This window comes from Plectropomus leopardus, chromosome 18 (genome assembly GCF_008729295.1).
Source record: "Plectropomus leopardus isolate mb chromosome 18, YSFRI_Pleo_2.0, whole genome shotgun sequence".
Classification (NCBI taxonomy): Eukaryota; Metazoa; Chordata; class Actinopteri; order Perciformes; family Serranidae; genus Plectropomus; species Plectropomus leopardus.
The window spans coordinates 23,418,403-23,995,118 of record NC_056480.1 but is presented as its reverse complement, the minus strand read 5'-3'; the positions used below and the strand labels follow the sequence as shown (position 1 = coordinate 23,995,118).

At 39.3% G+C, this 576,716-nt stretch overlaps 4 protein-coding genes, 1 long non-coding RNA gene and 4 other non-coding genes across 11 annotated transcripts; 4 read left to right on the top strand and 5 right to left on the bottom strand.

The window, feature by feature from the left end:
- Positions 1-147,627: 147,627 nt before the first annotated feature.
- Positions 147,628-399,004, bottom strand: ptprua (protein tyrosine phosphatase receptor type Ua). The gene is made up of 31 exons (XM_042506534.1): positions 398,780-399,004; positions 331,395-331,523; positions 274,378-274,649; positions 256,572-256,653; positions 246,032-246,147; positions 241,409-241,580; positions 238,881-239,174; positions 228,900-229,220; positions 226,010-226,119; positions 220,852-221,053; positions 217,691-217,793; positions 215,976-216,255; positions 210,358-210,394; positions 204,421-204,559; positions 202,039-202,065; positions 201,447-201,607; positions 200,906-201,093; positions 193,748-193,820; positions 192,158-192,234; positions 187,929-187,946; positions 185,479-185,515; positions 179,801-179,898; positions 177,132-177,248; positions 176,730-176,884; positions 172,339-172,474; positions 169,467-169,616; positions 167,251-167,565; positions 159,709-159,834; positions 152,749-152,906; positions 150,798-150,933; positions 147,628-148,576 (listed from the first exon to the last, which is right to left on the bottom strand). The coding sequence occupies exons 1-31, from the start codon at positions 398,847-398,849 to the stop codon at positions 148,514-148,516; spliced, it is 4,362 nt and encodes a 1,453-aa protein (XP_042362468.1). The 5' UTR covers positions 398,850-399,004; the 3' UTR covers positions 147,628-148,513.
- A 29,311-nt stretch (positions 399,005-428,315) lies between these two features.
- gmeb1 (glucocorticoid modulatory element binding protein 1) lies at positions 428,316-445,974 on the bottom strand. 2 transcript variants are annotated; one of them, XM_042505993.1, is made up of 10 exons: positions 445,900-445,974; positions 443,830-444,022; positions 443,574-443,626; positions 443,355-443,470; positions 440,542-440,645; positions 438,013-438,161; positions 436,771-436,896; positions 436,532-436,669; positions 436,091-436,228; positions 428,316-432,515 (listed from the first exon to the last, which is right to left on the bottom strand). In XM_042505993.1, exons 2-10 carry the CDS (start codon positions 443,955-443,957, stop codon positions 431,662-431,664), a joined length of 1,806 nt encoding a protein of 601 aa, XP_042361927.1. In that variant the 5' UTR covers positions 443,958-444,022; positions 445,900-445,974; the 3' UTR covers positions 428,316-431,661. The 2 variants fall into 2 exon arrangements, with proteins under 2 accessions (XP_042361927.1, XP_042361928.1); XM_042505994.1 differs by lacking the exon at positions 445,900-445,974 and having other exon boundaries at positions 436,091-436,213.
- Positions 445,975-446,766: 792 nt separating this feature from the next.
- LOC121958348 lies at positions 446,767-446,900 on the bottom strand. The gene has a single exon (XR_006106835.1). It is a non-coding gene; the product is annotated as a U11 spliceosomal RNA (small nuclear RNA).
- A 2,010-nt stretch (positions 446,901-448,910) lies between these two features.
- rab42a (RAB42, member RAS oncogene family a) lies at positions 448,911-455,605 on the bottom strand. Its single transcript, XM_042505995.1, is given in 3 exon segments — positions 448,911-452,819; positions 455,152-455,384; positions 455,386-455,605. Coding segments are annotated over 3 exon segments (822 nt in total). The 5' UTR covers positions 455,533-455,605; the 3' UTR covers positions 448,911-452,377.
- A 579-nt stretch (positions 455,606-456,184) lies between these two features.
- On the top strand, positions 456,185-458,205 carry LOC121957887. The gene is made up of 6 exons (XR_006106798.1): positions 456,185-456,250; positions 456,881-456,937; positions 457,192-457,250; positions 457,428-457,480; positions 457,742-457,811; positions 457,981-458,205. It is a non-coding gene; the product is annotated as an uncharacterized LOC121957887 (long non-coding RNA).
- Positions 456,975-457,111, top strand: LOC121958353. The gene has a single exon (XR_006106839.1). It is a non-coding gene; the product is annotated as a small nucleolar RNA SNORA16B/SNORA16A family (small nucleolar RNA).
- Positions 457,531-457,660, top strand: LOC121958342. The gene has a single exon (XR_006106829.1). It is a non-coding gene; the product is annotated as a small nucleolar RNA SNORA44 (small nucleolar RNA).
- On the top strand, positions 457,846-457,919 carry LOC121958351. Its single transcript, XR_006106838.1, has one exon. It is a non-coding gene; the product is annotated as a small nucleolar RNA SNORD99 (small nucleolar RNA).
- On the bottom strand, positions 458,204-467,980 carry ctps1a (CTP synthase 1a). Of its 2 annotated transcripts, none has more exons than XM_042506681.1 (19): positions 467,798-467,980; positions 466,311-466,492; positions 466,052-466,222; positions 465,861-465,961; positions 465,628-465,744; positions 463,756-463,839; positions 463,361-463,441; positions 463,123-463,274; positions 462,841-462,973; positions 461,152-461,240; positions 460,974-461,068; positions 460,803-460,865; positions 460,309-460,352; positions 460,117-460,213; positions 459,985-460,040; positions 459,794-459,890; positions 459,553-459,697; positions 459,357-459,448; positions 458,204-458,546 (listed from the first exon to the last, which is right to left on the bottom strand). In XM_042506681.1, the coding sequence occupies exons 2-18, from the start codon at positions 466,477-466,479 to the stop codon at positions 459,364-459,366; spliced, it is 1,779 nt and encodes a 592-aa protein (XP_042362615.1). In that variant the 5' UTR covers positions 466,480-466,492; positions 467,798-467,980; the 3' UTR covers positions 458,204-458,546; positions 459,357-459,363. The 2 variants fall into 2 exon arrangements, with proteins under 2 accessions (XP_042362615.1, XP_042362616.1); XM_042506682.1 differs by having other exon boundaries at positions 458,204-458,541.
- Positions 467,981-576,716: the final 108,736 nt, after the last annotated feature.

Here is a 576,716-nt window from a genome sequence, read left to right as displayed (position 1 = left end):
TATTTTGCTAAATAATGGCATAAATAATTCATCCATTATGAAAAGAGAAAATCTGAAAGTTATCCGTTGATTAGCCAAAGAATTACGTCATTCATTGTTTCAGCCCTAATTATGCTATAAAGGATAGCAGGATTAAGACATTTACATTAACTACTTTGTTGTTGTAATAGGAATAAAGCAGCACAACAATACTAGGCAAACTCAAGCTGTTAAGGAAGATTATTAGATGTGGTATAAATGATCTTAAATTAAACTTCTGTTTTCCATCCAAATGATTGTGAACAATGAAAATCAATTGCTTTTAATTGCTGAACAAGTTTTCGCATGACTACAGAGCATAATGTTTTGCCTCTGCTTGCTAATACTGGTACATTCAAGATCATTTTCCATCCATCCATCCATCCATCCATCCATTTTCTTCGGCTTACCCGGGGCCGTGTCACGAGGGCAACAGGCGGAGCACAACATTCCAGACATCCTACTCCCCAGCAACGCTTTCCAACGGGAGGTGCCCATGAGGCATCCTAATAAGATGCACAAACCACCTCCCCAATCCGGGTCAGCAGTTCTCCTCCCCTGCTGAACACAGCCTGAGACAAGCCCTGCTTTCCCTCCCAGAGACATCTCATGTCTCACGTCTCAAGATAATTTTATACTTTGTTATTAACAACTGCTCAGAAACTATAGACTGTACATAAAGATGGATGACACAACTGCTCCCCAAAAGTGAAACCAAGACACCACTATCGGCGCCTGGTGGTTGGCTGCAGTATAGGTCACAAACCCCGCCCCCTTCAAATTAGTGAATGGCACATGATCCAAACTAAAAGATCAAACTACATATACATTTTTCCTTATGCTTTAAAAAGGGGTTTGGCGATATGACTGACAAAAACCTATGCTTAACTGGCTGTACACTACCAGCTCAGCACCAAACAGTAGACAGATACATTTAGGGACTTGCATACATAATGGAGCATTTAGCAGCAAAATAGTTGGTGGAGCCAAAAAACAGAGCTTAAAGGAAAGTGAATCTTGGGCTAACAGTCTTGAGCCCTGACTAGCCGATGATGCTTAATGTTTGCTGATTTCATAGAATGTTGAACTTAAAGGCATAAATGAATCCCGATGTTTGTGGAACTGTAACATTGGGTTGGCGAAGGATTGCAGTCTGACATTTTTTTATGTATTTAACTTTAATTTAGACAAGCAATCTTGAGACAGCAGTCTCATTTTCATGAGAGATGATATAAATTGAGGGCACCAACAGGCGATATTGGTGGCCACAGGCAATTGGGCCATAGCTTTTCATTACGCACACACTCAAAGTATTCAACATTGAATGACAAAATCTAAAAATATAGGCACAAACATGATTCCAAGGGTAGCATAAACAATATAAATATAAGAATACAGTACAAACTGCTACAGGAATAAGTCCACAAACCCAGAAATGAGTCAGCATTTTATCAAGTCCGGTTCCCTCGCCAAAAAGTCAATGCGTTTCTTGAGTGGGTTTTTTGTTAGATGCCTAAAAAAAGACCTGTGGTTAATAAATGCTTATGGAACTCTAAATAACTTGTTTGACTTAGAAATTGTGCGATGCCAGGAATGTTGTCTGAACACTGCATATCGAGCAACAAAACATAAAACCTATAATGTATGACATTTTGGGATTTAATAGGATGAATAAGAGCCACTTGGTTATCAAGAGACATGGCCCTTAGTCAGTCCATTCACAATAAATTTGTAGAGTTTAACTTTTCATTTCTTACAACCAAATGAGCTTAACTCATTGTAATGTCACAGTTACCACCACTCAACAGAGTACAGTACACACTAAACCTGTAGAGAAAAATGACCATTGCTGTTGTGTTGGAGAGCTTTTCAGTGTAAATGGACTGGGATTCTTTGGCATTAACACGCTGACAGACTTATTCAAATGAGCTGAAACATGCTAACTTCATTGGGCATCTAATGGACTCTGACAGCAGAGAGATATAGTGGTATTAGTTTGCATTAATGGTCATTTTAATCGCTGTCTGCTGAGGCATTATACTATTGTTTAATGAAGCTGTGGCTTTTCTGCACTGCAATTAATGTCTTTTTTTTAAGTTAACAGTCTTTTGCTGCTGCTGTTTTTATTTCTTGGCATGTGCTTTAATCCACCTGCTGTAGCATGTCATCCCTATGAAAATGTACATAGGCTTACACTTTATTTGCAATGGACTGAACATATTAAAAATGTAAAAAGGGGTGTTATAATTTAATCCAACTTTGGAGCTATTAGGCTGGTACATTTCTGGGCTTTACAGGACAGCTCAGGTTGTTTCCAGAGAGATTTCCATGGTTTAAGTAAAACATGATTTGTTTCAGATTTTGTTACTGTGTGCAGTGACAGTAGTGCCTGTTGTAGTTTGCTAACAATGTGGTGTGGGAATGTAAAGCATGAAAAAGACGGAGAGGCGGTAAAGATGTGTATGAATCTGAAATGCAGTACAAGCTGCAAAGGAAGACTGTGGGGAAATCCTCTGTGAGAAAAAGCTTTAGTGTGTTCTCAGCCTTGCTAACAGATTGTCACCACAGCGTCAAACTGCATTTCACGAAAAGGAGTGAAGGAGGCACTTTGGTTCTTGTGCTTGTAGTATCAGATAAAGCACATCAGACTGAGTTGGCTTGCAAAGCCAGATATAGTGAGCTGATTTTTATATTTACTAAATTCAACAACCGTAACACATCGCTATTTTGATTTTTCAGCTTTCTGATTCATAGGCTATTTTTCACCTACTAGCTTGTTTAGGGCTGTCAACCACATCTCACAGTCTTCATGAGCCAGTGGAACTGGCTCAAGTGTTGTCATATCAAAGCAGTGCATAACCCCCTCAAACAGAAAGCATCTCAGTGTCCCATGTGGGGTCTTTGACCATTAGTGCCATAAAGTATCCCAGTAATGAGTCCTTAAATCTGGAAATGAGTTAATATTCTAGCATTTTTTTATGTGTCTTCCCTTCACTTCATTTTATGTGTCTTAAAAAGGTGGTTGGTAACAAACCTGAGCCACACTGAACACAACTTCACATTTTGTTGTGGTAAGGACGTGAAGTCATATGATCCTAGTGTACACAAGCCTAACATTAGAATTTAGGCGCCCCATATACAGAGGTTGTATCCTGCGGCAATTCTGACCTTGACTCATTGCTGCATGTCAACCCCTCTTTCTCACCCCCTTTCACGCTCAAACTTTCCTGTCCATTAAAGGCAATGACAGCCCAAAAAATAAGCCCAACTTCATACAGAAATAAACATGTTTACAGCCTGGTACAAAAAAAAGTTCAAGTCTCTATATATAATTTTCCCATTCATGGCAACTCTAGGGAAATTAATTTTTAACTTTCCCATTTAAATGTTATTTAGGCTTAAAGTTGTGCATAATTAAGGGCGTGGCCTCCTTAAGTGATGCTGTCCATCGACTAGTAGTAGTTCTCATTACCCTGACATTTGTTTAAGTGTTTGTTTTTATGATAAGTTCGGCTTAAATGAGTTATTAAAGTATACAAAAGGGGTGTTTTTCTGCTATGACTGACAGCTGTACCAGCCAATCTGTGCACTCGCATCCAATGAAGCTGCTTGCGATTGGTTGGTGGATATTGCAAGTGCACAGAGTCTGGCTCTCAATGATATTACCATCACCAGATGGAAACATCCGTATCTCAGATATTTTTACCTCACTCAAGCATAGCAGGGGTAGGTGGGGGCGTGTCATCCATCTTTATATGAAGTCTATGATTATTTTATAGCGTTTATGGTTTTCATATTATTCTGGTGTAAAAATAACCAGGAACCTTTGAGTCTAAGAAACACTGACAACATGAAAGATCAGTAGCAAAGATCATTCTGCACAGAGCTGAACTTGCTGTCAGTGAGGAGGTAGATGGAAAGATGCCATTTTGAGCCAATAGTTATCAGACACAAATTATTAGTATCACACCCCAAATGAATAGCAGAATACACACTGCCAAATTAATGAAGAGCACCAGACGTATCCTGAAGGGACTTCCTTACGTGAGTTGGTTGTCAGAGTCCAGTAAGAATTTTCAAGTCACACTACACACTACACTGCTGAAAAAAACCTGGACGAGAGAGCAAATGAACATCAGAGAAATGATCAACACCAGCCTTCTGTGAACACCATTTCAAAAGCACTTTCAGTGTTCATTGGGAAAAATTCAAGGATTATCAAAAAAAAACATAAATGAGAACATTCACATGATGCCAAGGAACTACAGGGTTACATAAAGGAGTCATTATCAAGCCCAAGCAGCTCCCTGTTTTGGTACAGAAAGTAAAGCCATCCAGTAAAAGAAACTCAGTGCAATTAACACTCCTGAAAATGCTAACAAGCATACAGTAATTGAACACCAATTTGAAGGAGATGGAGGAATGGAGCTTAAGTCACATCAGGTGGTTTCTATTCCCACATTTATTTCACAGCATGTTTGCTGATACAGTAGTGTTAGTTCAAAAGTGCAGTGGTATTATGTGGAGAGCGTGCAGTATTTTGCGTCTTATGAAGCTCAAATCTTCTTTTAAAGACTCTTTTATAGCTTACATGAAAGAAAGTTTCATTGTAGTAAGATGACCTGATTTTTATTAAAAACGTAAAAATTTGATGAAAGCTGTGCTTATACTTTGGGGAAATATTAGTCCAAATAGCATGTCAGAAAAGCAGTTCAGAACTAACACTGATTCATCCATTGTGTATATGAGGTTACACTAAGACTGTAGGCAAAAGTGGCCCAAATCAGATTTTTTTTTTTTTGCTCATATATGACTGTGCTCTCCTTTGTGTGTGTGTGTGTGTGCGTGTGTGTGTGTGTGTGTGTGAGAGAGAGAGAGAGAGAGAGAGAGAGAGAGAGAGAGAGCAGTGTTAATAGCACAAATCACATGAAATCTGATCGTTTGAATTCTAATTTAGTCTACTTTTATGTGTGGTCCTAAATCAGATATAGGCCTTTTTACAACCTTTCCTTTCGACGGTGCAAGGCTAGCTGTTTCCCCTGATTTCCAGTCTTTATGCGACACGAAGTTTAGAACATCTCCTCCATTGACTGTATAAAAAACGGATGAAGCCACTGTTACGTTACAAACCTGTTTGTGGACTCTGGTTTGAAGCCTTGAGTTTGGCATTTTGAGTGCTGCCAACTTGGGTTTTTTTTTTTTTTTTTGGAGCCAGAAGGGACCATAGCTAACAGTAGTTGCTAGCCTGATTAGCACGGTGCATTTTCAGCTATGGTTAACTATGACTATGCTAATGCAAATTTTTGGTAATGTATGACATTATGTGTGTACAAATTTTGCTAACACTATGTTGCTTTACCTCAGAACAAATGTAGGCATCCTTGTTTGTTTATCTTCTTTTCCTGCCACACAGATTAATGCAAAGGAGACACTTTGCTCTGTTTATGTGAGGATTAAGGAATGGGCTAAAATACACTCCTCTTAACCAACGCATATCATTTGACCTTTTTTTTGTGATAACTGAATAATTTTAAATTGGGATACAGCGACAATATACTGCTACGTCTAGACTCAGTGATTGTGGTGTTGTAGCCATGTCCTTAATTATGCATAACTTTTAGCCTTGATAACATTTTAATGTGTGAGCTATATAAAAATCACCTTACAACTGTCATATATAGTAAAACTAGGTATAGACAAAAATCACTTTTTGTATTAGGCTGTAAACATGTTAATTTCTGCAGTAAAGTAAGGCAATTTAATATGGGGATTGAGCCAGCCTGAAGTGGCCATTTGTGAAACTGGAGTTTTTTGTACTTAAGCATTGGCTTCATTTTCAAGCCCCGGAAGTTGACACTTGGTGGGCACAGTAACATTTGCCAAAACAAGTGTAAAATAAAAAATAATATAAAATATAATACATAATATAATAAATAATTAGATTTTCTGAAACTGATGTAGGAACTAATCAACCCAGTGTCTCCTGAAGGAATGTAATTGTAGTTCATCTTGATCTCTGTATAAACACTAACTTCTTGTTCTGTTTTAAGCCTCCAAACACAGCAACCACTAGTGATGTGTCATACCATCCACTGTTTACCGATGCCTCCCAGATTTACTTCAGAACTTTAAATGTCTTTCTGGTTCTTCAATCCTGCTTCTCTGTGTATTGTATTATTGGTCTGCACACAGTAAGAATTGACTGTAGTCATATTTAGACATTCTTGTGCCTCTTCCACAATTCTGCAGAGACAGATATTAGATCTGTACAGCACATCTGTCATGCTGTCTTATGAATATAGTTTGGTTAATACTCTAGCATTGTTTATTGCCTTTGACTTATTTTGTGAAATACAATGCTTCTAAGCATGAGGGATTATCTTTTGAAGGCTGGGTCTTCTCTTACAGGTGTGTGGCTTTGTCTTCACTTTCAGCAACAGGCTAATATTGATTTAATACCTTTTTTTTAATGGTTTGAGCCACATTTTAATTTTAACTTAGAAATCTGTTGATAACAAGTAGTAAATCTCTCTAAAACTGGCTGCATATTTTGGCTACAGTAACAAATTGCTGTAAAATATGGCCAAATTCTAACAGTATTCTACAGTTTTTCCAAAAATCAGTAAAACACTGCACACTGTTACACTGTAAACCTAAAAGTCTACTGTGGAATACAGTGATACATTTAATGGTACTGTTGGCATTAAATAATGGTATGATGCTACCAATTACATGTAATTGGTAATTGGTAATAACATGTAAAAACACAGCCAAATTGTAGCAGTATTGTAGAGGGTTTTTTTTGGTTGTTGTTGTTTTTTTTGTTTGTTTGTTTGTTTGTTTTTTTTCTTTGTAAATACAAACTTAATATCATTCACTTAATATCAAAATTACTGCTGTAAAAATACAGCCAAATTTAAAAGTTATGTACGTTTTATTAATTTTTTTTTTTTTTTTTTACATACTGCAAAACACTATAAATGTGGTTGCTTTTTGGAGACAATATTACACTGTAAACCTCAAATTCTACTGCAGATTACTGAAATAAATGTAATGGTAATAAACTGTTGAAGTAATTTACTGTTATAACACTGTAAAACAATGGCAGGATGCCGGCAACTACAGCTACCAGGAGTTTACCAAAATTCCCTTATTATTTTAATCTGCAAAACAAAAACTGCCACCAACTGGGATCCTTCTGCTGTTCTTTTTTTTTTTTTTTAATGTACAAGAAACAATTTTGTAACTTCTGATTTTATGTACAGCTTTTTAATGTATCCCAATTCTCTAATCCTAACTTTAAACTGTTTTCAAGGATTACTGCAATACCACTTTATTTAACATACTGTCATAATGGTAAACTTTTAACCTTTGAATTCATGCACAAAGATGAGACTTTGTACCCGATTGACTACGACATTGGTCCTTATCTGATTTGTTTTAATCCTCTGCTGTGATTATTCTCAGTCTCTTTGTTGCGATCTTAGTAGTTTTCATCTGTGAATCTGTGCAAAAGACCATTTCCACTGCATTCTTATGAGTAACTTGTGCATTTGGGCAATCTATGTCACATCTGTGCTTTACACCAAAAAAGCGCAGAAAGAAATCAATCAATCTACAATCTCTGAAAGCTGCTACACAGCAGGTTACGACTCAGTTGCCATCAAGTTCTGGGAAGAATTCTTTCAGCTTAAAATTTCACAGTGCCACTTCCACACAATTCCACTAAATTACACCCTAAATTACAGTACTGTTAATGGCAAAGACTTTAAATGGCAGAGAGCCTGCCTCTGCAAAGAAAGGAGGAAATAAGGCATTGACTGAACGCTGAATATGAGGCATTGGATTTATTGAGATAATGGAAAGAAAGCATGACTGAGGAATGTATTAGGTGGAATTACTCTCACTATAATGAGCGGGATATTATCCAGAGTGAAGCTTCGGAGGGAACCGTCCGTCTGTAAAAGCCTCATGGGATCGCAGACTTCTCTCAAAACGGTGTCGTGACATTAGCGGCGCCCATTGTTCAGCGTGCAGAGGTCGCTACAGTGATCACTGCGCTCCAACCAGGCATACAGAAGAGTCATTAATAAATCCCAGGTCAGACTGAGTTAGTGTAGCACTAAAATCTACCACATGTGGTGGACCAACCACGACCAAGACATGTTTTTGCTTGACCTTTAGCAAACAATGCATAGGAGGAACGTCCAGATTTAGACATTTCTGAAGTGTTTTCAGTACTTTTCTATGCAGTGAAAGATTGCTGAAAAATAGAAGAAATAATAAGGTGGCACTGAAGCACAGCTCTAAGTAGAACACTACCATGGTTTTCTTTCAGTACAGTACTCAGTAATAAGTCTTACTGAAAAAAACAACTTGGTATTTTAACTGTGGAGATGTACCATGAAAATAAAATAAATAAAATAAAAACCCATAAAGGCTTTACAACTACAGGAGGCAGTCAAATTAAAAAATAAGGTAACAACTTTAACATTAAGTTTCAATATGTAGTTGTGTCATTATCTCTTGTAAAACAGGACAAAACCATTGGCCACAATAAAATCTACAAATCACATGTTTGACTGTGTATATCAGCTTTGGGACCAAGTCATCGTTTTGCAACAGCGGCTGATTTTCCTATAGGTAACATAGGCAGCTGCAAAGGGTGCCACCCATAGGTGGGCCGTCAATGGTGCAGTCATGGAAGTTAAAAATAATGGGCGTGGCTACTGTGACATCACCCATTGGTTTGTTTACTGCAGTTTTGTATCCTCGGTACATGAATGTTGAAATTATTTATTGAGATGAAAACCATTTCTCTGTAACCAGCCGTGAATATTTCTGCTGTTAGGTTTTAACATGGGTATCTGTGGAGCTTGACTCTGTTTTTGAGCCAGCCTCAAGTGGACATTAGAGGAACTGCAGTTTCTGACACTTCCACATAGGCTTCATTTTTTACCTTTGGAGTTTGCGTTTGGGCACAGTTCAACAATTGTTTGTTTGCAAAGTTTTTTTAGTGAAGGTCTTTCCTTTTAGCTCTTGTTTTATGTTAGCCATGAATACAATAAATAACAATAGTAATAATAATGAAATATTTGGGGCAAAAGCACAGTTTTTGCCTAGAGCGCTGAATGTGCTAAGTGCAGCACTGATTTGTCCTAAAGTCCTAAACAAGTACTAAATTTGATACCATTTTAACAAAAAAAAATGATAATTTATTCCATTAACAATCATGAATTATTTTGAAAATCTGTACTTATTTTTTAAAACAAGTGCAACTGCTGACATTGCATGTTCATAACATACAGCACTTTTAACCCCTACCAGAACAGAATGAATTTTGTATGTGTCTGTCCTGTCTCATTTCATTCATTATCTTATCACTTTATTTCATCTCATATTGGAAAAATGTTGTTAACTTTCTCATCCCAAATTTGCTTGGGCAAAGCTAACATGTCTAAGTGAAGTCAGAAGTCATTAGTGTTCAAGTCCAAGTTAAGTTGCAAGCCTTTTTTGATTTTGTCAAGTCGAATCTAAAGTCGTTAAAATTGTGACTTAAGTACAACTCAAGTCCACACCTCCGCTATTTATTATTAAATTTATCAATATTCTTTGTTTGTGTTAGGAACATTTCAGACAAGTTACAATTCCTTACTACATCAGTCTCCTTAAAAAAAGGTGCTACTATGGGTGATTTGGCAGAACATAATTTATACTTTGTTGCTACAGGGGCAAAATTCATGAACTAAACCCTGTGCAGTTTTGAGTAGTACAGTGTACAGAAATTATTATTATTATTGTTAGAAATTATTATGAATGTGAGAAAGTATCCAAATAAAGCATCATAATAAATTAGAATAAATAAATTATCAGTTAATAGCAGCTATAATATTAACTTTCAGTGTGTCATTTTGCTCCCATTGACCCAGTGGGTAGGTGGTGGCCCACAGACTAGAGAAGCAGGCTCCTCCCACTCTTGTTACCAAAGGCCTGTGAGCAACACTGCTCCAGAGGAGCTTGTGAATGTGTACAACTGCAGTTGTGTGAGTGTGGACAGAGCGTTCCTGCAAAACAGAGGCTAGGCTCTCAGTGATAGTGCCCTGAATAAATAAAGGTGAAAAAGAAGGCAAACAAAATGCAGGACACTGGCAGACTGCTTTTCAAATACTTCTGAAAGCAAAAAAACAATGGGTGAGCTGGAATGTATGCTATGAATATGTCACCCTATGAAATCTCTTACTTCAAACATGCTTTATGTTGCTGTTGTTTCTAGCATCATATGAGTAAGGGAAAAGTCTGGTGGCTGCTGGGCTAATTTTGGTATCTTAAATGTTTTAAGATTATACTAATTACGTTAGCATGTTTTATTTGTGAAGAGAATGTATTAAAAGACAACTGTTTTGTCTATGAACCTTGTGAGTTATCATGGAGTGAAATTTTGTACTTTTGTTTCTGTTGCTAGTAAGCCCTGTTGTGTGTGTTTTATGTAATTTAGTTAAATCAGTCATACCTAACTGCACTCAACAAAGAAGCACAGAACCCCACCAGCAGCTAATGTTTTCAAGATATAATGCACAGCAATGGAAACACACCACAGCACAAGTATAAATGCTCACAACTACATAGACCACATGTGTAGGCTACAGCCTAGGCTGTGTTGTGCCCACATACAACTATAAAACAGCCTTTAGTAGTACTGCATGGAGATATACAGTGAATTTGCTCACTGTAATACTCCAGACCTGTCATGTGCTGCACAAGTAGCAACAAATTAGCCTGCTCTTCAAGGGCTTTTTCCGCACTTGATATTTAGACTTTCAGCAGCAGCTGTGCCCCCTGTATTATCTCCCTGTGCCTTAGATCTGTTTTCAGTACAGAACACAGAGTCTGGATGTCTGACGGAAGACAAAGGGCAATTATACCGTGTCACGCATATTCTTTTGTACTTCTTCCGGTCACTTCGCTTGAAATCATCAAAGCACCTGGGAAGAAAGAGATTTCATCTCCTTGCAGCGCCCTCGCTTCATTAATTCAGAAATTGAGAACAAGAGGTTTCTCACACTGATTACATAAAAATAATGAGTTCTTTAAATTGCCTATCACAAATTTCGACTACCAGAGTTATTTGCACAGCGGTAGCTCACTGTAGTTCTATCAGACAAACGCAAAGACTCATTAATTGCATCCATCTCTGGTTGCACCAAACTGCACCAAGGCCTACACTACAGGATGTGTTCTTACTTAGTGTATTTAAAAAATTTAACTGCAAACCATGTCATCAGTAAGAAATACCAAAAATAAAAGGATATTGGGAGATGCTATGCCTCATGCCTAAAACCTACTTTATAGTATCTATAAGTATTCACCCATGGAAGTTTTTATATTTTCTAAGAACATCAAATTGAAGTGAAAACAAACCTACAAAGTTATACAAATGAATTACAAATATATAATGCTACATGTTTGCATAAGTAATCACTTCCTCTGAGAGGTTTTCAGTAGATGCATCTTTGGCAGATATAGCAGCGTTAAATGAGAGGATACGTCTGTTGGATTTGCCATTTTTTCTCATTCTCTTACAGCACTGCTCGAGCTCTGACAGCATGAGGATCATGAGTTAACAGCCTTTTCAAGTCCAGCCAGGAATTCTTGATTGTATTGAGATCTGCACTCTGACTCGGACACTCAGGACATTTACATGGTTGTTACTGTCTAGCTGTGACATTGGACTTGGGCTCATTGTCTGGATTGAAATGAAATCTTCCCCCATTTGGAAGGTTTCTGGCACACTGCGTCAGATTTTTCTTTAAGATGTATCTACTTTTGCTCAGGCCACACTGCCTGCGTTAGCAGCGCGTGTTGGCTACCTCGCTGAGCTGCTGTGGCTTGCATGCTTGTTGTATTCACACAGACACCGTTGTTGCTGTGGTGATGCTGCATAGCTAGCTGCCACTATGAGTACTGTATTTGCACAATTGCACACTGTATTGTCAACAACATGGCCATGCAAATGTTTCACAGTAAAAAGCCTTGTGTTAATAACTTCAGGGATTCTGTCAACAAAAACATAGTCAGAAGGCTTTTGTTGTAAAACGGAAACAGGAGAGGTTGAGTAAAACAGATACTATATGATGAACATGCAACTTGTAAAGCACCTGGCCAACTGTTTTTGTGTGCATGGTCTCTCCTCTCTCACTCTCTGAAGCTTGGAAGTCTCTTGATGTTTCTCATCACTCGTCTCCACTAAGTGCGCTCCAAGGTATGGGGTCACATCTGTGTAACTGCATGAATTACCTCTACCAAGAAGGGGAAAGGGACAACCTAGGAACACTGGCACACCTCGTCTAAATGATTTTGCCTTAACTGACCTGAGCGTGTAATGTATTCAGCTGCTTTGGAGGGGAGAGCAAAGAACTAATTAAAAATTATAAGAGAGAAATTAAAGGGGGATTACAGGATTACACATTAATTAAAGTTTTACAGTATGCCTGGGTCACACTTTTATTTTCTCATTTCAAACATTTAATTTCAGCTCATTTACTGAACTCTCTGGGGATCAGCATGAAATGATTAACATCTGTACATTTTATATAAATGCATTAGACAGAGAGAATTTCTCTGGATCACGGCATGTGATTGTTGTGATAGTAGAGAAAACAGTAGAGAACTCAGGTGCGTAGTGCTATTTGTTTAAGTACTGCAGTACAAGATGTTTATGCTTCTGTTCCCTATTAACTATCACCTTTACATGGGAAGGCACTTTAGAGCTCTCTTTCTTTGTAGTAAATTTTTGTATTTCGAAGTTTTCAGAAACAAGTTCTTGACAAATCATCAAGTTGACACGGTGAACTTGTCAGCCAACAGTATAATTTACACATCCAGCAGTGTCATAGCAACAAGATCATTCACTCTCCTGAGACTGTTTTATCTTTAGCTGCACAATTCTCCGCTGTGTTTACCAGCTAGTCACAAACTGTGTCTGTCTCCTGTTTGGTGCTGAGGTAGTGTTCAAAGGGGTTTTTAGAGGTTATTCACCGACAAACAGCTGCGTTATCAGAGCCATGGGAGTGAACGAACACAGTAAACTTGTAGGCCGGACAGCTACACACTGAACTAAAAGTAACTTGTAAAGCTCCATTAAAATATTAATTATAGTAGCTTTAAGGATTATAACTTAAAGGGAGGGTTTTGGCAGCAGCAGCACTTTATCTATCATTCAGCATATTTAAAGAGACAGTTCAGAACAAAATCAAAACTGCATTTTTTTTTCTTACCTGTAGTGCTGTTTATTAATCCAGACTGTTTTGGTTTGAGTTGCTGAGTGTTGGAATATCGGCTGCAGAGATGTCTGCCTTCTTTGCAATATAATGGATCTAGATGATACTCGGCTTGTGGTGCTCAAAGTGCTAAAAAAAAATAAAGAAAATAAACATTTGAAAAACTCAACAGTAATGTCTTTTTCCCGAAATCATGACCCAGTTTCTGAAGATAATCCACAGACTTGGTTGTGAGCAGTTTCAAATAGGGCAGGGTTGCCAACTCTCACGCATCTGCCTCGAGTTTCATGTTTTCACAACACCAAGGCAAATCTCACGCGAAAACACTGCGACAGCAATAGAGTTGAACAATGTTGTAATTTAGTGAACAACATTGACTCTAGAATACAGCTGAGTATTTGACAACCAAGTCTTGTGTGCTTCCACAGCATTTCATCTCTGTGCTCTGATTGGTGTGGGATGATTCTCTGTGTATCAGACAGATGTGGCTGTCTGGCTGCAAACACCAGCTTCTGTTGCACCTGCATTTTTAATTCAATTCATGGAAGCAGGGGATCAAGACAGTGTGTAAGTTAACTCAGGGCTACCAACTCTCACACGCTGACTTTAAGACTCCAGTAACTGACAGTTTTCACATGTTGAACATCACACTTCCAAAACAAACAAGTGTGATTGCTGATGTGATTATGGATTACACCGCACAGTACAGTGAGAGAGGCAAACACAGAGTAGCTTTTCCTCACAGCACCAACATGTCTGAATTAACAGTCAAATATTCAGCGGTGGAAAGTGACTTCTTTGGACTTCTACAAACTACTTTGTTTTAGTTTCAGTTTTAGTCAGATGGAATTAGGCCTGTTCTTAAATACAAGGATACTGCATGCCTCCCTTTTTTCCAGCTGCTCTGCAGGGGCTAATTTAGTGGTTTGGAAACCTGGGGCCCCATCCATACTGCTTTGCTTTATTTTCACCCTCTCATTAGTAGGCTAAATCTATTAATAGCAAACAGCAAGTAGTGAAGTTAAAGTCCTGTAGTCAGGAGAGATAGGCCTATTATCAGCGCAGTGTACCTACATTTACCTAAAGTTCGCCTTAAACAAAGTTTTATTTTATTTTATTTATTTTTTAATATTGTTATGTAATGTTGCATAGTTTATTAATAATAATGCAACATATTTTAATTGCTGTATATTGTAAGTGAAGTAAAGTAAAGTGAGTAAAAAACGATCTTAATATGCATCATATCCAATAACATTTATCTTTCAGGTAAATTTGGTACAGTGTTTTTGAATTATCTTGAATAAATAGGTAATGATTTCTGGAAAGAGGCATTGCCGTTGAGTTTTTGGATTTATTTTTTTGGTGCTTCCAGCACCACAGGCCTAGTGCCATTTAGTTCCATTATATTGAACAGAAGGCAGACACGGCCAATATCTCCAACACTGCAGCTCACACCAAAATGATATAGACTGATAAATAGCACTACAGGTAAGAATAAAATTATGCATGTTCATTATGTGGTGAATTGCCCCTTTGAATTCCTTAGGCTATGCAGACAAAACTCATGGTTCTAAGTTAAAGTAAGAATTGCTCATTAAATGACTAAAGAACTAGATCTTTTTATAAAAATGTTACTAAAAACTGACTAAGGCGCAATATATAAGATGCTGTTAATATAACTTGCTTTTCACCTCACACCAAGAGACTGCAGTGTCTTTTCCTCAAACTCATTTAAAGCATATTATTCTCAAGTGTACTTATTTAACACACACTGTGGCTGTTTCTCTTCTTTGGTTGGTTTTACTCCTCCTTGCTGGAGTGTACCACACACACAAAAAACAGATAAACAAAACTATTTTGCTAAACTGCTTTTCATTTGAATAATGTCGTCCTACCTGCATAATTACCCACATCACAGGCTGAAGATAATTATTTTGCAAACATGGTTCAAAACACAAATTTCTCTCGCATCTCTTTCTCTTTTGAATCTCATGTACGGAAGATTTGCAAATCCCATTTGGGCGGGTTTGACAATCAGAGCACAGCCCGAAATTGCAGAGACACTTTGTGACGGGGTCACCACAGTGACGCAGAGAGATTCTTCACCGGCCCTGCTGCTGTTATCAGGTTTCCAACACAAAGACAATGTGCTGAAAGCCGTAGAAAAAAGTGGCGGCATTCATCTGCTGCCATGGTCGATGCTGGCTACAGGATCAGTTAATGTCATGACTAAATGGCTCCATTGATTCATGTACAGTACACACGCAGGTACATACTTGTCATGCACAGGCATCTTTTCCTGGAAAGCTATTTCCTTTGGAGTCTGGACCATGATAAAAGTCCATGAATAATGACAGGAAGAATCCTAGCAAACTGTTCACACCAGTCATGATCTCATCTCTCGGAGGCACCTAAGTCATTTCTTCAAATGTCACCATCAGAGCCGGAGCTGCTATAATGTATAAGGCTCCCTTGAATTAGTCTTTAAAAATAAATTCAAAGCTGCATTTGAATGAAGAGCTCCAGCTGCTGTCCCTGCTGATAACTACTGACTGAGGACTTGGCTACAAAAATGAAGCTGCTCGCTTTGCCTCATTGCACATATGACATGTAGGCAGTTCAGTTTGTCAAGTCAAGGGCGAGAATTAACAAATGCAGGGTTGGCATGTTTTATGTCTCATCTTGGGTGCAATTTGTTTCAGAAAGCGGATGAAAAAGCTGCCGCAGCCTCGTTCTGTTTGTTTTTTAGCAAGGCTGCCTCATTCATCTCTAAAGGCAAGGTACTATTTCACCTTGATCATACAGTTTTGTCAACATGGAGATCAGTCACAACTGTTGTTGATGATGTGTATCTCTGAAGGACACGGTCAGGAAGAGACAGACAGTACTGTGGAGAAAAACCTTCTGTTCCTTCACCAACAACAGGAAAGGAGGTCTTCTGTTTAATATCAAATTACTAAAAGTCATCACAGAAATAAAAACATAAACACATTAAAAAATAATAATAATTTAATGGTGACAAGAAAATAATCTAAAAATTGGCTGGGTGGGATTAATAGATATGATCAAAAATTGTGTTACAGAAAAAAAACAAACATTTTTAGCACTTTCTCGAGGTAATTTTCTTGTTTTGTGTGTTTTTTTCGTGGTTACTGCTGGCGATGGTGCTATCATCAAAGCACAACCCCTCACAAAGTTAGCTCTATCAATAAAATTGCCATTGTTAGTGCTGTTCATGCTATTAGCACCATTAGCTGCTATGCATTTGCTCAAGCGCCTCCATGTTGAGAACTGTGTGCAGGCAATCTCAGCTCAGACTCTAAATCATTGATCTGCTCAGAAAGTCATATACAGCTACTTTTAGTCCATACAAGGATTAAACTCTAACAGCACTGGATCCTACAATTCCCACAATGCATCTTTTTGTTGATTAGTCTTGCCTGGAGATTGCTCACCTCTTTCAAACTACACACGTGTTTGTAACACTGACTCTGTTAAGAAGAGTAACAGTTTGCAGCCATGCTAGAAGCTCTTGCTCTAGCTCTTGCTAGAAGTTATGGCACCACTGTGCTTTGAACTAAGTGGCCTAAGTGGCAACACTTGCAGGCAAGTTTTCACCATTCATCCTCAGGGGAAGATAAATGTCTGTACAAAACCTAATAGCAATCCATCCATCAGCTGTCATTTAATTGAAACCAATAATTTCAACCTCATGGCAGAACTATATGAAAAGTCAGTGGATTGCCATCCTCTGGGGACCATGGATGTCTGGAGTAAATGTTGTGCTTTTCCATCCAGTAGATCTTAAGATATTTCAGAAATGGTGAAAACTTTTACCCTCTGGTGGTGCTGGAAGAAAAGTCAGGGGATCACTTATGTTATCAGTGTGTATCCTCTGGGCACCTTGAACGTGGTTATTAAATTTTATGTCAGTTCATCCTGTGCTTGTTGAGTTATTTCAGTCTAAACCATGACAGTGGACCAACCAGCCGGCAATCAATTCCTAGAACCTTATCATGAACACTACTAAATATAATTTATACCGATATTAATATTAAGATTCTGTTCATAACATTTGCTTTCTGGTTAATAGCTGAGCCAAAGCATCCATGTGCTTAGCAGACTGGAATTATCACCCATTTCCAAGTCACATTTAAGGTTCATCCTATTTAAGTGAGTAGTTAATAATGTTTCCATTGCATAAGAACCTTATTGGCAGGAGGGTAATGAATGTTCTAGGTATTCTGTTAACTCTTAGGTGTAACCAGGGAAATTGACTTATGGCTTATGAAAAAAATATTTTTATTGATTTTTATTGCAGCATAAAAAGCATAAAGCATAAAAATATGTGTTTTTTTTTTCATTTTGAGGAGTCCCTAATCAGAAATGAATGGCCTTCTGGGGATGCACAATTTGGGATTTTTTGCCAATATCCTATATGCCGGTATATAACAAATCCTTCTGTTGATAACCAATGGCAATGTTGATATATCCACTTTTTTTCCCAACCTAATTTTGGTGGTCATCAGGTCTCTTCTGTAGTGGAATTAAGATCATATTATGCATACGCTTATCATGATGGCCTGCTTTTCAGTGTATCTAACGTATTTATTGTGCAAAATAAGAAGAATACTTCAAATTAGGGTTTCAATTTTGTACATGTTAACAATGTCAATAAAAAAAACAAAATAAAATATTGGTATGTGATATCAACAGAACTCAACAATATCTGCTGATACCAATGACATGGCGATATTATCGTGCATCCCTAGCCTTCTTGGAGGCAACTGTCCAACACTCCACCTCAGCCCTAAATTCCTGATAATGGACATCTTGTTGGGCTTAATACCTTACGTAGCCTTTGCTTGACAAAAAGCATTTAACTTCAACAGAAGACAGTATACAATGGTTTTCATAGGTGAATAGTACAACCCCTTTAATAAGTGAATTGACCTTGATATGTAAAATTGGTGGGATTCTTCTTTAATCAAAATCATAATCGACAGATTATAGTCTTTAGCTGCGGACCTAATCTTCTGTGAATGGCTGCTGGGCAGCGATTTATGATGGCAGTTCCTTCTCTTATTCATTTCTATTCCTCACTTCCTCCAAAATGCCTCCCAGAGGTGAGGGTGGAGGACATGAAATAATATTTAGTATTCTCCCGTAATTTCATCCACAGTCCTCATTCCACCTTTCAACCAGCGAAGCGTCACACATGACGCTGCAAAATTCACTTACGCAAAAATTGCCAATGCAGCTGCTGAAATAACATCCTTGTGTGGGATGTTGGATATGTTAAATACATTGCTCCTGCAAAGCTTCTCCTCTCATATCAGTAAAGTGACACTGCTGGAGGAAGGTGCTTTAATAAACTGGCACTCTAAATAGCAAGCAGGGCACACTCCACACAACAAACAGGCAATTTTTTAATATTTACAATTCTATTTTCACTGCAGGAGAACTAACAGTGAGTCTCCTTCAAAGAGGCTCCTGATTTTAACTCAATTTTCCTCTCCAAAAACCTCTCAAAACATTCAAAATTAGTCTAAAAACAGATAAAACTGTCACATGAAAAACTTCAAGTGTTTGCTGCAAGTGTGCTAAAATGAATATAGAGGATGACTAGGCAAACTAACAATAACTGAGAGTTTTATCTTATTTTATCTTTTCCTTTGCTGCCTTGTCATTATACATTTTCATCAATAGATCCTTTGTCATTTACACACTTTGATCAACATCAGGTGTATAAATCTTGTTGTCAGCCAGAGTGTGATTTGCCAATCTTCGAGAGCCCGAATTACACTCCCACACATGCTGCACAGGCGACTGACATTACAGGGAACAGATTTCTGGGTATTGCAATCAGAAAAAGCCAAGACCTATTAAGATAAGACATAGATGAAAGATAATATGAAACTTAAATGATCCCCGTCGGGAAATTAGGTTAGATACCAGAACACATTATGTGGAGATAAAAGACTGAAAAGCATGTGTGAATAGCAGCATAACGAAAGTGTGTAAAATGAAGGCTATAGAGTGTTGAGACAAAAGAAGTCCCACAAAAACTATACATTAAGTCACATGAAAATACACTGGACTAAAGAATATGCGAGTTTTTTTAATAACATTTATTTATATTAAAATATATATTTATGTAACATTACATGGCATGTAGCCCAACTACACCGCTCCATGTCTGGTTATTATATTTAATTGTATGTGCTTATATACTTTGAAACCTTTTGTGTCTCCAGTGGTGCTCGGTGAAGTCTGTGATGTCACTTGAGTTAGCAATGGTTGGGGCTGAAGACTGATTTGATAATGGAGAAAATCTACGGGTGTAGAGTTAGACAGAAGCTTATAAAACCTCTCTGCTAGAGGTCGATTGCCTCTGTTGGCAAGACCGAGAACATCAAACTAATATCAAACCATAGTGGCAACAACTGTCACCTCACGTCACCTGTTTCTCACAAAAAAGTTGCACTGAAACACTACAGTTAACAATGAACTAGCGAGTATGTTCTACACCTGTGGGAGAGTAAATAACTCTCCAGACCAGCAGGTGGCAGTAGTCTGTATTCATAATTCAAATAGGGAAACTGGACTGACAGGATGGAGTTAGATGCTAGTTAGCTAGTGAACAAATTAAGAACAAAACCTGATATCGAAAGAACAAAGGATATTTTCCATTCTCTGGAGAACATTAAAACAAACAAAAATCATTTCTGCAATCTCAATAGCTTATCTCAACAAATGTAATGTCACAGAAAACACAACCCAGGGCACTTTATACTGTTGTTTAAGGCTAAAACCTCATCTATGGCTTTCAGGGCTGTGCTACACATACATATGGATGTCCAGAGAGTGCTTTATTGTAGGATTGTAGGTCAACCAATTAGTCTGATAGAAATGAAGAAGCAACTTGCATGAGAGGTGAAGTGTCTTAAAGAAACTCAAGCAAGTCCAGTTGCCTACGATATAGCACTACAAATATCCTATGACCTGAGTGACTGAGAATATTAAACATGTCCAGAGAGTGAGATTTTGGCTGCCAGGCTAAAGGGAAGGGTTGTAGGCCTACTTATTGCTTTTCTGCCCCAGCACAAATACGATGTCATTCGGTCAGCTTGCTCTCCATGGTCTGATACCACTTAACATCAGTGCTCTATTGGCCAACTCCCTTGTGGCACTCAACAACAGCTCTGGTCCCTACACTGGTCCAAATTGTCTCTCTAAATTACTGTGGTACACCTTTAAAACTAACACCGGCTCTATGCCCAGGTAAGCCCAACCCACCTAGCCTGAATGTTATACAGGACTGCCAAAAGGTCATAAAAATGACAAGTTTGTTTAGATCTCAGCCCCTCTTGATTTTCATTGTTTATGCTTCCTCCACATCATTTCTTTTCTCCTTTACTGAGCTAAACTGCCAGTCGGAAGGATTTCTCTCACCAACTCTGACATCAAATTAGCACACTGAATTTGCTGAAAAAAAGCTGACAAAAAGCCAACAGATGTTGCTAAGTGTCAACTGTGTGGGACACAGCAAAAACTATGGTAACAGACATTGACCGACTGCCGACCATCGGCTTAGTGTGTCAGGGCCCTGAGCTAATGCTAAGCGAGAAGTTTAAATGGCTCTGAACCTCCATCTGGACTATCAGTGACGATGAAACCTCAGGGGACAGAGACTTGTCACTGTTCTCAATGTCCACTAGTAAAGGGGGGGTGCTTTGGGCTTTCGAGTGAAAAAGTGAGCTGTTACCAGCAAATACAGATGTTAAAATGACAGTACATATGGTTGTAAGAACTCACGATGAGTACCAGATGTTCTGTCTAGACACTGAAAAAGCTGAAAATGACTAAAACACATGAAGAAACCTAAGAGGACAAAAAGAAAAGGACTGGAGCAGCAATCTGACAGGACTGTAAGGGAAGTGTTCATAGTCATAAAGGTGGGTGAGTGGCCATCAATGTCTTTTTTCCAGTTCTTGAAGGGGATGTGTTTGAGCCACAACAGAGTGTTTGGTTGCTCTTTAAATAAGTATTTGATAGTTGAAGGCAGTATGGGCTTTTTAAATCTTGTCTGAGGCTTATTTTTTCTTGCTTGTATTGATTCACTGAATAGTTAATAAGAGAAAACAAAGTCTACAGAAAGTTTCACTAATGCTGTCAGTCAGTTTCAAAATGCCTGAGCCCTTCCATGCCAAAAAAGCTCTGCCGAACACTGGCCTAAATTTGGCAGGGCTGGTCACCTGACTCATGCCAGGATCCTGATAAACGACCTGCCAGAATCATGGGCCTGCAGCAGCCCAGGTGCTTCAAACTGGAACTGATATGCCGCCCAAATCAAGTCCAGTCTGCACCCCAAAACCAAGCTACATCTGGCAACCATTTATGGGCCAGAGCTGGCTCATATTGGGTGCATCAAATGAACTGTCTTATAAGGCTACCTGGGATTTCATCACATAGCATTTAGGACCTTGCCCTAACTCATCTCTGTAAACTGATAACTCATTAAGAAAACAGCTTTCTTTTCATGAGCTCACTTTGTGTGTCTCCTCAGATATGATTTGCTAAACAACAACATGAAAAAATGATATAGCCTCTCATCCTGTTTGTTGACTTCAAGGTGAGTCTACTCATTCATCGCGATCACATGCCATTTCATATTGACCGTGTCACTCACAACATGGAAATGAGATGAGCGCGACTCAAACTTCAGACTGGGAGTGAAGTTATGAATTGAGGGCACCCTCTTCCCCCACCATCTCCTCGGCGACTCTTGCTGGTAATTTAGTCAGGAAATTGTTTTGTGTTTGTTTATGAACCATGCAGTCCCAGGTGAGATTAATCCAAAAGGAGACACAACACAAAAGAAGGTCGCACGCTTGCAGTGATGACTGTTGTTACAGTGTTGCAGTTGCTGTGGAGTATTTTCCCCCTCTCTCTATTTCCACTTCAGAAAACTCAGACAAGGCATACTAATCAATCTGTACCACATAGGAGTGCTCCTGTTCAGCTACTGAAATTACTCTCCACCTTTAAAGAACGCCCAGTGTTCAAGGTCTCGACCATCACAGCCCTTTGATCATATAAACGCTAATCCCTCATCTACTCATGGATCTGCAGTGTCTTATTTTCCTGTAATGAAGGTAAATGAAAAGGTGATCACAGCTCTCAATGTTTCTGGGGATTTCTTCTTGCTCTCCGTGTCTGGCAGTGGTGCTCTGATTCATCAGGTTGACCTTTTGGTTAGCCAGCCTGAGCAGGTATGAGGGGATTCATTTTTGACCCTTACACGCACCGTATAAATACGTTCTTTTTCAGCAGCTCAGGTTGTTAATTGGAGCACAATTTGTGAACAAAAACACTTTGCACTTGTGCAGGGTTTTTTTGTAAGCATGTTTGAGCATTTTCCTTTCTTATATTTTGTATTGAGAGTTGAATCAAGATATTTACAGAGACCATGACATTGGGATTGGTCATTTAATGGAAGAAATCAAATGGATATCAGCAAAGCTAACACAAGGTCAGCTTAGTGCTTTTTTTTTGTGCGGGAATAGATTTTTTTTCTTTTTTTATATAAGGATTTCTGTAAATCCTTGTGACGCCCTGTGTGAGGGAACAGGCTCTGAGAACAATAAAGTTGAGATCTTGGTTCAAACCAAACCATCACAGTTTTTAATGCTTTGAAGTGAATTATGAAGATGGTGCTTTACAAATATTTTGGTCCAGAAAGTGTGCAAAGCAGTGGGGCAGGTGCAGACAATGACATTAGAACTACACAAAACAAAACAAATAAACCAAAAAGCACTTGGCTATGAAAATACCAACCCATTCTCATGCCCAGGTCATCAAACACCAACACTTTGTCATGCCCCTTTCGCATCTCATACTGACACATATGGCATCCTTTAGCATCTGTATGTCACTCACAGTTTGCCCCTGGGTAAAACATGCTGTAAGGTTAAAGCTGTATGGTTAATATTGTAAGAGGTTTAGGCAACAAAGCTACTTAGTTAGGTCTAGAAAAGACATCATGTTTTGGGTTAAAATAAGTTAGCAACTTTAAACAAGTATGTCACATACCTATATAATATACGTAATGCTTATGTTTAAAAAAAAGATTTTTGGTTTAACGTGACACAAACAGCACTCTCCTGGGTAGAAGTCCATGTTTGTTTGACCCATCCACCGCTGCTCCTGCAAACCCTACACAGAGTTTCTTGCTATTATGCTCTATATCGATGCTCTAACCATCAAAAATTGCTGCAGATGGGTTTACATTAGAGTTTGTTGAATACCTAGTGCATCTCATACAGACACCAAAAGTTGCGTCCATATGACATGCCGAGGGGGCGTGACTAATCGTCAGTATATGGCATCCAGGCTAAAAACAGGTTGTAAATATTTTCATATTATATCTCCTTTCCTCTGGGACATGACTGTCAACCATATTTTGCATGAAGCATTCTTGAGAAACTAGCAAAGAAATCGTACCAGGTTGCCACAGCAGCCCGTCTATACACACAAATCGGAAATGTTACAGTAGCCATGACAGACAGAATTTAGTTTCTTTTAAGGTAAATAAACTACCATAATGTAAATGCACTGCCTGCACCAGCAACACTGCAGTGGGACCAAAGATGGGGCTCAAGTTCTGATGTAGCTTATGCAGCTGCTGCGCTGCCTAAATTTCTGCCACTGAGGTAAGCATTAGAATATACAGTTTTCTGAGAATGTCAAACATGTTTTGTCATTTTTCTATATTTGAGTGATGGTGACAGGGTCATTAAAGCTGCACTTATCAATATTTTGATATAAACATTGGATACAATATATAAGAGAAATGTAAAATCATGTACCATGATAAAACAGCAAAATTGGCATATTTGCATGGTATTAGGAAAATATTGATTAGGCTGTAGAGTTGCGTGCTTGATAATTCAGCTAGATACAGCTAAATATCTGCAACTACGAGATAAAAATATGAAGAAATAATCTGGATGCTCTGTCACGGCCAGAATGAGAGGGAAAAAAAGAACAAATTGTGATATCTTGTTAATGCAATAAATTTAAAACAGACTGAGGCCATGATTGATAGTCTGTCCATGTTCTGTGTAAATAAACACATAAGTGAGACAGATGGATATGTTCACCTTCCAGTTGAAACAGAATGTTCAGGTAAGCTTAACACATGAAGTGCTCAAAGTGAGCAATAACCACTGACAGAGAAGCAGTGGCATTGTCACAGCGCTCTGTTACCTTGTGCTCATTCTACCTTTTGTTCTTTTTCTTAATGCTGCCATGGCCATGTCTTTCTTTAAAAAGAGGCTGTGTGTCACACTGGCAGTAGTGGGTAGACACTCTGTTAGCACTACAGTACATTTAAATCGGGCTATACACTACTTACAGCACACTAACAAATATTTATAATAATCTATGTCTAAGTGTGTCTGCTGTTCAAATATTTGGTAAGTGCTTTTTTTAATTTGCGTGTCCTCTTATGTTACTGCACCTGATCAGATGTAGCACTCATAACTTCGTTGTTCACTCTATATACAATGACAATAAGGCATTCTATTCTATTCTATTTGTGCAAATTTTGCTACAAAAACATTTTTATCTTCAGTTGAGCTACCACCAGCCCATTGTCATTACTGGGGCATGAAACACAACAGTCAGTGGCTGTTGGCGTCTGATTTCAATGCAAGAGGACCCCTTTGGCATCTGTACGAGATGTTCCAGGCTTTCAGCTGATTCCAATGGAAACCCATGTGCAGTAATGACATAGTAGTAAGAGCGAGAAAGTCTGCACGGTAAGAGCAAGAAGTCCGTATAGGACGTCAGAAAGAGATAGTGAATAGGTCAAACAAACACAGGACTTTACTTTAGATCATGGTTTTGGTTAGTATGTAAGTATGTATATTTGTTTTGTAACTTTTCTTAACAATTAAAAAGACAAGACTACAGGACTTGACACTGAATTAGTTTGGTAATGAAACCTACGATTCCTGTGAACACTGTAGTTAATATTGAAAAGACACTGCATGTAATGAACAGACATTCACATCCTATCCATAAGCATCCAAAACTGAAGCTAGAGGGCTACCTTGGCTGTCATAGTCTGAAGTGTTAGGCCGCTGACCAATCTGCTGTATCTGATGCATTGGGAGTCAGAATGTGCTGATTGTCGAACCATGTGTCATAGCCAATCACACAAACACACACACACACACACACACACACACACACACACACACAATGCATACCATCTCCAAGACTCACAAAGTGTGTTTCTTATTGTGTTTTAAAAGATTCAACTGTTTAAAAGCACATATTTTGTTATTTGTCTGGTCTGGATATGGAACTTCAATGACAATGTGCATTTCACATTTGTTATAACCCATTGAGGACCTGTTGAATGTAACACACTGATACAAGAAACTGAAGTCAATCACTGACACGTTTACATGAGTACCATTCTGTTTATTTCACCTGCCACTGCTCATAGATTTACTACTTCACTGCCTTTAAATGTTAGCTACTCTTGTTCCCTTTGGAAAATCCATGTTTTGTAATAATAAAAGAAGTGTGGAGGCCTCATCAAAAAGATTTTATATAGTGTTTTTGGCCTTATTTTGAATATATGGCTGCTAGTACGTTATTGAATAATTACAGTACGATGACAGTTATCAATCCACAGCGCAAAATTTTCAAAAGATGGATGAGAAATCCTATGGAAGGCCAGTATTCATCCATTAGCTTCACATATAGCCATGCTGCTAAGTCTACCAAACAAAACTCCAAGGATAGCTCTCACCTCATCCTACAATTATGTCTTTAACATCATGAGTTAAGATGATAAGATCTGCTCTTTTTATCTTTCCCTAAGTCACTTACCTTTTTTTTTAACCCACAGCCATTCACTGAATGGAGTGTCTGCCATGTTTTTCACTGTCAGCTTTAGGCACTGTCTTCTTATACCCAGTTCAGTTAACAGGGACGAAACTTATCTGCCTACAAAACCCCTACAGCCAACCTCTACTCTGTGGATTATAGTTTCCTTATTTCTTGCACCTGTGCCTCTGCTGCTAACTCTATATATCTAAGCTTTTTCCCCTCAGAGGCCACTTCTGTTGCATCCTCCCATGGGACTGTCAGCTCCACAAGATTACAAAACACCACGAAATATAAAACTTTCCCAAAAAGTAAAAGTAATAGGGCTTACAAGATAAGGTATTCAATACAAGAAAAAACATTAAAATAAGTTTTTAGTGATATAATTTCAATGTGTTATTAATTATTTGTTATGTGTTTCACAGTCTGGGGATATAGAGTCCAAAACAAGCTTAAAGAAACACAAGCACCACAATCATTATTTCCAGACTACAGTTACAGTTGCTTTTTCTGTACTTGCTGTTAATGCTCTTTCTTACCTTTCCTTACCTTTCTATCAATCCAGTCTTAACCCAACTGATAAATACTTTTCTTGGAATTGGGGTTAGTGCTCATGGTTTCTGTAAAATAAACTGAACGATTGAACTATGGAGAGTCTAACTGATCTAACGATATGAACCATGTCCATATTGACAAAAGTCTTAACATTTATATTTGTATTTTCCATGTAAGCTGCTTAGAACTTTTGTGAACTGGTCGCCAGAAGGCAGGTGCAGTGACAGTGCACTGTGATGACCTCTCGCTTCACTTCTTTCTGTTATTTTCATCAGTAATTCCTTCCTTCTGTTTCCGTCTTCATACATTTATCAAAATGCATAATAAATCAGGGGGTTGAGACATTTATTTAAATAATATTTAATATATTACCATGGACACAACCTTTCTTTAATTTGTTCCACCCACAGCAATTTCTTATCATGCTGTCATGATGCCTCTAAATTTTGCTCAGTGTTCAGTCTGAGCAGGCCTAAACGCCCAAACACAACAGTGTAGAAGCAAGCTTTTGAAGCACAAGTCAACAAGTCAGGGACAAATCGGAATTTAAAAAGTTTGTCACAACATCCTTTTGATCAAATTCATCATCAATTTGTTTTGCCACCAGTCCCTCCTTGCGTAACATAGCAACTATGCAGAACTTCCTGTCTGATAACTTCTGTCAGTCTGCTATGTTTGCTGGTCATGGCAGCAGAGCATACTGTACACCCACACACTGAAACCACTCAATTACATTCAATTCTCGTTTCTCATCTAAAATCCAATACATGTTTTTTTCCCTCGGTTCTACCTTTGAGTGCATTGCAAAACAGAGCTTCCTCCACAAAGTTCTCCACATTCACAAAGCAAAGTGTAAACAACTGTGCAGGATTGCATGGGGAAAAGGACACCCTGTGCTTTCAACCAAGTGAAATGCGAAAACACACCAGCACCAGTATGCCGATACATCTGAGGTTATCTCAGTAAAAATCTTTACTAATTATCACACCTTCAACTTCAGGTGAAGGGAAAAAGAAGAAAAAAATAACCGCCTGTGGTTGGATAAAAAACAGACTTTTGGACATCCTTGGCATGTGGCTGCCTATATGTTCCCAATTAGCTTTTGGTATCTAACGCCGGCTTTGAAGTGCAGCTCAACCTTCTTGGCCAAAAGTGCAAGAATGTTTAAATCTATGATTTTTTTAGTGCGACAGCTCACATAGCTTGTTGGTGCATTCGAGCTAATACACAGACTGTACAAAACAATCTGCCAAGGCTGCACTGCACACAGTGTCTGATGGAGAAATGAGTTCCTGACAAACCCTGACGAAGACTGATCAGAAACACCTTGGTTTATTATTTAATTCATGGTCCATGATTGATGCACAGGAGCTGCCAGCTGGTCTGCATTCTCCACCATAATAGGATGGTGTGGAGAAATCATTCTGCACGACTATCAAGGACTAGTTTGCTTCTTCTTCAAGTCTGACTGCATTTCTGACAAGAATCGGGTAAATATTCATCAGCTCGAGTGTACTGAATGCAAAGACACAATCACCATGAATGTATGACTGATGGTTTAAACACACAGCTCTTCAGAATAATAATATTCTGCAAAGACTTGCAACTAAAGGTAAGCACAGACAAAGACATACAAACAAAGACACATACACACACATACAAAGTATAATAGATCACTGTCCTGTATTCCATGAACCCAAACAGACTCAACCCCCCCATTAAATTATCACATCACATAGCTTATAATTTAAGATACAATATATTACAATTTTAAATGTTTTGCAACAAAATAAACTAACTGTCTAACTAATTATTTTAACTTTAATTGTTTGATAGTATCAGGGCTGCCTAAAAAATTTAAGTTGACTGGATTTGAGATGAATAGTTGCAGTATTTTATTTTTAATGATTCAACTTTTTTCTCAAATTCAGTCAAGTTAAAAATGTATAGCAACTCAGACAGTTTTTTTTCAGTTTATTTCACATTGAATATTCTTATAATTGCAGTAACCAGCTTTGCAATATAATGTGCTTTGTTACCTTTTTCAACTGCAAATTAAGGAAAAACTTTGTCAACATCAGTTTTTATCTAATAATTAAAGTTTTCAGTCTGATCATCTTACTTTTCATTGCAGCAAATTGTATTTGATGGACTGTAAAGGAATTTATTTTATTATTCTAGTAAGATGCCAAACATTTAATTTGTATTTGCAGTATTAACAAATAATCAAATAAAATATTGATACGTAACGTCTGTGTATCGACACAATATTTCCATGCAAAATATTATAATACTGTGCTTGTTTTTTCACCAACCCCTAGATGAAATGGTAACCAGTTTCATGATGAACTACGGTAAAATTTCTGACAATTATTATTAGTTTTTCAAATTTAAGAAATCATTGAAATGGTGTTTAGATTAAACAACACGAAAATTTCATATCACAATTGCAGTGACCAAAATTTTGTGGTTGTCAGTATTATCGAAGTGTTCCTGAAATGTGCTGAAAATGTAAAAATAATAATAATAACAGTGATAGACACACTGAAATCATTTTCACCATGTTTCACACTGAAAACCACAAATCTAATAAGCAACATTTTGCACTTTTTGTTTGCATAAATCACTGGGTTTGCAGCAGCGCATTAACAAATAGGCCAATGTTATTATTGGACAAGTATTACTGGACAGTATTTACTGACAGTTTTTCAAAGTGCCACTATCAAACAGTAACTGTTAAATCCCCATTTCCCAGACAGAAGAAAGTATAAGTAGAGACCAGTGGGATCACTCTGGTCGCAATCAAGCTGTAACCTCTGGGCTGAAAAATGAAGCCATAACCAAGTGCCAAAAACTGCAGCTCTTTGAATGGCTGCTTGAGACTGGCTTCAGAAACACTGTCCTTACTTACTCCCCTGCTACTTCCAGCCCCCTTGCTCAGACCACAGCCTTCATAGGACTTTGATATTATAGGAGTTTCTATAAAATTTCGTGACTGCATCTTGCACTGTTGCAGTATCATCTCGGTGACAAAATCTGTTTGCAAGCAGACAAACAATTTAACACCTGGCAAAACACTTAAAACTGCCACTGTGGTAGTTCCCACTTCAATACATGTCTCCAGCACCACACTTTGCTATAATGACACAAACACTCACAAGGTGAAAACAAACCAAACCTCTTCTCACAGCTAATAATAATAGAGCAGCATCAGAAATTCTACATGGCAAAAACACAATCAACACGTACTTAAAGCTTAAAAATGACTCTCAGAAGATTCCTACTGTGAAAAAAGGCATACTGTTTTTTAATTTCCATGTCAGTCTAATTTGCCTAATCTTCATGATTTTTCAAATGCAAACACGATTGCACTAAAGGGACTCATAGACTCCATTTACACCTGGTGTTAACATGCAATGTTAACCTGGATAGCTGTGTGTCTGGATAATGATGCGGATCACAGGCCTTTGCATTTACACCTGGCACTAATAAGGGTCCTCGTTATCTCCATTTGCCATTATTGTAAATGCATTGCAACATGCAGGCTTGGTAGGTATAGCTGGGTAAATGCCATCTGGCTCTACAAATAAAGAAGATTCTGTATCATTATCAGGGCTGATACTGACTTATTAAGAAAAATCAGGTATTGACTATTACATGACTGATTCAGTCATTACTCATGTCATTATAAAAGTTTAGAGATTTAACCATATCAGTCATATTCATTCAGTCTTGGCAAGTTGGAGACTAGGACAAAATATTCCTCTTCGTTTTGGCCTCTTGTCCACATGCAAGTGGAATTTGGAAAAAAAAAAAAAATGGAGATTTTTTATTTGTCAAAAATAAAAATAAGGAAATATAAAGCGGAATAATTTCAAAATGGTGATGTAACTGGTGCATGCCCATTGTTGCTTTGTTTAACATAGGCAGGAAGCAACAACAACAGTGGCCAACTACCAGGATCCTAACATTCTCATAGCACTGTTTGGTCTACTGATAACTTAGTACTGTTGCACCACTTCACGGACCAGTGGAGGAATCTGTTGCGGAAAATGTTTTTGCTCCACCTCAGAATCAGTGGTTTAAAGTCCTCCAAAAATTAGGTTTTGGATCAGACCTGGTCGAACCAGCCGATGGCGAGTGGGTGTATTGTTGATAAGGATTGGAAGGAAAATATTGGCTTGTCCAGAGCATCACTCATATGTTTGAGTAAGTTCCTTTGTTCCTCTATCGAACGGGAATCAATGGTGATGAGAGTAGTATTTTTGAAAAAAAATTAGCCTGAAGACTTTTTTAACTCTGTGACAATCTATACTGCTAAACGCAGCTAATGCCAGCAAGTGTTTGGGGGCATTTTTGCATTTTAGTGTAAACAGAGATATTTTGTAAAACAAAGGTCTTGTGGACAGAAAAAGTTTTAAAAGGGGGGGGGGGGGGGGGGGGGGGGGTAGTAGTTTTTGTATTTATAATATCTGTATACATGGAGCTTTAATTTTTTCAGTGCAACCCCTTTGTTTATCTAAATCACAGCATGTAAAAATAACAGACAAAGCTACCCTGATGTCACCCATTGGTATGTGGACTGCCATTTTAAAGCCCTAAGTTCGGGATTTTGGTCATGCTACCTTGTTCTTTTTAGAGCCAGAAGTGACCATATATACAAGAGTGTGAAGTTGTGGAGGAGGACTCTATGAGAAGAAGTGGCCTCGCCTTTCAAAATGCGTAATAAAATGTAAATAGGTGAGCAATAAAAAAATACTTAGCCCTGTGTTTATTCAGTCATTAGTGTTGAAATTAGCTAAAGAGAACAAAACTGTCAGGCTGTAAACATTTTTTTTCTGCTGTAAAGTTGGGCATTTTAACTTGAGAGCATGTGGGGGTTGAATTTTTTGAGCCAAGCCTCCAAGTGGCCGTTCTAGGAACTACAGTTTTTCACACTTATGCATTGACTTCATTTTCAGCCTTGGAGGTTGCCACTTTTTCTAAATGAGTTGTAAATATGATTTTTACAATTGTACTCTACACAGCTTGTTACTTCCTGGGACTCTTTGATAAAAAAATATTGTAGGGTCACTCTGCCAATTTAAATAGAGCAGAAATTTTGAGCAACTTTGATAACAGTGTAAACACTTCACAGCTTCAATATCTGCCTGCATGTTACATTTCAACCACGATACATCTATCCTCTTTAGAATTCAGGTCTTAAAACTAGAATTACATGCATGCTGTTATATGCTTCTGCAGTTTACATCCATGTCTGTGAAAACACAGATGCTTCACGCACATTTTCCCCTTGGCAGCACAGAGGATCTACACAATCAGCACACACTCACAATTAGCATCATCAGTTCAGTATCTGACTAAATTTCTTACCTTCTGTTTCTGAGTTATGACATTAACTAATATGCAGAGAAGTGTTTTTGCAGAACATTATTATGTCACAGTTGACTTTTGACCTTTTGAATATGAAATGTTTGCTTCAGTATATCCAATTATATATTTGCGTGAAACTTTAGTATATTATATATATCTTGTTATGGCCAAAAACATTTTTATGAGGTCACTGGGACCTTGACCTTCGACCAACAAATTCTAGTTAGTTCATTGTTAAGTCCAAATGAGTATTTGTGTCAAATTGACAGAAATACCCTCAAGGTGGTCTCAAGATATGGTGTTCATAAAAAATGAGACAGCTGAAAAGTGCCAGTGACCTTGACCTTTGACCACCAAAATTTAATAATTTCATTGTTAAGTCTAAGTGAACATTTGAACCAGATTTGAAGAGATTCCCTCAAGGCATTCTTGAGACATCCAGTTCACTAGAACGGAACAGACAGACGTACATATACATGGACGACCTGGCCACAGTTATCGCCGACACAGAGGCATAAAAACAAGCAAAACATGTGACACGCAAACAATTCATGTGTTTTCTTGGGTGAGGTTGTGATCGCAAATATTGTTAGCAGAGGTGGTGACACATAGCATATTAACACGAGGCAAAGCTTGCTGAAATATGAGTGAAAAAACAATGATGAATAAACAAATCCGCCAGTAACGTCCTGTCTGAATGGATGAGGTGTTTCAACCAAAAAGTCGAAAATCAGGAGTTGCTTCTTAGAACATTGTTTTTCCCTCACTCACATTCAGTAAGCAAAGCAGGAGTATAATTAATGTTTGATACATGTGCGTAGGATGAAATAAAATGCCCACTGGATGACTGGTCACACAACACACCATCTATTCCAGCTCATCCATCTAATTGTGTGCTGCAAGTGTAATTATATTATTCATATTTTCATATTTCAGCGAATGGACAAATATGAGCAAGCACAGGAATACAAACCATGTTCTTCTTTCAATTATTCAACTCAAATATGAGTCTAGCCTTAAAAAGAAGTTTCATCGGGAGAATTTGACATGCAGATTTTTTACACAGACTACTGGTTTTGATCCTATCGGGATTTCAGCTGAGGTTTGAATCTGCCTCAGCATTTTAAAATCGAACAGTTTGTATTGCCACACAATAATTTAAGATACATTTTATTACACCCCTGAGGCATACACAGCCTTTAAACCCATGTTGGTGTTTTCAGTTTCTTCTCTCTCCCTTCCGTCAGTGAGGTCACATTTAGAAACACATTTCCTGAGCGCAACATTCTTGTCATGATTAATTGACTTGGGACAAATCAATATCGCCCACAGCAGCTGGGGGAAAAAATATGAGGGAAAAGAGACATGCAAGAATCTGTCTGAAATTCTGTGACCTTCAAATCACCAGATAACTCATACCATGTGACAGGAATCAATTCACATAGATGAGAGTGGACGAAGATGAAGGTTTGTGTCTCAAAGGAGAAAAAGAAGAAGAAGAATGTTTGAAATTGTTACCTGGGAGCTGTGTGTGTCATTTCAATCTTTGAAAATTGATTGCTTTTTACAGAAAAAAATACAGTTTTTCTAATGTTTCTACTCGGCAATGTATTGCCTACACCTAATTATGACTTGTCTAAGAATGATTGGCAGTGTTCTGTTTTTGTCATGAAAATTGCAGTAACAGAAAAGGTCTTCAGTACTTTCTTTTTCTATTCATGCTGACAGAAGACAACTTATTCAGTTCGGAACAACAACTCCAGTAGCCTACAGTACATACTAATGATGCAGTTAACCATGTGCAGCCTGTGGGATTCGACTTGAAACAACTTCATCTAACAAAACAGACAGACGTGAAACAACCCAGAAATGGATTTCCACGCTGACACCCTTCAATTAAACATAACATGTTAACTGGGGCTTTTTTAGGTGCCATAATATGCCATCTGGCATTCACTTAATCATCTTTGTCTTGTTGGCAATAATGTATGCTAATGTGTAGATACTTTTAGGGCAGACAAGAACAACACAAAATAATTTATTGTCATAGTAACCACATGCTTGAAATCCAAACTACCTCATTATATCTGTTACCAAATCCATTACTGTTGGACTGTCTTTTAGTTCAAGCTTTATCCTTGCAGCCTTGCTGCTATATATTTAGCCAATGTTTTTACTGGTATTTGACGATGTTGCCATGTTTAACTGAAAACAGCATAACATCGGATCTATGATTCCCAGTCCTGTTGTCATTAAGACATAACTGACATTGACACTAGGCTTGTGAAGTATCAGGGGATCGGAGTATACCACAGTTTAGTAATCCTGAAGGTATGTTTCTTCCTACAGTCATAAATACAGGCACTCCTCTGTGGATCAACTCACTGTATGTTGTACACAGCATGCACCACCAGCGCTCAGTCTCTGGTTTCTACTGGTGGAACCATTGACTGTATATAAAGATGGACAACATGACAGCTCCCCCAAAGTGTAACTTTTCAATCTCAATTGCTCCCTGGTGACTGACTGCAGTGTAGGTCATAAAGCCCTTCCATGTAAGTGAAAGGGACATAGGCAAAACTAAAAATTCACAACACACAGCAAATGCATTTTTCCCGAAGAGGGTTTCTGACACTGAAGGTAGTTCTCATCACTCTGATATTTGTTCAAGTGTTTGTTTTTATGATAAGCTTTGGTGAGTTGTTAAATTATACAAAAAGGGGATTTTCCACCTTGACTGACAGCTGTGAAAGCCAATCTGTGCACTTGCATTCAAAGGGGCTGCTGGCGATTGGTTGGATGGGTGTTTTTGCAGGAACTCCCCAACCCCGGATATTGCTACGACACAGAATCCGACTCTTGGACATTTTAACCTTACTTAAACATAGCGGGGATAAGTGGGGGTGTGTTGTCCATCTTTACATACAGTCTGTGGGTGGAACAGGCAGCTGAGCTGAAAGGGACTACAACACCTAATGGTGAAGAGAGAAGTTAAAGGACAAACAGAACTTTCTCTGTGAGTCACCGGAGCTTGCTATTGTTGGAACAGTGGACTTAATTAGACTACTAGCAAGAGTTACCCCGAAGGTTTGAGTTTCATTTTGTTTGAATGAAGTGTGTTTTATGATGAGTTACTGACGTAACAAGGCCTCGTCAGTCCTCAATGACTGAGAGAAAGTTGAATTCAAAAGGTTCACAGTTGCATTTCTCTTTTTTTTTTAAAAGCAAAATAGATTTGGGAATATTATTTTTTTAACACTTTGTGAGTTTCTACTGTGTATTCAGTGCTGCACACTTACACTGTCATATACTGTATACTCCGCTGAAATTTCAGAAAGGTATGAAAGTATGATTTGCTTATTTACAGATTTAAGAAAAGAAATGTGATAAGGACGTATCTTAGCATGACTCATAGTTACCACCGCTGTGAACACGCATGTCCACAGGAAAGTTCTGGGGGAGAGTCTAGTGCTTTTGTGACCAATCCACTTCCAACCAGCCTCATTACTGCTCGGGACCACTTCATTTTTTAACTCCCGTAAGTACATTGTTCCCATAATCACGGCCTTTCAAAATACTTGGGCTGTGCAAGAATTTTGATGATTTCCGTTTTCTTAGGACAGCATACAAACCTGTTAGTGAGAACAGCCTGCTCAGGTATACATAGCTCTATCATTATTCAAACTTAAAAAGTGATCATACTTTATGTTAATTTTAATAGATAAATGGATCTAAAAAGCATAAAATTAGAGAATTTTAAAAACATTTAAAATTGAGGAAATTTCTCAAGCATTTCTTCTTTTTTGCTGTATTAAAAACGTGCCGCACTGTGACACTACCGTGTCCTATTAAACCAAACCATGAATTCTGTAAACCTTTACATCCTTTCTTGGCATTGCTGGCTCTTCACACTTTGCATTTCTTTACACATTGTACAGTAATGTTCATCGGGATCTAAGAAAGAGCTACTACTTCTGAAGACTTCTGATTCTGAAGGCCAAAAACATCAGACAAATTGCAAGAAATGGATTGAACAATATGTTTGTATATTCTAATAAAAACCACAGACTTAAGCATGCTGCACATGATAGCATGCCCTGCACATCACCTACAATCACAACCTAGCACAAGAGTAGATGACTACATTATTATGATAGGGACAGGCTACGTTAGAAGACGCCACAACCAAGGCCAAAACATCCACTGTGTAGGAGCTGGGATGATGTATATTGAAGGGCTTAAAGCTTAAGATACACTTACTGATACAGTTAACTGGAATACATCAAATCAGATACTTTTGATTACTTATATAACTGTTTTATCTTTACTTTTTTCCCCCACCAAATCTTGTGGTCCTCCCTTATGGAGTCCACTCTGTTATCACAGATGTGAAAAAGTTCACCATGAGCATGTAGTGTGGAACTTTGCCACCTTACATCATTACACTTTAAACAGACATCAGGAGCCAAATGAAGCTTATAAGCAATTCATACTCAACAAAAATAACATGCATACTCCTCTCACCCTTAAGCTGGTGTTTGTAAAAGAATAATGTGCCGTGAGGAAGTGTGCACCTCATGCATACTTCAGAGCAGACGTTCACACAGTTTAACAAAGATAGCTGCAGGTGAAAGGAGATTAAATACGAAGTGATAAAACATAACCTTAGAGTAAGACACAGTTTCTTTAGTTTGCTTTCAAATTTTACTGATTGTGTCATTTTTCTGGCTACACAGTGTTATGTAAAATGTCAAAGATGTATTTATAAACTATATTTAAATGTTTTTATGTGATGAGTTTACGTATTATTTTTATTTGGGCCACTGTTTCCCTGTTTTAGGGGTCACAGGTCACCAAAAGCCAAATGCATAAAAGATGCACAAAAAGCATGAATGTGGCTTTTTGCCACATAAAACTGATTTTATAAAAGTCTTGTGCGTTGAGAATGTGTGTACCTCACACAGCGTGCACTTCAGATCATGTGTACATGTTTTTTTAAAGGCAGCCGCAGGTCATACGTTCATGTGGAGAACCAGAAAGTATGATAGGAGTCTGAATCTAAATAATCAAACATTGTTAAATTGTAAGTTGGAGGAAAGTAATCATACTCGCATCGCATAGGTGCAAGACACATAGGTTCCTTTTTAAACGAATTTTAAAGGAATGTTTTAAACATATTTGCATTCTGTATTTGACCTGACAAAGGTCCAAGTAGGATAAAAACACTGTCTTAAAATAACTCTTTTCAATTTTTTCCAGCAGAGCGATAATCCCTGTTTATCTGAAACCACCTACATTATGGACTGACTGACAGATCTATTGATGTATTAACTGATTGATTGATCTTCCCTGGACTCCTCCTGCTCTCTCGACTCACAGGTGTCTTGGATCGTGGTGGCCCCTGGATCCTGGTTGCATCCGCTGCCACTGTTTATTACTGTGTATTTTTCATCCTACTTCTATTGTAATTACTGCTATAATTGCTACTATTGTAATTATTGCATTATATCCACTGCTACTGCTATTGTCATTAGTCATATTTCTATTATTATTACTGCTACTATTGCTGCAATTAATAGTATTTTATTACAATCATCTCTATTATTACTCCAGTTGGTAATGTAATTGTTGTTGCTGTGTCTCCCCCAACAATTCCTCTCTCTCCACCTCTTTCAATTCAATTCAATTTTCTTTATTGGCATGAATGTTTGTAAAAAAAAATATTGCCTCAGATACAACTAAATGATGATACAAATAAACCAAATAATGATATTCAAATCAACAGCAATCCATTGATAAAAAAATAGATGCATAAATAAAAAAGAGCAAGAACATTTTGTTTTGTCTGTGTGTGTGTGTGTGTGTGTGTGTGTGTGTGTGCACGCGTTCATGTGTGTGTGCATGTGTGTGCGTAGTATTCCTATCGTTTATAGACGTAAAAAAATAAATAAATAAAACAAAAAGTGAGATGTGCACGAGAAATAAAATATAAACATCATGTCAGGTTGTTGCTCAGGTAAACTTTCTCTCTATCATTCAACCCAACAGGTAGAAGCAGATGGCCGCCAACCAGAAAATCTAGTTCTGTTTAAGGTTTCTACCTCGTAAAAGTAAGTATTTATTTGCACCTGTTGCACATTGCATGCTTGTTCTTGGTTGGCATTTACTTAAATTTGTTGAATAATTTAAAAGGCATGGTCTCCATCTAATCTATATTTTAAAAAATGTTGGTGATTTGGTGCTAATATAAAAAAAAAACGACTGACTGACTGACTGACCGATTGATTGATATCCACTTTGGATCTGGAGAGACCCCTTATGAATGTCTGACTCTCTCACAAGTGCTTTGAATTCCTTGAGACTTGAACACAATGAAAACACTGTCGATTGTCAGACAAACAATGACTTGTTGTTTCTTTGTACTGGAAGGGAGAAGTCATAATTTAGAGGAACAAAATTCTCTTTGTATTACCCAACTTTCCTTAGTTTGATAAAATAGCAGTGAACAGTTTCTGCTGGGAATGAAATTACCTTGAAGCAGCTGAAATAGAGACACGTCAATGATATATGGATGCACTTCTCAGAGGAGAATAACTAGGAACCTCAGTCAAAGTCGAGGAGGTGTGGGTAAGTCTGAACTTGCTCTCTTCGGGATGTTTCAGTTGATCAGCATAGGTTTTATTTTTTATTTTATTCAACAATAGCAGCTGGCTTCCCTCCCCAATTGATTGTGAAAAGCAGTTTGTCTCTTCTGTGAATCACTTTGTGGCTCATCACCCACATTTTACCCCCTCTGAATAGGAGTGTACAAAGTCAATTTATTTCCCTAAGATTACAATTTCTCTTGTTTATAGTATGAAAATTAGTTTGTACCGAGATGAAAAAGGAATCACATTCTAATTTGTTTGGAGCTTGCCTGAATGTGATAATGAGATTCTGTTGTACACCAGCAATTTTAATATATCTCCGGTGACGATGATGAAAAAAGCCAGTACAATAAATACCAGAGCTGAAATCATGTCATTGCATCACACGCAAAGTCCCCAGTGTCTTTGTTTCTGCTGGTAATAACCTGGCCTGTTTTCCTCCTTAAATTATGCATAAGTTGAGTGATAACATTGTTTTGTTTTTTTTTTGGTTATTCTGTTTACTCACAGTTTAACTAACAATGTCACCAGAATTTTACATCATGAATGAAAACATAAACAAGTGTTTTTAAATATTCAAAGATGTAACAGATGGTTTATAATCAGGAAGGACATGTTTTTGTTTTGTTTTTTTAAATGCAGATGGGGGACAATCAAAGAGAGCTATATATTCTATACCATAGATTAAACAGCATATTGAATTAATAAAGAAAAGGACTACAAAATGTTAATTAAATACTAACATGGATGACAAATTCTTAGTATCTGAAGAATGATTTTATAAGACGCCAAGATTTCCTGGCTTGAAAATGACGGTCTCTTTAAGACATTATAGCAATGAGAAACAGTATGGGGCCATTAACAAATAAAACAGAAAACAACAACAACAGTTCTCATTGCTACTTTTTACTAAACATTAGTAGAAATGTAAATCCCATTGGTATGATGCTGCACAGAGGTTAGATCATGTTTGCTTATGGTTAAACGCTGTGTGTGTGTGTGTGTGTGTGTGTGTGTGTGTAAAATAAGTCCCTGTAGATGTGCAGGCAATTTTGGACAGACAATTCCATTTTATGTATTCCTTTTATAAAAATCTTCAGCTTGTACCTGAATCTCAACTGTGTGAACGGATGTTTACAAACCCCTCCAGTGGAAGCTGAATGGACCTTAAACAAGCCATGTGTTCTTTTTTTTCTCCAAATGAGGTTTAAAATCATTCATTATTCATTAAAATGCTATTTCCATTTGATTTTTATATAACTGTTGGGCACACAGTGAAAATAGTCATTAGTCAGGTCAGCTGATGCATTCTCTCCTCCAGGCTGCCTGCTGGTACTGTTTATTTGTTTTTCTACATTACTGTTTATGTAGAAAAACACCTGGAGCACTAGGGGGTCACTATGTGCATGCACCGGCCAAATCGGTGCAGTTTGACATCTGTACTGGTCAAACAGAGAAGTTGGTGCAACTCACTGCACACACAGACCCAATCAATCTGTGACAACAGCAATTCACTAGAGGGCACAAACATGCCGCTCTTCCAGTTACAACGGTTTCTGATACCTATCTGAACTTTTTAACCCTGGCTCCTAGAAATGGTATTTGTATGTTACTTCATTAATATGTTGTATTGACAATGTACTAGCGGCATGGACTGCTGACTTGAAGTAGTTGTATATAAACAGAATTTCTAGGATAGAGGGCTGATAGATGAATTACACTGAAAACTTCTAGCCTGCATGCAAACTGCCTTTTTACTGTTGTTTAACGACAGGTTCGTCCGTTTACAGCGCTCACTGTTCTACAAACAGGTCAGAGCTGTTTATCACCAACATTGGTGCCAATTGCTATTGTTTGGGGAGAGACAACACTCCTACACAAGATTCAGATATTTAGGGCACTTTTTGCAGGTGAATCCATTTTAATGACCACAGGAAGCAATGCTACAAGAAAAAAAACAGACACAGCAGAGCTGTTTAAAAACTAATTGTAGATCTCAGCAAAGATATACGTATATGAGCCATATGACAATAGCAATTTTAGCATGCTTGAACCCATCCTTAAATAAAACAGACCTGTTCATTATTAAAACTAGGAATGGACAATTTATTGGCCACACACTGACCAATATTCACCTTGATAACGGTTATCGTCCTATCTGTAGAAAAGATGTCATTCACTGATGGCATTGGCCCATGTTTATCTGTTGTGTCACATCAATTTTGTGCAAGGTAAAAAGCAGGTCTCAAAACTAACACTGCCCTGTCAGCCCGGGGACAATAGAAAACGTGCATGGGATCAACAAAGATCTGCAGGATCTTCAGAACAAAATGACGCAGTAGACTCACTATCAACACCATCATCATCACTTTAGTCAGGAGATGCACACAAATCTTTTCCTGATTATGCTACAGTATTGAGGCAAGCTAAACTATGTATATATATATATATATATATATATATATATATATATATATATATATATATATATATATATATATATATATATATATATATATATATATATACATACGTGTGTGTGTGTGTGTGTGTGTGTATGTGTGTGTATAATAGTTTCTGGTACAGGGAGCTGCAGACATGCAGGCAGCATCACAGAAGAGGAGAGACCTTCTGCTCAGAAGTGGTGAATTTACAGCTCACAGCAAGTTAATATGATGCAGTCTTTGGCTTTTATTTTATATCCAGTGCTGGTAAAAAATGTTGTCGCACATTGCACAAATGTTGTAACTTGATATTAAGTGAATGCCGCTGTCGCTTTGAATGTCCAGTGGAGCCTGCTCATTGTTTAAAACTTCATATGTGAAACAAAAAAAATCATCCAATATTGGTTTTGAACAGTCAAATCCAATGTGTGTGTGTTTGTGTATATATGTTTATATGTGTCATCAATGTTTATGATTGAATTTGTGCTCATTGAAAGACAGTGTAGTTTTTTTTTTATAATCAAGATTCCTTTGTTTCCCTGGCAAAAAAGTGTGAATAAATAACAACAAAATAAACAACAATATTATTTTAAACATTAGTATCGGCCCAGAATTCCACAAGTGGTGCATCCTTTGTTAAAACTATGCCAATAAAAGTCTTTCTGGATTGCTATTTCTAAGGAAACTCTTGTCATGTGTGTAGAATTTAGTCAAGTGCTAAAGTGGGGTGGTGCGTATTCCTATTATGCTGACAAATCAGCATGACTACTGCATGTGTATAAAGCAGAGAAGTGACATGTTCCTCACAGTAAAGTTGCCAGGAGTCAGGTGCCGTATCATGACACAAGGGGAGATGTGTTTCTATTGAAAGATTTCTCCTACATGTGATTATCCAGCCGCATAAAAGGGGTTGGGTCATGCTTTCACTTTCCGCACGAAATAAAAAACATTAATTTGACGGTAGCGTCTCCATTATTGCACTATTCCAAGGCTACTCAGCAGACACACAGCCCTGATAATAATGTTGTTACATGTCTTGAGTTTTCAAGGTGGCACTGCGAAGGTCTCCCTGACACCGGTGTGAAAGTGTATTCATTAGGAGCCGCAGTCAGGCAAGGTTACAGAAATGTGAAAGAGCTCTGTGAACACTGTGTGGAAATAGTTTGTCTGTAGGGTCAGGCCGGTGTTAGGCTGTCTCCTTCACTCCTCCTGGAAACTGATGAAGTACTGAAGTGATCCTCAGAGCACTTTGAAGATGTGTGGGGAATGACTAAGGTTTTATTTCTTCAAAAAATGACTACTGTGAAGTGAAGCTGGACTTTCTGATCTTGGATACTTGTGAATTCCTACTTAATATACCTAAATTTATGCGAAGGTATGTCAACATAAGGTTATATTAAAGATTTAAGATTACATCAAAGATTTTTTCCACTTGGTAAACTCTATCAAGTGCCCACAGTCTCTCTCTCTCTTTATCCTGGAACAAATAACAAGGAATATACAGACAGAATTTGCTACCTCACATTAGTTCATACACAGAGACAAAATCCTGCAAATATTCCTTCCTAGTCTCCTTTCACTTGCATGTGTAATTTAGTAGGTCTTTAGTCAAAAAGATGACAGGTACCTGGGTTTATCTGTTAGTATTTCACTTCTCACCCTTTTTTGCCCCTTGGAGGGGTTTACTTTCAATTTTACTCCGGGGATTTTGTGTCAAACTCTCAAGCTCTCTAAAGCTGTTCTCACGTTTTACTTGTGCTGGCTAACAGTAATAAGAAGACATACAACACACGTGAATTGTCACCAACAGAGATCTGGTTATTTTGCAGGGACCAACCATTGCCATCATTAGAGTCAAGATGTTTTTGTGATTTTTTTGTTTTGTTTTTTTAGCTTGGCTAAAAATATCAGCATCCTGCTGTGCACTTGACAGGAAGTGATGAAGAAAGACCCCACTGTGTTCAAGGTTATTTAGCATAATAGCATAATAGAATATGTCTTCTGGCAGTTTATAATGTTATACTATTATCATTAAGCCCTTTTCCAAAATCAAACTGCTTCCTTGCAGCCTTGTACCAAATGTTAAGTGGCCTGGTACCAGTTTGTGGTCCAGGGATATGAAATTAACCAATAAACTAAAAACAAAGTGTTCTTTTATTTGTGTGTCTAACAGAGAGCTGTTGGCCTGACAACTCATCTTCAAGGAGCTATTCATAAAATACTTGTTTGTGCCAGTTAGGAATGGCGCCATTTTTTATACAAGTTTTCAATAACTGGAGTGGCAGGGAAGCTTGTTAGAAGGCTCCACCTGTGGCCACAGGAGTGTGATTATAATGTACATCCCAAGAGTTTTCTGCCAGGCCACCCAACAGGAAGCAGGAGTGTCTGCTCCACCTCTCCTGTCCTGGCTGCTGAGCAGCAGGTGGTCTGCTACATCACCATGACACAAAGTCTCACACACCCACTGGTCACTTCCAAGTGCTAAAACTAAACTCAGGAGGAGTTTGGTCACTCATGACAAGACCAATGCTGTTGCACAAAAGAGCAGTGGTTTGCACAAAGTTATGACTCATTAGGAAAGTTGCTAAACCAACAACTTTGCCATGTGACTGTTATCGAGCACATTAACTTGGAGAGATATATTCTCCCTTTTTACCAACTTTTTACTGAGCAAAATAAAATGAAGAAAATAGAGGCCAACTGCTGAGTTACAGTTAGCTGGCTAGCTGTAGCAGTTCATTACCTAGCCCTGTGAGTAGTCATTATATTACCAGCTTCCGGCCCAACGTGATCTCACAGAAATACATGAATTGACCATGAACTCTTTACAGTGACACTGCATTATGTGGTGGCAGCACAGTTGGTTTTAAACACCAAAACTACGTGGTTAGGTTTTAAAAAAGATTGTGTTGTGATTAAAATAACTATGTTTGTTACATACCGGATGTGAATCTTACATAAGTACGTCGTGTAACATGACGCATCTACATAAAGGACATAAGTTAAGTTAAAAGAAGTCAGTAATTGAACACTATTAATTAAACATGAACAGCAGTCTCCTGGGTAAAAGTCCTGTGTTTGTTTGACCCATCCGCCACCCCAACCTCCTCCTCCGCACATACACTTTCTTACTCTTTGTCGTAACATTAACCACCACCCACTGATTAACATTGCTGAACCAGGTAATTCATGTGTCTACCACGACAAACGTTTCCAACTGACTTTCCATTGGCACTGTTTCCATAATGCCAGCTCGTAAAATTAACACATCACATGCCACAACCATGTAAAGCGTTCTTAACAGTCATGGTCATGTTTCTGTATTGTGATCAAATCGAATCAGGCATCTGCAACACTGCTATGGAGAAAGAAGGAGGGCCATCCAATATGCGACCCCACTTACTGTAGGAAATATATTGTACGTTTTTCACCTCATATTTATGTCCAGAGATGGGAAATTGAAATTATTTAAGGGTAATAAAAATTCAAATATATGTTCCAACTGAATGTGTATTCATGCATTTATTGCTGTATGTGTGATGATAGTCTTTGTCACCACACCTAAGAGGGCTGTGGTGATATGTAAGAAGTACGCTTATTATATTTGGTACCCCTAAAAATACAATGTGGCCGCAGCCTGGTCCACCCTTTTGAAATAGTATAGAACTGCCACATTAAGTCACAAGTCATTTTTTACCATAACATATGGAAAATGCACTACCTGTTGAGGAGGGGTCCCGTCAACCGGGACTACGGGAGGCCGTAGTTGTCAACAGCAGTCCAATGATAACCTGCTGTCCTTTGAATGAGTCCTGAAAGACAAAAGAGAGGCACATGTTAAGAATATAAAAGGCTAAGGTAAGTCCCAGGCCAAATCTTTCCTTAAATCACTTTCTAGTTTATTCAGTTTATCACATTATAGTTGGTGTGGCTCAATGTGTCCAGGGACATTCAGAAACAGGATTAATTATAGATTTGCATTACAGATGCAAACTGAGTTGTAACAAGTGGTGATATTATTTTATGAACAGTTTTTCTTTACAGCTGTTAACAGCCAGTCTCTAGGGAAGCAAATAACTTAAAGGGTACACGATTCTTAATATGTGTTTTTAAAGGCAAGGTGGGGAACCTGTACTTTGTTAAAATAATGCGGGGAACAATGTGGTGGAACTGATTAGGTGACAGACTTAATTACCCACATCTAAAATCACACTGGAATACTGTGGGAAACCTGGAGCCTTTTGTCGATGTAATTGGATGCTTAAAGAGTCATGCTTTTAAAGTTTAGTCTGTGACAGCAATTTTCGTGTTGCAATTGCAGTCAATTTTTACAGTGCCTGTCATAGTAGTTGTACTTCTACACCGAGTTATTTCATATTTCATATTTATCAAGCAGCCAATGTGTCAAATAATCTTTCTGACTCCGGTGTTTGTAATTACCAATACTTTGAAAGATTGCCCCCTGTGGGTTTATGTCATCAATCAATTTAAGTAATAGCTTCAGCTTTGAACATAAGAGGCAGATGAGATATGCAAACTTGTGTTAGCACGTCTAATAACTTCTAGGGCAAAAAAGAAGTCTTATCTCAAAGTCACTCCAGGTGGTATTTTCACATGTCCCTATGTAAAAATAGGACACACAGAACAAAGCTGGAACAGGTGCATCTTTGACCCACCAAATTTATTTTCATATTCATAACCTTGGAGCATGAAAGATTCTTTAGAAGAAAAGCCTGAAATGGAGAAATCCAGAATTAATTAAAGAATCAAAGATACTGTATGCTTGTGAGAACATTCAAAGTTGTTACAGAGACCTTGCCCCCCCATTTTCATCTTATCAAAGGGCATAAAATAACTTATTGATTGTTTTGTGACACTGCTGCAAACTCTGAAGCTATTGGCACAGCAATGAGGTGTATGATCAGTGGTTCAGTTTGGATTATTGATACACGCAAGTTAGGATCATGTTTCACAATCTGAACCAGCAGGTCTGAGGGGCTGGGTGTGTGTGCCGGAAAGTGATTATACAATCATGGCTGGCCAAACAATCACTAAAACATGCGAGAGTACAATCTGTCAGATATGTTATGAAGATCATAAAGGTGCAGAGCAGTTTCGCAGAGTTGTTTAAGTCCTTTGAATTACCTTTGTATGAAAATGTGCTGTATAAATAAACTTGCCTAATGAGCTTTGCTAATATCAACATCACACTGGGTGTTTGGGACCAGTATGTTGGACAAACAAAGCAGCTGTAGACATTGCTCCATAGAGCTGTCACGACTGTGGTTGAGCGGAAGCTCAGGGATTCTACCTGCTGCTGCTTCAATGCTGCTTCGACTCCAGTGCCTTCCTACACTGAGAAACCTATTGTGGAAGTAAGGTCAGTCTTTTGATGCTATTGAGCTCAAAGAAAGTGTACGGGCAAACACTTTCACAGCACATCAAGATGCACTGTACCTATTGGGGTGGGGCATAATTAATCGAGTTTTCTATTCGGATGCTACCATCTGTTCAAAATATAGAGTATTGGCCGCCTCCAATGTGACCTTGCCCTTCCATTTGAGAAGTAGTTGGTGAGAGTTCACCTGCACATACAAACACACATTAACTGTTAGCCTCACACAGCTAACGTAACCTAATTATAATATAATAATATAATAATATAACCTAATGGTTATTATTATTTGTTTGGGTGTTGGTGTGAGTTTGTTTGGACCATTAAAAGGTTGTTTTCCGATGTTAGTATCCACTGCTGTTTAGCTCACGCTAACTAGACAGACACTGAACTGATTGGAACTTGTAGACATTTCAATCAGACTGATTGGAATGGGCAAACACCCGCTAACTTCTGGTCTTTGACCCGCAAGATGCAATGACACACTGTCACTAATTACCATCCTTCTCCTCCTAAACAGCACTAAAATACCAATCCAAATACATCTACACCAAGTTTTAAAATGAGACTGAATAGGCGATAAGTTGTATAGAGAAGAAACCACTGAAAAGTTTTCAAAGACCTCTGATCCTGCTGCTATCTACTTTTTACCTGTTCTCCAGCCTGTATATGATGTCGCATGGACATACCAACAATGCAAACCACCCACCCACACACACACACAAACACACACAAAAGGTGACAAACAGGCGGACTTGTGTGATGCAGAGGTTCGTTCACAGGGAACTTAGTCTATTGCTGATATTAAGCAGGTTTACCCGTGTTTGAAAAACCCACATACACACACTAATTTTGGTGGGCAAGGGTTATTAGTCACTCTGTAATTTTTTTGTTACGTGTTGCAAGCATCATATTCAGAATGAGTGAACATTTATAAAAAAACTAATAAAGTTCATCAGTTTGAACATAAAATATCTTCTCTTTGTACAGCATTCAACTTAATATAGGTTGAAAAGGATTTGCAAATTATTGCAATCTGTTTTTATTTGATGTCTTAACCCCAACTGTGCCACCGCCACATAATGGGATGTTATGAGGTTGTGGTCATTTCACTTTCTATTTCTATGAAATCACATTGAGTTGGTGAGATATTTCAGTCTGGATCAAAGTGGTGGACCAATCTGAATTGCCATCCCTGGAGCTAGTGTCCTAAAATGCAATCAGAGCTTCATTAATGTTGTTTTTGCTGTTGTTGCTGCTATTTTATGGTAACTTTGATGGTAAAACCTTTTTACCACTGTGTACAGTGTCTGCTATTCCTTCTGCCAGCAACAGAAACACATCATCCTTTACCTCCACATCTTTCTTAGCGCATGAATTAACTCAAGGTAAGTTTTTTTGGTTTTGTTTTGTTTTGTTTTTTTACCATTAGTTGATTACTCAGGAGTATGCATGGTGTGGCGTTTTCCCTGAAACTAATGCTATATGACTTTTGAAATGTCATTAATTAGTGTTTTGCATTGTTGCAATATTTGTATTTGGTTATGCAGTCAGTTGCTTATAAAAGTTTGGGCCAAAGTTCAATAAGAAGGAGCTACGGGGGCAAAAAAAGTTATTTTCTTTTCTGGTTTGTGTTTCATCTTACTCTAAACAAACAAAAACTGAATAAACTATTAAAAAAGACTGAGGGTGCAGAGCCAGGCGATAACTCTCTGTTGGCTTGTCACAATGACTGATCCCTTTCACAGTACATAGTTATTTGATCTGTTGTTAATATAACAGTATTGATTAGAGCAGCTTTGTCTGTTAGAATATATTTTATGATGTGGTGCCAACATCAAAATGCCGATTAAACTGTCACTGCAATTATCCCATAATAACTGAGGTACAAGTTTAAAGTAAGAAAGACAGGTTTACCTTGTCCAAGTTCCAAGTTTTTTGTGTGTTCAACTGTAAGAGAAAAATGTTTGACCACAGCTGTTGTTGAAGGCTTGTGCTGAGCTGAGTGCTTTTCAGACGGTTGAGGCATTGTGTTAATGTCTTGTTGAGCTGTTTCTTGGTAATAGATTATAAAGTGAAGGACGGAGGTGGTTGTTCTGGGACTGAAAGTAAAGCTTGATGGCCAAATAATTAGTGTAATTAAAGAAGGTCAAGACATTAGCCTGCAGTGGTAAAGCAACACACAGTGAATCCAGGGAAGTAGGTGGGCATGGACCTTACATTCTCCATTGTTAAAGTCTTACTCCTGGTTCAGTGATTTCCTTTAACATGACTTTGGGCATAGGAGTATATGGAGAATGACTGCATGAAGGTATATATCACAGGCAGTGACTGTCTAATCTCAGCTACAACAAGATTAGACCACATCATAATGATGGCCTGATAGCCTGCTATCACTGTGTCAGCTGTAGATAAAGGAAATGGGAGGTGGCAAAGACATATCACACCACTTCACTCAGGACAAAGGAGCTTTCTCGATACAATGCACTTTTGCCATCCTTGTGACAATCTCGCCTCATTACTTACGCCTGAGCTGCAGCAGAGCCAGGCTCCTCACACAGGTTTTGTGGCTGTAAATATGGTGGCAAAATGAAAAGCAAGAGTTTCCGCAATGTACAGACAACACTAAGGTAGACAGCGTAGCCTAGGCACTGGGGGGACATCAATTGGACCAGCCATCATGTAATTTACAAAGATGATGATGTCAAAACTCATGCTACTTAGGCTACATGTTTGAATAATAACTACGGAAGAGTCATATCCAAGGAGAGGTAAGTTTCCACATATGCTATTGTTTCAGAAAACAGTTTTCCACACACAAGCTTTATTATTGCTGTGGTAAAGCCCAGAAAAACATTCTGACGGCATCATGCATTGTTCAGACACATCATATATATAAGTAAGCTGTGAGCAGGGAAGTCAGATTTTACAAGTAATGGTTCCAGTAAAAGCCTGAACAAGAATCTATTGACAATCAAGCCATGATAATGCAATTGCTTTGGGGTTGAGGAACAGGTGAATCCACTTTAAATATAAATGTCGGCTTGCAGTAGGTGTAAAAAAAATCTATGCCCTCTGATAAAAAAAATCATGAAAGAACAGCAGTGAACAGTGTTTAAACCTCTCCCCACTAATAAAACACAGCTGATTACAGTCAGAAAGATAGAAAACAACTAACAGCAGGTTGTCTTTGTGTGACAGGAACAGATGACAAAGAGCACAACAGATCTCCAAAGTTCATTAGCACTTAATACATCAGTACCTAAACTCCACAATTTTACCAACAACACAATCTTCACGGCTTTATTAGATGCCTAAAAACATCGACTATTAAAGCCATGATACTGCCAGAGTAAATGTTGACGTACGTTTATGAACACTACATTACAGTTGTACATTGTGATGTAGTGGATGCATTGAAATTTTACTTTTCTTTTTGTTTCAACAACTCATTGGTTGGATTTATGCACAAAAAGCACTTGGTTATGGTTAGGAACATTGTGCTTTTGCTTTGGCACAATCCTTGCTGGAAATCCATGAGATGTCTCATTGAAAAATAACCCCTTTTTGTCGCACTTTCCCCTGTGGTTTATCGAATGAACACTTGAGGCTGACTCCAAAACAAAACAGATCTCCACAGACCCCCATGTTAAAATGCTCAACTTTACAGCAGAAATTAACATTTTTACAGCCTGATACAAAAAACAGTCTTGGTCTCTACAACAAATTTCAACATCTATGATAACTGTACATGATTATTTAAGGTTGGGCTGCTTGAGTGACAGGTTTTCTGTAAGGTATCCCCACAGTCTGTGACTAAGATCAGAGACCATTGGTCAGATTCTACCTTTGTCTGGCTACAAACCAAGATGGTGATCATTGGAATGGTAAACCTAGTGCTTCGAAACAGCAGTGCACCAACAAATGGGTGAAGCCACAATAGCCATTTCCATTATTTATACAGTCTGTGGTTTAGGCACTTAAATCACTTGATTATTGTAAAGAATAGAACATATTTTGTCTTAAAATATAACTTTTGGTGGTAAAATCTCAACTGAAAACGCATCAATATCTAAGTCTACAACTACATTTCGTGGCATTATCACTGGTGGAAACATAGCTATGGGATTCTAAAAAATGCCCACGCTGCTGGCTAAAAAGCTACTGGGAACACAGAGATGACTTAATAAATGCTTTGTACGCATTTCACAGAGGCAACATTCCATCCACCGCCCCTTCTGGCTTCTTATGACTGCCCATACATTTTGGGAATATTGATATGATACATATGAAACATGCAAATGTAACATATTTGTTGTTTGCAGAATGTACAATGCTGCCATTTTCCTCTGACAACTGCTGGTTCAAAGTGCTCCCTGAGGTTCTTTACATTTATTTTTTACTTTTACTTTACTTTTGAACAAACATTAAAAAATACAAGACTCGAGTGGGTCTCGGCAACTGTCCATGCATGCGTACGGAGGCAGAGCAGCTGTAGTACATGAGTTGGAATCCAGTGAATGTGATGAAATAACTGCTTTTCTAGGACACTGGTGAATCATGGCTCTTTGAGGGCCATGAACCTGTGAAGACACTTGTCAACCTGCTGCTGGTGAATGGACCTTCACAGAAAACAATGGGTGCGGGTGTTTTGATGCACCACTTTACTACCTAGCCTTCCCTATTTAGAATATATAAGCAGCATATTCAGAAGAAATGAATTGTTTATGAAACACTATATTACAGCTGGAAGCACATGTAAGTACTTTTCAAGTGTGTTACTGCTGCAGTTTTCAGCTAGTGGCTGAGTGGTACACAGCTAAATGCACATATTGCTCACAGGCACCTTCTCACTTATGAAATAGTTAATCAGACATAAAAAAATATTACTTTAATTTTCCTGTGAGATCAGAAGAATTGTAATCTGAACAAGCTCTTATATGATATTGTCCAATAACCTCTATGTACATTCCGAGGTACAGCTTGTCCTCAACATTTTTCCCCGAAATGTGTCGAGAAAAACTTGCAAAGAACACCATAAAAACAATATTGGGAAAGGTGCACTTTTATCGCAAGGAGATGTACAAGTCAAGGTTGTGAACATTGTTTTGAATGTTACTATTATTGCCATGTAGCAGGAATGGCAATGGTCTTTTATTTTAGCAGAAATAAACTGTGGCTGTCTAACCAAATGCACTATGTCTCTGAATGTTGTGAATAAAAATATTGTTCCTCCTCTTCATGGTAGTACTTCCTCAATCCTGAAGGGCTGCTGGCTTTATAAACAACACAGCACCAAACAATAAAAGTCATTTAAGAAAGCCTTGGAGTCCTAAAATCTTTTTTGTTGGCTACGTTTGCACCTATCATTCTATAATAACAAAACATCTCATATTAATGGGAATGTTCCAAGCTCTCTTGAAGAACAATTTTGTTGAAGTTTTCTTTGTCATTCAGTATGTTTTGGAGGATTTGTCTGTTATTGTCCTTGCTTCATACATAGATAGAAAGAAAGATAGATAAACGATAAGATAGATAGATAGGACTTTTTTAGATAGTCTTTTCTTTTTTTTGTGTGTGTGTGTGTGTGTGTGTGGGGGGGGGGGGGGGGGGGGGGGGGGGTATTTGATTTCATGTTCACTTCCCTTTTTCATTTTTCCACTGTTTGTTTTTATGATAGATTTATAGTTCTATAAATCTTCTATCATATAATAATTATATTATTGGAACGCATTATATATTATATTATATTTCTTTGTTACCTATCATGGGTCATGTGATGGCTTCCTATTGGTTCCTGTTGTTATACAGATGGGGCCATACCTATATTGTATATGTTTTTAAAGCCCTGCCCAAGACTGGCAGTGGTCAAAACAGGTTGGCTATTTAAATGATTTAGCCACTATAAAAGGTTTTTTAATGAAATTCCACCTTGTTTTCCTTTTAATTAAGGAGTGATTAAGCCTGTCGATGGACAATGCAGGCCAGTCAACCCTCGTATGCAGCGAGCACTTTGTCATATATAAGCAAGCACTTTTGCGAGTCTGAATCAATTTATTTTTTTATCACAAATTAGAAAATGCATGGCAGACCAGGCTAAATCTGGCGGATAAGCCCTAAATAAAAGATCACTGATGTAGAGAGTAAAGGCATTGTAAAGATGCATGCATATATAAAACATCAGTATAGTCAATCACAGACATAAAAGTATAAAAGTCTCTTTTTTGCTCATCAACATGAAAGTAAGACTTATTTCTGACATAAAAGCTCAGTCTTCAGCTTGAACTTCTTCACAAGATGCTGAATGTGAGGTTTAAAAGGAAGAAGATCACGAATTAAGAATCCTATTAAAGATACAGACTTTATCACACTGCCCTAAAAGGTAATGAAACTGCCCATATGCCCATGATCACCATTGCAGCAATTAACCACTTATATGGATCAAAAAGCTTTGTGCAGAATCATTTCTACACAAATGCTGTTTAAATAATTCCCTTATAGTGTGCTGGGGTCTTTTCTTACATGACAAAATATGGAAAACAATATATACCGTCACATGTTTGTATGCCTTCGTACACCAATCTATTTGCACTTACAGTTTATATCCAAGTCTATACATTAAGCACAGTGTCAAGATGGTTCTTGAGTTATGACCAAAAACATGTTGTATGAAGTCACTGTGACCCTGTCTTTTGACCACCAGATTTAATCAATTCATTCTTGAGTGTAAGTGGACATTTGGGCCCAAATTTGAGGAAACTCCCTAAGGTCATCTTCAGATAGTGTTCACAAAAAAGCAAATTCCAGAAGACAGAAGCAGAAATTCTGTCAAGGTGTTCTTGAGATATCCCGTTCACAAGAATGGGATGGATGAACGACCCGAAAATATATTACCTTCGGCTATGGCTGTTGCAGGCAAGGAAGCATAAAAAAAAATACAAAATATGTTGGCAAAAATACATTTTTAAAAATTATAAACTACAGTGACACCATCTTGGATTTTTGGGGTCAGAAATGACTATATTTGGACAAGCGGGTGGAGATAGCCCTAATTTCATATGGTGCTTTTACAGCAATGATTAACATTGCTAGCAAGCAAAAAACAAAATCTGATTCCCTTAGAGGGTATTTTTAGTTTAAAGAAATGCTAAACATTTTTTTTAGGTGAATACAAATGTTACAATGCAGTTTTTTGGGCTGCAAATACACTAAAAACAAACTACAGTGAGAGCCTACAGCCTTTGCTTTGTGAATTCAGGATTACACCATGGTTACGTTAACTAAATAACATAAATTGGTGAATTATATAAAAATTCACCCCTGGTACAGTTGTCATGAATGCCAAATAAGCTATAAAGACCATAACTGTTTCCTGTATTGGCCAGTTAACATGATTATTTCGGCTGTAAAGTTGGGCATTTTAACATGGGGGTCTGTGGGGATTGGCTCATGTGGCTATTAGAGGAACTGCAATTTTTGGCACTTCCACATTGGCTTCATTTTTCAGCCCCAGAGGCTGCCACCTGGTTCTGTTTTATAGGTATAATGTTAGACATTTCCACCATTTGAGGTTCATATTTTTAACATGCTAACATTTGCTTGCTAGAGCTAAACACATATAGTAAAGCTGAGGCTGGTGGTATTGCTTTTTAGCAGCTATTAGGTCATAAACCCGAGTATGGAGCAAACTGGGATTTTGGCCTTAAAATGGCACTAGATGAAAGGTCAGGGCATCCAAGTTATTACAATGTATTTTCTGGGCAAAATGAATCATGATCTATAAAATATTCATGGAAAACCATCCAATAGTTGTTGACACGTCTTAGTTTGGACCAAAACTAACTCTGCTTTGCTACAACAGAGACATAAACTACATTGATTTTTGATTTAACTGATTAACACACAAAAGTCAAATTATACACTGATAAAGAAGAATAGAAAATAAAAGGACAAGAAGCATAAAAATTCATAAGGAAACCACTCCAGAAGGGATTTAAATTACAAGATGACCAGTAAGTTTTTAGAAAAAGATTAGGCCATAACTACAGTAATTATCCTTAGTGTTGGAATGATGGGATTAAAATTACTGACCAGTGCAGATGATGTTGAAATCACTCCACCTTCCCTAGATTAGAAAAAAATAAAACGAACTGAATTGGGCACAAGAAGCATTCTGAGGATATAGCTGTCGTCATCTTTGTTATGTATCATTACTATGGTTACAGATGCTCTCATCTCGCAAGGTTAGTGCCAGAGGCTCTGTTTCTTTTTCTATATAAGCATTGTGCCCTGTCTGACTGAAAGGAACTGTTCTTGCTCACACTGCATTATTGTAGGTACCTGCTACCTGGACATTCCTTCAGGAAGCAAATGTGGGATGATTTGAATGGTTGAAATCCTACATAAATACTGAATTCTAAATACTATGATACAAACTTTCACACCACGTTGTGCTAGTTGGGCTCACCTTTTTAATGCCATTGTCCTGGCCCACATGTTTTTATCATTGGTTCAAGTTGTTCAGTTACCGTTTCTTTTCAGCTTCCTTTCAGTTTTCTGTGGTAATGTTGATGCACTTAGTCCGTAAATTTCTTTGCTTCCTTCCATTAAACATTAACTAACACTTCTGACGCTGACATTACGTGATTGAAATGCAAGATGCTTCTTATTAGTGTATCAGTCAAGCAGTTAAATCAGCTTCTGGAGAAGAGATACTTTAACAATCAGGATAACAGAGTGTGTGATTGCAGATGAATAATACTGCAATAAAACAGTATTTCTTTCAGTTGTCTCCATTTTTCAAATTAGTCAGCAGCTTTTATTCCTTAGTTAGAGCTACAGTTGGTAACTGAAAGAAACATATTTGCTGAAACTGTCACGACATCCACACAATAATATATGAAACTGATAATCTGTGAAGAAAATCATGTTCCTCCTCCTTCTAATGGCTTTTTCAAGAACAATGTACATGATAAAAAAAACAACCAAACAGATGCAAGGAGTCTTTAACACAGCCGAAAATCATATCAATTACTGCTCGTGAATTGCCGTCAAACTATCAAACTAGGCAGGGCCGATCAAATATGATTCAAGTTTTTTTACTGCATTGCATATTTTTCTCCTCAAATGATTTGAAAAACATACTTTACTGTATTGTTTAGCTGTAAAATGAGAAAGCTTCTGACCCAGCTGCCACGCTGAAAACAGTTGAGCAACAACGCTGTACCACGCACCAGCCGGATCACAAACTTTCTCATTTTACAGCAGAACAGTACACTAAAATATGTTTCTGAAAACATTTGAGGTAAAAAATAGGTAATGCAGTAATGTAATCTTTATTTGTATTTGATTGGCACTGCATAGTTTAATAGTTAAATTGTAGTGATTCATATAACTCAAGACTCCTCGGCTCTAATTGGTTGCTTCCATTAAGGTGCAGTGGCTTCTTGCAAATTCCATTAGAAGCACTACAAGGAGGAGGGACATGATTATCAGTCTCATGTACTACTGTAAGGACGTTGTAGTGTACTGCTATGATGTAAGATGCAAAAGTTTGTGACCTGAATGGTGGGCAGTGCTTTGTTTTTGATCACTTGTTTTCAAAATAGTGGGCCAGGTCACAAACTTTCTCATTTTACAGCTTAACAGTACACCAAAAATGTTTCTAAAAATGTTTTTTGCAAGAAATAGGCAGTGTAATAACAAAATATTGATTCATATTTGATCAGCGCTGCCTAGTTTGACAGTTGGACCATGGATCATGAGCTGGAATTTCTATGATTGACAGCTGCGTTATAGCGTCCTTGGCTCTGATTGGTTGTTTCGGTTCTAATAATTTTTTATTAAATTTACCAATTATAAAGAGAAAATACGATGTATTTTCTATTCTAGAATTATGCTGTCATTGGTAACTGTTTTTTATTATAGTTTTTTGTGTGAAATAAGGTTGTCAATGAATATTTTTGTCCTAGAATCCATACAAATATGTAGTGTGGAATCAAGATAAAGCTATAACTGAACCCAGTGTCTGGTGTGCAACTACATGACTGCCAGAAGTCAAAGGTCCCTGTACTGCTTTCATCAATAACCATCCTTCCTGTGTCTTCTCATCTTGCTAACATAGTGATGGCACGCGTAACAATGTAGCACAGATGGGCTCTCACAACATTAGATCCTTTTCTTGGATTTGATCTTGAAGGATCTTAATACCCTGCTGTCCCTCTAAAACAAACATGAAACGTGTCTGTTTTTTCAACCGATTGTGTGGCAGAGCAGCTTGAGGTACTTATTTTATGAGCAAATGTTCTTTTGCCTGATTTCCTCATTATGTTTTAGATGTGTGATGTCTGAGGAGGGATATAAGGAAGAAACCCCGCTTACATCTAACGTTTTACTTATGATAGCAGCAGTAATTTATTCTGTGAATAACATAATATTGCTGTCATACCACACCATGCCTATATCACACAAAATCAGTCTGTGTTCATGCATACAAGAACAACCAGCTCACGCTAAAATGTGTCTTCTAAATTCATGGGAATCATTTCAAAAAATGCAGCAAATATGTGAAGATTTATAGTTGAACTTGTATTTCAAAATAACATAACCTTAAGGTCACTTTATTTCCAGTGATTTAGCAAACATGACTTGAAGTAAATGAGCTCGGGTACTCCATTTGATAGCATTCAGATATAGCAATGTGGAGTGCCTCTTCTTACTCTCCTGAAACTGTCTCTCACTTATGGAGCTTTGAGGGCCTGCAGGTAAAAAGGGGTCTACAAACATGGTTGTACTTGCTTTTAAAATCTAATGTTCTTCCAGCTCTGTAAGTTCTTTATGTTGCATCTTGTATTGTGAAATTGCTAAGATATTTACTCAAATATAGGTGCAAAGTGATCACAAGCTGCAGACGTATTCTGAACACATTCTCACCTCTGGTGCAGACACTACGTTAAGAGACAAAACTAAAAGTCTAAGCACCCCCTTGTTACACATAACATTATTGTTCATTTGTAGAAACAAAATCATGCCAAATATGCTCAACTTCAACACCAGAGACAATCTGTAACATGACTCAACACTTGTTTCTTTTAACTTTGGAGGCAACTGTTCCCTTTTTTTAAGTGTGAAGCCTATTTTTTCTGATCTGCTCCAGTTTTCTGTTAATTTTTGTTACTGAATATTGCTGTTAATACAAATGCAATACTTCTTTTATCTGTTTAATGATAAAAGTCCTATGGCTTTCAGTGGAATGAATACCTTCAATTCCTCACAAAGCTATTATTGTGATACATCTTGCAGGGCTGTCTTGAAGAAAATTTCGTGACTTGCAGGGTCCTCATATAGTACTGTACAAATTGCTGTTGAAAATGAATTGCTAAATATGTTGGCATTGTAAGTTTCTGCAAACCATGAATATGTTATATTTGTATCTTTTTATGTAGCTGATAGGTTGAAGATTTACATTTCAGCAATGGTGTGGTTTAAGTATGATTAGGTTTAGGCACAAAAATCACATGGTTATGGTTGGGAAAAGATCATGTTTTGACTTAAAATACTTGATATGAGGGGCCTAATCCCCACTGGAAATGCAGTTACGTCTAGGTAAAAAAAAACCTGCATTTGAGGGGCCAAAAAGCCACAAAATACAGCAATGACCCTCTAAAAAGGTTTTGTTGATTGTTGTCCTCAGACACTGGTCTGCAGTGGACTCACCTAAGCATCCCACCATCCACCATACAATGCCAACATTTTCTTCAGGCCTCTGAGCTGGCTATTAGCATGTTGCTACAAAATGCTGTTTGGCTGAGACACAAACACAGACTCACAGTGACTGAAATGCAATAATTAAACATCAAAGGAGTAATCTATAACAAAGAGGTGTGCTCATAGCATGATTAGGCCTATATTGTTGAATTTAAATGAAAGATGACATGCAGATTAAATGACAGGCATGAGAAGTTTAGCCATTTGTTTTCTCCCCTTGGCTTGTATATAGATTTATGTGTTTGTCAAAGGCCATTGTTGAAGAGCAAAAGTTACATAAGAACATTTTTACTAAATATATTTGCTTGTTTATACATAAACCATCCATACACGCTAATATATTTATGATGTGCAGTTGACATATTAGTCATGTAGGTATAAGGTAAGTAACTCAACCCAGTCACCAGGAGAAATGTTGGCACTGTACATTTCTGCAAAATAAACCACTATTTTCATGTTGCTGATATATTGAATCTTTACATTTGTGTATGTTTTAACGACGTCCACTATCCCAGAGGAAAACACAGCAAAGTCTCTTTAAGAACAACTATTTTGGTCGTTTGTTGGTCTCAAATAGTGGTCTGCAGCAGGCTTGGGTGGTATCACAATATTCCAGTATACCAAGGTATTTATAAAAATCCCCAAATCAATACTGTCATAAATACAGGTGCTTCTCTTTCTGTTAAAATTATTGTATGTAGTGCACAGCATGCACCACCAGAGCTCAGTCTCCGCTCTCCACTGGTGCAACAGGAAGCTAAACTTAAAGACACTGCGACACCTTGTGGTGGAGGGATAAATTACAGAACTGTACACAGACAAAGTTTGCAGAAACGTATAATAACAACATTTTCTCCCGGCAACGGGGCTGAATAACCTTTGTGTGAGTTATGCTTTTAATGTGCTAATTAGCAGGTAGATGATTGTGCTATATACAGTAGCTCCACCTTTTACTGTTTCAAAACAGCTGATGCATTTGACACAATCCTTCTGCAAGTAGGTGTTATCCTTACAGATATCCTCAGGTTTTCATAATAACAGCCCAGATCTTGAACAATGTGGCTGCTTTTAAGTTCTCTATAGGAGAAAACACTTGCAGAGGAAGGAGAAAACAAAACAAAGGCTTATACAGGTAAGGTAATTACAGTTCTGGCTGCAATTACTGTATGATACGGTAGGTATAAAATACCTGGTTTGTCCAAGAGGTTCTTATTTTTCTTTTCATGAAAATTATACTTTCAACTTTTCTTTCCTGTGAAGTTCTACAGTGACGCCAGTCTGCCCTCACTGATTAGAGGTCTTTAAATGACAGTGGAGGTGATTTGGACAGGAGGTGGCCTTACTGCAAAGCCCAATCTACATCCTGCAAGAGCAAATGAACTCAGTGTGAAAGCTAGAGCTCCCCTACAATGTCCACTCATTACACATATTGTGCAGACCTCTTGGAGCTTGGACATCATGCCAGTAACTCTGAGGTTCAGGAACGGACATCTGATTTTCATCGTCACTCTGCACATGGATGGTCCTGATTGTCCTTCAGTAGAAAATTATTTCTTATTTTTAGGTTTCGGTGAAGACACAACAGGAAAAAGCCTCACACAGATTTTGCCGCTTTACTGTTTTCAATTAAACCCCCTAAACACCTAGATCAACATTTTCTCACTATCATTTAAACCTTTAAAACTTGAGACAGTTGGCTTGATTTCTTTAAAAAAAATGGGAAAGAAATATAATGAGCAACTTGGCAAGAAGTGTCCTGCAAACCACAAAAACAGAAAAAAGGTGACAAGGAAATGGTCTGAAAAATTAGCTGATGAGATTTTTGGATCTGATCAAAAAATACAATTTATCTGTTCTTTTCCCCCTTTTTGTGCTAATTTTCTGGTAATTTTCTTGTAACATTTTCCCCAATTCCTTGTTTATTTTTAGGTTATCTCTGGTTACGTTGTTTATCACCATCAAGCCAATGCAGTACCTCAGGCATAAAAGGGTTAAACCAGTCTAATACACCTGTGTTGGCACATATTGTGCATTGCTGTGTCAACAGTGTTTTAGGTAAGTTTGCACCCATGTGAACGCATTTAACACAGACACAATTTATCACAGCCAGGTCCCTGCAATGTTCTTGAAAAGAACTATTTAAAATTGCTCTTAATGCGCTCATTGCATTTAAAGTGAGAGAAATGTCTCTTAACCATGGCATGATAACCTGCAGGAGATCTAACAGCAAACAGTCTCCATTTAAATAAAACAGTAGGAAGTACAGTACCTTCAACTTCTACTACCAAGGAAAGAGAGCTTTCGTATGAGTCCAAGTTTGAGAGGAATTAACCAAACTCTTGCTTTACCCTTAATTATTTTTTTTTTTCCATTATAACTTTCAACAAACCTTTCACATGACAAATGTGTATATCATGACAACTCGTTAGAAGAGTCTAAGGGTTCTAGAAAAAATCTGGCACACAGTTATTGTCATGAACACCCCTCTTGTATTTATTCATTATGAACATACTCTGGGTTTCACGATTTTTATCTAAGCATACCTATATGTTCCTGTTAATTGGTCATTAGTAACATTGGGTGTTTTGCTGCAACTAACATCAAGGACATTATGTCCTCTGTAATCATTTTGGGGAATTGTGGAATTAAATGTCATGGAGAGGAATATAAATTTTGCATTTATAGACATATTACATGCTGCCTATTTTAATTGTTGACTATGATATGTGTCACAGCCTGGGCTGTGACATTTTGTAGTTTTGGTTTTTGTTCCCCCTCCCTTTGACGTATTTTTCCCTCAATGTGTGTGTGTGGAGGCGTGGCTGGCTTTCTCCTGCTCCTTCAGAGGAACACACCTGTACCTCATCCCAGCTCATCACTGCAGCCCTCTTATACCCCGGCTCTCCACCACTCCGGGGGCAGATTGTTTCGCTTCATGGTGACCTCTCGATGTGAATCCTCTGCTCTCCCTGACTCATCCACTACACTACATTCCTCAAGTTCAAGTTGGCTCCTCTCCGGTTGAAGATCATCTCCACCTGGCCTTCCGTGTCTATCCTGCCCGCTCCACCTCCACCCTTTCATTGTTTAGTTAATAAATATTCTTTACTACTCTTTTCCTGGTCTCAGTTTCTGGCATTTTGGGTCCAAAAGATAAATACACAAACCACATAAATATGTTTTGTGCTAAATACCTTGAAACATTATTATTGGAGCTTTGTGAAATTCAGAGTGCATAGGTTTTCTGCACAATTCTCAACAGGGAGGTGGCAAAGCTGGTGGCTCACAGTTAATGGTACTAACTCTATAAACAGCACGAAATAACAGCAACAGTGCTGACAGAGCTAATGATGTTAACCAGAGGGGAACTGGAGGGTGGGCACTACACTTTGGTGAATTTGACATCCTGATAACAGTGGAAACCGCAGTGTGAGTGCACTGCAAAGAGGCGACGATAAGCTCATCATATAAGGGGGGAATGGAAGAAACCTCAGGAAGAGTGGCTGAGGAGGGATCCCCCTTCCAGGATGGACAGACGTGCAATAGATGTCGTAAATAACAATTAAATTTCAATAATGACAAAAAAGAAAGAGAAGGGGAGAGGGAGAGATAAATATTAATGATTAAGATTAATAAAAAACACTGCCTGCTGCCGAGAAAGAACCAGAACAGTGAAGTTGTGGGCAATACAACCAGAACACTGAGCTATGAAGATGCTAAAATGCAGCATAGAGAATAGAAATTGTAAAATTGGATGATAATTGTATGTGTGTTTATCACTGCAAAGATATTTTTTTCACAATACTGATATTCATATGATTCACTGTTGATGAAAAACACTGAGTAGTGCAGCTTTAAATGTGAGGGCCTTAGGCAAACAACTAAATACATTACAATAAAAGGGATTCAGTACAGTGTTTTCTAACAGATTTACATACAGGGACTGCAAAGAGAGCTTGGAAGCTATATTTGGATCAAAAAATACAGAGATAACATTTTAAGAATTTAATATTCAGATGAATAAATTAAATAAGATCTATTTTTTTTAAGTGAACTGTCTTTGACTTGCAACATAAACTTTTGCTAAAACCTTGGCTCCAGCTCTGCTTGTGGTGCTTTGTAGCTCAATGACTGTTTTTGTTGGTGTTAATGGGTCAAATATTCAAAACGAAAAAGTTGAAATGCAGCCAATGAACCAAAGAAAATATGGAAATTTTATTTTCTCTGGTTCAACAGGAAAGGATTTTTGTTGGTGTTGTTTCTTCATTTTTAATGCAGCTTTTTCAAACACTGAGCTGGAACATTATTGCTTTTGACTAATATTATAATACAACTTTTGTGTGGAAAGATTAAATGTTTTATCAAGATTAGGAAACTTTATTTTAAAATAAGGTAAAACTAGAATTACAGGTTGTATGCCTCCACAAACCAGTTAAGTGGCACTTATAGTTTGTATCCACACTCACAGCTTAGATGCCATAAACTCATATTTCCGCCAACAGTGACGAAGATCTATACAAGTAGCACAGTTTCAAGGTGGACACCCAAGATTGGTGTCACCAGTTCAGCGTCTGAACAGAAGTCTCACCTTCTGTTCCTATTTATGGCGTTAAATAACAATAATTATAAAAATAGCCAGAAAGTTGTTTTTGCTAAATATAACATAACATAAACACTGACCTCAGTGTTCCCGAGAATGAGATGGAGGCACAGTCATGATGACCTTGACCTTTGGCCATTAAAATCTAATCAGGTCATCCTTGAGTCCATGTGGATGTTTGCACCACATTTAAAGAAATTCCCTCAAGGTGCTCTTAGCAAGTCCACGAGAACTCAAAAACTTGATGCCATGGCTATCGCTGTCACAGAGTCGTTAAAAAAGGTGAGCTCAAGGTTTAAATAATAAGACTTACCTTACCTGAGAATAACCATTGTGGTGTGGGAATTATAGTCTTTTGAAGCTTGATGTTTGGTATTTACTTTTAGCACAATTATGCCACATTCACAGGTTTTAGTGCATTTTATTTGCCACAGAACAGAGAAAGGGAAAGGGAAAGCCCAACAACAGCACAATTTCTAGCCTGCAGGCTTGATCTTCTACAAGAAATTATGCTGGAGAAAATTACATTTTCAGGGCCCCTAGAGTGAAATAACAGTCCTTCCATCCACGCCAGGCTGAGGTGCTAATACTTCCTACTGCCCGAAAGTACTGTTCTAGCCTCTAAGTTGTAATGAGATCTATTATCTGAAAAATGTGTAATCACTATGAAAGCTGATGAGATATCGTGTTTAAGATATTTCGAGCATTACTATAAAATGAGGCCAATATTGACATTATCAGCGTCCAATTCTTGGGAGCAGCTGCAGGCTGTGAGACAGCACAGATTACACTCCAGTGTCACTCTATCTTGGAGAAAAAGCTGCATATTTTCACCTGACTGGACCTCTCCAGATGACAACACTGCTCTTAAATCCAACATCTCTTCCTCTGAAACAACAGAATCATTTACTGTTTTCTCCAGTCATAGCTGCAGCGTAATGTCTGTGTTAATAACAATCATTATCTCCTTTGAAATGTTCTGCAGAGCAAAGATGACTCATGAGTTCTGTTCCTTGTTGTTGTTTCTGGAAGCTATCTTCGCAGATGTATTTACTACTTGGGCTGTCTGACGAACTGCTGTTTTATCACAGACTGCTGCTGCAGTCTGAGTGAATGTATACATAATTTGATATATAAATTATCTCTAAAGGCAGCTCTAGTGCTATATAAGGTGACATTTATCTATTCCTCTATAAACTTTACAACATAACTGAACAATTAAAAAAGTAGTAACATTTTTGGAGTTTGGAAGGATGCTTTGTGAAGGATACATACCCGGTTATGGGCTTACATTTTCATTCTATAATTACACACATATTACATGTTGAATTTCTTAAGCCTGACTCTAATACCACTAAATCCTTCCAAATTTCAGACTAAAAAGAAAAGGGATTTACTATTTTTCACCAAAATGACATACCTTGAAATGTAGAAAGGACTTAAGAGCAACATTTAGACTAGAATGTGTTTTTCAACAAATTAAAAACACGTAAATGAATAAAATAAATTATACAATTTTGTGACTTTTTTAAATATTAGGAAAATTTTACAGAATTTAGTTGGGTGGTGGTCATACATGTCTAAGGTGGGTGTTAACTCCATTTGGACTGTCAGTCAGGGCTGGGTATGGTAAAGCAATACTTTCTACTATTTATACTATTGACCAAAATAACCCAGAACCAAGTCATAGTGTTGACAAAAATATTAATCTAAAGAAACATATTGATTTGGATTATCTGAAACAGTTTCAATTCTCATTCATTACACTGGTAACAGCTGTGCTTTATCATTCTTTGTTGATATTGATGTTTGTTTTTGATTTTAAACACAATTTAAAGAATTAAAACACACGTATATAAAACATAGTTAATCTCTGCAATGACATCAAGTGTAGGTCAGCTGCTTTTGTTTTGTACCTCAAGGGGTAAAAAAAGCATGTACAACAAATTAATGAGCTCTTAGAGTGTATATAGAGTCTATCAAATCCTGCTCTGTGTTGTCCAAAAACTATTGAAACACATCAGTTAGCCACACTATTGTATGGGGTAACATTTCCCATCCTTATCACACGCTGTAGTTTATATTATCTCAGTCCCACACACATTATTCTGCTGTACTCACAGATCATCAAATATGGATATTATACACAGTTGAAATTAGTCCACAACAAATGGACTATTTCCACGTTTTTGAGTGATGTTTGCCAAACACTACAGAAACCAGCTGTTTTAGGTCATTTCTGAGCCTTTTGAAAAAGTCAAATGATAGATCTGTGAACCATTTTTTAAAGATTTATGTGTCCAGTAGAAACCATTGAGCTGCGGGTTGAGAGCCACAGCCAGTGGAGGGAAGACGAAATGAAGTGAGAGATGAAATAACCCATTGTTGGGTTGGTCTTTCAAAGTTCAGATTCACAGCTTAATCTCTTACATTTTACAAGATATTGCAGTTTTAGAGACAATTCTTCATAGTCTTTGCTAATATCAGATACTGTTTTTTATTCGTGTTACAGAGGCTAAATGTTCAATCGGGTATGAACTATTAATGAATGACTGGATGGGCTATGTCACAATGAGCACAATCACCATCATCATCATCATCACTTTTGGCATTTAATTACTATTTTATTGAATTTAAAATCCAATATAAAGGTCAAAAACAAGATAATAATGCTAATCTGTTTAACACTGGTCATCACAACAAGCTTTGCCAAAGGCAAAGTACAATCTATACACTAATGTATACAGTTTCAGCTCGGATTAAAATACCCTCCATTTAAAACGTCTTCATGTAACCTTTCCCTATTGACGTATGGACACTAGCTGCCAGAACCCCAGCCATGCAGTGAATGGCAAATAACATGGATGAATGCATTTTAGCCTGTTAATTTAATGACAAACCAAGTCATTAAAATCTCTGCGCTTAAACCAAATCCCGATATCAACCTTCATAACAGAGAGGAGGCTGCAGGATGCCATATTTCGGCACGACTTAAACTAATTGGAAGAGATGGATGCAAGTGGAGCTTAAGAGGAGGCACTACTGAAGGCATAAAAGTAAACACCAAGTCAGAAAGATTCCCATGACTGCACTAAGTCTTTCTCTTTAATACTTATTGCTCGGGCCTTATTTATCATCACAAGTCTCTCTCTTACCACACACATCATTGGAGTTTATGCTTGTCCAACTTTGCTGCAACATCAGCTCGTAACATTCCTTTAGATTAGTATCAGGCCTCATTTTTTGCACTGCTTGTTGGAATTAGTCTCATTTACCAATACGTCATCTGTAGATCCTGTGGATTAAATGATATGTGGCTGCAAGGATGGTTGTTTATTTGTATTCATCTTGTGCTATAGGATAATAAATATGCAGCACAAGCAAGTATGTGTTTGCATTGTAGGATTCTTCAAAAGAAATCATCCAGCTTTTAAGAAGCCCCTTTGTATCCAGCTTCAGGCACAACAGTCAATACCCACTGCTTTCCATCTAATGGTCCGCCTCTTAGGGAAATACAAAGATGCAAGCTATTCTTTATTTGCTGTTTTGTAGCTATCAAATTGGGCTCTTTTTTTGCCTTGATTAGAAACTTGTATAAATAGGGAATATTTTGAAATTAAAAATGGAGCTATTTAATACCAAAAGGGAGAGCCTGGACTATTATCCCGGAACGGCCTTTATCTTTACCAGACAGGATGTAAAATAAACAATTGCGTTGACTACTGCACTTAATTTTCTTCTTTTAATTATAGTCCATTACAGCAATGAGATAATAACAATAAAAGGGAGAGTTTTTCATTAGTTACATCTTTTCTTTAATTTAAACTGCCTACTCAATGCGACTGAGGTCAGCAGCCGATTTGGGTCTTGCAACTCTTGTTTTTGTTTTTTAGTGTACCAACACTCTTAGCAACACCTGTTTCAAACTGGAGGTGCCAGAATAATGCTGCAGAGAGCCTGCATGATCCTGGAAATCTAATTTTAATATACCTGTGGATCCTCCCATGTCATGTCAAAGTCACTCTCTCCTCAGAGTGCAGTCCACATTTGCAGTTACAGTTTACATCCGTGTGTGAAAACAATGGCTGATTCATCCCCCCTTGAGTTATGGCCAAAAACATGTTTTGTTAGGTCAAAACAACCTTGACATTTGACCTTTGACTGCCAATATCTAATCGGTTCATTATTGAGTCTAAGTAGACATTTGTGCCAAATTTTAGGAAATCCCCTCCAGATGTTCTTGAGAAAGAAGAGTTTGGGGTGCCTGGTGGTTTGGTGGATAAAGCAGGCACCCCATGTACAGAGGCTGTCTCCTCGCCGCAGCGGCCGTGAGTTTGATTCCAGCCTCGGCCCTTTGTCCCAGGTCCCCCCTTCTCTCTCTCCCCCCTTCACGCTTGACCTTTCCTACCCAATTAAAGGCATAAAAATATTTTTTAAAAATAATCTTTAAAAAAAAGAGAGATATATGAGTTCACGAAAATGAGACAGACAAGGTCACAATTACCTTGACCTTTGTACACCAAAATCGAATCAGTTCATCCATAAGTTATATTAGACGTTTGTGCCAAATTTGAGGAAATTCCCTAAAAGCATTCATGATATAGTAAGTTCACAAGAATGAGAGGGACACAAGATTGCAGTGACCTTAACTTTTCAAATCACCAAATTCTGATCATGTTTTGTTAGATTTAGGTGGCCATCTGTGCCAAGTTTGAAAAAAAATACCCTCAAGTTGTTGATGGTATTCCTTGAGTCCTTGAGATTAGTTCACAAGAATGATACAGACAAGGTCACAATTACCTTGACCTTTAAAGAACAAAATCTAATCAGTTCATTCTGAAGACCAAGTGGATGTTTGTGTCAAAGTTGAGGGAATTCCCCCAAGGCGTTCTTGAGACATCAAGTTATAGGAGAGACACAAGATCACAGTGACCTCAACTTTTGAAATTTGACCACCAAATTCTAATCAGTCCATGTTGAGTCTAAGTGGACGTTTGTGCCAAATTTAAAGAAATTCCCTTAAGTTCTTGAGATAGATGAGTTCATGAGAATGAAACAGGCAAGGTCCAATTTCATTGAAATTTGATCGCCAAAATCAAATTAGTTCATCCCTGAGACCAAGTGGAGGTTTGTGCGAAAGATGAGGAAATTCCCTCAAGGTATTCTTCAGATATCCCTCTCACAAGAAAGAGATGGATGGACAGACAAGAAAACAGAGTCGCAGAGTCATATAAAAAATGCATGGCCTATATCTTTACCAGACAAGATGCAAAATCAACAGTTGCATGTACTACTGCAAATATTTTTTTTCTTTTAATTATAGTCCATTACAGTAACAAGATGATTACAATAAAAGGAGATTTTTTTTCATTATTTACATCTTCATCTTTTCTTTAATTTTAACTGTGTACTGAAAACCACTGAGGTCAACAGCCAATTGGGTTTTAACAACTCAAATCTTGGGTTTTTTTGGGGGGGGTTTTTTGGCATTTGATGTGCCAACGCCTGTAGCAACACCTGTTCCAAACTGGAGATGGCATTCAGCATGATGCTGCAGAGAGCCTGCGTGATCACAAAAATCTAATTTTAATGTACCTGTGGATCCTCCCATGTCATGTCTGTCAAAGTCGCTCTCTCCTCAGGATACGCTTTTCTTGGCGTCATCGCCACACCACCAGCACTGTCACACACTAATGCCATGGAAGATTTCTGTCCCTATAAAAAGCAAAAACACAAGATAAATTTACAGAAGTTACAGGTGCTTTTGCGGGCAATTTATCTCCTTCCCTCCATCACTCCTTCTTTGTGAACAGTTTAATTTTAGGAGGGGAAATCCATCAGGAATAATGGTTTCTACCTGGATTCACCTCATCAGTTTACTTCATGAAAGAGCAATATGCTGTGTAGTCAGTGTACACCAACAGCTTTAAAATAGGCTTTTTAAACTCACACAGCCGCAAAATAACTCATTCCAAAATAGTGAAAGCAAATAAATTGCGAGGAACGATAAGAACAGTTACACTAAGTGATGCAGTCTGACTGATTCTGCTTTATGTTGGCTGCGATAGTGTGGAGCAGACGTCAACTTCAAAGTGCTGTTGTCGCCCCTGAGAGGCTGTAACGAAGCCCGGACGACAAGCAGAGTCAAATGGGAGGAAGCCGCAGAATACTAAACACTCATGTCAATGCCGGCTGACGGCTCATAACAGATTGAGTGATTTCAGTGAACTGCAATTCCAAATCCAGCCAGATATCAGGTGTTTTATCAGCATCTGGACGCGCAGAATTCATCTGGACATATGCTGTCCTGAAAACAAGAAAAACTCTGCATTTGAAAAAGGGGGATTGCTTTTTACATAAAGATTTCATACGGGCCGGCTGTATCTATCTCATTTTGCACACAGAGGTCTTAGGTGGTGATGAATGTGAGAAAGAGGAAGGAGATGCTTTGCAGATGCTCTCAAACAGAATACAGATGAAAGAGATGTGCAGCAACATCAGAGTGGTATGTTTCACTGAAGTTTCGTCTTCGCACCTTAAGAAACTGGCTTGAAAATAGTTCTTTATTCCACCCACGAGGTACAAGAATAAAAGGCACCTAATTTTTGAAAAATAATATAAAAGATGATACAACAAAAATAGACCTGACAGAAGTCTGTGTATCCGATGTTAATTAGAGTAATGATTAAAGGGCTAGTCAAAAACTATCTTATATCAGAGAACAAAGTTCCAGCAACATTCTACAATAAAACGAGGGTTAGGGTTAACAAAAACTTAACATAATTACACAAACGTGTAAATAAATCCCCTCTGGGTGTCCTTCTGGTAAAATTTAAGTGTGTCAATCCATGTTAGGAAAGGAGCAGAACAGCATTAAAAAAGTAAAATTAGTACCTCTGGGTCATATGCCTCTGTGAACCAGTGAAGTTGCTGTCTGTGATAACTATGGACGATTCAGCCCCCCATCTCTCATCCCCTACCCCCATACCTCATAACTAGCATATGTGTTCTTGAGATATAGCAAAAACAGGTTTTGAGAGGTCACAGCAACCTTGACCTTTGCGTACCAATGTCTAATCCATCCACTGAGGGAATTTGCTGAAGGTGCTCTTTAAATATCACATTCCCAAAAATGAGACATACACAAGATCCCAGTGGCCCTAACTTTTGAAGTTTGACCACCAAATTCTAATCAGTTAATTGAATCCAAGTGGATGTTTGTGCCAAGTCTGAGGAAATTCTTGAGTTCACAAGAATGAAAAATACGGTCACAATTAACTTAACCTTTGACCACTACATCTAATCAGTTCATCCTGAAGTCCAAGTGGACGTTTGTGTAACAGTTAGTAAAATTCCTTTAAAGGCGCTCTTGAGATATCATGTTAATGATAAAAGGATGGACGAATGAACAGATGAATGGATGAACGGACTACCCAAAAACATAATGCCTCCGGCCATGGCTGTCATCATTTTTTTTAAAGAAAGGAATTAGTCATTTAAATTTAACTACCAGATTTTACAACTTCTATTTTCATTTCTATGATTTAGAAGATGGATTTTGACTCACTGTCAGTTCATCAAAGTAGTTCATTGAATAGTTCATCAAATTGCTCTGGAAATGATCTCAATGATATCAACTGTCATTGGTGTTGTCATTATAGTTTTAGTGTAGACTGTAATCCACTTGAGAGCAATTTTTAAAATTATGTGAAGTTTTTGGCGCAGGGCCCTTAATTCCTTGATGTGAATGAAAAAGAACGTACCTTTGCCTCAACTATTGTCAGTCTTAATACTGTTTTTGATATGATATTAATATGTTGTTCCATTAAGGGGATCTAAAAGCTTAAATAGGAGTACAATCAGAGGCATGTTTGTTCAATTTGCACGTGTCTCAGGTTATAACACTCAGCTGTGGTGATTTGCTTTTTTTTTTTTTTTTTAGTCTTTTTTTATGTTTCTTTAATTTTATTCACTTATTTGGAGCAACCTCCATTATTTCTGCAAAGCTGCTCTAATCAAAAACTAAATTGATATTAAACATTGATACAAATACAATGCATGAAAAGGGGGTCAAAACTAAATAAATCATATTGAGAGGATAGTGATGCATGAGTAAAAGTTTGTTAAATGTTGTATTTGTAGTGGGATAAAAAAAAGGACTGGTGGTTCAATTCCTGGCTGCTTGATCAAGTGTCCATGAGCAATACACTAAATTCCAAATTGTGTATGTAGGGTTTAACTTTGGACAAAACCTTCTGCCAAATAAATGTAATAATAAATAAAATAATAATAAAATGCTTTTTGTTTTGCATTTTGGGTCTCTTCCAGTGTGTGTGTAGGGGTGTAGAGTGTCATTGCTTTAGGGTACTTAACCTTTAAAAAAGGTATCTCGCACAGTCATTGTTTGTAAGATCCTTAAACGATAATAGCTAGAAAATGAATTCTTTTGCAACAGAAAGCTACGGCTTCTTTCCTCTCCGTCATAACTTCATGAACTTAGGTTACCTCGCCTTATGTGCAGCCCAAACTTGGTATTTCGCTACAATTTTGCCAGTATTTTCCTGTACAGAGATCATTGTTTGTATAATCCTGTTTATATCAATCTATGCTTATAATCACGTCATTGCACTATGTTATGCGGCCGCCTATGCAAAAACATGTGGTGGCATCAGAGTAATAATTGATAAACCTATCACAACCCATTTGAACTCTGGTTACTGTATAAAAATGAGCATATCTCAAAAATAAAATAAAAAAAATAATGTACATTATTTAAATAGCTCTTGGAGTGTTAAGAAACATTTGGTTATGTTAGTACATCTAGAAATCATTTGGATCAATCAGGTTTTATGCTTTTTATATTGTAAAAATCTAATAGAAAAACATGTAATATTTTTGTATTTTTTAATGACAGTGTCAAGACTTTAATCAATTACAACGGTTTGCTTACTTACATAACCAAAATATCAAAAAATAGTTATTAATTACATTAAATAATATTCAATATTCAATTTACCTTAAATCCCCTTGTGGGGCATCATTTCCCATTAAAAAGGGAAAATGACAGCCAATTTGTCACCAAAGTTTCATTAAATATACTAAACTATCAACTTGGAACTCTGATTGATAATTAATTAATAACTTAACCAAAGTTATTATACCAATAGCTCTTAAAAGCTTTTGGATTTCTGACAAATTGGGAGTTGGCACCATTAACTTTTGTAAAATATATCAAAGAAAATGAAAAAAGAGAAAACACAAAATATGACCTTCACTAAATAAACCTTACCAAAGAATAAAAGGAATATGTGTGTGATAGAGGTTTCACAATAACAGTCCATTTATCATCCAGCTGTCGCATCAAATTTAACTGTTCGTAATGTACAATTTATTGGTGCCAAGAACCCAAGCTGATACTCAGAGTCACATTCCTACTCATTTTCCAAAGTTTTTTAACCTGCCCACGCAACAGTGTTCATGTGATAAAAAGGAATCAAGGTATCACACATATCACTAATCTCTCTCACTCTCAAACCCAAATTTACATATATTTACAAACTGAATGTTTTACCAGGCTGATTCTGTTACAGTGATATTTTCAGAGGTGTAGAAAATTAGATTCTTAAGTGTTGTTCTTCGCTGAAGCAGTCACTGAGAAAGTGAGATTTCCCACTGGGATTACAGTTTTTCTCAGTTGCTTTGGCTCAATTATCTAGTGTTGAAGTCTCCAAAACAATATGTGAATTCCTTGACATTTTCATGCTTGTACACAACAGAAAGAACAGTTGTCATCCTTTTTAGCCATTTGCAAATTTTTCAACCCAATTAAGCAAATGACTAAGCACAATTCTCAGTACACTCTCACCCATAAAACGACCACACTGGTCAACTGCAAGAAGTGTACGATGACCCAAATATTGAAGAAGCCCCCAAAGTGTGGGTGGGAGGGGTGGTAAATGGATTTACCAAACACAGGACTTTCATCGAAGATGGGTGTTCTCATCACAAAGTCAGAGATGACTACTTTTCATATCAACATAGCCTAGTATGCTAGTCTGTGTAGCATGCTAAAGTAGTGAAGCAAGTGACATGTCCTCTGTGATGTATAGCATTTGACAAATGTCAAGTTATGTTGGTGGCAAAAGTACTGATATCATGTCAAACCACTGTTTTTACATATAGTTTTGTTGCCTAAACCTAACCTGGTAGTTTTGGAGCAGAGCTGCAACCATTTCATGAGGTTGCAAATATGTTTAAAATGTTGATTGTGTAAAAAGATAGACGATGTGTCCCCACTTACCCTTGCTATGCTTAAGTGATGCTAAAATATTCTGGATATGCCCGCTGCCATCTTGACGTCATTCAGAGCAGCAGTCAGTGCAGTAACAATCTCCGCAGTGGAGGAGTTCCCGCCAAAACACCAGTCCTCCCAATCACGAGCAGCCCCATTGAATGCGAGTACACAAATTGGCTAACACAGCTGTCAATCATGGCGGAAAATCCCCCTTTTGTAGAATTGAATAACTCGCTAAAACTGAACTTTGGGGCCTGTCATTTAAGTCCTTTTGGAAGTCAGTTCATATCAGCCTATTTTGCCGTTAGGTATGAGAGACACAATTAAAAAAAAAGAAAAGGTTTCTTTTCAGTTAAACAGTGTTACTCTTTCAAGTTTGCCAATACCTTAATATAATACTTAATAATTCTTTCATTGTGCAAGTTCTAACATGCAAAATAGTCCATCCAATTGCCAAGATCTGCTGAGTCCACATTTTATAAGTTGCACTGATATGGTGCAGCTGTAAAGTCTGCTAAATGGGGAGTTTCATACATCTTAGATCAACCAATGGCACATGCTGTCCAGTCATGACCATGGGTAATTCGTGAAAATAGAGGAGCTCAGATAAGCATTTGATTGGGGAAACAGCCAGCCAATCGAAGGGGTAGAGGAGTAAGGATGTAAGGTGAATGGAAAGACACAGACATGTCCTCGATGAAATACAGGCCACACTTGTGTACCATGTAATCAACCATGGCTTTCCAATAGCAGAGACTGCTCGTTGTGTGCAGCCAAATGCAGGCCAGTCCACAGTGTCATCAATCATCTAAACATTTCGTAAGGAAAACATAATTTAATCATCTAATACTGTGTTTCTTTGTGCTATTCCAATCACTGTAATGCTCCAGTACAGGACAAGAGATGTAATATGCTCATTTTTTTTATTTCATTGCATAAGACTACAGAATAACTTCATAATGATGGCTGAAGAACACCAGATAAGCAAAACGGTCACTGCAAAGAATGCCAGTTGACTCAAGAAAGATCCAGACTGAAATTTTAGAGGACAATGGTGTCTGTCTATCACAGACAGGCTGAAAGAGTTGAGAACTGGCACAAAGTATTGAAGAGACTTCAAATGACAGTGTAGCTTTTGAGGTGCCATTTGAGAGAAACTGACAGAGTGAAGGAGCTGCTCTACCAGTATGTACCAATAAAGCACTGCTGTACTCTCCACACATGATACCTACTATATATATTGTGTTTTCCTTTTATCATGACCTATATACCGTAGTTGTCTAGGATATAAGGGGCATGTGCACTTGCTGTTATTGTAACATTCTACAGTATATTTGATTTGCTGTTGGTGTTGCTGCTGGAAGGAAATTATATTTCTCATGCACCTGTATTTGTCAACGAGACTTGTTTCAATATGGCAAAAAGCAGGAAATATGTCGGAAAGATTACAGGCCATTGATCTGCAGTGGATGTGCCAGGCCAGCATGGTAGGAATATAAAAATGTATGCCGCAATTTCTGAAAATGGTGTAAGTACATTTATCTCCATCACTGGATCATACAACACCTAACACCTGGCTTTCCTGGACCCCCTCCATAGAGATCTCATCTCATCAGGAGTTTTGTCATTAGGCAGGTTTCAATTACAGATTTGTGCAAAACGTAAGCGATATTTTCAAAATGTCGATAACACACAATTGTGAGATGACTGCATTTCCAGAGTTATGTTATGCTACCTCTCTCGTGATGTGATGTGACTTCTTCTCCTCTAGTGATAACATTCCGAGAAGCATGGTGATGGATGTTGAAAACATCAGCAAGTTCATTTATATTGCAGCCACCATACTGTCCATCACTATTTCCAAAAGAAGGCAACGTAGGCGTGTTATGCAAGGGGTAATGGAAAGGCAAGCCCTTATACTTGGGAGCAGCCACCTATGAGGGATCTCTGAGATAATAGTCCAAAACTTCACAAAGGAATTGTGGATTTAAAACTTCGCTCAACTTTTCAAGAGTTATGCAATGCAGTTACACCTCTTGTAGCACCTGCTGCATCATGCCCGAGGGAGCCACTTCCTACCAACAAACACATAGCCATAGCATCATGTTAAAAGCGAAGAAAAAAAAGTATCCATTGCAGTTTTGCTAAATATGGCTTTTTTGAATTGCCTGAAATATCACGTCATCCAAGCATAAAAACTTTTTTTGCAATAAATGGGTGCTTTTTCAAAATGTATGCGTTTCAAGAGATGTTATCTTTTATTCATAATTTCAATTTGTACAATTTGAAGGTCAGTGGAAACCTATCAGTGGAAACTTATTGTTCCTCCCACCATACTCTCCATTCTTAAATGCTATTGAAGAAGTCTTTTCTGCATGGGATTTGAAAGTACACAATCACTGACAACAAAAACGAGATGTTTTCCATTGACTCAAGGGATGCTGCTTTTGATGACATAACAGCAGATGAGTGCAGAGGACAGTTTCGGCACACACAGGGATTCTTCCATCATCACAATGCAAGATAGAGCATGAGGTGTGAGGTTGATGAGAGACTGTGGCCAAACAGACACGAGCAACAGGATGCCCAGTGACTCCCAGCACTATAATTTTATTTTGTTACCATCTTATACTAGTGAATACAGTAGGCCTGCTTTCTTTCCACAGTACATGTTTTTTTGTTCTGTGCAGTGATGTGTAGAGTCTCAGTTTTTTTCTGTTTGCAGTATTGTATTGTGTTGCATGACCATGGTAGGATAAAATAAATTGTATTTCCTTACGTAACATGCAAATCTGATGCCCTTTTGCTTTACTGAGTGGAATGTAAAACCATGTATTTGTGAAAGCATCTGAAGAGTATTTACTTTGATACACAACAGCTGTCAGTTAGTTTCTGAAAAAACAGACTGGCACAGTGGGCATGTAGTGTCAGTGACAACATGCAGGACGAGACTGTTTATATATTAAGAGATTTGCAGGGGCGTAAGCTTGGGTGGTATCATATATCAAGGAATTTAGAAATCCCGAATGTATGTTTTTCAATAGCGCCATAAATACAGGCACTCCTCTTTCTATTAAATTGTATGTGGTGCACAGCACGCACCACCAGAGCACAGTCTCCTGTCTCTAGCTACCATACCAATTCCCACACGTGTGTTTGTGTGTGTGTGTGCATTTTTATAAATAAATAAATAATTCATTTATTTCCAAATAAATTTTAATAAATGACTTTTGATTAAGCAAAAGTGACCAATGCTGCATGTTTTGACAGAATTAACTGAATGTGTTTTTATGGGGGCATGGGGTCTCAATGGGCTTCTTTACCTCGGGCCCCCATGAGTGTAGGATCACCACTAGAGATGAGGAACACATTTCAGAGTCCACTGTTATTCAGACAAACATCTATCTATCTATCTATCTATCTATCTATCTTTCCATTTTTTTATAATAAATGAATGTAATAATGACATATTTTGCATGGTGGAAGTAAAGACATGCCAAACAGAGGCAGATGGGCTGGCGGTATCACCTCTTATTTCTGACATATTGAGCGTCTGGGAATGAAGCAGTATTGATGTCAGCTCTCTGTTCCTTCATGGGCATCGAAGGGACTATCGATGGGATTGATTCACATGGAAGGAGACTCAGAGTAGGAAATTACAGGGTCAGAAGATCTAAGGACATTATTGCTGATGTTTCTTTTTTTCAGTGCGGATCTTCACCAATAAATGGAGCAATTTGTGTGTCTCATCATTGCTCCGAGTGTTGTATTACCAATAAAGAAGTTCACAAGGTTAAAGCTATTAGGGAAGATATCTAGAGTATATAAAACACACCTGCCTCGTCAGCTGAAATACAAAATGAGGGGGTGCATAAAGAGCACTTCACTTCAACTGAGTGAGACACTGAAAATTAATACTGAAAATAATTTATAGCATTGAAAAAAAAAACCCTCATATGACCTGACTGTCAAGAGTGAAAAGATGGTTCAGACTACAAAACTATATATTCAAAATTCCTCCGTGTCTGGAATAAAATGCTTTTGCATTACAGCAGTGTGATGTGTGTGACCTTTTCAGTTCTTTGGGGCAACCCTGCCAAAGAAGATTTGATCATGGGTAACTTTAATAAAATCCATAATTACAAGCATGTGAATTTCCTAAAGTCTGTGAAAATCTAAACTGATACTCGACGTTTTATTGGAAACTTGAAAATCACTGCAGCATTGTCAGTAATTATCTTTGACTATGCAACCCTTTGAAACCTGAGCAAATTGGCTTGACTTTGGAAACATGGAAAGAAGGCAACTTGCAAAAAAGTAAGACATTACCCCCAAATTATTCAATTTAAAACATATATATAGTGAAAACTAAATTAATAATAAGATATAAGAAATTTTAAAATGAAAATTAAAAATACGGAAAAAGTGCTTAAAAATATAATAATTCTGGATTATCATTTTAAATATGTAATTATAATATTTTTCGTGGACACTTTTACCTCGTTTTTTGTTTTTCCATAGACATTTTTTTTTCCAAAATCATTTCTAAACCTTTCTTACAATGTGTGAAACATTATTTTTCATACTGCTCATTGCCTTTTTCTTTTGTTTTTGAAAGAAACTGCACCAATTGCTGCCATTTCAAAGGTTTAAAAATTTTTGAAAGGCATCTGAAAGCAACACAAGGACAGTAATGTCCCTCCAGGTTTCAAAGGGTTAAACAGATTTGGCTGTACTGAGTCAAGGAGGAGGACATAGGTTAAATATAGTCAAACGTTTAATAAAACAAATTAAATTTGCGGGCTGCTGTTGTTAGCCCACTAGCTAGCTCCTGCAGGTTATATTTATAACCTTACCCACACTATTTCCTGTCCCCTCCTGCCTTTGGTCACACAATGCAAATACATGTCAACATTTCAGTCTGATTGCGCCACAACACTGAGGATTGGGTGGGGCCACAATTGAGACCTAGTCCGCCTCTAGAGACGTATTGCAAATGAGTGTTGCAGTATCTGGGCGGAGACGTAGCACTGAAGCTTCACAGATGTTTGCCCACTGGGGAGAAAACCCTACTTGCACACTATATATCTCATTTTCCACTTTCTTTACCACTTCAACTAACTGAGGGTTTGCTCCAGATAGGTTTTAAACCCACTTCACCCAGTCCCCAAGCAGTAATAACACCCATGCACTATCAGGCTGCTGCCTTGGCCATCTCATAACATCACTCCAGCCAAAGTGTTGATTTACTGAACTAGTGCAGTGCACGGTGAAACATGCCTGTTCGGAACAGGTGAGTGTTTGGCCTGTGGCATTGCTGCTTGTAGCTTTCTTGAAAATCGTTCATACAAACAACATCACTCCTGACTCTGCAAAGGAAGAGCTGGGTCGTCGAAACTGGGTCCTGAACCATACACCTGGGTCCCAGATTTTTTCATGATTTTAAGATACAAAAAATATTGAATTATGTTGCTATTCTAACTGCACTACAAAATAACATACAAAAGGCCCTGTACTTACTCACTTACACTTAAAAAATATGCCACTGAATGAAATACTACTTAACATAACATGTTTCGATGAAGATTGCTTGACTCAGCCTGCACCACCATTGTTATTAAATAGAGCACTGATTTTTCTGGCAGTTATATTATTAGTGTTGTAAGTTAGTATGGCAAAGAAAAACCTATCCAAGTCAGCCTAGCTGTGGTCAGAAACTCAAGTGAAATAACTCACTGATACATGATCAACCCTCTTTAAGCCCCGCCCCCACTGCTACATAGAGTCACATTGCTATTTGCTTGTTTATTTAAAGTTTATTAATACTAAATGCAATGTGTTTTCCACGACAGGAGGTTAAGCAATTTTTTTTGTCCGTTTGTTTGTCTGTTTTTTTAATTTTGTATGCAAGTATTTTTATATTGTTTTGTTTCTTCTCTCTAAAATTCGGACTTATTTGCGGGGCTGTGAATGCAGCCTTAGTGGCGTGAGGAGCTTGAGCACAAGGTGGATATTAATCTGTTGATTCAGCCCAAGCTAATCAGATCAAACGCAGAGAGGAGCAGGTGCTGCTTTCACTGCGCCAAACATTCTGCTGCTCCGCCTGTGCCCAGAGTATACTCTGCATTCCAAGAGTGTACAGTGCATATATTCCAGTCGTGCTCCTAATGAATGGTCCAGCTCCCATTATGTGGCAGCAGGTATTTTAATCATGGCAGGTCACCAGAAATAAATGAATGTGTAGGAAAACCCTGGAATATGTCATGTGTCTAAATGGCACCAACTCCTTGGGCCCCCAGCAATACACCCCGATCTACTTCACAGTGAAGTAGGGATAGGGATCCTTCTTTAAAGGCTTGTTTAAGAGTTGAGAAAAATATCCCACATCTAAGGTTAAAAATATCCAACAAACGGTCTAAAATGCATTATCACAAGCTTGAAAATGGGTGTTTTTTATTTTGTGACCAGCTGACATTTTGGAGATACATGGTTTTCATTGGGCAGCACAGATATATTATTACCCCCCCCCCCCCCAATACTCCAGACCGCAGCCATCACCTTGCTCCTTTGACTCAATTTCAGAGGCATTTCAGTGGTGCATCGTGCCAGCTGAAGAATAGAGGGCTTATCATTTTCCACATTTCAAGTTGAGGTTACGGTAAATAGTTGAAGTGTCTCAGTACTTAACATAAATAAAGCCACGCCAAAGAGTGGCTATATTTACCAGTTTTATTTATTTATTTATTTTTTTTTTTTTGTTGGCCTGCGGTTCTCTGTGGACAGTCGACCAGCAGCTGAGCCTCTCAGATAAGCTCCCAGCCAGAGAGAAAAGAGAGGGAACAAAAAAAGACGAGTGAAATAAAGAGCAGGCCAACGGCACTGTGTGATTGAGAAGGGCTCCATTTCACAGTAAAAAGCAGGCGAAAAGAGGGAGGAGGTCGCAGTCAACACAATGGGAATGGGAGAGTGGTGGTGGGGGGGCGGGGATAAAAGGCACAACATAGTATTAGGATACGGCCTGTGGGAGCTTTTTGGGGGGGTGAAATGGGAGAAAGTTGCAAGAGCATGTCGGTGACTGCACCCTTCAGTGCCGCACTGCAGGGAAGGCAAGTTTGGTTGGTCTCACACTAATGGTGGTGACAGCAAGCACTGAATGCTGAGATGCACTCAGTCTGTCTGTCTGTCTGTCTGTCTCTGTTTGTCTGACTTTCTGACTGTCTGTGAATATATGTGAACCTCCCTCCCCCTCTCTGTTTGCTGATGTGTTGCTGGCATTCAAACGATATTCAAAAAGATCCCATTTCTCTTTGGAACTTGTACAGTATATTGTTATAGGTCAAACCAATCTGTTTAGAAAGAATTCAAATGTGCCATTTATGCATTTTAGCAGCCATCACTATATGCCTTCATTCACACAAATAAACCGTTATCTTTCATTGTCTTGGAAAACCTTTCATCCCAATGATAACAAATAATAATAGTGATGATAATAATTATAGTAACAATAATTTTTATTATAATTTTTTAAAATTATTATTATTATTAGCACTCAAGGACACGATACCCAACACATTAAAAAAACAAGCTGAAATGCGTCCAAAGATCATAAAAGCAAACAATCATTAATTCAATAATACAATAATAAGTTAATATGAGAACAAAAACATTATCATAATCATACAAAGTTCCTAAAGTGATGTCATATTTGAGATGGCTTTCCTATCCGGAGGTTGAGAGGATGCAGATGTGTGTCAAGCCACAGACCATTGTTTGAGAGCAACAAAAAACAAAATTGGTTGTGTTTTGGCGAATCATCACTGTGTTTCAAGAGGCTATTTCAACACCACGCATAGATGTTTTTTAGCAACCTGTGGCACCAGAGATTATTCCAAGAAATTGCCATTTTATTTTACTGGACATAACTGCGTTTACTGCCAAAATAGTGCCTCGAATAGCAATTTATTTTAACCGGACATTACATGCATTTTTTGTTGATTTTTATTGTGATATTGCTGCATTTTCTCCTGGGATACGCCACAAAAGATCTTTGTTTTTTGCAATTATAGTAAGAGTATCTGTAGTTTAAAGTGATGCATAATGCCAACATTTTTCTTGCATTTGGGTTTTTTCATCCTTTGAAAAGACCTTTCTAGGCAGAAAAAAAGCAATCCATTTATGCGTAGCTGAATTTAGTTGATTTGTCTTCTCACTATGTATATGTGCTAATGTGCCTAACAATTAAAGAAGAGCAATCTGTGAGTCTAATGGTTATTTTAAAGTTATTGGTAATAAAAAGAGACGACACTGCAATATATACATTCTGGTTGCTTTTGATACCAGTTCGTCCAAACATGCAAACAACAGCAAGCATTTTCAATCTGGCATACAGATTGTGCATATGTGATCTTGCATGAAGGTGAGGGGCAAGGACGGCTGGAAAGTCGTGAAAAGTGAGACTCATGAAAAGTGAGTGGTATATAAAAACCCACCTTGTGAAATAAAAGGTGACATAAACGTAAAGTGTCATTTGAAAACTTCCATTATGACGTACAGTGAATAAAGGCTTTTGAGAAATGTCAATTTGAAATGAAAAGAAAAAAAAATCCTATAATGTACTCTCTCTGGTTCAAAGCGACTTCAACAGTGGCGGACACAGCTGGAAGTTCTATGTGTCATATATAAAAGCTAAGGTATAAAATGAGAAAAAAAAACGCAAGTGGAAAGTAAACTTTGACTAAAAGTTTGTCAAACAAAACAACTGTTGATTCAAGTTAATATCTTTATTTGAATGATTTTTATTAGATTAAACAAGTTTTAACTTTTAAATGAGGGGAACTTTTAAATAAATTGAACCAACTTAAAAAGATTTAAAGTGTTTATTTTACACAGTTTATTCACACAAATACTTCAAAAATGTCTTATTGATTTATTCATTCATTTATTTTTTGAACATTTTAGGCCTCTGTGAATCAACATTTCTTATTTTGTTAATCAACATGAGCATTAGTCAGAGCTGTACTCCTCATGAAAGTTAATTAGAGTCTTTTGAAAACCACAAAGACGCTCACGGGGTGTTTTTCAAAGTTCAACAGTCATAATAATCTAAATTTACATCGCGCATCACACGATATGTGGAACTGATCACTGTCATGGCAGCAGTCCTTTGAGAACGATTTATATTCTCATTAACCTTGAATTCTGTCTTATTTGTTGCAGATCAATACATTATTTCTGTTGAAAGACTAAACAACTTGCCGAGAGTTGAAGCAATCAAGAGAGCGAGTATCGGGAGACAGTTTGCCTGCAGGCATGTTGACTGAATCATAATGGAAACCTTTGCTGCCTCATTACACAATCTTAGCAAAACTAATAAAAGACCGGTATGTAGATAGTTTACCGGGACAAGACCTGTGTAAATTACATAGAAAGCCTATTGTGTGTAAATGAACAGATGGGATCTAATGCACGCTCAGATGTGTGCTTAGCTGAGGCAAATGAGGGAGGCAGAGGGTGCTTATTCTGCTTTTCAAAGAGAGAAAAGTGCTTCGGCTTTTTTCTCCCAGTTCTTTCTTGGCTTTGACGGGGAAGTTGGGGAATTGTTGTTGCACAGAAGGATTATGAATCTGCTGCAAAGCAAACATTTCTCATGAGTTGCAGTGTGGATTTGAATGCAAATTAGCAGTCCTACGTGCATCCTGAAATATACTGTCACCTGTGATATCAGTTTTGTAGTTCCCTTTCCTCCGACCTCTGTCCCAAAAGTGTTTCCAAATTAAATATTCAGCATGAACAAATGTGAGAACAAATGGTGCATAACTTTAAGCCGTCGGATCCAAGTTTAACAATAAGAGCCCTGTGAATTTTTAAGCCGCCGTTTGTTTTATTTATTTGTGTGTGTGCAGGGGGAAAAAATGAAACTAATGGATGTTGGCACAAACATTAACCTGTTTATCTTCAATAACATATTCAGTTATCACTGTGTCACTCATATTCCAAAGTAAAAACAAGAAATGGAAAGAGCTACTGTAACACTGTCTGCACTAAGAAATGGAAGTCCATTTTATCTTCAACTGTGAATTAGTTTTGCATCTAACAAGAGATGTAATCATCAACTGTTGTTTGCAGATAAATATAGAGACATGGGTATTTTTTTCACAGCCCGGGCATATTTGCTGCAATGTTTCACACAAACAATGGCAACTTTAATTATCTGTTATCAGCTGTTAATTGCGCGAAGAATTTGTGTTGGAGCCACTTTGCGGTCGGAAGATACTGCAGAGCCAAGGAAATTAAACTCTTTTACACAAGCAAGCCAGAAAATGTTGCAGGGACACAAAGTAATACTCTGTTATCTTATCAAAACATGATAAAAATGTGAGCTGAAGGTGTAACAAATCCACTACAATAAATACAACTTGATAACAGTTTAGTGAAAACATGCTGTACTTGTTGTTTGTTTGTCTTACACACATAATGATCAGTGTAAAAAGGGTAAATTAAGGATTAAAGATGCTCGTTTTTTTCTGTTTTCCTAAAAGAGGACGTCTGATCAAGCAGATATTCAGCAGATAAAATATTGATTGTGATACTGCTGGGTGTTCTTTGATCACTTCATCAGTATGTACGGGAGTTACAGTAAAGTCTCTCTTCATACTTTTTCTGATTTATTCTATGACTGAATATTCTACTACGTTTCTATTTTGTCCCTTGTGCGGGAGAACAATGAATATTTATGAAGGTCATATATCTGAGCTGTGGTCATAGAGCGTGTAACCATGAAATACAGATATGCCTACTATATACAGAATCTGTACAACAAAGTAAGGAATGAATATTAAGTGCGCTCTTGGTATTGAGGTCATGGTAACACAAGAATGACAAGCAAATCACTGAGCAATAACAGCCACTCGAGTCAGCCTGAGTCCGACTCTCCGCTGGCCAGATCACCTCAGCGAGCCGGCTGACGCATAGGAACTCTGTCTCTGCAGCCATCATCCTTCATAAAGCTTACATTCACTCTTTTGAAGAGTTATTTAAAGCTGGTTAGCCGCACTGGTACAGACATCCAATTTAATTAACATTCAGTGATATAAAAAGTCCAAAGATCATTTGCCAGAGCTATTAGGTTTCCTGCATGAAAATGGCGTTCAATTTTTGACCCAGCAAAGCCCGGGGGGCAGATTCCCTCTCGCACTTAAATCCCAACGCGTCAATTAACGCGGGAGACATCCATCAAACGCGGTCCTCTCGAGCTACAGCTACAGCAACTGCCAAATGTTAATGAACCCTTGCAATTATAAACATGGAGACAGATTCAGTATAAACACGCTATGAAGATGGAGATCACGATCACACAAGCCCTGTATAGAACGTGTGCAGTGTGTGTTGTGCTGGCAATGCCTGGAGTTATGAAATTAATTCATGAAAATGCCCCTGAAAAAAAGCCAAGTGGAAAATTAATATATTTGCTACGGCTGTCAGGAAATGCGGGGTTGTATTGTTATCTTCTCTGCTTCATATCTGAGATGTCGGTGTCAGTGCGTGTGCATGAGTGTGTGTGTTTGTGTGTGTGTGTGTGTGTGTGTGTGTGTGTGTGTGTGCTTTGCGTGCATGTGGAAAATTATTTCAGAGCTCCTGTCAACATTGTGCAGTGGCCATAAAAACAGCTCATGGAAAATAGATTTTTCTTCTTTTTTTTTATGTGTTTTGTTGTTGGCAGAATGTGATTTTTACTCATTCTATAGCATTTAAGTAGCCTGGCATGGTCAGACCAGTTTACACATGCAAGTTATTCTGGAACCTCTCAGTTTGTGTACTATTTCCGAGGGGTGTTAGCAACGGCTGTAGACCAAAATGCCTGTGGACATAATTGGACAGACTTAGAACCAATAAAAGAGCAAAATGTGATGTAATGCTGAGCAGCGGACAAATGTAAGCAGATGAAAGCATGCAGAGATGAGCTGGGATGGTGTAGCTCATGCCCCCAGGACCAGGGTCAGGCTTTGAGGCCACTTTGACATAGTGCCTAAAACGTGGAATTAGAAATTCTGGGTTCATCCCATGATGCCACTGGGCCTGCAAGAACTTTTTCCCATAACAGACACGTCTGTCAATCAGCGGATATTTTTAGTGTCACAACTAGGGCTGGGTATTGGTTCTCGGTACCTTTCAGATATCGACCGAAACAACTCAATATCAAGTGGTATTAGGTATTATGGTCTCCAGTCAAACAAACATCCAACATCATGGTGTCAGTCCTGACAAACTCATGCCGACACTGAAACGACACCCGGTGATGAAAAGCATTGTGATGCTAACCGTTAGCCCAGTCAATGAACATGTGCTGCTGGGCGTACTCACATCTTTCTGCAGTGTGCAGCTCACACTCAGCAGCCACAGCAGCTTCAATTTCTCTAGTCACTAGGCATCACATCCCAAATTCAACAAAATATCAATATCTAAAAAAATTGGTGGCCAGCTGAGTTGTTGTTTAGGAGGACAATGCTGGCTTTTTCAAATCAGTTCATGTGATTTTGGAACACTTTCATGGTGTTTTTGTGTGAAACCATGTGAATTTCCATGTCAACCCTATGTGGTCACATGTGATCATGTCTCTCCTACATGTGAAGAAGTATCCACACATGGAGATAGGTTTCACATTGGAATTCACATGGCTTCACACAAAAACACCATGGAAGTATTCCAGAATCACAGGAACTCATGTGCAAAGCACATGTGTTCTACATATTTCACATGTGACCACATTACCATGTGCTTTTGTTGCCTAAACATAAAGACATGCAGCACAATCCCACCATGTGCTTGTGTTGACGTCACAGTAGCGGCATCCCGGGACATAAATGCAGACATAGAAGAATACCTAGTGTGTAATGTGTAGAAGTGGAAGTGATAGCAAAGCAGCGTTATGTGACAACTTGGCATGAGAATGCGTTGGCTGGCTTGACCGCAGTGTTTTTGCCTGGACCAGAGTGTGGAATGGGAGATTGCTATGCATACATTCTGCGTGGTCAGGCCACACAAAATGTGTTGCTTGCAGACCTTCTCAGACAATGGCGAATGATGACATTGACATCACACTGACCAAAACTGATCCTAGCAGACACATGAATGTAAAAACTGGCCTTCACCCTGACATTCTTATCCTACCCCTTGTCAATCTCACTTACCTTGCCTAAACCTTACTAGACCAACTGACAAATTCAAGTACTAGCCAATCAGAGAAAGAGTAGGGTCAGTAATGCCTTTGCCATCCAATGAAAAGAAAATTTGCGAATAGGAATACGACCAGACGCATCTCCCAGAGCAAATAAATCATGAGCTTGCAGATTCTTCTGGATCAGAGGCTAACATTTAAAAGCTCAATCTGAGGAAATTCCATGGAGGTTTAGGGTAGTTGAGGAGGTTTACAAATGTTTAAAGTTGGTATGAAATAGCAATAGTAAGGACACTTGATGTCATCCCATTGAAATCCCATGAAGTGGATTTGGTGTAAATGTCAAAGAAATGACTTTGTTTTGACATTTAGAGAGCTTTCTGTTTCATTCACCCATTGTTTTGCTATGCGAACCTCCTTTTACAATGACATGCAATTTTGGTTTCTTCCTCTCAAGGGACACTTTTTTGTGTAGACGTACAAACTTGCAGACAAAAGACAGACCTCAAACAACCATAAATGCACGACACTGAAACTTACCCAAAAAAAGATATCCCACTTTCTTTATAATTGTATATCAACATGTTTAAAAAATAGCTCTGCGTGAATGATGACAGCTTTCTCTATATCGGCTGTCTCACACATAAAATAACAACAGTCTGCAAACACTGCTCATCTCCTCACTGTCTTCTCAGCTGTCATCCAGGACACCTTCAATGAAGTTAATAAACAGTAATTGTTTATTGTCGCTCTGTTTACCCAGCCATTCCATCAGGCTAGCTGTACAGGCTGCTCTGAACTTAAATGTTCTTCAAGGAGCTGCAAAGCATCAGTGGACAGACAGAGACACTTTGACTGGAAATCAGGGAATCTATTGAGCAACGACAGACTGTCTGATGTGTAATTATAGATGATGGTTGTGAACAGGACTGTTTTTAAAGGCAGAGATGTCTGACTGACAGTTTGGGGATTTGTGATATGTTATAGTATAGTATCAGGGTGTCTACATGTATCAGAAACTTCAATCGAAGGCCCATTAAGTTCTTTTAAAGATAATTTTAACCACATTTAAGATTGACTTTAGGACCTTTTGTCTTTTTCCTGAGTAAGGCATTGCCAGTGAGTACAAAGGTAAGTATTACAAATGTAGTAGGTAGGTTTTATGCAGGAATATGATTATTATATTGAGTTTAGTTAATCTACATTTCGCTTTCAGTTAAGTGGAAGTATAAAGTAAAAAGACAGTATTAGGTTTAGTGGTAGAGGTAAAGCTCAGTAACATCCAATATGTGCACTTTCACACAGACATCATGACAAGAGGAAATTAAAAGATCAGATTAGATATATCATTTTTTGTGGCAAATTTTAAGATCCTGACAACATTTGTGTTATAGGTATCTGAAATTACAACTTCACTCTCATCCTCCTTGTTTGCCAAAATCATGGCACCTTGCAAGCCAGATGAATCTGCAAGAGCACACTGGACATGAGATCACGTGACAATTCAGCCCTGGTTTGCCTGCACCAAATAGCTCCCGCGGGAGAAACGGTACTGCCAAATCTCTACTGGTGAACAGATTTTTACCATTACACAGTATAAACCAATCCTTCAACCCTTTTACTTGACAGAAAGAACAGAGGTTCAAAAAAGTCATGCATTTTCAACTAGAAATATGGCATAGCAGTTGTATGCCAACCTGAACCAGACAAGTTGCACTTACAGTTTACATGATGATGTCACAGTAAGGTTGACCTTTGACCTTTGGAATATAAAATGCAATAACTTCATCATTTTATATGAAACGTGACATATTGTGATAATTACTGTATGAGTTCATGAGTTATGGCCAAAAACATGTTTTGTGAGGTCACAATGACCTTGAACTTTGATCTTTGACCACAACCATTCTACAGCTGATCACTGACACATGAAACACTGCTGATATCAGGTTGAAAAAAAAAACCACACCACATGATCAACAGTCAAATACTCACATACTCAGTTTACTATCATACATGATGAAGAAAAAAATCATTTAGATAGGCAAGGCATTTGGAATTTTGCCGGAACACGGAGTGAAACGATTAACTGATTATACTGAAATGTCAACTCTTGCTTCTGTGACCAAACTGTACAGGAAGGTTTAAGCATAATATATCACATCACACGCATATAAATACACATTATGGATGAATAAAAAAAATGTAGTAATTGAATCAGTTATGTGTCTTAAATTATACAACACAACTCTTTTCAGTGACGGCACAAATATTAATTGGTGTCTGAAATCTCAATGTATAGGAAACTATTGAGTGTTTCTTACATAGGGAATGTCAACACTAAAATCAACTAAATCATATTTCATATATCATATTTTTAAACTTTTGAAGCAGCTGAAACAAACCCATAGCATCAGACCTATAGCAACTGTCTCTGAACAACTTTAAAGCCAGCAGTACGGAAGCCAAGAGCTCAACGCACTGCAACTTTAGACATTCAAATACACAAAACCCAACAAATTAAGAAAATATCTTTATTAATTTGACAACACTGCTGACTTTAACCGGCTCTGATGCCCTGTCAAAACTGCAGCATCAAATTTGTGGGATTGCCTTATAATGACCCAGGTCAATAGCAATGATCTTGAAATGTTTATATGAACATATAATAGCATGGTAAATGGACCTCTATCCTCTGGACCAAACAGCAGCAGGAACAATAATAGAGCATAGTAGGGGGCCATCTATAATGCAATCACAAACAACACAGAGCTTCATTTTCTAGACAACCCCGAGGGACATGACTACACTGGATGCACATTCTCTCATTAAGCTTTCTCACTAGCATAACCTCAATATCATTTGCCTCAGCTGAGCAGCTTCTCTCCTTTGGGTTGGGGATGTATGTTTTCTTGTACATTTATAATTATTACTTCCTGGGATCATGTCGCTGATCTTCCCTGGAAAACAGGCATATCGCCAGAAAGACGTTGCCATGACATAAATTTAATTTCAAAAGAACCATGGATCATTAATCAGTGTTTTTGTCGCCGTTCTTTCATGAAGAGTATTGCATCATACTTCTTATCTGAATTATTAAAAAATTACTTACAACTGTACAACATACAGTTTATTCAGACTATTTGTATTTGCGTTTGTATGTAAACTGAATAGAAAGATCAAGGCATATGAGTATGCATTGATCCAGAGAGATAAATGGGTTTATTTCTTACTACAGATTAATGTGCATTGGCACAGGAGAAGAAATCATCAAATAGATCCAGTTAAGCTGGTTTAGTTATGGGAGCAACGATCTATGGGGTTTTGTTGTCATTTTCTGCACTTGGTGCTTGACCTGTTAAATGCATATTTGCCAGTTTGCACTCTGGTTCAACAGCACTGTTGTTGCTTTGTAGACAACATAAGGGTCAGCACATTATAACCTTGAAAAATGTGTTCACTTGACATGGACTGTAGTCAGGCCAACATTAACACCATGAAAAAAAGCAGACTTTTTGTTCATCCAGCAATGTACTGCACCGGCAGTCAATAGTCACTTAACAATAAATGTAAATGCCATACTTGTGACTTTGCTTCCACTGTTTACAAGTTACAGATCTAAGACTTCTATGCACACAAAACACTTTGTTTTGCTCAAATTTTGGTCACATATTTCCTAAAATCCATGTTAGTGATCAACATTCCCTCTCCAAAGTAACCCATCCACCAATGACAGGTTTAGGGAGTGTGCCAATTGTTATGCAGATTGCAGGAATGCCCACTAGAGCTGCTGCCCATGAACTGAATGCTCATTTCATGACCATAAGCCACCTCCAATGTTGTTTCTGAGAATTTGGCAGTACATCCAACCAGCATCAGAACTGCAAACCAAGTGTAAGCACACCAGCTCAGGACCTCCAGATCAAATTTCTTTACCTAGTGTGTAGCACTTTGGACTAAGTGTTCTCCTTACAGGAGACTCCCAGTTTATACTGCAGTGGGCAAATTGTAGACGCCTTATACGGTGTCATATGGACAAGCAGTTTGCGAGTGCCAATGTCGTATAGTGTGCCCAATGGTGGTGGTGGGGTTGTGTTATGGGCTGGCATATGCTACAGACAACAACAAACAGGCACAATTTACAACTGAAGGTTATAAGTCTAATATATATATTTTTAAATTCAGCTCTCAGCTATTGTTAATAACATTTATCTATGTGGTCACTGGTTGAAAATATCAATGGGTCAATTTGACCCTCTTCAAGACAACATGGCCCAAAACATTTACATGCACACCAATAGTCCACTATTATTCTAAGTGTGACAATATTCTGAAATTGATGCAGGTCACATAAACGGTATATTCCATTTCAATATTCCAAATTAGGCCTTTTTTCCAAATTTAGAATTTTCCAATTAAGAAATGTAGAACATGCCGGCATTATTTGGGTTTTATTTGCACTCTTTGGACATGTATTTAGCAAGTTTAGAATATGCGTCTCAGTTGGTGTTTTTACTGCAGTTTGCGATCAACAGTTTACAGTCAGCTCTGTGCATCATCATGGATACAATGTACACAAATAAACTCACAAACAGTTTGCAAGGCTGGTGAAGAAATACATGCTGAAAAGAAAAACCTACATTTTTGGTCAGAAGAGGAAACACACTTGCTTTTATAATTTGGAAAAGACTTGGGCACCTACAGGTTTATGGAAGTGTGCAAATATCGCAACACCGAGCTTTTCAAGACGTGTTGATGGAATGAAAGAGGAAAACTGTGTTCATATGGTCCAAAAAGTGCGTCATTGTTGGAAAACGTACTTTTCTCAAAATCCTATTGTGGTGCAAAGAAGCAAGATGACACATTAAGGGCTCCAGTATTTCCGTTTTTCCTTATTTTGAAGTGATAAACATGTTAGGGCATGTTAATTTGAGTGTGCAGGGCTGCATGTAAACAGTAATTTTAGTGGAATATTCATTTTCCTTAGCTGTGTAAACAGCTTAGGAGGAATATTGTCTATTTTGAAATAAGGGCAAAACTGGAATATTCTGTGCATGTTAATGTAGCCACTGGGACTTACTGATGACTCTAATGATTGTGACAGTCTTGCTGACCTCTTTGCAAGATGCCAGTGTAGTCTCTCTTGTCATTGTTACAGTTTTTATTATTTATTATTACATTTAGTTGTGGTGGCTGGACTTGTTAGCTGGTTGTCTATGGTGTTAGTAGGCTTTTGTTGTGAATATCTGACAGTCTTTCTAAAAAATTCTGTTGCAGCTCCTCTGAGGCTCCTCAGCATCTCTTCAACAAACAGCTGAAAGCCACTCTGCTAGATTAAAAGAGAGTCTGTCACTTTCCAACTGATTACACCATCTCTACCCTCAAATCAGAGTCTTTAGCTTACCCTTCACACACCTGACACACACTTCTATCTCAGCCTTAAATGCCCATCTAAACACCCGATATGAGCCAAAGGCGCCACAAAAGTAGTCTGAAAGCAAGTACTACAGCCCTGGATGACAATTTGAGTTTTATTGTGAAATGATTGCAGTGGCAGAAGGCGATGCTTCTCAAACTTTATGGCTTGTGAACTCTTTAAATGAAGCAATGCTTTCTCGCAGTCCCCCATCGAGGCGTGCATAATGGTTAAGTTCAATCAAAGGAGGGTTTCCCTTTATAGATTGTTTCATTCAGTTAATTATCAGGGGAAAGCCTCGAGGCAGAAAACTATTAAGTTTTTCACACAGTGATGATAATATATTTCTGTTGAAAATGCATGTCTTTTCAGTTGCCATAAATGATCAAGCAGCTCCTCCTGAAACCTGCTGCCAGCGTCCTTGGAGGACCTAATGCCCAGGCTGGGGACCCTAACCATACTGCACAACAGCTTTTTTCAGTGTCACTGGCCTATCTTCTCACTGATTTCACAATCCTTGTTACATATGTGAAGCAGTTGCTGCTTCACATGTTTCAGGTTAAAATGTACCACCAAAAACCAAAGTATTTGCTCTGTTTGCATTTCAAATGAATGATTCTATCATATCCTAAAGGGATTGGCGTTTTTAAACCTGGACCCCATTTTCCCATGTTTTTGGGTCCAAGTGACTGATGAAAAAATCTCTTTTTAAAATTGGACCAGTACTGAGCAAGAGGGCTGCAATGGTCAGTTGCAAAACAGGCTACAATGTAACCATTCGGGGCATATTTGCTTGTTTTTGCCACTGACAGGTTCAGATTAGTATTCTACCAAGCTGACAACATTATGTTATGGATCCCTACAGAGACTGACTAGAAATAGCTCCGAAATTGTTATTGCCAAACCCACCAGACTCCATTTAAATAAACATATTTTACCATTGTAAAACATGCTTCATTCAAAGGTGATGGAAACAAAATAAAACTTACAAAAGCCGTTTGCCTCATCTTTTCAGTAGTGAAATAAAGCCTTTATCCACCCATCTAGATGTAAAAATAGGTTAGCTTTACACATGCTAAAATTCCCTTATATTTGAATGGAGTTTGGCAGGTTTGAGAATAGCAATTTTGGGGTTGTTTCAGGTTAATCAACAACACATACCACACTATGCCACACCACGCCATGCCAAGCCAAGACAAGACACAATTTTAACAATCCCATATCGGGAAAATTCACTCATTACGGAGCTAAACAGTTAGAAGCAACACAAGAAAGGCAAAAAAGTGATTGAGGGCTAAAAAAAAGGATAAATATTACAATAAATACAAGTTAGATAAAGCAAAATAAAAGGTTATTATACCTGTAAGAGGAATCGTATTCTTTAACAAAGAAGTCCACTTCTAAAGGGATCCTTTCCATAATGTTGTCATACACTTAGAATAATCTGAGCCTGTCAGTGGCAAAAAAAAAAACACTTTCAGCGAACGTAAACTGACGGTGCCAAATGCCCTGAGTTTTTACACTGCAGCCTGTTTTGCTAATGCTACCTCTTTGGACAGTGGAGCAATTTAAAAATTTGTTGTTACCATTAGTCACTTAAACAGAAAAAAAACATGGAAAAATAGAGTCCACGTAAAAAAAAAAAGTTAACCTTTAAGCAACGCTTATAAATAACTTTAAGTGGAAAAGGCATGTGTGAATGAGCTCAGGTAATCCGTTATCTCCCAAGTAAACAGGCAGAACATAGAGTTATCAAAATACCACACAGTCAGGGAAAACCAAATTGAAGGTCGTGAAAATACCAAACGGTCGTTGCTCTGCTTGAGCTGGTTGTTGTGCCGCAAAAAATAGGGCCATTAAACTTTTTCCCTTTCAAGTACCCTTAAACTGTATTTTGGTAGGCCTACTTGATATATTGGATGAATTCTTGGGTTTGTACTATTTATTATCAAGTACATAGGGTCTTCATTTTACACTAACTTTGCTTGAGATATTTTTTACCTTGAGGCAGTTTGATGGTCATTTTTAATGATTTCTATTTCATAACTATCTGCTTTGGAGTCAGCGTGCACTGCAGTCGTCACTCTTTTCATCTATGATTTCTTGTAGCAACATGTGATGAGCATATAAATAAACTGCCTTCCATTCATGATGTCAGAAATACTCAAGAACATTGTCTGTTATTATTTGGTTATTGCAGGATCAACCTGTTCTCTAGGGGAGATCATCAATGCCTGTGCTTGAAGGCTTTATTGATGCCACTCACACTGCACACTTTGAAAATATTGCTTCAAGTTAGATCATTATATTAAGTCCAGAACAGTTTTTTTAATCATATCTGTAAGGCATATCACAGAAAATGATGGCTGCATGCAAGCAATCAGTGCCACTTAATTTGTTAGCCCAGTGGACAAGATCATTTTGTGCATTGTGTATATGCACTGTTGTAACGGATTTCACAAATCACAAACTGATTGGAAAAACATGCACTAGATAAATGGGTAAAAAAGTTGTAGACTAATAGTGTGCAGAAAATGAGATTTTAAATTGCCTGCATACGAGCTCCATAGATTCATTTGGGACAAATACTTCAAGTACCACTAAGTGATTTAAAGTTGATTGGAACTGTCCACGCTGTGATAAATGATGCTGGTAACGAATTGATCTTCGTCCTGCGATCAAACTGCATGCAACACTGGGTGTAGATAACAGTTGGGCGTCCTACTGTATTCCCAAACTGCCTGTGCATCCATCTGATAAAGTGTAAAGTGATTGGTTGTCCTGTGTTGTTCCATCAATCATGACTGGGTCAAGTGAGGCACCAGAGGGCAAACCTGAGAGAGTCTCCAGGGGTGTTAATGTGAAACCGGCGAGGCTCTGATGGAATCTGGGCATGCTAAGCACAGCAAGGGCCTCCTTTACCCCTACAGGCTACAGGCTTGCATGTGCACTATAGACTGTCTTCATGTGACCTCACAGCCTGAGCTAACAACTGGGTTTGTTTGTCATGTGTTTTTTTTCCCGTTTTCTCAAATCTGCCACTGGCTGTTTTGAAGCTCTGACCAGAAAGGGAATAAATTGAAAGTCACCTGAGTCACCGAGGCTTATGCTGAAAAATCAAAGTTCTTAGTTCACTTCGGCAATGACAAATGTTGAGGCCTTTGCTCTGTGACCTGAGTTTGTCATATCAACATGACCCTCTTTATGTTTGTGTACGCACAGTGACCCGTTCTGTTGTGGTCAGAAGTGATCTTCGGTCGGCAACCTTTTCAGCACTTTTATATTCAACCTTTCACCTTACATCAGTCACCCAGTGGAGCATGGAGAATACAGCTTTAAAGACCAAAAATTCTTAACTTTAAGCTCTGAAACTAAAGCTGACATTTTTGCAAGCATGCATTTGTTTTAGGTCTGGATATTAATACATAATACTTAACCAAAATTACCCAGCACCAAATAGTATCATAACGTCAGTCAAATGATAAAATCAGGACAGTTTCAAGATGCTCAAGATTAGTGCCATTAATTCAGTATCTGACCAAATGTGTCCCCTTCTGTTCCCAAGTTATGACAGTAAGTAATGGCCACAAACATATTTCTGCACAACATTATGATGCCACAGAGAAAATGTCCTTTGACCTTTTGGATAAAAATAAAATTATTATTAATAATATAAAAATGTCATCACTTCATCATTGTCCTATGAGATATCTGTATCAAATCTTGCCATAATTAACTGAGGAATTTTTGAGTTAAAGCCAAAAAGATGTTTTGTGTGGTCACAGTGACCTTTGACCACAAAATTCTGTTCATTCTATTGTTCAGGTTGGAAGTTTTTGCCAAATTTGAGGACAATTCCTTCAGGAATTCTCGAGATATTGGGCTCACAAGAATTAGACAGACTGAGGTGATTGTGACCTTGAGCTCTGACCACCAAAATGTAATCACCTAATCATTTAGTCTGAGTGAATTCCAAATTTGAAGAAATTCCAAAAAAGGGATCTTGAGATACAGCGTTCTTTGGAATGAGAGGGATGCAAGTTGAAAGTGCCCTGTCTTTTGACCTTTCACCACCAAAATTTATAAGTTGCACCAAGGGTCTGATCCCAGACAGTCCAAATCCCCCTCTGGATCAGCAAACTTTCAACAAACATCCAACACCGGCCAACTGTCAGTCGTTAAGCCTGTGAATAACCGCTAGGTAACATTAGTCATTTGATGCTGACAGTTAGCCCTGTCACTGTGTGTGTGTGGCCTCATAAACGTCCTCAGCACAGAGCTCACACTCCTGTCTGATGCCTCTGGGACACTTGTCAGTTCCTGTTTGGCCTGCCTGTGCTCTTTGTTTCAGGATCTCCCTCCCTGCTTGACTCCTCCCACCTCATTGTTGGGATTCAACCCACCTGCCCCAAGTCTATTTAAGCCTGGCCCTTTCCAAGATGGCACTCTCTCTCCCTCCTGGAAAGCCGGTGCGTCTCAAGCACCCCAACATGGTTTTGTTTATTTGGTTAGCCTTTTGTTTCCTTATGGTTTGAGTTGGCACCCACACACTCATGCACCCAACACCCACACCTCACCACTGATGACTGACCTACATCTTGGTTTGCTTTTGTTGTTATCTTTAATAAATGTATTAATTAAATGGTTATTGTGTGATCCTCCCTTCTTTGTTATGCTCTTGAACAAGCTGTGCATAACAATGCTGATGCATTCATAATAATGTATGCTTCATCATAATGTTTCATTGTTGGTGTTAAGTAAAGTATTATCACTGTAATGCATTTCTAAGACTCTATGCTGCATCATAAGTGATTGATGCCTACCATACACTAGAATACTTTGAAAATACACTAGTCTGACACCCTTTGACATCTAAAGACTATGTGCCAGAAGTCAAAGGTTTAGTCACGGTTTAGAATCAGATTTTGCAAAACTGAAGACCTTGCAGGGTCTTGAAATCCCCAGTGAGTATGCTATATGCTATATCTAGCTATCGAACCACTGTACAAATTCCAAACAGGCTACTTGCAAACTAAGGTAGCCACTGGAATGTTTGCTAATAGCCCACAAGTAAACTGTGTTTTAGCTCAAGATTGCTTGGTTCAAACATACATGAGTCTGATATATGAATTACACTTATCACTTTAGTATCACTTTAAGGCCACTACTGGTACTAGTACTGAACATTTTTAAAACAATATCCCTTGGGCGTATCTCATACCTGTTATCCATATGTGACATTATTAGACTGAGTTTATCACACATTTAAGGAAGTCATCACTTAGGTACACATGATGTATGCTGTGATGTTGATAAGTTTTAAGTAGGACATCTGATAAGTAGATGCACCAACATCGATTTCATCTGCGTAGTCTGGAGCACCTTGGTAGTTTAGTGGTTTATAGTGCATGCCATATAGCTGCAATATCCCAGGTTATATCCCAGCCATGGGATCTCTGTTGCATGTCATACCCCCCTCTCTTTCCCCCATTTGTACATTGTAAAATAAAAGCAAAAATGTCCCCCAAAATAACATGTTTATTTCAAGTGAGTGGTCTGACTCCCATTTCTAGGAAATATTTTTGCTAACAATTTTGGAGCAGATGGTACAGATGCTGGAATGCAAATAACTGGAGATTATTTTTGTAATGCAGCATTAAAAATAATCAGAATTTACACTGTATTATGTATTCAGGCAATGCATAATGGAGGAACCCTGCAAAGGCAATTACTATCACTGTTGGTGTTCCTTGTACTTAAAGCTACAGTAGGTAACATTTTTTTTAGCGCATATGATTATTCTTTTTATAACAGTCACTTTATCCTGACAGTAGTGTGTGAGGCAAATAATGTGCTAAAAAAATAATGCCCCTTTCACTTCTCCCACTCTACATAGAGCTCCTAATGGCATTTGCAAGAATCCCAAGATCAGGAGAAAGTGCTCTGGCTGGTGGGTGATGCTTGGTTTTGGCTCAACTGTTTTTCCTATTTTACAGGTAAATAGTACACCAAAATATGTGTCTGAAAATGTTTGAGGTGAGAAATAGGCAATGCAGTGACAGCATCTTTATTCACATGTAGTCAGCATTTGCCCGATGACATTTAACTGCATGTCTGAGCTTTAACATCACTGAAAAGAATTCCAGATGATTAAACATAGGAGCCCGAAATGGTAGAATAAACAAAGACATGCAGCAAAGCATGCGTCTAAAACTCCATTATGGATCAAACTGGAAGACACAGAGATGAATAGGCAGAAACAACAACAGTTTTCACCAAGATTGTCTCATTCTACAAACAAAAACTTACAGCTTCATCATTTTTGTTACCATTTGAATATAAAATGCATGTATTAGGGGTCATCAGATTATCGGCCTGGACAAGTATCGGAGCAGATGTTTGGAATTTTGCAGATTATCTGTGTCTGCATTTTATTTTAACGATTGCCGATCAATTAATGAAAACATGTGCATATTACACGCAAGCTACATCAGGGAAGGCAGTCTGCAATACATGCAAAGAAAGTATCAGCATTGGGAAAACTTTTACTTTGTAAAACTTCAGGGAGTTATTTTTATTCATGAATTTATTATTTTCATTTTCACTGAAGGTTATGCTGGGAACTTATAGCCGTATATGATGTTGAAAGTTGTACTTTTGATTAAACATTTGCCAAAGGCATTTAACAAATTTTTGTGCTGAGTTTTAAGATTCCAAATTCTAAATTTTGACAGAAATATTTTCATTTTTATTGTAAATGCATACTGGTTCCAAATATCGGTTATTGGTCTAATTAAGTACTAATAATCGTATTGGTATGGGCCCTGAAACAACAATATCGGTCGACCCCTTGTGCAAAATATTAAGGGTGTCTCTTGTGGTGACAAACCCAGAGAAATTGCAGTTCTTTTCAGCTAAACTGTGTTTTAATGTCTTTCAGCTTATTGCTTTGGTGTTACAAACCAGAAATTTAAGGTTTTGGCTTACTCTTATTTAACTAGCAGCCACGTACGGCATTTGTTTTTGATGAAAGGTCTGATAAACCACTGCACGCTTCCTGCCCAGCACAACACATTATACAGATGAAGTTAGCTACTTGCATCAAGCAGCTAAAGAGCCAGATAAATTTGTGTTGTGAGTAGGAGTGGGAAACATATCGATTAAATATTGATACTGTGATATGACACAAGATATCATCTTAGATTTTGGTTATTGTTATATCAAAGGTGTCGTCTTTTCCCCCTTAAAGGCTGCACTACAGTGAAGTGATGCAATTTAATGAACTTACCAGACTGTTCTGGCTGTTCTATTATTTGCCTTTACCCACTTACTAAGTATATTCGCATTACTTATGATTATTTATCAAAAATCTTATTGTGTAAATATTTTGTGAAAGCACCAGTAGTCAAGCCTGTAATAACTTTGCAATATCGATATCAAGATATTTGGTAAAAAGTATTATGGTAATTGATTTCTCCCTATCACCGAGCCCTACATGTATGCGACATGGTGTTATTAGCGTTTTGCCCTGTGCTTTACGCATGTGGCCAAAAAAAAAAAAAAAACAACTAAAAAACGCAGGTTAAAATAATATGCGTGGTTCCTGGTGGTTACAGCATGTGTGTTTTAATAATACAGACTTCTATCAAAATCTGATACCACATGAACCACTGGGGCCGGCAACTCTGCTTTGAACTGCCACTCAGACAGAAATAAAACAGAAAAAGAGCATCCATTATATCAGTTCACGGCCTGGCCAAACAAACTGTGAGCTGACAGGATTCATCACATCACACTGGTTTTATTAAATAAGAAAGTCAACAGTAAGTATGCTTACTCTTCCAAATGCCTGACACTGACTTTTGTTTTCTACATGATATAGTGCATGCATGCATAGTTTCCTTTGAATCCCTTGGGTGGGAGGTCATAATCTGGATCTGAGGAGGGAAAGGCCAACTCAGCCTTTCAACAATGTAAACTACTGTACAGAGGAGCAATTACAGAAGAAAATACAGTTACTGAATGGCTATTTCTAAACACAAGGCAGCCTTAAACAGTGCAAAAACAGGGTATATGACAACCAGTCCTTCCAAGATTTTGTCGGCTGTGTATGGGTTTGTTGCAGCCTGAAATGGCTGATTTCATGGCAGCTTTTTTTTAATTGCAAAGCATGCTGTTGTGTTTTTTTTGTGAGGAAATTGCAGGAGGAAGTGACAACTGCAAAATTAATTTCAATGCAGCTCCAGAGCGTATCACTACAAGCATTCTTTGTTTCCCACAGAGTTAGAATCATTTTGTGATGGTAGGGTGGTGGGCAGAGGAAGGTGGCAACAGCTGATAGCCCAAAAAACTATCATGATAAGAAATTAAACTTTTTTAGTAAAAATACAATTACATGAGATACATTTTCAGAGCCAATATTTAAAATTAAAAAAAATTATATAAAAAAGCATTTCCCAGTGCAAAGTTTTACTTAACTACATGTGTCAGAGCCAGTCAGAAAGATTAAGAAGGCAGTAGATTGGTGTACAAAGAGACCTTACTGATGTGATCGATAGGTATAGGCTACATTACAGGAGAGGCAGACACTGTAGTAGTGTTAGCATCAAATGAGAGAGGGACCACCGTGCACCTCGCAGCACAGCACAACTCATACATTCACAGTGTATGAGTTGTCTGGACACGGTTCTCAACATTGTGGTACCTGAGCCCGTGGCTACCAGCTAACAGTGCTAACTAAAAAATGGCAACAGTGCTAACAGAGCGAATGATGTTAAGCAGGGAGCAACCTGAGGGCGGGTACTACACGTCTGCCATAACGCTGTGCCATTATCAGCAATAACCACCGTATGAGCACAGTGCAAAGCAGCAGCAATGCGCTAGCCACTTGGATACACACAGAACCAGCTTATCACAACAAACCACAGAGAAGCTCGGATTACAACACACACAGAGCTCCAACATGTCCTTACACAGCAAATACTCATTTGCTGCTATCTTAATGCTTTGAATGTCACACACAGAGGCTTTCAAAGTTCTGATTTTAAACTCATTAATTTATAGGTTAGACAGAGAATAAGTGAGATATGGAATGTTTAACTTGGGCTAAAATATGAACTTAAGCACAAGAGGAGGAGAATGAATACTAACTGAGGTCACCTGCCTTTTCTTTCATCACATCATGACTGGCTGCCCGCTCAGAAACATTTTCATGAGCTCTCTCTCACATCCTTCTCATTAGTTGGTTTAGTGCAAGTCATACAGGGAAAACCTCTGCACCTTGCAAATGCTTATTTGAATGCAAAGCTGAATGCTAAAAATGTACCCCAGCACTCAGTGCCTGAAATAATTACTCAGTGCAAGATCGCTTTTCTTCTGTGAATGATTTCATCATTATTTAGTTTCATAGCTATTTCTTTTTGTTCACATGCTTTGTTAAAAAGGCAATGATGCACTCTTTTTACTGAGAACATAAAGAAGTATATAGCATCCCATCACCCCATAAAATCTGATACTTTTTGTCCTTAAAATGGTACTTGGGCCGTACTTTTTGGACACTTTTTCCGAGCATATCACTTGATAGCTGAATAGTTACCATCAACTTTTAATTAAAGAGACGAGGGGAACTATGATGTATATTTTAGACCTAATTAGCACGCCGACTCAGGGGAGTGAATTGATTAGATGAGTAAAGACTCCCCATGGCTGCCGCAGACGAGCACACATACAAATGCCTACACACACACACTTGCATTCTGAGGACGTTTGCACTTGGACTCGCAGCCTAGCAGCACTTAAAGCGGTTTCATTTTGGTATGACATTTTCATTTTCCAGTGTGCAGTGCAAGCTTTGTATTCACCTTTCAGGCCTTTTATCTGATTCCTTTATCAATAATTTGAGTTGAGCACAATAATCTATTGACCGTAGACAGAAAACATACATATGATGATGTTATTGTTGTTGATGGGACTGCAGTGCTATCAGTAACAATAACATCACAAAGCTCTTACAGTGGAAGCTTTCAAAGCTCCAATCAGTAAATTAGTCACAGGGTGAATAACAGAGCAAGTAAGAGATGTTAGCCATTTGCCAAAGCCTTAATGATCCAAACTGAATGAAAGAGAATTCAAATTGAAAGTGCTGTTATTGTGACTAAGATGACAATTTTGAGGTCATGTGCAAAATCACAAAATGCTTGAAATTGTTGACGTCATAGCGCAGCGACAATGTTGTCCATTATCATCTGAACAAAGAAAAGTCGTAGTTACTTTTAAATCTCTTCAGGTCATTGTATAACTCAACTTGATGCTAGTCTGTCTTACTATGCCACACACTCCACTATATAACTTCAGTCGCTGTGCTCATAAATAACCTGTGCAAAACCCCTGCAAATCTTTTTCCCTAAGTAGTCCTCTCACTGTATTTGAGGATGATGTGTCTTGCAGGAGGAGCCGATGATGCTAGCTGCTTACAGTACCCATTGAAATAAAGTCTAACACCTCAGACAGGATTCTCCACACCTCATGTCTTAAAGGAACAGGTAACCCCACAATCAAAAGGACATATTTTTTCTCTTACCTGTAGTGTTATTTATCAGCCAAGATTGTTTTGATGTGAGTTGCTGAATGTTGGAGATAGAGGCTGTAGAGATGTCTGCCTTTTCTCCAGTATAATGAAACCAGAATACACTCTGCTTGTGGTGTTCAAATAACCCAAAAAATACAGCTGACAAACTCAACAGCAATGTATCTTTTCAGAAATCATGGCTCAGGTATTCAAGACAATCCATAGACCTTGTTGCGAGCAGTTTCATGAAGGAACTTTTTTTTCTTTCTCCTGAAGTCCACCCACAAATCGTATTCAGTTTTTCGCACAGAGTTAGCAATACGTTCTAATCCCAAGTTGTCACATATTGCAGCTTTGCAATGGACTTCCAAGACTAAATATTACATTTTAGGTATCCTTCTGTGTCTGCTCTTTACATTCCAGGATGTCGCTACTGTGATATAAACATAATGGGATGCCGTTGCTCGAGGTAACGTTTACGCAAAAACAGCACATGGCAATCAATGCCAGGATGTCAACAAATGCTGCTTCTTTTCATGTTTTGCAATACAGAAATTTATAACTCTGAGCAGAGAGTGAGTTTTTAAAGGAAATTGATATTGCTCATTCAGAATAGCTTTAGGTTATCTGTCATTTTCATGTATCATAGAGACTTCTGCCACATATCAGTGTTGCTATTTAGAAGGAAAAAACATTGAAGCTCAATATCACAAAACTGTTTAATCACAGATAGAACCTTATAATTCTAATAAACTGTGACGAGTTGCTTTTTAACGAATACAAGCTTTTCAGCCACCAATTGTGCATATTTTTGACTGACCTGTCACTTTGTTTTCAAGGTTTCCTACACATTCATTTATTTGTGGTAGCCCATTACTATTAAAACATCTGTAGCCACATATAGACTTTATATTTTTTGGAACTGGACCATTCATTCACTGTTAGTAATACAGTATATACCATACAGTTACTGACTGCACCACAGTGAGTGCATAGGTACTCTGGGTAGAGACGGAGCAGCAGACAATCAGGGGCAGTGAATGTGAAACATAATTGTTCATTTTGCTGGGTCTTAAAGTTTGCTTTCAGTTGCCTCTACTCTCCTCCTCTTATCCTTCGATCTGATCAGCTCTGACTGGATCAACAGATCATTTGACTGTGACTCAAACTTCTCTAATTTGAACTGCTACTGAGTGAAAAAAAGAACTCATAAAGAGCTCAGACTGCGCTGCATTTACAGACCCACAAAAACATCTTCATTTAGAGATACAGATGTTAAAAAAGGGGCACAAACACACAATAATAAAAAATGTAAATGGAAAGAAATGTTAAGTTTTAATGTATCTGCTCCATTACAACATGCAAATATAATCCATACATGGTTTGCAGAAATGTACAATGGCAACATAAGTTCTTGCCATTGGGTAGAATATTGATTGGGGTATGAACTGTTTATATCTGTGTATTTGTATATGTCCTTTGTAGGTTCACAGTTTTCTGCCACTTCTTTGCAGAGATTTTCATTCAAGCAAGCTTCCAGCTACCTATAATGTACCAGCTGTATGCATGTTAAGAAAAAGGCCCTCCATCTACAAACGCTATTTTTCCAGAGTTCATGACTTTCATAAAACAGTGCCCTGTGCTACTCAGCTGGCCTCCATAAAACTGTAACGAGAAGTAAGACAACCTTACAGCAACAACACCAGTCTATGGTTTAAGTCAGGCTCCTTTATCAGCACAAACTTTAATGCCGGTGAGTTTTCATCTTTTAATTCTCAAGCTGGCTTTCATTTCCCAGACATATCGCTTAATTTAGCTGCCCTTTAATGTGCAACTCCGTCTTTCATAATTGTCTACCTTTTACACTGCTTGTGGACTCAACTATTTTGCTCTAGCTTAACAACATCGTTTTGTGGGAATGTGACTGCACCGTTCATTCTTGGACGCGTTCCATAACATCTTAAAGCCCTAAAGACCCACTGTAGTCAAATACTAGTGTTATAAAGTCAAACATATGGTTCCTTTATATCTACTCTACGTAATGGCTTTAGAGTCATGTGTTTTTAGGAAACTGCTCATAAAGCCTCAATGTCCCTTTTTTTAAACCTGCTTTGGAAGTGATGGTGGAGAAATGACACAAGCGTGCCTGCTCTCTTCAGCTCATCTCCTTCTGAACAGTGACATTGTGCTGTTTGTTGCTTAGTGCACAATAAAACTCTTATTCTTTCCCAGAGGAGTGTTGTGTTGTCTGGAGATGGCTCAGTGTTATCTGTGAGTCTTACTTAAACTCTTCAACTCCACCAGACCTACCGCTGGGCCCATCAATACAAATGCATGCTGCATGGCTAAGCATTGTTGTAACCCACACAGCTTTGTTTGAAATTCTTGTCAAGATCTCAAAGTTTCCAAAGAGATTCAATAACTAGAACTAGTGAAGATCTGAAGCCTATAGTAGTCTTTATTCTGAATATGTGACATACTGTATGTGATATAGTCATTCTTTTTCATGTAAGCTTGATATCTTTATTACTTTCATATTAAAGAGCAGAATAACTGAAGCAGCTACTTCACAGTGCAAAATTTTGTACGCCAAATGTTACTAACAGAAAAAAAACACTGACAAGCTCTTGTTGCTCAGAGGCTGGGGACTTAAAGAGTGGTAGTGAAAGGAAAGGCAACAGCTGGCCTAGAAAGACTTTAAATATTTGTCTAAATCTGTTGAATCTACCACAAAGTGGTACTGAAATTCTTGAGCTAGAACACTGATGTCAGGTAACTTGCTGTGAATGTCATGCCAAAGATGGCACCTATTCATTCCAATGGAGTTGTTCACCTGGTGCACATGCCATAAAAGTTTTCTAGCTTCTGGCTTTACTTCCACTGTATGCAAACAACTGACTTCTGCTCTAGTGTTTTGTATGCTGGCCACGACCACGAGTTCCCACTCAGCTAATAGACTTTAAATTGTGATGACGAGACAAATTCACTTTGTATTTTGGAGGCCAGAAATAACCATATTTGGATGAGAAGGTGGAGCTAACCCTAATGATGGATGCTAGTTTGGTTAGCATGGTGCATTCACAGCTACAGTTAACTGTGACAAGGCTCATGATAAGGATTTTTCGAATAAAAAGCTGACTCATTAATAGCTGACTATTTACCAGCAAAAAAGTGAATATCCTGCTCTTCTGAGGGTCTTTTAGTACAACCAAACCCTAACAGAGACTTTCCTAGTTGACCAAAACATTACGATTTCTTTTCCTGAACTGAAAACAGTGACAACTAAGGCTATGTGTAAATAAATATAACCAAAATTGTAAACTGGCAGCACCCTGGAGTCACTCACATTAGCCATGTGCTTAATTCTGCGTAACTTTCAGGGCTTTGAGCTAAATGTGAATGTCTGCATGCTAATGTGCTTATAATAACAATGCTAACTTGTGGATGTTAAGCTGAAATAATGTAGCATTCTAGTTGCACTGGAAAGCTGGAATTTCAGGTCCCAAGGCGGAGTTCTCAGTTGGAGGAATCTCACCGACACCAACGTCAAAATCCAAGATGGCTCCTCCACACATCAGCAGTAGTGATAGCTGTTGTAAGATACTTTATTACCACTTCTGTGTTCTTTGTGTCTCAATAAATCAGTCGTACAAATAGTTGGACATGCTGCTACTGAATTTGCCTGTGCAAAATACAACGTAATACATTGTTATTTAATATTGCTAACAATGACTAACCTGACTAGAACTGCTATTGCTGCTGCTGGTTGCATTATGGTGCGTAGTTTTCTGTCGATTACACAGAAGAAGATTTTCCCAACTCTGTCTTCTGTCTTGAATGGAACAGAGCAATAGTGTACTGCAAACTCACAACTGAATAATTATCACTAAACATGAAGAACAAAAAAACAGCATTGAACAAATGTAGTATTGATTTGCTGGTAGCGCTACATATGAAGTCAGTGGATTAATAAATGGGGCTGGGTACTTAAATGAAAGAGTGAAGTACCAAAAAAATGTACCATTGTACCAAAGGGTATCAAAGGTCCGCGCAAAACTTTTACCGTTTGCCTGCAGCTGAGACTTTGCCATAGAAGGGGAAATTATCATAACTTTATTTTACATGCTCGAATGGTCTCCAAATTTGGCATGGTGGACAACAGTCCAACCCTGAGCAGGTCCATATGCTAATTTTCTGTCAGTGTGCTAACATGCGTCTGTAGTGCCCCCTAGAATAATTCAACGAGGCAGTCCTTTCACTGCATTTTACCTGTATGTATGAAATCTGGTAGAAATGTCAATCATGTCAAGGCCTAAAAACCCACCCCCCAAACCCAACAGGAAGTTGGCCGTTTTGAATTTTGTGCAATTTTTTTGCAATTTCCATGCAAACTTGTCCTACAGGATTTATCCAAGTGACTTCAAATTTAGTGGGTCCAATCTTAACCCCTTTGTGATGAGAAGGTCTGTGCAAAACTTTTACCGTTTTATGTCTCGCTGGGATATTCGGTCGTGGTGCTGTGGGGGTGGGGTATTGTTTATTAGAATTTTTTTTCTCCCTTTCTCTGCCACATACCCCATAAACAACCAGAGTCAGTCATATTTGTCCACTAGAGAGTATTGACATATTTTGATATTCAAGTGTATGGTATATTGTTTGTTTGTTTGTTTGTTTGTGACACAATTGTCTTCTTGTCTCCTGAATTTTCATATATTGAATACAGAATTGGCTGCAGATTCATACAGTTTAGACACTGATTGTGATATTGCAGAGCAAATTAAGGCATGTAAAGTTGAGTAATATATCGTTTCGGCCGATAAATCAGGAAAAGTGGTCCCGAAACAGGAAAAAACAGTATCGGCAGATGGGTCTGATGAAATCAAGGAATATTGGCCTAACTCATATATCAGCTGAGTTTTCGACAGACATCACTGCCAATGCTGAATTTCAACACCATATCACCCTTATATCAGCAGAGCAGACAGATATATCAGCCAATATTTTATTCTATTTATGCCATAAAATATAATTTGGCTGTAGATTCATACAGTTCAAACACTGACTGTCATATTGTAGAACAAATTAAGTCACATAAAGTTGAGTGATATATTGTTTTGGGGATTAATCAGGTGAAGTGGTCCCGAAGCAGGTAAAACCAGTTTTAGCAGATGTGTCTGTCGAAATGAAGGAATATCGGTAAAGAAATGTCAAATTAAAATCTGTGGTAATTTAGAAACTGTGATGTAATAACATACTTTGTCCATTAGAGAGTATTGACATGTTTTAATATTCAAGTGTATGGTATTTTGGTAATAAGGGAAAACTGAGTATTCAGTATATAAAAATTTCAGGAGACCAGGAGACAATTGTGTGTTTTTAAGTGTTCTTTGCAAGATATGTCATTGATGGCTTATATCAGCAGAGCAGACAAATATGTCAGCCAATATTTTATTTTATTAGGTGACTTTTGACTTATTAAAAGTCAAAAGTCACCTGTCCCAGATAAAACTTGAACCAGCAACCTCAGGTACACTAAATGCCTGATTTACCCACTGAGCTAAACCTCCTGACATTTTTGTATGGTTTTTGTAATGTTTCGTTTAGCTCAGTATTGGCAGTGACGTCTGCCAATACTGAGCTAAAGGGAATGTCGAAAACCATAATATATATATATATATATATATATATATATATATATATATATATATATATATATATATATATATATAAAATTAAAAAAATTTTTAAAAAATTAAAAACTATTGTCTGTCAAAATATCTACCGATATATGAGTCAGGCTGATAATCAACTAAGTTCTTGGCAGGGAAAAATCAGTATTTAGTATATGAAAATTCAGGAGACAAGGAGACAATTGTGTGTTTTTTTACTGTTTTAAGTGTCCGTTGCAAGGTACGTCATCGATGACTTATATCAGCAAAGCAGACATGCATCAGCCGATATTTTATTTTGTTTATGCCATAAAAGTCAAATGTCACCTGACCCAGATAAGCCTTGAACCAACAACCTCAGGGATGCTAACTGCAGGATTTACCCACTGAGCTAAATCTCCTGATGTTTTTAATGTTCTGTTGAACTTAACTTGCATTCTCATTGTTTATGAATAATTGTTTTAACAGACCAAGCTAATTCATCACACACTTTACCTGTGTTGACTGAATACACCTGTCCTGGGTGAGCTTCGAACTATAATCTCATATCTCATATATCATATATCTCATATATAATCTCATAGTCTGCAGACAAGCCCTCTAACCAACTGAGCTAAACCTTCAGACATTTCTTCCAAATAGGTCTTTTGTTTAAATGTTAATTAATTAATTAATTAATTAATATGAAATTTTCATGGTTTGGTCAACAAATGATATACACTAAGATGACGTGGAATTTATGTGCAGTCCAGTGTCATCAAGGGTGCGCTGGAAGTACTATATTGGGTGAGCTGTAGTTCACCAGTATACCGACATAGGTGGGGGTGCTAGGGCCCTTTCATCGCTGCTTGTAGCTTTAATTATACTACCACTACTACTACTACTACTACTACTACTACTACTACTACTAATAATAATAAAATAATAATATTAGTAGTAGTAGTAGTAGTAGTAGTAGTAGTAGTAGTAGGTGGGAGGAAATATTTTAGTAGAGCACCCTGCCCCCACAGCACGTTTTACCTACAGCTGTGAAACTTTGGAGGTATGTGTAACACCCCGAGGCCAACAAAAAAGTTTCAATTTTCATTCATTTTTTGGGGTCCTTCCTTTTCGAACTTCTATAGATTTCATCCGATTGACTTCAAATTTTATGGCTACCATCACAAGACCTTTGACACTAAAACTTATCAAAAGCCTTAACTTTCTTGACACCGTGTGACCCTTATGAGGCATCTCATTTGCATGTTCTGCTATGAACCAGGAAGTAAACAGGAAGTGGTATGTAACTCTGGTGTAAATGGTCCAATCCACCCCAAACTTCACGTTTGATAAAAGCCCTGCCCTAGAAAAATCTATATGACAATTTTAAGTGACAGTCAGAGTGCCACCTACTGGCAACAGGAAATGTCATCTTTTACATTTTTATATTCAGCTTGTAGCAAGTTTACCAGACTGATCTTAATATTGGGCAAAAAAGCCTTAAGACACTGATAATGGTATATTGTGAATATTGTGAGTTTTTACTGAATGGCATTCCCGTGGTGGGGTGGACAACCTGGATGTTTAGACATGAAATCAAAATTTGTTGTAACTTGACACCAGATGGTCAGATCTTTACATTATTTCACACATTTTTTGAGAATCCAGGCCTGAGGACACCGGCAATAACCTTTTGAATCATAGTCATAGCGCCACCTAATGATGACAGGAAGTTACATTTTTTACACTTTGATGTTCTCCTCTTAGCAGGTTGACCTGATCGACCTCACATTCACTCAGAATGGTCTCAAGACCTTGATGATTCTGAGATATGAAGCTTTTGAGTTTTCATCAAACGCTGTTGCCATGTTTACACATTTTTCACCACAAAACAGGAAGTTGCATTTTAGGGGCTAAGAAAGCTTGAATTCTCACCAAAGTTGACATACACATCAGAAGTACTAAAATGTGAAATCCGATATGATTTCTTTGCTTTGATGCGCCAACAGAGCTTTGTAGCGCCCCCTAGAAATTTTCAACGAAGCAGCCCCTACAATAAGTTTAACCTAGAGCTACAAAACTTGGGAGGCATGTATAACACCCCAAGACCTATAAAAAAGTCTCTTAGAACCATACTCTAAACCCAACGGGACATTGGCTATTTTGAATTGAATGTGAAATTTTGGTGTATTTTTGGCCATTTTCAAGGGGCAGAACTTTTTGAACTCCTACATATTTAATCCGATTGACATCAACATGTCAATTACCTGTCATGCTCACTATGCCACCTACTGGCAACAGGAAGTGAACCTTGTAAGACAATTATCCTTTGATTTACATTAAATTTACATGGTTAAAAATGATGTGCACCAAGATGAAACGGAAATTCGGTGTCCTCCTGCACCATCTAGTGGCCACAGGAAGTACTACATCATGTCAAATAGCTCACTCTAGGGTCCATCTCTCTGCGTACATTAACTTGCTTTCACTGCAATGAACAACCACGTCCCTCAGAGTTGTGCCAGCACAATTTGAACAGTGCTATCTCAAGAAGTTGGTGATGTCAAATTGCTATGTGTTGTTGATTTCTTTGAACAGTGTAGCTGTAGCGGGCAGCAAATTTTAATATTCCAAAGTAACACAGGAAGCAGCTGTCATTTGACTTTGCATGGTCCAATCTGTCTCAAACTTCACATACTGCATGCGTGTTGAGGCCTGAAGACATCTACATGTCAATATTTAGTTATACTTATAGCCCCACCAGCTGACAACAGGAAACAGGCCTGAAATTAAACAAGACCAGATTTTGTATGCATACAGCCAAGAAGCATACTCTGATCAGTGGACAAACTTGCAATACAAAGTCCAAATATCCTTTTATTAACATCAGTGACACAAATCTGTTCAATGATATGTGAGGAAGGAAAAGAAAACATCCACCTGCTCATTTGGAGGATGCTCTGTGACATCTTACAGAGCTCACAAGCAGCCCAGCCAGATTCACACAGACTGGCTTCTCCCTTTTTCTGACACCTCTCATTGGTGGAGCTCTGCTGCCACATGGCTGTCAGTCAATGACACACACACCCTATTATAAGGCAACTTGACACATCTCCACCTCCAGCACTGCATGGAGGAAACACTAATTCGCTGCTGCGTGCAGTGATCCCCTTTCACAGAAAGACACGGTCGCATCAATTTTCATCTTGCAAGTAGCCCCGTCATGCCTGGAGGTGCAAAGGCCCGTTCATCGCTGCTTGCAGCTTTAATTTACTCTATTTATGTTTACATTGATACTTTTTCATGACAATCACCATCTTGTGGATGATAGTCACAGCCATCTACCTGTCCTCTTTACCTTATATAATTCTGCACTTTGTACTACATAGTTAAGGTGAGTGGCTGTACAGATTTTGCACTAAGTTCATGTTCCATTCAGGATGTTCTTCTGTGCCTTTGTTTGCTTCCATTAATCTAATGTTGCTTTATGTGTGAGAAAAGACAGATTGAAATGTTTATAGATTGCATACTCTGTTACTGAGATGAGGTTAATGATTAGACTTTCCTCTGGATTCTTTGGTTTCCCTTTTCTCTTGTATGAAGGAACAAAGAGACAGCAATCCTTTAATGATTTAACACTCAGATCTTTGCGCACTTTATCTCTTTGTGAATTTGTTTTATTTATGCGTTTGTGTGTGACTGTGACTTGTAAGCACATTCCACAAATGGTTTAAATGCAGTTTAAGAGGATTTCAATAATCCAAAAGGGAGAACACTACTTGTAAATGCTCATGTTTTGGCACAAAATCCCAAGATTAAAGCTCTATGTAATGACTTTCCAACTTGAAATGACTGTTTTTAGAGGCACTGTAGCTGAGTCCAACAGGATTAAACAAAGGTTAGATGTACCCTGTGTAGTTCTGGGACCACTTGTAGCAAAATGTAGTAATACTTTTGAGAGCTGGTCCATGTTTTGATTGTATCTTAAGCTAATACACAAGAATGCACAGTGGGCGACAAACAGTCCTGCAAATGGTATCATGATGGTTTCACTAATTGGCATCTGGTGGTGGGAACGTGCCAAAAAATTGTGGCAATAAGCTTCAAAAAAGCAATGAAGGTTTCAAATTATTCAAAAGATCACATTGCATATGTTGCTTGAGGAGAGACATGCATTCAATGAGTCAATAAATGTCAACATGACTTACAGAAAGCTTTGCAGGGTATCTTAGAGGAACTCTTTAACCATTATTTGTATATCAGTTGTTCACCAAAAGCCCTTTTCCACCCAAATTATTGCGTGCATGCAGGTTTTTTTGATTCCAGAAAACCTGCTTAATATATGCAATAGACTGCTTTACTATTACCAGTAGACTATCTACATGCCTCTGAAGCAAACAAGTACTCTTTTCTGTGTTTGTGTGTCTTTCTATTTCTGGTGTTGCATGTTCTATGTCTCAGACAGGCCAGAAAACATTTAGGTGGTTACTACTTTTTTATTTCTCTTATTCATTCAGTCCCTCTTTAAACTTGGTGCAAATTAATTTGGAGTAATGTTCGGGCACTGTTTTGGAGGAGATGGATGGTAATTAGTGATGTCATGTCCTTGCACCTTGCTAGGGCCTTAAATTAGCACATCTACCCATGTGTTGTATTTCCATAGAAGCTGACCAGAGCCGCAGCCAATGAATACCCGTAACTACTGCAGAGTCATCTGATGCAAAAGTGAATTTTAAATTAAACCTTTCCTATTACATTAAAAGCCAGATGTTAACGGGTGGTAGTGGGGTTTTTGTACTCAAGGGGTCCAAGTGTTAGCATGAATTCATAAAGAAAACACTGCTTTCCTGGTATGCCTCCATGCTGAAGGAAGAATCCAATAAATGTAAATTCTTTGTAGGTGGAAGTGTTTTAAATAAAAAGTTTTAAGTGAAGATGCATGTGTTTGAGAAGTACAGAGCATTCATCTGAATGATTGAGACTTGGATTATGCTGCATGAGTTGTGTGAGCCAACAGGTGGTTTGGTATAGTTTTGCTGTTAAAAACAAACCCCAGTATCTTAAATTAATGCATTCTTACCTTCAGGGTGCAGGTATAGCATGCCCAGAAGATGGGTTAAAAGAGGCATGACTGATTTAGAGGATTCTACTATTAAAAAAGACTTAAATGACTGATTACTAATTGACTATCATTTGACTGACAATGAATCAATATTTTTTTCTTTTCTAAATGCGTGCTTTGCTTTACAACCTAAGGTAATAAGATAAAGATAAATAAATGTAAATGTAAGATAAATGTAAAATAATTTTTTAATATTCTTTGATTTTTTTGTGTATTATTAATTAAAATGCATTTACTTAAATGCATTTACATTATTGTACATCTTATTGTAGTATATTATTACTTATTTATTTCCCTACGAATTTCCCTATTTATTTATTTATTGCCAGATCGTTTTAGTTAATTTCTCTGTGGTGTATTTATTCATTTTTTTCACTTTCACCCCTGGGCCACCACTCTTTAACAGATCAATAATTGTTACTTGAAAAAAAAAACATTTTGGATCAATTGTTTCTTTTAATCATGATTACTTTAATTTGAAAAAAAAAAGAAAAATGTTTGCTTACACATATTGTGATTCCATTACCAAAATTATAGAAGTCAAGTGTTGCTCTGTCTTGTGCTGTGAGGCATGACATGAAGCTGATGTGACAGTGCATGGCAAACATTTACCCAGAATAAATGGTGAGAATGAGCAATAAAGGGCTGACATTTTTTCAGCAGTGTATAAAAGAACACAGCCTTCCTGTTTGGCATTGAACAAATGTTTGTATATTTGCGTGGCTTTAGGACAAAAATGAACATACTGTCACACCAACCTCCAGCAACATGACTGGAGATGGGCCCATGCAAATGAATGCTATCAGAGACAAAGTGTGATAAATGTGCTGTCAATAGAGATAGTGCCGTGCCACATCACACTACCCATCACGGCCCAGCAGAGCCAAAAGAAATCTCAGCAGTGCTCACAGGCAGCATCAAACATCATCTAAAGAGTGCATGAAATGCTGCCTTGCTGCAGCTCTGTGATAAACTGTATCATTTCTACTATTTGCCTGTTGGTTTTTTGACTCAGTTTTTCTATAATTTGGCCCTGTGCCTCTGTGGTCATTCGGATGTGACATCAACAAAAGAGTCATCTGAGTTTTAAGACCCACTTTAAAAAATACTCCTGACCTTAAATAAACCATATATTTCTGAAGAATAAAGTACAAAGGCCGATTGGCAGACTCCTGAACTATCAGTGAACTATCCGTTATCATTTCTGAATTAGCTGTGACAGCAGACAAAAACATACCTACAAGCTGCAATGTGCTTTTAATTTTCTTGCCAAATCCGCCCCACCTGTATTATGTTCCATTTGCTGCCACAGTCTGTGGAGATCTAGGGAAATGAAAAGATGCCGCACGTGCCCATCTGGAGTTGATCCTTTTGCTATTACTACCTCTTATCACGCCAAATAGGATCTGTTAAATTGTCCATACCTGCAGAGCCGTTCACCATGCTGACACAAGATGGCCATCTGATTTCCTACGTTCCAAAGGTTGCCAAGACAATAAGGGCCCGCTGTTGCAAACACAAGAAAAGACTTTTAAGGCTTCACTATACTAAGTGAGACAATGGTATTTGAGAATTTAGGAAAGCCTAAAAACTTTTATTGTTATTGGTAATGTGAACACTGAGGTTGAAATGGTTTAAGAAAATAATTAGTAATAATAAATGCTGAGAACAGGGAACACAAGACTACACTGACAGACTATTCTTATTCCCAGGTCGTCAAATACCAGCGCTTTGTCGCTCCCCACAGCGTGTGATATCGATACCAAAGGCACCCTTAAGTGTCTGTGTAGGACAGACCTGACTTTCAACTAACTCCGACCTGACCAGACATCGCCATGAAGGTGAGTAAATTATGAGTGAATTTTCATTTTTGTGTGAACTATCCCTTTAAAAGAGCATCAGTGGACCCTAGAATTATGGGGAACAATGAGAAAAACATGACAGAAAAACATCATTTATCTTCGTTTCCTGTTTTAATTTGAGGAAGGTTACAGTTTCCATACCGCTCCACTCAGATCTGATGTTTCATCTGCAGCTAGTTTGCATCTTTTCAATCAAGTTTTAAAGCACATGCTTCATATATGGTATGATGTATTTGCTAATCTGTTTCCATTTTGGGAATATTTTTGTCTTTTTCTTACAAAAAATTTGCTGCATAAGCAAGATTGCTTTTATTCTATATTTATACATTCTATACATGTGCTATATAAGCGTATCTATACAGCATGACAAACCAATTTCTATACCTTATCTGAAGGGTTCTCAGTTCCTGTGGTGACAATCTCCTCCTCTAAGACCAAAAGATATTTATATGTTGTCTAAGCTTTTGTGTTTTCTATGGGTCCCTCAAGAGAAATGCATCAGTCTGAAACCACTGTGGCAGGACAGTTTAGACAGAATTTAGACAGCATCTCATCATTCCCAGCATGAACAAAAGATAGAAGCTTAAAGGCAGTTTTCAAGCAATTGCACCACTTTAGGAGGTGTGGTACAACTGCAAACTGTTGCTCAGAGGCAAATTGAGCATTTTTTTTTTACCCTAAAGGGGCTGTGTTGGTATTGCTGGCCAGCATACAGTGTCGCCTTGGATACAGTCACTGAAACTCTTAACCTAGGTGCATTTTTTCTTGTTTTTCTCTCTTGCAAGGGAAATGGTATTTACCCCACATGGCAGCAAGAGGAAACTGAAAGCTTTAAACTTAAACACCTTAAACTCTTGCTCCATCACTGCTGACTGCTGTAGAAGATACATTTTGGGTTTTATTCTATGAAATTCAACTGACATTAAATTAGAAATGAAAATGTTGTAAATAAATTAGTCTTAGCAAAAACAAAACATTTTTTATTTTAAATATACTTATTTGGTGACAGTATCCAGGATATTTTAGCCTCACTTAAGCATTGTGGGGGTAAGTAGGGGCACGCCGTCCATTTGTATATACAGTCTATGGGGCCAACATTGTTACCTGCTGTTCAATATTGTCTAGATAGATTTGACAAAATCCCACATTAGCTTGATTTTGTATGTTACTTCTTGCCGTGACTAAAATTACCAGTATTGCCAGTAATTCGTACATAGCCTACGTATTTTGGAAGGCTGTGTTCAAGTGGTCAGTGCACTGACGGCAGTTAGGAGGGAAGTTGTCCCAAGCTGTCCAGTTTGGAGGCAGGTTGAGGCAGTGGACGGGTAACAAAACACAGGACATTCCCCCAGAAGACGGGTGTCCAGAACCATGTTAACTTTGAGTCATTTTAAGGTACGACCTCAACAAGTTTCATTTCCTAACCCTAACCACAGTAACTTTACTTGCCCAAACCAAAACTCCATAACTACAACAAATTTACAGCAAATATCACCGACACTAAAACAACTGCTACTTAGCTGTATGCCTCCACGCCCCATTCAAATTAAACAGCAGTTTACATTCATGTCTGTGGCCACATAGCAGCACATAAGATCTATACAATCAGCACAGTTTAAAGGTAGGGACCCAAGATTAGTGCTACCGATTCAGTATCTGTCCTCATGTCTCCCCTTTTGTTTCAGAGATATGATGTTGAATGATGGCCACAAAAGCGTTTTTACAGATTATTATGAAGTCACAGTGAAGTTAACTTTTGTCCTTTTGGATATAAAATGTCAGCACTTCATAATTTTATCCTATTAGACATTTTTGAGAAATGTTGTCTTAATCAGAATATTATTTTTTGAGTTATGGCCAAAAACATGTTTTGTGAGGTCACAGTGACTTTGACCTTTGACCTTAAATCCCCACATTCTGATCAGTTCGTTCTTTGGTCAAAGCGAATATTTGTGGAATTTTGAAAAAAGTTCCCTCAAGGTGATCTTAAGATCTTGCAATTACAAGAAAGACACAGATAAGGTCATAGTAGTCTTGGCCTTAGACCACCAAAATCTACTTAGTTCATCCTTGAGTCCAAATGGATGTTTCTGCCAATTTCAAAGAAATTGTCTTAAATATGTCGATTCACTTAAAGTGCGTCGATGTGTCACACCGTTTCACATAGCCCGCATAAGGAGAGTGTGAGCAGCGCCAGGCGTGTTGTTTTTGTTTCGGTGCTCGCGCATCAAGTTAGTGTGTGCACACTCCCCGCTTGAGCAGCGCTTGTCAGGTGCATCTGAGCTGCGTGTCAGCTGCAGCACATCTAGAGAAACGGTGGCTCGCCGTATTTTTATGTGTGACGCTTGCGTTTGTTGACTCTTTACCACTTTATACTGCAGTTTAAAGTCTCTCTCTGTCACAGAGATGAGAAAATACAAAGATGTTTGTTCTACCTCAACTCCCTTGCTTCCCTTTCAAAACAAAAGCTATCTGACTGTGTCTCTGCGGACAGAAAGTGATCATTTGCTGATACAATGCATTTTATTTTGAAACATTTACAGGATGAGGTTGTCAGCTGTGCAGGAGCTTGTAAAACTTCATCAAGTGAAATATGTGCTTATAAATATGAAAATACAGCACTCATATCAGCAGGAAGTGGTATGCCTTAAGGCCCAGTTAAGGCTAATTCATTGTTATATTTATTGAGTAATATAAAAAAATAATACTAAGATCACTTAAAATATGATTGACAGATTAATCGATTAATCGCTAAAAAAATAATCGTTAAATGCAGCCCTACTTGAGATGTTCTTGAGATACCACGTACACAAGGACACGATGAACAACCCAGAAACATAATACCTCTGGCCTCAGATATCACTGGCACAGAAGCATAAAAAAGGATGTTTGTATATCAGCTACTTACTGCATGTCACCTTGAATTTCTTAAAAAAACGTTGCTGTTCTCACATGCGTCCATGGTGAACAGAGAATCCCAAAAAGGCAAAATATTCTTCATAAATTGAAGTAACAAGGGTCTTGATTTAACAGAAGTAAAACCATATGGAAACATTTGTTTTCTAAACTTTCTCACAACTCACACAGTTTAATTCAAGTTTCATTCACCCAATCGTTTGCTCACTACTTTTCGCAAAAACAATACAATATAAAACACTTATGCATATGTGTGGCGCAGCCTGAGCATGCCTAGGCATGCGCAAACCAGTAAAATTGACCATCTGCACGCAGAGTATGAGAGTACCAGTCTTAGACTGGTGTGCCTCATCATGAAAATCATACCTAATGCAGCTTTGAACTGACATTCTCGTTAATCCATATAGGTTTTGTAGGCCATTTCAGCCCAAAAGTCACCGCCTGAGAAAGCAGAACACTATTTCGAGTCTGACCTAGTAAATTATTTCCCCATCACCTCCTTTATGAGTTTTCTTTCTTACTGTAGTTGCTGAACATTGTCTGGAGCCTTAATTCCTCCAGTCAGCAGGGGAAATCGGCAATGCAGGGCACTCGTGGCACTTCTTGACTAGTGAAGGGAATTATATGTAAATCACTTGACATATTACCTCCCTTCTCACCTTCACAATGCAGAGCACATTTCTGCAATCCAAATGCAACGGGCAAAGGATTTGTCACACAGCAGATTGAAGCATGGAGTTTTTTTCCGAGCAAGCGGCTGCATTTCTGAGTGAAATGCTTATTGGTGTGAACAATGTAGGCTCAGTGATTTGACTGATAATGCATGTCTGTGAACGTGGGGGGGTCAATTGAAAGAAAGACCTCAGAGTGTCAGGCAATCCTCTCGCTCAAACTGTTTATGTTAATCTTTCCCCTGCCAACCGAGGGATGTAAGTCATTACATTAGATGCTGAGAGGATCCTGAGGAGAAGAGGAAGTGCTGGTTAACGATCTGAAAAGGGGGGAGCATAACAATTATGACAGGACAGAGAGGACGTGACCATGACTTGATAACCCACTGTAGAGATGTTTCATCAAAGACGCTTAATTGTTCCTTGAAGATTTCGCTGTCAGATCCTTGAACACAAAATTCCCTATTGTTTCTCAACAAGTGGCTTTTCTCAAGATTAGCATCCGATAGTTTCCTGTCCCATTTGTCCACCGCGCCGTCATGAAGTATTAAACTGGAACAATTCAACTCACCTCTATTAGAAGAGGTCAATCCTGCTAAATGATTCCCTTCCAATTGACTCATTCTCTCTCTTGGCATACCCATTTCAGCTAAACTCAACAGAGCACTTTCCATTTAAAGAAATCTCACTTTCAGCTGTTGGCTGCCGCCACGATGTGTCTGACTGGTGGCTCGCCTTCTGTGTCACTGAGCAGTGTCTGAGGCCAATTGTCACACTTCAAAAAGCTTTCATTCCAGCATCCTCTCACACCACCTCAGTAACCACAGCCAGTACTCTGTCTGTCTGCCTTTTATTTGTGGATCGAGAGGCCCAGGAAGCAACTGATGGGGAAATGTGGAGTTTTACGCACATACACACAAACTGAGACTCATAAACACAAGTCTGGAAACAGTCTGTCCAGGGTACAAAGGGCTAACATGGAATATAAAGGTCACTGATACAACAGGAAGCTGTATTTTTGCACACTGGCAGTCCGGCCAAGGTGTTTGTCCCTCAGTACAACACTTTGGTCCAGAGCAAGACATTAAATCTGCTGGGCTACTCATAATTCACAAAGGATGATTCTGAAGTCCTTGTCAGTCCCCTTACATTTAAGGCTTTTGCACACCAAGTCATCCAAAATTGTTGCACATTTAAAATGAATACAACATCACATTGTGTCAAACATGATCACACACAGCTCTGCAACTTTTGTCTTTTTTTAAATTAAAGGTTGCAGAAGAGGTTTGATTTTTCTCTGTTTTTTTTTTCACAGCTACAGAATGAAAATCTCACTCATTTCCATTGTAAATCTTGTAGTGTCCAAGCCAGAGGTTGGCAACTTTGGGCACGCGTACCACCACCGGCTCACTGTAGCTTAACTAATGGCACACTAGCAATAAGAATGAAAGGGGTTTTTTTTATGTTTAAGGGTTTCACAAACATCCATATACTTGTGGCAGCCCGCTATGATAACAACACCTGCCGCCACATACTGATTGTCTATTTTTTGGAACTGGAGCATTTATTAGGAGCACTGTTGGAATATATATAGCCTACCCATACGCACACACAGAGCAGCAGCTTAAAGAAGTATTTTGCCAGTACAAAGAGAGTCCTTACATAACAGTAGGCTATCTATGCAGTAGAAAGAAGCATATACCGAAATTGGTACTACATGACCAAAGAAAACAGAAAAAAAGAAGCTTTTTCTCAATACATATAAAACCTTTAATTACCGGAATACAGCGTGCCACAGCAGACCAATCATTGCTCCTGCTGGTGGGTGACGTCACACAAGGACTGCCTTATGTGAAACAATGGCAGCCAGCAATCTCATACATAAACAGTAAGCTAAATCATGTTTATGAAAACATTTGAGTCGAGAAATAGGTAACTCAGTAACAGGATTTAGTTTAATCAGAGCTGTTTAGTTTTGCCTTTTGACCTCCATTTTTCGGCCTCTGTTTTCACTGTAAAAGAAGCAACTCTTGCTATTACAGCTAAACAGGGCATTAAAATATGTTTCTGAATACATTTTAGGCAAGAAATAGACAGTGCAGTAAAATGATGTCGTTTTACTGTTCGATCGGAATTAATTCCGAGTTTGAGAGAGAAGGGCCAATACAACTCATGATCCAGCTCTATACACTTTGCGTTCAAGGTGGCGGGCTATACAAAAACGCAGCAGCCCAAGAGTCAGCGAAAACACTGTTTTCCCTCTGTTCATCTACACATTCTACCTTTTTAACTGTTATTGCAATAGGTCTAAGAGCTTGCTTTCACTCCTTTTGCAGCAACTGCTCCTCTAATCCACTGATCTGATCTGATCAGCTGTAATCTAAGATCATGAAAAGTTCTAGCACTCATTTATGGATGCACAAAAATGTCCTAATTTATAGAGGGGGCACAGAATGATACAAATAGACTGACAAACATGCATACAAAATGTGTTATGTTTTTCATGTTTAGCATTGTACTTGATGAGAGCATGGATGTGAACATCCTACTATGTTTTGCAGTCAGAGCAAGATACTGTGTTTTGAGTGTAAGGAGCTCTGCTGCCTAAAACTAATGCCTCAAATAACAAACTTTTGATTGAGCGTTTTGAGGAACGAGGGATCAATATTATGTTGATATGGCACACAGATTAACAAGAAAATATATGACAGCTTTTGCTCATACAAACCTTCATCAGAAAAATGGCATGTCAGACATACACAGAACCAGGTGCAGAAACAGGGTAAATATGAAGTTATGCTTAAAAACGCTCAGATAAAGCTATGTGTATTTATGAACAAAAAGTAGAGTCCATGGCTTTGCCTTTAGGGAGTAAAATTTATCTTTGTTTGTTTTGCTCATATTTATTTTATTGTGTTTGGGTCCCTGACAAGATTAAGGATTATACTTCTATTATGTTTTGTCTGAGTCAAGTCCTGTGTTTTATTACTTGTTTTGTTTTTTTGCTGACATTAACAGTTTAGAAAAAAGGAAAGAAATATCTAACAAGAATGTATTTTTTATTTGGTACTTTATAATATTCTGAGGTGTGTGTGTTCTAAAAAGAGCTGTTTTGTCTTATGTTACTTCAGACTTGTTAAGTGATCATTGATGCTCCCATCTCTTCTGTGGGAGACTAATTATTCTCTTATCTTTTGCACTGATTAATGCCAATGTTACTGAGATCACAGATAATAAACTGAACAAACAAAACAGAAACAAGTGTGACTCAATTTTAGTAAGACTGTGAGAAATTAAGAAAATATTTGTGGGCAATTTCTGCACCCACTGTTGAAAAAATTGGGGCATTTAAAAAAAAAATCCAGGGGCACTTTTAAGAACTACCAGTGCATAAAGCTGATCTTTTCTGAGCTTAAATTAGAATGGATATAGTAATCAACATTGTATGCCAACAGAAAAAATATGAGCTGTACTACTGCTGTTCCAAAGAGAAGTGTGTACTGATATGTATGTGTGCACCGTCTGTATATATAAGAGAAAGCAGGGAACCATTCTGACTATTTAGGCTTTTATTTAGCTCTTAAAATCCTTTATGCAAAATTCATTAGTTTATAGTAGTGATGTGCAAAACCGATCAAATTCATGAACGTTTAAACATTGGGCAAAACCACGTTTAAACATTAAGCTAATGGGGCGGTTCTGCAATTGTAACCACAATTACAACTGTTTATTTTCAATTACTCCAAGGTAGAAAACCGCCTCATCACGTTCATATAATCAAACAGCGCTAAGCAAACTCTGCCTTAATTGATTAGTTTAAAGCCACCTAAAAGAAGTCAATATCCCTTTGCTATATTTAGAATATTTTGAAGCCGTTATATCAAAAACACCAGACTCATTGAAACAGTCATTTTACTCCATAGTACAGCAGAGTTGCTGGTCTACTGCTGTCTTCATCAGCTTTCGTGGAAGGTAAAGAGAAGTAAATATGCAAATATAGAGTACACTTAAACTAACATTGATTTTTTTTATTTGTTAGGTGGCTAAAGTGTGTTTTGCTGCAGCCCCGTCCACAGCAGTACATCGCTTAGCTTCCATGTCAGTGTTGTGGGAGGGGGGTTGCTGGCATGTGACTTTTTTATTTAAAATAAATCTAAAATAAAAAATACTACCATTTAAAGTTTTGTCACTCATTTAAGCGAAAAATAAAAACAAAAGTCCCTCCTCAGTCCGTAATTTAAAAAAAAGAAAAATGCCTGACCTGTTTTCGCAGCATCCCCATCAATAAAAATATTTAGAAAATAAAAGGCAGAGCATTGCCACATCCTCAGGTGTTTCACATAATCCCTGGTAGCTACAAGTACTGCCAAAAATGCCAAAATAAGTGTAATATTACTTCTTCATTAAAAGCACGAATGAAAGAATGTTATTGGCTCAACTGTTCAGCACTGCTTCATTGTTTTGTAGACTGAAAAAAATCCATTGTTAGGGTTTATTTTTTTTAATGTGATTTTATGCAGCATTCTGAGATTTCATGAGGCATTTTTGCCCTTTGCCCAAGATAATATCTGGCACTAGTTAAGATACACTGATTTCTTTTCAGGTAATGAGTCAACTAATATCCATTTTATCCAACAAACTACAGCACAACTGAATTTGGCAAGTCCCAGCAAGATCCTTCTCCCAAAGATTGTTTGTAGAAAGTTCTCTTTAGGTATTTATGGCCATGCTAGCTACCTGCAGTAGGTCTTTTATTTACAACAATAAATGTATGGCATCATATCTTGTGCAGTGGAGGTTTTATAGTTTCTTGAGCTGGAAATGGGTTGAGTCATGTCCCAGTTGGAGATAAAGAGAAAACCGAGCTACGCTGTATTTACATGCAAATGTCAGATTATTGTAAATGACTCATTTGATGGTGGAGATTGGTGCTTATGCGCCTGCACAAAATAGAACAAGACATGAGATTTACCAAACATTGACTGCTTACCTGGTTGTGAGTCAGTCAGTGTGTACACGCACAAACACACACATGAAAAAAATAGAACAAATGCATCCTCTGCATATTTAGTCTTTTTGGCCTCAATATAACATTATCAAATCCATTCACATTGAGCCTACAAGTTAAAAAGAGTGCTGATGGAAGCACATGAAATACATGTTGATAGGCCCAAGGGAGTGCTTTTTTTTTTTTTTTTTAACTCTTCTGAACAACACAAGACACCCTCAGCAGAAAGAAACGATAAGGGACAGATGAGTGGGTAGGAGCTGGGGGTGGCATAAAATGATTCACCATGGCCTAATTCACTCCTTGGTCACTCTCAGTCCTAATGTTTCAGAGCAATTTTACACCCTCCCTTGATATGCTGGCAGTCGGCCCCGGCTTCACTCTCGGGAGTCAAAAAGGCAAAAGCACCGCTGGCTCCATCTATGCCGCGGCCCCCAGTTCTCCACAGAGACGCCTCGCCGTCACTGCAGGCTCAGACAAACATGTGCCCAGCAGAATCCGTACAACAGATGAGTCTGAAATCATGCCTCAAGGCGAGCTTTCATGTACTAACTCAAACCCGGTCTCGCCAGATGACTACCGGCTGCTCCGACCGAGAGTCAGCGCTTTGATAAAGTGATGTAGAGCTGAGGGATGTCTGCAGATATGGCTTCCGCAATCTGATAAATATTAAAGGTAAGAGTTCAGCCTGGTTCACTACCTACCGGTGATGGCTGGTTCATATCGGGGTTTGTTTGGGCTGGATGTCCGCCGGCTCATTCCACCTGGCCAGAGATGAAAAATCCAAGAAGTCTATAGCAGTAGGCTGCTTAATATTGCACACCTCTACCTCAATGCTGGTTTCCACAGAAACAGATAGAGCATTTATCTATCATCCATGGGTCTCAGTTTATCTCCCAGATTGTATGATATGAGCTCTGCTTTCCTCACACTCTACCATACCCTGAGTCAACACAATGAAATGAACCGCTGGTGTTTCAACGAAAAAAAAAGAAAGAAAACACTTAACTCCTCCATCATCTCACTGTGACCAAATTGCCAAACGCTGTTTGACAGAATGAGGCTGGAGAGTTGCCTATAGCGCCATTGAGAGATGTCAAAAGGCTGTGCAGAGAGAGGTTTTCATCTGACAGTCAGCAAAGCCCGGGCTTCTATTCTCCTTGACTTCTTCTCTCAAACAGCACATTAAAGAGAGGTTGACTCGCTCTGGCCGGATAGATCACAGACCAGGAGGACTGCTCAATATCCCCAATTAGGAAAAAAAAAACTACTTAGCTGAGAGAGCTGCTGCTCTGCACGGACCCTTAGCTTTACAATCAAGAGGAGTTACCCTGTTGGGTTTTGAGTGCGGAGGGCCAGAAGTCTGATGGGGAGCAGTGGAAAGTAACAGAGCTCAACACTGAAATGAGGCCCCTCAGGGTAAATGGATTCGGTAGAAAGAATGAAGATAAAACCCTTCCACCTGCACCAACTTGCATCCTGGGTAATCCCATTGTAAATGGATGGAGGAAAAAACAAATAAAATATAGTGTGTGAATGCAGTTGCTTAGCTGGAGACACATGTCCAGTTAGGATGCACCAATTTATCGGCTAAACATTGATACTGGCCAATATTTGCCTTGTTGACTACCTTTAGCCAATCGACAAATAAGGTAACATTTGCTGCTGGCAGTTGCTGATGTATCTCTGTTGTGTCGCATCAATTTTGTGCAGACTAAAAGTCAAGGCTCAACACTAATGGCCACAACCTTGAAAAAACCCGGGACGCCTTCGAGAAGAAAAGGACACAGTAAAGTCACAATCAATGCATCAAAGGAGCACTCCATTGTTTTCCTTATAATGCTACATTGTAAACAACAAAGCCATATTGAAATTAGAAGGAGCTAGAAGAGGTTGTATTGAGTTACATAACGATGCGTTAAAGATCTAGTTTGGAAAAATAAGTATTTGGTACCGGTGAACTATAACGTTCTCATGATTCAATTGTATCTTGTAAAATTTAGTTTCTGTTGAGAAATAAATTAGTTAATTAGGGAAAAACCTGTTTGATGTGTCACAGCAATATAACAGATTTTGGGGAGAGGGAATTATGATATATTACATATATTAAAAAAGGCTTTAGAAACTTTTATTTTTATTTTAAAAGGCATTTTTCATGGAAAGGTTACATTAAAAGGCTATTTCTTAAATTTGCATTATTGAATTTGTGCTTATTCTTGAAGGGCTAAATTACTTTGAAACAGACCATTTATTTATTTGTAATGTATTATTCTTTGCAGCATTTCCCTGGCACATAAAGGGGAATAACTAATGACAAAAACAAAAGCAAAATATACAACAGTGTAACAGTTTTGGGGAGTAATTAAATTCATGCAATGGTGTTAATTAAAAAAATATTTTAAATGCACTCTGTTACAGTTAAAAGAAAAAATGTGATTAAATTACAGTGACAAATTATAATGTTGGTGGTTACAAAAGGCTTACATCTGAATATATTATTTTTGATAAAGGCTTATATGTAGACTAAAACATTTATTTTGTTGCTTTTCATCTTTTCACTGTTTAGGTATGTCTTCTTCATGCATATTAGCGGACAACAGGGGTCAGCAAAGCTATTAGGACAAATATGCGTGCATCACTGATAAGGGTGGGATGGCTTACAAGCAGTTGTCTCTGTCCAGACCAATATTAATATAGAATGTACAACGTTTCTCCCACTATACAAGAGTTAAGCCAAAATATCCCCGATATCGCCACAGCCATCTCATGCTGGTGAAGTTATCTGAAGCCAGAAGTTTTTAGCTTCTAACCAATCCCAAGCAGTGCCATTGATCACGAGCACTCCGAGCACACACAGCTGTCAATCATATCATCGAACCTTTTTTAAAGCACCAAATAACTAATTAAAACCAAACTTACCAGAAAAATGCACGTGACCACACATCAGCATGATAAGAACACAGAAACAGACAGAAACCTTCTGGAAAGGAAAAAATCATTTGCCATTTACTTGGATTTTGTGGGTGGGTGGCCATGCTGTCAGGCATCACTGCCTTACAGTGCTGGAAATTCAACAATATCTTCTAACCAATATCAGGAAAAGCCTCTAACATTATTGTATACTCTAAAGCTTGTTTGGCCGTGATGCTGTGAAATGCTGCCAACACTAAAATTCTTGATGTCAAACCTGAGGGAACATCTAAGATGATGTAACAGCAATCAGTCTCATTTGAAAAGTAATCAAGCAGTAATCAAATTCAATGACTTAAATTACTATGTTGAAGTAATTAAATAGTTAGATCACTTAAAACATTTTTTAACAGGACCTGGAATTTCTAACCTTTTGGATTTAAAAAGTAACCACCCCAACACTGCATTGTAACTGGTTAGTTTCACACTGAATTTACCACTTTGTTCAGTTGCAACCACATTTTTATACTACGACTTAACTAACTTGGCTTTAATCAAAAAATGTTCACAGAGACATTCATCCGTCTCAGCATTCGGGTAAAATGGAAGAGAAAACCGTCACTAACTAGTGACTGAAGAGGCTCCTGTGTGTTGATGAATATTCAATTTCACATTCACTGACTGGCACTTCAGTAAGAGTTACTTTCAGCAGCTTTGTAAACAAATTTTGAGAGGAAACTCAAACCAGACATACACCACGTTTTCATTGTGGGAACTCATACTTTAATCTGAAAAGACCCATGACTTATAGAGACAACCCATGACTTATAGAGACGACTTCAATAGGGTTTATTTAAATAAGATGATTGAATGTCGACTAAAAAGAGAGAAAGGAAGTATAACTTTATGTAATTCGACAATTAAAAGAAAATGAGAAGCAAACATTATGGAGCTGGCTGGAAAATCCAGAAACTAGTATTGGTCTGTCCTGCAGTAAAGTTCAGTTATATATATATTAGCAGTCCCTGCTGTCAAATCAGATCTTTTGACAGCAGCCGTTTGGAAAATCAGACCGTGGAACTGCTCAAACTGTGCACAGCTGACAACGATTTCAGACATGCCAGAAATCCATCTGCTGTCCACAAGCAGGATCATTGATTGTTAAGGCAGCTAATCAGGCGTTGTGACCTTCAAATTGCACATCAGACAACATATGAAAGAAATTCCGAATTGAAAGTGCTTTTTCAGAGAATTCCATGCAATAAGATAAGATCCTTAAAATGTTTTTGAAAATCATATATTTTAATAGCGTTGTGTACATTTTTTACATATGGGACTGGTGAAATGTTGTTCGATCCAGCCATCACATCACAGCAGGTTTTATTTCAAAATGTATGGTGAGTTTCCTGAAAGCTCACCTTAGGACACATAATCTGGTCTGAAGATTGAGGAAGTCTATATTTGCAAAAACAATCTGTGAGGAGAAAATATGAAGTCTTATATAAACAGAGTATTAATTTAAAATTTATTTATTAGAATCCTCCACTGAATTTGGCTAAAGTTATTCAAATGTGCATACAACTTTTTATAATTTAGGATGACACAAAAGTACACCATGCATAAATAAATAAAAACAAGAAACATCCTGTGGCCAACAGGATACTACACTCCAAGCTGAAAGAACTAAAATATATTGGATTAATTTCTGGAAGCTGTTTACATTTTTCATAAACTGTCACACTGTTTGTGAGCATGCAGGCATACTTGCACTTGGATTGGCCACTGTAGCCAAAGGCTTTGCTACCACTTGCAACCAAGCGAAACTTCAAACAGGAACAAATAAACAATGTTGGTATTCCTCAAAGAGGATGATCAACCCACAATGTCTCAGTCAGTTTATAGGAGCTGAAATATTAATGATGGGTGTATCAATCTGTCAAGCCAAAAAAAAGGTGAAGGTAAAGTATTGATGGTAAAATGCAGATTTGTTTGGTTCATATCAACACTCTTTCCCATCATGACTCTGATTGTTGCTGTTGTTGGTGGGAAAGTTAGACTATGGATGCATAAAGAGAACTGGATACAGTATTGGAGGTGGGGCCCCGTTCATACCAATGATTTTTGCTCAGTGGTGCATGAAGCCAAAAAGGTTTGACTTCCAGGCTGTAAAACTAACCAGATCTTCCACATTGGGGGATCCTTAGAGTTGATGCTCTAGAGACTTCTGCCAGCCAAGCAGCTAAATTCGATTCCCTGCACTAACTTCAATGGGGATAAAATGATTATTCGTGCATCTCTTTTAGATTTTTAAAACATTATCAGACCGAATGGATCAAATCAAATTAGAGAAACAAGGGGTTATCATGGGCTTGACAAGTTGCTACCAATGTTGTTTACGCAGAGTAACTACGGCGTACACAGATTCAGTACAGGTACGGGTGTAGCCGTAGCTGTCAATATTTCAATGTGTTTTCAATACATGAAAGTTAATAGTAATTCTCTGGTTACCTAAAACCTCTTGTTTAATGTTTGGTTGTACAAAAAGATCCTCAAAAGAATCAGATATTATGTTTTTCTGGTAAGTACATTTTGTTTTAATGTTTTTTTTTGTAAGTGAGAACTGTATTAGCATTAGTACAGCTAACCATAGTTGTACATGCACTGTGCTCATCAAGGTAAGAGCTAGCATTGGAGTTAGCTTTACCCTATCTTTTAAATGTGGTCACTTCTAGCTTTAAAAAATCCCAGATGGAGAAGACCAAAATTTTGAACTTGATGCTTCAATATGAGTCCACGAAACAATAGGTGACGTCATAGTGCCTACATCCATTAATCTATACAGTCTACAGTTTAAAATCCTGTAAAGTAAGGTTAAGGGTATATTTATGAGTTACAATAATTATGATTGATTATGGTTTAGTTTTCTTTACTGTCCTAAGTAAACTAATTGATTTTACACAGTCTGCTGCTTTTCATTATTTTTGGTAAAATATACATGACATTTATTTTCTTACAAATGATCATTATGCCTTGTGATATCAGGTTGACCAGAGATTTATGTATAATAAGCTAACTAACTGACACTAAGATATAAAATGCAAGTTCACTTTAGGTGTTACGGGGTCTTAGTTGTCTGATCCTTGAACGTGCTAAAACTTACAGAAGAATTATAACAGCTACTTTATTAGGAGTTTAATAATATAGAATGGTGCTATGTTTGTCCCTCTGTATAACTCTTGTTAACTGCCCTATTGTGTGTCTGAACCTTAGATCTTTGCAAACAGCCCCAGGCTCCTCATGAAGACTGTAAGTAGCCAAAACAGAAACTAATTGGTGTTGCTGAGGGCAAGTCTGCAGTGAATGACTCATTAAGTTTAGTTTTAATGAACTAGTGTAGTGCATGATTAGGGGAGCAGGACAAAGACCTGATGCCCTGGCACATTAGTGTGCTTTATAGTCTGACAAGTTGGGTCCTGGAGAGTCGGGGGAGTTGCTAAGTGCTTTCTGATGCTGCGCGATGATTTCTGGAGAATCAGTGCTAAGTCTTTCAAGATGAGGAGTGGGGGACTTTTACTCCAGGTTATGATTCCACCTGAACGAAGCGACAAAAGCCCACTCCACTCCAAATCAACAAAAGCTGAGGGTAACCAAATAATGATTCAATTTCTAAAGGATTTATGGCAAAAAGCATATGAAACTAAAAGTTAGGTTAAAAAAATACTGGAGCATATTCATCAACAAATATGCTGCAGCTCTAACAGCTATCTTTTATCATGCTGTGCTGGTTTACGTCCCGGAGCTGTATGCTCTGTGTGCTCCGCCATCAGTAGACTGACAGACATGCATGGTTTCACTCAGCTCACGAGTGTGCATCAACATTTCACCTACTGGTTGCTGCAGTGGGATCGCTGCGGCACACAGACAGGGGCTTTGATCCCAATAAGAAAACCAAGCTATACTCGCAATTATACGCTATACTCGAACATGTTGCCATTGATCCCCCCCCAAATCTATTTTAATTACTGAATGCAATGTTAACCTTAGAGATTTCTTAAAGGATAAAGCTAAAGCGGGACTGATCTCCCAGAGCTCTGTCAGTGCAACCTGAAAGCACTTTCATTACTGGTTGCACACCAAATACTCAGCCCAGAAGATTAAAGCACTCAGACATGCAGCGTTGGAGAAGATTGCTGGGAACACTGGCTAAACTAGATTGCCAATGGCATCCCAGGATCAACTTAAGTTCAGTGTTCAAGGTGAAGATTCACAAGCCCCCTGATGAGAAAACCTTAATCTCCATCTCTCTCCTCCTTGAGGTCTCTCTCTTGCTCCCTATCTGTCTTTTCTATCTATCTGTTCCTCTGCAGGGAGGAGAAATGCCTTGAACTTCTTACATCAGGTAAAGCAGGTGGTGGATTCTCAATGCTCTTATTTGTTATGTCTGAAGTGTCTTGTGAGGCAATGCAGCCTGAGCACTAAAGCTAGACGATTTGGCCAGAATCTTCTATCACTGCATATGATTGTAGAGTTATATATCACAATACAGTCCTGTAAATTCAATTAAGAAATGGTTTCAAATAGTCCTATCATACTTTAACACATTTGATTATTGTCTTTTTTTGGAACTTCCACAAACAAAAAAAAACAACTGTCTCATAGGAAACCATTGCATTAAAAACAAAAGACTGAAAAACAGTAAAACTGAAATATTATTTTAATATCAAAGGTCCCTAAGAACAATAATTTTAAGTGGGGCAGGTTCCTGTATTTACAACTCCACTCTCCTCCTCGATGTCTGCCCAAATCATATTCAGGGTTTCCCACACATTAATTTGTGGCGGCCCACCATGATTAAAGAATTTGCCACCACGGATTGATTTTATATTTTTGGAGCTTTTGGAGCTTGACTGCTGTTGGAGTGTACACACTAAGTATCTACAAACAGCTGCTTAGGAAAAAAAGAACTCATGACAATTTCTGCCTGCGCTGCATTCAGGGACTCGCAAAAATGTCTGAGAGAGGTGACACAAAATGATGAAAAGAGAACCACACAAAAATAATAATAATAAAAATAATAAAAACACCACCAGTCAAGTTAAATAACAGCATTTAAATCTATGTCTGTGAATGCTGTATGCTTTACACACATCTTCAACCCAGCAAGAGAATCTATACAGTCATCACAGTTTCAAGGTAGCAACCCGAAATAGTGTCACCAATTCAGAATCTGACCAAATGTCTACCTTTCTGTTCCTGAGACATGATGTTGAATAATGGTCAGAAAACTGTTTTTACAGATGAAGATGTCTATGCAAGTTGACCTTTGACCTTTTAGATATAAAATATTATCACTTCATCATGTTATCCTACTGGTCATTTGAGAGAAATTTTGTCATAATAAGCATATAAATACTTAAGTTAAGGCCAGAAACATGTATGTGAGGTCACAGTGATGTTGACTTTTGACCCTAGACCACAAAATTCTAATCAGTTCAGTGCAAGTGATTATTTCTGACAAATTTGAAGAAATTCCCTCAAGGTGTTCTTGAGATACCACATTCACAAGAATGTGACAGATGCTAGGTCACAGTCACCAGGACTTCTGACCTTCAACCACACAAATAAAGTCAGTTCATTCTTGAGCAGAGTGAAGTTTGAGCCAAGAAACATCCTCAACGTGTTCTTAAGATATAGCGTTCACAAGCATAAGAAAAAATGGGGTCACAGTGATCTTGACCTTTGACCTATGACCACCAAAATCTAATCACTGTTCAAGTAGATCTTTGTTCAAAAACGAACGGAGAGACAGTCAAACGGACAAACCGAAAACATGGTATGTCTCCAGCCATCACTAATCGTTGGCACAGGCATTAAAAAAAGAGCAACACACAGCTAATGCCACACAGAGACTATATTCACTGGAAACACTGATGTTACCTTGCAAGGCAGCTCAAGAATCCCCAAATCACATGAGAATCCTGCCCCGATTTGCTACACTGTGTGCTCCAAATAGCCCCACCCACCATAGAAATAGTAATGCAAAATCTCAACCAGTGGACACATTTTTATAATCAACGACCTGACAAAATATTGACCTTTTTTCACTGTACTTTTCCCCTTAAAATTTACAAAATAGATGAATAACACTGTTCCTATATACTGTTACAGGTTAAGTGACCCTATTCCACTGACTGCAGACAGACAGGTGGAGTGTTTAATGCTGGTAGAGGGTAACAATAGTTCCTGTGCAGCCAGGCTTTTGTTTATTTCCTCCTTTTATCTGCATGCTAACCCAAGTCCACAGTTTCAAAGTAAAGCCTACAGCAATAAGGAGCCATGTGCTCTTATACAGCTGGTATTAAAGTAAAAGAAACCATTGATCATACTCCTGTGTGTTCATACAGCCATGCCGTTATTTACTGCTGTTCCCTCAGGTCCATCTCATGGGCATTGTGATTTCTTTGAAATTGTGCATGACAACACACACAGTCAAACCTTCAATTTAGATAACAAAAACATCTCTCTTCCAAATGGTTAGTATTTGTTTGTTTTTTTTTTTGTATCTTAATCTGAATAGAAACATTCGTCCTGAGGGTTAACTACATAAGTGCACCAATTCATGTCTTCGCTCAGTGATTGACTATTGATTTCCTATCTGTGTAGTAGATTGGTCCACAGCTTTTGCCCAACAGAGACAGAAGAGAGAACTATAGTCCTTCACCATTTCATTTCTAGGACCATTAGCACTGAGAACCCATCAACCGTAGCTCATGGACCATCTGTCATGTTCAAACGTGACACTGCTTCATTGTGTAAAGCCCATGAAATAGCTCCAGTTCAATAATCAATTCAGAGGTGGAATGGTATGTAGAACATTACTGTGAAATCCATCTCCAGTATCGCCCAGTGCTATGGTGGTCCAGCTTTAACACTGCCCCTGCTGTACACTGCTGCCTCTGCTATTCAGTATCACCAAACACAGTAAAGCAAGGTAAGACTGCGATCCAATATGTTTAATGAATAGTGATGCCCTATTAGTATTCACTGTGTGCAGACAAACCGGGGTCTTTGCAGACTCTCTTTCCTTTCCATTTGAATGACACAGAGAAATCAAAAAAGCGCCAGAGAGGCACAGAGGCCTTTCATCTGCCACTGAGCAAAAGTAAGTGAAAGAACAGGGCAGAGTTAGAAGAACTGAGTCACTGCTTATTCTGTAGATTATCCCTTTTTGCTCAGCATGACATCCAGAAAGCCTCAGTGACTACTGTTTTGTTTTCTGGCTTTGGCTGTCTGCCCCTCTGCTCAGGGAAAAGAATGGATGGACTGTCTCCAGAGGTGGAAGAGGTGAATTTATACTGATATTTTACATATGAATATGATAATAATTATGATAATATGAATCTGAATGGGGTTCATTTTTGGCCTTTTGAGGATCCCTTGTGTAACACCTTATACAGATTCTTAAGACACTTGTGAAGTATTTTAAATAGAAGTATTTGAAATAGTTGGTTAGTTAGGATTTATGACTTAGGGAAAAAGTCCTGCACCTCTTGACATCTATTCAGTTCATCAATCAAGGGCTCATGAATCTGACTTTCTTGTAAGGGACTGGTCTAGGGATTTAACGATATATTGACTTTCATGGGAAAAAAAATCTTGATATCTCCTCGGGATATCACATGGTCACTTTGCTGGTATAGCTGCATTTTACTATACCTCCTCGTCGTTGTAAATTGTCAGGGCTTGGCGACATTAATGTTTACTTGAAGTGAGTGAACTATGTGTTCAGGCAAGTGCCTCTCGCAGTTGTCCGATCGGGCAAGTGAAAAATAAATGCGATGCTAATGTGGCAATATCTGTCCAATTACTTGTGTTTTTTTTGTTAGACCTTCCTGAATAACAGAACAAAAAAAAATTGAAATCATATAAATCATACCAGCTCAGGCGAGGCCAATTAGAGACCATAAACGTAGTGCACAATCAGCTCCACAGTCTGTGTGTATTAGCCTTCTAATATGCTAAATACACACAGACTGAGGAAACTGATAGTGCTCTTAGTTTATAGTCTCTGATTGGCCTAGCCTGAGTTGGCATCTATACATTTTCAATTTTTCTTTTTTCTGTTATTTGAACTGATGAAGGTCTGACACCTAAAACAGTGTTCACTTAATTAAGTTTTTTGCAGGTCATTGAACAATGTTTCAAAATTCACTCTTTTTCGCATTCTATGAGCGTTTGAAGCATGTGCATGTGCCTCCACATTCAAATGTAGCGATATTTGGAAATAAACTGCGTACTATATGATTAAAGCATTTTGGGCATTTCTAGCTGAACTGCACATGCGAGTCTGTCTCATCATAAAGTATTGAACAGGTCTGATGATAAAAATCTGTCATTCTGGACACTATAAAAGTTAACTAGCATGCGAGAGATTTGCTCTGCTTTCTGTTTTTGGAACAGAAACTAACCATTATTGCTGCTTCAAAGCAATCATATCCCTTTAAGAAGCTTTGAAATCCACTCTTGAACTGCGGTGTCTTTTTGTCAAATAAATTCATAATGATAAATACATCACTGAATGTCTTCTGTGGTTATTTATCAATTTTTCCATGCTGAAAGCAGTTATTGCTGTTGTTAGCCATCCATGATACCTTAGCTTGAGTATCTCACAATCGACCAATGAGAGGCTTTGTTCCTAATGTTGTGACAGCTTTGATTTCAAATGGATTCCACAATTAACAAACAAGCAACTGTATAGTTTTTGGCTTAAGATGTTCCCACAACCTCCTAAAACTGGCCAAGTGCCAAGCAAAATAAGCAATAAAACGATGCTCAAGTTGAAAACATCACAGCCATGTTATTGTTACATATTAATTGTATATTTGTATGTTAATAAACTATAATACTTTTACCAAGGAGCTCCAAGGAGGTTTTTGTTTGAACAACAGAGGGCGCAAGACAATGGACTCACAGAGACAGGTTTAGACTCAATAAGAAAATGGCAAACATTGACAACAGATTTGTTAACAAAAGACTTTCTAAAAATGTATATTCCTTTGTTTTTCATTAGCCTGATAAATATCACATCATGGACATTTTATTATGGAAATACCATATTATGAGTTTTCAGTAGTGTACCATCCCTAGTTTTTACCTTTTCAGCTCTGTGTACTTACAATCAACATGTTCTGTAAGGTCCTCACACACTGCATTTTGTTGAAATACTGAATGTAAATATACTACCTGATTGTTTGCATCTATCCTGTACCAGAATCAGGATATATTTCCTTATAAAAACTCAACATTATCATTACATTGTATTATTTAAAATATTAATAGTATCTCTCCTATGAGCAAATAAAACATCTATCTTACCTGATCATTTGTCCCTCAATACACCAAACCTACAATGATGAGAAATACATTAGTCACTTATATTAGCCACCCACTTACGCTACCGTTCAGCCCACCACCTGCCTCACACTTCACTCCTACCACAGCCTCCATGAGTAACACTCACTTTATAGGGCTGTTTCCACATAGAGAAATAAAAAAAAAAAAACATTGCTTCCTGGTCATAGTTCAGTTATAAAATCCGAACACACCCCAGAGCGTCTTTCCTGCTTCTAACTGTGCCGTCATTTAAGCACTCAGTCACACTGGACAGCGTTACCAGTGTCACAGCAGTGTCTGGTTAGGAAGTAGTTTAACTGCCTCGGAGCAGTAAACAGAAACGAGATGCGCTGCACTGCGTTACTCTGCCCTCCATCACCTCTCTCTGTTTCCATCACAGTTAGTTTAGTAGTTAGGTCATTTTGAGACTAAATCCATTTTGTAAAAGTTTACAGCCTGCTGTGCTGTGTTCCTCAGTGTAGGACACTGCAGCTGAAAAAAGTGGCGTGACTTGAATGACAAAATGCGAGTTGACTCAAGGGCTTCTCAATCGATGATTTGAGTCATTGGCTTTAAAAAGCAAGAAAACCCTACAGGGTGATTTTATTAGGAAAGGGTTTGTAATTATATTTAGGGTTATTTAAGGCCATTGTTAAAGATTCATATTTCATGGTTAAAGACAAAAGACAACATGCCTTATCATACACATTTTGTGCAATAATACAGCATCATTCTTTATTACGCTTTAAATGTTTAGCATTTGGTTAATCCCTTTTACACTTTAGAGGCCCTGCACATCTGAACACACCTAACAAGTAACACTTGTACACAATAAAATGCGGGGCAAAGTTGGTTAGTTTTTCACGGCAGATATATTGACTGTTAAAAGCAGGAAAAGGTAAAAGGTATGGCTGTGCCTCGATGCCAACCTACCCTCCAATCCAGGACTTTTACACCTCCACAGTTTGAAAACATCACTGCAGACCTTTCACACTCTGGACACAACCTGTTCCAGCTTCTCCCCTCTGGCAGGAGCTACCAAACAATGTGCTCCAAAACAACTAGAACAGCTGAGTTTAACATCCACTTGCTCCCAGTTTAAAATTCACATTTTTAAAAAAAGAAAATTGTACATATTATCATACACTATCACTGTCAATATAAATCCTATACGTTTACATCTTGCAAAATCACAATATTTACAGACTATTTTATTAAGTGCTGCTTCTGATGAAGAAAAAAAACAAACAACTCTTTTTATTCATGAAAAAAAAAATCATTTTAGTGCATATTAATGAGTGAATCCTTCTCTGTGGACACACTAGTTTTGACTAGGGCTGAAACGATTCCTCAAATAATTCGAGTAACTCGATTACAAAAAATGATCGAGGAATTTTCTCTGCCTCGAGGAATCGTTTAATTTTGCCAGCTCAAAGCATGGTATTTCGCCCGGACTACTTTTAATGCGGCGCTGACGTCACGCGCGTAAAGGAAAACGAAAGAGGCGGCGGATATGTTTGGTTTTAACCATGGATGTAGAGGTAACGACGAAGAAGGCGACGAAAGCGAAGAGAAAGGCACAAAGAAAAGGCAGAAAATGTCAAAAGTGTGGGAGCATTTCAAGCTGGACACCAAGGCGAACACTGCTGCGTGTATTTACTGTAAGACAGCGCTTGCATACCACAACAGTACGTCTTCAATGCTGCAGCATCTCCACCGAAGGCCCCCTGTTTACTCCGAGAGCGGGGGACCGTCACCCGAGACAAGGCAAAATTAAGTTAACGTAGCGCTAATTAATGAGATTAACGTTACTGTACCTTGCTAACATAACGTTAGCCCTGCGGTTGGCTAGGTTTCTATTAATTATGACTACTGTGGATGCGTGGCTGACGTGCCTTTCATACAGGCTTTATTTAATCTGTAAAAACACAGCGCTGTAGAGTGATGAGGGTGAAAAATAAAAACATAATAAAGCTAACTGGGTAGTTAAAAAAGGAAACCAATGGTTCATTATTCGGTGAAATGTCTTATTGTCTCATGTATATTTATAATTGCTCTTTAACTAAACAAAAATATGTTTTATCCGATTACTCGATTAATCGATGGAATTTTCAGTAGAATACTCGATTACTAAAATATTCGATAGCTGCAGCCCTAGTTTTGACGTAGTGTGAAGACAGTAAGTGTTCACAACAAGGGCTTAGGTTTTTTTAGATATGAAACTTGTAGTTCGGGGTCCTCCATTAGAAAATTTAGAGTGTCACAACAAATTAACATACCTATTCATCAAATATTGCGGCATGGTCAGCAGACTTTCCCCCCTGATATCTACACATATGGTTCTCAATAGTCCTGTCTATTTTCTCCCTTTCTTTGAAAAAAATGGGAGTCAATTTCATTGTATGTGTTCTTGTCCCTTGAAGATGAATTTGACATACATTAACAATGGATCTGTTCTGTTCAAGTATCTTATTAAGTCATGACATTGTGACAGTGAGCCAGCATGAACAATAAACAGCTAAATGGAATTAAGTTTTGCCGGTGGTTTGATCCCTGGCCCCTGCAGCCCACATCGAAGAATCCTAGAGAAAAAATTGAACCTCAAAAATGTGTGTGAATCTCTATGTGAAAAGAAGGTGGCACTCTGCATGGTAGCCTGGCTAACATCGCATGAATGTGTGTGAATGGGTGAGTGGTGCTTGTGTTACAAAGCGCTTTGAGTGTTCGGTAAGGCCTGAGAAGTGTTATATAATGCAGTCCTTTAACCATTTTATTATTTACAGCTCTGCTTTCTTTACTGTGAAAGAGACCGATTATATGAGGTCACCAACGTCATGAACTAATAAGAGACAACATTGTACATAGACCTTACTTTAAAGGCCCAATAAAATTGATATAGAGGTTGTGGAAGATGTCAGTGAAGCAAAGCGCACACACCCACACAGTCCTGAGAAGAGTCTAATCAGACAACATTAAGTGAAAACAACTCAAGGATGTACTATTGCTGTAGGGGCTTTAAAAACACATCAAATTGATTATTAATCAATTTGTTTTTTGATTAATGCAGAAATTTGAGATGAAGTCATGTAGCTCTTGGAATCTACTTACTTTGCTGATTGGAGGGCTTTTAAAATTAGGTGTGTTTTTCAAAATTAATGGGTAATTTAAGGGAACTTTGGCTACCATTCACCCCAAACACCTTATCTACTTTGAGTCTTTTTGATATGGTTTAATGGACAAATTACAGATCAACTGAGGGCATTTTTATGGACGCATATGCTGCAAAAATAGTGCAGATATTTTCTATATCAAGTAATTTTTTTCTGACAATGGATATTTTTGACTTATCAAAGATGCAGCAGGCCAGCTGGTAATTTCATGCAAGGGGGGGCTAGTTTGGATTATCAAGTGGGCAAAGCAGGCAACAGCCTTGGGGCACAAGAACTCCAGGGGCACTGGCAGACCCAGGCTTACTGTGTGTCAACTAGTTTGTACTTAATTAATCGAAAAAATTGTTCTGAGGATATGCATACTAGACCAAACTATCAACTGACAAGATGCAGGCTTTAAGGGAAACTTCCGTACACAGAAATACTTTAATGACTGACAAAAGTCTCTGAGTCAGTGTAGAAACGTAATTGACAAAACAGGAGGTTGCATTTATCTTTAAACTTGCAATAGCTTTACTACAAAGAATATGGACTGTGTGTGCAAAGGCTTTAAATGAATAATTTAATATGACATGTCTCTTCGTGGTTGTTTTGGTCCTTTTTGTAGTTGTTGTGAGTCTCTTTTTTAGTTACTTTAGGTCTCTTTGTAGTCATTCCATGTCTCTTAGTGGCTGTTTTGTTTTTTTTATAGTTAATTTGAGTCTCTTTGTGTCTCTTTGCAGCTGTTTTGCATCTCGTCTATTTGTGTTTCTTTACAGGGGTTTTCCATGAGAGATTCCTGTTATGAATCTCTTTGTAGTCATGTAGTGTTTCTTTGTAGTCATTTTGTGTCTCCTTGTAGCTGTTAAGCCACTTTTTGTAGTTGTTTTGAGTCATTTTGTGTGTGTTTGCATGTCTTTGTGTGTCTCTTTGTAGCTGTTTTGTGTCTCTTTTTATAAAGTCTCTTCAAGTGACATTTTACAGGTGAAGGCCAGGGAGGCCCCTGACACTTTGGGCCCCTTGCCTGTGCCCAGTAGGCCTTACAGTAATCCATCCACTAACAACAGCCAGACCAGAATGCCCCCTCTCCAAAAATGACATGTCTCTAAACCCATATTCATTATATTTCTAAATGAGCAGAAGTTCTTAGTGTTAAATCCATCAGCATGAGTTGGGTATAGAGCTCTGACAGCTGCGGATTTATCTTATTAAAAGTGAGCAGTGTAAGTTGACGAGGGTGCGCAGCATTACTCATGTCAGGCATGTCTGTGCAGGTCACACCACCTTGAACCCCTTCGGCCTGCCTCCGGGCTTATAGTTATTGTGTTATCACAAAGAGAGATGGAAGATGGAGATGCAGGCCCTGCGAACTGCAAGTCACTGGGATGAAGCAGGGTCATTATTGACTGGCCCTAAGCCATCGCCTTGCGTCTTCCCTCCCACCTCAATAGATTATGCCATAGGTGGGAGAACAGTTTCATCAGTTTTTTTTTTCCTGCTCCACATTTTCAGCACTGCCAGCCCCCTCCCCACCCCTTTTTGATTCACTGCCTTCTTACCAAACGACATATTTGCCATTAACTGCCGCCTTCATGGACGTTCTATCAGCCAGGCCTGACATAATCAATGATGGTTGCCATACTTAATGAGACATTTTCTTAAAAAACACCAGCTTTTAACGTCAGCAGCCCTACCATCCTGAAATAGGTTTTTGCAGACCTTGTGCGACATTATTCGATTTGACCATGTAAAGAGATGAGAGAGAGGCTTCCGGTCCGCAGACCCGTTAAGAGCAATCTAATTTAATGCAATGTAAAGTCATGTCAGAGATAAGATGAATCCGCACGGATCTCGAGCGAGCTCAAATTGAATCTGCCATCACTCAGGGGAGACGCACAGATACATCTCTATTCACCAGCCGCGTTGCGGTTCACCTCCCGTGGTGAATTTGTGTCAGAATGACGGAGATTAATTGATTCATGTGGCTACCCGCTGTATGGCTGGAGCCTTAACACAAACCAGCAGGGGGAAGAGATGCATCTTTGTATTTGTGTTTGCACAGCTTTACTTCTGCAGAATTGTGATACCAGGGTGCCGGGGCCTGCTCCCACATGCTTGTACATCCCATCGGCCCATTTGGTCCCAACGTTCTGAACATGACAACCTACTGATTGATTACACTTTTTAGATAGATTTACACAACAGGGATAAGGAAAAGTCCTGCAGAGCCGGCTGAACTAAAGGCAAACCATAACCCGCCACCAGCTGATCTTTTGTGGAAACAAGCCCAGAGTTGTTTATCATCGGCTTGAGCTCAAACAGCTCAGTGTGTCTGCTCTTTTATGTGGTTATTAATAACTTATGAGTGAGAATGTGAACAATCAAAAGGCATGCATAAGTCTGCTGTGATTGCTCTTAGTAGGAGGGTGTGACAATGAAAAATGAAACAAAAGAAGCAAATAATAAACTATTTATGTGTAGTGTGAGAGGTGGCCTCAGGTAGTCTGTGACTGAAATACTGCCAACACTTCCCAGAGCTTTATTATCACCTTTAAATTGGAACTGGGTATGTGAAAAATGTTCAAACCAGTTAGCCAGATAGTTAGCCAAACACTATACTGGACTGGTTTACCGAATTTTACCAGATGTTTTAATTGACTCAGCAGCTGCTAATGAGTCTAACATGATGACTCAGTGTCCCAAATGAACATCAGTGTCTATCACAAAGCATTGGACGTACCATTGGACCTCTGTGTCCACACTGATTCAATTTAATATGCAAATATATTACTTCATATAAACAAACACATAGTTATCAGCTGTGCACTCGAGGTCAGACCGGAGACGTAAAACACTTAAAAGATAGGTGAGTAACCTACTTGCTATCTTGCTACGTTTGTAACGTTACTTTGTAAAGCAGAAAACACATGTTTTATAATGCATTTGGCTCTGTTTGTGTGTTTACAAACAGAATATTTTAATAATCACACTGTCATATTGCTAATTATTCATGCAGTTTGAGTTGAATTTGAGTGCTGTGACTACAGCAAAAAATCCATTCTGAATGGACCATCATTGACTCATGAACATGTCATGTTTGTGAAATACGTCATTTTGATGCACAGTACATTTCCAGAGCTTTTATTTTGAAGTGCCATCTCCTGCTGTAAAGTGGAAGTTTTTTCCAAAACAGCAATTATTTTAATGCCCTCTTCTTGGTATTATTTCACTTATTACCACACTGTGCCTTTGTAGCATTTTTGTTACTAATATTTGCAATGTCAATTTGTCACTAATATAAATTGGCAATAATATTCACTGTTTTGGATGCAGTACTCTTTAAATACTCTGTTTAAGTAACTGCACTTTATTCTTGTAACATGTTTTGTTTCATTGTTTTCTAAGCCCAAGTGTTGTTTGTATTTTGTGAAATAAACTGAATGTGTGGTCATTTTTCTTATGTGTGAATACTGAACTAATGACTAAAGAGAAATGTGGACCCTGTGGCTGGACCTGTCAGGAACTACTGACTTAGGCTGCTTTTTAAATAGTCAGAAAGTGACATGACTTAATTACAAATGCCAGTTCAGCCAGTTTGCATAAATCAAACCGGTTAAAGCTTGTACGCCAGGTCGGACCGGTAAAACCGCAAACTGACTCAACTCTACTTTATAAATCAACCATCTGTACATTTCTGATTGGAATGAATATGACTTCCTTGCGAGTGTGTGCAGAAACTGTCATGTAAGTAATGGAATCATCAAGATAAGCATCCTCCCTGTTTTTCAATGCATTCAGTCATCTCGAAAGTCTCAGCTCCAGAGCTTGAATGCAGCCTTTCAGTGTGAAACAATGGCTTCTACAGTAATTACACACGCTGCCGCTGTGACAATGAGACTCGCAGCGTACTCTTAAGCATTCAGATCAGCCTCTAAAAGAAAGCGACAGAGACAAATCTGAGGACCTGTGTTTTCTTTCCAGCAACATGTGAAGAAAAATTCCAGGTTTGTGTAATCTGACACAAACAGATGCTTTGAGGAGAGTGTCCTCCTTGTCCTTTTGTGCACAGCAAACAATGGCAATTGTATTTTTTTTTTTTTAATCCGAGCCGCATTATGCAGCTTTTCATCATCTTTTAAACACAGTAAAAGGGGATCTGTTGCCTTGTAAACACAATGAGAGACTGTAATTGAACCTGCGGAGAGAACACTGACAGCCAAACAATGCACCTTAGTGTGGCCTTTGACTTTATCGCTTGATCACAACTTCTGACTATTTCTGGTGTTAAGTTGTCCTGCTGCATACGCACTCTCACATGTTCGAAAATCATCTGTCTCTGTCCCGTCTCTCATTTAGAAAGTGCCCAGGCAGCAGAGGGAGTACAGTATATATATATTGATAAGAAACAGCGCAGAGTGCAGAGAAGGGTCAAGCCGTGAATCACCAGAGCTTATCAGCCCACTCATAAAACACAGTAACTAGATGTGACATCGCTTGTAAAGCGCCACATGCAGATTAAGTGCGTCGAGCCCTCGATCAATGGATCATCAAGACTCTCCAATTAAAGAGGTGGCTGAATCCTAGAGGCTCTGTTTGGTGGTAATGATAAAAAAAAGTCCATTAAAGTTGCTAATTAAATGATAAGCGTAAATTAAAATACAGGTCAAGCGAATGAACTGTGGGATTTTTAAGCAGCGGTATCGGCTGGTTGTAAGTGGCTGGGATGGGGTGGTGGTAATGGTGTAGGGGTTTTCGGGAGGGCATCAACAACTCTTCCATTACAAACTCATAAGTGTTTGAAAATAACTTTGTAGAGTGGATAATGGGCCAAGCATCCAGCTAAAGTTGGGGGGGGGGGGGGGGGGGTGTGAAACAGAAACATTTGTCAAAGAGTTAAACTTTGCATTTCAATACTAATATTATCGCACTATAGTATGTCAAATGCATTTTGCCAAAAATACCAGGATGAAAAAATCTAAAATACATACATTGCAAAGTAACAAAGGTAGAGCTCTCCAGACCGCCCACTGTCTCTGGCGAGCTCGGCGAATGGCATTTTGTTTATCTTCAAGGTAAAAGGTATTTGCACAAGAGGGTCAAAGTTCACGGCACAGTTTTTTGAAGAGGTAGTGTGTCCCTTTTGTGTGCATACTACATGTAACAGTACATACTATGTAAGGGCAACTGCGGTACCAAATGAAAGTGAAAAAATAAATAAAAATAGTATGCGATTTGGAGCGCATCAAAAGTGTCTTAAGATTCAGTGCTTGGGTTCTGTTAATAGTTACATTATACATCATAAATAGTTTCTATTTGTGACTCCAAATGCCTGCAGTCAGGAGATGATGAAAGCCCCCCACCCCTCCTTCATGGTCTGTTTTGCATCTGTTTGTAGTCACTTTGACTCTCCTAGTGGCAGAGGTGGGACTAAATCACACGTGCGAGTCTCAAGCAGGTCTCAAGTCTTAAAATTCAAGTCTCAAGTCAAGTCGAGTCCTTGCTATAGGTCAAGCAAGTCACAAGGCAAGTTATATAAAATTCTGATCATTTACAGAGGTATTTCACTGCTGGAAAGATGGTCTTTTCATAAAATTGGGCTGTCTATGCAGTATAAAATAGGGGCGGTGGGTGGGGGGTTTGGGGGGTAAATAGATACAGCATAGTATCACTGTATTTTTGCATGGCTTTATCATATCAACAAATGGAGTAGCTAAGTATCTATCCAAGTTTTGTTTTTTTTCATTATAGAAATTGCTGTTACAAATACAAGTGAACCTTTTGGTGCCCTCCTTGAAAATAAAATCAATTGCTTTTTCAGTCTATTAGTTACAATTTTCTGCAATAAAATTGATTTAAGTGAGATGATCAGATTGAATAATTTATCTTAGATAACACAGATGTTGACAAAGTTTTCCCTAGGGGATATGATAAGCAGCTGAAAAATGTCATAAATTGCAGTTGATTGCAATATAAATGTTATCACAATACTCAGCATACTGCAACACATGCAAAATCACAATAATATTGTATTGTGACTTATTATGATAATATTGTATTGTGACATATGAGCCTTCTAGGACCTCTAGGACATCTGGGGCTGGCCAACTGACCATCCTAAGAGTTAGAACAAAACATGGTGAGGCAGCATTTTGTTATCATGCAGCACAAACCTAGAATAAACTCCCAGATGATGTTAGATTAACCCCTACTCTGACCACCTTTAACTCAAAGCTAAAAACTTTTGTGTTTTACATTGTCTACCCCACCTGGTACTGGCTGAAAATTTATTTTTAAACTTGATTCTAAATCATTTTAAATTATCTTTTTTATCTTTGCTACTGTTTTATGCACATTTGCTGCTTTTAATTGTTTTTTTTTGTGTTGTGTTTTTCAGTTAGTATTGATTTTGCCTTTTATATCTTTTTTCTTTACTATTTTATTGTAAGATTCTATCCTTTAATATGGTAATATATTATTGCTCTCTAAAGCACTTTGAATTGCCCTGTTATATGAAATGTGCTATACAAATACAACTGCCCTGCCTTGCCCACATGACCAAAGGAAACAGAAAAAAAGGCTTAGGAGGTAGGAAACCTACAACCACCAAACCACCAGGTCATTAAACACTTGTACTTGTGGGTGACGTAATGCAAGCTTGTCCATTTTGACACTGTATGACAGCCAGCTGGTAACAAACAATATGGCATTACTGCTAAACAGTGCATTAAAATATGTTTCTAAAAGCATTTCAGGCAGCATCTATTTTTTCAGTCTTCGTTTTTTACAACACAAGAAACAGTAGGACAACAGTTTCCTGTTCACAAATTCTCATACTGCAGCAAACAGTGCACAAAAATATGTTTCTGAAAACATTGTAGGTGAGAAATAGGCATCACAGTAACAGAATATTGGTTTGTATTTGATCAGCACTGCTTAGTTTTACTGTCTTATCTGTTTTTCAGTTATCCTTTTTTCATTTTAATTGAGCAACCAGTGTTTCATGTCACCATGCAAGACAAATCAGTCACCTTAGTGGAGTGAGCAGGTTCCATGGCCTGGATTCAGGTAAATACCTATTTATTTTGCATCATCTGGCAGATATGCGTTGGGAAATTTGGACTCTGGTAAGGTTTAGGCTACCACAAATCATTTAGCCTTCACATACTACTCACACTGTTATGATACAAAGCTTTTTTCAAGCTATTTTCAACATATAAAAAATTTGCTGTCATCAGTTTACACTTTATAAATCTCCCTAATATTTGATATTTTGTTGCAATCCATAACATGCCTCCTAAATGAACAAACAGTGGAAAGTGTGGCGCTGGAATAATAATACAGCCCTACAGCTCTAATGGACTTTAAAGTGAAAACAAATACTGTTGTTAACCTTTCCACCTTCAATAAACTGCACCTCCTTTTACTGGGCATTCCCAAACAGAGCAAAGATGTCTAGAAGCGAGGGGGACGCAGAGACAGATACGCAGAGCTACAGGTCAGAAGACAGACGCCACACTAATGTCCAAAGTTTTCACATGACAAGATACCTCGAGGCAACACTGGCCTGGCAGAAAACGTTCGCACACATATAACTCCAAGAAACGTATTCAGAAACAACGCAAACACACACAAAGTATTTCTCAGCCAGTAAGAAGGTTAACGAATGTACAAATAATATCACATTAGTTGTAGGGACAACTTCAGGGACATATTCGCAACGCCCCTACGCCCGTGAGCTAACGTTTGACTTGCTAACAAGCTAATAAATCAAGCTAAATTACGTACCTATTTTTGTGGGTTTTGTAGAAAACGGACGAAGTCGGGCGTTGTGGTGGTCGTGGCACTTATTTTAAGGTTGCAGGTCTGCATACCGCTGTCCTCTTCTTACTGCCGTCTTCGAAAACATTATTCTAAAATCCGAATAGTACGTTTTTCGGACTGAAGTTCTCCATCACAGCTGTCTCTTGCCGTAAACTCCACTGCTCTGCTGCGTCACTGCAGGTTGCCAGGTTTGTTCACAACGCGCAGAAATCACCTAATCATGTTTTGAAAAAAAAAATATATATATATATATATCTATATATATATATAGATATATATATATATATATATAGTTGTAGCTTAATAGTAATGACAGTGCGGGTTTGTTTTTTTTTAACTTATTTGAAAATAATGTTTAAATATTTTGTTTTATTTTCAAGTCACATTGGTACAGCTTCCTGTTTAACTTTGGCTTTGACCTTACTGTGACTCTCTTTCTGGTTACTTAAACTCTCTTATTGTGACTGTTAAAAACAAATCATTGATGCTAATAAGCCAACTATTACCTCCTGACTCTGGTGGGGTAGGGCACCCCTCTGACCCAAATCCTGTCTGTGAGGCGTGAAAAGAATGTCTCCAAAAGCATGGCTGTTAAGCAACAACATATTTTATTTACTTTCCTGTTTTATACACTATTTAGAAAATAAAACACATTGAATAAATACAAATTTAGAAAGCGACAGATTTTCGCCGTATTCTCACAGCAACACGCGGTTATTCTTACGGAGCTCTCTTGGGACTAGCGGAGGGATTCGCGGTGCAGAATCCATCCTGAAGCAGACTTGGGCCACACACTGCGATGAAACACTTAAGACTGGGCATGCAGATGCTGAAGTGGTCCCCATTTACAGACACAGAGAGAATGGATTGGCACATTGAGAAGACGTTAAGAACATCTAGAAACACCTGGGGGAGGGAGGAAAAAAACATCTATATACACGGAAAATAAATAAAGAGAAATTAGGTCCAAGACAACTTTACTGTACAGATATGTCCATCGGATGTGACCGATGTCCTTCCTTCTTAACCTCAGCTTACCTCCGACAATCAGCCTCACCCACGATAAAGTTCAAATATAGTACAGTACAACATGGGATGTTCACCAACAGCAGATTGCACCATTTACAGTGTTACAAACAAACACAAAATATCACCCATTGGTTGGCATCAACTGTAGTTCCCTTTCAGTGTTTGTTCATAGTAAGGCAGGATACAGCTGAGCTCTTTGAGTCCCATCGTCGAGGTGTATGACAGGAAGTCCGGCTTGCCTTGACAGTGGTCACATATAAAATGAACTCCTGCTAAGTGTCCTCTGGTTTGGCAGATGTAAAGAGGCCCAAAAGAGTACAGGTTGGATCAGAGTGCCGAGGAAAAGCAAAAAGGGTGTCAGTAATATGTTACAAGTTGTCCAGTGAGTGTTCTCAATCAGTCTTTATGGCAGAACATGTTTCATCCAGGCATGGCGAAGAAGACAACCAGAGCTGTATACACGGACTAAGGAGGCAGGAGCACAGATCCAGGATGCAGGATCCAGGTCCCAGACCTTCTCCTCAAAGAGGGATGAGAAGTAAGGGATTGGTGCTATCTGACTTCCAAGCAGTCCAGGTACTCCTGGGCCAGGTCATAGCAGAACCGGTACTGCTCCTAGAACAAGCACAAGTATTGACCAGGATTAGTTTCCATGTCAACTGTAAATAACTTGCGTGAACAACAAATTTTCCCTCTGAGATTTCTATGTCTAGGTGGAGTGGTGGTGGATAAGGTGGGTGCTCTACTAGTTATACCCCTTTTCCAGCAAAGTTAGTGTGTACGCAGGATGTTTAAACACAGGCAAACCTGCTAAAAAACAGACTAAAAATTCCCATTGCCAGTAGCAGTGTACACAGCTGTGCAGCAGATGAGTATGCCTTTCTGTCTGTGTGTGCAAGTGTTTATTTGTTTTTTTTTGTTTATTTGTTTGTTTGTTTTTTTAACGGTGTGTCAGGTTCTGTGTCACGGACAGGCTGGAAAACAGGTTAGCGATAAATACTAAAAAGCAGCATGGAGGCCTGTGAAAATTTCCCGGGGGCGTGGTTCAAATTTTCTTGACCTGTTCTCAACATGAAGGTGACTGAGCCAGCAGCTAGCAGCTAACGGTGCTAACTCCATAAACAGAGCTGTACGACGACAACGGTGCTGACATAACTGACAGTGTTAGCCACGAGAGAACCAGAGGGGGGGGGGGCTATGTTCTGCAACAATGCCATCCCAATATCAGCAATATAAGCCATTACTCCACTATATACTAATATAGCAAATAGTGGTTTATAGCTATATTATTGCTCTCAGTGTTGCACACAGAACCTTTTTTATTTATATATTCAATGGGCTTTGGGCAGAGTGCCACAGACAGGCTAGGGAAATTAGAAAGTATTTATGGCGAACACGGCGTAGGTTTATGTCTTTTCATTGGATTAGCTGACCATGAGAAAAACATGGGCAATCTCTAGCCTTGTTCTTTAAGAAAGGAATGATAGGGATGACTTATTTGCTGTTTATTTATGTGTGCGATGTCCTCTCTCAAAAGCCATCATGCCTCGAGTGAAGCTGCCTTGGATCCTGGTCTGTTCAGGTTACTGTGGGTGGAGAGATTGGTAATGCTGTCTTCCCTATAATGGATTCATCCCTGTGTGACTGCTGAATGTCAGTGCAAAATAATGGATTTAGCTTTTTAAATGTGAGCAGCTGACACCAAAACCTGAAGTTTGCTGTTAATGTTCAGATTATCAATACATTCACTGCTAGCAAATAGAAAGTAGTTGTCTGTGTTTGATCAGGTGTTGTGGAGATAATTACAAAAAACACAAACAGCAACATGACCCCCACAAATATAAAATGTACCACTAGAGGATTTTTAATGATTTTAAAAGGTTTCAGATTGACAGTGAAGCTTTTCGGGGTTTTTTTGGCCCTAATCAAACAGAGGTGTGGTGGCTGCAAGAAGCAGCTGGCTCCCTGGTATTTTTGACATTATCAAATCTGGCCCCCATTCAAAAATGTTTGGACACCCTTGACCTAAACAATAGGCCCTTTTAACATTTGTATTTCTCTTAGGACTGTGTAGCTGCTCTCACTCACATTTCATTTTCTTGTTGCTATTTTTTATGGATGTAGCTCTTTTACTGTACAAATATACTGATTCTACAATTAATAACAGTGACATTTTCAACACATTTTAACAAGTTAAAAGAAATACATTTATTGGTGTAAAATTACAGCAAGTGTCTATAATTTGATAAATTGTCTATAATCTAGTGGTTTATTACTGTAATGGAAAATAACAGGAATTTCTGTAAATTAAATGTAAATCAATGCTACATATGCATGTATGCTTTTATTTTCAAATTCTGCAAGAAAACATGAATGCTGTTAGCACTGTAGCATTACTTGAAACAAATATTAATGCTGCTGCTACTGTCCTATAAATTGGAGTCCTATAAAATACAGATTCAGTATGAGCACAAATTCAACTTGACACATTTTTTCAATTTTCAAATGATTGATTTGCACCCACTTGCTAGTTTCCCCACTGACTTTGTGTGCAATAATCTAAAATCTAAAATGTAATTCTCATTTTGGCTAAACACACCTTTATGGTGAAATTTCCATTTATGCTGTTTTTCTAAATGGATGTACTCAGAAATATATTAAGTAAGAGAAACAAGTAGTGAAAAGCCTTTGATTTATTTCCAGAAAGTGGCTCATTTAGTTTTTTTGTTTTCCTGCAGAGCAGTTTTCAACTTCCCTGGTGTTTTCTGTCTGAGGCAGCAGCATAGCATGATATATGTAACCGTGAATAGAGAGATGAAGATCCCTGCCTGCTCACCATTGTCTCCACCATGTTTGGCTTGGAGTTGCGCAGCGTTTTGGCAGCAAAGAACACGTCCACCACGCTGTGGTGACGAATCATCTCCAGGATCATGGTGCTGGCACAGAAAGTACCGCTCCGACCGCCGCCGTTCCTGCTCCAGAAAGAACGAACAAAGACACACGGTCACAAACACATAGAACGGGAAACATGAGTGACCTAATAAAGATGTGGTACAGCAGCTCAGACAGCCTCTCAGAGGGGGTGCTACAGAGTGAAATGTCACAGTTTGACTGAGCACAGATCAAGCATGCTGTCAGAAAAAGGCCAACTGGCAGACTTTCAAGATGAATATCTGAGTAAAGTTCTCATTAAAATACAGGAGCAGGGACTTAATCAGGAATGAGATGTCTAACACACAGCCCGACCTCCAGAGATCAAAGGGCTCCAACATGGAGATGGAGGACAAATCTAATGGTAGGCAGGAAGCTCCACTCAAGCAGTTAATGTAAAGACACAAACACTTAAGGAAGTTTGTCTTCTTTTCAGAGATTAAAATCTCATGAATTCTGAGTTACAAAGGAGAACCATTGAGTGTGACCATGGTAAATAACAGTAGTGAGGTGAATAATATGAATGCAGTGTGGAATCTGATTAGAACTGTGTTTACTTGAGGTAGTTCAGCCTTCAATGAGAGTCTGAACATTGTTTCTAATGCATTTTCAATCAGATAAGGATCACAGTAATGAGATGCTGAATTCAGAACCGTTTTAAATGTTATGTCACATCAGCATAACATAGACATATACTGCACTTTCAGTTTAACTACAATTACCACCTCTGGGTTGTATTCCTCTGAGCACCAGTCAAGTTGCGCTTGCAGTTTACATGTACTTTTGTGAAAACATGCATGTGTCACACATCTTCCCCTCGGCAACACAGAAGATCTTTGCAATCAGCTCAGTTTCAAGGTGGGGACCCAAGATTAGTGTCACCAATTCAATATCTGACCAAATGTCTCTCTGTATCTGAAATATGATGCTGAATAATTGAGAACATTGTAATGTTACAGTGAAGCTGACATTTTATACTTGTGGACATAAAATGTCACCACTTCATCATTTTATCCAATTAGACATTTTTGTAAAATTTTAGCACATGAATTTTTGAGTTATGGCCATAATTATGTTTTATGATGTCATAGTGCTCTGACCAACCACCAAATTCTAATCAGTTAATTTGCGAGTCCAAGTGGATGTTTGTGCCAAATTTGAGGAAACTTCCTCAAGGCCTTCGTCAGATATATTGTTCATGAGAATAAGACAGATGCAAGGTTACACTGACTGTGACCTTTAAACACAATATTCTTCTCAACTCATTGTTAAGACTATGTGGACGTTTGTGTCATGTTTGAAGAAACTCCCTTAAATTCTTGAGATATTGCATTCATGAGAATGAGTTGAATGCAAGGTCTTGACCTTTGAACACCAAATTCTAATAAGTTCATCCTTGAGTCCACTTGAATGTTTGTGCCAAATAAAAAAAAAACACTCTCATTAGACATTCTTGAGCTATTGTGCTCATGAGAATGTGACACATGCAAGTTTGACCTTTTACCTACAACCAAAAATCGAATCAGTTCATCATTGAGTCACAATTAACAAAAAAAAACAAAAAAACCCTTAAGGTGTTCTTGATACTGCTTTCAAAAGAACAAGACAGATGAGGTCACAATGACTTTGACATTTGACCTATGACCATTAAAATCTAGTTCATCCTTAAGTCCACATTTGTGCCAAATTTGAAAAAAATTCTCTTTCAGCATTCACAAGAATGGGACGGATGCAAGATACTGTAGGTACATCCCTCCGTGCGTACGTATGTGCAACCTGAAAATGTAATACCGCCATGACTATGCAATAAAATACACAGACACATGTATGGTGTAGATATATGTAAGCGTACTCACAGGCAGTGGACAATGGTGCGTCCCTCCCCACACTCCATCTGCCAGTTGTGAACCTGAGCCAAAAGGCTGAGGAAGGCTTTCTTGGAGTCGGGTACATCGCGATATGGGGACCAGCGCAGGAACTGGAAGTGACGCACCACAAGCTGGCCTTCCTGAAGCTTTAGAGAGCAAAATTTGTAGAGAGTAAGCAAGAAGAGAGAAGAGTTTTATTTATTTTTCCAATATAAGACATTATATTTGCATTAAACCCACAGCAGACACTCCATACATCACAAGCGCATTCAAACATCTGGTTAAAACACAGAATACAGTTTTATACAATTAAAATTATATCGTTACATTTTGCCCTGCTTGCTTTATTGTTCTTCTTCATGTCATTTTTTAATGTGTTTCTCATTGTGATTTTGAGAATTATTATTATTCTTTTTTTTATTATTTTTTAATTTTTTTAACTTAGAACTGATTTTGTATCTATGCTAAATGCTCCACTACTTTCACTCAATCTGTGTGCTGTTCAGACGTTGGGCAGATCACGTACAATAGCTGTATCAGAGCCGAATTTCCCCCAGCAGGACAATAAAGTGAACTGAAGTGAACTTTTTTTTTGCTTAAAACAGCTGCTTGCTGCGTCTGGAAACAAGGCTGATGACACAAAAAGAGTGAGTGCACCAGAACAGTAAACTTGTGGGCCCTAAAATCAAAACAGCAGGCTGAAGGATGCCATAAAGCCCCGCTGAGGGTAAATGACTTTGAGTCGGGTTCTTTCACCACCACCAACCTCGTTCACATTACATGTAGTCACTTGGTCCATTGTTAATCAATACAAAAATATTGATAAGAGCTGTTTTAAAGTCATATGTTAGAAACTATGTTTTCTCTATTGGCATTTATATGAGCCTATTAGAGTCTGTCATACTGGCTGCTGTTTGTTCGTCCCATCTCAAGAAACCCCCAGCTTTCTTCTCTTTTCAAATGATTTATTTTTTTTAATTACCCAAATTCGTGTTTCAAAATGTCCCACAAAACTAATGGCATTGTCAGAGAACTTACACCTACTGTGTTGGGATTGGCGTGGAATTAGTTCTTTCAATACACACAGAACTAACATTCTGAGTGAACTTGTTTACAACTTTCAGTTAGGCCAAAGTCAGCCAGAGGATGCTTGATGGATTGTGGGAAATGAAATAGCAACGTAAAAGTACCTGGCTCGTGGTGCTCAAAGTGCCAAAAAAATACATTTGAAAAACTTAACGGCAATGTCTCTTTACAGAAACCATGAGCCTATTAATTGAGATAATCCACAGACCTTGTTTTGAGAAGTTTCATAGTTTTATAGAAACTATTCTCTTTCTACTACACAACAACCTTGCTGCGCAGGTGGAGACGTGCACCTATAATGGACAAGAGGCTTGTGACAAAACAAGATATAAGCATGAATGGTGTCCTCCTCAGCTGAGCTGTAACATTAACTAGTTCAGTGGTGCTAGGTGAGCTAGCAGTAGATACACGCCTCCTTTTGCGCAATGATATGGTTGGCGGGTGTTGTTGGTGGACTTAAAATAGTTACTTCATGAACTATTTTAAGTCCACCTGAGGAAAACTGAGGAAATTGGCTTGACTTTTTTCAAAAAACATGTGAAGAAGGCAATGAGCAAATTAAGAAGAAAACAAAAATAATAATAAAAAGTAAAAAGTACAAGAAAATTAACTAGGAATTAGTAAAACAAAACAAAACTAACGAAAAGAACTTCCCCAACAAACGAATGGGAAACAAAACCAACAACAATCAAACTCAGAAAAGTAAATGGGGGTGTCTGGTGGCTCAGTTGATAAAGTGGGTACCCGTGTATAGGGGCTGTGTCCTCACCACAGCGGTCACGGGTTCGCTTCCGGCCTCGGCTCCTTTCTGCATGTCACCCCCTCTCTCTCACCCCCTTTTACACTTGTGCTGTCCTGTCAATTAAAGGCAAAAAAGCCCTAAAAAGTATCTTTAAAAAAATTAATTTGCCTGAAGTAAACTGCTTAAAATTATTATCATTCTGAAAAATCATTTGAAATATATAATTATGATAATTAGAAATAAAGTTCTATGGAAATGTTTTCCTAGCTTTAAAAAAAAATGTAAATCTACTCATTGCTGCAGTCTGTAGAACATTTCTTACAAAGTTGCTCATTACCTTTTTTCCCATGTTTTTGAAAAGAATCCCACCAATTTGCTCAGGTTTCAAATGCTTAAATCCTTGTGAAAGGTGTCTGAATGCAGCACAAGAAAAGTGATATTGATCCAAATTTAAAGGGTTAAAGTGCTCACAACAAGGTTTGAGGATTATCTTGGGTCAAGAGACATTGCTATAGATTTTATCAAATGCATGTGTGCCACGTGCCAAACTGAGTGCCATCTAGTTTTATTATTTTATAGAGAAGGCAGACTTTCTCTACAGCTGATATTTCCAAAACTCTTGAACTCACACCAAAATAATCAATACTGATAAATAGCACTACAGGTTAAGCGAAAAATATGTGCATTTGATTTTGGGGTGACCTGTGTCTTTAATTTGGAGCAACACAAGCACTAACTATACTGTTGGTGTGAGGCAGAAGCTATTAGTTATCTCAACAATGGTGTCACTTGAAATAAATTACAGGTTATTACAGTTCATTATTGCTTGGTTGCAATGCTACTTGTAGCACCTTTGCTGTATCTACTCGACAATGGAGTACCTTCTGTGGTAAGAGGCTATCGGTGTCTTGCTCTGTGGTGTCTGTCTCCTCGAGGTCCTGCAGAGAGCCATGTGGGGACAGTTTCTCACATGGTGTCAAAAATATTTTAGGGGTTGGATAGGAGTGGAAGGGTGATGGGGGCACGGACGGGAGGTTTAGGGTCAGGTAAGGTGGCGCAACAGCTAGGACGGTTTGTGAACTAGAGGCTTCATGACATGGAAGCATCTAAAGGTGACTGCTAAGCATCTACTAAGGCTACAGAGGTCCAAGGATGAGAGTTGGAAGTACTGCAACAATGTGAAGTGGGAGCTAATCTAAATAATTCAGACGCACACAACCCACAAACATTCAGTAACACAGAAGTCATACTGAAATGTTGGATATGGTCAAAAACAGGAAGCTTGCTTGAGTAACTGTAAACTTTAAAAACATAGAGTTTTATAATAGAACTCCTGTTTGTTTCAATATCATCTAATTGCTCAAACAGGACCACATTTGCTTATTAAACAAGTCCTGCTACTATATGTGGCTAATAACATTACCATACTGTTGATACAGTTGCTTTTTCGCAAGCAGGATTATTACACTGCAAATCATTGCAACCGCTGGGAACAACAAATGCCAGCTGGGACCGAGGTCACCATTCTGAATCATTATATTAGCATCAGGCTCCATTAACCCTCTTAAAAATAAATGCATTGATTCAGTGCCAGCAAATGCCTCCCACAGCAATACGGAGCTGGAGCAGTTCTTTGCTGAGGCAGGACTTGAGCAAGTGTTTTTGTCCTTATCCAACACTTAAGCAGAAAACATATCGTTTGATAAGAAAATTAAACATTTGGAGAGCAATTTTTCCATTAGATCTGTCAAATTGACACATCAAGGCAACTTAATAGCAAGGGCAATTACATCTTTTTATTAAATTAAGTTCGGTAAAATATAGCAGGCAATGTAAAGCAAATAAATAGGTCTCAAAAGTTAAACAAAATAAATTTGACATGTTTTAGCCTTTCATTGTGGACTGTTGCCACCAAGAGCCCATAATCAAGGTAAAACACCACTAATTTATAACTGGACACTGTAAAATTAAGTTGTACTTTTGGTGTTGTAAAACTCTACAGCAGGGTTTTCCACAAATTCATTTAACTGTGGCAGCCTGTCACGATTAAAACATTTTCCAATAGGCTTGGGTGGTATTGCGGTATTACGTTATATAAAAGTATTTAGAAATGCTGAAGGTATGTTTTCCAATACTATCATAAATAAAGGTGCCCTTCTTCATATTAAACTCAATGTATCTAGTGCACAACATGCACCACCATAGCTCAGTCTCCAGTCTCTACTAGTGGAACAGGATGCTGAGCTGAAAGACATTGTGATGCCTAAGGGTGCAGGGATAAGTTACAGGACTGTAAACAGCCAGCAGTAAGCAGGCAGAGAGACACCATGAGGAATGACGACATGTTAGTTAAATATAACTTGGTGAATTAAGGATTAAGTGTGGTTTATGATGAGTTAACAAGGCAATTAAGCCTTGTTAGTCTTCTGTGATCAAAAGAAAGTTGAATTTAAAAGGTGTACAACTGTATTTCTCTGTTTAATAAGGGAAATAGGTATAAGAATATTAGCTCCGCACATTTATACTATCATATATGTATTCCCTAGGTGAAATTTCAGGAAGGTATAAAAGTGTGAAATATTACATACTGCCCAAGAGTATCTACCACCACAATTAGATACTTAATTTTTAGAGCTAGAGAACTCTTTAGGAGCATTATTTATATAATTTGATCACTTATTGCACCCCACTCTCGAAGCACAGAGTATACACTGGGCACAGATGGAGTGGTAGGGCACTTTGAAAGTGAAACTTAGTCGTTCATTCTACTGTGTCTAAATGTTTGCAGTCACTCACAGCAGCTGCTCCTCTCATCCATCGATCTGATCAGCTCTGAACGGATGGACTGATCAATTATCGAACCCATAAGTCACTGCTGCTGAGGAAAAAAAACTCATGGAGAGCTTCACCTGCACTGCAGACGTGCAAAAACCTCAGAATTTAGACCCCCTCCCTGTACCACCACACAAACTAATTCTGTGAGAAACACTGCTACAGCATTGGTGTCTTTTCTAATACATTTATCGCCTCCTCGAGGTGAAGTGTGGTGAAATAACAGGAACATTTGACATCAAATGCAATGCAAAACCACTCCAGGGTTGCCAGCTGTCACGCTTTTGGTGAAAGATGCTCGCTTTCAGGTACATCTCAAGCTTGCCAAACAAATATCACCTCAATATTGGAGTGAAAAAGCCACAATGTCTGAACAACAAGCTTGTTAAAAGATCCCAGTATAAAGATTAGTCTATAAACATGATATTTTCAGCAGGTCGGGTAACTTGAACTAAATTGCAGAAATATAAAAACTCAGTGTTTTCTAAAGAAGTGAATCAAAAGCTTTCTGGCACAGTCTCAGCTTAAAGTCAACATTTTTGTAGAGCTGAGTGGAAGCCAGTATGTCAGGGTTTCTGTTACAGGCATAAGAAAAGTACCGTGCAACATTGGAAAGTAGCCTGACTGGCTATCTTAAGCCCTAATTTTTCTGTTAGTTTCATACTGTGTAACGCAGGGGTGTCAAACATAGAGCCTGCAGGGCAGAACCAGCCTGCAAAACAGTTTAATTCGGCCCACTGGATAACTTTGCACCCCTAATATCGATGTACTAGTGAAGGCTTACAGGTGCCAGGCTTAAGAACAAATTTAACAGCCAGTGACCTACTTCATGTAAAATTTTTCCCCAGAGGCTTTTCCACACTAACTAGAATATAGACAAATAAAACGATTATACAATATAGAACTTCATGCAAAATATTGTCAATATGCAGCATTGTTACAATACAATCTGTATCAGACTTACTTCTTTTAAACACATTTCAATCAATGGCTAAGTATCACTTCCACTGCATCGGGCATTCTGCTGCTCCATCTGTGGCCAAAGTATGCTCTACGTTCTGGGAGTGTCTTGCAATAAATAACTGAATGGTACATATACTAATATCAGTCCTTATGCTGGTCCAGCTTCAAAAATAGAAAATCAAAACGTGGCTGTTCATGGTTTACTCATGGCAGACCACCACAAATAAGTGAATGTGTGTGAAAGCCTGGGATAACTCCACCTGCTTCTTCAAAAGCTTCCACTAAAGTTGTTGTGTGGTGATGCCAGCATTACCACATAGGAGTGTAAATGTGTGGAAAAATGCACATGACAGTTAGTCTACTGACTGAAACTAAGGCATATTGTAGGAATTGAACTTATTTTTCCAAAGGCATCTCATGTTGTTTATCATCTGTTTTGTAAATGGATGAACATTTTAAGAATGTACCTCTTTATACTGAAGGAAAGGTAAAAATTGTGGAGGTGTTGTTATTCATAGGCTATTAGGCAATGGTTTTACTGGTTCGGCTCACTTGAGAACAAACCGGGCTGTAAGTGGCTCAAGAACTAACGTGTTTGACATCTGTGGTGTACAAGCAAACTTTGTGCTATATCTCTCTGGCTGAATTAGCTCAATCCATTGTATTATCATTACTGTTACTATATTGACTTTGCAGTGTTTTTGGCACTGGTTTGTTCACACAATTCGCTCTGCCATGTGGGACATAATGTAGATGTCAGAAATTCCCAAGATCTCCAACTTGTAATAAAAGAGGATGACATGAACAGTCTTTCCCACATGGCTGCCTGTAATTTTAGAGTTGGCATGATTCTATCTGTCCACAGTGTGTTTTTCCAGCTAAGCAGCTGAATGATCACAAACCCAAAAATTGTCCAGAATTATGAGCGAAATTATCAGTTGCAAACTATCAATCATGTTTTTTTCCTTCACTTCAGTGACATGGTTGCTAACGCAGCCAGCTGGTTTATAACAACTGTTGTCTAACGTTGTGTTCAGACAGAACATGAAGCAAAATAAGATACGGTGTGATAAAACATAAAACATGAATGGACAGATGTTATTAGATGTCATTTACCCGGGGTGGCAGAAGTTCAATGTCTGGATTGCAGAAGATTTTATAGATGTGTTCACAGTTTTATATTCCTTTTTGGATTAAAAATATGCATGTATGTTGACAAGATCTGGCCCCTGATTTGCCAGATATATTAAAATATCAGTAATTGGGTTGAAACCTCATCTTCATGAGGAGAGCAATGGGACTCATGTTGTTGTGGATCCACCTACCCGAGTAATGTTCTGAACCCGGAAGAGACGAATGATGACATCATCGTCGGCCGTCCTGGACAGGAGTTCCACCGTCATTGGACCAAACTGCTGCAACCCCGGTTCAGGCCAATACTGTAGACAAGGCTGGAGGAGAGGAGAGGAGAGGGGAGGGGAGAAGAGGAAAGAAGAGAGGAGATGATGGAGGTGAGGAGAGGAGAGAAGAGAGGAAAGGAGAGGAGGTAACAGGTCATTAGCCCACACTTGCTCGCGGCAGTACAAATCATTCTGTCAGCAGCCAGTGATGGTGAAGCCCAGTAACAAGACACCTGAGTACTGACAGCACAGACAATTAGCCTAAATGACAATGATTATCCACAAATAGCAAGTGTAAATTAAATGAGCAAAAAAACAAGCCGCTCGTCACCAGGAACAATCCTTCGAATGAGCCGCATTCACCTCCATTGAATTATTCATGAGTCCAAATCATTACCATTAGCGCATTATAAATTAATGGAGAAGGAGACCTTGGCTATGCCTGGGAGACACAAACAGGAAGTTAGCCGAGAGGTTGGCGCACGCGAAAGCCAAGGTCTCTCATCACGGCTGCTTCAAAGATGCGTCCCGCCGGCCAAAAGGAGAGAGAGGAAAAACACAGGGGAGCGGTGTTGACACGCTGACGAGTTCTGCGGTGACTTTGGGGTTGAGGGGACCCCTCGAGTAGGAAGTGATAATGGCATTTCACAATGACAGAAGGGTATTAACAGGTGACATTGGGCAGGAGGGGAGATAAATATTTATACATTCAGACAGGAGACAGGCAGCTCTAACTCAGGAGGGCAAACTGTGTGTGTGTGTGTGTGTGTGTGTGTGTGTGTGTGTGTGTGTGTGTGTGTGTGTGTTGGGAAGTGAACTGTTAATCCACTGGCAGCGAGAGACAAGGAAGAAAGAGTGACAGAGGAAGAAGGACAGGTTGCAGCTGACAGGCATTGGTGGAAATGTTGAGCAGGAATCCGACATGACACAGTGACAGAGCGGCGATAGGGAGCCGGCAGGACAAACCCACGCATGAGTAAACGTGGGCGAGACGATAAGAACGTGTTAATGCCGTGACAGCCCGTGTAAATTAAACGGACGGCCTGAAAGCAGGACTGAAGCGTCGTGGCAGAGCACCAGTCAGGGGCCAGACATGTGATGACCCCCATCCTCACTGTACTGCATGTCACGTTCATGTCTTATCTGGAAGGAAAGGGCGATATGGATGGCGTGCTGTCACTATGAGTCTGCGCATGTTACGACGAAAGACATGCTAATATGGACAGTCATGTTTATGCATGGATTTCTAGCCAGCTGACATTTGTAAGTGTGGTAGTACCTGTGGTGCAATTAAGCAAAAACAAATCATTTGGTTTTGCTTGACACTGGACAGTAAAGGAGTAACATGAACCCAAACATTTGCCGCCATTATCTGCTTTACATCATTGTGGTTTCACTTCCTTTGGGTTTTGAATTGATTGTTGGGAAAAAAAAGAAAGAAAAAGACAAGACATGACCTTAGACCATGGGCGGATTATGAGTCACTGGGCCCCTGGGCACAGATATGCAAAAGGTATGCAGAACCAACCCCCATATATAGGAGCAGGACACACAGGCTTATTGGTAGTTTTGTGTCTCTTTGTACTCATGCATCATTGTGGGTCTTTCTTTTTTTGGTCTCTTTGTGTTTGTTTTCCCTTTTTGTGTAGTAATTAGGGTCTCTTTGAGGGAATTTTGTGTGTCTCTGAGATCATTTTCTGTATTTTCTGGCATTTTGTGTCTCTTTTTAGTCATTTTTGTCTCCTTGTGGTGGTTTTGGGTCTCTTTAGAGTTGTTTTATGTTGTTGTTCTTGTATCGCTGACATTTTGTGTCTGTTTATAGTTTTTTGTGTCTCTTTGTGTTTGTTTTGTATGTCTTTGTTGTTGCTTTGTGTATCTTTGTGGTAGTTTTGGGTCCCTTTTAGTAGTAATGGTTCTCTTTGTGGTTGTTTTGTGTCTCCTTGTGGTAATTTTGCATCTCTTTGTAATGATTTTGTGTCTCTTTGTATCTTTTTGGTCTTGTGGTGGTTTTGTGTCTTTTTCTTGTTGTTTGGGGTCTTTTTAGTCCTTTTGTGTCTCTTTGTAGTTGTTGTTGTCTCTCTGTAGTCGTGTCATGTCCCTTTGTAGTCATTTTTGTGTCCTTGTGGTTGTTTCTAGTTCCCTTTGTAGTCATACTGTGTCTTGTTATTTTTTGTCTCCTTTGGTTTTTTTTTGGCTTGGTTGTAGTCATTTTGTGTGTTCTTAGGGCTGTTTAATAGTCTCTTTGTAGTTATTTTGTGTCTCTTTGTAGTTGTAATTTGTCTCGTTGTAGTCATTTTGTGTGTCTTTGTAGTCATTTTTTTCTCTTTGTAGTCATTTTTGTATCCTTGTGGTTGTTTTTAGTTCTCCTGTAATCAATTTCTTGTTTGTTTGTAGTCATTTTGTGTCTCCCTGAGGCTGTTTTAGGTCCCTTGGTAGCCATTTTGTGTGTGTTTGCTTTGTCTGTTTTTGTAATTATTTAGTGTCCGTTTGCATTTCCTTTCCATCTCTTTGCATTTTTTTTGTGAATCGTTGTGGTAATTTTTATGTCTGTCTCATCAGTATGTGTTAATTTGAGAGGAATTTTGCAAGTAAAGGGTCCCCCTGACGCTGTGGGTCCCTGGGCCAGGCCCGATCCGTAACCCATCCATGCCTCAGACTTAAAAAACATGTTATTTTTCTTTATTTTCCTGATGTGAATATAACCATCACTTGCACTTATAAAATAGTTTTTACTTTTATAGTTAATTTTTCGTGATCAAGAGGGTAGAAAACATGTTGAGGATGACACGTTGCCTCGATGCCATAGTAGTCATATGACCAGGGACGGTTTTTGCTATGGGCAATGTGGGCGACCGCCCAGGGCACAATCTATTTGGGAGCGCACAAGCGCCCTCAAAAAAATAAAAATAAAATAAAATAAATTTAAAAAAAATAATAATAATAAAAATCGCCAGTTTTCTAGACTAATAACGTGCATTTCCACATCACGTTAGTGGAGTAGGTGCTGGGGCGCCCCTACTATCATGTCGACTTGCTGCTGAGAGTCATGTATACAGGTTGTGTGTGTCAGAAGAAAAGGGGGGAGACAGAGGGGGATCAATTCGCAGCTGCAGAGGTTAAGAACAGGTTGAGTCTCACTCTCAGAGGAAAAGCAAGGAGGGGGGCGAGGGATAGACTGACCTGTTATGATCCCAGGCCACACAACACAAACTTCTGCTCCCAAATACATTGTATTTCATTCATAAAATTATCAAAATAATTATTAATTTATTTATTTTTTTGTGAAAATATGAAAAAAAAAAAAAAAAAAGCCGGCACGAATCTGTGCCTGCATCAACGTGAATTTGTTTACATCACGTCAATCTTGACTCTGGGGGTTTGACGGACGGAGAAGTTGATAATGTTAAGTCGAGTCAAGGGGACATGGACAAAAGACCGAAGAAACCATCAGGTGCACAGTTTAGAAAGAGAAGGAAAGAAGAAGAGGAGAAACGGGCAAAAGATAAAGGTATGCAGGTCTCTATGAGTGACGTTAATTGTGCATGTAATGAAACAGTAGCCTATACGCTATTTATTATCCTCTTGCTAATATGCTGCTACTTAGCCATAGAAGACGACTGTATTTGGTTTTTAGCTTTGAAATTTGAGGCACGAAGTCATGCAATTAATTTCACCAATAGGCTAGTTTGTGTTTGCAACACAAGTGCAAGTACACCTGGGCCTATTAGTCTGGGAATTTGGTAAACAATAGTACGTCGTGACTGAGGAATTTTTCATGCTATAGGTGGGTCTATGCTAACTTAAATAACTTGTATAACATTCATGTCAATATACATTGACATGATATTTTGTAAGCTTTATGTGATATAGCTTTTGAATAATTTGTAGTAATAACGTAAATAAATGAAAGTTTCATTTATTTACGTTATTGTGTTATCTATATTCTTGTAAACTTTTGTATTCAATAATATTGTTAATAAAGTAACATAAATGATATATTCTGTGGTTTGTATGGGGGGGGGGGGGCATAAGTAGTAGTAGTATGTCATAATAGCTTATGTATTATACATATTGTGTCGACATGCCAGTCCTAACTTATACTTTTTGGTTTGACTTATTTACAAAGCATTCAGCACATGAAGTATCTCCAAAGTCTGAGAGACGTTAGGTGCAGTCCAGAGACCTGCTCAGTCAATAATATGCTGCAGGCAATGAGCCTCATCATGTCAGTATTTCATAAAAATACAATGGTAAACCTTTATTAGGGATTCAATCGGCTCACCAATGAGTCGAAGAGATATGACAGTTTGTACTTTGGGCACGGGAGAAATGTTCAATGCTGATGAACATTTTATATCTCAGCTGTCTGTCAGAATTATTCATCAAACCAAAAGCAGGCTCTTCAAAACCCAGTTTGTTTAACAATTCATTAAATAATTGTAGTGGAAAGTCCTTGCATGTTTTAAATTTAGAATGTACAACCTTCAAGCTAGAGGACCAGTTCTTTCTTCAACCCCCCAGGAATGCTGGGCAACAAGACATCAAGGAGATTTACAACATCCTGCAAACAGCAATGATTGCAGGCCACTAAACCAAACCACTGACCTAAACCACATTTGGTCCATCAAGACTCCCAAGAGCCAGCAAGATGGAAGGACCAATTCACACCCCAGTATGGCCTGTTAGCACCACTTCGATAAACATCCCCACACCATTTACCATCATAACTCACCTCTTGGAGCCAGTCACCCAGCAGAAACGCTGGCACTGGCTTTAATTACACTGTAAACTCTGATCTCGAGTAAAATGTAGTTTAGATTTTATCTTAGGACAATTAATATAGTGCACTAGCGTGTGTGTATATGACAATGTGACTTTCCTCTTAGTTAGACCCATATTCCACGGCCTTTAAAGCTAAGTTCACACTACGCCAGTTTTAAAGTGGTCAGACCGCTGTACTGTTCACAATAAAACAACTTGTTTTCACACTACATGACTGACGGCGACAGAGGGTCACACACTACAAGATTGTTCACCAGGATGAATTCCTAATGAGTATGTCAGGATGCGTAGGTTAAAGCACAATTCAGGGTACGGCAGATGCTTACTAAAAAATATCTAAGTCAAAAAGTAACAAAACAGCATTCTGAGTGTGTTATTAAGCTACAATAACTTGTAGAAACATTACATGCAATGGTCCATGGTCCACTTTTCACTTTCTCTTCTTGGCTGTCTATAACTTTTTCTCTCTTCCTCTCAAACACGTACACCTTGGAAAGTGCCGAAGTTCCACTTGTCTCTCTCCTCAACCCGTGTCTGCACTCTCATTGGCTGTGGCTCCCTGGCAAAGTCCCCAGCAGGCCAAATCATCTACATACTCAAGAGCCGATTTGCAAGTGTCAACACTAATTTATCTCTGATCTGCAGCGTTTGTTGCAAGATCTAAAATCTGTTTGTGTTATCTTTGTTAAAGTCATGTAGTGTAGGCATAAGCAAGGAATTGTACTACAAACATAAGTTCCCTATTTTTGGTAACACTTGCATTATGTTTTCACTATGGTTGCAAATTGTAAGCCATTTCCTTAATCAATTTTAGGCAAAATTAACGATTGATTAATCATTGAATCTTCACTTAAAATAAATACATAAAAAAGTTGCTTGTTTCAAACGATATCAAATGTGTTTTTTTCATTCAAAGCTCATAGGAACATATTGCATAAACTTTGACAGCACTCCATAGCCTGTCGATTAATTGATTGATTAATTTCACATGTTGATCACATTCTTAATGACCGATTAATCAATCTTCAATTATCATCCTTAGTTTTCACCATTTTGTGTGTTTCACTCTCAAAACACTGTTTATCCATGTTTACCTGATGGAGGTCCATTGGACCAAATCGTTGAAGTGAGTATTTAATAAAATTGTGCAGCCAGTGTGCAGGACCCCTCTTGTTTTACCTGCAAGTTTGTTTCTTTTTCTCCTACGCACCTGTCCACATAATTTTTGCAGGTTTGCACTGGCCTTTCTATTGAGGTACTCTCAAAACACTAAAAGTACTATAAAAATACAAAATAAGAAATCATGCCATTGTTAAATTGTAACAACATTAAGGAGTTGAACCAAGCTGTCTATGAAAAAGGAGGGGACTGACTTGACTCTGAGTCACCCCGGCCCATTCCCCTAGCTTAGGGAGTTCTCTTTGTTCTTTACTAACAGTCTCTTAACAGCTTGGTGAATAGATCTTGTGACATGTTTTCATGCCATTTAGGGGAACTCCTGGTCTTAGGATAATTTCCTTTATGAATATGGCCCCAGATGTCTCATGCTAATTCAAAAACCCATATGAGGTGACTGTTGAGGACCCTTCACCTGATTGTCCTGAAATTAATATTAATTGTCTGCTATGAATGATTATTCCAGTGTCCAATTAATATTTTTTCACGTTTATTGAAGTATGCAGCTCTCTAAGGTCCATGTCAGACAGAGGTGTAGGTGCCTTAGTGTATTTTGCCTTCGACAAAGCAATGACAGAGCTCCTCATCTGTGACAATATCCAGACTCACAAGGCCGTTTTTTGATTTCTCAGGCAGGAGGAATTGCTCTTTGCAGGAGAGTGAGCCTGACAGCTTTTCTGTTTTACATTGCTTTTTGTTTCTATACTTTTGCTCTGGTTTTCAGCTTAGTGCTTGCCTCAGAGTATTTGGAAGGAAATTGGCCCTGACACTACACTCCCCATATCTCCTTTAGGTAATACATGCAGTACATTTCTCAGAGTAAAAGCTGCTCCGGTGGCAGAAGTTAAAGGGACAGTTCACCCGAATATCAAAAATGCACATTTTCCCTCAAGTGTAGATCAGTGGACAGAAAATAGTTCCTACATGAAACTGCTCATAACCAGGTCTATGGATTATCTTGAGTAACCGGGTCATGATTTTTGGAAAGAGACATTGCTGTGGACTTTTTCAACTTTGAGCACCACAAGTCCAGTGCCATCTAGTTCCATTAAATTGGAGAAAAGGCAGACATTCTACCACCAGTACCTCCAACATTTGGCAAATCACATCGAAACAATTTAGACCGATAGCATTACAGGTTAGAGGAAAATGTGTGTTTTTGATTTGGGGGTTAACTGTCCCTTTAAAGCTCAGTAATGTAATTTCTAAGACAAAGTAAGACTAAATTAAATATGCTTGGAACAGGAACAGGCTTCTATATGATAATGTTGGTGTTAAGAAACCCTGCTCTAATATCATACTGTGGTGATATCTGTATAATCAGTGTATGTAAATGGCACTCATCAAAATCCAGCTGTGATGAAGATGCCGTCACATGGAGGGATTTGAAGTTACCCACGGCTAAATTACAAGTGGCGTGCTGATAAGACAGAGGTTAATAATGAAATGACTTCTACTTCCAAGGTATGTTTCATCTCCAGCTGGGTTTAATTGCCTCTCTTGTCTTACCCAGGCTGAGTTGGACTGGTTGAGCTGGTTGAGCATCACCACTGAGGTGCAGCCATAGTCGTACACAAGCCTCCAGAAGTCAGTGGTGGTGCCAGGCAGCGGGTGCGGTGTCACCACAAAGGCGGCGGGGCGGAGGAAGCTGTCAGCGAGCGCTGCGTTGATGTAGTTGCTGCTCTCCCCCTCAGTGGTGACGAGGAAGGCCAGGGAACGGTCAGGTGGCAGGACGTCCATGCTACGGTTTTTCTCGCGGTTCCTGGGCATCAGAGAGATGCTGCACTCCTCCACATCCAGGTGAGGAGTCACGGAGTTCAGAGTCTGAGGGAGGAGGAGGAGGAGGAGGAGGAGGAGGAGGAGGAGGAGCAGCAAGGGATGGAGAAAAAAGTGTGCAGAGGAGATAATTAGAAAGGTTGGCATGTGTGTTTGAGACTGTTCATTTTCTAGATGCAGAGATACAATGAAAGACTTAGAATAAAGATTGTGATAAGAGGAGACAGACACGGCGGAACGGAAATGGGATCAAAGAGAGATGGACAGAGGCAGTGAAAAATATTCCCCACTCAAACATCCCAACTGTCAATACTTGACAGGCACAACTATCTCCAATCATCTCCGGGAAACTTTAAAACACATTAATTATCAGTCAAAATCCCCACAAGGCTTAATGGATAAAAACACATTTAGCCCAATCTCATACATTATGAATAAGCATATTATGAAGCAATGGAAATTGAAATGAACTGATTATCTAACTTGCTTCATATTGTGAATGACTCCCAATTGGATTTGACAAAATGAATAGAATATTCCAGCTCATAACTGGAAGATTGCGTCTAGACTACAAGTCGCAATAATGAGAGGCTGTCTTATTGGACAACTCACACGAGCGGTGCTGAGCGAGGGTAAATGTGCTGCATTTCGGATGAAAAAATTGTAATTACCCTGGCCAAAGGTCACCAATCAATAACATCATTATAACTGGCATTAACTGGACATTACATAAAAAGTGAATACACAGTTGCAATCTTAATATTTTCCGCTGAGCAAAACCTTTTTTTTTTTTAATATATATTTAATGTATACTGATTAAAAAAGCTGCTTTGGCCTTGGTGGCTTTCACTCTCATGCTGATGATCCATTCATTTCCACACAGTTTTGCTCACAAGAGACCCACAGTGACGCATTGTGTTTGGAAGGCCAAATGTCAGAACTCTCAAGAAGAGTATATGCACTGAATCACAGTTGTGTCAAAGAAATCAGAGAGTTGTAGTGAAACAGACGTTTGCTTCAATGAAGCAAGAGTCAAGTAGAGGCAAAGCTTGCGCAGAATCAAATAACATAATCAGAGAAAGGTTGAGGACATTTCATTATTTGTTATCAACTTGAAAGGTTTTGGTTTTCAAGATTTACAGCCGACAGTTATAAAAGCAGAGGAGAGCACCATTGAGTCTAAACTGTTTCTAGTTCAAAATGTCAGTTAAAATTCGCATGGAGAGCTATTACTGTAGATATCTTAAGGCAGACTTGCCGTATAGTTGTGTGTTAATGGGATAGTTATAATGTCTATATTTTTATTTTTATGTATTTATTGTATTTTTCTGTAACATAACTTTAAATATAAAACTATTATTATTGGAAATATAGTTTTCTGGACATTTTCTCCCATTTTTAGATAATTTTTAATAACCCCCCCCCCCTCTTTCTAAAAACAAATTTCTTGGTCATTTTCTTGTCAACTTTCACAAGTTTCTTGCAATATTTGGGGCATTTCTTGCCACATTGGTCATTTCCTTTGTTCCTCATGTTTTTAAAAGAAATCAAACAAATTTGCTCAGTCTTGGAAGGCTTAAAAATCTTGTGAAAGGCATCACAAAAAACAAAAACAAAACTGATGTTGTTACAGGTTTCAAATGGTTAAGAATGGCATTGGCAATTAAATGTGTCTAGATTTGCTTCTTTTATTGTTTCACAAATTCAACTTTAAGCTAGGTGAAACAGCTAAAATGGAAATTGAGTAAAATTTTTACGCTGCGTGGATGAAGCAATCCATGCGGCTGAACTGCGGGTGTGGAGATGATACAACACACACAACCTGCGGAACTGACAGATCGTAGCTTTAATATTGGAGCTGTTAGTTATGGAATGAGTATTATCAGTAAAAAAACAATCCTATAGACACTTAAATAAACTTAAATACAAATTGTATGCTTGAACATTACCTGAAACTCCTCTCTGAGCTGCGAGGTGTTACTCTGAGAGTCAACCTTCAGCATCTCCTTGTAGGTGAGAGCAAACTCATTGACGGGGATGGCAGTCTCTCCACACAGACAAGCCTCCAGAATGGCATCATGGATGAACACATACTGCTCCTGAGAGACAGACAGCGAGGGAAACATTCACAAATTTACAAAGTCGCACAAACCCCTCACTGCACTTATGAGCCTCCTAACTGTTAATTGCCCACTTGTGAAGAACAATGGCGAATTTAATTACTGCTGTTGAATGTTGACTAATAGTCATAAGCTGTCACACATTCTTCAAATCGCCAGGCCCACTCTTAGGCATTGTTCCCAGGCAAAAATGTGTCTATAAATGGGGTAAAAAGTGCAGAAAACACATCAGAGGAGCAAAAGCACTGCCCACACACAATAGTTTAATACCGTCATGAGCTGTGTGCAATTAACGAGGAAACCGGGAAATTTGTTTTGACATCCGACCAAACAAAACATCAAAGAAGCGAGGATACATTCAAAATTACAGGCATAAAACTGTCCCTCTTCCAACTTATTTATCATTTTTAATGTGTTCTGTAATTGCAGAAATATTTATGCAACTGGTAGGCGAGCTCAAGCTGAAAGGTGAAAAGATGAAATTAAAAAGGGGGATAAATACCATTGTTTTGGTATTTACTGTACCGTCTCCACTTCCAGACTCATTAATAAGAGGACATTTCTAAAATGTTTTCCAACTTTTAGTTTTATTTACTCTGGTAATTAATGTACTTCTGTGGTGTGTTTGTTTGAAGATTTGGAGTTCACACTAAGTCTACTTAGTGTGAACTCCAAATCCCAACTGGAATAACTTGCAATTGTGTGTTTATTAACACAATTAATGCGAGTGACTTTAGGTCACGCTTGTCTTAAGTATCGACTTGACAATATGTTCTTTCGCCAATATGTCTTCTTCTCTGGAAATTAATGTTTGAAAACAGCTAGCGTTTTTAAATGAGTATAGAATAATGATTATAATAAATGGCCTTTGAACTACAAACATATTTAACCCCTAAAAAAATGTGGCTTTCACTGGTAAGCAACTACATATGTCAATGGCAAGCAACTAAACATGCTTATATCCTCGTATTTATGCTACATCATACTTTTATTCCACATTTCAAATAGAAATAATGTATACTAAAATGCTCTACATTAATTTGACAGTTATAGTTAAATCAACATATCGTAAAAGTCTGAAATATAATTCATTTTTATGTGAATTAAACTACGCAAAAAGAAGACATTTTTTAAATTAGCTCTGCCTGGTTTAGATACAGAAGCAATTTATAAAAAAAGAGCCCTGATAAACACACAGTATGCTACCTGCCCAGTACCAAAATGCAGAGACAAAGTTAGCAACTGGCTGCTTATGATATGATACATCTTAGCTTGTAGCTAATTGTTTAGGTCTTCACAACTCTGCTCTTGTCAACCTCATTTCTAACTGAGACAGGAAGATATTTTAGAAATAGCTTTGATAAGCCTGCTGTATGCAAGTTTTCTAGCACCACCAAAGTTAGCAACTAGCTGCTAACTATACAGAACTTCTTAGCCTTTTAGCTAATTGTTTTGATTTTCACAACACTGCTAGTTGTTCATGAAATTTACATGCCGTCTGTTTTATTGTTCACCCGTTCACCTAGCACATCAGAATTCAAGTATTTAAATTTATTTATTTTATGTGCTCCCTGTCAAATATACTTGTAAATGAATAAATAAAAATACTGGACTTACGAGTTGTCAGGTAACCAGAGACCTGACTGCAAAATAATGCTAATGTTGCTCTATGTTTTATGGATGTATTAATAGCAAACTGTCAGTCAGAATAACTGTGTTTTTCAGCTTGTTACGCTGGCCCCAAAAGCAACAGCACCCTCCCTAGCCCAGCTTTAAAGGAACACTAAATCCACAAAGTAACCATTTGTATATCAGCAATTCACTGCATGTCCCCTTGAATTAGTGAGGAAAACTTTTGTTTTTCTTGTTTGCCTAGGGTGAACAGAGATCCCAAAAAGAGGCAGGCATTCTTCATGAATTGAAGTAAATGGGGTCCACATTTAACAACAGCAGAAATATATCAAAACATCTGATTTCAAACTCTCACGAATCTATTGCAGTATCATGTAAGTCTCATTTATCCAGTTGTTTGCTTAGAACCTCCATACACATGCATTTTCACTAAACCATTACAGTCTGACACACCTCAGTAACAGTGTTTTGCAATATGCTCTTAAACTGTTAAGGTTTTAGTGAAAGTGCATGTGTTTGGGAGACACTGAGCAAATGACTGGATGAGTTCTGACAGTTTTCAAAAATAGATGTTTTGATAGCCTATAGTTTTGATGTTGCTTTCTTCAATTCATGAAGAATGTTAACCATTTTTGGATTCTTTGTTTAACATGGATGCGACAGAAAAGCAACATTTTTTTTCTGGAATTCAAAGTAACATGCAACGAGTAACTGGTAGACACATTATCATTGACACTGTGCTAATTTATGTACTGATTAATCTATTTTTAGAACTTTAGCTGTTAATATTTGCACGTTCACTTTTGAATTTGTAATGTAGAAGTTTATCTTATAATGGAGTGTTTGTAAATTATGATATTGTAACTTTTAAGTGTCACTTCCTCTATCACTGCAATTGATTGTAAGAATACTCTTTAAGAATCTGGCAAGATTTAACTTCCAGTGCAAATGCGCATAATAAATTATAATAATTGTCAAATATGTAAGCAATTTATGTGGGCTACCAGCAGCTTAAACTTATGAGCTTGTGGTTTATAGTGTCAGCCTGCAATCCTGTCCTCCCACTCACTTCAGTCTGGATCATGTTGATGCGTCGGGAGCAGAGAGTCTTGACACAGTTGTAGATGTCCACCACTCCTTCACACTCAGCCATATCCAGCATGACATCCAGCACAATGTAGCAGCCGGTCCTGCCTGCCCCCATACTGGTGCAGAGGAGAGAGCAGAAGTTTCGACAAGCATGAATATACTGCTGAAATGAAAAACTCTCGGTGGGGAGCTTTTAGTTATGATCAAGATTCTCTGCCCAAAGTGAAGTATAATAAAGGGCTTTGTTCTGGGGAGAAAGAAAGGGAATACAGTGACCATTATTTTCTGGCATCACAAAAAATCTAAGCTGAAGTTTGAAAGAGAAAAACCTTTTAGTTGGAAAGTACTAAGACATTTAAAAACGCCCTGCATACTGGCCTTTGCCTCCCATGTCTTGTTCTACTGTAACACTGCAATAAAGGCATGTGTGGGAGTTAGTGAATGCAACAGCCCCCTCCAGGTAAAACTCAGTTTCTTTAAACCCATCTGAGTAAAAAACTGGGATGTAATATGCCTTGTCCTCATTTCATAATGTTTTCTTTCTTTTTCCAAAGAACAGAGAAAAAATCCCTGCAGTGCGTCAATATTGTCAAACTAGCATATCATTTTTGATAAAACCAATCAAAGATTGGTATTAGTTAGAATGTGAACCTACAGGCAGATAACTGGTGTACAGTGGCAGACTAGTTTAAAAAAAATGAATCTTGGCATCTTAGTCATTACTGAAAACCTTCAGTGTCCCAATGATATTTGCCTGTGTTCATAGTGCTCATGCTGCTTAAAATACTGATATTTTTGCCAGGCGTTTTTGTGCAGCACTTTAATAATTTGTTGGGCTGACTTAGTGGCACATCATGCACAATGCAATCCTATTATGACAGGTAGAAAGTGCAAAAATAAATGAAGTGGGAGACTGTAAGAAATCTATAATCCCGCTACAAACACTGACAGTGACATCTTTCTCTGAAAAGCAAACATGTTTCTATTAGATGTAAGAAAATGCTGGCAAAATAAAAAATGAAAAGGGTGCTTTCATAACCTGTTTGGTTCAATTCTAAAGAACTCGCTTTGGTTCAATTAGGTTGAAATGAAAGCTGTCAAGTCTGATTAAACAACCGCACTGAGACCACTTGAAGGGGTGGATCTCTATGGCATTCTCAAACCAAGAGTTTGTTCGCTTTGGTCTGAATCAGTGGATGACTTAGTAAACTTGATACGTCATCTATTGGTTTGGTTTCTTTTCAAACAGAAAAAGAATGATGCAATCCAAAATACAAACCCCAGTTCCAAAGAATAAGACTTTTTTGTCCAAGTTGAGACCCTAGCATACAAATCAAAAACCGTATATCAACAGCATCCAAAAAAACTGCCAGTTTCTCTGAGCCTGAGCTCATCTAAGATGGACTGACACAAAGTGGAAAGTTGTGCTGTGATCTGACTAGTCCACATTTGAAATTGTTTTTGGAAATCACAGACTTGTGTTCTCTGGGCTAAAGAGTAAAAGAACCACCCAGGTTGTTGCCAGTGCAGAGTTCAAAAGCATCTGTGATGGTATGGGGGAGGGTTTAGTGCCCATGGCATCATGGGTAGCTTGCACATCTAGGAAGGATCCCTACAGTGTATCAATATAATGACATTAATGCTAAAGGTATATAGTAGTTTTGGAGTAACATATGCTGCCATCCAGAAAACATCACTTTCAGGGATGTCTCTGCTAATCTCAGCATGATGATGCCAAGCCATATTACATTACAACAGTGTGGCTTTGCAGTAAAAGAGAGTGCCTACTAGACTGGTCTTCCTGCAGTCCAGACCTGTCTCCCATTGAAAATGTGGTGTGTGTTATGAAGCACCAAATGTAGCAGACTGTTGAGCAACTCAAGTTGTATGTTGTATATCAGGCAGGAATGGGGAAGAGTTTCACTTTTAAAACTTCAACAATTAGTGTCAAAATGCTAACTAAATATTGTTCATAGAAAAGCCTCAGTCCAAACTTTTCTTGAAACATGTTGAAGGCATCAAATTAGATATGAATGTATATTTATAAAAAAAAAAAGTTCTTCTCATCATCAGCACTACATGCAGGGACACCATATTTCATTGACTGACAGCAGGTCATGCTGCACATTAAGAGTGTTGGTAGTATTATTAGACTGCAGATCAACTGCATGTTGTGATGACTAACAGGTAGAGACAAGAGGAAGAAGAGGCATCTTGTACGGCAGTACTGCAGAGAGGTATTACTGTGGGAGCGCCATGTCATTCTCCTTTTAATGGGCTTAATGAACTGTCACAGTACACAGAGTCAGATACAAGTACAACTCATTGCAGTTTAAACTGATCTCCACTTTCTAATTTACCAGGGAAATCCCTGCATATATGTTACCATGGTTACCAAATGATTTGCATGTGGGCTTCACTTGTACAGATTAGTTACAGTAAGACTGCTTCCTGAGCCGATCACAATCAGCAGATGGATTTAGTTGTCGTTCAGCTTTGGCAAATCACTCACCCAAATCAATCAATCACATTTCAGTTATCACCAAATACTGTGGTTGGTCCGTTTGCTTTCAAACTCCAACCGAATCAAGACAGAAACCCTACTTTTCAGTTAAAGCAGTCTCGGGCGGGTTGTTTTTTGTCGGCACCAGATTTTGATTTATAGTTTTCAAAGCAGCCCAAACTAACTGTACTGAACGGCCACCAGAGTTTGTTTGAACCAATCACCATGGGGGAATTTTAGAGACTATGGTGACAGAAAAAAGGGGGTATGGATCAAAGACCCACGCTGGACTTCGACTGGTGATGCTACAATCGAGAACAACCCAGACACTCACATTTCTTACTGTTTATTTTATCTTTCGGGCTTTCTGGCGGAGTGGATGTTTGTACCAGTGACAGTATGTGTTTAGAGAGGAGGCAGAAGCAGGTAGTATTCTGCCAAGGTGTACCAGAGACCTATGTTTCAATTAGATTTAATCACATCTCCTACACTGACAAATTTTCCACCTCGTCTCTACCAAGCAAATTTAGTTTTACACTATTTCAGTATTTTTTCATAGCCATGGTGTTTTTTTATTGTAAAAGCTTAAAGGTATACTATGCAGGACTTTCTGAAAAAACAATGTATAGACAAAAATAATCCCTCACAGTCATCGCTAGAGGTGTACAGTGGTGGAAAAAGTTTTCAAATCTTCCATCCACAGCATCCAAGAAGAAGCTAGAAAAAATCACGATCACGGCGCCGTAAAAACACTAATATAGTAAACAAGAGTGAATATAAGGTCACCTTTCACATTCATATAATTTTCTACTTCTTTTGATTTGATTTTGAAATATTCATTAATTTTCTGAATTTTAACCTTTTAAATGCCAGGTTTTTTGTTATGATGTCACAAAAAAACTGATGTCAAAAAACCACAAAAAAAATGATTTATTTTTAAATATACTAAATGCATTACAGCCTAGGAAATGTCAATGATTTGTTGCAACATTGACTGTTACAGTGCACCTGGTGAAAGTACCATGTACTCTCTCCATATGAAAAAAAAGATATAAATAAAACACAAAGAAGAAGGAAAAAAAAAAGACATCACTGGGTGGAAAACAGTAAAAATGACAAATTCCAAGGCAAAAGCCCAGAATGACACCCAGAAATAGTAAATAATACATAAATAATAAACAAAATGCATGTTTTTATGCGTTGATGGCTATGGGATCAAAAATTGCAGTTTAAATGGGTTTCAGGGGCGCTTTGTATTTTGCACTTAAAGTATAAATTTAACGAATTTTGTTTACACCATGTAATTTAGACTTATTGTAGGAGCTGAGCTGAAAATTCAAAGATCAAACAAAAATACACAATCTTGCCAAAATTGATGCCATACACATACATGCCATACACACCAAACGGTCCCTAAGGGTTAAAATTTCCATCTTATCAGGTGGCTGGACATGTCTCTTGTGAACAATGTCCCACAGAGAATTAAAAGTCCTTCACTTAAAGAAAGAGAGGAATTCTATCCTCGATTTCAAAACATCCAACTCCCTAAATATTTGTAAATTTCTTGCTGGTTATGAGTAAACCACAACATCCTGTTGAACAACCTTATTTCATTTTTGTTATTTGTTTTAGTTACCGTTTTGCTCTCCACCTACACATACACATCACCAAGACGTTACTTTGGGAAATATAGAAAAACATGAACCGAAGTGGAAATAAACAGTGCACATTACGCGTGTTGGAATGTGCTGAACATCAAAGAAATATTAAAGAGCAGAAGAATAACTGAGACTGGAGATATGTAAAAGCCCTAATATAGACTGCCTTCAGTGTTTAGGCCATTATGAGGATGAAGAGTGATGAGATACCTGCAGTGGACCACCACAGGCCCAGCGTCAGGAGGTGTGGAGGCCTTAACCCGGCGCAGGAAAGCCAGCAGGCCGGTGGCGTGGTACGGCACCCCGTGCTCAGGCCAGGAGGTGAAGTGGAACTGGCACACCTCATGTTTTGCAGGGTAACCTCTCTAGAAGAAACAATCATGCACGTAAAATGAGATGGTCTTATTACAGAAGCATAAATAGTTACTTCACAAATAGAAACCAATTAAACAAACCTGAAATGAGAAATGTATTGGTGCATACATACACACACACACACACACACACACACACACACACACACACACACACATATATATATATATATATATATATATATATATATATATATACACATATATATGACACAGAGGCTGTGAGAGTATGACTCACCCTCTCCATGGCAAAGGTGCGCACAGTGTACTCTGCCAGTGTTTCTGTCTTCAGTAGTGTTATCTTAATGTCACCGTAGAGCTCAGTGTCATCAGGCCAATACTTACAGCACTTCATCTGGACAAACAACAAACAGATAAAGTTCGGACAGGTTACACACACACATTCATAAACAGCTGATTCATCTCAAAACTAGACAGCAAACATATACACCACTCGGTGCTGAGATTCCTACAAGCAGAAAAAAAATTGCAGTCCTGCTGTGACCTTCGCTTAAAATATCTGGACTTTACCACAGTTGTTCCAATAATCTTCACCATCAGATCTGACACATAAAAGTTTTGACACCGAGGTTAGATAAGATGTTTTTTGATCTGTTTGAGGGGCATTTCCAACTCTTGGAAACTTAGCTAAGTGTCAGTGATGGTTATTATTTTTCTCTCTCTGTCCCCAACCTGCAGCCCTCCAAACCTCCACTTTTAACTTTCTAAGTGAATGGCTATTTTCTACTTCCGTTGATGCAGTTTTTTTCTGTAGCGTCGACATTTTCTTTTCCTGCTGGTTGCATGGTGTCAACATTTTCTCCCGCTTCAGGCTGTGGACTCATATTCTGATCCAAAAAAATGCAATATTTCTCTCACCTACAAAGCACGGGAAGACTCTTGCACCATCCCCTATGGGGCATGGTAGCTGAACTGCCATGTGAAACCATGAAAGATTAAAAGGGCACTCTGATTATATTGGGTATTACATTTATTATTGTTATTATTATTATTATTATTTATTTCTGTATTTATTTTTAATTTCTCTATTCAAAATTTCTCTAAGTCTCTGTTGATAAATGACTGACACTGGCTGACACTTCTTTACCCGCCTTGTTTGTCTGTTGTTTCAGTTTCACAAAAGGAGATGCCTTTGAACGGCCCTACAGATGTTTCCTAGCAACCAGTTTACACATCACTAAAATCTTTGACAGCTGAGACATTTCTTAGGTTTTAATGGTGCAACTCATTTTAATAAATCAGTCACATAAAATAAAAAGTTGGCATTTAGGGGAGACCAGGGTTGGTTGTCACACTTTTCCCTCTCATGTTGGAATATTTTAACCAGCAGCAAATGAAAAGTTAAAATCTCAGCTACAAATGTATAAGTTTTAATGTAAAATTATGTGATTTATGATTTAAATCATAATGCGCATTTGCGCAAACCAGCTACATCAGGGAAGTTGGTCGGCACAATGTTAACAAGTTAAAGTTACATCAAAACAAAACAACCAACAAAAACAATTCAAACATTTAATTAAAACAAAAACTCAAATTGCTGAAACCAAACAACTTATTTGAGCAATTCATTTGAACTTTTACTTTTGCCATCGACCATTTAAATAGTAACGAAAGATAGCAATATAAACATTGTTTTTGATCTCTCAAAACAGTTCTAATCTTTTAACATACATTTATAGTAACAACTGTTATACAATTGGTTGACGCATGTGTCAACCGATTGTATAATAAGTGTGCCAACCAACCCCCAGCCAACATTTGTATATGGTCCCATGTGGGTAATGCATTGGCTGAAAAATGGGCCCTATATGGAATTGTCCATGGGCTCCATAATGGCCCCATGCCAGTTACCAACATAGGTGACCCCAGTTAAGATGCCAATTTTGTGCCCATACTCACTTGGTACCAAGGTAGCCCTATCATAACCCATGCGGGGCCCACTTGGGTAAACGCGCTCATGTGGGAAGCTATTACGAAACCCATGGATAATGCTATATGGGGCCCATTTTTCATTCCATTTACTGCTTACATAGGCCCCGCATACAAATGGCAGCTGCTGCAGACACGATTAAATTATGTCAGCCAGCGACCATAACTAGACTTTCAAAATCTTATATCAAAATCTAGCTGATTACCATGAGTATCACTTTCAAATATCCGTGTCTTACACGGTTTTATAGGATAAGTCCACAGACCTTTTTTTAAACTTTTGATACGATCAAACTGAAATGTTATCCCCACAAAAAAAAAAAAAAAAAGTTAGTGACTTTTGGGTGTTTTAACATAGTATATGAGTGAAGGTGGAAAAAACTTTTTTTTTTGTTCTATTTTTGTTTCCATAACTTTCAATGGACTTTGCCAACCAACCGCACTCTTCCCTTCTACAGATTTATTGGAATGCACATAAAACCTTATGATTTACAAATAGCTGGTGCAGCCCTTTGCAGAGCCATATCAGACATATACAGGTACAACTGTGCAGCTTAAACACTGTACTCAATACTAATGATATTTATGCCTGGATGTGGTGATAAATGGCATGGTCAGTGCAGGCTAAAAACCTGTAAAACACTTTAACATATATAGTATATTCTGAATACTATGACAGTAGCTTGCTGTATTCAACAGAGGCAGGAATGGTTAATCGAACAGAGGCCGCAATGTTCCTTCATCTACATCAAAGCTTTGACCTTGGAGTAAAGCCACCAAAGCAAAAGGTGATCACTCATGATCAGACAGCAGCAGCCATTTCCTCCCACAACCCGGAGCTGCAGCCCCTCTTCTGATATATAGTGAATGATAAAGGGGGCTCCAGAAATACATCCCCCTCCATCCATCTTCACAGGTGGCTGGAGAGGTCACAGGACAAAGGAGAGGCGAACCTACCCTGCCCACTTCCACCAGCTTGGTGATCATGACAATACTGAAGCAGTTCTCCTGCCAAACCATCCGCCAGAAGTCATAGATCATCTCCTGCTTGGGGCCTGCAGAGGAGGAGATATAGAGTCGAGGTATAGGTGGAGAGGTGGGAGGGAGAGAAGAGCGAGCAGAGAAGGTGGAGGAGGAGAAAGAGAGAGGAAGATAAGGAGGGCGGAGGGATGAGCCATAAGTCAGAGAAAATAGCAGCAATAACCATCAATGTAGAGGTGCTGTGTAATCCATGCCAGGGAATAGAGTAACAATGTGTCATTCATGAACTATTGCCCGCTCTGTGTTCTCCTAATACTACAGAAAAATGTCATTTCAATACACCCACAAATCCTCAGCCATTGTGCAAACAAGCTCCCGGATTGCCTTTCCTAGGCACCAGTGGCAGACACAAATCACAGCCCCCTGGAGGAGATGACACTTTCATTGATTTCATTACATCGTGGTGTTGATAATATCACAAGGTCCTCCTTCATGCTGCCTCCTCTGCCAAACACCACGCTGCTGTTAGTGAACAACATGTCTATTCATTTCTACCCATGCACTTTGTTTAATAGGATTATTATCTTGTCTCCTGAAACTGACCTGGATGACGTTTTTAAGAGAAGGTTGAATCTTATCGTCCCTCATACGTGCTGGAGTTGTATATATTATATTTAAAGTCTTTTTTAATGCATTTTTTTTCTGTTTGTACTTAATAATTTATTGTTTTCAGGTTTGTTAGCACAGTGCAATCTCCTACAAAAAGCAATTCTTGGTTCATTATCTCGACTATTTCTATACTCTCACATTTTACACTGGACTGTGGGGCAATGGGCCTCTGTGTTATTAATATTTACTCTCCCTATCGCTTCAATCTAAGCCTGGATTCAAATTCAAGCATGCGTTTCCTGTTCAGCGATGTGTGTGATGTCCTCACCACCTGTAAAATTTTAATGGGCATCTTTTAGATGATTTTTTTTGACAATAAATAAGAGAGTAACACCAGCCTCATCCTTGAAAGCCAACTCATGTTTGATAATCTGATTGAAGTTTGCTAGTTAAGATATAACTGGAAATCATTGAACCCGTTAAATAACTTCAGAATCTGACTGGAATAGAAAGCATTATTCCTGATTAAAGACAAAAAATAAAAAGGTTTAAATTATGTTTAAATTATCTGCAGTGCATGCTGCAAGTGCATTTAAGGCTTTTCCAAACACTTTTGCTTGTTAAAAGGTGCATATTTTGGGCGCAGAGAAAGGTGCAATTGGCAAAGTGGTTGTATTTAGTCTCTTAATTTATCATATGTATGTTTTGGGTGTGTGTCAACCAATCAAGTGTCATCTCCCATTCACTTTAAAAGCTAGGAGTTCACCTGGTGCCCTGTTATTTACATGGTGGACTTGCGAGCTGAAGCGAGCGGTTTTATACTGAGAGTAATGTAGTAAAAACATTATTGGACATTTAAAGGGAAACACCACATAATTAAGAATCCCAGTCTGGAATTGAGGATTCAAAACTTCTGGATGATCTACTCAACTTATTAGCAGTTATGCGATGGAATAACACCTCTCATAGCTCCTGCTGCATCATGCCCGAGGGAGCCAGTTTCTACCAAGAAGCGCACTGTCACAGCATCATGTGACCTTTAAAAGCCAAAAAAGTGTTTCCACTGCAGTTTTGTGAAATAGGGCTTTTTTGAATCACCTGAAATACCACCTCATGCGAGTGTAAAAACTCTTTTGCGATAATTAGGAGTTTTTATTTTAATTGATTTGCTTCTATTGGGTGTATTTTATATAAGCAACTCCAATTTGCGCAATTTGAAGGTTAATGGAAACGCGCCCAGTGTCCCTGCTGACTGAAAATAACAACTGCGCCACCCTGAAAGTATCAATGGCAGTTGCTCTGTGTGCCACTTTGCGCTGGGTTTAAGATAGGGCCCATATCATACTATAAAGGTTTTTTGTTTCCACAAGCATGAAGAACGTTAGTAGTGCTTGTTTTTTTACTACTTTTTATTCCACGGTTGTCCGAACAAGATCAATCCAAAGGTATGCATTGACTGCAAGCCCCGGGCCAAACATGCAAAGACCTGTGAAGGCTGAGCAGTACAATAGGAGAAGGAAGAGAAGAGAAACAACCTTACTCGCCTATTAAAAAAAACATGACATGTGCAGAGCCTTCCTTTTTATACACAGTCAGATACTGGTCTTTACTGTAGTTGACCTGAGATGAGCCGATGCCAGGCTGCGTTTTAATATGAACCCGTGGGCAGCTACTTTAACTGCTGTTTTCCCTCCTCTTCACAGGGTTATTCACAGCTCACTCCCCTGTCAGCAATCACCGCCTTGGTTTCTATGTGTATTACTGATATGAGATGTTAATTTTTCAGCAGCAGCGGGAGAAGCCCGCTAATGCGTCGCCAGAGGGACGGGGCAGTCGGCTGAGAGACAGATGATGTGTGATCCCGGCGGCTGGGTGAATCTGTATGCATAGCACAACGCGCTGCCGCTTTGGACTCAGGCTTTCAGAGTGTGCTTGGCATTTCTCCTCCTCGTCCGCCTCCACCTCACCCGCCTCCTCCCTCTCCCTCATCTCTGGACATAATAGAGAGTTAGCCCAGAGCACCTGCTGCCTGCCGCACAAGCACAGCTGCCTTAAGACTCATCGAAGATACAACAAATCAACCTCAACCTGCCGTGACAGCCGACCACCGCAGGCTCGCCACGAGTCTGCAGAGCATGTTGTTTGCTGCATAGCGTGAGGGGCAAGTGATGGCGTTAATGATGCTGTGCATGTATTGTATGGCGTGCACAACAAACAAGTGAAAGTCATGAATTGCATATATGAAAAACTGTCCTTTGGCGTACGTTTTCAACCTGCATCTTATTAATATGCAAATGGACTGCCCAGTTGTGTAGAAATGTACTTACCAGACCCTGAACAAGAATGTGTTTTATAATATAGTACAAATGAAGACCAAATAACTTTGTTTTGTATAATTTGTTTTATTTATATTGTATTATTTCTAACCTGTATATTTATTTATATTTTTTTTCCCTCTTTTTTTTGTACTGAGATATTATGGCTGACTTGCCTTATTGTTGTAAATATATATTTTTTAAGTAAAAAAAACAACAACTCTTATTTCATATTTTTAAACATCAATTGTTGTTTGACATTTTCCAAGTCAAATGATCTGTTAGTGACTGAGTTTCCTAACTGAGCACTTTGTGGGCTTAACCATCGTCAGTCATGTGTACATATCATGCCTCAGTGCAGCGTCTCGACAGGATGTGGTCAGGGACAGTATTAAGTGTAGTTACACACATAAAAGGGAAGAGAACGGACCTGAAGTGTAAGAATTCACTTTGGGATGCGTTAAAGCGCATGCAGCGTAACAGCATGCCCAAACAGAAGGCGTTTTTCAGTCCATCTGCTCGCGCTTCACTTCCTTTGCAGACAGTATGATGTATACATTAACTGGATGATGCTAAAAATTTCAGGGTCCATTTTTGATGCAATATGTGACAACTTCACATAAATGGAAATTAAATAATATGTTACCTGTAATATGTGATATGGTACGCCTGTGCACTAACTATCGCAACCAAACTTGTGTTACAAGTTTGACTTAACTCTCCATATAGAGTAGCATAGGTGCAGCAGTATGTCGGAAAACTAGGAGACTTTAAGGTCACGGCATCAGTGACAGTGTTCCAATTTTGCATTGGAGACAGCATTTAGTGTCAATTAAAGGGGCGGTTACGGCAAATCACACTATAAACCCATCATATCTGCATTGTTTCATCTTTGACAGAAAAATGCTTCCACCAGATTAAATAATGCACTATGTGATGCTGAGTGACTGATGTTTTTTTTTTTTATCTTAATGTGGGCGTTTGTCTTTCTGTTGACTCTGTCTGTCAGCTGCATAACTCAAGCCCTTTTTGTTCCAAGATGGCTAACATGCTGTTAGAAGGTAGTATTGTTGGCAACATGTATTTGATTTTCAGTAACTAGCCAAACTTTAAACTTTTCATGATATTTGAGTCTTTAACAACTGGATCAACATAGTTTTTCTGTGCTGCATTTAGACCCATTTAATAAGCATTTAAACCTCTGAAATTGGTTTGACGAGCCACTTGGCAAAAAATGTCCCACGAACTGCAAAATGCAAAGTGCCAAAAACAAAAAAAAAAACAGTATGTAGTGACAAAAAATGATCTGAAATTAGTGCGATGGGGGGTTTGCCAAATTAGTACAAATTAGTAATATAGACCTTTCCCTGCTGAAAGAAACAGCTGAAAAACAGCTGTAGCTGGTTTTAGATGGTTTTAGCTGGTTGAAGGTTGCCTTAGATGGTCCTGACCCAGTTCCTGCTGGTCTTTGATGGTTTAGCTGGGTGGGCCACCAGCTGGACATGCGGGTGTGACCAGCCTATCAAGCTGGGCAAGCTGGAAAAATGTCAGTCAACATCTTGTAATGTAATGTGTGTTTTTCAGTTTGGTGAAAGGATTTTTAGTCAAAGTTGAAGCACCTTAGATATGATAGGTTATAGTGTGATTTTCCGTGCCCGCCCCATTAACTTCAATAAAAGGGGGACCAAACTCTTGCTCCGATGCAAAATTTTTGGTGTGGTAACTTTCTATGTTCCAGTTTTACACAGAACATCATGTATGTACATATAAACCTACTGTCCTCTCTGTGTTTTTGTGCACTGCATATGATTTTCTCAGTAATATATATTGAAATAAGTTAAATTTATTAAAAATGTGAATACTTTTTAGGTTTTGTCAGCGAGTATTTTTCGCACAAGAAACTAATAAACATGTGAAATGTAAGTTTACATTTGTTGTGTCATGAAAATTATCAGTGGTATTCAATTTCGTAAATTAAAGCGGTGTTAACATTTTAAATCAGTAACTTTAGTTGAGAGAATTTTGCCCAGTCCTCCTACTTGAACAGCACTCTGTGGCACTCTTCCCACCTCTGCCTGCACTCTCCAATGCAGAGACTTTGTGAGCAAAATGTGAAAGAATGGGAGAGGAATTTTCGGAGGTTACTTTTCTGAAGCGGGAGAACTGAGACCAAAGTGAAAGATGGAAGGAAATCAGAGGGGGATTACGAAGAGAAAAACATATTCACTGAATAAATAGGATCAGAGCCGGGTGAGAATAAAGAGAAGAGTCTTGCTCTCTTTCTCTCTCAGTCTCTTTCTCTTCCTCTTTCCGTCTGTCTCTCCGTGTGTGTGTGTGTGTGTGTGTGTGTGGTGGCGCTTGGGGAACGCAGCCTATATAGTGTATCAAACTGACATCAGAGAGATGGTGCACCACACATGCAGATGGCGGGGAGGAGAGACACAAACGCGGAACTTCACAGGCAGCAACAGTCAGTAGTGTTACAGTGCAGATTGACTGACAGTTACAGTCGATTGTTATGGGAGTGTTTCTCACAGGCGGGGGAAAGTGATGCTTTATGGTGGAAATCCAGATGTGAGCATGAGGCAACAACAGCTCCTTGTTGTTTACGCATTAATAATTTACTGAAGTCATTTTAATATCGTCAGCTGGGCTGCTGTGTAAAGAATGCCACCAAACAAACGCAAACATTAGCAGTGAAACAGTGCCGCCGGGTATTTTTACACTCACCTTGCGTGGCGATGAAGTGATTTGATCTCTGGTAACCCTGTGTGACAGAGAGAGTGGAGGGGAGAAAGAAAAAGAGATGGGAGAGAGTTAATAATTACAAGAGCATATGATGAAATGAGACTCAGGGACCTCTAACTTTCATTTCACCACTCCCCATCCATTCTCTTTCTCCATTTTCAGCATCAAGACATCTCTTATTCATCTTAGAGCTGAGTTTGATGTCAGCGCACTGCTAAATTTCCACTTTTGGACCAAAGATATTTCAGCAGCCATGAAAACTCATCTACGCCGATGACGCTCTGCTAAAATACATTAATGCCTTTGACTGGCGAAATTCTTCACACTGTTTAGGCAGAGTTTGGGTGAAGGTTCACACTTGAATTATAATGCAGAGAGAAGTGGCATTAATTCAAGTTTTTCTCCGTCTGTCTGCGAGCCAGGTCATTACATGCAGAGTGAGGGTGCTGCGTTTCAAAAATCGGGGCCCGGCAAGCGGTGCTTTGCATGCTGCTTGGGCTGCTGATCAAAAAGGTAGATTGACAAGTGAGGGATCTTCAGCTCTGGGAGTAATTCTATCTTAGTGACACTGACTGATCTGGCTGTCTCCTCTCTGCACAGCTTGGCATTAGTGCAGTTATGATACAGTGTGCACGCTCTGAAGGCTATTAGCGGCGTCCTGGCCCTCCACCAAGCTGTGCGCTGAATGCAAAGCAGCCAATCATGACAGATCCCAAGAATCAAGATTAGTGCGTCCTCCCATCACTCATGGGTAAAGCGATTTCCCACTGTTGTATGGAGTAAACATTTGTACAAACACAGTACAGATGCCCCAACACACACAACAACAACCCCCCGTAACACACACACACACTGATATCACGTATTCAGCCAGGCAGGAACACAAATTACATTCCATAACTGTCATGCCACAGAGGGAAGTTGAGATGGATGGCCATCGCTATGAAAGAGTGCAGCGACCCTCATTCCCATGAGCCTCCGTTGCTGAGTTTCCCTGGGCCGACCAGTTTCCTGTCTGTCACCTTGGCAACCATATTTTGACAACAGCAGGCGAGCGGAGAAACATCAAGCAATGTGAATTCACAATGGATCAGAGAGAGGGGAAAAAAAAAAATATAAACATGCAGTCATTTAAGACGTGGGGAGCTTATCAATACGATCAGAAAAACAACTTTCAATCTGTTTTGCTTTGACGAATTTGGCTCACTCTGACTGCAACCTGTGACAAATTAGTGGAAGTCTGACCTTGGTGTATGTAAGTAAATGAAAATCAGAATTCATATTTATCATGCATCTCATAGTGGCTTGTAGGAAAACTGCTGAAACTTTAAATGTTAATAGGAAACATCCTGCCAGAGAGCACTGGAGGACATTACAAGGGAGGTCTGAGGCTTGCTCCGCTGAGAATAAATGACCAGGATCAGGTTTTTTTGCAACACCTAAGGCTTTTTCTTTCTAGTCAAACTGCGGGATCAACAAATTTAAATGACTTACAGCCTGCATTTTAAAAATCAGATGCATGAAGAGTGGAATAAGAAAAAGAGCACCGTTGCTTGTGGGTGTACAAAAAGCCTAAGGATAAAAATATGCAGTAATTTGCCAAATCTGACAAAACACACACGATTGGTGGTTGATGTGTTTTCTGAAAAGTACCCACCATTGTACTTAAGATTCTGAGGGAACAAAATTATCGCTGTTGTAGCTTCATTTCCTTGTTGCCAAAAATTGTAAGACTTCATTTCCTGTGGAGTCAATGTGTGGGTGGAGAAAATATCATCCCAAGCACTAGCTCCCACAGTATAACTGCAGTCTGTCTTTGATGAAGCATTTTGGTTTTTTTTTAAAATGACCAACCGGTGAAACTTTAAAATTTGAAATATTCATCACTCTTACAACATGTGTACATTTATTCAGTTTTTTTCACCTGTTAGCTTGCATGTGTGGTTTGACCCGACAATAACTCTTCTTTGAGATGCTTGATGAACATGGGCCCTGAGACAGAGTCTGTAAGTGTCTCTGAAACAGTTCCCACACCTTGTTTGCACTGTCTCTTTCCCCCAAGTTCACTGTCACTGAATATGTTTCCAGTGCTTGCTGAGTCGTAGTAACAATGAACTCTTTGATCTGACTTGCCATATCTGACCTAGTCTACTCCTCTCTGTGGCATACGATCAGGCCTTTTATAAGACAGCCTGATGTTCAGCAAGAACCCAAGGTGAGCACCTCACTATGAAAGAGGACACTGCTGCACTCAGTTTGGAAAGAATTTAACCCTGGGGAAAAGTGACGGCGGACAGGCTCAGCAGCTCAGAGCGGAAAAGGGAAGGAAGATCTGCTGCTGGAGGGAAGCCATGGAGGGCTGGCAGGGACAGCAATAGGGGGCAGCATGAAAAAGCAGAGGAGATGGAGGGAAAGAGAAGGAAGATACTTACTTCCCTGTTTATCCGAATCTAAGAGATGCCAAAAGGTTGAAAACGCAGGGCGAAAAACAGAGAGAAAGAGAGAGGGAGAGAGAGAAAGAAAGTAGGAGGAAAAAAGAGCTAGTTATTGTGATTAAAGACCGGGAAAAGAGGGTAATGAAATGGTTAGAGAGCAGCTTGCCTCCAGGACCTGTGGAGAGAATAATGTTCAAAAGCCTCAAATTCCCATGTTTCTATGCTAAAAGCCACTTTTGCTTTATAGAAATCAGTCCATCTTTTGTGTTAATGTCCTCTAATCCCACTCACCTTTAGCATGCTACGTCTTTATTTCGATAGTTTTAAGTGAAGAGGGGGAGAGAGAAAAGAGTCTGGGATCTGAAGCTGGTGATGACACAGAGTTGTCCTTGGTGTTAATAACCCAGACGACACTTTAGCAAGTTCTGTAATGAAAGAGGGCATGGTAGGGATAATGGCTCAAAGGGCTGGGTACCGGAATTCGATACCTTTAAGCTACCGACCAAAAGGACATCCCTTTGGGAGCGCCAAGGGTCGCTTTGGCCACAAGCATTTGACTTCACCAGCGATACTATAGCAACCAGGAATCAGGGTGTCTACATGGTATCAGAGTCAGACACTTCAGCCGTTGTCTCATATTAAGTCCAGACAATGTCCAGACAATCAGGTGTTTCCCTTTCACATATGTAGCACGTAAGAGGAAAATGTTCGAGTCTGAAGCGTTTTCACCCACTAGAAATTTGGTTTCAGCATGGGGTGGCACCTGGGTAGAGAGTGCAGGAGGCAAGACATGACATGGATTATGCTGCGGCCCCATAGCTGGTTCATAATTTGGTCATAAACAACAGATTTCTTGCCATTCCTTAAATTTGTTTGATTATTTCTGCGTTGGCCTCTACCAAAATAAGGTCCTGAAACTCTCCAGATGTACATTTTCATTGCTGTCTTCATGTATAATGGCTTCTTCCTAACACCCATGTCTAATTTTTCTTCTAGTTTTCTGCAAATTGCATGACAGAAATGCCAGTTAACACACCTGATTACCCGCTGTGAGTTCCTGGAATAATCACTTGCTCTATTCACACATGGGCTCAATCGGACATCACATGAACTTTGTACTGGTGAGCTGGCAGGGTAAAGATCTTTTTAAGTCTGATTCAACTGATTCTGACAATTTCGTTCTTACATACAGCTCCTGTGGATAATTAAATCATTTCGGGTTTGCTGTGTATTAGTGAAAGGAGCTTACTTTTAAAAGATCTTTGTCGAATAGTTTTAAATAAAAAAATTAGAGGGATTTTTGGACAAGCCATCTTATTTTTATTCAAGCATTGCAGGTAATTATAAAGGTAAGTATATGTGGGCTTGTGCAGAGGTAGGTTTTATGTCAGAATATGGCAATCAGAGTGAGTTAGGTTCATCAACATTTTGCCAACAGACAAGTGCAAATATTAATTTAAAATCCAGTATTAGGCTCAGAGGAGGGTTTAAACATTTTTAACATCAGAAATTTGGACTTTGACAACTAAGAGCTTGACTCATTTTGACCAAAAGAAATTAACAGATGGATTAATAAAACCAGATCAAATGTTTGTGGCAATAAGGACCTCACAAATTTAAATTTAAGACTGTTTCATGTCTTGTAAGACCCAATATTTTTAATAACGATATTTCAACCTCTCAGAATCCAGGTATGAGGCAGCAAACTCATGCACTAAAGCCAGAGCTCCTGTTCACAAGCCACTTTTCACAATTTGTAGGACATGATTTTTTTGATGGGGACACACATAGCAACCATCTACCTGTTTCTCTACCAATAACACTTTAGACCGACAAAAAAGGTTGCGCACAGAGGGAAAGAATTAAAAAGAGAAAGGTCCTCACCACAGCTAAATGCTGCAAAATAAGCTACATGTTCGCCAGACAGGGGACTTGCTTTGTCAGACACAAGCTAAAACACACACAAACACACATGACATCTCATAGCATAGCCCTCCCTAGTGATAGCCTAATTACATACTTCCTTTTCTTTAAGTCTGGCTAACCTGGCAGCATATATAAAGCCTATCTGATTGCTTGTGTTTCTCGCCACATGTGACTGTTGCAGCAATCTAAGATCTTCAAAATGGATTTGGTGATTACATTGTTAGTTAACCGACAGGAAATGACCAATTTAACCCTTTCAGACCTGGACTGACATCACTTTTCTTGTGCTGCTTTGAGGTGGCTTTCACAAGTATTTAAAAAAAAAAAAGCAATGAGCAACTCGGAAATAACTGTAGATATTTTTAATTAAAATTTCATGGGGAAAATATAGATAGACAGACAGATAGACAGACAGACAGACAGACAGACATACATACAGACAGATAGATAGATAGATAGATAAATAGATAAAGCAGTGGATAAATGTAATTATCACAGTCATGTAATTAAAACTATCTGTGTAAAGAATTATAATTATTTTAGGCATTTTTTCAAGTAATTTTCTTGTCTGTTATTGACTTCCCTTTTTTGGTGATTTGTAGTTATTTTCTTGTCCTTTTTAATAATTCCTCACCAATTTTAGAGATATTTGTCTTAATTTTCTCATTGCCTTCTTCCCACAGTTTGACAAAAATCAAGCCCGTTTGCTTGGGTTTCAAGGGGTTAAATGTTTGAAAGTTGTGTGAACTAAGTTTCATGAAACTGTAATTCTTCAAAGGTGACATAAACTGGGTTATCCTGCCCTCCCCCATCACACAGACAGACAAAAATTTATAAAATAGAATGACTTTTAAGAAGAAGCAGAATTTTTCTGCCATTCAAGGAAAGTAAGCTTTTGGATGTGTCTGCTCAGCCATTATTTCCCATGCTCATTCATTTTATCATATTCTGAACTCATTACTCCTTATTCCAACACAAGTGTGACAAGCATCCCATCCTGAGCATCAGAGCAAGAAAACACTACGTGAGTGGGCGTTAATGACAGTGAACGCAGAATCGTTCAAGAACCCAGTGTGCTGATGATGGTGTCACTTTTGTGTTACACCTGTCAGCAACAAAAGGAACATCCAAAGGCGTGACACAAAAATGTCATGTCTCGCTACCCATGCCAAAGAAAAAATTATGCAAACCTGCATGTGAATGAGAGCAGAGAGCGCTGAAACTTTTTCGGTTTAACCTTTAAAAAAAGCAATGTTCCATTTACTCCAACCTTGGCTTCTTCCATGAATCATTTGGAATCATTTCTCTGCCGTGTCGTGAGCCAGGGGTCTTGGCATGACATGCGGGCGGCGCTGTAGACGGCACAGTTAATGACACAAAGGTCCTTGGAGCGTTCGTCCTAATGGAGCCCTCACGGAGCAGTAAAGGGGATAAAGTGTCGGCGCACGGCACTGTGAGCTTTGACGTTCCGCTTTAACCAATGCCACCCACATACGCTGAGTCAGGCATACGCTACCAAATCGTCCCTCTCTGTCCATTTTACATTTCCTTTTGTTCAGCAAACAACAGCAGAAACAAAGGACGTAATACAGCATGCAGAGACCATGACAACTCAGGTTGAACCCTGCGATGAGAGCAAGGCAGCGGCAAAAAATAAAGGCAGAAATGTTGAGAGCCTTTCACAGTCCCCCTCAAGTGACCTCTCCATTATGAGTGAGCAGCAGATCTCAGACCCTGGCCTGTGCTGCAAGAAAAAGTAACTGTCCTTCAGATAGTTTTGGTCTGGCTAATGCAAAGCGGCTGAGATAGGATCTTGCAGGAGCGCGTGCTGCTGCTGGGACTGGATAGGCTCCCTGAGATACTCACTCGAGCTGAACTGTAGGTGAGATCAAAATATCTCTAGTAGATGAAAGGATCAGCTGTGTTATATCGGGTCCAATTGCGGGGCAATGTTGCCTTACAAAAGTATTTGGGTGAGTCATGAGGCCCGCTGCTCCGAGCTTATGGGCTCTTGTAGGATCTCTGAGAAAAAATCTCGCCTCAAAGCCTGCATGTAGAAGCACACTTGGATGTCATGCTATATGCCGCAGGTGTATTTTATAAATGACAGTTCAGTTCTGAGTAACAGAGAGCTCACACAACCTCAGACAGTGTGTGGAGATGTCTTCCGGTCAAGCACTGGGTCAACCACAACAATAGAGGATGACTAGTACGAGCTGTAGAGGCGGAGCTGTGGGATCAGCAAAGCCAGAGATGAGGGAGGTGAAGGAGGAGGACTAATAAGACTCTAGGTGACTTACGTCGATGTAGTTGGCATTGACATAATCAGAGCTGGGGTCTGCAAGCAGAGAGTGGAGCTTGACTCGGTGGCGATCATCTAAAACACATAAAAGAGGATTTAGAGGTCTCTGATTATAGAATACAACAAAAATCCAGCCTATCAGTCAATATAGTTGCCTTTATTGATACAAAAGCAGATCCCAGGTCTTATGTGTCAACACATTAAAATAAAGTGAAGGTTAGGATGAGGCCACAACCTGACCACTGGATGCCCTGCTTATTTATGTATTTATTTATTTATCTATCAACTAACTGTCAGATTTACATCAGGATTGCTTCAGTTTAAGGTAAGTTAACCTCCATCCACAGCAGTACATTGCCTATATGGTGATTCTCCAGCCTGCATCTCCAAACTCAGTTGTGCAGACCGACATCTACTGTACAACACACTGACTATTGATACTGGTACCTAATTTATCCCCACTTCAAAAAAAAAAATCCAAACTACCCCTTCAAGCATAAAAATGTGGACACACACTCCAAAGTATTACTCTGACCACTACATGGCCAATGAATGCCCTGAAAATGTATTGATTTATTTTATCAACTAATTGTTTGAGTTTTTCAAAGGGATTCCTACAGCTTTAGGTATGTTAGATTTATGTTTTTTTTTAAATAATTTTTAAATTCCACTCTAAGTTAAATTTAAAAAAAATGAAATAAATTTAAAAAATTCCCATTTTTAGCCATGCAATGAATTATTGGTCAAAAAGACAATTTTATAGAACTTGATTAGAGAGGATACGAGAGTTACATGTGTCAGTGGTCACCTGTACAGTGTTTTAAAGCAGCCAAATTAAACAATTGGTTGTTTTCATTCACATATTTTCCTGTGTCTGTTGTCAGACAACTGAACGAGTGCGAGACAGTTGTCTCATCTCAGCCCATAAACACTACTTCTGCACTTTGGTCATCAAATTATTATTTTATAATCACAACGTCAGTAGCTCTGCTATGAACTCTGCTATCAGCTTTTAAAATGAATTACAGAGAAAGTTAGACATGACAGAGTTCCTTTTAAATCATCTGGCATGCAGTTTTAGTTTGGATGGAGGGCTGAAATGGAGAGAAAAAGATGCATTTACAAATGTAACTGGCTTCATTTGGACGTACTCTCAGGCTGCTGTATTTGTGATGAAACCTGCCATCATACTCAATAATGACTATAATTACTGATATTTCTATGGCTTTTCCACTATGACTGTAAAAGAACAACATACTGCATTAAAGCTAAGATATTGAGCCTACCTGCCATCAAGGCTAACATTTCAAAAACCCAATTAAAGCTACTGTTAAACAAGCAATTTGAAATAATCTAACTGGAATAACATGAGTTGTTTTCCTCTAGAATTAACAACCATTGCACTGGGAGTAAAAATAATCATTGGTTGTCTTTGGCAGACTCATAAGACACAGCAGTAGTGTCGTTAAATGTTAATGTACTTTACAGTGTATGCATGAGAAGCTATAAAAGTGAAGGTGTGCTACAGTAAAAATAAGACTGAAACTGAGCCAAGGAACAACAGCATCAGTTTTCTCATAATACTTACGGCTAAGCAGGCTGTCATGCCTCCCTTTGGTCTTGTCCTTCTTTTTTGTGACATCCCAGCCATCAAAAAAACTCTGCGAAGTAAAGTTAGAGATTACATGTTAAATAAAAAAACGTATTACACAAGAAAAAGGGACAAAAATCTTTGATGCATCTTGAAATCCACAATAGAAACGACTTTGCTAATGCGCTCCAAAGTGTTACCCTAAGGTTGTCTGAGAAACTTCACTGTTAAAACATCTTGCCAAGTCATCATCAGACATCTGCCACAGCATAGCGGGGAGAGACTGAGGCTGAGAGATGACACGCAGCTCTGAGAGATGGCTGCGGCCTTGAGAAGGAGGAGGCAGCCCGCTGCAGTCATTCTCATTCTATGCACAGCGAGGGCGCTTGCTGCTTGAAGAAGCTATTGCTCCATAATACCTCAATGTTAAACTGCTAAATTTGGGACAGATGTTTATGACACCCGTCTAATGAATCTGCTGGTACGGCGAGATGAGCCATTGAATCTAAATCAATACTGTAAGTGTGAGAAGAAGACCTTGAAAATATGAGCGGGCCTGGCTTGAGTCGTGTCATATTCTGGTGCGTTTTAATTCGCAGTCTGATCTCTCCGCTGTATCAGAAGGCACATCCGTGCTGTCGAACTGAGGCACGCTGTCTCTCATCTGCAGCCGACCAATCCCCCCTTGGCTAGGGACGATCAAATTGGGACCACCTGAGAACCCAGTGGAGACGCACACAGCAAGCTGATCAGGGGATTACATCTGCCACTGGATCCTGTACACGTAAAGCCTGATTTAAGGCTGCTTAACAAGCCTGCCTCAGTCCAGCACTCAGCACTGTTCTCTTCACCTCCATTTCTTCTCTATTAGTTTATCAGTTAAATTTGACATGCTCAACACTTAAAGGGATAGTTCAGCTATTTCTTCTTTTTGGTGGCTGGTGTGTCCCCAGTTTGGGAGAGCAGGTAGGAGTGCCGACACAAAGGTTCAGCTTTGTACTGCTGGGAATAGGGGCCAGCAACAAAACATATTTTGGCCTCCTATTATTTCTTTTTCTCCTTCTCTCTTCCATATTTCATATTTATGAGATTTCCCATACAACAATCTATAATCATAATAATTCAAGTGACAGTAACTGCAAAATGTTAAAAGTAGTTGGTTTGTTTTTTTTTTTTTTTTATCATTTGCCTCGTTAAGTTCTGTACATTACATCATTATTTCATTTTTCTGTTCTTGTGTTTGTGTGTGTGTGTGTGTGTGTGTGTGTTGTTTTGTTGGTTTCTTTGTTTTGTACTTAATAAATTAAAAAAGAGCGAATATTTTCACTGTTTTAGCTTGCAGTCAGTCCTTTTCCTTTGGCTCTACATATAGCAACCCCACTTCTTACATCAGTTTTACAAATAAATTGTGATATATATTTCTAAATCATTGTTTGTGCACAAAAGTCTGCGTCATTAACTTTTTTTCAACAAAGCTTGTCCACTTAAAACTAGAGATAAAATACAGAAATTTTGAATGTGAAATAACCAAAACTGTCCCGACTTTGCCAAAGAGTCGAAACAAAGCTGATTGCGAAGAACGAAAAAAATTCTGGTTCTCCAAGCCATCTGATCACCAACGTAACATCATACAGCGGTTCGTATGATTTCTAATTAATTAGCGCCCCACGAGTGGCTTTATGTTATGTACTTAACATAAATTTACCACAGTTTGTTCAAGGAAAGGAAACATGGTAAGGTGTCATTACTTTATGTACTTAATGTAAAGTTACATACTCTGTGTATATGCACTTAATGTAAAGTTATGTGGGTTAGGTTTAAAAAAGAAATATGGCAATGACATCCATTAAAATAACTCAAAAAACACTTGATTTCACACGGGACAAAAACACTGGTCTCCTAGGGGAAAGTCACCACAACTTCGTGGCTCATTACACAAACTTTTGCTCTTTATATTTCTTCCTTCTTTACTTTTGTCAGCCTGTTGGTCACATAATTACAGCCTTTTATAAATACATTGGTTATAACACAAATTACTGGCTCATGATTACTTGGGTTTGTACAAATTCTGATGCAATAATTTTCACCAAAAATTATTGCATAAAATTTTTTACAAAAAAAAATTGTAGCTATATGTACAGTGCATGAGAATGCACTTAAAATACACTCAATGCAATCCATAGGTGCTATGGATTTGTTTGTTTTCCTGTCCATCATGTTTTAATTTCACATCTGATCTGTTTTTACAGAATGCAATAGAAAAACATCATCACACTAAAGCCAATATCTTATAACACAATATATTGGTATCACACGTGTTGACTAATAACTAGCAAGAAATTGCAGCACAGGGATTTATCTTTGCCATAGATTTGTTTGAGATCATTCAGAAGCTGCGACGCCATTACTACAGAGCAAAAGCCTATTTTTATGTTAAATGTTCTGCTCAGGATCTCCATCACAGCTCTTTAGAGATGCAGTAATCCATTTTTACGGGGGCAGCAGAACAAGCTAAAAACACAGCATATAAAAGAAAATCAAAGAGGTCCTTTAAAAAATGTCGCCAAACAAATGTTGGTAGAAATAAGCTGTCAGATTGAATTTAAATAATCAAAATCAATATTGTTAGTGGCCATAAAAATCTGGCATTGGTTGTACTGTTGACAAGGAGCTTCAGTTCCAGGTGAAAACAACGTGGCATAGATTCACCCATCGGAGGGGGGCATCAGTCATGGAGGATGACATGCTCTCTGTCAATGGGTTTATATTCACTGGCTCTGGTTCCAGATGTTGGCTCCCAAACACAACACATACAGTAAACTACCCACACTGAGGGCCTGACTCATTCACAAACCACCCCCCACAATGCCTTGCAACATGTCTGATCAATGGCGGCAGCACGACCCCGTGGGAAATAAGGGTTATGAAGTCTGACAGCAGTGTGTGCGCTGATCCCCTTCATCTTGTTTATTTCTCCAGGCGATGGGGAGCCAGAATGAGGAGTGAAAAAGCGACCCATATATTGATTTTGGTGGGGGGAAATTTATCGGCCCCTCGGGGGTCTTAATGAATCGAAAAAGTGCATCTGGCTTCCTTCAGGTGGACGTGCAAAAAAAGACTCATCACCACTTGTTGATGTGGGGGACATCATATTAACTCTTCGGAACTGTCTGGGGTCCCTAATGTACTTTTCATTCTTCACGTTTTGATAATTGTGGCTGTGCTCATGCATATGGAATACATATTGGCAAGGTTGTGTATTTTTGTTTAATCCTGGAATTTCAGGCACTGCTCCTACAATAAGTCTAAAATACAGTGTGTAAACAAAATTGTTACATTCATAACGTTAAGTGCAAAAAATGTGCAAATAAAACCCATTTAAACTGCAATTTTTGATCCCACAGCATTCAAGCATTGTATTATTTATGGGTGTCATTCTGGGCTTTTGCCATGAAATTTATAACTTTTACTATTTTCTACCTGATGACATCATTTTTACCATATTTTGCATATAGAGAAAACACATGCGCTTTCCATTAAGAGCACTGTCACAATCAGTGTTGCTGGAAATCACTGATACATCCCAGGCTGTGATAATACAAAAAAAAAAAATCTACTTTGCATGTAGTGTATTGATAATAATGATTTTTTTTTTTTTTTCATCTAAAAACATAGTGGCATTATGACAAAAATCTGGCATTTAAAGGGTTAAAATTCTGAAAATTAATATTTGAAATTTATGATTAGGACTGACTGATCAAAAAACTCAATGAAAGTACAAAATAATATTAATGTATGAAATTTTTTAATTTAATTGAAATTTTTGAAAAGTACATTTTGTGTGCAGAGCAATACGAGTGTGTCTAATATCAAAGTGGGCCCTAAGGGTTAAAGGAATCAAAATGGTGAATGGAGTAACATTGTCCACTCAGCACCAGGAAGTTGAGTATACCTGCATCCTTCCTGAAATGCAGTTTAAGTAAAACAGCATTTTACTGATCACTCATGCATATTAAATGCTCAGTTTGAGCCTTTTAACAGTAGACAGAAGTAATCTGCAGTAACACATAGATAAGCTCTCAGGACTCTAACTGCAAAGAGAAAATATCAGGAATTACTTAATGATGCCATCTGTCACATTGTTTTCACTCCTCACTCCTAAACACCCAGCTGGAGAAACGGGTGGTCTAGGTGTTGAAGAAATAAAATCTCACAGGTTGGAGCCCCTTATAGCTGCCATGTGTCTCACTGTTCTCTGTCGTCCTGCTCACTTACTGTGTACTGCTTTACTTGCACGACTTGCTCACACAATCACAAGCTTTACGAATATGGTATTTACAGTATATGAATGACATCCAAAGCTACTATTTGGGCTTGTCCACTAAAGCTTTAGAACTTGGTTTTTTTTCCCACTGTTCTTTCCCCAGGTTTGGAAATGAGTCTCTGAAGCTACATTTTAGCACTGCTCATGTGGAGAAACTGAATGTAACTATCAACAATATACTTTTACTTTTATACCTTCTTGACTTAAATTCCTTGTTTGCTTTCCTCACTTCCATTTCTCTTCTTGTTGACTGTGCTGAACTGCCAATCCAGCCCGTTATTAATATCATATTATCAAACACTAACGCTTTTGCAGCACTTTCAGAGTAAGATCCTGATGCCAGAAGCCACCTGCCACGGCAGCATGATATGCCGACAGTCGACGTCAGTTGAGAACATGGCCAGACAGAACCAGTTTTACATGATACGTCGTTAGACGACATCGGATTAAAATTGCCTTTAACATCGTATTATAAGGTCCCTATAGGGCACGCGAGAGGGGTGGTGGATGGATCAAACACAACCCAGACTTTCATGCGGCAGTTCAGTGTTTTCTTCCCCTCTGAATCTGATGTTTTTTGGGGGAGTTTCTACACCTACCATGTGCCTAATTCGTCAAGTTTGTTGACGTCCTGGTGTTAGTCGCCAAGTGGTTTTGTTGCCTATACATTACCATGTGCTGCCTAATCCCACCATGTGCTTTTGTTAACATCACGATGGCGGCATCCCACAGATGCAGAAGGATACCTAGAGAGTAATATGTAGATGTGGAAGTCCACTGCAAAGTGGCAACATGTGACAACTTGGGATGAAAACACGATAGCCAATCAGAGTGATTTCTCTCACTAATTCAACACGATGAATTAACCAAAAATCAGCCAACAGAGGCAAAATAATGTCAGCAGTGAGGGGCCCACAGTGAAAACCAGGGCGACAGAAGTTCATTGATGACCTGACATTGACTGATGGCCCAATTATGGCCCTAAAGGTGATCAAAAGGTTCATCACTGCAAACACAACAAGTAGCTTTTGTAGGAATGGATATGCAATACCCAGACAAACAGCGCAAAAAATATAAAATAAGATGAAGATAAGAGATTACAGAGTGCAATGGTACAAACTTAAAATAATTCAAAGTGGTTTGACGGATTAGGTATTAACCATTTTAACCATGCCCAGCACAAGTATATATGGTCTGTCTCATAACTAGTATAATGGATTTGCTCCCATTCAGACAGAGCATAAGTGAGGCCCAACACTGATACTGGGTTACAAGACCTGGCTCACAGTCCGTATTCAAGTTCATCCCAAAGGTGTTGGATATGCAAGTTTGACTGTAAGCTCAACTGTGAAGTTAGCATTAACTGCTACGTTGCACAATAAAATTGCTACTTAGTTCAGTTGTTAATTCGTTGTTAATGTATTTAATTAATGCCATGACTTAATTAAGTCAATTGTAATCAAAGCACTGTCCCAGTTTAATCTAGTGTATAATTCTGGTAATAAGGGAGAGAAAGTCTTTCTTTGCATTCCCATTAGCACCGGCACAAGCATTGGCTATTCTTAATGGGTCTACACACATAGTTATATGCAGACTTACACACAATATAACACATAAACACAACAAACAAAACAGGTTATATCACTGGTTTAACATTAAGTACGGAAAAGAAACAAAAATGTCTCCTTTTAACAAACATTAAGACAAACTCAAATGTATAAATCAATCACTCCTCAAGAATTTATAGCAGACTTGAGTTTTTCTGATCTTCATAAAATTGATTAGCAATACTTATAAACATAAACCCCTGTCTGAATGACCTTGAATTTTACAATCATCCATCCTGTGCTTTCACAACTTAAATTCCAATAAAAAAGCATTATATTCGTTTGTACCAAGGCGCATTGTTCTGTTAACCAAGCAGTGCCATTCCTATGTTAAGTGAACGCAGCATGAAATCAAACTTGTGCGATTGTCTAAACTGTACAACACAATACTGAGGTTGAATGTCTGAGTCAGCTGTATTTTACAACATTATTTACATAGAGTGATGTAGGCTGTGGTCTCCATGTAAAAACAGCAGATGATATGGATTTAACCCTTTATCACATGGATGGACATCCATTCCCTTGTGCTGCATTCAGACATTTTTCCACTAGTATTTAAAGCTCTGAAACTGGTTTGATTTCTTTCAAAATCATGGGGGGAAAAAAGCAACTAGGCAAGAAATGTCCCGAAAACTGCAAAAAAAATTGTAAAAAGTAATGAGGAAAATATCTAAAAAAATAGCTTGAATGGTTTATTAGATGTTATCAAATATTATGGAAAAAGGAAAAAATACTTTCTTTCTTGAGAAAGTTTTCCCTTTTTCTTTGTTTTTTTGTTTTACTTTGCTTTTGTTTTTTGTTTTTTGCTTTTTCCCAGCAATCTTCTTGTAAGTTTTTACTAATTTCTTGTTAATTTTTAGGCCATTTCTTCTTAAGTTTCTCATTGCCCTCACACATTTTTGAAAGAAATTAAGCCAATTTGCTCAGGTTTTAAAGGTTTAACTTACATCTCCTTAAGGAAGTTGTACATTTTAAGTTGTCTTGACTACATTGGCCCTAACTTGTATAGCACAAGCCATTTTTATAACAATGCAATGTCATGTTGAATCAGGAAAAGGCCTTCCACAAACTGTTAACACAAAGTTCAGTATCACTACACAGTTTGATGTGGCACAATTTCCCTTAATTTGATCGACAGGACGTAGCCCAAACCATGAAAAACAGCCTGAGACCCAATGTCCATTTTACTAGTACTATAGTGTATCTTTATTTCCTCCTTCTTACCTCATATTCTTGTTTGAAGCCGTAACCCTCAGCCGTCTTCATTTGGTTGATGTGCTGGAGGAGGTCAGCCACCCTGACGGCGGGGTGGAGCTGACCCGTGTGGTAAGGCGAGCTCTTCCTCCGACAGTGGCGGTGGGGCGAGCCTCCCAGTAAGCTGCTGGACTCGTTGACTGAGCTCCGCTGTTCATCTGGGAAACATCAACACACACAGTTCAAGGCACAGCTCTGGAATTTTGCACTCTGCGACACGAACTCTGTTCATTTTTTTTTATTAATGTAAACTCGGCTGAAAAGTCTAGGGGGCAGCTCAAGGAAAAAAAAGTCAGCACTTCTGCCGAGACGTGAGGGCTGACTGGCACTGCAGAATATTCAAACAGACCAGAGAGTTGCAGAAGATTTCTCTGTTGAGAGCACCTTATGGTCTGGCAGAACAGATTGGATACATGCTTGGAAGTAAACATGGCTGAAGGTCAGGAAGGAGGGGAGCTTCATCTCTCTAGACACTTTCTCAAGAGTACCCATATGTTCCTAGCTGTCTTACTTCGAGCGTTGCAGCCGTGGGCATCCATGAAGGAGTGGGCCATCCTCTCATCCTGCTGGAGAGTGCTCTGCTCTGTCATGCTGCAGTCCAAAGAGCTCAGCTTCCGACTCTTCTCTTGCCTGTAGGACATGGCTGCCTTGTTTATGGCCACCTTCTTCCTACTGTAGAGATGCAGTGAGAGGCGGGAGGACAGAGAGAGAGAGGGGGCAGGGAGTAATAATAGACAGAGGACAGCAGAGAGGGGAAAGAATGAGAGAAAGACAGGCAAAAAGATAAGGAAGAAAGGAAAGGAGGGCGGGCGAGGGATGAGAAATTGGACTGAGGGGGAAATATAAGGGCTACAAGATTGAAACTGGACGAGGGGGGAAAGTGTGATTTGGTGATAGCAAAAGAGTGTCGGGGGTGGCGGTGGAGGTGGAGGTGGTCGGGCGAAAGGAGGTGAAGGAGAAAGGAGGGGGAGGCAAGGGGGTCTATACTTGAGGATGAGGTGGAGAAAGCAATGCTCATTTCCACTCTAGTAATCCTGGGGCTACGAAGGGCAAGCAAGGGGGGGATGGCGTCAAGGTGGGAGATGGAGAAAGGAGTAACTTACGGGTAGTAAGGGTAAGAATAGAAGTCCCTTCTGATTAGCATGGGGGAGGAGGAAAGGAGAGAGACAGAGAGTGAGGAGAAAAAATAGAGAGGTGACTATGGTTTATCAAAGATGGCCATCAGAAAGATAAATGAAGATGCTCAGTGCGTTGGGATGTTCCTAGCAAGCAATCATGAAGCAGGACCAGAGCATAAAGACTAAAGAAAGAGCCTGGTACACACCAAAAATCAGCGCTGGACCAATGGACATTTTTTGTGGTTTATCGTGGATTATATTTGTATTCATGTTGCTGTATTTGAGATTGCTTGCCATTTCTAAACCTCTTCCTGTAGACTCTCATTCTGAAGCTTTGTTTGGCATTTGGCCGTCACCATCTTGTTTTTTTGGAGCTGTTGAGGAGCGGGGTGGGTCTTACTCACAGACTGTAGCGACACTTTGCAAACTATCAAGATCAATCTTTTTTTGTGTGTGTTTGTGTTAGGTTATAAACATGTTGGGTAGTTTAACATAGAGTACTATGGGGATTTTTTGGCATTTCTGCAGTGGCTTCATATTTCAGCCTCGGAGGTTGCTGCTTGTTTCCAACATGGCAACTGAGTCACAAACATTTGACAACTGAACAGAGCACTCAAATCTGTCTTTAAACAACATTTGATGTGAAAAATAGGCAATGCAGTAATAGAATCTTGTTTCATGTTTGATCAGCGCTGCCTAGCTTTACAGTTTGCAGTTTATGAGCAATGATTGACAACTGCGTTAGAGACTCCTAGGCTCTGATTGGTTGTTTTTGTTCAAGTGCGCTAATGCCATTTGAAGCTATTCAAAGAAGCAGAGGGACATGCTTTTTTTTTATTATCTGTGTCTTATCTATCGACTTTTATGTGGATATCCTGACAGTCTCAGCAAATATGACAAAAAATATTTTTTATAAAAGTCACCAGCTATGGCTTTAAAATCACAAACATAAATTATTTAATTTTTTTAATGAATGAAACAATAGCACAGTGAATATCTATACTTTTACTATATAGTAATATTTTATTTGTACTTATGTACAAATGTATGTACTTAAATATAAAATCATAAAAGTCTCCTAATTTTACATTGTCTGGTTTCCACACTTCTTGTCAAGCATACAAACATCATTCCAGGTTGATAAAATAATTTAACGCAGTGAGTGAGCAGTGTATCTCTGCATCCTTTTGTGATTACTATAATATGCTTATCAGTATTTCAAGATATAATGTTTGTTTTTTCTTTTTTTAAAATCTTAGCGCTAATTTAAAACATATTCAAGTACTAAAAAAACACAGAACTGGGGCATTTCAATTTGGTTTTGAAAATGGAGAGTTAGATATGCATGTAAAAACCAATCCTTAATGCCTGAGCCTAATAAAGCATGCATCAAAAAGGTTGTAAGCTCCTCCACTTGCTGAAAGTGACAACGTTTGAAGTTGGTCCAGAGCAAAGTTTTGGTGTGCAGCACGCAATTTGCTTTTTATTTCTTTTTTTCCCATTGCCTGCACTTCACCAGCACCCCACTGAATTATGCTGCAGGGGATCTCTAATTTCTTTAAGACTACTGAACCAAAACGTATTTACTTAGCCAGTCTAACTGTATATTAGTGACAATGTGCGGTGGCTAAATATGAGCATGTCTGCTCCTGTTTCCCCCATGTGGCTGTCTAGTTCCTTTTGTGGCTGCGAGACTGAACCGCTGAATCTTATCAGTCACTGCCTTCTTCCAGACATCCCATTCACTCCACCTCTTTTCTCTGTGAGAAAATTCCGCAGGGTGGAGAAGTTCCTCTTTCCAAAAAAAAAAAAAAGCAAAAAACAACCTTCCTAACCAATTACTAGCCCATCCACTGGCACCTCACAGCTGCTCGCTTCATGTAATTGAGTGGGCAATGGAATAACATGCCCCTTGATGAAATATTTCACACTCAGATGAGTGTTCCACCATCGCCCGGCGAGCGAAGGAAGAATACACTGCAGGTGCGATTGACGACAGAGGTAATTTGCAGGTGGAAAGCAGCCAACAATTCCAGCGTGAGCAGGCTGCATTTGAATGTGCTCAGCCAGCACGCAGACCTTGAAATTAAAAGATGAGATGAAACACAAAAGCTTGGCTGAGGCAGCGGTGGGAGAGTTTAGGATTAATGCTCTACCATTCCACTAACTCTGGTTGTAATTCACTCTCATTGCCAAATGCTCTCCTCAATAGACCCTAGCTGCCAAGTGGGATAGAGATAAATTTACTCCTTTGGATAGGCTACACAGGAACAATAGGACTTAAGACCCCGAAATGTTTGACTCTGAAAAGGTCTAAGTCATCTCACATCAACTGGCCGGCTGGCAATCCTTTTCACAGCCACTCACCCCTTCTTGATGATGATGACGATGGCCCCGAGAAGAAGAATGAGGACCACCAGACCACCAGCGCAGGCCCCAAGGATCAGACCCATGTCCTCGGCATGCTGGGATACCTCCAGAGCCCGCTTGGAGTCCTTACAGGCGGCTGCACAGTGTGACAGAGAGGTGAGGAAGAGACCCATCCACGTCTCACAAAGACAGCAACTGTGGATGGTTATTCGGTTCTAATTGAAAAACAAGATGCTCCATGTAGCGGTTTGATGTCAATAAATCATTGTCACAGCATAATTATCACAAACAAACAAGGAGATTGGCAGCCTCTGCTGGTCTCCATATTGAGGGGCTGGAAATCTGCTGGATTCCTTCATTGATTTATGGCACAAAACAAAAAGAAGATTGTGCTGGTTTTACCACAAACAGATCCTTTAAGGTGCAGTTTACCCCCCCAAAAATAAAAAAAGCATATTTTCTTCCTACCTGTAGTGCTATTTATGAATCTAGCTTGTTTCAGTGTGAATTGCAGAGTACTGATGATATCAGCTGTAGTTATGTCTGCCTTCTCTCCTATGTTATGGAACAAGATGGCACTTGGCTTGTGTGTAGTGTTGCTTGTAGCATTTGCAAGGCTATATCATACTAAAGAAAGTAAACAAATCAGCAAGTGTGTGTATGTGTATGACTTATTATTAGACAGTATCAGAGCAGGCTATTTCAGCGCACTGATTTTAGCAGCATCTACAAAGGGGAGCTGAACATGTTTGGCTTGTAAGAGACGACGCTCTGGTTATCTTACCGGACGGATGAACGCTCTCATTCAGGCAGCTATTTCCCTCCTACCCATATGTCACAGTCTTAGTGCATTTCTGTCTGCTTTCTCATCTCAGCTCGCCAACAGCATGAAATCCCGCACTCCATGAATCTTCTGCGCTCCCTGTTGTATTGTATCCAAAGGTGAAAAATTGCTATGAATTGACGGAGTGTTATTACAGTTCTGGCAGCGTGCGCATCATTAACGAGCCATCTCGCTGATGAGAAAACAAATAAGGTGGGGGATAAAACAAAATGCACAGAGGCATGGTACCATTTAGGGGTCTCCGGCATATCTTGGTGAGTTTGGCAGCATGACTGAGTTGGACAACGTCTGTGTATTTTAACAAAGCATTGATGCTACACAGGAGGGAAGTATCGCCTTGTGTGTGACTGAAAAGAGAAAGAAAACAGGCTTTACAGTGAAGCAGAATGCTGAGTTTGGCTTGATAAGCTGTGGATTGGTGGTGACTATAGCTCCTGGCAGACAATGCAGCCTGACAGACTTGCCATGATTACACAAATCATGCTGGGTGACTCATTCTGCTTTTAGGGCCATATTTAGAAATTGGCTATCACTATAAATTTCATTGCACAAAAAAAAAAAGTTGAGCGGTGGTCATGCACAATCCACAGGGATAACATTACACTCACATTACGCAGGAATGTTCTTTGTAATGTGTTTTATGACGACCCTGATGGAGGCCATCAGCTGAAATGAGATGGTATGGCAATAAAGTTGTTCTTCATTCTGCATGTGTTCGAGAAGTTTTGACCTATTCAGGAAATAAAAAGCCGCCAGGAACTGTTCTAAGAGGATCTGTAAACGAAGTATTCAGTTTTATTTGCAGTAGCTTAAAAACAGAGTAAATAAAACCACTATTCCTGATATAAAAATGAACCCAGAGCAGCACAATAGGGAGCATAACATGCCTATTTTGTTAGACTGATAAAATTAAAGCTGTGGAATCGTCAACCCAATAGAATAAATGTTGGCGTTTTATGTTTCTGCAAACCACAGATACATTGCATTTCTACATTATTGTGCAGCAGATACACTGAAAATTGGCATTTCAATGTATCTGTCGTTGATATGTAGGAAGGTTTAGGCACACAAACCACTTGGTTATGGTAAGGAGAAAATCATGTTTTGGCTTAACATACCCTCTTTCTCCTCTTTCCTAGCAGGAAATGCAACGTCTTGGTAAAGACAACCACTTTTTGTGCATGACCTCAGTAGGACACATATTGGTCGCTACTTAAAAAAAACCCAACACTTTTCTTGCCGCTATTCTGGCATGAAACAGCAATGTCTCAGTAAAAATAACCACTTTTCTACCACTATCCCAGCAGAAAAAGCAATACGTTTTGGTAAAAACAAATGCCTTTTCCGTCAGGAAAGGTCAGCAATGTCTTCACAAAAAAAAAAAAGTGTTTTGTGGCACTAACATAGTTATCATTTGGTAAAAATCAAATGCTTTTGTGCCATTATCCTGGCAGGAAATGCAACAAAATCTTTGTAAAAAAGAATATTTTTTGTGCCATTATACTGGCAGGAAATTAAACCAATATGTCAGTAATGTGAGGGGTCGCCAGGGGTGAAAATTGGGTCAGGTTCCTTCAAAATAGTCATGTTTGGGGGAAAATACCCACTGAAGCTTTAAGAGCCATCAGTCCCAAGAAAACACCCACATTTGGTGCCTTAATGCCACTAAAAACACAGAAATGATGTCACTTAATGACCAAAAATGAAGCTGTTCTGTTGGTTTTTGGTCTTGAACAGTGATCTGCAGCTTTGTAGGTGTTTTGCCTAATTGTCACGTCATTCACCATCCTCTCCTCCTCTTGATGACATCACTTTAGAAACTTTGATATGACATGTAGGCAACAAACAACTTCTGGTGACCGGGCTGGGAAATGTACATGATGACAAATCCATCAAGACAACAGGTAAACAGGAAGTGTTAACAGCAAACAGCATTGACAGAAAATGAAAAAGGGGGGCAGATCAGAAAACAATTTATCAAAATGTGACAAGATCTACTTATTTTTTTACATCTGTCTTTGAAACCCACGTATCTAATTTAAGCCGATTTCCAATAAAGGTCTAGGCTACTTCATTCAGCTGTCACACAGATTTGAGGCAAAATTTCTGAACGTCGCAAAGGCTAAATGTAAATGTGATGCTTTTCTTGTGCCAGAACTGACATGAATAAAAGCCTCCTCTTGTAGCAGAACGGCGAATCTTTCAAGACGATTTGATCCGTAATGAACATGTTCTCGCCGCTCTTTGGTGCCGGCTAATGTTGGCCGTGTTTCATGTGTGGCCAAAAAAACAACAAAGAAAAGCACCCGGGTGGCGTGGAAAGAAAAAAACACTCGCCCACCACTGCAGTGGATTGGCCAGGTGCTCCGGTGAGCACAGCTGGCAGCATGTGTGTGTGCGTGTGGGAAGCTGGAGAGAGGAAATGAAAAGCAGCCAAGACCGGCTTTAACGGGACCTTAGTGGCACCTCTGTGGGAGCTGGAGTAACATCAGCATGTCCTCTGGGTTCGCCTGCCACAGTCGTATATGCACAACTACAGTAAAAAATGGCTCCTATAAATACACCCGCAACCTACCTCCTCCACTTATGTGACACGCCGGTAGACAATTGCGTTGCAGGATTCTTTGATGTCATCGCACTTCAGATAAGAAAGAGTTCAGGCAGAGGAATCCAATTTAACTGCCACCTTTCTCAAGAGCACTACAAACTTCAGACATAATTCAGCAGGGAGGGAAGGGGGGAACAACTTCATTTCACCCTCTGTCTTCCTCCCTCTCCCCTATTGTTTGAACTGAGAGCCTTCTATCTGTGTCTGTCTCTCAAGCAAACACTCCTGGTCGCTTCCTCTCTCAGGGAGGAAGAAAAAAAAAAAAGGATACGTAGCTGCATTCTGGATTTCAAAGCCATCCGAGCCCAAGAGGGGTTTGCCAAAATGTCAGTGTCAGTGATTCAAGAGGAACAGAGAGAGAACACAGATGCATGTTTGCTTTCACCTTTCCTCCTGCGTCTCTGGTGAGATTGGCATGGGGGCTTCCTCCCCTGCAGCACCCAAAACAACACTAAGTCTGCGGCAAATCCCCTAAGCGGCATCCTGAGCCAGGATAACTGTCGGAGTCTCTGACATGCACCCTGTTCCTCATCGTTGAAACCAGCAGGAAATATCTTATAGTGGTTATGATCCCTGATCAGGCGCGTTTTAATAAAGTCAAGTGAAAATTTAAAAAAAGAATGAATAAATACAATTAGCTTCCTGAGGTTTTACAAAGTAAAGATTCCTCCCATGCTTACACTTTCTTTGCACTTTTTTAGTAATTAATTGTATTGTTGATAATTAAAATAAAATGCTTATACAGATAATCGGCAAAATGCCAAATATCAGCCCAAAAAAGTCTGTCGACCCCTACCTAAAATCATAGAAAAGTCTTAAAATCTTAAAAAGGTCTTAAATCATAGAAACATCCTGAAAACATAGACACGTCCTAAAATCCTACAAAATGTCTTAAAATAGGAGAAACATCCTAAAATCCTAGAAACATGTGTAGGGCTGCTGGGACTGGCCACTGGAATTATTGAATTATTTGGGGCTGAAGATTTCTATGATTGGTGTTGGTGGCGCAGGGGAAACATTTGGGGGGGGGGGGCACTGGCCCCCTGTGCCAATGCCTAGAACTGGCCTTGTCACTTATTCAACATTATGTTTGCCTGTTTAACCCCAGCACTACTGCTAATGTGCTAGCATTTTCCAAATATAGCTTTCTATAACCTGCTCCTTTTTACCCCCTCATTACCAAAGATAATGATAACATTTTTCTGCAGCAGCTTAATTGCGGCGGCATGGGGATACAACACTGCAAGACACAGTTTAACAAAGGAGTCCATGGGGCAACAGATGAGCTGACAGACGTTAAACAAGTCCCCAATATAACCTCATTATTTTAACTAGTTATTATCATCATTATGATCCATTATGATCATTTAATCCATGTCAGTGCACAGACAGCAGGATATATACTGCAGAGTACCTCTGCAAAACATAACACGCGTCTGACAATTACTACTGAGTTAAGATGATAACTGGGAAGTTCAGATTCATTTTCACCTCAGATGAAGTGGTTTAGATAAAAGGCTTCAGCCAGGGACTTGTTGAAAACCTGTCTGATTGCTAATGTATTGGCCCCGGGACCCCAGCTGCAGAGCTGTCATTAAAGAACCCAGTAATCCCAAATTTCAACAATGAAGCTGACAAGTGAAATAATATTTATCAATCTTTAAAGTTGGTGGACTTTAAAAAAGATGCCCAACACTAATTAACTAACACACGCTAATTAACTACAATTAGTACCTTGCGATTGTGTGACCCTGCCAGCAGGCCTGTTGTGGTTTACATTCATGTCTGTCCAGACAAAGCTTCAGATATGTATGTTGCAGCTACATAAATCATGGATGCTTCACACAGATCTATACAATCAGCACAGTTTCAAGGTGGATACCCAAGATTAGTGTCACCAACGGTGTCATAATTAGCATGTAAATTGGAGTTATGGCCAAAAACGTGTTTTATGAGGTCACAGTGACCTTTGAACACCAAATTATCATCATTTAATCTTTAAATCTGAGTGGGCATTTGTGCCAAATTAAAGGATATTCTACCAAGGCTTACTGAGATATTGTGTTTGCGCGACTGGGATGGACATAAGGTCACACTGGCCTTTGAGCTTTGACCATCAAATTCTAATAAGTTCATCACTGAGATGTGCACGTTTGTGCTAAATTTGAGGGAATCTCTGAAAATGGTCTTCTTGTGAAATTATGCTCACAAGAATGACACGGATGTGCGGTCACAGTGACCTTTGATCACCGAAATCCAATAAACTTATCTTCAAGGCCAACTGGACATTTGTGCTAAACCTCTCAGTGTACTGTAAAGCAAAGCTATGTGTGCTGTAAACCACCTCAATGTGTTCTGTAAACCAGCAGATAGCCTTTGTGACTGCTAAGGTTTACTGTATCATTGATGTGACAATAATTTATTGGTGTGAAAATATTCATGAAGCACCTTCAAAACTTAAAAAAGGAAAAGCAAGTGTTACCTTTGCGAGCAATCCGAATGCAGTTGATTCTGGTCTCCTGTGAATGAAAGAAAAGGCTGAATTAATTGTTTTAGCTTAGTACCACAAAGACACAGCGGTTAACGGGGGGAAAAAACGACCACAGCGCAGGTTAATTATGAGTCAGTCTGTTGAAATCCGCAGCCTTGTGTAAAACTCGCAACCCAGACGGCTTTGTGTGTCAAAGTCACCCAGACCTTTGCTACTAGGAGGAAATAATTGAAATTTCCAAGTGGATGACATCTCCTTGTGATATGAGAGACCTCTGCTCCCCTCCACCATGTGAGGCCCCTCACCCGGCGACACTGATTGGCTCCATCTACCCCCTCCAAAACAGCCACCCTATCCAAGAGACGGAGGGCCATGTTACCAAATTACGATTTAAGGAAGTCAAATCAGCCTTTATGGGCAATTATGCTAATCTGTGCTCTGAGATTGGAGTCAAAAACCTTTCACCTAAAACGGTTGCCAAATTAGCTTTTTTAATTGGAAATCTGTTTCAAGTGGATTCTCATCTCCTCTCATCTCTTACAGTGACAGATAAGTCATATTTACTTCCACCCAGGGGTTATTAAAGCAGCTGCAGGTAGTATGTCATGTGTCATCCTGTCCTCTATCAAGGTGGGCTTTAGCTTTTCCAACTGACACCAGTTTTTCATCAAAGTAGCAATTTAATGCAACCGAGTCTCCAATCTTGTTAAGAAGACGGATTTAAAGTATATCGAAGAATCCCCTTCCTTGGGGTGGACTTTGATCGCATTTCATCGAATCTGATTTCAGTCGGCTCTGCTTATTAAATCTGAATCCTTTCTAATCCCTTACACAATCCACTGAGGTTTAGCTTGCAATGTTTGCACGTAAATAAAATTGTAATAAACAAAAATCAAGCCTAATTAATGGTCACAATCTTATTCTATAACCTGAACATAAGATCTTATGAGCCGTCCTACTCCAAACACATTTTTTTATTCTCAGCATTTTCTGATCAGAACAAGTGAGTTCATTTTCATTGTCAATATGATACCTATGAGCGTTTAAAGAAGCATTCATTGATTTTTTCTTTGGTTACTTGAAGCTGAAAAAGCTAAAACACAGCACTGAACACAGCATTATCACCTGAATTAATTTTTTTTATGTAAAATGTTGTCCATTTACACAGAATTTGTTGCTGCCCTGTGTCTGGCCCTGATGTATGTTAAGTCCATTAATTACGCTCCTTTTAGCTCTGTTTTTGGTCTTCTCTCTCCCATCTCTTAAAAAATATGTTTTTTTTAGCTAACAAATGATAAATTATGTTCAGCAGAAAGTCACTAATTTTCAGCTGTTTTATGCCAAATTTTCAAATGGGCTAAGTCTCACTCAGCCTATCAGTTCTTTGCTCCTCTTTAGGACTCTTTCCATTAACTAAACAGTGAATTCTACCTTCTTCACTCTGGCTTTCGGTTTGCAGTCCCAAAGTGCAGAAAAAAACAAAACAAGAAAGGAATCATTTTGTGCCTGAACAGACCCCAAGATGATGCACTTTAAGCTTTGAAAAGTGTTAAAATTCAGAAACACTTTATCATCATAATCACAGGAGTTTGTACGACTTTGATACTATTTTGATGATAAATCATACTTGCTTTAATGTATTTAGTTTTTTATGTCTTTTAAAACTGTATTGCTGTGATGTCTTGTTTTGGAATGCTGAATTTCCCATCTGCACACCAAAGTTACCCTCGGGTACTAATGAAGAAAATCTTCAACCATTTATGCTCAGTACCTTTTAAATGCATTTTTTGCTAAAGCCTTATGATTTCAAACACACACGGACAAATGGTCTCATGCACGGCGTGAGTAGCGTGCCTGGGCACGTGTTTGATTTCTGCCTAAGCAGAGCTCATATGCATGCACATTTATGGAGCGCTACTTGTAGACGTGAGTGTTTTATATTGTAACTTTTTTGCCAAAATACATGTGTCTGGGGAGTACTGAGCAAACGACTGGATAAATAAGACTTGGATTATCTTGCATGAGTTGTGAAAGAGTTTGTAAACACGTTTTTAAATAGTTTTGCTGTTTAACATGATTCTTAAAGACTTTATTCATGAAGCGGGCTTGCCTTTTTCATATTCTTTGTTCAATGTGGAGGCATTCTCCACAAATTCAATATGACACGCTGTGAGTACCTGATGTACAGAAGGTTGAGTGATAATTGTTGAGGGGATATTTCTCTGTGGATTTGTCACCTTTCAGTGCTTCTGAAAAGCCTCTGGTAACCCAAATCACCAAAAACTTTCCTAATATGTGATTCAAGGACTTACATGCATAATAAAAAGCATAAAAAATGATCAGCCTCAATCTAAATTCGAGACCTTGTCATTTTAAATTTTTAACAATTTGGGCATGGTTATCCCCGATCAGTATGAGGTAATATGGATAAAGCCAATGAAAAATTAAAAGCCAGGTGTCAGGTAATTTAACATGTCAGATTGAAATCCCCCAACGTTCCTTTAAACACTGTAGATTTAATGTTACCAGACGTGTTACCTGGCTTTTACCAATGTTACATGGATCGACAGCAGTGAGTATGTGGCAAATGGGAAAGTGATAAAATAAAAAAATAAAATTAATTATACGGCAATAGCATTAGCCAACCCTACAGTGCCATAATTTACCATCGCATTCATAGCTTTGATAGGAAATGGGTGCCTCTCAGCTCGTGTTGCATGTTCTACATTACGTTAACTGTATGCTATAGTAACATCGATAACAAAGCATTTCGTAAATTTGGATGAACTTAACTGTTTGTTAATTCATGGAGAAAAGAACGCTCTGTGGCCTTCAACAACAGCTCTCTCATTTAAGTATAGAGTGTCAGATTGCATTTACAAACGCAGCCAGAGTCAGAGGGTTGGAACAGATGGAGCTGTACCACGCCGACTCTGCTTTGCTCCATGGTTTTCATGGAGACAAGAGACAGTCGACAAAGGTGAGATCCAAGGAACTGTCAATCAAAACGTGATTTGACACACCCACACAGTCTGGATAAATTCCTGTATCTTCAAAATGAGCTGTTTTAAAATTGGTTTTCTTATAGTTGGGAACATTTATTTCCACTTAGATTTTTGTAGATACTTAATGAAACATTCAGCTTTGATATAATATGTGCATTCTTACTATTTAAAGCCACACTTCCAGAGGCTTTAAGTACAGACATTGACTTGTAAGAACTAATGGCTTGCAGCAACAATAGCAGCAATAGTCATTTGATGTTATAGCAAGTATACAGTATGAAGATTTTTGCACATTGCTTTGCTTATAAAAGATTAAAGGACAGATAAAATATGCAATAATAGATCCGTTAGGTAAGAAAATCTGGAGCCAGATCAAAACCAGTTCAGAGCCTAACCCAACCCCAATACGCCGCTCGGTATGTGCAGTAAGTGGAAACCTGGGATGAGTGGCAGGTAATCCGAGACGATGAGTAATGATAAACGCAACAGAAGGTTGAAAATGAAATATCAGTATTATTCATTTTCACTGTAACAGATAGCAGTGATCTAGATATCGACTCCTGGGGAGAAAAATACTTAGAAAAGTGTGTGTTGTTTCCTGCTTGTGTGCTTCAGAAGAAACTGGCAGCTCCAATCACGCAACTTTCAAGCCCCACTGAAGGCAGATCTGCCAAAGCAATTACTGTTTCAATTCAATTGCAGCCCATGGTCCATCGTGAGCCTCGTACATCTAATTTATCCCGGGTAATTGTCAAAATAATATTCTCTTTCTATCTCCCTGAGCAGCCCATCTTTCCTGAAACACAACTATAGTTCAGGAAATAAATGGGAGATGAAAATGTTTGCGGGACAGAAAAAAAAAAGAAAACATGTATTATGATATTCAGCTTGTTGTGTTGGCTGATTTCTGGCTCGGAGCTGCTGTGTCAACATCGCTTTTAATTTGGTCTTAAGGGAGGATCATCACAAATGGTGGTCCATGATGAGAAAAAGCTCACTGCTGATTTGAGACCACAGGGGAAGGATTTCAGCCAGACGCCCAGAGTGTCAGCCCTGAACAGCACCCAGAGGACGCCGGGTGTATCTGCTGGAGAATCAGATACTGATGTGAGGATAGATGAAAGGCTACAGCCAGGCAGGCGCACATAAGCTCCATATGGACCCAATGATTTAAACAGCATTTACTTTCACTGCTTGTGTGCACACTGGCCAGCAACATCTCTTATTCATGCTTCAGTCACTTTTTCAATTGCTCAAGGAGTTCCCTTTTAGATCATTAAAAGGCCTGAGAGGCAGCGTTTGATTTTCTTATCCAAAAAGTTTTTAAAGAGCTTGAGTATGAGGGAATCTGACAACTGGACAGAAAATGCAAGAGTACACAGTGCACTCTGAATGTAATTACCTTTTAAAAGTTGTTCAGATTTATTCAGCCACTTTGCTTGAGTGGTGTTTTTTGATAGAGCACATTTTGAGTCACTATATCTTCATGAAAAAATGTGTTGAACTTCACTCCACCTGAGTGAGCCATCTGTACCATTTGGTTTCGGTATGCTATGCTATAAAAACCCACTAGATGTCACTGTGTCTCTAAACACCTTTTCAGTTCGACTCTTACAGGAAGTTAGTGACAAAAAAAGTCACCCAGGACATGCAGGCTTTGAGTGGTGGGATTTTAACAGGTGGGCATGTTCATTCGACATGTTGTTCAGGTCTTACTGAACAGATTTATGTTACTTTATACAAAATATAAAAATCCTTTAAGGGTCAATTATTTAACGAAAAACATACTCTATCAGACTGTTAATTTAGCCTTTTATGGTTAAGGTAGTGAAGTTAATGTCATTAAAATGAACTTTTTGCTAAGAAATAAAAGAATGTTTGATAATTTATTGTTGCACTGTTGTTAAATGATACATTTAAAGTTATCCATTATATAAATATATATATATGATGTTTGAGATTAAAAAAAAAATTCACAGTTTCAGAGATATTTCCAATGTATTATAATGGTAAATATCAAGCATAAATGCATGAAAATAATACTAGCACTAGCACTAATACTATTGATTCCACGGTCACAAATTAATATATGCTGGTACACTAACATATGATAAGAATTACAACAGTGGTTTGTAATTCTGATTTCTTCTTTTTGATTTACCATTACCATAAACATCGCGTTTCTAAACCATTTGGTTAGAGGCCTATATTTAAAAAGCTATGGGGTCTGTTAAAAAAGAAAAACAAAACAAAACAAAACACTGACTTTTGTTATCACAGCCCCAAGAACATAAAAATGCAAAGAAAAATGTTTCTATAGCTCTTTTTCTTAGTGAGGACATTAAAGGGTAAAAAAGATTTACCATGGGAAACAATCCACCCAAATCCATCCTAAAAATAGTATAAAATACATCACCCCATTTGGTAACAAATAGAGCCTTGTTTATGTAGAGGACTGCCTCCTCTCTCATAACGCCTCCAGCATTATGCCTCCTGACTTCCTTGACACAAATCTAAATTGACTGTCAAGGTTGCTCGATCATAAAAGCGGCGTGTCTGAGCTTCGGAGACAAAAGCCCTGTCAGGCATCTTAATAGTTCTTACCCCTCTGAAGTTGCTGGTGGCCTGAAAGTAGATGAGGTAGTTTTTGGTGGGGTCTAACGGGCTGTTCCAGTAACCGTTGTAGGTGTGGTTGTCCCCCACGGTGAAGGGCGTGGCCTCGGGGAGACTGCTGGGAGCCAGCTCAGCTGTGTAGTAATGCGGGGCCCCTTTGGCCTGCGCCTCGCTGTGGGAGTTCGGTGTGGGGAAACAGTCGACAGTGCCCAGCTCCCTCCTCCTCACCTGCCGGGAGCCATCCTCTTCCACCACCACCACCTGGTAGGCACTGGAGGAGGACAGAGTGGAGCTTAGTACAGCTGTCTGTATGTCTGACAAAACAATCTTTATCATTTATTATATGACCACAGGCTATACTGTAAAATGTGATGGATGTTTGCAGTTTTTGTAATAAGTTTACCTTGTTTTTGTTTTTTTCTCTCTCAAATAAGTTACACTAGCCTGAAGGTTTATTTACACCCTGTGTGACTGCTCCTGCTTCTTGTCTCACTCCTTTGTATTTCTTTTTCATTTTTAGCAGTGTCACCACATTTCCAGATCTAAGTAATTAACTTGCTGAGTACAATATTATTATTGATGACAGGAGTGATGGCCAAATCTATGAAGCTCCAAGTTACAAAAAAAACACAATTTCCTCTTTGAACAGTAATTCAACAATGGCACTATTCATCTGAAGGAAAAAAAAAGCAGAGCAGCTGGCAAAATTATGCTTTGTGTTTATGAAAGCAACCAGAGTTATTAGTATTATTATTTTTCCTTTTAAGAATTAATGACAAGTTTAAAAGGAAATAAATATAATCACAGCTAATACAGTGCTTCTACTTGACGCAAAATCCCCCCCCCCCCAAAATCCAAAAGCTTTTCCAAAATGGAAAATATCAGTTAAAAAAACAAAAACAAAAAAACTTCTAACCATACAAGCTCCCATTTTTGAGACTTTTTTTTGGCATCCAAGGGAGGAGGCACTCAAGCCAATAGTCGGGGTATTGCTTACTCTTTAAATTTCTATTAGTGTGTCCATTTTTGGTTTATTTACTTTGCTCTGTAATCTGTAGCGCAACTACAAACATGATAGATCCCAACGTGAAACCGCTAACCGTATTTCAAAAATCCACTGATGGCTTCACTTGCCACAAAACATATTTGTATTTTCATTATTATGTTTGCCCCCCCCCCAAAAAAAATAAAAACTCATTCCTCCACAAAAGATTGGAGCATCTTTTTCATTTTCTCTCAAATCCTACAGCTTCCATTTACCCCCATCCCTGATTGATTCCTGACGGAGATTGGAGCGTGGTGCTTATTACAGTGACACAGCTGTCAGCCAGTCAACATGTGATTGGGTGACATGATGTCATTCCAAAACTGTCTGACATGGTGACTCAGGTTTCAGCATATAGAGAGCAATATTTAGGGATTTTTTTCTCGGTCGCTGTTTCAATACTACCTCAAGCAGTACAATAAGAGGGGAAATGCATGTCAATCAATTTCAGACATTTCACACATTCTTTGCAAAATAGGATTCGAAAACCTCTCTGGTTCTTAATATCTTGTCTTTAAAATGGTATCTGCTATGCTGCAAGCCCAGAGAACTATTTTCTGGCGCTCTAAGAGAGTTCTTTTTGACTGCAGCTATAAATATCACAGTGTGGAAGAGCAGTGAATGAATGCTGGTGTAGGAGTGAACAGTGTATTAGTTGTACCTGACTGGAGCCCCTCTTGCCAGCGCAGGGCGCAGCAGCACAGTGATGGTGCTCTCGGACTCACTCAGCGGAGAGGGGATGTCTTCATAGTCAAACACCGGGGCTGAAAAAAGAAATAAGTCAAAAAAAAGTTGAAATTTTTCATTTTTGCATTCCTCGGAAACATCAGACATGTTTGGTTTGGGTTTAAAGACATGTAGCTGCACTTCTGTTTAGATATTCTCATAATCTTTCCACCCTGACATGAAATAAAAGTGTGCTATCTTTATTCATTACCCACACATGTCCCCTGTGTGCTGCAGTGTGTGGAGGCCTCCCACACAGTGCCATTGACTGATGATGACTAGAAACAGCAGCCAACTACAGAGAAAACAAGAGGCCCTTATAATATAATTAGGACAGATCTCAAAGCAGCACAACCTCAGTAAAGCTCTGGGGACAATGAGGTTGAGTGTTCCCATCTCTGTTTACTACAGGGAGTGAATAAACTGGAGTATGTAGTGAAGCAAATGGCTATCCTGGTACAACAGATAAGCTGAAACAAAAAAAGGCTGCAGGATGGAATTGGAAATGTTTCTGAGGCAGGGGGGCATTAATGCTTGTTGTAAAAATCTGCTTGTGTAACCTGTCATCCCGAAAAACACACACTCACGCCTGCACACAGCAGCTGAGGTCTGCATTATACATAGCAGCGTCGAGGAGGGTTTGAGCCGGCGCATGTTGGGTGGTTTAAATCCAGCGTGAATTATAAAGGGCTAATGGTGCAACATTACACATTCATGTTTGCCTCTGGCTTCACTCACAGCTCAGCCTGGAGAGAGCGTGTGATACTGTAGGTTGATCTGTGTACCATGACAGCTGTGAGCCCACGTGGGCCACCTTCTGAACCAGATGGAGCAGGTACTGATAATAAGGAGGGATGGAGAAGAGGCGGCATTATTTACAGTGTGGGGTTGCGGCAAATAAAAAAAAGACTTGAGATTAATCGTTATGGTAAAATCTTTGGATCTTTAGATCAAGTGAGGCTAAATAAGTGTTATTTTTATCAATATTTTAACCATTTTCAACCTCAATTAACTGTACTGTAGCGATAACCGCGGTGGGAGAGTACCCGCGAACCAGTCAAACCAATCGCGAGCAGCTCCATTAAATGCAAGCGCACAAATTGGCTGTCACAGCGGTCAATCATGGCGAAAACCCCCTGTTTTGTTAACTGAATAACTCATTGAAACCAAACATATAAAAACGATCACTAGAACACACATCAGGGTGATGAGAACTACCTTCAGTGTCAGAAACCATTTTTGGGAAAAATTTATTTGCCGTGCACTTTGAGTTTTTAGTTTGGCCGATGTCCCATTCACTAACAGGGAGGGGCGGGCTTTATGACCTACACTGCAGCCAGACACCAGGGGGTGATCTAGATTGACATAGTTTTGAAAAAAAAAGTTGCATTTCTGCAGCATAACATTTGCTTTCTGTGTTTCTGAGGACTCATGACAAAAAAGCAGTTCCTAAAAAAAATACATTGACATGTAAATTAATCAAAAGCTGAAAAAAAGCCTTAAATTTTGTGTTCCCTGACAATATTTGCTTCCCAACTGATCCACAGGAACAGTTAAAAGCATACTGGTCCAGTCCAGGTATAAAAGTTAAGGTAAACACTCTGCAGACAGAAGAGATGATGCGACACTTTACATGACGCATTCATTGCCCCCCCTCTCTTTTCAAAAAGAGTTTTGACAGCATACAGCCTCTCGCTGTGAGCACAGCAGCTGCTCTGCCTGGCTGCACCGTGTGTATCTGTGGCTGTGGATATGGTTATAGTTTGGAGTATGGCTGCAATCATGGTTGAGTGATGCTGTGGATACAGTTACGCTAGCTGTACTGTGACTGCTCTTTACTGCTCCTGTTAACATTCGCCAAGAAAGCATTGTTAGGCCATGCAGGCTTTGAACCCACCACGCTTGACTGTGTAACAAACACACCACAGAAGCTCAGGAATACAATAGCTTCAATAACGCTCAGCCAGCACAACCACATCAATTCACTGCACACACACACAACCCCTGCATGCAGTTAGAGTTGCACCCATTACAAACTAATGTGTCAGCTATAATCATAACAACCAAAGCACAGCTAAAGCTGCAATTACAGTGAAGAATGCCACACTATTTCAGCCCGAGCTTCTGAGACACCAAAGTTAAAAACCATATGGCTACTAGAGATTCTCAAGAGATTAACATAAACCGGTTGTTTTAAGCATTTGAACAACAGAAAAAAGGCCTGGAATAGCTTCTGCTCAGCCTGCTCAAGGTTTATACTGATCCAGGAACAAAAAAAAAAAAGTGATGTCTGCTGAGAGTTTGAGCAGCCTAATTTCCACTCTTTCTGTATGCATTCCTGGAAAAATCATCCCCAAGTCCCTGCGTTTTTCTTGGGGAAAAAACATCACAATGGCATGTGATGTTTCATCTGAGTAAACACAATTAGTGGACCACCTTACAGACAGCTATTTGTAGATGAGAGTGTTTCAAATTCCCCAGACAAATTTTCCAGACCAATCTCAAGACCCATACCTGCAACCTTTTCACTCGCAAACACGGCTCCTCTAATTTCTGAGCTGCCTCGTCGTCTTTGAATGGTAAACACAGACTCCGTTTGGGGCGATGTTGGCTGAACAAAGCTGTTTTCAGCCAAACTATTCAAGCTGAACATTTGCAGTTTACTCTAATACAGGTCTGCTCTCATTTCATCAAACAAAAAGGCGATTGCATGTCTGAAAGCTGCTGGCTTCGGGAAAATGGAGATAATTTGTACAATTTAAACGTATATGTGTAATTTAAAGAAAAGCTCTTCAAAAGAAGGTAATTACAAGTCATTACTTAGTCCTTCTATTGTCCACAAACACTAAAAAAACACCTTTTGTTGGGAAAACTAAGTTTTGCTTTTCTTTTGAGTGGCGCTCTGATAATGACTGAATTCGGCATTATTTGCATGCGTTATCAGCATTTAAGTGCTTTGGAGTTTGCCATTCAGGACCATACTTTGATCTACTCACTTGCGCACGCATATGCACGCACACGCACACACACGCACACACATGCACACACACTACAACTGAAGCAAGCAGAAAATTCTACAGCAGCTGAAAGCCTCACCAGAGATGTTAGTGGTGATCTCTGTGAGCGCCGTCTGGCCGAATCCTTTGGCAGTTCGAGCTCGTACCGACACCAGGTAAGTGGTTCCAGGATGCAGGCCGGAGAACATGTGGTAGGTCTCGTTTCGCAGCTTGGACACTGTACGGCGAGGACCTGGCACGTTAATGCCTGGGTCTGACGACTCAATACTCTGGTAGCTGATCTGGAAAGAGAGTAAAGATGACACCAGATTTAGAAAAATCTGCAGCCGTGCTAGCTGCTCTTTCAGGTTTTAACCCTTCAACCATGAAATTTAGGGTAGGGCTGCACAGTTTATCGTTTCAGCACTGACATTGTGTGTTACGCATATGCAATAGTTGCAATGCAGGAAATGCAATTTCAAAGGCAAATATACTCAAACAAGTCATGCTAAATATTTTTTGCTGATTGATACAAAAGAAAAACTTCTCATTTTCCATGACTAATGTTACGGGTCAAGCCTTTATCTTTAACCCTATCAAACCTGGATCGGTGTCACTTCTCTTGTCGTGCAATTAGACACCTTGCAAAAGTATTTCAACCAAATCCCGAGGAGATTGGTATGTAAGAAATTAGGAAATTTAAAAAAGCTACGGAAAAAATGATAAGAAAACTACATTTTTCAATTCTTTTTTTATAGAATCACTTTAATTTTTACGATTTAAGATGACTTATTTGTTGTTGTTTTTTTTTAATTATTTTTATTTTTTACTTTTCCATTTGTTGTTATTTTAGGGTGAGCAACATGCATTATTAATACGACATGTTAGATCATTGACTTTAGCCTGGATTGATAGAAGAATAATACAGGTGTACAATAGAAAGAGTACCAAAAATTCCCCTCCTCCCCCTCAGAAAAGTCTTCAACATGAAGAGGAAATTTTCATTTTTCATTAAGATGCAGATGCACTATATATATGTATCTTTTTTTTTTTTAAATAGCTCAATGTTTGTTTTTTTTCCAATATCGTGCAGCCCTAATCTAGGAGATCAACCATTCTGGACTCAAGTGGTGAACTGACAATCAAACCAACATTGCCACCCCTGTAGCTTTTCCAAAAGGGCGCAAGAGGAGGCGTTGAGTCTGTAAAAAATGATCAAACTTTCAAAGTGTGAAGGTTCAAACACCTTAGCATGTGTTTAAATCAGGTCATAGTAAGTATACCCTATTTTTTCCATTGTTAGGTAAGAACAAATCTTGCTGCACCAGCCTGTAGACTCTATGTAATATGCTACACACAGCATATAGCTTATTATCCACACTGCCTGAAAGATTGAATTTAGATGGCGTTTTATTTAAAGGCTCTCTCACGAGAAATGCCTCTCAATTAATCTCAAAATGTCGTCTCACGGCGCAGATCTAATAAATCTTGCGCTGCAGTTAGCCACCGATAATCAGACTCAGGTACATTCTGTGTCATATCCTGCTTCTACAGCTCTGCTGGCCTTATTTTTTCACCGTTTCCCAGATTAGTTGATAAAGTAAAGCCAGAGGGAAAAAAGACAACACTGAAGATGACAAAAAATGAATGAAGACCAGCTTGATGTTATTGCTTTTTTGTAGCAATTTGATGAATGTGTTTAAGTCTGTAAATCAAAATTCATAAATGTGAGGAAATCAGCCAGGCGGATTGAAAAAGTGCCCATTCGTCATTCTGGTGGCTGCTCTTCAGTGGTTTACTTAACAGTGCGACCTTGAAGCTGGTGGTTCCACAGTTTGAATTTGGCACAGCTGGCGAGGATTGTTCTTTTGTTCATGTTAATTTATTCCCTCAGTCCAGAGAAACGGACTGTAAGTCAGCTGGAAAAACTACAAGTGAAAATGTGTGGATGTGTCTGACTGTGTAGGCGTGTTAACAACCTTTACAGGATGTTCCCCTCCAATTTAACAAGCTGGCATAGGCTTCAGATCCCCATGACCCTGAACAGGATACGTCTTTTTGAAAATGAATAGATACTATAAATGAATGGATGGGTCCATGGATGGCAATAAAATGACAGGTCAGCACAATATGACATATTGGTTATTGATTAACCCATAGACAGACTACAGGACATTATTTATGGGGGACTAGATGATTGCTCTTGCCTTGTTAAGTATTTCAACTGTTTCTGTTTCGGATAATAAATTCTATGTTTACTCAATGTTTTCCCTGTTTCCCTTCAAGTTTCATGAGTCCAAGGCCAAGATTTTTATGTAATGTTGACAAACTCCCTCGTAAGTAGCTGGATGTAGAGCTTTATCAGTATTCTATGATGGCTGATATTATTGGCCGATTTTAGCTTATCGAAAAGATATTATATTGAGTATATGGTTCTGAGGGAAATTTTGTAGAGGCACTTCTGATATATACGGAAGCCCTAAGCGGACGTGTTTTTTTTTTTTTTTTTTCACAAGCCATTTTCTCGATATAACGAGATAACGAGATATTATCATTCAATAAAGTTTAAAAAAAAAAAACAACAACAAAAAAAAAAAAACCCAAAGTTCGTTTTCTCGAGATAACGACTTAATATCTCGGGAAAACAAAGTTCGTTATCTCGAGAAAACGGAGTTTGTTTTCCTGAGATATTATCTTGTTATCTCGAGAAAACGAACTTTGTTTTCCCGAGATATTAAGTCGTTATCTCGAGAAAACGAACTTTGGGTTTTTTTTTGTTGTTTTTTTTTTTTTTAACTTTATTGAATGAACTCAGAAAAAGAAGTGGCGGGTGGATGATGTGACAGCAGGTGCCGTGCGGTGTTCAGCGCGGACAAATGCGCAAGGTAAGATGATTATTACAGGAACACATCACCCAAATTCATCAGTAATCATAACTAGATTATTATACTGTTGCTCCGGTGCTTTTTGGTACGTGCAGGGGCGAGAACCTGCACGCATTTGTCCGCGCTGAACACCGTACGGCACCTGCTGTCACATCATCCACCCGCCACTTCTTCTTCTGACGTTCATTCAATAAATTTAAAAAAAAAACCAAAAAACAAAGTTCGTTTTCTCGAGATAACGACTTAATATCTCGGGAAAACAAAGTTCGTTTTCTCGAGATAACGAGATAATATCTCGTTATATCGAGAAAACGGCTTGTAAAAAAAAAAAAAAAAAAAAACGTCCGCTTAGGGCTTCCGTAGATATATACTGTTGCAAATCTTTGAATTGACATACAGTGTGTGCAGTTGGCTTTGTGTGGTCAGCTTAGAAACACAATGGAGCCAAGAGGCAGGATTTATTCTGTTAGAAGTGCAGAGAGAGAGAACATTAAAATGGAGCATTTGTAGGTTGTTTTGTTATTGAGGTTTTGTCTCAACAGACACCCGAAGGACACTTTGTTATGACCTTATGGGTCTTCAGAGATGTAAAATACCCTGTATTTTAGGATATTTATGTATTCTCAACAAGCAGCAACCTCCATGATGGCAAAAAGGAAGCCAACATGAAAGAGCCAAAAACTGCAGGTCCTCAAATGTCCACCTGAGGCTGCCTCCAAAAGTGCGTCAATCCCCATGCTTTCGAAAATATGGGGAAAAGGATTGACTGAAAAATGCAAGGAATTAGTTAGTAGATATACAAATGTATTATTTTTTTTAAAAAAAGCTAAGGAAAAAATGTCTAACAAACTGCATTTATAATGATCATAGTTCCATATTTTAAATTATTTTTACAGAATAACTTTCATTTTCAAGCAGTTTTTCAGGTAACTTTTTTATAATTGTTTTTTTCTTTTTTCTTTTTCTGTTTTTTTTGTTGTTTATTTTTTGTGCAAATTTTTAGGTAATTCCATTGTACTTTTCACTATATATATATATATATATATATTTTTTATTTTTAATTATAATTATAATTTATATTATATTATAATATATTATATTATGTTTATTTTATATTATATTATAATTTTTACTAATTTCTGGGTGTTTTTTTTTTCCCTTATTGCCTTCTTACAATGTTTTTGAAAAAAAATCAAACCAATATGCTCAGGTTTAAAAGGGTCAATTGCTTGTTAGCTTTGAGGTTAACTTATGGTGCTTATTGAATATTTAAGTGCTTTTGTACCTCACTCTGCTGCTTGATATTTATGTCAAACTTTTTCTCTCTAAATTCCTGTAATTAGTTTAATTATTGTTTTTTTTCCTTGCTTTTATTGTCCTCTTTTATTCATTCACCTATTATCATTTCTTGTGTGTTATTGTTTATGTATCAGAGGTTGAGGGTGGGTGGGAAGGAGTAAATTCTGTTTGCTGGTCGTAACATTCATTGTATTTTGCCCTTATCATTGATAATTCAATAAAAACATGAATTTAAGAAAAAAGAAAAGAAATCTTAAAGCTTAGTTCTCATAAATGATGTAAAGGTGGTTAAGGTTGTTTAGGGATCAACCAGGTGCCATCCCTTAATGTAGTAACAAACTCACCTGATAACAGATATGGGCTGATATTTTGTTATCACACTCTCAAACACTGATAATAGGTTTTGGCGTCCAGTGTTGCACATTCAGAGCAGCAGTATTCGGGGTTAGGACACCTCATCTGTATGTGCAGCAAGGTCACAGCACTCCATTCCCTGACTCTCTTTCCCAGCTTCTTCTTGTGAATGGAAACTAGTTTCTCTCCCAATCAGGTGACCGTGTGTTGAGCCATAGTGGACCTTCAAATCCACTTACAGAGAAAAAGGCTCTAAAACCTTCATACTATAAAGGTCTATGGGTGATGTGGGGCCGTCCATAATTAATTAGAAACATTTAAAGTTGCCCCCTTGTGGAGGCATCTCTTAGGCAAATAAGTAATTAGAGTGGTTGTCCCCCATGTAATTACAGCCTGAAGTCTGCACTTCGGCTTCATTACCATATGAACATGTACAGTAAATCCCATGAACTGTGAAAAGTGGGTCCTCCTCACTCTAGTGGCTGCGGCTCATGTGTGCTACCAGCGTTTGGGCAAGAACCAGGAAAAAACAAGCCTGGGGGGACTAAAAGAGGGGGAGCAGCACAGTCTTTAAAGTGAACAGAGGACAATTTCTCTTGATTCAAGTCATTATACTGAAGGAGGATGAATAAAATAGATATTGGCAAGGGGGAAATAACATCCTACACCTGGAGAGGATTAAGTGTGCGATGTTAGGGCGGCGATTGTGAATTTTCCTACCTCGTACTGCGTGATGAGGCCGTTGGGTTCTACCGGTTCCTCCCACTTGAGGAAGATCATGTCATCGAGCGGGGTGAAGGTCAGGGACTCCGGAGCGATGCCGCCAGGAACTACAGCAGGAGAGAAAAACAAGCTTCTCTGAAACAAACACTCCGCTCGGGTCTCAAGTTAATGGACTCTCGCGCGGGCATACCAGGGGGTAAAAACACATCTGACAAAGCGAAAAAGGCACAGGGCCAGGGAGGGACGGGGGGAGGACAGAGGAAAAAACGAGGAGAATAGAGAGACAGTGCAGAAGGGGAGGTGATGAAAGGAAACGGTGCAGCGGCTTGCTCTCAGCCCTCAGGATGAATTGAGATTCTGGCTTCTCCTGTCTGATAACAGAGCACCGTGTCTTGGGGGATGACAGTCGATTTTTCTTCTTTAGCACCTTACTGACAGAAAAACAGCAGAGTAATCCAACCTGTGAACTGGCAGAGCACCTCTTTGGCTTAATGAGATGCATCTCTTTAAAGGAGTACACCTACTTTTTAGCTGCCAAGTGCTGGATAGTTTACTACACTCTGAGAATAAATAATCATTCACAGTGGATTGTTGGCTCTGGTGTCTGGTGGTAACACCAGGTGATAATAGCCTTTTAGCATTTGAAAGTCGGATCGACATTACTTCTCTGCGTTCAAACGCTTTGAACAAGTGTTTAAATCCTGCAAAATGGCTTTGAATTAGTTTGAAAACATGGGGAAACAAGCAATGAGCAACATGCCAATAAATGTCCAGCAAAGTGATAGAAATTTGTCGATTCATAAAATTATTTCAAAAAAGCTAGGGAAAAATATATAAATAGTAAAACTAAATGAGTCTCTGCTCGTTGTAAATTGTGCCTTCTTTGTTTTACTTCTTTCAGTTCAGAGAAATAGGTTCATCCTGGTGCATAGAGCTCAACATTGCAATTGATATAAGAAAATAAACTAGTTTCTTTTGGCTGTTGCAACTACTGCGAAACAAAATAGCAGAAGTTATATTATCATATATTACATTAATTATATGGTAATATTATTATATATTGTTAAAGGTCTAAAATGTGTCTTTCGCCTGCTTTATGCCTATAAAGATTGTTTGCACCATGTCAGTGACTCTTGCATTTGAGTCCTGCTGTCAAAACTACATGAAAAAGGGAGTCATTTGTCTTTGTATGCTGTCTGGTTCAGAAATTAGCATTTCTCGTCATTCTTGTGGACATCAATTCAAGATTGCGGCAAAACAAACCCCATGGGCCATGAGGTGACCTCGGCAACAAGGCAAATCCTTAACTAGACACCATTAGATTCCTAAAAAACAGGTTTAAAAAAAAGCCATTTGGGTAAATTGGGAATCTATTTCTCCTGCTAGACTATTTTGTTTTATTTCCATTTTACACTACATACATTCCATCTTTATTCTTACACGAAAGTCATTTTTTCAAACTCTCCTGGGGTCATATTAGCTTGATGTTACTATACATACAGGAAAAAAAAATCACCAATAACTTTTTGTATCTGAGGGTATAAAGGTAGCCTATAAACATAGAAGTGGTCTTTATGTTTTTGTGTTTGCTGTGCGTGAATCACTACATTCTTCTCTCTTTTAAAATCAAACTCTTTTGGCCTGTCTGTTTCGCCTCAGAAGCCGAAGCTGAGGTAGGCAGAGCGTGCTGGAAGAAAATCCCGCCGTATCCGTGAATCCCTGACAGCCAAATCTGCGTCCTAGAAGCAGCCGAGAAACAGCGTAAGCAAAGTGCTTCACCACTGTTTGATTGTTGAGCCCATAGGAAACAGGCAGGAGGAACTGTCACCGGCTGCGGCTCAATTACTGCAGTTGAGAGGGTGATGGCGGCGCTCCTTGTGACAGGGGGATTGGGGACTGTCAGACTGTCAGAGTGGCATTCAGTGGCTCAAAAGCAAAACTTTCCATTGGTGCTGACATTCACAATATCAAGTAAAGCAAGTGGGGAAAAACAATCACGGCTTGTTTTTTTGTTTTTTTTTGACACGTGTGTTTAAACTTGTCACTTCCTAACCAGTCGAATCTAATGAATAAAAAAAAATGCTGCATTCTGTATGTTATTTATGTAAATTAATTTCCTCCTGCCTATAAGACAGCAGCGTGTAGGTGTGGATAATTAAGCACACTGTCTGTATTTCCATAACTCCTCCACGTTTTTTCAAGTGTTGCTGTAAAACGGAATGTAAAAACAATACTTAATTGTTAGCAGATGCTCAGAGACATTTTGAAGCAATGACAAAAAAAGCTGCCTATTTCATACCGCAGCCGTCATCCCCTCTCACTCTCCTCACCAGGTCAAGAATCTCCCTGAGTGGCATTCAATTACATTGAAAAGTCTCGCTTATTCTACATAACAATACGCGTTTGACCTCCTGTACTTCCACTCTCTGGGAATTTGCATGAGAATGTGCCTAATCTGCTGATGTACACAGGAAAATATTAATACAAAGATAAGCAAAATCATTTTACCATTTTGCTACCAGCCACGGCTCGAGCTGATTAATGTTCCACTGGTCTCCATTTAAAAGGCTGATCTTCCATTTAGTTACGCTGATCCAGCTTATTTTGTGAGTCAATATTTGTGTTTTTTTTTCTGGTGCTGGATGACTAAAGGCATGGATTTGTGTAAGCAGCGCACAATAATTATATGAGCATGAGGGAGCATGCAATGAAAACCAGAAATTTAAGAAGTTCTGAGAAACTGCAACAATAAAGAGCTTCAGTGCACACACAAAAAGTCATCCTGTTCTCCATAATGATGTTTCACACAGATGCCTTCCAACAAACCCTCGCATCTTTTGTCCTGTCTACTGTTCACTGCTGGGTGAAATAAAAACCGCCCACTCACTGTCTTCCTCAGTCTGGAAGGTGACCTCTCTGCTTTCCTTCTTGCCTTCGGGGTTGGCCAGCGCCAGCCGCACGTGGACGGAGCGGAAGGGTGGCAGGTCTCTCAGGGTGAAGTGAGAGGTGTTGCGATCCACGGACAGGCACTCTCTGACGGTGGCGTTGTTCCCTCCACTGCCCCCTGTCGGCATGGAGTAACGGTAGCACAGGGACAGCGAGTAGGTGTGACAGCGGGTGAGGTTGTAGCCCAGCGGCTCCCACTGGAGGGCCAGCTGCCGGGGCTGGATCTCTGCAGCCGTCAGACCCCGCAAGGCACGCATGGGCTCTGGGAGGGACAGGAAACAGAAAATATATCAATAAAGTGCAAATGATGAGCTCATAATTACCATCTTATGCAAATATATCAAACTCTGTGAGGAAGAAGCTCACTAAGCTAGAAATACTTTTGGACAAATTGCTAAATCTTGGAAGTTGGAGGTAAAAAATGCACATTTTTCAGGACCAACAAGTTTCAGATAACCAATGAACCAACTGTCCCCTCGAATGAAAAGTAGCATGTTGAGTTGGTTCAGACGTCTAATCAGGAGGCCTCTTGAATGCTTGCTTGTGGAGGTAAATGGACTTGCACTTGTAGAGCACCTACATATCTGGTCTTTTACTTTAACCCTTTGTGAACTAAGCAAATGTTTTTCAGAAGCATAGGTAAAAGGCAATGAGCAACTTAAGAAGAAATAATCCAAAAATGATAAAATAAAAAGCAAAAGAAAATTATCTAAATATAACAAAATAAAACCAAAGAAAAATAATTAAAGAAATAAAACAACAAAAAACAAAAAGAGGTAAATGACCCAAAAAGTGCTTTAAAAAAATAATACTAATTCTGCAGCAATAATAATTAAAGTTTTTCGTTTTCGAGTTTTTGAAAAGAAAGCAAACCCATTTGCTCAGATTCTGAAAGTTTAAATATGTGTTAAGGTGTCTGAATGCAGCACAAGAAAAGTGACGTGTTATTCTAAGTAAAGAAGTGTCAGTACTCAAACCTTGAGCTACTATTGGACAAATTCTTAAATTTTGGAGGTTTCTGGTACAAAAATGCACATTTTTTAGAACCAACGGATGAATGAACCACTGACCAACGAACCACTGTCCCCTCAATTTAAAAAGAGTATGATGGGGTGGTTCTCATCAGAGAGCTGCTTGAATGCTTGCTTGTGGAGGTGAATGGTAAATGGATTTGCAATTGTAGAGTGCCTTTCAAGTCTTCCGACCACTCAAAGCACTTAATCAACCCTTTGAGACCTGAGCAAATTAGCTTGCTCTCAAAAGTAAAGGTAAAAGGCAATGAGCAACTTGAGAAGAAATTAGCCAGAAATTAGCAAAAAAAAAAAAAAAAAAAAAAAAATTGAAAAAAAAAAAAAAAAAAAAAAAGTACAAGAAAATTACCAGAAAATTAGAAAATAAAACCAAAGAAAAGTAAAAGGTAAAAAACCAAAAAAAGTTCTGTAAAACAGTTTTAAAGAAATAATTATGATAATTTATAAAAAATACTTTTCCAAATCAAAAAAATCCAAGCAATTTGAAGAACAGCTCTTGCCAAGCTGCTCATTTTTCTTTTTTTTTCTTGTGTTTTTGAAAGACAGCAAACCAAATTGCTCAGATTTCGAAGGTTTGTAAAGGTGTCGGAGTGCAGCATAATAAGAGTGATGTTAATCCAGGTTTCAAAGGGTTAACTCTGGTGGCTGAGGCTACCATACAAGGTCCTACCTGCTACCCAGCTTCAGAATTCACACACGCTCACACACCAATCAAACTGCCAATCTTCTGATAAGTGGACGACTAGCTCTACCTTCTGAGCCACAGCCTCAAGGTAAGGTGTTCTGGGAACATCCAATTATGAGGAGGCACAAAAGCAAAGCCAGAGCACACCAGAGAGACTATATATCCCATCCAGCCTGAGACCACCTTGGGATCTCCCATGATGACGTGACTGGGGAGACAGGTGTCTGGCTACTTTGCTCCCACTGGACGGTGACACAAAAAAAAAAAAAAAAAGACAATGGATAGGTGGAAAAGCGCAATTCAAAAAGGTAGAGGGGACGAGATGCTGTTCTCTGTTGCAGCACATTTTTGTGATTTATGCTGACAAGACGAGAGTATTTTTACCTAAAACTCCTACCCAGTAGAGCTTAAAAGACAAACACTGATGGGGAAAAGACGACAGCAACAGCTGCAGCTGTCTTTGCAAACTTAGACTACGAGGTTACAGAGGGGTGAAATCAATGAAAAAACAAAATTTCCTCAAGAAGTGCATCCCTCCTAACATAAAGGAGGCTCTGTAGAGGACCAGCGCATGGCCTTGGCAGAGAATCAATTCTGAGGCCTAATTACTGCTGTCATGTGTGAAAGCTGTGATTGCTGATGTCTGTGTCCCTGTCATGCAAAATGTACAGTTCCAAGCACACGAGGGGGTTATTTCTGTCCCGTAGCCTGGCCTGGATCTTCAAGCGTGCTGCTGAGACATCAGATAAACCGAGAGGAGGGCGATGCCTTCAGCATGGCACAGACTGGCAGTGCAGAGCTGCATACTGCTGGGGGCCAGGACTGAGGGGGGGGCTAGCTCCAGCCCTGCTGCTTCACTAAACATAGATCAGAAGCCTAAATGAATGAAGCAATGTCATGGAGGAGACATCAGTTCTGAGGGGGCAGAGATGAGACGGAGAAGGAAATGTCCTCAGAGTCCTTGTTGTTTTGAAAGATGTTTGCTCTTCCCCAAAAGGGTGAAACTGAGTTTGGCTGATTTGTGTCTTCCCAGGCAAGACTGATCCAAGCTAAAACCTTTCCGCGGAGGACCATCAATCAGTCATACAGCCCAAATGTTACTTTGAAAAATTGCATCATGATCATCGTGTCAAAGGTGTGTGAGAATAACTGGCTCAATATCAGATTTTTTAAAACAATATCAGCTCTGCACAGCTGTCTAAACCTTGCTGTAACAGGTTCTGCCACCAGGGGCCCACTCACTGAATGCTCACTTTCTGCTCAAGACACCATTACTCATCATTACAGCAAACTCTTTCCTGTCCTCCCCACCCACCAGTCCTCCAACCAAGTCCTACCCCAAACTGACATTCAGCTTGATTAGCCTAATCAGAGGGATTAGCCAGAGGCACGGGGAGTGAAGGAGGGGAAGGGAGGCCGAACAAGAGTTGAGCGGCGGAAGAGAAAGAGATGAATGAGGCAGAGTCCCTGTGGGTCTGCACATTTCATCTCATGCTCCTCATCTTTAACAGCTGCCTCAGTGAGCTGCCACTGAGGCCGATCCCTCCTACCAGGAGCCATGTTGGAATTATGATGGACTATCAGTGCACATCCCGATACTTACCATTGAGGCCGCACAGGGTTTGGACGACTGACATGCATATTTCGAATGAGTTTCTGCAGGTATCAATTTCTCGAAACTGAACTGTTAATATCTAAATCACGTTGATGGCTTCATGACAGTTTAATCTGATATCTATCGAGCTTCCAGTCGTTTTTGACGTGCTTATTGCTATTAGTGCGCCTGTCGTGGGCTGTTTACATGTCAACAGAATCTTTAACCTACATGACAGATTATACGTTTGGAATGGAGAAGTAAACTGCAGAGACGAAACTTGGAAGCTGCGTTTTCAAACTGTGTGAGCAACACGCTGTTTGTGTTTGATAAATACAACATGCGTTTGGGGGTAGAGTGCGTCAAATGAGCGCATGGCAAACCAGCACAAAAGCGGCAGCAAATCTGGCCCGCTGTGTTTTGGGTCTCTGTTGTCTCGGCACAATTATTAGTTCAAACGGGAGAGAACACAACACACTTTTCATGCAAAGACTTCGAGTTGATGGAATTGCACTTGGTTGCATGCATGAAAAGTGATGGACAGTAATTACTGAGCATACTGAGGCCTTAAGACGAATGGGCTGAAAGAAATACATATGCTACCAGTTTTTACAAGGATTATGTATTTTTTCTACAGACTGAAACTTAGATCATAGGACTTATTTGAAACATGCCAATAATCAGGCTACTCTTATGCACTGTTTGTACATTTTCTTAAAAATAGTAATGCACAAAAATGTGTGCGTATCCCATGATGAGCTAATAATTCGTGCATAACCCATGAATCTGGAGGACCACGATCACCCAATGTGCTGCTGGTAGCAAAGACGGTAGCAGCACAGAGCAGCCCAATTAAGGCTCATTTATACTCTCTTTATGTTCAAAAATAGATTTGTCCATTTCAAACATTTTAAATGTCACTGCCCTCATACTTCCATGCATGCTTTATGTTGGTATAAATACAGCAAAGAGAGGACCCCAGTAACCAGTCCTAAAACCTGAATATCCATCAACATTTCATCTCATCTCCAATTCAACGGGTTTTTTGAATGGGTTTTTTGGTTAAAAGCCTTAAATGAGGTTTGTGGTAAACAAAAGCTAAAGAGACTCTTTGTTCTTAGACTTAAAATACAACAATACATACCCCAAAGTGAACTTTGAGGCTTTTATGTGTCTTGAAAAAGACTATAGCTAACAAGTGGCTAAATGAGACTACAGAATGTCATCACTCCGCACAGTGCCAAAAACAAATTCATAGTGTAGTTCGTTTTAGCCTAGCAATAGCTTTTTATTTCTGGCTATTGCATTTGGTCTTCCAAAATCCTGAAAGTGGTTTTCAATCATGAAGATTACCCTTTGTGGGGGCACTAATTTGATGATATCATATGAACTGTTGTGAGTGCGTTTTCGTTGGATATCATACCAGCCATTTTATGAGGATAGGCTCCGATAGGCATGGGCGGTATCACAGTATTACGATATACCTGTGAGTATTTAGTGTGATTTTGAATGCTGCCAAATATACTGATCCTCATCTTTTTATCAACTTCATACTGGAGAGACAGCATTAGGTTTTGCATGCAGTGTGCATCACCTGCCACCGGAGGACACATGCTGACTGCATGTTGAAGCGAACAAGACTGTGAGCCGACGGTCAACATGACCTGTGCCATCCCTGCAACAGCAGACAGACGCAGGGAAAACAACTAATTCACATTTGACTTGGTGAACTGAGAGATTATTTTAACCAAGCCAAAGCTGCTGATTGTGACAATAGTGGAATAACTAACTAAACAACTAACAAGACTGACCAATACAGTTTTGTTAAGTTTTATTTTGTTTCTGTTGAGTTGGAATAGTGTTTTTTACGATTTGACGAGGCAATTCAGCTAGTCTTTTTTCGGTAGAAAGAAACAGCAACTCAGAAGGCTTATAGTTGTCTTTCTCTGTTTAATGAGAAAAAAAGGTGGGAGAATATTACTTTTTGTTGACATTCCGTGGCTTTTAATTTAACTTTATTCATTTATTGACTATTTATATATTTTATTCTGGTTTACAGATTTACTACTTTCTTAATCATTTTATTATTTGTACATATTTATTCATTTTACTTTATGTTTTTATCCTTAATGTACCTCTTTTTTTTTTTTTTTGCATATTTCACCCAATTACTCATCTACTTATTTATTTATTTTTATTGCTTTTATCATGTTATTCACCAGTCCTTTTATCTGCTTCCTTATTTATTTACTTTTTCATCTTTCATCTATTGATTTTATCCTGCCTCTGGTGTTTCCTCACTTATGATAGCGTTTCCTCAGTTCCCGCTTTTAACGAGTACAATTATTTGTGTTTTTATTTACATGCTTGTGCATGTGTGTGTGTGTGTGTGTGTGTGTGTGTGTGTGTGTGTGTATGTGTGTATGTGTGTGTGCATGCGTGAGAGTGTTTCAGGGGGTGGGGGTAGATTTTGTTTTTATCGTGAAAAGCACTCTGTGTTACAGTTGAACTGTATGAAAAGTGCTTTACAAATAAAGTCTGATTGATTGACTGATTGATTGAGTGTATTGTGTATTGTGTATTGAGAAGACTGAAAATGGCAAGACAGCCTGCGGATTTAAAGAAGGACACTAATGTTGTCATACATCCCGATGAAATTCTAGGAAGATACCCGCCCAAGCCTATGCTGCAATGTCACATAACTATTAGGTGACGAGACAGGAAGCATGAACCCTAAGGTACATGAATAACATATGCTTTCATGCCCAATCACTTATTTGTAACTACAAGAAAGCATGAATGCTGGGGAAAAAAATCACGAGCGCACATCTTTCGTTTAGCATCTGAAGTGGTGCTCTGTGTAGCCGGCCACCCTCGACGATGGCCCATGGGATTGCAATCCTCTGCACCAGTAAGTCTGAATGTCACACTGGACGACTGTCTGAAAAAGAGGAGCCGCTGTGCTAAAAGAAATGGCTCTCTGTGACACATTAGGAAGACAAATTCATCCAGAGTTTTGTGTCACGGGGCCTCCGCTGTGTGCTGAATTCCCCCTGCGGATAAAGCTTCACATCTGAGCAATGGGAGTTGACAGGAGGTGGGCGAGAGGAAGACGTTGACGAGAGTGGATCAAAGAGTGTGGCAGGTGACAGGGGCGTCATGCCGTCTACTTGACAGAGCGGCAGGGTGCCTTTTTCACCCGCATGAGTAGCACTGAGGCTAAAACGCAGATGAGAGGTGGCGACAGGACCTTGTCCTCTGCCTGCGATGACACGAGAGCCTCGACTCTCACATGAGCTCTTGAGCTAAACTTCTGTCTACAGCTAGCTTCAAACCAATCATTAACCCACATATCCGGTGCTCCAAATATGACCCCGCACACATTACCTGCTGTTTTTCACGACTCACCCAATCCTCTTCTTGTATGTAAATTACCATAAATAAAACCACACCTTGGCACTTAGTATAAATATATGTTTTCATTAGGGGGTAAGCCTGGGATACATAAAAAGAATCAGACACCTTTCATGCTACAATCACAACAAACGCACCTTTTGTTCTCAATGGCTGCAGGCAAGCTACATGTTGTTAAGCGACGCGTCAAAACAGTTTGATGCAGCTCCCAGCTGCAGCTCAGAGCATCAGAGCGGGAACACACTCTGAAACACTTTTCTGTATCTATGAACTAAGGGAACCATATGGTCTTGTGTTTGTTGTTTTGTAAGGATGCTTCGAGTTTGCAGTGCACGCTAGTGTTGTTATAGCAACTCATCAAAAGTCGCATGACCAATTATGGTTTCTTGGACCAAGAAACATCTTGCTATTTTTGTATAATTGGTAGAAGGTACATTAATTGCAGTCAACTAATAATAAACAACAACCTTATAGTGCCAATGATTTTCTTGAACTCTTTATTTCGTTTTAATTGCTTCACTGCTTTTATTGTCACTTTGTCTTGGCTCAGCATGGCATGCTATATAATTAGGGAAAGTTGGACTACTCATAAATTCCGTCAATTTGCAAATGAATGATACAGGATGCATGCTGTAGGAACGTTTTTACAGGGAAAAAAATTCACAAGCAATAACCGTCTATTGTATAGGTTAGTAGTCTGAAAAGCCTACTCAGATTATTAAAAGTGCATTAGGTAAATATGGGCATAATTTATGTTTAAAATGTTTAAAAGAAAAAGAAGTAATGCTATCAACAGAGTGTGAAGAAGTAACACCTTTGATGTTATGTCCAAGATGCCTATGAATTGTATTATAGCCAGTGACGGGCTGTCCCCTCTGTAATAATACATCTGGCCTGAGTGTGTTGCAGGAGAGGATGAAGAAGTTGAGCCGGTAGGAGCATAGAGTCAATGGATAAGGCGTGCAAGTTACAGCCTCAGTGACGGCCGTTGTCCCCATCACAAGGAGCTCGGGGAAAGAAGCAAAATTCAACAGAAAAAAAAAAAAAAAAAAAGCGATGTAATAAGAAGCAAAATTAGAGTAAATATCTATGTGAAATGCTGGAGACAGCTCCTGGAGAGTAAAAAGATGCAGTTTGATGCTGAACTCACAATGTTTCTTTTAGACTGGTAAGTCTGAACATCTAACATTGACTATTTACTGAACCGTGTCTTTGGTGTAACTGATGACAACACAAACTGTAGGCTCACAGTTTACAATAAACTTTTCAAATGGCGTGATGTGACTGTTCTCTTGTTACTGTGGCGTTGCTGAAACTGAGCTAAGTGAGCTATAAAGTAAACTACACACAAACACCACATGTGAAGATCATAAGACAGCAGCCTTATTTTGACCTGTATTCTTGCTCTGCTGTTAGTTTTGAGTCACCTTTATTTATGACTGATGACTGTAAATTTCAAGTTGTATGAACACAGTAGTAGACCGACATTTAAAGGGTGAAATACTGCCCGTTAATTGGTCAGACTAGGTGTCTGGAACTTACATAATGCACCTTTAAAAATATGTTATTAATGCAGGAAAAAAAGCATTGGGGACAGGTTTTTTCCTTAAATCTCATCAAGATGTTATGTGGCACAGGTCACATGGCATATTAGTAGTGGCCACTGGAAAAATCACAATCACAATCATGCAGTTTGAGGCAAAAACCATGCAGGTTTTTGCATGCAGTATTTTCTTTTCTTTGTATTTGAATATTTCTGCATATTGAGGTCCCTAAACAGTTGAAATTGCTACCACCTACTAGCTGAGCACACAGATACAGTCAATCAGACCAATGTCAGCGGGGAACTGCATTGCCAAAGCCAACAAAGCATTATTTTGGTGTGTGTGTATCACCACAGACCTGTGGAGGAAACTAAATAGAAGGTAACCACAGTGCTGCTAGATGGGTGGAAACTGACTGCAAACCAGTCAACATCAGTCAACAAATGTGTTCATTTGATTCCTAAACAGGACTTCCCTGTTAATACAGACTTCAAAACTGTTTTAAAATACGAAATCATGTAATTGTAGATGTGGAATAAAAACTCTGATGAAGACATCTTAATTCGAAACTTGTTGGCGCCACCTTTGCAAGACAAATGGTTTGAAATCGTGCTACGCGGAGCAGCTGTGTGTACTTGCACAGCACTGCTGTGATCAAATGCTTACATCAGCATCTAACATGCCAATGCCAAGCAAGCACGTTCACCATCAACATTTAGTGAGCCAGCAAAGTAACATTTCCCCATTAGTACTGAACACACAGCTGAGGCTAATGGGAATGTCTGTCTCTGCAGGTATTTGGCCATAAAAAAATTATACCAAAATGACCAATAAATCTGTCTTGGACCTTGTATAAAGAAAAATTCTCATTTGATCTCACGATTGGATAAACACACCATTATTGCCATCTGGAGGGCCATACCACAATTAAAATGTATTCATAATACAAAATGCAGAACACTAACAGCAATGGATTTTTGGTAGTTTCTCTTTTTCTTATTTCTATCCTACATAAATATGATTTATATAGGCTTTGGGTAATGCAAAGGTTGCCATGGAGCCGTGTTTCTCTTTAGCTGATATGTCTTTTTTATATTTTGGCATAGTTTCATCATGAAAAGTCATGCAGCATGCGCTATTAGCGGGGCTGTCCAGAGGCAAAAATGCTTGAGGTAAACAGGCATGTGCACAGAGAGACCCCACGTGGTGCTGTAGCTCCTGCCCATTTGGCCAGTTGCAAGGCATTTTTTTTGTAGATGTTACAATAATTTCATATTTTAGATTTTAAATTTGGCCCATGACATCAATTAAAAGTGTGCTGCATGCCCTGCAGCTTTGTTTGAGTCGAGCCCATACCCGTCCCTCTTCAACTTCCCTTGTCACAATCAAGTGCTCTGCAGAGGAGCATCCACATATCCCTGACCTGCCATCATGGATAGCCAGGGCAGATAGCGTTTCCACTGATGTGACATTAAACCACTATTAAAAACATCTCAATACATCCAGCCTAAGTTAGGCAATAACTCACCATAAAGCCCTGCCCACTGAGGTTTATCACAGCCAGTGAGGTTCTTCCTGATGGTTTCTGTCTCCCCAACTACAACTCAAATGTACTTCATCATCATGGAAGTTATCAATGTTTGATCTGACTCACCCGCACACTTTGTCCTGCTGGTCAGAGGAGGTCCAGGCGCTCCCGTACCTCCCTCCCCAGGCCGGGTGAGCAGCACACTGATGCGGTACTCTGTGTCCGGCTCCAAATGCCAAATCTTATATGTAAGTGAACCCACACCATGAGTTTCAGTCCATGTGGACTGGCTGGCCCGGTACTGGATTTCCCGCCGAATGACCGGTCCGTCTCCCACAATGGAGTTGGTGTTGAGCTGAATGATCAGATAGGTGGGGCCTGCCCGCAGGAGCTGTGGGGGTGCGATCGGTGTTGGGGGCACTGCAATAAAGAATGTCTTGTCATTATTCTATGTATCTAAATACGTAATCCTATTAGAGTTTTGGTGTCATTTATGAGCGATATCACTCAGAAGAAACAGAAAAGTACAGATGAAAATCAGTCATTGAAAATGCTAATTAAAGACAGTCAAACATTTCCATTTGTTGCAGAAATGAGCAAAGTCATGACAGCAAAGGCGAAGTCAGGGTTTTCTGTCTTTGATTTTCTCTCTTTTTGTTTTACAGTTTGAATAACATTATTTCTGCTCTGCTAGAGCATTGAGTCATAAAAATCTTTTAATCACATCAGGACTATGAGAGCGCGACACACACAGAGAGAGCGAGAGAGAGAGACAGAGAGACTCTTGAATGCCGTAAATTCTTAATTTTCACTCTAATGACGCAGAATAAGAGCTTATTTGCATGAATAATTGCCTAACTAATTCTGTCCTCTCTGCACATAAAGAAATTCAGCCTTGATGGATAATATGACCCTATCAACCCAGTGAACAGCTAATTAATTCATCACATGATGCAGTGTGTAAGGAAATGTGTATGTGTGTGTGGGTGAAGGGAGAGTAGACAGGTATATTACACAGTGCCTACACCTGCCTACAGAGGGTCTTATGACATTATTCATTAAAATATGACATAGAGGTAGACTGCATGTTGGTTTGCTTAAAGGAGTCACTCAGCATTTTTTGGAATATGTTTTTTGGCTTTCTCTCTGAGAGTGAGATTGAAATCAATCTAATTATGGCTGGACAATATTACCTATAAATAATAACGTGATATTTTATTTATTATTATTTATTTTATATTTTATTTTAATGTGATACACACTTTTTACCTCAATGTTTCAAACCACTAAAATACTTAACTACTAAATAAGTACATTTACAATAAAGTAGAAAAAAGTAGCAACTTTTATATTAAACAGTTGAATAAAGTACTGTTGAAAATAAGATTAAATAAAATACCGTCATAATAAAGTTAAATATAGTGCTGTTATAATAAAGTTATACTGTTACAACAAAGCTAAATACAATATAGTTACAATAAAGTTAAATAAAGGACTATTACAATAAATTTCAATAAAGTACTTTTATAATAAATCTAAATAAAGTTAGATAAAATACTGTTGTTATTATTGAGTTAAAAAATGTACTGTTAAAACAAATTCAAATAAAGTTCTATTATGATAAAGTTAGATCAAATACTGTTATAATGAAGTTTAATGAAGTACTGTTAAAATAAAGTTAAATAAAGTACTATGCAGTGCTGTTATAATAACCTTGAATAAAATACTTTTATAATAAAGTTAAATATAAAATACTATGATAAGAAGGTTATAAAAAAACACTGTAATAATGAAGTTTAAGTATTGCTACAATCAGATAAATCAAAGCGGAACCAGTGGCTCTTTCATTTTGAAGTACCTGGCTTCTCTCGTGCCGAAAGTGATGATGGTTTGATGCTAACTTGAACTTTGCAGTCAACGGTTATATATTATTAAATGTAGTTTAAAAAATGACTAATACATCTACCTTGTACCTTGTACGTGTAATTTTATACATCCCACATAGAACAAGCCTCGATACATCGAGTATAAACGATATATTGCCCTACCCAAAATCTATTGTCTGTTTATCACGGTAACTATCGAGGTGTAGTCAGGAAGTGGTTAGCCAAGCTAGCCAAGGCGTAATGACTGGAAGAGGTGGAATAAGCGAGATTGGATGTGTCCAAAGTTCAAAAACACATCCACCACCACCTCAAAAATTAAATGATATACAGATGTGTCTTGTGTGTTTCACTTGTACAGAGATAGAAATTCAAAAATAACAATTTGTAGTTTAAGGGATAGACCTATTTCTTAACCAAAAGTTTGTAGGTGTTGGTAGGCTTTTTTCCCCATTTTGGACAGAGCCAGGCTACCTGTTTCCCCCTGCATCCTGTCTTAATTCTAAACTAGACTAACTAAATTCTAACTCCATTTATGCATCACTGAGTGACTTTGTTCAGTAACGAGTTTGTGGAATTACAATATGAAAATCAGTCATTATAATACAGACACTAATTCTTTTAATGCTTTGCTTTTTTGTCATTTTGGAGGGTTGGACAGTTGAATGAAGTTAAGATATGGGTTGTATGTTTCTGTATGTACAGTGAAGAGCTAACTTGCATCAAAAGAGGGCCCAACACTGTTTAAATCAGTCACGTGTTCAAGCTTACCTCTGACAATGAGTTCTCCAAAGTTAGAGACAGCTGCGCCTCTGGAGGACAGAGTGATGCAGCGGTAGAGGTCCTGCTCCCCACGCTGCGCCTCCACCTGGAAAGTTGCCATCAGCCGCTTGTGGCTCAACCGAGACAGCAAGGACGTGTCCAGCACTATGCTGTTTCTCCGCTGACAGAACACCACAGAGAGAAAGCAGTGAGCGACCCACCCGCACATGTTTACCTCAAGTCTATTTATGTGATTAAAACTGAGCGGCAGGCTGAGAAGCAGACAGGAAGACAAAGGAGGGTTGAAATTAGCTACATGGGAGGGCAAGATAATAAATGCATGATAAATGTCACCAGTAACAATGGTGTTTTTCTCTCGTGAGGCTAGTGACACAGACCTCTCGGCGTATTGTTTCCGGCACAGGGGCCTCGAACTGACATCTCCTCATCTCTCGCTATGCTAATGTGTCAGTGCTCCAGGCGCACTGGCAATTGGCTCAACCCATGGAACAGGATAGTGAGGCCAACACTTGCAATGAGCTGTTCCAGGTGGGAGCAGCAATATATGCCTCACTCTGACAGAATAACCAGATTATTATGTAAACTGTCACCTGCTTTTCTTCACCTCGCTTTTTAAAAGTAAGTAGGTTTGACATCCGCATGTTGGAATTGGTTTAGTAAGACAGAGGGAAAAAATACTGTAAGAAAATATGAAATTAGATCCCAATAGGGACAATATATTTATGTAGTGGCCATGTGGGTGGTAAATGGGCTGAAAAATGGGCCCTATATTGGATTGTCCAAGGATCCCGTAACGGCCCTGTGCCAATTGCCCACATGGGTGGATTTACCAGAGTGGACCCCACATTGGGTACATTAAGGCAGGGGTGTCCAAACTGTTTTGAATTCTGGCCAGATTAAATTATGTGCAATATCTGGGGGCCAAATACTTCTTGCATTATATGGGTTATTAAAAAAAAAAAAAAAAAACAAGAATATTTTTGTTGGGACCAGATTCAGCCTGTGGGCCATAAGTTAAGTATCACAGATATATAGTATATTTTGGAAGACAAGCTGGGGGCCATTACAAACCAGCCATGCTTGGCCCTAAGGCCAGACTTTGGACATGCCTGTGCTAAGGCTACCTGGGTACCAAGTGGTGATTGGTCCAAAGTGGCATCTTATCTGGGACCCACTTGGGTAAACACACCTATTGGGGCAATTGGTATTGGGCGATTATGAAACCCCTGCACAATCCCACATAGGGCCCATTTTTAGCCCATTTACTACCCTCATGGGCCCCACATATAAATGTCAGCTGGGATGTACACTGGCTGGGTACTAATGCCTAAATATACAGATTATAACGCATTTTAACTTTTGTATCAATACAATCCATCTTCTCTTTGTTAAAAGCACCAAATGATTTTTTTTTTATTTACTTGCTACTTTTTTTGCTCTCAATATTCATTTTGAAGTGACACTTCAGAGTACAGCATGCACACGTTTGATTTTTAACATCAGTCACCTAAAATCTGTATCCAACATTAAAGTCCACCTTTAGGCTTTTAAAGCAAACAGAGGCTCCCATTAGGCGATTGTGCAGCCATTCGCGCCCGGCAGCGAGCCCTGGGTTGTACTGTAATTAAAAGTCGGTGCAGTAACTAATGCAGGTTTGGACTCGTCGATGTAAAAGATGTAAATAGCATCTGAGACAGCCGTCTGTGGCGCGGGCCAGAGGACAGTGCCGGAAATATGATGCTAATTGATTAAGAAACATTATGCTAACAATTTGTTTGGACTACCTAAATAGAAGAAAGAGTGGAGGAGAGCAGCCACAGACTGAAGCAGAGAGGACCTCCACAGCACCGGAGAGATCAAAGAGAAGGCAGCAATTAGCAGTCTCAGTGTTGATGATCAAACGGCCCCGAACAACAAATGGAGGAACAGAAGGCAGTAATGGTTTGTGATATATCTCTATTTTCTGCTGTTACCAGTTTTTTTTTCTTAATGAGAAAAGTTGGGAGGAGCTGAAGCGAGTGTTGACTTATGGGGAGAAGTTCACTGCAACACACTGTCAAATTACAAAAGACAAGCCTTGTATTTGTTTGTTTGCATCTTCCTTCCTGTGTGTGTGTGTGCGTGTGTGTGTGGCTCCGTCAACAAAGTCGCAAACTCTGAAACTGATAAAAATGTCTTTTTTACATGCCGATGATCTTCAAAGGCTTCAATTCGGAGAAGAGAGAGAGCGAGAGGGAGGGGTGTGAAATAAAATCGGGCGGAAACACAAGGGATGGATCACCAAGTATAGTGAGATCTCATTTGCAAAGCGCCTTCTCCCTGCTGCCATCATTTCAAAAGCACTTAGATGTGCATGCTTCAAGGCCAGAGGAAGAGTGGAGGCATTCAGGGATGGATTTTTGAAGACTAATATTAGCTCATATTCAAACTAGGAAAATTGAAACTATTTTCAGTTGGTGCATGAGAGAAATGACTTTAGGGGCTTTAGTAAACTAAATGCCATCACAATCAAAACACTACAAAAGCAGAGGCGCAAACTTAATAATCTTCCAAACCCTCACATGACTCATTTCCCTGCAACAACACAACCATTAAAAGAAAAAAACTCAGAGTCACAAACTTACTGCATTATTTAACATGATCAGATTACAGTATTATTTCCACTACTGCGCAGACGGTCAGGATAATGTCTCATTTCCTTAGTTCATCTGAAGGTCAAAGGAGGTGACTCTATCCATTTTTTGATTTCATTAGAGATATAGTGTTGGACTTGGAGGACTTGTGGAGGGCAGATGTTAAAAAATAATAGCAAAAATTGATGCAGCATATGCTAAGATATCCTGACTTGTATTGCCACATATAGCTTTAGCTCCATAGAAGTGGATATTGTAGTTGCAATTGCGAAAAAGCAAGTGGTTCTTAGAGGGCCATACAGGGGGCAGGTTTGGGCAGGGTTTTGGTCAAAAAGAACAGGACTTTCACCACGAGACGGGTGTTCTGAACCATATGACCCTTGAGTTATTTTAAGGTACATCATTGCTATGTTTTTATTTCCTAAAACTAACTTTACTTGCCTAAACATAAGCTTTGTAACTTTATCTGAATTACTAAGCTTTAGGGCAAGAGCGTAACATCATTTGTGTGCTGTTATTCCCTGGGATATTGTATAATACCTGTCCATTTTTCTAGGATATTATTTTAACAGTTGCATGAGGATATGTTTATATGTAACTTCCTGCCACTTTAGTAATTATTTCAGACCTAGTAAAGATTCCTCCTAGCCTCTAGACAGGTTTAAATCCCAGTGTAGCACAAAAATTAACTACATTTCTAGAAAATCTGCAAAAGAAAATGTGTATGAATGCATGTTTACCATCCATTAGCTTTTACAAGATGACGGAATTAAAAGAGCACCAGCTAAACCTCAAACCCTTGGAACACCATCAATGTAAAAAAAAACATGAAGGAATTTTCTATTTCTATCATGCATTCCTGGTTTGCAGAAATATACAATGTGACATTTTTTCTTGAGATTGGGTGCTGTGTTTGTACCTCTTTTACAAAATGGTGAGGTGGAATAGAGGTGCAATATTCTGGCCTTAAACCGGCTGTGAAAAGGGGGCTGGTGAAAAATACTGTGCAGTCCAAATCCCATTTTTATTGTGTTGCAGGTATTTGTTTATGGATATGTTTTGACAGTTCTCATCAACTCAGACAATTGGTTTGTCGTTTACTCAACTGACTAATAAAAATAGAAACAATAACAGGTTGGCATAAACTCCAGTGTGTTGTCCTTGTTTGCAACTTGGACATCATGTTTATCTCAATACTTAGTATTACTGCCAGTCAGTCTCTTGATATTTTAAGATTCAATAAGCTTGATTAACTTATTAGCTACACCTTGACAATATTCTGAAGGGTCAATTTGACTAAATAACAAAAAATCGATTTCTTCTATACCCCATGGTATCAATGTTTGACTGTGTTTTGGAATATCTTCTGACCTCGCTGTTGGTTTTTATTGGATAATATTTTCCATTGATGAAATATTCTCTATGAAAACTGTTCACAGTCAGGTCTGCGGATGATGCTCAGGGGCAACACTTCAAGATGATGCCATCACGAGGCATCTTTGGGCATCGAGATTAAGGAGGAGAAGGAGGCACGTTTAATAACTAACCTTCAGTTACTACAGAGAGCTTTTTAGCTCTGGTCTGCATTAAAATGTGTCACTGCTTAATCAAAGAGAATGGTCACAAGTAGCTAAATCTTTTTCAGACTGTATGGCGGGTGAAATGTGTCATCTGAGGACGGGAGTATTCTCTTAACTAGTTTGAACTCGGTGACAGTATGAAAAGCTCTTGTCAACAGCAGCCTATATAAGACTTTAATAGGAAAGTGGCCAGCAGCCGTGCATGCAAATTCAACTACTGTAAGCTGTTCGGGATAAGACTGTCAACTAAATGCCAAACATTTATAACGTCTTTATCTTTATCCTTTGCGTTGCTTTTTCTTCCTCCAATCTCCAATCCCATTCTATTATCCAGGTGCTGAGATGTTGGCTTGACTGTACGAGCAGAGATAAGAAAAACACACATTTCTTGTTCTCACCTCCAAGAGAAAGGGCTCTGTCTCAGAAACTTTGCCCGTGGCAACACACTGGAATGAGGCATTCTGCCCGGCATTAACCTCCACGTCACCCAGCCGAGAGAAATGAGGCACCTTGTCTGTGGAAGGAGGACACACAAGACACACACACAGTGATGAAAGTGGCACATCTGGAGCCGAACATCACTGTCCAAATATATTAAACATCCAGCTGTGAATTGTGATTTATTCAGAGGATGTGCAATAACTACACATCTAGGCCTGGGTACAACCTCACAGACATGAATGCATACATGTAGCATTATTTATAAAGAACATATGTACATAATGTACATACACACTAGGGGTGGGACTTACCCCTGATAGAATTAATCATGAATTATCATGATACTTAGATCATGATACGATTTTAAATCAGCAATATGCTGAGTATTGCAATTACATATTTTTTAATATATTGCAATGAATCACCTTTTTTCAACTGCATATTAAGGGAAAAACTTTACCAACAGTTTTCAGTCATCTCACTTAAATATTTTTTTTTTTATTGCAGCAATATTTAGTGGACTGAAGAAGCTATTGATTTGTCTTAATGTAGCAGGCTTCCAAAAGATTATCTGTAATAATTTATCTAATTAAAAATTTACAATTGGCATCCGTGTATTGATACAATGTTGCCATGCTAAATACGGCAATACTATGCTGTATTAATTTTTTTCCCCCATCCCTTATACACACACCCAGCAAAAATGTTCTTCCAAATAAGTCTTTTGTTTTTTTTTAACTTGTAGGTGTTATCTCTATAAAATATGTATAAAATCATAAGGATACATGTGGCTCAGTAACTTATCAAGACAGACATCTTTGAAGAATGTACCTGCCCAGCCACACACAAATTCTTGTCATTCTATCTTTTTGAGGACCATAATAGAAATACTGCATTCCCTAGCCCCTTACCCTAACCTTAACCATTACAACTAAATGCCTAATTCCAACCCTTACCCTAACCCTTACCTAAACTTACTCATAACCTGAACCTTAAAACCAAGTCCTTACCCTTCAACAGGCTTTTGAAGAAGTGAGGACTGGCTAAAATGTCCTCACTCTCCAAAAATGTTCTGACTGTTGGTTAAAAAATGTTTCAATTCTCACAATGTAGCAAGTACACACACAGTTGCCTATGATCATACAGAGACATTGTTTATCTGCAGCATCAAATACAGCACTCCCCCGGCATTTATTAGGAACCTTCTGAATCTAGAGGCTGAATATCATTATTATTTAAACCCCTATCAAGAACACAAGAGAATCCTTCTCATGTGCTTCTCTGCCAGCTTGTTATTACTATATAATAAGTTTCACTAAAATATGAAACAACTAAAACTGAGATGCAAAACAGGGCTAATTTTAGCAAATGACTCCACTGAACATGCCTAGACAAAGACATGCATAAGAAATGCGTCCTTTGAAATGCATGTGTATTGTGTTCAAACGGTATACCACGCAGTTAGTCACAACAGTCTCTGTCCATACACAAACAGCATTATATTTGTTTACTGTAATGTGTGCAACACCGTATGGTAGCCCACAGAGACATGATACATCCACAGCATCGCCATTTATTATACTGCACCATATTTTCAGTTTGCTTCTTTAAGGCTTCCTGTGGAGTTTTCTTTAACACATTTTCAATTTACATTTCCTTTACCAGAGCACATTGCTTCTTTTCATTACATTTAACAAACACATTTCCTTCCACATAAAACACGTACAAACAGGATATTTTTAAATATTTGTTAAACATTGTTTCTGTCCATGTTTGCTGTGAATCTTCTTTTTTTCAGCCTTTGTTGCACATTGCTACTTATAGGAGCATCACCACCAATTGCCAATCAGTGAAAAAGCATGAAATAGTCAAAACAAATATGTGCCATTAATGCTGGTTTAGCTAGTAGAACATGTGAAGAAAAACAAAGTCTGCACACTAGATTATGCCTCTGTGAATATTTAATATAATTACCATGGAGTTGACGTTTTGAGCTATATGTGCTTCATCCGACAAGTGAACAATGCAGGCACACACCTTCAAATACTGACTACACCAGGTGACCTGACAGATCACCTGACAGGTCACCTGGTACCCAGGAGGCTCCCATCCATCGATGCATTCTGTTGTATCTTTCAGGTGTGTGTTTGCATTGTTAAATTGTCTGATGAAAAGCATGTGGCTTGAAATGTCACCTAGGCGGTAATTTTATTAAATATTAATGGGAGCATAATCTAGTATGCAGACTTTGTGTTTTTTATTCTTTTATATTATTTCTTGTCTAACACCTAGTCTTTTTGTCATCTGGATTTGCAGGCTTTTGTGAACTTTTTGTCAGCTAATAGAACATAAAACATGAATAAAACTTTAGTGCCTCTAGTAATCAAAAACTCCACAGGGTATCTAACGTAGTTTTTGGAAAATTGCCCTTTAAATGTTTTATTTTTTGTCTGCCCCCTAGATATTACATTTATGAACAACTAATCTGAAACAGCAAATACGTTTACTGTTAAGATAATGCTGAGTGAATTATATTTTTTGTTAACATAATGAGGAAAAGTTGCTAATTAACGTACCTGGCAAATCGCAGAAATGTTGATATTGAATGTTTCAACAAAATGTTTACTGAACTTGCCATACACTATCCACTCATAGTGACTTCAGCATTATTTCATTATTTTTTATTTTAGATTGAAATCACAGTCTTCCCTATTACCTGAACCAAAATGCTTTTGTTGCCTGGACCAAAGAACAGACAGGAGTCTGGATGCGTCCCAGTCTCTGTACATAAATGAAGTGTTTCATTAACTCAAAGAAATGTTGTCTCTGAACATTATCCAGGCAGCAATTACATTGTCACCACAGCAATTATTAAAACAACTTCAGTAATATACAAATGTAATTTCTAAGAGACGGGGGTTATGCTACCCTTGTTGGCATATCAAAGTAGCAGGGGATCATTTACATTGTCATGTTGTCATTTTCAGTTATGTTCTGATCAATAAGCAAAAGGCAGAGCCCAAAAATGCTAGAGAGTATGTGTTTATCATTAATACATCAGTCTGACATTATGATTTGCGTTATCGCAATGCAGAAAAAACATTTCACTGCTTTTGACAAGCAGCAACACCAGAGATATTTGACAGTTTGTTATTCAGCTCCCCATACAGTATGAAAGAGTGTTATGCTTCAAAATATGATATTATCAATTTGTTTTTTCAAGCAGGTCATATAGATAACAAACCTTTTCTTTAAGAGGCAGACATTTGGACTATAAGTAGTAAGAAAAAGTAAAAAAAGCACAATTGCCACTTATAACATCAGGGATGATGCCATTACAATGTGACAGTAAGTAAACATGCACGCACAGTACAAGGACTCCTAAACTGAAGCAAGTAAATGTAATTCAGCCATAATTCATTATGTTATTTACATCTCTATGGGTTCCCTGCTGTGACAATGAGTCAAAATGTCTTGGCTCACTGTCAAAAATGCTATAAAGCATTGTATTTTCTGTTAAAAAAAAAACAAAACGTGATGCCCTTTTCTCATTACTGTGCACCTATTCTGAAGTGGTGCTGAAGTGCCTTAATTGGCTACATACGTCAAGCTCCAAAATTCATTACATTAACTAAAAAGTATTGTGGTCTTCACTCTAACAATTATCTTTGCGATATTAGCATATTTATAAGCATTTATAACCCTCCACCATTAGCATTAATGTAAAAGTTGGCACACAGTATCTCATCAACACCCACAGAACTACTTCCGAAATGGTTTATTTCAATCTTTTCAAAAGTTTAACTGAGACAATGTTCAAAGAGTATATAATGCTGTTACATTTGGACCACAGCTGACAGTTATAACATTTTGTGCTAATATAAAATAGAATAATAGAATGTAAAATAAATAAACAAATAAATAAACAGTTGGTGTCTCTTAACACAATTAGCTAGTTGTAGGATACCCAAGTTGTTAGTTGTATTTTGTTAGTTGCAACATGTTTGTGAACATGTTGCAACTAACATGTATGTAGCAAAAAGACAGTTATCTATATAATAAATATCCAGATTGGTAGCTAGTTTATTCACCTCTCCACCTTTAGTAATTAAAAGCAAATAATGAATAGACCTGCACTGTAACCAGTTTCTAACACACAACTTTGTTACTGTCCAATGTCATTTCATGTTAGCACTAGCAGAGAGCATCTGCTTTGCTATGAAGACAAATAATAAATTATGCATATATATATTTTGTAGTAATATCTGCTTCCTACATAATGTGACTGTGTTTGTTAGTATCAGGCACCACTGATTTTTTTTTCAACTAATTTAACAGCTCAAACCAAAGACCTTTTGAATATTAAATAGGTTAGTACATAGCTACCATTCCACCCTCAATGATTTAAATTAATGAAAAAGTCAGTACTGTAAAAATAGTGTAACATTATATTGTTATAATTTAGGGTATATCATTTTATATTACATATTGTTATGGTCTTCACCCATATAGCTCTATGTAACGTTACGAAAAGAACTGCAAAATTCCGACTTAAGTTCTACACAAAAGGCAACGACTGAGAAAAAGGGTTATTTTTCTGACATTATAGTTCTCTCTCTGTTTGAGGGTTAAAACTAAACTGTAAAAAAACATTTTAGTAAGTAGCCAACATCAATTCATGCTAACACTATCATTCAGAGAGCAACTTATATTTTGCTATAAAGAGGCACAAAACTTTTTATTTTTATTTTGCATTTTGGAATAATGTCTCCTTCCTATGTAATGTTTGTTAGTAGTAGGTCAGCACCTGGTCATCTTATGAACTGGCTGGACTTTTATTTGTTTTTTCCCCAAATGTAACAAAAACCCAAAACCATTAGCTTCATGATGAATATCAAATTGTGAATAGCTATTTACCTTTCCACCCTAGGTAATGTAGAAGTAAGTAATGAATAGACATAAACTGTAAAAAATAGTGTTTATCTGTGACATTTCTGGTCATGGGCTATTATATGAAAAGTGTATATCTAACTTTACTTGTGTCATATAAACCTGCCATTTTCATGTTGGTGCTTGGTCTCTGTGGGTTGCCAGAGTCAAAGTCAACACTTCTCAAAAAGATAACTCTTTAACTGCACTAAGCACAGATTGAGGATAAAATAGATTCTCAAGTGTGACAGTTGAGAACAGCTCTGTTTATCTATCCACAATAGTAAAGAATAATTTACTACACTTTTATCACTGGACCTAAATCTCCCTAACAGCTTAAACAATGAGAACATGGCCACCCCATAAAATAAAGTAATCTAAAAACAATACAAATGGTAACACAATGTTCTGGTTTTATGTGATGAGTTAAACCCTCCCGCTGTACATCACACTGGAATAATTTTTCAGGCAATCAAACAAAGTGATAACAATATAATAAGAAAATAATAACCTCCTTCATATACGGAAACCACAGTGACTGTGAAACTCCTGCTGAGGTGTAAATAGGAAATGTTCTGGGCAAAATTGTTTTTGCTGGACACCACTGATGCAGAGACTGGCACTTTTCACACAATACACACTTTTATCTTTGGTTTCCACAGTAACCAATACCAACAACTGGCTGAGGATGGGACAATAGAACCTGAACTTCATATCTCAGCTATTGCTCATTTTCTCTTTCCTCACTGCAGCCTCTTTAATGGTCTATCTGACCAATAAGCAGTGTAAGAAGGCTCTGCAAACAAATTTCCAAACTCATTTCAAATGTATAAACCTTATATGTTACAAATTCTGATGACCAGAAGCAAAGCTGAAGTGAAGAGTAACTGGAATTACTGTCATGCAGTCATATGCCTCTGTGCACTAGTCAAGATGCACTTACACTTTACACCCATCTCTGTGAAAACATGGATGATTCACACAAAAGTGTGTTTGTGCATAACATTATGATGTCACTGTGAAGTTGACCTTGGACTTTTTGGAAATAAAATGTCAGCACTTTATCATTATCCTACTGAAATTTCTTGGAAATTTTGTCAGAATGAATTCTTGAGTTAGGCTGAAAACATGTTTAATGAGCTCACAGTGACCTTAGCCTTTGACCACCAAATTGTGATCAGATCATTCTTGAGTCTGAGTGGAAGTTAGTGCCAAATTTGAGGAAACTTCCTCAAGGCCTCTTTGAGATGTCTTGTTCACAAAAATGATGCAAGGTCACAGTGACCTTGACCTTTGACCATACAGAATTCTTCACTTTATCAATGTGTCAATACGAACATTTGCACCAAATTAAAATTAAAAAAAATCCCAAAAGGTGGTCTTGCAATATCATGTTCACAAGGAAAAAAAGCACAAGGTCACAGTGACCTTGATCCTTGACCTCTGATCAACAAAGTCCACTCAGTTCATTCTTGAATACAAAGGTTGGTTAGCTAAACTTGAAGAAATTACTTCACAGTGCTCTTGAAATATCGCATTCACATGAATGAGACGGATGCAAGTTAACAGTGACATTGACCTATGACCACCAAAATCTAATCAGTTTATCTTTGAGTCTAAGTGAACGTTGCCAAATTTGAAAAAAATCCCTAAATTTGTTGTTGAGATATTACTTCTACAAGATTTAGACAGACAAGGTCACAGTGACCTTGACCGTAGACCAATGAGCACCAAAATCTAAACAGTACATCTTTTAGTCTAAGTAGAAATTTGTGTTAAAGTTTAAGAATTTCCTTCAAGGCATTCTTGATATATTGCATTCACAAGAATGGGACAGATGGACACCCCGAAATGCCTATGGCCATAGCTATTCCCTGGGCAGAGGCATATAACTCGCAATGTATACTCCCAGTCAACATCTGTAATGGTGCCAGACAGAGGACTCAAGCATAAACTTTCAAGTCATCTTTTAAAGACGGGCATACACAGCCCCAATTATAGGAGAAGTCATTAAAGGATGAAGCAGTTGCATTAATGGTTATGGAGGAAAATGTAATTTAAAATCTAAAAGCCCAGTAGTGTGGATGTGTGACCTGTCTAGCCTCAATTAATAGAGCTAAACATACCAAATACAGGCAAGGTGATTTGAGTCTCAGATGCATTCAGACTGTCTGAGATGTTGGCTCTCTAAATTAGTAATGCTGCCTCTTCTTCTTGATGCAGGAAAGATTCGTCTTGACTGAAACACAGGTTTAGAATAAAGATTTGGACTGTGGAGGAAAAGCAACACAAATGTCAAATGAGTGGGAATGCAAACTGAATAGCAGTTGCCTTTGGTTTGAATCTATCCTAGGGAGGCGTACCATTATTCTTATTGCCTGTTGGGCAATTTATGCCAGTTTACTGATGTTTACTTACATCTTTGTGTGCGGTTTTAAGGGCCGTTATGGGTGACTGCTCCTGCAGCTACACCAGCTGGTATAAAAGAATATGTGACTGCGTACAAGTCTGTTTTTTTCTGTACTGGGCATTTGTTTGTGTATGAGTAGATGAGTGTTTGTATTTGAGTACACATCAGTTGTACTTTATGATTCATGTATTTATGGTGTGCATATATAAAGCTGTTCCTGGCAAGGATACTGTCCTCTAATATGAGCTAATAGGCATGTGATGGGTCTACCATCTGCAATGAGGCTAAGCCCAGTCTGAGTCACATATCAAGGGGCCCTGGCAACGCTACCACCCTAAAAGCCCCATCCAAAATCACCATGGAAACGCGTCCTGCTCCACTGAGGATAGGCTGACCGAGGGCAAGTGGCAAACTTTGAGAAGGGTTTAGGTAAAAAAAGATTTTCTCTTATGTTTGAAGAGGTTATTCCAGTTCCTCTGTCAGCTTCCCAGTGAGGATTCAATGATTAATAACACACGGGCTGCCTGATTTTTCAGGAGAGCTAGGAAAGGATATCTGAATTTCATGAGCTAATGAATACCCTACATTATCATTCATTAACATTTTCCCACATTTATGCAGCTACAAAACAATGGTACGGCTCTCACAGAAGGCCAGTGTGGATCTAAGCACCAAGGTCCGACAGAAATACTGAATTTCTGAAATACCGTATCAGTATTTTTGGATATAAGGTGCAGGTAGTTGGCGTATGACAATGTTTAATGCTGCATGGAACGAGCAGAACAAGCTAAAAACACAACATATGACTTAAAAAGATTTGGCCATAACTTTTCTGGCAATATGATGAGTCTAAGTCTAAACTTTATTCTCCTTTTTGCTCTGTTTTGGTCTCTGCCAACCTCAGAGAACAGTATCTAGGTCTCTTGCTGCTGGATGCTCCATTATATTAATCAGACCACAAACTCTGCCAACCTGCCTTTTGGTGCCAGTCAGTAAACTTTCTCACTGAAAACTTTAAAAAGTTTCCTGCTTGAAAAAGGCAGAAAAAAGAGCAAAGTCCAGGGGCCATGAAACCAAAACATTTAAGGCTGGTGTTACATCAAACAGATTTTTTTTTTTTTTTTTTTTTTTTTTTAGCGATTTCTCTGTCACAGACATATTTCCAGAGTCAGAATAAATAGTTTCACCTCAGTTGATGCATGCCCCTGGGATCTCGATCATTTTTTGTGTAGGTGGTTAAAAAAATCTAATCTTTCTCATCTTGATGCTCCAATAAAATCAAACATGCTTAATATTATTGTAAGCTTTCAGTCTTGGCTCATGCAAATACTGATGTTCAATTTCATAAACATTGTAAACAACCAGTAGCTCTCTCCAGCACCAAATTTGAAGCACCAAACAGTGTAGACAGTGAACATGGAGGGGACCCCAGGGAAGCGCAAGAATGTTAGCAAGACTCTCTTCTTTTGTACTGAGGAAAAGGAGGAGAAACTGGTGAAGTTGTGGAGTGAACAAGAGATGGTTTTTAATTCTGTGTGTATCTGATCCACCAACAAGCACCTATTTTAGTGAGAAATCTTAATTTTTGAAACAGTTTTCTGCCCATTCCCACATCTTCCTTTTACTTAAATGATACAGCTAAATAAATGGAGGCTGGTAGGGCGTTGAGGCATCAAAATCCAAAATGTTAGGTTTGTACACAAATACAGTTTATCCTTATATGTAATATTGTCAAATGCCTCCTGACAGGATTACTATTGACATGTGACACCTTTTATCTTTTGCTTCTGGAGTTATGTGTTTTTGAGAATACATAAGGCATTGTTTATATGTCATATTTATTAAAGGAAGTTTGGGTAACATTCTCTACCAGAAGCAAGGTGGAAAATAATCTCATAAGGAATCTAGTTGTAGACTTGCAAATAGTGATCCCCAGTCATTTCAAAATCTTAAACTCATCTTTAAACATTGTCTTTAGATGTGACTGGGTGTCACACTTTTGGTCTTTCAAAAGTCTGTCCAAAATCTTCTTGTGTATGGTAGACATTAGAGGCAAAACATGTCTTTGTGGTTTCTTTAAAACAAGCATCACTTTTGGGTAGTGCTCTGTCAATATAAAAATTTGAGCAAATATATGTGATAAAACCCTTGAACATTGGATTTTCATTTTTCATTCCAGCCTCTAAAACTGAAATAAGACCAACACGATACAATAAAACCCTCACAGAAACAACTGGAACTCAGCACACAGATATTACATCAATAAGGGCGGCAACAAAAACATAATCATCTCTAAATATGTGGTGTCTAATTAAAACTTTCATTATACACAATTTAGGTTAATGGCATTCTGTCAACAACCAGTGAAGAATTGACTAATTATAGAGAAATATGTAATCATATACTCTCCATTATATCACAATAATTGGTCAAACCGGGTAATTGTCAAATGGATAAACTTGTTATTTAATAAAAAATGTCAGACCTATTTCCAATTAAATCATATTATTTTGTGTTCTGGCACCATGTTATCTCTTTTGGACATCAGCACGGATCAGTGCAGCCTTCATACTACTTCCAGGCGGACCAATCAGATCAGATTTAGCTTTTGTCTATGGCGTCCAGCAGAGCTAATCATCTTGGAAACAGACCAGCAGTGAAAGAAAGGGGTCTACTCTGATGGGTACAACATGTACACAGAGCTTGAGAGGACTGCAGGGGGTATAATGGTAAAGAAGAGGACATAATGTGACATTAGCGGCCCTCATAAAGTCTTAACCCCCTTGATATCCCAGTGATGACAAAGAAAAAAAAACTCCCAGAGAGGATCAAAGTACAACCACTAGCTGTCCTTTTCCAGCCTGTAACATCACATTAGCTTTAAAAGCACCCGGCTGGGAGCATAGCGATCAGAGGAAAGGTCAGCCATTCTGCCCGGACAAAAGAGAAGCCTCCTGCTGTGTTATTGTGCCTGTGTCACTCAGATAGGCACCAGGTATATGTGCCTCACTTGCCCCCCTGTCAACAGGATTGCCTCATAGTCTTCAATCACCTCCGGGAAAACTGTTCCTGAAGCTTCCCCGGCCCTTTTTGTTCAGGTGGGTCACTTTCCCCAGGCTCAGTAAAGGTCAGCAGGTATGCTATGAGCAGGTACTTACAACAGGGGTAATTGAGCAGCACAATGTCGTCCAAGGCAATGTAGCCCTGTCGCTCCTCGGAAACGGTCGCTTCAAAGATGACCTGTGGAGACAATGGATAAATTAAATGACTACAGACCATTACGTCTTGAGTGGCAAGTAGACTGACAAAGTGGGAAATGAGCGGGATGGGGTCCAAAGGCCTGTCAAGAACAGACATGCACAGATATTCCATTAATTCCACCGAACATTTCAAAAGCTCCACTGTAAAGCTCGCTATTAAAATGGTAATTTGGAGGGTTTTCTTGCATTTCTTGTCCAGTTTGTGGTCAGTTTTCAACAACAGTATTCAGTTATGACATAATTTATTAGTAGAACCTTTCCATCTCTCTAAAATACCAACAGGGAAATATTGGGGTTTTGTATAAGCCCTTCAGAATCCAAAAACAAGCACTCCCTTTCTGTCCAAAAAAAAAAAAGTCATGAGTCATACAGGGAAAACCATTATCATAGAAGACAGAGGCACATAATTCTGCAGCAGCACTGGCCTGAACACATCTGAATGCAAGGCAGCCACCTGACAGTTTGTGGTTCCAGTTTTGAGAAGTGATTGCAATGATGTCTCCATGGTCATAAATAGCTTGGATTGCTATTGGATATACTGCGTGCTTAAACCCACACTCCCAAGGTAGACTTGGAAATACACATTTGCAATCTATTTTTCTGGCAGTAAAAAAAGTTGCCTGTCTAAATGTAAATCTCAGTGGCTATCTGCCCAAAGGGAGAGTTCACCCCCCCAAATCAAATATACATATTTTATGTATATATCTCATACTTGCGTAGTGCTATTTATCAGTCTTGATTGTTTTGATGAAAAGTGCAGAGTGTTAAAAATAAGAAAGGATCTTTGTCTTTTCTCCAACTTAATGGAACTACACTGTAAACTAAACTATTTGTTTTAAGTTGAAAAATTTAGTGTCTGGGCTACCTTAAAATTTTAAGCTGACTGAATTTGAGAAGTTAAGTTGAGATAAATTTGTACTGATTCAACTTAACTTCTTAAAACAAATAGTTTATTTTTTAAAGTGTATATGGCACTCATCTTGTGGTGCTCAAAGCACAAAAAAAAAAAAAAATACATTTGAAAAACTCAAGAGCAATGTCTCTTTCCAGAAATCATGACCTGGTAACTCAAGATAATCCACAGACCTTGAGCAGTTTCATGTAGGAACTATTTTCTTCCTACCGAACAACACCAACCAACAGCATGACCACGCAGGAAGAGTGCATCTATGCTAGCTAACCGAGCAGCACTGAGCTAAAAAACATCAGCAGCTCAGCTGTGGAGGACGACAATAGTGTTTTCACATCCCACTGTCATCATGAGCACAAGCCTCTTGTCCATGAGTAGATGCACTAATCCTTCGGCACAGCGATTTGTTGTTTGTTGCTGATATCTCTAACACCTAGCAACTCAAACCAAAACAACTTAGATCGATTGGCACTATAGGTGCGAGGTGAGAGGAAAAACATGTGTTTTTGATTTTTGGGTGAACCATCCCTTTAATCTCTTTTGGTAGTTCTTTCATTTTTACCCATAAAGGGCTTTACCTAATCTGAATTAAGGTCTGATGTCAGAGGGTATTTTACATATTGTAAAGGCCCTTAAGGCAAATTTGTATATTTATAATATTGGACTTTTGACTTGACTTGATTTAACCATCACTTGCTGGATGATAATCATAAACATTCGAACATTTTGTCTAACCGAACACATAAACATTCTGTTTTCTACATTCTGTATGATCAAAACCGTTACTTAACATAGCACAACCAACCTATGAAAATCATTTACTACACACTACATACCATATAGAGAAGTCTATGTATACAACCATATAATGAGCCAAATGGCTAAATTAAATCTTAAGCAACTCAAGTCATACTGTCAGTACAGTGTAACCTTGCATTGTTTCTGCACAATTGCAAAACGTGCTCAGCAAGGGACTATTGATCGTATACTACATGCTAAGATGCCTTCAGGGATAATTTGAGTGCTATATAGGGTTTACTGTAATAACTCTTACAAACACAGCCATGGCACTTTATTAGGCTGAGTGGTGGGCTCATAACTTCGATTACAATCAATTTGCTTTTTTCTCTTAGGCTGTTTTGTGGACAGGACTTATAAATAACTCTGAGTGCAGGTGTATTAAGAGCTAATTTGTAGCATCTTTTGTGCATTATTTTATCAGCCTGCTGTGCTGGACTGAGTAGGGGAGCCTGCACCTGTGTACTTGCGCATTAATCAACTGCTTTTTGATTTGACTGTGGAAGTTTGTGGAAGAACTTTTTTTTTTTTAACAAACAAAGATATTGGTTTTCAATAGAAAACAAGACCTATTTATTTGCCATCATATTAGTAGCACACTGATAGAAATCAAGAGAATAAGATTTTTAAAAAATAGTACCATCCATCCCTTCTCAACTGAGAAATTATCAAGCTGACCTCCCCCTCCTTCACCTTGACATGACACACCTAAGCTACCCTCCATAATATCCTGCATATACACATATTATTGACTGGTGTTGTCGTCTATAACAGTCACATCAACTTTGACATTTCACAATGGTAAGGAAGACCATTCTTGACCTTAGGAGTCATTTGCATAAAAAAAATCATTTCAGCTCAAAGGTCAGTTTATTGACCAACAACATCAGGAACATGCAGCAGAAAGCTCACAAAAAGCTGAGTTGCAAATATTTTGTCATGCATGCCTTCACACGTTACTGTAAACATTACTTTAAGGCACATTTTTGTAAGACAATGGCCACAGCCAAGGTATATATATTTCAATAGTGCTCCTAAAGAACAGTACAGCTCCAAAAATGTTAAATCGGTATGCTTTAATCTTCAAAAAAAATTTGGATACATTTTCTTTAAAGTAGCTAACTTGTATTGTGTTCTACTTGTTACCAGTTATCAATTGTTTGACAGCAATGGTAGGCTCACAATACGGATTAAAACACTCAAAGTGTAATGTTAAATCTGCCCCCTCATGCAGGAGCCATTGTAACAGTATATGTGGTATGAGAAGCATCTTATTAAATGTAATTTGATATCTACAGCTGTGTACAAATAGATGTCTAAGCCCTTATTGTTTCAGCGGATGTGCTAAAGATCTTCCTGCCACACATAATAAACTCACTTTAGCTCAGCTGCTTGTAACATACTGTCAACAGAATTGTAAAAGTATTTAGACCACAAGATGCCAAAAGTCTCAGCTGAAATCAATATTATGAATGCATCCATCACCAACCCCCCCATTTACACATTCAGACTTGAAGACTGGAGAAGCGACAGGATAGCAGTCATTATGGATTGAACCCCAGTGCACAAGCTGTCACTCAGACTGTGAGACACTCAACAGCATAATGTGGGGATACCAATCTGCTCAGCTTGTCATTGTTCAATTACGCTGTTTCAACAATTCATATTGCAACGTAAACACACTGCAAAGCTAACAGGCTAAAAACTAATAACACACAAGCTTGAAAAACAGTGTGAAATAAAGTACTTGTGCACCAGCATAGTGGCATCATTAAAAAGTGACTCCCCAATCACATTTGAGTCAGTGATTTACATGCTCATTGCTAAACAAGACTGGAATTTATACTCACAGGAGGGAAGAAACACCCCGCTATTTCAGAATCCATAGGTGAGAAGTCACTTTGGAAGCACTTTCAAATTGTAAAAAAACTTACATTAGTGTAGTCTTCACATAAGTCAAGCCATGGAGTGTGCAAAACATGAATAAATCCCTCTTCTGTCCCTTTTATCAATCCATTCAGCAGCTGCAGGAGTCCTTAAACGCAGCCTAAATTTTCACTCAGTCATCTAAATGAGCCGAGAGCATGCAGAGCCTCAAAGTGAATCGGGAGGCCTCCCAGAGCGCAACAAAGTCATTCTGGGTTTCCGAGTAGTAATCACAGACAGCAGAGCCCAAATCATTCTCTCGACAAGCAACTCTTCCTTTTTTACAGCTGAACGACAAACTCTGAACTTGAGGGTTGAGTGCATTAACAGCTGGGAAAATGAAAATTGTCACTGCATACTACATCATGTGCGCGTGTGTGGCCGCCACAGTTTCACCCCTTCTTACTACGTTTACTTATCTATGCCAAAGCCCCGTGGAAGTCAGACTGTGACTGTGCACTCACACGGGCAATAGATTGCAATGTTGACAATACATCAGACTTTAAGTGCCTAGGGCCAATCAATACCACAAAGGGCCTTGGCAGATGGATACAGACTAAGGCTTTCTTTCCACTAATTTATTTTTATTTTTCATTCCTATGTCGGGCCATTAGAGACGTCAGACCGATTAACTCTTCAATTCATCACGCGTCAACGCACCCACCACCATCGATTCACTCAGCTCCGCGCTTTGAGCCATCATTAAGCTCCTCCGCATCTGCCCTCACTTTGAGAAAAGTGTGTTTGACTATGACTGTGCCAGACATGCAGGAACTTGGCATCCAATAGCTGTGCACATGCAGAACCACAAGCTATTATGCAAATGGCTACAGTAGAATCTCCTTGAACTTTGTACACACAAAGCAGGGCAGCGAAAATGAGACGATTGGCTCGATGTTTGAAGAGAGAAGCCAGTGGGAGCAGGTACATTAGCCCTGAGAGTTGAATGCACTGCAGATACAGAAAACGCATGCACAGAGACTAAACACAATCAAATAAAGAAAACACCCTCACTGAATTGACAATCTATATAGCCTACAGCATAAGTTAACTCACTGGCAACAAAGCCAAACTGGCAACAACTGGCTCACAGGCAACAAAACCAAACAAGGACAACACAAGCAAAAAAAAGTGCTTGTGTGTGTGTGTGTGTGTGTGTGTGTGTGTGTGTATATATATATATATATATATATATACGTGAAAAGCTATATACGTGAAAAGCTTCCACGGCACAGAAACCAAGCTTGCATTTTGCTTATGTTATGTGTATTTGTGTTTTGTGGAGTGTTACTGTATTAAGTTTGTTGTTTTTGTGGGCATTTTTGTGTATTTTGGTTGTCCTGTCAGCTCCTTCTTTTTTGCCTCTTTTTTTTTTTACAGTGTAGGCTGCTGCTTTATAATTATGTTTCCAGACTGGCAGCAGTGATTTTGTTAATGGCATCCTGAATGCTTCTGGTGCTCAATGGTTTCTGGTTGGGGAATGATTTAACTGTAGTTTGGGGTATAGTTGCTTCTGTTGTTTTACAAATTAAATCCAACAAAAAGACTCAGTAAACACATTGATGTCAGCCATGGCATCAATGAAGGGGCCCTAGAATGTGCTACAGACCCTGAATGGCTCTATTTATTGTGTCATTGGGGGCCTGCATCTTTGTTTGACCTCAACAAGATAGCCACATATACGCTTCCCCAAAACATAGGCATTGCCGCTCTGTAGCCACCTCTGAACGGTGTATAGCAGTGATCCACATTCCCACCAACACACCGGTCCTTATTCACCATAAAGCACATGCCTCTTAAACTTCTCTTGCCAGAGTCCCTTGCTCCGTCAGATCAGCTTATAGAACAAGAGTCACCTGGTTGAACGGCACTGTGGTCTGAGACAAGTTTCAGTAAAACAAAAAATATTACAGTTCCTAAAAGATCTCATTGGAAACCAGTTTTTGACCGAATTTAGCCAAAATTTAGTGGAGGTGACAAAGATGCCACTAGAAACATCCATGCCTGCCTGTGGGGTGTTTCGTTGTATCATTTGTATTTGTGTTGCATTTCTCTATTTTGTTGGGTTGTGTGTATTTGTTGTGTGGTGTGTTTTCCATTGCATTGTGCTGTGTTTGTTTGTGATGTGTTTATGTATTTTGTTGCATTGTGTATGTTTGTGGTGTGTGTCAGTATTTTATTTCGTTGTGTTTATCGTGTTGCATTCTGTTGTATTTTGTTGTGTTGTTTGTAGTGCGTTTCTTTTTTTCATTTTTGGTACCTGTTTTGTTTTTCTGTATTTTGTTGTGTTGTGTTTATCTGCGGTGCATTTCTGTATTTGGTTATATCGTGTGCATTTGTGGTGCGTTTTGGTTTTCCATTTTATCGCGTGTACAGTATTTGTGGTGTGTTTTTGTGCATCTGAGGTGCTTCTCTGTATTTTGTTTAGCTGTGTGTGTCTGTGCTGCATTTCTGCATTTCATTGTGTGCATATGTGGTGCAATTCTGTATTTTTGTGTTATGTGTGTCTGTGGTGGATCGCTGTAGTTTGTTTTGTGTGTCTGTGATGACTTTTAGTATTTTCTGTGTTGTGTTTACTTGTAGCACATTTCTGCATTCATTGTGTGCATCTGTGGTGCGTTTTTGTATTTTATTTTGCTGTGTGTACAGTACTTGTGGTGTGCATGTGTATTGCATTGTGTCGTGTGTAATTGTGGCATCTTTTAGTGTCTGGTTATGTTGACAGAATTTGCTGTGTGAGTCTGTATTTTGTGGTGTTGTTGTTTATGTTTGTATTTCTGTTCACAGCTTAATTTGTTCATGTGTTCCTGCATTCTTGCTGCCATGTGCATTTTTCAAATAGCCCTCGTTTTATTTTTTGTAGCATTTTACTTGTCTCTTTTTTTTTTTTTTTTTAAACTTTTTATTTGTCTTTTTTCAAAGAAGAAAACAACATAAGTAAGACACATACTCGACCGCTCTACAATGAGAATAAACAGCTTCAAATTACAGAGAGTGATAAGTGTAGAGTATGTAACGAGAAAGGAACATTAACACAGATTATAAACTAACAAAAAGGGAGGGGGGGGGGGCATGATGCCCTATACTTTTCTCCATCATGATAGCTGAGGCTGTAGGGTTTGGCCATCTCACACACCTCGGTTTGGTCCTGGAGTGCTGGACAATGCCTTTGCAAGCTGGACAGTAAAAGGGATGATAGCTATATGTACTCTCTTGGAGGGTAAGAGTTTTAAAACATTTCAACAATTTAAAGAGGAATTTAATTTGGTAAATGGAGACTTTTTTAGATATCTACAGTTAAGACATTTCTATGAAATTGAGATTAAAAAAGACTGTCAGCAGAAGACGCTGGAGTGGTTGAAGTGTTTACAAGTGCATATAAACTAACACTGACTAAGATTGTAACTAAACTGTACAGAGGACTACAGAAACGGAATGGTAGGAATGCTCTTTATGTGAAGTTGAAATGGGATTCAGAGCTGGGCATTGAGCTATCAGAGAGTGATTGGCGCTCTATCTGCAGAACTCAACAAACCTCCACTAGCTCTAAAAGATGGAGGGAATTCGGGTGGAAAAATTTAATCCGCTATTTCGTCACACCTCATATTAAAAGTAAACAACTGGGTTTACCACAACAATGCAAGAGACAATGTGGGCAGAAGAGTGCCAATCACTCCATGTGTTCTGGTCCTGCTCAAACCTGCAACCATTTTGAGACGGAGTTACACTGATCCTGGGAGTGATTTTAAAGTATAAGGTGCCTAGAGACCCTCGAACCCTGTACCTGGGCCTGATGACAGAGGACATTATTCATAACAAGGACACTTATCTTTTTAAAATTCTAATACTGGCCAGTAAAAAGGCCATCACAAGAAACTGGTTGAAAGCTGACCCGCCAACCACAGGGCAGTGGTTGGACATTGTTAAGGAGCTATACTCTATGGAAAAACTGACTTTCTACTTAAGACTGGAAGCAAGGACTCTGCATCAACGCTGGGAAAAATGGACCAGATTCATTGAAAGCTCACAGCCTCGTCTCTTAATGCTGTAAATGTTTTTTCTTGGGTTTTTGTCCATTTTTGTTTTCTTTTGTTGCAGTGTGTCATGCTGTCAAGGCCACCATAGCACAGATATATAAACAGATGTATAGAGAGAAAAAAATTGCAACAAAAGATAGTGAGGGAACACCTTGAATGGGAGGAGGAGATAGAAAGTGGGAGGTGGAAGCTTAAGCCACACTTCTTGTCATGACGGGGCCTGATAGCATCTTTAATATTTGATAGCAAAGTTTCACCCTTTTCCAATGCTCACACAAGTAGGCACGGCAGAAAATCTATTTCCGCAAACAATATAAGAGATGGATTTGTCAAATTGAGAATATCTAGTTCAAGGTGATGTCATTTTCCAGCCCTCTCTTGGCTTCTCTCAAGCTTTAGTTTTGACAAAAATAGGCAACATAAAAGAGGCATGTAACACAACAAAAGCGCACAATCTATGACTAGACTGAATCAGGGGAATCAGGGTTTGGTTTTGTGCAAGTAGAACTGATGAAGCATCATGTCAGCGTCAGAGCAACCAAAGAAAATAGCAAATCCAAATCAGGAAGAAGGTTCTGGCACATGTAGACAGTTGAGGGAATGGAAGCAGCTGGCCGGTCACATTTGATGTAAAAAGCATGCAAGCATTTTAATATGCCCCTCCTGCAGAGCCGTGTTTGCCTCATAAAATCCAATGCCGGTGAATTGATAGTGTAGAGTAACAAAATCCATACTGCATCCCAGGAGGCCTCAGAGTGAATGCATAAAATCAGTGGCTGCAGTAAAAGGGATTGCATTAAAAACAAGATTTGTACAGTAATTAATATTTTGAGCTTTTAGTTTTCATTACAGCACTGCAGAAATTATTTATGTGTGTGCATTAATGACAAAGCTCTCGGTTGACATGTGGACACCATCCATCTCCATGAGGACTCTGATTAATTTAACAACTTACATGCAATCGTTTGAGGAATGTGGTGAACGAAAATTGCAACAATGTTCTGTTAATTGATTTCTTAAGCTAGAATGAGGCCAACACTATTGATCCATATTGGCAATGTGGCAGCAAAACATTGAAATATATGGCGTGCAATTGTGCCATCTGTCTTCTCTCTGCAGGCTGAAGGAGTAAAGTGAGGTGTACAGTAGATCCCCTGCAGTGTGCTGTGGGAGGACAACATAGTACTGTATATGCCAAACTTATTTTTGTGAGCATGTCTTGTGTGTGTGCACAACCAACAAAGGACTTTTACATAGTTGCCCATTCACCAGCAGTGGACTGGGACATCAACAGGGGACATTATAGAGGTCTGTTGTGTAATCATACTAAATTCATGTCTAAAATCTTTCCATGGACTAGGACATAGTTAATTTTAGCAAAGAACACACCTGCAGGTCTGTACGTGTTAAAGGTTATACACAGCAGTGCCTCCGCAGGCTAGAGGGGGGATTTTCACAGTTCACTCGCAAATATATATTTTTTTTACACTCCCCCATAGTGTGAATGGCATACCGCCCCAGGCAGGCTTTCTATAGCAGGCCATCTAACAGTCTACATACTGTACGAAAGGAACCAGCCTCCTTAAATTTCCTCACCAAATTTACAATTCATCCTTTACTAGTATCAGGGTTAAAATAAAAATAAAAGGGTCAGCATTAACATCACATTTTTTTATTTAAAATGAATCATACAAAAAAAGGCTCCCCTGGCCTGAGCAAAGGATTTCAATCAGTTTTAAAATGCACTTGTATATTCAATCTACTCATATCCGGTTGCTTGTAGTTTGTTTGTTGACGCCATAGACTGTATAAAAATATGGAAAACATAACATGCTCCGAAAAAGTAAAGCCAAAACATCTCAAATGCCCCCTGGTGGCTGACTGCAGTTCATAAGCCCCATCCTCTTCATGTTAGTGTATAGGACATGGGCCAAATTAAAATTCAAAGTACTTCATTATTTTTTTCTCCACCAAAAGATGGTTTCAGTAATTTTATGTGGTGTGTATCGCGCTGATGTATGTTAAAGTGTTTGTTTTTCAGAGTTTGTTATTTAAAGCCAAAAAAGGGGTGTAATGTCATTCTTGACAGCTAGGTGTGCTGGCGATTTGTCATAGGGGTTTATGGGCAGAAGTGGAGCATAGACACATCACCCATCTTTATGCACAGTCTATGGTTGATGCACAGAACAGAAAAAAGGTCCATATTTGTACTGTGCAGACTGACAGGAGACCCCTGCTCTCCTCTAAGATATCGTGAGACATTTGAATTAGAATATGAAAAAATATTGAACATATTTTGTTAAAAGTACTTAATACTTGTTAATATATACAAGAAAGTATGTCTTAAATTATATTCCTGTAAGGGAGTACCCTAACAGTGTTCAGTTTGACACTTTATACAAAACAATGCCCACAAAAACAAAACCAAGTGATGCCTTTCGGGACTCATAGGCAAGCTTAGTGAAGCTCCAGTTACCTCCATAATCTTGCTGCTGTGCTGCTGTTGTGGATTTATGGATTGGAGAATGAAGTTTTTGGGGGGTAAAACTACAAACGATGGACTTTGGCTTGTTGCAAGGGGTTGACAAGTTAGCAATTATCAGGGCAGTGCATCTTCCACTCCAAAATTGCAGTTGCACGCTACTGATCGGCTACACTGTGTTATCTTTGAAATGTTTTTTTATTTATTTGATTTTTTTTTTTTTTGCACTTGGCACAAACAGGATGGGGTGGAGAGAAAAAAAGGAGTATTGTTGCAAACTTTGCATGTTTATTCTGGCATCATGTTGACTAAAATGTTGATGACGTTCTTATTCAAACAATCACACATGGAGCCTAAACACACCAGGTAATATTGTGATCAGCAAAATGTTGCCTTGTCTGTCCATAATCATATGATAATGATTAACAATGTCACTATTACAACTGGTTTACTGCAGTTTCAAGGCAGAAAGGATCATTAGTGGCATTGACTGCTTTTCTCTAATGTGATATGTCTTGTAGCATATAAAAAACACCAAATGGACACGTTAACAAGGTCAAAGCTTCAATTTCACTAAAGGGGTTCTCTTACTGCCTGGGTGAAAGAAGGTGATGGGTAAGGGTGGGAAAAAATGCTGAAATAGGTAAGCAAAAGAAAGAGAGAGAGAGAAAGAGGAAAGATAAGAGAGAAGGAGACTAAATACTGAGATGCACTCAGAATTAAGATTGCGAGATAAGGAGGACAAAGCGGTCAGGGAGTGAACCCCAAAGAAGTAAAAAAATAAATCTAAAGGAAAGAAGCCAGTGTTTCTAAAAGAGCACCTCTTTAACACATACTGTATTTGCCAAACCCAGGATGACAGGCAGAGAGTGGACCAGTCTGATCAATGTTCTCTTCTGTCCTTCAATACCATGACAATCGAAAGTCCGATCTCCAATTGAGATGTCTGTTCACCAAAGTTAAGCAGTGTCTGACCCGGGGTCATGAACTCAGACACATCGCCTGCTGATCATATCGGATTGACAGCTGGTTCAAGTTTTCCTGAAACTGTAGGTTTCAGTCAGGCCCAAAGGAACAGTGCTGGGCTTTGAAGCCAATTTTACATAGAGGCCAAAGTCAGCCGCTTGGTTGGTGGAAGTTAGGAGCTCGTTAGGCGAAAGTCTGTGTCTCAAACCTGTGCACTATATGCCCAAGGGTGTGGAAGCAGAGTAGAAAATCAGAGTAATTTTCTCACATAGACGTCAAATGTTTTTGGCTTTAATACTAAGCAAACTATCAGAATACGCAGGACCCCACCTCCGATGCCTTATCCAATTCTATATAAACAACTATAGTATTCTATGTATACTGTGATATTGTTTTGTTTTATGGTTTGTTTGTTGTAGGTGGTGAGTCTAGTGGGAAGAATCTAAATCCCATAACAGAAACATTTCATTGAATTTCATAAAATAAATTGAATTAAATGGTATTTGTGCCACCAACACTTCAAAGGAAGAGACGATATTGTTTGCATTATTGGAAATTCATTGTAGTATCTTGTATTTTGAGTCAGAAAATCTCAAACATCAAATCTTTTTTTAATTAATGTCTTGTGAATCACCTAATTTTATGGTAGTGCAGTACTAAATCACTTTAATGGCTACATTGACCAATTAGAAAATATCCCGAAATGTCAGTATTTGTTTTTACAGCTTCTAGTGCACCAGTAACAAGGGTCACAAAAAACCTTGTATATAGTTGATAGAGTCCTTCCCCATTTCCAGTAGACCAGTTTGCCTTTTTCTTTTCTTTTTTTTTTTTTTACTGTTGTGTCATGTTTGGTGTCTGAAAAACATGATTAGTAAACAGTAGAAAGCAGCATGGGGGCCAGTGAAAATGTTACGATGGTTCCTTTATTTTTAGATCTGTTACTTATTCAGCCTCTGTTTCAAACTCAGCGTGACTGTTTTTTTATGTTTTTGCTTGGACAGAGACAGAAAGAATTTTGTGGCAGTGTATCAGTGCATCAAAATAAGCGTATCCACCCGAGTGTCATTTTTCCACCCAGAGCTGATCAAAGCCGTAGCCAATAAATATCTCTTACTACTGCTGAGTCATTTGTCCAGGAAATGAATGCAGAGTGAAACCTTTCCCATTAAATACAAAAGCTAGACTTTAGAGGGTGTTAGTTGGGTTTCTGTCCCGTAAGAGAGAGGCTTTACTGCCTCTAAACAGATCTAAATATTGTCTAAGAGGCCCTTCAACCCTACCGTCACTAAAATGTTGGATGAGCCAGATAACACTCTCATTTACAGCACAAAATACACCACCAACGATGGCCATTTGAAACCCAAAAACATTGGCTTTGAATTCTAAAATCTCATATCAGTGAAAACAAAACACAAAAGCTGACCACAGTCCAACATATCTCTGTAGCAGGCTGTCTTTCCAGAGGGGGTGTTGATGCTCGCTGATTACTAGATATATATTTTTCTATGTAATCTCAACCACCCTTACCACCAGCACTCACTTTCTCCTCCAAACCCTCTAAAGTGGTACTCCTCTCCCTGTGTGGAGCTGCTCCTCTGTGGCCTGCAGGGGCCGATCTGTTGGCTGGGAGTGCTGGACAGTGATCTTTATCGATGGTTGAGTGGAGCCCTGTGGGGCCGGCGCTGAGCTTTGAGTCGCAGCAGTGGGAGCTGGTGAGGACGCGGAGAGTGTTCCCGGGGCGAACACTAAAAAACAGGCACCGAGCCTCAATCCAAGCCCACTCCTGTCCCTCTTCACACAACAGATAGACACACTTTGTTCCTTCGGGCCTGTGTTTAAGCTTCTTTGCTCATCTGCACAGCTTTACCTGCTTCATTATGTGCTGCCGATCAGCCAGGTTTATGGGACAAATAAAGCAATCTGTCCTGTGTCTACATGCCTGGCGGGAGGACTTTAGAGAACAGCGCCTTCTCATCACTCAGGCAGCTTGGACATACATCACCAGAGTAGTAGATTACATTGCTTATGCACGCCTGTCCAAATGGTAAACACTGCGGCGCTAAGCAAATTCCCCGCCTGGGCCGACTTGTCTGATTGTACACCTCAGCTTCCCCCTTGGAGAGCACCCCACCCCCCTGCCTCCACCTCCCCCTCTGCTGCGGTGCGTGGCAGACAAACTTCTAGGGTCCGTACAGAAGGGAAGAAAATCATTACTTTAAATCAGTTTGGCTGTTTGCAAGAGTCGCTCAGAACAGGAGAGCTGAGGATGGTAAAGCGCAGGCTGTCCTCATTGATCTGTGCAGCCCTCTAATCTCATTAACTGCCTCTTGATTTATTGAGATGGGGCCCAGAGTGCGCCAAGGTTATGGAAGCAAACACCCGGCCCACTCCCTCGCACTGAGGGTCGCTTGGAATTGAGGTCAATTGACTGTTCGGCGGACCCACGCTCCCACAATGCCTTACACCAGCCGTTGCCTTCTCATTAATGTCTGTTTTGGGGTGGGGTTGGAGGGAAGAAAGAGAGCATTAGGGAATAAATTATTGGCCGTAATGAGGTGAGGCAGGGCTGCATCCAGTCATCAGAATCTTACAAGCTACACAACAGCGCTAATAATGCAGCATCGACAATACAGGCATCAAAAGGAGCTATTGATTACACTGCAGCACGCAGGTAAATTGACCAATAAATAAAGATACAATGCAAACACACGCTCACTGTAATTATAAACCTATTGAGCCACTTTGATATATGACACAGCTGCAATTAGCTAATTTTTGCACATGGTTTGAGTGATAGGAGGATGACAATAAAGCTGCTGAGGCTGACAGTGGCAATGGTGCGGTATTTGGTGGCCAGTGAGCAGCTGAATGGAGAAAGTGGTGGTTTAGTGCCCTTTTAAGTGACAACGCAAGTTGTTTAGTTTCTGTATGTGATATTCAGAGCATTAATATAGCAGCAAATCACCATTTGCTATGTAAAGATATAGTAAAATAATGGACTCCTGAGTAGAGCATGAAGTTTCACTAACTCTGTCTGTGTTGTAATCTGAGCTGGTTTTTTTTTGTAGTAAGCTGGTCAGGACACGTGTGCGTGTTTGTGCATGTGTGTATCCCACTTGCTAGCTCATCACTGCTGCTTTACACTGCACTCATATGGTGGTTAGTGCTGATATCTGGATGACACAATCCTTTGGTTAACATTGTTAGCCCCGTCAGTACTGTTACTGTTCTTTATGGCTGTTTACGGAGTTAGCACTGGTAGCTGCTAGCAGCCAGCTCAGCTGTCTTTATGTTGGGAACTGTGTCCAGACTAAAGCAGAAGTGAATAATTGATGAATTAATTGGGCCTAGTTGTGAACTCTTACTCGCCAATTTACTTGCTAACTGATAAATAGGTTTAAGTCAATTTTTAAGAAAGTGCAAATTCTAAAATTCCATCTTTATAAGTCCAAGTAATTTTGTGTTTTCTTTAGTCATCTGTGACAGACACTGGATATTTTTGGGCTGTATACAAAACATTGGAGAAAAAATATTTAAGAGATTAACTGACATTAAAAATAATTCTTAGTTGCAGTCCAGACAGCTCATACACTTTGAATTTTGCATAGAGCTCCTTTAATGAAGGAGGCAATGATATTAACAAGTGATTGAATCACCATTGTAATATCACAAAATCACTTTGCAATATCAATATTTATAATTGTTTTTCAGAAAATCACGACTCTATAGTCATGCAAGGAGCTTTGTGATGCTCAACTTCGAGACAGCTGTGCTTTAAACTAAATGCTAATGTTAGCATGCTAACAAGCTCAAAAAGAGAAAGCAGTTTTATGGTGGCATCAGGCAAAAGTCTCTATACATGTAAAACGAAAACCTTGAAATCGTCATGTCGTGTCACAGTTTTGTAAAATGACTAGATTGTATTTAAAGTATAACTCAGTGAGTTTTTATCACAGTTCCCTCCCTCCCTCCAAGAGTCAAAATACAGTTTAACAAAGTTATTTCTCAGCCCCATTAGTGACTTGCCCCAATGACTTTCATCATCTTCATCAACTCCACAGTGTCTCTGTATGCTCTATATAATCAATTCATCTACATCATCATTTGACATATCACAAGCAGACCCTTAACTAATAAAGCTTTGACTAACCATTATGTTCATCATTGATGTATTAATCATTTTTGATTAACGTCAATCATTCATTCCATAACATATCACATATAACAGAAAATTTCCATCCCAATTTCACAGAGCCTGATCTGATTTCTTCTTTCGTCTGAGTAGCATTAAATATATTATTTTTATTGCTGATAAATTATTTTGAGAAGGTCGAGAAAATGCATTGAACGTGTCTATTTGTGAAGCTTTGACCAGTGTGTGATTACTTTATTTGATAAACCAATAAAGTGTCAATTCAGTTATCGAAATTACAATCACTTTTCTGTTAATCAACTTAATATGTCACGACCAGTCAACAAATACTGTCAGCACTGCTGATAGGACAGTATTGGATTTTTGAAGGGCTACTCAAGCAATTGCACTTCCAAAATGTTGGTGGCTCACAAGAAATGGTGCGAAAAAGATCGAGGCAGCAGATGCATCTTTCCTCATGTTCCTTCTGTCTGGTTCCTGCAGTAGTTCCTATGAAGAATAAACTGATCTCCATTGGCAATATCTGTGGTGTGCTACTTTAACGACATGTGGCAGTGCTGCTGTTTATGTCAAATTCTTATTTATTATGTAAAAGAAGAACAACGTTGTAAGATCAAACTGGCTCGGAGCTATGAATGTTCTTCTTTCCCATGTAATGAGAATGAATCGGAAATAATGGGAGCGTTTGACGGTGTTTGTTTTTTACTGATACAGTTTAACAGATTTGGACTCTGAGCAAAATGTGGTGGGTTTGTGTGGGTTTGTTACTCTGTTTGTTTTGAATCCAATTTCCAAAACTGTAATTACCTACCAGGTTTAATTTCTGACAAAACGGTACACGAATGCAACAGCTGGAATGAGGCCAGTGTAGAGTACTGCTTGCTGAAAAAATCAACTGATCTAGAAACCCCTGAAAACCTGTTTTCAGAGATTCATTATTTCATTTTACAGAAAGGGGGGGTTGCACCCTGTACAGGCTGCCAGACTATCACAGTGAGACTGTCTACAGAGAGACTATTGATATTAAATAAACGCCAATCAAATTAAAGTAAAGAAGCTCATTTATGATCTGTTTTTTGGAGTATCTTTTTGTATGTGTTTGAGCATCTAAATACCATATTCTGTTATCAGAAATCTGGATAAGACCTTATGTTTACAAGAGATCTGAATACGCTGCGTGGAGCTCTCCAAAAGAATTCGGGACACAGTTTCACGTTTACACCCTATCTTGGTTATTGAGAACCGCCAACTATCTGCACAGGTGCAACTTCAGCTAAGTGTTGTAACAGAAACACAAACAATGGCAACAGTGACATTTGACGAGTCTCTATTACAGATTTGCGCAAAACTTCTCTAGCAATAACATTCCAGGGAGCATCGTGATAGATGTTTAAAACTTTAGCAGGTTTATTTCTATTGCTGCCAACACAGTAGCCGTCATTATTTCCAATCAAAGGTGATGTAGGCGTGTTATGTGAGCTATTATGGAAAGGCAAACTCCTTCTATGGGGGAGTGGCCACGTATGAGGGATTTCTGAGATGATAGTCCATGATTTCACAGAGGAATTGTGGATTCAAAACTTTCAGATGATTTGCTCAACTTTTGAAGAGTTATCCAATAACACCTCTTGTTGTACCTGCTGCATCCCGTCAAGTTCGCCATATTGTTTCTACAAAAGCCCAAAATGGACAAACCACTGAGTCTATTTAGGATTGATTCAATTGTTTGTGTCAATACCATAGTTTTGTCATATATGCTTGACTAATGGGAGAAATTTAGGTTCAGCAATCTTACTACTAGATGGCACTAAAATCTACACACTGGACCTTTAAGTTGTCAAGTGGTAGGAAACGTACATACAGCTGGTTGCTTTTGTCAATAACACAGTGTCTGCACTTACAGACTGTAGTAATCAGTAACCAGGTTATTAGTATTCATGTGAAAAGGAATACCCCGATTTATCTGTGCTCATGCAAACACTGTATCCCGAATATGATCATTAGCAGGATAAAGGGGTTATTCATATCAATGTAAACACATTCATTGAGAGTCTGACACTACCAACTCAGATAATCTGCTTCACCAGGACATGGTTTGATTAGATTTGATTGATTGTGGTTTGGCAACAAACAGCCTGATAATTGTCATCACATTTTAGTTCAAATGAAGCTGAATTCTGATTGGTGCAGAAGAGTATGTGAAATCTGCAAAAGAGCACAAACAACAACAGAAATACAAAATACCCCTTAAACTGTTCTAACTCGGGCTGAGTATGGGTGTATGTGTGCATGCAGGACCCCATTGCTCACAGTCAGAAGCAGATTGGGAAAACAAAAGTCCATATACTGCATATTCTTACCACTTTGACTGACTATATGAATGAAAGCACAGCCATCCTTGTGTTGTATGTTGTTTGTGTAACTCTCACCTGGTATTCACTGGGCCAGAAAGTGCTGACGGCGAGCTCCACCTGGTGCCACTGGTGCCCCTGGGAGCCTGAGATATTCCACACAGCGCTGCCTTTGGGGCCCGCATTGACCCGGATGTAGACCTGCAGGTCCCCGGGGCTGTGGCCGTCGCGGCTGTACAGGAAGTAGCTGAACTGGATGCAGTGGGTGTCGTTCTCGCTGAGCGGGAGGAGAAGCAGCTGAGCTCTCTGGCCCCCGAAATGCTGCGAGGAATTAACCATCATGAAGGACCCTGGAGAGGGAAAGACAGGAGATAAGGACACATTAGAGGACTATATGTAGTTTTTATTGCTTACCACTGTTCATTTTATCGTTCATTTATTATTGGCAGCCTCTCAAAGAAAGCTTAGCGAGGTAACTTGAACAGATAAAGAGCAGTTTGAAAGTTTAAAGCTAATAAAACACAACGACCTTGCCAGGAAAAAGACTCTTCTTCTAAACAGCAGCTGCTATACCTGCACACACTTCACCAATAGCAGCCGTTTCAGCATTTTCACCTGCCAGTGAGCGCTGAGTGACCTGGAGTATAAAAAATAACAAGATCCAACTCTTTCACCTGTAACATCTCACAGCCCAGGATAGATATGTCATGTTAGTTTTCACCGGCTAAAGAAAGTCTGCCTCTTTTTTTTTATTTTTAAACACGGAAAAAAGAGCCCGAGAGCCAAAGTTGACAGGCTCAAGGTTGTTACCCAGAATATCTGTGTGATCCTCTCTGGCTATTTGTCTGTATTTGGTCTGTCTTTGCTTCTCGCTGCTTCCTGCTTTCACAGAGCTTCCATCAGTTTTGTAGCGCTGCCTCAGATCTGCTGTGTTCAAAGCCGCAGCGCCGGGTGTCAGATTGGGCTTTCATTTTGGACTGAGGTTCACAGAGTCACTGCTGGCTCTCTCATCCTGGCAGCACAGCAGAGATCCCCTGGCCACGAGCGGAGCACCACAATGGTGGGAAGGGAGGATGAAGAGGGAGCTTTGCCTTTGTCTGTGGCCTTCAGAACAGTGGGAAGCTTGATTTAAAGGGGAAAAAATGGACTGCAAAAATGATTTGTTAGCTTGTTTGTTTGCCAAAGGTAGACACCTATTCAGCACAACAAAAAAATCAAAACACATTTTGTTTCAGTGTGAAATTATCACACTATTTTTCTACATTTTGGAAAATCATCATGAATAAAAATTACACCATTATTAAAACCAAAGATTAAAAATAAATCCCACTTAATGTCAACTTTAATGTTTTAACAGGTAACCATTCGCAACCTGAGGAAAAAGGCTATGACCAATTTGGCAAGAAATGTCTCTAAAATTATGAGAAAGTATTAAACTTAGTTTGTTTTGGAAAAAAACAAAATGGAGGAGGTGGTATTAGAAAATTAACACAAAAAAGGGAATAATTATATAATAATTCTGAAATTTAAATTCATATGACAGAAAATAATACAAATGTTTGTTTATTTTTTGGGTCATTTTCTTGTTTGTGTTACTTTTCTGTTTTTGTTTCTTTTCAAGCAAGCAAACAAAATTGTATTTCTATAGCACATTTCATTTCAAGTGGAAGTGCGAGGTACACGCTGAAGGCCCACAACAAAGCCTTCAACTGTCAAGAAAAAATAAAAACTCATAAATTGAGAATTAAGATGAAGAATAAACCAACAAAAAATTGCCATGTCACACGAGTCAGAACTGATAAAAAAAAATGTTAAAATTAAATTAAAAAATAATATTAAAATTGGACCATTTAAAGAAGATAATGCATATGTTTGAAATTAAATAATTAAAAATAGAGTAAAATATGATAAATCAGTAAAAGTAAAAACACACCTAAGTTGAACCAATAAAAAATAAAATAAAAATGAAATAAATATCTATATATAATGAATAAATATATTCCAATTTTTTGGGCCACTTGTTAGATGCTCATTTCCTTCTCCCCATGTCTTTGATAGAAACAAAGCAAATTTGCTCAGGTTTCAAAGGGTTAAATAGGGATCGGTCTCCACGGCATTGATGCTTTTTGAGATGGTCACTTTGTCAATTAAGTGTTCCTGTCATGACTTGGCCCAGGGAGACGTCAGAACTATCATATCTTTTACAGCCAGTCTGACGTGCAAAGGTTGTAGAGCAGGAGAGAGGCTTTCAGGATCAGGAGCATCAACAAACACGGCATAACAGAAGGTGCCTTAGGCAATGTCAGACTAAAATTCTGACATGCTAGTCATTCTGATAGGGCTTGCTGAGGCGCAGAGATGCTGCAACTGGTTGTTTATAACAGAAAAAAACAACAACTTCTACGCACTCCTAATGTTGCACTGAACACACTCCTGGTTATTTGTTTAGGAGGGATGCAGTTACAGGATTTAACTACATCTGGGGAGCCTGAATGCACTTATCGTGAGTCCCTTAGGAGAGAAGCATCAGCCAAATGTGTTTTACTGTGACGCATGACACACCATGAAATGAAGATGTCATGTGCGCGTTTATTTTTGTCAACTCTTGTGGTTGTGTTTTCCTTCTTTTTAATAGGCCAATATCAGGCTGATATTGCGTAGAAAATGTTGGCATTGTACGTTTCTGCAAACATCAGATAGTACACGTGCAATCATAGTGATAAACTTTTCTGAGCAATGTAGAATATGAGCTGACTTTGTCATCGGGGGTGAAGGGTGATGGTAGATGTTGTGACACCTCGGCGAGACGCCTGCCGAGCTGCAGACCGCTATTCGAAAGCAACAGACTATAAGACCGGTTGTTTTTTGGCGAGTCCTTGCTGCGTTTTTAGCAGCTTTTTATCCTCCAAACTTGAGTATTTTTAGTGGCCAATTGCTGTTCTTCAACCGGGGATAGTGCCATGAAAAGTGTTCTTTTTCAAATTAATATTATTATTATTAATATTATTATTAAATACTAAGACTTTGCTGCATTTTTTGCCATGATTGTGCCAGCAAAACAGTTTTTTAAAAGTTGTTTTCCAAAAACATAACAATGTGGGTTTTTTTTGTCTAAACGTAACCAAATGTTAATCAGTGTAGTTGAAATGTCAAGTTTCATCAAAGCTGCTACATAATATTCAAGCGTAATGTTTGCAGAAGTGTACAAAATCTTTCAAAAAATCTCAACCAAGTACTGACTCTCGGTACAGCAGCTTCCTTGTAATGCCCACTACAAACTAATGCTATGATTTAAAAGAAAGATTCTTTCGTTGTTTGTTCCGCTCTCAACTGTATAAAAAAAAAAAGGTTTTATTCTGATAGCATTGGTTAAAGTTGCAATCAGTTTGCTTTTATGAACATCTTTTAACCACACATGAAAACTGCAAATCGTCCCATTGGACGATTGATCTCTCTGTTTTTGCAGAAGCCAGCATCCAGTATCAGTGCAGGAAACTGTTGTGACTTGTGCTTTCATTCAACAAACCAGACCTGCAATTTAAAACTTTTTGTGTTAAATTATTGTTTAGCCTTTTTCAAACAGAGAGGGCAGCACCCACTATCTGAATAGTTGGGGTCTGCAATTGTTGCAGAAGCTGATTTTTCAAACCCGGCCCGCACTTGTTGCATGTCCATAACAGCTGATTAAAAAAAAAACAACACAGAGACAAATGCGTTAAGGGGGGAGATACTACAGGAGTGTAAGGAGTGAATAGGATACAACTTTTAACTAATAGATATCATCATGAAACCTCCCTAGTTGATTACTTAAATTAAGACAATTATTTTCCATCGCAATATCTGATTAAATGTGTTCTGATTTGCATACACACCAATCAAAAATCGGAACTTTGAATAGTGGTTCGGGTTCTTTTTTTATTAACTTTTTTATTAACTGCCATAGTAGAGTCTAAGGTTTTGGCTAAATTTGGATATCTCTTTCAATCACTCCATAAAGCAGTGAATACTGTCATATAAACAGGCATAAAGATCTAATTTTGCCACGTTTTTAAGAAGAAAAAAAAGCTCTATAAATTAGGATATGTGAACAAATGCCTCTGTAAAAACCTTCTGGCACATTCAGTTTGAGTAAGTGCTACATTCTGGCTCAGCATACGAGAAAGAAAAAACTCAGAATGAGAAAATGGCTTTTAAAGACGGAAAAGTCTTGTCTTTGCGTTTTAATAATCTACGTTCATATGATAACATTATGAGAACAATCCTGGTGTACATGGATCCTCAAAAAATGAAAAATGCTGTATTATGCATGCCAGGCCAGTAGTTGGCGGTGTCATACCATAGAGGAGCACCACACACATGCGCAAAGTGCAGCCGTGGCATCACCTGATCCGCGTACTGCCAGTTTACACAGCAACAGAAGTGGTAGCGTTTTCAAAAGGTTACACACTCGCACCCCGTTTCAAATGTTCCCTCAAAACACTGTTATCATGTGAACAAAAGGCCAAACCACAACAAAAGTTTAATCTTTCATGCAAGAATCGTTGCCGTTAGAAAGAAAATGTTTACCCGAAACAAAGTTTGAAATGTGCTGCCCTGACTGGTCTCCACTTTCTAATTGCCAATTCAGATATTCCATTCAGAACTTCTGCTCGCAGAGTGTTCTTTCACTGTGATTCCATATAAACAAATGTGATTTGATGAAGACAAACACAAGGAGACAAAAGGACGGCCAGTGAGCTGCCTGTGTTTATTACCTTGGACTGGATAAACTGGCCTTGGGGATCACATGGTCTCCTCTCTAACATCTAATCTTCCAATCATCATCATCGAATCTGCTCTTTGATGCTGCCAGGAGGAGAGCGAACACATGCCAGTGCACTTATAACCTCACATCCGTTGCGTTGGCCGCCGCCGCTGCTCGAGATGGCTGCAGCCGACGAACGCAGACAGCGGCATCGTGGGGGTAGTGTAGTTGCCCCAGTACTGTAGTTGAGCGAGAGTGCAATCAGAGCCCTGCCTCCTGCCATTAATCATACTGACACGGTTATTAGGCCATAATGGCAACCGAGGGAATGCTTAAACCAGAGAGATGGCTGTAATACTTGCACACTGACATGCAGGACACATATCAGCACACACACACCCTCATCTCTCGCAAACACACACACACACACACACACACACGCACACACACGCACACACACACACACACACACACACACAGCTGACAGGCCCAAAAGCAGATCCAAGTCCTGCTGACCTTCCCTAGAGTAAGAACTGGCTTCCTCTTTCAACTCCCACATCAACCCTCCTCTATCATCTTACTTTCTTTTTGTCCTCTTTCTCTACCTTACTTTTTCAACTCCACTTCTTTTACTCTTGAACCTCAGCCTCCACTAGCTCCCTTTCATCCCAAATTCTCTAAAATCCATCAGGCATAAATAGCATGTTGATTCATTTCTACAAAAAAAACAAAAACTCGCCATCTGTTTTTCTGTTTTCAAGTAAGAGAAAAATATCAGTAAAGGTCTTTCATTAACAAGTGAAGCGTGGACTCGTCTTCATTCAGGATAAAACGTTCCAGGAAATAATTGCAGCTGTTATTTTAGATTTCTTTTCTTGGCCTGTTGATAAAAAAAACTTCAGACAACCTTTTCGCCGTAAAATTTGCTCTTAAAAATTACATTTTCCTCTGAGTGCAGCTCTTCATTAAGTAGACAGTGACAAATTGCTGTAAAAATATGGCCATATTCCAACAGTAATGTACGCTTTTTTCCAAAATACAATCAAGCACTGCAAATCTTGATGCTGATAACAAACTGCAGACAGCCTCGTTGACCTTAAATGTGCTCGCTAAAAAAGACATTATCTTCTGGGTGCAGCCCTTCATCAAGTACAATGTAACAAATTGCTGTAAAAATATGACCAAATTCTAACTGTTAACATTAACAGTTTTTCCAAAATGCAGTAAAACACTATAAATCTTGATAACAATCTTGATAATGAGCTGATAACAAACTGCTGACAACCTCTTTGCCGTTAAATGGGCTCTGAAATAACATGTTCTCCCAGGTGCAGCTCTTAATTAAGTATGCTGTAACTAACTGGTGTAAAAATATAATGTTTTTATTAATATCTTTAGTTTTTTAATTACTTAATTACTTTACTTACAAGTAAATGGAATGCAATGAATGAGAAAATGTAAGTTTATATAGGTACAAAAGAATAATCTTTTGACTTTTTTCCCCTTTCAAATATTATTACCGACTTTATCACGAGGTGGACTGTTTTTCCTTTTCTTTTTTATTTGTTTTCTTTTTTTTTTGTTTGACTGTTTTAGTATAACTGTTGCCTGTTCAGTTTCTTCAATTTATTTTTGATTTTATCTGTTTCCCACTTTAATGTTAAAAACAAAAAAATGCTGAAAATATGCTGTGCTGCATAATGTACACCAATTTGAATACCAATACATTTTTTTAAAAATTATATAATGTTATGTACAGTTTTCCAAAACACAATAAAAACAATGTAAATCTTGACAGATTTTTGAAGCCAGGATTCCACCATAAATGCACATTCTAAGGTAGAATACTGTAAAAATGTTAAAGGTGATATACTGGTAAAGTAATTTATGGTAATGACATTGTAAAATAATGGATGCTGGTTACTGCAGCAAATTTTATGGAACATTAGCTGTAGTACTTGTGTAAAGTTCAATAATTTGGTATTCAAACGCTGAAAAGTCACCAGCAGTTTGATTAAATGGAGTGCGCTGTGATTGCTCAGTCAGTTTTTTTAAAAGGAAAAGAAAGAAAAAAAAAAACAAGAAAGAGTGCAAAATGAGGGTCAGACACGGACAACCAGCACATAAAAAGCTTTAAAATGCATGTCACAGGGCCTCCATGACCACTGTCCGTCCCCTCCCCTGGCTCCATCTTCCCTGCCCCAAAAGCATGGATGAGATGTCAAACTGCCAGAAACATCCTGTGATAACTAGCAGCTGCTGTCCTTTGAGATCTCGCTGTATTCTTGGACAACGCTGATATTTTTTTTTCCCTCTCTCCTCCACCTGCTCGCAGGCGAAGCCGGGCAGGCTCTGGCTTAGCCCCCCTCCCCCCTCTGCCCTGCCACCGCTGCTGCTTTGATGTGCGAGTTCTCGGAGGGGCTCTGTAGCTAAATTGCTTTTTCTTGAGCTACGAGAGCTGGACCCCCTCATTGTTGGAGGGCAAGTCTCCAGCTGTTCTTATGACAGGATTGCACTGCGAAGAATGAGAGGGAGACAGTGAAGACACATCGCCTCAGCTACAGTAATGCAGGTTTTTCTTATGATGTTCAAATATCTTTAAGCATCCCATTCTTTCTGGTTAACCAAATTTAGACATAGCCTTTACAGTGGCTTTATTATTGTGAGCGCAAATCTTCAAATGGCTCGTCTGAAGCCACAAAATGGTTTTGAGAGTCAGAAACAGGCCTCTAAACTGCTTCATTTATAAGATTTTAATAGTACTATGAAAATGACACTTAACCTCTTGAATGGGATGTAAACTTGCTCAGAATCGATGGCTGTCAATTTTTGTGCAGTGCATGCTGGTTAGATTTCTCTCTGACTTGCTATGATGTCACTCTGACATTAGCAATGACGGCCTCATGTGGCTGCAGGTTTAAGATCCAGGTACTGCAATACCTCTTAGTATGGTGGGAAACATCTGGCTGGCACTCATCTAAGAGCACAGACATGTGACTATATTAAATCGTCAATCATTCCAAACTATATGTTTTCTGTATATTTGTAATTTTTTATTTATTTAAAATGATTAGCTGAAAACATAATACTTTTTCCATTTGCCTAACTGTAATAAATTAATTCTAGGACTGCAACTAACAATAATTTTCTTGATTAATTAATTCATCATTGAATGTTTAGCTGTTGTCCTATGGCACTACTTTTTCTCAACCTTAGAAGTTAAGAATTCATACGCATAAGCGGGACTGTGCCATACACTGTATGCTATAGTTCAGCTGTTCGGGTCAAACTTTTAGCAGTTTATGAAGAAGATAATTTATGGCTAAATCCGTTTTTATGCGTTTATGCGGTACAATACACACAGGACTTTCTCTGTTTATACTGCACACTGTGGGTTAGTTTAGACTGAGGATATCTACGCTGCAACTTGTACCTTTTGTATGTACATTTTATATTCTTTATATTCTATTTTTCATTTTATATTTTCATATTGCTTCCATACTTTTATCTTATATTTTATTCTATTTAAAGTTACTACTACTGCTATCATTATTATTATTATTATTATTATTATTATTATTATTATTATTATTATCATTTTTAAGCACTTTTCCAGGTAATTTCCTCATTTTTAATTTCTTTTTCTTTCTTTAAAAATACAAATAATTTTAGGGTATATTCCTTGTATTTTTTAGTAATTTTTTGTACTAGGGTCATTTCTCCTTTTGTTGCTCATTGCTTCCTTTCCGTGTTTTTGAAATAATTCAAGCCAATTTGCTCAGGTTTCGAGGGGTTAACTTAAAATTGACAAGTGCAGCTTTAATTAAAACTTAGCTAAGGATCCTTGCGTATTCTAATTTAGGTAAGAGTAGGACTTTACTTGAAATTAAAGTATATAAAGCTTTACATATTTTTATATGAAGTTTTAAGTGAAAGGTAAGAGATGAGACATCAGCGGCTGAAGGTTAACACACTCGCACAAATCTGTCAAAACAGGCCCCATGTCTCTTTTCATTTTAGCTTGATGGAGTAAGTCAACATGATTGATGCAGCAATTAGAAACTTGATAAAATTCATGAAGATATTACCGTCTCCGATAACCTTACTCAACACCCTCGAGGACACACGCAAAGGCACATACTGTACGTGCACGCACAGGTTGGTGTAAAATAAAAATACACCCGATGCAGGGAAATTCTCCATAAATCCATGAAAGCTGATAAGGCCCCATCTATTTCTCCCATGACCCTGCCAAGGGCGAGGGAACATGCATTAAGAGATTAGGGGACGGCCTCGGCTCCCTGAATTCATATCAGAATGTGGGGTGGGAACCTGAGTCATAGGTCTGCCCGCTTTTATCACACTTACACTAAGGAGAAAAAAAAAAAAAAACACGGAGAGGAGGCGAGAGTGGAAAGGAGGGGCTGGGAAGTGCGGCAAAGAAAAGAGGGAGAGATAGCGAGGGGCTTTTATCTTTATGTTTGTCTCCGTCATTTTTCGTTAGCTTTCCCCCGCTGCCATCAATAATGCTTTGTATAACTCAGGCGGGCCCCATTCTACACAATGACAACACCATCTTTCCTTGGAAAAGGCCAAGCAAAACCTGATGCATTTTAATAAAATTCTTATCTAACATTTTCTACCTCTCACCGCCGCCTCCACCTGCACTCTCGCTGAATAACGCTTAAAACAGTCTGGTTTCTGGTGATGTCGATCGAGATTGCGTGATGGGTGAGAGTGAGCTAGACTATTTTCCTCAACACCCCCCCCCCCCCCCCCCCCCCCCCCCCCCTCCTCCGGGGCATGTGGAGAAGGTCATCCAAGATTTTCAATTTGGTCTCCGAATTTGGTCTTTCAGATCTTCATTTGCTTTCTGTCTTTTATTTTTTTTTTTTTTCTGATATTGCAACCCGGAGCCATGGTGACCTCAGATGATATTGCACGTACAAGAGAAGTGAAGTACAGCGAGGGCAGATGATTGGGGGGGCACAGATTGGTCTCGCTGTTTGCTCCTCTCTGTATTTCTGGCTGTAGTGTTTGATCCGCTCGGCTGGCAGGAACACTGGGGCTGGCGCGCTTGTTTACCAGAGCCAAAAGGCAATGCAGATTTTGCCATTTACAAAGTGACACAGTGCTTACACTGTGCAAATGGGAAATCTGCAAACCAACAGCAGCTGGTCATGAATGCGACACTGACGGAGCCGAAACATACCGCAAACAATACGAGTCTGACTGCAGCTGACAACTCGAGCTAATGAATTCCCCAGGTGAGACTCAAGAGACCGGCAGACAACCTGGAGACTGTTGACAACAACAGAGTCATTACTGCGTTTTTACACTGACGCTTCCAAGATGCAGCGATTAGCACCACATACTGAGTCAAATGTGCAATTTTCATTGTGTATGCAAATGCTGTAGCACATGTCGTGGTAATACCTGAGCTGCTGTTCTGGTTATGCTGCAGGATCTGAATCTTTCCCTCATCCTAAACCCTTATCCCAGAGGGGTGCTTAAGTCAAGTATCAGCACATGAAAATACTGCATCTACTGGAGTCTGTTCTGTTCAGGGCTGCCAGATTCATGGGTACCAAACATCTTTGTTTATATAATGATTTTCTGCTGCAGAACCTAAAATGACATATGTTTTAATTCAAATGACAAAGCCCCCTAGTGGCCTTTTGGAATAATGATACAAAGCTTGAAGTCAGGTGATTTTGTCACAGAGGGTAAAATAAAATGACGTTAACACACTGTTTGTTTCCCTTTTCCAGCTGACAGTTAACAACAACAGCTTCACATTCCCAAATAATCAATTACAGGAGCTTGGTAGGTGACCAAACACTTCACACCTAACCCTAACCCCTCAGGGATTAGTTTTGAACGTGTCAGTTTAATCATCACTTTCCACTCATTAAATGCAACCCTTTCATAATAACCCTCCCTTTTCACAGGAAATGTTGCTTTTGCTACAAAACAACTTGAGGTTCAGGAATCAAAACTACCAGGTTAAGTGTAGAAATATGTGGTGGTATCATGGTTTGAGTTAAAATTAACTACTAATTACATAACTGTTGGTTACAGTAAGTTCAAAAATATAGGCTTTTTAACATAAAGTGTGTATTTTTTTCCTGAAATTTTAGAATATAATAAAAATATACTACCCCACACTGTATCTAATGATGTTTACACGCTGACTCTAAAACTTCAGTTGGTCATTAAAGTTTTGAGAACACAAAGCATTTAAGTTACCTCCAGTGAAAGTATTGCAAATTTACACAAGTAGAACAATAAAACACACTGAACTTTATGTTAAAAGTCTCTGTGCATACCATTTTATCAGATGACTTATTCAAAAAAGGCATGAAAAAACTGACTGGTGTGCAAAAGCCTTATGTCACAAGAGAACTCTATCACCTGATGTATGCTAGTCAATACATTACATAGTTGAAAAAACTCAAATTTACTTTTGTTTTTACTCTGAACACAAAAATTGGTCTGCTAGGTGAAAGGCCTGTGTGTGTTTGACCAATCAACCTTTGTGAAAGTCTTGTGTGTGTTATGTGTGTGACCCATCAGACATTCTCGCTCTTTCTACAACTTAATGTTAGTTAAAACATAAAGTCATGTTAGTTAAAAACCTGATGTGTCTCATGCAAGCTTCCATATTTGACGTCCTGGGAATAAGAGGAGTTGTCAACAGTTGTTTCTTTTAAAGCATAACCACAATCTAGATGAAGCTACTCTAACAAAGTACTTGTTTTTACAAAACCTAATCAAGTTGGTGTTGTGCCTAGGTATACCATATACCAACATGAACCTCAACTAAAGCATTATCAAATCATAAAATAGATTTCTTTTTTTTTTTTAACAGTAATGTGTCACAGATTTTGAGGGGACAGACAAATAATGTCGCCTGGTCAAAAGGGGTCTCACATCAGACTTGAAGTCCTATTCAGCACATTTGGTGAAAAGAAGAGTTAGATTTGGGAAACATAGATTTCAGAAAGAATGAAACTGATCAGAACATAACTTGCCAAAAATAATCTCAAACACTGAAGAGCGAGTACTCTGGAAATTAAGACGTCCAGTATTTGGGTGAATTGATCATCTGATCCGTTGATCTTACTGCCGTATATTTCAAGAAATGTTTTGGTGTTCTGAGATCTGAGCAATTATTTTGGTATGTACAATGTTATCAAAACAGACAGAACTAATGATTGGAGATACAAAAATAAAAACTCACGCCCTTAAATAGCCCCAAATAAAGTCCAAGAATAGAAAACACAATTTGCTGAGTCATGGGTTAAATCTGCTATCTGAACTAGTACTTCTGAGCTATAAAAACATGGAAACTGTTTCACTTTTGTTTTCCAATCAGCCATTTGAAAGTGACCTACGGTGTGATGTGTACCACTAGAGTTTAGGTTTTATATGAGCAGCCATTGTTAAAGTCAACAGAGGTAGCACTTAGTTTATGGCTCATAAAAAAGGTATTACAACAACCAGGAATCGGTTCGCAGCTCTGGAATCCAAAAAACTGAAGCTGAACAACCTTTTGTGAGAACAGTTTTTCACAGACATACAGCGGGTATACCAATTTTTCAGATAAAAAAAAAAGCCCACCACTATTTTCCTTGCACTGTTTTCAAGGCAATTATCCCTGAAGCCTCAAGTAAAATTGGTATAAAGAAAAGGAAATATGAATGGCTATAATCAACACTTTGCTCATTTTGTACTTGCCAGACTCCATTATTGCTGGTAAAACACAATCCTTGAATTGTTTCAGCAGGAGAAAGCAGCAGAGAAATCTGATTGGATGCCTGTGGCAGAAGAAAAAAAAAAGTTTTGCCAACTTTTCTCACTGACTCACTGACCGCCCTCACTTCAGCAGAAGCAGTGCTTAGTAATAAAAGATGGGCTTCTTGCTGTTGCTCGCAGCATGCATTCAGGGTTACCCAAAAACCAAATCTAATCCTGAACCTACCCTCAACCCTAACAACTGGACCTGAGTTAGAGTCCAGGCCAGCTGACAGACAGACAAGAGTGGATGGAAGTGGACCCAGGACACGGGGAGAATCTTCTCAGTGGCAGAAATCAATAATGCATTAGTGGCCGCCCAGCGACAACGTGTGGTTTGACTATCCTTCGTCGTAGCACTACTAGCTCCCCGCCCCTTCTGCCGCATCTTGATATATACCACCCGCCCTCAGCCTCTTCATCTAACTCCTGTGATCTACTGTTTGTTTCATCTCACCACCCCGGAGGCCTTTTGGGGAGCTGGTGCTCGCTCCACTCTTCATGCCAGCATTGCTCGCTCTCTCTGCCCTATTTTCTTCTAGCTTTCTCTGGTCATTTAGTAAACAGAGCATGTCATTTCCCAGGCCCTGCTACTTTCCTTTGCTCTCTCTGTTATTGTAGAGGATCAGGGTACACGCAGGGACATGCTAGACTAACAGGTACAGTAGCAGGGAAGATCTGCCCTGAGGTGTCCTCTCCCCTGAGCAGAATAATGTATAGGGACACTTGGAAAAACAAGAGTTTTAGAGAGCAACGACCAGCATACATGATGCACAAAAAAACACAGGAGCGTATGGAGAGGTACAACTTGAAGAATAAATTGTTATATATTTATAGTCTGTCTTTGACCCTGGTAAGAGTACAAGTAGCCTATCCTTAGATCAGTTTTCTTGCACTAATCAATATTTTTAAATCGACAATAGATGGAATTACTATGCGCAATGTGAACAACACAGTGATGAACCCACAAAAAAAGTATCATCCAACTCTGCAGTTCCCCTTAGTTTCTTTCAGCGAGAGCTAAAAGGAGAGTGAATACTGGAAGTACATACATCAGGTGGCAGTAACCCAATTCCAAATAATAGTAATATTGTTCTGTGTCTGCTGGATTTCATGAATAGGCCAAAATGTGCAGCGTTATAACCATATAAGTTGAAAATATGTCCATGTTGTGCCTAAAGCTTTTTCTGCTGGCCCCAAGTAGCCAAAAACACATTAATTAATGTTTTACTGTATAAGTACTAAAACATTTTACTTTCCTCCACAACACAAGTGTTTGTTTTATGTGCAGCTGATTAGAAATGATTTTTTTAAAGACTGAACCTTTGAGTATAATCTAAGAAATGAGTATAATCACTTTTATTTTGAAAAATAAAAATAAGTTTTCAGTCACCCCACTGGCATCCTGTTTTGAAAATAATTAAACGCAATTGGAGGCCAGCATTACTGTCTGTAAGAGGCTGTGGCATGCTTTTTTTTTTAAACATAGTAATAGTATCATATGAAAGTCAACATCTGAAAAAAAGGGTTAAAATAATAACTGTACCAGTATTTGTTCATGCACAAGAGGTTGTTAGGAAAAATTGTAAAATAAGAAAATAATGTGCATCAATTTGCAACTTCTTAACATAGTTTTTAACAATTCAAATTCCTGAAATTCAGCTTTGGATTTTTGTTTTGGTGTGCCACCCCAGAATTTTCCGTGGCCACTTCTGGCCACACTGATGGAAAATTTCTGGGGGCACCACTGCCGAATATTTAATTTGTTGATACATTTTTCATAGCTGAGATTGTCAAATGTTTTGCTTAAAATTCCCCAACAGTGATGGATACAGCAAACACACTATCTCTCTAACCACCAAGCTTTCTATTAATGAGAAAAAAACACTAAAGTGAAAAACTGAGATGAAAAATTGAAAAAAAAAAACTTTATCTAAGGCTATGTGTTTCTTTTATTTATTTTTCATGTCTTCCTTGAAGTACTATATAACTGCTTTGCTGATAACGACTAATGGATGGCACAGAAAGCTGCAGTCCTTCAGGGTGAGAAAAAACATATCCTTATGAAAAAATGTATCCACTTCACACAGACATATTATCATTTTGTTGATAACTCCTAATGGGTGTGTCTCCGCGCTGAAAAGAGAAATGGCCCGGGCGGCCGTAATGTAACAGGCCCCATCACAGTCGGGAGTCGGGACCCTGAAATCTCTCAAACAAGTTGTACAAAGAGGTGAGGGAAAGAGGAGACGTGCAACATCCTGTAAGTGCAAGGCACATTACACAGTGCAACATGAGAACAGGTACTCAGGTGGAGTAACCTGAGGTAAGAGGAGGAAGAGACTAATCGATAAAAGCGGGTCCTGCAGAGGAGCCGTCCTGAGTCCCCCGGCTTCTGAGCTGCTTGGCAAAGACAAACAAAGTCTTCCGTTCCCCAATACCCATCTCCTCTCAAGATAAGCCCGTTTCTTGGCCGTATTTGGCCTTCCCTGATAGGGGCCGTGAGAAGTGGGTGGGAAGTTTGAGGCCAAGAGCCCTAAAATCAGATTTCCATCAGTTGCTGCAGTGCAGAGCTGCAGCATCTGGGTGGATGAGGACAAGGAGGAGGGGGGGGGGGGTATTGGATCTGTCAGGCTGGATCAAGGCCCGACGCAGGTCCCACTCCCCCTCAACCCCCCCTTCACCTACCTCCACACACAGAGCGGCTGCGATAAGGCCCTATCTGTTACAGTCCTACTGTGTGCCAGTGGCGGATATGGAAGAGGTAAAGTGCATCTGGAGGAGAGAGGAGACCATCTGGTCCAGATCACCTTCAAGCTGCAGAAGCCAGCACTTCTTTCTCTCCACCTGTCCCTCTCCTTAAAACCAGCTACAGAGCCCTGACCTTAGGAACGTATTATCAGCCAGGGCTAGCGTGGGCAAGAAAATGCTGAAATGCTGGATGTGGAATCTGAAACAACAGCAACAATTCCTGTGAGTTTGACAGTAACTTGGTGTTTGCCTGATGCAGGGTTTTGGAATCGAGCACAGATAGATTTTTTTTTTTTGATTGAAGCTGCTGACTCTTGTAAGTTTGTGAAAAATATCAAATCCTTTCACTTCCATAGATCTGAAGTGTACAGTGTTTCAACAAGATTGCTTCGAAAAGCCTCTAGATCAGCATTAAAGACCCAAAGAGTTCACAATTAAATAAATAAATGACATGTTAGGAAGTAAATAGTCATGTCAAGAAAAACAGAATATAAATACCATAAGATTGTGAATTAATCCCATAAACTCAAGCTCGATGTGAATATTTTACCTTGAATATCAACATTTGTCACTGCAAGCATTATTTTATGTGATTATGCAATCATATTACAGAATGTTCTCTTTCAAAAGTAGTTCTTTTTTACGGTCACAGTTATTGGATTTCCATCCAAATGGAGCCCAATTTTTGACAAAATTTTCAGACAATTTGCAACAGAAAATCCGGATTTAAGTGCTTTTCATTTTACTAGTGTTACTGCAAAAATTGAGAGTTAGTTCATCAAAATAAGTACCAGATGGCAATGAATCTCCAGTCAGGTACCACTGCAGAAGAGGGCGCAATGAGAGGGTGTCATAAAAAAGTTTCTATCAAACATCAAACACAGGAAAACAATAAGTGTGTAATAACAGGAAGCACTCTAGAAAATGGAAATAGAGAGTTTTGAACAATTAGTATTAAGCTATTTGCTCTGTGAAGAGTTCTGGTGACAGACATGTCAGCACACAGAAGTGTAAAAAGCCATTTAGAGTTGACAGACAGCTTGCAGTGGTCTTTGCAATGATGGTTCATCATGACTGTACGCTACCATTTATTCACTGAATCTGTTTCCATTGTACTTTGTCAAATATACTTTTATCAATACACCAAAAGAGTAAATTTTTTTTGGAAATAACTCAAAATTTGCATTTTTGGTGTTTCCACTCAGGTTATTTTATGTATAAATTGAAAAAGCGTACAAAAAGAGGTGAATGGAAATGCACCCAATGTCACATTTGGCCAATTTAAATCCAATCTGTTCTTACACCCAACTTGTCAAAAACTGGCAGATCTCGGCATCAGATACCAATGCACAGAGACACCTTTTGCTGCAGTTTGATCTGCAACAAGTGGCGGCAGTTGTCAACACAGCGGATAACAATTGAACGTTAGTGGACGCCAGCGTCAGAAACCGACACACAAAGGGTATGAAAGGAACCAGCCACGGGCAGTTTGTAATGCCACAGGCAAAGACCACAATATATTTGAAAAAAAAAAAAAAACAATAATAATTTGTTTAGTGTGGAAGGGGAGGTGGATGGGTCAAACAAACGCTGGACTTTCACCCAGGAGCCCATTGTTTGTTTCCCAAGTGAAACCAGAAGTCAATCAAGTTATTTGAATAACTATGTAGTGTGCTAGAATGTTTAGTGTGCTATGGTAGCGACATAGCCTACGCCACATAACATATGTTACGTTATTGTACATGACATTAATAACAACTGCATCTATGAAACAACACAATGCATGTGACAACCATAAATTAACTATCTATCCCTGTACGTCCAAAACTGATACAGAAGGAGTCAAATCATTAGTATTTGACAAGTTTGGGTTGAAAACATGTTGTTATGTCCCAATGCCATTTTTAGTCAAAAAGTCTTTAATCAAGGCAAACAGGACAGAGCCAGTGATGTGAATAGCTCGTCTGTTGCCAGTGAGCAACGAGCTATTCACAGTTACTAAAATGTTGTATTAGAAGAAATAAAGATTTATGTATTTCTTTTTATTATCTGCATTTATTAATATAATTGTTTTTATGTATAATTTAAACATAAAAATATAATATACAATCAAAAATGTCATATTTATTCATTTATGTCTGAATGCTTGGGATCTTCATAAATTAAGATATAAAACCCTACTTAGTTTTAATAAAAGTAAGTGTGGAGTGTGGACTGGTAGGTGGAGAGTCCACCTCCTGGGCACTGCTGAAGTGCCCTCCAGCAATGCGCTTAACCCTTGATTGCTTGGGGCGCCTGTCCACGGGCAGCTGCCCTCTGCTCTGACATCTCTGCAATAATGCATGTGTATAGGTCCTTTGCGCATGTGTGTGTATTTTGGCTTGTGTGTGTAAGATGTAAAAATAACAACAGAGTGAAAAAAATGAATTTTCCCTCTAAATCAATAAAGTATGAAGCTGACAGTATATTGTACATGCCAATATGAACCCTGTTATCCCTTTAAGCCATTTTGAGAGCTCCTTATTTTAAATAATCAAATGACTAAAGATTAATATAACAATCTTTTGCATTCCAAATATTGAAATATGCCCTCAGTCTTTGAGAAGACATGGTTGGGGGCTTCATTCTGGCAGTAGGGGGCACACTAATACAGCCCTGCGACATTCACTGAGGCCCTTGAAACAACAATGAACCTGTATGTGTCCCTCATCTCAAGCCAAAACACATGGCACCCCAATGGATTAAAAGAGCAGGGTGGTTTAAATTTTAAATGTGTCATTGAAAGGCGGACCGTTAACTGACAGGCGCCCTTTCAAATCCCTTTTGGGACCAGAGTAACGGACTAACGGCTTAACGTACCACACACAACGCCGCGGCTGGGAGCCGATTCAAAATCACCCACGCTTCAACCCAATTGGCTGCCAGGGGACACAAAACCAGCCAATCAAGTGGCTGCAGGATTCAAACGGGCCAAACAATGAGCAGCCATTACTTCGAGTTCATTTACTTTCACAGATGCACACACACAGTGTTGCTCATTCAAAAGTCATTGCTCTGCCAGACACAATTGAAAGGCATTTGTAATCCCCAGGATCTTAATTCATTTCCTGTGTGGCTGCAGTTTTAATGGTACAGCTTCCAGCAAATAAAGCCTTGGAAATTGAAATCAATAGTAATAAATCAGCATAATAAGCATCTCGGCTGAAGTTGCAAGGGAAAAGGCACGCCGCTCTCAAATCTATCATTTGACATTTATGAGCGGAACTCTTAATCCTCGGATTCGCTAACAGTGCAAGCAGAGCCGTGCGACTGACTACAAATCATATCGGCAGAGCACGCAAATGTCCATAAAGGGGCTGCGAAAGCTGACCCCGCACCCTGCAGCCACCTCAGGTCTGTAATTACAAGCAGAGATGAAAAAATCCTGATGAAACTCTGCAGGGAAATATCCACAAAGTTCCAGCAATTACATTCATTACACTGTAAAATTTGAAAAGTTGATTTTACTAAAAAAACAAAAACAAAAAAATCTAGGAAACTGATTGCCTTGAAAATGTGAGTAAATATAAATATTAATCTTAATTTATGTTAACTTAAACTCATTGTTAAATTAACTTAAAATTTTGTTATATTTACTTTTTTAAGTTGTTGCAACTTAAAAATGACAAACTTCTAAGTTTTAGCAAGTTCTGTAAACCAAGTTTATTGTGCTATATATCTGTATTCTGCTGGAGGGGAAACTATTCAGTCATATTTGTATTTTCTTAAACATGTTAAAAAAAACCAAAAAGAACTCACAGATCTTCTAACTTCATCATCAGCAAAATCCCCTTTGCCATGATCAGTTATGTCAGACTTGATTTATCAAAGTTGGTAACACTTAGAAAGATTGATTTAAATTAACTTAATAATAACTTAATTTAGTAAACGTACCAACATTCCAAATAAACTCAACACTTTGATATAAAGTAAAAATAAATTCAGATTTAAAGTTATATTTACTCTGCTCTTTCCACAGTCTCAGTTCATTTTAAAGATGACTTAAAGTAAGATCAACTTGTCATATTTTACAGTGTATTTTTACCCCTGCAAAACAAGAAGCAAGAGTGTGTTCAGGGCAAGGTCAGGTGCTCAGGAGCGAAGCTTTCAACAGTAATGCATGATTAGGCACGGAAGAAGCAGCGGAGGCATCCCAAGACGGCCCTCTCATCAGCTTTATTACGGAGAGCAGGGGCCTTGATTTAGGGCGACAGGTAGAACAACAAATAAAAGAGAGAGACACGAGTTTTCAGCCATGCAGTCAGGGTAATTCCTTGTCTCTTCTCCTCTGCTCTGTCTGCGCTGTGCACTGCAGATGAACTTAATGCTAGCAGCCCCCTAGCGTGGCTCCCAAAATGCCAGGAGAACAATAGCAGCGGTCGTGGCAGTGGCTGTTATAGTTGTGACAAGGCAGCAAGTGGCTGGAATTGAGAGGGGAAGGAGGGGGAATACGTCTTTGTGTGTGTGTGTGTGTGTGTGTGTGTGTGTGTGTGTGTGTGTGTGTATGTGTGTGTGTGTGTATGTGTGTGTGTGTATGGCGTTCAAAGACGGGAGTCCAGCTTTGTTCGCCGGCTGTTGCCCTCCTATGGGGGGAGTGACGAGGGGGGTGGCAGGGACACAAAGGGTCCCAACAGACTAGAAACGAGGTAGCCGGCGACACACTAAATCCTCTACACACACATTTGATGACCCCCCCCCGCCACACACACACACACACACAAGTATTTTTTTTACACAATCTCATGACAGCGCCCAAGCGGAGCACGAGGAGAAAGAGGGGGACAAACTGGAACTGGGTCAAAAATCCAATTAATCCATGACAGGAGAGAGGGTTTGGAAGACACTCAGAGAGACAGTGCAGGAAAACCACAAGAGACAGGAAACAATACGCCGCTGCCCTTTGACCTGTGTTTGTGTGTGTGAGAGAGAAAGTGAGAGGTGTGTGTATGTGGTTATTTGGGGAGTGCATTCCTTTTGGATCAAGGCCAGGCTGTAACTAACGTACTTCTATCATTTACTTTTTTCAAATACTTCTTTGATGTTCTCCAAAAGTAGGCACGGGCGGTTTCACGGTATTACGGTGTACCAGAGTATTCAGAAATCACAATGGCATCATTACCTTCAAAACTACAGATCCTCATCTTTGTATTAACTTAATACTAGAGAGACTGTATTGAGGATGTTTTGCATGCAGAGTTCATCACATGCCCCGGAGGTTATGCTCATGCCACACCGCACGTGTGAGCAGTGTGTGTTCATAATTGGCAGTGTTTGTTGCTGCAGCGCTGCTGCAGAGCTGCTGTCATAACTACTGTATTTTCATAATTAAAAACACATATTCCACTCATTTATGAAGCCCTGCAAGCTCCTGCTACTACTTGTCAACAACATGGTCCAGAAGGAAAAAGGTAATGCCTGCGCATTAACTATACATGCCACACAAGTTTATTTAAGACAATTTTTCGATCCAGGTCATTTTGACTTGACAAAAATCCAAGCAGGAGTGTGGCATGGAGTAAGTGTGCAGGTGTTATTTTGTTTTTCTCGTGTTTTTGGTAGCCTTGTGCCGATGTGATGTGCGTATTACTACTTTCAGCATCGTACAGCTGTGCAGCGCTGCTCATGCCATCAGTGAGGCTGCTCTAACGACGCATGCCCACTATATGCAACCAATTCAACTCAATTTGCGTCCACCCTGCCCCAGTGGTCACTTATATCCATCCATAATCCCCCACCCCCTTTTCTACCAGAGAAAGTTTTACTCTAGTATTTCCTGGATTTTTAGAGCTGTTCAGAAAGTCACTTGAGCTGCAGCTTGAGTGACTGTGTTGATGTAAGCTATGTTTAAATTTTTGAAATTGTCTCTCATGCAAAGCAATACCAAATGAATGGGAGCGGATTCCTGGTCGTGTGAAGTCGCAACATGCATGGCATGCACCGTAACCTGGTAACATGGGCACAGCTGAAAACACGACAGGCTTCATGACGCGGAAGTCTTTGGTAAAGGGAGAAACATAAATTTCAGAAGAAGCATGGTTATCTTTCTCTGATTAATAAGCAAAAGTATTACCTTTTGTTGACACCTTGTGAGTGTGTTGTGTATTGAGTACACTAAAAATGGCACACGGCCTGAAGAATGCTGCAAACTGATACTGTCACATGCCTAATACCCCGGTGAAATTCCAGGAAGGTATTCAAAAATTAGACACCTCCCAAGCCTATCTGAAAGACTCGCCAACTTCCCCAAATCGTACAAAAAAAGCAGCTCTGGCTTTTATTTTCCTGATTGATTGGGGAGTGATGAGCAATTGGGGAGTGTTATATTTTTTCCTACCTCAGCCACACTTTCTAACGATCTTCTCTAATCCTTCCACAGCTTTGCACAAATCCCACCTCCTAAGGGGTTGGAGGGGGAGGATAGGCTGAGGAAGTTTGGAGGCTCTTACCACCGAGTGAAAGTGGGGAAAGTGCATGTTTGGGTCCCCTGGAGATCCGGAGATGTTAATGTGGGGCGAATGGACTGCGGCAGTGGGGGTGACAGCAGGGATGTCAGCAGGGCTGTGAAGCAGTCGCTACGGGTAATGGGTGTCAGCTGGGAAGATAAATAATGTAATGCCTACGGGATGTAATGGCATCCGTATGATTCGAGCCGGTGACACTCCTGGGGAACGCTTCATTCTAATGGAAGACAAATTCGCAGCCGTCAGCCGCGGCTTCAAGAGTCAGCAGCCCACCAGGGGATGGAGATGAAGGAGGAGGAAGGAAGGAAACAGGAAAAAGGGAGGAGAAAAGAAAGCAACACACCAGGATTCTGTAGATTGCTCTGTTAGGCTTTACCCTCTAATGCTTTGAAACCTGAGCAAACTGGCTGGATTTCTTTCAAAAACATGGGAAGATGCAATTAGCGAGGAAAAAAAAAATTACTTAAAAACTTGCAAGAAATTAGAAAAGGCAAAAACTAGAAAATAACCTGAGAATAAGTAAAAAAAGAAAAAAAAAGTGTAACAAAACAAACAAGAACATCACCTGGAAAAAAGCACTTACAAATTATAATTATTCTGTAACATAATTTTATATATGTAATTACGATTACTTTCCCTAGAGACTTTTCCCTAGCTTTTAAAAAATCTTTTTCAAAATCTACCAATTTCTTGCAATTTTTGGAACATTTCTTACAATTGCCTTTTTTCCCATATTTTTTAAAAGAAATTGCACCAAGAAAACTAATGTCAATCCAGGTTTCAAAGGGTTAAATCCGAAGTGAATTAGAAGATGGAAAGCTTCCTGCACGGCTTGAAACTTTGGAAACGTGCCATATTTCTGGTCACTCCCCAATCAGGTGTTGCCCGTCAGCTGTCAGAGTCTAAATATCTGCAGCTTTTCACTCAGTATAGATTTACCCCTAAAACCTTTGATCATTCCAGTTTGAAACACGATGACTTTAGCGACCCCCGTGTGGTATTATTTTGTCAGCTGTCAAAAAAAAACTTGTCATCCGACACTCCCCAATCTATCAGTCAACTCGCTTGTTCTGCTTACTGAGTGATGCTCAATCACTCACTGTTAGGCGTGGGGCATTTTGGTTGCAAAAAAAAAGAAAAAAAATTCTTTTTGTTATTAATAGCAAAGGACCTTTTTTGGTAGTGCTGAAAAACTTTGTGAGTGCAGTTCTTTCTGACCACACTTTGGTAAATGGTCTAGTTATCATGGCTATTTCAGCCTGTAACGTACACTACTCCCAGATAAGTGCGATGAGGCACTATGTGTATCTGTCTGTGGGTTTTTCAAGAAAGAGCTGAGCGTTAGTCATATTGTAGCTGTAACTACTACTACTGCTAACCAGGAGCCGATCCAGCAGAAGAAAACCGGCAAGAAAATGCAATCCCAGCTGGATTATCAACTAATTAAGAAACAATGCACTTTAATCCTTGGATCTGGATCTATATCACTTTACAAATTAAAAAAAGAAATTTAAATGGGAAAAAGAGTAAAAGGCAATAAGACGCTATGCGAGAAATGTTTGGGGGGTTTTTTGTTGTTTTTTTTTTAATTTTCTTTTCTTGATAATTTTCAGGTATTTTTTGCAACATTTTACAAATTTCTTGCTATTTTTTTTTTCACTTCTTAAGCTGCTAGTCGCCTTCTTCCCATGTTTTTGAAAGAAGTCAGGTGAATATGATTAGATTTCAAAGGGGTAACTATTGATTACTATCCTCCACTGTTTCTGAGACCACTTTTTCCTTAAGTGTCAAGGCAGAAATCGTAATACACACTAAATTTTAACAAATGCTAATTACACATCCATGCAACACTGCCTAAACATAATCATTAGCAAATGTAATCACAATCGTAATAAAACGTAACAAATTCCCGGGTGCCTGGCAGATTGGGTCCCCCAGTAATATTGATACCATGAATACAGCCTTGCTTGCCTTACAGTGTGTTTTGATACTGTGAAAATAAGACTGATTTTATTATATATACAAACTACTAACAGACATCAAATTCCCCACAAGAATTAATTATTTTGAGTTTCATTTTTCATTTTATTATTTTTATTACAGTTTTTTTTTTTTTGCAAAAAACAAGAAGCTTAAGTAAACTTAAGCTCTGTAAAGGGCAGACTTGTGACTGTACTGCTTCTGGTGTAAGCATGGAAATCTGGACACAGTGTCATGTTAATATATTTATTCATGACTTGGTGTCAGCGAGTTTGAATTGTCTACTGTCAAGAATAATCCATGTAACAGAAAACAGCCAGTGTGTGGGTGTTATATAGGGAAGTGTTATAGCGCTAACGCGTATTCTCTAAAGGTGAAACAAACTGTAACACAGAGAAAATGTGCACCTAACTAATTAGCAGAAGTATGAAAACATGCCCTCAACAAAGTCTACGACAAAGGGATATCATAGAGCACGGAGCAAAATAAACTGATGTGATTAAACACGTCCAAACGTAAACTAACAGCGCTAACTCCAGAAACAGCAGTGAACAATGGCAACAGTGCCAACAATGCTATCGATGTTTACCAGGGGGGAGCTGGACCCAAAGTTGCTCTTCTTCTCTAGACTTAAGTGACAATGAAAGTCGAAGTCATAAAAAAACCATAAACCATTTAGCGTTCTACACCCCTCTTGATTATATTTTTTTGAATGACACAAACATGATGATATATCAGTATTTTACCAGGGAAAATGTGAGCGGTTGCACAGTTTAGGTGCCCAATTACAATGTTCTTTAGCTCAACATTAACACAGATCAAAATGTAACATTAATTTCCCTTTTAAACTGAATTATATGTGTTTTATCTTTCAATTGGCATTTATAAAAAGCCATTGAGTCTTCACTTAAAGGGGTGGTGTGGTTTTATTTAGCAAAGTAAACTTGATTTACACTGACTAGACATTTTTTAACCATACATTTTATACAGATTTTGTTACTAGATTTATTGTTATTTATATTTAGTTTCATTTCTTTATTTTATTATGTTACTTTTAATTTTAGATTTCTATTATATTAAGTTAAAAAAATTTAAAATGGCGATATACTAAGAAAATGTATTTTTTCTCAATAAATTGTTGCATTTTGGGAACATGTTACAGCCTGTAATATTTTTACATAAAAAAAATGCAAAATTGGTGACTTAAATAATTTTTTGCAAATGAATTTCTTAGTGTGCCTGTTTTAGTGTTAACCCAAACCTAACCTATGTAACTGTACATTTAGTGCATATCTTTACCTTAAGTGTGTAACGTGAAGACTGTACTACAGTAGTACATGCCCACAACTCACAGAAATTGTACATAAATAACACACTAGCCTACACTAGCCTGTATCAACTTAAATGTTATATATATCTGTATCTATATCGATTATCTTTATCTCTCTCTCTCTCTCTCTCTCTCTCTCTCTCTCTATATATATATATATATATATATATATATATATATATATATGTGTGTGTGTATATATATATACAGCACTTCAATTTTGACCATTTAAATGTCAACTTTATGGTGCCTAAAGGAAGAAGGAAGGAAGAATTAATTAGGAATCTGTCATGACAGTCCATCTACAGTAATAGTTTTCATGACATTTTGACAAATAAATAAACCAAAAATGTGTTGGTTGCGCTTGAGGAAACATTAGGCATTTCACTGCAATCCATCCAATAGCTGTTGAGCTGTCTCAATCTGGACTCCGGATGCCTTTTTGTTCAGAGACTCACTTTTTATTTCTCTAACTTAGACTATTAGACATTTGCCACTTTTCAGGGTAAGTTATCTCACCATTTTACTTAAATGGTTTTGGATAGCCGCTGTGCATGTGTCTCACAGTCGCTGTGTTATGTATTAAATCTTGCTTTTCCCCTCCCACTCGTTCTGCTGTTGAGGAGTTGTGTGCTTGTTTTTAGACCTTGTCGGGTGTCAACAAAACTCGAGTGGGATGTTATGAGAGAGTGTCTTCTCACCAGCAGGATCTCATTATTTTCAAGGTGCCTGGTTCCCGGTTCAGTTAGGGAACAGCACAACTTTTTTTTCTACTTTGCAGGGGACAAAGGGAGGCACTGTAGCGAGAGTATTCCAGGAAACCACCGAAGGCGCATCCTAATTTTTTTCATGTTACAGTTAAAGCTGTACTGCAGGGACCCGCTTTTAGATAAAAATACACAACTCTATTTGGACTGTTATTTAGGCTGAATGAGAAAAAAGTGCCCTGTTACCTCAAAGTGAGATGCTTTAAATTTAGCAGTATTTACCCAGGAGAAAAAACATTTTCTAAGGTGTCAGGAAAGAAAGCTGCAAAGACTAAAGGACAAATTGAAACCCAAGCTTGCGTCTGAGACATCAGAGATTAGGTACACCTGATCGACAGAGGTTGATGCAGGTTGAAAGAAAAGAAAACTGAAGTCAGAGAGGAGAAAAAGGGGTGAACAAAGTGAGATGAGATCATGCGACAGTTTATTATGCAGATGAGGAGAGTCACCAACTCCTAAACTGTCTGAGCGTTTCCTAATTCATCACTGTCGCTTTTGGTGTGCGCGCACGCGTGTGTGTGTGTGTTAGTTACGGTACAGCGGAGCATCTGCACGGCGGCCACCAGCTCTGATTGATCACCCTGCTGCAAACTACAGGAGCACATTCCTGGGGCCACGTGCACCCGCCGGTGCCTCAGAGCCTTGATTAAGGCAGAGACGACCCCAGAAATGAGTGCCACTAGAGGCTTTATTCTCTCTCTCATTGTTCTTTCTCTCTCATTGTCTCTCCCTCTCTCTGTCCTTAGATTAATCTATCCGCCCCCCTCGTTCACCCATCTGCTCATTTCTTTCTTTTTCCACTCCTCCCTGCTCTCGTCCAGCCACTTGGCATCTCTTCTAAATCGACCTCACAGTTTTTTACCCACCTCCTACCTTCTCTTCTGTACAGTCTTCATTTCCTATTTTTGTCTCCATCTTTCCCTGTCCCTGGGTCAGGGCTTTTTCTGTTCTAATTTTTTTAAAAAAAAGATATACACAATGTTTGCGGGATTTTACAAACGTTTGTGTATAGCAGCAACTATTTGCTATATAAAGATAGGGTTGAGTAAATTGTGTAGAACAATGTCATGCTACCTCTATGTGTTGTCATTTAAGCTTCTCTGTGGTTTGTTGCAGTAAGCTAGTCTATCAACGTATCCAATTTGCACATTTGCAGATTCTAGGGTTGCAAAAGAATGACCCGCCCTACTCCTCCTATGATTGGCTTTTACTCGTTGCCTTTAGTGGTTGTATTGTTTAGGTTAAGGCAGGAGGAGCAGGACTGGTTGGGATTAGGGTAAGAATGCCAGGGTAAGCCAATCAGAAACAGAGTAAGGCAGAGTGAGGGTTAGGTTTAGGAAAAGAAAGGAGGTGACAAAGTAGCTCAGAGTAACTAATATTCACTTGGTTTCACACATGACACAAACACCAGTCTCCCAAAAGGAAAGTCCTGTGTTTGTTTGACCCATCCACCACCCCAACATGCCCCCTTGGGCGGACTTTTACTCTTTATAACACTGCCTTCTTTACTCGTATCGATGCATTCATCACTTGATCACAACCTTCCCAACTGTATGTGGCTTATACACGAATTACTGGTTCATGATCATATGGTTTATATACAAATTGCTTTTTATAGGTATACATATAAAGCGTGCATGAAAACCATCCGAGACAAAAAGGTGACATGAGAACAGAGCTATATAAAAGACAGCTGTATTTTTACTTTATAAACTGATTTATTTATTTGCTTGTTTGTTTTGCAGTGATTTATCAAATGACGCACCATCTTGTTTATTTGTCCTCACAATAAAACCCATCATGCACTTGCTGCTTACATGTGTTATTTTTTCTCTCTCTTTTTATTTATGACAGCGCATGCTGGAGGAGGGCGGTATATATGTGCTAGCTGCATTATAGACTCTATTAATCACAGCCATGTTCTGCACTCTGAACAATGACAAAGCTCCAAATCCAGAGATGAAAAACTGCTGCCGCAGCTGAGCCGAGATAGAAAACAAAAGCGGCTGATTTCCAATCTTCCAGAGACTGAAGATTTTGAGACCAGGGTGGATCAATTTAAGATTCAGAAGACTTGGCTTTGGTTTTATTGTTTTCTTTCTTTCTTTTTTTACTACCCCTGCCTAGTTCTTGCAATACATATGATGCATGAACACACAAAAAAGTGGGTTTTTCAATTATAGGAAATAACTTGTGGGATTAACATAACAAAAGGGAACCTGCTTGAGACCACAGTTATAGTCAACAGGTATGCAGAGCTGGAGGGAATCCACTCTGTTTTTTGCCCTTATAATGTCCTTTATATCAATGATGCTCACGCTGTACAATATCATTTCCCAATATTAGGACCTGGTGTTATCCTTTTCATAGCAGCAGCAACAAGATACTTGATCATCAGTGCAGATACCTTACTCAGATTTTTTGTATTTCACAAAAGAATCCGTAGTTCTCTCAAAATTTAAAGGTCGTCTGTGCAAAATCATCCATGAAAGAAGTGCCGAAATAAGTTTCAAATTGACTAAACTTAGATTTAAATCAGCAGCTTACCCTGGCTGACATTCAATGACACCTTTCAGTACTTGACAGCTTTTGAAATTCAGTGCAAAGGAAACATTTCAGTCAGCACCAAAAGTATCAAGGTTCAAATGAGGGATTGTATCCAGTTATTTACACTAGTTTTTAAAACTGACAAGCTGTTAATCATGCATGTATTAAATGGTGATTAACCAGGTGTATGGAGGTGTGTGAAAGTAAAGCAGGGGTTGAACTTCTTTCTGAAGATTTTTATTCTCCTTTTTCTTAATTTACTTGTACACTACATGAAGCACCCAGACTTCTTAGGTCACCCTGGACCCAAGGATCAAAACCTAACTAATGGTGTAACGAGATGCAACTGGTAGTTTCTATGCTCCCCACCTGTGGAACAAACCTCCTAAATACCACGGTCTGTTAAAACTGTTAGGACATTTACATCCGGCTTGAGGCATTATTGTTCACTACCACTTTCCAAATAACTAAATCCATCACTTCTTTCTAATTTGTAGCTGTTGATTTGCTTGCTTTTACTTCTTCTTATATTGTGTTTTTATTACTTTCTCCCATTTTTTAAGTACTATTTACTTTTTCTTGCTTCTTGATTGTTTTGTTTTTCTGTCTGATAATTGCCAATTTAATGTCTTAAATCTAAGGTATTTCTATGCCGTTATAAAACACCGTGATTGCCTTGTGTCTGAGTGGTGCTGTATGAAAAGAAACTTGGACAATTCACTACGTCAAGATTACAAGGACACATAAGATCAAGAGATCAGTGGGACAATGTGATGCAGCCAGATGGAGGACTTTTTTGTCCCACCTTTGAGGGTGACCATTTGGAATACATATAAACACTTTTGCCTTGGTATAGTTGGACCAGCAGGCAACCTCCTGGTATGAAGAAAGAAGTGAAAAAAGAAGTGCCAAAAACTGCAGTTCCTCGAATGATCACTTGAGGCTGGGTCAAAAAGTGAGTCAATCCTCATAACACCCCATGTTAAAATACTCAACTTTCCCACAGAAATAAACATATTTACAGCCTGGCACAAAAAAAGAAAAGAAAAAAAAAGGTATTAGCTAGCTTTAGCATTCATGACAACTGTACGAGGTATGATTTTTTTTTTTTTTTCATTTTCATTTTATTAAGGCCCAAAGTTATGTATATTTACGGGTGAAGCTGCTTGAGTGACGGGCGCTTTGTGAGTTGTTGCAACCAGCTGCTGTAGTCTACGACTTAGATCCACCTCGTGCTCCTCCACAACCCCAGCCTCATGTCCAAATACTCACTTCTGGCTCCAAAAAACCAAGGTGGTGACAGCCAAAATGCTGAATTTAAGTCTTCAAAATAGCAGTCCACAAAATAATGGGTGATGTCACGGTAGCAATGCCCACTATCTATACCAGTCCTATGCTTTGGACCAATTGGCAACCTCCATGGCTGAAAAATGAAGTCAACACAGGAGTGCCAAAAACTGCAGTTTCTCAATCGCCACTTGAGGGTGACTGCAAATGCGAGTCAGACCCCCATGCTTAAATGTCCAACTTTACTGCTGATACAAACATGTTTACAGTCTGGCACAAAAGCATTTTTTTGGTCTCTGTTGCTTATTTCAACATCCATAAACCATGACCAGGGGTGACTTTATTTAAACAACTCACCTGCCTGAATTTTATCGAGGCTCAAAATTACACATAAGGGCAGAGTCGCTTTGAGACATACTGTCTGCGAGGCTTAGACTATGTCTATGAGTCAGATCCACCTCTCTCTCCTCAGCTCCACTGTCCCATGTCATTTCTAGCTCCAAAAAAAAGATAGTGATGGTCAAAATGCCAAACTTAAGGCTTCAAAACAGACTTATTTCAGCCTATAGTTCAGACGATACATTAAACAAACAACTTTGTTTTAAAGCCTAATCTTGTAAGGATTAGACCAATATGAGCTTTAAACAGTACTAAGTACTAAAACTTAGCTACAATGCTTATATCTTGACTATCTTGACAATATTCACTCCAAGTACAGTTTTAACATAATGTCCTAACATAGTCAGAAAATGTCTCAAAACTGCTTCAGATCCATTACACAGGAGTAGGACGACTATCTAATGATCCTACAAACAAACATCTGATTACTCACTCCAAACAGTAACAGACTGCCCTCTTTTTTTTTTTTTGACATTTTCCCTCTTGTCGCAGGAGAGGCATGATAACCTCCACGCCCCTCCTCATCTGCGCTTCTGGCTGACAGGTGTGAGAAACAAAAGCTCTGTTATCACAGCTGCAGAGATGCACCTGCAGGCGATGGGGGATCACATATTATGTTTTGAGATGGGAGTTTGTACCCCCTCCACCCCAAAAAATACTTTCTGGATGATGCCTTGCTAAGGTGGAACTTTTTTATTTTTTTTAATTTTTTTTTTTTACTTACCCTATATAGTTTTATGATCTTTTAGGAAGAAAGGGAGAACAAAAGGAAATGAGGACCTGCGTAAATTTAATACTAATTTATTACAGCTCCTTTAGAGATACGGCTAATGCAGCATTCAAAGACCACTTGAAGGCAAAAATGACTCAAAAAACTAATTCAACGTGCAGCGCCAAAAGAAACTTTCCTGACTTTTAATTACTTTATCGCTCTCATTTTCTCTATCTTTACAGTATTTCACTGTGAATTTGGGAAAAAAAGGAAGGGAGATAGAGCAAGAGCTTGAGAGACAAAGAAAAGGAGGGGTGGGTGGAGGCAATGTATTGTTGAGACTTTGTTCCGTCTTTGTCAGGTCTTTTCGGCCATGCTTTGAAGTGCCTGGGTCCGCAGTCCCAGGACGAGGGTGGTTACGGTCGGTGGAAAACAGGATTACACAACCCTCTCTCGTCCTATTAATTAACCGCCTGTTTGGGGAAATAAATCCTTATCTCCTTTGCCTGCGATCGCTCTAGAAGACTTTACCCTTGCTGATGGTTGGGGAGTTTCAAATCCAACTCTGGAGAAAAGTGAAAACCCCTCCACCAGACTTGGTCTAATCAGGACGGACTGTTCATCTAATTAAAACTGCGAGAGAATAAAATGCCCAGCTCAGATGTATCCAAACTATTGTTAAGAAATGAAATCACCAACTTAATTGGCTTCTTTTTTTAGGAGTTTTGACCATTTCTAGATTATCTTGTGGTGGAGTGCAGGTTTGCTGTTTTTCTTTTTTTTGAGATTTCGGGGTTTTGTCTTTCTGCAGCAACATCTCTTTGAGGTCTTTGTTCTCCTTGTGGAGCAGAGAAAGAGCAGGAAAGCAGGAAAGTCTATGCTTATCGAAGCCGAGGGCGATTCTCAAGGTCACAACCCTCTCTTCGTTGTTTCACTCTGGCCTTAAGTTAAAAAGTGCACAGCAACAACTATGATACAACTAAGCCTCAGCAGCTCTGGCCAAAACATTGCACCAGTGTGGGCGGCCCAATCAAAGTCTTGCATTCTTGTCTGTGGGAGTTGCAGCCCCTGGTTAAAGATAGCAGCCTGGAACAGCACATCCTCAAGTCTGGATTAGCCCTGCCAAGTGTAGATTCCCTCGCCTTCTCTCTCGCTCCCTTCCTCCGACGGCTGCTCCAGGAGAGCATGTCAGTTCATCTCAACATAAAGATGCGCCCGGGGAGAGCCGAGACAACCCCCCCCCCCACCCCATCCACTGTTGAAGCGCGGCATAGACGCCATGAGGTACCCATGGGTGCACCTCCCAGCGTTGCTCTGAGTGGTCGGCAGCCTCTCAGTTGCTTGACTTTAACAGGCACTGTGGGAATTGTGTGGTAATTCAAAGACAAGCAGGCAAACAAGTGCAAAGACAGAAAGCAGAAGTAATTGCCAAGTTGTCACAAGTATGCATGCAAGTTCTGGATTTATTAGACAGGGCTTGTTGTGAAATAAGCCAAAGAAATAGCGGAACATTTTTAAAATCTTCTGAATTTTCAATGAATTTGCATAAGTTTGCATAAGGAAAATGCCACAAGTTCTCTTTCAGCGACTGAAAATTGACAGTTCTTTATGCGAGGCTGCCACACCTTCTTAAGCATCAAATATAACCACTTTTTAAGGAATTTCCAGGTCCAGTTCCCTCAAATCTAAGGACCCAATGTAGTAAAGTTTGGGACATGGATCACAGTGGATTACTCTTATGAGAACTGTTTTAATGAGAAGTGGCGGGCTCTACAGAAGCTCACAGACAACGATTAAAGAGAGAGAGAGGACTGTGCGGACACAACTGTGCTTTGTTAGAGAGACAGCATACAGCACAGCAAAACAACATATCGTGTAGGTTATGCGATAGAGACAGAGCATTTCTATTCTTGCACAAAATGTATAAATTCAAGCACTTGCAATGATCCTTTTCTATTTATAAGATAAGATAATATTCTTCTTATTAGTCCCACAGCGGGGAAATTTGCATCGTTACAGCAGCAAAGGAGATGGGGCAAGACAAGAAGGTGAAAAACAAACTAAAACACAAAGAAAAATAATCGGTTTAAAAAAAAAAAAAAGAGCAAATATATAAAAAATATATAAAAAATATATATAAATATATATATATATATATATATAATATATATATATATGTTATGTCTTTTTTCAAAAACTTTCAAGGCCTTGTTTTTCCCTTAAATTCACAAACTTTAAGGATTTCAAGGACCTGTGGGAACCGTGTTTATCATACCTGCACATATACTCACTAATCTGCATATCTCTTTTTAAGGATTCTATTTTAAGGCACTAAATGATTCTAGTTGTTGTCTTCAGTTTTTTAAGAGTTGCTAAGTTACCATCAATAAGATTCAGCGTTTCCTGCAGACATTAGTTCTTTCAGGCTTTTTATTGTGGTACATCTCTGCAGAAAATGTTTAGCATCATTAAGCTGAACAGTGATCCCAACACTACAAAATGGAAGGATTTTGTATTATTTATTACTGATGACTTTGCCCACCATCCAAACCCCTCGTGGGAGGACAAATATCTTCATTCTGTACAATTATTGTTTTAAAAATCTCTTTTTTTGTTCTCTTACGGCTCCATTTCTAACACCACATTTAAAATTATAACACAATTAAAGTTTAATGCCTCAGTGATAATTAAGAAAAGAAGAGCCAGTCTCCACCAAAGTCCGTTTAAGTCAAGTAACTATTTCAGGACAGGTCAGAAACATACAAAATTCATCCTGTTGTGGTTAATAGTGCTATATCTACTGAAAGTGCAATGTCAGCATTAGTATTGTTATGATTAAGTTCACACAAGTTTGGTTTTTTTTTGACAAATAAATACAATTTTTAAAAAGCATTCATGATTTTTGTAAATTTTATGTATCACTATAAAACATCTATTTATATTATATGCTTGAACTACTGAACTCAGCAGGTTTATATTTTGTTTATATTTTAGCGTCTGCATCAGAATTCCTCTCACATGAAACTGTTCACTCTGCTGGTATTACTTCTTCTTTGGTGCATCACGGTTTTAGTAAAATTAACTGAATTGTGGAGAATCTTACCGAGCTAACCATGTATGTAGAATGTCCACACTGTCAAAAGCTTAAACATTTATAAATGTATGCCTTATCTAAGCAGCTAACTAACATTATCTCCAGCAGGTAACCAGCAACTAGATTTTATACATCCAAAGAATTTCTGTAAAAATGAGCTGCATGGTAACCCCAAATGTACTGTGCTAGTTATTGTTTTAAGCAATTAATATTCCCACTGAACATTAAATTTAAGGGTCAACAGATTATTAACCCTGGCTGATTGTTGGGGCCGATATTTGGCTTTTTGCCACTTATCTGAATCTGCTTTAATTTTAATGATTGCTGATAAAATTAATTAATTAAAAAGTTCAAAGAAGGTGTCAGCATAGGAGGAACTTTTACATTGTAGAAACCTCAGGGAGCTATTTTTAATTATTCATTTTATCTATACACTTTATGGAAAAAATTGCTGGGAACTTTCTGTATATGATGTTGAAAGTTTCAGTTTTGATTAAACATTTACTTAAAGGCATGTGGGGTTTTGTGTTGGAGTTTGTTATATTCAAATTTCTACGAATTGGCAGAATTTTTTCTTAATTCAAATGCATATCGGTTCCAAATATCAGTTTTTCGGTCACATTAACTACTACTAATAGGTATCAGTATCAGCCCTGAAAAACCAACATTGGTAGACTCCTAATTCAGTCATTTAATTTGTTAGTTATTCTACATATCTGTGTTGAAAACTGGAAGCAATAGCAAGCAAAAAGTTTAAAAAAAAAAAACACAACAACACTTTTTCCAGACAGGATGATCAAGATTGCCTCAGCTTTAATTCACCTTTAAGTGCCATCAAGGGATATTTCAAAAGGTGTGACTGATATCACTTGAGCTGCTGGAGGGCTTTTAATGTGCAAAATATGTGAAAGAAGTGTTGACTTTCAGCTGCAAAATGGAAACAACGGGAGATAATGAGGGAGTAAAAACAACATGTCTGCCACAGAAGGCACGACTGACAGGTCAGCGTGACATGACCCTGTTTTTGTTAGTTCTGTGCTGATCAAAATGACTGCTACCATCAACCATCGAGGAAGTGTTAATGATGATAGTAAACCCAATCAAAAGAAAATAGAAGCAGCAGAAACAGGAAAGCAGAATTTGAGAATTTACAGTCAATACTGGAGAGTGAAAGGTCACCAGCGGGGCAGAGTGAAGCTAACACTTTAGCAGCACTTCAACAGCTTTAAAAGGAAGTCAAATGTTGGCTGACGGTGAAAATATTTCCTTTTGACATCCTCATCGTCTTGCCGGCCTTACTTCCAACGTTGCCTCAGCTTTTTCAAACGCCGAGGAGAATGTGGAGGATATTTAGCAGCGGCATTTCAAATTTTAATCCTACAAACTTTCAATTTCACCGTAGTTGAGATGAGCAAGAAAGAGCTGGTGAGACTGAAAGGAGAAGCGAGATAGCGACAAGCACTCATCAGTGGGCAGCAGGCAAGAAGACGGGAGAAGAAGCAGCAGCAGAAGAAGAAGCCAATTACCCGTGTGGGCAATCCGACCGTGGGGAAGCGGCGCGCAGGGGCTGCCTGTTCCGAGTCCGATAACCCTCCCGTGTCATCCCTCTGTGTCAACCAGAATTTTATCTGCCACAAAAGACAGCCGCCACATAGGCAACAACAACAACCTGCAGCCAGAGAGAGCCGCGAGCCACAGACGGAGACGAGAATTAAGAGAGTCAGGCAACCACAGGGGCAACTGATACGCAACACATGAGCTGAAAGGAAATGGAGTAGTGGGAAATACTAACACACACGGAGGGATTCATCACATGCTGCGTCCTATCAGGGAGAAGGAGAGGAAATGTCAGCCATTAAAAAATAGGGCTAGACCAACATAGTGGTTATGTTCATACTCTGCCTTTACTTTTGTTTTTGCATCCATTTCTAACATGACATACTTAGTATGTTAACATGTTAAAATTTATTGCGTTAGTCCAACTACAGCTGGAGTTTTAAAATACATGAACATTACTCAAAATCGGACTAAAACACTCAGACAATTCAAGGAATTTAAGCTACTCCACTAGGTAAAGACCTCAGTCGACCTTGAACTGGACTAGATGATCTGCGTGCTCCAAGTCGCTGCGCCAGCTTCCCTCAGTGGTAAGGGTTAGGGACTATTTATTACTTATGAGGGGGGAAAGGGTGCTGCAAAATGGGTCAGGCATGTAAAAAAAAAAAAAAAAAGGAAGCACTGGGAAGGGACTTGTGTTTTTTTTTAATTTTGGCCTAAGTGAGGGACACACAATTTGGAAATGTAGTATTTTATATGTATTTCAAATTAAAAAGTCACACTCAGCCACCCCCCTTCCTCTGAAAAATAAAGTACAGTCCCACAACACCAGCACAGAGGCTAAGGGATGTCTGCTGTGGACGGGGCTGCAGCAAAACATACTTTAATTACCTAAAAAAAATATCAGTTTAAGTGTACACTTTATTTTGATATTAGCTCCTCTTTACCTTCCACAATATCTGTTCGAGGCAAATAAACTAGCTACTCTGCTGTCTGGTGGAGTAAAAGGGTGATGATGTTTTTTTTAACAGAGACAGGAGTTTTTGATTAAACGGCTTCAAGGTAAAGCAGTGAAAATATTCTAAATATAACATAAACTACACTTCAGCTGATTTTTTAGGTGGCTGAAAATTGATGAATGAAAGCAGAGTTTGCTCAGCGCTGTTTGATTATATGTGCATGGAGCAGCAGTTATTGCAAATGAACAGTTATGATTGTGATTGGGTCTATATCATACACTGTATAAATAATATAGGTTTATTGTAACTAGCTGAAAGAAGGCATATCTCCACCTGCTATAGTGGAGTCAGACATACTTCTGTCAATAAATCGATTCTCCCCTGGTGCTTATATACCTGGACAAGGACAGTAGTCTAATTAAATGTCCTAATCGAGCTTAAACCACAGCTCAACTGTGCATGTAAATCTACTGACTGTATCTGCCCACGCTGCTCATACCACTGCTGAAGATTCTTGGTCTGAACGGGACAACGTAAAATATGAGCTAAGCATTAAAGTTTAAAAACTCACAATCAGACCTATTTAAAAAGCTGCAGCCTCTACATTCATTGTGAAATAACACAATCTATCATGTCTCCTCCTAATGTATTTTTGGACAAAATGTACAAACTAATTACAGTTTTCTCTCTGTTTGCCACTTCAGACAAAAGGCGAGAGAGGAGAGGGAAGAAAATTTCTAAGCCCAACAATATCAACAGCTCCACAGTAATTAAACCTCTGACATGCTGCCTATTTACCTCAATAAATCATTCCTGCATTTTGGTGGCTGGTGATGTGCGTGTATGTGGGGAGGAGGGGCTAAAAGGAAAAAAAACAAACCATTGGACAACTCCCACGCAACTTTTGCTGCAGCACATTAACATTCAGAGAAGAACTGCACTGGCCAATCAAATACATGCGAGAGCGCACACGAGGAAGATCTGGTGCACTTTGTAGAGTTATGCTACTGCTCTCTGCGCAGATTAAGTGATTAACCCTTTGAAACCTGGATCAACAGCACTTCTCTTGTGCTGCATTCAGATGCCTTTCACAAGTATTTAAGCCTTTGAACCCAAAGCAAAATGGTGTGATTTCTTTCAAAAACACAGAGAAAAAAACAAACAAACAAAAAAAATGGAAAACTTGGTAAGAAATGTCCAGCAAATTACAAGAAATTAGTAGATTTAGAAAATTATTTTTTTTAAAGCTATGAAAAAAATGCCAGGGAACCATATTTATAAGTTGTGTATTTAAATAGTGCTACAGAATTATTGTAATTTTTAAGTAGTTTTTTTTCAGGTCATTTCCTTGTTTTATTTGTTGTTTTACTTCGTTATTTTGTACTTTTTAATAACTTTTAGCAAAGTTTGGGGTAATTTCTTCTTACATTAATCCTTGCCTTACTCCCATGTTTTTGAGAGAGGTCAAGCCAGTTTGCCAGGTTTCGAGGGGTTACTGATAAGTACCTAGCTGTGCCCCAATATGGCCTTTTTCAAAATATATACATATTAAACTTAGGAATACAAAGTCTGTGTTTGGAAAGGTGTCTGCAGTATAATGTAGCAGCAGCTAGTAGCTTCCTTCTATAGGCATCAATTGGGCATCAATTGATTAGGCATCAATCAATTGCGAAAACATGGTTTTAACAGGATCCACAAATTTTAAGACTTTTTAGGATGAATTTGTTATCACAAATAATTAAATTTAATACCTGTTTCACAGTCATGTCAGTTTAATTATGATGGAAAACCAGAAGGGACAATATGGCCTTGAATTGTTTATCATCATATGTAATCTATTTGTACTTACACACAGTATATATATGTACAGTATATAACACATTCTTCATTTAATGGCTCATTCGTTGCAATTCATTTCAATTTTTGAAATTTTTGGTTTGATTTCTCTCAAAAACGTGGGGAGAAGGCTATGGCCGACACAAAACAACAACACACGGCCCAAAGATTAGCAAGAAATGAGTAAAAAGTGACAAAAAACATTAACTGAAAATAAGCACACACAAAAAAGAAACGTAGAAAAAAAACAAACAAACAAGAAAATATTTTTTTTTGTTTTGTTTTTTTCAGTAACATAATTTTAAATATATAATTACAATTTGTGGGCCATTTCTTGCCAAGTTGGTCATAGCCTTTTTTTTACAATGTTTCTGAAGGAAATCAAATCACTTTGTTGCAGTATCAAAGGGTCAACATAAACTAACAAAGTTTAGCTTTAGGAAAATAAAGTTGCAGAGGTTAGGTTTAGGAATAAAATTACAGCTGGGCACCATCATGTTATGTGCTTTACTTCAAGTAACTGAGGTTAGGTCTATCCAATCCCACACTTGGTTTATAGGTGTAGGGATACAGGTTTATAATGTCTCCCACCAGTCTGCAGTCCTGTACAAATATAAATATAAATATATATATATATATATATATATATATATATATATATATATATACAGTATAGAAAACTAATAATACTGCCTAGCAGAAGAGAAAATATCTTTAAGACCTCGGTTAATGACATGCAAGACTTTTTAATACCCTTTACGGCTGTTTTGAGGGAATGCAGCCCCTTGCATTAGTCTGCTGGAGAGCTGTTGTCAGTCTGAACAAAGGCTTATGTTCCATCAATTGTGTCTGCCATGCCTGAAAGCCATAAAATGGCCTTCTTAGCCACTGCATGAACCAGCATGAGCCAGGGCATACTCAGGGGCTCGCCCACTGGGGGCCCAAGACCAAAAGGACTGAAGCAAAACAAAAGTTTATCGGACAGCTGAGCGTTTCTGTGGAGACGCTATAAATGGAAAAGGGATATCAAGTGTTTGAGAAGAGGGTAGTAAAAACTCTCCCACTCACCGGGGCAGGGAAAGCAGCAAATCCTCCCACAGGAATATGGGGGGTGTCCATATGAAGCTGGAATGGGGGCAAGGACTCATAGGCTGCATCCACTCTTATGTATTTTTTAAAATAAAAAATGATCTCAGTACACAGAAGTGTTTTAGCATTGTTTGAAAAATAATATCCAGCCACATTAACAGGCCTGAAAATGAATATCACATGTACACTGAGCATGCTTGTGCCAATGGAAACAAGAAGCAGATTGTCTACTCTGCCGTTGGAAGCCTTTTTTGTAGAAAATACTAAAACAGCATTGGCAAAAAGTAAGACCTGAGATCCTTTACTTGGACCAACAATGAGGTGGAATTGTTACCAGAAGTAACACGAGTATAAGACAATCAAGGCGGCAGGAAACAGCTTAGGAGTCTTTGCAAAGAAAATACAGCGACATACGTATAACAGCAGTACCAGGACCATTATCCTTGACCCACAAAAGAAGGTTGAAATAACAAAAGGCATAATGGCCTAGCTATAATGTTTTTATGTTCTGTCATGAATAATAAAACCCTTCTTTTTGTTATCCATATGCTTTAACTACTGTTTTGTTGTATCTTACATGTTCAAAATAAAGACATCAAGCAAAAATCTAATCAGCAAGAATATGTAGGATTCTACATCTCAGTTTGCGCATGTCCAAACCAAAATATAACCCCTAACTTCATCGAGTCATGCTGAGAAAAGTTGTGCACGAAATACCTGACCATCCATCTTTCAATCTGCATCTAATCTCACATACTACTGGACCAATCAGACTAATATTTTGTGTGCACACTAATAACTGTATGCTCAAGGACTTCTTATGGTTGTGGTGGTTCACACTTGCTGAATAACCTGTTTTATAACGTCTTTGACTGCCGTCTTTTAACTGGCTGGTAGCCGCCGCAAATCATCAACAAAATCTTACAGCAAAAGCATGTAGCAAAAACATTTCCAGTTACTAGCTTGGCTAAAAACAGCAGGCCTTATCTAATCTGTTACAGGTCACATTTTGGCCTTTGTCAATGCCCAAAAACTGGTATTTGTATGACCCACTAAAGTTAGTCTTCCCTTGACTGAGTGCATATTTCTAGTTGTGAAAGCATTTGTTTTGTCTGATTAAACTGCAGTTACAATCACAGCGTGATGTGAACAGTAGGCAACTTAGCATGGGGTGTCACTGCTTTGTAAAAATCTGGCAAACTTGAATTCAAAACCTGGCTCATTGTAGCTGTAACTAAAATCCAACTTGGCAGCGTATACACAAACATAGTGTCAAGTAGCATGTCTGTCACAGCTAATGTAAGCCAAAAATACTACCTCTAATGCACCCAGGGATTGCCTCATCATCACATTACTTGTAGCAGTGTCAGTCATGTTCAGGTTCAGTGGTGTTCAGGTTCATCAGGTTCACAAAGTATTTAATTTCTGTCCCTGACTGAATTCTTTCTGATCTGAACATGAAAAGTAACTGGATCAGTTTTGGTAGTTTAAAAATGTTTGTATCGGGTCTTCCAGGACCAGGGGTCAGAGATCCTGTGGTCTCAGCAGGTTCTAATTAAAGGAGTTCAGGAGTCGACAAAGTTCTTTGAAGGATTTTCACTTTGTTCTGGAGTTCAGTCAAACTGTAGATTTCCTGTGTATCCTCCTTTTGCTCCCTACAGAGCTCCAGAGGTTTTGATCTGGCTGGAAAATATCACTTATTGTGCATTATTTAAATGGTCATTAGTCTCGCAAGCCTCATCCTTCCTGGGTACGGCTCTGGGCTTTCATTATTACATCAATTATCAGCCCATTATATGCAAATGACTCATCCTAACTCTGGAACCTATAATATATAATATATCAATTACACCGACAGGGAGACAGTGAGGCAGCGAGGGGATATGGAAATATTTCCTAAAGATAGCCTGTTGGTACCTGAGGGAAGGGAGAAGAGGAGGAAAGGGAGAGGATATGAAAGGAAAAAAACTGAGGATAAGAAAAAAGCTATTAGAAACAATGAGGAGAAAAAGCAGGAGGATGAAGAAGAAAAGAATAAAGAGAAAGGGCTGGATAATAGAGAGAGACAGGGGTCAGTGAGGATAGCTGAAGACAGCCATTTAATTCAAAGGAAAGCTTTTTGGACCCAGTATGACCCCAACCACAACAATTTGTTGCTCTTGCAGTGCCATACAAACTTTTGTCAGTAATTTGAAAATATGCATTCATGTTTTCATTTAACTAATTATAATTACTCACTGTTTTTCAAGACTCATATGAGACTTGACATTGCTTCAAACATGGATGTTGCTACAAGGAAGCTACATATTCTAAATACTGACGCTTCATACACATCTTGAACCTGGCAAAACAGATCTATACACTTAGTTTCAAGGTGGACAACCAAATTAGTGTCACCAATTCTGTGTCTGACCAAATGTCTCCCTTTCTGTTTTCAAGATATGATGTCTAATAATGGCTATAAAAGTGTTTTTTAATAACATTATGATGCCACAGTGAAACTGAACTTTGGCCTTTATAAAGTAAAATGTCGTAATTTTATTCTATTTGACATTTGTGTGAAATTTTGTCATAATGAGCATAAAAATTCTTAGTTATGGCCAAAAACATGTTTTGTGAGGTCAAAGAGACCTTAACCTTTGAACACCATATTCTGATCAGTTCGTTCTTGGGTCCAAGTGGAAATTTGTGCCAAATTTGAGAAAATTGCCTCAAGGCCTTCAAGATATTGTGTTCACAAGCATGAGACGGACATGAGTGCCAAGTGACCTTGACTTTTTACCACCTAAATCTCATCAGTGAACCCAGGTGGACGTTTGTGCCAAATTTGTGGAAATTCCCTCAAGATGTTCTTGAGATATCGCATTAATGAGAATGATATGGACACAATTATGCTGACCTTGACTTTTGAAGACTTAAATCTAATCAGTTTATTGTCGAGTGCAATAGAGGTTTGTGCCAAATTTGAATAATTTCCCTGAAGGCTTTCTTGAGATATGAGCTTTGTGAGAATGGGGTGGATGGACAACCCTGAAAACATAATGCCTCCAGACATGGCTGTCACCGATGAAAAATTTCAAAGCATGTTTTTATTCTGTCATTATGAGGGAAATGTAAACAATATATCTGTACTAGAGAATAATCCATTTATTGTGGTCAGTTTGGGATAAAAACAATAGTAAAGAGATGGTTGGGCAGGATTACTTTATCTCATGAACGAGATCCCACTATTCACCAATTTACAGTTAACAATCAACACCAAAGAGACTAATTTTGAGCTCAAAATATGCTTATTCTTAACATAAGTGTTGCCACAATCCCACTTACTACAAACCTAAATATAACAGCTCAGATATTAAGAAACTGTATCATGTTTTTTACTGTTTTTCAGTAGTATATCTAAAAATATGTTATTAATTCAGAAGTCAAGATATGAAAATGCATGCAAGTAAGCAGCTTAACCTGAGTAACACCATCATCAGAATCTGAGCTATTAGCCATAACGCTGTGCTGTAAACAGCACAGCGTTATGGCTGTGTACTCACAGTTCTCAACCAAAACTGTTGACTTATGCCACACAAGAGATCCATTTGCACTTACACTGTATGCTCCTACTCCAGAGCAGTGTTACCATAAATACACCTAGAGCAATGCAGAATGTGAAAACCTGTGTGTGGAACAATCAGCCCCTGTTTCTCGATCCCTGCTCGAGTTATGTATATTTAGATCAAAAGCCAACATGATATTTAGTTTGTATTCTCACACACATCTATTTTAAAATGTTCTTAGCGGGTACTGCTGTTATAAATCTCTTTTGTGTGTGTCTTTCTTGGCTGTTTACATTTGTAAAATAGTGACAGGAACTACAAATAGCCAGTGGTAGCATTGTTATGCACCTGTGGGTGTATGTATACACAGTAAGATAGCAAAGAAGAAGAAGACTGAGAAGAAGAAGACACACTTCATTGATCCCCAAGGGAAGTAGGCGGAGAAAGAAGTAGGCAGCCTTATAATAATCAGTGGTGGTGACAGAGAGGCCATTTTGGAGCAGTGGGGACCTGTTTGTAGGAAGAGTCACTTGCGGTGCAACGTGCTGTTAATACCAGGTATTAAAAGCTCAAGCAAACATTGAAGGGCATAGGCAAAGCTAATAAATAATGCAAATCCACTCTAAATGCCTTTCATAAACTGGAGAGAGCTTAGAGAGGGCGCTGTGATTGACCCCCTTGTTAGCATAGGACTGAAGAGACACATTTGCTGGCACAAAAACTGCAAAAATTAGGTTTTTGAGGACACAGTCAGAGTTGGTTTTAGGTAACATTAACATTCACGCTGGCACCCAGTTGGGATTTTGGACTCTGCTAGGGAGTAGGCTAAACCAAACTGATCAGTTCAACAAAAATTATATGGTTGATAAAGAACTGAACATTAATGGTCTAGTGTGTAGGATTTCATGAAATCTGGCAGTAAGGTTACCAATTGCAATCCACTGAAACTTCCCCACTGTGCCAAGTATGTAGGAGAACTACAGTGGCTGCAAACACAAATAGCCCTAGAGCCAGTGTTTGATTTGTCCGTTCTGGGCTACTGTAGAAACAACATGGTGGACTCTGTGGAAAAGGGCCTGCTCCTTATGTAGATATAACTGCTCATTCTAAGATAATGAAAACATACTGATTCTTAGTTTCAGGTGATTATAAAATAATAAAAAACACAAATTATTCAATTTTCAGCCAATATACCCCATTAATTTTGATCAGTGGACCTTTAATTAATGATTCAACTCAAAAAATCTAATACCACGTTAGTTGCTAGCCATGCATTCATGTAAATTTGACAGAAGATACCACTGGATGTGGCTAAAAGAAACTTGAGTTCAAACTCAAGTTTGAAATTTTTTTTTTGTAGCCTATCCTTCTAGCGCATTCTCTTTTAAACACAAAAACACATGTAAACTAATTGCCAAAATGTTAATTTAGCCTGCAGGCTAGTTAGCTAGCTAACAAAAAATAAAAAATAACAAAATAGACAGCTAACCAAAACTAAAAAATGCTGTTTTAAGCTACAGCTAGCTCATTAGACTAGGCTGGGATTGGCATTTTGCATCATCTATGTTAATCTATTTTCCAATATTGAAAATTATCTTAATGTAATACTTCTTGTAGAAATTTAGTTGAATTTTTTTTAATGGTACAGTTCATCCAAAAAAGTAAGAAGGAAGCATCTACTGCTAGCTCACCTAGCACCACTGAGCAAGCTAGTGTTACAGTTTAGCAGATGAGAACGCTATTAATGTTTACATCTCCCGCTTTCATGAGCACAAGCCTCCCTTCTTTGAGCAGTCCTAGATGCACTCTTCCCTCTACGCAGTGATATAGTTGGTGGGTGTAGTTCAGTAGAGAGGAAATAGTTCCCACATGAAAGTGTTCACAGCAAGGTCTGTGGATTATCTTAAGTAACTGGGTTATGATTTCTGGAAAGACATATTGCTACTGAGTTTTTCAAATGTATTGTCTGGGGGTTTGAGCACCACAAGCCAAGTACCATCTAGTTCCATTATGTTGGAGAGAAGGCAGACATCTCTACACCTGATATTTTCAACACGCAGCAACTCAAACCAAAACGATCTAGATTATTGAAAAGGACTACGGGTAAGAGGTAAAATATGTCATTTTGATTTGGGGGTGAACTGTCCCTTTAAAGTGATTAGTTTAAAGGTATCAAAAAATATAGTAACAATATGACCATATATGTATTATGTTATCTTCCCCTAAGGTGGGTTAAATTAATGCTCAGTTTGACTTGTAGTTACACCAACACATTGACAAGCTCTTATTAGCAATTAGCGGCACATTGTAATTGAAAACATCCTTTGACAACCTTTTTGAAAACCTGCCTCACTACGCCTCCCACGCTTCAATAAACACCAATAACAAAAAGAGTGTAAACATCCCATTGTGGTCCATCTTAACAGGGTGAGTCAGACAGGTGAGAGCTGCCATCCTACCATCCTGTCATTGACAAAATGCTGCTGCCTTGTGCTTTAATGACATGACCAGCTTCACACCGTCCTCTATTTACAGACCTGTCATTAAAGCCATTTTAATTATAGAGGGGCGGTCACATTATTGTCATACCTGCCGCTGAGACAGACTAATCCCCCATAGATGTGACGACAAAATGGACACCTTAATTTAAAATGCCAACCCATGCCTGTGATTGAACGCGACATGGTGTTGTGTGGAAAAAAAAGGAAATAAAAAGCACTCAGTGAGGAGTTGTCAAAGTCGAGACAGAACACAAAAAAATGTGTACAGATGTGGTGCTTTTATTTTGGATATAGAATATTCTGAAATCACAGCATGCTGTTCCCTATTAGGTGTATATATTTAGGGAAAAAAAGCTATTTAATTGCCAGGAATAATTACAAATAATTCCCTTGTCAAAACCTACAGATGATGAATTTCTACACCCACTCTAATTTATTTCAAGAATGTAGTATTACGACGTGCTGTTGAAAAATCTTGCCTATTGATTCAACTGATTATAGTGGTCAACGTCCACCCTCCGAAGACAATAGTGAATCAGTTCGAGCCAGCCTAATCACATCTCTGTCTAGCTGCATAATACGCCAATCAACATGTGCTGTCAACATCACTTCTATAGAATCACACTTACACGGTCAATTCACGAGGATAAAAACGTGCATTTACTCTTTGATCACTGTCGACTTGAACAATGTGGGGCGTTAAGGGTCGAGCCTCAGGAACAGGCCACGGGGCTGCTGGATGGCTTTGTTATCAACAGTTTTCTTCTACAGCAAAGTGCAATTTCAGTGTTTGTCCTGAGCTTTTATCATTCACAGTGCCACATGAGGATAAGAACGCAACAGGCAGTTAAAAGTTTCACAAGGAAAAGTTGGGCTACTTTGATTAAAAAAAAAAAAAAATCTATCACTTGCCTTCAGCCAATCACTTCTGAATCTCCCCACAACACATCTCCTTTTCTCCTGTAGTATATATTTTTTTCATCCTGTTTTCATTTCTCCATTCTGTCTGTGGTCGGCTAGTGGTATTTAGTGGGCTCAGTCCGTCTCGCACTAGATACACACACGGTTTATGTCCTCCCTTTCACTTTCGCCTGGGTCTGATAAAAGAAAGTGAATTTAGAACCTCACCGGAGCAAATCACTGTAGTGACAAGTGTCACTATTTCAAGAAGAGAAAAGTGTGCAGATTCCCAGTACTTAACTGAATAGTCAGCAACTTTTCCCACTAGAAAAAGTCCACTCTGCTGCTGTCTGTGACATCAATTAATGGCAGCCAAAACCTGAAGCAACCATCCAATTCATTAAATCATAATTTCATTTTCTAATACAGCAAAACAGATTTGTATTGACCCCGTAAAAGTAGGTCTAAAAACAAAAATCTATTTAAAATATTTAAAGCTGGGGTAGACATAAATCTGGAAAAGAAAAAAACAACAAAAAACAGCACATTTTTAAAATAACCCTCCTCCTGCAGCTCTCTTTCTACAAGACAACCACGAATATCTACTCGGGCTTCATACAGTAACCCTTAGTCTGATCTCTCTTTCTTTGTGTTTATGAGCCCAAAAATGAAACAAGAATTGGCTGGCCACCCCACAGTCTTTCCACCTTCTCCCCTCCGCTGTGGACCGAGTGGGCAGCAGCTCCAGAAAACGACCTAATGGTGACCAGCAGCAGCGCTGAGTCAAACTTGCGTAAAGGCAGCAACCCAAAGTTTGCTGATTCAGTGGGAGAGTCTGAACTGTACAGTACCCCATAGCTGGGTTTTGTGCTAGCTGGATTTGTGTTGCTATTAACTGGGGTACTGTCTCCAGAGCTAAGGTGGTCCGTAGTAGTGGGGAGCGAGACAGAGGACGCACTGTGATTTGAGGTTCTAGCTAATGTTAGCTACATAAATGTGAGCATGAAGCCACAGCCATGAACCTTTAGCTCTGGTTAGCAGAAGGCTAAAGCAACATTTTGTCTCCACTCTTAAACACTACGTCGATATTGACACTTTTTTTTGTTTATTGTCAGACTCTCTGTCAGACTGTCTTTTTAATAAGAAAGTCTTGCTTTTTTGAGTTGCTTTGCATTGTAGGCAGTTGCTACCAGTGCTGGAATAACAACTTTAAATGCATTTACATTTGTAGAACAGCCAATTGAAGTGCCCCTCTCTGAAATGTGATTGGCCAAAGTCTTCAGTCAAGGCCTAGATTTTCTAAAGCTTGAAAACAGGGGTGCAGAAGCCCAGTTTTCTCTTTGAACACTTGAATTACATTATGGACAAAGTTTATTATGACATTTTTGCCCATCGATACCAAAATAAAACTGCCTACCCCTGCTTTCAAGCAGTATCATGCAACTTTTAGTTGATTGTTGAGTCTCATTTCCAAGTCATCAAATACTGATGTTTTGAGTTAGTGCTTCAATCTGACCATCGAACAAACAGGTCGATATTTGACAACCTGGGAATGCTAAAAGTTGGATAATGTTGCTTTTAGAAAAAAAACTTAACCCAGTCACTGTTTCATATTGTGTTGAACTGAAAACATCAAACCAACCACAGATAAAAGTCTACAAGGTGCTATGGTCAGGTCTATCAATAGGCATATGGACAAATGATCATAGCTGTTTTTTGGCAAAGGCAGTCTCACAGATGCTGATGTCCAGGTTTTACTATCAGAAAATATATCCCTACATATCTGATTGATACCAGTTTTTATGAGTAGGCCCTTTAGCAGTACATAGACCTTGCTGTACCTCCACAACAACAGACTCTCCAATGCTGACTAATTCAAATAAGTCATGCGATCGAGAGAAACTGCTCTCTGTTAATGTGCCATTTAAATGCAAAGAGTCATTCTGCCTCCTCTAGTTAGTTTTCCTACTCTGGGCCCTGGATCATCAAAGCCAGCAGTGTTCAGGAGGAAAAAAAAGAGGCAGGGACAGGGTAGAGGGCATCGGGTGGAGGCACGAAGAAAACCATAAATGGTTTGAAGTTCTGTGCAGCAAATGAGCGTCATGTTCAAACCCCAAGAGGGAAGTTTGAAGGGAGAAGAGCCTCAGAAGTCTGCTTGGCTTTACTGAACTTTGCCTAGCTGTATGCACACTGGACCGGCACCGCAATAGCATTCATAGCTCTGAGGTGATTTATGCTGGACCAAAGCCGCCATTAATGATGAGTTTTTTCAGCAAGCCACATGATATTTGCATTCTGTTCCTGTTTGAAATGGCAGGGCTGAGTGTTTTGAAGAAATCTAAAAGCAGACATCATTTTATTGCATGGATGGTGATGCTGCTGCTGTGTTGTTTTTTTTAAATTGGTTTATGCTAGAATCACCTGCATATATGAAATTCACAAACATACCCTTTTTCTATTTGTTTTAAAAGCTATATGCATAGAACTATTGAGCTATCTGCAAAAAGCATTCCAACATATACCCTTTTTCCATAAACACTTTTGACCGGGTGAAGTCAAATCATGGATTTGTTTTTCCATTATCAGTTAAGATGTTGATAACTTTTGTAGCCAAATCTCTGTGGTTTGGAGTTTAGTTTTTCTTGTGTGTCCTGTTTGTATTTTTAATATCTGTTTTATTTTCTTGTTTGCTTTCAGTCGTATTAAGTTATTGCTGAGGAAAACCCAACATTTCCTTATTCTGCTGCTTCACAATACAAGCTCAGTTACATGACAAATAATGGGGGACTTTTATAAGTGAAGAATCCATAGTAAATAAAATGTTTGTCATTGAATTAGTGGAGCTTTGTTAGCAGTTCTTCTTCAATAAAAACAAGTCAACTTATTTGGCTTGGGTGTTATCACTGCATCACGGTATACCATTGTATTTAGGATCCTGAAGGTATGTTTTTTAACTCATGTTTGCCATTGTGCCATTGACGTATATATACCTCATTCAAAAGCCAACGCTTGGGTGCCATTGACATATATATACATCAAAGTGTGTTTTTGGCGGCAGGCACAAAGGGGGGGGGTAACGTTCCCTGTGTGTGATTTAGCTGGGATTCATAGTTGTAGTAAAAAAGACGGTAGATCAAAACATGAATTGGAGTAGCCAGGATCAGAGAGCAGAGAGATCTGTACGGAGGTGATTCGAAACTACAGCAACAAAGCTACATCGATTCAATATTGGCATAAAATGCCCCACAAAAAACAGAGATGGCCAGTTTCGCCAGCGGACGAATTTAATACCGTAATAAATACAGGTGCTCCTCCTTTCTATTAAACTCTTTGTGTGTAGTGCACAGCATGCACCAGCAGAGCTCAGTCTCTGGTCTCTGCTGGTGGAACAGGTAGCTGAGCTGAAAGACACCGCAACATCTAGTGGTGGTGGGATAAGTTACAGGACTGTAAACAGCCTTCGGCTAGCAATGGCACAGAGAGCCAGTAGGGAAAAACATCATGTTTTTGACATCTAACTTGGTGAATTAAGGATTTATTTCAATCCAACCAGAGGATTTGTCAGCACCACACACTTATATCATATGCCCAACTGACATTCGAGAAGGCATAAAATATTACATACCATCAAAGCCTACTAAAACCACAGGTGGACAGAGTAAAAGCAGAAACAGCCACATTGAGATGTTAGATGAGGAGCTGCAGACAACAGGCTAAAACACTCGCCGTAAGATAACAAGCGACCTTTAGCCGTGGATCAACCCGCTGCTTTTAAACATCATCAGTCAAGACAAGCTGTCATCAGTTAAAGAAACCTTCAGGAGGGTAGCATTGTTGTAATGGAGACCAAAATCCTTACGTTGCTAGGTAGACCAAACCAAGCCAACCCAGCACATATGTGTGAAAAAAAGGGGTAATAGTCAATTAATGTTCTGCCCTTTAAAGAAATCTTGGTAATTACCCTCATTTTTCAGATTGGCGTCTCTTATGAAGTTCACGCGGAGCAATATGGGTGGATTTTGCTTTGATTCGTTGGTGTGGCTGCACTCTCTCAGCAGAAAAAAGATTGTCCGAAACAAATGAAGTAATTAAGCATCCTGGTATTAACCACCAACCAGCTATTGACTGTGTCTGCTTGATTAAACTGTGATTAAATAAACTGACAAACATTTTTATTTAGAAAACAAAAAGCAAATGCTATACAGGTAGATAACTGTCAATTGCAAAGTGGGTACCATCTAAGAAATATTTAAAAGGTATATTTGTATGCAGGGCAACATTTGAGAATTTAATCTCGACCGATCTTTCTAGAAGCTGCCACTTTTCAAAGGGGCCCTGTGGGGATATCGACTTAACTACTGCCCATTTTTGGAGGTGTCCGCTGTGGGTTCAATTTAATTCAACTCCAATAAAATCTCCTTCAAGGGTTTCTGAATCTGCTTTGTCTGATCCAGCACAGCAGAAACCTGTTCAATTTTACTATTAAAAGAACACTGTCCATCATGTACAGCCATCATTTCTGTTTTCCAACATATCTCCCGACACTGAGCCTCGCCATCTCTCATCCTGCATTACAATGCTGACAAGCAGGCTGGGAGACTCCGAAGAAGCCCTGTCGTGAAGAGAAAAACTGCAAAGCTGAAGGGCGTAACATGTTCCTTTTTAGCTGCAATGTTTCATGTCATTGGTATTCCACTGGCTGGTGGGCGCAGATCAATACTATTGAGCTGCTGGCTCCCAATAAACTAAGTTGTTGTCTCAATTGCAGTCTCTTTAGCATCTCTGAAAGAATTTAAAGCCCTTGGAAAAATTGCAGGTAAAATGTATATTTGCAACGTTGCTTCAGAGGTCCTCCTGGAAAACTCTGACCTTGCTCATTCTTCCTGAGCTGCTGGATAAACCAGAGGGTCTGATGGACAGGTTAGTTTTCATAGCAGAGAGAAAACACACCAGATAAAGCTGACTCTACACTGGGGATGGACAGTTATACCATCATGTTTCCACTTCAAGAAACACAGCAAGTTCTTCATAGCTAAATCAATTACACCTCCCTGTGTTACATATGGATGCAGGATTAAATAAACACAGATATACATAGAAGCTTAACATACAGGCTTTATTTAACCATTTGTCTCTTTAGACTCCAAGTATTACAAATGAGAATCTACAGCATTAAGAGCTGTACAATAAGGCAACAAAAGTGTCGCCATGGCATTTTTATTTTGTTTATGCAATAAGTGCCATATCTAAAAGTGAAAATGTGTTGTGTCTCTATTAGTGCTGGAAAAAGCAGGCGGTAGTAATGTATTTTGTTGTTCCTGGGGTGTTTGACTAAGTGCTTTGCTGCTTATACCATTGGCTGGGTCTAATTGCTGGTGTTTAGTGATGGAAAAGGTGCTCTGATCCTTTACTTTAGGTTCTGTATGTAACTTTTAGAAAATTTTTGTCATTAATGACACTTTTGGCTGTTGAGGAAGTATTTAAATTCCTATGGCACGTCTATGTCATCATTTCTGTCCAAGCTTCTGCCAGGCAGATAATGGTAAGCAACCAAGAAAAAGGCAACAAGGGTATTTACTGATATTGTCTCATATGAACTGCAGGCCCCTGACCTGAATCAAAACAATATCATATTGTGGCAGACTTTATGACATCAGAAAATATTGTATCACTATCCCAAGGACCAATGTTATATTCTATTGTGATGACAGGTGTGATTTACACCCTTAACCACCAAGCAAGTCACAGTAGATCAATGTAACTACATTACAGCTAACTGGCTAACCCTATAATAGAAAGATGATATTAATAGAATGAATGATATGCTGTTGACTGATGACACCTCAGACTTATGTAGGAGGAGGTAATGTCAATGTGGCACTCGCTCCTTGTCCCTAACACATTCTATGTATGCCCTCGCTAAGTGGCCTCACAACAGGTTCCTCTGATAATGAGATCCCACACAGTTATATATCACATTTTCATCTCTTATCCGGCAGCATCTGAGAGAGACATCCAAGTCACCCGAGCATGTGCTCATCCTGTCTGAAATTGACCTTCTCTAATGGATGAAAAGAAGATGAAAAGCAGCCTTTTGTGGTGCTGCCGGCCCCTGAGGAACACCAGGAAGTGTAATCAGCAATGACCCATGCTAGACTCCACCAATCCCAAGGAGTTCCTCAACATACCCAGCCAGCCTCGGGGGAGCTGTGCCTGGAACAGCGGAACAAGCGCTTGATAACTGCGAATGGATTATGAAATCCCGGACGTCTGCCGGCTCCTTCCACGAATTGCCACAATTTACCCGAGCCAGCAGCCTATAACCAGCACCATTCGCGCTTGATGTTTTCCTCTGGATGTAAAGCACTGCGTCAGAAAAAGCAAGACTGCTTTAAATAAACATACATGTAAGATGTCAGCTGAGATTGGAAGCAGGCCACCTGTGTGGATGCATGACAAACTTAAATAGAAAAAGCAGCGAGGGTGTGAATGTGAGAAAACAGGCTGTCAGTAGGTTGATGGCTGGAACAGGGTCCAAGGTAATACGGCTGTTTGGCATAAATCACTGAGGAAACGAGCACTCAGACGGAGGCTGTAAGTCCCATTCAACATCCATTAACATTCAACCAGAGAGGAAATAAAACATGTTTACATGTTCTGTAGGACATAGGAGTGAAAGACTGCTGTGAGAGGAGCAAGATTTCACAGTGTGTCACCAGCGTGTCTGTGTGTGAGATCATTATTCCTCAGCTTTTTCGTTATTTACCATGTGAAGAATTTGTTGCGTCACCTTACATACTACGGTTACTGGGGTCTGCTGAAATAGGAGGGAGGGAATTATGTCTGTAGTTCCCTTTCAGAAGAAACAAGCATAATGACATTCAAAAGCAAAAACGATTAGTCGGATGGCTGAATTTGCTGCTTGAATTATTGTTTCAGTCATGTTTCAAGCCAAAATGCCAAACATTCAGAGTTCAGCCTCTCAAATATGAGGGTTTGCTGCTTTTCTTTGTCGTATATGAAAGTAAGCTGAACAACTTTATTGCATTTTAATCAATTATTCAAAAAAAAAACCTAATTAGCAGATGAATAGATAACTAAAATAATCTTTAGCCGTAGCTCTAAATTGAGTAATTAATTAAACTAAAAGTGACCTTGATCCAAGACGACAAATAATATTAAAAAAATAATTTTAAAGCTCCAGGTTGTTTGTGTTAATTGTTTCTTTTTCGCTTCCTGGAATTAGCTGAAAACACATTAGACATATTTTTTATCTTATAAAGCAGTTATGGAAATGTGTTAGCAAATATTCATGTAATTTTACACATGTAGGAGAAATGGAGAAACGACCATTCGGTGTGTTGGTGTCTTCGTCATGAATGTAACTCCATCTTTCCAATTTATTCTCATTCCTAGGTTGTCAAATACAAACACTCGATCACGCCCCTCTGAGTCTCATAGCTTAAGGCACCTTTCAGGGTCTCTGAGTGACACACAGATGAAAATATTCAATTTGAATAAAAGGGAATCAAAATAAGTATGTTTGTGATGTAATAATAATTTAACGTGACATATATGTGCCCCATGAGCTACGACTTTATTGAAATTACTGAACGTCACATTAAAATAATGTTGACTTTGTGTTTTACACGGGACGAAGACAGCGGGTGATCATTTTTGTTAGATCATCACTATAAGAGGCGTCGTTTGAGTACGTTAGACAAAGTCATTGTAACCATTATTGAAGTAATATTGACGGGTACCTAACAAAGACGCAAACTCAAGTTTTCAGCATTGCGTCAAGTCACCTTCAGCTTTGAGATTAGACTGAGAGACAGCCCCAAAGGCTCTGTCATCTAAGTAATTTAACAGTCTGCCGCATATATATAGACTTTTATTCGTTGCACCAAAGGGCATCTTGGTTGATTTTTCACAAATAAACAGCTCACAGTAATGATGCGAAAGCAGCCAAAATACAGAAATCAATTGGGTCTCGATTGCCTATTTTGAAAGGATATTAAAAACGCTGTAGTTCTGAGCGACCAAACAGTTAGCTTTGCATTGTGCATATAGCAGGACTAACCCCCAAAACACTGTTTATTTGCTTTGCACAAGGTGATGGAGTTTGAGGCCTCCCTGAGGCAACACATCCAGCAGTCACCATGACTCTCCTCTGGCTGCATGGCCGAGCAAATGTGTGCTTTTTTTCTGTTTAGCAGCAGTCAGAGTTTACTGCATATAAATCAAAAGTGAGTCGGGAGGCAAAATCCAATCACAAATGCATCTCTTGAGGTGCATCTGAGATACACTGTGATGCTAGGTGAGGAGGAGGTGGACTGCAATCAATCTGTGTCGAGAAAATATATGGATACATCTTGATACAAGTTTGTAAATCTGAGCGTGGTCTAATGGACAGATCCAAATCTGTGTTGAGCCCTGTCCCTTCCTGATCACTTGTGATATGTGCAAAGTTGTCTCTTTATCTTCTCAGTCTACATTGAATCAAATGTTGAGCACAGCATATACCGAGAGACGGTGTTTTTGTAAACTGTCATTCTGCTGAAAATAACTGTTTCAAAACTTGGAAATTCTTTCCCATTTTCTGTATTTCACTTAAGTGAACAGTGTTTGGGATGATACACATTAAAAAGACAACATTTTACCAAGGACTACACGCCCATTAAAAATCGCCCTGCAGAGGTTCAGTCAGTGTTACTAGGCTTTTAAAATTTCATCAAAAACACTAAACTTTTGGAAGTAACTTCCACAGCACTGACAGTAATAATGCAGGATAGCTTTTCTTTGGACCCTTTCCATCCAAAACTATACAATTATTCTACCCTGATTGCTCTGAAATTATTTTAGACTTTATGTTTGGACTTGCAGTTCATGTCTGGTAATTGACAGAATTCTACACAAACAGTCCCAGTCTGTTTGCAGTAAATTTGTTGTCATTAAATGTGTCATTATTTCATTCTGAACATTCACAGGGCTCCCATATTGAAGCGTCTGAAAAACAGTGCGGCACATGAAAGCTGCTGCAAACCTCTTTAGAGTAGACTGGTGGGTTATTCTGCGCTGTGTTTGTGTACCACAACAGCATTGTTTATAACTCCATTTCTAGACGAGCAGCTTCTCCGGATCATGTTTGTTTTTCCTAAATATATATTCCCATACACCTGCTGCAGGTGCCTGACTTTTCTTAACATGGAATAAATACACGCAGTAGGTTTCCATCATATGTGTCTTCTTCAGGCTACAAGACAGAGGAGTCTCTGGAGAGTTTTAATGCTCAAACAATGCATGCTGGGAAGTCTGCCAATATGCCGATCATGTTTCTTTAGAAACTTAATAAACTCTCTGCAGCACATTCATTTAACGGTCAAGACATTTCAAGTCAGACGGATTAATGGTCATGAGTTTTGAAGAGGTCTTAAAATGGAAACTGGAAACTTGAATTACTTAGAAATTAATAAAACGGGTTATTTTTTAGACTTTCTATTATTCTATTCTATTCTTTTTTTTTTTTTTTTTTCTTGAGCTGGACCGTTTATTAGGAGCGCTGGTCTAATACATATACCGTTCAGTTATTCATTGCACCAGAGCCTACTCTGGGTACAGATGAAGCAGTAAAACACCAGGCCCATTGAAAGTCAAACTTTACTTTTCATTAATTCAGATAAAAACTAAACACTCTATTTCTTAGAACAACAACGCTCTCATTGAAGTGCTGTCCATTGTTTTTCCAAACTGGAAACCACGCACCCTGGAGGCAAACGCTCCATTTAAAAGTTTGATTTCACTCGCATCTGCAGCAGCTGCTCCTCTGATACATCATTCTGATCTGATCAGCTCTGATCAATCCAACCACAAACTAATTAACTGATCAGTGTTCCACCTTGCATCTCAAACTCAACAAACTGCTCCTGAGCTTAACAGACCTGTAATAACCTCCAAATTCAGAGAAGGGACACGTTATGATCAAAAAGGGGCACACACAAAAAGTATAGTTGGATGATCTGACCTGACAGCTACCGCAACACAGATTCTATCTCTGTGGAAAACGCGATAAAGCCGTTATATTTACATGAATGACAAAAATTTAGATCCCGGGCCTTCAACAGTGCCCACAACCGCACGGGGGTCCTCAGAGTTACTGCAGGGGGGATCAAATTAATGTTTCATAATTTAAGTTTTAATTTGAGGGCTTTTGAGGGAACACATTTTTTAGCAAATATAAATCAGCCTATTTGTGAAAAAACGATCGGCTAACTGTTAGCCATGAATCCTTGTGCAATAACACGGGCTTGCTAGTACTAAATCACTGTGCGTCACTTATCCATAACAGCGTGATGAACTAGTAAGCTAACATGTATGTACTATTGAAACATATTTTCCAATTAGTTGTAACTTATTCTAAATGAATAGACATTCTTGTGAGCCACATTGGAAGGTTCTGTAACTTTTCAAGCAACAAAGTCTGACGCACCATCCATCTCAACCACTGGCGATGTCGCTGACTTAGTAGCTGCGGACAAGTGCAAACAAGAGGAGACCCAAAAATATCTCGAGAATTATCTCAAGTGCAGCTAAACTGTATACAATATATGTAGTAGGGGGTCCCTGCTCTGTCTCTGTTTTAGCTAAGGGGTCCTTGGCCTGAAAAATGTTCAGGACCTCTGAGTTAGATCATTCCAGTAAATTTCTATACGATTTTTTACAGCGCACGCAGGCTGAAACTGGATTTGAAGCCACAAGGCCACCATGGTTTTGCATTTGTACCCATCAGAAGCCTACCTCGCAGAAGATCCGGGGTCGGGTGTGGCCAGTTGTAGGTCCTGATCAGCTGCCAGTCAAAGTCGTCCTCTTGTCCCTGTCGGTACTCACACAAGCCGGGGTCGGAGTCTTCGTCAAATGTACAGCCAGCTACAGCAAAGAAAGAACAAACTGTATCAGATGAGGAGAAACAGAATAAAATATAAAGCTTGTAGCCATTAGTGAGGTTTTTTGCTGCCAGGAGGAAACTAGTGAAGGAATACATCATACTGTAGTCCACCAGAGAAATAGTTGCTCAGTTACATCACCACAGGCATACCATAATGTGTTAATACATCAACTCCCTGAGAATCTGTGAAGCTATAAGCTAAATTATAGCTAATGTTTGGCACCAGGCGGCATGGACTGCCTATCTCATCTGCTCCCTCAAAATCTACCGCCATTTGGTGCAATTAGCCCTGTGGTGTGAAAATGACACAACAGCCACAGGTCACCCAAATAGCCAGAAATAATGGGCAGCAGTGCCAGGGCAGAAAAAGGGGGTTCTTCAGCTGATGGAGGACAGCAACAGCCAGGCTCTTAGCCTGTGAAGGTGACCCAACCCTGTCTGGCCTCTAATGGTTGCATTCACCATTCTGCCATTATCACACAACCCACAGGCTTTTAAAGCCACCAACTGGGTTGTCAAGCTAGGGGACAAAAACGGTGTTTTCTTGTTTAATTGGTCAGAAAACACAGATGCACTTCAGGAAATTTGAAAATGAATAGCCTGGACCTCAAAAGGACCAATTTGTGGTCATGCATGGGTGTTTGCCTTATGCTCTACTCTGCTGCATCCAATTTCCATTCCCATTGAAACTCATCCCTTTTAGAGCTGGAGATACTGATTGATGTCTTCATTGATTGATCTTCGGACATTTTTAATTATCAATCATTTAATCACATTATTCCACAGTGCACTTCCAATAGCTTGATTTGTCCAAACAGTCCAAACCACAAAATATGTATTTTACTATGATATAAAACAGGGAAAAGCTAATGCCAGAGGTTGTTTGCTTTAAAAATAATGAATCGATTATCAGTAGCTTTTATGAATATAACTTTTGTCATATTATATATATTATAACTTTCACTTACATCCTGACAGCAGAACATGAGATGGATAATATGTGGGAAAAAAAGAAAAAAATACATTTGACTCCTCATAGTGCTCCTGATGGCATTTGCAAGAATCTATTACACATGAAGAAAAACAACCAGAGTCTGTAATGCAGCTACTAATCTTGCAACAAAAACAGCTTGTAAACTGAACTCAGAAAATTTAACCAGCCAGCGTTGATCAAATATCTTTTAATATTTCTTTTTTTTGCATTTCCTGTTTCTTACCTTAAATGTTTTCAGAAATATATTTTAGTGTACTGTTTAGTGGTAAAAAAAGAAAAAAAAATGTTTCTGACCCCGCTACAATGTTGAAAACAGTCGAACCAAAACAAAACACTGTCAACAGTAACAGAATCTTGATTTATAGTTGATCAGCGCTGCTGCAAGAGGTGAGATTATAGAAAATGTCATTAGTAGCAGTAACAGGGGGAGGAACATGTTTTTTTTCACAGATTATCTGCCTCATGTACTTCTCTCAAGTAAAGTGACGACTTCAGCAATTACGACAAATTCTAATTTCACGCACCAACTCAACCTTTAAGTTAAATAGACTTATTTTACAGTAATCATTTGGACATGTGAAACACAGCTGATAAGTGATAACATCACATAATGCTGGATTGCAATCATCGATTATGTGATTTGCGAAGATTCATATGAAGATTTAGCAAAACATGTCAAATACAAGATGGACTTAAACAGGGCGGTCATCAGTCAGAAACACATCAGTACCAATTCAAATATGAGAAAGTTGCTGGAAGCTTTTGGCCTCCCTAGGGCCGATATTGCTCATTGAACATATTTTTAACAGTCAGACAGCGACACAGGGTTTTTCAGAAATTTTGTCTTTTCCAGATCTATGCATTTGGGATCAAGAACGAAGGCTTACCCCCAAAATGAAATAAAATTACAACCCAAACTGTCTATAGTAAACACCCAACACAGCCTTCAGCCTTCCTGCTTCAACTGTGACCTAATGTACTTGGCCTATTTGTGTGAACTTAGATTTTCACTCTGCTACATTATAAGTGCTTTTACGCTAGATGAAATGGATTGCATTTATTTAGCTTTTTTCTTCTTTTTTTTTAAGCCTAAGCAACCACTCAAAGCACTTTACACACAGGCACCATTCACCCACACTGGTGACTAAGGCTGCCATACGAGGTACCACCTGCTCATCAGATTAACATTCACACGCACTTCTCCTCCCCAAGGACACTTCACCTTTTGACAGTTTGCGACACACGGCCTCTTGTCTGTTTACAATCGGCACTGTGCACCATCATGGATATATTATGCACAAACCAACTGGCCAAGCGTTTGCAAAGCTGTGTGATAGAGATGCATGCAAAACAAGATCCCACATTTTTGGTCAGAAGGACTTGCTTTTATAGATGAGGAAGGACGTGGATGTCAGCAGGTTTTTGGATAAGTGCAAATATCGCAGCACCGATCTTTTCAAAAAAGGTGGAGGAAGGAAAGAGGCAGACAAAAAGTCTGCCACCAACAGGGAATTGTGAAAAAAAATCATATTTTAATGCAAAGAAGCAGAATTTCAAGCTCTTCTTTGTATTTTGCCATGATAAATGGCATGTTTGGGCACGTTAATCGGAGCTGGATGTAAACAGAAATATTAATGAAATATTCATCTTCATTAAACATGTAAACAGCTTGGATATTGCCTATTTTGGAATAAGGGCAAAAAACAAACTATTTTGTGCATGTAAACCTACCCAATGATATCACAGTCAATAGACCTGATGGGTAGAGCAACAAAAAACAAAAACAAATCCAATAAATCCTAAATCTTTAGTAGTTTTAGCACCAGTGTTGTTGCTTTTGCAGCTTTAGCTAACTCCAAGCGCCCTGAGCCCAGTGCGGTCCCAGGATCCTGTTCACTAACAGATCGCATTAAGGCTTGGCAGCAGCGCTGCTGGTGTTAAAGAGCTACTCTGACTCCATGCCAGCTTCCACTTAATAGTATCCCGTTTGGCCTACTCCCCCCCAAATGCTGCTTTTTGTTTCGAGCCTCCATCTGTTTTCTTTATTAATGTATAAGTTTGTAGTCTGAAGAAATATTGGATGTTGCAATAAACTACCAAGACTGCTAATTTTGGACCACCACTTCTGCCCTTCCTGCTGACAAACAAATATCATCACCAACCCCTCTCCACCACCAGCAGCGAACGTCCCCGCCACCCCGGCCCTCTTCCCTTCCGCCTGCAGCAGCCAAGCGAGTGTTTCCGGGTGCGTAAGCAGATCAGAGTTTTAATTGCCTCCTGTGTGAGGGCTGCTTGTTGTGCTTTGGCGTGCCCGGTTATCTAAGGATGAGAGGGCTGAGTGGTGGAGCAGGCCCCACGGTGAAGGCCTGCCTTTCATTGAGAGCCCTCCAGCTCTGGGAAGAAATGTCACCATCAGACACATTCCACTGATTCCCCTCATTAAGACTCATCCTTCCCAGCCTCCTTTGCTGTTAGCGCACGCGTTCCTCTCAGTGCCCAAATGAGCGTCTCTGGCAGCAGGAGGGCGAGCCCATGTAATTAGAAAAGCCACGTGCATTCTGCTGAATTCTTACTGATGTGTGCACTCTCTCCGATGTGTGTGTGCGTGTGCTTAGCCGAGCTTGTTTGCTGTTTTGATGTTTACTTAAAAACGAATAAAATTATAATGAATCTGTCAATGTCACACAGGCTAAAGCCGTAACGACTGTGGGAATGAATTATTTGTGTTCATCGCGGCAATGGGGACTCGACGCGGACCGAGATTGCTCAAATTTCCACATAATAATAAGTTGAATGCGAGAGAAAGCAGTTCGGAGAATGCTAATTGCTTATCTGAGGCGATAGCGTGGCGGCACAGTCCCCGAGCAATGCGCCGCCATGCAGAGCAGCAACAACACCTAGAGACGAGGACGGCGGGGCTTGAGATAACTTGGGTGAGCCGCTGTCACAGATGACAAGTTTCTCACGGGGAGAACAAAGAGGGATAAATCAATAAATGTGCAAAAAAGAGGTGCCCTCCTCTTTGAAAGGTAGGAGAGGTAATTTGCCAAACAAGACCTGCGCTTGTTGTTAGATATCATGCCTGCAACGTGATATCAATGTTGGGCTTGTCGGCCTGTCTCAACTTCAGCATATTCTCTGCTTTGTCTCCTACCTGGGGAAGAAAAAAATGATTGGTAGTGTGTGTTTCCTGTTCTTCAAGAGACAGTCCCGCCCTGTACCTCTCTACAGCTACAATCCAGTCAAACCCGTCATGAATTGAGCTCTCCATATCCATTCCAGGGGTTAGACCTTATTGCTACGATTCAAAATCAGTTGCAGCATTTCATCAGATTTCACATAAGCCAGCAATAAAATGTTTTTCTTGTGGCTAATTTTATACGAGAGCGCTGATCAGAGGAATCCTCTGTGTGGTGTTGGGGGATTTTTCTCAACAGCCGGCAAAGCCTGCATGAGGCTGCTAAAAATCTCATTAATACGGCTTTCAGTGATGGTCTAAATACTGCTTCAGAGGCTTCCCCATGATATGTCAGAATTCTGAGGGGAAAACCCAATATTAGTCATTTCACTGACGTACTATTTCTTTTTTACTTAAAAACTTGAATGATAAGGATATTCTGTTTTCTCACTGTCAGCAAAACCAAGTCACATGTAGTCTATATTTTATCTTTTTATGGACTCAGTAAAGTTCTGTAACAGATGGTCACTGTAGGTTTAAGAAAGGGTTTTGTCAAACAGGCATACATAGTGCATTTGTTGGGGAGTATTTTCAGTGGTGGGTTAACAGACATTTGGTGCTCAAGTGAGAAGCAGTACAGTGTGTGTGGGACTGACTGAAAAGAAACTACAATGTGTTTTTGTGTTTGTGTTTGTGTTTGTTTTTGTGTGTGTGTGTGTGTGTGTGTGTGTGTGTGTTCATGGCAACAAAGCAACATGTCACCCAGTGCAACAGTGTGGCTTATTAATGTGTTTTATGACAACGGAGCTCTATAGCACAGGGGAATTAGATATATAAAAGGATTTGGATACACACACACACACACACACACACACACACACACACACACACACACACACAGAACAGTAATTATTAGTTTTGTTCTTTTCATTGGATTGGATTTTTTTGTCAATTAAAAAAATAATAAGTATCACCAGCTTTAGAACTTAAGCATCAAAGATAGATAAAAAAAATTTAAAAAAAGCTTAAAATGCCTAATTTGCTTTAAGCCATTACAGGGTCGGCACGACTAAGTAAAAAAAACTGTGTTTTTTAATTACTTTTGGGGGGTGTTGTGCTTTTATTGGCAGTTAAAAGTAGAGAGAGAATGAAAATGGATGAGAGGACATGGAGTACCACATATAAAGTCTAATATATAGCTGTACTAAAGCTGTACTAAAGCCTATGGTGGCCTATGCTGTATAAGTATTTATAATTGTGCAGTTGTGTGTCTGCATTGCTCTAAAACGCTAGTTGCCAGTGTAATTTCAATGCCACTGTGTTGACTTTCTGTGAAGTTCTATATAAATGGATTAGTTCAACTAATGTGCATAAAAAACACATAAAATATGGCTGAACAGCACCAACATTAAACAAAAGCTAAGCTAAGCTCGAAGTAACAAGGTTCACAGACGAAACAGTTTTCTATTGCTAGTTATATATATACAAATATCCTATTGGCACAAGACTATGGCAATTTACAAATACGTGAATTAGCATAGCAGCTAACAGACTTTTCCTCTGCTCATATGAAGCGAGGATAAATTACACACAAGACTCAAGATGCTATTTCAACTTAAAACGCTTTTTTTTCCAACAAGGGAAAAGGTTTTCAGCTTACAAAAGTCAAACAAACCCCAGACTTTCACCAAGGAGCCTGGTGTTTGCTTTCTGTATGACTGCATGAATGTACAGCCAAATTATGATTTTTTTCCCCCTAAACTTAACCATGTGCTTTTCTTTGCCTAAACCAACCATCTGTGCCTTTGCACATCAATCCTAATCATGTGCTTTTATTGCCTAAACATAACCACTTGCTTTTGTTGCCTAATTTTAACCATGTGCTTTTGTTGACATCTTGGCATTGTTTGCAGCATCCAGGGACATCAATGCCAGACGCAGGAGGATACCTAAAGTGCAATATGTAGACGTCCACTGACAAAACGGCAATATGACTTGGCATGATGAATTGGGATTAGAACGTGTTGGCAGGGTACAAAATAATGCAGTGCCAACGTGGTCTTAGAGCACGAGGGCAGCACTCCCCCCTTCCCCTAAAATAGTACAATTGTAACTTGTCCTATGGTTGCATTTCCTCTGAGATGTCTGTCTGTGACTTTTCTCCAGGACCCCAGTGTGATGGAGATGAGTGGGATTTTCTTCAGTTGAAAGTCATTCCAGTACAGACTGTTCTTTCAAAACCAGTCAGGAGTCTAATTCCTTCTGGTGTGCATAGAAGGTGTTAATTGAATCCAGTTAGCAGTGTTTGTGTAGGATCAAAGTCAGGAAGCAGCAGGGAGAGCATAACTCTGCTGCACACAGTGGCTGTAAGGCAGAAGAGACCCTGGAGGGAGATTAATGCGAGAAGGTGCAGAGCGGCCTGAAGTGCTTGTGATGGACCCCGGGTACAACTATCCACCCTGGTCCTCTTTTACTGTGAACACCACAGCCCTGACTAATAGCCCGCGCATCCGGCACATCACATATACGTTGTGATGGAGAGGGAGGAAAACACAAGCCTCTTACATAGCATTTATCCTGGAGAGGGGAAAAATAAATTAGAGGGACGAGACAGAAAGCGTTGGCTGGGTGAAGAGCCCTCAAACAGAACAACGAGAGAGAAAAGAGCAGAGCCAACAAGGGGCGGGTAAATGAAAACAAATCACAGATAACAGTGTAACAAGAGGATCCAAGGATTTTTTTCTCCCTCCCCGTCTCAAAAAGCCATACAGTATGAAACACCAAGAGGTAATCAAAGAAGTCTGAGATGATGATGGCTTTCTATTGATCACACTGTTCCAGTGCAGCTCGCTCTCAGATAGGCTTAAATCATCTATATACTGATATAACAAAGACACTCATTTGCAATTACTTGTACATAGTGCGGAGCAGAGTGGTGGCTGATTCTTACGAATAGAAATCCCAGCTATATGGAAGACTGCCAGTGTGAAAGATTACCTTTCGCTGCTCATTTGAAGAACATGAACTGTAAATGGTACTGAAACCTCCATTAAAAAAGACCCTTGGACTTCCTCTCTCATGATTGATGCTCTCTCTTTTTTTTTAATGTTTCAAGAAAAAAGACCTGCCTTTGCTATTTCTAATGCAGATTTTTTTCCTGCACACACACAGAGCACCATTCTCGCCACTTAATCTGCCCCCTTACTTAAAATTAAACTCACTTAAACCTGACCAAAAAATCTCACCCCGCGCTGATAAGGCAGCTCGACCTGTTAAGCTCATTTCCCATCACGTTAGAGCGAATTCCGCAGGCAGACCGCCTAATATTGTGTAACCAGCAGCCGAGCTCTGCTGGCACTCCTTTAATCAGAGCCTCTCAGATACAGCGGCTCTGTTGGGACCGGGGATCCAGGATGTTCTGCCGCTGCTCTTGTTTGGTTTGAGATAAAGCTCCGCTGCTGCGTGATTTGCATTTGAGCGTGTGCAGGCAATGCATCAGACCTGACAAGTTTACTTATGGATGGGGGGGTGGTGGGAAAGAGAGAGAGAGAGAGAGAGAGAGACGCAGCTGCACAGCTCATCAATAGTGAGCCAGCAGAGGAATAATCCCAACACCACTTCGTCATAGACCATTAATAACAGCCAGTGCGTTTTCAGAAGCGTTACCGAGAAGGAGGACAGGAAAGAGAGGGAGAGGAGTGAAGAAGAAGAATAGGTTAAAGAATGGAGTTGTTCTATTAAAGAAAAAACAACATTTCGATTTTTGACTGACAACACAGAAAGCCATGCAAAGCACTGTAGACCAAAGTCACACACAGAGCCAATATTTGGATGCCTACAGTATAAACTTGACCTTTTTCAAGCATAAAAATATTCAGTGAATCTTTTCTACCTCAACCTGCATTGAGAGACCAGCGTTATACCAACAAGAACTGATGTATAAATTATGCATACACAGAAAAACCATGTGCAGTGTGCGCCACATTAAAGCTGCCCTGTGGAGTTTTCTTGTAAACAAACACAAGTTATGTTTACATCACCAAAAACCCACTGTGTGGATCCTTGGGGTCTGACAAACTGCATTTCCTTCATCGTAAAACATTTGTAAGGCCGATTTTTGTGAATGTTTCAGACTTTTTTTCCCCTCTATCCTTAACTTATTACTCAGTTCTGCCCTGCCTTCCTAAGCGCAATGCCATATCACAATACTACAAAGAAACTTGTATTTATAAAACAGAGTGCGCTGTGGGAATATGTGCACTCATATGCACATACATAGTGACCTATAGTGAGCTGAGTGTGCTATGGTGACATGGGCAGGGTTCATGGACAAAAAATATGACGTTTTTTGCGGGTCCATGAATGCAGTGCAGCAAGTGGAGTTCTTTTTATCTCCACAGCTGAATGTCACTCATGGGGTGGACAATTTATCTGTTCATACGTTCACAGCTAATCAGAACGATGGATGAGAGAAGAATTTTGCAGATTTTTGTGATTGAAAAAGAGTTTGAGGCCCAGCAGAGTGAACGGTTTAGTTTCATTTTTAACGCGCTTGACGTTCTGCTGCTCACCTCTGCTGATACTGCGCAATAAATAACCCAACAGTGTATATATTTTAATACTGCTCTTAATAAACACTCTAGCTCCATTCTTCGAGACTATGGTGGGACAAATTATATGGCGGCCCGCCCCAGATTGATCGATGAGAGGAGCAGCTACTATGGAGGTAAGTGAAAGCAAACTTTTAGACCCAGCACAATGAATGTTTAAGTTTCACTTTCACAACACCTGGCGTTCTGCTGCTCCCTCTGTGCCCAGAGTACACGCTGTGCTCGAAGGAGATGGTAAAATGACAAACCACCATAATACTCCTAATGGACAGCTGAGCTCCAAATATACGTAATCAGTATGAGGTGGCGGATATTTTAAGGTCACATGCCAATGTTAAAAATAATGTATGGTCATTGTATTGTATGCATATACTAAAAAATAAATTATGAAACTTATTATTCAATTAATTACTGTAGCGTAGGCATTTATTACACTATTCAAGTATCCTTTGCTCGTATCCAAGACCATTGCATCTAAAGTAAGGTACTGTCAAGCTCACCATCAATGGCAAAATAAGTTTGTGCAATTATGGGCTTTGAAAGGATGAGGGCTTTATTTATGAATTTCCTGAAAAGATTCACAATTACACTAATTGTTTAACAAAATTCAGTGTAATTTATTCAGAATGTGAGCATTATTGATCATTTTCTTATGTGTTTTGACCATCTAATCTAATTTTGTTGCTTTAACTCGTTTTTTCGGACTTTTTTTATAATTTTTTTTTCTCTGTTCTATTTTGTATGTCTGACACAGATACCAAACCAAAATAAATGCAAGGGTTGAACTAAATCATTAATGTCCTTGATGTCTGAAGTGAAGGTACATGCGGTGAATTAATAAATGGTTGTGCACGAGGAGAGCCTCACAAATGCAACATGTGCAATCAGTGAAATTGAATTGAAGTGTATGAATTGTGAATTGTATTGAGTTTGTCCTTGCTCTTTAATGGCTATCCACTATATAAAAGGCAACAGTATCTGAATGAAAACACACGTGGCAGAATGCACTGGTGGATTTTTGTGATTGAGAATGCCGCCTGTGATAGCCTGCGTGAGTAAACAGACCGCGTATGTGGGGAGAGATCGATCAAAATGCAGTCGGCGGAGCTACAGCTGCAGTCATTTATCATCATTTATCATGATATGGGGATTTGACTGGAGATATCCAACCATGTTATGACTGATGGACCAAACCACTGTGCTCCTGTGACCTTTACAAGACAGTAAATGTAGAGTAAATGGTCTGCTAATGGCTATATGTCTGTCCAACCTGAGACAAACCTGGCCATAAGTCTCCATTAAATGTGCATGAACTATGTCTCCTCAAAGCTGCTACCATGTTTCTCATGTACATCTCTTTCTTTCCTTCCTTTCCTGGCTGTCTTGTATCATCTTGGGAAAACCTGCCATGTTTTGATTCACCACTGTGGGCAGGAGCCAACAAGGTGCTGAAAGGTAAAAATCTCACTATCTAAAATCTAATTTCCCTTTAACTGCATCCTGCACACTCAAGTTGGAAGCGGCAGGCAAGATTGGCACTGGAGGGCATATGTGCTGTTGTGTGAAATTGTTTCACTACTGGTCCGCAATGGTTCCAGTCCCTCACTGCAACTCAGGGAAAATCCCACTAGCTTGGGCCAGCCAAGGGCGGCACTTTTCACTATCGAGTGGTGCCCTGAAAATTTTTTTATAGGGGTGGGCAGATGGGGGCCTCTGAAAATCTTCGAGTGGCACACAAAAACCAAAAGCCATAACTAAATCTAAGAAACTCTATTATGCTGTTGAACTATATAGGCTAATTGAAAACTATGTCAGTACATGACAGTACAGTTAACATTTTGAGTTCCACAACAATCCTGTTTTAATGTGTTATGTGTCTGTATGTATTAGGGGATTTACTGTTTTTCAAACAGGCTGGTTGTCCTTTTTCTTTGAAAAGACAAATATACAACTTGAAGTACATTGGAGTACATTGACTGTAAGGAACAAAACATTTACTGGGAACAAGCCTTCTCAAGTTCAGGGTAGACTCGTAGGCACTCATAGAACATATTTTCAGCCAGGTATCTTGAGGCGAGAGTTCAAGGGACGCTTTTGAAAATGGCTGTGCCAGTTGTTCTGTCACCAAAATTTAGCTTAATAAGCTATGCCGATATGACTGGTACCAATAGATGCCACTGGCTGTCTAGTTTCACAAGTTACCGCTACCCGCTCAACCAATGGGGAGCATATAGAAACTGAACATGATGGGACCAAGAATTGAATCTTGTGGAACCCCACAAAATATATGAGCCAACAATGAGACAACATCATCAACAGTCACCAAGACCTCTTTGTAAGAGATGAAAACCACCTGAGGGCAGTTCCATCTATACCAACCCAGAGCTTTAGTCTATCCAGCAAGATGGTATGATCTAACAAGTCTAACAGTACTAAAGTGGAGTGATGGCTGCAATCTGCATTAGAATATAGTTGGTGACTTTCAGCAGAGCCATTTTCGTACTATGCAGCCAGCGAAAACCAGACTGAATTGAGAATGTCATAAGCTTTCACTATTTCTAGCAACCGCCTTATCAATGATTTTTGAGGAGAAAGGGGAGATAGGTCTATAATTAGAAGGGTGAGTTTGAATAACAACAGTTATTATGTATTCATATATACATATGCTATGTGATCTGTTTTTTTCCAAAAGGCTAGTCCTTTTCCTTTAAAAGACAAAATATACAGCTTTAATAGTTTGATAGTACGGAACAACACATTTCCTTCTTCCCACTAGCCTAAAAAAATAGCATGCCACAGCCTTTTCAAAGCATTTATGTCAGCCTACAATTATTATTGGGGGGGCATGGCCTCTCTTGCCCCCCCTTAAGGGCACCACTGTCAGATTCTTTAAGAAGATAATAAATAGGTTTCTACTACCCCGCTGCAAAGCGTAACTATCGATACAGTTGTTGATACACGCGGCTAAATGAGCTGCACCAGAGAAGTGGATAGGAATTTGCTACAGTTCCTATTCAAGGTTGATAAGTGTCATTGATTACCTAATGTGCTTTAAATTGAACCAGTTTCCTGTTTGGAAAAGGATGAAAAATCATTGTTTCCACAGTTTTGTTCCTGAAGTATCAGTCTAACCTGACCTGACACCACAGCGCAGATGAACCGGTCCGTGTACAGCGAGATTAAAGGGGTGGCTGCATGATATACCAGCAAGCCAGATAAAAGTAGATAGCGGCAGAGAGAAAAGGGTACTGGCTTAGAGATATACTTCACCCTTTGTCAGCTTGGAGACGGCGTATAAATACTCTGCCAGCAGTTTATTTAGGCAGGAAAAGATAGCAACAAAGCACCTGCTGCGGACAAAGCAGGTACTTTTCATTAGGCCGGGCTCTCTGCTTTCATTTCTCATTTAATCTTCCCATTCCCCCCCTCCTCCACAGAGACATCAGTGACAGGGCTCCATCTCCCGCAATCGGAATTGCTTAGCCAGTTAATGCTATTGTTGGAGATGTCATGAGGAGAGGGGCGCATGAATAGAGGTTGATGAATAAGAACAGACCTTGTCCAACGAGGCTCAAATCACACTAATTAAGAAGACGGAGGGTTTTCCTTCAGCACCTGCATTACAGCACTGGGCCTCTTCACTGCTGGAGAAAGGGAAGAAAATGACAGATGCGCTCACGCTACTGTTGCATATGAAAATTTAATCAAGAGTGCTGGAGGAGACACTTTTTACCTTCATGTGGGAAGCCACTTTAAGTGGTTATGTCAAGTCTTTTTTGTCCTCTGCAACACAGGAATATTCATTTCAGGACTGACCTAAATGCATTAGTTGAAAGCTTTATATCTCTGTTTAGCGGTGATGAATTCATATTGGAAATTATTACCATCTCCGCTCTTAAATTCTTCCTTGCCAATTAAAAGCGACACATTAATGAATGATTTTCGTACTTTCTCAGAAAACTGTTGCATGTTTCAAGACCAAACACATCCGATACTACACACTTAAAATGTAGAGGCCTCAAAAATAGCCTGCATCTCTCTGCAGGATGTTATTCTCAGTTATGGTAATGACGTGCATAGATTTACACAACATGCCTGATTGCATGATGTCACAACAGCTAACCACCCGACGGCTTTGATGTCAATTTCCATACAATCAAACAGTAAAAATAATACTAAGAATGGCTCCGAGCAGACTGTACTCAGCCATGTGAAACCACAAATGAGGAAACAACTCTACTGCAGCAAGATAGTGATGGTTATTTATTGGCGGCTTTCTTCTCCATGTTGGGAGCAGAATATTTTATGCATGTAGTCCTAGGATGCACTGTGGGTGGTCAGCCACAAGAACACAACTCTCAGTAAGCCATTCCTAAGTTTTTCATATTTATTTTTACAAATTGTATACAAAAAAAGGGAAAATCAAGGAGGGAAAGGAGTGTGCCCAGAATACAGAGGGATCAGGCGCAGAGGTTCAGATGACAACTCGCCCTCTCTTCCTCTGTTCTCAGAGCTCTACAGGCTCCAACACCACTGCTGCGGCTCGTCCCTCGGGTGCTTCAGGCAGCTGCAGGGCCCTGACCTCCATTACTGAGACAACGCTCTGACTGCAAAGCCTCCCTGTCGTCCCTATCCCAACAGGCACATGGCTAGACAACACACTTTTGCTCACCTAACTGTGTATGCAAACAGTGCGCTGCCACAGCACAAGTTATTCCCAGACCAGGTCCAAGGAGACGCAGCTTAAACTTGTTAACTTTCTGACAGGATCGTGTGTCTGTGATTTTCAGAGTAGCCCACAAGAATAAGAATCTATGTGTGGTGGTACCTGACGACGGGGCGACGGGTGGGGGGCATCAGTTCGATTGCTTTCAAATACATGAGGAGAAGGGCAATACCTAATTTGGCAAGAAATGTCCCAAAAAAATTGAGAAATAAGTTGTTGTTTTTTAGAAAAAAATACTTAAAAACTAGCTTTTAAAAAGGGGAGTGGATTATTAGAAAATACTTTTCCTTTAAAATAGGGGAATCTGTTCTAGAACAAAAATGTATACCAATATATTTTTTTTTATTTTTCATAATTTTTTGTGTGATTTTTTTTTTTTTTTTTTTTGACCTTTTTGGCTTATTTTCAGATAATTTTCTTTTTACTAGGCTCAGGTCAATTTGGTGACTACTCTCTTAGGTTCAGAAAGAAGTATGTGGCCTGAAATGCACTCTAATCTATGCCAATTAACTCAGACAGCACCGCCTGGTGCTCTTGTTAAGTTCAATAATATACAGAAACGCTGCCACTCTGAAAGCCAACTGTCGAAAAAGTTAAGACAAATAAACAAGCCCAGCAGCAGCTGTTACCACAATAGCACTTAAAAATCGGCACGCACACACTCACTCTCACACACCCAAACAATATGCTTAAGTCATAATAGGGCACCGTAACCACGGCGATGAAAGCCCCTTTTTGAAAGAGATCAGTGCTCCTCGGAGAGAGTCGCACTGTCTTTGCTTTGACTTAATTACAGCTCACACCTCCCTTCTCACTCTGCCGAGGAGAGAGGAGAGAGGAGAGAGGAGAGGGCTTTGATTCAGATGCCCTGCGGAACACTTGATCCTTTCCTTCCGGTGGCATCGTTTACTCCCCTCTCTGAGCCCTTTTGTCTTCTGCTTGCACTTTCTTATTTTTATGTCTCACCCCACTTTGAGCTGAGGATGCAGCGAGCATCATAACAGCAGCAGCACAAGGTGACACCACTCAGCAACACATGTTCTGACTGTAAGACACCGAGGCACAAAGTGGTATTCAGTAACAAGAGGCTTTACATCACATTATAAGCAGCACTTCCTCCAGCACCATATACATTTAAATGAGAACTCGTAATAAGAAGCTTAGCTGTGAGAGTGCTGTCCGTTATTATGATAAAGAATTATTACCCAAATGTCCAAGATGCACTTCAATCTTTGAGTAAGGCTTTTTTCTAGCTGCTTAGTTCCAGCAAGCAGGGAAATAATGCCAGCAATTATTTAGAGTAACCTCAATTTCTGGGGGATAAAAAAACGACCAGGAGGGAAAGATAGAAAGGAGAAGGTGTTTATTCTCTTCAAAAAGCCTCCAAATGCTCCTCTTTATTTAAAAGAGCCAATAACTCGAAATGAATAGAGTACATTTAGCCTTTGAATGAATATTCATTATTGTATTTTTAAAAGGTGGTGACATCAGTTGAGCTAAATGAGAAAGAAAATGTCACTCTTTCAAGCTGCTGTGTGGCCACATGTGGTTCATTTAGTCTATTTAAGAATTTACGCATGAATATGTTACTTTAGCTGATCATAAGACACAGCAACCACAAGTCATAATTGAGGGATAATTGTAAGTGTAGTATAACAATACCGCTAGTAGAGATGAGTCATCAAGCCGACAAAAAGACTCCGTAACATATAGCAACTTCCATCTAAAATGTGTTAAAAAATTATTGTCAGATGCAATTTGCTACAGGTCAAACCAGGGCATGAAACTTTGCAGTAGAAAAATAAACTCATTGTGAATTAAATTGAAAAGGAGTTTCTATTGTGTTGTAAGTAGAACAAAAGCGAGCGCGAAGCTAAATGAAGATTTTATCTATGGGAACTTTGAGAAAACATGAGAGGTTCAAAGGTCGAGGCTAAATTAACCAGTCGCCAAAAGAAAATGTTGGCATTGTTTCTAAACGTCTAAAAGAAATATTATTCAAGCTGACAGTCACTGAGGTGGATGCTATAATAACTACATACCGGATGCCAAGATGGTGCCTATTCACGCCAATGGAGTTGCTCATCTGGCGCATACACCAAAAAATGTTCCTAGATTCTGGGTTCACTTCTGCAGTATACGGCCCACTGAATATGCGCAGCATTGTTCTCCTGTTGGCCCTGCTCACAAGTTCCTGCTCATCATCATCATCCTGTGATGATGTCAGGGTTTTTCTCAGCTCAACATTTTTTTTTACAAATATAAAGCCTCCATGCATCCAAAATTCGAAACAGAAAGATTCATAACTGACCTTGTGTGCAGTTAAAGGTTTCACAATTTTACACATCTCTTTTGCAATGGTGGTCTATGGGAAAAAAAGCAATTTGGGCTGCAGTGGATTTTTTTCTCTGCAATACTGCGAGTGGCCACTGGGAAAAAGTGTCTGCAAGGCTGAGCTCTTACCAAAACTACGTTTCTAGATGGGATTTTGTCTCCAAACCTAAAAAAATAATCATTTTATTTACACTCAACTGCTTTTTGTGCCTTTACCTGAGCAAACATTAACCACAGCATTGTTTAAACATAAAATCTCAATGTATCCGCTACAAAGTAACACACAGGTTTAACATATCTGCAGTTCACAGACGTGTACAATGGTGGTGATTGGTGATAGAGAAAGTCAGGCTGGATAAAAACAATCTTCTAAGCAGTGTCTTTAGCTGGCTTTTAAGTGTTGGCTATGAGTCCTAGAGCTGGGCAATATGGAGAAAAACAAATATCACAATATCTTTTATATTTTTTATCAAGATACCTTGATATTGACATTGGGATAATATCTTAGGCTTGACTGTTAGTGCTTTTCCTAAATATTAACACAATGAGATTTTTCATAAATAATCAGCAGTAATGAGGATATAATGACTAAGTGGGTAAAGGCAAATAATAGAACAGCTGAAACAGTCTGGTAATTTCAGAAAATTACATCACTTTACTGTAATGCAGCATTTAAATCCAGGAAAAGATAACATGAGAGGAGGTGTGTAAAATGAAATAGTCCCCAGCTGATATGTTTTCAGGCCAACATAACCTAAATGACAAATGTTCAGGACAGGATCTATTCAGGGCAAAATCAAACCACAGCGCCCCACTGTCCAAGATCTGATGGTTCAATGACCTAACGCAATTTCCACAACTGGAAAATATCAAATCTGCTTTAACTGGATTGTAGCTTCTGATGTAATAACTGCCAGATAACACAATATTTCATCAGAATGAGATAGAGCATGTGCTGCGGTGCCTCGGCGTAAAGGCTTCGAGTGGATTGTCTCAACACAGCTGTGCTGTGTCTGACCATGAAACCAAGAAAAATGACTTTTTACCCAACCCATTTCACCACCGCTGTCTCGTAAACATCCAAGTTACACACATATATCGAGCAGTTTGTTGACTTTTGACCAGATTGATCCAGTCAACCGTTGATGGTGCAATACTTAGGCAAACATGTGTAAATACACCATGAAATGGATAGAAAGTAGGCTCCAGTGTTGTTATTTTGCATCCACTGTGTAAAAGATGTAGGGAAATATTGTTTTCAATTCATGCTTTGGTTGCAACAAGACAGAAAAACAGCCAACAGCACTACACATGATGTTTGCCCATACCACGCAGCCACAATGAATTCTCCACAGTGCACAGAAAGTGAAATTGAAAAATTATTATTTGCTTCACGTTTGGACAAAAAATGAAAACACAAGGCCCTTCTGATCCCTCTGGTATCTTTTCATGAAGAACAAAACATCCCATTATGTTGGTTTAACATGAGCGCCGTGTGTGGTTTAATGACCTCGTGATGCATTATCTCTGGGTATTAACTAGCTCAACATTCACAAAAAAACCCTCAATATTCTGTGTCGCTGTGTGTGAAAATTTCACATTAACTTGCATGTTAATTGGTGCTAATTTATCCAAATCTTATATGCTCATTTGAGCGAAATGACTCAATATTTTCAACTCCCTTCCAGACACCATTATGAGCACTTTTTGGAGCTTCACAGATTATAGCCCTTCACCAGGCAACAGCCGCACAAATATGTAACAAGTGAGCCCGGCGTGGACAGCCGCTCATGAGATATTGTGCCAAAAACAACTGTGAGCGAGGAGGCGAGACGAATGTGTCTGAGATATGGGCTCCATGGCGGGGGCCTGTAATTACCTCAGCCGGGGGCCTGCTCTGCTTGCACTCTTGTGTTCAGTGGGCCGGCCTTGACACCTTCACAAGGGCCCTCAGAAACCACAATGGCAATGACAATGTCAGCGCTGTCCCCCGACACACTGCGGCGCCCGTTCTGACGACGGATGATAACCTCCTTCACAGGGCAGTATAAGCTGATAATTAGGTGCTTAGCCGTGGTCATACAGAAATACAGATCTGATATGCAGGCCTGTCGAGTCACTGGGGAGGAGTTAAAAGACTGCAGAGCAAGGGTAAAGAATTACAAGGGCTGGGAATTTGTGCTGCATATTAATAGTAGCCAATATAGGGGGCCAGTGCCCACAGCCCACATGGCCATCTGGGCTGAGTTAGAGAGCAACTGGGACTCGGTGGAGGTTAACTAGAGCCTGTGTGCCAGTGTGTGTGTGTGTGTGTGTGTGTGTGTGTATGTGCACGTTTTAGTGTGTATAGACATGCAGCATCGGTTCACATGTGTGCAGGCATGCGCGGAAGCTTATGTGTCTGTCTCCGGAGCATTAAGCAAGGAATCAAAGTTTATGATGCGGTAATATCTATTATGACACTTAAGCTGATGTTCAGATAATATTTTAAAGCTCTCGATCCATCACTCGGACTGCAGCGCCGAGCCCCCCCCCCCCCGACAGCTGATCCCATCCCATTTCACATTCACACTCTCAAACAGCTGCCAATATTTTTACAAGGAGCAGCATCCAGGCGGGGCCGCGGAGCAAACACATCAGTTTGTTCTTCATTTAGCAGCACTTGGCATCTGGCCTTTTTAACACGGGACACGCCCGAATAACAAGGTGGGCCAAGGGCTCTAAATAGAGGGAAATAAAGCGTAACCTTAAACTGATCTTCAATCAGGACACGTTCAGCGAGTCACATCATCTTTGGTCCAGTGTCAAGTGTGAGCAATTGTGTGTTTGTGAGGGAATGTGCAACATCAGGCCAAGGCAACAAAAAGCAGCCTGGGTATTTGCCGTCAAGGGACCCCCAATCAGTTGCGCCAAATTTAAAGTGACAAAACATGTTTGTGGATCGACAAATTAACTGGGAGAAAAAAAAACACAATCCACTGATTTGTATTTTTATGTTTGGCTAACATTCAAAACAATGATACAAATTTTCCACTGTGTTCCTTCCCATGTTTGTATCCACAGCAAGCTAAAATTCAAAGTTGAATTAGTATTGTCACCTGAAATGGTCACGAAGTCATCAGAAAAAGGCTAGACCCCCACAGGGCACATTCATAATTGTAAAAGAGACATCTGTAAAACTGGTGACAGGACACCTAAAACTGCAAACAAGTTGAATTATCATTCTTTGTATTACAGATTTTTTGATCCGTGGAGGTTTAATTTTTCTAAAACTTTCCTGAAGCTGAGATTTTTAAAGTCTGTGAGATCATAAGAATGTAAAATCTATGAGCTGAGCAGGAACACCGGGCGGAGCCAGCACGACAAACACTACTGTGCATATTCAGTGGGCTGCATAGAAACTTTTTTCTATTATATCATCTAACTATCTAGTTATTACTATACATCTGTGGAGAAAATTCGCAAACTTCCCAAGGGCAGTCTGCACCTGCTTCAGGCCTTCAAAAGACAATACAACTATGGCACTTTTTGGTACCAAAAATAAGCCAATATCAAATTTTAAAACAGTTTATGTGCAAAACTGTGATTTGATTTTTGACACTGTATATCAAAAGGTTTGGACTGATACATTCACAACTGAAACACAGTTAGCAGCTTTTTTAGGTAGAATATGTACAATCAACATTAACAGTTACTTTGAGACAAAAGAAATGATGAAGAAAGCTGTTCCTGCACAGGCACTACACACTATCTACAGAGAGCGAAGCCTGATGTGTGTTTGTGTGTATCTGGGCACACTGTGTCCTTTCAAGGTGAGGCAGTGGGCATCTTGCCAACACCCAGCCCTTTGCAGGTAGTGCAAGAAAAGATCTTCCTTTGCTCATGTTGTCTGTGTCAGTGGGCAGAACACAGAGAGTGACCTCCCATTAAGCATCCAACCTCTTAACGGGGGATCAGATTGGCTCCCGCGCCTCACGCAGTGTTAACATTATATCAAGCTGCCGACTGGGAGAAGCACATTAGCCTTATAGAGGTAATTACAAGTTCGGAGCGAAGAAGGGTTTTGTAGTGTGTGGATGTCCTGCACTGATAATGCCAGGGTTGGATTAACTGTCCAGGGGGCATGTAATGTTACTTTTCAATAAATTGAGCAACAAATGGGAACTCTGTTTGCCTACAATGAATTGTGGGGGAGGCAGAAGATCTAATATCTCAAAACAATATCTCCCAAGACATCTACAAAAATAGAAACTGTCAAATATCACTGAGGATAAGTGACAGAAACATTTTGTGTGTGTGATTTGGGTGAAGTAACACTAGAGATAATCTATTGAAATAATTTATTTATTTAGTTAATTTTTGAATTAATAATAATAATAATTAATTAATTCTCAATAAATGAGGAAGGTTACATTTTAAACTTCCCACATCTGCAGCACTTCTCTGGCTCTAATATATAACATTTGATGAATGAAACAGTACAATGAGAAAATGAACTTCAAGTGTTAAACTTTTGTAAATCAAACCTTTGATGTTTGGTTTAAAAACCAATTGAACAAAATGAAAAATGAAAAAAAAAATTTACTTGCTCAAACTACAGATTGACCTTTTTGACCTTTCTCTCTCTCGCTCTCTCAAACTCAGATCAAATTGTACTTGGCAGCGCTGATCAACTATAACCATGATTCTCTTGCTGTATTGCCTCTTTCTCACCTAAAATGTTTTCAAAAATATATTGTAGTATACTGTTTAGCTGTAATATGAGAATTAGTGAATAGGAGGTGGATGTCATACAGTTATCTGTACAGTGTAATTAGCAGCTGAAAATACTAAAATAAAACAGTTAAAACTAAGCTGTATTGATCAAAAATAAACCAAGGTTCTGTCACTGCTTTGCCTATTCTTGCCTGAAATGATTTCAGAATTTTAGTGCACTGTTTGGCTGTAATACAAGAGTTTATGAACAGGAAGTGAGAGCCATAATGACTCCTGTATTGTGTAAAGCTGAAAAAAACTGAGATCAAACTGTAAAAACAGACAGTGCTGAAGTTAAACAAAGATTCAGTTATTGTATTGCCTATTTTTTACCTAAAATGTTTTGAGAAACTTATTTTAGTGTCCTGTTTGGCTGTATTTCATTTGGTACCAGCCACCATATTGTTTTCGGTTAGGCACATCATGTCATCCACCAGCGGGTGTATTAATCGGTCCGTTGTGGTGTGGTGCATTCTGGTAGTTGTAGGCTTTTCACCTAATGAACTAAAGTGATGCCAAAGACATTCTCTGTTCATGTAGCACCAATTTCAAAAATAATTTAATTGTAAAAAAGACCATATTTCAAGCAGTTAAACACTTTAAGTAGTGCACAAGAGAATCCCACACTATGATGCATTACTCAAATATCTGTGAATTATGAAACATGTGTCAGATTATGCAGTTTCTTTTGAATCCTGTCCACTCCTGAAGCCTGCTGTCTCATCTGTTTTGCTCAACCACACCTGACAGACAGTATGCCTCCGTCTCTACTTCATACTGTATAAGGTGACGATGATGAGGTTATATTCCATTTGCTTTAACAGCATCAGTTCACATTATGAACTTGAGCCATGACACACGAGTTGCAGCAACAGGATGTCATCCCACTTCTACCTCTCCACCGGTATAAGCCGACCGGCATCAGAGAAGGCCCAGGAAACCACCGAGACGGATGAGCCACGAGCAGATGGCTTCACTCAGACACCGGCACACGGAGCCGAGTAGAAAGGACCCTCGAAGCCCCGCAGAGCGCTCATGGGTGATAATGACCATCGGCTTTCTGTGTAGTAGACTGTGACTGCATGTGTGTGTGTAGCGCAGCGAGGAGGAGCGGCAGCCAGGAGTGCTGAACCACTGAAGAAATGAGTCAGGGTGACAGGGAATTGGGGAGCTGTCAATCTGGCCTTGATCCTAGCTACTACAAAAACTAACCCCCGGGCCTCCCACCACTCTCACCACCCCTGGGTGCTCTTAATCACCACATGGAGGCACATTACTAATCTTAACGTTTTCCTTCAAGAGCAGTTTATGCCTTCGTTTCCCTCTTTTTTCTCCCACAGCTTTCATCTGCCTTATCAGCCGAGCTCTCCCTCTGCCTGGGTCTCTCCCTCTCATCTCTGAGTGACTGCTAACGGAAAAAGCAAAGTCAAGCCAGTCAACACGTGTGTGTGTGTGTGTGTGTGTGTGTGTGTGTGTCCACCCTACGAGGAGAGGGCTCCGTCTGTATTTGTAAGTGAACACGAGACACGGCGGGGATGAAACAAGCGCGCTCGGAGGAGAGTAGCTTTTGATAATCTTGGAGAATAATGAAAAAGAGCATTAGCACAAAGTCTCCCAGAGGCTAATGAGCCCAAACCCCCCCAGCACTGGTTCTACTGAAGCCACTGACCGCTTTCTTGGCTTCATTCAAAAGCAAATGGATTGGAGGAGAGAAAAAAAGCTGTTTCTTAAAGCTGGAGTCTGTACAAATACTCATGAAAGGAGAACAAGGAAGTGTTTACTTTATCTGGCTTTCTTCACACCTCTCACATCTGACTCTGCGTATGTGAAAGTGCTTTCATTTTTGCCGGAAAAGAAGCAGGAACATAATGCACAAGGCGAGATAAACATGAGCCTCGGGGCTGTTTCTTTACATATTGGGGATTTTTTTTTTTCTCTTATCCAGACAATCTGTCTTTTGTAAATTGTTTTCAAAAAACAACCATTAGGTGTTCCTCTCCCTGGGCTAAATTACATGAAATGACAAATTTAATGAGTACAACAGAGAGAGGGAGAATCAAGTGTCACCTGCTGTGAATATAAATACACATAAAAGCGTTTGGACCTCCAAAAACATCAATGTTACCCGAGACATTGTTGAGCATTTCCCAGTAGATCCTGAGAAAAAGGACCTGGAAATTGTTAACTTGACTTGATTTCCTCTCATTATATTGTTCAAATATGTATCTGCTAAATTGGTCCAATTAAAGCCAAAATACTCTGTATTCATTCTGATTTTAATGGTAACCCAATCTTGTTACATTCATCCCATCTTTTAGATGTTTAATATCTAATTTCAGTATGAAATATCATATGATGAGATTTGCAGCTCCCTGTTACTCATTGAAAGCATTAAGTAGGTGTTTTGACTGGGAAGTGTGTGTGTGTGTGTGTGTGGAAATTAGAGAGATTATATACAATAAACATTCTGGATATCTGCAATAGAATTCTTACCCTGAAAAACTCTTTCTGATATCCAAAATGAAAAAAAAATACCCACAATGTAATTTCAACATACTATATATTTCTGCAATTGCATTTCTTTTTTGTCATAATTCAAAGTGGAATCGCATTTTTACTCATCATAATGCCACTTATAGATATTTCATTTTCAGCTCATTAAAGGTCCAGTGTGTGGGATTTAGTGACATCTAGTGGCGAAGATGCAGAACTGAAACTTGACTAAATTTAGTTTTGACAACAACAATCAAAGTTGTAGATGTCCTGAAATCCAACTACCATTACTCAGACCGTCATTGTGGATGTTTTTAGTTACCATTCTGGCTGGTGAGAATACAGTCAGTGCTACTATGGATATCTTCAATGTCATTAAAGACAAAATGTTAAATGTTAAAACAACTTGCTGTACCAGACCCATTAAGACATCATGCAACTGTTTTGACAGGCTGAGTAGCAGTTGTCATGACAACTAAACCACTCTTTGTGTGTAAAATTAGTTGAGTGTCCCTTGAAAGGTTAATCTTTCATCACATAAAGCCTTTGTCTTAATGAGCTGCAACTGATATGTGATGCAATTTGCACGTCTTGGTTAGACCGAAAAAAGCTTTTCTTTTTAATTGCTCTTTGAGCCTGTTTACACGCTACACACACACTACATACACCTTTTGCTTTGCTGTAGTGGTCTATTACTATTTAGTGGAGCTACTCCCCCTGGGTATCATTGAGCCTTCCAGCCCAAACCCTTGCTTTTTCAGGCAGAAACCCAGCATCATGATGATCTGAGAGCGCAGCAGGTGCCGGCTCTGAAGCAGCGGCGCTGTACTGCAGCTCAGCCTTTGGAGAGTAAAGAATGCACCACATACTTTGAGGAAAAAAGGAGAAACAGAGGATGAGATAAGATAAAAATGAAACATTCATAGTTGCCCTGAGGAAATTGTACTGTTGTAGTGACAAAACACCAAAAGAGAAAAAAAAATCAAAAGAATAGATATACAGTAAGAGAAAGGCAAATGGGGAAGATTAAATCATGGTGTAGGCAAAAATCCCAGTGTCTTATGAGTCAGGTTGTAATGTAGGAGAGAAATATAGGAGAAAATATTTCCTCAATATGAGCCTATGGTGACGTAAATAAATGAGATTCACAAAATACTTGGAAAAGGTATGATGGCAAGATTATGCAATATATGCAGTCTTAAATAATTTAAATATTTTTGACATTTAAGTCACCCTTTATTTTACAGAGCCCATAATTTGATGTCATTTTCTAACAAGTTTCCAAGAAAGAACTGTGTGATGTGGCACTAATTAAAGGGGAATAGAGACAATCTTTTAAGACAGTCTACTATACATAATAAGTACCCTTTCATTTTTTTAACGAATCAAAGAAACTCTAAAGTCTATAAGTGGTTTTGATCTCCGGAGTCATTTCCTTCAAAGACAGAAGAAATTCTTAATGACTGGGCACATTTTTTTGGATGGTGTGCTTGCCTTCAATTAGGCAGCGAATGATTATTTCCTTTATCAATTAACATGACAACTTTTTTTTCTTGACTAATCAATTCTTTGGTCTATAAACTGAAAGAAAATAGTACAAAATTCTCAATTATCTGATCTGCCCCGCACTGATAGAAGGTTATCCTTCAGTTCCAACTGACTGTATTTTGTACCAATTGAAAAGTGTCTCCGTTTTCCTTACAATTCCTGAATTCCACATTCCTGAACCTTTATTTTTGTTATTATAGCCATAAGAATATATTTTTTTTAAATGCAAAGAAAATAATTTCCAATCCTTTTATTTTTCTAATTGAGGACATTTAAAGGTTAAGAATTCAGTTAAATATCTGTTACTTTCTAGGAAACTGGGGACCCAAAAAAATAACCACATTTATTTTAAGCAAAGAAAAGAATGAGATCATGAAAACATGAGTGCAAAAAGTAGCTCTCTATTTATGGGTGATGTGCAAAACGTGTCAAATGCACACTGACACTCTGCGGAAGATGTACATTTTAAACATTTCACACATTCAGAATTATCCGTATGCGCATCAGCCGTGTGCATATGGAGCCGTCTTTGTCGCATCACATCCGGACATGTTAAAAAAAACGCTGCTGAAACTGCAGTGCACGAACACCACATGGAAGTAAAACCACTAACACAGGAATCACTCCATCAAAACAAACAAACAAACAATTCCTTTCATTAAATACAGCTTCACAGACCATGTTAGTTTAATGTAAAGGACTGCAGATTTGTATATGAGGTTTAGGTTGATCACATGATCCCAACTCCAGATGGATGACACTCATACAGGATATTAACAATATGCAAGCATATCAATGTATGATGATATGAGATGCAAAACACCTCAGAGGAACAACAAGACAAACAGATGACTGGATTTATCATCTGCACTGATGATAAACACTACCTCCAGCAATCTCTCTCTCTCACTTACACACACACACACACACACACACACACACACACACACACACACACACACACACACACACACACCAACACACACACACGCACACAGAGGGTGAGAGCCAAGTGTGGCTGCATGACAGACTGGGTATGTGCTCAAGAGAGCTGCGACAGGAAGACTCAAGTCAGCTCACGAGGTGAGAATGTCTAAAGTGAGAAACAATAACTGCGAAGAAGACGGGAAGTGAAGAAGAAAGAAAGAAACACGGTTATACTGCGTTCAAGGCATGTGGGATTACCTGTCGGAAAACATTGCTAAAAACAAAACAGGAGTGTTTAAGTATGTTTGTAGTGCTCTATTGCCACCCTGAGTGAAGTGCTCTGTGGAGTTTGGTTTCTCGGTTTTTTAACATTTACTCCACATGAACTTCTGAAGTGAGTGAAGGTTTTGATTTTAGAGCAGCTCTGTCACATACAAGCACAACACTCTGTGGTTAAAAAAGGGCAAACACAGTGTGCCGTGTAAGCTTATGTGCAAGTAAATGACTTTCTCAGCAAGATAGTGAAGAAGAGGTTCAAAAGTATTGAAAACGCAGACTTTTTTTTTTCAAAGAGAAATTCAAAATGTTAACATGATTTTAGTGTTAGAATAATTAGGTAATTAAGATGATTAGTCTGCCTACAGAAAATATTCAACATAGTGAAGAAAATGTGGAACACAACGACAGCTGCAAATTAATTGGTTTATTAACCAAAAAATCCATCCGTAAATATTTTGATAATAAACTACAGAAGTGCGCTCAGTAAAGTGCAGATCTCTGCAGGCAGCCATGATACAATATTATTCTGAGGATTTATGTATTTTTAACAACTAAAGACCAGACATAAATCAGTTAAAGTTAAACCTTTGAAACTTGAGCAAACTGGTTTGATTTATTTATTCATTTTTTCCAAAACACTGGGAATAAGGCAATGAGCAATTTGATAAGAAATGCCACAAAAATTTACAACTACCTAAAAAAAAGCATAAAATAAAAAATAAAAAATTAGGGAAAAGGATTAAAAAGTAGAAGAGTATGCATTTTATCAGTAAAATACTTATTACTTACTAATATATATATTATAATAATTACAGCTGATGTTTTCTGGACATTTTTCCCTTGTCTTTTTTAAAATCCTCATCTGCTTTTTGGATTTTAATCTGCTCATGTTGTCAAATTGTGTTTGTATATTCTTAACTTGTTCATGTTAAACTATAATGTGCACCTTTTTATCTTCACATTGTTTGTCTTAACCATTGTACATACTGTATCTTCATACCGTATTTTTTAAAATTTAGGGACTACTGATGAAAACTAGCTCCCCAGCTGGTGCATTTACATTTGTTTAAATGTGGATTCATGTACATTGTCCCTTCTTGAATAAAATTACAGATTTCTCCCTTTCAAAAAACAAATTTTCAGATAATCTTCTTTAACTCATTTCTTGCAATTTTTGTAATATTTCTTGCCAAGTTGCTCACTGGCTTATCCATCATGTTTCAAAATAAGTCAAACCAATTAGCTAAGGTTTCAAAGGGTTAAATCACCTGTGAGAGGCTTATGGATGCAGCAGAAGAAAAAAGGTGTCGGCCCTTGTTTCAAATTGTTAAACGGGAGAATAATAAGCAGATTAAAAAACTAAAGTTGGGTGAATTTGTTACACAGGAGTAATAAACTTGTTGCTTTAACACTAGCTCCGCCATCAGTAATAAGGTCAGCAGGTGTCATTCAGTGAGCACGGCGACAGGTTTAATAGTAAATGGAAAGATTTTTGTCAGGGAGGCTCAGTAAGCAGAGACGGGTGATAGTAGTGAGTCAGAAGCCGAGCTTGCTCTCAGGTTCAGTGTCAGTGTAACAGGAGACATGCTGGCCTCGTTTTCGGTTTACTTAGATGTACACATGGCTAAATCTGAGGAGTGTGAGGACGCATGAATCAGTCCCCAAATCCCCAAACAGTCGTCTCATCGAGCAGGCTGTTACTTTAATTAGAAAACAATTTGGAATAAATCTTTCCCCATACTTCACGACTCTTGGTGTTAACACAGACAAGAAAGTTATTTAAAAGTAATTTGCACCCCACAAGCCGACATAAAGTGTTTACAACCACGAAGCTGCTGCTTACATTGCCCTCTAAAAGCAGTATCACTGTCTTTCTCTGTTCATTTTTCAAAAAGCAATCTTATTGTGTATTTTCCCAGGAGTGCATGCTGCCCCTAGTGGAGAAGAGCTGTCCTTGCCAACTCCTTATCATCACTGCAGCATTCTTTGCAGTCACAAATGGTAATTAGTCACACGTGAAGAGGAAAGGGGAGAAAAACAACAGCAGCCACACGAGGATGCAGGTGTTTGCTTCATAGGGTTATTTGCATTTGCATCGCTGTCATTTAAACGGCGACTCTCTGCAGCAAACACCCCGTCTCATCATATGAGTGAGGGTATGGAAGGATGGAGGCGAGGCAGTGAGGCCTCCGATGATTCAGCCCCCCTCTGAGCCTCAAAATGTCTCTAATTATCTCCATTTACCCCCCACAAACCTCTGAAAACCAAGAGGAGCCTTCCTCTTCTCGTACCCCCCACGGAGCAAGAATTATCCCAGCCCCACCCTCTCCCGTCTCAACTGTAAACCGACGCGTCTAGACGACACGCACCCCCCTTCCTCTCCCGGGTTTCGTCACCCCGCAGCTCATCAGAACGGAAATGAGAGTTGAAAAAACAGGAAAAGCGCGGAGCGGGGATGAGCGTCGGAGATGTCGGAAAGAGTGATGAAACCAGAGATGTTTTTCATGCAATGATGTGTCACATCTTTGTGTACAAAAGGTAAATTACTCCGAATGGAGCGGCGGGCGATGAGATTTAGGGGGGTACGCAATTTCACCAGGTAGGTGAAATGGCCTGGAGGGGGAGAGGCAATGGGCCTTTTGATGTACTCTGCTCTGACGTTTATGGAGAGCAATTTGAGAGAGCATGCATTTATTCAAACACAGAGACAGATGGAATCACACACACGGCCACACAAACACTCTCACACAACCGCAGTCTGGAAACACATGCGAATATGTGAGAACACACACTGTTTGGTGGCACATATGTGCACATCCTCACCTAGAATAGAGGGTGCAGATTCTTAACCTTTCATCAGAAAGAAGTGAAAACACACTCTGACAAGTTGGGCTGTATTGGGGTGTGTATTCAGGCAAAACCATCAGCTTCCTGGAGTCAAGGTTTGCAAAAATAAACTGTATGTAGATTAATGCACATAGATTAGAACCAGTGTTACTAACAGAAGTGGAGTGTATATGTGGCGGTAGCTGGTGACCTGTGTGAACTTTCTTTTTCTTTAAATATTTGTGTGTCCCTTTATATCCCTGCATCCCTTCTCTAAATTCTGAGATTTTTGTGGGTCTGTGAACTGAGCATAGGCGGAGCTCTCCATTAGTTTTTCTTCAACATCAGTTTGTGACTTGTGGGGTATATAATTGATGTGTTGATACATTCAGAACTGATCAGATCAGATCGATGAGTGACAAGAGCAGTGCTGCGAGTACACTCTACGTTCCCAGAGGTGCAATACATAAATGAGCACTATGTGTATTTCAGTGCTTCAGATGAACGGAAAATCTGCTTGTGGCCGCAGATGTTTTAATTGTGGCAGGCTGCCACAAAAAAAAAAAAGAATGTCTGAGCAAAGAAACTTTTAACTGTACATCACGGGTATTATAGTTGATTAAACTAAAAACTAATCATAAAAAACATTTTAGTTGACCGAAAATAAAATTAAAACCTAGACTTAAGAAAAAAAAATAAACTAACTGAAACAATGTTGCATTCTTCCAAAACTAACTAAAATGAAATAAAACTACACAGGAAATATTTGTAGTTGTAGTCTTTGTCAATTTGGTCAAATTTATATTTATTAACTAATTAAAAACTAAAAATTAAACAAAAAATTAAAAATGAAATAAAACTAATGAAAACTTCAAAACTTTAATATCTCTGCTGCACACCAACATGTGCCGAGGTTAGCACTTCAAGGGTATTGGTGTGCAAATCAGACCCTATATAGCGAGCCCAAATGAAAGCAGCCTTTAGACATTAAAGCAGAACGGGATAAAACCATCACTGAAGAAATTGGCATTTACGTACATTGGCATATAGCCGAGGTGGAACTAATTGAAACTCCTAATGCACAAGTTTTACTTCTTATTCTTCTATTTATTTTGTATTTCCAGCTTTACTTAATAAGAGATGCTTTTCAGTTTTAAAGCCTGTTTTGACCTGTTGACTTCTGGGAAAGTGTTTGTTAAATCAAATACAGAAGTGTTAAAAAAAAAAGTTCCTTATTTTTAAAATGAAAATAGTTTATCAAAATTGCCAGTGGGCAAAATGCTATCTCAGTTGCCAGCAAGAGGATTTGGTCTGTCTCTGACACTTGCACTACTGCCTGTTCAAAAGAAATTAAAAATAAATGCACTATGAATGTTAGACACACTGTAATCCAGTTCAAGGTTATCTATAGACTTTATTACACAAAGTCAAGATTACACCAGATATACCCCGAGCTATCTCCTACTACCTGCAATAAATGTATTACACACTGTACGAGCATGCTTTCTTCCACTCTCCATGCTCATGCACAGAAACCATTTGAAAAAACATATATTTTAATTTTTATCTGAGGCCTGTGCTGCCACAAAGAAGCTGCATCCATTGATTTGGCATTTTGGGTGCCACATTGAATGTCGCAGATAAATGCCAATCAAAGGCAGTTTTATTATGTGAGGTTTTAGTGAAAAAGGCTGAACTGCAGAAGTGGAAACGTGGCTTCGGGAACCGAGCAATGTATGACACTTGGAAGAGTTGAAATAATATTTAAACAAAAAGCCCATGTAATTTGTAAAAGTTTCACATCCAGTTAAAACTTTAATGGACAGTACTGGCTGGTGATTGTTATATTCACTAAGTATTCTCATTGTGTGCGAACTTTTGATTTCATTTTACCTATTTTTTTTTTTTTTATTCTTAAGGGTCTTTTTGTTTGGCTGTGCTCTTTGTGCCTTGACTGCCTTAAGTTGTTTGTCATATATTATCTACCAAGACAGTACATGTAATGTCCGAAGTTCAAAGAATAATTTACAGCAAAAGCCTTAACCTTTCACTGTTCTACAAGGAATTTCAGTTTTCCCTTTTCACCTTTTGGTTTGTTCTCTTCACTTTTCTATACAATTAAAAGCATGAAATTGTTTAACATCAATATCTGATTTTTCATTTATTTCAAAAATGTCATTAAAAAATATATCATAATTAGAACAACAGCTGTTAGGTGAATCCAATGTATGACCCTGTTGTGAAATCATTTAAAAAAAAAAAAAAAAAAAAAGTAATAACAACAATTAACTCTGACACAGCAGTGTCTGGCAGCCTGAAATGGCAGGATGAGTCACTATTGATCGGACGATGCTTAAAAAAGGCCTCTAAATGAAGCAAACAATCCATAGCTCTAGTTATTGTGTCATTTCATTTCCAAACTAATAACAGAACAGAAGCAAAAAGCAAAAGAGCAGCCTCTGTCCAAACATTTAGTACTCAATAAAACCTGTGTGAGCCAAATCAAGGTGTGCTTAGATTGCTCACAGCGGGTTCATTAAGGCAACAATGTTGCTCTCTGAACACTGGTCGTCTGGCTGTTTTTTTCTAGGAAAAATCTTCTGCTGTGGAGGAAGTGATGCATTTTAGTGTTATGGTTTGTTTGAAATACATAGAAGTGTGTAATTGCTCCGGGCAGCATAAAGCATACAAAGATTAAAGGATAATTCTCTTGAATTGTCACATCAAATTCATAATCCAAACTACTTTCTTTGACATAAAACTAAAAGAGAGCACACCAAATATGTTGGTCTCACTGCAGATAAACTGAGTGAGATCCAAGTGGAAACTTTCTGGGCTAGAAAACAAAGCACAGGAAGTGCCAAAAACTGCAGTTCCCTTAATGGCCACTTGAGGCTGGCTCCAAGAGCGAATCAGTCCCTATAGACCCCCATGTTGAAATGCCCAACTTTACAGCACAAATAAACATGTTTGCAGCCTGGTACAAGAAAACGGTTTTGTGGGGATAAATTTAAAATATTTAATTTCCCCTTTTAAATGTTGTTAAAACTTAAAGTTCATTATCATTAAGGGCATGGCCGCTTAGAGGTGGTTGCTGTCCACTAACAAATTGCCACAGCGGTGACACACATATTAGGTAACGTAACCATGGTGCGACCCCAAATTCAAATAATATAGATGTAGCTCTTGCTATTTTAGTGTTATTCAGTTTATTTAGGTTAATTTTAATGTTTTGGATGCTTAAAGACATCTTGTTTAGTGTTTGGTTGTACTAAAAGACCCTCTAACAAGTTGGATATTCAGATTTTTAGGTAAGTATGTATTGTTTTAATGGTTTTGTCTGTTTTTCGTTAGCGAAAATTGGCATTAGCATTAGCATGATTATATCCATAGGTGTAAATGAACCATCCAAAACTAGCTAATAGCTAGACTTAGGCTTTTTGTCAACCTCTCTCCCAAATATGTCATTTTCGCTGAAAAAAAAAATGATGTTGCAATATGCTGAGTTTGCAATAATATATAATATATAATATAATATATATAATGGACTGTATTGCAATTTATTACATTTTTTAACCACAAATAATGTCCCATAAAAAACATTGTAAACATGTCCTGTAAGATAAACTTTTCAGTCCTTTTATCTCACTTCAGTTTTATTGCAGCAAATTGTATTTAGTGACCTGTAAAAGCAACTGATTTTCTAATTCAAGTAGGTTATCAAAGGCTTTATTTATATTTTTCATATGGATAACTTATATAAAAAAAAAAAATGATGCATGCCTATTGTGTATCGATACAATGTTGCCATGCAAAAATAACACAATACTATGCTATACCCCCCCCCCTCATCCTTACCTTCTATGTCCAGTATATACTATACAGTCTGTGATGGAACTAAACCATGAGTAAGGTAGTTGGGTAAATGTTTTACAGTTTTGACTCACCTAAATGTTTGTCTAGATTTTGAAAAAATGATCTGCTGACTGCTTGTGTTTCTTGGCCTTTGAAACTTTACAGCAAAGTGATGTCAAGGTCCAGGACCTCAGCCAAAACTACAAAATTAAGACTTAATTACCCTTTAAAGTGCCTCCTACAGACACTGGGACAAGCTAAGAAATCATTATTTGACCGACAGGTGATTTCTAAGAAATGCAGTCAAAAACAAAATGATGGAGACAAAAAGAAAAAAAATATCTGAAGCACTATCTCTTTAAGAGCTACACTGTACACCTTCAGAAGTGTAACCACATGGTGTATGTGTGTGAAGGGGGAAGGGAGCTCCTGGTATCCAGAAATGAGCTGGTGACTGAAAATCACCGGTCCAATTATGAAAGCCCTGTATGCTTTGTACCCACAAACAATAAAAGAGGCCCAGGCATAAAAAGCGGTTTAACTCAAGCGTTTGTCGCAGCCAGACAGGTTGACATTAGCAGACGGAGACGAAGTCCCAGGCAGCTGAAGATTTGAAAAACAAATGACAGCTCGAGCCTCTGTTGCCGTTTGTCATTGCATTTCCTTCCAGCATAACCATCTGTGCCTTTCTTAAAATCCGCACTTCCCTGAAGACTTTTACTATCATTGCTTTCTCATAAGTTTGGCCTTCCCACTCAAGTGCCAGGGCAGACTAACATGACACTTTTTGCCCACGCACTGAAGACAGATCAAATCAAGTTGAGGGTAAGTAAACTCCAATCCTCGACTATCTCACATTCGAGGCCAAAAGTTGCCACCAAAAAAAAAAAAAAAAAAAATCGTTAGCGGTTTCTCTCAAATCCCTGCAGTTCATAAAATATTCACCTGTTACTGTCGGCAAGGTGGCTGGGCACCGGGAGGTTATTTAAGGGCACGGGCAGAGATGCCCCCCGAGGCCCCGTTGGTGTGCAAAGTCACACGGCCTCAATTAATCTCTGTCAGCCCTTGCACAATGTGACCTGTCCCTCCTCATGATGGGGTTTAATGGGAGTAGGTGGCTTTGACTTGGCCGCCATCGTCCACTCAATTTATGGATATCCTATAGGAGCTGCTGTACCCAGCCTGAAGGTGGGACAAAGTATTGATTTAGTGCTCTGACACTACAGGCCTTAAATCAGCCATTCAGACAGTTAGTTTAAATCTCTATTACCCCCCAGCTTTTGTCTCCGTGAAATAATGAGCACTGAAATAATGTTTTATATAATGCAGCATGGAATGTAACTCAGTACATTTACTTAAGTGCTGTACTTAAGTATACATTTGAAGTACTTGTACCTTACTTGAATATTTTCTTTTCACGTGACTTTATATATTTATTCCACTGCATCTCAAATAGTGTACTTTTTACTTGGCTCCATTTATCTGAAAGCTTTAGTAACTTTACAAATTAAGATTTTTTACATATAAAGTGTTTATAAAACATGATGTTTTGTTATAAAGTGCATTACCCAACATTTTACACAAGTACAGCTGCAACAGTTACTTGATTATTTAATTGGTCAATTCAAAGAAAATAAATTGCAGACTACTTTGATGAAGATTAAAGCTTCTTTTTTATCATTTCTATTTTTTATAATCTGATTTTTTATCTGCTCCTTAAAAAAATATTTTGAGCTTTGGGTTGGTCTTTTTAATTTATTTTTAATCATTTTGAGTCTAGGATGTTTTATTTTCTTTCATTTTTAAATAATTGTGAGTTTGTGTGTGTATGTGTGTGTTTTTAAAGACTGGTCTGTATTGGGTACTTTTACTTTTAATGCTTTTAGAACATTTTCCTAATTATGCTTACTTACTTTTACCTAAGTAACATTTTAAATGCAGTACTTTTACTTGTAAGAGTATTTTCAGTGTGGTATTAGTATTTTTACTTAGTAAAGGATATGAATACTTCTTCCACCACTGCTCAGCATCTCCTTCTTTTCATCTCTCTGCGTCTCAAAGCAGGCGAGTTCACTATCTGAGCGGCATAAGCTCGAGCCGCTGTGCAGCACTAGCTGCCCGCCGTCATTAGAGCGGCCCGCTAAGCAGCCAGAAGAACACAAATAAACAAGATCAAGGAATGAGGTCAACGAATTAAGTGAAGCCCCTGTCATGCCTACATTGTCTAATGCTGTCTGAAGACATTCAGCTCAGGGAACGCCTGAACAAAAACAAGCCACCCCACCCCCTCACATATTAATACACACGCGGGCCGCACAGTACACAGTGTCAATAGTGAAGTAATGAATGTTTTTCTTCTGAGACATACTATATCGGTTATCTAATGCAGGCAACACAAGGACCCCTGGGACCCCGCTGGAAATTCTGTGAAGGAGAAACAGGACATTTCACATCATGTAATGATGCATCCCAGTGCTGGGCACAAGACCACGTCCTTTCTTCAAATGGAGATGTAACACGCAGAGGAATTAAATCATGTTTGTCACTTGAAGAAAGCTTTGGACACCATCACATCCCACTAATGGCCTGCCTGTGGAAAAGGCCACGAGGCAGGCAGCATAACGATGGCAAGAAATAAATAAAATAATGCACTGTCTGCATCATTATCTCTGGGTCTCGCTCTCTCCCTGCTGCCTTGCTCGAGGTTGTACCCGCCGTCCGCTGGTTGCACAGTTGGTGCTGTGCCACCCCGCAGACGCCGAGGCCTTATGACCGGGCCGTGGCGGATAACACTTCACCTCGTGTTAGCATCACAGCTAAATTTGAGCGAGAGGTTGAGACGCTCGGCGCAAGGCCACCACCGACGCATCGCCCCAGAATAATGCTCCAGCATGTGGGTCTTTTCATGCTTATGCATGTGTTTGTTTGCGAGTGCTTTGGTGTGTATTGAGGGAAAGAGAAGGAGGGGAGAGGGAGCTAGAGAGGCCGGGACGTGCGGGTTTTATAAAACAGACAGAGGATTCGCAGTGTGTGTGTTTTCTAATCCACTTATGTTTGCACCCTTAGGCTATCACAGAGTGAAGTTCCAGAAGGGAGCATTGCATTAGGCTAACCTGCCAGCTAATGCTTTATTCAGGCGGAGAGCCCCGACACAACAAAATGAATCACTCACTCTCGGTGAGATGAAACACATGAATACATCTGGACCAAATGTGGTGCTCTAAATGGGATTACTCTCTTTGGTAACAATCTAGAAATCCATAGGTTTTTGGAATACAGGAGGGAATGAAGGGAGATGAATTTAGCTGCAGGCTGCCTGGCAGTTTCTTCACCTCCAGCAGGGGTCCGTTATAGCCGAAGGGTAAATTAGCTACCTGTTGACTGCTCCATCTGGCCACCAAAGAGTGAGGAGATCTGTGAAGTTTTGCGGCGTCAAAGCCCCCCACACATGATTCATACTTACTAAGTCCGAGAGGTGATTTATGACACTCCCTGATGCCGGTGACATGGGCCGTGCAGCCCATTCGAAGATGGACGGCATCTTTTCTGTCCTGATTAAAGGGAGAATAATTCATCGCCGACTCGACGAACATGGGTGTCACCTCTGGGAGTAGCCAGATCTCTGCGTTCGGCAGCCGGCCGAGTCTTTGTAGCCTGCAGACATGCTGCTGGACACATCTTTGTTTTGCCTTGAGAGTAATCAGGACTGACACTTAGAGAACCCTTTAAAGATGCTTGAATATGTTGCCGAAGTGTAGGCGGCTAGATCAGCCTGGGTGCTGAGGTCAAAGGTCACCTAACAGTAGACCAAGAGTGGTGTAGCCATTTGAATTATGCAGTTAAATCCTACATTAGTATGGAGATGGTATCTTTCATAGGCAGTCAGATGTCCGAGAACCCGTTGAGTCCGTCTGGAGGTCAGAAGGTCTTCCAAGTTGGCGTCCAGGAAGTAATCCCAGTCGTTTGCCCCAGGTGAACACTATCAGATGCACCTGTCATTGCTGAATGGGAGTGAGACTGGGGACACATAAAGCTAAGAGGAGCTCAGTCTGATGATAGGGATATAAAGCTTTCTCCAACCCTCAGGCTAGATTCTCTCGTCGGGCTGAAGTGGATTTCTGAGGAGAATTAGGGCCTCTTAATCTCTTTTGTCACTGTTCCGCAGAACTCAGCCAGGAGACAATGACTATTTCAAAAAGGAGAGGGACTGATTTTCCACATTAAATTTAATAATGGCACTCCTCTCTTTAATTATTTTGTATCCTAAATAACAGAAAAAATGAGCCCCTGCCAAAGCTGGAAAAGTCTCTTTTAGCAGCAGGTGCGCATAGTGAAGTCTCATAATCCCTGAAGTGTATGCTTAAAAAAAATGTACATTTTAATGTAAGAGGCATTTTTGTCATTGATTCGTTAATAGTATAAGGATGTCAACAGTTTACTAAACCCGTTAATCACTGTTGATTGGGGTTTTTTTAATGGGTTTTTGGTTAGATGCCAGAAATAAGGTCTGTGGTTAACGCAAGCTTCATAGACTTTAAAATTATGCTCTACAAAATTAAGTATGTCAGTAAATACCCCACTTGTAAATCCTGAAGCATGTCTTAAACAAGATGTATTCTGCCTGTGTGGCTAAATGAAACTACAGCGCATCATCATGCCAAACCGTACCGGCCACGGCCTTACGTCATTTTACTGGGAACCAATGACTGGTGACGCTGATGTCATGCGACTGCAGTCTAGTTTGTTTACTGCCTAATGTTAGTTATTTTCTTCTAGCAGATTGTATTTACGCTTCAAGTGGTGCTGATTTGTTAATGTCTAAGAAACATAAATGTTTGCTGACAACAGAGCTTATTTTCTGCAATAACCTAAGATGCAATAGAAAAATCACATTGGCTGTTCTTTGAGGGAATCAGGGTGAGCCAACTTCGTGTTGTCCTACAAATAATCATAATCTCAGCATAACTCTAAAAGTTGATTTTTTTCAACTCTTCAATTTACTGCACTGCAACACCAACGGGGTTGGGTGGGAGCTACAAAGCAGCGTAGCTCATTCGGCAATTACTGCCATTACGGGTGTCCTGACCCACCAGTGTCACTGTGGAGCAGTACCCTCCCCGCACCCTGTATGTAAGTGAACATACATACCTTGTCTCACTTTTACTCTCCTACCCCAAATGGCAATTGTACACAAATAAGCTACATTCAGATACATTCAAACAATCTCCTTGTACAGTCTTTTACAGATGCTCCATCACAGCAGTGATTAGCATGTAGTGCTTGGCAGGCATCTTGGAGACAGACCAAGCTGCAGCCCATAGGGAATGAATGGATGCGATCTCCAGTAATCCCGGATCATCCAGGCCCTGATTGAGGTAAGAGCCAGCCACGTCTCTGTGCATCACCCATCCTGTTTAGCTACCCAGACACATTAATGCCAGTCATGCATGGGAAACAATCAGGGCCCACGGACATAATCCTCACCCGAAGCTGTGTAAATAACTCGGCGCGGCTCAGAGGGGGGTTACGACGGCAAAGTCACACACCGAATGTGAGGGATACAGTTTTGGCATTCATGAATCCTCGCGTTCGCCTAACGGAGCTTTGCGGCAAGAAGCCACTGGAAATCACTCAATGTGCATCAGCAAGAAAGCTTTTTTGAAATGATCCAATTATAATGCAAACAGCTGTGTGTGTGTGTGTGTGTGTGTGTGTGTGTGTGTGTGCATGTGCATACTGTATTTATGTGTGCAGGAGTTCATGTTTGGGTGTGTGCATGTTTAAGGGTGTCTACTTTTTCCCACTCTGTCAGCACTCTGGTTTGACAGAGAGCTGTAAGTGAAAGGACAGGGCAATATTACTGGCTGTTTGTTTGGCGCGTTTCCCCCTGTCGCTCTGTCACTCTGGCTCAACATCACAGCGGCTGACTGAGATGCTCTGACGGCTCCTCTGTCACATCGGCAGCACAACGGAAAGGCTGACTGATGGCCAGGACAGGCAAGAGGTGCGGGCTAGTGGGTGGGTAGCGGCAAAGCACAGAGTGTGTGTGTGGTTGTCTTTGTGTGCATTAGAGAGCACAGGGAGGCAGAAATAAATGTGCATCTGTTGGGAGGTGCAGTGAGTGTGAATGTGCATGCGTGTAAGGGATGGAGGAAGAAAAAGGCGCCTTCAGCTGTTCCTGTTTGTTTCTATGGCTTCTAGTTCTGAGACTTCATGCTGCTTGGACCATGCTGAAGCCAGTTTTTCCTTTAGAAAAAAAAAGATCTCTCCAACATGGCCGCGGTTAGAGTGGGGGGTGGTCATCCAGGCCCAACGCCACTGATCAATTAGCAACAACACACTTCTAATGAGCAGCTGATCCTTAGGAAAAGCCAGCGGCAGAGGGCTCTGCATGGGAAACAGCTCAGCAACCAGCCAACTCTGGCTTCATGTGTTATTCATACAGACAGGACACTGGCTCTGCAGGGTTGCCAACTTTTTGTCTGTGAAAGAGAATGTGTAGCGCTTCCAAAACTTACGAAGCTCACTGTATACATTAGGCTTTGCATTAAGCAGGCTTACTTCTACTGACCTGAACGTCAAAAGGTTAAGACATCAGGCAAAGCTGGGAGAAACTGTATATACTGTAGATGGTATAGAAACAACAGCGTCATTGACAAACTGTGGCTGAGATCAAATAAAAATACGAGGTTAAGAGGTAACATGTCACCATGCAAAATACTGTGATAAATACTGCAATAAAATGCTACTTTATCACTGTCGCTTTTTGGCGTGAGAGCAAGGCGTTTTAGCTTTGGTGGCTGAAACTCACTCACTGCATCATCCATCAGTGGGCTGAAAATGCCAGTAGTTCAGGGAGCAAAGGGAGGCCAGGGGTGGGATTGTTTCACAATAGAAGGCGGGACTTATAGTGAGTTCTCAACAATGGCTGAGGAACTCTTGGTATCATTTTAAAGAATAACTAAACCCCACTTTTGACTAGAGTGCCTCCTCCTGGAATGTGAAAAAAGTCTCAAAAATGGGCAGGGCAGGGCAGAGACTGAGGCTAAATAATGCCCAGTCACCCAATCATGCCACCTCGATCCACAGCACCTCTCTGCGACAGGGGGCTGGGTTGAAAGCAGGCTGCGCTACCAGGGACAGCCAGCAGCAAAATTGTAGTATTCAGGTTTCAACCTTTAGAGAGCAGTCACTATGCATATTTATACACAATAAGTAGAATTTTAATGCCTTGCACTCAAATGTTAAGAGTTGGACCAATAACACTATTAAATATACACATATATTGCTTTTCAACTGAAAAAAATGGTTTAGGGGTTTAGTTACTCTTTTAAAATCTTTCAATCATTTCAGGGTTTCCCTAGATTTTTCATTTTGGGGGCTGAACCAATTATGACCAGCGCTGTTAAAATATTTATACTGTTTATTTTTCACACCACAATCTCGGAGTACAGAGCATACTCTATGAAAAGATGGAGCAGCAAAGCATCAGGCGCATTGAAAATAAAACTTAACTGTTCATTGCTCTCGGTCTAAAAGAAAATCATTAGCAACAGCTGCTCCTCTCATTTATCAATTTGATCTGATCGGCCCTGAAAAGCTGAACAGGTCAATTACCCAACCCACAAGTCACAAACTGCTGAGGAAAAAATGCAGAGCTCCGCCTGAGCTACATTTACAGACCCACAAAAACCTCAGAATTTAGAGAGGAGATACAGAATGATTACTTATAGGTTTTCAGTGCACCTTGTACCCTCTGACTAAAATAAGTTTTGGATGAAATAAATGATACATAGAGCTTAGTCCTGACATGTAAGAAATCCATACTTTACTGTGCCTTGTCAGCTGTCAGCACTGTCACATAACATCAAAAAGGCTCTGGGTATAATTGGAGTTTGGTTGTTCTCCACATGTCTTTTCCCCAGGTGCTCCTGTTCCCTCCCACAGTCCACAGTCAGGCAAGTTATACCTACCATTAACTAGAGAACTTTGAAAATACTTTGAAAAGACTTCAGTCTGACACCCCCTCACATCTAAAGATTTTGCAAAGGCTGGGGATCTTGCAAGGTCACTATATGTGAAACTACAACTAGATTCCTTTTGAGATCATTTCCCATCCTGCATCCTGTAGAAAATATTACACCAATCTTCCTTTAAGAAATATACAACATGTGACCAATTCCTTATGTGTAACATAACTTTAGATACTCAAGATATGAACCATATTGATGTCAAATTGACAAGAATTCTGTCAACATACTGAGCCTTTTAAAGATAAACTATAGGTTTGACCATGCGAATGAGAGGCAAACCGATTCCTCACAAGAAAAAGTGCTGGTTGGTGGATCAGATTAATGCCAAATTTAACAGACTCTTGTTCAACCCACAATTCCACTAGTTTGTCCTTTTCTACATGAGAACCAATACTTGTTTACGTTGTTGCACTGCCCTGGAGTCCCCTCCATGTTTACTTTCTACCCGGTTTGCTGCTTCCTGTTTGGTGCTGGAGAGAGCGCAGCTGTTGACAATGTTCACATCATTAACGTTACAAAATAAATTATTTTTCAAAATAAAGCACAAAGCAGCTGTTAACAATGTTAAAGAACAGCTTTTAAAGTTTTAAGTTTTAAGTGTACAGAAATATAAAATGAATAACTACATAACCCTTTTAACAAATTCATATTCACATCATAAATAAAACCTGACCCAACAGCAAAATAACACTGTCCAGTTTTCAACCAAAAAAAGAAAAACAGTCCAGTTTTCATTTTCTGTATAAGAACACCAGCTGTTTCTTGTTAGCAGACTTAGTTTTCACAAAAAAAGATGTTTTTTTACTAGTATTTTATGCTTACACTACAAAAATGTGTACTATACAAAAAAGGGTACTTATAATAGGCAGAATAATGTAAAGATGCAGCAAGGTTATTTAACCTGTTTTAGGAATGTTTTACAAATTATATTTTAGGCTATAATGTTGCACAAGAATAATGAAAAATCACATTTGATGCTAAAAAAAATGTTGAAACAAGTTAATTTGCATTTAAAACATGACTTGCAAGTTTTTGTTTTTTAGTTTGTATTTTACATCTTAAATTCTGAATGTTACTCTGTGAATCACATTTCACCTACATGTCTGGATCTTTTTTGGGTGGTTGGTTTCTCTGAGAGCTACATGAGGTGTGAATGTCATCTCAGTGGCAGAAACATGCGCTAAATGCAGACAAACAGACACAGACGTGTACACACACACATCCTTAAGTCTCATCTAAGAAGACAGGAGAGACTAAGCCCTGAGGATAATGGGCAGACAGCGCTGTGTGTCTTCTTTCATTTTGGCAGTAAGAGAAGAAACGAGAGTTAAGACACTCCGGAGACACATTCTTCAAGTAGAAAGATCGCTTCTACAAATACACCCGGTCCCCTGTGGAAGAGCACATTCCTCAGAGAAGATGCTCCTCTAAAGATATTCAGTCGAATTTACTAGAACATCAGAGGGGAAAGGGAAGACAGGGAGCGGTAACCACCCTCATAAACCTGTCTTTGTTTTAGAGTATTGACTGGAATAAACCCACACGGTGCCTCAACAGCAACAGGCAGCGTTCAGCGTTTGCAGTGTCTTGGGATCTCTCCGAGCATGGGCAGCCTACTTAGCAATATAACACATTCCCCCAAACCCTTGAGAATGATTATAATTAGAGTCTATTGTATATGATTCATCCAGAAAGTGGGTAATTTATTTGCAAGAGGGATGATATGCCAACTATCGGCCAGCAGCTCCTTTCCCTCCGCCCTCCTTTAATACAAGCGCTGATCATCCGTTTGTTAATGAAGCGTCCATGATTGCTGGTGCTTTTTTTTTTGTGTGTGTATTTTTTAGGGGGTAGAAAAGCCGCCGTTAGGGACAAAATACCACCAATTTTCTCATTTTCCACTCGCCACTCAATAAAGCTAAGTCTATGATCTGTCAAAGCAGGGCTGTAATTATCATCCATTTCAACGAGAATGAAATGACACGAAACATCGCGACCATGGCTTATATAGCGTGGCGTTCTACGACAAATGCATTTTTCAACATGTTTGATAATCACTCTTATTCATGGCCTAAGGTCCTTGCAATCAGATTTGCTTGTGTTATTGGCTGAAGCAATCAAGCCCATTCCAGAAGGAGCTGTGGAGTCAGGTGGGAAATGGTGGCCAAAAAAAACAGAGCACAAACTGTGAAGTGGACAAAAAAAGTTCAGGCAACAGTTAAAAAGTTGGATATTGGGATCGTATTTGGAAGCTTTGTAATTTGGAAGCATCGCTGTAACATACGTTGTATCAAGCTGCCAGCATCCCACTTGGCAGCTCGTACTAAATTTACACCAAATCCGATGTGACATGAACATAGCGTAAACCTGACTGATATATTTACAGCCTCCCGCTCACATTATATGCACCAGTCCTGTTTACTGAAGGGTCTGTCAGTGATGACAGTTTACATTTATCCCAATGGACACACTGAGCGACACCAAATGGAAACAGGATATGGATTTTTGAGGTGCATTAAAATATATTTTTTGAATAATTTGCCACTTGCTGTTATGTAATACTGGTATGCCACTGTGCACATATTGATTTAAACATTAGGTTGTTAAGGAATTTAATATTTTAATTTCTACTCAACTGTATTCTCTGCGAGGTGAAAAGGCATCTCATATTGCAGTTATGAGTATAGCAACTGATACTGTTCTTGAGAGAGATAGAGATATTAATATTTGGGAATTTAAAAGTTCTGATAACGATTTAGAGGCATTTTTTTAACACAAGCACTACAATGTTTATACAGACCCCTTTGATATGTTTTCTTAAAGCTGTAGTTGGTATTTTTACATAAATTACTATCATATTTGCTAAAACTGTAACTATATTCAGACAGTAGTGCATGAGACAGAGAGTATGTGAAAAAAAGCATGTCCCTCTGCTTTCTCTCAGACATCTCATGGTATTTGCAAGAATCCACCGTGTGTGAACAAAAAAACAGTGAGAAAGTTTATGATTTAGTTGACATGTTGAAAATGAGCCAAAACTAAGAACCACACACAGGCCAGAGCAAATGCTCTCATTTTACAGCTAAACAGTACACTGAAATATGTTTCTGAAAACATTTGTGGAGAAAAAATCCAGTAGCATTATCTTGATTCATATCTGATGAGCGCTGCCATTTTTGACAGTTTGACTGCAGTTCACGGACAGCGATCGACATGATTGACAGCTACATTAGAGACACCTCAGCTCTGATTGATTGTTTTCAAAGAGCCGTGATAGATTCTAGAAAATGCAATGAAATCAGTGGGATGTGGAGGAGAGATATAATTTCTTTTCATAGATTATCTGTCTTATGTACTACTGTGTGAATGTAGAGCCAGGTTCAGCAAATATGACAGAATAGTTATTTTTAGTTACCAACAGTGACTTCAAGAAAGAACATGCACACCAAACAGGGCATTTCATTGTGTAAAAATCAACTTGTCAGTCCTCTCTAGTGGACAAACTATGTAATAGAAACTGTTTCTAAATTATCGTAAGCCAAGTTTGGCGTCTTTGTATTGCAATTTCTTGTTAATTCATCCAACATATATACCAATACCCCTATATATGGATCTGCATTAAGCTAATGTCGCCTAATTACCGAGAGGGTCGGCGGAGTGGTGACTCCTCTGTGGAGAAACTTAACTTAGAACTTTACAGGACTGCAGTTTGATGAAAGGATGCGGTCTAACCGCAACTATAGTGGAGTGCAGCAGGAAAAACTCCTAAAAATGAGAAATTAGTAGGCATTTTAGCACTTTAAGTTACCTCATCTCAAAGTCAATGGGCTTTTTTGAGTGTTCTTTCGGTCAGATGCCGGAAATAAGGTCAGCGGTGCCATAAAATACATTATTAAATCTCCCACTTGTGAATTCTGAAGGTTCATGTGTCTTAAAAAGGCGGATACTAACATTGGCATCAAGCCGAACGCTGCTTTAAAGCCTCATCATGTTGGCGAGGTTGAAGTCAAACGACTGTGGTGGACTTCATTTGTAGCCTAACGTTAGCTTTTTACTTCTAGTTATTGCGCTTATGCTTAAAAAATCCTATAAGTGGAGTTTGTGAAGATTATCTTGCTGAACTAAACATTCAAGTATCATAAGTTTTTGTTTGCCACAGAGCTTATTTTCTGAAATAATCCAAAATCCAATGGAAAAATCCCATAGGCTTTTTGTTAAGGGAACCAGGGCAACACTAACTGCTGGGTCGGCCTTAAAGATGGTCATCCTTTCCCCGCTCTATAGCAACAATATTAACAATGTATAACTGAACAGTAAGTTTAAAAAATTGCATTATAGGACAGATTAAGAGCATCCCCTGAATAACAACTCTTTGCAATATGCATTATGTCCAGCATACTACAGGCAGCAATACTACTACAGCAATACTACTTTTAATCGAATCGAAGACCTGTATCAGCAGACAAATACATCAGCCTAAGAGTCACAACATGTCCCTCTATTCTATACGGAGCCTGGAGGTGAGAGATCAGGTCCACAGATCATCAATCAGACCGGAGCTGTGATTCTACCTCACATTCACTCCAAGGTCACACCGTACAGTGCTGGAAAACTCGCCAGTGCAGGACACAGTCCTTGAGTTTGTCCATTCATCATCGGTAACCCTAGAGCAGGCCGGCAGACAGGCCCATTCAGCCGTGCCGCCATGAAACGGCCCCGCAGCCACATCCGGTCTACGACGGACTTTCAGTAGTCTAAAGAGGGCCACACTTTAGGGAGGATGCTCCAGAAAACTCGCTGAGCTCATCCCCAAGTTGTGAGAGCAATCTTTAAGTGAACTCTTATATATATAGGCAGACAAAGTTAGAGCATACACACCCACTCCTTCCTGTCTCCCCGCACCTGGTTTACAAAAATGAAGTGTCTCCCTTGGGTGTTTCGGTGCTGAAAGAAGGCCAGGACGGCACAGGGCCAAAAGAATAAATAGATTATGCGCTGTTTCTCTCTCTATATGTAACTTGGATATTTTCCACACGGGGAATTATGTAGTCCCACTTTTAAAGTAACTGTGGACCGGTCTGACTTCGCATTAAACGTAGCACTGCAATAAAGGAGACAAATCAGACGGGATTCCTGCGCTATCTTGACAAACGAGCGGTTCTTACCAGGACGTAATGGTCTCTAAAATGAGCCTTGTGCTGTAGCGCACATTAATGAGAAGCCTCCCTTTAGTCTCTCTGTGTGTGCTTGTGCTGATACACATAGGCCCACAGATGGAGCTCCACCACAGGGACCATGCAGCTGCAGACAGTGTCTCTGCTGTGCTCAAACAGTGGACAACAGGCCCCTCTATCCTTCACACAGTCACTAAGTAGCCCTCTCATCTTCCTCTCCTAATCTCCATCTCCTCTTCCTTCCAGCTGAAGATATTGTAACAGAAGCTTTACAAACTTTATTTCTTCTTCCATCTTCTACTTTTCCCATCACTGCTATGCTTTGGTCCTTCTGCTCCTCTTTCGGCAGCAATCTCTCCCCGTCCATTCCCTTCCCTGCCCGTCTCCTGTAGACTCTGATAATGAGAGTATACGGTTTTGCTTCCCTGCTCTCATTTTCTCTGCGAGTAGCATGCTGCTTTGCCGTTGCGATAGGGGTTTAAATTCTGCCGGCACCGCTGCAGCTACCCACTGGGCCGGAATAAATCCAGCAGCCTCCAGTCTCGCCTCTGAATGGACCCACGCCCCTGAAAGCAAACCCAGAACAACCCCCCCCCCCCCCCCCCCCCGCTTCTGTATCAATCCAGCAGCAATGAACCCAAAAGGCCTTCCTCTGGGAGGTTTAGCTTCCCTCCCTCCCTTTGCCTGTGCTGCCTTCACAAAGGATGATTTCAGCTGCCTAATCAACTAGAAAAAAAACTTGTACCCTCCTCCCAGTTCTTGCTACAACTACATCCCCCTCCTCCTCCTCCGCCGCCACCACCACGCAAATTTCACATGCCACTGACTTTGTTTTTCATAACATGAAGGGAGAGGGGCGATTGCTCGAAACAACATTTTCTCTCAAGCATATTCCAAATGTCAACATCATTAAGACCGACTGTCAAATTTGGTGACATTGAAAAGGGGCCCCTACCTACCCAATCATTATAACCTCATGGAAAGTCTTTATAAAAAAATATCTGAGAAAAAAAGGTTGCTTTTTCTGTCAAAGCTCTACGGGCTTACATCCCCGCCTGCATCTGCAGCGGCTCAAGCACCTGTGGTAATGATCTCAGTGACAGAGGCAGGCAATTACTGGACATTTTTATTCATGCCCCCAGCTAGGTCAAAACTCACATGCCCGCATATACACCCAGTCCTTTTTCTTTCCTGCCCCCCACCCCCCACCCCGCACAGCAGACACCTAGTCAGAGTTTGAGTAAAGCAAACAGCCCTGATGCCCTCTGGCAAACCCACCGCTAAAATCCCCAGAAGTCCCCTGGTCTTGTCTTGCACCAGCAAAAGTTAGAAGTCAGTCCTGAGTCAGGTGTCCAGAGGTCCTGCCAGGCCTTCATATCCAAGGTTCAAGCTGCAGCAGCACATACTGTTAATGTTTAAGTTACTGTCTTCACACTAAGGTTATACAGAAACATGCAGGGATGTGAAAAAAGTAATGACCAACTTGGAAATGTAAAAAAAAAAAAAAAATTAGCTAAAGGTGACAAGAAAATGACCTGAAAATGTATTTTTACAATGGATGGAGGATTAATAAAAAAAAAAAAAATTAGAAAAATATGTATTAAAAATTTCAAAATTTTTAGATAGATTTCTTTTTAGATATTATAACCATATTTATGCTACAGAACAAAAATGTATACATATAGATTTTAATTTTCATAACTTTTTCGTGACAATTTCTTGTTTGTTTTTATTTTACACTATTTTTAATTATCAGATCATTTTCATGTTTTTGAAAGAAATCAAACCAATTTTTTGCCTGTATGACGGGTGCAACTACCAATTTAATTTTTCTTTCCTCAGTTCATCTTTTGTTCTTTTTAATGTCAGAAAATAGTGGAAAAACACAGATCAAAAGTTTCCAGAGTCTGATATGTTTTTTTGTTGTATCTGTCAGGGGGTCCAAAACTCAAAGACATTCAGTTTACTCACAATTTAAAAGCTGAAATAAGTCGTTGAAAAGTTACATAAACTGATCATAATAATTATGATTTACCTCTAAATAAAATGACTTAACGTTCCAATCATATTCTGTGGACAGTTTTTGTTATGGGCGTCAAATGACATGTAGCAGCAGGTGTTTGTTGCATTGAATGCTGTAAGTTACACAGCAGGGGTATTATCAAACACTGGCATTTAGACCATTTGCAATAACAGTAGCAGCAGCAGTACAAGTAACAGAACAATAATGATGTCATATCAATATGTCTCATGAGCGATGTCACTGCACAACTTTATGTAAATTATGCAATGTTACATTAAAACAGCTTTGACATTTGGTTTGACATGGGACACAAACTGTGATCTCCTTGGTGAAAGTCCCATTTTGTTTGACCCATCAAGCTACCATCCCTACTGTCCTACGCAGACTTTCTCGTATTTTATACTATGTCAGTTGCTTTCAGCGCCAATTGTTGCCAATGAGTTAACACTAGGCTTAGGTGAAAACCTATAACAAGCAAAGGGGTGTGACAAAGTGTGTTTGACAACCTGGGAATCAGAACGGGCTGTAGTTTTAGTAGCAAGCAGCAGTGAATGTATAAGCTGTAGCAATAGTAGCAGCACACAAAGGAGCCTTTGTAGTGGACATATTAGTAGTAGTAGGCAATGGTTGTAGCACTGACTTGAGTAGCAGTAGTAGCAGCAACAGCATTAGTACTTTGTGGCATGTGCAGCATTATAAATAAAAGTATAGTGTAGTACTACTATAGTAGCAGTGCTAGCAGTAGCAGCAGCAGCATTAGTACTTATCAGGACTATTAGTAGAATTTTCATTTTGTACATTAGTAGAAGTAGTAGGAGTCACAGTGATGATGATGGCTTAGTAATGGTGTCTGTACAATAAAAACCTTTCAGCAACACAATTAGAGTGCCCCAGGGATTGCGATTTTCTGTAGGCCAACCCGGAAGCTAATGTCACCCTGGTTGTTGGTCAAAAAGCCTTCAGGATTTTTGTCATTGGATTTTGGATTATAGCATAAAATAAGCTCAGTGGTAAACAACTGTTTATGAAAGTTACGAATTTTGTTCAGCAAGATAATCTTAATAAATGAACACCACTTTAAGGGTTTTTGAGGCCTAAATGCAATCACAAGATGTAAAAATCTATTTGAGGGCTACAACGAACTACATTACGGTTATGTCGCCACTGCAACAAGGCTGTAAAACTGTGTTCGCTGCAGTTCGGCTTAATGACATTCTGTAGTCTCATTTAGCCGCTGCCTTTTTTTAAGACACAATAAAGCTTAAAAGTTTGCGGCTGGGGTATTTACTGATGTATTTTATGTCGTAGAACATGAAATCTGTTAAGCTAGTGTTAACCACTGACAGTATTTCAGGCTTCAAACCAAAACCCATTTATAAAAATCTATGACTTACAGACAAAGGAACCAGAGGTGGTGAAATACAGAAGGATTTCCGGGTTTTAGGACTCATTACTGGGGTTCTTTATGTGAGAAAAATGACACTTCACTTGGCAGCCCTTACCTAAGTATGCATGTCTTTGACAGTTTGCGTGTCAGTGTGCACTTTCTCCTGTAAGGTAAGTTTTGCTGTGGGGCATTCTTTCATCTGTGCTGCAGTAAGCAGTCCAGTAGGTAAGCAATTCAAGCACGCCTCCAGCCCAATTAAGTACAAACAAATCAGCTTAATTAGGCAGGAGACCATTTAGCGTAGTATTTACAGTAAACCACCCCAAAACATGTTGGCCATCCCTCGATATAACATACTTGTTAGCCTTCACTCACATGGTGGCTTATGTTTTCAATACCCCCAACTCTACCCCCACCCACACTCTGCCTACTAACCGGCCACACTAAACCTTCTATTAGTGATTCTACTAATGCTCTCACTTCTGTTCCTCTACAGATTCACCCTGCCGTGTACTGTAATCCCCCTCCAGCAGATTCTTAATTAAACATGGACAACACATGGGGTCAAAGACTTTGCCCTGACGGCAAGGACGCACAGGCAAAAGGAGGCACATACTTGTGTCGGATTGTGCCACCAAGCTCGTTACTCAATCTCTTTCTTTCACTGAAAACAAAATAAAAAAAGAGCTGTCACTTTTGACAGGATTCCTAATCTGCGCCCCCTATTAATTGCACCACCCTCCTTAAATGCACTCGTGCGTACACCGAGTGCAGTCAGGGCGTACACACATTCACACATAAACACTGCTTAAGTCAACTGGTACTGTCCTTGGCTGCAGCCTCTAAAATAAAAGACATGACTGACTCTATTACCATGAAGAAAGGACAACAGTAAAACACTCTGTGGAAAGTGAGGAACTCTCCCTCACTCATTCTCTCTCTCTATGATTGGCAGGTTTAATTAACAGCAGGTCTTCCGGCCTGGCAGAAAGTGGGTGACAGAGTTGGCGAGTAGTAGGGGGATGAGAGTGGAGGCAGGGGGTGAATGCGGAGATTTGAAAACAATGCATAGCCTACTTTTGTGTGCATATAATTAGAGATGTCTGGGACTACAGAAGCGTGTAGGCGTGGCTGCACAGATTCAGGCAGAAGCAATTTATGTGCAAACCGTCCCTTAGGAGTGACAATGACAAACATGTCACGCATTGTTCTACATATGCATTCCTCTCCTGTGCTAACCACATCAGAGCCACTGTAACCCCTCCCCGCACTTCACAGGCTACTGACAAGTTTAACTTAGTTGTTAAGTACACCACATACAATATGCATGGAAGCAGGAAGAATCAGGATGTCAGGGAGCAAATTTGCATAACTAAAGTTAAAAAATGACCTTCCTCTGGCAGCTGAGTCAGGAATTTGTGCTAACCTCTTCCTAAAGGCTGAAGTATAGCCTTTTCCTGCCACGTCCCCGAGGTTTGATACTTGGTCTCTTTATATTTATATGTTCCCTTAAGGCCACATTCTCTATAAGTACAATATTTCTTTTTGCAGTTATGCTGACAACACCTTGCTTTACCTACCCTTTCAGCCCCGTAACCACAATAAATTAACACATCTGAATAACTGCCTCCAGGACATGAAACTCTGGATGGCTTAGAACTTTTTCCAACTCAATGATAACTCTACACCAAAATCAGTCGAGTGAAGCGAGTTGAGTTGCATTGTGGGTAATGGAGGCACAAGGTTTTGACAATAAAGATGAATGTTTGGAAAACAAAAGGTGGTGTCTCTCAGGTTCTAATAGGGGCTGAAACGATTCCTTGAGTGAGAAATTCGAGTTACTCAGTTACTGAAAATTATTGATGTAAATTCATCACATCATCAAGTGCAGAAGAGAGAGAAAATAGTGAGGGATGAGGAAAAAAGACAAGCCAGCGAAAACAACAGAAGGTGTCCAAAGTTGGGGATCACACAGCTCTGTGTTGTCGCAACCTGGGCTGTAACATTTAAGGCAAGTAACTAATGTTTAGCCTATCTCTGGGCTGCCAGCACCCAAAGCTCCCCACTCATCCACCAGCAAAAGTCTGCCGGATGATGCAAAACCTGGGGACCCCCTTGGTGGATGCGTGGGGAGTCCTGTGCAGCACAGAGGGAAGCCAAACACCTTTTATTCGCACAAATAGATCACACTGTGGTGACCGAGAGTTGGTTAAAAATCGGCAGGGTTTTCCTCTTAAGGTCTATATCATTACGGAGGCTAGTTATGCTTTCGCAAATTGGCTGCAGCAACAACGCCAAGACAAGTGGTATTGTTTTTACCACATGACCCTATATGTATGTGTCATCATTGCAAAATGTGCTCCTGGTGACACCAATTGTAGTGGGAGCTATAATTACAGTATTTGTTTTGAGTATTTTGCCAGGTGTCTGTTAGGGATAGGCATGAGTACCCATTTGGTCAGTATTCAGTCAAAGTATAGAGTACTCACCGCCGCACCTCCCACATGTGAACATGCCCTTCAATTTTTTTTATTAGTAAAAATGTGTACTTTCATATTTTAATGGTGAGATCTGTACAGTGTATTGTTTCACTCAGTATCTCCTTGCCCTACTTTCTCTCTCTGTCCTCTCTCTTTTTATCAATATTACTGCTACTCGTGTCTGTCTGTCTGTCTGTCTGTGGACAGATTTTGTAAAAAGCTATAATGTCACAACCATGCAAACTTTACTTTCAATAGCTGCAGCCCTAGATCTGATGCATCGATTTTGATCCTTTTTTTCACTGTCCATTGTGAGTCTGGCAATGTTACAGGTGTGCAATGTCAAAACAGTGGAGCACTCATACAGTTGAAACACAGCAAGTTGCATCATTTGACACACACCAAGTACTCCATACAAACACGAGAAATAGCCGAGAGATGGTGGCCTGGATGTGTCACATTTTCAAACACTTCTGACCGCACAGTGCTAAGCATGGCACTGACAAGCCTTAAACTGTTGCTGGTTTTCACATTTATTTCTATTTGTTGTTGTTTTTTCTACAGGTGGTGCTTCAAACTGTGATTTTTATTTTCCTTATCCCATCATTTGTGTCCTTTCTTCTCCTTTTCTCCCAAGCACTTCAGATCGACTGTGTTGCATTCAAAGTGGTGTATAAATACAGTTGAGTTGAGCTCAGTTGAGAGCTATTCTTTCGCCTCTTCACTTTGTTTCCTAAAACGACTGATACATCAGTTTGTGAATATTCCCCTTTTATTAAACACATGATAGGGCTGTCAACATTGTCCATAGCAGCCTTGGGAGTGATGGCCTGGAAAACTTGAATGAAACAGTCTGCCTGTGGTTTCATCTGGCTGTGAATGAAGAGCTTTAATGGGTCTAAATGCTTTTTTAGAGGCTTTTTTACCCAGATGAGAATTAGATTTTGGCATAAAGCTTAATACTCAATATTGTGGGAATAGCTTTGGCATAATAATGATCAGTGCATTCCTGGCAGAATATCTTCCCTCAAAAATCCACACTGGCTAAAACCCTTTGGAGTAAAAAATCAAACCTAGAAATTAATCAAATAGCATTCATGTAATTGTTTTGACATGATTTTAGCCTGAATGTAAAACAAAACCATAACCACATATATTCTAAAATACTGGTGCCATCCTAGTCCATGTCCTATTTCTGTGTTCCCCATAGAATATGTGTGTATGACTGGCAGTAGCTGACAGCGGTATGTGTCCCTTTCTATCATTCTTTGTCCCCTCGCTAAATTCAGAGATTTTAGTGGGTTTTATGAACCCAGTGCTGTCGGAGCCCACTATGACTTCTTTCTTCCGCAGCAGCAGTTTTTTTTCTTCAACATACGTGCATCCCTTTATATAATTCTGTGTCCCCTCTACAAATTTAATTTTGTTTTTGCCAACTCTTATTCAGGGCACAGATGGAGCTCTCCTTTTTTCAGCAACATTTTTTAAACTTTTAAATACACTTGTGTCCCTTTGTATCATTCTGTGTCCCCTCTCTAAATTCAGGGATTTTTTCGGGTCTGTGAAAGTAGCGCAGGCAGAGCTCTCTATGACTTATTTTTTTCTAAGCAGCAGTTTGTTACTCTTGGGGTGGATAATTGATCCATTCATCGCTTTACAGCTGATCAAATCAGATCAATAGATGAGAGAGGCCGCTTCTGTGAGTGAGCACAAACTTTTAGACCCAGCAGAATCAATGCTAGAAATTTAATTTTTACTGCACCTGGCATTCTGCTGCTCCATCTTTACCCAGTGTAGGCTCTAGAGAGAGTGCGATGCAATGAATAACCAAACAGTACGTATATTTCAACAACTCTCCTAATGAGCGGTGCCAAGTGCCAAAAATTGAAAATCTACTTATGGCGGCATGTGTTTTAATTGTGGCAGGCCGCCACTAATAAATGAATGTGTGGGCAACCCTGTATTTTCCACACTCCAGAGCCAGTGCTCCTCCCATTGCAGTTAATTGTGGTTTATTTTTATAATATATTAACACCAGCAAGGAGGAGCTTCTACATTTAACACAGGATGGAAAACAATCCACTAGTGTAGCCTTTTGAAGGCAGGATTTCTGCTGCTCTCATCACTTTTCTAGGTCACTATACAGGAGGCTGTATTCAAACCAACTCACAAACAACATATGTCAACTGCTGCCTTATGCAAGGGCAAACAAAGTAGATCTGTTTTTAATGTCTGCCCAGGTCATCCCTGCATCATCCCTCCAGTGTCTGGGCCAGCCTCATCATCCTTCCATGCCCTGCTATTATTGTGTATGGGCAGGCTGACCCCGGCTACTGAGCCATCTGCTCAGACGCTATTGATGCTGAGATTAGGGGTGTAGGCCAGGAGGGCACAGGGACACACATGTTTGGTGGCCGATCTGGAGACGCCTCCCACGAGTCACTTTCACCTCGGGCAGGCCTGCTAGATCAGACGGCAGAGGCAAGATGAAAGGTGAAGCTTGGAGTTGCGGCACAGACAGAAAGCCGACCACCAGCTGATATCCATGCTGTTTCCCAACAGCCTCCGCTGATGTAATCAATAATCCCCCCTACCCCCCTCCTGTCCTACACACACTTTTCTCCCAGTTCCTTCACTCTCTGCCTCTTTTTCGTCGCCTCCACCTGAGATGCTGTGACTACACCTGGGGGTCTTGCTGATTGAATCAATGATTCAAGGCCTCCTGTAATGGCGAGCTTATAAAAACCACAGCATCGCGCTCTGGGCACCAGCGGCAATACATCTCATAAAACAGAATGAGGATTTTAGAGGTATATGCCTCCATCCTTGGCTAGGCTAACGCGCCCCTCTGTGAATGCAAAGACAGTCTGCTCATTCCCATGCAGGGCATGATCCGCAGCTCCTTGCTCATGAATGTAATCCTTTGCGTTTATCTGTCTGAGTTCAGAGGCCACAGGGGCTGCAACCCCCGTACACGCTACTAATGCAGGCGCCGATTGGAAGAGAAACACAGCAGATGCTGGCCCAGGTGCTACTGCATCTTAGAAGTGCCAAGATACCGCCATCATCTGAGTCATTGCCAAGGTAACCCCTCTACGTAGGAGTCAAGATGGGCGGCAGAAAGAAGAAAGAGACGGAACTAACAAAAATTTGCAAGCCAACTTAAAGAGGCAGGGGAGGGACAGATGGGGTAAGAGTCAAGAGGGCCCAGATGAGGATGCAAGATGTGAACAGTGCCAGGGTTTAAGGTTTGATTCCCAACAGGAACGCCTACGCTGGAAGGATTTATTAATTTCACTTTCAAACCTATTAACCCAGGAAAAGCTGGCTTCTTTCACACATCCTGCTGCAAGCTGACACAGTTATTTCCAATCACAGTGGGAACTGCTTGGTATAAAAATGTAAGTATTCTTCAGCCAAAATGCTTATACAGATTGTGAAACCCCCCGACTCCTACACTTTCTGCCATCATATTACCAAACATTTAAAGTATTTGAAGTAGGGGTGGGCAATATATTCATTATAATGGATGTATTGTGTTTTTTTTCGCGTGGGATGTCTAGAATGACTCTATTGCGGACATTGAGTATAAATTGTCACGTCATTCTTTTAAGCCACTAGCACCCTCACTTCGGCGTTTCGGTTCCTTTGCTTTCCCATGGCTCTCCTACAAATACAAGAAGGAAATAAAAGACTCACACAGCATGTGTTTCAGCAACTCTTTAGTCGCATTTCGCAACCATGAAGCACCAATACGCCTGGCAAATTCTATTAATATATGGACTGGAGAGCTGTTAGTTTCCCATTCACGAAATATTCACAGTTAAACTTACTGCTAACATCGAACTTTTGACTGGAAGCTTCAAGTTCAGCAAAAACATCAACATTTCTGTCTCAAGACACAAAATAAGCAGGCGGTTCCGCTTTGATTTATTTCATTTTAACAGTATTTAATTTAATTTTATTGTGAAAGCACCTTATGTCACTTTATCTTGACAGTACTTTATTTACCTCTACGAAATAGCAGTAGCTACATTATTTAACGTTGGTATAACTGTAATTAATTTTATTGTTAGAATACTTAACTCGTGACTTTATTCAACTTTATTTTAACAGTACTTTGTTTGACTTTGTTATATAATAGTTGCACTTCAACTTTATTGTAACTGTAGTTTATTTAGCAGTTAAGTATTTTAGCCTAAAGTAGTTTAGAGGAGATTTAAAAAATATCGAGATCTCAATATTGGCTAAAAATATTGCACTATTATTCAATATTAAATTATACATCGCCCCACGCCTGACTCCAAGAGCAGCAGCTGAACAGATGGGTTACACAAAATTGAAATTTGGGACCCATATGCTAGCTTTAGTTTTTTACAGGTTCTCCAGCCTCCCCCCCCAAAGACATGCAGATTTGGTTAATTGGTAACTTTAAAATTGCTCTAGAAGTACAAGCCCTGTGATATTCTGTTGACCTGACTGGATGTACCCCGCCTCTCGCCCTCTCCAGCCCCCCCACGGCCCCCAAGAGGATGAGTGGTTACAGAAAATGGATGGATGGATAGAGTAATGGAACTAGATCAGCACTCAGAGCCGTCAACAGATACCCTAGGGTGAGGTATCAATCAATATGAGGAGAAAAGATGTTAGATCAATTTAACTCTATCCCCATTTAAATAGGTCTTGCCTTCTGCCCCTCTCTATAATGGTTTTTGAGGAGGAGAGCTGTTCTGAGCAGCTATGAACACACGTCAACACGCGTCATACCAGCCGCAGCTGCACAGGAAAGGTTGAGAGATCTGATCTGAGAAGCACCTCTGGAGTAGTTGCAGATGGAGGGGAGAATATTACTCATCACCTCTCTCTTTCCTGAGTCTTGCTCTATGGAGCTCTGACACTTGATATATAGCATTGCAAAGTAAGAGGCTCCGGAAAAGGGCAAGATAGAGCCACAAAAAACTGGCGTTAATCCAAATTTATTTACGCAAGGAGGAAGTAAAGAAGCCGTTGATGAAGATGTCCCACAGTGATAGCAGACACACAGGTGTTGCTGCTCATGCTGCATAACCTCCCCTGCTGTGCACAGGAGGGTCACTGCTAACCTTGACAGGGGTGAGCAGGCGATGCCGCAGTGCCCTTGTTCACTCCGTTGAGGGACATGTCATATAATTTATTTAATTATTTGACTTTTTTTTTTCTCTCCACAAGTTTCCCTTCAACTTTTAATATCTCTCGTGTGCCACAGGGACACTCGGAGGCCCACAGGTTTGATAACTTTAAACGCCTACTTTTTAAAGTGTAATATCTACAGCTACCCTGGGACCTCCACACCCCGGGTCTCGCTCCATATCACTGACTTTCTCTCTTTTTGTATTTTACAAAAATGAAGCGCAAGATATAAGATGAGGTTTGTAGTTTGGCAGTTAATCTAACTTGAGTTTATCAGCACCGTGGTCTTCTACATTAATGACACGGGGGACTAAACATGTGAGTCTGGGAGGGAAAACTCTGCGAGATAAGGAGCTGGGGAGGAGGTAGCAGAGCTGAAAAGGAATAGCTTTTGGCATCACGCAGTTATTTTTTTTCCCCCAGAAGCTGCAGAGAGGAAAGGAAGCGAGAGAAATGCTATTCCCCGCAGTTTGGCCCTAGATGTCATCTCAATCTAAAGCGACACTTGCTGACAGCACCGCCACAAAATCATCCTGTGGCTGAACTTTGACCCCGTCTGCTGAATCTGCTGCTCGGTCATCTCGCGCTGCAGCGACAGTTTCCTCTCCGCTGCCAGCGTCACGACTCACATCAACCTGTCATCGGTCGTGACAGGTCCGACCGCAGGTTTCATGGCCGAGGAGCGGCTCGGACAATTGGTTCAGCCGCAGAGTGTAAACACACCGTGGGCTAGGCGGCGCGAGCGATAGAGAAATATTCATAAAGAATATTCACGGCCAGCTGTCAGCGGCGGTGACAAATCTGGGAGGTAATGGCAGCAGCGACCAAATCTGACGGAGAGCAGGACTGCACTAAACGGACAGGCAGCCATCACTGCGGAACAGTCATGCACCTGCATATCTGAAATCTGTGTCCAACTCGTCCCTAATGCAAGCGCACAGGATTCCACATCATCAATCTCACCTGCCAATTCCCAACAACTTGGCCATGTCTGTGTGCTGAGAGCAACGATTTCAATACCACAGGGTAAATTATCCTTGAAAGGAAAAAATCCTCCTTCAAACACTCCACACTGTTATCTATCATCAATCTGTGACGTTGAGTGCATTCCAGGGGCTTAAATTTTGATGAAGTGCTCCAATTTGCTTTTCTGGTGTACCCACTCTCCCTCAACCTGCTTTGTCTACTTCCTCTAAGTAGGACTAGGAGGGTATCATTTGAACATTCTGATAACAGTGCTGATACCATACCTAACTTTCAATTTTGACACATTTGGATACTTCACACTGATAAATATAAACATGTTTAAAGAAAAGGCTTAAATTTTGATATGCTGTATACCCATGCAACCATACAAGAACTCCAATGTAGGGCTCAAACATCCTCAGTCTCAGAGTGTATTCCTAGAAGTAGGGATGCACAATATTACATTTTTTGCCGACATACGATATGCTGATACAAAAACAACCCATTTGGTCAACAACCCATACCAATATCAATACATCTACTTTTCTTCCCCACCTAATTTTCAAGTCTCCTCTGTAGTGGAATTAATATCATGTTATGCACACTCTTAGTGTGATAGCCCACCAGCAGATGGAGACATAAAGTGCAATGATTTCGTATGTAATATTCATTCACTACGACTCAATACCTGCTTTGGCTATGACTGTTTGTGTAAATCAGAAATCATCACCGACTCCAATATGTCATTTTAAAGCCAATATCTGCTGATACTAATGACGTGCGGATATTAACATGCATCACTACCTAGAAGGGACATTATAGACCTGAGCTGTGTCCAAATTCAAAACTACACACAAACAGAATATATACTATATAAATACAGACATTCAATTTTTTCTTTCTATTTTTTCCTTCCATAGAGTGTGACAGTTTGAATGGGGCTCAAGAGGAAAATCATAAACAAGCCAAGTTAGCCCTCCAAGTGACTGCGCGTTAGCTATGCTAATGACTGATCAGAGATGACCAATTTTTGCCAACGCCAGAAATCAAACAAAATCAAGAGACTGTATCATCTTAAGTTTCTGTGAGCTCGTTCCAAGCAGGAGGCAGAAGACAACATTATCTTGAAGCCTGACCAGAAAAAAAAAGCCTTGCTTCCAGCGGGCAACTAAATCTGGGAGACTAAAACATCCAGTAGTACACTGACTGACAAAAAAACAACAACAATATAACTGCTGATTTTAATCAACTCATTCTTCAACTCCAAAAATGTAGCAGGATCAAGGTCACGTGTAATTTCGTTTTTTAAACTTTGTTTAAAACATCTACCTTCTACCTTCTGCCTCTAACAACAACAAACAAAACGCTCGACTTGAAGAATCTCAGTCTAATTACGAGTTTCCGACCGATGATTCGTATCTTCGACTTTCAGGGGAGTGTCATGCAACAGTATACAATTTTTGCAGTTAACACAAAACGATCTAGAGCACGATCAGATTTCTTGAACCAGAAATGATGCTAAAAAATGAAAACAAGTGTGTCTTGTTCATGTTAAGTGTAAAAGCTCTGATATTACAGACCATATCCTCGTGCGGTAAAATGTTCATTTCTTGTTGAGAAAAACTTAATTTAAAACCATAAGTTATGTTATAGATTCATTTGCATATCTAAATGACTTATGATAATTTATATTACACCTTTTTTCTGTATGTTTATAATTTCTACAGTTTTTAGGTTGAAATGAGTTTGCACATTGCTATTATTCCAACATTGCATTTGGCGATGAAACTAACAATTATTTTCATTGTCTATAAATTTATCAATTATTTTCTTGATTAGTCACCAAGGCCTACCTGTTTAGTCTATAAAAACGTCAGAAAATGGTGAAGAATGTGTTTTCCAAAGCTCAAGATGACATCCACAAATGTCTTATTTCGTTAAAAACCCAAAGATACTCAGTTTACTGTCACAGATGAGTAAAGAAACCAGAAAATATTCACATTTAAAAACCTTTTCACAAAAAAATTACTCACACTGATTAATCACTGATCAAATTAGTTTGCAACTAATTTAGATAGTTAACAGCTGAATGATTAATAGTTGCAGCTCTAAGGGGCTAAAATGCTCTAAATTGTATGTGAATGAAACTTAATTAATTCCTAAAGACTGATTTGTTTTCTAAAATTCTTTGCCCTTGGCTCACAACAGTCTGTAATTTGTTTTAATGTTTTGTAGCTTTGAGATGCATGTTTGTATTCTTCCTGCAGTCCACTGTGGGACAATAGAGCCCATCAAAGGCATAAAGTCGAGCAGATTTAATATGCATACTGAATTTTGATTACGCCTAATTTTGTCACTTTTATAAATGCTTTACTATAAATGCTTTACCTGCTCAAAAACCTGCTGAGAAATGTTCTCACTTGAGGAAATATACACCACAGCAACAAAAAGGCAAAGGAATGCCAGGGCAATTATCACTGACTGTGCTAAAGTGTTTTAAGGTGAATTTGCTCGAGGTTCATCCCGTCGGATTTGACGAGATAAGTGTTACTGCCTGACTTGATGATATTTCCTTTCTTGAGGACGGATGAGGACACTTTGCTGAAATGAAATGTAGTCAAGATTTCAGAGACAGATATTGTTGTCGGCGCAATTACTTCAATCGAGTAAGATTCCTATGCTCTCAAAGCATCACCCTCACACACCCCGTGCTCTGTGGACCGTTTGAGACATGATCTGTGGCAGACTGTGAGCTCTTATACTGAAGGTGAGAGGGGCTGAAGGAGTGCAAAGAGGCATCTCAGGCTCTTGCAGCTGAAATTTGCTAAAAAGCAAACTGATGTCATCTGTAGTGGGAAAGTCGGGATGCTTTAAATTCCATGTCTTTCATTGCTCTTGCAGCAGGTCAGTCCTCGGAGCCTCTATAATCATAAATTAGTGGCACTCCACATAGCTCGAACAGACGGCAAATTCCAAGATTCAAATCCCGCCAGCAGCTGATTCTCAAGCAGCTGATGCATTCATGCTATGTGAATTTATTTCCCTCACCTATTTTACTGATTTCATGAAGCGTTTCATGCGTTAAATCATTATATAGCTTGTTGAAGTAAAACTGCACAAGCAATGAAATGAGTCGCTGAAGGAAGAGCGAGCAAAGGCAATCAAAAAACCAGCAGTTCCCTTTAAAGTAATCTAAATTGAATACCAACATAGGCGTTCACCAACACGAGCGGATGTCTAAAAAGGAGCAAATTAACTTTATTGTCTGATCATGTTTAGCGATCAGCTTGACAGGCCGCACGATGCCTGCTGGCACTCCTCCATCTGCTCAAGTAATGATTTGTTGTTGATGGGGGAAGAAAAAAAAAACAAAAACACATTTCTAACACCTGGAGAGGCGAAGACGGTCCTGGTTCCCCCCAACAAAGACACCTCATGGGTCCAAGCCAAGTCAGTCTGGCAGCTCTGTCAGCTCCATTAACGACACGTTGCGGTGACAGGCACACGCCAAGCAGCAGCAACAGCACTGGTAGATTAAGGTCATAAACATATTGCACAAGGCGATAATGGTCGGGGATGGTCTCATTGCTCCCACCATGATGACCAACATGTGGTTCCAAACACCCACCCTGATGAAAAATTACCTCAATAAGTTAAGAAAATCAAATATAACAAATACGACCACAAGTCAAACTCAACCCAGCTATGTCAAAGGTGCCTTTATGACATTCCAGCGCCTCCACGAACATCTTTTGCATCATCATGTGAATAATAATAATAAAACAACAGATGAAGAAGACAGAAGATAAAGACATTGAGGTTTTTACAAGCAGCCAGCCATGGAGTTTGGATATTTACTGACTATATCAGCTTCTACCTTAGCTGCTGGCAGCCCTTCAAACTTCACTGTACTTGACTTGGTGTTCTCAGACCTTCCACATCTGAATAAAAACTGCTGATTCTCAATGCGGGTTTACCAGTGACTAACGCTAGCACACAAGCTAAGAAAATGCAACACGTAAATAAGAAAACTTTAGTACTTGGAGCTGTGTTTATCCTTTTTTCGAAGCAAATGCTGCTTTTAAACATTTTTGGTAAAAAGGGTATTAATTTAATGAGTGTTCACCACAGACTGTATAAAATAATGGATCGAGCCACCGTGACGACAGCAGGAAGTCTGATGACTCCCGTTTTGAAGCCTCGAGTTTGACATTTTGGCCATCACTGACTTGCATTTTTGGAGACAGAAGTGACCACATTCAGAAAAGAGCTTAAAGATAGCCCCAACACTTGCCGCTGGATGGGTTCGTATGGTGCATTTCCAGCTATGGTTATGCTAATGCTAATTTTTTCTCTGCTCAAAAAAAAAAAACACAACTTTTTTTTTCAAGGGACAAAAACATTACAATTCATTTTCATGGACTGACAATGCATTGAAATAACGTTGGTCAAGTAATGTAACAATGGTGCCGCAGTCGCCAGTCCGCCCACTGAATACACCATAGCTGTAAATCTCCATATACTGCTTGCTACTTAAAAAAAAAAGTAACCACATCACATAATCCATTACTGCCCAGTTCTGTTGACAACTGAAATCCACACGTGGAGAGATAGATGGAGCATGAGGAGCAGGACAAGTAAGGCACAATAAACTCTGTTGGAGGCAACATTGCATTTCACCAACTCAACCCCCTTGAAGAAAATTGATTTCTAGTTGTACAACAGCAGCCCGAACTCCTCCCTCGATGATAACAGGAAATCATTTTTAGATAAATAGAAGTAATCACACTGCAGGTGTATATATGAAAGAAAGTTTGCCAAGTCTCTCAGCTATCCATCACATGCCTCAAAACTTCCCAACTCCCATAAAGTCTTCAGTTGCGATGATTAAAAGTAAAATGTTAATTTTCTTATACACCTTTAAAAGTTTGCTTTGGCCGCACTGCCAATAAAACTCTCAGAGACTACCGACTGGTGACTAGCAGCAGAGGCAATTAAAATTTCTGAAGCCATCAAAGAGGTGGAATATAGGGGAGGAAAGGCCCGATTGACTTCCACCTCAGCTGGGCTGCTTTGGTTATGACTGTCAGGCTGCTTTGGATGATTGAATACATACTGCACATTTCATGCTTGGTCCATCCATTTCAGCTCAAGAAAATCAGGCTTTGTGTGGACTGTTTGCAATATGCAACCCACAAAATGCTGCGTCACAAAGGTGAGGAGTGAAACGTGGGCCGTACTTTATCATCTCTAATTGGTCATTTTTATCCATTTCCAGTTTAATTGCGCCCATTTTTCTTCCACCAAAACGACAATTAAAGCCAGATTGTTGAGTCTGTTGCCTCTGAAATGGAGTCCCGCAGCTCTGAGGGCTTGTAACTGTCGGGTAAACGATGTGGAGTTATAGCGATAGATTTCTCAAATCTTCCGTCCTTCATACTGTAAAAGGGGTGTCGAAACAACTCTTGTTCCTTTGCCATCTCATTATCACAAACTATAATTACAGAATGTACTAATTTTCTTGAACAACGTGTGGCCATTATGCAATTGTTCTATTAAGGAATCTTGTGTTATTTCCTCCAGAACAACCACATTTCATCATTGCCTTTTGTTCGAGCATACGCTCCATTTTCTCCCTTTACAGCCTCCACATTTGCCCCAGGAGAGCTGTGTCTGTAAGGCTATTTTCTGTTGGATTAACACTGAGCCGGATCCACGCTGCTACACACCATGGACCCTTTCGACATCCTCCCAGCAGCCCGTGAAAGCCCACCTTCTCGTGTCAGCACCCATTTCACTGTGGTCTTTTCAAGCTACCCTCTTTGCGACCTCCAATCTCGGATTGTTTGCCGCTGCGTGTTGGGGCTGCTCAGTGTTGGGGGTTTGCTCACATGGTTTTAGTCTATGGTTAAATTACCTTCCTGCTCTGACTTCTTAGAGCCCCCGCTAACAGGGGCCCGGTGCATTTGAACAACACGGCAGGTTTCACCTCACCTAGATGATCACAAATTCTGCAGGTGAAACTTTGGAGCAAAAGTACAAGACCTCCAAGTCCAGCCACACGCTGGCCAATACCTGAATACAACTGAAATACAAAGGGCAGTACTGTGTCTTTTCTTTTTTCCAGATCAGCATTAAAGCTGAACAACACTTGTTGGCAACTCCAAATGGAAAATGTCAAAACTTCAGCACCCATCGACCATGCCACATGACATCAACTTACTGCAAGGCCCAGTCTTTGCAGAGCTGCGTAAGAACCTCCATATCTTTAAAGTATCAACCAAAATATTTCCACAGCATCAAGTAGCAACAGGTGTAATGTAGCAGACGTTCACAACAAATGCTTGTTGGGATTTGTATAAATGCAGCACACACTGGCATAGGAACAGGATGCAAGCATCTGTAACAAAGGCAACATACAGTATGCAGCACTTTGGGCAGATTACCTTACTTTTTTATCAGATATTCTCTGCTCTACCCAAGCTATGTTTAATTAATTCTTCATGTCTGATGCATTCACTTTACAAAGAAACTATATGTCTTTAACTTTAAAAAGTTAGCGTACGGGCTGCCTTAAAATTTTAAGTTTATTAAATTTGAGGAGACAAGTCGAGGTAATTTTGTAATGGTTCCACTTGTCCTCTCAAATTCAATCAACCTAAAATTTTCATGATAGCCCGGACATTTAACTTTTTGAAGATAAAACAAAAAGGGCTTTTTTGTAATTAAAAAAAATGAGCTAAACAGGTTTAGAATACTTAAATTAAGGGAAAACTAAGTTATCCAGAACAGGGTTAGGGTTAGGGCTAAATTTTGTATTGGAACTAATATCACAGACAATCGACACTGTATGTCTCTAGGACCATAAATTTGTCTCAGGTCTCAGGTCTGGTAAAGTTGATTTATTTACTGCTAGGTTGATATGCAATGATTACTTGTTCCATTGACATACAGAAAGTGTATCTGCAACTATTCTGATAATATTATTGAGTCTTTTTTATGTTAAAATCGTTCAGCTTCGCAAATGTGAATATTTTCTGGTTTCCAGAGTCTTTCATGAAAGTGAATTAAATATCTCTGGGTGCTGGACTCCTGGCTAGACAAAACAAGACAAGCAAATACATCCTGTTGGGCTTTGGGAAATTGTGATGGGCATTTTTCATTCTCAACCTTTATGACGTTAAGGATCCCTAAATTGATTCAAAGCAGGTTACAGAACTGAATTTAATAGGATTTCGCTTCAGGGACCTCCATTTGAAAACATTTTGGTTGTTAGATATGTAATTATTAGGCAAAAACAAGCATGTGTTGGTGTCATGCTTCTTCAATGTGAGAATCTGATGCTTTTCTTTGTCACACATGATAATGAAGTGAATAGCTTTGGATTTTTGGACTGTATGTCAGTTAAACATACCATTTAAAGACATCAGCATTGACTTTTCTACTGAAATTACTTGGCAAAATTATCAATCAACTGGAAAATAATGGGCAGATTAACTGCTAATGAAAATAGTTGCAGCGTAATTAATACCAGAATTCTATAGATGTCAACTGAGCATACAACTATAATGATAGTGACACCAATTATCCAAAAAGTCACTCTAATGACTCTAACTTCTATAGCGAATTAAACAGAGAAAATGATTTATCCCTCATTTTCCTAGGGACCACCTAAACTCCCTTGAGAACTCCTGGGGCCCTCATTTCCCTGATTGAGAATCACTCCTTTAGACCAAACAACGTATTAATTAACTAAAACAATAAACAGCGATTGATAATTAAAATAATTGTTAGTTGCAGCCCTACTGGTAGCGATGATGAAGTGCCTTACTTTGACAAATACAAAAATGCCTAAAAGAAAGCAGCCACACAAGAACTTTGTGGAAATTCAATTTCGACTGGAACCAGGAAACATCTGACAAACAAATAAATAAAGAAGATTGCAAGTCTGACGAGACATTTGAATTTTTTTCTATACAAGCTGCTTCATATTTCAGCCTGCACCAAAAAAGTACTGAGGTTCGATAAAGAGCCCAAAAGAGACAAAACCAGCTCTGTCTCGACCCATAACTTCCTATGTGGACACATTTCTCCACATTCCCACCATTGTCCATTCCTGATAGCAGAATTAATTCCCTACACATAAACTGAATGCACGCCAGCTGGTGATGAGACAGTTGTCTCTGTTGTTCCGTGTAATCTCATAAGACAGTTGGCTTGTTACAATAAATCTTGCCTACAGAACCAACTTGATCCTGGAGAGCAAGGGAGTGGCTCAGCGCACGTCTGTTCAGCAACTGGTTTAGGTGGCTGTGTAACTGACACCCAGGAGTATTTATATCGGAGCTACAACGCTCGCACGAGTTGCAAAGCATTCTTGAGGTGAACCAACTGTCACTTTCACTTGGGGACAACTTGATACCGGGGTGACCAGGGGCATTTTTTTTTCCCTTTCTTTTTTCCACAACATTCCTCAAAAGACAAGGTTCAGAGGCCTCGGAAACCTTCAACCATTCGTGTGTTAAACTTGCCACAGGCAAACTGGAGAGGATTTGAACTCCCATCTCCGGAAAAGCTTTGTGAAATTCAGTTTTTCTATGTCTTAGATGTCTCTGAGAAGACTTTACTTTCAGTCTATCAGCGTTTGACTGACACAGACAGAATATTTGGATCAGCTGCCAGTGCTTTTATTTGGGGCACAACACTGACATTACTAATTCATCTCCGCTGAATTGCTTTGTAGCTGCAGAAAAACACTCCTCCTGATTTGTTTCCCCTCAAATGCCTCTGATGGCTGATTTTCTACCAGTCAAGCAAATCATGCCCTGCATCAGCAACATAATTATGCAACATGTTACATCAGTACTATTAACATACAGCAGCCTATTTCATATGATAAATAAAATCAAATGAGGGATGACTTGCTGGGATGTCATTTACATCTTCTTGGATGTTGTTGCCACCAACTGAAGCCTGAACGGTGAAAACATGACCGTTATGATGCTGAATGCACTGGACAGACATAGAGAGACACAGAGAGGAGGGATGGAGAGCTAGAGTGATTCAGATAATGAATTCATTTTTAAGATTCAACTCAGATTTAATCTGGAGGGGAATGTCCTTTAAAAAAAATCTCGTAATCAGCAGTGCCACTGAGTCGTGTAATGAAACGATGCCGTGATTTTACTTTGAGTAATTCCATATTTCATGCCCTGCGGAATATGAACGTTTCACTGTGCGCACAAAGGAGAAAGTTTACGCCACTGATTGCAGCAAAAGATCCGGTTCAAACAGCTCAACACACGCTGTCAGAGAACTTTTTAAGTTGTGAAAGCTCATGCAGGGCAAAATGCAAATCATGGCATCAACATATTATGTAGAGATTGTGGAGTAAGAGCGACTTTGAACACGCACGATCAACTTTAAAACATCGAGGAGATTCACAGGTGCGTGCAAACGCAAACATGGTGTTTCTTTTACCTGTTGGTCCTTCCATGCTGTCTGCGTAGATCCTGACGGCCAGCATCAGTAGCAATGCTGCTGAATACATGTTGGCAGGAGAAGTAAAGTCCAGCTCGTTTTGTCACAAGAAGAAATCCTAAAGCAAACTCCAGCAGCGGTGGCAGCAACAGCGGCAGGACTGGAGAGAAGTTGTGCGCTCTGCTCCATTCATCGCCGGATCCCTCCGCAGAAGCGCTGCCTGGCTGCCTGCTCCCTCCTCAGCCCGCACAGGGAGCATCTGATCTCGAGCTAAAGCGTTCAAAAAAGAGCCCCCCTCTTCTTCTTTTTTTTTCCTCTAACGGCTCCGCTACTTTTTTTGTACTGTCAGGCGAGCAAGCGGGGACGCGGGAATGCGAGTCTGCGGCGCCTCCACGTGGCGAGCAGGGGGATGTCACATGGCTCTGCGGGTGTTATCTGCAGTTTCTGTGGAGCAGCCAGACATGCAGTTGGTCACCATACTGTCACATTAGAGAGGACATTTTTCCTCCATGTTCCCTTTAAGTGCATTTCTGGCGTCCACACAGACTCATTTCTGCTGGCTCTATTTTTTAACGCTAAAAACTACCAGATTTAATTGTGAGTCACTTATGCTGAGGTACTGAGAGCAACACCCTGCCCACGCCTACCAAATCAGGAATGACATTTTTTTCATTAAGGGACTGTTCCTTATTTATGAGGGGCAAGGCGTTGGTGCAAAAATGGGGGAGGTACATCAAATATTTTTTAACCTCCGGGAGGGACTTTTTTTGGCTTAGGGAAGGGACATACAAATTCAAATGGTTGGATTTTGTACTTATTTTAACCCCAGATCAACATCAGTTTTCTTCTGCTGCATTCTGAAACCTTTCACAAGCATTAAAACCTCTGACATATGAGTAAATTGGTTTGATTTTTTTTCCCGAATATTTCCTTTTTTAATGCTAAAACAGAACAGTCTCTGTATTAGCTTTGCAAATGCACTAATTAACTTCATACTGTATTTGGTTATTTACCAGTAATTTCATGTGTGAAATGTTGCTGAAGATTTGTGCCAACTGACCCTACTTTCAATAAAATACTTTCAGTGGATTTCTGTCAATCATCATTATACAATGAGCAACTTGGCAAGAAAGGTCCTGAAAATTGCCAAAAATTAGTTGGGGGAGATTATTAGATTTATTTTTATTTTTTTAATAGAGTATAATGTCCAGGAAACTATTTTTTAATAAATCATATAATTATATATTTAAAATTATGGTACAGAAAATATAGATATTTTCTCGTTTTCTTGTTAAGTTGCTCATTGCTTTCTTCCCTTGTTTCAGAAAGAAATCAAGCCAATTTGCTCATGTTTCCAGGGGTTAAATACCCTCTGAAACCAAAAACCTGCTGATGGATTTGACAGGCATGTTTCCTTAAAAAAAAAAAATACAAATTACACCACTTATCACAGCCAGATACTGTAAAAACATAATTATCATCAGAATTTCAAATTTTCACTCCCCTTTGAACACATCATGCTTGAGGAACGCTTCATCAGAAATTTTACTAAATACAAGCCTAAAACTTGGACATTTCATGAAAATCACTTTATGATATTCTATATGGTGATGGAAGGGTTATGTATTTTTGTCCCAGTCACTCAGGGACGCTCATGGAAAAAAGCTTTAGGGACAGTCAAGATAAAAAAATAAAAATAAAAGTCACAACCCAGCTACTCCCCTCCTTTGATAAATAAAACACAGTCCCTAATATGATGAAGAGAAGCTGTCTTCTCAGTAGTTTTCAGCATCTTCTTTCAACACAGTGGTTTATGATAGAAGGGCAGTACTAAGTTTTACCTGAACAGTTTGCTTTCAAGCCACAGGTAAAATGCCTGTGGCAGAATTCACTGTTGAGTCCACTTTCCCAGCTCCTGCAGAGCTGACCCTGACCTCTGACCCTGTCCATGGGATTTGTTTTAATTATGTTTAATTAGCAGGCATCACCTTGTTCACAGTTCTAAGTACACAGAACAATTTTGTTTGTTTGTTCGTGTCATTTTTCTTTTTTCTTTTTTTTTTTTTGTTGATCTATGACCCTTTTTTATCCACTTATCCATCTCAAATTTTGGGTTGGATATTTGTGTGAAATCCTTTTCGAAAATAGTTCATCCACCTGACAGGTCAGCTAGGCATATCATAGCTGATTAATAAGCATAATTAATGCACAGATATGCCACACAGAACACACAGTATAGGACACACAATATCCTCCACTCAAATCTCAAATCATAGCATAGTAGCCCCAGGTTTACTGTGCTGTTTGCTTGTTGTTAATTGGATAAATCACAAATGTATTTAGGAATATGCACCATGTTTCCAACAAAAGGCTCATGATCTGCCCCCAAACTGACCTTCACATCCTCTTTTCTTGCTCAGTCTTGGTGTTTAGGTGCAGCTTAAGGCACAAAGAAAATGAATCTAATGGAAATGCAATACAAAGCAATTTTAACTTCACTTATAGGTTGTCTCTTTGTCCAGTTCAGATTGGAATGAAACTGCTGGTGAGGGGTTTACACAAGCATCTCCAGGGTGAGATCGTTCACGGCAATCGCCACTCTGTATAAATGAATAGACACAAACACAGGGTTTGCCCGGCAGCAGTATCCTATTCACGGATGAGACATGGCAAAATAACATTGTTAGTTACGGTAATGGTTGTAACTCCAGCTCTATACATGTTGCTAAGAAAATTGAGGAATGTCAACAAAGTTACTGTGGGGAATATAATTAATGCATTGTGGTGGTGCTAACAATGGGTGAAATCCAAAACTCAATTATACATTAAAATCTAGTGTGCAAGTATCTGCAGTTAGACTCATGTTAACCCCTTTGCATGGACCATGAAGCCAACTTAAAGGGAGAGTTCATCCCAAAAACATTTTTTGTGGCTGTTTGAGCACCACAAACCTAGTGCCGTCTAGTTCCATTGTATATGATAAAGGCAGACATCTCTACGACCAAAATCTCCACACCAAAACAATCTACATCGATAAATAGCACTACGTATTGGGTGAACTGTCCTTTTAATTCAGAGATTTAACACCAACCTTGACTGAAACTATATAAAACAGGAATAAAACAGATTAAAAAAAAGTTACTATAATTGCTGAGTTGAATCTCATGATTGTAACAACAAACGATTGCCAATATTTAAATATATAAGATCTGAATTTTTGGTGTCAGCCACCTTTGGATCTGGCACTTGAACTTGTGGTCCTGGTATTTATTGGGTTTCCAGTAAACTAGTCCTGAGCCTTCAGCAGTTAGAATGGATGAGCGGTAATGTAATGACCCGGCCTTTGCAGGATACTTTTATCCCGTGGCCTTTGTTTCTCCTCAGGGTCATTCCAAAGTGACAGGGCCACACAGTTTGGTGGTCGGCAGATAAATAGCTCCACATACACCAGGCGATGGTCACCCAGGCTTTTATTTCCAAACTTATCAACACACTGCAGGGTGAAGTGCAGCCAACTCTTTCCTATACCTGTTAAATTTGTGCAGTGGCCCAAATCCACTTGGCTGTGGCTTCAGATGGCATCGAGCCATCCTGCTGCTCGCTACTGGACTACTGGCTGCTTCAAAGACAGGAAGAGCTGGATCAAGACTCTTTATCACCTCCTGCCTATGAAATATTGATTTTGTAGCCTCGGGGCTTTTAACTTGTGTCTGGGAGATATTTATTTCTTGGAGGATGGTAGTGGGGGGCATATTGTGAGCTTGCTACATTTGCCAGGCTGTAATAATTCAATGTGAATTTTTTAAACTATTGGGAGAGGTTGATATATTGGTGTCAGAGATATAGTGGTCCACATGTCCTTCACATCTAATAACTTCGTCTGTGCTTACGTTAACAGCTCACCCATAAAGTGCTTATATTACATGTTATATAACCATTTAATTTGCTCATATTAATTCTGCTGTATTTCATGTCAGTCGTGTCACCAATAATATACAGTGGCTGGTATTGTTGGAGAGCTCAGAGCTCCAGCTGGTGATCGTCATCAGGCAAACACCCACTGGAGAAACAGAAATCAATTGCATCTGCAGGAAACATTCAATTCATTCTTTCCTACACTTCAAAGACACTGTTTTAGGCTTTAAGTCAATTAGATTCTACTCTCAAATCAGGATTACAGTTGATTTGACATTTGAATTCTCCTCACTTTTTGTGTAAAGGAGCATAAACTGGATACTATGGATATTTTTGCATCAGATGGGGATGAAACCATTTTTGTGGAAACAGATTCTCTTGCTCAAGCCTCTGAGTTGCCATTTCCTATGGCATTGGTTGATTGACAACTGAGAGCAGCCGTTGCTAGGAGATGAACTGTCAGACGCAACTTCTTTGGTGTACTACTGACAGACTGTTAAAAAAAATGAACATAGCCCCTGTTTTGTCACCCTTGGTCTGTGGAGTGGAGTTTAGTATTTTGGTCATCACCATCTTGGATTTTTGGAGCCTAGAGGGACCATATCTGGACGGGAGAGTGGAGCTATGGAAGAACAAGGACACTTTCCGCAGCCAGCTTATCACACAAAGTGGTCACACCCTTAATTATGTGTAACTTTAAGCCTCAATAACATTTAAACAAGTAAGTTCTATAAAAATAATACCCCTGTGCAGCTGTCATGAATATTGAAGTTAGCTATAAAGACCAAATCTGGTCTTCTATCAGGCTGAAAATATGTTTATTTTTGCTTTCAAGTTGGGTATTTTAACCCAAGTGTGCATAACTGCAGCTGGGGAAGCTACATGAGTTACTCTCTAGCTACAAGAGAGGTAGTTGAGGTTAGGGTAAGGGTTTGCATTTGACAATTTCTAATACCTTTCTACTACACCCACTTTAGACAACAACTGGCCAGGTGAGTGGAGGTGACAAATTAATCCAGATGTGAACTTCTCTCTCAAGCTCTCTTTTGCCTTTCTTTATACAACTTTTTGCGAATACAGCTGAGTTCATCACTATGAGCATCATCCACTGAAGACTGCCGAAAAGCATGTGCCAAAATCCCCATATTTAAAAGATTATTAAAAAAAAAAAAACAACTTTCTCTCAATATTAGCCCAATACAAAGGCAGAAATGTGAATGTCCCCTACACTATGTCACAAATTGGTGCCCTGCAGACAGTACTGTGCTCTGGTTTGGGTGCTGTCTTCTCCCTTGAATGCACACAGCTGAGGTCATTCCAACAGAAGTCCTCTGCTGCAGTTGTTTTGGTGTCTGCGTTACATTTGAAGTGATTTAATACGAGCAGAAAGGTAAACGAAGGGTTGCAGAGGAAGCTTTTGAGCAAACGGATGCCGAGCTGCTGCAGTGGCACTTTTTGCCATGTAGTGCTTAAGTCAGGCCTTTAGCAGTTATTATCCACAATATGTTCGCAATACAAGCAGCTCAGTAGATATAAGTCACAGGTCAACTTAAGGTCTTGGCTGTTTCATAATTCATGGCGGCAGGAACGCAGCCTCCATTTTCCCTTATTACTGATGAATAGTCTTCCACGATTCGGATCTGCTGGTATTTTATTATAAACTCTGCCTGTTTTCAAGTGGCAAAACAATCACACTGGCTTGTATTTTCCTCTTCAACCCCAGGGGTTTTTTATTTAGAAGAGTCTGCAAAGATTTTCTCTTGACAAACTTGAGCTGGTACATAGATCTCAACATATGCTGTACCTTTCTCATGCATTCAAATGTTTTGGTTGCTCATTTTCCACAGCTATTATCATGCACGGCGAAAAATGATGGCCTCAATTATGCAAGCATTGGGCATTCAGCGCAGTTGTGCATGCACCTGTTTTCAGGGAGTAGCGTGGGAGGGATGAAGTGATGCAAATGCTTGGGGTTGTAGGAATGCAGGAAAGTAAAGTTTGGTGAGTTAACTGCAGTCACCACAGAACTGTTTGTACAGTCATAGCATTTTGTATTTTAGCTACATATAATATTGTTTTTCCTGGTAATAATGAGGAGACAAAACATTCAGAGGCTGATAGAGGTTTTGACCTTTTACCACCCACTGCTCTGACAGTGGGAGAGGAGCACTGTGTGCACCTCTGACTGCCAGTGCAAAGACACATGTAATGTATGTATTTATTGACTGATTCAGCTCTTTGTATTTTTGTGGTTCACTGTGGTTATTTAAAAAAAACTGTTGCAAAAAATAAATTCAGGTATAATGCACAACTATCAGGTACAACTGGAACTTTAAAAATATGGCTTCTCCAAAAGGGGGAGGTGGGCATTATATAGTGTACTAAATCCCTGTAGGACATTTGTAAAATGTCTTTTGTTTGTCTCGATAAGTAATAAAAAAAAACATGCAGCGCTGAAAAATTCGACACGTTCTGTTCCCAGCTCATCAAATACTGCCACTTTGTATGTGAAATTGTATATCTGAATATGACATGCTAGGTACCCTCCTGCATCAGTTTTAGTCGTTACAGGACAGTGTGTCAATTTACACTGGTTGCATGCATACAGTCTTTTTCAAAAATACACTTACAATGTTGATAAAACACTTTGTTGTTTTTTTTATTTCCTTAGGTTTTGGCGACAGAAACACGTGGTTAGGTTTAGAAAAAAACATCATGGTTTGCCTCAACATTTACACAGGTATCAAACAGCGGACTCCTGAGTGAAAGTCCCGGTTTTTAAGACCAATCCACCCATCCACTTAACCAGCCCGTTATATGACAGGCCGTGTTACAAACTGCCGCCGATCGGTGTGAATCATAGCGTCTCAAAAGGAGCTGTGGACCACATCATTCAGGGCAGGGCCTCTTTAAGTGGCTGGCTGACTGCGAGCAGTCACCACAGTCTATAGACCCTTTTACACTGTCTGCAAAAGGTGGGAACATTACACCGTTATACCACCTCGTCATTCTGTATATGAGGTACATCACAGAATAATGGGACAGATTTGCCTCACCTTCAAGCCACTACGGGAGGTAGTAACAGCACCGAAAGTGTTTGCGTTAACAGGACACTACAGCCTGGTTACATTTGGAACTCATAAAATACCTCCACTTTGTCAGTGCTTTTGGCATACGATTGCGATAGCAAAAGCCACCTTTTGCATCCATATGAAACGCTGCAGAATGGTGTCAGATGAGAGCACAACTGGACGGAGCTGGTAGTGGTGTTATTATATGCCGGTGGATGGGTGGAAGGCACCTTCTGCAACACCTGAGAATGCTGCCGGATGGAATGTATCGGATCCACAAGCCTATAGAGCAGGTGTGAGGGGTGTTGGGTAGATCCAACAAACTCCGGACTTTCATGCAGGAATCTAGTGTTCGCCAACTGTGTGAATGTAATTTTTTTTTTCTCCACGTTACCATGTGCCTCCTTCCCCTAATCCTAACCATCCATGACTCTGTTACCTAATCCTAACCATGCACTGTTGTTGCCTAAACATAACCATGTGCAGCGCAATCCCACCAAGTGCTTGTGTTGACATCACAATGGCAGCATTCTGGAACATCATATTATGTGTGCAAACCACCGCAGGAGATTTATAAAGCATTTAGTGGTTTACTTAAAGAAAAAGAGTGGCCGTAGATATTTGCAAAATGGACAACTAATGAGGTTCAGGGGCTCCTTACCCTCCAAGCAGAGGACAACATCAGTCACCTTTTAGAAAAGATGGTAAATTATGGTTATTGCCATGTTATGCCATTGTTATTGTATGTAAAGCGCATATTATTCAGACCTACCCCTCGTTCCTCCACAGCTTCACCCTTTCGTCCAAATATGGTCACCTCTGGCTTTAAAACTCCAAAATGCTGATTGCCAAAATGCCAAGCTCAAGGCTTCAAAACATGAGTCCACTAACCAGTGGGTGACATTATAGTGGTTATGCCCATTATTTATACAGTCTATATCATTACTACGAGCAACCCCACTAACATTAATCAAGGTCTACTGATTAATTGTAAAAACTGATTAGAGCAGCTTTAAAATCACATAACTATGCAATTTAATCACCATGAGAATTTTGAAGGACACGCTCAATAACCAATAAGGGGTAAGACTTCCAAGGACTATAGCAGACCCACTTAAGTAAAACAGTTTACACAGGGATTAAATTGATTTATAATATTACTTGCAGTAACAAACAATGCATTACAAACAAAGACTCATCAATTTTTCACATTGTGCTTACCAATGACAAACACAGACAGACAAGACAGCAAGAGTCTTGAATAAGACTGCCAAACTGCAGTGTTGGTCACCTCAAGTTCGCTCTTAAAAATGAACTGGAGCTACAAACTGCTCTCACTTTTCACGGTCACAGCTTCAACTACATCTTTATTTTCCACTTTTTTCTCCTCTGCAGCACACAAAACAAGTGGTTGGTCAACAGACTAGCAGTTTCGAGGTTGGTCAGGGGTGTGTGGGGTCGATTCTTTGTCGTACTGTGTCGCCTTAATCTGCCAGTATCAGCCTTCAGTGTGCGAAACAGACAGGATCAATTAAAAAAAAAATTAAGTGTTGGCTGTTCCATATGATGTTCAAATCATCTCTTCTAATGTTCTGAGCTTTAGAATGACATATTTCCAATCTGTCTTTTCACTCATGTGAAGTTGCCCTTGAAACATTGTCCATCCTGAGAATAAGGTAAGCAGCGTCTAACATATGTCTGAATGTCAGTTTTGCTATCAGGCCATTATTCAGTCTGATGTTGCCTTTTTTTTTTAGCTGTTATCTGTGTGGGTGAAGCAATTTTACAGAGAGACACAGTAAAAGTTTTTAATACAAAGACAACATGCTTTTTATATTGGCTATATTGCATAAAAGTTTTGCTATCAGGAAAACTTCAATGCAAGAGTATCTTCATCGAGGGCATAGTTTTCCTTAATTGAGATACCCGAAACTGCACCATACACTTAACCGAGATACAAATGAGGCTGCATTAATTAGCTTAAGATATAATTTAGAAAATAACCAAGATAAATCTATTTTCACAGCAGACTATTGCAAGTGCCTTTAGTTTTGCATGTTTTTCCTGCTAGGAAAAGTCTAATGCTGTTAAAAAGGCCAAACAAAGATTATTCCTTCCTGCTGAGCGTAGCTAGCAACAGTCAACAGGGTAACAGGCTCATTTGCTAATGCTTGCTGGCTAACAAGGGAAAGATCCCAATGCAAACAGGCGAGGCAGGAGGATGAGTTTTTTTTTTTCCCTAACATCGAGGGTATAGATTAGCTTAAAAGCAGCAGGAAGGCAAACAACAGAGGGCAGACTTGACCAGACAGGGAGCAGGCAAAAAGGCAGGGGTCCAAATTAGACAGAAGGTCAGGTAACAGCCAACAGAGGTTTGGCATCAATGACAGACAACCAAATTGCAACTTTGATCTGGGCCAGTATATGAACAGAGAGGCTGATGAGGGAATAAGATGAAAGTAATGAGGTGGACAATTTGAGCCAGGTGACTGCAGAGTCCATGAGGGAAGTGATAACGGGTCTGGAGATGGATGTGGCATTCAGGTGATGGGGAAGGGAATTAAAGTCGATGTGCACCTGGTAGATGTAAGGAAAATGGGTAGTATGTAGGCAGTAAAATTGTAGGCATGTGGTAATAATGTCGGCATTTTATGTGTCTGCAAATCATAGACGTATTACATTTGCATGTTATGTAGTTTCAACAATGCTGTTGTTAACATGAGGTTAGGCAACACATTCTCACTCTCAACTCATCTACATATCGCTGCACATTTAGTGGACTTTTGAGGTCTACATATGACCAGCTAGGTATCCTGGGTGCGTTAGTTTTTGACGTTTTGGGACACCGTGTCAATTTAAGTCTGTTATATGCATTGTGTCTTTTCAAAATACACCTACATTTTACAGGAAATGTACAGTTTCTGCTTGTTAGATGCATACAGTGTTATAAAATAATAATAAAAATAAAAGTACAACAATAAAAGTTAAAGTTAATAAAAGTAAAAGTTAAAAGTTCATGTTTTGGCTCAAACCCAGTAGCAATGTCTTGGTAAAAAAACAAACAAAAAAAAAAAAAACTACAACTGCTTTTCAAGTTGCTTTACATTGCTATTATTCTGGTACAAAATGCCCTCATTTTGTACCAAAAAAGCAGCAGTTAATATTGATGAATTGCTTAATCACAATCAGTTGTGTTATTTGTTTGTCTCAAAGAGGGGCCTGCAGCTTGGCATCTGACCTCAGTGTCACACCATCCACCATCCCCTCCACCTCCAGATTACAAAGTCACTTCACACTCTGGGTCACTGCACAATATATCAGCAGTGAAAAATTGCTTAAAAAGGGTTAAAACTGTAATTCTTTTAATTCAGAACACAGCATTGTGATGTAATAGCTGCCTACAGCCGGTTCTCAACTGCCCACACAGCATGACCCAGAAAGTTGTACAGTCACTGAAGCACAGGGTCAGAGGTGCAAAGAGTCGGATGAAGATAATGTTTTGTATATTAATTTATGGATATCAAGCTCATCCAGCTTACATTATTCCACATGGTCACTCATGTCCAAATATCTAGGTAAGTGGGCTTATATACAGGACACAAAAGTCTATGTGTAGGAGTAAGTAGTGTCAAACAATATTACATTAAATAGGAAATGACCTAGCTTTTCATGGTTGATGAACTTTGATAATAATAGCAAACTTGTTTCCTGGTAATAAAGGGCAAGAAAGACCATTTGTGCATCAATGTGGTTGTTTTCAATAGTTGCAATTAATAAAAGTTTGGAGAAAAACATATCATACTGAAGTAAATGTAATGTAATAATCTTAGAAAATTGTGTATTACCTAGTTGGCCTTGATTTATTACTTAAAGGCAAAATAGTACAATATGTGCAGCTTTCCTCACAGTCCACTTCAGCTATCAAACTGAATGAAACATACTGAACATTTCCACTGACAGTGCACAAAATCTTATGTGACATCCAGAAATTTGATTCAATCCATTAATGTTTTCTCAAGCAAAACACAAAAAGCTCCAAACACAACAGACCCCTCTATACACAGCCTCTTGTATAGATCACAACCAAGCCAAATGTAAATTAAAAAAATAAGTGCTGAAGTTTCCAGAGTGCGCATAGTGTGACAATCAAAAGCTTACAGGCATTTGAAGCTCAGTTAGCACTAAAAAAACCCCACTCAGTAGTCTTTTGTATTGAACCAGCACTGTAATTATGGAGCATTTTGTGGACAATGTTTCCAATCCCACACATTAATTTTCCAATAAAGCTGAGTTAGGTTTGCGGGGGAATTTAATCAGTGTCAAAACGAAAAATAAAACTGGTGTGTTAGGGAAAGAAACATGAAGGCGGTAATCAAGAATACTGTAAGTCTACTTACGTTTATAGGTTCTGAGGTGGGGAGGCAACACAGAAACATTACATACAGCAGGCTTTATAATTACAATGAAACACTAAATAAAACCAGAGAAACACTTTTTTTTCTAGTTGCTGCAGTTAGGAAATGACTTACTTTTTAGATATACATCGAGTGCACCAACCTACACATTGGCAAACCCTAACTACATGGTAACTAGTGGGCCTTTTTTTGCTATCTAAATTGATAAAGAAATGATCATTACAGTGAAGCACAGTCTGCCAACAATTATTTATGCCAATCGTGTATATGTTGATATCATCCAGACCTACACTTATTTGGGAATTATTTAATGGCAGATTGAGATTTTGTGAAAACCCAATTCCTTGTCAAAACCCGGTGCCTACAATACCCACAGTCCAACTTGATCCCCAACAAGTAAGCCTCAAACAGAGATGAGAAGCGGGCTACAGAGCTCTGCAAATTTCACTTCTTTCAAACTTCAAACTTCAAATAAAGATGCTTGGTCAGCAGCCCTACACTGCAAACAATGACGTTGTAAGTACCCCTCTAGCATCACTTTTGGACTCCTGAGGACAACATGTCAATTTCTGATCAAGACATTGACATGGACATGGATCATTTCAAAATAAACTTCCAATGTAGGTTTGCATTGTTTTTAGGTTTACTTCCATAGGTCTAGGCAACACAAGTGCAAGGTTAGGTTTGGAAAAAAGGTCACACTTTTGGTCAAACTAAGTACATTTCTGTGAAAGTACATGATGTCACATGCTATGCTATGTTTTATCCCTACTGCACACACACCTATATGGACTTTCTCCCTCTTTATATTAGGGCAGTTTCTTAGAGTATCTCTTAGGCGCTTTGATGCGTTGGTATCTGATGCTCAGGGCTACTGGCCAAGTATTGGTATTTAACATATTGGTAGGACAGGTCCCACATAGAACCAAATGAAACGGACATGGGGGTGTGATATCAAGACGTGGCACTGGCCAGGAGCCAGCATCACATCCCAAAAATACACCAGGGCAGAGAGTGCAGAGCAATCCCTATTACATTTGGTGTGTGTTAGACTGAAGTCCAGATTGACATCACTTGAGGACATTAATCAGACTTCGGAAATCTCCCACTGGAGGCAAAAAAAAAGCCCTTACACAACAGACTATAATGTGGACCATCTGCGGTGGTCCCCTTTAAAAGGTGACAATATGCCCGTACTGTGTTCATAGCTTGTTTCTGCTGCCCCCAAGTGGCCAAGAAAATGATTAAAAATAGTAATTGCAGGTTTAAGGTTTTATTTTATGAAGTGTCTTCACAGACTCTAAAGCTATACACTAGTCTAGCGTAGCCAGACCTATCTTCAGAGCACTGTGTCAGCACTAGAAAAAGTCTGGAAAAACACAAACTCAATTTGAAAATGAAAATGGTAACACACAGATAGCAGAAGGGGCCGATAATGTTGGTTTATAGCGCAGTTTAAATCCTGTGAGTCAAACTAGCACTACACTAATGTCCTCTTGAAATATTTATCAGTCTGTGTTTGTACCACTACTTGTTGAGGCAGTATTTCATATGATGTCTGACTCTTGAAACTTTTGTTGTTTGCCGCCATGCAAAGGCAAAAGTTATCAAAGCAGTTACCCCTCATGGGATTAATAAAATTATCTAATGTAATCTCATAATATAATCTTCTGTGTGTTTTGTTTACCAGCTTTAATGTAACACACCTGCACACATGGCTGACAGCGACTAGAAACGTGCCACAATATCCTGTACACTGGCTGGTACATTCTGGTTTCTCAAGTTCTAGATAAGAATTTATCCGAGATAAAATACGACCATAAACTCAAAAACCCAACCATAAGAGAGAAACTATAGCGTGCACGTAAACACACTAAATGACAGCATAAATTCAAAAATGTTTACCACCTTGTTTAATACCAACATATTCTAATGCAAATAGAGTCATGAATCAGTCAGTGGTTCAGGGTCCTCTTTGCTCAGCCAGTCATAAAATGTAGTACAGAAGCACCACCTGTGCTTCTGTGTCTTGTTTTTTTCCGATAGTATACAGTGTTGTACAAATCAAATACACCCTGTTGTTTTGGCTGCATCTTTCCAACTGTGTGCTCTCTGCTTGCATGCATATCCACATCAAACACAAGCCAGCTCCTATGATGAATGTCCATGCACAGTGCCCTCAAAGAACACTTCACTTGAAAATATTGGCCACGTCAAGGGACATTTTCAGTCCGTGTGTGTAATGGATACACATACACAGGCTACTGCTGCCTTATATATCAGGCAGAACAGCATGAGGATTGCAGTTTGTCCTAACAAAGCAGTATTACACAGCTACTTATCACTTTTAATGGAGTTTAATGACATTAGGCCTACTCAGCAGAGTGCACTCCTCTGGTAGCAGTGAATCGAGGCAGACTGGGAGACAACATCTGGCTGGGGATATGCGGTAAATTCTTTACAGAATAAATTTAGTTTTAGGAGACCTGTAAAGTTATGGCCGTAAAACGGGATATAAACCTACATATGTTATTTGAAATTTCATTAGTTAAGGAAGAATTATGTCTGTGGCAAATGCACATCACTTAGATAAGAAAGAAGCTAGACGAGGTCGGACAAACTGCCAGAACATGACTCACAGACGCAACAATACCTGCGGTTAAGTAGGCATTAGCCTCCTGCGACCCTGCGTCCTCGTAAGAGGACAATACATTGTTTCACCTTATATTTCATTCTGCTTCACCAGTTGTCCTTTTTTGTGGACACTTTTTCTGACATCTTGTGATAACAAAAGCACAATACACTAATGCGTCTCAACAAGATGGCAGCCATCTCTGCCACGTCAGTCCATAGTCAGTCCCAACTCAACAGTAGACAAGATACAAAACTTGATCAAATATTATGGGTTAAACTTGTTTATTCATGCTAAATAATGTTTGTAGTTTGATATGGCACACAAATTTGGCCAATTTTAGCAATGGTTAAACAGGAAGATGCTGTTACTCATTTGAGGACATTAGGAATTTATTATTGTGTGGTTTGAGGACAGCGGGAATTTATTATCGTCTTGACTGAGGACATTGGGGCTTTATTTTTGTCTTGCTCGAGGACATTCGGGCTTTATTATTGTCTAGTTTGACGATACTGGGACTTTATTATTGTGTTGTTTGAGGACACTGGGGCTTTATTATCGTCTCGTTTGAAGATTTTAGAGCCCTATTATGATCTAGTTTGAGGACATTGGAACTTTCTTATAGTCTCGTTTGAGGACACTGAGGCTTTATTATTATCTAGTTTGACGATATAAGGACTTTATTGTCGTCTCTTTTGAAGACATTAGGGCTTTATTATCATCTAGTTGGAGGACATTGGGAGTTGATTATTGTGTGGTTTGAGGACATTTGGGCATTAATATTGCTTGTTTGAGGACATTTGGGCTTTATTATCGTCTTGTTTGAGGATTTTGGAGCCCTATTATGATCTAGTTTGAGGACATCGAAACTTTATTATAGTCTTGTTTGAGGACATTGGGACTTTATTATTGTATTATTGCAGAATTTCACACAGGCCAATTGACAGACTACTCCTACAAAAAAAGGATATTCTTAGCTTGGAGTACAGAGCAAGGTAAATTCATACAGAGTTACAAAACAAACAAATACAAAAGACTTTGAAACATGTTACATATTTTTTGCGATTTTGCTTTTGCACAGCCATGTTCAAGCATTGAAATAAACAGTTTTAAAAGTTCTAGACTTGAACAGTGTCCTTTAAACCATAGACAATACGTTGAAATAATCAGTTTGATAATTTTTTACACACTTGTGACACTTGTGATTAAAAAAAAAACCCATAGTCTCCAAATGAGGGCATCATTTTTCTAAAAAAAATACCTACTGATCAAAGACAATGCTTAGTTTTTTTATATACTTATCATGTCCTTCTCATCCCAAATAGCTACGAGAAATTAAAAATGCATACCAAACAAAAGCTGGGGTCTCGGGAGGGGATTCAGCCTGCAAAGCAATGGTTGCGATCTGCCATTAAACAGAAAGAAAAAGCACCATATGTGCACAGTTGAAACAGGAAGTCTTTCCACCATAAACTGATGCAAAAGATTTTACCAGAATGCACGACATGAAGGGTTTGGAGCTCAAAATTTCTTTAGAAAAACTCCAAGAACCTCCAAAGTTCAGGAGTTGCAAGGTGCTTCCTTTTTTTCTATGATTCATAAGCAAAAAAGAGAAGAAAAGTCCAAGTCACACTGAATCTAAATATATGTTCATTGCGTCTGTGTGTTCAGATGTGACTGAGTTATAAAAAAACAAGGGGAGAGCGTTTTGGCACAAATTGCCGCAATCAGATGGTAAGGCTTTTCAAGAACCTTTACAGCCTCCATGAGCTGTGCGTCACAACTGCTGCTGCTGCTCTAACTGTTGACTATGTTGATAACTGTGCTGAACTACAATCACTGACTTCCGGCTATTTTTACCTGCATGCAGCTGCCCCTTTCAAATCATGCGCTGTTTGCCTCACGTCTCTCCCTCCACTCCTCCCTCTCAGCTCCCCCCTGCCTCTCCGAGGGTAAAGTTTAGTTCACACTTGCAACAAGGCACACAAACTTGTAAATAATTTAAGAAGGACGTGATTTAAAACCAAAGAGATGATGTTAAGAGAGATACTAAGCTACCTGCTTGAAAAAACAAGTTAACAGATTTGTAATTAAAGAAAAAAAAATCTTACAGCAGATATTTTGGCACAGTGTTATTGCTACTTTTACTTAAAAGTTTTACGTAAAAGAGTTCTTCCTCCACCACTTAGCAAAGGCGAGTAAGGTTCAAACAGCAGATGGAAGCCAACTAAAGTGTACTTTTTCTCCCACAGCACTGCACCAAAAAAAAATCACTCAGCACCTATTTTAAGTCTATAACTTACCAAAGAATGTGGTGATTGTGGTTTTCCAGCCCTGCAGCTCAATAATAATGCCTGTCATTCCCATCCTCTGCACAGACAAGACGAATGTAGAGAAAGGTCAGATGAAACTTCCATAATGCAAGAGACTTCTTTTACCCACGGTTTGAGGGACTAATAGTGCCGAGTTTTCTAACATTGTGATGAAATGTTGGTATTTAGTGTACCTGGCAAGTCGCAAAAATGTTGAACGATCAGCAAAATGATAACTGATGAGGCATTTTATTTATCTTCTAAAAAAGGGGCAATACACTATCTATTCATGATGACTAAAGCATTATTTTTTATATTACCTTTTATTTTATCAAAATTTAATCAAAATCACGATTTTTCCCAAAACTTTACCAAAATGCTTTTGTGGCCTAAACGTGACTGCTGAAATTCTGGCTGCAAACTGGGAATTTTGGCCCGTCCTGTCAGCAATCGACCTCGACCACTTGCCAGTGTCATTCAAAAATATATTATTTCATTAACACAAAGAAACATCTCTGAACATAATACAGGCAGTTATTAGCATTTTTGCCCTCTAGGTGAATGATGTTTTTTGAACTTTTTGGTTAAATCCCTAAAATAAGGTTTTCTTTGGTATAATTAGCAAATGCTAACAAGCAAATCTAAGCTGATGACCATGCCATTATACCAAATGAACATACGCATGTTAACGTTGTCAGCGTGAGCATGTTAGCATGCTAAGTGTTAGCATTTAGCTCAAAGCATTATAGCCTCAAAGAGCTGCTAGCATAGACTCCTTATTATTCACTGGCTAGAAACTGACAGAAAATGCAGCATATTTGGGTTTTTTTTGCTGCTTATTGTAAGACAGGTTTTGTTTGCAGGAAATTTCCAAATATAAGCACAGGTCAAGTCATTAAATTTTAAGGGCGTGTGGACAAAGGCAGGTTGCAGCTGGCCAAATCAAATACTCACATTCAGATGCTGTGAGTCACAGATGATGAAAAAAAAATATCACACACACACACACACAAAGACGACCTCAAAGCAAAAGTTGTTGGTGTCAGAAGTAAAGTGCAATGACAGAAACAAAGACAGGCTGAAGTTTTGCAGCATCAGGGCAGCATCAGCACTCGTCACAGTGGAATACTGATAGGGGACATGTTGCTCTGGCTGTGAGCCTCGGCCGCCCCGGCCTCGGCTCTGCTCCACCCGCCATCCACCTCCCCCAAACAGCAACTGAGACTGGATAGGAGGGGGGGTCGAGGCGAAGGGCTGCGTCATGCATCTCAATGCAAACCAGGCGCGTCGGCCTGTCAGCACTGAGAGCCGTCTCTCTTCCCCGGCTGACACCAGAGCAGCACAGCCAGTGCAACACTCGTCAGCATTTATTTTCATAAGCGGAGGAGCGGCGAGCTGTCATAGTCTGGCTGAGAGCACCATTCACATTCCCCTTTTGAGTATACGACTCACAAACACAGAACACAGGAAGTTCTTCTGAAAGTTTACCACCTTTATTGTCTTGGCAGAGCCACATTGCCACATACACATAGCCGTGAGCTTTGGAAACTTTAACATAAAAGGCTTCAAATGTCAGCTGTTCACCTCAATCATCAACAGACGGAGGATTAACAGCTTAAAAAATCTTTATCCCCAAGGAGATGGCTGACTTTTAGTCCTCTATCAGTCCCGGCTCGGCTCAGGAGGAGGAGGTGAGGCCGTAGTCTTTCACCTGCCACGCCGCACCGGGTAGTTTCTTTATTTTCGCAGTTTTTTTCCCTCCCACTTCCATGGGTGTAATTGCGGTATGAGATGGTACTTTGAGCTGGGGCTGTTCTCATCAGCGCTGAGCAATTACATATGCCCCTAGGGGTGCTGATAAAAACACACACTGAGAATGAACTCTGCAGTGCCAGGTGATGGCGGGGAGGCTACAGCAGGCCCATATTAAACAGAAGCGAGCCACAGTGCGATGGAGGTGAATACAGATAACTTCCACACAGGCGCACGCAGCCCCAGACAAACCCCGGCAAGCAGACAGCTCCCTGGTTCCAGACCAGGACACTGGGCTTTGTCAGTCCGCTGACCTGTGAAAGGAACCAGCCTCCATCTCCCACGCCTCATTATAGTGGCCAGCCAGGTTGATCGAATAGCATTACTAAAAATATCAGTCCCTTTTGGTGGTGTGTGTGTGTGTGTGTGTGTTGACGGTGCTTTTATATAACACTGATGTAATCACATTCATTGTTCTTTCATATTTACCACTGGAAGTCTAGGATGTGCATCAGCCTATTCATTTTGGTTCTTGGGATGTAATTTTCGACAAATTAGGCCTGTGCAACCTTTCATCACTCAACATGCAGAAATAACACCTTCAGAATGTGACCTTTCAAAAGTTGTAGTCCTTATTTAAAACTGAACTATTATGCCTTCTTTGTAAAAACCACCTTTCAGTCACGGACACAATATGTTTGTTATTATTAAAAGGTGTTAAAAATGTTGTTTGACAAAGAAAAGAAAAAGAGCAAAGGAACAAAACTGTTTTCACTGTAAACTTGTAAATGCCTTTTAAAAACAAAAACTAGAAAGCAAAATTATGGCAGTTGTGCTGGGAAGAAAAAAAAAGCTAAATGGCCAACATGTGCAAAATCCAAACTGCTAGCAGAAAAAAACTCCTAAAGGAAATATCAAATTTCACAGTTTTAAATACTGGTATAACTAGGCCTTAACGCTGATTTAAAATACATAACACTAATGATGATCACACCTTTAAGTCCCAGTCTGATCAGCACTGGCAAAACACTCAGGAATATAAACAATCAATAGCTCTTGAGCAACAGGTCAAGGCACCGTCTCTCTAGAACTGTCCCGACAGTGAGACTTTCTATACTTCACAGGTCAGAGTTAAGACTAGATTGCGATGATTTGCAAGTCATGATTTCCCTGGTACTTCTTATCTTCTGTTGTTCAGGAGACACTTATATTTGTTCACGTTCTGTATGAGCAGAGAGCTTTTTATTGAAAACTATTGCCAGCATCAAAGTGTCACCAAAGTAGACTACATTGAATTCTCATCTGCAACTCCACTTTGTGATCTACACCCACGCTGCTAAAACATCACACGTCACGTCAGGGCAGTAAATCATGTCTTTTCCACTTGAAACAGCACATCGTTTCACACCTCGCGCCTCCGTCAAATGATTGACGTTGACGCTCGCTTCGATCAGGCTTTAACGGATGCACCTGTCCTGCTTTGTCCTACGTGACACGCAAAGAAGTCTGGGAGTCTATAAAAATATAGACGAAGAAAGAATTATGATGCATAGAAACATTTGACCTACAAGATGATTCCTCTCATCTTTTTATTACATTTACAGAAGGAGAAAAATGTTTGGAGGAAAACTTCTGTGGTGCTTCAGAATCTCCTGCAAAATGTTGCTTTTTGCTACATACTTGTGCAGTTTAAGACAACAGTGCGTCTTTGACCTTTTACTAATTATGTAATTTCTATATACACTCATTCAGGATGATTCACGCTAACTTTGGTGATTCCCTGACTTTTCCTCCAGTGCCACAAGTCAAAGTTTTCACTTATCCAGTGAAATATCTCAACATCTGCTTGATGAATTGCCACAAAACATCGTACTGACATTAATGTTTACAAGACAATAAATCCTGCTGACTTTAGTGATTGCCTTGACTTTTCTTTAAGTGTCCCCATGAGGCTGACATTTATAGTTTTAGTAAAATGTCTCCACAACTTTTGAACGGACTGCCATTAAATTTGATGTAGTCATCATCCCTTCAGGATGAATTGTAGGAAGTTTGTTTACCATTTAAAGGTTGCCTGAAATTAGACGGATATATTAACACTTTATCTCCAGTCTGACATTGTTTCCACTCTAACCGATTTCCATGAGGGAAAGGGATTCAGTTTTACCGAACCAATCACTAGAGGGTATCCACCTGAATCTAAAGCCATTTAAAGTTCACACTGATGCACATGGAGTGGAGGAGAGTTAAGTAAAACAAACTGTGATGTCAAGTGATATTGAGAAGTCATGCTGGTTTTAAACAGCCACAATAGCAGCGTCTATCTTGTTTATAGCAGCCCCTGCCACTTGACAACAGCTTCACAATGGCATTAGTCCTGCCTGTGGTGCTGATTGGCCTTTTTTTAAAAAAATTCAATCGAGATACTGCTGTTTTATGTGAATATGTCAGATAAATCAGTGGTGGAGTGCTCAGATTCCAAGTCCTGGAGCCAGACAATCTTAAACTGGCTCTACTGTATGTGAAATTCAGAGCATATGAGTTGTTTGCACACGGTTCTCATCATGGAGGTGTTTGAGCATGCAGCTAGCAGTTAATGGTGCTAACTCCATAAACAGTGTTAGAAAACGGCAACAGTGCTGACAGAGCAAACAGTGTTAACCTGGTAGGAACAGGAGGGTTGGTGCTACTCTTCTGCGACAACGTCATTCCAGTATCAGCGGTAACCGCAGTATGAGAGCAGTGCAAATCGGTAGCAATGAGCTAGCTACACACCTGCACTAACATGTTTTATTTCAAATTCTATGTCTATGGCTCTATGTCAGATTAAAAGCATATGAGTTATCCACACACAGTTAGGTGGCTGAGCATGCAGCGAGCAGGTAAAAGTGCTGACTCCATAGACAGCGCTAAACGAAGGCAACAGTGCTGACATGACCATGACCATACGGCTTACACTCCTAGTATACAAATAATTAAAAAATGTTCACAAAACATTTTTTGACAGAGCAAACAGTATTAACCTTGTGAACCAGTGGATTGGTTCTACTTTTCTGCAGTGAAGCCATCCCAATAACAGCAATAACTGCCGTGTGAGAGATGCACAAAGCAGCAACAATGAGCTAGCCGGTGTGATACACACCTGAACTAACATGTAAAAGTGGCAGGACCAGTTAACCACAACAAACTACAGAGAAGCTCAGATTACAACACACACAGAAAGAGCAGGAATATTTCACAAAGAACTTTTAAGTTGTTCTGTACTGATCTAAATTTCACCAACACTTTGATTTTTGGACAAATAGCCTATCTGCAAAACTAATGACATTCCAGTAGCCTTCGCTGTGCTTCATTTTTAGTGCTAGTTAGAAAATGTTAGCATGCTGACACTCTAACGTAAGATGCTGAATAACTAGATGGTAAACATACCATCTAAACATTTCTAGTATTTTTTTTTCCTGTTCTCTTCTCTAAGCTATTGGCTGTTACAGTGCTCCACTTTTTCCCACAAGAATCAATAGTTTCACTTCATGTTTTAGAACAAGATATCAAATTGATTTTTACTGAGGTTTAGCCATTTGACAAGATATACAGTGCTGTCTGTGTAGCGCTCACTTTGTTCATGCCTTGAAAGGTTATTCAATCGACAGCCAACGTGTACATGCCGTTAGTAATTTTAAGGGCATGCTGTGCCCGTGTGCTGGAGCACAGACGCTTGTGAAACACAAAAAAACACATGTGGACAAAAATACAAGCACAAATGCAGACATGTGCACTCATGCAGAAAGAGAACTTCATTTAACAGCTCCTCAACCGGCTACGACGTCATCAGCAACCTTTCTCTGCTTAATATCGTGAGTTTTCGCCTTATCTGTCTAACACAGCTGCACACATTTGTCTTATTTAATTTCAAATGGGAAGTCCCACTCTATGGTTGATAACACTTTATCTCCTGCGTTTTAACGAGAGAATAAGAAGCCTTGTCTCTATTGGGGTTTTTTTTGAGATCCTCATCCTATGCTCTCATCAATTTGTTTCTCCACTTAGCCTTCCTACCACAGCAGTCATCAATTTATGAACATGTTCAGCACCTGGGATTCCTCTCCTCTCCTCTCTCTGCTGCTCTCGCCCCCTCAGTCCTTGAAATGTATATCCAGAATCACTGTCCATCACCTCAACAGAACATCCATACTGCCTCTTATGTCCTTAGGCTCTTCAAACTCTTCCTGTACACTGTGTGCTACATTTATTCTGGTGTGCTTCCCTCCTGCAGAGCTTTATTTTTATTCATTTAAAACTGCCTGTTGCTGTTTATCCAGCCTCATATCTACCCCCCTACCAAAGCACTCACGCTGACGGTAACAAAACAGCTGCATAAGCCATATTCCAAATGAGGGTGTTAAGTGTGGTTCTTAATGGTCCCATACTGTAAAATGACAGATTTCCATTTTTTTTTAAATAAGGCATATAAAGGTGTTATATAAAAAGTGTGAAAGTGTCAAAAATGTAAGTTTCAGTTTAGTTTACTTTTGAGAGGCCAAGCCTCATTAACCCTTTAACAGTCACACTGGGCAGATACCTTTGCAAAAAATTATACAAAATTATAGACTATAGAATATGTTAACAAAATGATAACTAATTAATTATGGAAAAAACATTTTTCTAGAATAATGTATTTTAAAAAGTGCAAAAGTCAATCTAGAAATCTGAAAATAAAAGTAACTTATAAACATGAAAATAAAAAAGCAAAAATAAATAGATGAAAATAAAAATACATTGTAAAAATCTGTATAAAATGTATGATGAAAAAACAAATGTTCAATGTTATATAATAAAAATCTTAAAATAAAAGTAACTTAATAAAATAAACAAACTTAATAAATAAATAAAAATAACAAATACAAATAATAATGAATCTGGTAACAAAATCTACTTAAAATGTATGGTAGAAAAAATAATAAAAATAGAATTGAACAGAATTAAAGTAAATTCAAAATACTTTAAATGCATCTTATGAAAACATCTGTATAAAATAAAATTGCCTTTGGCCAAAGTTTTTTTAGTAAAGCAATTTGATAGCAAAAAAATGTTAGCCATGTAGTTACAATGACTGTTAACGGGTTAACCAGTAACTAGCGGGTTCATTTTTGAGGAAAAAAAGAAAAGAAAAAAAAGACATGAAATAGCCTATAAAAAGGCCTTTACCTTAAGTACAGCACCCCATTGCCTCTGTGAGCTTTAGCGCTGCATTTTACAGTGTTGATCTGCAGACAACCCAGAAACAATGACCAATCAGAGCACACAGGGCTGGGCTTTTTGGTAAATAAAAGTATGAACCTGAAAATGAGCATAATATGGGACCTTTAAATTTTCTTTGCTGATGTGAGGAATTGCTCTGTGCAAGATATCTAAATACGTCATGAAGATTAACATTTACAATAGTTGCAATAGGCTGAGCACTCCTATAATAACGGGAAAAGAATACTTATGACCTCGAAACTGTCGTGATAAGTTTTCATCTCAGAAAGGAGTTTTAATGGTAATTTATACACTTGAGTGCCTCACAGCGTATCAGGGCACAGGGTCATTGTCGAGCAGCACTGAAGAGTTTAGAAAGTGTGTCTGAGGCAAAGCTATTTGAGGACACAGACAGAGTATATATGGTATCTGGAGGACTGAAGGGAAAAAAATACATAAAAAGCAACAATGGTATGGCTGATGGAAGAGATTTATGATGATGTGAAGCTGCAGCAGGCCTCTACAAGAGAGTGGCCGGCTGTCTCGCAGCGAGATAAGGGGAGGTAGATAGGATGTTTCCCTGACAGACAAGGTGACAATCCGGCCTCAGTGTGTGTAAACAAGAACGCCACTCTCTCCCTGCCTGACGGTGGGGTTAACACCTCTGTCCGTCAGCCGGGCTCCCATCATCGCTCACTGGGCACTCTCCCTCCCCCGTCTGCTTGTCAAGGTCTGGGAGAAGGGAAGTCGCACCTTCTGCTGCTGGCGCGTGCCAGCGTGGCTGGCAGAGGGAGGCGACGGGGTGGCACATGGTGGCACAGCCTGCCAGACTTTTATTAGTTTCCTTTCATAGTCTCCGTTGGCCAAAAAAAAAGATCAGACAAGGTTGACAATCCTCTTTGTCTGCGCTGTAAACACAGCAGTCCACAGAGCCAGAAATCCCTTCAAGCAAGACTGAGTGGAGAGTTTGGGATGATACAGTAGTTTGGATTAACAGCCTACCAACAGCTCAGCTCCTTGAGTCAGACTGATACTTTAGGTCCCTGCTCAGATCGAAATTAGCATTTGATACAACATTCTCTGACTTTGGTCTTTTATGTTTCAGATTCAGTAGTTATCATAATTCAGTGCATATGCCACTTATGCTGCCTTCACGTGTTCCTCAGAAATACTGGATTTACGAGTTTCGAGCAAATGAACGGCCCTTTAAAGTTGTAGTTGTGAGTGGGAAATTAGGAATTTATGATGATACCCGAGTTGCCAGGTTGTGACGTTTTTGTGACGTTTCAGGGCAGCAGCAATGGCAGACAGAATGGAAACGGTGTCAACAACTAACGGTAAAGAAATTATATATTTCCTTACTTTGTTCCTAGTAGCCATCATTTACTTTTAGTAGTTGCACATTTTAGTATGTGCATCTATAGCTGTAGAAAGCAAGCAAACATTTAACAAAAAGCATGCTAGGCAAGTATACTAACACTGATAACAACACACAAGTTGCTGACTTGACGTCATAAACGGGGCAGGCAAAAGTCAATGTCTGGTCAACCGTAAGAACCTTTATTTATTTATTAATTTATTCTAAAGATTGTTTTTTGTGGGGCTTTTTGCCTTTAATTGCGGGGACAGACTAAACGTCAATTAGAGAGAGAGAGGGGATGACATGCAGCAAAGGGCCGAGGCCAGAGTCAAACCATTTACTTGACTGTTTGTTTTTTTACTTAAAAAAATGCTAATAATTTCCAGGTAATTTTTTTGTACTTTTTACTAATTTCTTGCTAATTTTGGGGTAATTTCTTCCTCTGTTGCTCATTGCCTTTTTCCAGTGTTTTTGACAGAGATTGTGCCAAACTGCTCAGGCTTCAAATGATTAAACGGACTTTGTACTAAAGAAAGTAAGTGCTGAAGTCACCGAATTCCTCTGTGCATGAGGGATTTTTATTGGCTTTTTTCCTTTATAGTTTAAGTGGTTTATCCACATTAGGTAATGTGGATAAACTGCTGGCTTTTTTAAAATCTGTAAGTTTCTCTTCTCTCTGTGTTTTTCCTGTTATAGTGACGTCAGCATGCCAGAAACTATACAATTCAGATCTATAATTTCACCAGAAAAGATAGAAATAATGGTTAAAACTTTACTTAGACTAAGTTGTAATTGAGAGGAATTAACCATCAAGATTTACATTAAAATACACTACTAGTAAAACTGTGAGAATAGCAAAATCTACACAGTGTATTTATTTTACCTGCAGGGTGAATGGAACATTTCACCCTCCTGAGGCCACAAGCGGGGCTTTAGACTTGTTTTTCTACTTGACAGGGGCAAAGTTTTTCCTCTTCAAATTCCTCCGACACCTGCCTCACCCTGCCCTTCAGCAGCACCTGGCAACCTTGGGATCTGGCAACCCCAAGAGGCGGTGAAGAACTGCCGTCTACATTTTTACCTGGAAATGGTGTAATGTTTCATCAGTAAACTGAATGCTACTCGGAATAAAAGCAGAGGTGAAGATGGTCTATTAAATGTATTGGCAGCAGCTCCAGCCATCATGCGTCTCTATAATTGGCACTTAAGACTAATAAGAAAGGTTTAAATCCTGCTTAGTTAGGCTTTAAAGAGCTGCTCAGTCTCTCTTAAAAATGGCCTGGGTTGCAATCTGCAGTATTTGTTTACTATAGTTTAAATAAGGGCTGCAACTAATAATTATTGTCACTTATTTAAAAATCATTTTTCATCTATAAAATGTTTAAAAATAGTGGGGAAAAAAAGAAAAAAAAAAACACCCCTAAAAAAACTGCCAAAATCCAATAAGGACGTTTATTGAATTAAATTTGCATTAGCATTAACACCGTCAAGAACACCCTCACAGAGCCACAGAATGGCTGCACATGCTCCAGTCTTGCTCATTTATAGACTGAATTACCTTTATTGTGAAAGGTGTCACACTTGATGACAAACCTTGAAAGAATAATCTAGCTCTGCACTTCCCCGTTTCCTGTTTTGTTCATTGTGTTGGTTTTCTACACACAAACTCTCATCAGCTTCAGTTCCAGCTGCAGCAGACAGCAGTTTTCAATGGAAAAAGGCCAATAAATCAAATTTATGCTCCTTGCGCAGCACAACGGCTCATTCTCATTCCCAGGCTGACAAATACTGACGCTTTGTCACGCCCGTCAACATGTGATATTAATGCCTAAGGCACAGTGTGCAACCCATCTGCAGCAAAACTTGACGCTGTGAGCAACTGATGGAATGAATATTACAAATATTAAGAGCGAGACAGTTTGTGTATCACAGGGGGGAGAGGAGGTGAATAGGCCAGAGGAAACATGACATTCATTTGGGAGACTACAGTTCATGTCCCGTTTGAAATCGGGAAAAGTTAATGTTGTTAACATAAGTCTGCATAATTTACATGCACTGATGTATTTACATCACATTACTTTACATAGCAAACGCTTATTATGACACCCGATTTGCCCAGCTAACTACAACAGCCTTCCATATAATGTACGTTCATTGGTAAGTGGGGGCCACTGTCTAACTTCAACAATCATCTACCCATGCTGCTGTCACTATCTACGGCTGTCAATGTCAGCGGTGCCGCAAGATGACAGAACACACAAATTGGTTGTCGGATTTGTCTATATATTTCACTTTAGAGCAAAATTCGATAACACTATGTTGCCTTACCTTAGAGCAAATGTTAGACATCCTTGTTTATCTTCTTTACTTTAAGCTGACTGTGTGGTCTACTTAATCCAAAGGAGACATTTCGCTACAGAAAACTTCCTTTATTATTATTAGAATGATATTATTATTTTCTTGTTTTTAACTTCGCTTTTTCCATTTTTTTTGTTTTTGCTTATTTAAAGGTAATTTAGTTGTAACTTTTTACGAGTTTCATGCTCAATTTTGGGCCATTTCTTTCCACGTTTTTGAAAGAAATCAAGCCAATGTGCTCAGGTTTTAAAGAGTTAACATGCATCTTGGATGATGTAATCATAACTGGATAGTGCTATAAACACAGGTGTAAACTACCACCAAAACACATTATGATCCTTCCACTCAAGCCTCTTACAGAACTGGTCTGGCACACTTTTGACCACATATCTTTTTCAGGGTAAACAGTGGCTACATGGTCAGTGCAGGATTGTATGGTGGTTTTGTATCGTTGTTTTGGTGACGGCGTGCTTATGCTCTGTAACTTACCCGTTTTATGTGGAGCTGGACGAGGTGATGTGTGACCATGCTTTGGTTTGCCTTATGGAGGGAGACGTGTTGAATTCTGCTGACAGAGAAATCTTCAGCTGTTAATGACACAACTGCTAATGTGAGTAGCAAGCATGCTACAGAGCAGCTAGCAAAAGTGTGGATGTAACAATACCTGTGCAGGGGACAGGAAACAGTGATGTGTCTCAGCTGTCCACTTGTGTTCAGATCACCAAAACACATGCTGATACCAGGTCTGAACAGGCTCAGAGACTCTGTACTCTCAGGGAGGTGAGACAACAAGACACAGGTGCAACATGTTAGTGCAGGTAACCACAAAGGAGGGAAACACACAAGGAAGAAGGCAGGAAGTAGAGGACCTGAAACAACACAAGAGGCGAGTTTCAAAATAAAACAGGAAGTAAGAGAAACCATAACCATAACCATCCGGAAACATGGACAACTATTCATCAGCAGCCAAAAAGTGTGAAGATGCAAAAACGACTAAAATAAAATACACAAGTTGGGATTCATTGCACCTAAGTTGCAGCTTGTCTATGTGACAAAGAAATGATTGATTGATTGATTGATTGATTAATTGATTGATTGATTGATTGATTGATTGATTGGGGTTTACATAATTATGGGTTGAATAAGTTTGAAGGAATTGTTAGTCTGAATTTGTAAAAATGTGATTTATTATTATTTTTTTTTTTTTACACATTCAGATCCTCCAAAGGACATAACTGTTCTGGGATGTCTAGATCTATGATTACTGTCATCTGACCCAAATGCACAGACTCATTAGATGGGATGTCTGTAAGCCAATCACTATGTTCCACCCTACAAAAAAACATTATTAAATATACTAATAAAAAAAAAATAATTTATTGGTGCATTTACAATATGAAATCCACAATTATTATACTTTTTGTTGTTTGGAACATTACTGGGTTCTGAATGGGTTCAGAGGTGAAAGTAGTTGAACCTCATGATGATGAGTACTTCATTAGCAGGGTATTTTAAAAGCAGTGTGTACAGAATACATTACCGTGTTGGAGAGTCAGCATGTATCGAAAAATATGCACTTATGTAAATGAACCTGAAAAAAATGTGACGAATATCAGTGCAACCAGCTGATTTTTTGCCATCGTGTCTGTCACCTCAGTTTCATGTCAAGCGTGTGCGTTTTATCTGCTGAAGTATGATGACAGAATTTGTTTATGAGTCTGTTTGCCTGCTGCGATGCTATAGATAGAACTCCAAGCAGTCCTTCCTGTGAGATTGGCTGACTACAAGATGTCACGCTCGTGTGTCTATTCTCAGCTAAACCTGCTATATCTGAGGTGATACTGACTAAATGTCAGCCGCGCTGGCCTCTCTTTTAACAGCCTTTCTAGCCCTCGGGAGTCTTTGAGATGTTTCTGACGTGTAACCGATGCTTCAGCTGCTCCTCTTTGTAATGTGCGCAACATGTGAAGAAACACAATCTAGAGCCTATGGAAGAGCTCTGTAATTTACTCGGACAGCATATCCCTCTCCTCCTGTACCACACAATGACCCCTGCGGTTCACTTTCTCAACCTTTTGGCCCCTCACCTGGCCCCCCGGCGGATTCACATTCGCTGCTGATGTCAGGGATGTTTTCCTTTTGTGCTCAACACACAATCAGTTCATCCTGGTGTCTATTTCAGCCCTCTCCGTGCCTGTTTTTGTGCTTGTATAACCAAAAACCCTCATGCTTTCCCCTCATACAGCCTGTCTGGGACTATTAGGGACTACAAGAAGAGAGAAATGTAATAACCAGCGAGCCCTGGTGCCCTGTCAGCCCAGCTCAGCCTCCAGAGAGGCCTGCCCATCACCGACATCATCCGTGACGGTGCAGATTACACCGTATACTGCAATAAGCCTGACACATGGAGAAGTCAGAGATTACAGACTATTTCCACCGTCTATTATTGTAGCTGTAAACTGCAGCTCCAGTTTCAGGCCGCGGTGGAGCGAGCACACAGCGCTCTCTGGTGGTGAAACACTAAAACAACCACTCGGAATTATTTTTCTGTTTTAATCTGATATTAAAACACATTACAAAGTCAGTATGCAAATACCCTCATTTGTTAAATTAAATTATTGGAAATGCACATGTCTTGAACATGTCTTTGTTGATGTGAGCCAAGAGCATAAATTAATCCATGTTTGCACCTTTGGAAACTAATAAATATGAAACTACAAGTGTAAAATACAGGCATACCAAGTTTGACATTAAGTATATATAAGTTTTTATATATCGACTTAAACAATCAGCCCAGCAGCTCACACTATCTATCATACTGAGATAAAGCCATAGATGAGCACAATAAAGAAAAATGGTTTGCAGGTGAAATCAGGCAGTAAGAAACCACTGAGAGAATAAGTGCATAAGCAATTCCAGTGAGAAGTCTGTTTCCGTCGAACTATGCACATCAGAAAACACTCTGCCACACGGCGTGGCCATATCCTAAAGAAATGTTTAGAGAGCAGGCATCGTTGCAAACATCTTCCTGTCGTCCCAACAGGACTTCACGCAGTGCAAAAACATTACAGCTTGGATGCGATACTACCAAACACAAACAGTGCAATTCATCCCTGCCTCGAGTCACACCAACACTGTTACTGGTAACAACTCTGATCAGCAGCGGCGGGCCGGGACGTGCGGCCCGCCGCTGCTGAGTCAGTGTCAGAGGATGTGAACTGACGAATCATCAGCACCATTAAAGCCCTGCATGTAGACTTTACAGTTACATTACAGTGCATTGTCTTGTCCTCAGGTTGTTCGTGGAGGCTTGAAGAAAAATTCCAGATGATTACATCTGGGTGTTTTTGTAGTTTTGGCTGTTGTTTCTGTTGGTTTTGATGACACTGTACTGACCACGGTCATTGCTGAGATACGAGAACACAGTGACGTCTCCTCAGTAAAGTCAGATGGGGCAAAAAAACACAAGCAGACCATAGAAACAGAAAGAGCAGAATGGATCTTTTCATTCAAACCAACACAGTAGGATATAAAGAGAAGTTATCATTTTTACCTGGGCCGCTTGGAAAGGAATGACCACGCCTACTCTACCTCTGATTGGCTTAGCCTACTTTACGACGGAGGATTGGGGCCATGTAAAAAAAAAAAATTTTTAAAAAAAGCCCAATTTTGAGAATAAAGTCATAATATTGTGAGAGTAAAGTCGTAACTTCTAGAATAAAGTCATAATATTATGAGAAAAAAGTTGTGATATTACAAGAGGTAAGTCATAGTTTTACAAGATAAAAGTTGTAATTTTATGAAAATCATTTGTAATATTATGAGAATGAAGTCGGAATTTTAAAAGAAAAAAAATCATAATTTTACAAGTATGAAGTTGTATTTATACAAGAAAGGAGATATTATATTACGGAAATAACCATATTGCCAGCAAACTATAAAACAGGCAAGAGCACAGGTCAGCATGGCACAACACCGGGGACAGTGGCGGGGACAACTTGTTTTTCTCGTAAAATTACGATTTTATTCTCATAATATTAAGTGTTTATACTCATACAATAACAACTATTTTTCTCAGAAAATTACGACTTTATATTTGTAATATTATGACTTCATTATGGCTTTATTCTCGAAGTCTCAATTTTTATTTTTTTTTTTTTTTTTACTCAGTGTGGCCCTAAATCTGTCGTACAAACCAATCCCTCTCTTCTTTCCTAAACCAAACCAACCAAAAAAGGTAATGAGTTTAAACCAGCCAGAGGGACAGCAGAGTGGGTCAAAAGCTGTAACTATCCTTCACTTTGTTTCCAAGCAATTTCGAACTCACTGAGTGGACGTTTTGCAGTAATGACCAAACAAGTAGTATAATAGTAGTGCGACGCAAGGAGACTATCTTTCGTGCTCTACCTCCATTGCTTTACCTGCTGAAAAAATAACTCAGCACAGTGTGTTACTGCTCTTTTTAGTTTCATCTGAGGGATGTGTTCAAGCAGAGATTTCCATTTACATCTAATAAATTAACAAAATAAACTCACAAAAGGAAACATTTTTGCATCACTCCAAGAGAACTAGAACTAGGACTTGCTTGAAAGGAACAAAAAAAACAAACATAAAAAAATATGTTATTTGTCTAGTTAGTTAGTCTATTGTTCCAACAATCACCTACTCTGTTCTGGTCGAAATAAACCCTTAATTCACATATTTCCATGTGAAAATATGCTGATCTGCACGCAGTTTATATCCACTGTCTCTCTGCCTCTCAGCTGTCCACTGAGCCGCAGCTCTCACTCGTTCTCGACAGCCACAGAAACTTTACATCAAGTTTCAACAAACACGCAACGTGACTTCATACCTGATTAATAGTAAAACTATCACTTACCTCCACCTGTAACTTCTAAACACATAACTCACTGGATTTGCATTTACCTTCCATCACTTAAAAAGGTAACAACAGGCCAAAACTGAGTTTTCAAACTAGAGAGTGTGACACATTTTTAGGCCCCGCCGACATGTGCATTATCACCATAATAACTAACAACTACCGCCATTTTCTGTAGAACTAGTCAAATGACCACAGCAAACAGTTAAACGTCCTGTCTTTTCGATCTATTTCTGAGTCACATTATCAGACAAGTAAACAAAGCAAGAGTTTAGCCAGATTGATTTAACCAGAGTGTTTCCAAAATGTTTGCACTACAAATCAATTTTGTATTGACAACTAACTATTGAACCACTATCCTGACCGAAAAGGTCAAATCATATTATTTCCCCCCAACTCAGTAAGAAATGGCGCCAATACAGGTCCAAGCTCATGTTTTGGGAAGTCCTGATCTCGCCCTGGAAAACTGTCTTAATACAACTGATGTTTTCTCTTTTATATAGTTGAGGCTAACCCTGAGATTTGTTAAAAGTCCATCTGACAAGTGGTGTTTATCCCATCTGACGTCTGTTTAGAAAAACTGACACACTCTCATATGTCAGTATTTAACTTGATGAGTGCAATGTTATTATTCCAAATAGAAATAACAGCCAAAACGACAAATACCTAACCTAATACTCGTAATAAACTGGAATCATACTTTAAATACAAATCAAACAGAAGCACACAGCATATCCTTTGTTGTGATGCCTCTTTGTTTCAATAAAAATCAAGTTGAGAGAAGCATGTACACACACCAAAAAAGGAAAAAAATGGCTACTCCCTAGAGCTTGGTCTTAGGCCAAGGCAATTTGTGGATTTGGAAATTCTGTGATATTTACAGTTTCACAAGTCTGTGATAGCTCGGTACGAGTCCAAACCTGCTATGCTGGATAAAATGAAGGTGTGTCTCATTTCACCTTGTTTTCTTCCTGAGTATTTTCTCCTATCACAACTATATGTACATCTGACAACTGTCCGCTGGTCTCCAGCTGCAGCCCCTGAACCCCTTCAGTCTGCGCCTCCTGCATTTGGCACTGCGTCTCCTCCCCACCTTCAGCCATCGTCACCTCCATCCCACTCTGGACCATCATGGTTGTTCCGTCCCTGCTCGACTCCCCGGTCAGCTGCAGCTCCATCACCCCCACCGCCTGCTCCATCGGAGCCGGGTTGATCTCGATGACCGTGTGCTCCTGGCCGGCCTCCACCTCCCCCTGCATGACCTCCTGCTGCACCACCATGGTGCCGTCCACCACCTGGCCTTCTATGGGCACCACCTCTGCGCCGCCAGCCTGCTGGCTCAGGTGCAGCAGCTCCACGGGGCTCACCACCGTGCCCAACTGGCTGGAGTCTTGCATGGTGGTGGTGCCAACCAGCGTGAGGCCCGAGGACGGGTGCAAGGTGATGGTGTCCGTCTTACCGTCTCCGGTCACCATGTAGCGGGTGAAGACCTGCGAGCCGGCGGGGAGCAGGGTGACCGTGTTGGAGGACTGGGCCAGGGAGGCGATGGGGAGACCCGCCACGGTAAATGGCTGACCCACAGAGGACAGGGAGATGGGGGACAGAACGGTGAACTGCTGGGGCTGCAGGGTGGTCTGCTGGTTGATGGGGGACGTCAGGAGGGTGGTGGTGGAGGCGGGCCTCTGGAGACGCGGTCGCTTGGTCTGGCGCTTGGTGGGAGTTTTGTTTTTGGCAGGCTGTGGGCAGGACAGCAGAGCCCGGACCTGCTGCTGCTTCCTCTGTTCTTCCAACTGAACCTCCAGGTCTACACAGAACAAAACACAGAACCGAAATTAGATTTAAAAAAGTATTTAATTGCAAGACAAAAGACAGAACACTGACAAAAACAATATGACATAAAACAACAAAAACAGGTTAGTTAACAAAATTTCCCCAAGGGTTAAGGATGTTGGTTTGATGTTAGTGTACGCAGGTTATGTGTGTGTGTATGTCTACACCAGTGATTCTGGTATGAAAAAAAATAAATAAAAGAAAACAAGATAAATTAATTCATTAACTAATCAGTAAATACATAACTAAAAATGAAGAAAATTCATTCATTTTAAAAAGAAAAGAAAAAAGGGGGAGGGAAGGGGGTCATACTGCTAATGATAAAAATCAGAATGAGCGACGTCCTGCTCGTCTGTAGCAGAAATTAGATTTTGCACGTCCTTTTATTGATATTTTATATCAATATTTATCAGAGATGTTGGGCAAGCTTAAGCCAGCAAATGTCAAGTCACTGACTACATTAAAATGTCATCTGTCCTTTTTCATATTTAATATTTGAACATGATGATACAAAAACAAGTAATGGTATTGAGCTTGTTTCTGATAATAGAGCTCCAAGAGTTCTGCATCTTCACTGTTTAGTTTTTCATACTTTTCATACTTCTTTTGGCTTTTTAATAAGGTACGGGAAGCTACTTTGACTTTTCAAAGACCCATGATAAAAATATGAATCTTGCCCCACTTTCCCGGCAATTTTTTAAACATATCAGATTCAAACTGTAACGCTGGCATGCATAAACGAAGAGACAACGTGTGGGGAGAAACGTTCGTGATGGTAAACAAAACACTGACACACATACCAAAACTACGCTACATCAACAGCTGAAGAAAATGAATTTGCCATCATGTTACAATACAGGGAAGATTATTGTAACAATGCCATTTCACACTAGAAAATTCCATAACTTTTCCCAAACTTCCATGATTTTTCAGGGCCTGGAAAATGTGATTGTGATATTCCATGACTTTTCTTGGTTTTCCATGACTGTGAGAACCCTGTAAAGATGAGGACACTGAACTACAGCAAAGCTTAAATAGCATTTAATCTCTTCTCTGAACGTTTGTTAATAATTAACAATAATCAATTCTTCTTACCAAATATGGTCAAAGGAGGTTAATTTACAGTAAAGAAACAATGTTAAAATAAAAATATTCCTTTCCATTTATGGCCCAAAATGGTTTGTAGTTTCAGTAGTTAATGGCAAACAAAGTAATTTAACTGCATGAATCACAATGCAAACATGAATGTAGCTGAACTACAAGCTTAATCTTTTGTAGTAATAATTCACCGGAGAGAGTTTCTTGCCAATCCGAAGCAATGCACCAGATTTTTTTAGTTCTACGAGCAGTGCACTTATGTTGTAATATCTTGATTTCCCATGCCAGAGGCTGTTTTTTTTGACAGTTTGGCACAGTTTCTTCACACGAAGGAAAAGAACCTAATGTGGAAAACTGTGATTAACATTCATACCTCTAATTAGAGTTGACAGAAGGTGCTGGCAGTGAAGTGTTGATGAGCGCAGGGCTATAAAGGTGAAACATGTACGTATAGTGGATTTTTCCTCATAGATATTTTGATTCCAAGTGGCAGAGAAAGGAGGAATATTTGTGAGCAGCGCAAAATTTTAACCAGAACTGAGTGGCACTTGAGAAAAAGCCAGGAGGTCACCAGATTCATCCTAAACAGAAGACAATGAATGTCACAGCCAGCGCCCCCTCAAGCTGATTACAAGCAACTCTAGATAATTCATTTTATCCCTTGAAACCTGGCCAATTTGGCTTGATTTATTTCAAGACATGAGAAGAAGGCCATGAGCAATTAAAAAACACATGACAAGAAAAAAATTTGCAAGAAATTTGTGGGAAAAAAAAGGAAGAAGGAGGAGAAGAAGAAGAAGCAGGGGAAGAAGAAAATTACCTGGAAATCAGCACACAAAAAACTCAAGGGAATGATCTGACCCGAAAAAAAGTACTTAAAAATGATAATAATCCTGTAAAATATTTTAAAATATATAATTATGATAATCAGAAATACAGTTCTATAGACATTTATTCCTTGCCTTTGAAAAATAATTGTCTAAATTTATTAATGATTGGAATTTGAGGAACATTTCTTACCAAGTTTATCATTATTGATCAGAAGTAAAACCAATTTGGACGGGGTTCAAAGGCTTAAAAACTTGTGAAAGGCGTCTGATATCCAGCTTTAAAAGGATTCATTCCAGCAGATGTGCACTATATTGAATATAGATAACAGTCTAACTGTGAGGATTAATGTATTATAATTACAAAAACATAGTCACAAATCTTTAAACCATGTCGTTCATAACTAGATTTTGAACTGTATTAACTTTGTTTAAAGGCCACAGCTCAAAAAAGAAAAAAGAAAAAGAAAACAAAAATGGGGACAATTCATCTCACATCATGCCTAAAGCCTGGTATGCACTGCAATTTTGAGCTGTCCCAGATGAAAGCTCGCCAACGTGAAAGAAACGTAGCGATATCTTTGATCGTGGCTCTTAAGCAGCAGTCCTAGTACGTTGCACTGTGAGGGATGTTCAAGGACGGCCGTGGTCACAGTTGTGCAATCAAAGACAGCCTGGGATAAAATTCTGATAGTGTCAGAAATTTGGGGTGACCATCACACTGTGTGGCTGCTGTTACGACCTACCTCTACTAACCAACCAATAGAAATGGCTGCTAAATGCTAGTAGATGCTAATACTTTCTCTAATCTCTCTTAGCAAAATTGTCTCCTCCTTCTTCTCTTATTGACTATTTCTGACACACATAACAACACTATAGCGAGGGCGCGACTCGTGTTTGTTTACATTTGTCTCATCACTACAGCACTGATGACATTTTCTTCTTGCGTACTGATGTCGATGGACGTACATCGTAGCCTGTCATCATACAGTCTGCCTACATTAACCTTGATGTCATACCCAAGTTTATTAGATCCATGTCGCACAATGTAGCTCGCACTACACTTTCTAAAATCGCACAGTCTGTCAGAGGCTCAATGTCAGTGGATCATAATGTATGGGGTACAGAGTTAATATGAAGATTCTTTGGTTCAAAATGACACCACTTTTTTCTATGGATATCAGTTTTTTTAGCTATAACAAAGGCCAAAATGTGGCCTGCAACAGACAGTAAGGGTTGTCATTTTTTTCGGAAACCTGCGACTGTTAGGGTTAAGGGGAGTGAGGAGTCAGCAGTTTAAAACAGTATAAAACAGTCTATAAAACAGGTTTTGTGAATCAACCATGAGGGATCCTTCAGCATAAAGTCAGAAATGTGTACACAAAATATTTGCTTGATAGTTGTAGTTTGTGAGATTAGTTGTGTACAGACAGACACACACATAACCAAATGCACGATCCCCTGCAGAGATAACGACACATCCAAAAGGCTACACAGATGGTTATTTGTCTGTCTGTACAGAGAATGTCCAACATATACATCATCAGTCAAAAAAAATGAACAGCTGACTAAAGAACAGACATGTTAAGAGAATCAGTGGAACCCTTCTTTGTTCGGTACTCACTGCTGAGTGTGCTGAGGATTTGCTCCTGGCTGGGATCCGTCTGCTGCCTCCTCTTCTCCAGCGTCTTTTTGACTGAGTCGAGCAGGCCGAACACTTGGGCGAGGTTACTGAGCACCGCCACCTCTACCAGACAGGAATCTGGGATCAGTGCGGCAATCAATCAAAGGGTCACTTGGTCAGTCAGAAAGGAGGAACAAATTCAGCTGTTGTAAACAATCATTAAACCTTCAGTCATTACTGTTACACAAACCAACAGTCGCCATTCTAAAAGCTCTCTCATGTTGGTTTTTTCCATCCATTGGCTTCCAACAGCAAGCGAATTTGTTCTTTCTTTCCATTTGTTTCACACCCATACGCCTTCGAGCAAGCTTTAAGTTCTACACATGGTCTGTTTGGAAGATGCTTTCCCAGCAGCCAGTGCACATTAGCGTTGTTCCGTACCTGTGTCCTGTAAGGCAGCTGGCTCCCTGCGCTGCTGCACGCCGTTCAGTAGCTCCAGCAGCTCTGTGCTGATGTTGGTTACAACTTCACCAAGCAAACCCACATCAGCGATGCCCTTCCAGAAGTTCAGCGTGTCCTCTGTGGACATACAAACACCAAACGCAAGTCTCAGTCAAGGGTGTGCTCTGTGCTTATGTGTGTGTGACCTTTGCTGTGTTGGGATGTGTGCTATCTGAGACCTGAGATCTCATTGGATTCCTTCTTCTCTGCAGCCTCCAGTGAGTTTGAGATCCAGTCCATCTTTCCACTCAGAACCTCTGCTCTGTCCTCGCTCGCCGTCCCACCATTACCCAAGGCCACCTGAGCTGCAATTTACACAGGAGAACACACATTATGCTTGTAACACGGACACACAAAAAAAGAGCTGATGTGTCCAAAGGCATGACAGCTTCTGAGATTTGACGCTCAGCAGTTCAAACGCACAATGGCGACCACACATCATGTGAATTTGGTTTTTTAGTACATTAACAACATGCAGCAATTTTTGGAGCTATTCTTTCACAATTTCACAATGAAGTTTCTGGGAGGTAAAACTACAAATGACAAACTTTTTGGCTCTTGCAAGGGGTTGGCGATCTAACAACTATCACAACTGTGTGTCTTCTACTCCAAAAGTGCAGCTGCAGGCTACCAGTAAGCTACACTGTGTTGTCTTTGAAGTGTTGTTTTATTTCTTTTTCATCTTGGCTAAAATGTTTGTAATAGTATGTGAACAAAACATGCATGTTAAAACAACGGGCAAAACTGAGGGAAGCAAAATGCTTGAGGTCATGTCCATATATCGGGTGATAAGTCAATAACATTATTATCATGACAAGCCTACCTCATGCATCCAGTGCTGCTTGCTTTAAGTGTGGTCACTGAGAACTTGTTTCTGATTGGCTTACAGGGGTGTAGTTATTAGCAGTAGGTTGACAGTACAGCTAGACACCTATGATGCAGTACTTAATAGATGAGCTGCTATTAACCTCATCATAAGGACAGTAACAGTCAAGCACACTATAGCCAAAGAGCTTGAAGCTCAGGTTATTCGTATAACCAGTGAAATAAAATATACAGCTGTTTCGAGAAAATGAAAAGCAGCATTTCTGTGGGTGGTTCCTTGCCTCTGAGTATGTAAATTACAATCATGGAATGTGCAGGCTGCCTTGTCAGTTTTAATTGCTTATGTGGCGTTTTCAATATTGTGAAGCAGAGCTGAGGATTAGAAGTACAGCTTTGCCTGAAAAAAGACAATGTCGTGGTGCAGGTAGCTGTCTTTAACACTTCCAGCTGGTATATGAATGCATCAGCTCTCCAGTCAAAGTCATAATGCCCCATAAGTAGTTCATGCTTGCCCGACAAAGTCAAGTTAAAACAAGTGTGGAAAAGCAAACATATGAATTTTTCCCTTATTAATTTAGTTAGTAGTGTGTTCTCACCTTGGGAGGATGTGGGTGTGGTAAGTCCAGAACCATCTGGAGGGAAGCGTGTGTTGTTGATTAAAAGGTCGAACTTTGTGCTGCGACACGTGTTGGTGCAAAGTGTGCTGTGCTGGTAGAAGTCAAGCTGACCCGAATCCATCATTTTTCTGAAAGCAGAAATTTGAGAGGGTATCAGACAGTGAGTCAATGTGTGAAAAAGGTTTAATTGATTGGCCAACACTGATTACATCTCTGCCACCAAATACAGACATCCTTTATTAGACATTCCATTTTTGATGTTACTGTCTGTATTTTATTGTTGGAGGTGTTGTGCTTTTCCTACACGACACTTATTCTACTTGTTTGGAAGTTATAATTGTAATTCCAGACACAAGGATATGAAAAACACACACAAGCATCCCACAATGCAAGCAGGGCTGTTTAAAGAGGGGAAATGGTTAAAGCTACTGGTGATTTGGGGAGAAACAACATCAGATGTACTGTGACCTAGTGGCATTGTTTGGTCATCATTAGCAAACAGTCGCCTGTTTAACCATACACAGATTCCAGACACAGAGCAACATTATTATTAAATTAGGGTCGTGTTACTTGCCACATTGATTGCTTTTAGCTCTGTGATGGGTCTCAACCAACTCCTGAGGGAAATATCTGGATCTTTAGCTGCTAAATGCTTCGCTTTGCTCACCAGCTCGTCTGTAACTGTGTCTGTGTGGTGCGGGGCAGGTAATGTGCAGTGGGTTTTTAGAGCTTTGTAGTCAAAACAGTGGCCAGCTGAAGACAGAATCAAGGTTGATAAGAGTGGAGTTTGCTTTGGTTTCCCACCCAGCAGCAAGCTAAAATAGGCTAAAAAGCTTTGCAGAGCTGCGGGAAGTGTGGAGTCGATGATAATTCTCTGCGGGTTTGTCACAACAGGCAACACCTTTCTGTGAATATAAACTATTGATTGGTGCAGCTTCAAGGGGAACACTGCTTAAATTAAGGATTCAAATGTTATCGTTATGGCCTAGGGAAAGTTCAGTCAATATCTGTGACCATGAGCTACTTTCTCTCAAAGGCAGAAACCAGCTTAGTAATGCTCGAACTTGTGATTTCATTAGGTATAAAGACTAGAGCTGCAACATAGACAATGAATGTTTGTTTCCTTTTATTACACCGAAATGAACTTTATTGTATTGTAGTGTTGTCAGCTCTGATACAGAAAATATACCCGTACACTTGAGATGTCAGTGGTTAACTGTTAATCAGTTAATTACTGTGAATATTTCTGACTGGTTAAGCATGTTGGTCTGAAGTTAGGTTTGTTTTTCTTCAGTTAATTAAACTGCACACCTCCCAGTTCAGGTGGGTAAGCAGCTCAATTCTGAGCCACAAACCCCCTTTAGCATTGTTAACACTATTATTACTGTAAGCACAGTAAGCGGTGTTAGCACCGCTCAGGGTGCCAACACAGTCAACAATGCTAATAGTTCTGCAGCTCAGAATGAAGCTGTTTAATCATCAGGGTGACCTCGAAAGAGGTCAGAGGGTGGGCACAATGTTTCTGCAGCAACGCCAAGGGGTTGGGAAAACGCTGGCAGTGGTAATTGCCAAATGAACCATGCCGTGAGCTTGCTCCTGGTGCAAAGCACCCAGTGCTAGCTATCTAATGAAGAAATAATCTTTCGAAAAAACATGAACAATTTACCACGTCTAAATGGCTAGCGCTTTGAAATGTCCAATTAAAGAGTGCCAGGCTAAAAGTAAAGTGCCTCTTGTACTTCATGCCATTTTGCTTTTTTCCCCCTAAAACTTAATCGGTAAGTTACCAGTTATTGAGTGCTATGAAAAGCAAAATTAAACTAAACTGACTCCCGACGCACATTGCCCTGAGTGCTCTAAGTGTCATCTATATCTTTCCAAATTTGCTGTCTGTGGAGCAGCTCCAGGCTTCATTTTTGATTACATCACAAATTGAAATTTTAGCACTCTGCTGTTTGGATACTCAAGACAGCTGGTCATGTTTACTTAAAATTTTGGACTGTCTTAGACCATTGGAGTAGCACTAGTTCCCCTTTAAATTTGTTTAGAGGCCTAGTTTGGACAGCTGGGAAGCAGGTTCTCCATTTCCATTTTTAGAATATTCTGTTTAATAAAGTACGCAGCAGTTACAAAAACTTATTGTATCCCTGATAATACAGGTTTTCTTTTTTCAGAATACGCCACGTACGGTATATTAAACACCAGTTCAAGAGACAATCGGTTCAATAACAAAAGTCATTACCGCCATCATCTCATTTACAGCTCACAGGTGATGGAATCATTTCTAGATAGTTCACAGCTGCACAGATTATTTTTTTTATCTTGTCATCGTTTTGTATATTCAAGATGTGTGAGTCACATCTCTGCTTGTTACATCAGCAGCGATACATATGTAAGAGTTTGCCTGCAGACTGTGATTCATTATAAAGTTGTGTCGTGCAACCAACCAGCAAGCAGAATATTTAAATATGGCTTCTGGCTCTCTAATACAAATATAAATCTCCTCACCTTAGCATGACTCCACCCATCCTGATGGCTCTCTTCCAGTCTTTCAGAGTGGCTTTTCCAGAAATGTGCACAAACTGCTTCGGGCTGATCAGTTGGTCTTCATACTAATGGAGAGAGTTGTAGTTAAGAGACCATATTAAGATCACTGAGTGCACTCTGGACGCCACAGTAGAGATGATTCAACACAAGAAAAAACACTAAAAGCAAAGTGACACACTTTATTTTATACCTCTTTGCTGATAGTGGCCGTAAATTTAAAAAAATAATAATAAGTCACGGCAGTGTATTTTTTTCGCACTATCATGTCCAGGCATGCACTAGTGCTATAGAAATTCCAACATTACATCTATTAGGCTGAGGAGCAATATGTGGTGTAGAGCTGTGCTCCACATAATAAGGTCTGTGGAGGTCAGTTAAGTGTTGTGCATTAGAAGCTACTGACTGATGATGAAGTGAATCTATTTGTGTTTTGAGCAGAGATCATACTGTATATTACTGCTGTAACATACTGTATGTTCGATATAATAATGTTGACAGTTGGGATAAACAATCATCAATCAACAATCTTTGCCATTTTGTATCAACAGAGAATACTACAAGGCAGCTGCCAATTAAAATATCTTTTACAAAACGGTAAGTGACGGTAAGTTTTTATCTGTTATTTTAAATGTTTTTAAGTTGTTTTGTATTTTCTGAGCTATGTGAGTGACAGCAACCATGTCAAACTTTTTATCCACATTTTTCAAATGTAAGATCTATAAATTGGAAAAAAAGTAAAACAAAGTAAACAAATAAAAAACAGAAGTGCTTTTACTGTCTATACAGTCATTAGAAATGTATTTACATTTGCCATTTTACCTCTGTGAATGTCCTACCAAATCATACTACTATATGCATTCAATATTGACACTGCTTACAATATATTGGTACCAGGCCCCAACAAATACTGAGACCAAGAACAGCTTGGGAAAAAAGTGTGGTAAGGTACTGGTTCTCTAACTTTAAAGCTGTAGTTGGTAACTTCTGTAAAAAAAAATTACATAATGTCATATTTGCTGAAAATGTCACTATATCCACACAATAGTGTATGAGAGAGATAATCATGGTTCTCCTCCTGCTCGTAGCACTGCTAAAGGCATTAACTAGAATCCAGTGCATGTGAACAAAAACAACCAGTGCTGAGGAGTCTCAAATGCAGCTGTCAATCATGTCAATAACTGCTTGTGAGCTGCCATCAAACTGTCAACATAAACAGCACTTATGTTGATGAATGAATGTTTTCATAAACATGTTTTAGTGTACTGTTTAGCTGTAATATGAGAACATTAACTCCAGCCTGTGGGTGCTGAAACAGTAGGGGTCAACCGATATTGCTTTTCAGGGCTGATACCAATTATTGATACTTAATGAGACTGATAACCATTATTTGGAATCAATCTACATTTATAATAAAAATGAAAATATTTCTATCGAAATTTAGAATTTGGAAAATAACAAAGTCCAATGCAAAAAAATGTTTTTAAAATGTCTTTGAAATCGAAAATGAAACTTTAAACATCATATATTGAAAGTTCCCTGCAATATTTTTTATAAAGTAAAAATTTTATAAAAAATGAATCAATAAAAATAGCTCACTGGGGTTTTACAATGTAAAAGTTCCTCCCACGAAGACACTTTCTCTTCATGTATTGCAGACTGCCTTCTCTGGTGCTGGTTGCGTATAATACACACATTTTTCATGAACTATATGCCACGCCGATAATCTGTCATCCCCTACTTAACAGTGCACTACTTTAAATTTGCGAAAAACACAAGGCGTGAAAAAGGCAGTACAGTAACAGAATCTTGATTCATATTTGACCAGCACGTCCTACTTTGACCACGGTTCACAAGTAGTGATGACATAATTGACAGCTGTATTAGAGACTCCTCAGCTCTGATTGGTGGTATTCCATCAGCGTGGCAGATTCAAGCAAATGCCATTAGAAGCACTACAAGGAGGCGGACTGGAGTTAACACATTTTTTTACAGACTGTGTTTCATGTTCTACTGTTTGCATGCAGTAGCAGTTTCAAGATATCAGACAACAGTTATTTTCATATAAGTTACCAACTGTAGCTTTAAAGCAGTGCATTCTGGTTTCATTCAGTTCATACCTCATGTCCTACAGCCTGATGAACAGTATTGTTGGCAATACTGACAGTAGCCTAAATGATTTCTTACCACTGTTTTGCAGTTCTCTTGTGAGCCTTAGTGCTCAATATTTCATTTGGCTCAGAACATTTGTTGTGCTTAGCTGCTTATTAAACATTCAACTTGACCTGCTGTGATTGATAATGGTACGCACTGTTTAATCTAACTCAATAATAACATTATGTTTGAAAAACTTAGAAAGAAAATCTGTTAAAAAATAATTTTATAGTATAGTAAGTATTATTTTAACTGCACAGGACATTCAACTAAAGCGGCCACTGTAAGCACATGCACGCTTACAGTTGTTATCGGCATCATGCTATTACAGCTTGCACATTGAAAGTGAGAAAAATAAAGAGGTAGTGGAATGTAGTTATTCTGGCATGCCAGAAGTAGTATATGTTTATTTCCTGCTATGCACAGTAATGTTTGGTAACAACCATTTTTAAGTCTTTTTTGCCATCTGTTAGTGTTTTATTGCTAGAATTTATGTTTCTTGTGACACATTTTCACTCAAAATAAAATAGCACATGAATAAACTTGTGAAGACCAAAAATGAAACCCTGCTGCAGTTGCCTTCTTGCATCAATGTAGACTCAAAAATAATAATGAATACCAACCTTCACACATTTTACATTGATTCCCGGGCACACAAATTTCTTCACTAGCAGCACAGCTTTACAGTCACCGCATGTTATGGGACAGCCAATTTCAACGTCATCTCCATCTGTTTGTTCTAAAAGAGTAAGAAAAAAGACACACACCGCATTTATATGTGAGCACATAAAGCATGACTAAATCTTTCAATTTGTCCGCATATTATTCTGGCAAACGCTTACCTGGATGTGCTTCGACAGCCATGACAGCTGCGTCTGTTTCTGCAGATTCATCTCTGTAAAGACAAGAGTTTTTACTTTTTTCTTGGTGGTACTGAAGATATTGTCTATTTTGTATCTCAGTGTCTACTTAGGAACAGAACTCTTTGTCATACATTAATCAACACCTAATCATGGCTTATGATCTGTCATCCCTGTGTTTTTGTGCAACATTATTTTAAAATTCAACTGTTTGGTTACACCTGGCCTCAGAACATACCCAGGGGTTATTGGCTGGAGCTGGAGGATGACCTGAGTCTTATTAGGATCATCAGCATCTCCTTCACCATCCGCCTTCACCATCACCACCTCCCCCATGGACACCGTGACCTCGTCGGTGGTTGCCATCACACTCAGAGAAGGCTACAGAGGGGGGCTGCTTTCATAGAACAAATATCCTGGAGTTTGTTCATCTGAAAAAATATAAACACATTTTAAAAAACTCAAATAAAAGATGATAAAAACGCCCATATATTTCTGAAGCTTTTGTGTAGCATATCAACATACAGAAATTTAAACTATTTAGTTTTTTGGGTAAAATAAAATAATAATAATTTTTTTTTTTAAAAAGTTTGTTCATCTGAAAAAAAAATATGGATACATTTTTTAAAACTCCCATAAAAGATGATAAAAAGCCCATATATTTCTCAAGCTATCATATATATCAAGCATATCATTAACATAATGAGATTCACATTTGTTTTTTTTTTTTGAGTAAAATAAAAATTTATGTTAATGTTACTGTCTCTCAAGCAAGTCTAGTTGCCCACAATATAGCACCTAGAATATCTGGATATCAGAAACCAAAATCTAGTTTTAATAGCCCCGCATCAGGATAGCTGGTTAAGTTAAGCTAATTAACTTTAATAAAGCCCACATATTTCTCAGGTTTTCAGGTCAATGGTCAAAATACGCATTTTCAAAACCATTTTTGTTCATTGAGTTCGAGAAAATTTTAGTCAAAATTACCGTAAAATTGAATATGAGACCAATTAGACACAAGTTGCACGACGAAATAGCTGCATATCAAAATCTAGTTTTAACAGCCTAGCATCAGGATAGCTGGTTAAATTAAGCTAGTTAACTTTACATGAGCTAATTAACGTCAGGAAACTAGTTAACTCAACTTTTCAACTTAAGAGTTGACAAACTACTTGTAAGCACATTGTAACATAATGCAATTGGAAAAAAAAACCAAATAGAGACAGCTGTAAGCTAACTTTCTGTATCTAAACCATGAAGAAAACCATAAACCACAAACCTCATTCAGACAATGTGCACGTTATTATGTTAACGTGCTCTTGCCAACAGAGAAACCGTTAACCACTAAAACATTTTTAATACATAACGTTTTCACAGATTTCATCAGTATCATATAACTAAACATTATATCCACTAATTTACACCAAATAATTTGTATTCTGTATTTTGAAAACAGATCTAGCCAAAACTTCTTGACGTCTGTGAACTAATGTAATCAATACTAACTAGGTTAATTCAAAAGGTATTTTTCGTAAAATCAGCTGTTTCGTGATGTGCGCGCAGGTGCTAATCACACGACTACAGCGACTTGTTGGTTATTGTTAATAATGGGTTGTCGGGTAGTTAGCTATGAACATTGCTGATACAGTCACACTTTAAAACTGTCAGGCTGTTTAATAAAATGTAACGGTAACGTTTTTGTGGTTTCCATGCGCATTTGGGCAACAGAAACGGCAGTTTTGCGTGACTTGGGGAGATGCTGACTGACGTAGGGTTGAGTAGACCCTTCACACTCGAGCTAAACCATCCGTTTTGTTGCAGATCGAGAATCCTATCACCTAAAGTTAAGTGGGTTATCACGACCGCCGTGGGCAGCTGACTGCTGAGATCCACACAGCTTCTCAGACAAGGCTCGACGGTAGCCATTGTGGCTAACGCAAGGGCGTAACTCAATGTGTGACAAACTGGACAATGTTGTCAACTATACTGTCCGAGACTGGTAAAGCTTTGCATTTACAGTGTGACGGTTACGTGCCGCTTGTCTCTGAACCGTACGTCCCTTCGTAACTCTGCATTTTAACTCTCCGCTCCCCCTCAAAATGACGTCTCCCTGTGCGGCGGCACGTACAGCAAACAACGGCACGGCGGCGGCGTTGCCCCTCCATTCTGTACGAGCCTGGCTGGCTGAACCCCATCCGCAATACACCTATAACCCCCGGCCGAAACCGCCGCTCGTGTCGTGAAATCGGCTGATAATTTATAGTCAAGCATATTTCAGAACACACAGCTAAAATGAGCTTGTCCTTACCGTTTTATGGAGAGAAACGCAGCCCTAGATTGAAGAGAGGTGCGGCGCATGCGCACTTAGCTGGTGTAGCTTGACTTCCTGCTGAACAGCGCTCGCCTTGTTATCACGCTTCTTTAAACTCAACAAAACTCAACTGCAGCTCACTATACCGCCTGGGATTACATTTATTTCATATTATATAAAAGAGTGAGGAGTATTTCATGTTTTGTGATACATTTTGTTCCCATTCGCTTCATTTCTGTGAGTTATATCTCGTGGACTGTGTCTGTTCTGCTTGTATATTATAATATATTGTTTCAGTAAATTGAATTTGAATACTGAAGCTTAGAGCAATGTGGAAATAGCTTAAAAGTTCCTAAAAGTATCCCAAAAATTTAGGACTAAGTTTTCTTGTTTTACTTTTAGGCGCGTTTCACAGTAATTAAACATTTGAACCCTAAGCAAATGGGTGTTATTTCTTTCGAAAACATGATCAATTTAGTAGATTTAGAAATTTAAAAAAAGAAAAAAAGGCTAGGGTAAAATGTCAATGGAAAAAACGAAACAAGCTAGGGAAAAAATATATTTATATACGTGCCATAAATACACAGTCTTGTTTAAAATTATGCTACAGAATTATTGTAATTAAATCAATTTTAAGCACTTCTCATTTTAAGGTGGTTTTGGTCATCTTGTTATTTCCTGACTCACTGTTAACTTTAGAAGTCTTTTTCAACAAAGCAATGGATCACATATATCTGCCAAATATCTTGATCAGTTAACGAGCGTGATAATTTATTTCACTTTCTTTCTCTCTCTAAATCAGGTTTTTCATACCCATTTCCGCTTGTCTGAAATCATTGAAAAATATCATTTGACATGATGTAGCGGGGCGCCGGGATGGATGATCACCAGCAGCCCCTATTTTAAAAATTGTGCTTCCGAAATCTCTTGATGGCGATTCCGCAGGAGGAGTAGTTAACCCCACCCCTCCTGTGCCAATCATAGCAGAAGCCCTTTTTAACAATTGCGTTGAACATACCTCTTACTATGCAGTGGCAACATGTTCCTCACTCAGAGGTTTGAAAATTTGAAAATCACCTCTGTGTGCAAGTATTTTGAGGTGTGCTGCATATAAACTATGTAAGTTAACAACAACAATCTGAAACATGTAGGCTTTAGTCTATTATCCTCGACATTTGAGTGTATTTGGATGTGCAGGTTTGACTATCGAATAGCATGATGGGTAGAAATGACGTGAGGTAATCTACATTGTTGGCTCTCATTGGTTGCTGAGCGCGCTGCAAACTGCTGCTACGTTCAGGGGAATGTGGGGAAATCAAATACTATCCAGAAAAACAAATGCCTTGGAAATGTTTGGGTTGACAGAGATCGGGTTTCAGCTGCCCAGTCTTCATGTCAGAGATAATAATAATAATAATAATAATAATAATAATAATAATAATAATAATAATAATAATAATAATAATAATAATAATATGCAATTTATTAACTCTGCGATGAGAATGTAGGGCTAATACTGGGGGGGGGGGGGGGGGGGGGGGGGGGGGGGGGGGGTAAGTTGTTATTTGTGTATGGGTGTAAATAGAAACTCCTTTTAGTGCTGAAACAAAAAAAAAAGAAAAAGCGAGATTCCTCTATGGTGAAAATAAAAACAAAAAAATGAGTACTTTTATTTTTGTTTGTTTTATTTTCTTCCCACTGGATCTGATTTACACAGTTTGTCACTATCGTCCACTAAATCTAATGAGAACTAATGCAAATCTTGTTTTGATTAAAGGTGCAATGGTAAAAACATGGCAAACCTTGTCCAAAACTTGAATATAACGGACTAACTGTCTAAAACTTTCATATATGAGAATAACCCATCTAGGTCATGGTGATCCTCATTCTATCTGTCAGAAGAGGGCGCCAAACCCCAGTTATGAAACAATAAACTTCGACTTCAAACATTCTTCATTGGACATCTATTTATTTTTTTTTAACCAATCAATAAAATCACATCAAATAAAAGGCAAATCCCTCATACATGATATATAAAATAAATAACATTTATTTAATAAAGCTGTGAAATGTGACCATGGGGATCAGGCGCTAAACAGCTGTGTGCCATATACTGTCCTGCAGGCCGAACAGCTGCTGATGCATTCTGGTAGACCTGCAGTACAGAAAGCCCCATCAGCGGGTTGATTTCATCATTCCTGTGGACAATGTAAAATAAAAAAAAACACAGCATTAAAGGCATAGTTCAACATTTTGGAAAGTTAGTTTATCATTTTTCTTTCTTAGAGTGAGATGAGGAAATTGAAATTAATCCCATAATTGAATGTTATGAATGCCGCTTGAGACAGGATGTGGTTAACCTAGTTTAGCGTAGAGACAGGAAGTAGATGGAAACACATATTAAGCCCTGTCAACAGCTAACTAACTACTCATTGTATCATGTCTATTTAACCTGAACATCAAGCGAAAGGTTTTTTAAAGAAAAAAAAGCCTGTTTGTGGTTTTAAAGGGAGTTACTTGCTGGAACTATTTCATGACAAGAAACAATTAATCTCACTGTGATGACAAGACTCCCAAAAGTCATTGCACCTCGCTGATAGTCACCAAGGAAAAAATCCAGCACATGACTTGCTGTACAACCTTGATGTAACTTTAAAAAGACAAAATACAATGTGTGAGTGAGCTTTAGTTGTATTGATAGGCTTATTTTAACATTTTCTTTTTTACTGAGCCAAGCTAGCTGCCCCCCCTGCTTCCTAAGCTAAGCTAGGCTAATGGCTCCAGTTCTATACTTAACAAACTCAACATGAATGTGATATCAATCTTCTCATCCAGTTCTCAGAGAGAAAGCCAGAGTCAGCCCTAACTATGCAAAATATGCAGTTTCTTTGGGCCTCCTGGACCCCCCCCGCCCCCCCTCCCAGAATTATTTTAATGAACACAAGACTTTTTAAAGATTTTATGAACTATGAAATGTAACTTTTAAAAATTCCTAAACAAAAACTGACAACATCTTCAAATTTTGCCAACAAATAGCTAGACAAGCTAAACAGACAATTTCAGTAGGCTATGTAAGTAAGTTACAGTCCCTTATGAAACAAGCACCCCCAAGATTCTGTGAAATCACATTTATAATTCCATGGTAAATTTAACCAAATTAATGAATAAGACAAGAATAGAAGTGAAGATAAACTGGGATAAGTATCTTAAATATATTCTACATCATTTGTGCAACACAAGTTGGTTCAGTGCCATGTGAAGTGGCAACATGTTACAATGAGGGGGGCCCCATGTATCAAATCCTGCCTAGGGCCCCCACAAGTCTAGGACTGGCCCTGAAAAAAAAAGTTGAACTACTTCTTTAACATTACATTAAGAAAGAGGCTGGATCTGGACTGAAGGTTGATTATGGCCACCATCACTATCATGGTCATTACATGGGATGGTCACTGTTTATAAGATTACAAATGCTGTTGTAAATTTTGTTACAATGTTTTACTATATATATCATTGCTGAATACAGAGGCTTCTAGTAATGGTTGATGAGAATAAGCTTATTTCTTCTCATTGAGTCAGTCTTTCAAAAAGCCATTTTTTCCTGATGTCTTTCCAGTGTTGTCCTTACCGATGCTCTGAGGCCGCCATCTTCACATCGTGCAGTGCGATGGGCCCTTCTGATGTGCAGTGCTCAGAAATGGGAATTATGCTCACTGGAGAACAGTTTTGCTAACAGCACAGTATTAACATACAAATTCAATTAATATACATTTAACCCTGTTTAGTGTGAGAGACAAAAATGAGGAAGGTAGTTGCAGTGTAAAACAGACTGGTTGATGGTGGTTTCGGATGGTGCAAGGACGTTTAGCCGGATTTAAAAAAAAAAAAAAAAGTATTCCTCATTGGTGCCAAGAACACAAAATGTTAACATCTGATTGTCAAACAAACAAAAACATATCGTGTACATACTGCCATTTAAACCTGGCTATAACAGGTGGTGGTTTACCAGGAGGCATACAGCTTGGATCTGTACAGGAAAATAAAGGGTTGGTGCAAATATATTAGAATCATCTTTACAGATTTTATCAACTCAAAGAAGAAAAATGTCATGAACGTGAAGTCCGCAGAATGCATAATCTCTTGCTGTTTACAGTGTGAGTGTGAACAGGATTTTTTTTTTTTTTGGTGAGATGTTGGTGAAAGGTGAATAAGCGGTGGAAGGGGAGGTGAGCTCCCAGACAAAGTGTACTCTAGTTTATTGTATGCCGCTCCTGGCCTGTAAACAACAGATTAATAGCATCTGCAGTCAAAAGGCTCTGGAGACTTGAAGCATACGTGATCCTCTGTGTCAAAGGTAGTAACTGCTATGTGTAGAAGTCGTGTGTGTGGACATGCTTTCATCGTAAATGCAGCTCGCTGCTCACAACATTGAGCTTACCAACACAGGCTCCATTACGTCCGGTATTATTACAAGCCGGTAAATCCCAAATACTCTTACCCATGTAAAAGCGTATGTATGGTATGTGAAAATGGCTCAGTTAACAAAGAATGTCAGCAACTTTAAGTTCAGCTTTAGGGTTAATGTAAATCTTGGCCTTTAAAGTCAATAGATGTCAGCAATCCCTTCTGTCAAGAACAGGCATTTTGATAGCTCAAATGACACATTTCAACCTTTTGGGAAGTACACTTACTTAACACGTCTGATAATGATGCTTATGTGTTTACTTTGGAGTTGGCTGAAAGCCTGGTGCGTCTCATACACATGCTAAAGGGCACCTCTGGAATGTAGCATAAAGTATAGGCCCAAAAAAGCAGTGCACATATCCATGGCATTAGGTTTAATAAATTGTCATCCATCATCAGCTACTCGGGCCTGAATAGAATATTATTATCGTGGATAAAGCTTTGAACAAAAGAAACAGCTGTTTGCATGAGCTCCAAACAGCTGCAGGTGAAATTCAAACTCCCCTTTGTTCTTAGTCAAATACGTCTTTCCTACTGCTGACGAAGTCATTAAAGGTCTGATGACTGAGAGGTAACATGATGTCTTGCTCCTGTTGATGCTATGATACAAATACCTAAATGGGAGCACCTACCGTAAATACAATTGCCTATCTTTATGTATACACCTTAACTAGAAATAATCTTTTTTTTTTTTTTTTTACAAAAACATTACTTATCTATTCACAGAATGATCGAAGGTTTAAGTCAGTTTGGCGTAAGTGCACGTACAGCTTACAGTAGCAGGAGGAGCACACTAATTTAACATGGTGACACTTAATGTAGAGTGCACTGTGTCTGTTCACACTATCAATTAAATAGCTTTCAGTGACCTTTTAGCTTTCATCTCTATATATTTCACTATTATTTACAATATTACAGTCACAAAAGGTTGCAGGCAAAGCATCGCACAGACTTTGACAGGTAGTAATCCACAATAGTGCTTTCTGAAATGTACCTTCAGTAGTCAATTAACTCCTGGGCTGTGAAAAGCAGTACTGACGAGACTCTCAGCCCCATCACTTCTGAACGCTTCCTGTGTTTTTTACGAACCTATCAATGTTCAAAACAGCTCAGCTCATGCTACACCATGTGGATTTAAAGATACAACTTGCTTATAAGATACACATTGGGATGTACAATGCCCCCCTGCGAGAAGTGATTCCCAGTTGTCAACTGGACCCACACACAGAGGGGGGACCAAAGCACAAGGTGAGGAAGTGAAGTGATGGATGGTGATACCACAGGGTGCTGACCCGGAGTGAATTGGTTTCGATGGACACCTGTAGCCGTGTTTCCATTGAATGGTCAAGCGAATTTTTGAAATGTTGCAAAAAAAGCGTGAATTAAGCACGTTCACCGACTGGTTTGGAATGAAAAACGCTAGGCTCTGCAAAGGGTAGTTTTGTCAAAAGTTGGAAGTATCGGCTATGCTTCAAACATGGCTGTAATCAGCAAGTCAACAGTAGAAGTAGAGGCTGTGAACTGTAAACAAAACAAGTCACTTAGGCCATCTCAGCAATCTCGAGAGAAAGCCGGAGAGAAATCATCTGGACTTTGTTTCAGTTGGGCAACTTTAAAGTGTTCTTTGATGTCAGCTAGTATCGGCCATGTTTCCACTGTCCAGAGCAAAGACAAATTAATGCAATGGCTGTAATGCATGAGAGGATGCTCAGCTTGGAAACCGGTTAGTCAGGGGAGTTAAATGTTCGCTTTGTCTGAACTTAATCGGCAAAGGCATTTCCACATCCCAATTTGCACATCAACTCTTTTTCCACAACGCCAAAACCACCTCAAGCAATCATCAATACTTTTTTACACAACTGAGTAAGTTTTGTTGAATTTTGACATTCCTGTGAAGCTTTTCTGACACGATACTTCAAAATGCACATAAAAATATGTTTATGGAAACACGGCCCGTGAGACGAGGTGAGCTCTTGGTGTGACGGGACAGTGTTTGGACACAGAGAGTTCACAGTCAGCAGTGGCAGCCCTTTTCAGCGACGGCGGTAGCTAGTTCCTCTTCGTCGTCGGCCGGGTAGAGGACCTTGGCGGTGAGGCCGCTCTTCACCCCGTCCCAGCCGTCGCGGGTGACAATCTCCCCCATCTTCATCAGCTCGTAGATGTCCTTGGTCAGCAGCTCAAAGGCCCGGTCCACGTTGCTGTTGCACTTGGCCGATGTCTCCACGTAGCGGATGCCCAGATCGGCCGCCAGCTGCTCCGCTTCGTCCCGGCTCACCTTGCGGTCCTTGTTGAGATCACTCTTGTGGCCAATGAGGATGTAGACCATGTGGTGAGGCAAGATGTGCTCACTCACCTCTTTGTGCCACTCCCGCACATGGTCGAAGGTCTTGCGATTGGTGAGATCAAAGACTAGTAGCCCGCCCACAGAGTTACGGTAGTATGATGTCGTGATGGACCTGCAGAGAAAACAATAACATGTTAGTAACTATAAAACATATGAACGTCTTGGTCAGCTCTGATCAATGCACAACTGGGACCTGCCAGCACAGACGTTCCACTATTCTGACTGCATGTAAGGGACCTGGGCACGAATCCAAGTAAATTTAACTGTCCAGTTCGTTTTATGTGTGAACACCATGTACGATACCAAGACACGATATGCCAATTAGCATCTGAGATTCAATTTAATTGTGAAGTCATTCGAGGCAAGTCCAATCAAATTATTTATTTATTTTTATTTTTTTATTTTTTTATTTTTTTTTATTAAGTGATCTTATTGCATTGTGAATATGTTGTGTATGGTACTTCTATGTGTCTTTTATATCTTTTGTATGTATTGTCTTGCTCTTATCTGGACCATTGAGTCTGTAATAAAGTTCATTATTATTATTATTATAAAGTGACATATTTTAGGTCACTGAGTGCTAGCCACTGAAACTATTAACATTTTTTCTTCAAAGATATTTTTTAAAAAGTATTTTTAATGCATTGGTTCAACAATTAAAGGGCATATATATGCAGGAATGGGGTATGTAAAATGCCTAACTGATTATACACAAATGTTTTCATTTGTGTATAATCACCTCAAAATAAGAACTATGTTTTTAGCCATTTACATGGAGCATGTCATCTCTCACAGACTGTGCCGTGATGTTTCTACAGTAGCCCAGAACAGACAAACTAAACACTGACTATCGATTGGGCCACTCACATTTTTGCATCGGCCACCATAGTTTTCCCACACGTGACAAAAGGGAAAGTTTCAGTTCTGCAACCTCAACGCTAGATGCCACTTAACTCTACACGCTGGACCTTTAAATAGTCAATGTTTATTTAAGGCATTGTTTTTATTTTTATTGTTGTGGAATTTTGACCCGTCCAACCTGAGGATTTAACTTTTTTTCAGATTTCACATCTCAAGACAAGTGAAGGGAGCCAAGTCTCAGGTAAATCAAGTTTTACAACAGTCAAGTCCAAGTCAAGACTTGTGTCCTGATTTTTTGTGTCCTAAGCTAACAGCTCTGATAAGATCAATATTCACCTTCACCAAACTTACAAAAACCAGAACTTTCTCAAAATCACACTCAAGGTGAGGATCATTTGACTTTCCACTACTTTACAATGTTTGTTCATTTTTGAATGTCCATGTTACAAAGTGGCTCCATTATGTGCATTATCTATGTTTTTTGTGTGCATCCTGTTGCTTTAATACACCCATCAAGTGCACACTGCAGACAGCTAATGGCAGCTTTAATATACAGTATTTTGCCTCATGGCCCAAAAACTAACTAGTGTCCTTATGCGGAAATATCAGGTTTCCACTGTGTCACTTTGCATGTGCAAATTTAAATGTATTTATGTATTTGTATTATGCAGACCAATGCATAATATTAACTAGATTATAGCAATGCTAAAAGTAGATTGTGACACAGAGGACCAAGACAAGACAAATGTAGTAATTGCCCAGCTGGGGAATTTAATTGTAATGAATTATGTGACAACAAAACAGACTGTAAACATGGGCTCCTTGGGGCCCCTGAAGGCCTGGAGCCCTGGAGTTGTCACCCCCCTTGGCCCAGCCTTGCAAAGACCCATTTATACACACACACACACACACACACACACACACACACACACAAACACACAGGCTACACAAGTCCCAATCTGTGCACAAGGTGGTTTAAACACCGCTGATTGATTTCACAAACACTCCTCACAGTCAGTTTAGACAGCGTGGTGAAGCCTGAAGGAAAACACCCTCTGAAGGTTTAGTCTTCAAAAGAGAAAGCAGATCTAAAGAGCAGCAGCTTGCTTCTCCAGACAGAGAAATGCTTTAAAGGAAATTATCCATGACAACAGGGACGCATGAAACGCAACGAGCAACAGGGCAGATGAATGCAAAACACTAGATTTAGGGGTTGACATCCCTGTGTTTCCCTGGTGACTGTGGAGTCAGGGAATCAAAACTGGGGCCTAAATGTGAGGAGGCTGTCCATCATCCGTGAATGGATGCAATGATGCAACTCGATTTTCAGTGTTAATATATGGATCATCATGAGATCGAGGCCTATATAATCTTCTGCTGACCCTTTTCTCCACTTCATTACATCACAACGAGAGAGGAAATGGCCTTTATTCAATTTAAGAGGGTTCATTTTACAATAGCTGCCAAACAGCGACATAAGGCCTCTCTATTATTTAACGACAAATCTACTCGGTGAAAAATAGACAATTGTGGTTTCATTCAATTCGGAGACATTTTATGTGAGCTACATTTCTGTTTGGTACCTGAATCGCTCCTGTCCAGCCGTGTCCCAGAGCTGAAGCTTGATTTTCACCCCGGGTTCGATGTCAAGCGAGCGGGCATAGAAATCAACCCCGACCGTGGGATCCGCCACATCGCTGTAAATCCCGTCCGTGAAGCGTTTCAGCAACGACGACTTCCCCACCGTCGAATCCCCGAGTAAAATGATTCTGAACTGGTATTGCCACAAAATATCCATGGCATGACTAGAGGGGGGATGCCACCAGAGGAGCGCGCGAGAAACAAAGCCCTGCGCGCGGCGTGTTTACATGAAGCCCCGGCTGCTGTTGCTGCGGCTCGCGCTGCTGCTGCCTTGCCTTCTGCTCAGGAAGAGACGGGGAGCACAGCGCGAGCGCAGCAATCATGTGATAGATTTACCTATGCTCTACTACACGGCATATGACTACTATAAACCTTGAATGAGGTTAATGTATGCTGTGAAAGAGTCGGAGATAATCTGTGGTGGGATTCTACGTCGTGAGAAAACAAAATTCATGTTACAGTAGCAATATTTTGCCATAAAGCTGCTTGTTTTCATCCGTGCACAGAGAGACTTTGTCAATATTGTGTGAAATTCTGGCACATTCTTTCAGTGAAATGTCATCATGACCATGTTATTTCGCAACTGTGTATTTGGAGCATGACATTGCACTGTTGTTATCTTAAAACCACGAGAGTGTGGTTAGCTCAGTGGTTGGAGGCTGGCTGCTGTCCGTGGTTCTGAAGTAAAGAGGCTTCAGTTCCAGCTATGGGCAGACTGTACCGTAAATCCTTCTCTTTTTACACAATATATTCACTCCTAGCTTTCTCAGTGAAAAATATGTGCTAATTGAGAAGTCAAACTCTCTGTTTGTGTTGGTATTAATGTGTCTAAGTGACACGAAGTCTAATAGACAAAAAGCGTTCCCTGAAACGCTTGCAAAAATACATATCCCATCATGCCAAGGGAGCCATGTGAGGTATACAGACCAATCAGTGGAGTGCTGCTCAAAGCTAGCCTTTATAAATGAACAGGACACTCCCTCCTGCCTCTTCCCCTTCAAGTAGTCCGCGAGAAGGGACCAGAACTAGCGAAGAACTACGGTAAGGCCCCAATTATTATTATTATTATCTCTCACAAAATTTCATGCAAATATGTAGAAACATAATGTTGCTACAGTTAAGTTACGCATTTAGGGCCAACCGGAGAGTAGAATTTTATTATGTTTACGTCAAGTTTTTTGGTTAGCCTGGGTTCTACAAACACGCGCTAGCATGTAGCATTTCGCTAATGTTAGCTTATGTAGTTACTGTAGTCACGCGGCGTCGTGTCGCGAGTGCTTCATGATAACGGAGTTAAATTTATACAATATCCCACATTGCATTGGATTATTAGTTATGAAACTAATGCCTTACGTTATTAAGACGAAATTGCTTAACTTAACTTTAGCTTAACGCTAGTTTGTGCGAACCACGTGGTTTGCTCCTTCTGAACCAGTGATTCAGAATCACTAACGTGATATACTATAAAACGACGGATCTTAGACCTCCTGATTTAATATCCTCTCTTGCCGAAAATTTAAAACTCAACACATTCTAGACCCAGATGAATTTTCATGATTTTTACCTAGTTTCTCCAGTTATTGGATTGTCAAATCCTGACTCATAACTTGTCCTCAAGTGGATCTGCAGCACTGTAGTTCATGCATTAACTTGTGTCATTTGTTTCTACAGTGTCCGCTTGCGGCCGGAGCGGGACACTCCAACCATGGATGTCTGTACAGAAATCAGGTATGTTTTTCTCTCAGGACTTAATATTGTTTCTGTAACAGGCTCCTATCGAAGCCGTTCATGCTCTCCTGTAGCAGTGAACGGTCAACAGGAAGCCAAGATGAAGACTTTCACCGACGGTCGCTGTTCAGTTTGAAAATAACTGCTCCAGCAACATTTAGGGGAAGGACACTTGGACTAAATAATGACATATCAAGACTATATGAAAAGCAATGTCTCCTCTATTAAAACGTACTTCATCAAACTTTCCACAGGTTTTGGTTAATGATGAAGATTGAATGGCAAAATCTGAAGATGACCACATCTCATGCAGGTACTTGTTAGACACATCTTGAATGTAACGATTGCTGGCTGTGATGACAAACTTGCCCTCACTGACACAAGTCTTGATTGAGACATATATAGTGTACCTGAGCCACATTTGCTAAAAAGTCTTTTTTTTTTTTTTCTAAGTATGGATTTAACTCACCAAATTGCTCCCCTTTTTTAGGTGATCCTTATGGCTGACTTCAAAGTGACTGGATAAGGACATTTCATATGAAGGTATTTTCTTGTAAAATCCCAGTATGATTACTCAACTCTTGTCCACTTTTAAGCATGCTATCCTAAGGACAGGAGCTTGTTTGTAGCTTCGTGTTCTCCAAGTGCATGCCAGAAAACAGGGCGGTCTTTGACTGTTGTGGCCCCTTTTGCCAACACCAGCCACTCAACTGTCCTACAGATTTTTTTTTTTTTTAAAGAGCAGCATTCATCAGTATTAACATGCCTGTTGTATTCATGACGCATCTTTTTTTTCTGCTGTAGGCAACACTGTCTGTGAGCCTCAGTCTGGCATCATTGAGCTGCTTGGGTTCTACCATCCTGGTTTGTGAAGGTACGTAGCTACATTAACGTGCAATATTTGTCCTCCTGATCCATGATGACCACATAATACAATGAGGACTGTTGGATGAAGCTTGCGGATATGGGACTGAGATCAGCTTGTTAATAATGTATTCTGAATAATTCCCTGAAATTGCACTAAACTGGGTTTATTTTTTAAGGTCCAGTGAGGTGTTGGAGAGCAGCCTGAACAAACAAGATTGTTGGGAATCGAAGGGTCTGGATTCAGCATGCATCTACAAGGAAGTGGCAACGCTATAGTGAACATTTCAACTTAACTTGCACCACTCCCAAGGTGTCAAGTTTCCAGAACTTGTATGTTAAAGTCAAGGTGATCAGTGGAAAAAATGTTCAGTTCTTAAATGAAATAAAATTGTATTAAACTATTTTGAGAATCCCTTTATTTATTTATATTCCATCTTCCATTCATAAGGGAATTTTAAGATCATTTTTGAATAAGCAGTAAATGGTTTTAGTTCACATACGAGGACCTATTTACAATAAGGCCACAACAGGATAAAGTGGACAATGTACCAGTTACTGGAGCTGCATGTCACCAAGATACAGTCTGTCAATTAGTGATGAGCCTCAGTGTGGCAACATCCCCTTTCAAAGTAGTTCATCCAGGACTCGACTCAACGCTTCATTCACAGCAGTCTGTAGTCAGCTTTGGTCAGGGCCATAGTCCATAGTCCACCACCCAACAACTCCAGAGGCATCGCCTACACTGTCAAGAAAGATGCCAAATTGGTGATCGACAGTTGAAGCATTTGGGCTTCAGAAACTCATGTCAAGTCTTTAAAGTGTTATTTCTTCAGTTTCTAAGCTGCTCTGTTTTTGCACAAGTACCTGCACACCATCAAATAAAATAAAAACTATTTTCTAGAGACTGGACAAGTGTATTTTTCATCCTAAATACAATGTAGCATTACAGGTGTTAACTGTGTTAACAGGTGTTATCTGTACGGAAATATTAAACAAATGTGAATAGTTACACAGGAAACAATATGATGTTGCAAATGGCAAATAAGTTAATATTTCTGCAGCTTGCTGTAAAAGGGTTTTATCGCCCACCTCCACTCCCTGCTAATTGTTTGGGGCTGACACTGTGGCAGACCCGTGTGTGAGCAGGAAAGTGGAGAGGGTGGTTTTGGAAAGCCCCACTGTGGGTGAGCAAACTTCATGGCTGATCTTAATGTAATATTTAATACAAGTCACAATGTCAGTGTTCTACATTAAAAAAAATACTTTTTTTTAAAAACTGTTCCCATACTTGTGTTTATCATTTACATGGCTATAATTCCTTATTTTCATTTATTTAATTTATTTGCACACCTGCAAGACTCAATGAAGCACATAGTGGAGCACAACCAACATTTGAAGCTGCAGATGTAATCAGTCACTTCTTATTCTTTATTTGACATCATCTGACCATCATGACCCCATCTCTAGGTCAAGCTAGAGCTTTATTTGCTGGTAATGACTCAATTTGCAAATGAAATTTCTTTCTGAAAACAGTTTTATAACTATTGTGTACCTCAAAGTCATTCATTTGAGATGGAAGGCAATTTCAACTCTGAAATTTCAGAGTCTGGGGTGCTGCTGCCGCTCCGATCACTGTATGTATCCCTGTGTCAAAGACAGAATAATACACTCATTAATCTGATAAAGATGATTCTATATTTGCAGTCTATGTTTGAGCAGAAACATGTAATCTGATGCTGTGTGTTTACCGTGGAGACAGACGGCAGCCCTTTTGTAAGTAGCTCTGCAGCTTCCCGGCTGCAGCCAGCAGCAAACCAAGGTAGGGGGGAGATGGTTTAATGGGCCGAGAGGTGAACTCAGGGTGATACTGCACTCCGACAAAATAGGGATGATCTGGAATTATAGTAAACAGAGTAATGGAATCACTGCCCTTTAAAAACCCTTATTATACACAAGCTAAAAATCTGTTCAGTGTTTCCTTTTCCGTACCGTCCAACTCTATGACCTCCATTCTTTCCCCTTCGACGTCTTGACCTACGAAGCGGAAGCCCTTGTCTTCAAAGTGACCCTTGAGTTCAGGATTGACCTGTGCAAAGACAACATTTTAAGTTTCAAAAATACACCCACTCCACCTTCAGCAGGATGGTTTCTGCTGCTGCAGAACTGAGAGGTCAACATACTTCAAAGCGATGCCGGTGCCTTTCATCCACATATTCTGCGTCCCCGTAGAGTTTGCCTGGAATACAGAACAGCTGTAAGCACAGTGTAGACACAACACATCAACACTGGGCTCAGAGCGAACTTTTTCTTACGCAATACACCGCTGTTAGTCTTGAAAATGGTCCGTCTCTTCCCTAGCCTCATAGTGCCGCCCATCTGCCCGGGGTTGTGCTCTGGCATGTCGATCACCTGGAAAGATTCAACGAAACAATCGCAATTCAATGCACTTTTCAAGTCCATGTACAACTACATTATTTATGAATGAAAGGTAAAAAAAAACTCACCACAGGATGCTTTGATTCTGGGTCAAATTCAGTTGAATTGGCATCTAAAGTGCAAAACAGGCAAAGCCATAACATGTATTATTGTAAGTATTCAATCGCAGCATCGAAATGCTTATTATTATGACCATTTAGCAAGTGGACCTTGAGTTATGATCATTTTGTCCCACCACTATCCCACAGTCAAGAATTAACAATGAAACTTACTGTCTTTTCAGTTTTAGAAATCATTATAGTTAGAAAAATGTCAAATTTCAAAATAAATCAACACATTTTTAAAAACCCAGACTTTCTGAAACAACACGTTGTGCTAAATAGTTGGGTTCAGTCTGATGTTAATATACTATAGTCCCACATATGTAATCAAAATGTTTCCAGGAATGTGACAGAAAAAATGAGGAGACTGGTGCTTTCTTCGGTCTTGGTGGCATTCAGCTTTTCTTTAACATGCAACGCTGCTCAAGTTCAGTTTAGCTACACGGGACAGTTAATGTTACCTGACCAGCCGAGTGTGTTCCTGGCAAATTCACATACAGCCAGCTGCATTCCAAGACACACACCTGCACAATGTAATAGCAAAGCAGTGTGTCTACTGTTACTGATAAAGCGATTCATTTCAACATCACACATTTTTAAAAGTTATGTTAAGTAGTTATGCTATCCTGTACCAAGGAAAGGTTTTTTCTGTTTTCTGGCCCAGTTGATGGCATGAATCTTTCCTTCAGTTCCTCTGACACCAAAGCCTCCTGGAACCAGGATACCACTGAGGATTAGAGGGGAAAACAGTTGGTGAAACTTCAAATTTGAAGTCCAGGTTGTATTACGAAAGAGTTTGTCAGCACTCACTCAGAGCTGCAAAGTTTCTGCCACGCCTCGTGGTATTTCACCGGCTCCTCCTGCAGGGTGGTCAGCTCTAAATTTGCAGAGTCTATATACTGATGAGAAGAAGACACATGCAAGCTCAAAGGTGGCAGGTCTGCAGAGTTAAAGATACACGTTCTGTCTCAAAGGTTCTGCTTGGACCACCCTTAAAAATGTTGTTTCTCTCTTTAATTAGTCAACATGCAGGCACTGCAATGCACACTGAATAACATGAAGGATGGAGGACACATACATTCAATGTATCACAAAAGGTAAGAGCATTTAATCACACTTCAGAAGCAGCTTCACACTAGATCTTCAATGTAACAAAAGCACTGCTGTTGCACAAGCACACTCAGCTGAGCGGGTCATCGGTGGGCTGCTGGTCACATGACCACACCTTAGTGGGATGTAGCATTGTGCATTCATTGTGATGTGCTCAGCTGCAGCGTGGGGACAGAGCATGGAGCAAACACTAGATGGCAGCACAAGCAGAATCTGCAGTCTGGGTGCTGTTACTCATTAGGACAGTTACTGGACTGTCTCTGGAAAAAGACTAATCATTTCTGATGCTTTGAACATTACAGACTGGGACCAGAATGAAATGATAGAAATGATATAAAGTGACTGCAAATATAATTTATTCATTAAAAAAAGATTCCCACAAGATTTGGTGTGAAGTTACTCTTTCAATGTATTTATCAGTTAGAGTTTTTAACAAAAACGAGACGAATAGAGAGCAAGGAAGGAGAGACACAACAAAGATACTCCGTGAGGTGAAAGGGACAGGAGTATCTTGGTGTTCTGAAAACAACAGGAAGTCAGTTATTGCAGTTTTTTCCGCTCATTTGGCTGCTTGTTATCATGGTCAGCAGTGATGGCTGTAACGTAAAGCTATGCAGACGCAATTCGAGTCATGAATGGTCCTCCAGGAGTCATGACTCAATGTTAGGGTTGTACTCAGACTCATAGTTTTGTCAATTGAATCAGGTCTGACTTCAATACAAATATTCAAGGATTGCCTCCCTTTTTTCCCTCTACAAACTTTGAGAGTTTGCATGGGGATGGCAGGAAGTTCAGTGCTTACTGCAGTAATGATGTATCAGAAATGTGCAAAAACAAAAACTGCTCAACTTATGAATCTCAGTCAATGGAGGAGTCTCAGAGTGATGACTGGGATCTCTGACTGTCAGAGGGCAGCACTAGTCAAATCTGAACATATGGGCATGTTACATATATTTTTTTTATCTGATGTCATCCATAAATGCAATGACAACACAGAAAAAATGGCGGCCCCTATTACTCCAGGACTTGCCTCAGGTTTTTATGTTTTCTTCAGTATCAAAGTATCCCAAAGCTAACTCACTAAATTCATGGTAACATTATATTTTCTGTGTAAATCCCCTCAAAAGCTGATAAGAACTGAGCATAATAATTCAGCATGATAATCCCCGTGGGGGGGCCCAACACTGAACCATTTTGAAAACACGTTGTCTGTAACATTATATTTGACACAAGCAAGGCTCCACATCAGGGAAGGTCCTCATACTCCAAATGAGTGCACCTCAATCACGCATCCTGCTACAGTGTGATACATTTTTTGAGTGACCAAGAATAAAGACATTAGTAAAATGGGTAAGTGGGCACTGTGGGTTAACAATGCTGTGTGCATACCTTAACCTCCAATTTATGGCTGATTGCCAGGGCTGAGTGCTCCAGTGCCTTGATGACAGAAGCATACGAGTCGGAAAACTTGGTGTACTTCCCAACCAGTGCGATAGAGCAGTGCTCCAGCAGCCTGTCTGACCTGTGAAGATAGTGTGTACATTCATAAACCATTTTAAACAAGACTTTCTCTGGACTAAAGTCAGCAAGTCACACAGGGCAGCAGAAAACAGCAGTCTTCAGCCCTATTTAATTAATTTAACCAACGTTTGACCTCTGTGGAGGACTCACCTGTCTGACATCTCCTTCCATTTGGTGAGCATCTTCCTGGGTCGAGTCTCGATGGGCATATTGAGTCTTCTGCTCAGGTAGCCCACCACGCCCTGTTGCTCCAGCAGTAAAGGTACTCTGTAGATGGACGACACGTCGTGCACACAGATGACCTGGAACAAGATGAGTCAGTGAGTTTGAAGGAGCTCAGAGAGTCAGGGCTTGGAGAGACAAATGTGCTTCAGTGTCAGTGATCTACCTGTTCAGGTTCTACATGGCAGAACATTGAGATTTTTTCTTTGACAGAGTTCTCCAGAGCGGTGGAGCAGCGACACATAATCTGTCGGCAAAGATGGGATGAAACTTTAATGATGGCTGAAGAGAAATCAGGTCATTTCAACACGACTCAACAAGGATTTCACACAGGAAACACAGAGAGGAGAGAAATAGGAACACAAAATGCAAATATCTGTCATATTTTTAGACTTCATGTTGAACTCGTGTTTAAAAGGTTTCTGGGAATGTTCCATAATTTTGCAGATATTTGTTGAACTGTGAAATACACTGAAGTGTAAAGTTACAGTCAACTGGAAATACAGACATGCACACAGTAAAATGGAGCATTTTTAGGAGGATTTTCTGCAGATGACTCACCAGATCAGGGGATAAACCTAGGCCTCTCAGCTCTCTGACACTGTTCTGTGTTGGTTTGGTCTTTTGCTCTCCTGTTGCACTGGGCTGTACAGAACAAAAAAGATACTACATATATTGAACTGTATTATGTATATGCAACATATCAAACATAACGCAAGTGGACAAACCTGCTGCTTTAATCAGAATACAGGAAACTAAAGAACACAAGAACGCAATAAAGAAGGATAAAAATATCTATCAAATATTTCCATTATTCATCCATTATTTTTGACTAACTGTGCATTAAATGTTAGGTTATTGTGTAGAATCACCTTCAGTGTTCCAGAGCTCAAAGAGCTGCAACCAAATGTTTAAAATATTCAGTAAAGAGGAAATTGTTTCAGTACTACTCTACACTCTGACTTAGAAAGCCAAATAAACTCATCTGAAACCACCTGTTGCTGCCATGTTTTATCACAAATATAAAGACAAAAATTACATAAGTGCACACAGCAGTGGATTATGTTTCATATCTGGCATCTACCTTCTAAGTGAAACTGTCAAAACTTTATGCATCTATCTTTTCATCTTAAAAGTTTTTCAAGAAACTTCACAAACCGCTCCTGTAGCATAGCCCACATTCTCACTGTGTTGGAAACATGGACATGTTTACCAAACTATGATTGCATTCTCTGCATGCTTGCTTTAGTTACAATCCTCACACGTGACTCTGTCCAGCTCGTGAGCAGACACGTTTGCACCTGTCACTTGTTCCCTCACTGATCACAAGAACTCCTCTGTCCTTGCTTAATAAACTAACTAAATTTTACACCTAAGTATTTATTCAAGACATTTTTTTGGGGCTCTCTCAACATCTACAAGCAGCACTAACTGAGTGACACATTTCATATCCTACCTCTAGGCTGAGTAATACAATAGTAATAAGTAAGTAATAATACAAAGAAAGAAAGAAAAACTTCCTGCGTCAGGAAATGACTCCTATTTAAGCTGACATTTAGCAGCCTGTTAAAATACAACACTTCAGCCAATGAGTGGTGTGCCCTGAGCGCACCTGAGCACACTCGTGTTCATGAGCTCTCATAGAGCAGTGAAAATGCACGCACGAGCCCTAACACGCTACTCTGAGTGCATGAAACTGTTTATACTGCAGGGTTTTAAATCGTAAAATTTGGCACGGGTTTCAGAAGTACTGACCATACAACTGGATAAATGAATAAACTTGGATTATGCTGCATGAGTTGTGTGAGAGTTTGTAAGCTGCTGAGAAAAAAAAAACTCATGGCAGGCCTCCGCCTGTGCTGTGTTCATGGACCAGTAAGACCCTCCAAATTTAGAAAGGGGACCCAGAATGATACAAAGGAACACATACAAAAAATAAATATCCCCCCGCTACCGCCACACATACACTCTATTTCTGTGGCAAACATGTTCACCTTTTTAGAATCTCCGTTCACCACGGAGGCATGCAAGAAAAACAAAGTTTTCTTCACAAAATCAAGGTAACACGCAATTAGTAATTGATATACAAATGGTCATTTTGTGGGTGAAATGTTCCTTTAAGCACTAAGAAGGTTTGTGAATAACTTTCATCGTAACTATGATCTAGTCTGAACTGTAAGGGAAAACTCTTTGGATATACTATAATTCTAAGATTTTTATAAGGGTTTTGTCACTAGGACATACACTTTGTACTCACATAAATATTTCATTTCACATATGAATTTGCAGCTGTTTTGTACATCAAGAGGACAAAACACTTTTATGATGAAAGCTGAACAAATGTGTGTATTTACAGTCAGTTGTTCAACAAAAACAGCTGAAACATCTGCCATCAGAGAAAACCAGGAAGGCCTGAAGGTGCTGCTCTCTTACCTGTGGTATCAGACTGACGTGAATGTTGCAGAAGTTCTCCCTCTTCACTTTAAACTGGAACTGCCTGAAGGCCTCGATGAAAGGCATGCTCTCTATGTCGCCAACAGTTCCTCCCAACTGCACACAAGCAGACAGTCACAGATATTAGCGGTGAAAAACCATTGCAGCTTTTGCCTCAGTAGTTAAAAATGTACACACTAAGTTGATTATAAACTATTCTGTGCTTAGCTGACCTCTATTACACAAACTTGAGGTTCTACATCATCGTCATCAACTGGTACTTTGGCCTGTTTCACAACCCATTCCTGGATGGCATCTGTGATGTGTGGCACCACTGGAAATGAGAGAAAAAATATTCTTTGTTATCCATTTCTCTTCAGCATGGCACCTCTCACTCTATGAAACTTAAACAGCTGCTATTTACCCTGCACAGTCTTGCCCAGGTAGTCTCCCCTCCTCTCTTTGTTGATGACTGACTGATAGATCTTGCCGGTGGTCAGGTTGTTGTCTCTGGTCAGTCGGATGTCAAGGAAGCGCTCGTAGTTCCCCAGATCCAAGTCCACCTCACCGCCGTCATCCAGCACAAACACTTCCCCTGAAGAGAGAGACACAAATGTAATACATGTTTAACACGTAGCTGTTCAATTCTGTTAAATCGAAGTGATCATTTTCCGCAGACGCACCATGCTCATAGGGTGAAAAGGTGCCTGCATCTATGTTGATATACGGGTCGATCTTGATGGCAGTTACATGCAGACCGCACGACTTCAGGATTGTGCCCACACTGCTCGCAATGATGCCTTTGCCGATGCCGGAGATGACTCCTCCAGTAACGAGGATATACTTCATCATTGTGCTCTGGAATCTGCAGACAGACAAAAGATTAAGATAGTACACTTTTGCATGGTGGGGAACTTCACCCTTTGTCAAAATTCATACATTTTATTCCTATGGTGTAAGGCAGTCCAAGAGTATTAGTAAATAAAAGTAAAAGCTTTCTTAAAATGCTAAAACTCAAATTTGAGATGTCATAGGTTATAAAGTTTGAAGCTGCTATATAGACATTGAATTGGGAGAGACGTTCTAGATGACACTGAGCACAACCAGGGAAATGTTCTGAGTTTATGGGTACATTTTTTGTAGGTGGAGCAGCTGCAGATTTTATACTTGAAGACATCTGGTTTCTAGCTTTGAGATAGTAGCTCATGTTCATAAATACTGTTTAAACTTTCCTAGGAAATAAAGAATTGTAATTCTTAATTTAGGTTGCATTTCCCTTTAACCTCCACGTCTTTGTTCTAGTTACAAAATGAACTCCAGTCGCTGTTACCAAGGAAACGCATAGGCTATTAATTTGCTGTCTAAAACCACTCGTTAATTAATATTGCAGAAACTTTGAGGTAAAAAAAAAAAAGTAACGTTATATGTTAAGTTAAAAGTTGGTCATCCTTCCCACGACACCATGGTTTCCCCATATGCAGCATGGCACATTTGGAGCACTCGATTTTACACACGGCAACGGCCGAGCGGGTGGGAACTTCCTGATTCCCCGTGTTAAAGGACTACAAGGGAGAGCACCGCCCGTCCTAGTTATCACCGCCCACAAACTCAACGGAGCTAAAGTAATACAGCCGGCGCTATTAGCTTTTGGCTAACGGCTAGGGGTAATATCGATGAACTACGACCAGACACCCAGAAACCAACGCTTCTGTTACAGTCTGCAGTAAAAAAAACGGAGAAATTCAACGTTTACGAAACAAAAAAACCTGGCTGATTTAAGTTACAGTCTTTAAATAATTAAAAACAAAGGGAAGCTAGCATGCTGCATCAACCCCCATAATTTACCTGTAACCAGAATACCCGGTAATGCCTTCAAAATAAAACCGATGAGAGCGATTTACTCACTTTCATGTTAAATGCACGACGACAAAACAATCAAGTATTTAAAACTGGTCATCTATGACAGCACAACATATTATACTTTAAGTTTCGACACTACTGTTAAAATACAATAGGTCATTTCGCGCTACCAGCGCATGATATTTCCAAATACACTTTATTTTGAAGCTTACTACCGGAAGTCAAACTTATTTGTCAAGCGTAGCTTACAACTTTATGTTTGCTAGCTAGCCAACAGCCTCTCTAAGAACAGCATCAAATTTCAACTCACCAAAATATTCCTCAGCCAGAGCAGCTCTTCAAAACAAATCGTCGACGACGAAAGCAGCCCACAAGACTTTTTGACAGAGATAAAATTTCAAGCCAAGTAGCAAGGCTTTCAGTTGTGCCCGTGCTCCTCTAAAGACCCATCTATCCTCCACTTGTCTCTACACGTGTATGGACCACGATCCAGCCCTGCAGTACATCATTCATTACACACTTACAGCGCTGTGCTGCCTTCAGGTGCACCGCGTAAACTGCTGTTGCCTGTGCGGGAATGGTGCATTCAACTTTGACGTGTTCATATCATACGTTGTCAAGAGGCACGTTACATTTTTTAAAAATAAATTTATTTATTTATTTATTTTGGTACCCCGCGCCCTCCTTCATCTTTTCCAATAACGAAGAAAAAATTAATTAGTAAATAATAATAATAATAAAGAATATGAACATGAGTAACAATGAAGATAATAATGAAGTTGGTGGTTTTTTGTTATTGTTTTTAACTTTATATTTGGTTGACATCACCAAACTCTGCTGTGAATATATATATATATATACATAGCATGATTTCACATCCAAAAGCTATAAGATGTAGTGAAATTAACCAGCTGCTGTATAGGTGTATCAGTGTCTGGGACATGTGCATTTGTCCTCCACAATAAAACATAAAAGTAGCAGAGGAATTTGATTCTGACAAAATTAAACACATACATACCATAAATTGATTCAGAAAATGCAAATATTGGGGTGTAAAAATTAGCCAAAATTGCCAAAAAAATAAAGATTTTTTATAAGTTTAAGTAGCAATATTACAATCTCTAAACTATTTACTCCAAGTAAAAATCATGCATTCAAAACTGTACTAAAGTGAAAGTTTATAACTACTATCAGCAAACTGTACTTAAAGAAGCAAAAGTCAGTGCAATCATAATTAATTCCTTTCAGAAAGTTATATTATTATGCGATATTATTGAATAAATATCAACCCGTACGCAACATAATACTTACCTATAACTGGTCGGTATGAAGACAACTAGGGACTGTTCGTTATTTATCAGAGGGGATGGGGTGGTGCAAAATGGGGGAGGCATTTCAGATCATTTTTTCAAGCTCTGTTGAGGGTATTATGTTTTTTATTTGGCTTGGGGGAGGGACATTCAGTTTTAAATGTATTTATCTTAAATACCCTCAGATGGGTTTGAAAGGTGCGTTTTCTTAAAAAATCTCCAAAATCACACCATTTATCATCCCCAGAAATTTCATCTGTTTAATCTTTTACTATGCATCATATTTTGTAAACTAATTATGGGTTTTGTATGTTAAATCTTAATCAACAAAGTATGTCATACCTTCTGTGGTAAAGTGAAGTAAAAGTATGTTGCTTCTGAAACATGCAGTAACATAAAATGGATACACATGTGTAAAGAACCTCAAACTGTACTCCACTAAAACACATAATTAATGTACTTATTTAGGCTATTTTCTACAAATATCTCAGCCATCAGGACAAATTCTTCACATGCTCTCACTTTTGCTGGACGTTAGTAATCATGATCACCTGAAGGCAGCACGCTTACTGGTTATTTTGGAATCAGCAGGGGGAGCTCATGTCTCACCTTTGATGGCTCATGTTGGACAAGAGGGACAAAAAAAAAAGAGTCCCCTCATGTTGAAAGGCCCTCAGCCAGCTGTTAAGCTTTACAGATTGTACAATGTATTTATCAACATTGCATTCTTTTTAAGCTTGGAGCTCCTTGCTTTATTTATAAGTGGCAGAGAATCAAAAAGTCTTGCATGTTTTGTCTGTGTGGAAATTCATTTGTTCACATCTTTTGATTTTGTGAAGTCCTTAAAGAATAAAATACATAAATATTAGTCCAGGAAGAGAATAAATGCGAATGTCAGAGCCATTTTGTCCTGACAATAGATGTAACAATGTATCAGTGTGACTCTGGTGTTAATGTAAGCTGCTGCTCCAAGGCGGCAAAGCGAGGCTGCATTGATCCTGCAGCAGAAACACTTCAGTGTTCAGAGATGTTTTCCTGTGGGGTTACAACATACGCACAGGTTCCTCTTTCTCTCCCTGACGCAAAACAACCCTTTCTGCTCCATATAATAAACGGCTGCAGTCTAAAGTGATTAGTTACACTGTGCTGTGGAAAGGTCAATGATCCTGTGATCGCAGTGTATTATCCTCATTGTGCTCAGTGAGATATGAAGTCCAGGCAGGGAGCACTGCTGTCTCAATTTCTTCAAACTGTGACTCGTTTGCATTGAACAACACGACTTCCACGTAGCCTGTTGTTTGGATCATCTGCACGCGGGTTCATTGGGCTCACTGTGTGGGTGAGAGCGAGCACAGCAAATTAAAATAACAAAATGACGGAGTTAGTGACTGATGGCTGACTCACAGACGGATAACCGCAGAGTTGACTGATGCTTCCATGTAACACCCAAATCTCTACTTGTGAGCCTCAGCAGCCAGCTTAGTCTCTGAAAAACAGGAGGGGGCTTAATGAGAGTTTTAATTCATTTTTGACCGGAGCTGTGATTGAATTAAACTCCCACAGAAGGGCTCACCACAAGCCATTTCCTCCTATTAGAGATGTAACAGAAGCAGCAGGCCGGGCGGCAGGTCAGTCTGAGATAAAACTGTCTGTTCTGCTTTTATTTTATTGAAACATATTCTCTGACAGACTGTATATATCTGCAGGTGGTGCAACTTGTGCTCTGCTCATGTGTTGAGTTATACATTTTGAATTCATATTGTTTGTTTTCTTTCAAAGAGTTGGAGGAAAAGATCAATACCACTCTTACGACTCTGTGTAGTACAAGACTGGAGCCAGTATGTGTTCAGCCTAGCTTACCATAAAGACTGGACAAAAGGGAAAACAGCACAAAGTGGAAAACTATGCCTACTGATTATTTTATAATATCTTAATGACACTACAGATTATCTGGATTCACTTTGTTTAAACTGATCCAATAGCAGGTTTTGTTCATGTACAAAAACTGCAGTTGGTTGACAAAAAACACACTGCAGCGTGCAAAATGTGCAGGCTGAAAATTATAAAGATAGAACAACTTCCAAAAAAACTTGTTTGAGCAAATAACTACAGATTTGAAAGATTTTCTTAATGTTATATATTATTAGTCTTGTTAAAATGGAATTACTTTTGGGAATGAGCGCCTTATGACTTTTTTAGGACTCAAAACTGAAAGTTTAGGACTTGGGACTTGAGTGCAAAAACTTGAGTCTTAGCCTACTTGTGATCTGCAAAACAATGACTTGTTGCCTCCTTAGCTGCCTATATTCATGCTTTGCATCTCATCATACAGAGGCAGAGTCAGAATATGTTTTGTTAAAAAGCCGTGACACACCAAGCTAACATCAGAGAAATAGCAGCGACGAAAGCCCCCTGCTGCGTCACCTTATGTTGCGGTGTCTCGGCCAAAAATTTGCACATGAACACACCAATACATCAAACCAGCAGGTATCTTCTGCGCCTGTGTGAAAGGAAACAACCGTCCATACCAGCAGACGGCAGCTGTCTGTAATAGTCATTTAATTGAGCATCAACATACATCCTTTTTTTGGCCACTTGGGGGCAGCAGAAACATGTTATTTTGTTTGTTTGTTTTTTTAAATACAGGGATATTGTAGCATAATTCACTTTTTTTTACATACTTCTTTTGTTTCTATTTTTCTTAAACTTTCTGAACCAATATCCCCACAGAGATAAATGCAGGTTTTTTTAATTGTGAGCACAACATTACTTTTTAGGCATTACTTCTTAAGATGTCTATCTATGAGGAATACACTGACACTGTATTAGTTATTCCAGGCATTGTTAGGTGACATGGATTGATTTATTTTATTGCTTTTTTCCGCCTTTTATCTGCTACTATTACTCATACACACCTGTTGAAGGACCAGAATCACCCAAAAACTGTGCACTGCAAATATGAAAACAAGAGTGATTGAGTTATCAGTGAAGGAAAGCTGGTTGCTGTCTTGTTGTCTTTCAGTAATACAGCAGAGGATGGCTGGATGAAAGAATGGTCCAACTTACTGAGGGTGTATATATACTGCAATAGATGTAGTGATGCTACTAATACGCAAGACTGTCTTCTCAAGAAAAAACGACAGAAATAGTCATTTCAGCTATGTTTAGCATGTTTACATTCAAGTGACTAAGTCCTTTAGTAGGCGTAGGAATTAAGACTCTGTGAGTCTTGCTTGAGAGCAAAGGCGGAGGTAATGTGACGCTATCAGAGTCATCATAGGGAGGAGGTCGGGGCGGTTGGATAGGTCAATGGAATGTCAGACTCTGTCGCTGGAAACAGTCAACATTGTTTTTTTTTATGACCATGACCTTAACCATGTGGCTATTATTGTAACCATGACAAAGGTCCCCTAACCTCAAGCAAATTATAATTTTAACCAAAATCAAGATGTTTTTGTACCCTTAACAAAGTTATTTTAACCCACACTGTGGTATTTCTGCAAATTTAACAAAGCCATGTTTGTGCCTAAACCTAACCAAACCTTTTGGGGAAATTTTTGTGTTCACATTTATCCTGCTGACAACTTTTAAACATAACAAAGTACTAAAAAGATCAGGATGTGGTTGGCTTAGCTTAGCATTGAGACTGGATGCACTGGGGGAAAGCCAGCCTCACTTTGTCCAAAGTAAAAACATAGACTAACCAATAACTCTAAAGCTCACTAATTAACATATTTCACATTTGCTTGATCAGAAAACAAACCCAAAACACAAGATACAGCAGCTGTCAGAATCTGCACATATCAACAAAGTATGTCATAACACATAGCTATGGTGAAGTGGAGCACAACTGTCTGACCCACAATCTCGTGAGTACACCGATTGACACACACAGCTGTCAATCATGACATGACAGCCCCTCTTTATAGCATCAAATGACTAATTAAAACCAAACTTTTCAGAAAAATGAACACTCGAACAAACATCAGGGTGATAAGAAAACCATAACTGACATTCGCTAACATGAAGGGGCAGTGTTATGACCCGTACTGCAGCCAGCCACCAGGGGGCAATCCAGAAATTTTTGGTTCACTTTTAGGGAGCTATTATGCTGTCAATACTTAATGCAAGACTTCCTACTCTTACAATGAAAATAATGCCAATAAATGTATTTCCCAAAGTGTTGAACTATACCTTTATGACAAGGTTAGACAGATTTGATCTTGTCTGCTGAAGTCAAAATAAAAGAGGAACATTAAAAAAAACAAACACGGAAACTCTAAAAGTGACACCTTTTGAATAAAAGACCAATATCCCGTCCAATGAAGGTGTCTAATACATCATATTTCTCTTGTGTAGTACAAGCCATATCCAGATCATTTACCATGGGAAATTTACATATATCTTAGTGAAGCTTTAGCAACGATGTGGGGGTTAAACACCATGCTGAAGCTGTGCAGTGCTGAGGACTGCCTTTACACGTGTGAGCAGCAGAGTGGAGTGGAGCTGTGAAGGGGGATGGGCAGATTACTTTGTCTTACACCATGGTGATGAAGTGTCTCTCTCTCATGCTCACTGTCTCTTTTCCTGCTCTCAGTCTCTCTATTTAGACCATTATACACAGTAGGTTTGTCATATAATAGGCTGCTATCAGATATAATCATTTATAATCTGCCTCTAATATAGGAGAGGTTCTTCCTTTACCTCAGCTACATATAGGCGACATATAACACCTGTTTTGCATAAAGAACATTGTTAATGACTCAAAATGCTTTTCTACATACATTTGAATGTTTTACTGAAAGACCTAGTATATCACAAAGCATCTCCTCACTATGCATTCCTTAAAATACCATGAATTAATCCTGCATTTATACCTGGAAATATGTGGGTTTTGTGTGTCTGTCAGCATGCCCTTAATTTGAAAAGTCTTTGATTAACAAATTAATTAGGGTTGCATGATTGGTAAAATGTTTTAGATGAAAATAAATATTTCTCAACAGATTCACAATGGTGTTCAGGTATAAAGGTGACCTACACCTTGAATTTTGGTCAAATTAATGGTATGATAAATGCTAATGGAAAATTCCAAAGGCTAGATGTTTCTAATGGATTATCTGCACAAGTCAGGGGGTTTTAATGGGTGACTCCCATGTAAGATTTACACAACATTATGCATGGTCCTTCATTAGTACCATAAAAGGGACAAGGTAACATCTCAATTAATTGATAAATGGATAAGCATTAAATATATCTAATAACACAGAAGTCATCTTCGATTTTAAATCTTAACTGAACAATGAAGGGCCTTTGAGGGTATAAATACTTTACTCCTTCTGGACTTCATATACCAATAAAGATGCGCAATAATGTTGTCTTTATAAAGCTGATGGAGTGATGGCTGCTTGTCATACAGACAGAGGTATATGTTATGTAAATGTAATGGCTTCATGCTGACAGGGTTATGCATTGAACAGTAATTATAAGGAAGTGTTTTCTGTTCTCTCTCAGGCTGCATCAGTGACTGATTTATTAACAATTACAGTGTTAATATTAACGACCATTATAAACCCATGACACACCCACCTCGATCCTCACAGCGCTGATAAATCTTCTCATCAATGTCATCGTTTAAGTACATAACACATACAGGGTCGCAGTTATGTTTTTCCCAACATAATAAAAAACGCCTTAACAAATAAAAAAGAACTCATACACTGTGTCCTGTGGTTTATTAAAGTGTATTAAGTGTTTCTTTGTGTAATGGTCAGGGAGATTATAACTGAGTCAAACATAGAGTGTTCTCGCAGAGTTTAACATGAATCTGATGGCATTCATTTAGATTCAATAACCACACTGGGAGCACACTTAAGTGTTTGTATGAGATGCACCTGCAGGCTTTCAACTGACTCCAATGCAAACCCATCCACCTCATTGCTAGACATTCAGAGCAACAGATGTAGTATAAAGAGCACTAAAGTATGCTTAGGGTCCAACAAGCACAGGACTTTAACTCTGGAAACCAGTGTTTGTGTCCCGTGTGAAGCTAAAAGTCAGTGTTGAGTTATTTTGAAATGTTAGCCATGAGAGTTGAGCCACATGACTATGCTTCTTTCATTCCCTTTAAAGGGTTGCAGCAAAAATCCCAATTCTTCCATTTATTTGTATGTGGGTATGTAAGCTGTGGTGGTGCTGCGGGAGGGTCTGAAAAAAAATAAATAAATAAAACAAACAAACAAACAACAACAACAACAAAAAACTCCACAGTGGCCACTGGGCTGCAGCAAAAGGCTGAAACAGATTCAACTTAACGAGAAACCCAACAGTGGTGACGCTTGCTGTCCACAGGAATGAGTACTGCAGTCTTTTTCTATCATTAAATATTATAGTGAGCAAAACATTTTAAGTATGCATTAACAGCTTGTGTGTGCTATCTTAAAGAAAACACTTGCTGTCACGCACATACGTGTCCTTGGTGGCAGTAAAGCTACTTTAGTAATGATAGTCAATGATAATCAGGACAACTACTCAGTTACTAAGATGGGGAGATTGTCTCTCTCTCCACCTCCACACTCCCACAAATGGACAATGCACAATGCCATATTTTGTGTAAATGCAACCTAACATCAACTATGATCTCTTCATATGCCTAACCAAGTCATTTTGTCGCCCAAACCTAAATGACAACTCCTTTTGAGTCAAGATACAATGCAAAAGGCCTCTGGCTAAGCATTTAAATATGACAAGTATAACACAGTATCTAATTTTAATCACTTGTTGGGGTGTACCACATGCTGGGCATTTAAGATATTGTGCTTTCATGTTATTCACTCGATTTTATGTAGTTCTTACACTTAAAACGAGCAGATAATGCTTTAAAATACCATGATATATCACATCTATTATTTTATCTATTAATGCCCAGTTATCATGTCATTAATTGGTAAATAATGACATTTGAAGGTACAAATATTAAGCTATTTAGTTTCACAGTCCCTTCATAGGTGCATCCACCAAAAGGAATGATTTTTTTTCTTGTTTTCTAAGGAGAGTTTACACCAAGTGAATCAGCTTCATTATGTACACATATATGTTTGTCGAGTTATTGCAATACTGTGAGCAAACACCACTACACACATTGACTTCATTTGTTGACATCTACACCAAGGAGCATGCGAGCTACGCTGCGAAGAAACATTCATTACATGACATCATTAACCACTTAATAGGCAGCAGTGTACTGAGGGGTGGTGAGGAGGCTGCATGTGTAAAAATGCTGTCAAATCCTGCTCTATAATGCAGAGATCAAAGCTACAGTATGCTGCTTTGTTTTAGTTTAAAATATTTGAGCAATTAAATTATGCAGAGTTTGTATTGTGTTTGATGTTTGCTGCCAAACTGAATATCTAATACTGGTGTAACAGCTGTTTCTTAGGCTTTTGTACAATGATGAGAAGATAGACCGCATTTTATCAGATAATAAAAAAGGCAGTCGTCATGACAATTTTAGAGCTGTTATCAGAAAGTCATTATTGTTGTAATATTTATCTGTATGGTGGAATGTACAACAAACGCAAAATGGATTATCAACAACGGTTGGTAAACCTTATTAAGCACAAGTTTAGTGGTTCTAAGTAGAGTGGCTCTGTCTTACCAATACGTTCTCATCCCAAGTCATCACACATTTTCACTTTGAAGTGGACTTCCGCACTTACATATTACACACTCTAGGTATCCTTCTGCGTCTGCTATTTATGTTCCGGGATACCACTACTGTGATGTCAACACAAACACATGGTGTCTGCATTTGCTGGTGTTTAGGAAACAAAAGCACATGGCAACCAATGCCAGGACGTCAACAAACGCACATGCTGGTACGGATGGTTAGGATTAGCCAACAGTGAGTGGCATATCATGTGGAGGCGAAAGTTAGCCTTTGGCGTCAGGATCTTATGTTACCAAACCAACAAAGTGGCAGTATTTCATGACTTCGGAATAAGAATGGGATACTCCGACACATAATTTTGCTGTTTTAAATCTTGCTGTGTGGAGGCCTTTACCTGAGGACTGTAAACAGATTGTGTGTTTTTGTTGTTCAACCAGTCAAAGAAAGACTATTCTTTAGAGAAATAATGTGATTGTGTTATGTCTATTTAAGGTTTCAGAGTCTCACAGTTAAACCTTTATGCATATTATATTAACATTCTAAGTGTAAAGTATTGTAACTTGAGTTAAGTAGGCTGTACAGCAGGGATACTAAACTTACAGCCTGTGGGCCAAATCTGGGTGCTGGGAGGCCACCCAACCATTTTCTAATTAACGATAAAAATAAAGTGATTCACACTGGGAATTGTTTTTGTGCTTTTAGTATACATAAAGGTACCAGAGTGCATAAAACAGCACCAAAATAGCTTGTTTATCATAGTAAGTGCCAGTGGAGGATTCCCCGCACCCCCAACAGAGGTCCTAGCTAAGCCCCTACTGTCTTAAAATCCAAGACATGTCCTAAAAGCCTAGAAATGTCTTAAAATCCTGTAAATGTCTTAAAATCCTGTAAATGTCCAAAAATCTGTAGAAATGTCCAAAAATCCAAGAAAAATGCTAAAATCCTACAAACATCCTAAAATCCTATAAACATCATAATAACCTAGACATGTCCTAAAAACCTAGAAATATTCCAAAATCCTAGATTATGGCCTAAAACACTAGCAATGTCCTAAAATCCCAGAAACATGTGTGGGGCTGCTGCGACTGGCCCCTGGCCTTTTATCATTTACAAAAGTGGCCCCAAGCACAACAAGTTGAGAATCCCTGCTGTAGAGTAAGTGGGCTGCAACTGATAAAGTGTGTCAAAAACATTCAGTGGACATTCCATAGATTATTGCTCATCTCATTTTTTTGTGGCAAAAACAGGTTGTAAATATTAATACTGGATTTGGATCAACAAAATGCGCTCGTACCCAACCTTTCCTTTAATTTCTTATGTTGCACAGAATCAGGTTTTAGCAGCTTAAGTTCAGATCAAACAGTCCATTGGTACTAAACTGTGTCGTGCTACTCTGCCTCATTCTCACTTCACTTCTGTTAATTCTCCAGCATGTGCACAAGCTGTACATGATCTAATTGAACATGTTTAGATCACAGAAACATGAACCAACGCTTAAGAGCAGAGGCACATTGATGCAGTCATCAGGCTTTAAGGCACACTCCTCCACTGCGACTTTTATCTCATTTAATTATGCTGAGAGGATGACATCGGAGCAGGGCTTTTGTGCACGCAGAGATACGGCTCTGTCGTGTGGGAGCATCAGCGGGTGACTACACCCCCACACCTCGGCCCTCTCACACAGACTGATCTCTCCATCTTGCTCCTTTCATTCATTGGCTAATTACATTACTCATCTCTCTCCTGGCCTCAGCTGTGTCAATGGAACAGCTGGGGTTGTTCCTGGAGCTCAGATCCTGGGAAACATAAATCAAAACTTCTCCTGCAGCCATTGATTAAGACAGAGGGAAGCAAAAGGCCAACCCTCCTCTCATCCGCTTCTGTATTGTTTAGAATCTCATTCATACAAACATTACTAGCTGAATGGGTCGCACATGCTGTCCGGTTGGGTTATTCATACATAAACTTGTCCTTAGGAAAATGTCCATGTCGGTGTCCTTCTTGGTAACAGATGTTTTTTTTTCCCATTTAGACTGCCCTGCCCATGACCATCTCGCACATCCAGGGCTAGTTGTCTTGTTTTTTTTCTTTTAGTGATATCCCAACTGGCCACCATTGTTAGACGCTGATATTTGGTTGAATTTAGGTTGCAATGTTGGGTGACCCAAATTAAATGTCAGGACGTCTAATGCCAACGTCAATTTGACAGAGAATACTGATGACAGACCACGTTAATATTTTGCTGGTTTTAAGATGTGTTGTTAAGAGACCAAAATTCAAACATCTCATGCCAGCATCGTCACATAGAAAAATGACATTTAGTTGTATGGTATAAAGAACTAAACCTGTTAAATATCATAATGTTAAATTCTAACGCTGTTAGACATTTAAAATACTGTCAGCACAATTTTCATTCCAGCCAAAATTTAACATCTGTCCAACATTAGGGTCCAACGCTTTTCTGACGTTACAGTGATATCTAGTGCCAGGGTGGATGTTTCAGCTTTTTAGACTATGTTTGAGCTTAAATGCTGCCAGTATTGACAAGCTTGCTATACTAGTGGAACTGCACACTTGTTTTTTATGTCTGACATTCTAAAGTAGCTTTTACTGTTTTTACTCTTCGACTCTCCATCTCCATCAGCAATGTCCAGACAGCGTGCTGTTGGTTAGCGGTACAAATCTTCAAGTAAAATTTTGCTTTAAGAGCAAAAATTTAAAGAGTAGATTCAATAGTATGTTAGTCTACTCTAACTTTAAAAAAGCAATGTACAGGATTTAAGGGGGTTTATTGGCAGATATATACATAGGGACTGAGTTCTCTTATACATGAGTCTGCCATGTTGCACCACCATAATAGCGCAGAATGGAGAAACCAAACACTGACTCTAAAGATGGCCTTTCTAAACACCAATATTGTGCAATAAAATCCATCACCACTTTAAAAACAAGCAAATATGTTGAATTATGTGTTGTCTTGATCCTCAAAACCCATTTTGACCTTGGCCTGTATTATTGTAAGAGTAGAAAATAAACAAGATCCTTGTGTCTTCCCTTCTAATTTGGTAACATATTTTAAGTTCTCCCACAAGTGGGCTTGTATATGATTTGTTTTCTCAGAGAAGCAGATGTGTGGCTACGTTTTAACAGCTGGCCTGGTGACCTTCTTGGATATGGTGGCCAGTACATGATTGGAGTGTGGTGCATCACAGCTGTTTCATTTTGGCTGGGAGTGATGCACAGTGCCCCATCCCATCCAACAGCTCTTATACCCATCTGGATCAATGGCCTCCAGTTGTTATTGTGTTTTATTTCTGTCTTGTAGTGTGGTAGTGGCATGGTAAAAGCAGCAATAAAATGAGTGCAGTAACATCAGTCGTCAGCACTAGTAGCTGTAGACAGTAGTAGGATATTACTAGAGGTGGTAGTGGCTGTATAATAGGAGTAGTATTACAACCACTTGTAGTAGCAATAGTGGTTGTGGAAGTAGCATGGTAGAAGGAGCAACAACAGTGTTAGGATTTATATCATTAGTAGCAACAGTATGGAACCGTGAGAGTTGAGCATGCAGTCAGACATATGCACAAAGAAATATGAGGCAGATTGGTCCAGTAGTTTGTGGAATTAGCTGCGAATAGACTAGAACAAATACACAATCCCATCCAGGTTTACGCCTGGTGGAGATAATAAAAATACTTGAAGTAATAGTTGTAGTAGTAATAGTAGTAGTAGTAGTAGTAATGATACTACCTGTAGCAGCATTAAGTATCGTTTTAGTAGAAGAAGCTACAGCAGCGGTTGTACTAGCAGCAGTAATAGCTGCAGTAATGAAACAGAAGCAGCAGCAGTTGCTGAAGTATGTGGTAGTTTAGTATTAGTCTACTATTAGTAGTATCTGCAGTGGTAAAGGTAATTGTATTAGTTGCAGTAGTGGTAGCCGCAGTGGTGGTAGTTCTAGCACTTGTAGGAGCTAAATATAATAGTAACATTAGGAGCAGCATTACAGTAACATTGCCTGATATCAGGGACCATTTACACATTCAGAGAAGCTCTCTCTGCACTTGCAGGCCTCCTACTGTAGCCGCTGGCTCAGGCTGTTTCCAGGGAGTAACAACTCTGCGGTCACGTGTCTGGGTGGTCAGGGAGGTCGGGGAAGGTGGGGGGCAGGGAAGGGAAGCAGAGGGGAAAATCACATGTTCCCAGGAATGTTAGGCTCTGTTGTGGGTGAGCAGTGGGAAGCTCACGGCCATCAGCATGAAAACAGTGGAGGAGCTCAGTTAATTTCAGAATGGAGTGGAACAGACCATGTTTCGGTTACAAGGGAGCAGCCCAGTTGCCGTAAATAACATGGATATGGATGTTTATTTATTTGATCTGAATTTCTGAAGGCCAAAACAATAACAAATATTTGCAACAAATCCTAAGACCTAAAGGACAAAGGATGTCACAAAATGATATAACAATAAGTTATATGTATGTTACCGTGTCGACTGAGCAAACTCCACCTGCTGAAAAAGACTGAGATGCGACTGAGAATAGGTTGTTTGTCACCACCCTCGAAAGGCAAAGATGCACCAAGCCTACATCAAAGAACAAGTTATGACAAAGGCTAACTGTTGCAGCTCAGCCAAAAAGTTGTACTTCAATACAAAGACAGCCAACGGCCATAGTAGCACGTGAGTTCTATGAGGAAATACCTCTCCATACCAGCAGGCGGCAGCAGTCTATTCGTCATTCAAAAGAGAAAACAGGAGGACTGACAGGATGAATTCAACACGCTAGTTAGCCAGTTAGCACACAACCATATAACAATATGAGCTGATGTTGGGAGAACAAATGATTTTTAGGTGTGCCAGCGAGCTATGACAGAAACAATTAGTGCAGAACATAATGTATAACTTAGGGCAATGGAAGGCCCAAGGATGACCAGTGGCTTACCATTGGGTTTGTGTTTCAGAGACCTCAAATGACCCAATTAGAGTGCCCCAGGGATGAAATTTTCTGTAAACTAACATGGAAGTTAGCTTCGCTCTGGTTCACTCTTTATAAAGACTATGGGATTTTTCCATTGGATTGTGGATAATTGCAGGAAATAATCCGTGGCAAACAAACATTTGTGATGCTTAAATGTTTAGTTTAGCAAGATAATCTGCAAAAATGTACACAGCTTCAGCGCAATTGCCACAAGTGAAAAGCTAATGTTTGGCTATAAACAAAGTACACTATGGTTGTATGGCTTAACGTTGCCACCACAACAAGGCTGTAAAGCTGTGTTAGGCGCAGTTTGGCCTGATGTCATTCTGTAGTCTCATTTAGCTTCTTGTTAGGAACTGCCTTTTTTAAGACACATTAAAGCTTAAAAGTTCACAAGTGGGGTTTATTTATTTTGTATTTTATGTTGTAGAACAAAACGTGAATGTCTCTTAAGCTTGTGTTAACCAAAGACCGCATTTCAGACATCTAACCAAAAACCCATTCAAAAAATCCTCTGACTTCAAGAAAAGGGAACCGTGACTGCTGAAATGCTAACTTATTTCTGGGTTTTAGGACTCATTCTTTGGGCGCTCTATAGACTGAGTTCATTATGCCTTGATTAAGAGAATTGAGTGATAAGTTTTTTGTTTTTAAATCTGGCAATTTTGACAGAAACATAACTGAGTCCAAAAGTCCCAAAACAATGAATATGACATTATTTGTGAATGATAAAAAGTTCCTTATCAATAAAACAATATATATATGAGAGAGAGAGAGAGAGAGAGAGAGACTTATATCATTACAGTACATAACTATAATTAGAAAAATGAAACTGTCTCCATGTCTTCCACCTAAGTCACCTTTTGACCTCATGAAAGTAGAGGTTTCATAGACCAGAAAAGTTTGTACGCTACACATATAAAGTATGATCGAAAAAAAGTTGTTAGAGTTAATTTGAATATGATCTCCAAACAAAATCTTTCATAGAATGTAATCAGTCACACTACAGAGGTGGATGACACTAATGGGATAATAATAATTAAAAAAAAAACAACCTCCTCCACGATAGCTTCTCCGCATTCATTAAAGCTGATTTTATAATCTGCAGTTTGCCTTTTGCTTGTAGGGCTTCGGCTCACACAGAGAGGGAGAAGCAGGCCTCTGTGATTTTCATATAGAAGCGGTCTGCTATTGCCTTTGGCTTATTGAATTCCCCCTCGTCGCCGCAGGAAGAAAATCCTAATTGACAATTTCACACCAGCTCCTTCCCTCCCCGTTATTCATTTCCTATCATTAGTCCGTGATGGGTCGTAACTGTATTCCATCTCTTTATTAAAATTACTTACACATTTCCTCCTCTACCCCCCCTATCACCAGTGCCCTGCTTACCACTGCGTTTGGAGTGCCCTTGTGAGGCTAGTCTTTGAGGAGCGCGCTGAATTGGTTGTATAATTGTCTGTTACGCAACTGAGTGAATTAGGCAGGAGATATGTTTAAAATGAGGGCACGGATTGGTGGCAGTGAAGAATACTGTGTTCTAGCTCTCTGCCTTGCAGAATAAAGGGGGAGGAGAGTTTGTCCATAAATGTGTGTGTGTGTGTGTGTGTGTGTGTGTGCACGCGCGCGAGTGTGTGTGTGTGTGTGTGTGTGTGTGTGTGTGTGTGTGTGTGTGTGACAACAGCAGTGAGGGATGGAAAGGGAAAGACAGACACAGATAAAGCTGGTGTGCAGCAGAGGGATAGATGCGTAGGCATGGTGTAACAGCATGAGTCATCACAACTTAGCTGATGGACGTGTGGCTTGAATCTTTAACAGGCCCCCTCCTGAATACCTACTGTATATCTGCATTTCTTTCCTGTTAAACAGTTTAAAATAGTAACCCCAAAGAACAGTTTGTATTCATCTTCCATCTTCGGTATAATGGCTCATCGCTGTTGTGTTTTTGTGCTGCACTACCCAGAGATCACCTGTCAATCAGTGTGTGGGCAGTACTGTGAATTCCTTTCCTGTTCTGTTATTGAAGTTTGACTTTTCATAATTACTGCTCTTATCTTCTTTCATCAGCCATGCTGTTTATTAAATATCTGTTCCAAACAAACTGGAAATGACATTTTCTGTCTGCCGGAGAAGTTTTCTGAGAAAGACTTTTAAATAAAGTAATGAAGTAAACACTGAAGTGAAGTTGTGATGAATATGTATGAAATGTATCTTAAAAAAAACAAGGAAGTGTGCTTATTTGCTTTCTTGCTAAGAGTTACATGAGATTATCAGACTACTCATGTCGTTACAGTAAAAACAAAGCTACAGATAGCGATCGCGCCAACAGCCTATTAGCTTAGCTTAGCACAAAGCCTGGAAACAGAGGAAAATAGCTAGCCTGGTTTTGTTCAAAGGCAACAAAATCAATATCAGCATCTCTAAAGCTCACTGTTTATCTCATTATATAAATAAATAAATAAACAACCCATTGAGGTTTTAAGAGGCGTTCAGCTAAATATGCTGCCCTCTGTGGTGTGTGACAGTTGTACTTGTCTGCTTCCTTTACAGCATAGCGCACATACATCTGCAATGATCTGAACATCAGAAATGACCATGGGCACTTTTCCTCTTCAAGTTTTTGAGTCTCGACTCCCTCAGTTCCCTCCTGTCTTCCGGCCTCAGCTGACACAAATCCATCATTGCACTCCTCCATCCACCCGTCCACGACCCTGATATGTCCCCTCATAACTTCATCCTGTAACCCTCATCTCTTCCTCCCACCATCCTTTCATCCCTTATCTCTCCCTTTAGACCCATAATCCATCATATGCAATAAAATGTTTGGAAAAAAAAAAACGAGTATATGGCACTAATGTACCCTTTGAATTATAGCCACATCAATTCATCTTTATCATCTCTATCATATTTAAATGCAACTGCTTTAATGCCCCTTTGAAATGCCTTGTTGCTGGTTAAAGTAGCACTTAAAACTTATGAAAAGTTAACTTAGTGCCTTTGATTTATTCAGTGGACAGAGTGTGTGTGGGCACTAAACAGGTGATGAATGCAATCTGCCCACTGCATTAAAAAGCACCTACATGGACTTGCACCACAGGCAATCCAAGCAGTACTTTGGACTGGCAGGCAGCTCTGAAATAATGTATAACATAGATAATACGTATTTTGAGTGGGTCAGAACTTTTCCACTTATGTTGAGCACAAAATGTAACTTTTGTTGCACATATATGTGGTGACAGTGAAAGGTTTATGATTAAACTTATTATGAATCTTACATTAACCATGGCCTTGTGAGAAAAAATACACAGAATTTTTAACCAATTGAGCATTTTAGCACCTTTCAACTGATTGTTTTGGTTTTACAACCCACAGTTGTACTGTTTTAGTCTCATAGCTCTCACCCACCTCCGTCCTAGCAGCAACAAGCAGTTGTTTCATCATAGATGCTCTGATTAACCCACTCTGTGCAGGTAGCGTCCTACTGACAGTCAACATTTTCTTTAAGTATGACAATGATTCTTCCCTGACCTTATCTAAGTGGTAATTTTAACCTTTATAACCCTTTATATATATATATATATATATATATATATATATATATATATATATAATATATATATATATATATATATATATATAAGAGCCAAGCAAGTAGTTCCCGAAGAAGTTGTACCTGTGTGTCAAGTGTCATAAAAAAATTATTTTTCCATCGTGATTTGTAATAGTTTTGGGAGACAAAGACAATTAGTTTGGAGGACTTGATTAAAAAACGTGTGAGAGTTTCTAAGTTCTGGTAACCAATCACTTTCTGCAAGAAGGGCTAATGCTAGCTACATTATGCTGAGGTCAAACCAATTCGAAACATAATGAAGGCAGAGAATCAAACACCTGGGTAACTTACCTTTAAATTATTGTTTTCCTCTGGTCCTGTCCATCTGCTACGTAGTTGAGTCTGCAGTCTTTGTTCTGAAACGACAAAACATTAACCATTGAACCTTTTCAATTATGGCTACCAACTGTGTGTACTCTAACTCTATTATATTTTCTGCATCTGCAGTAATCTAACAGCTAATAAAAGGGAACGAAATGTCATGTCATGAAACAGTTCAATCTAAATACCAACACAACAAATGCAGTCTGATCTTAATTTTGAAACAGTATCAGTCATAAGCTATTCAAAAGATGCTAATACGCTGTAGTATCCTTTCTCAGGATAAACAGCTTGTGGAAGGTAAATAAAGCATGAACAGCACTTTCAATCCTTTTATTATTTATTTATTACAAATATTTGTAATAAATAATTCTCAGGTTGTTTTTATCACAAAGTCCCACAACCCACATGACCACATAGGCTGATGTTCTCTACCCTCTAATACAACCCACAGGAGTGTTTCCTAAAGTCGCACCACTACTAGTAGTCGACAGCATAGGATTGTTAGAAGTTGCAGTTTAAACACGTGGTTAACCAGAAAAGGTTGCAGCTGCACCAAAACTAAGTTTTAAGTTGGGAAACAAAACTTGTTAGGTCTATAAAAAAAGATCAAGGTTTGGCTTTAAAATAACTATTTGTTGCTAATATAATGGCGCATGATGTACCTCACGTGACATACATCATGTGGTCATACATCATACATCATCTGCTGGAAATTGTTATGTTCTTAAAATAAGTCAACATTGACTTTTGATTTCACACAGGGCACAGACACTGGTCTCCTGGATGAAAGTCCTGTGTTTTTTTTGACCCATCCACCTGCCCTCCCTGAGCGGACTTTGTCGCTCTTAAAACAACACTACCTGACTTCCTCTTTATCTCCTGTCATAATTTCTATGGCCACTAGAAGACATCACCAAACAATAAACGTAAATATAGTTTGTAATTGCTTCTTGAACAAAAGACCTATGAGGTTGTATTTTTGAGGACAGTCTGGTTTTTATGTGCACTCTGTCTCCCTTCCCTGTTATTCAAGGACTATAGGTTCTATAAAACATCAACATATGTCAACATAACGAGCTCAGTCAGTGAAATCCCTCTTCTTTTATTGTGCACTTTGTCTCTCCTCTTTTTCTCTGACCCACTGTCAACACACTCATCTGTACGGTATCCAAATTGTTATGCACAGCACTTCACACAGTGAACCTTCTTATCTCCTCTAACAATCGGCTGCACAAAACGATGTGTTTTCTCGGATGAAATGGGAACAAATAATTCTGAGGCGTCTGTTGCTGCTGTTTTTGCTACGGCATTCATGAAAACAAACCCGCTAAAATTTTCAAGAGCAGAATGTGAACATTAACTGAATTCTCTGTTTATTTTGAATTTGAACATTTACAGCAACCAGTAAACACTCAGAACCACTGTGACCTTCAGCCTTCTGGTATGCACATTTCTCTCTATTCCAACAAAAGAAAATGTTGATAAAAGAAAACAAACAACCTTTAAAAGCGTCTAACTATGTCGATATAGCACAGTTAAGATGAAACGATGCTGCATCACAACATTGGACATTTCCCTTTCCCCACTCACATCTCCCCCTCACTAATGAGCCCATTAGCAATTACGCATTGAATCAGGATTCTATGGCAACACAGCATGAGCACACCAGAATCTACTCTGGCTGCTGTTTTTACTGTTTGAAAAAACCCTGTTTATGCTGAATTTTTAGATAGAACGTATGTGAGAGTTTTGACGTGTGAGGTGTTTAATCATGTAATACTTAATTGGGTTTATGTAAGATAAATTAGTGATAACAGAAGTAATATAACAAGTAGTCCCGACCAAGCAACATCGTTCTTGTAATATTAATTAAATGTATTTGTGTTTTGTTGCTCTCTATTCTGTTCTCTATTATGTTTACTGACCTTTGTTTGGAATACACTTGTGTTAATGACAGCCTTTTATAATTAATATTTCCTGTTACAAAGGTCTATGTTTTGAGTAAGACCTGTTTCTGTTTCCCTGTTTTAAAAAAAGGAAGATGTCTTACTTATGATTCCTTATTCTGAATGAAATTGCATGAAAGGGGATGACAGCGCACACTTTCAGATAGTCGCTCATTGATGGCATTCACAGAGTTACACCTGGTTGTGCACACACACAGACACACAGACATACACACACGCACACACACCCACACACCCACATCCATCCGCTAACAGTGAAAGAGTCGCTTCATAAAGTAAATACAATTCTTGTTGTATCTATTGGCCTGTTCTCATTCTGAAGTCATCAAATACTGGCGCTTTTACAGTGATTTTAGCGAAAGATCCAGACACCAAAAGCCACTTTTCGCGGCTGTATGATACACTACCGGGTGACTGGATGGCACTGATCGTTGTGTCATGTTACACCGCCAGAAGGCTGCATGGCATCTGTCCTGTCCACATATTACGGAGACCCTGGAGTCCATTATTTATTTGTGTCTAATAAATGCTGTTACGTGGGACTTGGCCATTATCTAAAAACTAATAAAAACGTGACTGAGATTTTTTGTGCATCCCTGATTAATGCACATCAGATGACAGCTGAGCATCATAGTGAGATAAATGTATGTTTCTTGGCATGTACTGTTCTCCAAAGAAAAACAGGAGCATCAGTTATTTCAACTACACAGTGTTAGACTTGATCAGTGTGGTTGTACCATAGCCAAGTAATTATTGTTATTGTGACAATAAACATCCCCTAACTTTAATAAAAACCAAACCAAACCTTAACACAAGTAAACCTTTGCCACTCTGTCAATAGCAGGGTCAGATCAGAATATCTATAGGTGTCATTCTGGAGAGCAGGGACTAAAACCATGTTTTGATTTTAAAGGGACAGTTTGTCATTTTTAAATGGGGCTGTATGAGACACTTATGTAGAGTCATTGCATTACATACAGTAGCTGGTGGTCAGTGCACTCCCAGTTTGCAGAAACAGATGGGGCGTGCACCCCACAGGGCAACATTACCATGCTATATAGAGCGGTTGCTATCAAAATGTATTTTAGCCACTTACAAAAAAGCCTACCTGAAAAATGCAATATTTGCCTAAGTACATGCTGTTTTGTGAGTATTTTCAACGTGAAATTCTGTTTTAGTTGGATTGCGTAACAGCCACCAACAGCACTTTCTGACCTAAGCAGCTGACCGGGGTCTGTCTAGCATGCCAGCTGCCAGCTACTGTATGTAATACACTGACTATACATAAGTATCTCCTACAGCCACACTTTAAAAATCCCAGACTATCCCTTCAATTTAGAGGTTTGTTTTTTTTTTTGGTAAAGAAATTAATCATACAGCTCATAAAAATAGCATGTGTCAGGAGTCACAGAGTGATCTGAGGATTTTAGTTGCAATTTACTGACGTGGGAGTTGTCAAGGGAGAGCTGGGCGGTTTCATCGTGATCCTGCACTGATTGCGAGGCCATAGGGGAAAATCAGGGGGGAAAAAATGAAGTGCTCTCCACAGTCTAATCAGGACCAAGCATGGGTTTTTGTCATACAACTCAGCTCAGCAGAGAGGTACAGCCGAATGAATAAAGGAATTGTTCAAGCCTATGAAATCTGTTGATTGCTCTAAAATCACCTCATAGCACAATTAATTCCTGTGTAGATGTGTTACACAGCTCACATCTCTCAGCAGATGTAATGAATGAGTTGGGGTGTAGTACTGCCAGAGCACACCAGAGTGACACTCTGTCTCTTCTTTCCTTCAGTTTAGGAAATAGTTCCAGTTTACATAATCTCATTAAAATTCATACATATTTTTTAAACACTTGAAGATCCAACCATCATTAAAGCGTATGCCATGCAAGAGTAACGATAAAAAACAAATGGAATGGTGTGATTTATCATGTTGACATTTAAGGACAATACATGCAATTTATATTTAGCTAACTGCTAATGATTTGGGGGGATACAGTGGCAGAAATGCAATATAACATATTAATTATGTAATAAGTGTTATGATAAGAATGTTTTCTTTAGTGTATAATTGCCCCCGAAAATAAGAATTGCTCTGTTACCTTAGAATGAGCTGTTTATGTCTACAGAGGGAGCGGGTCCTCGTTTATGGATATTGCTGTGTTGCACCACCATATTTCTACAGTAGTCAAGAACAGACAAACTAAACATTGGCTCTAGATAGGGCCATTTGTGTCCTTGTGTCAGCTACCGTAACTAGCACACCCTGTGATGAGTGCATTGGAAAAACACTCTTTTAAACCTGAGATGGCTTCTGCTTTTACTGGTTTAAATAATCTGTTTGTTTTGGAGAGGAAGAGACCTCTGCAGATAATTCAGCTCCTGGTAAAAAAAAAATTCCCAAATGTCTGGATCTTAAGTTATTAGTTTCATTTTATTATTATAGTTGACTAATGTATGTAAAGTTGCCACCGTGAGAACAGTGGTTACATTACATAACCTTTGAAACTGTTGTTGGTACTTAAACAAACAGCACTACACCCCTCTATGAGTGAGCTGTTGACTCGAAAGTGCTGCTCCTGGCTGCCTGGTTGGGAAATTATGACGAGGATGGTGCTTTTGCAGGGAGTTGTTGCGAATAAGCCCTGGAGCCTAAGCAGTGACCTCAATGGAAGTGGCCGAGAGTCAGGAATGTAGAGAATTTCCAAAGCAGCACTGGAGACAAACAGCTGCCCGAGGAAGAGGTGTGAAGGGAAACATTAGATTTGACTGACAAGTGATTTGGAAAGCACACACTGGTACTGTTGTTCATAGTCAAGCTGCTGATATCATTTGTGCTAGTACTCAGTCATTTCTCTACAGAAGTCCTGGAATAACAATATTGAAAACATTTAGACTTAAATTTATTTCAGTCATTCATCATTTTCTGACCTTCAAAGCCCATTATATGTTATGTATGTATGGATGCCTTATAGAAACTGGATACTGGACTCAAAGATGGGGCCTAGTCACTTGCTTGGAAATCACTTGCTAAGTGCAAAAGCCTAAAAAAGTTTGTTTTTTTTAGTTTTGGGGCCTTCATGTTATATAGCCCAATGCTCGCTTGGCCCTTGGACTTAACATCTGAATGATGTGAGCAAATAAAAATGAATTTCTCGAATGAATTTATAATATAATGTTGTATTAAAAAAAAAAAAAAGAACAGGAAAACATACATTTGCTTTTTTTCAATAATATGATCAAAGTTCCTGGTTCATAAGAGAGGATCCAAATGGATGATCTTTAAGCATGGACACAATATCACCATCTGGCCGTCCCTCCAACTGGGACCAAGGACATGACTACAATGTCCGACCATAAGACAATCTCCGGGGCTGAAAAGTTATGCCAACGTGGAAGTACCGAAAACTGCAGCTCCTCTAATGAACACTTGAGGTTGGCTCCAAGAGCGAGTCAATCCCCACAGACTCATAAGTTAAAGTGCCCGAACTTACAGCAGAAATAAACATGTTTACAGCCTGGTACAAAAATGTTTTTGGTCTCTATATGTAATATGAAAAGTCACGACAAATGTACATGGGGTGATTTTTTACATAACTTTCCTGTTCTCTTTTTATTAAGCCTTTAAGTTATGCATAATTAAGGGGGTCCTGCTTGTCCATAGTGTCCTATCAGGTATTTCCACCCTTTGCTCCTCTACCATGCCAGCCTCTCACCTGAATATGGTCACTTCTGGCTCAAAAAAAAAGGGCCAAAATGCCAAACTCAAGTCTTCATAACAGGAGTTTATAAACCAGTGGATGATGCCACCATAGCTATGTTAATTCTTTTTACAGTCTGTGTCCAACCAACGTTTACTGGGCTGCCAGCTTTTTAAAGTGCATTTAGATTTTAAAGCTGATCTTAAACACAAAATATTTCCATGATTTACTTTGCTGCCACATGCCAGTTAATGTATGATTTATGCAAATGACTTGATTTCGCATGTTAAATGTTAGACAAACTGACTGATATCCTTTAACTGGAGTCATTCTGACACTAACTGAACAGATGTCCACAGGTTTTTATTTCACTAAATCATTTTAGTTTGATAGTCGGCTTCCACACGTTAAATCTTCCAACCTTGATCCATGCAGGTCCCCTTTGAGTCAGGCATTAATTAACTTATCCTTGTGGAAACAAAGACAAGTGGAGCCTTTTGAATTATTAGTTACCGAGTTATTCACAGATTACAAGAGGATTAAATAAAATAAGACTTGTTAGCAAATGCGCATGGAGAATGGAGGGAAACCCCAATCAGCTTCAAGAGGGCTAGCTGTCTTTTGAAAAGTCCGGTTTAATTTAACAGAAAAGGAAGAAAACAGTCATTGTGTATCATACCCTTGTAACTGTACTGTGAAGATAACGGGGCAATGGAGCTATAGTTATGTCATCTCGTCTAGCACAAAACAGGCAACAGGGTTTATTTAGTTCCATAAATTTTGCATGCACAGAGCTGTGAAATGAGCACACGGAGCGGTAACTGTGCACACAGAGCTCTGAGGCGAGAGAGCACAGAGACGTCTGAATGAAGGAGCATTTGTTTCACACGTAAAAGTCCAGTGAACACAACGCTGTGACATGCCTGAACAAGATCTCCTCTTGTTCTCTGGCAAAGTTTCATTATGAGATATTGACAGTCTCACCTTCATGGATTCTTTGATTACCAGGACTTGAAAAAATGTGAGTGTCACTTGTATCAATATGTAGCACTTTCGTGCATGTTGAGAACAAACGGCACTAAAATGCAGGTGAAGTGAAAAACTTTGAACTACTTTGTCGTATTCTTTGATGGCTTTCGTTAGGAATGACATAAAGAAAAAAAACCCAAACCAAACCAAAACTATCCCCAATACACACAATTATCATTAACCAGCATCAGAACATAAGCGTCATCTTGCTCAGTGGTGCTAGGTGAGCTAGCAGTAGATGCTTCCCTCTGCACACGAATACGACCGCTCTGTCAGCGCTTTCTACTGAGAATGAAAACCAGTGGTGTTGTTGTAACACGCCGGCAGAATGCTGGATAGCACCAGGTGCATCCACAGGATATGCACACTCGCACTTGAGAATATGTCTGGACATAACCGATTGCATGCGCATGAAAGCAAAAGGACAGCGTAAGGTACTAACGCTGCTGGTGACAACATGACATAAGGAGAGTGCACATATATGATGGGCAGGAGGGGTGGTGGACAGGTTCCACATATAAATGACTTTCATGCAGGAGTCTGGTGTCAACTTCTCGTATGGATGTGATTTTTTTCCCTACACCTCACAATGTGCCTCTTTTGCCTAAACCTAACCAAATGTGACTTTGTTGCCTAATCCTAGCCATTGTGATGGTCCAGTTTGGTTGCCATGTGCTCATGCTTTGTAAACATAATTACATGCCATATCATCCTATCATGTGCATTTGTTGACATCACGGTAACAGCATCCCAATGCATAAATAGCAGACGGAGAAGGATATCTAAAATGTCATAAGTAATTGCAGGAGCTCACTGACAAAGTGGCACCATGCGACTAGTTGGGATAAGAATGTGTTGGTTGGTGGCTGTAATTTGGTAGAAAGAAAACAGTTCTTACACGAAAATGCTTACAACAAGATCTGTGGCTTATCTTGAGTAACAGGGTCTTGATTTCTGTAAAGAGGCATTGCTATTGAGTTTCTCAAATGATTTTTTTGGCTCTTAAAGCACCACAAGCCGAGTACCATCTGGTTTCATTATATTGGAGGTAAGGCAGACATCTCTATGGCCGATTTCTTCAACACTCTCTCAAACCAAAACAATCTAGATCGACAAATAGCACTACAGGTAAGAGGAAAAACACTTTTTTTATTTGGGAGTGAACTGTGTGTCTTTAAGGTATTTTGGCCACATGTCCGCCAAGATGTTTACTTGCCTGAGTCAAATGTACTTGTTCAAAATGAAAAAGTGGAGGTTTATTAAAAAAATAAAATAAAACCAACAGGGATTTGGCACTTGGCCAGTTTTAGGTGGTTGGAGAAATATTTTAAATCACAAACTTTTAAACAACTTCTTTAGTAAGTAAGCAGATTGGCCCTTGGCATTCTTTCACCTGTCAGCAGCTTTAACCCCATCATTTATTATTTATATTTTCAACTGTGCAATACCAGAATCTGAAACAGAAATGGTTAATGGCCAATAAGTTTTGCACATAAGGAATTACAATTAATTACAAGGCGTTTGAGTTGTTGATTTGATGCATACTGACTTAACTGTAGGAAGTTGTGCAATAGTTCCCTGTGCAAAGGTTGGGCATGAATACTTTTAGATTTTATTATTTATATTTTATTTAATACAATACAATTATGTCTTCATATTTATCAATTTTCAGATCACATTTCTCAACATTTTTATTTTTTATTTACACTGTGGTTAAATATTGTAGTAGCCTATTATGCACATTTGTCCATATTTCTTATATTTCCTATTTTTTTTATGTCATGTGATCCCCTAAACATGGTTGTCTTTGTAGCTATATACTGTGGGTAGTCTTTGGACTATATACCCACAGCTGAGATTTGGCTCCGAACATAAAATTGTCAGATGTGTTGTTCCAGATATGTGCAAATTATATATTTTTCTGTTATATGTATGGATTTCAACTACGGTGGCCCTGAAGGCCAAAACAGTGCAACATTTCAGAAAATTCTTCAGTTTCAGTCAACATTTTAGAGAGCAAAATAACATGAGTGTTTTGGAAAATGATGTCGTGTTCAGGGGAATATTGTTTTGTTTTCTGAAATGTGGCAGTGCTTTGGAAAATTGTGTACAGGTTTGGAAAATGTAGCAGTGTTTTGGGAAATTATTTTGTTTTCTGGAATGTTTTGTTTGGTGAAATGTTGTGGTGTTTTTTGAAACGTAATTATTTGACAGTCAGGGCCACCATAGATTATAGTAAAGTCTGAAAAAAAATAGTCTGTGATCGGGATGCAGGCTCTTTTCCCCAGCTTTAAGGTTGGATGTGCTGTACACCTGTGCACCGTCCCGAAATCTTCACAATTACTTTCCTGCCTTGTTACTTAAAAGACACACTCCGTCCTGCACTGGCAATGAATACTGGCATTGCACAAAAGTCACTGTTGAACCATCCAATATGAGCACAACTCTCTGCAACTGATTAGCTGGTGGGGATAAATATGAAGCCTGCCAGAGAAAATCAGGGGCCAACAGCAGCCTTTCCTTATCCCTTTCTGGAGCGTGATACTTGCTTCTACTGAGCTAGTCATGTAGCTCAGTAACACAGATGACTAGTGTGGTAAGCCACTGGATGGGCTGGCATTCCTTGGCCAGTTTGTGTGGCAAATCACAGTCATATTAACTCACATAGAAATAAGAACGGCTCCCTTTAAAAATGTGTGTCGAAGACGGGTGGCTCTGATGGTCCAATATCTGAATTCTTAATCAAAGGGCAACACCAGTCTGATGTATCAGTCGTACCCCTCTATGTTCTGAGTCCACCTTGTTTGTGTACAAAGACGGAGACAAGCTGTTTCTCCCACCATAACCCCAGAGAACACAATGTCTCACACTTACGAGGAACACACACAGCCTGCTGATAAGGCTTTGGGTCTGTGTGCAAAAACACTCATTACCCCGGTCTATTACTGCTGCAGCTCCAAAACAAATTCCTGTAAATCTTGTGTCATCAAAACAGTTGAAAGGAAAACAAGTACACAGCATGAACTCAGCAGAGCAGAAAAACACTCCCATGGATAGTTTCTTCTTTTAGACTTAAGACTATATTATTTTTGTACATTGACTGAATCAATTTAGCTAAAATTTAATTAGTAAAGGAAAGAGCCACAGCTGGCATTGTTACCGTGTTCCTTTTCATTAAGACATTTAAAACAAAATTGTAACTTAAATGAATATAAATTAATTAATTAATTACTTGCGTTTTAATCTGTGTTGTCTCAAAGCTCAGTGCATGGAAGTTTCTGTAATCAGCCATGCTCCTAAAAATAGAAATATAGGATGGAAAATATAAAAATAAATATTGGATAAAGAGCACCAGGGTGAAAGGGAATGTGTGTCCAGATCATTACATAGTTCTAGTGCCATCTATCTATTCTTGACCGGTAGCTTTGACTGTACAAAATGTCATTATGTGGTGGTAAGTCCAATAGTTAAGACGGCCATAGAAAAAATGACCATCCCCAAAAAAACAACAGCAAGACTTTTTTCAAGAAATATTTGTTAACTAAAAATAACACAGCCCTGTTTTCACCGGAACTACTTTCTACTGAGGAAATAGTCACTATATAAAAGATAACCAGGACATTATGTCTGGAAATAGGCTTCAAATTGCTGTTGAATTCAGTAATTTAATTTTTTTCTACTTTCACTGTATCACTGTGAAGCAGAGGCACCAATCTCTCAGTCGGATCTTGGAACTCTCAAATATTACAAAAATTACAAGACGAGAGGAGGTGTTGTAATTTGGTGAACTCATGCTTTGCATCATGCAGAAAACGTTTCCTTTAGCATGTATCTAATGGAGGTTGCAAAGGGAGGACAGCTGCCACTGAAGTCACACCGTGAACATGACGACAACAAACCTCCTTTCATGGCAGTAAAACCGAGTGCAAGTGTCGTCACAAACTATTACGCATTTCAGAATTCATGTCTGACTCATTGCCCTTTAAGGTTTACAGTGTATGCTGTGTCTCCGTTTGACTCCTGCAGAAAAGCAAGTAAATGTTGCAACTGTCTTGTTATATAACAAATGACTGCAGTGTAAGAGCTGAGGGGTAATGGGGGGTGAGGATCTTGATGGCTGACTATCTGACCTGATACTCAGGCTGAGACATTATTAATCAGTACTGGATCACGACTCCTGGAACTTTGGGATATTTTTATACACAATAGTTTGTCAACATGCCTTTCACAAGTCACTTCTAATTAAAATGACACCCACTTCTGCATGACATAAGGGGCATGTCAGATATCAAGGCCCAGTGAGGAGCTGCACGTCTACTGCTGTGGCTCACAGCAGGTTGGGTGCTGGCTCAAAGAGGAATCAAATAACTGGGCACATGGTGAAACCACACAGTTTAAGTAGGCAAGGACAAAGGCAGGATGGTGAGTTTCAATACTGATCTTTCCCCCTCTCCTTAGAGGACAGCAATTGGGTTTTAACGTCCCATGCCTCCTCTCCTTAGAGGCAAGTCATTGGGTTTTAATACCCCTGTACCTTTTCTCCTTATAGGCAAGGCACTTGGTTTCACTGAGCCTATACACTCTCCTCTTAGAGGCAGGTACCCCCTTTCTTCAGTTTTATTTTGATGACCCCTGTACCCCATTTCCTTAGAGCCAGGACATTGGGTTTCGATGCCCCTCAGCATCCTCTCCTTAAAGGGGGGATGGTGAGTTTCAATGCCTATCTACCGCCTCTCCTTAGAGGCAAGATGTTGGGTTTCAACGCCTCGCACCACCTCTCCTTAGAGGCAGGACACTGAGTTTTGTTGCCCCTCTACCCCCTTTCTTTGGAGGCAGGTTGTTGGGCTTTGGAATCCCTCAACCCCCTCTCCTTAGAGGCAGGATTTGGTTTCAGTGACCCCTCTTCTTAGAGAAAAACGTTTGGTTTTGATGTCCCTGTATCCCCTTTACTTAGAGGTAGGACATTTGGTTACTATGTCCCTGTACCCTCCCCTATTCAAGGCAGCACATTGGATGTTGATGCCCCTCTCTCTCCTTTATGTGTCTTCTTTACATGTGTATTCCTCCTCTGTGTTTAGTCATGTTGCCACGGCCTTTAAGAGGAGACTTTTTCCAATTTTCAACCAGCTCTGTCAATTGCATTTTTTTGGAACATGCAAAATGGGTAAGGGGGTGTGTTCAAACTAAAACTGGTTGTTAAACGTTTCTGAAAAACTTGAACACATCCAAAGATTCTTCCCTGAAAGCCGAGGCCTGTTTGTGACTTACTGTCTCGAGTGAAAGCCTGCTGGATGATGAAAAGCTTCCTGGGAAGTTAGGGGCTTACTGAGGACTCAGCATCTAGAGACAGCTATGTGCACCTGCAGCTCATTGTTTTCTGCAAGATTGTGGGACTTAATTTGTCATGTGGTGCAGATCACATTTCACCACGTGACCCATTTTGTTTGGTGAGAAATCCTGTGGAGAAACATTTATTGTCAAGGATGCAGCGGTGATTAAGTCCACCTTGAGTCAGTTCACCTAATAGTCTTGCAAGCACATCTGTCCACGCTGACATGAAGCAACAATTCTTCCTGTACATTGCAGTAAAAGGCATCAGACTTATGTTATATCTTAAAATACAATGACTGGCTTTCATTTTAAGGGGTTGCTTTTCATAAAAATAATTAATGACTGGAGGTTATACTTTACATCCCTTTCTTTTTATACAACGTAACAGCTTAGTGCCATTATCTAAAATGATCTCTTAACATGCTCATTTTTCCCTCTACAGACCTTTTCTCTCTCTCCCTTCTCTCCCTCTGTCTCCATTTGTGTCGGTGATCAGACATAATTGGTTTTGATCCACAGTAAGTCGATGGCTTGAATCTGCTGTGCAGGGAGCACTAAGATTGTTGGAATGCTGACCGAGAGTAAGTTGCGATTAGGTCCAGAGCACTGCTGTGCAGTCGTGCAATGAATACATAACACACACCCAAACGCACACTATGCACTACATACAGTATCTTCCCACCACTTCACAAATTGCGTTTCACAGCCCAGAGATGTTGTAACTCGCTGTTTCCCTCCTCCTCACTCTGTTTCCTTTAGTGTGTGGTGTTTGCAGTTATAATCTGGTTCAGCATGCTTTTATTGTGGTCGTAAAACATATCAGTCAACAGTGGTGTGGAGCTACTGTTTGGGGAAACATTAAGAAGAATGCACACACACAAGTGTGTGTGTGTGTGTGTTATTATTATTATTCCTATTATTCCTATTCCTATTATTATTCCATTATTCCTATGAGGGATATCTATACATACGTTCAGTAACTGCAGCATAGTATTAACTGTAAATCAACTACTCCTGGGGCAGAAATATACTCAGTCACAGTCAAAACCAATTCTACCGCACACATGAAACTGTGCAGTCAAATTCTAATTACCCCTAATGTCAATTCACAGGTCCATTACACATTTACAAGAAGAATACAGAGAAAGTCTAAAAATGAAGCTGCACTGTATCACAAAATCGCATTAGATCAGTGGAAATGATGTCTAATAGACTTGACATGATCAAAAACAGGGACAGTAATGCCAAGATTGACTTATTTGTTATACTGTATAAGGTTATAGGACTTATTCTTTTCTCATCTAAAGGCTAACATTAATACCACACATTTCCTCTCTGGTTAAATAATATAATAAGCAGAGCTCACAAGGGCCAATTTCTGGACCCCGAAGTTAAGGGTTGAAGTAGTATTATTAGCCAGCCAAACTAGACGGTTGGATTTAGATGTAAGATAAAATGTGATGATGTGTTGGCAACCGAATGATGGTTGGTGCACCACTTTTGCCCTGATTAAAATAAAGTGCCAACCATTAGATGCATGAGCATGTGACGTGCAGACTTTATGGTTCCAAGAGGAGGAATCCACCTGACTTTGGTGCTACTTTGACTCATCTCCTAGTGAGTGAATGTCTCTAAAACTGTGGAACGGATTGCCATGAAAATGGTAAAAACATTCATGGTCCCACAAGGATGAATTGTATAATGTGTGCAGACATTCCCATCATCCTCAGCTGCAATTAAACACACAAAACCCTCTGAACATGAGCATATCAGCATGATGACTTAAATATTAAACTCAAAGCACCACTTTGCCTAAGTAGCCTACAGCCTCACACAGAGCTGCTGACATGGAGCAGTAAGCTTATCTGCGTTCTTTGCTTCAAGCAATTTGTCTGTTACACTGAGTCTAACAAATTTAAACCTTGAGCACATCAAACCAACATCAAAGAACTATTGGCAACTAAGGCGGACTGTTGCGTTGCCACATGTTGCCCGCGTTTCTGCCAAAGAGTTGCACTTGAACACACCGCAAAGACGTCAGCCGATGGCCAACTAGCACATATAACTTTCATCATATAACTTTCGTCAATGGCAGACTAGACACACCGCAAAAATCTAGTGCGACAGATGCTCATTAATGGCTGGACACTGACCAATAGCCAGCCATCAACCTAATTTGAAAGGGCTATAATGGTATACCATTCAGGAATGGTTGACTACTGTTTGTTAAAGGCATCGCCAGCAAAATCAAAAGCCAAAGTCAACTGTAGCTTTATCTGTTATGCATTTAGCCTCGCTGTATTTGTGTTTTTTTCAGTGCTGTCTGCAACTTTTGTAGCTCCCTCTTAGATCTTGGATACATGCTGCTTAAGGTCCGAAACCTGGGGTTACCTTTTTATCGAGTCTTAAACTCGCTTACTTGCTGTGCCTATAAATGTTTTGAACCCAGCAAATTAAGACATACGTGATGAGTGGAGCTATGGGGGTAGAGGACAGCCACAGGTTACACTGCTGGCTTATGATGAAGACCTTTTGACCGGTATGGAAAAATAAACGTGTAGAGGAGAATATTAATACTGTAGTTTCTGAGATCCCTCTTTCTAATTCTCTGCTTATTTACACATTTGTGAGTAAGCTAACCTCTGGCTCGAGGGTGTTGCCTGCATCTGCAGGCGAGAGGTGACGGAGGAGATGCAGCAGTCGCCAGTGTGTCTTTTGTTTTTTTAAGGCTGGCAAATCATGACCAAAATCATATGTTGTAATGGACAAACATGGTTTTTCATATACACTATATGTAATTTAATAAGCATATAGTCCAAAAAACAATTTCTTTAGCTATAAAAGGGTTATTGGGAACTTGATGAGCAGCAGAAAATAAATGAATGAATGAAGTTTACTTCAAGATGGCTGCCATCATGTTGTGTGAGGAGGGGTTAGACAGCATTTTAAGTGCACTTTGAGCTGATTTATTGTGGTGCGTAGGCTCTGTGTAGTTGTGAGTATTGTGAGTATTTATACTTGTGCAGTGGTGTGTCTGTGTCACTGTGCAGTTACACCTCCAAAGTTGGCGATGTGGTTTTAATGCCAATGTGTTGAGTTTCTGTGAAGTGCAGTAACATTTGATTGATTCAACGAACGTAATACACACATAAAAATAGCTTATTAGCGATAGCAGGGGTGGAATGTACATTTACTCAAGTACTGTACTTAATTATGAATTTGAAGTACTTGTACTTTATACTTCTACTCCACTACATTTCACAGGGAAATATTGTAGTTTTTACTTTACTATCTGTCATCTTTAGTTACCTTACAAATTAAGATTTCTGCATAGAAATTACCTTACAGTTTATACAAGTACAGCTGCAATGATTAGTTGATATATCAACGAAGTATATATTGATACCTGTCAATTCACAGAGAATAACTTAATAATAATAGTAATAATAATACTATGGATTTCTTGCGCCTTTCTTGAACTCACGGTGGCTTTACAACAACAAAAAAAACTATTTTGCAAACTACTCATTTATTCATGATTTTATTTTAATAATTCTGAGTTTGAAATAATTTTTTCTTTTGAGGTTTTTTTTCTTCTTCCTATTTTAAAAATTTTGAGTGTGTTTTACTTCTTCCTTTTTTCAATGTTTTTGGGGTTTTTTTTTTTGGTGTTTTTTGTTTATTGTTAGGTGTTTAAGATTTTTCTGTAGTGTGTTCTTTTACTTTTAATACTTTAAGTACATTTATCTTTTACTTTTACTTGAGTGCCATTTTTAAAGCAGGACTTTTACTTGTAACAGAGTATTTTCACAGAGTGGTATTAGTATGCTTTCTTAAGTAAAGGAGCTAATACTTCTTTCACCACTGAGCGACAATATAACAAAAATAACGTAATTTGGCTTCATTATAACTTGCAGGGGTCACAGACAAAACAATTGTCTTTAGCCAGACACTTTTTACCCAAAAAGAAAAAAATGTTAACATTATAAGCATAAGCATTCAACATTTTACACTGCATAAATTAGCCAAGTGGCAAGCAGAGTTCTCCTATATGAAGCCGGCAAAACCAGAAACATAATCAGAAACGAAATGTTACAAATTTCGACTCCATTACAACTCACAAGGTTCACCAACACAACAGCTGTTTATGCTAATGTTTTTAGCATAAGCCTAGGACATGTCCCGTTGCAAAAAAAGCCTAGTAGGTAGTGGACTTTCATCTACTCATTTTTTGGAGGGCTCTATTGTATTCTATTTATTGTTCCTTGTCTGTGACATAAAATTATATAAAAGCTTTGTTTTCACTGAGCATAATAGTTCAGCTTACAGAGATAAAATGGAGTTCTACGCTGCTGCCAAATGTAGGCCTAGTTACATTACTCAGGAGGTGCATGCTGGGCAACGCTGTAGGCTGCGCCCTACATTTATCAAAATGTGCCACAAATCAACGTCGCTCCCCAGTGTGAGCAAGCAACTGTAGCTTGCCAACACTCCATCTCAGTAGAAATGACATGTATTCATTTTTTAAATCCGTTCACATGCTGTTCATATATTTATCCTTTAGATGGGTGTGAAATCCTTACTATCTGCCTTCACAAACCCATCCAGGCCAAACTGTAATTTTCTCTTGACAACCACAATATGTGTGTTTGCACAAGTGCTCTTCCCACAGTCCCTTTCACTCATCACGCCCCCGCATACAATAAAATCCACAAACGCACAGGTTCACATACAGGACCTAAGAAAAGAGGAGGAATAATCCCGAGTCCCCATGGGAGCAGATGTCACCGGCACAAACAAGCGACAGATTGCCTCAGCCCACGGCCAGGCTGAAGGTGCTCTGCAGAGCGGAGGGAGGTCATTACTGCTGGCCCTTCTGCACAGGAGGAAACATAGAGAGGGGAGTGAAGAGGCTGCAGGGCTCAACACAGCACTCACACACTCTTTTCCGCTGGCCTTTTTTTCCTTTGCTAAAATGCAGCAGGTCACATTTGAACTGAAACCACTTACAGAGTTGTTTTTTTTGTAACCTGCAGCAGATCAGCTGTGTGCCATTTAGCTGCTGAGGCATGAAATAACACGGACAGAGAACTCAGGGGGGAGATTTTGTAAATTGCGGGAAAGATGACCAGCTTGACCCGCGCAGTAAATGCTTGAACGGACACTGAATCAGCTCATGCAGATCCTGTACAGGTTCCCAGTGCATGGACCCAACTGATTATCAGCTTATTACCACAGCGCTGTGAATTGGGAGGAAAAGAAGCCTCCTGGAGAATTTTACAGTATTTAATGTGCAAGCCTATGTAGGTGTTTTTTCTTCACTTCAGTAGTAACTGGTTATTGAAAATGACAATTGTTTGCTGTCGTTGTACTACAGCATCACTGAGCTGTGTCTTTGTTATTATCCGATGACTGGAGAAGACCACAAGATTCTGAATATGTGTATCTTTAAATGTTTTTTTTAGCTAATCAACTACATTTTATTCCTGCATGTATATTAATGGATATAATGTAATATGGAGAGAAGGTGAAGGCTTAGTCTTTCGATTGTTTCTGGCCCTTTCGAGAGTCTCTTACAAAAACGATGATGACTGTGGGAAGATTGAAATTAGATTGGAAGTCCATTAAAAAGATAGTAGGCGGACCTCTGACTTATTACTATTAGCTGTACATTGTGTTTTCACCGTCCTGTGAAATTTGTCACCATTTACAGACATTCATGGTCTCAGATGATAAAGCCAAATGACTTTGGTGATCATCTAATTTACCTCTGCTACCACTGACTGGTCAAAGTTTTCACTTAACTTGTGAAAATTCTTAACATCTACTAAATTAGTTGCTAGATTAATTGGCTTTTCTTTATTTGTGGTTTTCAGTCAAATACCTCAACAACTACTTAATTGATTGCCATGAAATTGGGTAGCATTCACCCCAAAGCACCACTGTGTCTAATTGCAGCCTCACAAACTTGCTCACATGGCTGTGGACTCTCTTAGTCTGATTATTCAAATCAAGGGGGGTCCAAACTTTCTTTGGAGGGAGCCAGATTAGATAATGCAAAACACCTGGAGGTCAGCTACTTCTTGCATTTTTTGTGTTATTAATATTATTATTATTAATCACATACAAATGACACAAATGTAACTGTTTCATTTTTAAGTGAAAAAGTATCCATCCCTGGGCGGCACTGTGGCGTCGTGGTTAGCACTGTTGCCTCACAGCAAGAGGTTCAAACTGGTTCGAACCCGGGTTGGAACAGGGTTCGGTCCATGGGCCATGAGTTTGCATGTTCTCCCCGTGTCTGCGTGGGTTCTCTCCGGGGTCTCCGGCTTCCTCCCACTTTCCAAAGACATGCAGGTCAGGTTGATTGGTGACTCTAAATTGTCCTTAGGTGTGACTGTGAGCGTGTATGGTTGTCTGTCTATATGTGTCGGCCCTGCGATAGTCTGGCGACCTGTCTAGGGTGTACCCCGCCTTCCACCCTATGACAGCTGGCATTGGCTCCAGCCCCCCTGCGACCCTTGCGAGGACAAAGTGGTTACGGAAAATGAATGAATGAATGAGTATCCACCCCCTTATACCTCCTGATAGCTGCAGCACTCATTGTCGACTTTATTTGTATTCTTCTATTTTATCTGTATTCTTTGATCCTTTTTACTATGTAAAGAGTCTTTGAGTTCCCCAAAAAGCACTCTATAAATAAAATGTATTATTATTGTGCTTCTTGGCTTTGGCCATGACTGCTACCATCTGTTGTTGTCTGTTGGTAACTTTTGGTTTGGTTGTTTACCGTATGTTTATGAAAACACATTAGTTTTGCCTACATAGCTCCTAGTTGCTGCATGTCTACAAACTGTGTAACTGTCCTGCCATTGTGAGGTGAATAAAAATGAATACAAAGTGATCTTACCCGATCAACCGATATTGTGTTAATCATAAAGCATATTTTGAAAGACAAGCCAAGGGCCATTTAAAATTGGTCTGAGGGCCACGATTGGCCCCCTGGGCTGAATCTTGGACGTGACTGTTCAAATGGGGCAGTTTCATAACTCTTCATCTACAGTATTTCATCATTCCAACCATGGAAAGGGTTTTTAGAAATACCAAGGTTCAGAAATGTGTCTCAAACAGCACATGAACATAAGAAAAATGTGTGTACAGTAATATATAGGTACGCAAAAATACTATATTAATACACTATAATTACTACTAAGTGTTTGTTGTCATTAAGTTGAGCCTATAGATTGTACTGTAATTACTGTAAAGAACATATACAGCATTTCTGTGGTAATTACAATGTTTGAATCAAGTCAGTTTTTTGGCTGAATTGAGCAGCACAGGAACTCAATGCTATCTTGGGCACAGGAGATGATACCTTCTCTTCCTCTCTCATCTCTATCGTCTCCTCATCTTGTCCTGTATCTCTTCCCTTCCCAAAGCTGACCTGTGATTGACGGTGTCGTTTTATTTTTGTTCGTCTCACTTAAGAAAGTAAACACAGGGTCACTTGTTATTTGTATGCAAGTGTTACCAGCCTCTGCTAGAATCATTGCGCAATGAAGATAAAAATGTACAGGGAGAAAATGACAGTGAAACTAACTAGCTGGCATCATGAACAACCACACAGAAGCTATTTGTCAGATGATGTCTGGGGGTCATCGGCATTGCACAAGAAGCAGTCTACTTGTAAAATTATCTTGTTAACTGTATCAGATGCTTGTGTGGTTTTAACTTGCACACATCATTGAACAACCATGTGGACAAGATCACGTATTTCACCACCCACACAAATACAAGCAATGATGGCGATCCAGTAGCAAGTCACTAATTTTGATGCTCCAAAGTAAAGTTATTTGACAACTTTTATAATATAAATCTTGGAAAAAAATACTGTGGTTCAGACCTATGTAACCTCATTGGAAGGAATATGGCCATGATTCCAGCTGACAGGTACCTAGAAATTTAAGACTTAAATTTTACTTCCATAACCTGTAAATACCCCTTCGACTTTCCCCCTCTATGATATATAGCCAATCAGCTGCTCTTATCCAAAAAACTTGCATGAAAAGAAAAACTCACAAGCACCACCTCACGCTGTTTGATACCATCTCAATAGATTTGCATATTAGAAAAGAATCATGACACTTGTGTTAGAAACTGCAGGTGTGTAACACTGGATCACAGGTCTCGTACCGCAAAGCAGACTTGGGAGGCAGAACAGCTGTGGTAAAAACAGTGTAAAACTAGGTCAGAAGGCAGCAACAACAAATCCAGAGGGCTAAAGCAGGCAGGCGATAGTCAAAAAGCAGCGAGGTGGTCTTTGCAACACAAAGAGGCAGATGAAAAAAGGCTGGGGGAAAAAAAGCAACAAACAAAAAGGCAATCTGGTGGACAGTGACTTCTAAATGCCCTTTCTAATCAGCACACTGTGGCTGTTTGTGGAGGAATAGCAGCTGGGTGGACAGATGACTCAATCAGGTGATACTGAAGCGGTAAACTCAAATTATGAAGAAATATGCAAAGATTAATCAAAATTAGGATGAGTGCCTTGATGGAGCAACTGCATGCCTTGAAAATATTTTTTCAGAGGTGACGCTAAATCTTATCTTCTAATTCTACTAAATTTTTGTCACTTCCAAGATTTCTGTTTTGGCAATTGCTCATTGCCTTTCCCCCCATGTTTTTGAAATAAATTGCACCAATTTGCTCCGAGTTCAAAGTTTTAAACACTTGTGGAAGGTGTCAAAATGCAGCACAAGAAAAGTGATGTCAGTCCAGGTGTCAAAAGGTTAAGTAAGTGCCTGCCACCTAAAGCATTGGGTTATTATTGAAATGTTATTGGAGTATTTAAAATATCTAATCAAAGTAGTAGTGAAACATAGAGCCTTAGGGATATAACTTTTTTTTCTGATGTCAATGGGAATTTCACTGCAGCCCAGTGACAGCTTGATAAGGTCCACTGCTCCTACAACTTCCCAACATACGCTCCAGTGACTATGGAACGTGGGGCTCTGGTCATTAAAAAACTGTCCCAAATCAATTCAAGATGAGTAATACTGAGGGATGCAGGAAAATGTTTTCCTGTTTTTAACAAAAATCTATATCAGCAACTGCAAAGTAATGATGTTGACAGAAAGGGGATTAATGGAGGTGGATGGCAATTCAAACTTGGTTTGTGGTTTAACTGAGACCCAACAGAAGATAACGATTTACTAGAATTAGGCTACCGTATGCTGACCATGCCTCTCTGTTAACGTCAATGCAGGGCAACAAACCAGCCTGCCAGCAAACTTATAATTCTTATGTTTATGTAATTCTCACATTTTAACAGCAATAACTCTCAAAACACATTTGAGATTTTACAGGAAAAGGAAAAAAAGCAGTGCTGAGAGGGTGAGTGGCCCTCATCTGATTCCATTTTAGAAATGATGAATGACAGAGATGTTTGTTTCCTGATCTGTTGTGGAGGTTAAGGTACAGTATGGTGTTCATGTTGGTGCAAGAGGAAAATGATTCAGGTTGTGTGTGAGAGTGCTGCATTAATGTGCTGGTTTAAAGCTCTGACATTCGAAAGTGTTTATAGGTGAATGAGAACACTAATGCTTTTACAAGCTCACAAAAACAAAAACATTTGGTGAGAAGATCGAGGGAATTTGATAGTTTCTTGGTGAGCCGCAAGTTTTCCCAGCTGCTCCTTTTCCAGATTTCCGTTGTTTTGCTGGAGTCACATTTTCCAAGTCTCTACAATAGAGGTGGCGAGTGCAAAGTTAGCATCACCCTTAGTCAGAAGTAATTTCCTCCCCAAAAACAAAATAAAAAATAGAACACAGGGGATCAGTTCTTCCAGCAAATGCCCCGAAATGCCATCTGTTCAAGTTCTTTTAGTAGCCATAGTAATTATGACTCTTGTCACAAAAGAAGACTTGGGGTGAAACTCTTGTAGAGCCACAAAGACCACAGAGGGAGGAGGTTGGGTCAACAAAACATTGCTGTTCAAAACAAAAATCTGTGGTTTATTTCCTGTTGCCTGCCGACAGTCAACATTTATTTCTTTTAACCATGACCTTGGTTGTTCCCTAACCTAAATCAAGTGTTTAATGCTGTAATTCTGATGATTTTGTCCCCTAACCTTATCAAAGTAGTCTTAAAGCAAACCATTTATCCCAAACAGAGTTCAGGATACACAAAATACTTTGATTTCTCATTTGGATGACTCGTTGAACAACAGAAGAATTCAATAAATTGATATAAGAAGTATAAACTGAAATTTTACTTAAACCACTGCTGAAATAAAAACTTTCAAAACATCAAGTCATTCAAAACATCCAGTTTTGGATGTCAGGAACAGTTGTGTAGTATGTCTAGATGCTCTATTTTGTCAAAATCAATGGAAAGACAGAGCGGTGCATCACATGCATAAGAAAGAATCCTGGGACGGTTTCAAAAAATGGCATGTCCTGGAAGGAACATGTAAACAGAAAAGAAGTATGGGCCAACCATGAAGCCCTGCGGCACCCCACACTTGATCACTTATATCCTCTATGTGACCAGGCTCCCCCTTTAGGAACAGCAAGAAGTCCTATATTGGAATAGGAATAAGATGGTGGATTGAGAAATCAATACAAACACATGTATCACCCTCAAATCTATACAAAAAAACAAACAAAAAAACAGTGGAGCCCACTGGTTTATGACTCATGTTGTCTTGTATTTGCGAACTGATTTATCTAAATTGACTTATCCTTTTACAGTAATTGTACCAATATCTATCTCTCTATCTATATGTTACACTAATAAATTCACGTTTAATAAAAATGCGATCTTAAGCATCTTTAATGACTGAGAAAACAGATAAAAAGCAATCATAATCTGTCCCTCTCTGTTTCACAAACTTACAAAGGCACGTTCACACACACACGCACACACACACCGAGCACAGTAAGTACAGTAGCCTCAGGCCCAGATGGTGCTCCTTCTCCACCAATGACAATGTTACGTAAGTGGATTGAGCCCAGGGACAGAGGCCTGCATGCCTGCCTTACCAAGCTATAGTGCTGCATGGGATGCTTTCTGTGGAAAAAGGAAAAAGAGAGAAGGAGGGGGAGAATGTATCTGGTGCTTGAGCCTGGAGAGACAAACGCGTACGGCTTTAAATAGCTCTAATCCCACCCCCATCCTTGCACATGCATTCGGCCACTTTCCTGCCACTGGGTCTCTGACAGAGCTCGGCGAGGTATCAGGCATCCGCAGCCCTTCTCCGCTCAGCTCTGGAGGGTGTGTGGGTGTGGAGCTGTATCTGGATGCATGTCTGTGTACGGATGTGCACAGCCTCGTGTGCGTGGCGGGTAGAAGGTGTAAGTGTGATGTGAATGTTGAGGCGATCTGAACGGATAGGCTGGGATTTAAAAGTGAAGGACAAATCACAGGGTTTGGTCAGAACAAGGACATGTTCATGACCTTGGGCTGTGATAAATCCAAGAAATAATGCAATTCTCGCACTAATGTTGTCCCTAGCTTTTTTTTTTTTTAACAGTGCTGTTTATGTAAAAGCCCCCATTCCTAGATAAAAAGACAAGGTTAGGAGCTGCTTGAATGCAAGTGACGTAATGCATATCCTATATTATGCTGCACACTAATATTCCCTACACCACCACACACACAACACCACTGACATGTGGCCAGTGGTTAAATGCCATACAAATCAGCACTTGCTCATCCAGTCCCCCATTTCCCTGGCTGCCTTCACCTTTCCATCACAACAACACCACCTCTGTTCTCTTTCTCCTTCCTCCATCTCTACTTCTTTCATTCATTGCCTCCCTCAGAGGCAGCCATTCTCCTCCTCTCATTGTCCCACTGTCTTTTGTTGCCCTCCTCGACAAAAGAGAACACTTCAGGCTGTGATGTGTGTTTCTGTGTGTGTGTGTGTGCTTGTGTATGACAATGATGCTTCATTTCCTCCAGACTGGTTGCTTAATAGCTGGTGTGTAACGGTGTGTGTGTGTGTGTGTGTATGAAGAGTTAGCGCACTGCCTCTTTAAGTCAGAGAGAGAGTGACAGCTTGCAGCTATGCTCGCTTCTTGCCCCCTGCCATTACGGCAACACACTGCTGTTTGCTGCCACACACATTCACTTTGAGAGCATTATCTTATGCACAATGACACATATTATAACACAAAAGAGGTTCACCAAGAGGGGTCTTTTTGGAATAGTTGCTGCCAAGAAATGAATCTGCAGCAGCTTTTCAAAAAATAAAATGCAACACAGTTTGGGAGCTGTTTTCCTATTGTGTGATTTGTTGTGGTAATTGCAAGGAAAAAATATGTTTAAAAATATAGCAGATAATTATAATGTGTAAAAAATAAGACTAAAATTAAATTTTGGGGAAGCTGGTATTTTGGTACACATATTCTCCCTCAAGAGAATTTTCTAAATACTTTGATAATCCCCTGACTTTTCAGCAAGCATCAGTGCCTGACCAGACAGTGATACCACAAACTGTATTCACCTGTACTTACAAAACTGGTGGCGCTGGAAGGTTGGTGATGTGACAACTTGTTTGGTCAGTCATTAACAAACAGCAACCTCCAGGGCTGCAAAATGCAGTACTAAAACTGCAGATCCTTAAATGGCCACCAGAGGCTGACGGCAAAAGTGAATCAGCACCAAGAGACCTCCATGTTAAAATGCCATAAACATGTTTACAGCCTGGTACAAAAATGGTTTTGGTCTGTAAAGCTAATTTCATTGTGATTTTTTTATATATCACAGCCTTCTAAACGTTATTATGGCTTAAAGTTACACAAAAGAGAACGGCTACTTTGAGTGACAGGTGGGTGCCATCTATTCACAAGATGCTACCACAATGACAATGTTGGTTAGGTCACATAACCTTGGCATAACCCCAGATTTACAAAGTATAGGCATAGAATTAGATGTCACAATGTCACTGTCTTTTCAGTTCATTACAGTTGTTTGTAGGCTAATGTTTGCCTATAAAAGTCTTGTTTAGCATTTGGTTGTACAAAAAGACACTTTAAGGAGTCAGATAATCTGTTTTCACAGTACACTTTGCTTCACAATGGTTTTAATCCTGTTTTTTGATAGCAAAACATCAGCATTAGCATGAGCATCATCACAGTTAAACGTAGCTGTAAATGCACAGTGTAAATTAAGCTAGCAGCTAGCTAGGTGTTAAGCTCTCTTGTCCAAATATGGTTACCTCTGGCTCCAAAAATCCAAGATGGCAAGGGCCAAATAAAATCAAGGCTTTAAAATGGGAGTACACATACAGATTGGTGGTGTCATGGTGGCTCATCCATTGTTTTATACGGTCTATTTTTGACTAACTGGCCAGTTAACACAGTTATTTTTTGACACCTGTGTCATAACTAACTGCAAACCATTTTTTATGGAGCAGTTTATATCCTAACTGAGCAAGTTTTTTAAAAAAAACATTAAATGATGCAACACAGCTAATATGATCACATGTTTTGGACTCCCTGGTCTCTGTTTCCATAAAGGTCAGCAATTGGCTGCCAAAATTTAACTAAAGGAAAAAGTTCTGTGAGATGACTTTGTTGTGAAAAAGGCTGGTGTGGCCAGGTTGTGATTTCTTTGTGGCTTAATCTAACTGCCAACCTCCACTGGGATGTAACTCAAGATGAACAATTCATTAAGTCATATCCAATAATTGCATAAAGTTTAATAGATACACCTGTAGAATCTCCTACTATCGAATAAAACAGTGATGACAATAACCTGCCCCATGCCTGTAATTGCTTTAAGTTTTTGTTGACACTGTCAAAGAGGTGTGTAAATGCTTACCACACATTACTGATTTATATGGTGTGACTGCCCCTTTTTCATTTTACTTTGTAATAGCTGTCATGAGGACCCATTAAGAAATCGATAACGTATTTTTACTGCTATGCATTCATTTAAAAGGAACACGTCAGTACTGTTTGACTGGACTGAATGGTCTTTTCCACTGGCTGGTATGCATTAAGAAAATGTCACAATAAAGAGTAATATAGTACCTATGAATTATAGCATTTGTCATGGCTGCCATTCATCTCTCTCTCACCATGGCTGAGTCAATTCTCAGTGATGCATACTTGTACCTACTTATTCAGGTTGCGGTGCTATAGCCATTGTAGTACTCTTAAGATGTTGTGGCCTCAAAATCACAAGGATTCAGCCAATGCAGGAGATTGCAATTAGAGGTGTTCAAGTGCGGAGCCATCACTGTCACACACTGAATAGACAGCTTTTTGCTTTGAAACTCACCTCACTTGCAACTGAAAGTGCCAGTGTCAGCTCAGCCATAATATAATGTATGTACAACTGTTAACTTCCTGGTGAAAGGCTAACTAACATAACATAACATAATTCCGTCAATAAATTGATTCTCCCCAGTGTTTGTATACAGGGACAAGGACAGTAGTATAATTATGTGGTCTAATTGAGCGAAATGACCGTAGCTCGCTTGACTAAATTGTGCATGTAAACGTACTGAATGACTCCAGTTATCAGCAGCTAAGCTTTTAGGGGTTTTATTTTTTACACAATTACTGTCATGTACCGTATAACCCGGCAAAATATCAAGAAGACATGGAATTGGCCATTGACTTTATTTGCCTCCACATGCCTCCTGGCTGTCTTGACTCAGGTAGCAACTGTGAATTTTGCACTTTCTGCGAACAATGTTCTGTCAACACATTGCTCTGAGTAAGCAAGATGAGACCAAATAAGGCTTTTCCAATTACAGAAGAGAAAGTTGAAGACATAAAAACATAAGAAACAAAAAAAGCGAACACTGGGCTTGACTTCTTTGTCCTCTCATATTGGACTGAGGGCAGACTGGATGCTACAGTGACTCACTTTTGCCTCTCAAGTGGTATTACAAAAGAGGCCATTGTGGGGCTTTCTGATACGCATACTCATGTCAGCAGTTATTTCTGCAGCACAGTTCATAGATGTCTTTGAAATCATGTCAAACTGCAACTACTTCACATTCTGTCAATAATGTAGATTATTTTTCAAACATTTTTTAACTAAAATTCTGGTCAAATCTTACACATTGCACCTTCAACATTAGCCTCTATGACTGCAAACAATACTCTGTAAGTCCCGTCCACAACGTTAAGGTGTGAGTTTCACACTAACTGGAAAAAAACATCAGATTTCTCAATGTAGACATGCCAGTTGAAAGGAGTAAACACATAGAGAACATAAACTTGCAGCACACTCTGGTAACACAACAAATAAATTGTCAAATTACCAAAAGCATTTATGGTATTAGTAATTGTAATGTTGCTACTGAATTTCAAATCTTATTCCCTTACACTACTTGTGACCAAGTCTAAAGGCAAAAATGTTTATACCGGTACCCACCATGGCCTCCACCTGGCTCTATCACGTTGCCACCTGATCCCCTTCCAAGTAGTCTGTGCCTTTGAATTCTGTGGGGATAATGGGGCACACTTTCAGTCAGTCTCCCCTCAAAGGCACTCATGGTGTTGCTCTGGGTTGTACACACTAAAGAGAGCTTGAGAGAAAAGTTTGAATGCTGCTTTACTTTCTAGAGAAAGTCAGGGGACCACAAGTAGACCTACATTTCCAACACAAATGAAAGAAACTGGCTAGGTTAACTACAGTATCTTTGATGTGATACTGACAGAGGCTATGTCCCAGTTAAAAATCCTAGTAGTGTTAGCCAAAAAAGACAAAGTACGGTGAAGTATTTCATGTTAAGGACTACAGTAAAACTATGTCAAATTGCTTCATTCCAGAAAACCACAACATAATTGATGCAGACTTTTTATATTGGACATTAATGTTAATCAAGATCGGAAGGGTAACTTTAAAAACATATTCCAGTTCAATTACTAATTACATGTACATAAGTTGTACATTTAGTCAGTAACCTAATCCAAGTATAACAAAATTAAAGTAATGTAACTGAATTACTTTTCGTTGCTCTTGGATTACCTCAATACCAAACGTAACTGAGGAAAGAAAATGGGCAAACCAAGACTTTAGCATCAAAAATATGTCCTCTGCTCAGTACATTTTTTAAAGAAAAACTTTTTTTCATTTTCATTATGCAAATTTAGACAGCAGTCTAAAAAATAAACTATGATGAAAATGCACAACACATGAGCACATAATACAAAGTCAGCGGCCATTGGAGCAGCTTCAGTTGATAACGGACATGGCCTGCTGTGGGCATGCTGGGGTAGAGGTGTCACACCATTTCTATGCCGCATGTATTTCAGTCGTAATAGTCATAAGCCATGTTCTGACTGGCTCTGTGAGGCTGTACATGAGCTAAATGCCAAGCAGCAACCTCTGAGCTGAAAAATGAAGCCAGTGCAGGGGTGCCAAAAAATGCAGTTCCTCTAATGGCCACATGGGGCTGACTTCAAAAGTGAGCTTAGTAACTTTACAGCAGAAATAAACCTGTCTACAGCCTGGTACAAAGAACAGTTTTGGTCTCTTTTGCTAAATTCAACATCAATGAGAACTGTACGGGGGTGATTTTTTGTAAGTCATCCGTTTACATTTTCTTAAGGCCCAAAGTTTTGTATATTTAAGGACAGTGACAGGCTCTCTGCCGATAGTGTCCTCAGCTTCTCAGTCAGATCCACCCCTCGCTCTTCCACAGTTCCAGCCTTTTGTCCAAATATAGTCACTTCTTCAAAAGTGTCTTCAAGCCAATGGTGACATCATGTTAGCCACATTCATTATTTATACAGTCTATGATATTTGGTCATTTAACAAAGTACAACTATTGGACAAAATTAATTTTGAACAGGTGGTGGCAGGAAAAGTCAGGAGTTTTACTAAAGTTAATAGAATGTATTACTTTATATTCAGAATTGTCCACTCTGAATAACTGAACAATTCCCACCTGAATCAGACTCCATTTTTAAGGCCACCTTAGTGCATAGCCATTCAAACATACAACAGTGTTTTAGAGGGAAGCTTATATACTTTAATACTGTGTTTATTCAACCACTTTTGTGTCATTGCAGTGTTGGCATTGTTTGCAGATGAATGGTGTCTGGCTCCCCTCTGTTTTGCCAGTGCCCAAAGCTTCTGTTCATTTGTCCCCCCTGGTGACATGACATGGATTTTTCACCTTTATGCACCAACCACATTGAAAGTTTCCATTTAAGAGTGGAATGGATCAAAAAACAAGCAAAGATGTTGGGTGATTTTGAGAAGACAGTTAACAACATGAATTCTTCCCATGGCACTGATTGCATCATTATTGTCCCCCTGCAGGGCTTACTGGATTGTTTTTTACTTTAAACAAGAAAGTTTAATGTCAATATGCCAGACAAATTTGACAACTAAAACAAAAAACGAAATCACATGCCAATCCAAATCACATATGTTTACATATTTCACTGTATACACGAAAACTTACTCTTGGTGGAACTACATGAAAAGACATAACATCACCAAAGTATTTCGGATTCATCCTCTGAGGACCACAGAGTGCACAAAATGTGGCAATCCTTGCAGCCGTTGTTGATATATTTCAGTCTGTGTTAATTAATGCCATCAAGTGTATATTATGATTCACACCAATTTACAGTAAAAGACAATAAATAACAGATATCAGTGTCATGAATAGCCCCTCCAAACCACCATAACTGATTACTGGGCTTCTCTGTTCTTGCTTGCGTTAACCGCCGCCCCCTTCTCATCCCAATCTTCCCATCATGCTGCAGGCAACTAAACAGATCCTTTGTTTTGGGTCTTAGAGAAGCCATAAAGAAGCAGACTTTGTTCCATACTCTCTCTCTTTCTCTCTGTCACCCCCCCCCCCCCTCCTGTGTTTCACCCAACCAGCAGATGGTTAATGATTCATGGACAGGGTGCACACGTGCTAGAGTGAGTGTAGCGTTACTCTATGGACGTGCAGAGAGCAGGGTGAAATACAGTTTGTTGTTTAGGGCTCAACTGATATGGGCCTGTTAAAGACTGGAGTTGACAATAGCTGATCACTGGTGCCAATAATCAGTATTTATAATGTTAAATATGCTGAATAATTTTTTACTTATCATGTGGATCCTGATCATGGTGCTGTCTTAGAGTTAATACATTGACTGGGATTAGTTTTTGAACAGATTATGGTAAATTTCAACGTGATCCATTGGTCATGTGTTGCTTCAAGTCTTGCATGAGTGAGCATGAGATGAGTGTGTCTCTGCATGGGTTTATGTGCGTGATATATTGTGTGTGTGAGATAGAGAGTGAGAGAAGTGTTTATCAAAGTCAAAGCAGTAATCATTGACTTAAGCCCAACCTTCACAGTCGGGCCTCACTGAGCAGCTTTTTTTCTTGTCATTAAAACTCAATCAGATAATTTTCCTCTGCTTGCATCTCACCTTCTCTTTTTACGCTCCGCCTCTCCCAGCTCCTGTCCTCTTTCTTAACCTAACACCCTGGGGATGCACCTCTCCTCAGGTTACAAATCTCCCTCCTGCCATCCCTCCATCCACCACCACCACGACTACAACTACAACCAGTCTCTCAACGCATAAAAAAAAGAGAAGACATAAGCAGCTGCCCATGAGCCTCCTGAAAGTGATTCTGCTCAAAAGAAACCCACAAGGTGACAGTTTGTTGAAAGGAAACACAGGCTTTCTCCATCCACTCCTTCCTGCAGCCAGGGACAGACAATGAGGGGAAGTGATTAAACTGGGGTCCATAGCGGTGGCAAGCCTCATAGCCACTTTACAACACTATGATGGATTCTTGCTAGAGGAGTTACACACACACACACACACACACACACACACACACACACACACACACAGCCACACATAGCCACACACTTGACTCTGCCAACTTAATCTAAAAACAGTGTAATGTAAAGCCGAGGCTTTCCGCGCTCTCTCACACATTAAGGAACAGTAAAGCCAAGAAAAGAGGTCACATACGAGAGTTCACTTTCTCTCCTCCCAAGGAGCGGACCACTTTCCGCCACACGCAGTGACTTCATATCCACAAGGAGCAGACGTTACTCTCATTCCATGCATTTGTGAGTAGAGCACCCAACGGGGAGAAAATATAAAGAATTCACTTTCAGTTTGAAAGTGGCACCATTTCAGTTTCAAAAAAAGTATTCAGAGGAATGTAATATTGTAGTTCAACCTGACCGGATCATGTCAGCCTATTCAGAACAAGCTCTTTATGGGACCTGACACACCAGGCTGTCAGTTGTTGGTCAGGCATGTTGAGCATCTGCTGCCCTGTTTTTTGTATAATGTGGTGCACTACTGACACTAGTTTGTCCATGTCTGCAGCTTTTTGGCTAGAGCATGTTGAATCGGTGGTAACTTACAGAAATCCAACAAGCTTTCATCCCAAGGTATCACATATTGCTGCTTTGCAGTTGACTCCTGCACCTACATATTACATTCTAGGTATCCTTCTGCTTCTGCTATTTATGTTCAGGGATGCCGTGATGTCAATATAAGAAAATGGTGGGATTGCACTGCACATGGTTATGTTTAGGCAACAGAAGCCCATAGCATCCAACGCCGGGACATTAGCAAACACACATGCTGGCACGGACAGTTAGGTGTGGAAAAAAAACATCACATTCAGACAGGAAGCGAACACTGGACTCCTGTATGAAAGTCTGGGGTTTGTTGGACCCATACACAACCGCTTCCACTCTATTGGCACCCTTGTGCTCCTTATATTATTGTGCTAACTGGCAAACTAGTGTCTTGGACCTGTCCAGTTGATTTTTTTTTTTTTTTACACATATACTGTTATATTATCCTGGTGAGAAAAAAAAAAACACCATCAAAGCCTATTATGCGAAGTTATTTCCTCTCACACAGGCACAGAATGTATGTGTTAGGCAGCCCCTGGCTGCAGTCTGCAGTGTTAACAAGTGCGACTTTTTGGCTGAGACACAGGAGACGTGAGGTGACACAACAGCCGGCTTTCGTTGCCACTCTTATGTTAATGTGGTGTGTCTGGGCATTATTACATTTAAAGTTAACCTATATATATATTATACAGCATTGTATTTGTTTTGGTGTGTTACAGGCTCCGTGCTATAGGAAAATTAAGCATTTGTGAAACACACACCAAAGCTATTTCTTGGCAAACATGAGCTTTGTTGTCTCCATCACTGTAAAATTATAACCTTTACTTACCTATTCAAGTCAAGACAAAAAAGACCCTAGCAACTCTGGTGTGAAAGACATAATAATAAAACAATCTGGGGGAACTTCACTTGATGTCTGCTCTTCTTTCTAATCTGCACTAAACAGATTTTGGAACCACTTAAGCCAGGGTGTGGCTAGTACAGAACCATCCCAGACTGCCATAAACCACAGATGTGTTCTCGTTGTAATTTGAGCCCATCCCAAGAGCTGCTCCTGCCTACACTGCACATCTTGTCTCGTAAAATGTCTGGCATGATTATTCTGTTCAGAATGAATGTGGCATGCTACAGGAACTACGCCGGGTAACTTGTCATATGATGCAAAACGTTGCTTGAATTATAAAACAGAACAGCCAGAGTTGTTGGACTAGACTTGCTGCCAGTAGACCTAAAAGCAACAGACTGAGGAGTTCTGACCTGACAGCAGCAGGCATGTTCTCTTGCACTGCGTCACCTCTGGGCCTTTCACCCAGTGTGACTGAATTAAGAAAATTGTTGAACAGAGTGAGGTGCTTCATACTTTTTTTTCCCTGTTCATCATGTTTTCAGGAATGTCTCAGTACCTGCATCACAGAGGCAGCCTAACTGCAGCATTTGCTACTTCCTGCTTTTAGCCACTGATAATGAATCTAGAGTTGTACATTTTTGCAAAACAATGTATAATACTCTTCTTTTAGTGTATTATGAGATTTTCAGTTGCTGTTTTTATCTTTTGAGTTAGCTACTAACTGCTGCTCGCTTGGTCGTTAACACGGCAACGTTTTTTTCATTAAATGTTAAACTTTTGTTGCGGTATGACCTTTTGTTCACAAAGCGTTTTGGGGGCCTGAAAGCACAAACTTTTGAAACGGGGTTCCACACTACACCTTTTGAAGACGCAACCCCTTCTGTCGCCGTGTAAATCCTGTGAGAACAGTGACGTCACGGCCCTACTTTGCACGCGTGTGTTATTCTTTTATGGCATGTCATTACAAAGTTATGCCGCCAACTGCTGACCTGGCATGCATACTACAGTGTTTTCTGTTGTTTTTCATTCTCAAAATGTTATCATATGAACGCAGAAAGACTGGAAAGGAAAGACTTTTCCATTTTTAGTAGAGCCGTTCCCATCTAAATGTGGCCTAAATCTCCTGGTGGTGGGTCACACACATAACATATTGTCAAAATGTCACACATGTCCCATCCACTGTCTCTCAAATTGGGGATACAATGAGCTCCTAGACTTTACTGTCTCCTTAATTTATGGACATTTTTGGTTGCTGTTCTTCTTTGAGCTAACTATTTACTGCTGCTAGCTGCATTTAGAACCTCCTGGTGGTGGGACGCAAACATGACGCATCATCAAATGTCACAACTGCACTGTCCACTGTCTCTCAAATTAAGGAGACAATTAGCTCTTAGACCTGATTGTCTCCCAGTTTGCAGACAATTGTCGTTGCTGTTCTTCTGCTACCTGCTGCTGCTTTTAAACCAATGGTGGGTTGCACACATAACTGTCAATACATCCAATTCTGACTTAAAGTTGAGACAATTCTGTCCCCGATTTCTGCGAGCATGATGGTGTGACGTTCCCTTCTTGAACAGGCAGTGTAAAAAGAACCTATAGTTATGTGTCCTCTCAAATAAGATGCAAATTTTGACAAGATTTCATGAAAGTCTGAATCAATATGCCATCTGTCTGCTACCATTATGTGAATATTTGGAGTTGTCTGGTCAGGATAAATAGATGGTGACACTAATTCTAGTGTCTTTTTTTCCCACATTTCTGGTGTTTCCATGATTGTTAATGGCCACAAATTCAACTGCAACCAGATAGATTGAAATGCATGAAGAATTGTGAATTGATCCAAACATAACCATAGAGGACTTAAAACTTGTGGTTTTAATTGCCCACTCACAGACATTCACAGGAAATGCTGAATGCATGCACTTAAGAATTACGAGTCATACTTTTATATAATTGCTACAAGGCCCCCCTGCTTGTTCTAATCAGTCTCCTATCGCCATTTTCAAAGCTATATTAAAAGTTTTTCTTCTGCTATTAATGCAACTATATAAAAATAAAAAAGGTCAGTAGTACTACTAATGAGGAATAATTTGACCTTTAAGTATAAAATCATCGCCTAATTAAGTTACTGCTAGTTCAAACCAAACAATTCTAAAAGAGGCGTTTCACTGCAAATAGGATGGTCTTCTCATAAAACTGAGCTTTGTATGCAGCAGAAAGAAAAGCAAATATGTGTGAAACTGGTGCTACATGACCAGAGAAAACAGAGAGAAACGGCCCTGGCATTTGCTCAATTGCTCAAAAGGAAGAAAATGTACAAAAACCAGAATGCACTGCAATGCATCGTACTAATAAATGCTCCTGTTGGTGGGTGGAGTAATGCTAGCTTGGCTGTTTTGACAAATGGAACGATATGGCAGCCAGTTTAAATGAAACAGTGAACTAAAATATGTTTCTGAAGACATTTTCGGCAAGAAATAGTTAATGCAGTAACAGAATCTTGGTTTGTATTTGATCAGAACTGCTTAATTTGCTGAATTCCCTTTTTTATCCTCCATTTTGACAATAAAGGAAACAACTTCCACTTCTTTTCACAAATTCTCACTACAGCCAGTTTGCCAGTAATGCTTTTTGATCGGCACTACCTAGTTTTTTAGCTTGCCCTGAGCTTGAGAGAGAGAGAGCGAGCCATCTCGCTTGATCCAATTCTATACTTTTGGTGCTGTGGTGGTGGGCATACAAAAATGTGGAAAGAAGTGTCAATCAAGCAATAGCCCAGGAGCTAGTGGCAGGTTTGAGCTGAGAGATGAGCAGGGAGATCTGGGTGCAGGTAAGATGGAGGGAAGTTTACCACAGTTCATTTACACACGGTATTTGAAAAACTGCAAAGTATCTCTTTAACACTGGTACTTCACATTAACCTATTCAAATGCAGTGTGGCATTGTTTCGGAAGCGCCAGTGTTACTTTGTTATTGTTCACCTATAATGCTTTCACACAGCAAGCACGAGAAACATTCTGTTCTTTTGTAGGCGGATCAGTTTTATATGGATGTGTGTTCTCATAATACATCCATGATCTATTTACAGTGCAGACAAACACAGTAACTTTAAAAAGAGCTGAGGTAACAATAGATACTGTGTAGGTATACAGCACTCTGGGACAAAACAGCACTGATCTGGCTGTATGTTACACTCCAAACTATTACATTTGGTTGCACTTAAAAAAACATACTTTGCATAACGCAGCCAGGGTGGGCTGAGAAAAGAAGAGAAGAAACCTCCATAGCAGCTCTGTGTGTCTACATCAGTAGCCAGTGAGTAATTGAAAACTGACTGTTCAGTCAATGTTAGATTCTCTGAGACAGCCATGTAATAGGTATTAAGTCGTGAATATAAAAAGTATTGATGAGATTTTCTTGCACACCTTTGATGCAGTTGATTGCTTTCATGTCATCTTAAATGTCTAACTTCTGTAACAAATTCTGACTCTACCTCTGTGCGCCAGCTAGAGCTGTTTTCGCTTCTTTGTCAGAGAATGACTCAAAGGGAAATCAATCTTGAGTTTGACCGGATGGGTTTCACGCTTGATTAAATTGTGGGAACTAAAGAAAAAAAAACGCAGCTTGTGAGTACTGAAACATAATACCAAATGTACTTTCTCAACTGTAGCTCCAAGTTACTTTGCACCATGCCTGCTGGGTTAGCGGAAGACACGGGACTTTCTACTGTCAGATTAGATCAACAGCTGTTGACTTGCAGTGTCAGTACAGGTACAGACACACTGCGATGCACAGATCCCCTTTATGGTGCCTAGTTGAGCCGAGAGTCTTGCGCGTCAACATCCAGAGTTCAGCCAGTCAGAAATTGAGAGGTTGACTGTCACTACAGACCACCTGCTGCCTCTTTGAGCTGACCTGACGTCTGCCAGCGACAGATGATGAGGAAGAGGCTGCGTGGCTGGAGGGCTCTCAGAAAGCACAGAAAGGCTCCAGAAGAAAGGAGAGACTGTCTGGGACCGCTGGTCTTGACAGGGCTTTCATTCAACAGCATCTGCCCCATCACTGCTGTCTGTGTCGAGTCAGACTCAATAGGCTGATAGATTCAAGAGACACTCACAGGGAAACAAGCCTTTTCTTTATGTTTTAGTCAATTAACTTGTTCAAACAGAGACAGCTATATGTGAGTACATTCATTTCATAAAGTCTGACATGATTACAAGATTGTCTTGTGGAATAAATGGGGTGTTATGATACTCTGGAGGCCAAGAAGGAATAAAAGAAGCTGACATGTTCTCACTCCCAACTCGTCAAATTCAGCAGCTTGGTTTGAGCCTTATATGCTTCAAACTATGATGCTGTAGGTATCCCTCTAGCATCCGTTTTGGATGTCTCACGTTACATTATAAACTTCCGTCTTCACAAAAAACATAGCCACCATTTCACCACCAAAATTATTTTAGGTGTAGGCAACAAAATTATTTCTCCACAAAAACTACTTTTAGGTTTAGGACAAAAGGTTGTGTCGCCACCAAACCACCAAATAGGTTTTGCCACTAAAACTACTTTCCCACAAAAATTTAGGTTTTGGCAACAAAATGGTTTTGGTTCTAAAAGTCCCACTGCTTCAAGCAACAAGACGATTTCACCCAAAAACTACTTAAGGTTTAGACAGTATGACAGTTTTGCCACCCAAACTACCTTTGGTTCAGAAAAACAAATGATTTTGCCACAAAAATGACAAAGTTTAGGTATCAGATGGTTTCACCACCAAGCATACTTAAGGTTTGGGCAACAAATGGTTTGGCTTAGAATAATTACATTTATTACAGTTACTTAAACAGTATATCTCTTGATGACGATGTGACGAGAACTATTTCAAGTGTGTATTTTTGGCAATGCATTGTCAAAAAGTGAAAGAATGTATTGTATCAAAAGTACACAGAATTGCTGCAGTAAGAGCTTTATAAGCAACTTAAAATTGCTGCCAGTGACCAACAACAAAATCCAACGTTCATGGTCTTTGGTTCCACATGTGTAGAAAACAAAATACAGTTAAATAGCAAAGAAGGGGGAAAACACAAAAAGTCAGTGTCAGACAGTCCTGGTCAAGCTACTTCTCTGCCTGGTCCTTTACACAACATAAATCAGCTGTTTGTTTTTGTTTGATGATTTGTCTATTCAAATATGTTTTTAGCTTTTTTTTCAGTGTAGCTTTTGAGCTGTTGTTGTCGCAGAGGCAGAGGCTTTATATTATATTTAAGGTTATGAACCCTGGATTTTCAATTCTGACATGTAATGTGCAAGCATTTTAAAATAAGAAAAGATTAATCCATCATTTTGGTATTGGGTTAACTTGTATGTGAAGAAAATCTAATCATTTTATACATGTGTTAACTGATTTCATATTCTGTGAAAATAAGCTCATTTGTGTTAATAGTATGGTTCATGACATATGGATGTTGTGCTAAGTGTGTTTAACTGAGTTTTGAAGATGTGACTAAAGATCAGACAGAATGATGCTAGCAAATGAAAAAAGAAACCTGTTAATGGTTTGTCTTGAGTTTAATACAGTTTTCGTGCAATCTATCCAAGTTGTCTTTTTGTTAATTTACACATGACATACTTAACTGTGAATTCTCCTAACATGACTAAAAACTTCAGCAACACAAAGTGCCTGAAAAGGGTGGATAGTGGGCTATGATATATGACTGCATTTAGAGGGTAAAACATAAAAAACAAACCCTAAATATTGTGCCATGCTCATGAAACTACAACAAAATATTTCCAATCTTGGAGCTCTACTGATATTTTTTGTTACTGTACACATGTAGGATGCACTGGCAGCAGCAGCTGCGCAGGCGGTGAAGTCTGCTTACCAAACAACATTTCTCTTTTCAAGAGCTATATTATTGCTGTAGCTGTTATAATCCATTGTACGGTGTCTGGGGCAATTGCTGTCTTTGCTGCCAGATGTGTCAGGTGTAATAAGGCCATGAACCCCGAGCAGGGAAAAGAATGTACTAACAAGTAGGCAAGAATCCTTGCACATTGATTATTTTCCAGGACAGACCTTTTATTGCCGGAGCAGCGAGAAACTGCCCGACTACGGTCCCTAGAAATCAATAAGTGCGAGCCTAGACGTTCCTCTGACCACCCCTCCGAGCAACCCCTTCCACTCACTGTTCACGCTCCCTCCCCCCACCTGGCAGTTAGACCCACATCTTTACACACACATCGACCCACCAATGGGTGTTAACCCCTCATACACAAAATAAACTGAAAATATTGATACAGTGGAAAAATACAGTCAGACAGAATCATTTATGCGTCAGGTCACGGCTAATGATGGAAGGAAAAAACAGCTTGGCAACAATAAAAATTCAAATGACAGCCTTTTATGAAATCATCATTTTTGCCAAAACAGGCACAGGGTAAAACAGGTTTGTCACATCTATAGCTATACTGAACTCACACTTAACCCATCATCACATCAGAAACGTCTATCATGCTATATGTATTATCAGTAATACCATAAAAATAGCAACAACTGATCCCAGACAGTTGGAGGTGAGGGGAACGAGCTTTACTCTGTTGAGACAAGCAGAGTCAAGCTGCCTTGGTGAAAGTGGTCTATCAATCAAACCACATTTATTAAAGATTTTTCACCAGGTTTCTTTTTTTTGCAACTAAATGTGTTTTTATCTCTATTTTTAGCCACTCTAGCAGTGTGGTTCTAGGCCATTGCTGTTCAAGACTTAATTCTCAACAGCTGTTTAATATTATTCATGTTCCCAACGAGACTGATTTTAATAACTTTGGTGATCCTCTGACGATTCATCTCCATCATGGAGTCAAAATTTCAATTTGTCCAATGATTTGGTTTATGACCAAACCTGCAAAACAAAACTAACATTTCTATCAGCTTAAAAAAACCCTGTTTTGAGGGCACAATACCTGCTGTAAAAGCAGAGATGTCTCAGTAAAAAATACAACCAAATTCCATGACAATATCTCAGCATTTATTCTATCTATGTCTTGGCAAAACAACAAGTCGTTTTTGTGGCACTATTGTGCCAGGAACACAATCATGGGTTGCTACAAAATACCAACATTTAAAAAAAAAAAATAGCCACTGAAAACATAGTGGCAGGGCAATCCAAAATCTGTTTGGTGCCTAAAAGCCGCTGGAAAAACAATAACAAATCGCTACAAAACATCCATGTTAAGTGCTCAAAGGACGCTGGGAAAACAGTGATGACTAACTATAAATCATCCATTTTTGTGCCTAAAAGACATGTCCATATCTAAGTTTAGTGCCTGAAAGCTGCTAACAACAATGACGAATTGCTACAAAATATCTGCATCTGATGCCTAAAAGCCACTGCAAAAACAATAATGAATCACTATAAATAATCACAGTTTGGTGCCTAAAAGCTGCTCGGAAAACAGTTACAAATCACTACAAATCATCCACGTTTGATGCCTAAAAGCCGCTGTATATAAATTACGAATCACTACAAATGTCTGCATTTGGTGCCTTGAAGCTGCAAGAAAAACAATGACGAATCACTACAAAACATCCATGATGAGTGCCTAAAAGCTGCTGGAAAAACAATGACGAATCACTACAAAACATCCATGATGAGTGCCTAAAAGCCGCTGGAAAAACAATGACGAATCATAATAAAATACCCATGTTTGGCTGCCTAAATCACAATGTTTTTTTTTTTGTTTGTTGCTTTCAAACAGTTGGCAACTTCTGAGGCTAAAAAATGAAGCAAATGGGAAAACGCAAGAAGCTGCAGCTTGACAGGTGTCTTGCTTATGTGACATCCAACCCACCATCCCCTCCATCTCCCTATGACAAAGTCAGCTTAAATAAAACTCTACTTTAGATATAATACGCATGAGATGTGCAGTTGTAATGTAAGAATGCCAACATTTTCCTCTGGTGCCTGGGCTGTGCAAAACCATAAATATAGTCAACTATTTACGGCCTTGGTTCTTTCATAATGAGAAGCACCACAGCCTTCACCTTTGCTATTCTCACCTCCATCCCTCAGCGTCTCCTTTTGTCCTCTACCCCTCCCCTCCCTCCTCTTTCTCCCCCATTCTTCCATTGCAGGCTATATTTTGACGTGTGACCGTGGGGAAGGTGACCACGCTCAAAGACGTGTGTGGCAGGATTGTCCATATCAGTAAACATGTAAAACAAAAGTTTCTCCAAAAATTCAGACATAGTAGAGACCACACATAGTGGACACAATCAATCCTCTTGAAATAATGATGAAGAGGTCGTTATTTTTCAGATCAGACTCCCAGGCAGCAGAGTTGCATGCTTTTATGAGCACAGACGAATATTTTTTCTGGTTAACTTTCTGGCCTGATGGACTCAGATCATGGCTGCCCTTTTAAATCAGATCAGAATGGGGCCTTCGTCAGCGTGACCTCCAAAAACCCTACATTATTGAGCGGTAGGAGTGCGCACATAGAGATGGGGATGAAGCGGAGATAGAGAGAGGAAGAGAACAGGCACAGAAAGCCAATGAGCTCCGTGGTATGCCAGCCTGAGATCGTCTTATTGAATTTGATGTCAAGCCCTTTAAGAGTACAGATCCTGGAAGACAAACAGAGGATTAGATTGGAAACATGGCCTCAAGTCATTTGTCTGTCTTACCTCTCCCCCTCCCATCTCTACCCGTTTTCTCTTTCTCTTGATTTCCTGTTGGTTTTTCTATCCATGAATGTGTGCGTGTGTGTGCCAAATGGAGCCTGGTTCATGTATCCAGAGGCTATAAAGAAGAAGGAAATAGTTGGTGCGACGAAACAATGAGCCTGGCTACATGCTCCCATACGGCTGCCTGGGGAGGCTGAAATTGACAAAGCAGACAAATGGGAAGAGAAATGAAGAGAGAAATCAAAGGGAGATATCTGTCCCCGTCATGTTTGTGGAGCCAGAATAAAGTCCCCAACGGCTGTTCACTGGCTGCTGCCCAGAGACACTGGTTGATGCTTAGCTAGATATGGATTGGTTAGACATTTCTTATTGTATTTCATTGGTGAATAAGAAAATTGACATGTTGGCATACATCATGTCTAAAAAAGCAATTTAATGACAAAATATGTTTTCTTCCTGCATTTTATCATTGAAGCTAATATTGAAGACATCTGTTAGCTTTGAGCAAAGTTTTGAAATTTCAGCAAAATATGTCAACTATCTTTATAACATGATGTTCAACACTGTTTAACACAGAATACATAATGAATGGAGCTCAAGTAGCCTACCTTGCCACTTGTCACCTCACGTTCCAAGCGTTTCTCGGCTAAAAAGTCGCACCTGAACACACCACATAGACTACCTAATGGGCCAACTAGCTTGAGCATTCTGCACCTATGTTGGAGGAAAAAAACTCTCTATACAAGCAGCAGCAGTAGTCTGTAATCATCATTCAAAAAGGGAAACTGAAACACCAACACATTTTCAACACAACTCGATGTTCAACAAACAAATTATATTTATTGTGCGCTAGCTAACATTAACACAAAAAATTATTTACCATTTTTGCTAAAGGTGCTCAGTGGCTATAAAAAGACATCTTGACAGCCCGACAATTACCAATGGCCGACCGTTGGCTTTGTGTGTCAGGGCCCTAAAATCAAAGCTAATGTTGCAGACAGTTAGCTTAAGCACATTTCTGATATTTCAACAAAACATATATGAATCAGGGTGTTTATGTCAGCTACCTTTATGAAATGATGATGATGATGATGTTCAAGATGCAACAGGGTTATATAACCAGTGGAGCCCAAGTACCTCTCTGACTTTGAGAATTCTCTCTTAAAATGGCATGAACAACAAGGGCTCTAACTGTGGAAATTATATTTAGGTACACCCCCACCCTTTTATTCTTTATCTTTTTTACATTACAGCTGCAACACAAAGCTCGTCTGTGTTGGTCAGCACAATATTTACCACTCTACATGGTGTTGTACTAAAAGGTGCCACCTTAGCTATAATGATGATGTTGGTAGCAGTAAGTTGCTATGTTTCAGTGACTCAAACTGTGTTTTTGTAACAAACTGTGTAAAAATTCCTTCTTTGCCTTAGCTGAGGAAAACCACAGTAAAAAGCTCCAAAAACTCTGTAGCTTGAGTTTTTATTCACTGTCAAACCAAAAAAATTATGTGAGCCTTTATTGCATCTATTTTTGTTTAATTTCATTCTCTACACTAGTTTAGTGTTTTTGTCATAGACAGTATTTTGTGCGGTGCAAACAAAAAAAGTGACTGGAGTATGGCAAAAGAATTTAGGCAGTCATTCCAAACCAGGAAAGTTACCCTTTCAAGAGGGTTCAGTGACAGATTGTAGAATAGCTGCAGCTATCTGAAAAAATAAAAACAATAATAATCATGTACAAGAGGAAAATAAACAAACAAAGGATTTAAAATGTATGTGGTATTCAGCTTTGGCATATTCATTTTATCATAACTTCTACAGAACATATCTGCAACCAAACAGCTTTCTTCTACACTTCTACTTAGTCTCAGCTAATACAAGTTTTATCTCTTTGAGAAGTTGTAGAGTTTAGTGAAAAATATTTTGCAGTCATAAACCTACTGATAAACACAGATTTTGGTCAGTTTTTCCAGCTCCCTGCTTAGTCTCTAACCACTTGCACTTGGTATAATTAAAAATAACAGATTGAGGAAATCATTTTGACCTGAAATCAGATATTGAAAATGAGCAAGCATGTTGTGCTGTTTATTGATAAGTCTCCATTATGCTGAAAAAATAAATATATGCAATTGCTATGTGGTTGACTGACTATTGGCATGAATTAAATGTTTTACAGAATCAAAACTCTCGTGTTATACTCCTTGACAACCTTATATATGCTCTCTAGTAGCGTGAAAAGGTGAAAGCATCTGGACCAACTTACAGCACATACTGGTGGTGGAGTGGTGATGCTTTAGTGACTATTAGGTTATTATTACAGTTAAGTGTTGGTTGCGTGCTTGGCTGTTTTTTTTTGTCAAATCAGATGTGGCTATGAACATGTTGTTCAGACCTCACAAAGGATGTTAAATGAATATACAATAGTTAGAGTTTAATTAATGCCAACGATTTGTTGCATGTGAGTATTAGCAGTCCCCTCTACATGAAACAGCATGTGGATTATGAAATTGAAACAATTAAATTGACAAACACAGACTTTGCAGTCTGAATCAAAATCTTTTCGTTTTGAGCAATAAACATGCATTCCACTGAGAAACACTGTACTGTGCAACAATATTACAGGGCGAATTAGTGCATCATCCCCTTTGTCCTTGTACCTGAAGTAGGTAGAGGAGCAACAGTCTCCAGGCAACTCAGGGGGAGGAAGGCTGTGACAGCAGCCTCCAGTCACAAGATACAGAGCTGATAAATGGCTGATCAGTCACAGAGACAGGGGCAAAGTCTCTGGGTCAACAGTGGCTGAGTGGAATGCAAAGAGCAGCCGCTCACTCTCTTTAAACCGCATAGTGACCACAGTCCCAGTCTATTCTGCAGACATACTGGCAGTACACTGCTACACTACATTATGCTTGACTGCACTCTATGACATTATACTATGCATTCTATGCATAATATGTACATTATGTAAACTTTGTAGCCTTTTAACTATGCATATATCACGCCGCTTCATAGGTGTTCTAAATGATTAATTTGGCAAATGCAAGGGTCTGTAGTTATCTAACATTACTGTAGCATGTAGCAATGTTTGAAGAGCACGGAAATGCCCTTGGACCGGTAATATCGTTCGAAAAAATACCTGAGCAAAACTCTGCCGGATGCAAAAGCTCCCTCCCTGCAGCCTAGGAGGAGAGCAGCTGAGACGGACAGCTTTTGGTATACATAATGGTAAAATACATTTTGGAATACTACAGTATGCTACATTATTAATACAAAGTATGCTACATTAAGTTATACTATGGCATACTACAGTATGGTCCACTTGGACACACTTTGTTTTACTACAGTATGCCACATTAGGGTATACCGATGTTCTGATCATAGGCGCATTCGGCATGAGATACCAATGCCAAAGGCCCCTTTGGCGTATTGTAAGACGCACCCTTTAACGTGATGCACAGCTATCTCTTGGGTGAAACCCATTGTAACATTTGGTTATAGTTGTCACACGGTCGTGGCTTGGTTTAGGAAACAAAACTAATTGGTTAGGTTGAGTAAAAAACGTCATATTTTGGTTTAAAATAAGTGTTTAGCATGACATAAATACCTAATGTGAGTAATGTCAGTATGTGACAGATAGACAGATGTAAATTACATTGAAACAACATCAGCACAAACAGTCCTGGCTCAAAGTCTTTGTTTGATTGGCCCATCCATCCCTCTACATAGACTTTCTCATTCTTTATTCTACATCAGTTAGGGTGCCTTTGGCATCTCTATGCATGCTGAGGGGCATGATGAAGCATTGGTATGCTACAGTACACTATATTATGCAATGCAAGAGTATATGGTATACTACTGCATGCCATACTAGGGTATACTATGGCCTAGTGCAGTATTCTACAATAGGACACACTATGATACATTCCTGTATGCAAGATCATGGAAAATTGCAGTATGCAAAACTGTGGTACACTTGAGTATGTTACATTTTGACAGAATATACTACATTAGGGTTTAGTATGGTATACTATAGTATACTACACCGTAGCATAGGTCTCCAACAGTATTCTACATTATGGTGTACTACACTATGGCATACCAGTGTATAATAAAATGTTATATATTATGGGGTGTTATGCGATGCATTGGTAGTACACCATGCTGCGCTAAGGAATAATACACTTTGGGGCTATATTATATTATACTGTACTAAATTTGGAGAGTAATTAAAGTGCATGCAATGTTCTGGGTTTGATTCCAACCTTGGACCCACTGTTGCATATTGTACATCCCTCTCTCTCCCTCTCTCCCTTTCCATATTTATACAATGTCTTCTGTCAAATAAAGGTGAAGATCACAAAATAATTCTACACAAACTGTATTCTATCACATTATACAATACATTAGTATAGTCTCCCTTCCCTGATACTGTACCATGTAATGCAAGCAGCTATTTTACCTTAATACCTTAATACACAATACAGATAGATATAGTTCCAAATGTTTTAAATCTGTTTTATATCCGCTCTAAACATATATATGTATCAGTGTGTGTGTGTGTGTGTGTGTATGTATATAGGTATAACAGCGTATATATATATATAAATACATACACCTGACCTGCTGCTGTGCTTACATTCTAAATGTGAGAAATGGACAAACCCAGAAGACTTTTTGGTAAAACTTCTCTGGTAAGTTTTCAATTCCTCTACTTTATGAATAAAATATATGTAGTATATTGTATATTTGTTATGAATAGATATAGATGTAGAGGTATACAATATATTATTCATAGGTAGAGGGTAGAACTCTGGAAAATAAGATGTCATTGGTCACACTTTGAATGCCACCTACCTCTGAATGTTCCTTTGAGCTGAAGTTTTATTACTCAAAACTGCTCTTATGGAAGCAAGTGGCTCTTTGGCAAGCTATTTGAGAGCCTATTCTACCAGCGCAGACTTTCACATACATGATTGCTTTTTCAATTTCTGTCAGTTGACTTACAAATATATATTCTGAATGCACAGATACACACACAAACAATGAGAGCGGTGGCAGGGCGCCACTCAGCCTTGCATCCCGTTGTGTCACTGCACGCCTCTAAATTATTCAGTGTCACTCAAATATTGATATGGAAATCACAGCTGACTGAACTGACAGAGACCAGAGAGAAAGGCTGCAAAGATCCACTGTCCTTTTCTTTTAGTCTCTCTGCTCCATTTGACTGATACCTTTTGATGCCAGCAGCTGCTCATTTTTATTTTATGTCCATTTCACACAGGATACAGTGAACGCTAAAAATGATTGCTGGGCGTTGAAGCCTTTTTCACAGATCACATCTCCTGTGATGTGAGCACTTGATTATGAAGCGTGGCCAAGTGGCCTTAAGAGTCCACAGAGCTGTATTCTGCAGCAACATGTGTCCCAAAGCATATTGATCCATCTCTGTGTGACTCTGATTACAGAATGAGCTCTTCCTTTTCAAACCACATGACTAAATGAATATAGACACTCTGCAATCATCACACAGTCAGAACCTATTGTCTTGGAGAAACACTGGCAGAATCAATACAACAGTTTGTAGGATCAGCCAGGCTACATTGCCAATAGCAACTAGAGGGGTAGGAGCAGTGTAGGGTAAGCTACTTGGAGAGCATAGCGAGCTAAGCTACCAGTTACTCTAAATTAAATGAAGCTTCACTACACTGAAGCTATTGCCCCAGAGAGATGCAACAAGCTAAGCTACAGCAACACGGCAAGCTATTTTTTTGAAAATGCTGAAAAAGGGCATAGATTGGAATGATACATTTGCATAACAGCAAATAAAGAACATTAGAAGTTTGTATTTTTGTGTTGTCACATGAAAAAGCTATTCCTTTTAGCTCATGACTTGCTCTTTACTGTTGTTGAGATGCAGTTTCAACGCAAACAAAAAGGTGCAAAAAAGACTTTAACTTTAGCTCCTGCGGCTTATTAATTTCTGTCAGAAGAGGGGGAACCCAGTCACATGACTTGATTTGACTGGCAAATTTGGGGAGACATGATTGACTAACATCGACAAAAGACTTAACTTTGTCTTGGCACTCATGACTTGACTCATGACTCAGAGATGACATGGATGACTTGAAAAGATTTGAGGGTTTTAATTAAATATTTGCATTTTTCTTTATATTGAGATGTTCCGTGGTGCTTTTGACTGAGTGATCTCTGAGTGAAGAGGCTGGAATGAGAATCTCTCTCAATGGGGTATTTCAAAAAAGCAGGTTTGTGCACTAAGTTCTTCTCAGGCAACCGTGGGATGTAGCACTGCCACAGCACACCAGTATGGTGCTCAGACACTTTTTTTTTCTTCAAGTGCAGATTAGAACATATGCAGTTCATATAATCTGGTCAAAAATAAAATAGATAATATAAATACTTGAAGATCCACTCATTACTAAACAGGTCATTCAAGAGAGACTATAAAAACAAATGGAACAGTTTTCATACTGAAATCTAAGGTGTGTCCATGGATTCATGTTGTCAACCGATACACTGTGAGGAATACTGCACAACAACATTCCACCTTACAAGCTGCCGGCAGTCAGCCCAGTGAATTAAATTACTTTTTCACAGTCTACAGCTGCTGCTAGAAGCTGAGAAACATCCTTTCAATTTGATGTTATAGTTTACTGAAGTATCTAAGAAGTTGCCATGATATAAAACAGTTGTTACAAGAGCTGCCAGCACTTACTGCTGAGAGTGTCTTTATTAACAAATCCACAGACTGCAGGGTTTGTGGCTTCAATATTTAGTAGTGGATCAGTGTGATAGGTATCCTAATAGAGGGGTGACGAAAAATGGGGAAGGTGAGAGACAGTTCTACTGGTACACAGCACAACTTTCACAATGAAGAAGCAAAAACATGTGTACCATACCTGAATGAAACCAGACTGCCTGTTGGAAACGGTGCTACAAATACCTTTGCTGTGTTTGGGACTGTCTCTCTACTCACCACAGTAACTACAGACTTGCTTGTGACTCGCATATGTGACTTACTCCCACCTGTGGTTCCTGGACATCCATGGAGGTGGATAGAGGCCGTAAATGTACGGTGGCCTTTAGCTCTCTGCTTGTGCCTTTGAAGACTTGACAATAATCAGGGGTCATACCTACTTATAAGAAGGCGTTCAACATTTCAAGTGTGACAGAGCATTCCCTCTCGCTCCTCTAAAGGTGGACATTTTGCTCTGTGAGTGGGAACCTGCCAATCACTCTCTGGCCATTAACTGCCTTTCATTCCAGCTCAATCATCTCTGCAAGTACAGGACACACTTTCACAGGCTTTCGTGACAAACACAGCGACGGGAGCTTTTCTGAATAAAGCTTGGTCAATAACACCCACATGGATCATTTGTATAACCAAACTGTCACATCTGTGATTATACAAAGGGTTGTCTCTCGCCTTACATCAGTGCCAAGTGTATTTGCAGTCAGCGCATGCAGGTATTGTGATGGCACACCGCTGTGTGGCTTTTTAGTTACATAAAGCTCTTTCAAATATCCAGGTTTCTTTGTACTGCTCTCAGCTATATACTATGCAAACAAACAGGCACACAGAGGACTGCGCGATCCAGACAGGCTTCGATTGGATAACAGCTTACATAATCAGGCTGCCTGGGAAGAGCGCAGCAGAGGGCATAAGGCAAAAACAGCCTGTGTCATCCCAATGAGCTGGTTATGGAACTAGTATTGCAGGAAGATTCAGCAGGCTACCTGGATTCTGACAGGCTGACAGCTCATATTACATCTTGTGCACTGCACGCTGTTGTTGTAGGCTATTGTCTCTATAAGGACCTGCATTCAGCCCACTGTCAGAAATTCATAATGATCTGTCTTTTCGGAGGCACTACTCAACAAACGTGATATGGCAGCTTGTGCTAGAGTTGACCAAACTGGAGCTGCTTTATTTTGAAGTCAATCACTAATTTAGCTTTGAGGATTGTTTAACCACTGATTGAATTAAGCAATGTTTCATTACAGCTCTTAGACACTGAAATAGATCAAATAAAAAATAAATAATAATACATGTATGTAATGTAGTAAATGGTATATTCTGCAGGAACTACGGGTATTTTTGCTCATTGTGATGTCATTTCTTGGAGTATCTTTAAATGCTATATCATTCTTCATATCTTCATATCATATAATTCTGTACAATCTAAGCTAAAAGGTTATTTGAGTCAGTAAACCCTTATAATTGATTAAAGTATTGAAAATTGTGTCATTAGACAAAAAAGTTACAAATATCTGCCATTTTTTTTTTATCAGATTTTACAAAATAAAATGAAAAAACATATTAATCCAATAGATGTTTAAATGTAAGAGCATGAATTAAATATCTCCTAATGCTTCATAAGCCATTAAAACTATGTACATTATTTAGTTTTTGAGTGATGCTTATTTTTATGAGCATGCAATGAGAGTGCAAAGGCGTTGTGATAGTTTCATAATTCATTCTTTGCACTGCAGGTACCGTGGTGTAATGATGTCATAATCTATGTATAACATGATAAAACGGAAGATGCAAATCTCAGCTATCTACAGCAAAAAGAATGAATGTTCTAGCTTATATGGTTTTTGTTATAGATCAGTAAATACAGGATTATGCAAATAAAAATCTCCTGCAGGGAAATTTCCCATGAAATTCCGACGTAACTACAGCAAAATACTAAGTTTTGATCACACATAAGACAAGGTATCAGATAATAAAGGAGTTACATTAAAGACAAAAGCCTGAGCTTTCTATTATATTACCATGGATGCTATAGCTATGATGGTTTTTACTTGAGGGCAATTCAACTCGTCAATTAATCAGGATTATGGAAACAGTGATTTCTAATGGCCATTACAGAAAAATATCGACATAATTACGGCGAAATATTATGTTTGCACTGCACATAAGGTAAGGTTACAAGTTCATGATGTGATGAAAGAGAGGACAGAGTGCTTACCTTTCTGCTGCAAAAGAATGGATGCTCTATGGTTCTTATTTTAGATCTATTAAAACAGGACCATGCCAACGACCCGTTCTCAAAGGGTTAAATAATTAATTATTACTCACAAATCCTTGACCCTTTCCAAAGGGCTCACATTCAGTGAAGGGAAGAGTGTGATTAAGGATTTAACCACGTTGGCCAGTTTTTCAGGGTCTGGTGATAGACTGGGGTCATTTTCAGTTGGCTCCATATAGGCTACAGAGGACAAAGTAAAAAGGTTGCATTACAAAATGTAAGAACACACTTCATTGTAAAAGTCCCCTTTTCACCATATTTTAAACTGGAAATGATTAAATATTGGAGAAAATGTTTTAACCTACACTCTGAATGAATTAGCCTAGTCCAGAGTTTGCACATAAGTGAAATTCAAGGAATTTAACTTTTTCAGGCACTTAAAAAAAAAAAAAAAAAAAAAATGAATGAAATTGTTTTCTCCACAACCATCTGTGACAGGAGAATTTATCGTTCGGTTCTCCTTTTTATTTTATTTAAGTACTTTTTTTTCAAGGACGGTGTTAAAAAATGTCAGATTTTCAGTTTATTCCATAAATGACACTTAAATGTCTTAGTGCCAGGTTCAAGTTCTTCAAGCACAAACCCATGGTAACATTAGTTACTGCCTTAGAAGCGAACGCAACAAGATGATACCCTGGAGCCAAGGTGCAAGGACAGCAATTTTTTGTCTTAGATTTTAGTGGGCAACTGCTTACCTTAATGGTGCCGGACAATTTGTTCTCCTCATAGATGAATCCTGGTTTACACTGTGCCAGGCAGATGATGAGTGGTTTACTGATGCCAATGTCGTGAACAGACGGCCCCATGGTGGCGGTGCAGATACGGCATGGCCTGGCATGGACAACAAATACAGGTGAATTTTAGTACTGACTTTTGGTTCATTCTCAATTTTTTGGTGATTTTTTTTCTCTTTTTTAAAAAACAACAATGACAATGCAGAATCACTTGTTACACAAAATTACAACACCACGTTTGATGATCTGGCCCATGTAATCTTTTTCTTTCATTGTACAGTTCATTAAATGTTTGCGCTACTGAGCTGGCATCTATCAGGGTAACACAATCTATTTGTTTTTTACATGTTAGACAAAAATCCAACTCTTTGCTGAGCTGCTGGAATCCAGGAACCCCAGCTATATGTGCAAAAACTCACAGATACACTTTTAAAATGCAGAGTGAACACCAACTGGTGTGTCAAAAAACAGTAGGTAATTGGGGCTGTGATTTTGAGATACGGGGTGAAAAATCTCCAACAAGGGATTTATATTGAAAATGAAAGTGTTATGTAATCAAACACAAAGCTGTCAGACTGACTGCTGGTAAAGCCGTGTGGTAAAAGATGACAAAGAGATGACAGTGTAACAATAGATTCACAAGTTTTATTAAATTTCTCCTCACTCCAGAAATGTCTTTGTGTCAGTACAAAGATCTCCCAGAGCTTCTGAAACCGGAGCTGACAGCAACTTTAAATAATCGCAGACACATTGTTTGCATCTTTGTGCTCCATTCCTTGTTAGTGAACATGACATGCATCTGACGGATTTTATTGTATTGGTTGAGTTGTTTTTCTGCATATAGATATCCACACTGAGGTGGTCCCGAATAACTTTTGGCAGAGTGTGGACATATGTGCCAGGTGTGAAAATAATCTCTGTCTCTTTGGCTCAGAGCAAGATTGATATCTCAACAGCTACTGACCAGATTACCATGAATTTAGGTATAGATGTTCATAGTCACCAGCTGTGATAGCTGAAGTGTATCCCTCACTTTTCTTTTTGTGCTGCCATCAGATCAGAATCTGTGATGAACTGACCTCCAGCTTGTCCACTGGTTTCACTATCTTTTGTTGTTTTATGATCGGGCATCAGGTTAGGAAGGCAGTTCGTAAGCTAGGATCTTACCAGGAGTGTTCTTCAATGTGTGCAAACCAACATGCACACCTACTGGCAGGATTAAGAGATTTGAATGCGGATTGAGAAAGAGGAAGTGTGTTTAGCATCACAAAGGTTTTTTTTTTTTTATTTAAAAGTAGCATGGATCCAGAGACTGTAATCTCAACAAGTACTGAACTGATTTAAGTTTTGTACAGAAATACATGACTCTACATGATTGTCTTTGGTGATCACCAGACTTTTCTCTAGTGCTACCAGCAGGCTGAGATTGCAAAATGTGAAATATCTTTGACGGAATGATCTTTGCGACAGTCAAGGTACATTTAGGGATACATTCCTCAAATCAAAATCGAATTTTGTCAAATAATTTGCATGCAAACCCAATGATGGTCTCTTTAGCCACAGCTGTACTTTGTGTTTAGAGCAAATTATCAAATGTTAGCATGCAACCAGGGGTGTAGTGCAGAACAGTTCTCCGTCATTTCCTCTACAAGTGAGGAAATAGAATATTTGCAGTATGCATAATCTGAATTTTTAAGCGCTTGAAGATCCAATTGTCAGGGGGAGACCTTGAGTGGAGGTGAATTTATATTTTTCAATATCAATAGCTGCTAACTGTTAACTAGCCAAAAATGAAAAGGCAGCCAAACATCCTTTCATTTTATTGCTATGGTTGAGTAATCCATGTATGACTGCCTCCATAGCAACAGTGATTACATAACCTACAAAACAAACCACAACTTAACCATATGATTGCATGCATGCATGCTTGTCATAGGTGCGCTGCAGGTCTTAAAACAAATAGCCAACAAATGTGACGAGCGTGCATGGCAACCATTATACCTCATAAATGTCAACATGCTACCATTATCACTGTGTGCATGTTAGCATTCTGATGTTAGCATGTAGATCCTAACCACAACCAGTGCTTTTTGCGCCTCAACCTAACTACGTTAGAGTTGTTCAAATGTAGTGAATTAATGGTTTTAAGAAAACGTACAATGCCAAGATTTTTTCTGGTAATTGAGTTGCAATTTGTCATCTTCTGTGGCCATATGGGGGCAAGGTGAGGCTGAAAAACAACATCATCAGTCATTTCAGAAAATCCCCCAAAACACATGTTTACATTCAGGTGACAAAGCCTCAGTGCTATTGTCCATTAGGAGCAAAGGAGAAGTCATGTGATACTGTCTATAGAGACATTATGTCCAGAGAGGGAAGAGGTTGGCATAGATGGGTTTTTTTTCTTGTTCCAAAGACCAAATGGTTATTATTGTAACCGTGATGACAGAGGTCCCCAACTTCAGCAAAGTAGTCATTTTTACCCAAACCACAATGTTTTCCAAAACCTAGCCAAGTTGTTTTTGACCAAAATTTTACCGTAGCATTGTCACATCATAAAAGGGATTTATTTTCCAACAGTGATTTGACAAAATTTTGGAGGACAAAGACAAATAATGTCTATGTTTTTTATATTTTTTGTTGTGGGGGTGCTATTGGTCTTTTAGTACCGTTTGAGCAATAAGTCTTTTTAAAAAAACTTTGGATATATAAGGTCATGATAGGGACAAGGAGAGGTGGAAGCAGTCATAAGCTCCACTTCAACACCATCATTGGCTCAATAAAAGCTTTGCTTGTGTCACTAGAGAAAAGCCCTGCTGAGATTTCAGTGGAGGCCCAAACCCATGCTAATGACTGAAACAATCATCTGCAGTCAGATGGTGTTGTCTTTGTCTCCTCTCTGACACTTCTCCCTCTGTCCTCCTCCACGCAGCCCCACCCATCATCTCAATTCCTCTTTGTGTTCCTAAACCACTCGCAGTTTGTACTGTGTGTGTTGAAGAGACCTTCTGTCTGCTTGATAAAGGAGGAGGCAAACAGAGGCACATCAATACAGTGTGACAAATTGAAAGGAAATGCAGAAATATGAGAAAAGCCAAGTGAAACAGCCTTCACAGTTTTTTTTGCCATGTCTGGATAATTTAAATATGGATTTGCCATATCACGTGGCCATATGTCTTGAGGCATCTGCAGCTGTTAAAAAAAAGGTCAGCTTTTTAGTAGAAACTTAATAGCTTCTTTCCAATTATGTGACCATTATGACGCATGCCATTCAAATAAGGTGATCTATATACTGCATAGACTGGAAATAGAGGAACATAACTGCAAAGAAGGGATGGATAAACCTGCAGGTAGTAAGGACTGTCAGAGAATTAAAAACTTTGAACGTTGGATGTGATCAATGGAAAATGAAGAAAAGTCAATTGTTCCCACAACTTGACCCATTTGCCCACTGCAGACATGACTGTCCTTGCAAATGACCTCATTCTACAGACCCCCTAATGTTACTTACATTACTTATGCTTCTTATGTTACTTACATTACTTATGTTATAAACATTATTCACATTACTGACATTACTTATGTTACTTACAATTCTTACATTGCTTATGATATTTACGGGACTTACATTATGTAACTTACGTTACTAATATTACTTAGGTTACTAATTATTTGGTGTGCCTGCAGTCTTGTTTTTTGGCCAGGTGAGTAAATGCACTTGGGTGCAATTGTCTTTTTATATTTTAACCTTATTATAGATGCACCGCTGTCAGGCTAATGTTACTAGCTAATGCTAGCTTCTGTTTCCAGCTAGGTTAAACATTCCCAGAAGTCTGGTGAAAGGATGTAAAATATCTGAGTCATGGCAAAAAACATGGCTAAGTTGTCACAGCACATTGTAACTATCCCTATCTACTGGTGTTTCTCAGTGAGATTTTTTTTCTTTTACTTCCCTCCTTTACATCTGACTTTTTTCGGGATGTACGGTGAATCTTGTACTTCCCAATTTCAATTGATTGAAACAGCTGTAAACTGCACAAATTATAGGCATCTGTTCAGTGTTGGTAGTCTTTGCCTCCAGTTTCCTGCTCTCCGTCTGGACATTGCACCAAAGTATGATGATATATGCCAAGACGCTATTTCTGCCTGGATTACAGCTGCTTCAAAGTGGGACTGTTTTCTTCCACTCCAGGAAGTGTGACATCTTGAAATTGTACAGAGATCAGTGGAAGACATCAGGTTGGATAGTGGAGGACACCAGGAATCCATTCTGTGTCCCATGTGTTGTTAAAACCCAAACACACCAGGTCCACAGTTGGCGGTCTGTCAATGTCGGCCCATTGGTGAGTGTCTATTGCCCCAGTTATAGTGGTTTGCTCTGTAACACCGGCACTAATCGGCTGCTTTTTGACCTATTCAGCATTCAGGGACAACAGAGCTGGCGGAGCCTGTCGGTGAGTGAAATCTGGTGGTGTGTAGAGCGATTTCTTCTTACATGAGTGTGGAATTGCCCTCCTGGTTGGCCATTAGCTGTTGTTTTTGTATTCAATTGGTTAAGACACAGGGGACACGAGGCTATGGAACAGTCAGCCTTCATTGCCACTATTTTTTTGCTGTTGGTTTGGTGGGCTCTTGTGTTTAGCATCCAAAAACAGTTGGTTAGTAATCGCTATTTCCATGTTAACTGATGCACTGGTCAAGTGGTGATGGATCGACCATAGGACTATCAAGTTATCATTGAGCTAAATCATGTATGCCTTGCATCTTGCATCTTGCATCTTGATGTCATCAACAAACATGATTTCTGTTGTACTGCATTGTTTCATATTATCACCCAAAGATCCAAATAACAACACTGAGGCTAACTCTGCCCAGGGCTAACAAGACATCAGACAGATACTCATAGACACAGTGTCTAAAGAAAAGACTCTTTCTTTGCTCATACTTACTGTCAGGATGGTCCCGTGGGTTCAGGTACCTGGGGTTTTTGTATCTGAATAGAGATAAAAACTGTTCTTGTGACCACCACTTTTGATACTTCCACATGAATTCACACTTTGCAGACATCTATATCCCTGTACGCTCCCTTGTCCTGCTCTTTGTTCCTGTTATCAAATATTCTGGGTCACCTCAGACACAAGCTCCTTGCTATTTTCCACAGCAGAGTTGAAGCCAGTGGCCAGTCATGTCCTGTTATCCGTGACACAGGCCCGTCACAGCGCCCTGACACTGCTTTAGACATGGCCGGCCGGGCTGGTCATGGGAAGACAGCTTGGCTCCTGTCTACACAACAGCAGGCTTTGTACAAAAAAACACATGGATCAGCTATGAGGAACCTATCGCAGTGAATCGGCTCCTGTGTCCACTACATAAGGGATTGATTCAGCTTGGGTATTCTTTCAACAAAGCCTTTGACAGTGTGGAAGACCCCTGGCTGTGTTGCAGCGGCGGAACACAGCCGTACAGATTGAGAGGGGAATACCGCTTGGTTTGTACAGCACGCAGCAGAGATCTAAATATATCTGTTTGATTCAGGCCTACAAAGGAGTAGGACTCGTACTTCCTGCTTTCTAGCTCTGACTTGTCTTTATCATGACTGACTATTGAATGCACTCTACTTCATATACAGTGGTTGGAAAAAAATAATAGAAATACCACATTAAAAAGGGCTTCAACTTTGAAGTACATAAATAAATAACAACTACAAAGGCACAGCTGCACAGGGCAGTCATATGAAGATGATTAACAGGATGTGTCAGCTTGAGGAAACCTGTCAGTAATTACTTTTATATGTTCTCATATGCAGTATGTGAACTATATAAGCATGTATACAGCAATTGAAGATTTTAAGCATGGAGCAGATGGTCCCTAAACAATCTAAACTGTCCCATACTTGTTTATGCCATGTTGTTTTTTATGGCAACAACATGATGGACATTACATGTGACAAAACAGCCCACATTAGGAAATACAGATGCAAATGATATCTTTAATAATTTTATTAAAATCCCACATCATTTAGGATGGAATTGTGTGACTTGTGAGTTTTTGTGTCACTGTAACCCAAGATTATACTGTTTAGTTATTCACATATAACTGTATATCTGTATTACAGTCTGACATCCTACATTGAGCTACTCTGTTGTTTTGATCCCAAAACAAACCCATTTTGGCATTCGTACACACCAATTACTGTACATAAAGATGGATGACGCATCGTCACTTCGTCCAAGTGTACGCAAATTAAGCCAAAAGACAAATTTCGAGGGTTTGAGAACATTCGACACTTAGCCCGGACTTGGAGGGTGTGGGGGGGATCTTCTCAAGGAAAACTTTTGATGAGCAAATTTGATTGTAATACTTTTCACCTCGTAAAGTTTTTATCATCATTACTATTACTTATTTCCAGGTCAGCTTAATATCACTGTGCAGTTGATCTGATGCATTCAGGGCACAATCTAAAGAGCAAAAAAAAAATAATGTTTTTCACCCTGGGAGGAATAGCCACACTTCCTTAAAAAATCTGTCTAGTGAGTTATTGAGCTAGGGGAAACTTTATAAACTTTATGAAATGTCTATAAGAAATTTAAAATGATTGTCCCTTCTTGTAAATTCTGCAAATGTAATACATTAAGCTATATGTGTCTCTGTTAAAAATAAATAAAAAATATTTGTGGCGGTTTTTTTGGGTCAGTTGCAGCACTGTATTTTCCTGTAAACCCTGTCTGACTGGTCTCGTCTTGCCTACAATTAGTTCATTGAGGATGTAAAATGACAACACTGCCGTCTTCTTTAGTGACATTTACATACTCAGAGTGTTGCATTATTTGGGGCTTAAGTAAAACTCTTCGGGGCTACAGCCCAGGCGACACCAGTTCAAGTCATAGTAGCCCTTTTACACAGAGATTGCATTATACTTATTCCCACTACACAAATCCCTCACTTACACCTGCTAACATCTGGCTTTTAAATGCAATGTTAATTTGTACAATCAGCATTCTCACTCGGGTAAAATGACTCTATCGCCTGCGGCTCTGATTGGCATTAATGGAAACACCACACCCGAATTCGTTGATTTCCGCTCCTTAACCAGCAAGATGCAATAACACGCCACCATTAATTATGGTCTGTCTTTGCCCAAGCAGTGCTCAACCTTTGATCCAGATTAGTCTGCATTGAGTCTGTAAGAGAAACAGAATAAGTAAGAGATATATAAAGAGAAGTAACCACCATAAAGTTTTGTCAGACCCCTGTCCATGCTGTTTTTTACTGTTAACCTGTTTGCTGGTCTGACCGTGACATTGCATAAACACACAAAAACAACCTACACACACACACACACATACATACTTGTCTGCTGCAGAGCCATGTACACAGCTCTGCACTACTGGCAATGAGAAAGCAGTCTATGTACCATTTGTAGCGGGTTAACCCTTGTTCAATAACCTGCGTGCTATGGCTAATTTTAGTGAAAAAGGGGAAAAAGACAACATTGCAGTGCTGTTACTACCTCCCTTTGCCAGCTTAAGGCAAGAGAACTCTGTTTACCCATCCTGGAATCATACTGTTTAAATAGAACGGTGAGGCAGCATAACAGTGCAATATTCCCGCCTTAAACAGGCAACCACTGGCGCCTATTGTTGTCATCTTTTTTCTGGTTTGCAATTTGTCATAGGCTTAGTCCTTAGCTGCATGTCTTCCCCTGTCTCTCTCTCTCTCTCCCTCTCTCTATTATCAGCTGCACTATTATGAAGACCAAAAAGATCTTTAACAAAAAAAAAAAAGAATTATATGGGCTGTATAAGGGTGTCAGACTGATGGTGAATGCATGTGTCACATACCAGAAGCAGGAGAGTTGGCAATCTTGGTATATAAATACCTCAAAATTAACATGCTAATGATATTTCAATGTTAAAATGCAACACACGCTGTAGCACCTGCAATGTGGCAAGATGAACAGCACGGAGAGTGACAACATATGCCAAACACAATCTGCACACACACTTATCAGCACAGTTGATTAGCTTCTGGATATTCACATAGTGCCAGATGTTTACATATAGAGCTAGCTGTTTCATATTTCTGTCCACCCCCTGAATGTTCGCAGTGACAGATCTGGCAGAAACGGTAATATGGCTCCTCTCATGCGTCTGTGGTAATGAGATGAGCTGGGATTTGCTACAGTCTGCGGCTTCTGCTGCTGCCATGATCGTTTGTGTCACCAGCTAAGCCTCCCATTGATTAAGGCCGTGAACAAGCCCAGCCAAGCTGCTTCGCTCGCTCCGGTTGGCATATGTCAATCCTTGTGTGACTATGCATGAGACTGTTTTCTTTTTTTTTTGTCATCATCGCTCAATACAGAGGCTGCAGTAATTTAGTAGCAGACATGAAGGGAACAGTCTAAATCAAAGCATGTTTTTTAAATAGACAGAGAGACTGTCAGATGCATAAATGGCTCTTTTGCTGCATTTAAGAGCTGATTGATAGAACGCAGTAATGATTTAGCCCCGCGCCAGCTCATGAAAGCGTTTAAATATGCTGTTCTAAATGCTCCATGTCTGCTGAGTCTCACCATCAGAGGCCAGGATTGATACGGCGTTACCTTTCTCCCCCACAAATTTCAACTACATTCAAATCAATTCTATGAGTGTTTCTGTTGTCAGGGCTCTCCTTTAAAAAGACATCTTGATTTCAGTTTAACTACCTGCTCAAAGAGAGATGAATAAAACATGAGCTACAGAGAATGAATGAGTTAAAGAGCTGTCATTCAGTGTTGTCTGTAATCCCTGTGAATCCAACTTTTTTTTGTTCTCCTGCCCTTCACAGCCCACATTCCTCAGCCAGGCCCAATTTGAAAGACAAAAGTGCGACCCCTCCTCCACTTAACACACTCACACACACTCATATACTAGCTCTGACAAATCTAATCATCACGCTCTTTCGCAGAGTTGTGTAAGGTTGTTAATGAATATTGATTTCTTCCTTGTCTTGATGGTTAAGTCATAATCTGTGCCATTTTTATATCCATTTTGCTCAAGGTCTGAACATAAAACCTGCAAGCATGAAGTGAAAAGTGGCCCATTATTTCTGAAGCAAACTTGATCTTATGAGTTGTCCTGTTTGGTATCAGTGCACTATCCTGAGTGCTCACATTTCCTCTTTGTCAAACATTTAATTCAAGTGTGTGCTGCACAATCTAGTAATCAATGCAGTAAAAGACTGGAAGATGCATACTTTATATGGATCTGTTGAACAAGTAATAGACATCGACCTTGTCTCCTCTGAATTACATTCATAAGCATCTATACTCGACTATCACAAAGCTGGCTGGATAATTCATTGCCCAAGCATTAAGTATTTTGATGTTCATATAGTTCAGTGAAAAAAGGCCAAGGTAGCCCTGAAGTTTCAGCTTTGTGTTCGTCATATTAGACGTCAGCAATTGAAATTTGTATTGTATAATAGTGTAAAAAGAACTGTTCCTTGAACTAAACCATATTTTCTTGCAAAGAATGTCGAATTGGTGGAATAAAAATTAAAAAAGATATAAACTGCTTACTTTTAGGTGGTCTGAATGTATCTGCTAAATGTATTTTTCTTTACTGATTTAGTGGAGATCTGTAAAATTAAAAAAGTAAGTTCAAAAATATAAGCCAAGGACTTTTGGAACAGTGAATTTGAATTTGGCAGTATCAGTACTTGAGTTTTAGATTTTCATTACATTTCCTAAATTAAAAGTATGGGCTGATTGTAAAGACCAAAACAGTGCTTAAAGAACAGCAAATATTGACAAATAGTGACAAAAATGAATATTAACGTCACTCTGTATCTGCCAGTTGAGTAAATAATGGTTTGCTATTATATTTGCCGTAACAACTTTGAGGCTAACAGAAAAAGGCAGCTTTAAGATAATGAGTATTAAAATATTTTACATTGAAAATGAAGGAAAAATCATTTGAAAACTGATTACCATATAAAAAAAGTGTTGTTACAAACAGAAGTGGTACTATCAAATGCAAAACTGGGGTTTATTTTCAAGGTACAATAACTGTCTCACAAAATATTGCAGTTTCACTGTATCATAACATTACAGAAATATAATTGTTAGTATTATCAATCAAAATGACCTTTACAGGGACAAAAACTAAGCGGTTAGTTTTGGTTGAACAAAAGTTTTATCACTATAATTAAGACCTGAAACCATTTTAAAAAATAAAATAACATTATCTGTAAAAAGTCACCCTTTTGAATGTTAACTTAAAGGTGAGATTTGCTGCTATCATGGATAAGCAAATGTAAACAGTATGATAATCGTCAACTTTCATATCATGGATATACCTTAAAACCGGTATATCGCTACAACCCTACTGCTGACAGTTAATTTTAGAGACCACAGTGAAAACGCATCATTACATAATGATTCATACATGCATTGTAATGTATATGGAAAATGTCTGTAAAACTAAGACAGAAAACTACATGAAAATGTGACCAGTATTATTTGTTTTATAACAGCTAGAAATTCCAGAGCAGCACTCCGGTTGAACAGATTGCTCTTGTGGCTGCATGACACAGCCAGCCTATCCATGTGTAAACTAATCATATGTGTTATCCAAACATGGTAACTACATGTTAGTGTGTATTTGATGACTTAAGTGCTCATATTGCCCTCAGCGGTACATTAAGTGTTTGTCACTGCAACAGCATATTTCCTCCGTCTGTCTGGTTTACTGAATTAGTTCTTATCTATTAACCTGGCCTGTGAAATTCATAACACATCAGTGTTACACTGATGACCAAACGCACAAGCTAATGTCAAGCTGACTGCTGTTAATTGGATATTTCTTTTCACAGTTCTGCAAAGGCCAGGTTTACTGGAAAACAGAATCAACCTACACGTTTAATAATCACTAATAAATCACAATTTAATAGATAATGTTTAGGCTAATACTGCTAAATTTACAGGAGCGTGACTCTCATTTTCCAAGACTTAGATTTTTCCAGAATGTATCCATACATGATGGAAATACACAGTACAATACTTTACAGCTGTTAAATTACTGGTGCATTTCCAACAGGTTTAAAAAAAACATATGTTTAAGGTTAAAATAACTCAGTAACATCACATAAATATGTTATATAAATGTCATGAGTAAATGACGGATGGATGTTAGAGTAACAATACGCTGAAACAGCACTGATTCCTGCTTTGCAGTGGACTTTCTATATATTACGCTCTATGTTTCTCCTATAAGAACCCTCGTGCTCCTTGTTTAATGTTGTTACCGGCAGTGTTTCAAATAGACAATCCACTTACATTTATGAACTGAACATTATCCTGAGTTTCTCACAATGATAGGGCCTACAGCAGCCATTTTTCCATAACAACACACCATCATATTTTAGTTCATGCACTAGTGAGTTTATACAATTTAAAGACTTTTCTCTGTATTTTTCTCATACTGACATCTGATCTTTATCACCTTCACTCTGCCAAACGTTGCTCTGTTAGCTCCCCAGCAACCGAATCTCCATCTGCTTTAGTCCCCGCAGGCTCAGTACCTGCTGGAACAAATCAGTCAGCTTAGATAAAGAACTGCCCGACAACACAGTGTTACTGTGTGTCATTGTTTGGTGCTGCATAACTGCTGCCCTACATTGGCTAAGTGTTTTGAAATTGGAGGTAGAAGTGGGTCAAAACACAAACAGCGAGCAGGGATGTCGCCTGTGGATAATCAAGACAGTTCATTGCTGTGGAAAGCAATTAATCAAACAGTGTGCATCCCCTTCTTAATAATTTGCTTTTTAACCCATGTGGAAGCATGCTCAGCCAAACAGTGCATGACATAAGCTATACTATCTGCCTGTTAAAAAAAACATGTTTCCTCTGTTGTTGTAGCTTTGGACTAGCAGGTCTGTGTGTGCATGTACGTATGTCTGAAAACCAAATTCTAGGAGTAATCTGCAAAAACATGCACAAATATCACCCAATGCAATGCCTGGAATGTGTAAGAAGCAATTTGATGTGTTAATGTCAGCACTGTAAAGGGCAGGAATACAGGAATAATAAAAATAACAACAATATAGGAATAAAACAAGTGGCAAAGGCAAGTAAAATGAAATAAATCATATTACATTTCCCATCATGCATATGCCATATCTCACAGAAATACTTATAACCACAACCTCTCAGTACCACATCATGAAGTGGTATGGCAGGTATGTGTTAAAATCACATGCCGCTACTGTGAAAACAAAGACAATGGAAAGTCAATTAGAGCACAAAAGTCCATGTTGAGAAGAAGTTGGAGTGGTGGATGTCTCAAACAAACACAGTATTTTCACCCATGAGACTGGTGTCTGTGTCCCGTCCGTAACAAAACGTCAACATTGACTCATTTTAACTTCACATACGTGCGTCCTTTAAATAGTTATGCTGTATTCACTTACAAGCAATATGGCCCAAATCCCAAATAAGGTCTGGGCCACTTTCATGTTTGGTCCAATATCCAATGCTTCCATGGGACTGTTGTGAGAACAGTCATATCAGAATTCATGTGTGTTTTTCCCATACATCCATGATTTTTACACATCATACTTCACTGTGCAGGCGAAGATCACTCCCATACAGTATTGGAGCAGTTCTTTGAAACTCCAGAAGGCTGCTGTGGAAGTACCGCGACTGCAGTAGGTTATCCAAGTTGATGGTCAATAGAGTCCGACTGCCAGAAGCTCCCTGATGGGGACAGCTTGTCTATACGGTGTGACAATGTTGTCATGAGGGGCTAATGCACTAGGAGAGGCACTGTACAAGAGCCCATATCCAGAAAACATACGCCCAAGGGCCATTTCTTACAAAGTACGCTACATACTTTCCCACACAGAAGCATGTGGCTAATTATGATGCATAAACACTTGTCAGACTGTCCCATTGTGATACTTTTGGAAGATGAAGCTTGCACTGCTGTCATTCATTTTTCACCCAAATGTGATGTTTTTGTTTTTGTCCAGCATGCATGTGTGTGACACTGCATATATGGCATTCACACTGATGTCAGGGTTGGTCACTTCAGAAACACCGAATCTGGGGAAATAATCCAGGTATCGCATATCGCTGCATTTTAGGTGGACTTTAGCATCTACATACTTACTAACTCTCTAGGTATCCTCCTGCATCTACTGTTGAATTTCATGGATGCTGCAGCCAATGCCGGAATGTCAATAATAGCACATGCTTTGGATTAGGCAACAAAAGCACATGACTAGAAAAAAAGTTTAGAAAACCCCATTATGGTTCATCCACAATGGAAGCAAACATCAGACTCCTGGATAAAAGTCCAGGGTTGGTTCGACCCATCAAACCTCCTATAGGGACCTTTCAGCTCCTTATATTATGTCGTTAATGGCAGTGTTTCAACCTGACGCCATCCACAGCGTATCATACAGTCGCAATGGGTTTGATCCGGCTGGCTAGCTGTGTCTCATGACGCAGCGAAAAGTCCCGTACCGCTGCGTTACAAACTGACACCACCAGGTGGTATATCATATGGAAAAGATGGCTTTTCGTGTCAGTATCTCATGCCGAAATCACTGACAAAGCAGTGGCATTTGACGACTTCAGGGTGAGAATGGGCTGAATAACTGGGATTGACCATTAAGCCTTGTAATATAACATAGCTTTTACATCACATAATGAGGTTTGGCTTCTTTGACATGATGAATGTAGTTATTCTAACAAAAAAACAAAAACAAAAAACTTCCTTCCTTCCTTGCCAAAAAGTTTTGGTGCCAAACACTCCACCACCAAGCATTGCAGCGTAAAGAGGTTGTGTACGCCTTACATATTTCTTTGAAAGTTGGGTTGTTCACAGTGCACGTGGTTTGTAAATTAAGTTAACAGTGGATACAAAAGCTAATTTCCAGTCAGCCCAGAGAGGGAAGAAGTGGACTGACAAACTGACACATCACTAGCCTGGCTAATAACAATAAAATATTACAATCACAGCTGGATCACTCCCTACAAATGACTGAGAAGTTGTGGGTTACCAAAGCAACAGCATTACTGTATGATTTAACCATGACAATGTTGTCCGGCTAGGTTGTACAGCAAAATATTTACATTGTGTCACATGACCACAACTTGAGTACAAGCAGCTGATAATCACCACAATGAGATCAGGTGATGGCATAAACAGTCACAAAGAATGACAAACAGTTTGTGACATGGACTCGAGATAAACTCCTGACCTTGATTAAAGTTGTTGTTTTTAAAGAGCAGACTCTATCTGATGATGAAAACTGCATGACTGATTGTCACCCTATGTTTCCAATGTCAACAACAAACGGTCATGCCAAAAAGAAAAAAACAAACAAACAGGTATTCTGAGTAGTTTCCTGTTAACCTGTCCATGACCTTTGACTGTACTTAGTTTAATCATTGGCATAATGGCTGGTAGTCTATCTGCCACAATAAGCAAAGTCTGGAAAGTATAGAAATAACCCTTACTGCCACCTCCAATACAGCAAAAAGTATTGTTTTATATCATTTTGATGGTGTTTGAAATTTCATGAAACAGTAAATTTGCATAACCTTCATGAAGAATTCAGCAAACTAACGCAACCAAGTCAACTTGTAATGCAAGGCTTATAAATGTAAACATTCAAACTAATCTTTCTTACTGCAATCAATATAAAACCCTGAGTGCTGGAAACCCTGCTGTGATGTACGTGTTTTGGTTGCGTATGATACCTGCATGTCTAATGAGAAGTGACTGTTCTGCCTCTGTTGGATGACTACAGTGAGCAGAGTGAATTTAGAAGTCAAGTCGATTTTCTCTGCTTTGATGTGTCTGACCAGACCTTTGCTTTGTTAGTGTCAGCATCACTTCTATGGATCTGACAGTTTTTTATGTTCTGCTGCAATGAGGCACAGTGCATCTGTAAATGTGGATCTTTTCTTCGGTGGCATAATGTCACGGGTGTACCAGAATCAACGCAGATATGAATTATCCTTTGTTGTGTAGTTTAAGGAGAATTTACAGGATTTTTCAGAAATATCGCCAGGAGCCTACAAAAACAACGTGTGCTTAGTTCCGCGCCATAACCACGCCCCAATGTGGATCTTTTCTAATATATTTTATGATATATATACAGTCTATACAAAGTTATCCAATATTTAAATTTATATCAAATGGGTTGTGCTATATATAGCAAGCAGAAACCTCCACGGCTGAAAAAAACTGCCAAAAACTGCAGCTCCACAAATGGCAACTTGAGGGTGTCTCTAAAGGCAAGTCAGTCCCCATAAACCACCATGTTAAGATGTCCAATTTCAAAGCAGAAATAGACATGTTTACAGCCTGGTACAAAGACATTTTGTTCTCTATAGCTTTGATGTTTTGATACATTTTTTATAGAACTCACCTGTTTAGACTCTATTAAGGCTTAAAGTTACATGTCTCAGGGTTTAACGTAAGGCATCACTGCAGTCTGTGATTAAAGCCTATTCTCATTCTGAAAGTCGTCAAATACTGGTGCTTTGTCAGAGATTTTGGCGTAAGATACCAGCGCCAAAGGCTGCCCTTTGTTTGCGGTATGATAAACCACTGGGTCGCACATTTTTGTTACGCAGCTGGATGGAACCTTTCACAGTGTAGTGATACACCGCTGGTCGGGATGGCACCTATCATGGGGGTATGATACCTTGTCAGGTGGCATCACTTGTTAAAGTAGCCAGATGCAACCTGTCATGGCAGTATGATATGCTGCTAAATGGTGTCAGGCAGTGTTGGGGGTAACGAGTTACAAAGTAACGAATTACTGTAACGATATTACTTTTGGGGGTAACGAAGTAAAGTAACGCATTACTCTAAAAATATCGGTAACTACACTACTTTACTAGACTACAGGAACGCGCTTTCCTGCGTTACCTAGGCCGTGTTTGCCTGTGCTGTGTCTGTCTGTTTAAGTGGCGCAGGAATTATGTGCGTGCTGCGGCTGCTGTCTGTGTGCGTGCGCGACGCGTGCTGCATAAAGAGGGGCGAGTGACGTTGCTGCCGGTACGAACAGGAGAGAGGGAAATGGAGACGGAGACTGAGACGGAGACGGAGACGGAGACTGGGGGGTTCGGCCAGTGGCAATATTCCCACTACTTTCAGTTTATAGCTCGAAAGGACAAAAATATTCGAGTGAAATGCACTCTATGCCCAGGCGACGGGCTCCTTTCAACTGCTGTCCTGTATCTACTCGGTAAATTAAGAAATGGGAAAGTAAAGTAATAAGTAGTGAAGTTACTTTTCAAATGCAGTAACTAGTAAAGTAATTTCATTACAATTTACAGAAGTAACTAGTAATAAGTAACTAATTACTTTTTTTGAGTAACTTCCCCAACACTGGTGTCAGGTTGAAACGCTGCCAGTACCAACGTAGGGTGTGTGGGAGTGTTGGCTGATGGGTCCAACAAACCCCAGACTTTCACCTGAGAGCCTGGTGTTCACTTCCTGTATGAACGCTGAGCCAAACCATGATGTACTTTCATTGCCAACATCTAACAATGTGCTTTGGTTGACATCCCAGTGCCAACAGCAGATGCAGGATACCTAGATATGTGGCAAAGCAGCGATATGGGCTGACTCACGTTGGTGAGTCAGATATACCCCTCACTCTTCCACAGCTCCAGTCTCACTTCTAAATATGGTCACTTCTTGCTTCAAAAAAACCAAGATGGCGTGGCTGAAATGCCAACCTTGAGGTTTTAAAACTGGAATACATAAAACAATGTGTAGCTACTTCCATTATTTTTACAGTCTATGGCTTGTACACATGTACAGCACCAGCATCTTGTTGCATGCTTCTGAATGTTATTGAGTGCCAAAAGGTATAGCCACTCCTTAAAAAGCTTTAAAAAGATATTGGCCACAAGTGTCAAAACATGTTTTACTATAATTACTATTATTTTGTATGAGTATATCATATATATATATATTGTATTATTTTAATTTCATGTTTCTTTGCACATGCATACCTTCTGAGGGCCCTTTACATCTAAAATCACTTCAGTTAATTCCCCCTCTCTAAGATGATTGGTCTTTTTTCTCAGCCTTCACATGGAATACAACCAGTGGCTTTGACACCTAAAATAATACTTTTCCCAAATGCGTCTACACTTGTCTGCATAAAATAAAGATATCCGTTGCCAGAGATAATCAGTGCACATATAATGGAAGAATTGTAAACAAATGTGTGAATATCTGAAATGAAGGTTTTTCATATATCAGCTTGATAGGTGGAAGTGAAATGTTCACTTTGCACAGAAATAAATGAGCAAGTGCTAAGTGGGCAGATGTGTCTTGTTAACTAAACACTTGTAAAATATGGATAATGTTTTTTACTGCTTTTAAATGGACTAGGAGTGCTCTTCACTGACTGAATTGCCAAAGTGAAATTGCACATGAGGAGCAAGAGGAGCTGAGAACTTACCTAATAGAATTTTATGAGTAACAGTGGAGAGTTTCAATATATCATTTTTGACATAAAATTGTCAATTTAAAGATCCCGCATGTCAGCTATTAGGAGCTTTGTTCCAAAAACATTAGCCATTAGCCTTTTGGACTCTCAATCAGTCGAAGCCGTGTTGTGCACAGCATCAACCAGGGAGCCGAGGAGCTTTGTGAAAATGATCCTCTGAAAGAGCAAAGTTTGAAAATGAGCCAGTTGAAGGATGACCAGTTTGTGCCAGCGATTCTCGAGTCATCAGCATCAATAGCCAATCTGCAGACCTTCAAACATCCCAGCCGGGCGGATTGTGACCTTTCCCCGGGGATCACCATGGTGACAGTGTGCTGAAGCAGCAGGGCCGACTCCCTCTGCACTGGCAACTTAAAGTTTGTCATTATTTATATGACTGACTGAGTCTAAGACTGTAAGACTGTCTCTGCAAATGGCGTATAATGCTGATAAAATCAATGATGCTCTACAAATATCCTTGTATATGTATGGGCTTATGGCCATCTATTTTTTATGGTATCAGTTCACTGTTTTTCGTGATGTCACATGGTTTTATGTTGCTGTATTTTCATTATTGTTCTGTAAGGTAAGCATACAGTTGTCTTAATATTTTCATTTTTTATAATTTTACCTTTTCAAACAGTTGAGCCAAACCTCTGAATATTTTCATGTTATCTATACTGTCAGCTGGCATTGCTCAAGTGATGTCTACCGGTCCAGCCTGTTTTACATTCCAAACTCGTAAAGCACGGCCGCTTTGACAGTGAAGCGAGGGACAGCACACGGGCGCCAAAAGGGCGGGCGGGAGGGCCAATGAAGGGGTCCAACAAACCCCAGACTTTCGTGCGAGATACCAGTGTTCCCTTCTCCCTCCTCTAATCCTAACCATCTGTGCCAGCAATTGCATTTGTTAATTGTATGGTGTTGGTTGTCATGTGATTGCGTTGTCAAAACATAATCACTGTTGTGTCATCCCACCATGCGCATTTGTTGACATCACAGTAACAGCATCCCGTAAAGTAAAGAGCGGACACAGAAGGATACCTAAAACATAAAATGTAGAAGCAGAAGTCCACTGCAAAGTGACAACATGCGACAAGTTGGGATGAGAACGTGTTGGTCTCTTGGCCAACCATTATGGTCCTGGGCCATAATAACTAAACAAACTGGATAGATTGCCATGAAACTGGACATTCAGGGCCCCCAGAAGATCATAGTAATCTTATGACCCTCTGACTATTACGTGGCCAGCAGCGTTTCAACCTGTTCCATCCGGCCGTTTTCTCATCTGATGCTGCTCGTCCGCGTATCATGTTGCCACGGCAGGTGCCGTCCTGGCCATCTGTCAGTGTATAATAACAAAATGGACGGCCTTGTTGGCCATTGACACCGTCCGGTTGTGTATCATGCAAACACGAAAGGTGAATTTTGGCATCAGGACCTTACGCTATAAGCACTGCAAAAGCTGCAACATTTGATGACTTCAGAATAAGAACAAGCCGTTTTAGCAGCGTCCTTGTAACACTAAGCACACACTTTGCCATGAAATTTCAACAGAAGGATGAAAGTTTTGCCGTTGGAGTTTTTATTTATATTCAAACACACAATTCCCAATCAAAAATACACACTTGGTGTGCAAAGGCCTTTAGTCTTTTAAAATAACCATTTTTTGTAGTTCATGTTGTCACCATATTCTCTCCATACAGAGAGATAAAGTTCACATTTTCTGTGTCACAACTTCACTCCTGTGACTTGGATTATGTCATTAAATCTCCATTAACTCTATTTTTATTCATGTTCTCTCTTTGGTTCCTGTGTTATGGTACTATCTGTTCTTACAGCCACCAGGTTTCCTCAAAGTGTATATATGGATGTGCTGTGACGTAGGTTTCCTGGACACAGATGTGTTCAGAGTGACATGTTGTCTCTTTGAGTGTGCGGGGTTGATTCACAGTCACAGTGACTCAGCTCTGGTGCTTCAGCTGGCTTTAAGAAACACTCCTGCTACAAATGCCGTGTGTAGAGGCTGAACATTGGACTCCTCCTCTGCCTGGACTTGTTTATTTGTCATCCCACAATGCACTGGGAAATAGGAGACAGGACGGGGGAGGTGGTGGTGGGTGGGGGGTTGTTTAGGGAACAACAGCAGGGATCCTTCAGCCAAATGGACATGTTTACTTTTTCTTATCAGTCACTATAATGAGAACTACATAAAAAATAGACAGTTTTCTACGACAACTTTTCTTGGTAAAGTCTGGGGACGGAGCTGAGGATTGGAGGTTGACTGACAAGAGTTAACTCTATTAACTGATGAATAATTCGATGTAGGCCACATCCGTTCATCACTTTAGAGGGAACAGTGGTCCTGAACACTCTCTGATGTGATTGTTAGCTGTGGCTTCCAATTTGATTTGAGCACTTTCTGTGTGATCTTTGCTCTTGTTTATGATCATAAAACATTCTATTTGGACTCACTTTTGGTTCAAGGATACAACACCCAGCTGACATCCACACTTATTTTACATTCGTTTCAACTAACACAACTAGACTTAGATCCTCAAAATACCATAGCGATCCCAAACATTGCAACAATTTATCCTCAACTGAGCAAAAACAAAGCAACCAAAGTATTAGTGGGCAGCTTGTGAAAACCTCCCTGAGCTCTGTCAACTTCCGCTTTAACAGTGTGAGCCTGAGCCCCCAAAGGAAATGTGTGTATTAATAACTCCTGTTCCTCATCATTATCACCCTGGTGAAAACAAGAGCAGCAACAGCGTCATGAAAACAAACCCTTAAGGATGATTTATTCACACACTAAGTGTGGAACAAAGCCAGTAAACAAGGCGAGTGAGGTGTTTTCTCAGCACTGTTGTCATATTTGAGGCATGGTGTGAAAACAAGAATGTCCAGTAGGACTGTATGTGAGCAGTGTGGCACCACAGGCCCCGGTCCTTCAGTGGTGGCCTTTGCTATTGAGTTAAACACATAAACACAGAGCCTGATATTACATTCGGCACAATGCAGCACACAGCGCAACATTACTGTCATTGCTTTTGTAAGTGTCTTGTGCCAATCTGTGCACTCATGGGCATGAAATCCTACAGTGAGGTGTGTACAGGCCTTTATGACGTAGTGTTGCACATGATACAAAACAAAGGTTTGGCATGACTTCAGGAATTGTAAGATTCAAGGGAGTAGTTTTAATTTTAACATCGGTGAGGACAAATTAAATGGGGGGTCTCAGTGTCCTCCTCCAGGAAATTCTGAGCATCAAACACTTTATTTACTGCATTCTGGTGAAGTTTTATGGGCAAATTTACAGTGGAAATGCTATTATTTGTGTTAAAAAAAAAAAAAAAAAAACCCACAGAATTCAATTAATTTATCCACCCCTCGACGTTAATAGTTCATAGGTGTTTCAGAGGGATTTCTGCTAATATTCAAACTTTCCACTCAACACTTTGAAAGCATCTTCCACATATCTGTGTTCTCAGAGCAGTTAAGAATAAAGATGTAATATTTGAGAAAAAAGTTAGAATTAATTAATGTTAAGTAATATTTAGGAAAAAAAACTCATAACTGAATGAGAATGAAGTCATAATCTTTCTAGACAAAAATGTACTTGCTCATAGTGCATGGTAGTATCACTTTCAGTGATTCATCTAGCAAAGAACCACATTTGGGACTATCTCTGGATGAGGCAAAGCAGTATGTTTAAGCAGTTGAATACCAAAATGAACTGAAAACACTTTTGATCCCAAACTGAAAAATAAAACTATTAGAATAAGAATAATGCAAACGGGTCAGCAAAATATTGGTAGGGACATGTTCCTGCTGGCCATACGCAAACCTATGGCCTTGCCCACTGCAAAATGAAATAAAAGTACTCTTTAATGGACTTTTATCATCATTACTACCTTTTGTTTTTTGTGAATATTTTCTGTTTCCAAGTGCATTTTCCACCATGCTTTTGGATACAGAAAACAAAGTTATCTTAGCTTAATGCAGAGTCACAATGTGGCTCCAGTGATATCAATGACGCTCAGTCACTCCACCACTGTAACTCACACTGAAACAACTTTGGTGATCCCCTGAAATTTCTGGCATTAGCTTCTACATGCTGCATTAGCTGATAGAAGTTCCTGTTTGCAGTGTAACCATAGATTACTTTTGAGACTGAATAAAACTTTCTCACACTATCTCAACATGATAATTACTTTGCATCATCTCAAGTTCCATGGTTATTATTCTGAAGAGGATTTAAGGACATTTGTCTGCAAGAGACATCAGATATACCCATGAAAAGGTAAGTGTTTCCCACATCAGGAGTGTTGTTTCAGTTTGCTTGAGATATAACCCAGAGAGTAGGGTGTGTGATTTTTAATGCAAATTGCATCAGCCGGATTTTACGGGTTAACCGAACAAAGCTGAGGCAGATATTGGAGCCAGAGGCCGGTGAGTTTCCATACATTCAGACCACACAGCTTTCATAATCTAAACAAAAGAAAAATAGTTATCTTTCTTATTTTTCAATGAGTAATTGTTGCTTATTTATCTTATAGAACTCCTTGAATTTGGCTATATTTTACTTAAAATCCCTTGATTAGCTTCAACCGCTAATTGTTTTCAACCAATTTAGACGTTTTCCAAAGGAATGGGCAAGTTGACATTTGGGGAAATAAACATATTAGCTTTCTTGACAACACTTGGGAAGATCAACGCCACTCTCATATTCAACAGACTACAACCACAGCCAGTTAGCTTAGCTTAGCAGAAACAATGTAAACGTCGAGCCGGGCTCTATCTTAAGGAAACAAACTCCACCTACCAACACATCTTGAGTTCACTAATAATTAATCCACCATGTCTTCATGTAATGGTTCAAAAGCCAAAGAATAAAAATGATAATTTGTGGTTTAGCACATATGAAGCAGTATAAGGCATTCACTGTGATGATCCTTACAAGCACTGGAGGAAAAACAGACACAGATTTGAATGCTAATTAACTAAGTTAAATCCATATTTTATGAATTGTTATACTGGCTTCCCATAAAAAGCAAGCAGCAGTATGTTAAAAGATTCATTGAGGTGCACAATCAACTCCCAGGAGTCACAGTGCAGAAGAGAGCACATACATAATGAGCTCTGGAATATACATATTTTCAAGAGACTGTCTGAGGAAATAATCCATCACAAGTATATTGATTAATAGAGAGCTCCCTAAACATGATTTATGTGTATTCGGATCCACTATCGATCCCATGTTGAAGTATACATAAATGGCTTGTCTGGTGTAAGTTTGGTATCGGAAACTTTGGCCCTGTTGACCCTACTACAGTATTATTCTGTCCATTATATCAATTCATCCACTTCTACCATCAAAACATTATTTCAACTGCTGGATGGGTTTCCATGATATTTTGTTCAGCACCACCAGCAGGTCAAATTTCTCACTTATGAAATATATCAACCTCTAAGAGATGTATTCACACCTCACTTGGTACACACTCGTAGTTCCCAGACAATGTACTCAAACGACTTTGGTAGTTTCCTGAGTTTTTTTCTTGCCCAACAATCAAGTTCCCATTGTTCAGAATAAAATTTCCTCTATCGGATGGGCTCATAACAGTAAATTAAGTAAACACTCATTTCCTTAAGGATAATACTGAATTATTTTCCCCTGAATTTCCTCTAGTGCAATTATGACATTTTGGATTTTACTTGTAATATCTTGACAAATATTGGATAGACTGAAATCTGGTACAGGCATTCACGGTCTCCAGAGGATGAATGACTTTAACTCATCATTAGCTCAAACTTTATTTTGTCCTATACTATGGTTCATAACCAAATGCAAAGCCAATTATATTCCCATGTCCGGGTTCTGTCTGGCCGTTTGCTTAGCTAACAAGGTACGGCTGCTTGTCACGGGGACACGAAAGCTGGCTTTTGTCATCAGCATCTTACGCTGAAAGCACTGCAAAAGCAACAGCATTTGACAATTAAACTTAACGCAATAAAAGCTCTTTGGTTAAGTTCAGGGAAACATTGTGAACATATGTGATTTCAAACATTGTGAAGTGTTAATAAAAAAGGTAATAGTAAAAGAAATAATGCTGTAATCACTACAAGTGGAACGTGTATTGCAAGATTGCCTATACTGGCAGAAACAAATGAATAAGTTCAGTATCACTGTTTTTGCAATTTGCCAGATACATTCATTTCCTCATTATGTTGATGAAAAAATGATTTGCTTAGCATTTCATTCCCCTCCAAAACGAGCTGTATTTGTATTCTAATGGCCGAACATAGACCTTATGTTTCCATGAAAAATGAACCAGTCTTAACAAACTTTGTCAGTGAGAAGATTATATAATGTTTCCACTTCTATATTTCCAATTGTTGTTCTGTCTAGGGATGGGCGATGCACAAAGCCCTCTGATGTTTGCATGTCATCTCTGTGTTTGTATATGTTTCCTCTGGGTGTTCCCATTTCCTCTGACGATCCAAACACATAGCCTACAGGTCAAGTCAAGCAGAGACTACATTTCCCACAGGTATGAATAGACATGGTATTTCCCTGCCTGTCACCTGATGCATGCTGGGATGGGCTCCTTGAAATGCAATCTCAATGCAATAGATGAATTTGTTTTGGTTTTGTTCATTTATCCAACATACAATCGGGCCCAGCACCAAATGATCCCACAACAAGCATCTAAAAGCCTAGAAAATCCAACCAGGAAGACAAAAAATTTCAAGAATGTCAGTGTTGGCAGTTGCTGCTCTAATCTTAGGCAAACATGCTGACACAAACACAATATCATGCAGTGTGATATACTCCACACTCTCAAACCTGTAATTGTTAGTAATGATATAAATGGTGGTCTGTTCTGAATCTGGGAGGATAACAAATTATTTGTCTATCAAAACAAACAACTCAACGCCTCATTATGTTTTGAATGCATAAACTGCCGTGCTGCATGCTTCAGCCACGGTGTTTGTGATAAACAGCCACGCCAATAAAAGTCAGTGGATTGAACTGTGAGTCAGAGAGCGTCTCAGGTCGCTTGGCATGTAGCACCATGCTGAGGCGTGGATACCGGGTGTGGGGGGAGGGAGAGCAGCGCTCTAACTATCTTTGCTCTGCTGAAGCACTCAGTAAAAAGAGGAAGCCGAGGGAACGCAAACAAAGACGCAGCCCAACGGCTCTCTCACCACATTGCCAGGAAGCCCGGTTGGGTTTAGACATAGGAGGGGGGGAGGGGAGCCGAAGAGTAACGGAAGCAGGAGGAGGAAAAGGAGAAGGAGACCAAAACCCAGCAGGTGTGCTCCGGCAGCATGTAATGTGTCAGCGTGGCTCAGTACCGAACACATTGGAGCCTCTGCAGTACGGAAACATACAGTGAATTTTCAACAAGGTTACTGTGATGTTGATTTATCTTTCACCTTGCTGAGCAGAGCTGTTCATTCACTCAACCCCAAGCTTTGGCTCAGTCCCTGCATCTAATATCATTTGCTTCCAAAATTTCAACACTCACTCATATAAATGATCTAAAATTGTCAGTGTGACAAATGATTTGGCAGAGGTCACACAACTATCAGCTTAGAGGGGAAATTGGTCCAGAATGCTTCTGTAATATGATTTTCAATTCAAGTTTCACTTCATTTTTGTTCTTGAAGTTGCCGTAACAGTCCGTCAGAATGTCAGTTCCACCCAGAGGACTGACTGTTTTTTTTTAAGGACTTAAGATTGTGAAATTTGCAAGCTAATCTTTGCTAGCTAATGTTTTATCCTGCATGGCTAACCTGAACCCTTGGGAAACAAAAAGTCCAAGGCTAGCTCAGCCTCGTCACACCGGCATTTATTAACCACAGGCCGAGCCTCATGTTGAAAATCAGCACAGGAATGTATATTTTTATGGTTGATGGAAAGATTCAACTTGTTGATATTAGCCTGGACAATGTTAGATTACTTTTATTTAAACCCAAATTCACACTACTAATTTTAGCCCTGTGTTGTAATGGTGAAATAGCTTTTAACCACTGACTGTATAAAATTATGGACATCAATGATTTGTTTGTGGACTCCCGTTTTAAAGCCTTGAGTTCACCATTTTGGGCGTTGCCATCTTGCTTTTGTGTAGCCAGAGGTAACCAAATTTTGACAAGTTGTGGGTGGAGCTGTGGGAGGAGCCTGTAAGTCAAAATGTGGCTGACCTATCTAAAAAGGTATAAGTTAAAGATTGCTAAATGTCACAAAAAATAATTTTTCAAGGTGAAGATTTTTTTCTCAATTATATTTTGAACCAGTAAGTTCTGTTTCTAGTGTACAGGTGGTTAGCCCAGAGCTAAGCACAGTGTGGAAAGTACATAACAAATATATCACCTTGCATGTGATTTACAATATGTATTTCAGAAAATTAGCATTTGTGAAATGATAATGTTTTAGTGAATCCTGTTCCTATATAGTGTACAAATATACAACAAAATAGACAATGACAAAGTTGACACTATAGTGGCCATTATGGGATTAAAGCCTAGCATAGCCTACTGATAAATTGCATGAATCTTTACTTCTCTAAATTATGGAATGTGACCAAACTCAGGTAACACCTAAAGTTTTTATTCAGTTGTGCACAAGTAAAAACTTTAACCTTTTACACAAAATTTAAAAAGTCAGTTTAGCTAGGTTTAATGACTTTGAAAGAAAAACTGAAAGTGAGGGCTCTCTAAATGTCACAAAGCTGGCAGGTTAGAGCGGGTCCTGTCCTCTGTAAATCGGTAAATTTGATGGCTTTAATAGTCGTTTGGGCTAGATTTATTCACATTTGAGTATTTTTAGACCAACTGAAAACTTTGTTTACTCCTGGCAGTGTGAAAAAGGCTTTGGCACAGCATTTTCAGTGACTTCCGCTCTGATGTTTAGGGTGCTGCATTGGGGGGTATCAAAGTAGATTTGACCTCAGTTTCCTTACAACCCCGGCTACAGCCCTGCAGCAAGTCTTAGCTAAACCCGGAAAGTAGGTCTATAAACTGTTATGGATGTTTACAAGTTTGGGCAAAAACTTTAACTTGTTTTCTCTTCTGAATAAGTTGGATTAACATGCTGGCTTGTTTAAAACAGCACCATTGTGTTATCTCTACAATTAACTTGATAAATACAGCTTTGCAGTTACAGATAGGAATGATCAACAAATTTGTGTAAAGAAGACACATGTTGTGTTAACCAGAATTATCCTTTAAACATTTGTTATTGTGGGCCGGGTCTGTGTTATGATGATAGGAAACACTTGGCTCTTCTACTCTATCACATGACATATCTTATCATTCACCATGAGAGTGAAGTTATTTGCAACAACAGTGGAGCTGTCACATGGATCTGGTGCTGCTGTTGCAGAGGTGCCTGTTTTCCCCTCAGACAGCCTCCCTCCCCTCCCTCCAGTCGTCACTCCCCTCCCTCCTCCCCCATCCACGTGCTCTCACTCATCTGGATGGGTATGAGCAGGGCTACTTCAAACACGTGCTCTATGCCACCCTGCCCCCCTCCCTCCCTGTCTCCACCACCGCCACCTCTCTCGCTATCAGCCTATTTTCCTTTGTCCAGCCCATCTTGCTCTGTGCTGTGTGATTTACTCAAGCCTGGGAGACATGTGATCACTCTGCTGGATACCAAGAACTCCAGGCAGCCAGTGTTTTTGGAGGAGGAGGAGGAAGAGAAGCAAAACAATCTGACACAAGTGGCTAACTATCAGGACATTCTGTGCAACCTGAGAACACGAAGACTCTGCCAGAAGACACTGATTACACTTAACAGGAATGAGTCTCACATTAAATATTCAAGTAGGTAGTGTACATTATGTACACTATGTTGATTCCCCTTTGTCTTGGAAAGTTGCCACACTTGAGCTAAAGATGCAGTTCACTTTACAACTCACAAAGTCTATTTGCACTTCAAACTTAAAAAAAAAGATATGATAAAAAAAAAAAAATAAGAGGTTGTGACACATTACAAAATAAAACAAGGAGATTACTGCACAAAGGACACACCTGTATAGTTTGGCCCTGATACATTACTATGTAACTTATTTGATTTAATTGTCTTTTACCCACATTAGAGGTGGTGCTCTGACAGCGTTGGTCTGTCAGTCAATTCACCACTTTGGTCCAGACTCAACACTACCTGGTCACGGTTTTCTATCATTATAGGTGCGAAGAAGGAAATGAAAGAAATTGCTTTAGAGATTAATTTTAAAAAGGTAAAAATATAAGATGATACATACATTTGAAGAACCAAAGTGCATTTTGGGAAGAAAAATAAAATCGCCAAGCCTGAAATTCTGTTTTATGTTTCATTACTAGTAACTTAAACATAGAGCTGCTATGAAAACTGCTCATGTAATCTGCATCTTAAATGAATTTGCTATCAGTTTATTGGTCAATCTTAAATTAATTTAGAAATTATGGCTATAATATATATCTCTATGCTGCTCTTTTTCCATGGCAATAACGGGCGAGGATCATAGATAGCATAGTAGACTTACTGAGAGCCAGATTGTTTGGCAGAACATGACTCGTTTACTTGTTACATTATCAGGTAGACAACTGTGTTTCTAAGTTAATTTTATCACTAAAATAAATATTTGAAATCATAAAGAGTGGTAAATATTTACAGAACAATAAGCTCTACCCACATCACAACTCAGCAGATTTTGTTGATTTCCTTACTTTTTCTCTGGTACACTACACTGGAGGTTAGAGAAAAAAATTCTTAACAACTGTTCTGTGGTCGGCCATGAAATTTAGAAGACAATTAATGTTATCCTCAGAATGAAATTTTCAGATTTTTTTTGAGCCGCTGACATCCAGCACCAATTTTATTTGTCCATTAGCCTACTTTGGATTGTGTCCAAAAACCATCAAAACCAGTAACAATCTAATGACCTTGAGTTATACTTTCTGTTTCGTGCTACTTAGGTAATGCTTACATTCTAACATGCAAAATGAACAGTAATAGTAAACATTATACATGAAAAACATAACAATGTTAGCACTGCCATTGTCAACATGTTAGCATGCTGACATTAGCATTAAGCCCATTGTACCTCACTCTGTCTTATTTATGTCTCATTAAAACAGTCATACACACAGTCCTGTCAAAGTTCTATCTGTAGACATGTTGCTACAGTGTTATGTACAAAATAGTGTAATGTTTGCAAGTTACTGGTGTCGCTAACCTGGCTACAACTAGTATTGCTACATTGGTTTTCCAACTTGTCCTGGAACGTGGTCAATCTGGGTATGCCGTCGTTCCCAGCTCCGATTTGGAATACAGAAGTGAATGAGACTCATTCAAAGGCAGTCGGCCTTGGTTACTATCATTCCCTTAAGGACAAATACAAGGTTTCAATTACTGTGAAAACTGTTTTAGCAAAGTTGCCAAAGAACTACTTGTGGGACTATGGACAGATTTTCAAGATAATGCAACAATAGATGGAAATGTGCCAGCTGTTTTAAATAAACTATGCAAAATACAAATGCAATGGCATTCTTTATCCCAGAACCTGAGTTTATTCCAAAAGGTTGTTGATGAGTGTTTTTCAGGAACTCATGAGTATATGTGAGTGTTTTTGTTCTGTAGTGGCAGCCAATATTTTAAACTAACTTTGAAAATATTCAGATATTTTCTAAGACTGGCAGCTGCTGTAGAAAATGTCTTGATTAGTGCAAAACAGAATGTGAACCTCTCATTCAGTAACATTCATCTTCATTCATGCAGTTCCACATATTCACATTTCAGAGTTGTCCTTTATAACCGCAGATTTTTATTGGAGTAGTGCGAGGCTAAGTGCCTTGCTTAAGGCCGTGTCAAGAGTGTTACTCACTCTTTTGCCCACACACCTTTTCCCAAAGCATGTATCCAAACTTGCAATCACCTGCTCAAACATACTGCTTCACTGCTTCCTCGGCAACAGAGCATTATTTACTTTGCACATGTGATCTCGCCATTAATTATGTCTATTTAAAAGGTGTTCCCCATCAAGCATACTTGTTTTTGGCCATGGTGTATGCAAGAAAAGTCTACCTTATATTTATTTAGCAGAATTTGAAAACTAAATCAATTCTGTCTTGAAAAACAGGACTAATTTGTGAGCCAATGTAAAAGGAGGACACAGTGTATCACATGTAGTCTTTACAAATCCAGGGATTTCCTTAAAAAGTAACCACCAGGCAGCTTGTTTTTCACCTTATCATGACTCCTCTTCTCCACAATAGTTCAACAGTACGTCACAGGCCTCGGGGGCCGGTTGTTATCCTGGTTGAGAGCAGCCAGGCCAAACGCAAGTTTCCTAACATGACCGAAGTGAAGAGAGAGCAAACAAAATAACAGGGCGGAGAAACAGCATTCCAAGAGTGCTAAGAATAGCAAACTGGACCCTGTGCTCTCAGCACTAAGTTCACAAGTAGTCTTGGGCAACAAGCAGAGTGAGTCTGAGCACGTTGCCAAAACTTTGCCAGGTCGATGTGTGTGCTGAGCTGAGGACTTTTGTAACTGAAGCTCCAGACCATGTTCATTTAAAGGCACAAACTACGGATAATTTTAAGTCTAATATACAGGCTGCTACTCCATAGTAATGGCTTATTAACCGCTGGAAATGACTTATTTTCAACCATTTCAATAAACGAAGGATTTGCTCACAACATATAATAATCCACACATAAAACATTGCTTCTAGCAGTCATTTTGTTGCCACTTTGAAAAATAAGACAGCTGCTCGAGGTGAAAGATAACATAGATAAAGGAAAATATCTTCCATACAGTGTCTTCGTTGATTTATCTTCCACACAGGGAGGGACGTTCATCACAGAAAGCCATTGCACTGTGACTGTTAAGACTGCTCCTGGCTTTAGTTGCTAAACAAGTGCTTGTACTGAGTTTCACTTACTATTGGAACACAAAACCAAGTCTGCAAAAGAAAATGTCATTGTATGCTTCAGCAAGCCACGTTACACAAGTACTTTTTAGACATATCACATCAGGGTTGAAGGGGATGGTGGATGAGTGACACCTAGGAGAGACACCTGCCAAGCTGTAGACCGCTGTTTGAGATCTATAAATGTGATTTAGGAATTCATTGCTGTGTTTCCAGCGGCCTCAAACATAGGTGTTTTTGCATGACACTTTGGTGTTATTCCAGCTGGCAAAGTCCAACAAAGAGATTGTTTTTTACTGATACATAGGTGTATTTTTAGCCAGGATAGTGCCACAAAAAGTAGTTGTATATTACCAGGACATCGTTATGTGTCCAGTTGGGACAGTCCTATGAAAAACAGCTGATTTTTAACTTAGACATACTGTGATTACAGCCGGGTTAGTTCCATGAAAAACAGTTGTTTTTTACCAGGACATCATTGTGTTTTTAGTTGGGATAAGGCTACAAAAAGAAGTTGTATTTTCACCTAGAAATAGCTGCATTTCCAGAGGAGTTAGTGCCATAAAGAGTGGTTATTTTTTTTCCACCTGGCATAGTGCCATGAAAAGTAGTAGTTGCATTTCTAGCTGTGATAGTGCCACAAAAAAGCGTTTGTTTTTTACTTCATTATTGCTGTGTTTCCAGCTGGGACAGTCCCAAGAAAAGCAGTTGTTTTTCCTAAGACATCACTGTGTTTCCAGTGGAACTGCCACATATTGCCTAAGAATTAACAAGCATTTAGCAGCTTGCTTGGCCAAACAAAGTGATAAGAAATGCCACTGCTCTTAAGCCCTTTAAAATCCTTACTCATGTGCTTTAATATTTGTTGTTTTGTGTAAATTATGACACCATAAGGCTGTGGCTCAGGAGATACTGACTCATCAGAGGGTTCAATCTATGGTTCCTTCAGTCCACATGTCGAAGTATCCTTGGGCATGATACTAAACTGAGATGCCTGTGAATGTTTAACTGAGTAGCAGGTGGCACCTCGTGTGATAACCTTGGCCACCGCTGTATGATTGTGTTAGAGTTGGTAGTAGTGGATGAAAATTGGCAAAGACTCTCTTACATGAAATGTCACTCAATCTTGGTACTGGACGTAAATTCTGTGCTGCAGAATCTTAATATAAAAATATTCCTAAGAGGGACTGAGTAACTTTGTAAGATAGACTAGAGAAGAAACAGTTGTATTTATTTGGTTTTCATTTCTCTACCAGTGGCAAGTCAATGCTAAAATACAGTACACGCAATGATTTATGCTGGGTTTGCATTATATGCTACACTGAAAACAAGGGGAAACCCAAAATAAAGAGGCAGGTGCCATCATAAGTGATTTCTCCTGTATCTGATAGAAAGCTGAAATCTATTTTTTTTTAACTAACCTGAGATAATAGATTGTCTTACTTTGAGATAAAATAAAACAATATTTAAAAAATAATATATTCTCAGGGGTGGTATAACAGAAACACTTTAGGAACCACTGATCTTTTAAATGAATAATAGAAGTAATACATAGTAATACTGCATATCTTATATGAATAAATAAGTAGGACATTATTTCTGAGGATACACAGACATGAACATATGGTATATATGCTTGTATAATAGTAAAATCAGCATCTTCATTTTGTGATATGGCATTAATATGTTAAAGCTTACCTAAATATATAAAAAACAAACCAACCAACCCCCCCTTCCCCCCAAAAAAGCAATCCAAACTTCATCTACGATAAATTTCACCATGTTTTCAACAGCTAACAATTTGCTAATCTTTTCACTTGAATAAGGGAAAATGTCAGGTCATATTCGTGCAATTATCATATCTCATTTGTGGTGAAGGAACATAATCTTCATTTATTAAAATCCCCTTCAGACCGACTCGGGGGCGAGGGTTACACCTGCAGAGTGGTTGAATCAGTGATTGCCCTTTCCGTGTGAACTTAACCCATCGGGTTGTGTCTGAACCATTTTCTGTCCGTTATCTAATTGTTTTTACTGGGGATGATTATCTTAATTTAATGTTACTGACATTTAAGCATGTAACCAGCAACTCCATTTATCTCAAAAAGATGAAGAGTGGTAGACAGCGAGAGGAAGCAAAAATGTGGAGAAGACGGAAACTGTATTTGTTATCCGTGTAATGTAATTCAGTGCAATTCTGAAGTAACATTATGAAACTACAATTGCAGACTGGAGTCTGAACATTGTCAACAAGAGGCTAACCTGTGACAGTCGTGTCATATAATTGGGTCAGACACAAGCTGAACTGACGTTCATCAGACCTGCGTCATACATGATGTCTGTCTCCTATACGACAACGTCATCTCCTCCTGTGAGTCCTATCTGTGAGTCTCTGAAGGAAACATGTATCGGAGACCATGCAGCAGTGACTCATAGGGCATTACAGTAAAACAACTCTGTATTAACAGACAGTCTTGATGGCTGTGTACAAACAGGCACATTATGCCACTATTACTCACTATACTGTAAAAAATGTACATCTGAGCAAGTCATTCAGGCTGTTTTTACACTGGATTCTGGCAGTACTGACAAAATCCTACTTCCTGCTTCACCTCTCAAATTTAAGTAACAGTTCAGAATTTTTTTTTTTAAGTGGGGTTGTATGAGGGACTTATCCATAGTCAGTGTTTGAACTACAGTACAGGACAGACAGCATGTTCCCAGTTTGGAGAAGCAGCAGCCTGTTCTCATGTCAAACTTTTAAAATAGTGCAGCTTTGTTACTGCTTTTGCCTTTGGTGCATGATCCCATAAGGGCACCCTTCCCGTGCGCATGAAACACCACTGGACAATTAGGTGAGAGTGCAGCCAGACAAAACCGGTCATGTTGTTATTGTACTGCTGTGGATGGTGGCAGCAGCAAAACATGTTTAAGTCACCTGAAAAATGTTTTACCTAAAAAAAATAAAAATAAAATCAATATCAGTGGATGCTATTCCGAGAGTATTTTTTAGCTCGTTACATTGCCGTCAGACAGCCCTTTCTTTGGGCTCTACATTTTCTCAACGGAAGAACTTCTGTATTCTAACGAACATGTACTGTATGGACATTGACCAGGCCTGGTCACTACAGCTATTTAAACAATAAAATTTTGTGGCTAATTCCCGGTGAATTGCAGTGATAGTGGCATCATTCACAAGTAAATCTGAAATAACTTCAAACTTTGCCCCCCAAAGGTGTGCCGTGGCCTAATCATATACTACCAGAGACAGTGCTGAACATTAGGCAGATGGAGAGTCAGAGAGTTCAAAATGGATGCTTTTGTAACTTATTAGCTGTGTTGCACCATTCAATTTTCTTTTGGTGTATTAACTGCTCCACAACAGAGCAATGGCAATTGTGAGACAGGAGTCGATGGCACCATGTATCTTTGAAAAAAACTTTGTGAACTTATTGACCTGTTATCTGAGCTAAGCAACTGAGCTAGCAAGTTTGCTAGCAGGCCTGTTAGTCTGAGGTGCTTTATACTACTTATGTACATTTGTGATAACAAAAAATGCCAGGGAGAAAGTAGGGAGATACTTTATTGCGAGTGACTAGCGGTGGCCTGGCCAAAAAGCTACAACTAACAAAGCAAGCATAGTCACAAGTCACCAAGCTTAGAGACAAATATTTCACAAAGGCACACTATTAAATTTTGCTAAACCATTTCATAAAGATCTTATATGTTTATATATATGCCACACAGACACATTCGTCAACTCCAGGGGCATGCTACTTGTGTTTGAAAGCTCCATTTGAAATTTGTCAGCCATGACAATAAAGAGATCATCATTCATTTCACAATTTGGTGGTTTGGCTTAGCCAGCATGAAAGCCAGACAGTTATATGATTAGAATTTGGGGTAACACTTTAAATCAGTGAGTAGTAGTGAGTACTTTAATACTTTTTTTGAACATGCAGAGGCTTAGTGTAGGTACAAAAACAAATGTGACATATTTTATCCTTACTCTGAGCTGACAGCAGGGTCTGTTTGACCTTGCTGTCAGCTCATATTGGTATCAGATATGGGTTGTGTCCTAGAATAGATTTGAATAGTCATCCAAAAGAATCAGACAGAAGCAGTGAAGGCCTGTGGTCTCAGCAGAGCCACAGGCTGTTATCAGTGTTAAAACTGTATTTTTCTCAATTCAAGTAAGAATACAAGTGTCGGTCAGGATGTGATCATTCTCAACAATTCCTCATACCAAAGAGGCGAAATAGATCATTTTCCAAAATGACCCACCTGACTGTTCCAGAAACAGATTCGACCTGCTAGGTGCTATTACAGGGGTGGTTATGTTTAGGCTCAAATTACTTTGTTCAAGATTGGGAAAACCCTACAAGAAAGGTGAAATACCCTTTTATGTCTATACATACAGAACGTAAGCCAGAAGAAGATGTGCCTAGCTATTGGCCCCTTTCACACATACACTGCAGCCCTAAACTTATCTCGAAATCGCTCATAGAAGCTGTTAGTGTGAATGCAAATGTCCGAATCAGCTGGAATGGACTTTGCCAGCTCCCAAGTACAAAGTCTGTGTGATGTCCAAATGAGCCTTTGTAAATGGAGAAGGTCATTGTCCAGAGAATTCTCAGCAAGTGAGTGGGTGTTTTGAAAACATTTCTATCATGCCGCTGCCACAAACCGTAAGAAATCAAACTTACGGCGGTGAAGAAAAAGGGTCATGTACACAAAAATTTCAATTAAAATGTCTAACTGGAGAGACTTTGAATTTCTAGAACTGCTGGTGAGGGCCATGCTAGTCAGGCCAATTAAAACTGGCTATGCAGTATCACGGCACCATCCCTTGTCTAAACCATACAGAGTATATCCAGCAAGTGAAAATGCGTCCTGATTCTCTGGATATTGTTTGGAGTTCATATAAGAAAACAGCAGGCAGGAAGCAGGGTACCAGTCTGGCTATGTCCAAAGTTCAAAAATCCACCTACGCATAACTCAAAAGCTCAATAATTAACACAATGTATCATGTTTGTTGAAAGGTCTAGTGTCTAAGATTTAGTGTAAGGGTTGCAGATTGCAATCATCTCAAACTTCTCACGTGTGCCAAGCGTATAGGACAACCACGGTGGCTGATGTGAAAATGTGAATGGCCGTATGGGGAGCCAGTGTTTGATTTGTCCGTTCTGTGCTACTGTAAAAATAACATAGGGAGACTCTGAGGGAGAAGACCCACTCTGTATACAGAGATAAACAGCTCATTGTAGGGTTACGAAAACACAACAGTTCTTAGTTTCAGGTAATTATACACTAATGAAAACCAGGGACTGTAGCTAGGAGTGCAACTGTTATATATGACATTTGTTTTTTTACAGTGCACTTGCAGAAGAGACAGGCCAGGAAAACGTCAAGCGCATTATAAGTGAAACTTAACTGCATTCTTCTGGGTCTAAACTTTGCTTTCACTTACAAACATTTGCAAACAGCTCCTTAATGTGATCTGATCAGCTGTGAAGGGATCTACAGATCAATTACCCACCCTGCAAGTGACAAACTGCCCAGCTGAGGAGGAGGAGTCACGGAAACGCCACCTGATGCAATGCGTTCAGGGACAAACAAATACGCAGGTGTCGTCCGGCTGTTCAGACGTTTAATTACAACACGACTGGTTTTGTCTGGCCACGTTCTTAACTGATGCCGTCCAGGGGCATATCATGCGTACACAAAAGGTGACTTTTGGCATTGGGATCATGCGCCAATAGCACTGTCGAGGCAGCAGTATTTAACAAGCTTGGAACGAGAATAGGCAGACATAATGATCATATTGTTCCTCTAATCTAAATTAGAAAGAAGTCAAATAAGCATATTACCTAAGGTGTCAAACTTGATTGTTGACTGGAGGAGAGATGGACATAAACCTTGATCTCTGCTGTTGCCATCATATGCTTTGTACACCCAACCATCCGTCATAACCTCATTCCTTTGACTTTTGACAGTGATATAACAGCATTGTGCTATTTCCATCGTTGCTTCTGATAAAGATTAGTCATGACTCGCATGACTGCAAAAGGGGTCCTCGCAGGAAACATAAACACTGGTAATTTTAGGCTTTTGAGCAGAGGATGGGCTCATAAGAGCATTTGTTACTTGTACAGTTTTAGAAACTATGTTACTCTAAAATATTCGGTTCAGTGACACCATGTTTTTTTTTCCTTACACCATAAATGTTTCTGAATGTCAGTGACAACATGTTTGGTTGTGGGAACTGACTCATGCTGTGTTAGTGTTTTGAATGAAAATGCATAGCTGTGTTATGATTTTTCCTTTTATCCTAGCACTCAGCTATAGTCATACTCTTCCTGTTCAAAGACATAGACATTTCAAAAGCAGATTACAAACCTGGTTACATGTGCACATGGTTAAGAAATGGGCTGAGAAATTGTGTTTTTTTTTCACTATTCAAATTACCTACAACACTTTTTTTGGGTATACAGACATAAGATCATTCTCTGTTGCGTCTTTTGACACATCTGAAAACAAATGTCGTACTTGAAACCCATTCATCAGCATGCAAGAGTACTGTAGAACTTGCAAATTTATCTGTAATATTTGTCTTCACTAGTCCCTTAGGATGCATATTGATTTTGTGAATCCAGCCTGAGGCTACTGCAGAAACGTAAGCGTATTGCGGTTACTGTGTTCCCGTATCTCTTGATAATCCACCTTACTCAACAATTTTCAGTAGAGTTGTTGTCTAGCAAAGAAATACTTCCAATGGTAGTGTTGACAGATTGTTCTGTGGATTATCCAAATGCAATCCCATTCACCTCCAATGTATTGAAGGGAGGTAAAAATTTCTAGAACAGATATTTCAAAACATGGTCAACTTTAACCAGGACTGTATGCATAGTTAGATACCACTGTAGAGGTAAAGGAAAGAAGGTTTTAGATGTCATTTTTACAACACAGCAGAATGAAGCAGAACACTCAAAATATAGTGTGAGAGAGTTCAGATTCAATATTCAATACTTTACTGTCACATCAACATAAGTGAATATGTGATCCCACAAAGACAAATATAGTAAAATGATTCACTCATATAGAGCAAAATAACAGGTACTTACTATCCAAATGCATTAAACAAATGGGTAAAAGTATGATCCAGTACATAAAAACACAATATATAAAAACACTAGCAGCTATAGGGAACTAGATAAAGTGCATGAATTGCATTAAAAACATCTGCACCATTGTACAATTATTTAACCTGCTGATTGGCCTGCCATACTATGTTTGTAATGTTAAGGAGCTGTACAGCTTCAGGATATGTACCGTTATAGAACCTGGATGATCTGCACTTAATGCTTCGTTATCTCTTGTGAGAAGTGAGGAAATTAAAAAGGTTGTTAGCAGGGTGAGGTCCTTTTGTAGCCTAGCCTTTTAGATAGTATGTTCTTGGGGTGGGAGATCACATCTAGTAATTCTGGATACAGTATGCACCAATTTGTTCATCTGTCTTCTATTCTGAGCTGACATGTTGCCAAACCACACAGTTATTCCATAGGTAAGGATGCTCTCCACTGCTGCTCTATTAAATTGCACCAAACCTTCCCTGAAAATACCAAATTTGTTCAGTTGTCAGTTGCATTGTACATTTCGGAAAACCATGGATACACTGTATTTGTGCATTATCATGTAGCAGTTGAAACTTTACGTTTGTTAACTCTTTGGGTGGACAAAAAATCAGCTGGAAATGCCACAATGTGTTGGTGAAAAACACCTAAGGTCTGTTGCCTAAACACAGCTGAAAAATACCGCAATATACCACTAAATACACCCAAGTTCGGTGCAACAGGGCTGGAAACAGGTAGGTGTTCCCCACAGCTCCTGCCAAGGTCCACTATAAAATCTGTTTTTGGGGGGGGGGTTGGAAGCATTTTATTCAAGTTGTTTATATTTTACCAGTCCACCTGGGATAAAACCTCACTATAAAATGTTTTATCATAGTTTGAGATTTAACCCACAACTGTGGAGTCATCAGCAAATTTTAACATGATAACAGACTGGGAGTGGGAAATGCAGGCATTTGTGTATGAGTACAAAAGTTAATTTACCATAAAGATGACAATTATGTATCAATTTTGCCCTTTACATCTGATGAAATAGGCTTGTCAAGACGGAGTTTTTTGGTGTGTCTCTCTGAAAAGGGAAGTCGTTTGTGACGGTAACCACTATTACACCAGTTTCCTGTTGCAGCTTTGTGATTTGTTGCATTGTGTTACTGCCAGTCCCATTTATATTATAGCTATAACCTCTTCATGTTTCTCTAATGAGCAAAGAGTTAATAGGACCTGATCCTAGCAGGCAAGACTTGTAAAGGTTGTCTAATGAGGGTTAGAGCATTTGTGGTGGGGAGGTGTGTGTGTGTGTGTGTGTGTGTGTGTGTGTGTGTGTGTGTGTGTGCGTGTGTTGTTGTTGTTGGCCAAATGGAACCGCTGGAGCTCAACACTGCTCACACCAAGAGACCCAGGAATCTGAGAGACGGCCCTCCCCCTCCCATGCACACACAGACATTAGGAGAGCAACAGAACCTTAAGCACACATGCTTGAACGCACGTGGTTGCACACACACAAACAGAGACTAATAAAACAACATATGCTCCTGTTTCTACTACCTGGAGCAGCAGGTGGGACGCCCAACCCTACTGTGGAAAGCGAGAGGACAGACAATAAAGAAGAGAAGAGAAGGCCCCTCTCTGTTGTTGGACAAGGAAGGGAACACATATATAACATTACTAATAATATACAGGGCTCATACTGTCATTTTTGCCCTCTGGTAATATGATGGGTAGAATGCAGTTTGATTCATAACAGTTGTATACCTCACCAATTCCAGTGTACTGCAATAAGGTCAAATTAGAGGTGCAAAGGCAAGTCATATGACTTGATAAATGTGATGAGTTAAAACTCAAACAAATAAGAAAAGATTTAGGACTCAACTTGGACGATATTACTAATGATTTGTGACTTGACTAGAATACAACGAGACGTCTGAGTAGGCGTGGATCGATATACATTTTTGAGCTTGCTTTATCATGAAGGAACACGTTTTCCCATTTTATGCGAGATAGAAACAGGACATCAAGTCAGTAGTGGACCAGGCGAGACGTGATTATGGAAGGACTTTGCCTGCTGTATTTTATTTTTTTTTTTTGTATTCTAAGATAACCCTTGTTGATGTTTTTTCCTGCCTCATGTGACAACAATTTACAAAATGGAGCTGGAACAAGAGTCAAAACTGAGACACCTTACAGTCTAAGTGGCCCAGGAACTATATGTTACAACGGCTACCATATTACTTGTTTAAATGGCATTACATGTGGTGAAGAGCATGTTATGCTTTATTTAGGACTTGAAACTCAAAGTTTAGGACTTGTGGCATGACCTGGGACTTGCCTGTCTTAAAGTGGGACTTTGCAAAAACATGAGAATTACAGGAGTCGTGACTTGCAAAACAACGACTTGGTCCCTCCTCTGTGTCATTAAATTTCTTTGATGTACTGTGTAATTCTGTCACTTCAAAGTATCTAATCGACGCAAGACCAAATGCAATTTAACTGTCTTGGACTGTTTGATGTCATGGACACTGACATTAGGAGTCATCCCACCTTTACTATCCATCACATATAATGTGTGCTTCCAAGATTTGGATATTAGGGTTAGATTTTGTTAGACCTGGTTGTTTCTTGTTTAAATCAATGTGAGCTCATCACTACTAGTCATATTTTGCCGCTTGGACAGAAGCCCCCAGTATCAATGTAATGACAGCGGGGGCTGCCTTTTGACTTAACTTGATGCCGAAAGGGTTGGCAGTAAGTCCCATGAGCAGACTTTCGTGGCCAAGAATTGGCCAACAGTTAGGTTCAGGCAACAAAACTACGTAGTTATAGTTACTAACGTGAGTAGACTTTCGTGATGGGTTTAGAGTTGGCTGAAAGCCAGATGCGTCTTATACAGAGGATAAAGGGTGCCCTAAGGGCTATTATAGTGTCCACAAGGACACTGCCCAAGTGGCATATTTTGACACCCTGGGAGTGAGAACAGGCTGTTCCAGTATTATTTATAAAGATCCCTTGCTAAATAGCATCCTAACAGATAATCCATAGCAGTAAATGAAGTAGCATTTCAGCCTCCTATCTGTTTTTC

What these genes read in the sequence shown, in the direction of transcription:
- gmeb1 (XM_042505993.1), bottom strand. Translation starts at nt 443,957, where the DNA reads ATGGCAACCACCGACGAGGTCACGGTGTCCATGGGGGAGGTGGTGATG. An exon ending in CTCCAGCCAATAACCCCTGG is followed by an intron (nt 443,627 to 443,829) that starts GTATGTTCTGAG and finishes TTGTCTTTACAG; the next exon opens with AGATGAATCTGCAGAAACAG. An exon ending in GGCTGTCGAAGCACATCCAG is followed by an intron (nt 443,471 to 443,573) that starts GTAAGCGTTTGC and finishes TTACTCTTTTAG; the next exon opens with AACAAACAGATGGAGATGAC.
- ctps1a (XM_042506681.1), bottom strand. Translation starts at nt 466,479, where the DNA reads ATGATGAAGTATATCCTCGTTACTGGAGGAGTCATCTCCGGCATCGGC. An exon ending in ACGTCAGTCTGATACCACAG is followed by an intron (nt 463,840 to 465,627) that starts GTAAGAGAGCAG and finishes TGTTCTGTACAG; the next exon opens with CCCAGTGCAACAGGAGAGCA. An exon ending in TAGGTTTATCCCCTGATCTG is followed by an intron (nt 463,442 to 463,755) that starts GTGAGTCATCTG and finishes CTTTGCCGACAG; the next exon opens with ATTATGTGTCGCTGCTCCAC.
- ptprua (XM_042506534.1), bottom strand. Translation starts at nt 398,849, where the DNA reads ATGTATTCAGCAGCATTGCTACTGATGCTGGCCGTCAGGATCTACGCA. An exon ending in CATTCGGATTGCTCGCAAAG is followed by an intron (nt 204,560 to 210,357) that starts GTAACACTTGCT and finishes CACACTGTGCAG; the next exon opens with CCGCCTGTAAGGACTCCAAG. An exon ending in GCTTCAAACAAGAATATGAG is followed by an intron (nt 193,821 to 200,905) that starts GTAAGAAGGAGG and finishes TTTACTTCGCAG; the next exon opens with AGTTTTTTTGATGGCTGGGA.